This window comes from Sturnus vulgaris, chromosome 1 (assembly GCF_052056855.1).
Source record: "Sturnus vulgaris isolate bStuVul1 chromosome 1, bStuVul1.hap1, whole genome shotgun sequence".
NCBI lineage: Eukaryota > Metazoa > Chordata > Aves > Passeriformes > Sturnidae > Sturnus > Sturnus vulgaris.
This window is the reverse complement of record NC_142243.1, coordinates 33,945,369-34,457,756: the sequence shown is the minus strand read 5'-3', so window position 1 is coordinate 34,457,756 and position 512,388 is coordinate 33,945,369. Positions and strand designations below refer to the sequence as shown.

The 512,388-nt window shown below is 40.0% G+C and overlaps 3 protein-coding genes and 3 long non-coding RNA genes across 9 annotated transcripts in view; 4 read left to right on the top strand and 2 right to left on the bottom strand.

Annotated features, from left to right (window-relative positions):
* Nucleotides 1-87,543: 87,543 nt before the first annotated feature.
* Nucleotides 87,544-90,940, bottom strand: LOC148225141 (uncharacterized). Its single transcript, XR_015803120.1, has 2 exons — nucleotides 90,363-90,940; nucleotides 87,544-89,739 (listed from the first exon to the last, which is right to left on the bottom strand). It is a non-coding gene; the product is annotated as an uncharacterized LOC148225141 (long non-coding RNA).
* A 441-nt stretch (nucleotides 90,941-91,381) lies between these two features.
* TRIL (TLR4 interactor with leucine rich repeats) lies at nucleotides 91,382-93,683 on the top strand. The gene has a single exon (XM_014893981.2). The coding sequence runs from the start codon at nucleotides 91,470-91,472 to the stop codon at nucleotides 93,666-93,668; it is 2,199 nt and encodes a 732-aa protein (XP_014749467.1). The 5' UTR covers nucleotides 91,382-91,469; the 3' UTR covers nucleotides 93,669-93,683.
* A 41,245-nt stretch (nucleotides 93,684-134,928) lies between these two features.
* On the top strand, nucleotides 134,929-153,713 carry LOC148225140 (uncharacterized). The gene is made up of 2 exons (XR_015803119.1): nucleotides 134,929-135,123; nucleotides 152,004-153,713. It is a non-coding gene; the product is annotated as an uncharacterized LOC148225140 (long non-coding RNA).
* On the bottom strand, nucleotides 142,966-400,219 carry CREB5 (cAMP responsive element binding protein 5). 3 transcript variants are annotated; one of them, XM_014893990.2, is made up of 12 exons: nucleotides 400,069-400,219; nucleotides 399,037-399,123; nucleotides 357,073-357,144; nucleotides 353,813-353,906; nucleotides 345,188-345,309; nucleotides 316,619-316,791; nucleotides 216,999-217,125; nucleotides 214,779-214,889; nucleotides 157,347-157,670; nucleotides 151,956-152,183; nucleotides 150,919-151,027; nucleotides 142,966-149,748 (listed from the first exon to the last, which is right to left on the bottom strand). In XM_014893990.2, the coding sequence occupies exons 2-12, from the start codon at nucleotides 399,037-399,039 to the stop codon at nucleotides 149,585-149,587; spliced, it is 1,527 nt and encodes a 508-aa protein (XP_014749476.1). In that variant the 5' UTR covers nucleotides 399,040-399,123; nucleotides 400,069-400,219; the 3' UTR covers nucleotides 142,966-149,584. The 3 variants fall into 3 exon arrangements, with proteins under 3 accessions (XP_014749476.1, XP_088019656.1, XP_088019660.1); XM_088163530.1 differs by lacking the exon at nucleotides 400,069-400,219 and having other exon boundaries at nucleotides 399,037-399,235; XM_088163534.1 differs by lacking the exons at nucleotides 316,619-316,791; nucleotides 345,188-345,309; nucleotides 353,813-353,906; ... (1 more) ...; nucleotides 399,037-399,123; nucleotides 400,069-400,219 and adding an exon at nucleotides 245,534-245,620.
* Nucleotides 400,220-470,985: 70,766 nt separating this feature from the next.
* JAZF1 (JAZF zinc finger 1) overlaps nucleotides 470,986-512,388 on the top strand; it is a 186,772-nt gene continuing 145,369 nt past the window's right edge. The window contains exon 1 of one of the 2 annotated variants that reach the window (XM_014894084.2): nucleotides 470,986-471,306. In XM_014894084.2, coding sequence (XP_014749570.1) covers nucleotides 471,192-471,306 — 115 coding nt within the window. In that variant the 5' untranslated portion in view covers nucleotides 470,986-471,191. The remainder of the gene's footprint in view (nucleotides 471,307-512,388) is intronic. The other variant, XM_088163517.1, reaches the window with a different exon arrangement.
* LOC148225139 (uncharacterized) lies at nucleotides 481,917-485,742 on the top strand. Its single transcript, XR_015803102.1, has 3 exons — nucleotides 481,917-482,043; nucleotides 482,402-482,519; nucleotides 485,638-485,742. It is a non-coding gene; the product is annotated as an uncharacterized LOC148225139 (long non-coding RNA).

The following is a 512,388-nucleotide window of genomic DNA, read 5'->3' as shown; positions in this document are numbered from 1 at the left end:
GACGGCTGGCTCCGTGTGAGAAGGAACGAGCTTTAAACCAGGCTTTAGCCCTAACTCCTATTAATCTGTAAATTGCCACGTACGGACATAATACCAAGGCAGGCGTTGTCGCTGCTTTTTGGTCTTTGGCCAAATATTTCGTGTCACGCATTTTGAAGATCGGGTGTTAAGCACAAAACGAGAAAGGCAGATAGGTGAATAAAACCAGGCTGATACCTGGGGTGTCGGGAAATACTGCAATAATACAGTAAACACCAAGACTGTCCTAAATTGTAAATTGTTACTTGCAGTGTGTTTCAAATGTTTCAAATAGTCAAATGGGATTCGCTTGTATCCTACATGGCCTTTTATTCTGCTCCTTCTGCTGTATCTCTTTCCAGTGTTTGCCTCCTTGTACTCTGCTAGGTCTTCATTTTTCCCTCTAATCTAGCACTCTCTTGCCCCTCATATCTCTCCAGCAACTCTTGGAATTGTGTCTCATATGATTGGTGAAATATGGTGGTGTTAACAACACTGTGAGAATCTGCAGGGACAGGGGCAAATAACCCGAAAGACAGAAGCCCCCCTCATTCTGCTGAGACTTGGCAGACAGAAAAGAATGTCCTTTTTCACTAATTTTAAATTATCTTTCCACCCATATATCTGGATAAATCAAGAGAGCAATTTCTTCAAAGAATGATTACTTCAGATATTCCAGTAATTGATAACGGAGCATTTTCTATCCAAAACCAGTGAGCATGAACATGTCTGGTTATAAGTGTTATATAGGCAACTGTTGGTAATTTTTGCAGTAACAGCAGGTATGAAGTTGTGTAATCTCAGTTTCTACAACACTGAAAGGTAAATTAATAAAGTTAAGTGAAATGCACCATAGATTAAAAGAAACTCACATTTCAAGAAAGGATGGCCTTTTTCTTATTACAAGCAAAAAACATAAAAGCCATGAAACTAGAGGAGAAATTACTACATCAAAGGGGAAGCAAATTTAAATGACACAAAAGTAGCCTTGTTATGTGTAAAAAGTGCAAAGTAAAGACAATGCAATCAAATCTCAGTTCTATTTTACAGAAACTGTGAAAACTTTAAACGGATTCTGCCCTAGTCTAATTTGGCAGAGCCCAGATATATCCATTACTCATTATATAAATACTTAGTATCAAGAATAAATTTTAAATTGCAAACTCAGTTGTAAACTATTCCTAAGCTTTCCATAAGCGTTTGCTTCATATAACTCTGATAAAAATCTTCTTCTTTCCCCTCCCCATAGAACTAAATTTAGTGCCTGCTTCCATGATATCTGCACTTTGATGAGAAGTCACAGCTTCCAAAAGTTTTGAGGAACTCAGAAAAAAAATCACATTGTATTGTATCCCTATGTATTATGACATTAGAACTCTGCATTTGACATTAACAGTGAGTTGCAAAGGAAAAATACTGCATTGTATGCTTTGCATTAAGCTGGAGAAAGATCTGAAAGCTTTTCTGGTTTTCATTCCTGGGGAAGATTCCTTGAAGATTTCCTTGCTTCTAAATTGGTTCAATGTAGTTTTTACTGACAGAATTTGAGTGTTTGTTTCTTGGGGCTGTTTCTTTGCCTTTTTTTTTTTTTTTTCTTTTTTTTTTTTTTTTCAATTAAGAGATTAAAGAGTTTGTTGAAGAATAAAGTTTTAACAAACCAGTCTCAGTCTATAGCAAAATTCCAAAGAAGTGAGTGCCTGCCTAATGCTAAAGCTCAGCTAGCAATGTGATATTTGAAATAACATTTTACTCACTGTGGCAGAGGCCATTGTATTCCAAAAACTATTAGACATGGGAAGCTTAAAGTAATAGCTGGAATATTAAAGTAAGCCAAACCCATTGCTGCTTGAGTCTAAAAAAAAAAGCAGGCTCAGAAAATACCTAAAAGATTTATCCAAACTTTGAATGTATTAGATTATTTCTGTAGCCTAATCATCCATCCTCATACTTGGGCATGGTGAAACTCCTGTTCAAGATAGAGCTCATGCACATTTTGTTCTCCAATAAGCAAAAATGAGTGAACACCGTGGAATTACAGCAAATAATAGGTCTTGCAGCCCAAGAGTTGTTGAGCCAAACACAAAAATAACTAAAATGACATTTGAAAGTAACTTTCTTTCACAGTGTACTTTCAAACCTGTTGGTGTGTAGGTACATGCATAACTTGATTGTCATGCAAGCTCTGGTGGAAGAATGTATTTTGGTGAAATTGTAAGTGTAAGCAGGGTGAGGACCTGCATTTGGAGAGCCATCAATGCAAAACATAGCAGCTGAGGACGTGTCTGTGCTGCTTCTGTGCTGTGGAGTGACCTCTGGAGCAGCCTTGGTTCCCCAGGTATGTATTGGTTTGTGTCCTTATTTCAAAACGAAGGTTCTGCAGATGAGAAAGGCCACCTGCCTCCTGCATGGTCATCACTATCATAGCTAGCCTGCTGTAACTTTGTGAAGACAAAGCCTAGCTGGCAAATGGTTGTTAATGTTCCCATGGAAAAGGAAGCAAAAAGTCACCCTTCTGTACAGCGGATTGAAAACCTAGAAATAACAAATAAAGGAAAGCAGGCAGAGCTGTGCTGCTTTCCTTCAAGAAGCCAATTTTTTCCCTATTGACCAAATGGCTTATTACATAGCTAAATATCCACATATTTAACATCCTGGTTTCCTCTCATTCAACTTTAGACATAGTAGGCACTTTCACAGTGGAGGCAAAGACCTCTGCATAGAATTTCATTTTACTGATTTGGCAGAATGCTTCCTGCTGCAGAAAAAGAGATTTAAAACACAAGTATAGGTGAGGGAAAAAAGGGGTCACTAGATAGGGCCTGCAGTAACATGAATCTCTGTATCAGCCTGGATTACTTTGTCTGAAAGAAATTAATCTAAGGCAGGCAATAATTTATATTGCTATGTTTAAGCTGTTGAAGTCTCCATTATGCAGGAGCCATTTCATAAGAGCCTTCCTAAAAGAATCTGGCTTGAAATCAGCACATCTTGAGTCTCTTCAGCCTCAAGCCCTCTCCATCCCATATGACAGCCAAGGTTTGTGTTGCCTTCTGGCAGCCAAACCCCTGTAGGTGGCTGCAGCACAATCCTCCAGGCCCTTCTGGTTTGCAGTCACCCCATCTGGGATTATGTTCATGGAATCTGCTGTAATCCGTGATATCTGATGGCTGGGTTATTATAGCAGAGGAGCAGGGGCTGACTGTGTGCCATAAACTTTCACCTGGCAGGGAGAACAGCAGTTTGGATCCTAGGTAATGAATTTATTTCAGCTTGAAAAGTGGCAGTTGTTATTTCAGTGTGAGTGTAGATAGCTTGGCAAAAATGTTGGAATTTAATTAATTATGCAAATAAGAGGAAAGTAAAGATGTTTGGCCCACTGCTCTGATTATGTAATAGGTATAGAAATATAAATGTTCTGTGCAAGACAGCAAGACATATGACACAAAGATTTAGAGTGCAAAGACCTAAAATGCTAATCCTTCCTTTGATGTTAATATTGCTTAGCTGGAAAGGGAGAAAATACATTTTTCATTCTTTGATGCTATGGAAGGGAAAGGCCTTTATAAGCAATATATAATCCATATTTTTATACTCTGCAGTATTTGGAAACTTTATTCAATATAAGCAGAAGCTATAATAAAACAAATAAACCAAAATATCAATAAATAGCAGATGCACACTGTATTTGGGTATGAATAAATTATGTGAGTCATAATAATTGCAACAGCAGGTGGTGGTGTAGTTCAAGACTCTCTGTGATTTTTTGCTTTTTTCCTTATACTCCAAAGAGGAAGACTTGAGATCCCTAATGCCTGGTGCAATTTTTAGCTGTGCACCTTCAATTGGTGAGCAAACTAGAGGCATCAGTTGAATTTTATTAGCTCTGCAAAAAACATACAGCAAATGGGCTAGTCATCATTTGTGAGTGCTAAAGCTGCTGCTATGACTAATTTATGAACATCCATCCAATTTGTCCTTTCCTCTTTCTTCCTGTCTCATACATCCTATTTTAATTAAATCTCAGATATGGTGTTTGCTGGGGTAGAGAATTGCCTTGTTGTGTTGTTCTCAAAGTTTTTTATTGCGGAGCTCTAAACTGTAATTGGAAACTGATAAAGATTTTGAAATTACCAGTCAACTATGTAACTGCCATTAGACTTTATTATAAAAACATAAATTGCATAGACTCAGTTCAGGTGAAATTGAACTTCAGTGTGTTTTTCCTTTCTTAATAACAATCAGCAAGTTTCAAATATTTTGCCTTAGAACAGGATTTGAAAGTCCTGACTATTTGCAGTATAGTTCTCTTTTATGTCATGATTATGCTCTTACATTGGAACATGACAGTGTCGCCTTTAAATTTTTCCAGAGGTGGAACAAAAAGCTACTAAATATTTAAACATATGTCTGATTTTTTTACTGAACCATAAACACTAATAATTTTGGACAGTGAAACCTTTTGTTGGTCCAGGCAAGTAGTATCAAACAAGTCCTACACAAGTAGGAAAAAAAGACTTTTCTCCATGTTTCTGTACTGCCTTTCTCTGAACAGAATGAATCCCTATTTACTGTGAAGGTCATGTTTGTATAAGAGCTACTTTCAACTTCTCTTTAAAATTATTGTAAGCAATTGCACGACCACATAATTTGATGTAGGTGAAGAGGTGAAAAAACCAAGAATAAAAACAGTTTTGACAAACTTACAATCAGTCTCCTTTTCTGACTATTCTAATTCTTATGTCACTGTGTATTAACAAACTCAATATGGAACATGGGCCTAATGGGCATAAGCTGAAATTTTCATATAGAATCGTTTCAAGTATATCCCACTTAAAAAGAAATTCCATGATGTACAACACATAGCTTTTATTAACCTTTGGCTTTTTATATAGACTGACATTTAAATAAATTCTTTTCCTCATAGTTCAACATCTCTTCTTTCTTCAAGCTGCAGTAAAGTCATCGTGTTGAATTCACAGCTTCCCAATTACCATGACAAAGCAGCGATATCAAAGCCTCAGATTTACTCTTTCATTAAGAAGCAAGAAAGAGTGGGGTTCAGAACAGAGCTACTTTAACTCTCCTGTCATCTTTTCCTTGTATGCGAATTATATGCAAACCTACTAAGATTTAATTAATGAATTTATTTGCCATTTCAGCATTCTCACTATTTCTTGGTGCTGACAAATTTTAGCTGATGGATTTGAGAACTGTTCAATGCAAAAATGCATTCAGCTACTCTGAACATCTATTCACAAATAGTGGTAGAGCTGCATGTTTTGTTACCTTAGTTGTGTGTTTTGAGCCCTTAGAAATTAAACCATCAGTTGTCCAAAATAAGTTCTATTTCAGCTACAGAACTGAAAATTGTGTTTATCAGACTATTGCAAAAACAAACGTTTGCTCATTTATTTGTCAAAAATTAATTAATCAAAGTATCTATTTAGAAGTTATTTACTTCAGATGTTCATGAATTATTTATCTCAGTATTTTCCCTGTTTAACTGTGATACCATATTCCCTTAATTAGCTATAAATATCTTAAATTAGAGAGGGACAGCTACTAGAGGAGACTTCCCATATTAATATGGGTTTTATTTATAAATGTTTACTGCTTCTTTACAAAATACTGTCTAAATGCATTGGATATACTTTGCAATTTACTAATATAGGCTGAGGAAGCCTCAAACTTGGCTGTTTTATTCTTAAATATGTTCAGATTGGGATGCTCTATTTTACATATGTAAACAGAAACCTTACAAGCTGTAATGAGTTTTGCAGTTGGGTTCTCTATTCTTCATTTATAGATTATAGGTCAAATGCAAAGATTTTTGATGTTTGATTGGACCAACATACCATTCATCTATGTAACACAATTTCCTAGAGGCCCACTGACATTAACCATCCTGGATTCCAGATGAACGCATTTCTCTTCTCTTCTCTGCAGTTTTGCCTAAGAGGTAAAATCAATACACAGCTCCATGTTTCTCCCTGAACGCTTGGACTGAAACCTTGCCTCTACTGAAAGCAGTAATAGTTTTTCTCACTGACTTCAAAGAGGCCAGTGTTTCACCCTTCATTTCCCTGCTGGATACTGCTTTTCCCTTTAAGCTACCACATATCATAAAAATTACTGTGCTTTGAAAACTATAAAGCACCACAGTAAAAATTGTAATGCCACAAGGTAGTGTCAATACGTATTTTTTTGCAGTAGAGGGAGGAGGAAATAAACCAGGAGAGACAAATGTTCCTAGTCAAAAATGGAGACTTTTTGTTGCATTTATAAATGAAAATGCATCCTTTCAAGCAATAAAACCCCCATGCACCTGCTTAGTACCATTCCACCAAGGGCAGTCACAAGGTAACCACAGGTTTACCAACAAATCTCTGCTTATAATTTCTCAGTCACGAAGAAGGTTAGAAATGGGATTTTGAGCTCTAAGGGGCTCGTGAGAAAAGTGTAAATATCCAACATGTTCTGCAGATCTTAGGTAAGGAACCATTATCTAGATGTTAGTAAATTCTATTTCATTTTATGATATGGCATTACAGATTACCTTGTTTCTTTAGTTAGCTTTTCCCAATCCTATATCTTCTGCCTGAGATGCTTTGCTGTATCAAGACCAAATATATATAAGAAAAAGAGGATCAGGTTTGTCTTTCATTCAGAACCAGATAAAGTTATCTTGTATGCAGACTACAGAGGTCTATAGATGGGTAGAGACAGTGAGCAATAGGGACAGGAGCTACAACAATTTGAGCTGTTGGCCCCTTTTAATTTCCTAAGTCTGGTCCATTTAAGTGTGTGACAACCCTGACTTTGAAGGGAAGGCCAGGTCTTGGTCCCAGTGCAGAATTTCTGTATTTCTAATCATGTTATTTGTGATCTGAGGGGGGTGGTCCATATTTGGACTTCAAAGATAAAAGCTCAGCTGAGGAAACATTTTGATGAATAGGTAGTAAAGAATATTTCTATTGCATAAGTAGCTTGCTATATATATATTTATATGGTCTGTACCTACAAAGATAAAGGCATAGCTGAGGAAAATTTTTAATGAAAGGCTTGCAAAAAATATATACCTATACATATATATATATATATATAGCCTGTACCATAAGAGAAATTTGCTAAGTAACTATCTAAGACTAAAAATGGAAAAAGCTGACAAAGTAAATGAAGGCAAAATGAAATCTCCAGTTTAAAACCATCATCAGAGGTAAACAGCCCCACCAGGAAGGGAATGAATGTCTCCTGATAGTCAAGCCAGGAGTCTGTCTGCAATACCTGTCATAGCTCTTATCTGGTTTTGGGCTTTTTTCCTGCTTGGATTGGTTTGTTTAGGGTTTTTTTCCTAAGGAAAAAACAATGCTTGATTAAGCTAATTTTTTGGCTTACTCCATTTGGTGCATAATTTACTGAATATTGAATAGACATTTTGCATGTTATATAAAATCAGCTTAAGTGGACAGGAAAACATTCAGAGTACAAATGAGCTTTTATCAGTGACTGAAGACTCTATTGTCTATGATTCAAAAGGAAAGTAAACAGAGGTGCCTATACCCAACCTGTCTTTCTTTCCATAGACATAAAAAGGAAACAAAACCTTGAAAGTCCTGCTCTCGTTATTATTCTGACATTTTGAAGCATGCAAAACCATTAGGTGAAATGCAAATTCTAGGGAATTTTATCAGAGGCAAGCACTTCAAATTGTATGATTCTAAAATTGCACAATAAATTAACGATAAAATTGGATGAAAGCTATGCAAAAGAGTCATAAATAAGTGTCTGTGTGCAAATAACATTAACACTGCATAAGCTCAGCTGGGCAGAATGGGGGCTGTAAAATTATTGAGGATGATTTGGTTCAGGTTTGTGAGTTCTTGGCTACAGAGACCATGCAGTGCAGGATTTCAAGGCCCAGGCAGTTCCCCAGGGAATGCTGTGAAAAGAAAGTTGAATGATATTCGGTTAAAATTCTACTGTGAACATCAATAAAAGGACAACCCTTTCAGGGTCTGCAGAGGTTCCATTTAGCAGTGGTTGTTTTGGACAAAAGCATAAGGATCACTGTGTTCTCATAAAGTTCAGAAAATTAAGAGAAAGAGCTCTACCATAGAAACAGCAAAGTATTTTTATGTCTTCAGAAGGAAATGCCTCAGAAGAATGAATAATTAGACGGAATGACTTGCTAAAGACCAACCTCTTATATCACAGTTCATCCTGAAAAGAAAATGGAAGTGACTGGTGCAAATGTTAAGGATTTAATCAAAGCACATCCCACTTCAGGCGTGCCAATGGAAACTGAGGAAATTTGCCCATGGTTAATCAAGATGAACCCTCCACACTCACCAAAGTTTGTAGAATTACAGTCAAATAGTCAAATGTAGCATAGGGCAAAGTAGGTTTTTCACCAGACTTTATTGGCCCTGTTGGCTACCTCTGACAGCACTTTAAACACTTGCTTTAAAAAAATAATTAATTACTCAAAATTTTCCTTGTTTTTCCCCTAGCTGAGAAGAGCAGCAAGTAGGAAGAGCAGTGGAATTTCAAACAACCCTGTGCCATGGGTCACTCTAGTTGGAAAAAGACAACAACTGAGAAGGATGTGCTTGTGTGTCTGTGAGACACCATCCATATACACATTTGTGTCTGTGTGTGTACCACTGCTCATACACACACAGCCTCAGGAAAGCCAGAAACATTTCATGACTGGCTGCATATGAAGCAATTTTTCTCTCTACACTGATACAGAAGAAGAAATAATTTTTGTGGTCATTAGAAAGCTGCACATAATTTTCTTAAGACATTTTGCCACATATGGAGCCCTATTTTCCTCTCCATAGGCTGCTTAATTCTTATTAATATCAATGGGGGTTATGCACACGTGGAGAATAAATTAGATTCTTCATTGTTTCCTTCTGATAAAATTAAATGTTCTTTCCACATGTTAAAATTAACTCACATACTGTTGTTCTCAGGGTAGTGGAAATAGAGAGCATTAGTTGCTAGTTGAATCTTACAATATTTTGGCTCAGAAAAATACCTTATCCTACTTCTTTTAGAATCAGAAACTAGTTGTTAAAAGCTTCACTCAGAACTTGAGTTTTGTGATTATTGATTTCATCCTTGGGCTGTGTAGAAACCCATCTCTCCCAGTATGGTGCATTATTCAGACTATATTTGTGATAGTAGTTTCTTCGTACTAATAAATGGCTAACCTCTTTTCCAGTCAAATTTTTATCAATCAATTCTTATTTCCTTTTTTCTTATTTACAGATGTTGGAAGACAAATGTTTCTGTCACAGCCAGTAGTAGGACTGTCTCAACTCATTTTCCTTTGATGCCTGTAAGTGAAAAACACTAAATGAATTTTCACTGACATGAATTTGAGACACAATTTAATACTGCCATTATACAGGGAATAATTATTGTGCATGATTTGCTATATGTAAGATGCTGGAAAGGATTTTATATTCTTTGAAGTGGTCTTTTTGCAGGGCAAATTATTGTATTTATAGAAGACCTATTAATATTTATCCTTGGCATTGTATCCAAGAAATAGTTACAGAGACTATTCCATAGACCTTTCACCATTTTTAGAACATGGAATGCTGGTAATTAACATTCAACTCAGTTATAAACACCATTTCCCAAGGGATGATGACATCAAATAAATTGGACCAGTTTCTAAGAAGAAATTTTAGAAACTGAGAAGATTCTAAGAAGAAATCTTAGATTCTAAGAAGAAATCTTAGGGGACTGGATTCCCTGTGGATCTCTCACTAGCAGAGAATGATTGAGCTTTGTAGCTTCCTAGGACGGCAGTGGAGATGCAGCTGCAAATGGAAGAGGAATAGTGTGTCACTACTGCCTGTCTAACTCCCCAGTAGCGCTGTGAGGTGGGGGAAGGTCTACAGCTCAAGAGACTGAGGAATCCCACGGTATTATGGACCTCTTGTAGATACACACTTGGAAAATAATTTGGCAGAACTCTACTGAGTAAAACCTGTGTGAACTCAGCTTTAAGCTACAGTTAAGAAAAGTGGAGAAGTCAAAAGGACTCGTATTAATGCCATCGGTGGAGTCAAGAAACAGGACTCATTGAAGTTACTTGATCCAGCAATCAAGCCAGCATTATCAGATAAAACCTGATCATCACATTAGCACAGATTAAATTAGAAAATCGTTTATCAAAAGAAATATGTTTATCAAAATCCAGAATCAGCATTATTTTTTCAGGATTATTTTAATGTTTAGTTACATAGACAGTAGTTTTTCACTCCAATTCATGAGCCATTTAGACTTCCGTTTTTTCTCAGAACTATAGTAAGCTCTCCAAAACTTTGGGATTTTGCTTTTTGTACTATAAACTCACTATTCCACAGAATAGCTTTATGACCTTGAAACAAGTTGCAATCTTTTGATATCTAGTTGCACTTACTTTTCGGATTTTGTCTCAGTTTTTCTTTCTAATTGCAATAATAGATCTCAAAATATGGTGGAAAGTGAAAACTACAGTTTGTGATATTTCTTTTTACTCCTTGATTTTATTTCTGAATGTCTTTCAGGCTTCACTGGGGTTGGACATGCCTTCTAGGTCCTTGGATGCTCTAGTTTGAGAAATTGTGACTTAAGAAGGCTTGCTATGAGCCATTCAAACCACCCTGTAGTGAATGGGATCCACAATATGAGGACACCTGAATTTAGGCATCTGGATGTCTTAGTGACTTAGGTTGCATTATATGAAGTCAGGATTTTGTCAGTGCCACCCATGGATCTCAAAGAGCCATTCAGCTGCCATTCAGGTAGTAGGTATCTGTTTTAGAGAGAGAAGCTGATCCTGCTCTGCTGCAACTAAATCCCATCAGCCAATGAAGCTCCTACCCAGAGCTTCCAAAAAATTGGATGTTCTTCTAAATCTTCCATGTTATTAAGCACCAGCTACAAAGATCAGAGAATAAGATCTGATTTACAAGTTTTAGTCCATTTGATTAGAATGAAGGGTTTATTTTGCTTGGCCGACCTATTCTCTTTACTTCATTTTTGTATGAGGCAAAATGTGGCAATTTTGAGGCAACTGCCCTGTGATGGTCTCAGTAATCACACAGGGAAGATATGTTACATACAGTCTTATTTTCTCTGTTTGAGCCCTTTTCATGCTTGAAAATAATCTTAACCTATTTAAGTTGGTTCTTTTAGGAGTATGTGCCATATACAGTGAAACAAGATCCTGCAGTGGCTGAGACATTTGGAGCTGAGGAAACTGAGCAATCTTGGTCAGTTCAATGCTATTGAAATAGAAAATGTTATGGGCTTTCTCAGGTGGTCTCTAGGTCTTCTGAAGCTCCCTGGGTCAAAAAGTTCCCAGGCCTGGGAATGTGTGGTGAGAGATGGTACTTCCTTCTCTCCACTTGAATTATGGTCACACCGTCACTGGAGTCTCATCTTCCTGTTGCTTTTCTTCATACCATTGTAATGGAAGAATGAAATAGTGAATCTTAAGCTTCCCTTAAGAGAAATATTCTAGCACTTTTAGCATTCAAAATAAAATAGAAGCCAAACAAATCTTTCCAACCAAAGTTATGGTTGAACAAGTTTTTCAAATAAATCCCAGAATGCAAATCTATCTTAGTTGGTCCTGACAAAAACATTGTGCAAATGAGCTTACCATAAAGATATATTGGAGCCAGCCTGGAAGCCTACACACTGGCTAAGTTGTTGCTGGTAAGGAGTCTCTTCATTAAGGCCACTATCTCAAAATATTTTTCAGAAAGAAATCCTGCTACTTTGTAGAAAGTGAACAGTTCTAAAAGAACAGTGGGCTGATAAACTCTTTCCTGTTAAAGAGCCTCCACTGTCCAGAATGACTTCTCAAGTAAAGTGGTTGCAAGCTCAAAGCAGAGATACAGAGTTTTGCACGGGAGTCAAAGGCTGATCTGTGCTCTAGAAACGCACAACTGTATTGGCATCTTGAAAGCATATTGATTTAATTACTGCTTAGCTATTTTCTCTAGAGCTCTCACTATCATATTGGATATGTTTCACAAGCTGATAACAAATACCACACATGAAGCTCCTGCTCCTACAAGCAGCAGTCAATGCACTTTTAAATGCAGATTTTTTTTTTCAAACAGATTAACACATAAGAGCAAATATCATCAGTTGTCTTTAAGGGAGGAAATTTTTGGTTATTGCGACTTTAGTTTCAAACTAGTCAGGAGATTTTGCTGCAGAGATTCACAATAATTCAATTGCTTAAGGCTTTCAGGTTTCTGACGGGGATGCAAAGCTGTGCAGTTTTGTTTGTGAATGACTTTATTTTGCCACTGTGGTTTTTTCATTCAAGACCAATTGGCCACATGTGTTGATGGTTACCACTAAGGGTGAATAATTTCTGTCTTTCGTGAGGATATCAAGAGCCTCTGTCAGATAAAATGGAAGAGTAATTGACACTGAAATATTACACTGAAAGATTACTTGTTAACCTTGCTATGGCTAATAAAATTCTAATTTGCAAGTCTTGATTCACTACAGTTGATGTACATGTGAGTAACATGGAATTACTCTGGTTGAAGCTGTAAAATAAGAGTCCTACATGAAAAATATATTATGCAGGAAAAAATTACCACTTCTTTCCCCCCCCGAACTGAGATTAATCTGTACTTTCTGTCCACAAGGTATTCTTGGATTTACAATTCTATTCTCCTAAAACCCAGTTAATTGCTTTAAGTGCAGTTGGAATGCATTCAGAGATGATATTGGCCTTCTAATTATTGAGCATATATTGACACATGAGGGTTCAACAATATAAATTGGTTATCAGTGATACTATAAACTTCTCTAGTTTACACTATAGGAAAGAAACAAAATACCCTCTAGATCAAGTCCCAGTACAGTGCCTTGAACTTCTGGATGTTTTTAGTATTCATTAAAATGTGTAAAATGCATTTTCAAGAAAATAAAATATGGCTACTTGCTCTGAGTTTGCATTTGGTATAATGCACAGTTATGAATTATTTTTGCAGGTGGATTTTAATACACATTGTCCTGTCTACTTTATGTTACAACTAAATTATCCTCATTCTGCAGACTCAAACCAGAACCTCTGTAAGCTGTAGAGCAGCTGCACACAGCCTCTGTCACTGCTGTCTTTTAGTCACGTATTAACCACAAGATCCTTCTTTAATTATAGTAGTACTTTTGCAGGAACAAACATGTGTGATGAAATTTCATACTCTGCTTTTGCCCAGAAAAATAAATTAGTTTCGAGTACAGTATCAAATTCCAGAGTTGTGGATTTAATTATGTAGAAATTTCGTTTCTGTAAGCTGTATCCTTTGTATTATTTAGGATTGTGGATGGAAGTGAATAAAATAGCATTTATGTCAGAAATGTGAACTGATAGAAATGCACTATGCCTTCCCATTTTTCACTGTGTCACATCCACTCCCAACAGAACTTTCATTTTAAAAATTAATAGTCTGTCATTCATATGAAAAACCAAGGACTCCTCAGTGGGCTGCTTATTTGTAGGTAAAAGATACAAAAAATCTCAAGTTCCTTACACCAGCTTCTTCCAAGATCTTTGCTTTTATTTACTCCCTGAGAAACAACTTTGACATAAGTGTCATGGCTCATTCTTGAGATTTGCTGCAAAGTTAGAACAGTTTTGGAGGCCAAGTTCTTACTCTCTTCACCTTTGCAGAAATTCTTATGAAATATATCACTCAGGGTTGTCTTTCTATCTCCTCTGTATAATCAGAAAACCAACAGTGAAAATAACCAACTTTAAGTGTAAAACTTTGAAAATACAAAGGCTTGTGCATAGAGTCTATGCCCAATGTCTGTTCCCTGCTATCTTAACAGTATTTTGGTTTACATTCATCTGGAAGACCTCTGCTGGAGGAATTTTATAATTTTTTCAAAACTGTACTGTGGTACCCAGTGAAACTTCAGAGCATTTCCATGTTACTTGATGGCAATAGGAAAGGCCTCAGGTTTTTTTGTTTTTTCCAGAATTTTCCACGTAATTGATCCTTCTGTGATACTCGTCTGCACTCTGAGATGTGGAATCCTGCATATTATTACTTTAGTCATCTCAATGCACCTTATAAAAAACTTGGCTGTTTTAAATGAAATGGGGTCAAATTTCTGATGGCTTAATGATGACACTGCCAAAACCAAAAGTTGCCTTAAGTAGTGACAACCACAGTGAAGGATTTTAGGCACACCTTCCTTTATACCTGAACTGACTCAACCTGTTAAACATTGTACACTGCAACAGTGGAAGAGAATGGGGAAACATGGATAACAGTAGCTAGGAGACTGACCATTCTGCCTCATGGCAAGCTTTAGATGAAGTTATCTGAGGAGGACAAAAATATCCATTGCCAAAAGCAGACAGAGATTGCATCACTGTCAGCCACACTAACAGATACATTCCTCTGAGAACACCTCAGAGCTGACAAGGGGAAAGTTTACCTACAATCACCTCTTGTAGGAGTTGCAAAAATTTGTTTAGCAGTTGTGCTTAAAATTAAAGGAAGTGTTTTGTTCCAGTGACCTGGAGTCAGTTAGAGGATAAAATCTGTGTGCTTTCTTTTGGTGCCAAGGTAGGAGACCCAACAATTATAAAAGGAAGTTATGTTCCCTCACACCTTTCCTGCCTGTTTTCTGAAAGCAGATCTTCCACCCTGCTGGTTACAGCCTGCCAGCTTTTATTTGTGTTAGTTTTCCCTAACCGGTGTTAGAGTAGGTTTTAGTGTCCTCTCCACACTGTTACTCCTTTCACACAATTTCCTGCGTCTTGCTCCTGCTATGTTGTGAAAACAGTGATTGAACCAGACTGGGACATCGTGGTGCTCTGTGGCAGCGCTTCCCAGAGCCTGGATGGCACCTCCCACAGACAGTCTGCTCAGGGTTACTTTCCTCGTGTTTGTGCTCTCAGAAATCTGTGTCAGTTGCCAAGGGAGGAAGAAACGTGGTCCCTGCGAGTGCAAGGGTTGTGTCTGGTCTCCTGTGACGTGCTGCTGGCTGCTGCCAAGCTCTGCTCCCGGGGCGCGGGGCTGCGACCTCTCGGCTGGGTGTAAAGCCGCAATGTAAACTGCGCAAATCTCTGCCGCGCTTGCCGCTGCCTCTCCCTTTTCTGCAGGAATTAATGTGCTCGCCAGATGGCTGAAACACAGGCAATGCATGAACACCGCACTGGAAAATATCTAGCTGATATATTAGACACACATTTTAACCATGTCAGAAAGCCTGTCTTTAGGCAGACTGCTGAATCAAAGGCTCCCATTTTGATATGAATTCCACTTTTTTCCCTAACTTTGCATTAGGGATTTAACTTTATAAAAAATTAACGTCTTTAGCAGAAACACCTTGCTTCAACTCTTTTTTTTTAAAAGTCAAATATCGCAACAGGGGTCAAACAGATTAAAAGGAAGGAGCTGTACAACTTCTGTAGATCCAACAAGGTACTGCACCTGATTTCTGGTTTGGTGCATTAATTCATTCATTTCTCTTTGTGCTTCTGTGTTTTCAGCTAGTCCTTCCACAGGTGTGGATATGAAAGCTTCCTATCCACCCCAGCCTCCAAAACAGCAAAGGCCATGGAAAAAGGTATTCCAGACTTTTCAGATTGTTGCACCCAGGAAAATGCAGAATGATGACTGAAACACCACAGGATGAGAAATAAATCAAGAATATTCAAGAAGTGGCTTTCTGGTATTTTATATCAGAAGTGGCCCAATGTCACCCTGGTTGTCTAGTGTCTAATTTGTGTTTTCAAGACTGGAGCCTTCCTGCTAACTGTTCCCTTCTTGAAATCCATTGAAAATCTCACAGTGATGGGTGGTCTGTTTGTTAAAGATTGATTGATTTTGTGTGAGCGGAACAAATATGCTTCTCATACTGTTGCAAAAGTGTTGCATTATTTATTTTGCATTATTTTCTGATCCATCTCCTTTATTTGCAGAAGAATTATATAGCAGAACAGCCTAGCTGGGCAAGGGGCCTTTATATAGCCTTGTGACTACCTGCTTTTCATCAGGTATCACCATGCTGAGCTCAGGAGGAATTTTAAAAATGCTTAGAATAGCGAAAATAAGCACTGGACCAACATATGCACAGTCTAAAAGTCAGCCTTGGGGGAAATCATACAAGAGAATGCCTGAGGGTTGGCAGCAGTCCTGGCAGAGTGACTAACACCCTAATTCAGCAGGATAAATGAATTTTAGCCCTGCCAGTGCAAGAAAGTCAGGTTGCCAGTTTGGTATTGGTGGGAGCCAAGCCACAGTGAAGAGCCACAGCTGGATCCTGGTGCATAGCCAAGGAATACTGCATGCTGCTCCCAGTGTGCTCCAGCTCACGGGAAGCACAGCTCTGCCAGACCTGCTGCTCTTATCCTGCACACCCAGCTGCAGTGAGCCCAGGGATGGAGAGGAGCTCCATGTCTTCCTCATCCTCCACACCCATCTGCAGTGAGCTCAGGGATGGAGAGGAGCTCCATGCCTTCCTCATCCTGCACACCCATCTGCAGTGAGCCCAGGGATGGAGAGGAGCTCCATGCCTTCCTCTGCACTGTGATGAGAGTGACAGTGCTCAGAGCCCCTTTGCAGGCTTCCCAAACAATTAGGAAACCCAAGACTAAAATGCCGTTGTCCTTCATTTGTCAGATTAAAACTGCTTAATAGATTACCCAGGCAGCAGAGTGGCAAATAGCTGCTCTGATTGGAGGACTCTGGCCTAGAATACTAAACACTTGTCTCTGTCAGACACTGTATTTTTACATGGGTTTATCAGAAGGAAAAACATTAGTTTTATTGCACACTTGCACTTTCTTCAGCATCTGAAAAGAGATTAATTTCCTAAGAGTTTTGGCACCTATTTTTGCAATAAAATTGTGACTTTATCATTCTACAATAATGTGGAAGTAAGTGATTGGATTAAAAAATCCCAAAACCCACTCTTCCATGTATGATTTGTTATGAGACCATAATAACAGATATTAAATTATAGTATTCATCCATATCACCTCCATCTACTCCAGGAGAGAGGCAACAATGTAGTCTAATGGTTCTGCAGTGTAGCAGTGAGATAATGGTGAGATAATGGTATCTTACTGATCATGCTAACCAGAGGGTATATCTTTGGACTATGGTCAAGAGGATCACAGTGAGTTGCTGTTGCTGTCAAATTCCTTTAATATCAGTTAATTTTCAAATGGGCATTAATTTTCAGAAGCAGGCTTTTTTCAGAACAGTAGGTCAGCTTAATTAGTCTGAGAACCTTAGGGAGAAAGTGGGTATTTCTTTAAGGTATCATGTGTGTCTGGAATTCCAGGAAACTGATTCCCAGACTTGCTTTCTTGCCGATGTGCTGCAAGAAGTTCTAGCACAAGGATTTGCTCCTAAGTGTTTTCTTCCCATGGAAGAAATTAGTATTAAGCCAGTGGTAAAGGACAGGGCTGATTTGCATGAAGTAATTTTTCAGAGAAGTCTGTGGAGTGGTGATGTCAGGAAATCAGAATATGCTCCCAAGTTATGTTGTAAAGTTTTGTACCTGGTGAATGGAGCATTGATTCTTGCCTTGTAAAGAAATCAGGGAGTGAACAATGCTTACTGAACAGGTAGTATCATTTTCAAATGAATCACTTCCATTAATCCAGATACAGGACCAAACTGCAGCTTTTTCTCAGATTTTAGGGGTGTTGCAATTAAACTGCTTTTTCTTGCCGTGTTTTCTTTAAGGCAAAAAATGGAAAGGCAGTCAAAGGAATCATATAAGCTTTTACTCCTTTTATGATTGAGAAATTGAGTTGGTGTAACCACCAACTTACTTCTGATGCAGCCTTTACTGTCCAAATGAATACTGCAATAGCTTATGAAACACAGAGCATCTCTCTTCCAACATAATTACTGAATCCAAATTAACCTACTGATTAACCAAGGGCCTTGTCTAACCTGTTTAGGCCTGTAGCATAATCCATAAAGAGCAACATGAAGGAAACAGCTTTGCTTGTTATACAGTTCAGCCTTTGTATGAATGATTCTCCATCTACAATACTTTGTAAATCCGTGAAGATTTTCAGAAAACTGGAGTTATAGATGAGTGTAGAAGTGTTTCTATTTCTTTGTTTTCCTTGGGATGTCTCTTTGCTCCATGGACTTGAGAGAGAGCACTTTAACTTCTGTTTTCTCACTCAAATAATGTCTGGTAAACTATTTTAGAGCATGGAACTGCCTGGTGCAGCCCTTTCATAGTGACAGGAAAATCAGAACAGATCTCTGAGGGACAAGAGATACTAGTTTCAGCCTCTGAAATTGGGAGAATCAATAAAATCTGGCAATTTCTTCTGCTGGCTGAGAGTTCTAGCTAATGAGTCATTTAAACAGCCCAAGCAATTTTCTGACTCCAACTCTTTCTTTAGATTGTTTCTCTTGACTCAGTTCCAAAAGGTTTGAGGCTGAATGGACTATCCTGTGTCCAAAACCACCAAGTGACCTTGCTCACCAAATAGTTCTTTCAGATTTTCATTTCAGCAATGAAAAATACCTTTTCCTTGTCTTTCTCCCTAGGACTCAGACAATCTCCAGAAGACTATCAGTTATTCATAGAGCTATATTAATATTATTTCCAGGCTGTTGCTACCTTTCTTCCCATCTTTTCCAACCTCGCACAGTTTCATTGGCTGTTTGAATTAGAACATATATGTCTGTTTTCTCTTAGTCACAGAAGCTGTTTTTTGTTCCAGCCCTCCTGTAGCATATTTTCTGGTCTGTGTTATAAATGCAATTAAAGCCTTGAATGGACATGTTTAGGATATGGGTGCAAACTTGTGCTGTTGGTTAACAGGTTTATTTTTCAGTGCTGTAGCTCAAACAAACAGCTGTACCTCGCCACAGATCCTGTCTTCAAATGAACAGCAGGTTTTAGTTTTTATTGCCAGATATGAGCATGTGGTGTTGTGGAACTACATCCACCTGTGGACTGCCTTTCCCCAAACCCTGAGCTGTGAAAATGCTGAAACTTCTACAGGGCCTGACATCCTTTTGTTATATTGTTCTATTTTGATCCAAATGGAAATATAAATGAACTTATAAAATTCTGTCTTTTTTTCATTTGCGAAATCCCATGTCAGAAGACCTCCAGGAAGGTTTACTATCTATTCTTTGTAGGAATAACATCTGAAGCCAAACTCCATAAAATATATATTTTCTTTCATTTGCTGGAGGTTCTTGAACAGTCAGAAAAAGTATTCTGGGTTAAGATGAAACTGTGTTTAGAATTAGGGTTTTTTCTCTTTACTTTGACAGAGTCAAAATGATGGGGCTTATTTTGCTCTACTGGGCGAATAGAAAAATGTTTTTGTTACCAAGTCCATGAGGCATTCCTGGGAGATTTTATCTAGCTAAAATCTTCCTTCAGGATTCTTCCCACAGTCTCAAGCTCCTGACCAGTGGTTTGTAGGGCACTGTATACACAGAAGAAAAAGATCTCTGACCTAAATAGCTTGAGTCACTGAATCAAAGAATCATTTAGGTTGGAAAAGATCTTTAAGATCATCGAGTTTACCATTAACCCAGTGCTGCCAAATCCACCACTAAACCATGTCCCAAACTGCTATATCTACACATCTTTAAATATCTCCAGGTATGGTGGCACCACCCCTTCCCTGGGCAGCCTGGTCCAATGCTAGACAACCCATACCATGAAGAAATTTTTCCTAATATCCTGTCTAAACCTCATCCAATGTAACTTAAGGCCATTTTCTGTTTTCATGTCACTTGTTACCTGGGAGAAAAGACAGAACCCTGCTTTGCCAAAACCTTCTTTCCAGTAGCTGTAGAGAGTGAGAAGAAGCCCCCTTAGCCTTCTTTTCTCCAGCTTAACACCCCCAGTTCCCTCAGCTGCTCCCCATAAGACTTGTGCTCCAGACACTTCCTCAGCTCCATTTCCCTTCTCTGGACACCTTCCAGCTCCTCAATGTCTTCTTTCTAGCGAGGGGCCCAAAACTGAACACAGGATTTGCAATGCAGCCTCGCCAGTGCCGAGTACAGGGGGACAATCACCACCCAGGTCCTGCTGGCCACACTGTTTCTGACACAAGCCGGGATGTCATTGACTTTCTTGGCCACCCAGGCAAGCAGTGACTCATATTCAGGTGCTGCCAAGGAGCACCCCTGGGGTCCTTTTCCAGCAGGCAACTTTCCAGCTGCACTACCCTTCCTAGTCTTTGCTATTATTTTTTTCTTCTGATTTCCCATTTTTTGGGAAATGCGGCATCAACACATAAAACCTTTTAGAAGTGCTGGTTTTAAAATTCAGAATTAGCTTGTGTTATCATGGAAAAGCAGCCTTAGATCTCTGCCTGAGAGCTGAAAAATCCAAAATTGCAAGAGTTTGTGGACATAAATGCAAAGTCTGTAGCACGGGCTTTTCTGAAGTTGTAATGTGCTGTTTCTGATCTTCCTTTTAGAAATGTGTTTATGAAAATTTTCTGCTTCTCCTTCAGTGTTGCCAGGAGGGCACATTATCTACTTCTTGCTGTAAATCATCAGAAACTTTCTTTTCCTCTGCTGTATCACTGTGAAAGTGAGAACAACTTACAGAAGTGAAAGCAATTTGTTCTGCAGGAGGTATTAGATAAAGGGTGCCTAGAGGATTCCTCACACCATCTTGAGATGGAGATAAAATAGAATGACATGATAGCCCATTAGGCAGAGCAAAGTAAGCACAGCAGCAGATTCTTGTCTCAGATCTGTGATGCATTTTCCTACCTTGGATGATTAAATGACAGTGTCTAAAACAACAAAACTCCTGGCTTTGCTGAGCTTATGTGGAACCTTAAGAATCAGCAGCAGTCTTTGCTCAGAGACATAAAGGACTGCAAACCACCCAGAGGACACCCAGAGCAGCTGCTCTTGCTTACTCTTTCTTTTGAAAATGGCAGCACAGTTAAAACTATTTTATAGACTCCTTGCCTAACCTTTACTAGAGATCTGGAGCTCCCCATCACTGCCAATTTCTGAAGCTGCAAGAGTTTAAGAATCAAAGCAAGAGATTAAATGAGACTGCAATGACATAGCCTAATGTACTGTTCATACGGCAACAGCAGAGTTCATTAACTGTGCTGGGACTTAAAATATTACTAAATGTCCTGCTAAATAACTAATTTTTAAAGGAATTCTTGGAAACATGAGACTCTGCTCTGAAAATTTTTTAAAAATTTGGAAAACAACATCATTAGATTTACAATTTGTGTTAACCAAATATAGGTTTTTGGTTTTATTCTCTCTCACAACAAATTAAAAGGAGCTTACATTTTCCAAAATACTTCTAAATATCAAGCAGAAGCCAGGATCCTAATTCAAATGAAATGTCTGGTGCCAGAAGAAACAAGATTGTTTATAAGCTGAATAACTTTCCCTCTTCACTGCCCTTAAGTCCCACTTGCAATTTGCACTGCACACTGGGCTGCACATCCTATAGACAAGAGCAGGAACCAAAGTTTTTGTGGCACTTACCCTAAATTAAAGTGCTGACAGTGTGGATATCCCCTATTTTCCATTTCTTTAACAGTCTGTAAAGAAAGGATCAGCTTCTGGGATTGTGGATGCCCAGATGGTAATATTTGACCAGGGAATAGGATACACAATGTTGGCTTATCCCCTTCTTATTCTTCTCTTTCCATTCATCGTGTGTAAAAAAATCTCTGTCCATCGGTTTATGCCTTGTAATGACACACTCACTAAACTTAATGGCTTGTGTCTTCCCACTGAACAACTACCCACTACTGTCTGCCTAAGCCAGGGCTTTTCCTCACCCATCCATTTCTTTTGTGGTCTGAATCAGCACAGCCACCTCAGTTAGCAGAATAAATCAGAACAAATCTTAAGGTGAATAGTGTTGTGTACAAAGAAATGCTTTAAATTGTAAATATATTGAATTTTCAGTATGTGAGTCAAATAGGTGATGCTTTGAAAGCTTTACCACAGTAATTGTATGTTTGTGTGTGTGTGTGCGTGCTTAAATAAAACTGACTCTCCCACAAATGTTTTAAGCATATACTCCACTCCTTTTAAACACTTGTTTTAATTTCCTCTCATTCTTTGGGAAGGAAATTAAGTTTGGTTGGTCGCCTCCAAGGAATAAAAGTGAAAAGTTATTCCAGTTTCCCTGAACTGAGCAAGACTTGAAACAACAATCTCTTCTGAGTGCTCTCTGCCAAGGCAGAGTTATCCTGCAAGAGGCTGGCAGAGATAAACCCTAAAAAACAAACAATCCACCCCCAAAACCTCAGCATGGCTGTTATTCCATTGCTCACAATAGGAAGATGACATTTTGGAAGAAAAGCACTGTACCTTAGACACCAGCTATCAAACAAGCACACACAATAGCTTGGAGTTAAATATCTGTGTAATGAAAACCAGAAAATAGCAGTGATTCCTCTGGAGGGACTTGCTTGCACCTTGTGTCCTTTCTCTCCTACCCATTTTATTCTCACTGGCTGCATGTTGGCTCCAAACTGCTCTAGGCTGATTTAAGAAGCCCAGAATGATCCCAGATCAGCTTGTGTGCATCCATCAAACTTCAACTATCTGTCTCAGTGCTTTTTTTCCCCCTGAAAAACAAATGACATCAGGAACAAAAGGCTATGAGAACCTTACATTCTTTTGTACCAATTTCCTATTGCTAATTATCTATTCTCAGTATTATTCACTTCCCTGCAAGTTATCTCACAAGCATCCTTTAGAAATTTCTGTCTTCCATTTCTTCTTTAATCTATACCCTTAATATTTTTTTTCTGAGAATTATCCTACCATGTTTGCCTCATGCCTTCTACATCTTAAGTATCTTTTCTCAAAAAAAAAAAAAAAAAAAAGAAAGAGAGATAGGTGATTGATCCTGATTTTTAAAGAAAGTGTCATTTTAACTTTTTAAAGCAGGTTTTCATGGCACACTGTATCCTGTTACACGCTGCTAGGGTAGTGGGGTGATTCATTTAATGATGTGTGATTACAGTTTTTCTCTTCTCCTGAGTACCGAAGTCGCATATTTCATCCAAACTGCTAGCAAAACAGATCCCTTATGAGAAACGTATAAAATGTGTAGTCTCCAAGGTTAAAAAGGAAAGTAATGAAAAATAACCAGCTAGTGCAGTTTTGTCACGTTTGTCCCCGAGGATCCTGAACCTGCACCAAGTTGGAGAAGAGAGCCTAGCAAGACTCTCAGGCAAGTCTTGGAGGGTGTTTCGTATGGAGCAGCCACCCTAATGGGAAACCCTCAGCTTCTGGAAGGTGACTGACTCCACGTTAGCTGTGCTGTTGACTAATTCCAGCGGTTTATTCATCTCTAGGAGTCACTATCACTGGGAGATTGGTATCTTTAGGATAGAAAACTGCCGAGTCGCACGTCCCCACAGGGATGGGGCAGACTCCTCCAAGTCTCACGTCCCACGGGCGTCTCCCCCGGTTTTTTTTACCCCCATATTTGGCCTTGCACATCTCAGTGCTGAGCTGCTCCGCCAGCCTTCGTTGCTCTGCCTAATGAGGTCAGCGGGAAGGAATCTTGAACTGTTTCACATTTTGCTTGTGCGTGTTGGAACAGGAAGGACTGCGTGTCAGTAAGTTCATGAGGCAAGCTAAACTGGTAGCAGCTGTATTTCTTAATAAAATAGATATTTTGATACTACCTCCAGGATTTCTCCAAGGAGGATTCAGGCTTCCTATCCAGCATGGCCTGCAGGGGGCATCAAAAGAATTCAATGGACACTAAAAGTCGTTTTCTGACTGTGACTCTTTAACAATAGCGACCCTTAAATGGAGTATTTTGCCATTAAATCAGAAAAGGTGAAAAAAGCACTCGATTAAAAGAAAGGATGACATTTCTCCACATCTCCTCTGCTTTTATTTTCTGGCTTCTTGATAAGGCAAGACTGGGTTTTCAAGCACATTCGTTCTCCAAATTCTTGCTATCAGCAGACACTTTCAGAGAATGCCATTGGAAAGGGAGCTTCAGTCACCATTGACAATAGGATTTAGAAGGTTTTAAGAGTTTCTGAGAAATAGGGCAGACTATTTCAGAAATTCCTCTGTTTTCTTTATATTAGAATAGGGTCCCTTCCAGCATTATTATCTGGGTTGAATCCTAGTTGAAGGGTTTTGTTGCATTTATAAGAATAAATAGCACTGTTGGTAGCATCCACATTTCTTTGCTGCACTGTGAGTACAAGCATAGGGAATTTAACTGAGAACAAGAGTAGAAAACTTAAAATACACCTTCTTCACCTGAACATTCACTGTTCCAACTCCCCATAACTTCTTATTTCATATTAGGACCTCCTGATTGGATTTTTGATTCAGTCTGTACAGTGGGCCTGAATCCTGAGGATCCCAATAGATAGGCTATTGGTGCAAATCTGAAACATTCAAACTGATCTTAAATATTTTGTCTCTATTTTCTCTAACTTTCCTAGCTCTACAATATCTTTTTTTTCCTACATCCAGCATAAATCCCAGTTATATTTTGCACTTAAATAGATGCACCTTCAGTAAGTCTCTTCCTGCCTTCCAGTGTGCTGCTTGTTTATTTGCTGTTTTGCACAATTTGTTTCCTAGCTATTAATGTAATAAAATTATATATAATTTTCAAAAAGTATGAGGTTATTAATGACTTACACTTATCCAGAGTATACTGTAGCATTTACTTTGCAATGAGCTCTCTTATCCCTCTTTCTCTGTTACTTTTACACTTTGAAAAAGTGTTTTCACCAACCTTATATCTTCTTTGTGTTTTCTTTATTATGCAAGGCTAATAATTTTATTTAATTGTAATGATGAGGTGCCATGAAAAGCAAGCAGTTGCTAATCTGAGTGAGAGCTGTGATAAAAATATCCCAAAGAAGATTGAGCTAGGGTTACACAGGCAGCCTTAATCTGAAACGTCTATTTTTTGAACCCTTCATTTGAAAAAAACTTTCCTTAACAAGGCAGCTATTTATTGTTTTTCCAATGAGGCATAAGTTCTTCTGAGATTTATTTCCAGCTCCAGGTCCTTCTGCTGTATCTTTTTTGTGCCCACGTTTCTTTGCCAAACCTCTCGCTACCCCGGCTCTGTATTTTCCTCCCCATTTTTTCCAGCTTCCAGTATAATTTTTTTTTTTTACACAGCCAATCCCTCCAGGCCTGACATCTAAATTTTCTCCCTAGTGCTCCCAGTCTCATATCAGCCTGCTCTCTGGACTCCTCAGCTGCTCACACATGTTTTGATCTGCCACCTTCACCTTCCCCCAGAGCATCATTCCTTTTCTGTCCTTTACCTCTCCCCCCTTGCTACGTCCTTTCCAAACTTTTCCTTCTGCACTTTCTCTTCCAGTTTTAATGTTCTCCATTCTAAGGCACTTTGACATCCAGCCTTAGAGGGAAAACTACCACTTCCATTATCCTCATGCCAACCATCTGTGCATTCTTTTTCCCTTCCCCATCCACCATCCCATCTTCTCCTATCCTCACAGCTCTACAGATCAGCTTTATTTCCTCTGGTGCATCATGGACAGAGTAATCATCCCGCCAAAATACAGTTTCAAACAGAAACATAGGAGCTGTTTAAAAGGAAAATTGCCAGGATGTTTTAAGGTAACTCTTGAAAATCATTGAAAAACTGACATAGAAAACATTCTCCCCTAAATTGTCCTGGGCCAAAACTCTGCTCTGAAAAATATGAACTTAACATGACTGAAATTGGGTAACTGAAACCAGGATTTATAATTGCTTCAACACTGATAATGCAGAACATACTGGGAAAATACAGTAGCTAATGTGTCTCTTGTGCACATTTTTCATGGTCATATTCATTTTATAACACTGTCATTATTGTTATTTTTTACATGTGGCACCGAAATCAGCGGCACGTGTAACAGAAAATAGGGAAACATCTACTATATTGTTCTGTAGTCGTTTGTTTGTTTGGTTTGTTTAATAGAAAAATTCCATCATTCCAAAAGTGTCAGGGCTGGCAAAAAATCTGTTATCAGTGAATAAACAAGTTTCCTTATACCTCCAGGTTTTCCATTGACAACCTTGTAAGCACAAACACTTGTGCTTACTGTGTGTGTATTTCCTCCTTCATACCTGATGGTAAATGGTCTCTACTTGCCAACGTCTCTTTAACAACAGTCTCTCAAAGAAACCTTTGGAGACAGGTTTCTGAACCATATGCATGCACAGAGAGAAGGACAGCTGCAGAAAAGGTTTTTGCAGCTTGTTGGACTTTTCACAAGGGCACAGGACAAGGGTGAATGGCTTTAAAATACAAGAGGGCAGGTTTAGATTAGATATTAGGAAAGAATTCTTTACTGTGAGGGTGTTGAGGCACTGGCACAGGTTGCCCAGAGCAGCTTTGGGTGGCCCATCCCTGGAAGTGTTCAAGGCCAGGTTGGATGGGGCTCTGAGCAACCTGGTCTGGTGGGAGGTGTTCCTGCCCATGGCAGGAGAGTTGGAACAAGATGACCTTTAAGGTCCCTTCCAACCCAAACCATTCAATGATTCTTTGAGGATTCTATGACCTACAAAAGTACACATCTATTTATAGCCATCTAAACACTTTCTGAGCACCGCTTTGGCTAAATGAGCACCTTCACATTTACACACATTTTCATTCTTGCTTGAGAAATTATATTTTTTTAAAAAAGTTCATCCTGATGTATGCAGGTCTGCAGCCTATGGAAGACTCTTTGTTCCTGGAATATGGTGAGAGCATAATGGCTAAGGAGCAGACAAAAAATTCAAAGCGATTTGGGGTTTTCTTTCTGATTTTTAAAAAGGGGTTGGTAAATTTAAATACAGATTCCCATCTTCTTGGTCTTACGTAGAATGTCATGTGAGAAAAAATACAAGAGAATATTTTCTCCATAAAATTTAGAGGCCCTAAATATAATTTACTCATTTTAATATCAAGAAGCAACATGATATTCATCTCTAGATGGTAAAAGGAAAAATGAGCAAAACCCTACAAGCTGGTTTAGTGATGAAGAGCTAGGGCAGGCTTTTCCTTTTCATGTCCCCTAGATTTTTATTTATTGTTAATTTGGGATTAGCTTTGTTTATGCTAATGTTACAGGATGTGTAGTCAATGAAGATATTGTGGGAAAGTTTTTGTACAGGTAAATACTGCTTCCTAGGTTACATTATTGCTTTTTTAAAAAACATTTACCCTCTGTACTCTCAGAATTTGATACTGCTAACCACTCCTGGGCAACTTCTAAAATCTCTCAATTTCATACTTTTCTCCTTTATAGTTTAAAGAAATTTATGTTAAAAGGGGCCCTGTAGAAGTTACTGCTTTTAGTGATAATCACTGGTGTTAAGAAATCTCTCTGGGGCACCAAATTGTCTGTAATACCTGTAACATAAATTATTAACTGAAGTAAAATCAGAAATAAAAAACTTCAGGGAAAAATAATGGGGAAGTAATGATTCAAAATGGTAAAAGAAAAATCATTTGCCTTGTAATTCATCCTTATAAAAATTCAACCATAATACCCAGTTCCCATGAACAAGTGGGAATAAAATAAATTAATTTTTCCTGAGATTTGTCTGGTTTATGTCTTTAAACTCTTCTGCTACCATCGTGATGTAGATATTTCCTTTTTTTCTTAAAACAGAAGTCTTCACTGGCTCTCTTGCAAGCCTCTGACTGGATTTTTTTTTAAATAAACATACTCCGTGAAAAGTCCACTTGGATATTTACAGGCCAGTTTGAATATCTGTCAGAAGAAGACAATTATTTCAGTGTTAATGGATAGCATATTATCAGTTAATCAGATCTTTTTTGTCTTTTTTTCATTCCTAGTTGAAGCAGATATTCTCCTGGTATTTTGAGCAACAAAATCTCCTAGTGGATGGATTGAATTTCCTGTATTAGACATATTTACTTTCCTCTAGATCTGTTGTCTCCTCGCATCCTTGAGCAGCAAGGCTCGTCTTGGGGGAAGGAATATTGAAGGAAATGGGGCAGAAGTGCTGGGCTGCACAGGGACAGAGTTCAGAGCTGCCACCACCACCATATGTTCAGGTAGGCTTACACTGTTGGTTCTCCTGCCTTAACAAGTGTTTTACTTAATTAATTTGTGTTTCTTAATTAACAGACTCTTGACTTTCATGCAGCTTTCCTTAACTGTCCCGAAGATGCTTTCAGCTATTAGTTTCCAGCCTTGGATTTTGTTGCAGATTCTGGCTGACCTTCTCTGTGGCCATTCACTGCGGGCACGTCACTCCTCTCCTCTTGCATGACATATGAAGAGAAGCTAATTCAAAGCGTTCTTTGTTTATGGCTGGGTTTTTCAGTTCCTTTAGCTTCAGGGGTTTAAAGCTGGGGAACAGCTAATCAAAGGCTAGTGCAGAAAACTGATTTCAGCTGTCTCTTCATAGGTTTCACTTTTTTTTTTCCAGGCATCTTCCCCTCCTCTCTAATGCAGTACCCTTCCCTAGAACTAAGAAGAATGCAAAAGTGAGTTTAAAATTTCCAGAAAGGCATGCCTAGCTACAGGAAATTAAGGGCTGATGGGCCATTTTTATGGCCTCCATCCCTTCACTTAAATACTCAGTCATTGCTGATGGTTGCCTTGTGGGCTAACAAACTTTTCTAAACATGTTTACTGCCTGCTTGTAACTGGGGGGTACATACAGCACCTCAGAGAAAACAGCCCTCTTTATAGCAAGGGCTTAAGCCAAAGACAGCTACATTTCCCTCTCTTTGTCTTCTTGAAAGGAGAGCTCTGTTTCCTTCAACAATACTGTTTATAACTTCACCAGATGAAAACTGTCATATCCCATTTCCACTGAGACTCAGTGGTATCTATTAGCTTGCTACAGAATTAAGAAAACAGAACTTAGTTCAGCTTTAATGCTTGCATAAACACCATGCAAATTTCCTTCAAATGAGCCAGGAAATTCTAAATATCATCTCATTGTAAAAAAAAATTGCAGTCTCTAAAGGTCAGTTTAGAAGTGTTGTGACCTGTGATGTCCTTTAGTATTGGCTGCATTTCCCACAAACTATGTGAATTTTGGATGACATGACTGCTCAGGCTGGAGTTATATTTTCAACAGCAAGTAATGAGACAGTTATATCTTTAAGTGGCATAAACATAGCAAAATGAGTTTTCTAATCATAAGACCACCAATCCAAACAACCACAACTATATGAAACTCTGCTGTGTATTTCAAGTAAATGTACTTTAAATGTGTTGCTTGAATTGAGAGAACATTTCCTACATAAGCCTGATTTGTATTTTTATTTGTAGTCCAGTACATTTACCTATTTTTTTCCCAGTGATTTCTGTGTTACCAGAAAAATTATTTCTATGTTACTGAAGAAATTACTTCAGATAAAACAGCCCCCAGTCCCTGGAACCTATCTTTACTTTATGACTACTTGGGAGCTCAAGAAATAAATCTTCATTGCTTTAGACTCTGACAGACACCAGTGAGCAGAATGATGAAAGGGAAAATTTAGGATCCTCATATGGTAAAGAGGGATAGAAACATTCTTCTGTTGTAAATCCTGTATTCCTTGTCTTAGGTGAATATGGAGCATTTCAAGTACAGTGTAATTCTCTGCATCAGAGTCGATTCTTGAGGTCTCTGTTGCATAATTCAGCTTTGTAACCAGATTAGCAGATCACCTGACAAAAAGGTGGATCTAAATTCTCTCTATACCTCACAGAAAGAGTAGTCACACACATCTTCCAATTTATGCACATTGCTCCCCAGTTCTTTCAGAAAATTATTTCAGAGCAGCAGTCTATCAGGGAATGCTACCATTGCTTTTAATGTGTGTGTGACAAATTATTAACCAACTTTCCCAGATTTATTTGAGATAAATTTTAGATTAAACTTGCTTTACTGTTCTGTTACACACTGAATTTATATTTTAAGATTAGAAACTTGCCTGGAATAGATTATTTTTCATTTTAGCTCTTTTATGGGATGCATTATTACAATAAGTCCATGAAAGTGTTGTTGGAGCTTTTACAGTGTTATTGGATTTTCACTGGATTCTCATTTTGGTAGAGCATGCAACAGTTTCTGCCATTTACCAAGCCTGGATCTTGAAACATGGATTTGTAAAACTATGCCCCCACTGTATTTGGTAATTAGCAAATTCACTTGCAACTGAATCCTGGAGTTCTCTGAAAGCTCTCTAGAAGGTGCTGCTAGACATTATGTTCCAAAATAATTTCCTGCAATTTTTTTTCCTATTGTCTGAAAGGCTTTTATTTTCCATCATTCACTCCATAGGGAAGTAGCATTCTATGTGGCTTTTGCTGGTTTTCCTTTCCCTGATTAGAGAATGTAATGTGGCCATCTGCAAGGATGATCCAGAGGTGTACAGATATTTTATCTAACCATCTGACCTTAAAAATGCTTCAGAAATGTAGGTGAAAAGCTGCAGGCCAGCTCTTTTGGTGGTCTCCACCCCATGTACCACCACGATTTGGACCCTGAGCATCACCTTGGCTCACATTTCAGGGCTGGCTAGAAGCTGATATCTCGTGCTGAAGATGTTTAAGGACCATCAAGCAGCAGTTAAAAAACATCTGACCATGGTCTGGTATCCCCACTGCCTCACCATACCCAGGGAAAAACATGTTCTTCATTTGCCAGGGCTGCTGCTTTGTCTCCTTTGTCAATTTGCACTCAATTCACTTCGACGTTTTATTATTCTCCTGTGCCAAATTGGCCTTATCCTTGCAAGAAACTCTGAAAAGAATCTGAGTCCTTTCTGAAGACTGGGTAATTATTTCTTTGTTAATATAAAGACGACTTTGGAATTAAGTAGAATCAGGAATCAGCCTCCATAGGGGTCTCTGGCAGATAGCTACATTCCTCTGATTTCAACTGCACCTGCAAAATGTTCTTAGTGTGATTTCTAAGTAGATTCTGTATCAAATTGCTTACAAAAGGTTGTGTTATTTCTGTACATTACCTGAGTCCCAGATATAGAGAAAAAAAAGATGCTTACTTTTCCCAAGTTGATGCTATACACACAAACTGCTTTTGTAGAAGCCCTATTTAGTGAGAATTTTGCATGCCAAAATAATAGCTAGATTCCTATGACCTTACTTCAACTTACTTTTTCAGTAAAAGCAAATACCAGGACCATACTAAAAAACTTCCAAACAATCCAAAACAACTTTTCATGAAAGACACCTATCATATACATGGCTATTTATAAAGAAACACGAAAATGGAAAACATGCTCACTGGAGAAGCCCTCGAAGTTCCTCGAAGCCCTACTTTTTCTTTGTTTTCTTTGTGACATCTAAAAGAAATCTCCACTTACACTGAAAGCATATAAAGCTTTAATCTACTCAAAGGTGTAAATTAAACAGAATTATGAAATTTGCCGAAACTTAATTGCATATTTTCATTAATCATTCTGAAGCTGTGTTTTATTTTTACAGTATCTTAATAAGAGAAAGTAGGCCTACCAAATTTCAATTAGATTTGCCTAGAAGGGAAGGCAAAAAGAGAAAAATAAGTATAGGAAATAATTGAATAAAAGATAATGGCAAATAATTTTGCTTGGTAATAAAAAGGTACAGAGACAAAATGGAATTTCCTGGTATCCCAAGAAAAACCTCAAACAAACCACAGCTGAGTGGATGAGAAGTTTGCTACTTTTCTATTTCAGCCTATGCTGGGTTATTGCTGTAAATGGATTCCACAGGCTGTGTATTTGAGAGCTTGTGGTCAGTCCTGCGTGCTTTTCACTAAGAGGCCAGTGTTTATATAATAAAAATGCATTGAGAATAGCAGTTTGAAAAAGTTCTTTAGGGAATTCCATAGTAGAAAACCCTATTTTTCTGAATTAATTAAAATACCATGAAGTGAAGTGTTGCGTGAGAGCACAGAATTGTGGGTTATGGTTGTTCGTTTAAAGAATAGGGTTTTGTCAGGGTGAAGTCTAAGTGTGTGGAGATGGGAGGGAAGAGTCAATGTCTGCTTTCATTTGTTATCTTCCCAAACTCCTGTCAGACAACTCAAGATCACAGGCAGTGCCCTAACAGTGGGTCACTTTGCTTCTCCACACCGTAGTGTTATCACCACGGTTATATTTTAAATAGAGACAAATATCTTTGCACATGCAAAGACATCAGCAAGCTGTGGGAAATTCAGGCCTCAGTAACAGCATAGCTCTGGGAAACCTCCACGAATTAACCAGCTGAGGGAGCACAAGGCATCGGTTTTTCAGTAACAGCACAATGGACTTTAGGGACTCCTAGAAGAAACAGTGTCGTAATTATTAAGTCTGCTTCACTTAATTTCCAGTGAAACATCTGTGAGTCCTTCTCTCGTGGAGTAGTTTGGGTCAGAATTAATTTTTTCAAGGGGGTCAGAAGTGATTTTTAAAGAACATGACTGATCTGCTCCTTTATTTAACACACTGGTCTAGAATGTATATACATATATTTAATTGAAACCAAGAAGACAGTTTGATTTTAAAAGTCTGAGGTGAAATCCTAGACCACCTGAAGTTAATACCCAAGTATAACCTATGAGATTAGAGCCAAGTGTTGATCCTTGCTCTAAATAGAGTTGTATTGACATGCAAATATAGTTACAGTTGTATCATACCAGATCTACAGCCTGCTCAGCCCATGATCCTGCCTGTGGCAGCTAAGCAATAACAACACCTGCAAAAGCAGGGCAAGCAATCTGGGGCCCAGAGAATTCTTGAGTTAGCTGGAGTATTTAATACATGTTTGATAAAATAATTAGGTGACTAAGCAGACAGAAGAGAGTTGGTCTGTCTTTCAGTGTGCACTACCCGGGCTTTGCTGTTCTGTAGTACAGAAGCAAACCAAGGTGCTGTCTTCAGCTCTAAACTGCTGGGCATCCACGCAGGGATGTGCTGTGCTGTGCTGCAGCTGAGGCAGTGTGGCATTCCTCTGCAGAAAAGCCTTTTGAACTTGCTCTGCAGCCCGTAATTATGCAGATAGTCAGTGCTGGGAGAGGAGAGGCGGTGAGAGTAACTGCTACCACATGTGAAACTCTGGTCCCAGGATATTGTTTTCATTATAGTTTTGTTCTCTGCAGCTACTCGGACTCTGAAGTGTCAGATTCCAGTTTGATTTCTTCATTAGGAAAGCCACTGCTTCAGTAGTAATGAACAACAGAAAGCATGAAAACAATCTGACAATGGTTGGTCTTGTTTAAAAATGTTAGCATGGGTTAGGCAGTGTTTAACACTAATGCCTGAGACAGGTTCCTTTCATTATGCTTTGCATTTCTGGAAAATAGCTCAGCCTGTTTTCACAGAAATTGGTTAATCCATACAGCATAGGCCAGAAAAGACAAATAAACTAGTAATAGTGCTTCTTTTTTAAAAGCAGTAAAACAGACTCTACTCTTTGTAGAGGACTCAGAGTGTGCTGCCATTCTGATTACCTACCAACGTAACTTGTATACACATTAGAGCAAAATTGGTCTCTCATTTCCTGAAACAGAAACCTGGTCTCAGGTTCCTGTAAAGCACTGTCCACCTCCAGAGCAAAATACAACACCTTCAGTTTTTTCTCCTCATAGGAAATATTATAGGTTACCTGGATTTTTATGGTATTGAACCTATGCCTTTCTTCAGATTTATGAGACTAAATAAGCCCAGTTCACTGGTTTTTTCCTTTCCCTTGAGGAAATGATGCTAAACTTCTGCTGCTTCTGCTTCTTCTTCTTCTGCTTCTTCTTCTTCTCCCTATTTTTTTTTTCTTGTTTGTTTGTGCTTCAGGAAATCTCTTCCTGCCTTGGGCAAAAGTGGAGCTATGGTAATGATGCACATAGTAAAAAAAATGAGGAAATCTTTGTCCTAGAAGAAATTATAAGGAATGTTTTAAGGATAGATTAAATCCATTTTAACTACTAAAACTTTATTCCACGGTCTCTGCTTGTGAGAACGAAATTCCTTTTGATAAGAAAAATGCTTTCTTTCGGCCTTGTATAATTAATCTTGGAAATCGAATAGGTGGATTTGGAGGTGCTGGTGAAATGTGAGGATTAAATTTTGAAATTTGACCAGCAAGGCTAGGAAGACAAAGAGATGGCTGAACAAGCAGAGACATCTGCAGCTGCCAGCACAGGTAAGCTGCATTTTCCTGCCAGAATGAGACTCTTCACTGCTGCCCCCACTTTTCCACCATAAAAAACAATGAAGCAGTTTGGTATCAGATCTTTTCTTACAAGGAAAATCAAAAGTATATTTTGCTGGTCCTCTAGGAGTTTTCTAACTTGATGATGAGATTAGCATTATTTAGGACCTGTATGCTGACATGAGCAGAGATAGAGGCAAGCAAAAGTAATGTTTATATACCACATACTTTTTGAAGCATTTCTCTTTTTCCAACTTGACCAGAATTGCTGTATTCCTGCCAGATTCAGTTTGTACCAGCTGCTTCTCATTCAGCATTTGATTTCCTGACGATACCAAGGCAAAATCCCTGTATGAAATAGAGACTTTAGAACAGAGACAGGTAAGTTTTGCTCTGTTATTAGATCATTGATTTTGATTATAACTGACCTTAATAGCAAAACTTTTCTACCAGAGAGCCCAAAGGGTACATTAGGAGGGAAACAGTGGGCCTCTACCATTTGCAGATCATATAAGAGTCTGAAATTACATGGATGAAAGTTGTGCACACCCTCTTCTCATAGGACTCTGGTCCAGGGACAGTTGGCCCACTGGACCTGGCTGTTAAGCAAAGAGAGACAATCAATCAGTCTCCTAAATAATGGCAACATAGGCCACCACATTGAAAGATAAACAAGCCAGGACAGTCTAGAAAGTTTTGCTGGCATAGTTATACCGTGAATCACAACCAGAATACATAAGAAAGTTCTCATGGGCTTAAGTCTATATAATGATCCCAAAAAGAGCCATCTAACCCAGCCAGTCCTGTCTTATCCCTAGGATCTTGCACCTCCTGACTGGGTTAATATGAGAAATTAGCACAAGTGCTCTCCCGGGAGAGTGGTGGGCATCAGCTGGGGAGAAGGAGGTGATCACAGGTTTAAGCTCCTCAGGGAGCTGGAGTGTGCAGTGTGTCATTCCCAAAATGCCTTTGCAGCACAGTGACCTCCATGCCAGCCCAAAGTCCCCAGTGAGGTGCCACGTCAGTGTGGTCCTGCTGGTGCTGAACCCTCTTCCCTTCCACCCACGGCTGCTTGCACAGTATCACGATGTTCCTGTGGCTAATGATCTGTGCCAGTGCAGCACAGGCATGTCAGCACCATCACAGCTTGCTCAAGGGTCTTGAACCATGTAAATAGGAGGGTTTTAATCATATGCTGGACCTCACCTGAGGAGAGGAATCAGTTGCCAGATTCATACATTTGCAAGTCACAGATTTCAAAACGTTTTATCCTCATCCCCTCAGTTAATGGAAAAAAGACTTTTCTTTCTTCCTTCCCTCATTTAGGGTGTAGAGATGTGCTAGAAATAAACTTTTCTTCTGTGTAACTATTCTGATCTGCTTTACTCTGTTTTCAAGGCAATGCCAGAGCTGGCTCAAAGGAAATGGTGGAGGAGGAGAGCAAAGCCTGTTTGTGAGCAATTTGCACAGAGTGGCTGAGTTGTATCATAAAGCTACACCTTGGGCTCATTGGGATGAATAGGGCAGTTCATGGTCTGAATGCTGCTGTTCCAGGTGCTCTGCACCTGTTGTTCTGCTCAGACATTGGCCTTTTTCTTTGCAGCCATAACAATTTTAGACACTGGTTAAATAGACCTAATGTTGTGCATGGTGAATTAGGAGCTTGAAAACAAAGCTGGTATGTTATGCTTCTGTGTTCCTCAATAATCACTAAAATCATTCTGAAAAAATTACTTTTAAAGGATTAGATTTCTATGTGGGCTGCTCAATTTCCATTGTACATAATGAGATATTTTTATTCAAATCCTCCAGATGATCAGAGAGTTTTGCCCATTGAACCTGGAATCCCTTCAGTTATGACATTAAGTATAATTTTTGCTTATTAGGAAGAGATTAGGCAAATGCTGCAAGAAAACAGAAACAAAAAAGACCAGAAATCTATAGTTACCTCACGAAAGCTGAATTTAAAAGCATTGTGAGGCAGTCTAACAAAAGAAATCCTTCAACCATAACACAAAACAAACCATGTGATCTCATTTTTGAAAATTTCATTGACTCAATCACCCTAGTGCTCCCTCCAATCTTCCAATCTCAGGATGGGAAATCTGGACCTATTATCTGGTGCTAAATTCACACCTATAATCCTGCTTCCCAGATTATGAACAAAGAAATTGCTTATGGATGGGGGTGGCATGAACTTTACCTTTTCTTTGTATCTCTATTCTCTTTGCAATTAAGTAGACTCATTTATCCTACTTTCATAAGAGCTATTTTGCAATTATTTTCTGATAGATTTATACCTCTAGTAGCTGTCAAAAAAATTCAGACATCACCAAATTGATTCTCTGTTTTGTTGATTTATTTAAAATGTTTTCTAACACATTCAGGTCCTTGTTAGTTACCAAAAGCAAATGAAAATTATCTTATAGAAGTAAAATATCCCTTCTCCAGGAACCTGTACTGGATTTTGCATGTCTGTCTGAAAGATGTAGGTTGCAGAGTCCCCTCAGTGACAGACTCGTGGGAGAAGAGGTGGAGAGGCACATCCAGCAGCTGGCTAAGCAAGCGTCTGAAAATATCCAGGAGAAGAAACAGAGAGATGCCCATGAAGTACACGCTGAAGGACCTTGTGTTGGCCTTCTGCAATTGAAACCACCTGAGAGGCTGGGGGTCAGAAAGGGGCGTGAGGGAGGTCAGGAGCCGTCTGGAAAAGGTGTCCCTTGCAGCGGCGCCGAGGGCGGAGAGGCGACCAAAGGGAAAGGAAGAGCTGGCCTCAGTGTTTGCTTTGGCCTAATTTCAAACAGAGCCCCTTCAGAATCTGTTTATACAATCCTGTCTTTCAAGGGCTGTTTTAATTCCTTTAACTAAGGCTCTGTGAGCCCTGAAGGTTTGACTTATCCCATGGAAATCAGAAGATAGGCAGTCTAGGGAGAGCTGATGTGGGCTCGACCACATGCTTTATGAGTTTCACATTCAGAAGCAGTGGCTCTGTTTTAAGGCACCGCTGAGCAGAGATCTTGAAGAAGCATCGAGCTCTCTGATGGATACCAGCTCCTAGCTATTTGAGCTTATGGCACAGACATTTTCTAAGCACAAAAAAGTTACAACAAGCTCTACTATCCTAATCCCATCATTTGTATGCCTAATGTGTAACTTTGCTTTCCAATAAGTATTTTCACATCATATTTATAACTGATGCTCATCCCTTTTGTCTGGGCTACTACACATTTAATATGCAGAAATCTGTCCCTCATTAACATTAGCAAAAGACAGCAATAAATGAAAACAAATGCTACAATTAAAAAAAGAAGAAAAAAAAGGCAGCATTATTTTTAACCTTCCAAGATGTCTGGCAGTACACTACTCATTTTGGAAAGGAACAATTAGCCAGTTTGATAAGGCTGGAGCATAAAACATATCCACTACAGTGAAACATTTTGATTGGCATGAGTGCTGAAAGTTGTACACCTGCCTCCAAGTCCTTGGAAACTTCATGCTTGATCTGGGCCAAACCATGAAGGTTGTGCTCAGAGTAAGTCTTCAGAAAATGAGGCACTTGCTATCAAAATTCCTTTCTCCTTGCCCAGCACCACAGTCCCAGCCCTCCCAGCAGCCAAGGCCATCATCCCATTCACAGCCAGCCCTGGAGCAGCCTGTCTATAACACTGGGACAATGAGATCTTGATATACCTCTGCCACTCAGGAGGTGAAGAAAACAGCCTGGTAAAATTGTATATGACCTAGAGGCTTCTGACAGCATGGATTGATGGGCTTGTTTGGTTTTGGGGAAATCCCTTACACAAAGCACACATTTTGCTGATACGGCTGCATATGTGCAAATAATAAACTGCTGTAATATTCCCATTTCTCACAACTTTAAAAATCTCTCAGTTAGGCAAGGCACAGATTCACCTGGCACAAATTCCCTCTTAGGCCCAGTGCTGGCTGTTTCTAATTACCTCTAATTGCCTTTAAAGACCTGCATTGAGGCCATAAGGGCCCCAGGTGCTCGTGTCCCCCTGTAAAGTAGGCAAAGGTGTGTGCTTCATCTCTGAGGAATGCTACAAAGACAAATTCTTTAACGACAAAACAGTGTTCAGACACTGTAGGAGGGAGGTCAGATAAACCAACACCTGTATATCCATGTCCACATACAGGCAGCTTGGCATTTCTTCAAAAATCTACGATTGTTCACCTCCAGTGAGGAGATATTTGTATGGCTGAAAGCAGAAGCCAATTCCAAACTTACTGAATAAAGGATTTTACGTTTCCCAATAAACCTTTCCCCTCTGTGTTTCAGACTCGTGCCATTGGAACTGCTTCCCCCAGGGTGGGCACACTGCTGGATCCTGCTGAGCCCATTGCTGACCAGTACCTCCAGATCCCTTTCTGCAGGGCTGCTCTTTCTTCTCTCTTAATGACACAATACACATGGAAAATAAATGTTTTGAATAACAGGGTGTCAAATAGAAAGATAAGAAATGTTTAAAGGTGGCTTTCATAATTTCGCAATAAAAAAAAGACTACAAAGCTGATTTACACTATCTGATCCATTAATCTTTGTCTCAGTAAAAATGAAATAATGTGTAAATCCTTAAAGGGAAGCTTTTTTGTCTCTGATGTAGTATATTCAAGAGATTCTTTCACCTATTACACTGGTGTGAGTAATAAAAGCTATCACAGTATGCTGGAAAAGGGATATCTGTTCAGCAGCTCGGTGTGACTGTGAAGGTATCATTAATCTATTTTTCTGAGCCTACTGTTTCAGGCTGTCATCTTAAAGGACTAACTTGTGACAGAAATGTCATAGAGCAATACAAGATGTTCCAGACCAATTTGAAACCCAACCCGATGCTTTTTCATGTGACCACAGGCTTTGGTGTTTGGAAATGGAAGGCGTGGGGGAAATGAGGAGCCAAGGTGAAAAACTGAGCAATTTTGGGAGAGGTTTAATATATCTGATAAGGTCTCTGTTAAAACAGTGAAATAAATTGTGTTATCATTCACCTTAAATTTCTGCTTATCACCCAGACTAAATCTAAACAAGGTAAAAGACTTCACAGCAATTTATGTCAGGCCATTTTATAAGATAAGTTTAAACTTAAGGACTGCTTCTTTTTTTATGGTAGAAATGGGACACAAGTGATAATTCAACACTTATTGGTTGCTGCGGATGAAAATAAATTTCATTACCATTATTTTGACTGAGAAGTTTTGTGATAATTAGCTAACACTCAACAGAGTTGAAATTTTCTTATAGTACAATTATAAAACAATAGTTGAAACTATCTATAAACCTATTATTGAAGCTGTAAATTATCTGAAGAAGCCTATTTTTGTTCTATTTATTTGCACTGTGCCTGCAATAATGGAATTTGTCTTCTAGTGAGTATTTTTTACTGCAATGATAACACAGGTAAGTTCAGTCCACTTCAGCACTGCAGGGACTTTTTACTCATAAGCATGTATAAGCCTTCCTTTAGCCCTATTTTTAAGGCTGGAAACAAACCAGGGATCCCTTTGAGAAACATTAATTTCAAGTCTTTTGAACTAAAATCCAAACTGGAAAGCTTCTCTGACAACACCTTGAACTGAGCATGAATTCAAGTATTGTTAAATGCAGGCTTAAAAATGTCACGAATTCATAGACATCTAAATATTTCAAATTGAATTGTACCCAGAAACTGAACCATACAGAATCTAGTGTTAAGGAAGTGAGGGAGTGGAGGTGCAGGGGGAGAATGGGGAAGAAAGGGAAACTCCATTTTTCTTGGGCGAGCAGAATAATTCAGCTCAGACTGAATTTTAACTCTGAGGTTAAGTGCAGACCTTAGTCCACTACAGAAAATGAAAGACAGAGAGGAGCATTTGATGACTGTGAATAAATATAAGTAATTACAAATCTTAACAGACCTGTCCTACACTGTATAAATAGTCATAAATTAACTTCCACGGAGAACAGATAACCTTTGACTCCTCCCTATAATAGAGTTAGGCTGCAAATATGAAACTGCTTAAATTAAAAAGTAATTCAATTCTGTCCAGGTGTGAGGGAACACTTTGTGCCATATTACTGGACTAGTAATATGAAAGTGTTCTCTCACTGTGGATTTGATATAAAAAATGTAAACAGTCATTTAATACTAATACTTGGAAGGAGAATGAAAATTAAACTTACCAGAATGTGACCTAGAAAACAGATTCATGTAGAAGAAAATTTTTTATTATAGGGGTTATATTTTAAATGCACCCATCCGTCTAGGTTTACAGTGACTTTTTTTCTCCAGATATTATCAAGTTGGCTATATAATAATACAAACCATCTTCCTTCCCACTCTCAGAATATTAAAGAATATATTAACTTCTATAATGTCTTTTATTGCCAGACAAGCTCTCAGTATGATTCAAACAAATGACCTTGCTATGCTGCCTTGTTGATGTGCAAGCAAAAAAACATGTTTTAATGTAAATAAATGTCTTATTCTTATACCAGCACTAAGAAATAGCCTAAATGCAGCTAGTGTAAAGTTTGGTTTATCCTTGCCATGTGGTCATGCATTTCAGTGTATGTTGATCCAAGAGGAGGAGGAGCTGCACTGATTTCAAAGAGGTTACTCAAGCACATAATATTTGACTTACACACTCATTTATGTATAAGCTTAGACTATCAGACACTGTTAGTATGGACATTTTGATACATTAATGAGTTTATTGATAGGCTTTTTTATCCAGACCAAATCACTTTTTTTACTAGAGCTTAGTCTCTGTCTGGAGAGGAATTCCTTTCCATGCACATGGGAAACAGCTTTATTTCATGGTCACAGTCTTATGTCTCCTCCACTTCAGTTTCTGTGAAGACATTTCCCCTTACACTAGGGGTTATTTGAGGATTGCAGTAGACTCACTCAGAATTCCTATGACCAACATAAATGATAAGGATTATGATCTGATCTTGGTGCTTGAAGTCAAACCACTGAAAACTGCTGCTCATGGGATTTTTTTGCATTTGGATATGAAAATAGAGGCTGAAGTGAGGTATCTGATCACATGCCCCATAACTCCCTTCTAGAGACAGGATCATTCTGTATTTTCACAATATTGAATCAAAATCTTTTCTCTATTTGTTTATAGGAGTATGTCATAACTGCATATTTGGGTCTCCATGTAAATCTGCTTCTTTAGAGACTTCTTAGCTTGAACATGATTACAGGTATCATTTGTTGATTACTGGTTTATTTAGGCCTATCAGAAGATGTTTATACTCTCTATGGAATTATCCAAAACGGGGAAAACCAATTCTTAAAAGACTTCTAGTTGTAAGCGTTGCATCTGAAAGGAGCTTAGATATAAGACATGGGCTGATAGCAGGTTATTATATAAATGACTGATGAAAGATACAAACTCATCTCAAAGTTTGGATATTTTACTAGAAAGAGATATTTGGAAAACTAATGTTTTAATTTATAGTTCAATTGATTCAGACCTTTTGTATAAATTACATTTTTGCATCCTGTGTTATAGACCAGAAGCAAAGACCTTGTAAGCACGGAGTTCAAATGACCAGGAATACACTAAAATTCTGCTGGGAGTGGGTTTGATAGAATTACCTTCAATTCATTGCCTGGCATGCATAAAATGTAAATTTAAATAGGTACTCACTCCCTTCCTCACATAGCAGGAGGAAAGACAATGTGTATCACCTTTGCTTCCCTGTGGCATTTTCTCTTGGGGGAAAGTGGGATTGCAGACGTGTTAACTGAAGCATGACTGTTTGGCAAAGAAAATCTTTCACCTTCTCTTCTGTTAGAAAACAAGTAATTCTCTGGGTCACAAGAGGTATTTGGGTCACTTTGCTCTTGCTGTTTCCTCTCTTCTGACAAAACATATGATGAAGTGCATCAAATGATGTAGAACTTTGAAGTGCTAAGAGGGATTTCAAAAATCAGGAGAGGCTTTTCTTTATTTATGTGATAATTGTGATGTTGGAAATAGGTGCTGATTGCATTGTTTGAGGTACTTTTTATTCTGTCCACAGAAACTTTCCCTTAAAACAGGAGCCTGAAGACTAGAGTGATTGTGGAAACTTTTTCCTCCCAGACTGAATAATTTCACCCATGTGAGAAACCACACTTTGCACAAGAGGACTGTAGTTGCATAGTTTTTAGCTGAAAATATGATGAAGACAATAAAGCCTTGTTAGCTGCATTAATGCATACAAGAACTTCTAACCATATAGTCTCTGGTCTTTTTTTCTGTGTAGAAATAAGTTTCCCTGCTGGTTACATACTGCCTATATCCTATGTCCTAGCCATGCACAAATCACTGATCCAGATACTGAAGAGTTTTTACCAAAGGTTACTGTTGCATCACGAGGAATGGATGCAAGATGAAGTGCTGGTTTTACTTGATCTGGTAACCTGCTGTCTTTGTAATTAGAAAATACAATAAACTACTTGGTAGTATATATTTTTTCCCTGGATTTTTTTCCTGAAAGAAACACACACAAACACACACACATGCATAGACTCCCCTTGTTCCAATCAGTAGATGGAAATTGCAGGGCAGAGGTTTTTGAGTGAAATATCCTAGCTCTTAGGAGGAAAGTTGGGAATAAAATAAACTCCACCAAGCATCTGAACTCTGACCAGACTCAGCTGTAGTCAAGCGACCACTAATGTACCTAAAAATACAGCTGGATTTATAATACAGCTTGCTGTAACTCACTGTGTGGGATATGTGAAGGAATGTCCTGTAATAACTGCTGTGATGGGTCCTGGGGCCCTCTGCTCTGTTATCAGGGCATAAGCAGTTGCAGATGAAATACATGCCCAGAGCTTTTTTATTTGGTACTGGAAAGTACGTCAGAAAATGCCCCCAGCATTCTCAGAAATGCTGCTTGTATCACTCTCCTTGCAAGCAACTGTGGGGTTTTTAGAGTATCTAGTATAAATAAAGCAGCTTTCGTTTTATGTGAACACTTAAGGTTTCCTTCTCCCTCCAGCTCCACGAAAAAGCTGCAGTGATGTCCTTGACCCAGTGAAATGAGGACAGGGAAGGCAGTGATGCAGCCCAGCGTGTAAGAGGGGAGTTCTCCTGAATTCAGCCCTGAGCCATCAGTGCCAGTGTGGAGGGTGTGACAGGACCCACATCTCATTGGGGTGACATAAACACACAACTCAGCTGCACTCTTGGACTGCAGGGCCAAAACTATCCTCTCAGTTCATGCATCTGAGGGGTCTGACCTAGGAAATTGTTGTTCTCTGCTGATCCTTAGGTGATGAGGAGGATGCAGGAGGAGATTGTGTCTAGAATGAGTGTGTCCCTAACACACACCTTATGAGAAATCATCTGCATGTATTCATCTGGTCAGAGATGGGTTATTCAACACCCTGAAAGGCAGACTGTAGTTCTTGAATATATTGCTCCTTGTGTTTGTTTTTAAAGTTGCAGAATTACAACCATATAGAAAGCCAGTAGCACTCAAGTACTCAGCAGGCTGAGCTGACACTCTCCAAAATGAAGCTGTCTAACATTGTTTTACTGGTGCCTTTTGTTTTGCAGAGTGTTCTTTAGCAGCTGCTCCAGCTGACTGTCTCACTGCAAAGCTATTACACTTTGCCACTGGCAGTATGGGTACCCTGAAGAGTTTCTGGCTTCCCTTAATTGAACAGAAGAAACTAATTTAAATTTTAAAAAATATAATTAGTTTGACTTCCTCTACCAGGAATTCTGTAATTGATACTATGAATAAATTATGGGATGCAATTGTGAGGGTTCTTAATTACAAAGATTCTTAGCTGCACAACTTCTCTGCTGATGAGTGATACATGTTTTGCCCTCCAAAATGGAGCACAATTCTTGTCGTAGAATATATCTTGCAGGCTGCAAGCTGGAAGTGGGGACTGAACACACATCCTGACTGAACACATGCTGGGGCAGGTATCACTCACCTTATCTGTGCAGAATGCAAATCCGAAGCAAAACAACTGGTTCAGGCTCATTCAAAAGCCAGGAGTGGTTTAAACTTAGTGATTATAATTAGCTCAAGCCTTGTGCAATATGCTTTAGTTTTTTACGTGTCTGAATTAATTTCCAGCCATTGTCATGTTTTATGGCTGCTTGGTGTGAGTTTCTTTTTCTCCATGCAAATTTTTCGGGAAGAAATAATTCAGTCACTTTTCTCTCCTGTTCTGAGGTGAGTCACTTCCTCATGTATGAACCAAGATTTGCTTTCAAGTGTTTTGTTAAGTACAAATGACATCACACACTTACTCCCAATGTAAAGGGCAAAATTTAGAATATGACTAGATTTATTAATTACTTGACATAAAACTTATATAACAATAAATAAACCTCTTTGATGAAATGTAATGTTCTTTTACTAAAAATGTCTGCTATGAATAGCAACATAGACCTTTAAACATCTCCTTTTGTTAAAAATCAGTTAAATCAGGGAGGGAGGGAGGGAGGGAGGGAGGGAGGAAGGAAGGAAGGAAGGAAGGAAGGAAGGAAGGAAGGAAGGAAGGAAGGAAGGAAGGAAGGAAGGAAGGAAGGAAGGAAGGAAGGAAGGAAGGAAGGAAGGAAGGAAGGAAGGAAGGAAGGAAGGAAGGAAGGAAGGAAGGAAGGAAGGAAGGAAGGAAGGAAGGAAGGAAGGAAGGAAGGAAGGAAGGAATATCTGTCTTCCAGCCTCAGTCGCATCTCATTGCTGGATGGCTGAATTTTATTCATTCTTCTGAATGCCCCAGAGTTGGCGATTTTGGCCCTGAGTGCAATTTTTGGTTGCTACAACTCTCTGCAATTTCTTATCCATCTGTTTGACCAAAATACACCACTGAGGCTCCTCCAGCTTCTCAAACTTGTTGTCTTCACCATTTCCAAGGTCTGTGAGCCTCAATACTTTTCCCCACCTGGCCAGGTGATGCTGGAGATCACTCCAGTTCCACTGGCTGGGTACTCATTGCTTTTTGCTGCTTAAAACGTCAAGCAGCAGAAAGAGTTAGAGAGACCATATCACCACTTTGCAGGAGCAAATGTGTTCTCATGGTACATAACCTCAAACAACTATTGTACCAATATTTTTTTCTTTTACTTTTAAAGTTTAGATTATACACATAAATTCATCCATTAAAAAACAAACAAACAAACAAAACAACAAGCAAACAAACAATCAAATTTAAAAATTCCCAAAAAAACAAAAAAACCCACAAAGCCTGAAGGAAATCCTTTTATTCAGAGAGGGTATTAAACTGCAATTGAGTGTGTGTATCAATCAGTCATTAAAGATAATGATCACAAGAAAAAGCATTGCATCCTCAGGAAATCCAGACTAAGATTAAACTTCAAGGAAAAGGAAACAGAACCACACAGCTGAACAACTTTTGCATTGCCTTGTAGCACCTAGGTGAAAAATGCTGTCAATCCAAGACACTAGCTGGGATTCAAGCTCTATGTTGCCCTATCATAGCAGCATATTTACTGTGGCAGCCAAAGCAGGTGGATTTATATGAAAGCTGCTTTTGTGATTAGTTGCCAGACACTGGTTTTGAAAATTAGATGCCAGAGATCATGTTGGTGGAGCATTATCAATATATGTAGTTCTTTACTCTATGCAGTAACATTACTAAGCTGAACAGTTCCTGGGAAAACATTTTCTGATATAAATCTTATTTTAAGAGGACTACTGGAATTGCTGGATGAAACTGGAGGGAACAGAAGGAAGGTGATTATTTCCAAAGGCTGACTTACTCTTCATCATGCACTGCTCATGCTGGAACAGGGAATGGACAATTTCCACCAGTTTATCTTTTTGATAAATGACAGTTATGAGGCAGTTGCTGCATTAGAGGAACTTCTGGCTGGAAAGCCTTTTAAAACAGATGACTATATTAGACTTAGTCCTCTGGAGGGATCAAAAACTTTTGCTGCTTCCTCCTCTCAAATCATGTTATATTCCAGAATGTTTCAGAAGGGATTTTAACTAATTCATATTATTTTACTGAAGATAAAATGTACAAAATCTTATTAAAACATTTTTGCTGCTTGAGCATAGGACATGGGTTTTTTCCTTGGTGTATTTTTTCTGTGCTATGGTTTGGAGATTAGGTTGTGGGGTTTTCTCTGTTACTTGGACGTATCAAGCTGACTTTAAAGCAAAACATAGTTTGGTACCTTTCTCTCTTGCAGGTTTTGAAGTATTTAATTGCATTGCTTACAGACTTTTATCAAGCTTTTCTAGAATATGCTTTATTCTACTACTTTCAAGGAAATATTATTCCAGCAGGTTTAGACAGTGATTAAAGTATGGCACGTGAGCAAATTGGCCATTTTTCCAGGCTCTCCCATAACTTTGGCTGCTTTGCTCATACTGAAATGAGAAAAGGACCTCAGGAAATAATTCACATACATTTAATCTTCTTGCATTAAGTATTTGGCTGCTGCTATTTTAATTGGAAAAAGAAAGAAGGTGAATGCTATACTTTATTCTTCAAATCCCTGTGACTGGCTGAGAAACAGGTTTTATAAAATGACATTAACATAGCAAACTTGTTAACCACTCACCAATGATTCTGCTATGCCACCAGTATGTAAGAGTGGCACAAAATCCAAATACTGTGAGAACTATGTGATGATTTTCTGGTCTGTGGCATGGCAGTGTGAATTGTGTGACTCTTCTGCTTACCTCCCAAAGACTGGTGGTAAATCACTTTTCACTCTCGGGTTACTTGGCAAAGCATAATTGTGCATGTTGTGGCAGTTATTTGGGAAAGGTTGGATACCATCATTATTGGCACTTCATTCTATGGTCTTTGTGTTCCACGCTGAGTTACTCATTTGTAATATTAGATGACTGTTGAAAGCTTTTGTCATAGTTGGACATGATCCATCCATCTCTGGAAGCCTTTTTTGCAGAGCCTGAGAAGTGTGCAAGTAAGATGAACAAGGAAATAAAGAGAACCAAGGCCAGCAGCAGTCTGTTAACTCTGATTTTTATGAAGATGCAGCCTCTTTACAAAATTGCACGAGGAGCAGGCAGCTAGCCATGCCAGGGTCAAAAGCAGTAGTAACCAAATGTCTCAACCTTTTGTTGCTTCTTTTTCCTACTCCTGCCCTCCTTCAGAGTAAAATCCACAATGCTACTGAAAAGGGCATTCCCCTTTACAAAATCTGTCCTGGGCTGGAGCTCTCCAAAGACCAATGGACCCTGGCTCTGCCTTTCCCCCAGAGACACTTCCCAGTACCAGATATTGTTCTTTATCATGACCCCTAAGACTGCAACTTAATCCATGTCCTTCTTCACTGCTGCTACTTGCCTTTGCCTATTTCAGACAAAAAGATAGTGAGCTTTATGTCCCAGGAAAAAGGTCAGCACAAGGGAGCTGTGTCCTGAATCCTGCCTGCAACCTCCCCACCTCCTGTCCCATCTGGTAGAATAGGACAGGAAGAAGTTGATTACAGGAGAATTCCACAGCAAAGAACTCGCAATCTTTAAATACAAATTTTGTCTAGCTTAATCGTGTTCCTCCTTGCCTAATTATTTAAATAGTGGAGCTTGTGTGGCAATTTTGAATAGCTGTAGGTGTTGGTGATAGTGTAAATGAAGCATGGTAATATTTGCCCAGGGCTAGGCCAGCTTTCCAGCACACAAGGTAGTTGGCAATTATTTCCTAAGGATGCTAACTGAGTTACAATTGTATTTGACTCCTTTCACAGGAGAATAAGGTCATGGTTCTTACACAATCTCATTATACATTACTCTTCTCGTAGCAAAATTGGCTTAATATACTCCTACTCCCTTGTCACAGCAGCTGTGCCTTCTTTGCTTCATGAGTGTGACTACCTGTCAGCCAGGCTGGGCACCAGCTTAGGGAATAGGGTAAGACAAAAAGCAAAGTACAAAAAATTCTATTCTTCTGTCAGTCCCAGAAAAATATAATTATACTGCATGTCAAGCCACTGAGAAAGCAAAGAGTGACAGGCAGTGGAAACAGGCAGAGGGATATCACAGCTGGTAACATTGCTGAGGAATTCCATGCCATCACAGGTTTCACAGCCCCAGAAGCTCTGAAGTACCTATCAGAAGAGTTGTTATCTCCTTGGGACTTTTGATAAGCGCTCAGTATCACACTGCTGCCTTTAAACACCCACTGTAACAAATACACGACAGTAAAGATAGCAGGTGCTGCATTTGGGGAACACCATGTTTAATCTGTTTCCTTCACTACTCCTTCTCCTGCCACCCACTTTCAAAAGATGTTTACAAAGTGCCATGGATTGTGTGTATACATGGTTTGTGTATGTTTTCCAAGGATGCCACCATGCTGATGCCCTTTTTGCCAGATTCCAGCAGTTCAATGTCTCCATGAGCTATGCAGAATTTCTGGACCATGCTCAAACATGAGTGGGAACACTCACTGTTCAAGCCAGACTCTTGCAGGTACACGCTGTCAGTGTCAGTGTCTAGCAAGGTCTTGAGTGCCTCCAAAGACATGTGTTGCAGGAGAGAGGGATTTTTATCATTCTTATAGACCCAGATATTTAAATTCTGATGAAATCTGAGTACAAAAAGCGTATAGACATTTTGAACCTTTCCAGGTGTTCCTTCATGGCATTATCTCTCAGTCTTGTTCACTATAAATTTTGTTGAAATGGAAGGACATAATAGGGGATGATGGCTGAAAAAAAAGTGGTAAAATTCAGGCCAAATCCACCGAGTGCTTATCAGTCATGGCCAATGTGTGGCTCTGTGCTGAAAGAGGCAAAGGAATGAAGGAGAAGAGTGTAAGTGATTACACAGGTATGACACATGTAAACTGTTTGTCTCTCCTAGAAAGTATAAGATTTTAAAGAAAATTTTCCCTTTTTTGGTTTTGAAAGCATGAGCAATATGTTAGTGTATCCCATAGGGAATCTGAGGACTGTCATCTTCAAATAATTTTTATCTGTAATATTCCCCATGTTAAGATCAGTAGTGAGAATCTGACTTGTCAGAAGTTGTAGACAGAAGCAATTAATGGTTGTAAGTCACTTGATTCTCAGACCCATGGTTTATCTAGCAGACTTTCCCCTTGATGTTTATGAATGTTACAAACAGAGTTTTTCTAAAGTTGGCATTTGCTTTCTTTCTGGGATTGCATTTCTGGTCCTCTTTTATGAGGTGTTTTATTATAGGCTTTCTTTGTGCATCCTCTCCATCACCCCAACTGTGTTTGATGTGGCTGTGGATGCTGGATGCCCTTGATATCCTATCTGACCATGGCTACTTCAGAGGATCCTCTTGTCATCAGACAAACACTTCTAGCCACATAAACTAGATTAAAAGGAGCAGAAAAAAATATTTAGACTAGCATAGAAAATGATGCTTGCTCTGATCAGAGTGAGAAATTGCCCTGAAACTATAGGAATTTCCTGTTGCTAAAATATTGTGTGGGTCCTAAAAACTTTGCAGGCAAAACGGTGTTTCTCCTCTGGCCAGCTAGAAGGGTCAACATGCCTTGGGGTAGGACGTAGGATTGCAGTGTTTAAGAGTTCATCTAATCAGGAAATTATGACTGTAAAGTTGCTTAGCCCTGTCACTTATCATTACACAGCTCATTAAATCTCAGCTAATTGCAGCTTCACGCTAGTATCCAGGTCCTAATGTTTCTGAGCCTAATTAGCACACTGAAATCCTAAAGTCCTGCCGACTTCCCTTATTTTAGTCACTTCTTGTACAGAAAGCAATGGAATGTAGAGGTTTAACTTGTTCAAAACACTAAAAGACTGTACCCTAGTTATTCAGTCTTTTAGTTCAGTTGTTCAAGATGTAAATGCTTATTCCCAGAAGGGGCTGGAAATGCAGAGGAAATGATATTATTCTTAGTGCAAGATACGCCTGTTTCTGCATGAAAATTATTTCTTTTTCATTTATTATTCATTGTGCTTCTTTTGCTCCTTCTGTTCCTTCTCATGAATGCCTCTCTACATAATTATCTATAAATTATCTATCACATTGTTGTCATCATATGAGTTGCTGGAAAAACCATGTCTCTATCAACTAAAAAAGTGATTCATAAGCAAAATCACAAGAAAAAATATTCGAGTGGTTATTTGCTGTAAATAACACCCCCTCGCGTTTCATTAGATAATTTAAAGAATATTTTCATATCTAAAAAGTTCTACTGCCAATGGTCAACTGGAAAAAAAATGCTTGAATGCATCCTATCTTGTACTCAAAATATAAATAGCATCTAGTTTAACCATGGAATCATAGAATGGTTACCTCCTTTTTGGTATTTTCTATTAGGACAAATTAAAGCAAAAGTCATGGCTTAGAATCATTCATAATTTCAGGTGACTTTCAGAAGCAATCCGTGGCTCAGAGTTGTGATAGACTACATTTTTTTCTCCAGGATAGACTTTTGAAGATGGAGATAGCATGCACCAAGCTTAGCATCATCTTAGCTTGAAACACTGACATTTATTTTGCAGTTAAAGTAAACTAATCACTTTCAATTATACTTATATGATCATGAGACAAATACAGCTTTTTTACTGAAGCCTGTTTCAATTGATTGAAGTCTTCTTTTATTGTTTAGAAAAAGACCTGTAAGTAGTATACATGTTTTGCAAGTTTAAGAATTTCTGTAGCAGTGGGAATAATTCCACTATAGTTAGCATTTATATCACTAAAATAAGTTGAAAATTCTTGCTTTTTTGAATAAAGGATCTGCTTTTTTTAACACTTTCATCATCCTTATTCCACCTTCATAAGCAAGATTTAAGAGTCTTTTCAAATGAATTTGGTAAATAAATTCAATTTATAAAGTCTCTTGTTTGAGATATACTGTCATTGTGTGATTTTCTATGATGAGCTGATGTGAGGAGGGATGTTAACACACTAGCTTTTGCTGCTGGTTTTACTAGCTTTTGTTATACTTGTTAGCCTTGATTGATTCTGTTAATTATATTGCAGCTACCTATGGGCTGTCTTCTCAGACACTCTGTGTTTTTGAAAGTGATAACAATCAATCCTGAAGGCAAAGAAACCTCATAAAGTTAAAAAAAGTTATTGCAGTTAATCTAAAAATCTACCAAACACAAGAACATTTCTCTAGGCTGTCATATAGGGTGCATTTAATTTTCACAAAACTACACTTTTATGTGCAGAAAGTGGCAGTGCAGTTCTGCAAGATCACCCATCAATCTTTTGATGCTAAATACTGGTGCCTGGATAATAATTATTACTTATCCCAAGAGGATCTCAGCACAGTTTTTCCTGTTCAGAAGGTCTGTTGCCCTGATACTGTCTCATGAGATGTACATTTTCCACACCAGAGCAAAGTCATAAATACTAACAAACCAGGTCTTGCAGAACTTGAGTGATGTGTGGAATCTCTTCATTTCATAGATTAAAATACCAAGAGCTGGAGAAGTTAGCATTGGATAAATTACAGAGAAAAATGGTGAGGAGCTGTTGCTAAACTTACATGGTGACCAAGCAGAATTTTCTTGTTCTCATGCTTTATGGAGCCAGAACAAAGTAGAAGTTGGTGAAATTTGATCCCAGATCCCCTGCTCACTGATGTGAACAGCACTTGTGTGATGGCTGTTTTAAAGTGCTAGTCACTTATCATTTGAGACCTTTGTATGAAATATCCCTATCTGGCCATCATCAGAACGAATGAGTCTTGTAGGTTACATCTGGAATAAATGAGGCAGTGTTCCAAGCTCCCCAGGAAAGCTTGCAAGCCTTTGCATGTCTGTTTGGTCAAGAGCCATCTTGGAGCGTTTTCCTCTTCTTCTGTTGATTGATGCTGAGGCACTCTGCCCCTGCATATCTCTGCATAGAAGTACAAATGCTCAGCTCTGATTTTTCAGTTCAGCACATATCAGCTATTAATTTGCACTAGTTTATCAACTATTGGAGGCTAAATGTCTTCCCTCAGACTTCTTTTTTTTTCCCACGTTGTTGGCTAATCTGCATGTTACAGGACAGTTGAACACTCCAGGTGGGATATCCTTCATACAGCCTGTTTTATATACCCATATTCCCCTTCTGTCACTCTTCCCAAAAATGAGACTGCTTGATCTTGCTGAAACGCCTCAGCTTGTTATGATGTAACTGTTAGACAACATGGAGAATTTGTCTCCCAAATTTATTTAAACCCTGAAATCCCTCCAGCCAGAGTGGCAGACTGAGGTTCTGCTGGGGTTCCACTTTTCTTTCAGGCACCAAAATTTTTCTTTATTTAATAAAATTTACAACATTTACCTAATCAATAGACTTTCTTTACTTGAACTTTTCTGGACTTGAATCATGAAGGAATGTTTGTCAGCATTATTTCTGAATGAACTTGAAAATGTTAAGGCCATTTGACGGGTACCTTGCTCATTAATTTCCAAAGGACAAAACACAGGATTTGCAACTGCCTGGGACCATACACTTTCTTCTGAACTTGTCCCATTGCTCAGGAATGTTATTGCATTGCCTCTGACTCATGGGAAAAAATAAGCAGAAGCATCTCTTCCTAATTAGGACAGGCACTATGGTGTCTCATTTCAAATTTTGGATATAATGTTGCATTTACTTTAGCAATTAAAAACACACTGGTAGAAAGTTGTAGAACTTCACTTTGAAAAAGCAAAAATAAATACAGATGGTGTTGCGGGTGTGTGCATTTATTTTTTTCTTTTGGAAAACTGCACATGTGAGACTCAATATTATATAAATGCATTGATCAGATATTTCTGTGTAAGATCTCCATCCATAAAAGACGTGAACATATAATCTCCTCCTGCCTCTTTGAAAGCAAAAGATCACACAAAAGAAAAGAGTTTGAACAGAAAGATTTAAACACTTGATACTGTTTTAAAAACTCCACAAAGATACTTTTTCAACCATGAAAGAAACAATAGAAATAACAAAACTGGATTCCTACAATATTGTCTCCTGTGACATAGCCTAAGCTCAATTTACTCCTTGCTGCAGTATCATTAAATTGCCTCTCTGTCTCCTAAATCTCCCATGGTACCATGATCTCTCCTCTGCCTTCTGAGTAACCACAGACGTCAGCCTTGTTTTCCTTAGAGTAATTATCTGTGTTTCTTTCTCTTCTGTTTGGAAACGGCTTTTCATGAACATTGAGTTGAAGTTGGCCAGTGGGTTCAAAACTGGCTGGGTATGGTGGGGAGAGCCAGATAGACACCACAGCTGAAGGAGTCCAATACCCTTCCAAAATCAGGATAAAAATGGAGCTGCTACACTCCCCTGCGACTTGCATAAGCTGGGTATTATTTGGTATCACTATTCAAACTCAAACATGATGTCTGTATGTCAATGCCTTTCTCTAAATACAAGCAGAAAATCAGTTCCTTTGATTTGAGCACTTTGTTTTCCTGAAGGAGGGAGAAAGAAGCCCTCTGCTTATTTTACCCCTTCCTGTTTTCCCATGCTGACCTATCTGGGACTGTTTAGACAAGGCACAGAGCAGACTTGTTAAGGGGGCTGGCATTTGAGAGATCAGAATTTTGGTCTGCTCTTTTCTACTGGCTTACTGTGTTATGGTGAGGCAATCGTTCAGTTTCTGCTTTCCCTTCTTGCCCAGACCGTGGCTGCTTTGCAGAGGGGCTGCAGCTCTGAAGAGGGGGTGAGCCTGCAGGTGAAATGTGGGAAGAAGAGGAGGAGGAGGGACAGCAAGGTGAAGGTATTGCTTTCTGGCAACAGCAGACTCTGCTTACCAGACTATATTGTTAAGAGCATTTAAAAGTTTAATTGTTGATTTTCACTTTGGGGTAAATGTAGGCTGCTTCACAGTGCAGGCAGAGATGCAGAAAGGCTGCTCTGCATAGCTCCTGAAAAAAAATTCCCCTTAGTTGGCAAATACAAATTTTCACATACCAAGTCTTCCTAGGGGGGAGAAATGAAAATTCAGTTTAATTGAGAGAGCTGGCTTCACGTGACTTAAATTGCAATCACAGTTTTCTGGGTTTCTGTGTAAAATGATCTCCAAATTTCTCCCATGAACATCACCAGAGAAAACTTTACCAGATGTAACAACTAGGTATTAACACTGCTTTCTAAAGGATAATAAGTTGTGGCACAGAAGAGATAGGAATTTTTTAGTAATGACTGTTAGGAAAATAGGAGAAGGAAGATTTAAAAAGTACAGAGAAGCTTCTAGATTTGGGACACAGTCTTTTGTCAGCATCCCATTTCTATTCAAGCATTCTGAGATGGAACAGAGAGAGCAATGGGAACAGAGAGCCGTGGCAACTGTGGGTATTTTTAAGATGAATTTCCAAAAGTAGAAGGATATAATTTATCTCTGTTACTAAGACATGACTACAGGCCTTCAACAGAACTTTTGGTGACCTTAAGGATGCAGTTATGTTTTATCTTCTCTTGCTATTAATGCTTTAGCTCTTCAGAATGTCAGAAATAACTTTCCGTTTGGGATGGATAAATATTTTTGCTACAATGTTCACATTTATTCTTGACTGCTGAATGCATACCTACCTTTTTTGATTTATCTGACACGGTTCAGTGGCTTTGATGAGTTCCCAGTCTGTAGCCTGAGTGTTTAACTGCAGAGAACTGATGTTTTAAGCAGAAACTATTCTTGATAGAGCACATCTTTGAAATATCTTTAGTAGAAGACAAAACTTTCCAAACTTACCATTTTTCTGCCGTATGTATCTGAGTACTTTTATCTTAGGCACTTGTAACTTAAATAAACATAAATCTGGGGTGGAAATCATTCCTGAGATTGGCTCTTCATAGGGAAGACCTTTTGCATACACCAGAGGATGCACTATTATAGCCTTTGTTTGTCAAATGGGGTATTATAGGTATATGTATACAATAACACACACACAAACACACAATTTATACCCATGTTGTAGTTTAGTACAGCTTTTGGAGTGTGGTGTCTGATACAGTGTCTGATAGTGGGCTGACTCTGGATGGATGCCTGACACCCACCCAAGCCTCTTAACACTTCCCTCCACAGCTGGAGAGGAGCTAGGAAATATAAGAAAGGGTTCATGAGTTGAGATAAGGAGGAAGAGATCACTCACTGAATACCATCACAGGCAAAGCAGACTCAAATTAGAGATCTTAATTGAATTTATTCCTAACAAAATCAGTAAAAGTAAAATAAAACCTTCAAAACACCTTCCCCCACCACTCCCTCCTCCCAGCTCTACCTCATCCCCCTGAGCAGTACAGAGAGACAGGGAATGGGGGTTATGGTCAGTTAATCACTCACAATTCCTGCTGCTGCTCAGGGAAAGGAGTTTTTTCCCCTGCTCCAGCATGGGGTCCCTCTCCATGAACTTCTCCAACCTGAGTCTCACAGGCAACAGTTCTCCCCAGACTGCTCCAACGTGGATCACTCTTCCCCAGGGTGCAGTCCTTCAGACACAGGCTGTTCCAGCGTGGGTCCTCCGTGGGGTCACAAGTCCTACCAGGAAACCTGCTCCAGTGTGGGCTCCTCTCTCCATGGATCTGCAGCTCCCTGCCAGGACTCTGCTCCAGCATGGGCTTCTCATGGGTTCCTAGTCTCCTCTCAGGCACCCAGCTGCTCCAGCATGGGTCTCCTGCACAGGCTACAGAGGGATCACTGCACTCCCAATGCCCTCCATGCCTCTCCATCCTGGACCCAACTGGCATTGGCTCTGCTGAACATGTAGGAAGCTTCTACCAGCTTCTTACAGAAGCCATTCCCACTACTAAAACCTGGCCATGCAAACCCCATACAAATGTCTACTCAAAATCTTGAAATTTTACATCTAGGAAACCCCCTGAAATATTGTACTATATGACAGTTAATCATAAGCTGAAAAAAAAGACCACTGACCTAACTTCTGCCTTCTTAAAGCAATGCACACCAGCACACACAGTAGTGCAGCATGCAATCTGGCAATAAAGAAAAGACAGCCATACAGCTCTTGCAGAGGACCTGTAAAAGTCTTCTTGCATGTTTATTAACCTGAGAAGGAGACTGGATGAGCAGTATAGGTTAGATATCAGATTTCTGGATTGCTTACAGGCCTCTGGAATACAAGTTGACTTTATGAATCCAAATTAAAAGAATTATAAATTCACATAAACGTGTGTAGGAGCTTTCCTGCTGTACTCAAGCACTCATTTCTGGGATAGTGATAACATTTTCAGCTTAGTAAAGAAAAGAGCTAAAGTTCTTTTTTACATGGATCCAGGCCTCTGAAAGAGCTGAGTATGTCATTGGGTCATTTTTTTAATTGAGAATGCTTACTCTGACAGTTCTTGAAATTGTAGTGGCCATAGCCTTCTCCATGTGTGCACAGAATCTTGCATATGTAATTGTTTCCAAAACTGAATAAACCTGCTCTTGCAATGCTGGCAAATGCAATGTATGCAAATGCTAGTCCTTTTACTACAAGTTTTATGAGAAAGGAAAAACTAATTCAGAATATTTTTGTTTTTTAAAGTCTTTTCACTTAATATATCTCAAAGAAAAATTTAGTTATACTTCAAACAAATACAAACAACAGCAACAAAAGCTGAAAGCAAACAAAACAAAAACCAAAAGCACCCAATCAAATAACGCCCTCCCCCAAAAAATCTAAACACCACACATGCACAAAAGAATTGCAGATAAATTACTTTATTTGGTAATGTCTTCCTTTTTTGCAAGTTCAGTTTGACTCCAGGTTTAGTAAATACTCTTTTAATGTGTATTTATACTCAAAAATATGAGTGAGTGAAAAGCATAGACAAAGGGAACAATCTTTTGCTTTGTCTGTCCACAGTCCACTAAAACTCTAGCTAGAAATCCCTAACAGCAATTTGCTATTTCTGCTAATTTTAATTAGCCTTAATGAGATAAATCAAGCCATTGGTGTCTAATTGGGCTTTAATGAACTGAATTCCTCAAGAAGAGATTTATGGAGAGTTTACCTGACACAAACAATTGCAGCAGGGAAAATCCTTTTCCTCTCCTCCCACTTCCCTTGCAGCAAGGAAAAAACATAGGAGGCACAAAACAGCAGAAAGCCAAAACTATTGTGTAGCCGTAGCCTAAAGCATTCCAAAATTAGCCAGAATCTCCAGCAGTAGAAAGAAGAAATATACTCTCTTCTTTGCAGATGTTTCACTGCCATCCTGACTCTTGACTTGCTTGGGTTAGTGGACAGTAAAGTGGCCAAAATGCAGATGCATTGCAGGCAGCTGGGATCAATCTGCAAAAGGGGCTGAGGTGGCTGCTCTGGTGCTACCCCACTCAGGAAATCACAAAACCGTGGAGACTGGGATCACTGGGCCATTGGGAAAGGCCAACGAGTTTGCAAAATATTATCCCCTGGGAATACACCAAGATATAACGATGAAAATAGTTTAAAAACACAGAAGCATTGGGATGGAAGAGTAAAGGGGGTACAAAGGGTGCAAGGGGATAGCTAAGGGTGCTCAGGAAGAGGAACATATTTGCACATCTTGGCCAGTCACCTGCTTTCCCAGGCCATAGCTCAGTGCATAAGGATGCCCCCTAATTTCCTCTTGCTACCTGCACTTAGCTTCAAAAGGACACTTACCCTATAGCCACATTTCAAAACCTTTTATGACAATGGTTCTGAATTTTAAATTCTTTGTTTATGCTCCAGGTAGGGATTTATCTCCTCGGTATACAGATTACTTTATTGACAATTCTTATCCTGTAAGTTTCTATGGCTGCAATATAGGTAAAACCACCCAAGCAAATGCAAATCCAAATGAATAAAACACATTTGCATGTGTGCTGTTAGCTAGTGATATGAAATGTTGAGCTAATAAAATCTTTAATCAGAGTTCAAATACAGGCTCTGTATTGCCTATCACCTAAAAGTAAACGAAGAATTTGTGTTGGCAAGGCTGTCCTTCTATCTGTCTTCTAAATGGTGAATTATGTATTAACCTAATACAGGTTTTATGGAAGATCAGAGACTGCTCTGGGTCCCCAAGGATATCTGATGTGCCAGAGACTATTCAAAAGTCATGAGCCAGGCTTCAAATATAATTAGATTGCCACAGGAGCAGGAGGTTTTCTAAATAACAAAGGAAAAACAATATGTAACTTGTGGTTCTTTTCTTTTGCTTCTCTTGTTTTGAGTTTCTTGTTTGCAGCAAACTCAATTTTGCAAACACAAGGGGAAGGAAGTGTCTCAGTAAAAGAGGGAGGGAGGAAGGGACATGGTAGTTCATCATCACAGTTCTGAGCTCTGTGTTTGCAGAAAGAAATAATATCATCATATTTGACCCTGCAGCAGTTTCAAGGCAAAATGGGGATTTCCTGGTGCTACAGCACCAGACTCCTCTTATGGCAGAGCAGTTTTGAAAAGCATGCAAAAGAATCATGAGTTTTTCTGCCAAAAGGAAGATGATCAGATCTCCAGTAGCCTTTATTTTTTTCCCCTGGCTCAACGGCTCCAGGCCACTGAGCAAGTTTCTACTGTGCAAGTCTGAAATAAATCTAAATCCCTTTTGCTTCAGATAGCAAAACTCCCCAAACTGCTTAATATTAAATACCTGGCATGAGACAGAGTGCAATTTGAACATGACTTCAATCAAACTTTATTACTATTAAGCGTGGAAGGCAGAATATATTTCATACAAGCATTACTACTTAGAATCTGACTTGCTGCCAAGCTGCCTCAGAGCTGCCTTCCATATATTTGGCTTTCCTTGGATCTCAGCTTTCTTACAGAGCCTCAAGCTGACACCCCCATCAGTGACTGTGTGCCCTCGATGGTTGGTAGTACGGGAAGGAGTTTAAGGCTGGCTCAGAGCCCAGACATAACACCAAATCTGCCATAACTCAGCTGCCACGAATATGTCCTCTGAAATTCCTCCTCTGAAAATTAATGGTGTTTGTATGGCTCAGTACCTGCATATCTAACACACATTTATATGCCAGGGGCCAAAATACTGATAACATTTTAATAATTACCACTAAAAGATCCTAGAGCCTGAGGAGGAGAAAAGTGTGAGAGAGAGATATAAAGAGAAAATATATCAACTGATAATAAAGGAAATTCTAGCTAACTGATAATGCACTTAATAAGTTTCTGATGGCTTCTCAATAAAATAGCATTAATGAGAAAATGTTTTATATGCACTGGAATGGTGTACCTCATCTTTCCATATTGTATTCTTTTAATAATCTGCTTAACATATACAGACCTGCTGAGTTGTCTTGCATATTAGAGATCTTGTTCTTTTTAGTAAAAGTCATTAAAGTAGCATTTCATTCTTCTGTGTCAAACAAGCTGCTATTCTAATAATTACTCATGGAAAAACTTACGGAGAAATACTGTGATTTTTACCTGAGTTGTACTGTAGTCCCACATTAATATTACATTGGAATACATCTTGTTGCATTTTCTGTGTAGATGAAGACATACATGCTTTAATAAAAACATTTAGCAGTAGCAAATAAGAGAAGAAATTAATGCTAACAATGAATGTAATCTGAGTTACATTCTTGTTAACATTTCAGAAAGAATACTTTACAGGGAATATCACAGTTAAGATGTATAATCCTGGGCATATAGTAATTCTTGGTGTTTGCATCCACAACGTGATGTAAAAGATAGATTTAATGGTGTCTATGCTGATAAATATTTCAACTGCAGAAAATTCTCTCGATGTTATGAGGAATACAGATCTCTCAACATTCCTCACACACATAAACATTGAAAGTATTCATTCATCTGGTTGGGATGAGACTTTCAGAAAAACCTTTGTGACTATCTTGGTATTTTTAGTAGCTCGTAGAGGAAATACCTTTATATTTTGGACATACAAAGGTCTTTTAGTTGATTTAAATCCTACAGAATTGCTGCTGGCTCTTGATTGATACAAAATGTAAATAGTACTTCAGCCTAGAATTTAGAAATTAATATTACCCAATGTATTGCTTTGTTAACTATAGATAATATGTTTTCCTCTAAAGCAATACGTTTTCAACATAGGGGTGCCCTTTTTTCTTCACTCCTGCTCCCTGACCAAAAGCATGTGCCTGTTTCCCCATAACCTGATGGAGTCCACCCATGATGGAGTCCAGAAACATAGCTTCCCACATTTACTGTGGTGTCTTCCACAGATTTATGGTTCCTCATGCTGCCACCATGAACCTATACCAGGAAATGCTCAGACACACAGTCCAAAGGTTAAGTGCATTTTTTAGTACATCAACCACTTTTGTAAATGGTGTTTTTAAGGAAACATTAAATCTTCCAGTGTGCACAAACATTTTAACAAACTTTTCATTCTGCTTTATTTATATGCTGCAACAGTTATATACCATGTTTTGAATGACAGTTCTTCAAATAATTTCTTTTTGTACTGTAAGTGCACTTATGAAAAGACAGGGTACATTTTTTGCTCACTTAAATGTGCTAAGGGCATCAAGGGGTAATTTTTTAGAGAGTATTTCGTTGCTTCTACAGATGCAATTAATTACAAAAATCTTTTCAAACACTGAAATTCTAGTTCAATTGCATGATGAAAATGTATGGTGAGACTGCCTTAATGTTTTTGTTTAATTAATGGCTGCATTAAACTATCTGATTTCCTAACTGCCATCACATGCAATTTTTGCATTGAGATTTATTTAGAGGGGTGTTGATTGAGGCTAATTTCTCTGCACTTCCTTTACAGGCACTGGAAAGAAAAGGGTTCCTTCAGAGCTATGATTTAGTGTCTGAAGTTAAGCTCCTGCTCTGTCGCCCCCCAAATCTCCCCACCACTGATGCACATTCTCATTGAAGTGGACCTTTGTGAATTCTTCCTTTGTCATTGAAATATGAAAGGCATGTACATGGTACAGCAAAACAAATAACCAGATAAAATGCTGCCTCTGAGATGTCTCAAAAAGCAAGCTTCTGTTCTGTTCTGTTCTGTTCTGGAGATTGTCAGAAGTCTATAGAGAATGTTGGAGAATCCAACATTCTGAATCTTACAGAATCTGGATTCTTAGGTATTTGCGATGAAAATTTGGGTCTACCACAATCTCTATGGATGTGCTGGCGATCATCAGTTAGTAACTGGATTCTCAGAATAAAAGTGGGGCTGGGAACTGATGGCCTGCAGAAACTCTGGTGAAGAAGGAGGAAGGTAAAGTATATGGGCAGAGATAGTTTAGAGTAATTTTCACCACTGAAATTTTAAGCTGCTTCCAAAGGTGACAAAGTAATCAAGCAAGAACTGGTGATGTCCCCACTGTGTCCAATACTGTTCAACGTCTTCATTACTGACCTGGAGGATGGGTGTAAGATTGCTGTGATGGTTTAACAGCAGCTGGGAATTAAACTCCAAATAAGCCACCCCCCTTCTCCCCATTCCCTTCTGGTGAGGGAGGGACAAAGGAAAGGCTATGGGTTGAGATAACATTTTACTGAAGGAAACAGCAATGGAGTAAGAAACACACAGTGACAGCAGCAATATTAATAACACAAGTATACAAAAAGAGAAGATGCTTTACACACAAAAGGCATTCATCACCTTGACTTAGCTCTGCATGGCCACTGAGACAAAGACAAGATGGCAGGAGGATGTTCCTGTGACTCAGCAATGACAGTGGTTATTCCTGAGAAAAGACAACATGGCAGAGGGATGTTCCTGAAGCTCAGCAGTGACGTTTGTTTATTCCCAAGGCAAAGAGGTGGATGTTCTTATGGCTCAGCAGTGGCACAGGGCTGTTTCCAAGACAGGATGGCAGGAGGACGTTCCTGTGCCCAGTGCCACATGGCCTCCCAGCACTAAGACAAGATGCACACCCTCCTGCAGCTAGGGTATCCCATTGCTGGGGTCAAGACAAGAAAAATTATGAAGGGTGAACCCTCAAAAAAAGCTGGATCATCCTCATTGTGCAGTGCCACCACTTTGGGCTGCTCTGCTGTGCTACACCCAGCTCTGCACGGCTCCCTTTGGCTTGGCTCCTTTTGTCTCAGGTTTGAAGGCTCAAGACTGTTCCTTACAAGGACTATCCACTTGTTCAAACTTAAAACAAGAACTTGGTCCCCAGTCGAAAAAGTACTTAATAAGGAGAATCACACTAATTTCTTTAAAATCTTCACTGCATATTCAGAAAAATTATTGCAGAATTAACAATGGAAAGACAAGTATCATAATAATCTGTGTTCTGTACTAGTTTAAAGCATATTCATAAAGTTCCTGTGATGTTTTTCTTCTTAAATATGACCTTTTTGTTGCTGTTGTTAAATTTCCTGGTAACTAAATTACAGTTCCAACTGCAAGTAATTTCTTTGCCATAGTCCAGCTAACTCCTGTGGTAACTGGAGAACACCAGCAGACATGCTTAACATTGCATGTTGGGGACAAGTGCTAAAACGGTGCTGGATTTTGCTATACTTTGTTTTGGAAGTTGGAAATTCGCCAATTTGTGAGAACACTAATTTTGGAATATAGCTATGAAAGCTGAGAGTCTGAGGCCTCTTATGGCCATTCTAAAAAGTTGGCAAAATACTCCACTAAATGTCTTGTAATATGAAATACAAGCTCTCAAAGGGGGCTGGCAGCAGATGGAGATTCATATCACAACTGATAACTTCTTTGAGTTCTTCAGTGACCTAATCAAAAAACCACCAAAATATGTACACGGGTTTGATAGGGGTGAATTCAAGTTTGTCAGAGTGGAAGAAAACACATCTATTTTCTTAAATAGCACCCCAGAACAGTTATTTTTTCTTCTGAATATTCTTTCAGTACTCTGTCCTGTTACAATATGATTTACAGTGTCTGTGGTTCTTTCTTGGTTATAACAAGAAAATTAAAACCTGTTAAATAAGAAACTTGATTAAACTCCATTCCACTTACATAGAAATGGTTAAGAAGATAAGAGCCAGAGCACATACTGATCTTATAGCTAAAGCCAAGAATAATTTTGCCTGTGACCTTCAGGATCCAATTCAGAGAGGCATAAAAATGGTGCCCCTGGAGAGTACAGACATCCTATGGATTCGTAAGAGGTTTGGGTTGAATTTAGTCTATGCCTACATTTTTTACTGTGCAAATTGAAGTAATCTCTTTTGAGAATAGGTCCATAAGTCCCTGCAGTCTTATCATGTAGGTCTGCTCCCCCTTTTGCCCTTTCTGTCCTCAACTCACAGTCTTCTTCTCCTATTCAATTTGCTCCCCAGAGACAGTGCACCTCTTGGCTGCTCAGTTCCTTGCCTCTGGGAAGTCACAGAAATGCCTTCAGAATATTTTGTTGAGAAGAAGCCCTCTCCAACAGGAAAGGGTTGTTAAGCAGTTCATTGCCTGGAGCACATGGAGCAGCTGCCCTGTCATACACCCTCTCTCCATGGCAGTGGGTGTTCCTGCCCCTCCCTGCTCGTGTGTTACAAGAGCATCGTACTGCAGCACAGAAACTGGGATTTTCTTCTGTGCTCCAGGCACCTCTGTCCTCATGGGGCTGAACTGCCCCAGGCAGCCTGCAAGGCCACTCTGGATCTCGGTCACAGCTCTGTCCAAGGGTTTCCACTGTAACCACAGAGATTCTTGATGCACAGAAGGGCTGTGGGTTTGCTGTGGGTCAGCAGCTGGAGGATTAGTTGAACTATGTAGCCTGCCCGAGCATCTCCTATTGCTGTGTACAGTGAAACAAAACTGAGCCTTTCTGGAGTTTAATCTAACACAGAGGGTGCAAACTATATACAGCTCATTTTCATGGGCTGGGTTGTCATTTTTTGGATTTTTTTTCTGGTTTGTGATGGGAGATACACAGGAGGTAGAACAAAAATGCTAAGCACAAAAAGCTCCCCTTTTGAAAACATCATCTTTGGGAACCCTCGAATTTTTTTCTGTTTTCTTTCTGTGCATGCACTCTCCTACGTTTATGCCTGGTTTTGTGATAACTGGTACTCTTGAAGTACTTCACAGCCTTAAAGGTGGATTCAATTTAACCCAGACAGAGCAAATTGTGGGTGAAAAGACAAGTAAAATTATTAAATTGAAAGCCTTGTCAGAAACTACTGGAAAATCAAAGGATGCAATTCATTGTTTCCATAAAATAATGCACATAATCATAAATAAATACCTCTGTATTTGTATCTCTCTTGTCATTACACTTTTCTAGTGAAAAGTTTGTTCAAGAAGATGGGATAGATTTTCCCTGGTGCTTGTAACAAAGTCCATGGTAGAATCTGGGTCTTAGAAGTCTAAGCTTAGAGATTTGTCCACACATATACTGCCTCTACACATATGTTGAAAAGAGATTGTAACATTTCATAACGTGTAGAAAGAAAAAAAAAAGAGACTTACACATGTTTGCGATAATTAAGTGGTGTTTAATTCTGAATCCAGACCTTTTCATTTTTTATATAGCTGACTTAAAAACGTTGGCAGAGATCTGGTCTTCTCACTGCTCAAAGATCAAATACGATTGTTGAGCAGTAACAAAAAATGTTCTCCATGAAACTTGAATCTTTGGAGACTTTACAAATGGTAAGTGTGTGGAAATGGAAAAATGGGCTGTAATTGCTGTGGACTTTCATTTCATCATTAGTTACATAAAACAGAAATGTGTGGTTGTGTTGACAAAAACTTTTCTGCCAAACCCTTTGGCGCTTAAATTTAAAATAAACTAAAGTATGATAGATGCTTACTGTCTATGCTCAGTGTGTTAAAGAGAAGGAAAAAAATGTTGTCTTTAAGGAAAAAACATAAAATTAGGAGCAAAGAAACATGACTCCAAGAAATTTGGTATAGTTAAGTTTTGATCCTTAATGCAGCACAAACTTGGTTTTTGAATATTACAAACTTAAACTGGTTTAAGAGAAGTCAAGTTCAACACAGTTAAATGTAAGTATGTTTTTGGAGTTTGCACCATTGGCTGACTCATTTTACAATATATTTTACCTGGTACAATCTTCCAGTGTAGATGAGGTCAGAAGAAATGGAAAACATGAAGATTTAAGGATATGCTACAACCACATTTTAAGTCACAAGACCTGACAATAATATGAATCTTACTATACTTGATGAGTTCATACATCAGCTGGTGCTATAGGAACTGGATAAAACTAAAGGCTAGCCCAGAGCTCTGTCTCTGACACTGGCCAGAAGCAGATTAATAAGAAAGATATGGGAGCTGAGCAATGGCAATCCCAATCTGCAGCCACTGATCACTCGAGGTCCATGTGGATTAATTGTGATGTCTGACAATCCCTGCAGTGTCCCTTTGGCTCCCCATCCATTTCAAGCATTCACAGTACTGTGAGACAGAGATTTATAGCCTACCTGTCAGTTAGATGAAGAAGCTCCTCCCTTTTTTTTAAACTTCACCTCTTACTAATTTTATTAGATACCATGTAGTGCCTACACTGAAAACAGAGAAAAACTGATTTTTATCCACCCTCTTTGTGCCTCTCATGATTTACTAGATGCATATTTCAAATGTCCCCTTGCAGACTGAAGAGACTTGCTTTGCTCAGCCATTACGTGGACGCTGCCTCTTGATTCTCTTCCTGTCCCTTTCTGCACCTTAACACTTTGAGGTAGAAGAGGGAGCAGAGGGTAGAAAAATAAACTCATGCGATATTCAACCTTTGTGAGAATACATGACAGAGATAGAAAAAGTTGCAAAATTTTCACATGTGGATACCTGGGTAAAATAAGAAAAAAATTTGCATTGAAAAAAATTGCTAACGTAGACATACTGGAACATCAAATTATTTGAGATGAAGTTGTATTAAAGCATATTTTAGAAAGAGGCTGATACATTTGTATTTTGAAAATGGATTTCGATTATTCTTCCAAGTACTGTTTATTAAACCAAACTAGAACGGGTATAGATATATTGGTCTAGCAAGAAACCAAAACTCAAAAACCAAAATTCCCCAAACAAATTCAAATCCTTTTGCCTAAGAAAGTATATATTAATTTAAATGATGCAAATGCTCATCAGACCTTTATATTTGCAACAATATTTTTAAAGCCTAAATGCTAAGCTAAATGTACGTAATGAACGCAGAGGAGGTAGTGCAGAATTTTAACCAAAACAATTGAATAAATAAAAACAAATCCCTGGCAACTTTCTAAGCAAGATCTTTTAAAGACAAAATACAGGTAGCAAACTGACAAATCCTAATCAGATAGTTCTGGTTTGCCCCACTGCATTACATTTTATTAGACAATCTGCAAGCTGCTAAATAGATTTGGGCTAATTATTCCTAGACCAGCTCCTCTTCAGGAAGAAACCTTGATTTTATTGCAGTGTTTGTTAAATTAAAAATGCAGATGCCTGCTCTGTGAAGCATGCACTTGGATTCTCATTCACTGCTTAGGCACAGGTCTTTGAAAAGAAAACTTGGTGGACAGTTTGAGTATAGCACAGAAGCAGCACAGACCCTCTGATCATTGAATGCTAATTCTTGTTAAATACATGTATGTGCAAACCTGATAGATGAGTGGGTACACATTTTGTAATCCTTAGATCCCCCCTTTTTTCCACGAATATAATCCTCAGTGTACGTTCATTTTGCAGTTCTACTATCAAAAAACTTAATCATGTGTACCACAGGCTGAATCAAAAGCTTAACTACACTAGGATTTTGTTTGGGTAGTCAAATACAATAGAAATCAACCCATCTTCTGCATTCTCAAGTTACCAGTGATTTTAAATAGGAAACAATGCCATAAATTAGGAAGTAACAGAACAGTAGTTTGTCCTTTCTGACCATATAACTTCTTAGATTTAGATTTTATAATATCTTTAATGGTTGTCATAGTTGTCATTCTGTCAAAAAGAATGTTTAAATTTTTTATTGTGACTGCTTATTTTCACAGCCTTTGTAACCCTAATGTGTTAGATAAACACTTCTTGTCCAGCTACTGAACCAGTTAGCATGCCAAATGATTTGTGGCTTTCCACCTGAACTGTTGCTCATGAAATTGGGATTAAATGCCTGCAGGCCCACATGTGGTAAAAGAGTCTCATCTTAGATTGCCTACTGCACCTCCAGGACTTCAGCAAGAGTCGAGGCTTCCAAAAGTAGTCTGAGTAACAAGAATGCTTGCATGGTTTACACTTAGAAGCACAACCCAGAAACTTAACTTTTACCTTTATGGAATGAAAATATTAAAATTAACGATGTTTTCCTGTCCATTTCTTTCACCCAAGGAAGTAGATGTGAATAACTCATTGCTGCTACTGACACAGATACAACTTAATCAATTAGGTTACTCATATGTACCAAAAAAATTTAAAAAACCCAAAAAATTATTTCCTTCTTCTGTAGTTTCTGTTTGAGGTAAACATGACAGCAAAAATGTAGTAAATGTTGAAAATATCCTGAAACAAGATGGGACCAATTATCCTGCCACCATACTGTCATACTGAATGGAAGTGATCTGCTATAAATCACTTAGAGTGGACTGCAAATTAAGTCCCAGGACCTGCCTTGGACTCCAAATAAATGCCTACACCTATTGATCTTTAATAAAAGAAAACTGTAGTCCTCCTTAGGCGCTTCATGGCCATTACTGTAAAACAAAATTTTATTAATAAATTATCCAGTTCTGAATGATAAAAGTGTCCAAAAGTATGATCCCTGCAAATCTAGTTCATTGAGGGGGACTTCCTGATAGAGCAAACAACCTCTCTCACTTTCCCCTCCAAGATTTTAGCTGCATTTATTTAAAGTCGATGGTTTTAACTAACTTCAAACAAACTCTTGGTGACCTCAACTGTATTTTGAAGCTCCAAATTCCCCCAGCTAGCTGCTGAATTGCCAGGGACTTCTCTGCTTTGGAACAAGACTGGGAGTGATGGAGCTGATATCACCACTACATCCAACCCAAGTGCAGCCACAATGCTCAGCTTATGTAGCCTGCTCCAAACACGGAATGTGCTGCCAGTGGTATGTGCAGAATGAAGAACTACATTCATTCTGGCTGGGGAGGGTCAAACTGGGCAGGCACAAGCCCATGGTGTATGGAAAATAGCTGGGGAGACACTTTCATTTGTGCTGGCAGAGAAAAAAGGGGCTTTTAATAGCACAAATTTCTGTTTTATAGAAGTAAGTGGCAGTAAATAAAAGGGTCTTTATTGCCTGGTGTTCACAGCTGACACAAAATAGACATCGCTGTGCAAGCATTGATCTCGACTCTGTGGTGACTTCGCCAGGGTGTGCTGTGGAGAGAGGAGTCAATCTGTCTTGCATGGTCTTCCTTAGGGGAAGTAGGATCCTCTTCCATTGCATTAACTCTTGCAAAAAGTAGAGGAGCAAAGGACAATAAATGATCCTTTTCCAGTGCAAATGTAGAGTGCCAACAAAGGAAGCACACTCATTTGGCCTTCTAAAAAATTTGCCTTCTATTTTAAACTGTGCAAGTGGCTTTGATTTTAAAATTATGTTTGACTGGTCAGGATGCTGTTTCCTGCTGGATATGTGAGCGGGCTTACATGAAATTCGCATTGTTTTTATTACTCTGAAGCCATTGTAGTAGGTTCAGGCTGTATTCTTTAGAGAAATGCATATTTAAAATAAATTTTGAATAGAAGAAAACTTGAGTACATCTTTGGAATGTTTCATGCAGCTTTATCTAAGAATACTGAGTTTTCATCTTTTCAATATGTAAATAATGTTTACAGAATCACAGTATCACAGAATTCACAGAATCACTAGGTTGGAAGAGACCTTCAAGATCACTGAGTCCAACCCATGCCCTAACACCTCAACCAAACCATGGCAACAAGTGCCACATCCAGTCTTTTTTTAAACACATCCAGAGATGGTGACTCCACCACTTTCCTGGCAGACCATTCCAGTACTTTATCACTCTTTCTGTAAAAAAACTTTTTCTGAATATCCAGCCTTTATTTCCCTTGTCGCAGCTTAAAACTGTGACCTCTCATTATGTCAGTTGCTGCCTGGAGTAAGAGTTTAAGAACTGCACAAAATCTGGTTGCAAACTTCTTAACACATGAATTGTGTAATGTTGGTATTTATCAATTTCATATTCCAGGCTGACTTTCTACAGCTACTGGGAACTGAAGATGAGACTGTAAGCCAAGACACTTGTTCTACTCACTCAGAGCTATTCCAAAATCAATCTGAGGCTCCTGATCTCCATTCATCCCTCACCTCTTGGTTGCATTTCACTACACATTGAGTCTCTTTCCTGCAGTTGCCAACCATCTGCATGAGGAGTGAAGCTGTCTCTTATCAGTTTACTCTCCAGCTTTACCCATGCAAGGCAGGTTGCAAGAGTTTTGGAACAGACCTCACTGTTTCCACAGCACATCCCAAGGAGGAAACAATAATTCCACATCAGGAATCCAGCTGCTCTCCCAAATGACACTGCACTGCATTACCACAAAGCCACAGGGCTGTTCAAAACACCCACTATCAGCCAACTTCCAGTCCCACACCAGAGATCAGAAAACGAGAACACACTTGGCCTTTTCTGCTCTGTGTTTCCAGCAGTTCTCTCACCCAATTACGCTGGGGTCTGTCCACATCTGTTTCACAGTACTCCTCTCATTGGCTTAATTGAACATGCTTCCCGATATCCCAGACAAACCACAAGGAACCATAGCATAAAGCTAGCTAACGAAGAAAGGAGTACAGAAAGACAAAGAAATAGCAGCATTTGGGCAAAAATTAATCTTTGTTTCTGCATCATGGAAATAAATATAAACTTTCACTTTGCAGATGTTGCTTATTACATACATAAGTTTGGGTTGATTTTTTTTTACTTAAAATATCTTCAGTCTTTAAATCTTTGACTTGCCATTAGCAATGACTTTTTTTGGATAAAAGGAAGGATGTCAGTGAGAACTTGGTTTTGGTGGGACCCAGAACAAACATACTCTCTTTAATAATTCATTCATTCTCTAATAATATCCTTTAGGGAGACTGGCTACTTCCACTGATTGTTTTAGTGTTTATTTTAAACAATAGGCTTACCCACTTAACAAATTAGGTTAAACTTCAGAAGACATCACTTGTCAGACATTGTTTGGTGTTCATCTAAGATATGAGACAATGCCACTCTGTGTTGGAATACTCTAGAGCAGAGAAATCCTTTCCCTTCAGCTCTTTCATGTGAAGTGCTGCAGGACTCACGGACTTTCCAAAGCCTTCCTGACAGCAAGCCACCAGAGACACTTGTTTGGATTCAATCCATAGCTGAGCACAGTATATAACAGTATTTATGTCCATCATGACCTTGGCATCTCTGCAGAAGGTATGTTGTGGACACCTGACCACTTTTCACCAGAGCAGCGTTGATCACAGCTATTGTAAAGGTTCATCCAGGAGATAATAGTTGTCAGAAGTATTGGTGAGAAGGAAAGAATAGAGAAATGGATATGAAAAACAGAGCTGGAGTCACAGATTTCAGCTACTGGGAAAGGTACGTTACAGAAAAAAAAGAAGCCTTGGTTTCCTTTTGAAGTGTGTTATTCACTAAAGAGCAAAATGTGGCTTAAAGTGAGCAGAAGGTAAATATAATCCAGAAAGAAACATTTCCCTGCACAGCATGCCACTGACCTGCAGGATACACCAGGGCACCAGGTCAGTCAGCTGCTGTACATTCCATCACAGAGAGGCTGACCGTGGTAAACCTGCTGTCTGTCCCTACATCTGGCAAGCCTGACATGTGGTGAGAGCCACAGCTTCTATCTGAAGTCACCTCTGACACAGATGGCTTGCCATATGCAAGGGATCATGCAATCTCTCCTGCTAGCCTTAATGCAACCTTAAACAGAGACCAGACTATTTTAGTCAGGTTTATTTTAATTGGGACTGTACACAACAGGAATAAAACCACTAAGATACACCTCAGTGATGTCATTCAACCAACTTGATATTTGTTTGTCTTACTTAAATTCCTGGCTTATTTAAATCCACAATCATAGAATCATTTAGGTTGGAAATTACCTTTAAGATCATTGAGTCCAAATTGTAGCCTAGTACTGCCAGGTCTACCTCTAAACTGTGACAATACATGCCACATCTAAACATCTTAAAAATACCTCCAAGTATTTAAGTGGTCCACCACTTCTCTGGGCAGCCCTTCCAGTGCCTGACCACCCTCTTCATGATGAAATTTTTACTAATATCCAATCCAAACCTCCCCTGGCACAACTCAAAGCCATTTGTTCTTGTTCTGTCACTTGTAACCTGGGGGAAGACACCAATCCCCACCTCACTACAATCTCCTTTCAGGTACTTGTGATAAGGTCCCTCCCGAGCCTTCTCTCCAGCCTGAACAACCCCAGTTCCCTTGGCCACTCCTCACAGGACTTGTGCTCCAGACCTTTCCCTGTTGCCCTTCCACACTCCAGCACGTCCCTTCTAGTGAGGGGCCCAAAAGTGAGCACAGGATTTGAGGTGCAGCCTCACCAGTGCTAAGCACAGGGGCACAATCTCTTGCCTGGTCCTGCTCGCTGCACCATTTCTGCTACAATTACATGGGCTATCTGCATCCTAAAGCCAGTGCCCTTCCTACCCACAACACAGAGGTCAAAGAGGAAGCTTGGGTCAGAATTAATGCCAGCAAGGACTCCACATCCCAGCTGTACCTTTGTTTCCCAGGAGCATGGTCACTGCAGCTGAGGCACATGGGCTCTGCTGGAGCAGCCTCTCCCAGCGGTGCTTTGCAGCAGAGACTGGAGCAGGGCAGCTGCAGATGTTCTGCACCCACCTGATTGTGCCAGCTATTGTCTCGTGCTTCAAGTTCCTGCAGGCCGGCAATTAAGGCAGAAATCTGGAAATCCACAGTGTGGTTAGCAGCTTCTGGTCATGGTGCTGATTGGATTAGGGGAGAGAGTGCTGTCTGGAAGGATACAGCACTGCCTGCTCTGGGGATTTAAACTGATCCCCCTGCCAAAGGAAAATGAGTGTGGTGGCTGTGGTTTGCTTTCCGTTAACATTATCTTAGAGTTTATGTCCTATGGAAATTGGCATAGCTGGCAAATCCTGGGAGCGAGGCCCAAAAGTGATTTAGCATGAAGTCTGAACTTTCTCTCACCCTCTGGAGCCCAGGTTTTCATACTCAGTGTCAACATGAAAAGACGAGGTAATGCAACAATGCTTTTCCTCCTGCTTTTTCTTCTTGTCTCATATGTCAGAAATTATGGAACATAGAGTTTTTTAATAAATCTACTGATCTTCTCATGGGAATAATTATACATTTTAAATTTGTATCCAGAAAAGAGGATCTCATATGTTAGAAAGTCAGATACAGAAATTTATTTCTCAGAAAATAATTATCAGGAAAAATGAGTTGGATAGAAGTAATTTGGTTTTTAAAGGTAAACTTTATGAGTTGAAAGTAATACTCTGGTTTAGAGTCTTTTCTGCCAAAATACAAGAAAACATAAATAATAAAGAGTTTAACATATATGTTGTTAGAAAAAAACATGGCAGAGAGATTAAAAAAAGCTGTCATTCTGTAATGAAAATCAGATTTCCTCTTATTTTACTTGAGTGGGCTTTACTTTCCTTTAAACAATAAAGATTAGCTAATAGACCTTATATATAGTTGGAAAAATCATTCAGATATCATTGGGTACATGAAGTATCTAGTTATGCTGAAGCTGTATGCAACCTAATATACACTGAGTTAAGTACTCAATTTTTGACATGATTAATCCATTAAAAAAATTTTAATAGAATGAATGCTATAGGAGTAATTAATTTGCAAATGCCTAGTTGGTAAAGTATAGGTTTTTAAAAAAATTATCTTAACAATATAAGAAATTTTCAAAAGTCACTAATATCTTATTCTCAAAAGCAAACTGGATGCATAGCATAGATTACTCATAAAGAGAGAATGTCAATCTTTATATTGTTTAAAGGCATTTGAAACCATTTTCCTTGTTGCCATTTCAAAATCCTCTACTAGCCAATCAAAGAAATTCAGAAACTTCAAATCTTTTTTTTTGTACTATATGGTGTTTTGGAGATAAGAAAAATCTGCTCTGCACTTCAGCAGGCTGTAAAAAACATATTCAATACCACACCTTAAAAAGCAGCTCAGGAGGAAGAGTAACCTATTTAATCAGAGGGATTCTACTCCTGATTAACACTTGAAGGAGTGTCTCTGTATAAGGTGAAGAGGCACTGAATTACTTACTAACATACCTCCCAAATGCAGTGAAAGATTTGACTCTTCTCCTAAACAAAGAGGTTGTAGGAAAGGATTGGATGGATGGGAGAGTTTGAATTACTAAAGATGGGTCCATCAAGGTGTATTTAGAGTTGCTACAGCCAGCTGACTGTACTTAATTGTGGCATTTATATAAGATTTTAGGCTGAAAAATAAATTTCAGAGAGGCTGACAAAAAAACTGGTGAGCTGCAATCCCTGCAGCTGGAGAGAGGCAACATAATTCAGGGTGAGTGGGCAGTTGTTTGCAGATTCCCTTTCTGTAGTCCTAGATAGGCAGGGGGCATTGGCTTGCAAATCCAAGCTGCTGCAGATCCTGGAGAATTTGTTGAGCTCACCTTAGAGCAATTATTAAAAATTACGCTAATTCACTGTCCTCTGAATACAGCTGAGTTTTAGGAATAAAATACTTAGGGTTGGAAGGTACCTTAAAGATCCTGTAGTTTCAGCTCCTGCAGGGGCACTTTCTGCTAGACCAGGTTCCTCAGAGCCCCACCCAATGTGGCCTTGAACATTTCCAGGGATGGAGTATCCACAGCTTCTCTGGGCAACCTGTTCCAGTGCCTCATCACCCTCACAGTAAAGAATTTTTTTTCCTAATACCTAATCTAAACCTTGATTTTTCAAGTAAAGGTATCTCAAGAATGAAAGGTGGAGAGGAGAACTCCAAAACCAAACATTGAAGAAGAAAGGAGGAAGCCCTCCCTCCTTAAAATTTTGAAGTTAGATGAGTAATCAGAAAAGGTTTTTTACCTCACATGTTGTTACAAAATGAAATTTTCATAGATTAGACTGGTGATACATGTATGAAGAACTAAATCTCTTCAATTTTAAGCTTTCTTATCCCCAGTGTCCAAACTGCTGACAAGTTGGTCTGATACACTATAGTCACAGAGGAAAAAGACCTTTTATTATTTAAATATAATGTCAATATTGAAAAACAGAGGGGATAAGATACACTGCACATAAAGATGAAAATATGTTTGAAATCTCACTGTCTTATATATATAATCTAGAAACGTGGTACCCTAGTCTCACTAAGAGCAGTTAAGAGACAGGACAGACCATGCATGCTCTTTCCTTATCAGTTTAACAGAAACAGTTAAATAGAAGATCAAAGAACCTCCGATGAGACAAAAAAAAGCACCAAAAATCTGTCAGCCAAATCATAAAAATAAATTTCATAAAATATATAAGAAACAAAAAAGAGAGGAAAAAATGTTTCCATTAACCCAACAACAGTCCCTGCAGAAAGTCGACTAGGAAAGTTTAATTGGTTGGTTTTGTGGTGTATTGTGCAAGTAATAATTCATACTGAAACTCTTTGATTCATAAAATTAAATTTGCAACAATGGTGTTAATGTTAAATAACTTTAAGAGGAAAATAGATTATAGTAAAATATATAAGTGATATTATCTCAATTTAATATCATCTTAATTTACCAAATAATGCAAATTCACATAAAGGGACACATAGATACAAATGTTTGAAGTTATTAGACTGTGAAATACTGGCTGTTAATTTATTGCTTACCTTGTTGAAAACTATCAAAATGCAAAATACCATAGGTCATTCCGTGATGAATCTTTTTTTATCTCTTCACTTAGAAAAAGGCTGCAGAGAAGAAAATCTTTATCAAGAGTTGAATCATAAGACAGAAGATTCATAAAAGTTATTGCAACAACATCTCCTTGGACATGATATCAGCTATCAACCCCATGCGAACCACATGTACAGGACAGGACACTCAGCTTGTGCTTTCAAGCAGCTGGATTAAATGTGAGCTTGTCCCAAAAGCAAATTTTCTCCAACTCTGTGTTCTTAAAATCGTATATATTTTTCTCTCTGGAAGCAACTTGAAGATTTTGCTTATCCCACCTTACACCAGAGTACAGAATGAACACTCATGCAGAATGAAGAAATTATACAACTGTAATAACCAGCTATTTATGATTATTAATATATTAGGACCATGACAGTAAATAATTAAAAAGATGCTTCTGCTTGAGAAAAAGATTATCAAACTGAAAGGCAAATTATTTGGTCCTAGACTGTAACTTAATTCACAGAACTGGTAACAAATAGCTCCTTCTGCAGCAATATGACCCCATTACCTCTCTACAGTCACCTAGCATAGTCTTCAGAATTTCATATTTAACTTCTTAGCCTCTATGTCACATGGGGCAGCAGGCAATTTATTTCTCATACTCTCTTGATAGCTTGCCAAATTAATCCATCTTCTTAAACTTAAAAACCAAAAAAAACCACACAGAAATATAAGCAAGATTCAAACAATGAAAAACTTGATTAAACTTCTAAATCCACAACTAAAAAAATTAGTTCCATAATGGATTTATATGCTTCAAACAATAGTTTAATATTTTCTTTAGAAATAATTTACACAGTTACTGTGGGTTAGCATGAAATAGACTCTGGACCTCCTTTATTTACAGGAAACCAAAGCAGATTCTGTATGAACCTGCCTGTGTGGCTAAGACCAGAGTTGACACCAAGCATCAGGGTTTTTTAGATAGAATACACATTAAGAGAACATAATCTGCAGACGTTCTTTATCCAGTTAGATTCCCTGGCTTTTCACTATCTCTGCTCACATGAGGCATGGCCAAAACAAACAAGCTGTCCTTTGCTCAGCAAAGTGCATTTGATGGTGCAGTGTGGATGGGAGGCCTCCAAAGCAGTGGTTCTCAGCATTCCAGCTGATCAGCTCTTCTAATTGGCTCTATCTCCTCCCATCCCATGATCTTCTCACAATAAATCTAGCTAGGAAAAGATGCATAAAATTCAGTATAAAGGAAGTACCAAGGAGATGATGTGAAAATAACATTTCTTTTCAAGCTGCATTCCTAGCATAGAAGACGAAAGTTTATTTCCTCTTGGCAGATGTAGAATGTAAACAATCTTTCTTGGTCATCTTGCTGCTTGATCATCTGTTTTTATGTGGTTTTATACCCTGTCTTATCAAGAACATGTATAAAGACGGAAAGCATAAGATGAAATAAACAAGTCAGGCTGTGCTGGTGCTCCTCAAAGTATTAAAACCTTTCAAGGACAGCTCACATGCCCACTTAAGGCATCAGAACTGGGAGCAGAAAGATGAGTCCTGTCAGGGATTTCTTGCCTTAGCATGTACATATACACCACATAGATACTTCCAAAGATCATGCAGAAACTATTGGTCAAAGAATGTGTTACCACAGGATACCAACACATTTTCAATGCTTCATATTTCTTCCTATGGCAGTTTGTAACTCAGCTGTTTTACAGGCTTTTGTAGAAGGACAAATGGTCTCTATATCCCTTTAGATTTACCATTTATTGCAGTTATCCACAATCACAAAGGCCTGAAGTTCTCGACCAATGCAATTACCTTTACTCCTCTGTCTATATAAAGGGACAGAGCAACCCACAGACACTTTGAGAGAACTGGAGAAGAAAAAGTCAATGCTTCAGATAAACTGCAGAGTCTCCTGTATTTGGAGATAATTTAACTCCAAATTATTGCAAGGATGTCAAAGTATAGGTAATGTTTAATATAGCTCTGGAACCCAGCTGTCTACTAAGTTAAAACTTCTTTAGATAACTGAGGTTTCTTGTTTTTTTCAATTAGATATAAAAGCCTTCCACTTTAGAACAGGCTCAGTTAAAGCAAACATTTTTTTCTTTATTATTAAACAATTGGTAAAAGGCTGAGCCAGTTTATTTGATTCTCTAAAGTTCTTCATTCAAAATAAAAAGCATGTTCTCAATAAATGTTTCCAGCCCGAAAAGCTCAATTTCAAATAAAAGATGCAGAGCAAGTATTTATAAATTACATACCTTCAACTAAAAGGACACATTTTTTAACTGAAGAAAAGAAAGAGATATATTAGATGCAATGGTACACAACCATACAGGCGGTTCCTGTGAAACCTAGAGCAAACTTACCTCCATAGGAATCTCCACAGAGCAACAGTATCAGAAATGAAATTTTCATGTTTCTTCCTTTTTAAAGCAATTCCCTTTAAACACATTATATTTTCCAATGCAATTCACCCGTGAATGTATCTGTCAATTACAGTAAACCTATTAAAACTACTGTTTATTTTGGAGAACAGGTTTTTTTTTTCACAGAACTGTGTCTTTGTTATATACATTACTAACAGGCATAACGATTGAATATGACTTCAGTGTAAGGACTTAAGAGTTTGCATTTTTGATTTCCTGTACCTCTCTTGTATTTTTCACTTGTTCATTTGTTAAGTTAATACACTTAAATATTGAATGACTTGGCATGAAAAGCGAATCAAATTGAGTAATATCTGACTTTCAAAAAGATTGAACAGGCTCACGGATTTTTTTAAAGATTACTTCTATGTAAGGTACTTCATACATGTTTGCAATTCAGTTTAAATAAAAAGGCAAAAACTTGTCTATAAAATTCATTTCCCACTTCACTGATCCCTTTAATTTTCCTGATTTTCAGCATGGAGACAAACGGCAAGGACAAAGGAAAGGATGTTCAAAGTCTTTACAAAACAGAAACAGATATTTAAAAGTTTAAGTGTCAGACCAATCTCACAGAACAGTTTACCACACTTATGCATTCAGTTCATGCAGCTTGGTAACTGTGAAGTGAGTAGTTCACACACACAAAAAAAATTTAAAAAATCCTCACTCCAGTTTTCAAGCCTGGGAGTTGGCATGACAACTCTAAGAAGTAGTCAAGTCAGGCACTGACTGAGAGCAAGAAGCTGAAAGAAACAATCAGAAGCATAAAAAAACCAGGAATACAGAGAACTGCTAGGAAAAAAATTATGAAGTGTGGACATCACAGAGCTTTAGAGATGAGGGCACTATCACAAATATTGCAACTGTGTCCCTGCATAGCAGTAGGCAGAGTATCATATAGCTGAGGTGGTGACTAGCTGTTTCTCCAGCACATAAAAGGATTGTGCTACTCTAGGCAAAACTCCAGCTCTGCTGTGTGCCAACAGAAATAGCTGAGCAGGCTGCACAAGAGCAGCTCCACAGTGAACGGCTAGTAGCAACACATAAAGAGCTTATTAATCTTATTTTATTGTCAAAGCAAGTTTAATTTCCAGAAAATACGTATTTATATCTAAATCAAGGGAAAGAATTCAGAAGGGTGTAAAAAAATAAGAATATCTGACATTTGTAAGAAAAAGGGGAGAAAAAAGAAAAATCATTAAAAGAGAAAGTTTACTGAACAAGAGAAAATCTTCATAACTATGGTAGGATACACTATTCTGCATCTTCCTCTGCAAATCTTTTTATGTTTCTGTTGTTACCACACTATTTTGACAAAATGAATTCTCTTCTATCTCCAACTGACATATGAGTTGGTAGTAGAGCAACAACCCTACTTCACAACACAACTTTGTACAAAAAGCCTTGGATTGGCCTCAGAAACCATTCTCTTCTTATATAGTAGCATCATTGTCATGTGTGAGGACAACTAAAGTTAGATTAGCCAACAGGAGAAATATTCAGTCCCATATTTTGCATATTTTCTTATCCAAGTACATTTTTAAATAACCCATTTCAATTGAAATAATGACCTAAAGTTGTTTGCACACAATTACAATCTTGTTTCTTGCCTTTTTCCCCTCAGAAACTTGGTCATTATTGCATGTTTGTCCATTGATTAAAGTCTGCATATTTTTATTCAACTTCCTAAAATACATGCATTTTAAATACAGACATAGCTGTAGAATAATGTCTATTTTATTCCTTAGCCTAGCAACTATTTTTTTCTGATGCCAGAACCAGGCCTTTTAAACAGGAGCAAGACCAGAGACTCTCACTTTTACCAAGCCAGAGGACAAACTGACCTCACCACCACTGACTTTGCCTACATGAGATGCCTAAAGCTGAAGGAGTCCAAGCATCTCACTTTGCGTTTATTCTGCTGGTGGACTTGACAACTCTGAAATGGAAAAAAAAAGAATTTTCATTGAGATGGGGAAGTTTGAAAGATTCTCTCACAAGACATAAAAGTTTACAGCTCTAAAGGCCAAGTGACAAATGATGGGAATTCTTACATTCCTTCTGCTTCAGATATTTATCTCCTAAGTATAAATACAATTATTCTTTTGATTTGAGTTTAGTAATTTTAACTTTCAAATTTCTAAATCTATGATATTCACAATTGATTATGACCTAATAAAAAATTGTACTGTTCATTATCAGCAGGAAAAGAGAATAATCATCTCCCATAGGAGTAACACTTCTACACAAATTATATTTCACATGATATTTCAAGTATGAAAATAACAAGTAACAGCCCATGGAGGAAAGTTTTATTTACTTCGTAGAATCATAAAATTAGGGTTGGAGGGACCTCAAGGATCATCAAGTTCCAACCCCAATGCCATGGGCAGGACACTTTTCACTAGACCAGGTTTCTCAGAGCCCCATCCAACCTGGCTTCAAACATTTCCAGAGATGGGGAGTCCACAGCCTTTCTGGGCAACTTGTTCCAGTGCCTCATCAGCCTTATAGTAAAGAATTTTTTTTATAATAAATTATCTAAATCAAGACTTTTCTAGTAAAGGTGACTCAAGAAGGCAAGCTAGAAGAGGAGAACTCCAAAACACAAAGCTTTTCTTAACACAGGAACAGCGAAGAAGAAAGGAGGAAGTCCTCCCTCCTCAAAATTTCAAAACGATGCAAGAAATCAGATAAGGTTTTTTACCTCACAGTGGTTTAAAGCTGCTTAGTCTTTTATTAGCAACCTTAATAATGTGCTTAAACAATTCTCTCACTATATCCAGTGTATATATTTAATACATGCTTTCACATGCAATTCCTGCTGAATGTTAAACCCTCGTATCATGGCAATTATACAGAATGAAGTGCCCGGGAATTCTAAATTAATGACTTCCTTCAGATACATTTTTATTTTACAGAATGAACAAAATGGAGGTTATAACTGAAAAGTTGCAATCTTTTCTGCACCCTTCTTACTACATTTCAACTCTTGAACATGGTAATATTACCATTGGGGAAAAAATACTAATTTTGTTGAATACATTTCATTTTCATTGCAGTTTGGCCTCATACATAACTCAGTCTCTCCAGGTTATAGAAGATTTTCAAATACTTAAAGGAGTGATTGAGTAAAAATGTTGCATGCAGCACTGTAAGTCATGTAAGGAAAAGCCTGTAATGGTACTGCAAATAATGCCAACTGAAGATCTGGCCCAAAATGTAGTTTTTACTCATCTTAACAGAGAAGTCACTGAGGCAGACATATCATCAACAATCAAATTTTCTGTGCTTACTGCACTTTCCCCTAAGAAAAGTACATGTATATTATGCTACAGGCACAGATCTAGTGTTTAATTTGAGATTCTAGCTAAATAAGTATTTTTTTAAAGGCCAGTCTCCATACATTTAGACTGGACAGCACTGGGTTGTGTTACACAAGTTCCCTGGTGGCACTGTTCACTTTCTTCTCTCACATGGCCTATACAATCAACAGTAGGTCAGCTATTAAGAAGTCACTGCAATATAAAAGTATTTATGAAATACCAAGGACAATCAAATTTAGTAATAAAAACAAGTAATCTGAAAATACCATAAAATAAACATACCAAAAAATCTACAAGATTCTCCCCTTAAGCTGTAGCTCTCCTTTCTGCCCCTATTTGCTTCCTCTGCCTCTGAAGCCAAGTTTCTGAACCTGCATTGATTAAGAATGAGATATCTGTAACATGATACGTTTGCAGTGCTCCTATAGATTGCTGTTAACAAGCAGTCCATCACAAATGTGTTTTCTATTAAGTTTTATTACTTTCATGTTAATTTTGGTACAGGCTTATTTTCCTAATTTTGTGCAAAACCCCTACCCATGATGTAAAACAAACGGCGGTGGGGAGGTAGAAAACAAATCTAAGTGAGCTAAAATAATACTGCTAGAACAATGCTGATGTAGCTATCTAAATATTCAGCATTAATCTGAAACAGAGGGTTTTTTGTCAATTTTACAATGACTAACTGAACAAGACTAAGAAGATGCCCTATCAAGACTCTTTGACATTATTCATATCGTAGAAGGCTACAGAGAGAAAAACTATATTATATATGACTATCGAAATTAATATTCTAAATCAGAGTGCTACATGAGAAATATATAAGAGTTCTTAATCTTACTTTAGAATATAACCCAAAGGAACTTCAGACTTCTCAAGAGATTGTGAATTTAAAACCGGATCATCAGCTATCATGTGAAATCTGGGAAAAGGACAGCATTGTGCTTCACAGTCTGATATGGAAAACAAAAAGATTTACTTAGTTATTTAGATATTTTCTTTTATAATGTATGAAGAGAATTACAGTACTCCAGGAACTACAGAGCACTTCAAATGTTAAGAACTGCAATTAGCAATTCAAAAAAATCCCATTAAAATATTCTGTAATTCTAAAAGTTAGACATCTTGAGAAATTTGAGAATTTAGGTTGTCTTTAAACCCTGTCAGCATTTATGTACATATATATTTCATAAATCCTAATATTAAGTACTGCATTGCTCTTTATGAAGGAAGTATCTTGGCTTAGTGGCATGGAAATTCAAAGCCTTGAAGAGCTTGTTATGAGCAGGACATGAGAGCCAAATTTTATAGGAGACACGGTCTGGAAGGGTTAAGGAAAAAAAGCATTTTTTGAGTCCAAATACTTAAATGCTTCCATGGAGTAGTAGTTTCTATCCTTGTCTCTATCACTGATCAACGCACAACCCCCACAACTTTAAAGTCCTTTATTTGATGGCTGTATAATTTGAAACATCTGGAAAGTCTGATTTTCAAAAGGAGTGACCTCTAAATTAAAGGTGGAAGTTCAGTTAGCAGAAGCTACATACTAAATATTTAAATACTACATAAATGATGACTGTAATCCAGGTGATGAGCCTCTCAATTTAGACATTCAAAAATTATTGAGCTCTGTTCCCCAGTTAACCACCCAAAAAATAAAAGTAATTCTTGTCTTGTCAGCATGTTTTTAAGATAAGGTTTCTTACTTACAGTGGTGAAAACTACAGACATGCACATTAAATCAGCCTGTATATCCTCTCCTACTACCAAAACTGCTGTAACACTCATCATCCTCATTGCTCTCCCTGCCTACATTCTCTCTTCACCACATCCTTTTTGGGGTTTATGAATTACTTTTTTCCAGAGATTTTTTTAATTAATTGTGATCTCTGACCCTACCCTCCAATATCTGCAGCTCCTCCTCTGTGCAGAATTGCCAGTAAATTAAATAAGCATTTTCTATTTCATCATCCAGATTTTTAATGACAAATTATAATGCACAGTAGAGGATAAATCCTTGAAGAACCAAAACCTGACATAAACCTGACATGTTATAAAGTAGCTACCAACACAGATCAGTTTTAAGTCTTCTAGCCACATTTAGTCCCACTTTAGAATATTATCATCTACCCTAGTGTTCCTAGACTCTGAGAATATCAGAGTAGCTTCTTATTTATGTTAGGTGGTTTACAGCTCTTTCATTACCAGCTCTATACATTAACCCACATGTCACAGAAAGCCTTTCTTTTGTCCACAATTCCAGACAATATCATATACTTTTATTTGGAGCTAACTGGAATATATTCAACTAAAGTAACGTGTAACTCAACAGTATGGAGCATAATGGAATTCTACAAATAAATCAGACATTTAAACAAGCCTCAGCTACAGCGTGAGCAACAGCTTTGATCTAGTATCACATTTCATCATGTGGTATTAAGTACCGTGTAATCAAAATGCAAATATTTATAAAAATAAAAGAATGTAAGGTCCACAATGCTTTTGCTTCCACTTAAATTTTCTAGGTCCACTCATTTTAATTAGAAATGTTTTGAAAAACTCTACAAACACTATCAAGGTTCTTACACAAATTAAATGGCTGCAAAGAACAACTCTCAACATAGGACTAAAAATATATATGTGTCTGCTTCAAAGGCTCTTTGTTTACAGTGTTAAGGCGAAATGTTTATGTTTCTCCCACTAAACACACATATATCCACAGGTCAATTTATATATAAATGCTCAATGCTTAAGATGGAAGGCTTATGTAGCACTGCCTCACTGCCCATATTCATTATAAACTATGATTCTTGGTACCACATACCACCAGATACAGCAAAAATGTGGTATTAAGAAAAAGTGACAAAATCTTAGAGATTTTTCAATTAAATCTGTATTTTCACTGTTTATATATGACAAAAATGTATGAGTTTGGGAAGGGAGTTGAATGAAATGGCCTTAAGTGATTTCAAAGTGAGCATAATTTTAAGCATATGAAAGTCTCTTCAGGCACTAAACAGATTTCATCTGGAGTTGGTGTAGATTTCTATCACTCATATCCAATAAAGAGTAATTAAAACAGAGATGAGACAGATTGGCATCTGGGAATCGAGGGAATCAAGAGCCTATCTCTCTATGGCAGCTTAAACTAGCGTGGACTGTTTATCACAGCAAAACAGCCTGAAGAGACAGGACTGGGCTCTCCACAAATATCAGAACACTAAATGCCAAAGATAAGTAAAGGTTTTTTTAAATTAAAGGGTAATTTAGACCCTGAGGAAGAAATGCATACTAAATAGCAAGAAGTTATATCAGAAATTGGATTGTTGCCTACTAGAACCAGAATGTTCTCATTCTTCCAGTATAAGCAAAAGGAACAAAAAGCACTGAAATAATTTCTCAAAAGGATGTGAACAAACTCATATGACACACTTTGATAGGACATGACTATGACTGACGACCCAGTCAGTCTTTCTAATCAAAACCTTTTCATGCTTAAATGATTTCTTAAAAACCATCTAGGACTTGAGGCCAGATATTTATTTATGAAAACATACAAGCACATGGGTCTAATAATGTCAAAGGTAGGTTGAGTCACTCCAGTTCAGGGTCTAGTACATAGTTTTCAATTATTTAAAAGTATTTACATACCGATGACAATTTTTTGATACAGATAACTGACAAGCTAAGTAGGTACTCTGATGCACCTGCTTCCATGAACAAGCAAGAACAAGCTAGGGTTGTGAAAGTTGAGGAAAACCTGCAATGACTATGGCATTGTGGAGTTTAAAATCATTATCAAAGCACAAGAATGGTCCTTCCTTACACTCAGGAAAGCAAGCAAGTATGGCAGAAGACCACAGGAGATGGACAATGCAGCAGACTACTTGAAGAAAGAGAGACACTGTCTGAGCAGAGGGATATGTAGACAAGAGAGCCGAAGCTCAGCAGAAGACAAAAGTACCTAGAGATATGAAAATGAAAAATAAGGAAGGCTTCAGAACCATCAGCAAAAAAAAAGACTAAAGAGGTGAGACCACTGCTTAACAGGGCAGTGCATCTAGTGATAAATTAAATGGAAAAGTCTGAGGTATTAAATGCCTTTGTGCTTCTGTTTTTATTGGCAAAGTTTTTTTTCCTAAGGTGTCCCAGCTTCTTCATATTAGTAGCAGAGTCTGTAGGAGTAAAGCATTGCCCACAACAATGACCAAATCAGAAACCACTGAAGCTAATTGTGTTTATACAAGTCCATGGGCCTGGACAGGCCCATCAAATGTCTTGGTTGGTTGATTGCATTGCAAGGCTGCTCTCCACTGTCTTCAAAAGATTATGGGAATTGTGGGAGGTCCAAACGACTGGAAAAAGGCCATCTTCAAGTAGAGCAATGAGGAACCAGGGCACCACATGCCACTCAGCCTTGCCTCTGGTCTTAGGAGGGTTCTGGAGCAAGCCTTCTGAGATGTTCTGAGCACATAAAGGGCAAAAAGGTGATTGAAAATACCCAGTGTGGATTCATTGAGGATAAACTGGGTCTAACCAACCTAAATACCTTTGATGATAAAGTCACTAAGGGTGAGTGGACAAAGGATGAGAAATATATGATGTTTACTTTGATTTTAGCATAGTGTCCTGTAATATCACTACAGCAGCATTGGTGAGACATAGGCTAAATAAGTGGATAAAGTGTATGGAAAATCAGTTGGATTCCCATACAAATTGTGTTCTGATCAGTAATACTAAGTCCAGCTGGCAGTCAGTTGCTACTGTCATGTCCCAGATATCAAAAGTGGGTCTTTATCCACTCCCTAACATAATTTAATTCTCTTCACATCCTTATTAACAAGCAGCAGAATGGGACAGAGTGCACATTCTGCAGCATCATGGATGATAATGTATAAGGCAGTATCCAATATGCTGGAGGACAAGAGTGATCTTCAGAGGGGCCTCAAGTAACTGGATGAATGCGACAACTGAATGCTCTTGAAACTGAACAAAGGCAAATGCAAAGTCATTGGACAGTGGTTTTGACTTCTGAATATATTCAAGGATGGAGACTCCACAGCTCCCTGGGAAAACCTGGGCCAGTGCTCCACCACTTTTACAGTGCAGAAGTGGTTCTTGATGTTCATACATCAAGCCTCCAGTTTAAGCCCACTGCCTCTGGTCCTGTCACTGGGCACTACCAAAAAGCAGCTGGCTCTATCCTCCCTGCACCCTACTTTCAAGTATTACCATACTTGATGAGATCCCCCTGAACCCTCTCTTCTCTAGGCTCATCTTCCAGCATTCTCAGCGTGTCCTTGTAAAATGGATGCTCCAGTCGTTCCAGTCACTTAATCATCTTAGTGGCCTTGGGATTTTTGGTTGCCTCAATACAAGAACAACGTCATTGATCAATGGAAGTACAGTGGAGGCCCACAAATAGTCATGAGGCTGAATACTCCCCAGAGCATGAAGAGCAACTTAAAGAAAAATATTTGTTTAGCTGTAAGAGAACTCTGCTGTCTTCAGCTAGCTAATGGGAGACACCATGATCCTCCACCCTTGGAGACTTGTCAGAGCCCTGAGCAACCAGATCTAGTTGGAAGGCTGGACTAAGTGGCACTGAGCAATTCCTTCTAACCTGATACAGGAAAATTGCATCAAACAGTGAGTGTTTTCTGTTTTTCTGCCATCTATCAGAACATATTTTACCAATTAGTAATAGAAGTACTGGTCTAAGTGGCATTTTTTTTTAGGTCTTTTCAGCTATAGACTCTCCAAATTATGGGATGATAGGAACAGAATAGAGCATCTATCACACTAAAAACATGTCAAGGGTATTAACCACTATGAAAGAGATTGCCATAAGCACACATACCCTTTTATGGAGAAAGAGAAGAAGAAAATGTTTGCAAGAACACTTGCCTGATTTGTTACCCCATTATGGAAAAAGTGGTCTAACAATACTGCAAAGATTGGATATATAAACAGATAGATAACCATGTGAAAGAATTGCAGACACTGCAGCAGCTAATTGGCCCTGCATAAGCTACATATGCATTTGTTTTACATAAATTACACCACTCTTATCGTGACACGAGTAGGGCTCTCTCCTTTCTTACAGTCACAGATGCTGAACCATGCAAAAAGTATGTACTTTCACTAAGGAGTTTCTCCCTCAGGAAAGGAGTGTTGTATAAAGCCAAATATGTCAGCTAAATAATTGCTTAGACTTTTGCAAGTATGATTCAGTGAATCTCACCTATACAAACTGGCAGACATCACTGCACAGAACAACACAGACACCTAACTCTCCATTTATTGTTTTGAAATACTGATACTACAGCAACAGCATCCACTCTTTGATTTGCATTTAACTGTACAGATTGAGCTAGCTGATTTCCACTTGCAGAGAGAACACATGAATACAGTGTACCTGTGGATATAGCTACTACTGGTTTCACACAGTTTGGGCAGGGAAACACCACAAAACAGATTTGAAATTATTTGGTAAGTAAATTGATATGCACAAAGGAAGCAATTACTGCAATTAACACAAAGTCCGGGAACTGCCTGTCCAGAGGAAGTCAGAGAGGCACATCCTACACTGTACAAAATCCAGTGGGGTTTGATTGCTTGACAAAGCACACGCACAAAAGTAAATGCATGTCTAGACTGGTATCATATGTCAAAAACCCACAAATACTTTACTCAGATGTTTATTCTGAAAAGATTGAAGATATTTGCAGCAGAGTTTTGTAGGCCACAGACTTCTATGGATGATAGGAGTAGATATCTCTAAAACATCTGGTAGATTTCATCCTGTGGATCTGAACAGGCATGTAATATTAACTGCTGGCCAGGGAGTCATGCTTTATTCCTGAAGAACTGGATGCAGCTACTGACATTTCATTACACACAAACCATGGTATCAGGAAAAGGTTTATTTAAATTTTTAATTATTTACAGTAAGCACAATCAACCTAAATTACACAATATAGGTGAACTGTTTGTGCAATTCTGAAGAAAAAAAATAACACTTTTGGCATAAGAATTCTATTTTCCATACACTATAGTAATTGCATTACATATATATATATTCCACTGACATATGGAATATAAAAAAACTGGAGAACACTTCAAAAATTCTTTAACCCATGGGCTGTAGGAGCCACTAATGAAGATGGTGTATGAACCAGTTTTGTTAATACTTCACAATGCTCCTCAAGACTTTCATCTCTTTGAAAATCAAAAATAACTGTAAAAGTATAGATCCATATAGTAAAATTTCATCAGCTAGAAAACAGGAATGATGTAGGATCTTCATTTTTCTTTGTTCTTACTTCAGGGAAACTTGGCATGACTCATGGAGTAATGTATCCAACAACTTCTTATGACAGTGTAAGTCAAATAACTTCAAATTAAGCTCTTCTGTTGTAACCAACGAAACACGCTGATATATCAATTTAGAGAAAATTTTATTCATTTAAAGCGGAATTCTGACACTAAGGTTGAGTAAAGTTTCTCTGAAGTCAGTTAGTTTGGTGAGAAAGTTCAAAGCTGACTTCTAGAAACAGTTTTTCACAAGTTCAGATGAAAACATTTGCGATGTGCAGTGGGCAGAAAAATTGTATAATCAAAATGTTCCTCTTTTGAGATTTAGCTCCAGATTAGTTACCATTCCTAGCAACTGCATAAATCTATCAGATAACAGCCTTTAAACTTACCAATTCAGCACCAGTTCTCTTATTCTGGAGTCAAGAGACATTAATTTTATTTAATGGAAATTTCTCATGGTGGAATCGCCACAGTCAGTATATGCTGGGATAGGCTAATTGAGAATGTTGCTTATTTCACTCTATTTTGCATTCTGCCTACAAATACGTGTTCACTTTCAATCACCAGTACTCTCACCAGTGCCTAAAAACATCTCTTGAAAAAAAATAACAAACCAAATAAAGGAAATCAGAGGTATTAAGTACAACAAACATATGGTTACCATTTAGCCATGAAACAATACCTTATTTAAGGTCAGTTCCCTCATAATTATCATAGGAATAGATATGTCTCAGTGGAAAGATGGTATTTCTGATCTCACTATTTTTTCTGGGCCCTTCAAAGTCCTCAGACTTCAAATCTTAACCATGAAGGTATGCTTTAAGATAACCTTTAAAGCTTTTAAGAATAGGTTACTTCTAATTCTCCCTCTACCCAGTTTTTTTCATAGGTGGATTTATGCTTTTTCAGGTTGGGGTACAAAAAGATTACTACTTCTCAATCATGCATTAAAATTTTATTGTGTGCTTGGATAAGGAAACAAGAACTACAGCAATGGGAAAGCTCCTCTTCCAAAGTAGGAAAACAAACGTGGCATCTTTCATCTCAACAACTGTGTTTCTAATGCATTTTGAATATTAAACTTCCTACTTGAATTAATTAAAAAAAAAAATGCAATTCTTTATTTCATTTCTGGTATAAAATACTTTCGGTGTGATGAATTGTCTTCCTAAGAATCTGTAGTTCGTTGTTTTTTTTTTTAATTCCTGACACTTATAATTCCCCAAACACAGTGAAAATAATCATACTGGCTAAGTTTCAGAAGACATAAATCAAAAGCAACACATAAGACAAAATCTGACTTTAAGCATTGGCAATGACATATGACTAGAAAAAGATCTATGGTGTTCCTACAGGAAGGACAGTTTATAAATTGCCCTTATAAGCTTAACCATGTTTCAAAAGAATAACCCAAAGGAACAGAAAATAAGCATACCATTATACAGAATGGTTTAATGGTTTTCTAAAATTCCACTATTTAAAGTACACCCCAGTTAAGCAAATGTATCACTAGTCAGTTAGTCTTTGCTCAGAATTAAAGAAAACTTTCAGAGTTTCCCTGAACCATGGGGGCTTCAAAAATGAGGAAAGAAACAGGGAATCTTTGCAGGAGAAAATAATAGATCTACTTTTTCCTGAATATTAGACATGATGTGATGCATTGAAAAGAAGAAGTTGAAAAATGAAAAAATAGTCAATAAGGAGGAGACTGAGCTTAAAGGTCTGGATTCTTTACCCATGGTCATTCGCATCATGAATAAATGTTGGACAGGTTTCTGAGTAACCTGGAAAATGAATAAAAGAGGCTAGCAAATGTTCTTTTTGTGAAACTTATTCAGACTGATTTCAGGAAAAAACATCTTACTAATCAAGCATGTTCAAAATACAGTAGTTAAAATAATTTAAACAGAAACATTCTTATTCATTCAAGAAGTAAACAAGGCTCTTGAGTCCACATTCAGAAAACATCAACAATTTAGGACACAAATTTAAAACAAGGTAAGCAAAGAACAGGCCTGCTTGATGGCAAGGTTTCTTCAGGACCAAATCAGAGTTAGATCAAAGCAACATGAAAGCAGACAAGAGGGCCTCACCACAAAGTACCACTCATGCTACCTGCTCATGTTGACATGGCCACTAAAACAAAGCTCCCACAAAAGCTATCTAAATTCTGCCTTTTGGTGAAAGAAGCAGGGCTCGTACACAGCTTTAGTCCAGAAATGCATTCTAAGTGTGTGAAGTTGCATACGACTTCATGTGCTAACAGCTTCCAACGTATCTATTAAATTTGCAACACAGTAGTCTGGTCATTACCTTCTTTCCCTCATCATCCTTGGATATCTTATATACCTAAGTATTAAAGCATTTCCTCCTGCTCTTAAGCACTTAGTTACTCGATTGGTGATACCTTAGAAAAACAAAAACTTCCAACGGGAAAGGCAAGTCATTGAAAGGATGGGTACCCATTATATTTCGTTTTCAGTATGCTTTCCAGCACTTTGCTTTTGCTCTGAATTTGTGTGCTGTTGAGCAAGAAGAATCTTCAAAATGGGAATTTCTGAAGAACATCTGGATCATTCTGACAAGTCACTCATGGAGCTGGAGCCATGTTCAACTGCATCCTCACTGGCAGCGTTGTTGGGAACCTACTGGGCAGGACGGTGCGGAGAAAGAACGAAAATTCATTCCCTTATGTACTACAGGAGGCTTAGTCCTCTGATTGCCGTTTGCGCAACACAAAGAAAAGTCCTCAATCTGTTGCAAACCGTAACTATTGCTTTTTGGCAGGTTTCTAAATACAAGGAAAAAAAATATCGGGTGGGCAGACGACGTCTAGTTTACTTCTGTTCCCTTCCCCCTCCCCGATGAGCAGCTCTATCTGCAACCCATGTGGCCGGGAGGCAGCCACAGCCGGTTCCAATTCCTACTTTCCCACTCTGCGCCCCTGCTCGCTGCCGGGGCTGAGCCGAGCCAGGACCGGCTGCGGGCTTCCTCCCCCCGCCCCCCCGCCGCGCCGTCCTCCCTCTCCCCCGCTCCATCCGATCCTCCGGTCCCCCAGGGCACAGTGTGGGAAGTACGAATTTCCGCTGAGTTTTCTCGGCAACTTTCGGAGCTCGTCTTTCTCCCGCTCCCCGCTCCGCCCGCCGCCCCCCTGCCGTCCCCTCCCCGCCCGCCCCCTCGGCCCCTGGGAGAGCCGGCGGAGCAGCCCCGCCGCTCCGCTCCGCTGCGCGCCCGCCCCCCGCGGCAGCGCCGGCTCCGCCACCGCCGCCCCGCAGCCCGCGGGCCGCGACGGGCGGCAGAGCCCGGGCGGCGGCCCCGGCAGAGCTCCCGGCCGGCTCGGGCGAGCCCATGGTACCGGGCACCGCGACCTGCAGCCGCCGCGCCTGCCTGCCCGGTGCGGAGCTCAGCCCGGCGCGCAGCAGAGGAGGGGCCCATTAGCAGCCGCGGAGGAGGCGGAGGGGATGCCGGAGAGACACAAAGCCGGCGGGGGAAGCAGCCCACGGCTCGTCCCGGGATGGGGGCGCCGCGCCGGGTCCGCCTGATGGTGCTGCCGCGGGTGCTCTGGGGCTCCGTCCCCCTCATCCTGCTGCTGCTGCTGCCCGCGGCCGAACCCATCTGCCCCGAGCCATGCGACTGCCAGCAGCACCAGCACCTCCTCTGCACCAACCGGGGCCTGCGCTCCGTGCCCAAGACTGCCGAGCCGCAGGATATCCTCACCTACAGCCTCGGGGGCAACTTCATCGCCAACATCTCCGCCTTCGACTTCCACCGCCTGGCGGGGCTCCAGCGCCTGGACCTGCAGTACAACCGGATCCGCTCGCTGCACCCCAAGGCCTTTGAGCGCCTGGAGCGGCTGGAGGAGCTCTACTTGGGCAACAACCTGCTGCCAGCGCTGGCCCCTGGCACGCTCAGCACCCTGGCTAAGCTGCGCATCCTCTACGTGAACGCCAACGAGATCGGCCGCCTCAGCGCTGCCTCCTTCTCTGGCCTTGACAGCCTCGTCAAGCTGCGACTCGATGGCAATGAGCTGGGCTCGCTGGGCGATTCCACTTTCTCAGGGCTGCCAAACTTACTCTATCTGCACCTGGAGTCCAACCGCATCCGCTGGCTGAGTCGCGGTGCCTTCACTGGCCTGGCCAAGTTGCGCTTCCTCGACCTCTCAGGGAACCAGCAGAGCTCCCTTCGCCACTCAGACATCTTTGGGCCGCTGCGCTCCCTTCACACCCTGCTGCTGGCCAGCAACAGCCTGCGGCAGCTGACAGGGGGGCTCTTCCAGCACCTGCCCGGCTTGGCAAAGCTCTCACTCAGTGGCAACCGACTGTCTCACCTGGCCCCGGATGCTTTCAGGGGGCTGGGCTCGCTGAAGGAGCTGCGCCTGGAGGGGAACCTGCTGAGCCACCTACCTGCCACCCTACTGGAGCCGCTGGACAGCCTGGAGGCACTGGATCTGAGCCGCAATGCACTGACCGCCCTGCACCCGGCTGCCTTCCGCCGCCTCGGCCGCTTGCGGGAGCTCAGCCTGCGGGACAACGCACTGGCCACACTCCCTGGAGAGCTCTTCGCCTCTAGCCTGGCTCTCTACCGCCTGGAGCTGGAGGGCAATGCCTGGAGCTGCGACTGCCGTCTTCGCGGCCTCAAGCGCTGGCTGGCGGCCTGGCACTCCCAGGGCCGCCTGCTCACCGTCTTCGTGCAGTGCCGCCTGCCACCCGCCCTGGCCGGCAAGTACCTCGACTACCTGCAGGATGCCCAGCTGCCGCTGCCGCAGGACGGCGGCCCCTGCCCCGATGGCGCCTCTCCCTCCCCGCCATCCCCCGAGGGACTTGGTGGCAACAACAGTGCAGCGGGGCTGCCCCCAGGGCCACCGCCGGCCGCCTCCACCGCCCGCCTGACGATGGGGCTGCCCATGGCCGCCAGCCCCACGCCGGCACCGCTGCCCAGTGCGGCAGCGTGGCCCCGGCGGGCCGCTGCCGCCGGGATCCCGCCGCTGGTGTCCGACCCGTGCGACTTCAACAAGCTGTTCCTGCACAACCTGTCGGTGGAGGCGGTGGGCTCCAGCTGGGTGACGGTGCGCTGGGCCGTGCGGCCGCACCGCAGCCCCCGCCTGCTGGGGCCGGCGCGATTCCGCCTCCTCTTCGACCGCTTCGGCGCCGCCGTCAAGTTCCAGCGCTTCGTGTACCTGCCGGAGCGCGGGGAGCCGGCGGCCACGCTGCGGGAGCTCCGCCCGGACACCCCCTACCTCGTCTGCGTCGAGGGCGTCCTGGGCGGCCGCGTGTGCCCGGTGGCGCCGCGGGACCACTGCGCCGGCCTGGTCACCCTGCCCGAGGGCGGCACCGCGGCGGCGGCGGGCGGGCCCCGCGGCCCCGACCAGCAGCTGCTCACGCTGGTGCTGCTGGCGGTGAACGCGCTGCTGTTGCTGGCGGCTCTGGCCGCCTGGGCCGCCCGCCTGCTGCGCAAGAAAGTGCTGGGCCGTCGGCGTCGGAAGGCGGCCCCGGTCCACGTGCGGCAGCTCTACTCCACACGCCGCCCGCTCCGCTCCATGGGCACCGGAGTCTCCGCCGACTTCTCGGGCTTCCAGTCCCACCGGCCGCCCCGCGGCGCCGCCGCCTGCGCCCTCAGTGAGGCCGACCTCATCGAGTTCCCCTGCGAGCGCTTCATGGACAGTGGCGGCGGCCGGCACGGGGACGAGCACCTGCTGCAGCGCTTCGCCGACTGAGCCCGCCCAGGCCCCGGGGCCGCGGCAGCGCGGCGGGGGAAGGCGGAGGCCGGGCTGCGAGGGGACGGTGCGGGCCCAGGGTCGCGGCCTGCGAGGCGCAGAGCTGCGGCGCAGTGGCTGCGTTCAGCCGCCCTTGCTGCGGGCCGGGGCCGAGGCTGCCTGTGCGACGGGGTTGCGTCTGCTGGGACCTCGCCGTTCTGTCAGGAATCGTCACTAAAGCCGAGGAAAAGCCCTGACAGGCGGTAACGGTGCCTTGCCATGAGGAGCGAACGGCAGGAGCTACTGCCAGCAGCAGCCGTTGCCTCTCAAGGAAGCTCAGAGCTGTAAATTTAAGTGTGCTACTTTACAGGTGGTTTCCTCCGACTGCAAGTTGGGAACAAGTTACAGTGAACGGCCTGGCCCTGTGTGAGGAGCTTTGAACAGGTCTTTCCGAGTCACCAGCCCTTCCTAATCAAAAATTTGGATCGAGGGTCATCTTTTCATTGAGCTGTGTGCAACCAGGGAATTGTCTGGAGGGCTGGAAATGTAGGGGTTTTTGCTGAATAGTTTGAAGGCTGTGTCGTTTCAACTCAAACCGATTGTGAGGCAATTTAATGTGCACAAATGTGCTTTTATACTTTTCTGTAAAGGAGAAACAATAATGCAGCTGGTTAGATCTACAGGAATATATTGCTGACACCACTAAGTAAAAACTAACAGATTTTTGTAGAATGTTTACAAATGAGCTATTTTTAAATTGTTTTTGAATAAATACTGCTTGGTACTTGTACACATTAATGTGTGCTGTAGCTGTCTGGGTCCATGATGGTCAGCAGATCACTGACCCTCACATAATCCATCTTCATTTCTAAATGGGTGAGTGCAGAGGTGAACTATTGATGGATAAATAATCATTGGTGCCTTACTTCAGGAACAATAATAGGTGAGAATATTTCAGGAATGTGAAACAATTTTTGTCCTAACAGGCAATTGTCTCTCAGCCTTAGCCTACTAAAGTTAGAAGCTTTATGTACCTCACTGTGAAATAAAACATTTTGTGTATTAATCTAGATTATGTGTTTTGTGTAGCTACGTGAGTAATGCTAGAGTTAAACCCTTATGCAGTAGTATATAATGTTTGGGTTGTTTTGGTTTGTTGGTTGTTTTGGGGTTTTTTTCAATTAGGAGTTTGCTTTTGGTTTCAGAGCAATGCTAATAATTTTATGGTCAGTTGCTTTCTACTTCTCCAACTTTTTTCTAAATATTTACAGAATGTGGTTCTGTTATTACAAAATATGGTGGTTTAGTTTACATTAATAATTCACTCTGTGTGGTCTACAAATGAGCTAGTTAAAGAGGTCCAAATCAGGATTGCACTTTAAATGCAAATGTTTTAGATGGAGTTTGTTAAATTGTTGAGACCATTGATACAACTTCTGCTCCTTTGAATTTAATGTGCAACCTCAGATGAACTCTGGTGGAACTGAATGGCTTGAAGGAAGTGTTATTGTGCTATGGAGACATTTGTCTCAATATCATGCATTCATTGCTGACCCGAGGTGTTCGTGACTACAAGTTGTTTATTACCATAATTGCAAGTAAGCAGCTAGGGGGGTTTCTCTTTTTTTTTTTTTTTTCCCCCTTTTCATTTTTTCAACTGAACAAGTGTTTACAAAAGATACCATAGTAACTGGTACCTTCAGTTGGAGTTCATTGACTGAATAGAGAGAAAAGACTTTGTGTTCTGAGGGAGAGAGTGTCGAGATCGTGTGCCTTAATCTTTGTCTTTTCTATGGCGAAAAAAAATTGAAGTCTTGTTTCCTGGGTCAGTAGCAAGAAATCCTTTGGGATTTCATTTTGACAGGCTGTAGTTTTCATGAATATCAAACTTGGTTGTCAGTGTATAGAATAAAATTCACTGCAATAGACACAATGGTGAATGGAATTAAAATCGAGGGAATTCAGTATCAGGTTTCATTTTTTGTTAAGAATTTAAAATTTCTGTTCTTTTGGACACCTGGGTGCTTTTGGGCGTTTATGATTGTGGAATACACCACTGTTTGTTGTTAAAAATGCAGTGGGATTATTGAGTAAAGCTGTGTATCACACTAACGTTAGCTCTATCACTGGATATTCTTCCAATGGGAGATGCATAGATGCTGTACATGGTTATAGTCAATTGTCAATAAATCCATTTGCTGAAAGAAAATTTGTGTCTTACATTGTATCTCATAATGCATCCCTCTTCAATCATAGATCAGCTGTAGCTTCTTCATTTTATGAGCACAAGGACTGTGGACAGTGTCTCATAATTCTTTCGTGTCTTTTTATAATACACAACGTCTCCCATTTTATTTTTAATATGTTTGTACAGTGCAAACAGTAAAATAACTAAAACAGGCAGTTCTGAAACAGAGGGACCAATGTCTCAAGATAGACTAATAAGGTCAGCACATCAGTGAACTATTGATCCTTTATGAGGAAAATTAAGAATGAGTGTTTGGGATCATATCAGTAGTTTATGCTCACTGGAAGTTACAGTTCTGAGGGTTTTTCAGTATTATCAGGCTAATGATGTCAATATAACTTGTTCAGCAGATGCATGTTGTTCTAATTATGTATTCACTGCTTCTATTTGAATTTTTGCAAACATCTGGAGAAATGCTAGCATGGGATGGAACTGGCTTTTGGTTCCAGCCTAGGAGAAGCAGACACATAGATCTGTACAACAGCAGCAACAAAAAGAGTTGACAGAATGAAGCTGTTGACTTTTTAAAAGCTCAACCTCTGTAACTAGGAATACTTAGAGGCTTTGTCTGCAAATATTACTTGCAGCATCTTTGCAGAGAGGGAACTGTAGTAGCAGGTGGCTGAGGAAAGAAATGTCAGCGACCTTGAATGACTGAAAAATGTAAATATAGCATGGCTCCGGTTTTACCAGTAGTATTTATAGGTATTTGGGTCTTTTTTAAGCTAAACTCCTTTCTAAAGAATGACTGTAAAAACATCCCTTTCTAAATGGATGAATCTGCCCATAGTTTGTATTCCAAATGTTTATCCTTCTACCAGAAACAGATTTACTGCTGTGTCCTCTCATGGAATCCATGCAGCTCAGGTAAGAGCGAACTGAGTACTGTTCTGCTGAGTAATTACTGAACATGGTACATATCAAAGATTGAAAATCACCAAAATACTGCCCCATCAAATTAAGTGGACTGCTGCTGGGAGTTCTGCAAGAGGTACCAGGGCTTCCCTAGTGTCAGCACTACCTGCTCTGGTAGCCTCTCCCACCTCCTGCTCCCCCTTTTCAGTTCCTGACTTCACTTCATCCAGATGGCATGGTTGGCTGTGCAGCTGGAAGGTGAACTGTGAAACTGATCCTTCTGGAAAATAACCTTTCCTAGCACCTCCCCTCTTCCCTATTTTTCATCCAGCTCAGTGTCTTTGATTTTGCTTAACTCACACAAGTACTGGAAGTAGCAAAATGTGGGTGTGGAGTCCAGAGGCAGGAAAAAACAGTCAAAGATGGGAAGCTGCTTAAACAATCTCAGTCTTGACATTCAGTTTGTCCACAGTCTCAGAAAATCTAGCCTATTTACATTAGAGAAAAGTCCTCTGTAGGTGATATAACTTTACTGGAAATCCTTAATGATCTGTAGACTTGAAAATGCTTAGAACTGCTTTTTAAGATCCTAGGAATATTGACATTACAGAACGGGGCTAGAGAGAAAAAAATCTTAAGAGAACAGAGGTACAATGGTGTCAGTGAATATTTGCATGTGGATGAATGCCCCTTGTTAGAAAGCACTGCTTGACTATAGGAGCCTCAATTAGCACAGTTAAATTTATAAAAATGTTGATCTCTTTATGCCATGCTGTTTACTTTTCACAGTGCACTGCAAGTGCCACATTTTAAAATACCATTAGCATTTGAACCTTTAGAAGAAGAGACTGGGTAAAGTATACATGTCTCTTCTGCCTTCTCTTTTCTGCTTTTCCTGGATGAGATTTGAAAAATGAGGATTTGGGAGGGGAAAAAAGTCTGCTCCAGGATATTTATTTGTCTACTCATCGGGATATTTATTTAACTAATAAACTAACATTCTGTTTGTAGGGGATGAGTCTACAAAAATAAATTGTTTCCATGACAGTATACATATTTGTAGAAAAGTTCACAGTGAATGAGAGAAATACTACTGCTCCCACTAATTAATGTTTCTCTGGCCACCAAGGATGTACATATCTTGTGTAAAGTCCATGAGTGAAGCTTTGGTTCTAAAAGTTATTTTTTAAATTAAAATTAATTAATTAAATCAGACAAATTACGTAGACATAGGGATGTACTTGATTTTTTCATGTGGGCAACTCCTTTGTGACAAGTTGTTTTATAAATGTTGAATCTGTAATCTGATATCTTCTAAGTAGAAATGAGGAATAAGTATTAGGAAATTGTGTGTGCTTGGATGTTGGATTTGTTCTTTTTGCTCCATGCTAAATATAGCATAGTTTTGGCAGCCTGTCCAAATACTGCTGTTGTGTTTTTCTCCATAAAAAAAGTTGCTTTTTCTCAAGTGCATGCTTTAATTCCCATAGAAATTAAATTCCTGTAGAAAAATAGTCAATTGTCTTTAAACACAAATATTTATCTTAGTATCATTGTACATGACTTTATTTATAGAGATGCTCCTTGATAAGTCTTTTAAAATAAATTGATATCTCATTTGTTTTTACAAACAAGACCATAAGAATTAGAATTAATAATACAGTATGAATAAATAGTTGGAAGAAAACTCTTTCTAACATAATAGAGATATTTAATAACAAAGAGGAATCTGACACTTTAAAAAGACTTTATGAGTTTTTATGCTGTGTCACACATCTCCTTTGTTGTTGGATTTTTAAAGCTACATTTATTTATAGTTTGATAATCTATGTTTAATAATTATATGTTGTAGAAATAAACTGTTTGTTGTCCATAAATGGGAAGACCATATAAATCTCAAAGACATACATAAATCTCAAAAATTATCAAGCGTTAAAAGGAAAGTTGGGGTACCGTTAAAAGTATTTATTCTCACCAAAGTATTAACTGATTTTTCATTGCAAAGTGCATTTGAAGCTGTTGCCAAGTAGAGCAGTCCATAGCTAATAAATTGTGGTGTTCAGATATAGGCGTAATCCTGCTCTTTACTTTACTGAGGTGGTTTTTTTTAATGTCCAGACAAACATAATCTCTAATCACTTGGGGTTTTTTGCCCAAATGTTTCAATGTTGTGTATGTTCAGTATTTCAAAACACTTTATTGCACTTCTGAGATCCATCCATGTGGAACGTGTACCAAGAGAGAATCTGAACAAACATTAAAGCAATCTGTCAGTCAACATATGCATAGCACTTTGTAATGTAGCAAGTGCTCAGAGGTTGTGAAGTGAATAGTTTATTTTTTAGAATATTGTGAGAATGAATGCCCAACAAAACATTCATGCAGAGTCACAGCTGTGCCTTCTAGTGATGGCAAATGTCTTACTGTAACATAGCACCTTATACATCAATCTGGGCTGGTTTGGTTCATTTTGCTTCGCCATGTGAGACTAGGGAACAAAAACCTTGACTATAAGACAAGAATTCAAGGAAATAGAGCAGATAAGCTTTTTGTGAAGTCCTTGGCAAAAATCCTATTAGCCAACATTTTCCTGGTTCACTTAGCTTCTCACGTGTGCCATGTTTCATTGTCATTAGTTCAGTGTATGTTTACTTGCAGTAAATATTTAGAAGTGATTTGAATAGCTGAAGAAGACCTGGATACATATAATAGATAAAAATCATATACAGAAGGATAATGAGACAAGTTTTCTCATTGAGAGATTGATTTATCTCCTAAGGGACAAATAGTTCAGGGATGTCTTTGAAATAAACCTGAATGCCAGTTTTAAGTCAGGAAAGGAATATTCTTTTGCTGGAACATGAAAAAGGCAAGAAGGTTGCGAATAGTTACATAGTGCTCTTATTTAATTCCTTACTAACAAGAGCAAAGATCGGCATTATGTTAACAAATCGTATTGCCTAGAGATACACGTGTATCCTATCTGGATCCAGAGAAGTTCACTGAAATTGTATCTGTGATTCACTGTTACACTGCTGTACTTTATCCTGACAGTGAGAAAGACCTCTTTTGATACGTCCAATTCCATATTTTAGTACAATCTTTAGCCTCTCATCTGTCATTGTACCATTGACATATCTATGATTGTACCATTCATTTTCCTCATCTTGCTAAATATTTAAATACCGAAGTTAAATTTTGAAGTTGATCAGCACTGTAGCAGCCTCTATGTGACTCGTAAAACAATTTGAAGTAGAGGACGATAAGCAGTAGTGATACCAATCGGATGAAAGGTCAAAAAACATTTCACTGTAGAGGAACACGCTCAGGAAAAGAACGGTTTCAGAAAAAAAAAAAAGTTGTTTATAACATGGTTTATTTGCCATTACTGTGTCACGATCTAAATCTTGAACAAGCATGCTGTAAGACAGGGAGCATATGCTAGACTTATGAGACAGTTTGGAGTGTTGCTCAGTACATACAGCAGATGTTCTAGCTTGCCTTTTTTACAGCAACAGCTTAATCCTTCTGTTTGCACTCCATGAGAGTGAAAAGACTTCAAGACTCTTAGTGTAGGTACCCATCAGTAATAGCCTCTATGGTGATGGAACTAATTGTGTTGGAGCACTGTGCTCTAAAATGTTCATCTTAAAAATAAATACTTAACTTCTCAGATCTGATCAACTTAGAGAGATTAACTTTAGTGTAAACTGACATGGAAATGTCTGTCTCAGCTGATAATTACCAAAGAGAGAGAATCTGTTGCGAGCATTGCAGTAAGTTGTTAACTCAGAAATTTAAAGACATTACCATAAGGACTCAATTAATTAATTTTTCCCTGAACCAAATTTCTCCTCTTTCACTTGCTGCATAAAACCATATTATTTAAAATATTTTGTCAAAACCTTCGGTTTTTCTTTCTCCCAGCACTGTATTAGGTATTGGCAGTATAAAACTCTGTAGCAACTTTTTAGTGCAAGGGTGCAGAAATAACTCAGAGCTATCTGAACTCACCAAGTTCAATATGAAAATGAATGAAGTAGTAAATGAGCCAAAAATCTGGAGCTTCCCAGTAGTTCCTGTAAGATTGGTGAAGGTACTGGTATTCTTGCTGTACAGTTCTACTTGTGCCTTCCACCTGAATGCTCTTCCTGGTGTAGCACTAGCTTCTCCTGGCGTCTCACTTCTTGGCATAGGGTTTTTTTTTTTCAATAAATTTGCGGCATTGAGGCCAAGAGATGTTTATTTTCTTCCTATCTCATTTTTAAATTCCGTATAATGGGAGTTTGTTTTGGTTTGTTTTATCTGTTTTGAAATAAGAGATAACAGCCATTTACAGCCTACAGATTACAGCCAAAATACAGTCTGTTCTTAGTAAGAAATGGAAGGAGTATTGAATTTTCAATAAATCCTGCTTAAATTGAAGTTATTTTGTTCAGGAATGATTCATGATTGGAATGGTTCACTGGGATCTCACTGATACTAATCTGCTGCATAAAATACAGAGCTTTTTGGTTTTCCTGCTAGGATATATCCCTAAGAACCTGAGACTATAGAGGTCCAGCAGAAAATAAAGACATCCCTTCCTTCCATTTCTGTGGCTCAAATGGAAAAGAGATTCAGGCCCAGCATTTTTATCACCAGAACGTCTAAGAACTTTATTTATTCTATAACATATGTATTGACCTAAGCTGATTTGGTAACTGGAGAGTTATAAATAGTATTCACACTAAAGGGAGCATCAAAAACCTGACATTTTTGAAGATGAAGTCTCCTTAGTATTCCTCTGTAAAACTGAAGTCAGCACAGACTGAAGTAACTAGCAGTTTGCTGAAGGTGCTGACAGTTCTTTGAGACGTCTGTAGTATATAATTGGGTGCACTTTCAAATAGTCTCTCATATATTTTATTCAGAAGTATTTAGAATAAGTCCCAGGCAGAAAATACGAATGAATTCCAAACTGTTACCTTGTAGTGATACTGATCTACTCAGATGATGGACTCATTTGTTTTTATTGGCACTTGCAAGTGCACCTGGGGCACACCTGAATTTCAGTCTGATCATATGCTTTTATCCAACCTGCTAAAATCACCTACCATTTCAATTAGCACAGCCGTACCTGTAAATCCCTGCCATTCTCACTTACAAGTTTTTACTTTTAGCCTTTCCACTTCTCCTGTGGTAGAAAATCATCTTAATTTACAACCTCCTAGGCCTTGAGGTGTGCAGCTGCTTATGAAACGGGAGAATTGACAATTTTTCCAAACTTCCAAATACAGTCAAACTCTAACAATCAGAACAGGTTTGTTTTGGTTTTTGTTTCTCACCCCCACACACACGCCCCCCCCCCACCCCCATGGTAAAAACTATGATGGATTAGAGCTTTGCCATATACTACATTTGCCAAAGTCTACCAGAAGTGAGAGTAGTGGCAGGAATCAAACTTGTATGCACTAGAATAATCATTTGGCTGTTCAGATTTGGAACACTACAAATTTGAGCATGTGAAAAACATCACTAGAACTGATTTTATATTTTAGGACTTATCAGTTATTATACTGTGGGGGTTTCCCTTTGAAATGTTCTTTGTGCTCTTCCCTATTTTATTTTGCTTCTCCACCTGGCTAGAGGCTTTTGGATTAATACAGTAAGAATGATGGAATATGTGTTTAAGGATGCTGAGCATCCAATGTGACTGAGAAGTTGGAGGTGCTTAGAAGATATATTGCCTTAAAAAATATGCAAAATATAGATTTCGAGAGGTATCCAAGTTCAACATTATGGTCATTACACGAATAGCTGTCCAAATTCATGTTATACTCCCTGTATCTCCCACTCTGTCTCCCCTGTTATCCTCCCTGTATATCACTATTAGCTACTTTTTGTTTCTCTTTGTGGTCTGTAATGAGGTGTCAAGTTTTGTACCTCTAACATTGTGTTTTGACCTGGTTCTTCTGTAGCCACTCAGGTTGCATTTTTCTCCAGCATGGCCTGTACAGATATTGGATATTGCTTTTATGCAGTATCAATAAACCACAAGAAAAGAAGAATTATGGATTTAGGAAATGTGTTTCTTGTATAAAACTTTATCATTCAGCTGACAATAATGCAGGCAGACAGCCACAGCGATCTATGTGATCTATTTGGTCTGATTCTTCAGAACAACTGCTGCCCCTCCTGAGAGGAAAAAGCTGTCAGAATTCTCCTGTTCTATGTTTGTGATCTTTTCGTTTCGGTTGAAACTAGTTTCTTAAGTTTCTTGACAGAAGGAGGTAAAATCCTGACATACAGGCCAGTGGTAGAGCTTTTATCACCTGTGTGTTTTCACTTCAAAGAGCTGGCACGGCTCCTGTTTTACAGACAGTGCCCTTTGGACTGAAAGTGATCAAAATGAGACAGGAACAGCCAGAAATGAATTTTTGTTCAGGAATCTGAATATTCAAAACAGAGCAATTCATACATTATTAAGAGGAATTATGAATCTGGCATAATTCTCTAGGGCACTGATTTCATTTTAAGCAGCTTCTCTTGCTGGTCTCCCCAGCAGCACTCTCCCTCTCTCCCGTGCCACCCCTCTGTGCACTGCTGACATCAGCCTGCATTTCTCATCAGCCTTTGGAATTTGATTTGCTTCTTGGGTTTTGGTTTGGGGCTTTTTTCTGCTCTATAACAGGCCTTGTCCATGTCCCCTCCTTCTTTACCTTTTTAGGTTTGTCAGCATCAGGATTATGGCAACGGGGTCATTACAGCAGAGCTGCCAAAACTGAGCCATGACCTGTGTGTTTTAAAGTCAGGGGTTAGAGCTGATGCTTTATCTGCTTAACTGCAATGCTGAAACATTTTAAACAACCTTTGTTTCATAATTCCTCTGCCCTTTTACTGTCCTCAAATGGTCAATTTACTCTTCTGAAAAAGTGTTTTCCTGACTCATCTTTTCCAAGTAAAGTCATTATGTCTGACCCATATATACAAACTTCCAAAGAGCACATACTTTGCATCTGAAAAGGTCGGAATGGCATGTATTTTCCTGAGGGGACAGAAGCCCTCTCAGTACATCCAGGAAGACTTTATAAACCATTCATTTAAAATTACATGAAGTTAAATATCATTTTGCAAAAGGGATTGTTTTGGAGAACAGCACTGGATATGACTAAAACTATGTTTATTACATATTAAAAAATAATAAACTACAGGATTAGAGCATAAACCCACAGTTTATAAATCCTCCAGATTAAATAGTTATTCCTAGAATTATTTGTTTTATTGGTGCAAATACATTATGCCGAACTGGTATAGCATAACTGACTCCACGGCAGCCCAGTTTTTGCTAATTTTGATGGATCTACATCAGACCTGAACTTGAACTAATTTTTCTATTTTCCTGCTTCTGCTGCAAAATTTAGCTGTGGCTATTAAGAAGAATTGGTGGTCTATTTAAATAGGAGTCTGATTAAACAAATCAATTGCTTATTTCTTTCACGTAACTGTGAAGTTATACTCTGATAATTGGTGAAGCAGTGTGTGAAACTAATTGATTTCCGGAAAATATTCATCTGTGATTCAGCTACACCCATTATGCTTCTTGGAATATCACCCGGAAAATCAAGCTACCAAAAGGAAACATCTGTTTGTATCTAAAAACCCAAATATTTCTGAAGTTTAGCAACATGAATTCTTCTTGGGGCTGCCACCGCTTATATTCTGCCCTGGAGCAAATACCAAAAGGATACTTGAGGTGACCTTTTGTATCAGATTAAACAAAATGAGAAAACACTTGGCAATCACACTTCCTCTGCTAGGCCATGGGAAACAGCAGAGTAGAGGAACAGATACAGTAAAAACATATTAATTCAATCTCGTTTGCTTTAGAAGATTCCAGCAGTGAAAAGAACAACTAACTGTGAAAAACCTGAGGTCTCTGTAATTTGGCACCTCTTGAAGACTGTCTAGGGCTATCTCAAGCAGCAATAATATATGAGAGGATGGAGAAAACAAAGGACTAGAAAACATTATGAGAAGTGGGTTTCTTTCAAAAGCTATTTCTTTGGGAGTGACTGTTCCAGTGGACAGCAGTTTTGGTATAAGTATTCTTGTTGCATGTAAACATACTGTGTTTGAATATTTTTTTCACATATTTCTTTAAAACACTGTGTGGATTTCAAAGTTCCCTGTGCTTCAGTTATTCTGTGACTCCCTTGTTTGTTGGTGTGCTAAACAAAGCTGGGGGAGGGAAACAAACTGTAGTTTACCAGTAAGGTTAAGCTGGCACAAACCAGAATGCTGTTAAAATGACAGTCCTGTTTGCTGGTGGATGCTCATCCCCTCCATCTGTCCATCCAGAACATGCTGGGTAATAACACTACCAATAATACATGCTGCTGCTGCTGCTTGCTGCTTTTTGGCAAGGTGACTGGATTGTTTATTTGCATCTGACAGTGCACAAGCAATAGGAATAGTCAGCTCTACTAAGCAAGTTATAGATCTATGATCAAAGGACTTCCCACTCTAAAAGGTGAACGGACAAAGCAGTCCTCAGGGAAGGGAGGATGAATGCAAATGTTTACCTGTTATAATGATTTGCATTATTATGTGTTGGGACTATGCACCAAAGACTCACTTAACGAGGTTAAATCTTAGACCTTCTGTGCAGTAGGGATCGTTTGGTTTGGTTTGCTCAAGCTGGTTTAATACCACAGGTGATTCTCTACCTGTCACAGCCTGCCTCCATGGTGCCTCGCCCTGTGCTGCTGCCTTCTGTCCAAGCACCCTCAGATCTCGCAGTCCTTCCCTGTGTGCAAGGGCTTAAACTCTGCAGGCTTCTCCTAACTGGACGAGATGCCATGGACACCCTTCCTCCTCCTTCCAGAGCGAAGCAGCTGCAAGAAGAGTGAGAAGGCACAAGGACATTGGGATTTCCACCACAGCTGTGTGTGGGTGAGAAGCCCAGAGGACAAATTGCAGCTTCCAGACCAGTTGTGTAGCCAGTAGGAAGGGATGGGAAAACAAGAAAAGGGAGATTTTGCCTGGAGACGAAACTTCAGCTGTGACAAGGATGATGGCCAAACAAGGGCTTGGTCAGAAAAAAAGGGTTGCAGCATGCAGAACCTTTGACCGGGTTATGAAAATTCAAGGCCAGAAGTGTTCACAGGGTTGTTTTGGCCAGCTGAATTGTTTCATTCTTTCATCTCTGTCTAACAGACAGGAGATCGATCTTCCTGTTTGTTTGGGCTTTTTCAGAAGAAAGGAATATGAGTGTTTCAACTCTCTCATCACCCCATAACCCTTCTTGCCCATCTGTGCACTGAGTAGTCAGAGTCCAAAGAGGACAGAATTTTCTTGAAAATATAGGGTCCATCCACAGTAGCAGCAAAGCATTATTGTTTAGCAGTAAGCAGGTCGAAAGGCAGTATAAATAGGATCACAGACTCTTCCATGCTCTGAGGCAGCTGTAAGGAGAGGTTCCACAGCCAGGCTCCACCTTTGCCACACAGAATTTCTGCTTCTCTCTTTCTCCCTGAACAGGTTGCCCTATGTTACACTCGCTTTCCCGGGCCCTTGGCATGAGACTTGCAGCTGTGGGTTGATGCTGCCAAATTAGAAGTAATGGCAAATATCACATTTCCTGGAAATAAAAGCAATTTCTTTAAAAGCTGCTGAACATCATGGGAAATTTACATTGCTGCATGAGGTCTATGTGTAAGCTCCCATCAGAGTAATGTTGCTGTTAGCTGGATGCTGTAGGATAATTTTTAACAAATGAAGGTGTACTGCCATGGAGTTCTCTTCTACTAATAAGAGAGGTGGTAATATGTGGGCAGGTACACAGAATTAAACTCAATTTTTATGACAGCCACAAACCAAGAAGGTAATTGAGTCCTGTAGGTGGTCTAGTATGAATGCTATCTTCTTCCTCTGCTCTCACATGAGGTATCACTGCAATGTGCAGTGGAGAAATTCCCTGCTGCAGCTCACTTGCCCAGATTGGTAGAAAAGCTCTTGGGGGAAGAGTTGGCCTGAGGAGAAGGAGTTTCCTAGACTAAGAGTTTGACTGGTAGTGGTGCATACCCCTGGAGCACGTGGGGGGTTCAGCCTTTTAATGATCCCTTTAAACAGTCAGGCTGCTCACTGCAGGCACTGTGCAGATTTTCTGCATGCACCTGTCCTCCTTGAGTCTCCCTTCTTTTCTACTCAGAGTCAGAGCTTGGTAAGAGCCAAAACCCCACTATAAGGCCAGAGACACTGACTGAAAGAGAACACCGTACTATATGTCCAACATAGTAGCTGAATTTTTGGAACTCAGAATAGAGATAAGGGAGCACAAACACACATACATTTCCTAAAATGCAACCCTTATGCTCTTTTGGCTTTGTATAGTTTTTCTTTTTTCTGCTTCTTTCTCTTTCCCTCTTTTTTCCTTCTATTTTTTCTCTTAACTCCTTCTTACTGACATTGTTCCTGCACATCTGCTGGAGTCCTTACAGTGTTCTTTCTGGCTGAGTGTTCATTAACCTTTTATGTTATATTGCAGAAAAAAGTGGATTAATTATGTTGTGAAGATTCCCAGCAACTCTCTTGACAGATTTTCTCATGGTAACTTTGACCCCTCTCCTGAGCACAGCTTCTCTTCTCCTTCCTCCAAAAAAGATGGGAAGCTTAAAAATCAACTCATTTAAGCGCCTTTGAAAGTCTTAGTTCAAACATGTTTCCTCACAAGTTCATCCTTGGGGATGCACAATTTACCTCCTCAGAATTTCCATGTTGTCACACATAATTACAGAGTTGATGTATTAAGATTATAAAAAGCCAGTAATTAATTTGATAATGTATATACAAAACTGAATGACACAAAAAACCTTGGCACATGTATTCTCTGCTTGAGTTGCCCTAGTTGTCTGCAATGTCCATGCCTCCAGGCCTTTTATCACTGTACATGCTTTCTCCAGAAACCAGTGGAACATTTCTAAGGCAGCTAGTTTTCTTTGACCCTTTTCTTCCTGTTTCACTTTGATTCCCTTTCCCAATACAAAACACACTTATTTCTTTCTCTTCTTTGTTTAAATATCCTTATTTGAATTGGTGAATGAGTTTATATATCCTTCATAAGATTTGGAAGTATATTTATTCTGAAATCAGCAATTTTCAGTCTCTAACCACTTTCACAGACACAGAAAATAAAGCTTCCTTAGGTTTCACCCTCTCTGTTGCTGGAGGCATATGAAGTTCAGTAGATGATGTTTGGTTTAAAGACTGACTGGAGACTCTTGGGTGGTAAAGTAATGAAATAATTCTGCTCTGATATTGATTGCTATTCCATTATTATGTCATAAGTTCAACTGAAATAGATTTCCACAAATTATTTCAACAGGAGAACTTTTAAACAGTGTAACATACCTCAAATCCTTAGGGCCTGTCCAGCCTCATGCATTAGGTTGAAAAGAAGCTGCTTGAGGAAGCTGGGGCTTTTTTCAGCAGTTTTCAAAAATCGTAACACATCTCAGCTGAAAATAGCTGAAGGTTGTTGGTTCATCTGTTTTTTTACTGTTAGCATTAACCAGGTAGGTAAATTTTTGGGAAAAAGTGGGAGGAAATTAATGAACATATTTTCTAAAAAACTGTCTTAAGTAATTGAGTAGGTATTTGGGAATATATCTATTTTATAGGATAATAAGTGCAAACAGTTTTGCTTGCATTCCTGTTTGAGTACTCCATGCTAGTCACTACATCCCAGAATGCTTCCTCAGCTCTCTCAGCTTCTTCTTCATTGAAAAGCCCTGTGGCACTTCCAGTGAGAAAGGGCATTGCCTCCAGGACTTATCTCCTCATTTCATATTTTTCTTGCAAGTTTTGTTGTTTCTGTGGAAACAAATTTCATGTACTTCCTGATCCAGTTTTCCTCTAGAACCTGAATAACAGTGTCACCTCCTTCAGTGCACTGAAGGAAACCAAAAAGTTTTTATTATGTTTTCTATCAGCAAGTTCCTATTAGCAAGTTTTGCTAATAAGGAACATAAGCTGTAATAACTTCATCAGGCTAGAGAATTTAGAGAACAGAATTAGTGAGAAATTGACTTCAAAGCCATCCAGACAGTCCTGGGAAACTGGCTCTATGTATCCCTGCTTGAGAAGGACCACATAACCTCAGAGGTCTCTTTCAATTTCACCTCTTCACCTTTTGTGATTTTGTGACTTAGTTTTCATCCTTATCCATTTGCATTATTTAAGAGGTAACTGAAGCCATTTTCATCAAGCTACAAGAACTGCTAGTTGAAGACATGTAGTGTTTTTTTCACATACCCCAGAATATATCTGCTGAAGTCCAGTAAGAAAAAATCAAGTACATCCATTTTCCAGACACTCTGAATATCCAGCAATAGTAGTATTGGTTAGTCAGGTTTGGTTTAGATGTTTTTCAGAATGAAAATGTGCTCTTTGTTGTCTAGGATGGATTTCAAAGATCACTTGGGCCTGTGTCCCTTGACCCCGTTCAGATCACTTTCAGCAAAAAACAGTTGGTAAATGAAGTAATTCTTCCTATCTATCTACAATCCACAAACAGTGACTGTTTTTCCCATGTAGTACCTGAAGCAATCAGCAGATTTTAATTATGATCAGGGTTTCAGTGTGCTCCTCAGTGAATCTGAAAATTGAGCTGTGTTATAGAATTCAACTATTCTAGATAAAGCCAGTCAGTATTATGAATAACCATCTAAATAATATGGAAACTTTAATCAGGTAGCCCCACCTTCGTAATTACTAATTTCTCCTTGGAGTAACTATCATCACAACAATTACAATCACCTTTGGTGAAAACACAAGCATAGACAACCACTGACACTGGGTCACATCCAATTTAGAAGTCATCAGAGTAATTGCCAGTAATTTGCCCAGCTGCAGTCATCTGTGCTTTAATTTTTTTTTCCTGTTAATTCTCCTTGTGGTTTCACTTTGATCAGGGAAGAAGTAAACAATGCTATTATTGGTCGGCACTTGTAGTCACTCTGTTTTGGTTTGGAGAAGGGTTCTGCAGAAATACTGAAGGGAATATGAAAATGGTTTTCATTTACACTTCCCTGGTGCCCTTTTAGAACCCTCTTACAATGAATAAAACATTTTTTTTTTCCTTCTCCCTGAAACATCAAAAAAAGCCTCAGCAACACTGTCAATTCCAGTCATACAGAAATTGCATGCATTAGCAAAACAGCAAATTTGCTGTTCCTTTTAATTTTCTTTCAATAGTTCAAATTGTACTGTTCTCTATCTTAAAAAATCCCTCTGAGAGAACTGGAAACTAACTTAGAGAAAAAAAAAGAAAAAAAAGAATAAAAAGAAAAATCTCTTTTGCAAAAATGTGGTGAATCAAGAACTGAGTAGTTTCAGGAAAATTGTAACATTTATGTAAAGCTGTAAATTTGAAATGCTGTCATGCAAATCAGACTGTAAAACTCATGTCCAGAAAATAATGCTAGATAAGGAAAGAAGGTTGTCTTTTTTCAGATGAGGGAAGTCTTATATATGATTTTTAATGCTTAGCTTCCTGATGAAAATGCAGGTTGTAATCTTGGTCAATATGATTTTTTTTGGCTGGACAGTACCTCCCTATATTCTAGAGTTTAGAATTAAGTTCCTGAGTTCTAGACAAAGCTTTTCTTCCTGTTACCATCTGATGAGGCATATTTGGTAGTATAAAAAAAAATCTTAATAATAATTTTTATAGACGGAAAGCAAGAAGAGTGACCAAACTACACATGATTTTAAAAACTCCCTATTTTCAAGGGATTTAACATTCTAAAGCAATTTTAAATGCACATTTTTGCTACAGTTAAAAAATTTAGCTGTCTTGAAAAATCATGTTCAAATGTAAAACATTTGAGGTAATTTAATAGTTGGCACTTAAAGCAACTGCAATTTGATGTCCAACTCAAACCAGATGTTTATTTTTTTGTAAAAAGTCTATTCTGTTGTCAAGGGAGAGAAAAAGCATTCAAGGTTATGGAGCAGACATTTCTTACTGCAGTTGATTAGAACAAATTACCAAGAGCTGCACTTCATGTTTGAAAGACTGAGGCGTTTATGATCTCAGGCCCCAACAATTAAAGAAAACAAAAATAAAGAGATTTAAAGTATACATACTGTGAACAGTTAAACTGCAAGAATGCTGTGGATCCCCAACAGCTGGATCCCATTTGAACTAAAAAAGTTTAATAGCATAAGCCTGCACATCTTCTTTTCCACTTCTAAGGATCATCTGCCAGATGGAGAAGACCCCCCTCTCATTTCCTTGCACTGTACAGTTTGGTTGCAAAATAAAACTACTCTTATTTGCTGGAGTGGAACCAGTACTTCTAAACCAGGGAAAGATATATAGCTCTTAGAGAAGGTCAGTTTGATATAAAGGAAACAACAGTAATAAAAAATTCAGCTTCAGTAGTGAAATGCAAGAAAGTTATTTTATTTGGGTATCAAGCAAGCTGGTAACATTGATAAGTATTGGAATCTGCACCTTTATGAAAGTGGGATGCATTAGTCAGAGATCATGTTTTAACATCATGGAATCTTAAAATGTGCCCAAAAGTTACTTCCTACTCCTTTTTTTGAATTGTAGGTCTCCTGTTGTTGTGCTAATTAGACACTCAACTGATTCCTCTGTACCTTGTCCAAACTTAGTATTTGGAAATAAATGTAGAAATAGGGCAAAAAGTAATCCTTGTTCAAGACAGCAGTGATCCAGCAACAGGGCTGAAAGAAATCAACAGTGTATGAGCCCTGACTCTAAAACCTGCACTTTGCCCTCCTCAAGCCTTGCTTCTGTCACACACAGAGACTGTCGAGCCTGTCTGCAGTATGTTAAGGAATATGCAATTCCTGCCTGATGTCATAAAACTTTACTTCCCAGGAAGATACTGGTTCTGCTGTCTGTGGGAGCCTTCATGGACATGAAAGGAGAGGAGGAGTTGCTTTTTTGCTGTGTAATTTAACAATGTTAATTAAATAAAGATATCCACAGTGCACTGAGTAGCACTAATTACAGCCCTCTTTGCAGAGAGTGGGGGGGAATTGCACAGAAACTAAATCACATTAATGCATTTTAAGTATATTTTCTGCAACCTCACCAACTCCAGCTCTAATAGGATCTCAAGAGGAAAAGTCCTGCTGCTGTCTTTGGAGTGGAAAACTGAAAATAAGTCTTAGGACCATTCTTGAATTGCAGACAGGGGCTGTGTGAGACAATTTGGCTTTCAAATACTCAGCTTCACTGGAGTACAGCTCACAGTCTCAATGTCCAGAGATGGAGAGGAAGCCAAAATCAGTGAGATGGTCACAGGTCTTCTGTGCTTCTTCTGGCTTGGTTTGCAGTCAAATAAATGCATTCTGCAGTAGAGGAAAAAAAAAAAAAAAAAGAAAAAGAAAAAGGCTTCCAAAGCCTGAATGGATTATCTTCAACTGTAATCCCAAAAATCAGCCCTGAAGCACAAGCCCGCACAACATGATTATATGGTGTTTTAAGCATCAGCTGACTGACCTGTGCTAGAGAGGATGCTGAAACTTTGGTGATTAATGACTCAAGATAGCAAGGCCACAGAGCTGCTGCCATGGATCATTACAACAGTTCACTGGCTGCTAATCCAGCATCTCCCTTATATAGTTCACTTTTTTCCCCCCAGTGTGCTGCTTCTGGCAGAAAAACCAACAGCCCTCACTTGAGCCACAGTGTGGTCAAGCTTATAGAAATTGCTTACTGCTCCAGAAGTGTGAAAGAATATTATGTGATTTTGAGAAAAACGTCCTTGGTGAGTTAAGATTTTAAAGTAATTTCGGTAAAAGTGAACAAGCTGTGATAAGACTCATTGGCCTGTTATAGAAGGCTCGAAAGGAGGTACATTACTTTTTTGTTTAGGTTTCTCCAATCATTTTATAAGGTATTTCTTCAGCTTAGAAATACAAAGATGATTTTGGTAACTTCTAGTCCCAAGATTCAGCTGTGTTTGAGATAGAAGCTGTGTTTTTCCAGCTCATCTATCACTAGTTATAGGATTTGTGCAAGCTGAAAATACCTGTGGAGCCCTATTGACCCCACTGGGGCTCAGCACAGCTTAGTCAGTGCTTCTACTTGTGATTGTAACACTGACACTCTGCTTACAAGTAAGTTGTCTTTCCAAGCTCAGCAGTGTTTAAAATAGGTGCTTGGCTCATTAAGATTCGTAGTTACTAAAATAAAATAGTTTCTTTGGGATTAAGGAGCAATGCCGGTTAGGTAAGTGAAGAAATTGAAGTTGCAAATAAAAGATAAATAGAAGCACATGTGTCTACATTATTATAATTTCAGTGATTGCCATATAAGATCTTTGCTAGTGATATTCCAGGTGGTACTTGTGTCTAGATAAACTTTGTTCTTTAACCTGGAAGAGGATTGTCTCAGCTGGAACCAGCAGGCACGCATGAAAGCAGTGCGTTGCCACACTCGCAGATCTTTCTGCCCTCTCGGATGTTTCTCGGACGGGGGGAGGGGGTTCCAGGCTGCCCAGGGGCTGGCGCGGGTGCCCCGCGGCTCCCGGGAATGCCGCACGGATGGAGCGCAGCGCTCCCGCGGGCACCCAGCGCCATCCAGCGGCCCCGGCGGACACTGCAGCCCCAAAAATGCCCTGCGGAGACACGAAGGCAGATTATGTGAAATCACAGAATAATGGGATAGGGCGTGTTTGAAGGTCAGCTAACCCAGCCCCCCTGCAAGGAGAAGGGACATCTTTAACTAGATCAAGTAGCTCTGTTTAACCTGACCTTAAATATTTCCAGCGATGGCACATCTACCACCTCTCTGGGCAACCTGTTCCAGTATTTTACTGCTCTGATTGTCAAAATCTTCTTCCTTACGCCTAAACTAATTCAACCCTTTTTTAGTTTAAAGCCCCTACTCTTTTTCCTATTGCAACAGGCCCTACTACAAAGATTGTCCCCATTTTACTTACAAGCCCCCTTTAACTAATGAAAGGCTACAGTAATTTCCCCTTTTCTTCCCCAGTCAGAACAACCCCGATTCTCTCAGATTGTCTTCACAGGAGATAGGAAACATCCCTCTACTCATCTCTAACCACCCTCCTCTGGACCCATTCCAACAGGTCCGTGTCTTTCTCGTGCTGAGGACCCCAGAGCTGGATGCAGCGCTCCAGGTGAGGTCTCTGACAGCGGAGTAGAGAGACAGAATCGCTCCCCTTGTCCTGCTGGCCACACCGCTTTGGATGTAGCCCAGGGTACTGCAGTGATGAGTGCTGACTCACAAGCAGTTTTCCATCCACCAAGTCCTTCTCAGTGGGGCTGATCTCAATTCCTTCATCCCCCAGGTTGTACTGATACTGGGAATTACCTGCTCCTAGTTCAGGACTTTGCACTTGGCCTTCTTTAACCTCATGAGATTCCCATGTCCTTCCTGGGGTTGGAAACAAAAAAGCACTAGAGGGTCATAAAGGCAGGTGGCATTACCTCCTTCGGATGCAAATAAATTTCTTGTGCTTGGGGTGTTTCAAGCTGCCCTACTGTGGTTTTGTCAAATTCTTTTGCAAAACTTGAGATCTTTCGTTACCCACAAGTTCTATGTACCTTTAAAAAAATTTTTCATGATGTCAGTGATCGTAGCTTCTTTGTAAATGGGAAATGAAAGTATCTTTTAATGTGTGGAAGGCTTTAACAAGGTTTCAAAGACTATTCAAGCTCTGTAAACCCCTCTTAATATTTTTTCCATGGATTTACAAGGAATGGAGAAAATGACTGTTAAATGGTCCAAGAATGAAAACGGGTATAACTGATCATATGCTGTAGTTGCCATATTATCATTAACTGCATTATTCTGTTTATTTTACATTTGTAAAGCTCAATTCTATATTCTGTTTACAGAAAGCCTTCAAGTCTGGACCTGTTTCATCTCTGCGAGAGCAAAAGTGTTTTAAAATATAATTATTTGATTTCTATATAGACTGTGAGTATAAGATCTTGAATACAGCGGGTGGTTCTCATGAAACTAAAAAACCTAGCAGCAAAAGTATAAAAAACCCACCTTCAAGCTACTGTATTCATTCTATGATTAGTTAGTATGTGTGAACTGTGAAAATGAAATCAGAAACAAAGCTAAAGTAAAAAGGAAATGCACCATTGACAGCAAAAAATACTTAACAGGGTGATTCCCCCTGCCCCTTTGTATCTTCATTGGGAAGAGTCTAAAGTCTTCCTCGTCACATACAAAAAGAAAATAATTTCAGCAAGGCCTTGATTTCAATCTAAACTATTTCAGACTTGGACTAAAATTGTAGAGCCTGGATAGTGCTTGCATATGTAGGGTGGGTGGTTATTTAAATGATATAACAAGGTTTTTCAATCTATAACTTTCAATAACTTTATGATTCTTTTTTCTTTACTTTTAATGTAAGAATTTACTCATGCCCCCAGCCTGTCACTAGACGTGTGCAGACATGTAGGGTTCTGAAGACCTCATGGTTTTCATTAGATTTTAGTCCAAATTTCAACAGCAGGTCTGGTCCTATAATATTTTAACATGATTCCTGGTGCTATAGTTCAACTTTCTAGTTTGGCAAATTAAAATCAGACAAATCAAAGCAATTACAAAAAAATAAATTAAGGAGAAGGAGAGATTAATCTACTGTATAATAATAAAAGATATTTGTAAACAACTTTTTTTAATATAGGACATCTTAAATGAAGTTATATGTTGGAGATATTTTTATAGGTTTATTTTAGGTATGCAATTAACTTTAACTCGTTCTTTTAATGTACTGAAATCTATAGAGTCCACTAAGATTGGCAATAATCTCCTTTGGTTTTGCTGATGTATTTCTGCTTTTGTGCTATGGTTAAGAGATGCTAATTTCAGAGCTTACACTGATATTTCAGCAGGTGACCACGGGGGAGCTTGAAGCTTTACAGAGGACTCCCACCAGTGCTGAACGAAATGTTCACAGAGGCTTCATGCAGCGTATTCCGACCAGAACTAGGTTAAACACACACTTAGTAAGACACTTGCTTAAAGCCTACTGTCTTGCTACTCTTGTAGGGTTTTTGGTTCTACAACTGTAGTTTAAATCCAGGTGGAGTTATCTTGTTCAGCCTCTAAAAAGGTGGGAGCTAGAAATGTGGGAACATGGGAGTCTCTACATATTTTGTATGCTGTTCTTTTGGGAGCAATATATTTCGTTGCAAGCTGTGTTGTAAATTGCTATTGAGGCCAGCAAGTTAGCAAAGTTGTGAAGTTTCATAATTTTACTCTTGGTTTGTTGCATTTTTTTGAGTGGGAAGGGATCTCTTCTTGAAGTTCCTAGTAAACCAATTGACCTGGTACTGTAAATCAGTCTTCCCCCTTTCTGTCTCTTCCTTTTTTGTAGTTTAGCTCCTTCCTTGCCTGCACCACCTTGTTCCATCAATATCTATGGAGGAAGATGGGTTTGAAAACTGACCGAGCTGATGAAAACCAGAAAAGATGGTGAGCCACCTTGGCATGAGAGAGGTGGTGAGGGCAAGCAGCATGAAGAGGGTTGAGGCAGGGAAGCATCTCTGACTGCAGCAGGATGGGTTAAGGCAAATACTGAATCACAGGTCTTCCTTAAACATACACAGGACAGGTTTTCATCCAAGAAAAGGAATATTTTGGGTCTCCCTTTCAAGTTAATTCCCATGCCACATAACTTCTTAATACTCTGTCCTTACAAATCTTTAACTCTTTCATATCTCCTCCCACTCCTTTGTCCATCCTCTTTAGCTGTGTACTGAGGTCATAAAGTCCAGCATCCTCTCAAGTCCTCTTTGTGTTGCTTTTAAATAAGTCCTTTGTATATTCATTTATAAATGCTTATTTTGATAACTATGTGCACAGAAGGTTACCCAGTTCCTCACTTCAGTGACGGAAATAAGATTGATTGCACAAAATGTCAATGACAGCCAAGCTGGGGAGCCTGCCCCTGGAGGACCCTGTGAAATTTCTTTTAACTTTGACAAGAACAGAGCTTGAGACTAAAATGGCTGATGCAAGTGGCAAAGACCATTATTGCTGGAAAGGGTATAACCCCTTGAGGGTAAGCAAGTGAGGGCAGCTTTGTGCAATAGTTGTCATAAAATGAATAAAATACGCATTTTCCCTTCTTCTCACAATAAATGCTTGGGAGTTTGCTCCATGTTATTCCTTAAGAGAATATTTTCCCTGCTCACCCATATATTATTGTTCCCATTGGCTTTATCTGAACCATTTGGGCAAGCCAGAGTTGCAGGATTTACTTTTGGCATGTACAATGCACATTTAATAACATTACGTAATTTTAAAGTACTTCACAGATGTTAGTGAAGCCTCCTGCCACCTTTATGAAGCTAACAAGTGTGATAACTTGGGACAGGGTGGGGAACAAGAACCAGACCTGAAGTTTAGTACTCCTTAAGTGTCTTTCCATAGTCCTTCCTAGGAAATCTCCACCTCCCTGCTTTTGCTGTGTCCTGCCTGAGTTACCCATGCCCTCCTTTCTTTACCCACATCTGCTTATTCGTGCTCCCAGCCCAACCCTTGGCTGGATGGTGTTGGAGGGGCTGATGCAGGTGTCTTCTCCGGCCACAGAGTCAAACTGTCTCCAATCTGAGGATAATGAAATATGATAGCTTTGGGTCAACAGGTCACACCATCGACTAAATGAGTAGCTTTAAATGTTTCACATGTGTGGGGGGGAAAAAAGGTGTGAATTATGTCTGTTCCTACCAGTAACTGTGGTTGCTGAAACACTAAAACATGTGAAAACATTTTTTATTACTTAGGTTTACTGTATTCAGTTTTTTCATTGTTTATACATGCAAATATATCAATAGGATTTATTTTTCCTCCTTTTTCAGTTCATGTCACAGAATGATACAGTGTTGATGAAACAAAAAAGTCTTTTCATGCACAACTTTCTGGAGAGATCACTTTTGTTTTAATTTCTAACCTGAAAACATTTCTGGATCTAGACTGACTTCAACCTTATGAAAACAAATAGTTTGTGGTTAAATTAACCAGTTAGCTGGTTAAATAATTTGCATGTTCCCAGCATGATGAAACTTTGTTGGGGGGTTTATTGACTGCCCAGGAATCAACCCAGGCTAGTGCTTATATGTGAGAGGTTCAATAGGCTATTTAGTCTTTCCTAGGTATTATTTTAAGTGTGATCTTTGTTTATTGGATTAATTAATTTGGTGCTGTTATCTGTTATCATTAAATTTCCTTCTATGAGTACCATAACTGTACTTGCTCTGTAGGCACATGTAGGCAATAGCTCCATGCTTTATCAGCTTGACCTTGTTTTTTTCTGTGGTTTCCTTTTTGATATGGCTGAACATTTTCATCCTTAATACTTTCCTAATAACTACCCTTTCTCACAGGTTGGTTATTATGATTATTATCAAGGATGTAGCCAATAAATCAAGTTCCTGGCCCAGACAAATGGCCACAGACAATACACTTGGAGTCTCCACACTTCTCCTACTCTTAGATTCCCCGAAGAACAGAAAAGGCATAAAGACATCATAAATATTTTTTACTAATTCTTATTAAAAACAGGAAGAAGCACTTAATAAATCAGTTTGGAAACTATAACTGGTGCAAAACCTTTTTTTAAAAAAGCTACAGAATTGTTCCCATTGTAGAGCTTGTGATTTGGTCCAAGGAACTACAGGTGTTTGTGTCCTGCCTAATGAGAAGGGAAGGTGTGAGAATCCTGCATCAGCAGGCTTTGGATGACTTGCCTCCCTCATTAGAGCTAGCCTCTAAGGATAGGCTAAACCTCAGAAATGTAAATTTCCACATCCCACCCAAAGTTATCATCATTAACAGTGATTTATCCACATGAATATTTGGTTCATTTTTGACTCTTGCTAAATTCATGGCCTTGACAGCTGAATGCTGAAGCCTGTTTGCACATCATGCAGAAAGGTGTTTTCCTCAGTTGGAGTTTTGTCAACACTTAATTTTGATTGAATGCCTCCTCAAGCTCATGTTACAAAAGAGGTTAGGAACGTCTCTTTGGCCTCTGTTCCATGACTAATGCATTGCTTTATTTACTGTTCAAATGTCTGCTTTTTCAATTTGTGTTCCAAAATGCTGGCTTATAGCATTAAGTGCCAGCTCTCTAGCTCTAGTTCACGGGGCACTTTTTTGTTTTAATTCACATATAGAAGCCAAATCTCTTAGTGTCTGACACTGGTCAATAATAAATGCCCAGGGGAGAGTTTTAGGAGAGGAAAACATATAGTGATGCCTCCCTGACAGACTCTTCCAGCTGCAGCTGCCCATGCTCAGGGTTTGCCTGGACCTACGTTGGTGCTGTAGACTTATCTCCATAAATTTGAACTCCAAAATGATGTAGGTATTTTTGGGCATAGCACAGATGCATGGCTTAGAATATAATAAATGAAAAAGTATTTCCCCTTGATTATCTGAACCTGCTGCTCGCTTTTATCCTTAGAGGGCTTATTAGTTCTTGGATTAGAACACAATAAACAATCTTTTTTTCCCTATTTACCTTATTTTTGTCACTAATGATTTCATTAGCCTGTAGCATACCACCCTGAAATCAGGTCTGGAGAATCTGATCCCTAATCATCCCTGAGGTGACAGCTGTACCTTAGCACAGATCACCTTTGTTGCCTTTCCCACACCTTTTCTAGGTCCTCTGTATCATCTCAGGAGGGGCAGGATTAGAATTGCACGGTGATATCCACTTCATATCTGCAGCAGTGGAGCATTCTCCTTTTCACTCTTACCCTTTTCCCTCCTATTTTATGTAGAATGATCTGCCTTTCTTAACTGATACATATTTGTAGACATTTTTAACTTCAAATCTCTTTTCTGAGTAGCTGTGAATTGTTAGGAGTCTCCATCCTGTACATAATACACAACTGATGGCTGGTTTTCCTGTCTCTATTCCTTGTGGATTTCATCTTGCCATTTCTTTACCCAGTTACTGTCTTCTGATGTTTGTGCAGTACTTCTCAGCTTTACTCTTACAGTCCTCAACAATTTTGTTGCTTCACTTCTCACCCGTCTTTCTACAGTTTTAGGAACCTGTTGAATAGTTTGGCTCCCAGAACCAGACACAACCAAAGCATTTGATGTTCTCCAACAGAGAAACCTGAGCATTTCTTTCTACTCTCTGGAAAGACCTTTCCTCTTGCTCTGTGGCAGTTTAGCTTCTTCTCCGTACTTTGATGACAGACCCTGTCTAATATCTTTCAGAAATTCAACAATCAGGTGTAGTTTCCATTGGGCTAACTGGTTTATTTAATGAACTCAAATATATTCACGAAGTATCAGAGTCTCTCCTTCCCTCTTCTCTGTGAAATTATTCAGATGATCATAATATTCCTTACACATAACTTCATTGCATCTATCACTAAAGCCTTTTGCATACTTCTTCAAGCCACGAAACTGATATTTTATGGAAGATATTTTGAATGCACTCTATATGGCTTCTTTAGAAGCAATGATTTCCCTTTGTCACTTGGCTAGGGTGTTATTCTGTACTTCAGGGTCTTAGATCTTTTTCAGAATATCTCCAGGAAGACTGCTTTTGGATTTAACTTGTTAGAGTACTGCTACTAGAAATCCTTATCACTGCGGCATTTTGGGACGTTGCTGTATTAAACAGATACATATGCCCAAAGAGATGTATTATTTTGAAAGTATAAGTCTGCATCAAGCAGATTCAAGTCCAGTTGAATTTAAATCAAAGAAGGATTCTTCTGCTAATTAGATTTTTCAAATGAGAAGTTAAAGGTCCATTGGTGAAATACTGGATGGCTGTTCCAGAATGATGAGGCAAAATGAACTAGGAGTGAAATTTAGCCATGGTGAACAAGGTCAGAAGAGCAGATATCTTCTTTTTGCATGAAGCTTTTACAGCAGAGACAGAGACAATTTGTAAGCTATTTATATGGAGGAAATTGTCTTAGTTTGTTTTCATAGCATACCTGCTCCTTTTCCCTATGAAATTCTTTTTTGCTCTCTGTGCAGCCCCAACACTTGAGTCCAGTAAAATAGACAAATTTCATGTTCCTGGGGAGTGGTATGAGAGCTAAGGGACACCTAAAAGAATTACAGCAGGTGAGTATAAAACTGAGGAATTCCTCAGACAATGTTTTGGCACTGGGGAGGATTATGTCATTTACCCAGGGGTCGATTTAGCTTTAGAACTTCTCACTGTTTCCATTTGCTGCAATCTTCAGAGACAGGACTAATTCTCAAAGTTTTCCAAGAAAATAGATCTAAACACATAGAACAAATTTACACTTAAAATCTTTCCCTCCTCAAGTCTGCAGCTAACCCCTGTGAGCTCATGTTTGTGTGCATCATGTTCAACAAAAATATGTGAGCTTTCTCCAGGCTTTCTGGGCCATTTAGGATGAATAACCACAGCTATTCTTGGAAAAAACCTCATGGCCAGTGTAGACCTTCAACACCCATCAGTGGGCGAGATTGTTTGAATGCTGTCAATGGGATTCTGTGTGGGCAAGGGGGGCTGCCACACTGAGCCCATTGTGGGACCCAGGCCTTCCCCCTCTTGCAGGATCACATCTATTTGAGGACCAGGCACTTAACTCAATCCAGCTCACAGGAGGTAATGAATAACCTCTCATCCTGCTCCTTAAGGCCCCTTTAGAATACGCTTTTTTGAAGTTTCAATGTAATGTCTGGGGGCGGGGGGGTTGGATTATCCATAATCAGTTGCCTGAGTTTTATTTTTATCAAGTGCTAAGAGGAGTAGGGCGAGGAATGCTATGAACCTAAATCTGGATCTTTCATCAGGCTGGTCCACACAAGTGTGAGGGGGAAGGTACAAATATGGGTTGTCTCCATGATGTTCAGTGAACATCATGCTCTAATATGCCTTGGAGGGAAAAGAAAAGGCTTTCTATTTTAACTCCATCCCATCACTGGTTGCTGTATTTCAAACTCTCATGCAAGAACAGCTAATGTTGTCTGAAGATATGTAGATAAACTGCAGTCACAAATAACAACAATATTTTAAAAATCAAATCTTACTCTTTGTGAGTGATGGAGAGACACTTTAATTTCCTCCCTGAAAGGCTATAAATCCCTCGGATGAGGGTTTCTTTACACAAAGAAACACAGCACAAAGAAATTACAAGGGAGAAAAGGGGAGTAAAATGCAGGCCAATTATGCTCTAGCTCTGAAGTGTTGCTGCCAAGGCTATTTATTTTCACAGACAGTGTTAATTTTGTATGCACACACACAGCTTTGCTTAGGGATACCACAGTGAATTCCAATTTTGGAGGAGGTTCTGGTTCATGTCACTATTAAATTCACCTCCTAATTTACTGGATATGAGGATATTTTTGACCAGAGATCTCCAGGTTATTTTCTTACATCTGATTCTTAGGTTTACACATCACCATCTAAAAACTTTGCAGGTGATCTTAACAAAATTCTTCATGAACAGCCAAATAGGCCAAACGGAGTTGCAGTCTTTCCTCTGGATAAGACACAGGCAAAATAATCTTTCTGATTTAAGGTATCAGGTGAAGAGGAAGACTCAAAGGCAGGTCACTGAGGCGATGGTGACACAAGAGTGAGAGTCTGGATTCTTCTCACCAGCTGACTTCATATCCCTGCTTTTCAGATAACTACAGAAAAAAAAATAAAAAACTATCTAAATAATGCCATGCACGACTTCTAAGTGAATATGCTGTAGAGCATGTTCTGAAACTTTCCCCCTCTCAGTGGAAAATCATTTTCTGCACTTGTGGTGCCACAATTGAAACGGACCTTAGCAGTTTGCATCTAGATTTGGGTTCTTTGGCTACAGCAGATGTTAATTATGAATTGGCAAGGCAGAATGCTGACAGTCCATGAGTGGAGGTACAATACATGAAGCTTTACTGCAAGGGTTTGTTCAGTATTCAGTCTTCCTTGAAAAGCATTCTTACACATGCAGAATTGTTCATAATTCTTTCCCCCTTTTTTGTAAGGCATTCTTTCTTGTTATGATGATGGCCAGTCTTCTGTGATTTAATGAACTTTGTGATGTGAGAATGGCAAAAGCAGATCCACGTATTTTTTCAACTGAGTTTCTGTTTGAGTTTGATTGCCTGAGTGAAAAATTAAAACACTGTTAAATTTGGAGGGAGGACAGCAAAACACCTGTTAGAGCTCAACTTTGTAAATAAGGTTAATCTGCATAAATCACTGCACTGGATCTTATGTTAATTAAAGCTTTTGTGCTTTTAGTACACTAATTGAAGTGTTGAATGTCTCATTCTCCAACCTCCTTTGCAAAGGGAACTGCAGGTGCTGAGCATTTTTGAAAAGTAGGCCAGCATGGTGCACTCAGAATCAGAAGCCTCTTTGAAATGCCTGCTTCTATTTAGTAAACAAAGCTTTTATTTTAATAATGGTCTCTCAATAAATTTATCCTTTGGCTTTCCCAAAAACTCAGCCGAGGCAAATAAAAGATTCTTATGAATTGAACCCCTACTGAGGGACAGTGAGGTAAGGAATAGTATAGGTATCTCCTGAAGCATCATAAAAATGTAATTGTGTCCTTTGTGATAAATGAATTTACATTCTTCAGCAGTCTCCAAAATGTCAGTTGCACATGACGTGTGTGCTTGGGAAGGTATGGCTTCTTTTCACAGGTACCACACTAAAGCTTGGGACACCAAAGAAAGTTTTTGGTTTTCACTTTCTACAAGTGTGACACTATTTCAGTTTTGGAAATTTGATTTCATAACATGTGACTTTCATGAATGCAGTTCCCCAGGATTAAGGTAATTCTAAAAAGGAGGCATTTGTTTGGGAGTGCTCTTTGAAATGCAGAAAATTTCATGAATCCTATGACAGCAGTCATAAGCAGGAATTGTGAGAAGGTTTGGATGGACCCTGGGGGGATATGTTATCATTTGAAGTTATTTTTAGTTGAATCACATTGTTACTCTTCAGATAAATAGTAAGTAATTGATACAATTAGAATTTTGCTGAACATTAGGATTGATGTGGTCTATACCTTTCAGAAAGCTCAGTGAAACACTTCATATCCACACATGCTGTACACATTTGATATATTCAAAAGCTTCTCTTCAGATACACAACACTATTACAGTACCAAATTTTTACAATGTTTCTATGTTGTTTTATAACTGTACCATTGGGATAAAAAGTGTCTTGTCTTGAGATTCCTTGGGCATTTCCTAGAGTGAAACTGCAGCCAATCTCTTAATCCTGAAACGCAGGCGAGATCTGTTCAGCAACTAGTCTATCTTTATTTGAATTATCTCAATTATTAGAACTTAGACAGTGGTTTCTTTAAACGTGAAGGATGTTTCTGAATTTCTGTTCCCTGTATTGCCTTTGAAATTTTGTGATCAAATACTTCCTCAGACATCAAGCCTCTGTGCTGAAGAACATTTGTTTATAAGAGTGCATTGCTGTGAAAGTAGTGTAAATAAAAGCTCAAAAGGTCATGTGTTTCAGTAATATTTATCTAACTTTCACTTGATGAAAAGCAAATAAATAATTTGTGTTATTTATATAAATGAGGTTAAATAAAGTGTGGTTCAGTGAAAACTGAGGACATCTCTAGTACAATCTCTGTGATGCCATATGGAGCATTATCTATCTAGATACCTTATCTAACTTCTCTAAACACTAAGTTAACTACAAATAAAATTGTGGAAATCCATTACATCTTGCTTTTCATATTCTCCTAATACAAGCCTGTTGTAGTTTTTTACTTCTCTTTTTTTTTTTTTTACTTTTATTTTTTAAGTGCGATGGAGACTTTATTTTGAAAATCTCATCTCCTTTGCTTGCCAAATGAAAGACAACCAAGTTCTTTTTCAATAGCTTGAAAGATACATAACAAATTGACCATAAGGAGCAGAGGTATCATGCAATGTACTTAGCTCATGTAAAAGGTATGAGGTGACTTCATAGCCACCCTGAAGTCAGTGACAGTGCTGCAGTAGACACTATGAGAGCCAAGCTGTTTATCTTTTGTGATTTTATCTACTGATTTCCATGTGAGTAGATGAACTATAACCCATCTGGCAGCAGCAGTGAACTGCTACTTTCTTAATTGTACAAAGAAGATAAAAATAAAACCTTTTGAATCTACCTTGTGCATCTTCAAGTGTTGCCTGCTATATGCCACTGGTATCGAGATATCAACCCCAGAAATTCTGGATGCCCACCTGAGCTGTATCCCCATGCAGTTCTGGGTAGTAAAGTGGGGATAAAGTGCTGGGAAGAGAGGGAGCTATGGTGGCATGTGTGTAAAAGGAAGGAAGGCACGAGTTACATCATGCTAAATATACATCAAAATAAACAAGCAGTGGTTTTTTTGGTCAGTAAATTATGGCTCTGCACATAAGTGAGAAATAAGCTCTTCATCACCAGGTAGTGAGAATCCTGTCCTTACAAATGGTATGTAGATGGGGACAGAGTGTTTGAGGTTGCTAAACCATGGGTTCCCAACACTCTATGCATTTATTTTTCTTGGCTTTTGAGTCAATCAAAGATGACAGAAACAGTGAAAAGCTCCTCATCAATGCTATACCTGCCAGCCTAGAAATCAAGAAGATATGAGTCAGTCACAGAATGGCTGAGAAATATATGTGCTTTTCCCACAAATAGGATTCAAGACTAAATCTCAGTTAAATACTTACTGAAAACCATACTGGCATTCAGAAGTGTTTGAGTCTTGTGAGGGAAAACGTGGGGTTTGAAAAAAAGAGTTTCCACCTTTCCACTCACAGGGGTGTGAGTAGTGTATATTTCTGCTGTGGCAGAAGTTTTCATCAAGTGTATCTATGATTTCAAATTTGTTTTGCAAGTCTATTTTGCTACATTTTAATGGATCTAATAGTACTTTTCGACCTTTAAAGAAGGTAATACTTGATTTTCAAAAGTTTATGATAGAATCCAGCTTTTAAAGAATTGTAAAATAACAGAGCAAAAATTCCAGTGGCTATTGCAAAAAGAAAACAGACAGCTCTGGTGTTTCTGACAATTATGGAAAGAGGGTTGGGTGGCAGTTAAGAAAATAGGTTCATCCTTTTTACCTGGATGAAAGGTGAAAGCTATTTTCTATTTCTTAGAGGGTTTTTTTAAAATTTCTTCTCGATCTTTATCTGTATTAGATTTTTTTACAGGGAAGAGATAGAGGCTGGCCATTCAATAAAAAAAATAATAGCAGAAGGTCTCAACATAAGGTGGGGGAAATGAATTTTTTGAGCTCTGCTCAGCATCCAATTCCAGTATTGCCCCAAAAGGTTTTTGAAGTATTCATTGTTCTTAAGATTAGAATTGTTTCTAGGATGTGGGTGTGGAGGAGTACTGGAGTCCAAAAGCCGAAGTGGATGCAGTTTGGATCCTCAGCTTGCTTAAGATGCTCCTCTTTCCTCCCAGCCCTAAAGTCTGTGGCTGTTATGGTACTGTCTCTGGGTCCTTCTTCCCTTCGTATTCATGGCAGCACTTCCAAGCTCAAGGAGTTCCTGTCTCTCTTTGGCTTTGGTGTAGCTGGCACAAGAGATGGCTCAGGAATATATGTGCTTTGAGGCCTCTCACATTCCAGCTCCCCCTTTCGAAATACAAACCCTCATCTAATATCCATAATCCTTCATGTCAACTGTTTCACATTAAAAAGAGATATAATTTTGGTTTGCTAAACAAAATTTCCTAAGGGGAGACCTGCTAATGATTAGCTGATGTAATAATGCCTAACAAAAGCAACTTGCAGTGGTGAAGTAGATATCACCACACCCAATAACCAATTTCATTGTTTGCTGATTTGTAGAATTCGATTGTGAAAAGTTTTAAGAAGACTAATCATATAAGTCTCGCATTCACCTTATGAATACTTCAATAAGTTATCCAGATTTTATTAGCAATAACCCAACACCCACTGTATTTCATTCGAGAATTTGAAAATGCTTTATAAACAAGTCTCAGAACACCATGATTTTTCTACACGGTCTCCTTAATATAATGGTTATTTCTTCTCAGATCATTCAGATAAAGGTTAATGGTGTAAGCCTTAACGGAAGTTGAGCAGAGCCATTGTTTCCTTCCTTCCTTGCACCAGCCCTAACATTTCTAGGAGTGTACATGAACTACTCTGCACCAGGATGCTGAAATGCCATACAGCTCAGGAAGCAGGACAGAAACCAGATGGGGAAACTCCCTGGGACATGAGGTGTGGCATCACCACCAGGAATGGCAGCACGTGGCTGAAAAGAGTGACACTGGAAGGCAGGCATTACCAGTGAGGTCTGCAATGGCCAGAGAACCCTTACTTTGCTCCCAGTTTTGAATGCGTGGCTTTCTCTTAGTTTTTTGGGTTTGTTTTTTTTTGTTAGTGGCGTTGTTTGGTTTGGGGTTTTGTTTTTGCTGTCAGAGGTTTCTTATGTTTGCAGAGGAGAAGACACTTAACAAAGGTCTACCTGAAAAACATATTTCATCCAATGTTGCTCTGATGGGATTTCTGTAAATATTTGGGGAACAATCAGTAGTTTTAAAATAGTGGGTTTTGCCAGAGCTCTGCTGGCCTTCAGATTTTAGGATAAGTTTGTTGGGAGTTTTACCTGAAATAAGGGAATTACTCAACTTTTCACCAAATTTTATCCTAAAAAAAAAAAAGCATTTTGGTGCAGCAGCTTTTTTCTAACCATTGCAGGCAGCCCTGCCATAATAAATATAACTGTCACAAACTCATTTAGCCTCCTAAGTTTGGACAGGATCTAACTTACCTCATCTTTAAAGAATAACATTGGCACTCTTGCTCCCACTATCACTGTCTCTTTGGAGACCAATATTCGAATGCAAAGAGTCAGTTCTTTCTGCCATACAACTTTATAATGAAAGATCTAAGTTCCAAGGGTGAAACGCATACCAAATTTTATTGAACCTTGAAAGAAAGGTTTTCTCATTGCAAATGCCCAGAATCAGTTTCACTTGGGCAAAATAATTACCTGCAGTTGTCACAGGTGAAAAGTGTTAGCCAAGGAAGCACATATGCCAGTCTATTAATTTGCTGAGAGACTAGGTAGAGTACTTTGAACTATATTTCTCTGCCTAGTGGAGAAAGAAACTGAGTATATCCTTTGAATGATTCTCAAAACCGTATAATTAATGACTCCAGAGAGAGTGAGAAAGTTACAAAATTTTTGAAAGGGTATTCTGAGTTCTGAAATGACATATTTTAACATCAAGTAATCAGCAGATGAGATTCCCTAGCCCATTTAAATATTCAACACTTTAAGCACAATGATATCAATCATTCTTAAAAAGCACAAGCTCCTTAAAAATCGCCTATGTTTCTCCTTATCACCAATTTTTACAGTAAGTATGCAGCACAATTTACTGCCTTGGTCTGTGCATGGAATTTCTATTGGCAAGAGTGAGAACTGTGTGTGCTCCCAGTCACGGGTACAGTTTGGCCTTTGGGCAGCTCTCCTTCAAATGAGCCCATGGGGAACAGTACCACACTGGGAAGCAAAAGGACTCCTAATTTCCACAATTTTGTACAATTGAGTACTCTATTTGCTACCTTCCAAAAGCAGTAAAGCTCTAGCTGAAATGTAATTCCTAGACTAAAACCACAAAGGTGAGGGGAACTTTTAAAACACTATGCCAATAGATTTTATTTAAAGTTATTTTTATTTTCTTTGCAAGGCCATTGGTTTAATTAATTTTGAGTTTCTCCAGGATAACATTTTCAGAATTTTTATTCTGTTATAAGCTCATACACAGTGTTATTCTATACAATTCTGATTTCAACTCTGTTTACTTTGGGTAAGCGCTGCTAAGGACGCTTATTCTGGAGTCACTATTTCACTAAATGCTCAACTATAGAAAAGTCCACTGAGTTTTTTTCCTCAGAGGTGAAGACAATACTCCCGAATTTAATTTTATGCCTTGGAGGACACTTAATGTCCCTGAATTTTCTCTGGGTTTCCCACCTGCAGTTAATTCCTGCAGTGAATATTTATCTCGCCAGTAACATAGAAGGACATTATGGCATCATTTTTGTGCATCTTTTGCTCATATATGACTACTTAGAGCCACTACAATGTGCTTCCTATCAAATATATAACCAGATAAAAGTCAAACCAATGCAGGAATACATTACAATAGGGTGTAGAAATTCTAGTGCCTAAGCAATGATAACCAGAGCCATTTTAGACACCCTGCGTATCCTTCACCTCCCTTTCTGGAGGCTGCAGATGTGCTTTGCCACATTTGCCCACCTCAGGCAGGTGTCTTGGAGCTACAGGGCATCAAAGGCTACTTTGCACCTATTGCATTAAGTGCCTGTGCTTTGGCACTCGGATTGTTCTTTATATGCCCTGAGTCCTAGTTAAATGCCTTGGCCTGAACGTGCTTTTTTTTTTTTCTTTTGAAGGAAGATGAAAATTCTCCTATTATTACAACTAGAACAGAATTTAATTTTTCATTTCGGAAGGTATTGCAAGGGAGGCAAATTCTGCTGAGTGCTTCTCAATGACATAATTAAAGACATAACACGAACGTGAAAATTACATGTCTGCAAGACAAATTGAAAACTTTTTCTCCTCCCACTCCTTTGAAAGAAAATATGGAGTGAAACATGAAAATTCTCAACAATTCCTGTTTTGTGAGATTGCAAACATTTTAAGTGATTTATTACCACACCAGCTATTTTCTTTAACACACTTGGCTTTGACACTTTTAAACACAAACATGCCCTCTATTACTTGCATAGTGTAATGCCTTAAGCACCAGGATACAGTGATGGTAGGAGGGGGTCTCTTCTTTTTCTTCCTAAACATAGGAATTCTCTAATGTTTTAACTACACAGGAATAATCCTTGTAGGATGGTCCCATTCTCCCACTCCTCTGCTGCCTCTCCTTCCTTTCAGTTAATTCAGTAAAGCCTCATGAGTGTTGGAAGGTAGAAGACGAAATCATGCAAACCAACACACCTTAAATCACTGGGCAACAAAGGAACCCTGTTGATATCCCCAGACTTTTCCATCCAGGAATGAAAACCCACATGTGGCATACCAAATGCTTTTGCTTGTAACAGAAGTGACAATTCCTCTTTTTGGTCCAAATGCTACTCTTAGATGCATACATGAGACCCAGCTGAGGAAAATGGAAGCCAAATGGAGCATCATTTACCAGAATTTGGCCTGGAGATACCAGGGGAATTCCTAGTCCTGTTAATTGACTGCAGTGGTGACACTGAGGTTAATAGTAATACTAAAAATTTATGTCCCCCACCATAGTAAATTTGCTGTGAAGGTTTCCCCCATGGCACAGGCAGAAGCCTCTCCTATATTTCCCCCTATTCCCATCTCAAGCAACTTTAGGTGATGCTCAATGTGCAACAATTTTTTTAAAAAAATCAGTTTGGATGTCTCTGACAGCAATTATGTACTCTCAGTGAAATGAGACAAGCAACTTTTCTTGCTGAAACCTATTAGAAGCTGGGAGAGATGTGAAAAGCCAGATTCTCAGCTGCATTGAGACATTTTGTGTTGTTAGAACAATAGGACCAAAAGGAGATGGATCTTCCCACAATGTATTTTATTCCATTGTTGAGAAATCTGTAGTCCCAGTGGCTTCTGCAGCTGGTGGCAGGCAGAACACTGAAGACAGGAGATGACAGGACTAGTATTGCTGTTCCCTGTCCTTGCAGGCTATTGATAAACAGCTGGTTTAACTTAGAGCAGCCCCAAGCCTTTTTTTTAACTATTCATGATCTGATTTAGATCAAATTAGAACTGGGAAGCAGCAGCCAGCTCCATTGTCATCCTTCTACCTTATATCTGCAACTGGCAGCTGTAGGGAACTGCTAAAAATGCTGAGAGACTTGCTGCTTATCCCCATCAGAGATGGGGCCGTGCCTGCTGCTGTCTTGGCAGGGAGCTTCCTATAAGGAGGCACTCCCTTTCTCTCTGATGTAAAAATTAACTCCACTCCTAAAAAACCCTGATTGTGCATGCCCCTTCAAAGTCCTGGGGGCAAAGAAACCCCCTGTGTGTTCCTCTGAAATGGCTGCTGTGTGGGGAAGTGGGTGTCTCCAAACCCCCCAGACCATTGGTGCAACTGTGGCTTTGTGCCTCACATGTGGACAAGGAGGTCCCTGCTTACTTCTCCCTCAATGATGGGACAAGTGTTCTCTCTTCTTTACCCAGCCCACTCCTTTCATGAAACTGGTTGGAGATTTGTAACTGCTGCCCATCTGCTTATTTGAAATTATCTGATGGTTTCAACTTTACTAGGAGGGAGATAAAAATGTACACTCACTGCCCTGCATCCAGCACATTGCACTGTTTCATTAAGAAACTAGATTTAGCATAAACCCAAGAAAGATAGCTAATTTGGTCATGTTTTTCATGCTGGATTTACATTAGCGTCACACCACTAATGCCACTCATTCATAGAGATATGACAAACCCTAAGGTTTACTGCTTTTTTGAACCCCTGTAACCAATTACACCAGGGCAAGGCATGTCTAAATTGCTATCAATAGAAAAGCAGCATTTTAAAATCACTTTGTGGGGTATGTATCACATCAGATGGGTCTGAGTAACCATGAATCAAGCTTTGAACCTCTTACCACATGTTAGGAGTCCATCTAAATCTTCTCATCCTCTCGGTGAAGAACAATAGCTTTCACTTGAAGAGACAGTATTAAGTGGCAAAATGGATTAAAAGAAAAACGGGGGGGAAGGAGTAATAATAAAAAACCTTCAATCACTTAACTTACAGATGCAACTAATTGATTTGAGGGTTGGCAGGGGAGTGCCATGGCAGCTAGTTTGATGTAGTAATTAATGCAATCATCCCTCTTTGTTATTACTTTAATAAGGTAAACACCCTATTAAAATAAACTGAAACAGTTGTCTCTGGCCCAGAGCTTGCAGTTGTGGTGAGCAGCGTAATAACCCCACAATGTAAAACTTGGACAGGAAAGAATGAATTACATTAATCCCCAAAGGTTCTTACTCCAGACTTTTGAAGTTTTAACTTTAGAGTGGAAAAGGAGATCTGAAACTTGGAGGGTATTCACCCCGTGGCTCCTGACAGAAAGCAGTGTGTGTCTGCTCAAGCACACTGAATCCAGCTAATATAGGCTGGAGATAAGCTCAGTTTCTGCAAACACTCACATGTGGGCTTATCTGCACTACCACAAATAGTCCCATGATACTACAAGTTCAACACAGGCATAAAAATCAGCACTTGCAAAGGTATCTTTTGTACTGTTTTGGAGTATCAGTATGAAGAAGGAGAGTTTCAGCTTTAGTTTTAACCTAATTACTGTTTTTTAGAAGTAGTTTCCAGCAAAACCCAGTAGCACGATTCAAAGGGCTGCTTTATTTGTTTGGGTTTTCCACTTCAGGTTTTCATTCCAAACAACAGAATTAAGAAGCTGTGTTGTATTGTTAAGGATCCTTTCAATAAAAAGGAGTTGCTTAAACGCAGCAAATGGGAAAAAAAAATTCTGGTGAATAGTAAAAACATTTTTCTTTCCTATTAACTTTACAATGATTTAACTGTAAGATGTGTGCAACTCAGAATTTTATCCAGATACTTACATTTCTCTTAGTTCCTAAACCCCCTTGTTTTAGTGGTTTTACCTAAAAGGCATGAGCATTTCTTTGGTCTGAAATCTTTCCACATGGCCTGAAAACTTTAAAATACTTTAATGCAAAATCTATCTGGCTTCTTTGAGAAGTCCCATGTGACCAAAAGATTTGGGTTTCTTCTTAATTCCTACTCTTCCCAAAGATGCCTCAAGCCTTAATCACCTAAATGGTGATTTACCAGATTCCCATAAGATACAGGTCCAAAGACAAATTAAATCACTGGAAATGCATGAGAAACTTTTGTGATGAATAATGTAGTTTCCAAGATGGTGAGTGCAGGGCATGTTGTACTAGGATAGATTTACAATGCAAATGGGTTACAAGGGGTTATGGCCTCCTTATTCATGTCAGCCAGCATAATGTGCTCAGGGTGTTATGGGCAAAATGGACTCAATTTGTGGAACTTTTGCTTTATTACTTATTGCCAATTAACATAAATCTCTGATTACCAGTTAGAGAGCACTGAGAAAAGTTGAGCGGGGGTGTTTATCTGCAGGAGGGTAGGAAGGCTCTGCAGGGGGATTTGGACAGGCTGGATTGATGGGCCAAAGCCCATGGTCTGAGGTTCAACAAGGCAAAACGCTGGGTCCTGCATTTGGGTCACAACAATCCCATGCAGTGCTACAGGCTGGGGCAGAGTGGCTGGAAAGCTGCCCAGAGGAAAATGTGCTGTTTGACAGGAGCTAAACATCAGCCAGCCAGAAGGTCAATGGCCTCCTGGCCTGTATCAGAAAAGTGTGGCCAGCAGGACCAGGGCAGTGACTGTCCCTCTGTTCTGGACACTGCTGAGGCCACACCTCAAATGCTGTGTTTGGTTTTGGGCCAATCACTACAAGAAAGACACGGAATTGCTGGAGAGGGTCCAGAGAAGGGCAATGGAACTGGTGAATGCTTTGGAGCACAGATTTTATGAGAAGTGTCTGAGTGAGCTGGAGATGTTCAGGCTGGAGAAAAGGAGGGCCAGGAAGAACTTTACTGCTCTCTACAACTACTTGAAAGGAGATTGTAATGAGGTGGGGGTTGGTCTCTTCCCCCAAGTAACAAGTGAAGGTTGCACCAAGGGAGGTTTAGATTGGATATTAGGAACATTTCTTCATGGGAAAGAGTGGACAAATGGAAAAGGCTGCCTAGGGAATCACCACTTAAATACCTGGAGGATTTAAATGATTTGTTGATGTGGCACTTTGGGATGTGATTTAGGGGTGAACAGCAGTGCTGGGTAAATGACTGGACTTGATCTTGGAGGTATTTTCCAACCTCAATGATTCATGACCTCCTTCCACACTGGTCATTGCCTGCTACCAAACCCCTGCCATTTATCCCAGTGCACAGGGTCCCTCTGCCGGCTGTGCTGTCCCCTCCATAGAGACCTCACACAGTGTTGTTCATTTAAGTTCTTCCAGGGTTAGCATTTTAACAGGAAAAGCTTCAGAAAGCTGAAGACTGTCCTTGCTGTGCTGAATAGAGAGGTGCATTATTCACAGCATGTGGCTGTGTGCGTTCTTTAATAAGCTTCAGAGCTTTACTCCAACGGAGCATTTTCTTGTCAAATTTTAAATTTGTCATTTCTAAAATGGTTGAAGCCAAGAACATAAATAGTCTGCATAATCCACAGGGAAAGCAGTTGAGATATATATTTCATAGAATCGTAGAATGGTTAAGGTTGGAAGGGACCTTGAGGATCACACAGTTATATATAAAGAGTAGGGAATGCTACTTATTATAACTCTTAATTCCCTTGCTTTCACTCTTTGGCTGAAAGTCTTCATTCCTACAGTTGCTTTATCATACTTGGTTTCTTGCTGAAAATTGTCAGCTCTGAAATAGGAAAATGAAGAAACCACCAGAGCAATCCCCGTTCCTTTCTCTTTGTGGAGGTTTGCAGGCAGAGTGAGAAGCCAGCCCCTTGAACCCATGGATCTCCTCAGTGCCCTGCCGCGAACGGAAGAGCAGCTGTGAGAAAGAAGAGCCATTCCGTGGGCCAGGGCAGCATTTCCCCGCTGCTGCTACCCTGCTGTCTTGTGGGTGTCCCACCAAAGTGACAATGCGTTCCCTGCTCCGGCAAAAAGCTCGTGGCACTGTCTCTTCCTCCCAAGAAATCCAGTGACCACGGCGCTGGCCGACGCGGGGAGCAAACAATTCCAGACCTTTTGGTAGTAACTTTTGCCTTTGCTGGGGTTTGATCAATTAGTTGTCGGTCGGATCAGCTCACGAAGCAGTTCGCCCCGTGGCCACCGCGGAAAGAAAAAAACGGAGGAAAGAAAAACAGCAGCACCAGCGGTGCTGACAGCGGCCCGCGCCCCGGCGCCGACCCGGCCGGGTCCCCACCGCGGAGCCGGGGCTGCGGCCGGGCCGAGCGGGGAGCGAAGCGGGGAGCGGGCACCGGAGCGGCGGCCGCCTGAGCTTCCCGGCCGCGCCACAGGGGGGCACGGCCGCACCGGGAACGCGCCGGCACAGCGCCGGCACGACCCGAGAGACATCAGCCGAGCCGAGCCGTACCCGCTCTGTGTCCCGGTGCGCCCAGCCTCCCTCGGCCCGCCGTGCCGCAGCTGCCCGCGGCCGGTCCCGGGTAGCGCGGGTTCGGTTCCGAGGAGATGCCCCGTCTGTGCGGTGCAGAACTTGGCGTCTCCCCGGGGTCGCCCTCAACCACCGGCCACTCCGGCGCGTGTGGGAGCGGGGCTGGTGGCCCCGGGCTGGGATGGCCGCAGGTGAGGGAAGGGCTGTGCGTGCAATGGGGCTGTGTGTGCAATGGGGCTGTGTGTGCAATGGGGCTGTGTGTGCAATGCTTACGCTCGGGGCAGCTGCAGCCGGGAGATCTGTGGGAGGCACAGACGCCTCCCGGCCCAGCTCGGCTGCCCCAAAGGCGTGCGGAAACAGGGCGACACTGGCTCTCAGCAGAGCTGACCTTACTCAGCTGGGCAAGGCAAGCAGAGAGGCATTTTCCTCTCCAGGCCTCCTGCCCTTGGCCTGCTGTAGGCCGCAGCTCCGTGCTCGTGGGGCGAAGGCTGCGGGCCCTCGGCGCGGGTTTGCAGGACGAGCGCCTTGCAAGTTCCCCTCCCATTATTACAGGGGAGGCTGAGGCAGAAGGGGGCCCTCTTAAAACCGGAGGGCTGAATTTTATAGTGGACTGAATGGGCATCGGAGAGCAGATGTACCTCTAAGGAAGGAACACAGAGAGGACCCTCTGCCAACCATAATAATCTGTGTGACTAATAGGGAACACCGAGAACTGTTCCATTATATCATGAGACATTACATCGTGCTTGAAAAAATAGTCTTTGATGACATGCAAAGGATTGGCAAGTGCATTTCAGAGAATCCTCCATTTCTTCAAGGATTTCAACCCATGTTCATTATGTTATGCATAATTTAACTTTCTCAGCAGTTATATTGAGGTTGCTGCTATGGGTTTTACATGTTCGTCATTTAAATTTGGGGGAACAGAAGGTGTATGAACGTATTTTTAAAATTACTCATTTATAGTTCCTTGGAGGAATTAGAAACTGGAACTTCACAACAATTTTGCCATGTATTTCTAGACCTCGCCCAACATGCTGCAGTTTTGCAAAATGCCAGATACTAGCAAAACTCTGCTTGCATTTAGTCTCACAGAGCCTATAGAGGAATATTTCCATATAAAGTATTACGATATCAGCTCTCTTTTTTTTTTTTTTTTTTTTAATTTTAATATCGCGGGTGTCAATCAGGAAGAAGATTGTTGCCTTTATTACAATGAATATAGAGCAAAACAAAGAACTTTTTAGAAAATGAATATGCTCTGGGGAAATTCAATAAATCTTTGTGAGAAGAAAACGGGTCTTATATATAAATATATAAAAGCTGGCTGTGTATTGTGCAAAACTTGCTTAATGCTAAAGGAGTAAATGTATTGTAAATCAATGGTGGGTCCCATAGCACATTATAGCATATTTTATTGGGTTTTTACCTTATGGTAAGGTCTTTTATTAAGAGTATATAGGAGCACACGCTGCTGAATACCTTGTTTTTCACAGTGCACTATACATAATGGAGGGCTTTTTTTTTTTTACTTGTTTCATTAAACATTCCTGTAATTAATGCATTTAATGGGAATCCAGCAGTAACAAATATAAAATTTATTGTGGTTTTAAAAAAGCTGCTTCGGTTACTACATTTTCCATTAGCAAATGGCAATGACCAAATTCCTCAAAATATTTCTGCACTCACCCCAGAAATCTCCTGCTAAAACAGGTGATGTTTTCAACTGTGTAATGGGAAAGAAATGCCACATAAATAATCCCTGTGAAGGACTCAGTACAAATCCAAAAAGTGTCTTTAAAATAATCCTCAAACCTCTCAGTCTCAAGCTTGATAAGAAGACGTCTGTATTAGCACTGGAGCTTGCTGGGTGAGTTATTAGGTGTTGAAAGACACCGTCTAGGAAGTCTGACCCATCAGAATTTGAATGTAAAAGGCAAGTGACAACTTCATGAATACATGAAAAGCCTTAGAGCCTGGTCCCAAAGCCCTCTTTCCCTGCCTGAAAAGCCCGTTTATCTTCGGATGAATAAGAGTTACAGAATTGGAACCTAAGGAAAAAATGGTTGGTATCCGTGGCCAAGGGAATGTCTCCCTCCCACCCATTTGATTAGAACCATGTGCAAGTTTGGCTAACGAGACTGTAGGGCTTTCCCCTCGCCTCTGTGGATGATTGTGGCATTTTATTTGAATGCTGCTATGGTTTCCCATTCCTGTTCCTTGCAAGCTTTTGGTCTGGGCAAATAAAAAAGGAGATGTCAGAACCGGAGAATCTTTTTACAGCGTATAAAAATCTTCCCATCTAATCCAAGAGGAAATCGTAATGTGAAGAACATCGGTGTTTTAATGGCCTCCTAATGAGGACGAGCTTGGCCAGAGCTTTGAAGAAGACAGATGGAAAGCAAAACAGCTCATTTCTCCTTGAGGGCAAGGATTACAGTTCTTAGGGAGGACTGCATGGATATGCCTTCAGCAGGTAAAGCTTTGCCTGGCCGCAGTCTCCTGGCAGAGCCCTGATGTACGGGCTGTTGGCAAGAGCAGGAAAGGGGGGGTAGGAAAGTGGGGGGCGTGCTCACACTTTCTGATTTCTCTGTCAGTCTATTCCTCTCTGTGTACTGCTGGGAAAAATGAAGACAATTATATTTACCTAAATCCCTGGGTAATTAAGGCACTAAATTAAAGTGCGAGAAACACTTGAAACTTTCAGATGAAAGAGCCCATAGACAGACAGCCCAGTTGTAACCTCACATGTCTGGGGTTCTCCCTTAGGTATGAGGGATACACAGCAAACACTCTGTACAGCCGCAGATAGGTGATCACATCTAATTTAAAAGCCCTCATTACTCCCTCCTGACAGGTTTGGATGTTTGCCTGCTTAGTTCCAAGGCCAGTGTCGATCCATTTAAAATTAATATTTTTCATTTTTCTCTCTGCTGTGTGCATTTAAAAGCTGTCCTTGGCTTTCCCTCCCAGCTGCTGGCTCTGATTAGCCCCGCAGCAGTGATGGAGCTGTGCTTTGCAGCTCTGATGGGTTCCTACTGCTCTCATACCACATTAGAAGTAGAGTTTTCCTGGAAAAGGGACTGCCTTGTTCCTGACTTCTATGGCTTCAGCAAGCCAGAGGGTCTTAATTTCTCATTGGGAAAAACAGACCTTTCTCATCCCATCCCAGAAACAAACTGTGAGTGCCAGGGGTGTGGATTGTCATGCTTCCTTCTGTGGCACTGTTCCTTGACAGGGCTCAGCCCTGCATGCTCCCCTTGCTCAGCACAGGCTTGCAAGGAAAGCAGAAATGTTTTTGTGAGCAGATCAAGATGGTACCTCTTTTTGCTGCTGCTTAAAAGGATCTTTGTAGAATTCTCCTGGAGTGACATGAGGCATAACATAGCAGAGGAAATTGCCCACATGGAGATATTCGTGAAGATCTTTCAAATTAACTAAAATGTGAGTTCTGATCTGGAAGTCCACTGTATAAAGAATTTAAAAGCACATTGTAATCAATAACTTGGGTTTTCCTCTCTCTGCAGAGTGAGGATTGCTGGCTCTTTGAAGGCAGAGAGCAGGTCATGTTTTAAAGTTACTTTTGACTTCACAGGCTTTGGAATGGGAGGACAACTCTGGGTAAAGCCTTGGTGATGCCTCAGTATAGACACCTCACTAGGAACAACTGGGCAGAACCACTGCCACTAATGGCACGAGATGCAGACACCATCTCACTTGAGTTTCTGTCTGATGCCCCAGGCACAGCCTAGGAGTACAGCTTTACCATGCAGCAACTCACAAACATCTTGGCCATCTTTCCTTTCTCTGCTCACTCCCTGCCCACCCACCTACCTGCCCACTGTCCTTCCTGCCCTTGCCAGGCTCTGCACACAGTGAGCTGCATGGTTTGCCACACCAGTTAGCTACACTGGCAACATGATAAATATTTTACCACTGCGTTTTCCCCTAGTTTTAGTCACTCAGATCGGCTTGAGGCACAGTCAGACTAATGGCAGGGCATTGGCTTAGCCTAGCTTTTGCAATGTAGGGACAGGAGTCACCTGCAGTGCCAGTGCCAAGTGTGTCAGTACAGTGGGAGCCCTGCAGACCTCACTGCCAGCATGGATAGGGTGTTACCACATTGTATTGCTGTGGAGCTGTGAGGCTGTGGGTGTCACCTCAGGCCCTTCACCTCATCCCACACAGTACTACCAGAGAGAGGTAGCAGAAACGCCTTCACAAAGGCTGATAGTCCCTCAGCTGTTCTAAGGGATGAGTTTAGGGTTGCAGGAATTAGGCACCCAAGGGGGTGTCAGTTAGTGCAGGTTGCACTGACTCTATCTGAATGGTAAAACCTTGCCTCTAAAGGCAGCAGAAGGACACTGGTAGCAAAACTACCACTTCATCATCCTCCCCATCCAGCCCGTGAAAACTGCCTGACTTTAATTCTGACGATTTAACTTATACATCAAAGTACAGGGAGCAGCCACAGCAGAATACCAACAACAAAAAACCCAAGTCAAAACAACGGCTGGTGTTGTGACACCCTACACAACCCAGCGTAACCGGAGTCCACAGCCGTGTCCCACTGCGGACAGTTCCTTTTTCTTATCCATGGCTACGTGTTGTCTTTGTAGCACGGCTTCTTGAAGCTAAGAAAAACTTCTCCTAAGCTGGAATTGGATCAACCACCATATAACACAGAATGAAAATGATTAGTGGAACAAAAGGGAAAGTGCAAGGAGGATATAGAGTCTTTCCATACAAAGCCTCCTGTCTTCCTATGGGATCCATTATAATCCAGAGGGCCCCAAATTTAAACTAATCAGTTTCTGCCTTTATTTATTTTTTCTCGACTCAATTTCCTACATGAACTGCCCAGTTATGTCAAATATTTTTCTTTCTTTTAAGTTGACTTGCTGTCAGCTGAATGCAATGCTCCATGAAAACACCTGCTGACCTGCTGTATACACACATACCCAGGCACACATCTCTGCTGTCTGCATCTAGATATCTATATAATCTATATGTATCTATAGAATCTATGTCTGCATATCTATATATCTGTATGTCTCTTTTTCTTGCTTTTAGAGCAGGACCCACAGGTTGCAAATTCCTCATCTCTGCAAAATACACCTTCAAGCTTCCCTTTTTTGGGAAAGGCAGCTGCCTCACTGCTTCTAGTTCAGACTGCTCTGGCTTGCTCTGCTGGCAAGTCCTGGGGGAATGGACTGATCAGGGTCACTAATGGTCGGGCTCTTGTGGTATTTGCTTACCTAACACAATCAGAACACGCATCTTAAATATTTTATCAGCTTCGCTGGGTCATTCTCATACTGTGGCATTGTATTGCTGGAGAATAGAGCAGGCTGGTGGAAAAACAGTGCTCAAGAATGCTGCAGAAAGAGAGTTTTAAGTGCATGGCAGCACTAATGCCCTTCTTTGAGCCACTTAAATAAATGTCCCTGTTGCAGCACAGCAGCTTGGAGGGGAAAAAATGTTAGGGCAATTGTAATAACATAGCAGACCAAAGAATAGAGCAAATAGTTCCAGACCATCAGTTGTTGGCTCTGACCTAAACGGTAGTGGTGGTTTTGGTTTAACTTTCTCATGCTTGATTACTTTTTGGCTCCCTAGAAAAAAGTTCTCAATAAATTTTTGTGATTTGTCTTGTGCCTATTCCCTGTGGGTAAGCTCACAAATGCCTGTGAGTAAAGTGTAAAGACAGTGAGTGTAATAGGTTAATTCTGGGGGTAGTCCCAGAGCTGGAGTTTCCTGTAGTGGGCCCTCAGCAGCCAGTAGCTATTGTGGAGAAGAAAACATCCATTGCTGCCTCCATCTAGACTGTGACTTCAGATGGGCAGAGAAAGCTGAGAGGTAGGTCTGTCCTGCAAGCCTTTGCAAGAGCTGTGGGTAGAGAAAGTGTTGGTAATGAGGGGACCTAACCAAGCCAATCATTTCTGAGCCTGTCTCCAAGGGCTGCATGTGGGAAGATTCCCAACTAGCTGCATGGGGAGATTCTCCAAAAGGAGGTCAGACATGCTTGTTTCTTAGAGTGTGATAGTGAGGAGCTTTGCATCCTTGCATGTCTAGTGTTCCCTCTATTCCAGTATTTTAAAACTTTTTAAACAAAAAAGTACTTGTGTCTGCCATGTTTTTCCATCCTGCTGCTGAAGGGTTTCTCTAGCACCAGTTCAATTCCAATTTCTCAGCTCTTTTATCTATTTATATCTGGGCTCATGGGGGTTCACCATTCTCCCCTAGTTCCACTTGCTTTTTTTGAGGAGGCGTTTGCTTTCTCCAAATTGCTGTTGTTGCTCTGTTATGCTGTCTTGATTTTTGCCAATGTCCTTGGGTACCTATGGTGTCCTCTGTGCTTGCTTATCATCCCTACTTGAACTCTGTGCTACATTGCCATTAGTTTTGAATGCCCTTATAGCATGTAGGCTGCAGCCTGGGTTCAGGAAAAAGCTGGGACACATTGAAGAGCTAAGTGGGTCCAGCCAAAACACAAGAGGCTGGTTTGGCAGAGGGAAGGAGTCTCTCTGTACCACTGCTCTGACCAGTATAAGCTGGGGCAACCTTCTTGCTGATGTAGTGTCCTCAGCTTAGTCTAGTTCTGGCTGCATCCCTGCAAGGGAGAAGAGTGTGTGCTCACACTGATTCATTTTCTTGCTAATAATAACTTTGTTATGATGTCCAGAGCAGCCTGGAGAGAGCAATAGTAACAGTGGACTGCTTGGAAGAGGAACAAATACTATGATCAGGTTTGGGAAACCATGAATCAGCTGTAAAGGGCAGTGTTACCTCAGCCTGAATACATCTTGCTTAGCTCATACTGTCAGGTGTAAATATAACTCTGTGGACAATAAAGTTATCCTGTGATATGTCTTCATGAGAGGCACCTATTTTTACAGATATGATGATCCTCTTTCAGTATTTGGCCCTAGAGCAAGAGCCCTGCTGTATAATTATATGTTAAGCAGTGGCATGACATCTCTGCTTTAAAGGCAGTGCAGGAGTATATGACCTCAGAAAAGGATCCAGCTAATGCCATGCCTTGATGTTTGGAGAAAATGTCTGCTGTAGCCCCTTAAAGAGGGAGCCGTGTGCACCCACTGCCCCATCTTCCAGCTTTTACAAGCAGAGGATGGGAACAGGGGCATGGCCCTGCCTTTTTCCTACCCATTTTAGGAGGGTGAATGCTCTTGTCCAGATTTAGTCTTTTAAAAACCGGGGGGGAGGGCAGCAGAAGCTGTGCCTGTGCCAGGGCCCCTAAGGGAGCAGCGTGGTCACACCGCATGGGGCCGATATCCTGCAGTGTGACACCAACACGGAGCACTTGCAGGCAGGCTGGTCCTTGTCACCAAGGCTGCACCACTTGGGTCAGGCCCTCGCTCTAGGACTGCCAGCAAGACATCAAGTTGCATTAATCTACAGCTAATCTAATTCCCACTGGAGAGATGGGTTCATCCCAACTAACTTTAGATTACAGTTTATGCATTATTGTGCCAAGGTCTGTATTGGACCAATTTATAGTGAGAAATGAGGTTGGCAAGATAACAGGGGCATCACAATTAGAGCTAATTAGCCCAGCAGGAAATCCATTTCCAGGCAGCTTTTGGCAAGAGGAGAGGTTGGCGGGATAACAAGCATGGAGTGTATTTTGATACAAGCACACTCCAGCTGCAAGGAAAAGTAAAGTAACAGCTTGTCTCATCCTTATGCGGAGGCCTCATGTCAGGCTCCACCACGTAAGTCTTTTTGTTTGAGGCTTTGCAGCCTCCCTGCTTGGAAGAAGTTCAGAGAACTTGTTCGTACCAAGTCACCTCAGCTGCCTCGGAGGACAATGGTGAGCCACAAGGTCTGCACAGCTCCTTGCTCCTGCCACCACACAGGAGCATGCCCTGCACCCTGCTCCTCCTCCAGTTTGGAGGGAGATGAGGAGTTGTAGGTCCTAATAGCAATCAGCGAAGAGTAGCTTGGTTTAATTGCAGGAGTTCTGCATATGGTAAAATGCCTGGAATACAGAGACAGACAAACTACTGGAATTATTTGTATTTGAGTGCTTTATTATATTGGAATTGCAGTGATATTATTAACATTTGTACAAATGCACAAAAATCCTTTCTCTTCTAGCTAGAAAGAGATGTAAAAATCTGACCTAGTTGAACAGTCTCAATGAACTCATTGTCCATTTGTAACAATAATGGGTTCACAATGCAACAAAAAGCTTAACATAAAATTAAACATATTAAATGCTGCAGCAAGTATTTACATTTATGTACCAAAAAAAAGTATCTCCCTCCAGTAAGGAAGGTGGTTGCTTTACAGAATAAAACAAACAGACATACAAACACAAAACCTTTGCATACAATACAAACAACCTCAAGCCCAAAACTTACTGTGACAGCACCTTTTTTTAATATAATATATATATATATATATTTATATATAAACTTCGATAGTTTAGGCTTACTCCAAGCAGTGCTAAAAGTTCCTTAAAACCAGGACAATGGCAATAGTCCAAAGAAGCAATGTTCACTGATGAGTGCTACCCAGTGTTTGAAGAGAGCTGCTACAGAGAGAGGGATACAGAGCTCACGGCCATGGGCTGAGAAACACTGGGGTCCCAATGATAAAGTCCTTGGCAAAACTCTCAGTGGCAATTGTTCTTACTCAGAAGAGCGAATACACCTTTCGTGCAAAGTTGTTTGTCTTGTGGAAGCATGCTAAGGTGATCTCTGTCAGGAAACTCCTTGCAATCTCAGCTCTGTGAGGTGGGGAAAATATTCCTCTGAAATTTCTTAGATTCCAGCAAGGAAAACATTTCCCTTGAAATGCCCAATCAATCCTCCCTCCTCCCTCACCCTCGGACACTGCTGCTGTTTCTGCAAAGCCAGAAGGAGCTTTCAGTCTTCATTCAGAAGGCTGTCATGCCGATTTTTTTAGTCAAGAAAGATATTTGGGTCTAAGACCCTCACAGCATCAGATGGCAGGCTCTGACCATGGGCTTTGTGAACAGTTCCACCAAGTGAAACTCAGCAACACTAACATTTAACTTGCATAAATGCAGAACTGGAGATCCTGAATCCCAGGTATTACACATTGGTCTAAATATAATGAGTTGCAGTTATTGATTCCAGTGCAAGGAGAGCCTGGGAAAGGATCAGATTTCCAATTAGAGAATCAATCTTGTCTCTGAGTGTGTGTGAACACTGATGTTTTTGGCCTCGTGCAGTTTTAGGATTTGCTATAAAGTCGTTTTGAAAGCTATGGAAAACCAATGATGGTAAGCAATTTAGCTCTTAAGTGTAAAGCCACTGACAAAACTAAGATAACTGTAAGCTCTGGGAAAAAAAATAAAAAAAAAACAACAAAAAGAGGTTATGGATGTAAACAGTCTCTTTTGTCTATGCAGTAAGATGATCATTTCAGATGTCAAAAAATTGAACTTTTTTTGGTGTTCAAATCGCTTGAGATTTTATTGCTTTTATTTGTCCTTAGAAGCTTTTTGTCTCTTCTTTTTTTTTTCTTTTTAAAGGTGCTGTCCCTAGTCAAGTTATAAGGCAACATATTTTATTGATTCAGAACTCTAATATATAGTATGGCCACTGTTACCACTGCAGCTTTTCAGCTACTGTGAGTTGGACAACAGTCAAAGTGCATCACAATGCACAACAGAGCCAGTCTCCTGACCTTACGATATACAGGACACTTTGGTTCTTGGGATGAGAGATTATAAATGTAGCTTCGATGCCGCCTCACATCACACACATTGCATAATAAAACATTTATATGCTGTCATGAAGAGGATGTAAAGTCTAAGTCACACTGCAGACTGGCTGGCCTCAGCTTCTCCACTCGGGCAGGTGTGAGAGACAAGTTGTAGATATGCCACCAGTGAAAGCATATAAATGTATCTGGTGCAAAACTTTTACAAGAGTATTTATAAATGATTCAACAAGGGAGAGCAAGAAAGACAGCAAGAGCTAAAGTGCAATTTTAAAAGAATATAAATAATTGAAATGTAGAAGTAAGATACTAATTAGTTGTAACTGGTTTTGTTTTATAGGCACAGTTTAGTTTTTATGTCTACAGATCAATTTTTTTCTCTTCTTCCCCCTCCGTTAATTTTCTCTGATGTATAATGGAGCTTCAATGGTCTAAATCTAAGGAACACTGCTTAGTAAGAGGACTGAAGAGGCAATGATAAGGCAGTATAGTGCAACTCACTATGTGATATTCAACAAGAAATGAGGATGGGGTTAGATCTTCTATGGTGATGTATAAAATCAGCCTTAAAAAGCAAAAAAAAGACAGGCTTTCCAGTTATACGTTGACTCATGCTTTCTAAAACGAGAAAGCACATTTTGCAATACAAAGGAAAAAACTGAAGGTTTATAATTTGTTTCATTGTTACAAAAAAAAAAAACAAAAGGAAAAAAAGCAGATGCTGCTTTAAGGAAAACATTTAATTCTAGGAATTTCTGTACAACTGACCTCAGCAAACTTTTCCATCTTAGATGGATGACTTCTGCTTGAGACCCTGAAAGATTAAGATGCACACACATGTAGAGTAGTTTATTGCAAAACTAATATTGTAACTTAAAAAAAAAATCCAACAGATTCTGTACAAGAATACTGTTCAAATGGAATGTGTTAAAATAACATTTATTAATAAATACTTTATAAAATTCTATGTGAATACTAAATTAATAGATTCCTGTTTTAAAATTGCTTTGGTCCTCATGAATTTTCATAAATTCACTCTATACGCTTTTTTTTTAAAAAAGGTATTAGCTGCTAAAAAGCACATTTTGCCTAAACTAAAAGGCTAGTTTTCAACACTAAATATTGTTGCTTAAAAAAATATGAATCCTCAAAAGTTGGGCATTTAACAACAGTTATAGCTGGCTTGTTAGTTAACAGGACTGAGTCATTAACACTAAATCCACACGCACTGAGGCACTGAACCATTGACTTTCCACTATTCAGAATATGGGCAGCTGACATTTAGCTTCGTAGCAGGAATTAACTCCCAACAGCATGAAATTCTCCATAATTCATCATCATCATCATCATTGTCCTTATGAAACACACCATGATAGCACACAAACTACTTGTCTCCCACAGGCAGCGCTATGAATATGGCTTGCATTAATTGACTTGGGGAAGGGGGGCTGGGGGTTCCAGAGCTGGATGGCAGCATCATTTCTTTCTGATCAAAGTATTGCAGTTCTCCGTGGCTGAGATTTCAAAACCTCTTCCAGCGTCACACCCATGAGATGCTGTCTATTGCATGGTAACACCTCCTCCTGAACAAGGCACTGGCCAAGGCTTACCACCCTGTGAGTGCCCTGGAGAGTGGATGATGGAAGTGGTCTGAGTTGTCCTTCGCTGGCAGTGGGATAGGGCACAGAGCCTGGTGAGCCTAGCAACAGGCAGGATTGGCAGGGCAAGAGGAAAGTGGAGCAGTCTCCAGAAGTAGCTCGTGGAAAAGCAGGATTCCTCCTTGATGGAAAGAGCCCGGGAAGTGCATTTAGAGTGACGTGCTCAGGAAGAGGCTGCTGTCACTGACCACATGGCAGAGGGACATCCTGGAGCCAGAGGGCTGGGGCTTTTCCCACAGCCCTTGCTCAGGCAGCCTTTAGTGCCTGGCTGGACCAGCAGCTTGAGGAAAGGCTGCAGGATCACTCCCCTGGAAAACAAGAGCATTTTAATGTGGAAGCAAATCTGATGAATAATATAAGGTGCCAGGTACGGTTGGTCCTTTTCCCGATGATACAGCCGATATACATATGCTGCATGTTTCTTGGCCTGTGAACCTGCGACAGAGTTACAAGAAGCAATAGCAAAGAGCTTTTCATCCTTTACTTATTTCCACATCACTAGCAAGGATTATACCTAAAGGCCAATAGTATAGAGAGGAGACATTTCATTGTAATTACACATTTAGGCCAACATGTGTGGTTGGCGTGCCTAGTTAGCATTAAAAAAAGAAATAATTGAGCTATATATAATACACATCAGTCAAACTGTCAAGTTGCTGAACTTAACAAAACTTAGGCAAGGTTTTTGTATTTTTCCTTTTTTTTTTCTTTTTAATGTAGAGGCTTTCATTTTAACAGCTAAATATTTTAATTGAGGAGACTGAATAAAATGAAGCTAAACCGTAATTCTAGTGCAGTGTAGCTCAACTGGGTATTCTAAAATTACCAACAACTTTGATTTTTATTTTTTAATGTATTGAAGTGCTACCCATATAGAGGGAAAGTTTTTTAAAATTAACCCTGCAATGGCATTTCCTTTTTGATGGTGAATGATGAAATTCAGATGTAGGGGAAATGCTTATTTGGGTTTTTTACATAGTGGATACTCAGCTGAAACATTTTTCTCAACTGCATATTTGAAAAAGGTTCTCTTGGGAGCCATAATGAAGCAAAACCATTTAGCTATTACAACTGGAGATTAAAAAAAATTATAGATTCAGTATTTAAAACACTTTAAAAGTATATGTTTGTCTAAAATATAATAGAAAATCCTTTACATTTGTATTTTTTCATAATTTTTTTTTTTGGTTCTTAGACTATATAATCAAGTCAAGATTTACACTGTACATTAAAAATCTTCTTCTTTTGAATATGTTTGCATAAATGGAAAGCGAGCTGTTAAAGAAAAGAATACTGATAAAAAGTTAGTCACCAAGATAAGAACTAATTCGGCAATGAATGATGCTCAGAAATTTGCTTTCCCTTCCAGACAGGCCCTGTTCCTTACAGTGCCTCCTCACACTTCAGTTATTTCACTTTCCCTCCCGCATGGAGAAGACCCACCCTTCTAAAACCCATGACTCCTCCAAAGACCAAAGACACGGTCTTTGAGGAAGAGGGCTTTGCTTCAGAAGAAAGTGTGTTCGGGGCTAGAGGATTTGCTGGGAATAATGTGAATTTTTCTATTAAAGATGCAGCTCAAAATGTTTGAACATTTTTTACCAGCTCGGAGCCTGCTCCCTGGGCGAGCAGGGGGAGGTTTTGCCGCTGACAGATTTGAGAGCAAAATCAGGTCCCAATATACAGCAAGGCAGAATAATTAACTGGCATCATCTCTGTCTGATTTTCCCATCAATCACTGGGACCACTCGGGGATGCAAATCAGTTGTGCTGAGGGGCAGGCTCAGAGTCCAAACAAAAACCTTAATTGTGGCATAAGGCTCTTTTCCAGACCCTTTCTGCAGGGCTGTATTTTATCCCAAGTGTGGGACTTGGCATTCTTGCAGCATTTTTTAGCTGCTGCGTGCCTTCTAGAAATTATTTAGCGTCCTAAAGAACAATCCTTACCCGTGGTAAGCGGGTGTTAAGTGCCATTAAAGTCAGTGAAGCTACACTGCTGTCTGCCAGCTTGGGATCAGTCTGTGAACGTTTAAAGGAATGCCTGCAGAGAGCAGGTCTTTCCCTGGGAATTAAAAATGGCATTTTTCCAACTGGTCAAAACCATTACACTGATTTATTTCTCATTTATAGCCCATGAAGCCTGAGGCTGTTAGCTTTCGTTGCTAGAACAACGCAGCCAGGTTAGGGAACAGAACTTTTCCGAATTATTATATACTACATGGATTTTCCTACATTAATGACTGGCAGTGCAAAAAATTGCTGTGACTTTCAGGTGTTGCTCACTCTGCCTCTGCTGCACCACAGAAGCTTACAGGGTTGCTAGCATCAACACAGCTGTCTCACCATCCTGCTTCACCTGCGGCTGCGCTGTTTTCACCTTTCCCTATTTATTAAAAACACTAAATCAGGAGCATTTTTATTTTTTAAAAGCCAAATACTTGGCACAGCCCAACTGCAGGTGAAGAGCTAGTGAAAGCAGCAGCCATGCCGACAGTTTTTAGGTGGGCTTGAAGTTTTTCTTGTTCATTACCATTCTTTGAGTAAAAGAGGGAAGCAGGAAAGCCTTGGAATGAAGAAAAAAAAAAAAAGAAAAAGCAAGGAAGAAAAAAAAGCTGGGAAATGAAAAGGGAAGGGAAATAGAAGGTGTGAGAATAACTGGAGGAGAAAAAGGCCAGGATAGGAGAGAGAGGAGAAGGGGGAGGGCTAGACAAAAGAGCACACTATTTGGGCTTGATTTTGTCCTGAAGCCACATCCTATATAACTGCTCTGAAAGAGGCTCTGAATGTGAGACGTGGTCTGCTGATAGCACAACTCTAGCTCTTTTTTATTATGCTGTCAGCAGATGCCCTTGCTCTATATTTATAGCCTAATTACTCCTAGTTACCTATGTTTGACTCTGTTTAATACTTTTCATGCCTCACATTGGCTAACAAGCTGCAGTTTAACACAACTTTGTATTTCTGAGGCTGCAGGCTAGACTGGCGAGAAGGAAACATGACTATGTACAGAAACAGTTAGGTTTATAAACAAGTAACTGGTACCAAAAAAATGGAGAAAGCACCAAAGCATTTCTCAAGCTGATAGCATATTAATTGCGTAACTCCCTTTTATGTAACTAAGTATAAAAGACATTTTAATAACTATAAAAATGAACAGGCAGAGTCTTTCAAGAACTGAGGAATCTTCCAGGCTTGAGTTACGGTTGCAAATGTCCTTAGCAGAGAGGACGCTTTGATACGGTACCACACTCCCCCAGCAGTTTCTGATCAACCACTTTTAAAGGATGGGGTTGATGTCTGTTCTGTGGCTGGCGAGCTGGGTGAGAGTGGAGCTTCCCACGACGTCACTGACGGAGGAGGAGGTCGTTATGGTGTTGTGCTGGATGACTTGCTGCTGGGAGCAAGCTGGGACTGGGCTTGCAGGAGGACTGCTCTCGGGACCTGGGAAGGGAACGAAGGCACACAGACAACACACATTCATTTCTCCATCCGAGTGAAAAACCTAGGCTGGGTGATACTAATGGAAATACTGATGACCTGAAGCATGCAGAAGTCCCAGGATTTCAAAATATCATTACAGTTATCCAACATTCTCTGTCTTAAGATTGTTTTCATTTTCGTTTTTTTTTTTTTTTTTTCAAGCCAGCTTCTCTGGTATCAACCTGACTTCGGGAGCTGATTGAACCTTGAAAAAAGTCCAAGACCTTAATAACTGAAACTAATGTTGGGATAAAAAGTCTGATATCTTAAGGTCTTTAAAATCAGTTGGGATGCTTAAATGCTTTTTTGTTCCAGCAGGAATCAAAATTGGAGTGCAGTGCACTGCAGCACAGAAAATCTAATTCGAGCAACAGCTGATAGGCATGTAATGCAATTATATATTTTTTTCTTTGAGTACTGTTAAAGAGACAGATGCATAGTGATGCAGAGGAGACAGAAATGGGCTCTATTTTAAGACAATGTCACAATCTAGCAAGCTCTGAGGCTCTTCTGAACCGTTCTATAATGAAAAAGAGAATTTGTCTGTAAATTACTACACTCACAAAGTGCATCAACTAGAAAGAATTGATTAAATGTCTTTGTTAGCTGAGAACTTTTGGGGAAAAAAAAAGAAAATAAAGACAGAAAGAAAGATGAGAGTTAAAAAAGAGTTAACAAACCTTGAAAACCTGCGCCAGGCCTGGTCTGTGCCACTGTCAGAGCACAGTACCATTTTCGCTGGAGGGGACTGTAATGTTTTCCTTTTTAACTTTCCTTTTGAGAGTTATTTTAAGGTTCTGGCAGCGCCGTGCCCAGGAGGACTCTTGCAGGTTTGGAGCTGTGAGTTCAAGCAGGATCCTCCACAGGGGAGTGAGCGTCCATCCGTGTGCATCTCCTTGCCGAAAGGAGGGGTGGGGAAGACTAGCTCTGCTGGGTGGGATGCAAACCGGGGCTTTTTTGTTTTTGAGCGGGGCTGGATAAATAAGGGCAGGAGATTGGATGGCTCGGATGATGTTTGAGAAGACAGGTTCAAGTGATAATATGACCAAGAAGGGGTTCTGGAGGGAAGAATTGGAAGGTTTGCTTTCCTGTGAGGAGTGTGGAGACAGTGCAAACATACCAGCTACTTACTTAGATATCCTTGTGATTCTTTCTGCATAGCTGTTATCGGACAGTCTTTATGTGTTAACAATAACTGTTTCAGCTGTGCTACCTCATTTTTCAGCATGGAAACCTCGTTCTAGAGAAGAAAGAGAGGCTTTGGTTAGCAGCAAAGCTTAAACCAGGCTATTCTGCAAAGCTTAAACCCAAGAACACAAAACCTGCTCCGTAACTTTGGAAGAATGGAGCAAAAAAGTCATTCAGGTGCTTGTGTGCTAGCTTTACGTTAACATTTGTCAGTGACATTATTTTATAACCTCTGAAGATAGTCTGACAAATGAACTAACTTCAGGCATCAGAAACACTTAAGGCAATGTTTCAGTCTACTTGGGAAATACAGGGCTCTCTCCGTGAGGTCAGGGGGCACCATGGGGGCAAAGGCTCAGGGGCACGGTGGCAGGACTGCTGTCACCTACAGCTCAGCTGCAGCCAGTGCCTGCTCACCTCTGAGTTTTGTGGGAGAATATTTTGGAGGAATGCCATTTACAAAGGGTTTTCTGCCCTTGGCAGTGCACAGACACACTTCTGCATGAAGCAGAAGTACTGTGCCTACCATAAGAAGGACAGCACTGTGAGAAAGGCTTTTATTATCATATTTGTGGTATTTTCATCTATCCAGTTCATTTTCCTCACTGATAGAGTGATCTATTTGTGCTTCTATCTTGCTGGCTTTGAATGAAGGTTTAACTACAAGCCCTGCTCTGAAGAAATTTTACACAGACATGTTAATGGCACTTCAAAAATTCCCCACAAAAAGCAGTGACAAGGAAAGAAAATAAATACAACTCCATCTAGCGAAGGTTTCTAAATCCCAAGACAGCTTTTTCCTGGCTTATCCTGCTAAAATGTAATTATTTCTTTAATTGAAGCACACACATCTTGATTAACAGGCTGATTATGCCTGAGCTCTGCTAGGAGCTGACGATGCGGGGGCAGCCCCAAAGGCCCCGTCAGTCAGGCACAAAGAGCCCCTCTGTGTCCTCAGGGGCGCAGACAGTGGCTCGCACCTGAAGCTGCATGTTTGTCTGGGTGAGCTCTTCTGCTTTCTTTTCCAGTGACATCACCCAGACCTTCCTCTTCTGTCTGCAGCGCGTGGCAGCCGCTCGGTTCCTTTCCAGAAATTTCCGCCTCCTCTCATCTGGGTCTTCGTCCACCACCCTCCTCCGGCGACCTCCAGTCGGCTGTGGTGGCTGTACCGTCTGCGTGGGCTGCATCTGCTGCGCCGCCGGCGAAACCTGCGGGGCAAAGAAGAGCTTTGGCAGGGGCTGGCGAGGAGGGAAGTTACAGAGGGGGATGCTGAAATGGGAAGGGAAATCTCACGCGCTCTGCCTGCTCCCCAGCAAGGTCTGCAACGGGCTCAAGGCAAAAGCTGCGCCAGGTGCCACTGAAAGCTGCTGCTGGCAAACTCTTGCCATGGTCAAAGGAGAGATTTCTTTGAAATTATCCTCTGAAGATTTTTTCTCCCTTGAGTTAGTTCTTAAAAACATTCACTTAGATGCATTCTCTGCCACCACCTCTTTCAAACCTGAAATGTCCAGTTTCCTCTCAGGATCTGTTTTAATTGAAGCAGAGGACTGTAGTGATCTAATTTCTGTGTCTTTCTTTCTCCCTTTGGCCCCCAATTGCCTCCAAAATTTTAGGCTATTTCTATTTCCCAAGCTTCACCATCTCCACCTCAATCTTTGCCATCTCTGGAGACAGGAGCTGCAGAGCTCTTTGCACCTGCATGGAGCAGGGAAGCTGTAGGCTGGGATTGCACAAGGGCAGCAGACCTCCCTGCCCCTCAGGGGCAAAGAAAGAGTTTAGGTTGAACCTGTGTTTTGATGTCTCTTCACTGCGTAGATAAGGGGTATTCCTCTTACCACTTTCCATTTGACCTCTGTGCTGTTTTTTTAAATTCAATTTATCCATGTCTTTGAGAGTAGAAGAACACCACATCCAGCCCACTGCTACAAAACTATGGAAAAAATATGTATTTATGTTTTTTCAAGTACAGGAAACTATTGATCTTGCTCCTGAGAGTAACTGGCCCACGATATTACAGAAAAAGTGCATGGTGGGGGCAGTGCCATGTGAGCTATTCTCCAATTGACTCCTGGGCAGATGGAACGTTCCCACATCTCTGTGAGGAACCAGTGCCAGATTTAATGTTTGACTGCCTGGAAATAGGGTTTTGGACTACTTTCCTGCCTCTCTGTGGCACTCAGGCTACAGGGCTCTAGAGACACCCTCTCTCTCCCTCTGCTTGGGGCCTGGGAACCCAGTCCATGGATCCTATTGCTCACACTCAGCTCACATTGCTGCTGCCACTCCTGCACAGTCTGGAACAGTCTGGAAGCTTGAATTGTTGACTCAAAATTAACCCTCTTATTCTGGCAAAGGCCCAAACCTCCAAGGTGCTTCCTTTTGACTCCAGGGAGTGGATGTACTCAGTGCTTTGTCAGACTGAGCCCTGAATTTCAATTGCCGCAATTAACGTGTTTGCCTAACACCTCTGTCTGTCTCAATTAAAGTGATACTATCGTCTTGAGTCTTGCGAAGTTGAGGTGGCCTTTCTGTCTAGAATCTAGTTTGCTCCCTCCCCCAGCTGACTTGTGGCAATTACAGTGGCAATTTTATGTGTAATTATTCTGTACATCTGATAACGCTTTTTGTATAAAGCCAAATTTATTCACAGCTTTATGTTGCACTGTCAGGGAATCTCACAGAAGCAGAAAAAAATTTCTTTAAGAATAACCTTGTAAAAATAAATAAGCCACCCCACATTTTCTGACTGATTTTTAAAATTTCAGCTTGTGTGAACTCCATATGTTTGCTGATAAAATCTTCAACACACTGTCCACACTGAGGGTTGGAGTGCCAGGTCCGTGGCAGCTGCAGTGGGCACAGCCCCCATTCTCACCAGCATCCCCTGACTTCTGCCAGGAGACCGCTGCCAAGGGATTCCAGCTGCTCCCTGTCCACCAGGGAAGGGCATGCTGCCTCTTTAGCAATATGTCTGAGTGCAGAGGTCTCAGAAGTACCTTTTAATGTCAACATCTCATCAAAGACCTTTCATTTTCTCACACATAATACCTTTCCAGACTTCAGAGATCTGTTATTTATATTTCCTTATCCCTTTTTACTCCTTTTCTATTCAGCTTTAAAAATTCTTGTTTCTTAACTCTCTCGGTGAAATCTGATACAAAGGCAGAAAAAGGTAACTATACTTTTTTTTTTTTTTTTTAATTCCTCTCATATGGTCATTTTCTCCTGAATAACTAGTGAGTAGTTTTGTCTTCAGAATATACCAGGCAGTCTCTAGGTAGTCAGAGTGCATTTTCCGAACAATAAAATCTTCTCTCCATCTCAGGAAGATATTAATTATAAGGGCTGCCATTATTCCACTAATAATGTCACGTGGGATAATTAACTGACTCTTACTTGATAGCTCTTAACCCTGAAATATGTTAGACTATATCTTAGTACCATCTAAGCATCATTCTCTAGCAGGATTTCATTGCCCTGCCTAGGACATAGGAAAGAAAATGAACTAAATTTTAAAATGTAGGTTAATTTTGCTGTTCTTAGAGGATGCTAATCAAATATCCATAATGAAGACAAACATAGGACAGCTAAGAGAATGAAATGGCATCCAAACTCCAATTCCGCTTGAGCTATCACTGTGGCAAGTTTGATAAAAATAAATCTTTAGAGGACCAATGCAGAATAACAGTATTATTTTTGTAGTAGTTGAGGAAGCATAGTTAGAGCTTGGTAAAATATCTCTCTTTCTCAGAAAGATACCTACCAGAAGCTGATTTCTACTACTATCAAATATTTATTTCTGTTCTTTGCAATTTACCACAAAACAATACCCATTCACTCATTCTATGAAAGCATAATGCCTTGGGCTCCTGTGTATCAAAAATGGTAGCTGTAAAACATGAAGTGAATTCTAACATTACAGAAGGGCACAGTGCAGAATAACACCAGTCTCAGCATGGGAGTGTACCTCTTACAGTAGCGTGGACCGTGCTGCCATTTGGCAGGTGGTTTGGAATGGAAGAATTTGGCTCAGAAGAATAAGGAGGTTAATAATTAGAAAATCGCACCATAAAATTAACGTCTGCTGGAGCAATCTGATCCCCAAAGAGGCCATTACCATGGGGACTATGGATGAGCTTTGAAAGTAATAACTGTGTGGTTATTACTCAGCAAGCCCTTCTCTTCTCCCCTCTAATGCATCTGTTCAGAAATCACTATTGCCTTTGCACCAGAGGAACAGATGCACAGCAAGAGCTCTGCTGCCCAGGGGAGCCACTGACCCTGGGATTCCTACTCCATCACCCTCTGTCTGATCCCCTTGGTGACACTTATGCCCATGAACAAGGTGAAGATCTCCTTGATCTCCCACAGGGTCTGTTGCCTCCAGACAACAGACTGTGCACGGCAAAACTTATCTGTCTGCACAGACCCAGCTCCAGAGACTGTGTTGTGCTGGACAGAGGGTGACCCTCACACAGCTTTTGGGCTGCCAGTCAATCCACCTTCCCATGTGCTTGTATCTCTTCTTGCCTGCCTGAGAGTCTCTCATGGTGCCCAGCTAGCAGGAAATACACAGCACAAGAAGTTGAAGCTGTCCTAACTGGGTAAGTAAGTAAAGGTCCCTCTTCAAGTGGGTCTAGAGGAAGGCCATTGCCTCACTGATCTTATCCTTGAAACGGTGAGGTTTGTTTCCCCATAGTAGCTGTCCTCCCCGATAGTTTTCTCTTCACTCATTTAAAGAGGTGCTGTGGATGTTTTGCAGCAGTGCTCCATGCCATGGGATCTGATGCCCTCAACTGCATTAACATGTTTATCCTCTTAACCTCTCAGTGAAGGTTAAGTGACTTCCTCCATGTCATCCATGGAGTCCTCAGCTGACTAAGCACAGCTTTATCCTTACTCTCTCTGGGATCTCCAATACAGCAATCAGGTTACTTTTGGTCTCTCTGATATGAGATGATGTCTTTTTATTGGAGTTTTTAAACAACTCCAAGGAAAATAACACATTAACAGATGGGAAAATAATTGAATTCACAAAGTAAAACTGAAATAAACTTAGGAAAGCTCTGGACATCTCACAGGGGAGTCTCCTTCTCTCTTACTTAGACTGTTTCTCTAAAGCTGACAATTCATTTTACATTAGCAAATACTTTAGGGAAATCCCATGTGCTTGCAGACTCTGCAGTAATAAAGCTAGATGTTAGTAAATAGTTAATGTTGTGGGACACTGGGATATCAGCCAAATACTCTTATTTTCTTTAATGTTTTCTAAGAGCTTGTCTGAAAGGTATTTGAAAGCAACACAATACTCCACAGATTGAACTTCTTATGGCTGGCATTCCTCTTTGTCCTCATATTCCACGTACTGCCTGTTTGTCTTCCTTAACTTTGCTCTCCAGACCTGACCTGTTACAGTAACTGCCCCCAGAGCTTTATTTTTCTGTGGGATCCTGATGCAGAAGCCTATCATCCTAAGACATTAACAGAATTCCTCTTAAAAATTACTCTTCCAAAGTTTGTGCTCACTAGCTCATTAGTGAAAGAAACATTCAGTTCAGATACCGAATGATCCAAATTGCTGAAACCAATATACGTGGTCCAAAAAACTGAGTCCTCCACCTCATTCAGTGGAAACCTTCACTGACTTGTCACATGAATACATGTCTAAATTGCCTTCTTTGTTTAAAGCTCTCTTTTTGGACTGGCTTCACCCTCTTTTTTCTCCTGCCACAACATGCACCAACAGTTGTCTGCACTTACAGCTAACATTTCTCTCATTCTATGCAGATGTCTGTCCTCTTCACAGGGTGTGGATCATTTAATCTTTTCTAAGACCATGTATCGTAACTTAGAACTACCTCTAATATCTCCAGTCTTGGATACCCCCCGACCACACACACACACACACCCACACACCCACACACACACACACCAGTGCCATTTCATTTCACTAAAGACTTTGTTACATATTTCTGCAGGTAGAACTCATACAGCTTATTAAATCTTGGCCTGAGAAGTTCGGGTTCAAGCATATTAAGCAACATATATAATATGCCAATCTCTGTAATAAACCTCATCCATAAAAGGATATGTGGCAATCTGCAGAGCTCAGAGCACTGAAAAGCCTTGGAGCTCCTTATAAAGTAAGAAATTACAAATGTCTAGTAAATTAAGCAGCAAAACAAGTTGTTGCTTCACTCCATTTGCTAAATAAAGTTTAAGCATCCCCATCACCATTAGCAGACATTTACAAGCAGCCCGAGGGGCTTGTATCTAACAAGACATTGATGCACAAAGAAACAATACTGAGATCAGGCTCTAACTCCACCCAACAGCAGAACTCAGCCATGCAGCAGGACGCGAAGGTCTACCTGTGCTTGTCCGCCCGAGTGCAGCGGGGGGTGCGGTGAGGTCTGGTGGTGTGCCGGGTGTGCGTGAAGGTGCGAGTGGGAGTGGTGGTGGGGATGGTTCTGCTGGTGGTGAGGCTGAGGATGAGGGTGGTGTGCCGGATGCTGGTGCTGATGTGGGTACGAATGATGAGGTGGCAGTGTCTGGTGCTGATGAGGATGTGAGTGCATATGATGGTGCGGTGTCTGGTCCTGTCGCGAGCTCATCATTTCCATCATGTGGCCCATGGTGTTCATATTCCCATTCGACATGGCGGCAGGATGATGAGTCAGCGCTGCCTTCAATCTCTGGAACAGAACAAGGCAGAAAATTCAACATGTGTACATGTGGTGATTTGACCAATCAGAAATGCTGTTGCAGAAATGGTGCCTTGTGTTTTGAGATTTATTTGGTTTTTCTCTTGCTGTTCCCTTGATAAAAGGCATCTTACTTCAGTTTGAGAAAGAACATATTCTTGGGCTCTAATTTAGTTTTCCACTGCATATATTTAAAGGTACAAAGGTCTGAACTGAAATTTAACAGTTACACATTTCCTACTGTGCTTCTGAGGAAAAATGACTGTTTCTCTCTTTGGCCAGCTCAGTAGGGTTACCTTCATCAAGCTTGTATTCTTGCAACTTTTAAAAATGAAAGTCTGATTAAAATAAAGATGCAACATAGTGCCTGTCTTGTTTTTACTTCAGATATTATTTAAAAGACTCACATTGCATTGACGTGTTTTTCAAATGCAGGTGTACTGGTACCCAACCTGTTTTTTCAACATAGAGATGGGAAAATAACGAGGATGGCCTCAACCTGATCTTCCTTCTTTGCTGAGAAGTTCAAGTGTGTGTTGTCCTTTTATCACATGCTAACCTCTCTCTGTTTTGTATGCCACATGTCACTGGATTGGGCCCTGGAATCTGACCAGGGCAAAACTTTCCTTAGTATCAATGGGATTTGTCCACTTTTACCTGAACACAACTAAAGGCCAGTGGGAAAGGTTGAAACATTTTGGGCTGCAGCATAGGGCCTTTGTGCACAAAGGATATTGCAGAAATACAGATTATAAAATTCCCTTTCAGCACAATCACAAGGTCATCCCAAAGCCGTGAGCTGTACCAGCATACAGAAACCTTGCTGGTGTCATCTGACCCCCTGAAAATCATCTGACTACTGAAATCACTGGCCTCCTACAAGAGTGTGCCAAAGGTAGAGCCTCACAGATGCCAGCAAGGAGAAGAGTTTCTTCCAAACCCATAGAAACCTCCTTCACATCCATGGTTCTGCTTCTTGCTCAACATAGAACATTATCTATAGGCAGCCACCCAAGACCTCTTTAACTCTTTATATTTTCAAAGAAGTCAATTGATTTAATTCAAGTAATTACCAGAAAATGTTAAGATAAAAAAGGAATGAAGGAGGTGCTTGATATCACTTGATGCAAAACCAGCACAATTTGAATAACCCATCAACTACCTCACAATTCATTATCCAGCCAGAGGATAGAATGAATAGCAGAGAGCTCATCTGTAGGAGGTGTCACCATAGGACAGTCAGTAAAAAAATGCAGTGGTAGGAGGCAGAGAGGTGGATAGTAGGAGGCACAGAGGTGAGCCTTTCCTCAGAGCAATATCTATCTGTGGGTCACAGATGATTGTCAGAAGATCCTATACGCCAATGTGACAAAAAATGCCAGCAGAGGAACAATGGCCAGTCTGAACTGCATTTTGGTTTAAAGCAAAAAGAGTGACTTGCAGAACACTCAGAACCTATTTCAGTCTATTTTGTATTGAAATAACATCTGTCTCTTGCAGCACTGCAAGGCCACAGGTAGAGGCTTCTATGTTCAAAGCTGTTACTGTACTGTGTTTTTACAACTCTGAGTGAGAAAGAAAGAAATTCTTAAGGGGAAAAAAAGAAGATTGTGGAAGGAAAAAAAGAAGCAACATTCAATTCAAAGTGTTATCCTCAAGTTTTTATATCCATGTGCTTTTTCAGACTTCATGAAGGTCATTCTACTGAGACACTCTAAAAGATCTATTCATCTAAATTTGGTGACTTCTTTCACTAATGATCAATTGGCTGAACAAGACTTAAAAAAAAATAAAAATATATATTTGCAAAACACATCAGTATCTCAGTTTGCAAGAATGAAGTCTAGACTGATGTCTTTTAAGAAGTTTCCTTTAAAAAGTCTATCATACCATAACTACGTGGCATGTGTCCCATCATGATGATCCTCTCATAAATTGATAGGTGACTGTGCCATTGAGGTTAAGTACCTCCTTATCTACTTCTAAAGTCAGAACAGAGGGCAATCTAATATCAATAGCAGTAACCCCTCCTGAGCATCAAATGGAGGACTGGAGCAGCTGTTGTCCTTAAGGTCCTAAATTCAAGTGCTACCATGGTTACTGCAAGCAGCTCCTAACAATGCTCAGAATAACTGGTGTTACCCAGGAGTGTATTAGGAAAAATACGGGGATAAATGCACAAATAAGTCAAGTATTTCTCTGTGTCATGTTTCTTCAAAACTCACTAAGATGTTTTTCATGGAGCTGAGCCACCATGCACGTCTAAGACAAAATACCAACAAAGATGTTGTAACTTTTCTGAATCTAAATGCAAAATAACCAAGCTCCCATTAGCCAGAAGTTTTATGTGATGAATACCTTACAAAATCTACCATGTATGTTTGTCAAAGACCTCTGAAACCAAACTACAGTATGTCTTCTAAACTGCAGCGTTTCAAGGCAAAAAAAAAAAAGGGAGGATTTATTCACATTAATATGTGAATAAACTTTTTTTTTCAGCTGTAAAAACTGAGGCTTACTAGTGTGGTGCAACTTCAAGGAGAATAAATTATTTTGTTTTCTTTCTGTAGCCCTTCTACCACATCCATTTATTTGAGATAACAAATCAAGAGAGACAGTGAGAGGTCTGACATGCAGCTGGTTTCAGTCAATAGGGGTCATTTCCATTCGGTCTGTGTATTTTACAAGCTCCCTGTTCACTGTTCCCAATGGGAGGGTGGGCCAGCTGCCCTGGATCCCAGTCCTGGTAAGAAACCAGCTCTCTACATCATCCTGTCCCAGGGCAGCAACAGCCATTGCCTCCCTTTAACTTCATGCTTAGATCAGCTCTGCAGCAGCAAGATCCTGTCCATGCCCACATCTGGAACAGCCTAAATCTTCCAATAACCAGTCACTGCTGCCCATCAGAAACATTCAGGGAGCGATAAACGTTTTTGGTTTTTTTTTTTTCATTTGATCTTCTGTGAGATCAATTGTTTTCGATGTTTTAGTTAGAGCAGAGGGAGGGAAAATCACCAGAACTTGGAAAACTCTTTGCACTGAGTATGTGTAGCACTCAAAGGGCAGGCTGCAGTTTTGTTATTGTTTCTTTTATGTGTGCTAATTGCAAGCAGCTGTTTTAGTTTAGTGTCAAATAAAAAGTGATGGCATAAAAATTGAGCTTTACTGGACTGACGACACCACCAAATCCCCTCTAGAATGAAATGGTAACCCAAGATCCAATTCTGCAGCCGTTCAGTTTTTTCAGGAACTGTGTGACTGACTTCACCAAAGCCCACGGGGATCTGGGAGTTTGCAAATTAGGACTGAAATAGAAGACTTGCTACTCAGATGTGCTTTCACCTAAACCTGGAATATCTGCTAACCTCATACCAGTGATTTTTTAGGGCACAATCCCTTTTTTCTCCCTTTTATAAGGCAATTTTAAAAAAATCCCCACTAAGCCAAGAGGAAATGGAGGTCCTCACCTTTCTTGACTCCTGACCCTTACTGATTATTTTTATTATTTTATCAAAGTAACATAGTGGCCAACATCAGTTATAGCTGCTTTCCGCTCAGTCATGACATTTCAATAAACGACTATGACACAGACAACAAGAAAAATCTTTCAGAGAGAACAGCCTGCTTTGCCTCTGATCAAGTGAATAAATAAAATCCCCTTTTGATCCTACAGGAAGTAGGAAGCACATATACTGTTGTCTTTGATGCTGAGGAGGAAATCGAAACAGTGGATATTGGCAATTCACAGGTATGAGCATTGTGTTCCCTGTACAGAACAGGAAACTGTTCCTTGTGGCAATGCCCCTAACTGACACATTTACTCTGAAGGTAACACCTCAAAGAAGTTATCCTTGTACCTGGAGTATTGGGAGTTTTTGGAAACAAGAGAGTTTTCACAGTGCTTGCTCCATCTAAAGACTGGCATCATGGTGCAGTTAATTGCTTGATGCTTCCTTTTATCAACATAGATTCTAACTTATACACTGAACATCTTTGGACAAACCCCAGATCTGCCAAAAATAGCCTTCAAGCATTTGAAATCCTGAATGAAAAACAGTACGAGCTTCCCTAACACTTCTGCTATTCTGGATCTCGCTGCTTTCTAATTTTCCTCAATTGTGACATGTATTTCAAAGTTGGCTTGGTTTTTGCTTACCTTTCTGTCTCAAAAATTGTTAGTCAAGAACAGATAGCAGTTTTTTCAGTTTGTTTAAAGAAGAAAAAAAAAACTGTAAACTTGGAGGTTGCTTTTCCCACATTTAAAAATGCAAATAATTTTGTGAGTTTCACTTGCATATTAATACTTAAAATATTTAATCAATACTTATAATATTTATATAATGTTACATTTAAAACAGGCTATACATATTATAAGCCATAATCTGTATATGACTATAAAATACAATTTTCTTCCATTCATATCTCAGTGGAGAAATGACAATAATCTTAAATTTTACAGGTGCTCTGTGCTTGCATCAAACAATAAGCTATTATAACACCCAGCTGAATTTTAGGTTGGGACAGACATGGAATGCTGGTTTTGAACAGGATTGAATTGTTTGAAATAAGTATGCATTGCTGCACTCAGGAAAAAAGCTCTCTTCCCCTCTGGTCTGCATGCCCAAATCCCACTAAATTAGAAAGAGACATGACCAGCTGCAGTATCTAGTTAATGTCTGGTATATTCTTATCAGGAGATTATATCAGACCCCGGAAGGCACATGAAATATGATCTCAAAGATATTTTCTTGCACTAGTGACTGTGATTCTAGTCCCTATTGTACAAGGGTTTAATAAGTTCCCCACAGGGGACAGAAGAGTCTAGAGAGGGGTGAGAAATCAGAAAGGATTACAGACATCAAGCATTGCCACACATCTGTAGTTCAGTAGCAACCTCAGGGTAATGATCTTGATTAGCCAAACTTCATGGCAAGCATACCATTGACTTCAATGTCATTAATATTGTTTTCTCCTCTGCAATAGTCAAGCTTTCCTTTTACCTCTAAGCATCATACCCAAAATGAGTATACACAGTTAAGCCAGTGACAGCTAAAGCTGTGAACAGAACTTCACCCAGCACATTTCAGAGCTTAACACCAAATTTTGTCCTTTCCTTTAACTATGATTATGACAACAGAACTTAGCATAATTGTCACCCAGGTCTTTTACAGCTGGCTGCTGACGTGCATTTCACAGTGTAAATAACAGAAACCACTCTTCACAAATGTTCCACTCGCATTCATAAAAGTAAATTGGAAGCGATTCATCTCCACTTAATAAGTGAACTGCAGATACTTATGAGCACATTTCAGAGACTGGCAATTAGAAAGTCTCTGATGCCACATTAAATGCTTTCTCCTACATTTCTTGTGCAGTAAAATACAGTCCTGCCTATTGACGGAAGGAGGAGTAAGATGTGTGAGAAGGACATGAAATTCAGAACTGAAGTGACACATTACACTAATGTAAAGAGAAAAGTGGGATACATTTAATTCACAGCTTGCCAGTAAACAGTGCCAAATTGCTAATTTTCGAATTATTCTCAGGCTGTTTGGCAAATCTGAATTACACTTTCCCCTCCTTTTGTGCTTTCTTCCCTACTTAGTCAGATTTTGTAACAACACGAACAATGGATCATCATCCAGCCTTCAGTGAAACTCAGCCTCTAATAAAAACAGCAATTTTTCTCCCTTGTATTTCCAAATCCAAACTGAATTAAACTTCAGCAGAAACCATCAAGGATCAACTGCAAACAAGCAAAGCAGCAATAAAACTAACAGACACCACACTGCTCAAGGACAGGTCAGCTGCAAGAGCTGCTGCAGTGTCGCTGAGCTCGGGGCACGGGGAGCCCTGAGCAGCCACGCTGACATCAGCCCCAGTGACGGACGATTCTCCGCATGACTGCCAGTTTTAACTAATCCAATGCAGGTCAAAGCCGGGGTGGCCCAAGGGTATTCTGTCGGAACTGCCATCTTCTGGTGATGGCATTTCATTGAGAACAGCCACAGCTCCGCAGACAGCAGAAAACGTGAGTTCACATCCCAGCTCCACCCAGCAATTTCCTTTTCCTCATCTCAGAACACCTTGCAAAAGAGGTAAGTACCAGTATCCTTGTGCACTGCACCACCTTTTTAAAAAGAGTGAATTCTCTGCTCCTATTCTACATGCAGTTTTAATGAACAAGTAAATTATAATCGAGGCAGAAAATACACTGAAAATATGGTTTATATTTCTCACTATATATTATTTCTTTCATGAATCATTTCTCAAATCAGTATTAAACAACTGGATTTGATTTGCACAGGAGTCAGGAAATGTAAAGTTCAAAAAATCAAACCCCTAATTCCCACCAAATCTAAGTCAATCCCTCCATGTATATCCATGACAAGGAATATTTAATTATGTAATCACACAAACGAGAGCAAAGTGATTTATTACTGGCAAATGGTGTCATATAATTTCAACATACAATACCAATGGAAGGTTCCAAAAAATACAACCAACTTCTGACTGATTTCCCCACTGCGTGCCAGAGTCCAAAAGTAAAGCAGCTACTTAGCTGCTACCTACCCCTGGAGAGGCCAGTTTCTGACAGCAAAATGCCTGACACTTGGGGATTAATTACCTGCTGGCTGGTTTTGTCAGGGACAGGCAAAATTCTCTTCATAGTAGCCAATATGGGGCTGTGTTTTGGATTTGTATTGAACACAGTGTTGATAACACACTGCAACATTTTTGTTGTTTCTGAGCAGGGCTTGCACAAGGTCAAGACCTTTTCTGCTTCTTGTCCTGCCCCACCAGCCAGCAGGATGGGCTGCACAGGAAACTGGGAGAGGACACAGCCAGGAACAGCTGATCCCACTGACCAAAGGGATGTTCTACACCATCTGATGTCCTGCTCAGGATATAAAGTGAGGGGAAGCAGAAGGAAAAGGGGGAGGTTAGGAGTGATGACATTTGTCTTCCCAAGTCATCATTATGGTTGATGGGGCCCTGCTCTCCTGGAGATGGCTGAACACCTGCCTGCTCATGGAAGTGAAGTAATTCCTTGATTTTCTTTGCTTCTGTGTGACTTGTGCTTTACCAACCAAACTGTCCTTATCTCAATTAATGCATTTTCTCACCTCTGTCCTCCTGAATCAATCCCCATTCCACCAAGAGAAAGTGAGCTAGCAGCTTTGAGAGGTTGAGTTGCAAGCTATCAGTACACAGGCACATATCAAATCACCATTCTAGCTCTCCAAATAGTCAGTCTTTTGCTTACTTAGTCCTCCAGATAAATCTATGGGCTATTCCTATGCATGCTATACTGTCACCTGTGGAAAACACAGAAAAAAGAGGTGGCAATAAAATCACTGTTAATCACATCCTTAAGACACTGTGAACATTTGGACTTAAGGGAACCTGAGTCTGTACTGCTCATCTTCATGATTTATCTTCTAAGATCCATTTTAAAGCTTATTCCCAAGGTGAGGGACCATAGATCCTTCCTTCACATTGGACATAAAGCACTTTTAGCAACGTGGCAAAGGGGTTGAAGCTCAGGTCTTCCTCACTCCTGCAAGCAAAAGCTCTAAGTTTCTAAAATCATGTTTCCATGTTTCAGGACAATGAAAGTAGAAAGTGTTTGTACAATGCTTGCATTGCAATATCTAAATATATATTTTGCCTGAGAACACAATGAACATTTATGATTGTATTTAATGAGAGAAGTGGGAATTGATTTCAGAGGAAGTTGGGGAATTTCCTATATAAGCCAGATATAGAGCAAATCCTCAAATCAGGGCACTCTTACCCTGCAAGGAACATTAGGTTTGTGTATTTTAATCTGTAATCAGAGATCAGATGGGATTAGCACTGCAAAAATTTCTCCCCACAGAATACTGCTCTGAAGCAGTACTTAATGTGTACTTCAGCTTTTTGACAACAATGCAAATTGCTTATTTTCCTTTTCTCTCTCACGAGCATAAAAACACACACCAAGAGCACAAGAAGGGCAGGTTCAAAGTCTTTCCTGTCAGATTTCTGAACTTTCCTCTCACCTCTCACTAAGGCTGATTATGATTAAGTCATTCATATTCAAAGAAAAATGCCATCCAAGTACATAAAACTTGGGGTTTTATTTTTTTCCTTCACTGGTGTGACTTTTGAATACTCGTTTTTCCTGGATTAAACCCAGCACATTTAAAGGACTACTAGCAAGTCAGAAATCGGATACATGTGCACTTAAAAGTCCTTTGATTTCACCCCAGATGTGCAGTGCTCAAGGGCGTACACACACACACACAGAGCACAGAGGACACGATCTGGTCTGTAGATTTTGTTTCAAGATTATACCAACCAGACTCTGAAATGTAAAACTGAAGCCCTGACCACTTACAGCCATTAGAGATCCCAGGGCTCTCTGTGAAAGAGTATTGATGTTCATTAGCCCCTTGGCCTGACTGGAGAATTCACTGCAGGTAATTAGACATTGTCTCGTTACCACGCAGTTTCAGGTGAAGTTATTTTTCTTCTTAATTTCTAAAGGTAAGTGATTCCTGAAACATTTTTAAAGCATTCATGGATTTTATTTTTCCTGAAGAAAAAACTAGAATATAAAGTACAGTAGAGGGACATATAAAATGAGAGGGTTCTTATGGGCTATTTCACATTTTTTTAAGTTTTATTTCTCCATCTAACTCAAAAGAATGAAAATAGCATTCTAATTCAGCATACAGCTTTCAATTATCTAGCTGTGAAAACATAATGTCTAGTGGCTTTTTGAATATATGCACTCTGGTATAGCATGAAGTAGGTAGATACAAACCATAAAAAGTGTGAACAGGTTAATTTAGTGTCATTTTTCACTGTTATAAAGTAAATATAATTTATGCTGAGAGTTATATGAATGGATATCATGAATATTCAGCACAGAACACGTCGGGGTTGGTAAGTACTGTCCTATTACACCCCCATGTAAGGTCTCTTATGCTCTTCCAGGTTTCCCTATGTTGTCCCCCTGACTCCATCCCTCAAGCTGCTGCCCTCCACCGTGGTCCTTTTGTTCTCCACCTGCAATGCCATCCCCTTTGTTCACAGACAGCTCAAGTTGCTGCCTTGTTTTTCACCACCTCACATGTATCAGCTCCTTTCAAACAGTGGTGTCTTGGGTCAGAAGCATTGAATTTCAAAGCCACTTGAGGCTCCAGGAGCAGCAACATCTCAACCCTCTACCAGATACCAGCTGCCTTCTCTATCAGTGCCACAAGGTTTTATAATACACTTTAAGATAGTTACAGTGTGAAAGGAGAGAAAAAGAATGAAGCCTTCAACCATTCTTTTTTTATTGGAGTTGGTGATTTACACTAATGGGTTTTACTTTGTGTTTGAAAGGGCTAGGAATGCATCCCCACATGCTCCCCATGGTTCAGTTGACAAGCAATGACTTAGTAAAATACAATATATTAGCAGCTCACTCTCTTGGCATGTTTACCCTTTGGCAATGCTGCTTTTCAGAGCAATGTGTCAGAGCAAACCAAAACAACCACCTTCCCCAGCAAAGGGAAGGATGCTGTCTGCTTGGTAATCCATCGACTCAACCTGTCATTTCTGGACAGCTGGACTTGGCTTTCCCTTGGCATGTACCACAGGATACAGAAATTTGCACAGGTCAGGGGCCTGGCTAGACCCACACAAGCACAAGCAGGATTTCCTTTCCAGCAACAAATGACAGGTACAGTGTATCCTGCCTCACTTCATTGTGGACTCTTCCCCCTTCCTCCTGCCAGTGGAAAGAGGGCATAAATTAACATCTAAGGCCAAATTCCTGGAAGAGGTGGCCTGTCTGGGGACAGATAGGAGGAGGGTCCCTGCAGCAACCTGCACCATGTGCTGGCTGAGCACGAACCTGGGCACGGAGTGATGCTAGAACCAGACACCTCCTCACCTACCCAAAGTAGCTGCCAGCATCCTGGGAAGAGACAATTCCTGCACACCAGTTATCTGTCTGTGCTTGCTGTCCTTCACAGCACAAATGAGTCTCCCAAAAGGCACAACAGGGATCCAGTTGCTCCTGCATTTACCCTACCTTCCTTTTATAAATATTTCTTGTGTGCTTCTGAGTGAGAGGGAAAGGCATAAATACCGTCTTGTTTAACACATCTTCCTGTCTCCTCTCCCTGCCTTGCAGACAGCATTATCCATCTTCCTGACACCACCATTGTCTGATTCATTTGACATATGCACCAGAAAAAAAAAGTCATGTTCTGAACAAGAACATAACACTGTGATCTCATTCCCATCTCAGACTCCGCAGCACCTCCCATTTCTTGCTGTTTTAGAAAAAGAAGGACTGGGAAGCTTTTCCAGCTTGCTTACTGGAAAAATTACAGAGGAGCTATGGTAATGGGAAAGCAGACCAGCAAAAGCATGCAAGCATGTTGGAAATCAAGGTAATGCCACAGGAAGTGCAGCTATTTACATCCTACTTAAGAGTCTGAAGCAGACAAATCTTTCTCATCTCCTGTTCCTTAGGAATATTGAGGAACACAGATATTTCCAAAAGTGAACACCACTTTGAGAAGTGATGGCAGGGACATTCTGACTGTATGATGAAAATCACTGACCCTGTCTGTTTCATCATTTTCCTCACTTTTGAAACAAAAAAGTCTCAGGTATTACCCACATCTGTGACATCAAAGGTTATGATGAAGTTCCCCCTTTGGTCTGGCATGCCAGCAAGTCAATGTAAGGCTTCCTGATGCCTTGTCTCATAGAATCATAGAACTGTAGAACCACGTGTGTTGGAAGGGACCTTCTAAGATTGTCTAGTCCAGACCCCTGCAATAAGCAGGAACATCTACCACTTCTCTGGGTTTTTCACCATTCTCATCATAAATAATCTTCTCCAAATCTTCTTCCTGCTATCTGGTCTAAATCTACCCTTTTTTAGTTTAAAATCATTACTAGCTATCCTGTCAAAACAGGTTCTGCTATAAAGTTTGTCCTGATCTTTCTTGTAGGCGCCCTTTAAGTACAGGAAGGTCACAACAAAGTCTGCCCAGAACCTTCACTTCTCCATACTGAACAGCCACATCTCTCTGCCTGTCTTCATAGGAGAGGTGCTCCAGCCCCTCATCATCTTTGTGGCCTTTGTTTGGACTGACTCCAACAGGCCCATGTCTCCCCTTGTGCTGGATGCAGTGCTCCAGGTGGGGTCTCATGAGAGTGCAGCAGAGGGACACAATCCCATCCCTCGACCTGCTGGCCAGGCTACTTTGGATGCAGCCTAGGACACAGTTGTGGCAAGTTTACATTGATGGGTCATGTCCAGTTTTTCAGTCACCAATACCCCCAAGTCCTTCTTGGCAGAGCTGCTCTCAATCCCTTCACCCCCCAGCCTTGTTGATTCTGAGAGTTGCCCCAACCCAGTTACATGACCTTGCACTTGGCCTCGTTGAACTTCATGAGGCTCCCATGGGCCCCCTTCTCGAGCAAGTCCAGGGTCCCTCTGGATAGCATCCCATCCCTCAAGTGCTTCAACTGCACCACTCATCCTGGTGCCATCTGCAAACCTGAAAGAGCACTCGACCCCTCTGTCTGTGTCAGTGATGAAGATATTAAACAGCAGCCCTTCCTTCCTGCTTGATTGCCACCCTCATTGCCCCCCACTGCAGCTTCTGTCTCAGCCACAGGAGGTCACAGCTGAGAGATGGCTGTGTGCTGGCAGCTGACACACAGGCAGTCTTGCCCCAAAAATGTGCCTCTGTTCCTCTTTCCCAGTGAGCCACAGGGACGTCTGCTCTGCTTACAGTCTTAATAACCCATTAGCAGCCTGGCCAGATGAGCGAACCTCTCACTACTACTTCTCTTTGGAGTTCTGCCAAAGGACAAAAGACCAGGGGCAAGGAGGGTTGAGGCAAACCAAATCAGGTGCTTGGGTGGACAGGGGAAGAGAAAAAGTGGGAGAAGAATTGGAGAGGAAATGTTGAGGCAGCTATTTTTTTCATTTTTTTTCCTTGCAGTTAAAGCATTGACAAATAATTTATCATGCATTTTGACGGTGCTCCAGCTGGCAGGGAAAAGAGCTATCTGTTTATTAATTCAATTAGCCTGCGTATTTATCAGTGGAGGGTGAGAAGGTGCAGTCACAGGCCAAACTGTGCCAGCCTCAGACCGCCTGCTGTGGGGCTGAGAGGATGACTCGGAGTGGGAACATCCTGCCCCCACTGCTCCAGCCGGTGTGCTCATCACCCCATTATCTCAGGCCTTCTGAGGTAAGAAGAGAAAAACATAAAATAAAAAAAATCTACCAGCACACATTATGCGCACCAGTGAATGTCCAAAGCAGGCTTACAATCAAAGTCTCACAGCTTTGATGCCATGAGTTCCATGCCCTAAAAGTATTGGTTATGTCTGACATTCTGTTCAGAACTGAATTCTTTACTTAATTAAAACAGTCGAATACATTTTGAATTTCAAATTCAATGGGGATGGTTGAAACCAACACATTAATATAGCACAGGGCTGCTGGAAGGGGTAGGACAGGGCAAGGAGTGTGCTACCCAAGTAGGCACCAACATTTGTCATCTTTGAGACAGGGACATTTGTGGAGGAGGAAGAAAATGTGTGGGGGAAAAGGCTGGCTTTGGAATGGCAGGGAAATGCCCTGAGCTAGGAGGGCTGGAAGAGTGGTGAGGCCACTTTGTTCTGCCTATCTAGGACTATGAGTTTTCTTTTCCACTTGTTAAAAAGTTTTAAATTTCTGACTGTTGAAGCTCCAAATTCAGAAAATGTTGTGCAACATGCTGCTTAGAGCTATCTGAGCTGAAATGTTTCTAAAAACACAAGATATGTGGGAAGTCCACAGTGGTGGAGTGTGATTTCCCTATAGCCAAAAAAATCCCCCAACCCTAGAACCTGCAAACCATCATTTCTATGCAATTCCAATTGTGTCATAAACAATGTCTATTTTTCTCTCACTTCTCTAAGCCATCCTGCTTCTTTTTCTGTCATACATAAACACAGTTGCAATGTAGATGTACAGGCTTTCAGTCTGTATGTGTTTTCATAAAAGGCACATACGGCTTCCAGTTCATACAAGTCCTGCAATGCTTTCACTTAAAAATGAGACCCCTGATGAGGACAGAGGGGTCTCCTTGAGATAAGGCTAGGACATACATGCTCTCAAATGCTCTTTTCATTGCTCTTCTTGTTTTGTTCCTGCACCACCAGATGTTTAAGGAAAAATCGGTATTTTAATTTTTTTTCTTTAAGTTTCTTTAGACTTGTTCTTCTGCCTTCTGAACTCTTGCAGGATATTTAATGGCAGGACACTATATATAATTAGGGTGGCAGTGAATGTTTCCACTGCGCATAAGCTCAAAGGAGCCTCTAAAAAAAAGGTTCTCTATAAATACATCTCCTCCGCCCCTCAGTTTCACAGCCAAGTTTGCCTTTTACTTCTCCTGGCTGATGATTAGTTTAATATTCTGAACCAAGATCCTGCTTGACAGATGATTGCACTACCACTGATAGTTTAGACCACCTATCAACATTTTATAAATTCTTAATTTTCTCACTGCAGCCATATTGAACAGTTTCGTGCAAATGAGGCTTATAATTACCCAGATAAATCAGTCCAAAGCAGTATTTCTTAGGATCTTTCTCAATTTTCTCCCTGGAGGATGGGATCCCATCTGCTTTCCTACATTCAGGCTAATTGAAGGGCACTGACTTTTCCAAATGGATTCATTAATTACTCTCGCCAGATTCTCTGAGGGGTTCCTCATTCAATGGGTGACACTTGTGCTGTGCTATACCATCCACCCATGTTTAGCAATGTAGCTCTGACTCTCAGCTACGAGCTAAAGCATTTGCAGATGCGTTGGCAGGAGTGGTTCTGGCCTTTAACTGTACAGTGTTACAAAACAAATGTAATTCTGCTTCTCTTTTGCTTCTAATTTACTATGCATTCAGAATCTATAAATATTGTAACCATGACTGTTTCAATATGTTTTACTCCTTGCCATCATAAATATAAGCAACTACCCCAAAGACAAAACCAGAAGTTTACAGGTATTGCATTGCCAACAGCAGAAAAAGAAGAGAAACAAGCATTTGCTGCCGTATTGCAGAAAATCTGGTATATGTAGCAGCATAATGTGAAATTAAACTATTAAATTTAAATACAAAGCTGTCCTATATAATTCTGAGCCTTCGTTGGTTTTATTTAGTACAGCAGCAGCCTGGGTTTTCAATAAACCCACATGTAATCATATTGCTCACTCAAACATCAGGCAGACACCAAAGGAAAATAAAGACCCATCTAACAAAGACCTAATTTAGGAGAGGATTACCACCACTTAGACGATGGCCATCTTCAGACAGGAGGGCAGAAGGGAACCTGGCAACGCTCATGGAGTCTGGCTCTGCTGGAAGCTGTATCAGTGTTCCCCGATAGCAGGCACAATTTCACACTACTTAAAATATTTTATATATCCAAGTGCTGGGTTGGTTAATTCAGGTCTATGAGGCAACTGGCCTGGGAATTGGTGACACAATCTGCTGTGAGTGAACAACAAGCCTTCGTGCTTTCCAGGAATCCTAAAGCATTTTGTAAACATCAGACCCAACTGTGGAAGTTGCCAGGTGTCTCTGCATAGGTCCACGCTGCTGCACTTCACACTGCTTTGAAGATGAAGATGTGTCACTAGATGTGGTGGGACACCCACTTTACAGATTACTGAACTAAAACTCTGAGATTGCCTCAATATCAGAGAAGCCCTTAGTGGCAGAGCCAGAACCATAATCCAGGAGTGGACTTTCTTACAAACAGGCAACAGTACTGCTCCTTTCAACTCTTTCCTGATGGTATTGGAAGTCTCCAGGATGCAAAAAGGATCAATCTTCTTGTGCCTTACTAGAGGCAGTAACTTAAATCTAGGAACAGACATTAGAAAAACTGTATATATATATATATATATTAGCTTTAACTAGGTGGCTGCTTTGAGCAGTAAATATCATGCAAACAAAAATCCAGCGATACAACTCATCTAACAAATCAGTGAACGTGTAATTCTTCTCACGTAATGTGTCAAAGACATAATTATTCAGATAAACAGATCATGTACATAGGGTTGTAGGTATGAAGACAGGGGTGTACTTTGTAGGTATGTAGGGGTATACTTTGCTCTACAATTTAATAAGTTATTTCTCTTTCCTGACATCCTTTCCTTCTTAGCGCAGCAGTTGTGCTTCCCCAAAGCTGTGACCACGATGGACTCGATAAGGAGCCTTTATTTTTGACAGAAAAGTTCTTTCTCACAACTTTCCCTCTGATTCACAGTTTATCTTTTCTACATGAGGTAAGCCTGCTCACTCAGCAGCTAATAAATTCACCCCTTCACTGGCCAGTACAGCAAAGCAATGCACCTTCAAAGAAAAAGTTTGAAGCAACTCTGTCATCACCTGGCAGGACAGTGATTCTGGATTTGAGTGGCTGGCTATTTGATTTTTTTTTTGGTCTCATTTTGTTTGTCTCTCATTTCTCCCTGGTTTATAAACAACCATTCAGAGGTCAAAAAGCAATTCAGAAATTGTTCACCAAAAAATAGTAAAGCTAAGCAAGGCAGCCATGTCTCTTGCTGCTTATTTCATTTTTTTTCTGCATGGCAGACCAAAGACAGCAGGCAGGCAGGTGGGCAGCCCCCTTCCCCTGCCCTCCTCTGCCAGCTGGATGGTGGCTGCTACACTGCTCCCTATCATCTGAGAACCTGGACACGCCAGTCCATCCCAGCCCATGCCAGCACTGCCGGCTAACTCCACATCTGGTTGTGTTTGAGTTCTCAGAAGGCAGCCAGAGATATTTTTGTTTAGGTTTATACATTTTATCACCTTTATGACAATGAAAATCCATAGCTTGAGTACTCTAGGTCCAAAGGGACCTGGGTGTCCAGGACCTATGAATCATAAGGAACATTTTTCAGTGAAAAAGACACCCAGTGTGTTTTGCAATGTAAGAAATCAGTCTAGACATTACCAAGTTTTGAAAAACAATCTCAAAAGCAGCCCACTAAAATTTTTCTGAATTATTAAAAAAAAAATTAGAAACCAGCTCCACATGCTCAAATGAACTTGATCACCAGCCCAAGACAGTGAGCTAGTCTCAGCCCTAGCTGCAGCACTGCTACACCTTTTTAATCTGGAGCTGAGGAATATGACATATTATATACACCAGTGAATTGTAAAGTAGTTAATTTTCTGTGCAGCTGACAGAAGTGATCGATTGGCCTCACTCCTTACAAATGCCTCACCTTCTCTCTTCTCCCTCTGCTCCCCTCCCTCCCTGCTCCAGAAATGCCTCAGACCACAACATCCATCAAGTCACATACACTGTTTTGCACAGAGCTTCACAGGACAGCAAGTGGGGCTTCATATTTGCTCTGTATTTCAGTATTACAGACAGTTTGGCCCTGCACAGTTCTGAATCAGACCATACTATTATTTATTATCACAAATTCTTTTCTGTTGCTGCTGCTTGAAGAACTATTGCTATTTTATTTCTCATTACATTTGAGGTGGAAGAGAAAACGTAATGGGAAATAGCAGCAGTTAAAACTGCCTGCAAGTTGTTTTTAATTTTTCCCAATTCTTTCCCATCACTTTTATCAGCAATTTTTCCCATTAAAACAGCATTCTGAAATATTTTAGTAATATTAAGGGACAACCTCACTCATTTAGTATTTTCATTTTTTTAAAGGAGTATAATATACAATAATTTATATGTAACTATATAATTTCACCAATCTTCAAAGTCGAGACTTTGAAAAGGACATTTTTTTCATTATCTTCTTCTGACTGAAAATCATGGAGGCATAGATTAATGTGTTTTTCTGATCTTAAAATCACTATTTTAAGTAAGAAGTTATATGCTTGAGAGCAACATGTATCTAGCTGGATTTTCCCGTAAAAGGAAATAATGATTTATTTTACAACGGTTTCATACACTGGTAAATGCTTGGGTGGACCAAACAATGTCCACTTAAGCTAGACAGATACTAATTTAAACTAAAATTAGACAAATCTCAGGAGCTGCTTCCAGAAGGTATTATTATTATTAATATTAGCCATGCTGATTTAAAAATAAAAGTCATCTATACTAGTCATACTGTGATTTATTTTTCTTTCATCTCTTCCTCATTTTGATTCTAGGGGTTTAAATGACTGGAAAATAAGTAAGAGTATACTTTGAAGTAACAAAATCTTCACCCACGATGTCAAACTGTGCAGCTAGTTTCACAGCCTGTCTGCAGTGCAGCATCTGACATGAATCCTACTTTCTTCAAGATTTGTTTCCCTCACACTGTGGCAAAATAGGATAAATTAAATATACCACAGCAGAGATACTGGAAGAATTCACTTCACGTATGCAGTTGTTGCTGTGGGACAGCTGAGTAAACAGCTTGCAAAAGTCTGTTTGAAGACTGCCAGCTAGTTACACCCATAATTTGATCTCTATTAACAAAAACAACTCAAACTGTCGCAATGCCCCAAGTTGATTACTGAGCATCTAAATTATACAGTGTTGCTTGAGTAACCCTCTGCAGCAGCAGGGGCCGTGTTTTGATACACATTCAATACTTCCCACCTCGCCGAGTAGTAGAAATCCACCAAAACCAGCAAATGCATAGGAAAAGCCACAGAGAGGTTTTGGCAATATTATCCCATGACTGACAGAAAAATAGTTGTGTAATACTGTTCAACTCAGTGAGTCAGAATAACAAGTCTTATAAATATGTCCTTCTGAGCTGGATATAGAACAATCCAGGGAGTGAGAGTGATCTGGGGGAAGGGGAAAACCCAGAGTAACTGTTTTTGCAAATAATGCCATAGTCATGTTCAAATAGCTGGTGTTTCTGATTGATGCTCCACATCACAATGTCAACAAATATACCTGCACTGACTTACTAAACTTCAAAGTGATGTGCTGACAAAAAGTGTAAGACTGACAGCAGAATTAGAATGGAAAATAACAGCTTGCTGGTGGCCCTCTTTCTGGAAATCTGGGTGTCCAAGTGAGTTATTCCACACTAATGTGAGGATCAAACCAGCCAAAAAAAGCTTGTATGAGGACTCCATGGATTCACAGCACACTTCAAATTTAGGCCTGTTGATTCTGTTTGATTAAAAAAGGCTTCACTAATGCCACTTCACACTAAATTATAGAAATAGAAATTTAGACTGGGGGAGCCCAAATTTTTGTTTGTGAAAACAGTATGATGGCTAATGTGCAACACAGCAAAATATACATGTACCACAATATTTTTAGGCATGTTATTTAAGCCCATAGTGCGTTAGAATACATTGACATTCACTACTGTCCTTCTTAACACATAAAAAATATCTGGAACTGAAAATACCACATGAGCTGTATGTTGGGAATCCCCGTTTTCAGAGATGGTTAGCACAGCAACAGCACAAGCAATCTGTGCCTCCGCAAAATCTGAATGACCGTCGCTCTCAATATTTGTAGCAATTTTCAGTTCTTTTGACAAATTGCCGTTATAAAAATACGTATTTTTAATCGTAATGAGTTTGATGAAGTGTTTAACTGCAAAAGGCCTGGCAAGACAGATGAAGACTTCAGAAAAAGATTTTAAAATTATGCATTCAAAAAAACATGCTCCCTCCTGTTCAAATTTTTCTTTCCACATTGTCTTAACATATTAAGAAATCTTAGCACATTAAACAGAAATTGTGCAATAATTTTAGAGATTAATGGCAAGAGTGGGAGAAGACAATGACTTTTCTCTGAGAAATTATCTGGAGGCACTTTGCCTCCAGTCTCCAATTAAAAAGAAACCACAGAACACCTTTTATCTTCCTCTGTTTCAATTTCTTCCTCAAAATACTGTGCTAAAGCAGTATTCTGAAAAAAAACCCCATCCAAACCTAATAACCCTCTATCCCCCAGGAATGAACTAGATAACATAAGCTATCTGGGTAAGAGGCTTTACAAAGTACACAGAGTTTGAGCATGATTCTGCTTACTTCACAAAAGCTATGCCCATGTGCATTACTCTGAATTCTACAGACTATATGCAAGAGGTGTGGCAGCCTGAACAGAATTATGCATGCCCCTTGGTGTAACACTGCCATCAAAGCCAACTTTTCCAGCTAGGTTATGGCTCTTCAGTACAGATGATCAATACAAGCCCGGTACAAAGTACCAGCAAACATTCCAGAAAGTCCCCTGTTCATGTGAGTGAGTTTATACACATATTATACAGAGTTTATACACATTTTACTGGTCACCTCACACATTGCCCTGATGTGGTTTTTGCATTAGCGCTGGGACAGTGTTATCTAAACAACAGTAGGATATGAGATTGCAAATGATCATAGTGGCATTCAGGATGGTGAAGGAGAACGTTTTGTTGAATTTGTGCTGCCAGTGATTGCACACATAGATTGCAGAAGTGAATTGCTGCATATGTGTCTGACAGTAGTTGAAGTGAGTCTTTCCCTTCATGCTGGACTCAAGACTGTGCATTTGTACAAACGCCCGTGTGTGTGCACCTTCTTCATTGTCCTCTCTTTCATTTTCCCCCTGGTAAAACCCTGCTGTGCACCCCTCACAGGTCCTTAGGCACAGCTGCCTCCACCTCAGCATCTCACTCTGCAGCTGCTGCAGAGCAGTTCAAGGTCACTAGGTGGACAGCAAACTGCAAGCACAGTGTGTTATTGCTACCATGGCATTTCAAGTGGAAATATCTGCGAGGTTCTTCACAAACCCAGAATTTCCATAAGGTTCACTTCCAAGTGAGTATAGAGTATACGGATGGAGAATGAAAACAACGGGGGCGCTTGGTAACGTTTAGAGTTGTGAAGGCAGCAGCTGAGTGAGAGCTCAAAGAGTTGGCACAGGATCTCCTCCTCCAGCATAGCAAGGAAAAGACATTACTGGAAACGGGGGGAGAAGGCAGGGATCTAACACTGTGGAGGAGCTCAGTGCTTGAAGAGTTACAAACATGCTGCCCATCAAGGGTAGGACTGCTGTTGGACACAGGGACTGCAGTGAATGAAATCATTAACCAAAGTTACAAAATATGGAAAATAAGGCACCAAAAAGCTGTGAGCCACCCACTCAAACCCATATGTGAAAGTATAAATCAAACAGTAACTGCCCAGCAAGCTGGCAGTTGGCACTATAACGTTACGTGCTGTGCCAGCTAAAGGTTTCCTCTTATGTTTTGAGGTAACTTTGATTTTTAAAGCCTTTGCCACAAAAGAAAGTAATTAAAAATACATGTATGCATATGAACATACATGTAAAATACATATTACTTACTTCCATGAAAAAATACATGTACATATTTTTACTGAATTTAGAACCGGAGACCAAGAATAAAGAAACTCTGAGAGAGTATCAACTCTACCCTACATCTGTTGGCTCCCATCACTGATTTCTTGTAAAGCCCTGGTGAAGAAACTAAAGGGAATTGACTTCAGCATCTCTGCCAAATCTGTCATTTCAACAGGAAGCATTTTCTGCCATGCAGTAATAAATGTTTCTTGCTGGCAAATTCAATTTCTTACCACTTCTAGCATCTCACTAAGACTGGCAGCAGACACCTTCACCAAACTTTCAAGACACTATTTTATAACATCTACAAAGTGTCTTCTATTGTAGCAGCGTTAAACCAGCAAAACCTTTTAAGTCCACTCTTTCCCAGTCATTGGTGAACTTTAATGAGATTCGTGGTCCAAAAGGCATGTTTTGTTCTGAATTTCCTACTAAAACGTATTGGCAAAACAACAGCTGTCGTACAGTGCTAAGGCTGTCTCCCACCCACCCCCTGCTTTGGCACAGCTTGCTTGGATGTGTTGATTCATCCGTAGGAGAAGGGGAAAGCACTGGACCCACTGGCTGTAGCGCGTAGGAAGGAGGCGCGTCTGCCAGCAAATCTCTAGACTTTGATCACTCCTACTTATTTGCCTCTGTCTCCTCGCTGCACTCATTTTGCCTACAGTCATCCCACCTTGGCAAGGATGTTTGCAAAAGCTAATAAGCCAAGCATAGTCAAGCCTAGTTAGTATAGAGATGGGAAACCTCCAAGGAAAACCTAGCTACCGCAGGAAGACATCCAGCTGGCACGCGGCTTTCTTTTTTAGCAAAAAACAGTCGCCCAGCATTGCGCAGTAGGTGAGGGGTGGCAGAAATTCACTGGTGGAAAGCACTTTTTCCACTCTTCTTTCACACAGGAGCCTGGGTTGCTTATAATAACTGAAGAGATGTAAAAATTCACCTAGAATGGTCACATGAAAAGAGATATCCAGAATATTTGTATTCTACCTCCTTAAAATTATGACCACAAATCTAAAACACGCATCCCTCTTTTCTATTTGAAGTTATTGAGAGGATTTGATTCTCTAAGAAGCTACACCTTTGTACCTCAAAGCGTTTCAGCATAAAAAGTCATTCAAGCTTACTAATGGCTTTGACATGAAATACAACACATCAAACCCCCTTTGGTTCTCACACAGTCATTTGGACCCACGTAAAGTGCAACATCCCACCACCTGAGCAATGAAGATGGAATCTTACCTAAGTGTAAAAAGTAAATGCCGAATGTCCAGTATGCCTTGGAGCAGTGTTACTCAACTGGTGGTCTACATCAGAAAGTGGTCCATGAAATGTGTGGAAATTCATGCACACCTTACTGTGCAGCTGGGAAGTCACTGTCTAAAGGCAGGGTTCGAGCTGGGAGTAAGTGCTCTATTTGTGTTAGTGCCTAATTAATATGTTTGTAATTAGAGCAAAACAAAATTATGACTTCACAAAGTAATACTCAGTTTACAGTAAGTGCTGCATAGCTCATCTGTCACACCAGTGCCACCCCTGCCTTCCCTGCCCATGTCTAAACAACAGTGGGATGCAACGTTATCCGTGGAGTTTGTTCATAACAGTGACATGCCCCGTCAGTTTTAAAGATGTGAAGGAGCACTGCTTTATAGAAACATTCAGGGGATGTTTTAGGAATGGTTTGTGTTCCTGGTTCATACTTTCAGTATTAATATCTCCCATTTTATGGTATTTTTACCTCTGGGTTTCTGTTCTACCACCCACAGTCACTGTAATTTCCTATTACTTCAGCATCCGCCCACAGATTCTCCGAACAATATATTGGGCTCTTCAGGCACTGTGACAATACTGATACATAATAATTACATTACTATACATTTGCATACCCATCCTACCTTCTCCAGCAACTTCTGAGGTGAGGCACTAACAAATTAGAGCTTTATCAAGAGAGCCACATGGTGACCAACTAAGGATGCTACTTTGGTCCTGGTGATGCAGAGGGGATGTTTGGAAAAGCCTGGCACTGTTATCACTGCATCCATTTTTATTTCCATCTAAGTGGGAAACATTTAATTTTCAGCAAAGCGTGACTCAGGAGCCCCACTTTTTGATGGAAATGAGCCTTTAATTTTGGGGTATTTTCCTAATCAAAACCGTGGAACAGCTACGTTTCACCCAATTTGCTCAATATCATGTGAAAGTATTTGCAACTGTAAGCAAAGCATTGAAAATATCAGGAAAATTAGGAAAGGGAAAACATGAACAGCCTGCAGGATGGTGGCCTGGCAGATGATGTTTAATCAGGACTGGATGGAGTAGTAAGTTAACAGAACCTGCCACTTCAAAACAACCAAAACCAAACATGTTCCAAGGCTCAGAATTCAAACTGGGAAGGAAAGAGGGTGACAGAGCAGGCAACCCTTCCCTGCAACTTCTCTGAGAGCTTTTGTGTTGGAATATTGCAAATCTTAACACACAGGTACCAAAGCCTCATTACTGGAAACATCCCAGCTTGCTGAGTGTACTAGCAGTGCATGTGATGCTTATAGTAACTACACATTCCTGAGGAATTAAAAAAAAAATATTACAGGGATTGCTATCAATAAACTTCCTAATCAATATGTCTTAGACAGTCCATTTCCCTTCAGTCTAATACAGAGAAATGCTAAATCTGAGATTTTTAATGATATTATCACTGTTATTGTGTAGTAACAGGGGGAAATACTGGCTTTTACAGATCTCAGATTGTTAAAAATCTTTGAGTAATTAAAATTAATGTGGAAATTTCTGCTAGACTGCTTAAGAAATACAGAAGCTCACTGCTAACACTACTCATTCTGATGATAAGTTAAAAATTTGCTGAGGACACCAGAGCATGAGAAAAGGCAAAAAAAATTAAAGGAACAGTTTGGGTTTTTTTCCCAGCAGCAGATACACAGCCTGTCATGAGCTGGCAAACTCACATGTAATATTTTTTAGAGGCTACAATTTTAATTTATCTTTTAAAAAGAATTACAGATAGAATCTCAGAAGAAAAGCTTTAGTCATAATGAGCAAAAAATGAATAGAAACAGAACTTTTATTGAGTGATACTCAAGGTTATTTTAAAAATCTTTGTACTGGCAAATGTTGTTGGTTCTATCAAAATCTTCCCATTTTAGTAGAAACTAATTTAATCACATGAACCAGAACCACAAAAAAACCCTAAAAAAACCCTGAAACAAAAGAGAAAAACAAAACACAAAAAACCCACACACACAACCCAAAAAACCACCTTTAAAAAAATCAGTGTTTCTTGGTAAGGTTTACCCTTGAAAAAATTATTTGATCCAATTTTTAAATTTGGGATAATTCACTTGGAAACAGTGACCTGTTTCTGCTTCTATCCAATCAAGGAAAAAAAGTCCCAGTAGGGCAGGGGTTGAGCCATTTTACTTTTAAGTTTATTTTTCCTTGTTGTATTTAATGTTCTAACCAGACGTCCTACAAAATAAACTACAACAAGCTTGTCTGGACATTTAATAAGGGCCAGATTCAGCAAACACCAGCTAGTAAATTTAGCATTTAATGGGCACAATTCATTGGCCCAATTTTGTAAAAAGAAGGAGACATATTCAGGGAAAGATATTACATGCAGAGATGTCTCAGAGAGATTTTGCTAAAGTGTACATCAATTTTCATTTATACACTTTCATTCTTAAGTGTGATAACTTTATTGTGTAGAGACTTGCACCATTTCAACCTAACAACTATTTTTGAGTATTTTTAAATAGATAAGTGCAGTAGACTTATTCCAATATGCCAGTTTCAAAGTCAGAGAGAGTTCATTCAGAGCCTTTTTTGACTTTTGACTACAGAGGTCAAAGCAAACAGGACATGGTAAAGACCTAAAATACCCTTTTCCTTTCTGAGTGCTGTTGGAGTAATTTCTGTGCTTCATAATAAGCTCATAGAAGCCTCAAGGTTGGAAAAGACCTTTAATATAATTAAAGCTAATCATCAGTGTAGCAGCACCACCATGTTCACCATTAAACCATGTGCTCTAGGGCCATATTCACGTCTTTTGAACACTTCCAGGGATGGTGACTCCACAAGTCTGTTTACAACCCTTTCAAATTTTATCAACCTGTGATAAAATTTCCCTAATACCTAATCTAAACCTCCCCTGCCACAACTTGTAGCTAAACAATTGGATCATTATGTGGATGGATATATGCCTTTGTTATCAGTAAATCAATCTACTCCATTGCTAGAAAAAATGTGAAGCTAAAAAAGGCAAAAAGGACTCAGTTAATATTAAGGATGTGTTTTCTGTATTTTTGTTCCAGGCTGTGTGAAACAAGTTTTACAACTGGACATGGAAGCACTCAGCTCATGTGGCACTGAGAACCTGATCCCACTCCCAGTAAAGTCAGTGGAAAGACTTCAGCAGTGCTTGGACCAAGCCTGTTATATGAGGTGAATGAGTAATAAGAATAATACACAGAATGATTCACATTTAATAGGACTATTGTCAAAATGCAGTGCAATCAGGGGTTTTGGATCCCTGTCTGTCAGTGCATGTCTTTTCTCCCAATTCTCTCTCTCTATTTCTTTGCAATCTAGAGCCAAAGTAAGAGCTGGCTCAAACCACCACTGATCACGAAGGAAATGATAAAGTTTGCTCAAACAGGGAAGACTGCAGAACAGGACTGGAGAGGCAGTGCTTTCTCATCTCCTCTGCTACCAAATGTGTTTGCCTGTGTGAGTCTACACTACCCCAGTAAAAATTAGCAGTCCTATGTGCCACAGTGTCTGGGCAAATGGTAGTAAAGTACAACTCAGCTAGAAGTTAGAGCCCAGGCCAAGAAGAACAAAAACATGAAATGAAATCAGTGTGTTTACTCACTTGCTTCACTAGAGTAGAGTTATAGAAGATATGGTAAAGACCTTAAAAGGGACTTTCTGAATTCATTTAGGTAGGAAAAGAGAGATTTTCTTTATATTTAAAGGAAGAATGAGAAATTTTAATGATGACAATAATGAAGTATGTTGCAATGGATATTTATCAAAGTTATCCTGGGAATGATCACACATACTGCAATTTACTGTATTGTTTTGATTTTTTAAATGTAATTTGGCAACACAATTTCTTTAACTGTCTCTAGTGAGAGCAACTGATTACAACCATTGATTGTAGTACAGCAAGAGCCTTTTTAACATCTGAAAACAATAAACAGAGCACTGAAAGGCAACCTATGCTTTCAGTTCTTTTTTTATTTAAGAACTCCAAACAGCACTTCAACGACTAATACTAGACCTCACATTATCTCCTATTGTTGTCATTGTGTAAATTAATAGTATATGCTGAATTTTATAAAGAGAATATGAATAGTAACAGACTGTATAAAAAAATATTTATCTATGATAGAAAAGGTAAAAGCCACATGATACACAAGTGGGTAATGGTGATTTATAGAATGCTCACAGAGTGTAAATGACCCTACTAAATCTCATTATCCTAAGTATAGATATAAATTCCTAGGTGACAACTGAAATGTGGAAATAGCAGGACCATTATAGATCTCCAGTCTCCAATTACTCTAAGGTAAAGCATGAAAGATTTTTTTATGAACAACAGAAGTATCAGAGAAAATAGCAGGTAATATGGTAGATAAAGACTTTATAATCTACTACTTCAAACTGCTTTTAATATTAACAGGAAGTGAAATCTGGGTCTGAACTCCACACTATAAACTTAACTTTGTTCCCACTGACATCAGCCTCCATTTTGCTTCTAACCTTCATGGGAATGGATGACGTGAAATAATAACACATGAAACATTAAATTTTAAATGTACTTACCTTTTTTTTTTTTTTACATGGCCTTTCTGAGGTGCTGAGAAGTAATAACAAAAGTACTGCTAAGATTTTCAACTGCGACAGTGACTCTTAAGGATGTATACTTGCCTGCATTCTTATGCATTTATAGACAAAAACTGGTTTGAGTTTTTGTATGAACATACAGCATACACTCTCTCTCTGAACTCAGAGACAACTGAAATGCCTGGAACTTCAATGGAAATAAATGTGCAATGTAAAACAGACTCCAACAGGAAGCATCACCTGCACAGATATCTTCAGTACTACCAATCAGGTTGCACAGATGTAAAACATACCAGTTTGGACCTTTTTATTCAGCAGTAAACCCATTTTAAAAAGTATTTATCTTACTTTACTTCCATAGCAAGAAAAATGCTGTCACCCAAACATCCTTTATAGCCTATGCAAGGGACAAGCACTTCCAGACAATGACTAATCCGACTGAATTTCTGACATTTCTTTCATCCCATCAGGCCTGGGATATCTGCACTTGAAAAGCAGCAATTCAGAAGGGAAATGTCACTTTTTAATAAAAACGTGGTAACAGGCTTTTTAAAAAAAATATTTCTTCCATATAAATTAGAGAGAAAAAACATCCCTGGGTTTCAGTCTGTATTAAGTCCGATATGCATCAGCCTCTCTCCTCCTCCTCAAAATAAAGCTCGCAATGATATTTTCACCTCAATCCATATCATAAATATGATCTGAATTTTATGTAGGGTAGAAAAAACCCAGAAGAATTGCAGCAAGGCTGCAAGCATGCAAAACCAGGGTGAGACCAAATTTTGTATCTTCCTGTGCTAGCAAGGGCATAATTGATGACCATGTACCTGAGAAGTTCAAATACAAGACACAAATACACTCAGCAACCTCTGAGGGTATATCCCATGTGCTACTGGGTCAATCTGTCAAGATCAGGATAAATACCCATGAGAAGATTGCTTTCAAATAAAGCACCCAACAAGATCTCCCAGGTAGTTCTGAAACAGACACAAGACTAATTCTTAAATGGAACTCTCTTCCTGGGTTAACTGCATTCTCCTCAATTAGCCTCTATCTGTATCTCTACCACAAGCTGTTTGTGAAACAAGCATGCAAATGCCTCATTTACCATTCCAGTGCTTATACAAGTCAAGCCCTTTTCATTTACTCATGCATATTGTTTATGTTGAATTAGTTAAAGCAATAATCTGCAGAGGTCTATTCATCTATGGGAATTACTTATAAACTTGCAAAAATGTTTGGGAGAAAAAAAGATGGGTGAGTATGCAAACAGATAAGGAATTTTGGATTGAGAAGAGCAGAGATCCAACCCCCCAGCAGAGACTCAGGTCATACAGGACTGTCTTGATGAGGGATGGCTCAAGCCAAGCAGCTTTACCATTTCATAAACGCGCATCTCCATCGAGCTGCGTAGGGGCAGCAAGGTGGGGGCTGGCTGGCTGTGAGCTCTGTGAGCAGGTTGTGAGTCAGGGCACTACTGTCTGTCTGTCTGTCAGGCATGAGGAGCAATCAATGGTCCAGCCAGGGCTTGCAGTCAGTTCTCAGAATACAATTTCAGAGACCTGCCAACCGGAGCCAGAGGCCAAGTCCCGCTCGGTTGACGCCCCGTTATTTGCAGACTTTTTCCTCCCTTGTTTGATTCTCCCTTGAATCTCCTCCCCTAGGGGAGGCCTGAGGTATGAGTGCTCCTGCCTGAGCAGATTTGAAGGGAAGGGCCATGACGGATTTGTCCCCCGTCAGCTCTTTTAGCAGCTCCCTCCCCGAAAGCACGCGGCTCTTGGCACGGTCCCCATCATGACCGCATGACAGCAGATACAGGAGACGCCCACTGCTTCAAGACCTCCCTAAGTATCCCCAAGAACACCAGCGGGGTCCCAAGGGCAGGAACGCCCCTCTCTACCTCTGTACCACCCCACCACTGCCCTCAAACCAGTGCTCAACACTAACCTCACAGAGATCCCAGAGCTCCAGCAAAAGGAAGGGGCAGATGCCGGACTGCTGAACCTCCCACCATCTGTGCATCCCCAGAAGGGAGAAGGGAAAGGCATGGGATGGCCACAGTTTCTGTTTTTAATAAGGTGGAACTCTTGCTTAAGAGGAAATAGTTTTATGGACCATCTAGGCCTGGTCTTGAAACCTTGGCAATGCAGAATCATAGACCAACTTTCCTAACTTAAAACTTTTGCCAAAACCAGAGATGTTTCCATGAAACAAAAGGAAAAAACACACCTCATGCATAGTTTAAAATCACTTGTAAAGGGAACGTTTTTGGCATCTCTCCCAGTTACTTAATATGTGAGCTCTAAGACTTGATTGAAAAGACAAAGCAGGGAAAAAAGAGCAATGTATTGTAGTTACATTCCTGCTCTTGCCTTTTGGGGCTGTAAGAAAGAGCAATTCATAATTGCTCCAAATAACTGTTGTCAAAATACTTTCCTTTTTTTGGCAATGTAGAAATTAATTAATTACATCTGTGATTGGGGGGGGGGGGGGGGGGGGTTCTCTCACTTGCCTGTACTACCTCCATTACTTGAACTAAGCCTCATTACAAAGACATCAACCCCTGTAATTTGATTTCTATTCTAGTATTGTGTATTTATTCCATAGCTTTGCAAATAGACTTAAGCTCCCTTGTGTTGGAAATACTATTTACAGAATGCCTTATAAGGGAACAGTTTGAACTGATGTGTGCAGAACCGTGTGAAGTTAAGTGATCCAAAGACCTTTGGTGGAAAAGCAAATTAAACTGCTTGTGACATCTGCGTACATTTCCCTGCTTCCCACCTTTTCTAAGCTCTCTTCTGAAAATAATGGATGCAGGCTAAATCCAAAAGTCATTAAGTAACCCCAAGTCCTTCAAGTTTCTTCACTGAAAGTGCAACTAATTCAGTGTCCTCTTAGGGCAGAGGTCTAGGGAGTGGCAGGCAGAGGGATGTAGCCCATGCTCAGAAGGTGCCAATGCCCTGCTTGTCTCTCTGGGAAAGATACCAGAAAAAAAGGAACTGGTTTTTAAATGGCAGTGAACTGCCTCTCAGGGAGAGCTCAACAAGGTTTCAGTAGTCTAGAACACATATCTAGATTATTTCTGCAGAGGACAAACCATCCTTTGTCTCAGGGCTGAATTACCCCCAGGAAGTGATTACTGCTTTCAGGAGGAGTTCTGTCCAAGCGGAATAAGACAGCTTAAACCTGGTGACAAGAGACTCACTTTTCATAGCTCAGCTGGCTTCAGTCTTTAGACCCAGCAGTGACAAGTTCCATGTCCCAGACCCCAAATGACACAGTCTGAAGGCCCATGCCATTTCAAGCAGTCCTGCATGCTGTAAAATCTAACCTGACGTTAACCTGCATGACATGACCTGCTTTGCTGCTGTGTCTCGGCATACCTGCAGGCAGGCTGACATGCTTCACGTGGCCAACATAATGCAGTAGCTTTTATTAACAAAGTTAATGCCAATTCATGACAAAGAACGTTGGAATGATTACTAACACTTAGTTGAGTCCCTTGGGAAAATATCTGAACTGTTCTAGTATTTAATAGCACCCCATAATGCAAAATGATAACAAAGACAAGGAAGGCTTGAGTAGGAAATGGTCCTTGAAATAAACTTCTCCAAACACATTTTTCACAAATAAAGTGAAAACAAAGGCTGAAGCTCTGCATGGGAAGAGAGGCAAAGGAGAGGGAACATATCGGGCATTTACACATTGAAGCCCATCAAATAATGGATGAGAAATCAGAGCTGACATCATGGCATAACCAGGAATTTGGGACCTATTTGCATGTGGTTAGAAACTAAATTCTCCTCTGCTGCTGATGTCATTTGACAAACTTGCATCAGTGATGTGGATTGGCAGGATTTCCCCTTTTTTTCCACATAATAAACACCCAGGGCACATTACAGGCCTCGGGGAACCTGGGATGTCAGGAACACTGAGAGGATGCACAGTACTGGAGAGGAGAGCAGTCCTCACCCCGGTGCTGCACACGGGAGCGATGACACCCGCTGCCATCCTCTGTGTGCCACAGCCAGCACTCCACCAGCCCACATTCAGAAATAGCAAACAGTGTGACATTTATAGACTCAATACACGTGGTAAGCAAATATTACAGATAGTATGCAGAAAAAACAAACAGGGAGATTCCTCTTTCATCCCTCCAGGCAAAATAGCTGCAGCCTGCATGAATGCATCCAGCGTGTAAACCAATTAGGCACGTAGTGCAAAAGCTGAGGGATCCAAATATCCCTCTTCATGACAAAGGAGCAACCAATGCCAACTTACAGTCACATTTACTTTCCTCTGCAATTAAATCAAATACTGTTTCAAGTTAAAACAATCAGCCAAAAGTAGAACTGAAGTTTAGTCTTTCTCGTTGATTTATAGCTTTATTTTATGCATGTCAACACAATGTGTATACACCTTTTTTTCTAACATGTACTAGAATTATACACTGAAAGCTTTAGAACATCCTTACTGTTTCAATTTCAGTGTGCTGTGACAAGGGAAATCTATGCAATTAATCATGATAATTCAAATGAGAATTATTTTTTGGTTGAAGTAGTGCATTTACAATTGCCTCCAGACTTTTTGCTTTTTATTAATACTATTAGTGCTATGGAATTACATACTCCTTATTTTATATGTGCTTTTCTGTAAGTCAACTAACAAAACTAATTAGTAGCCATGAAAGAGTATATTGATAAAAAAAAATACATAAAACAGTTCAGAGAATTCTCAGGCTGAACCCTATATATCATGGGGGTTTGCTTAGTACTCCAGGCCTATTTCCCTAATATAAATAAACTTAGGTAAAATTGAAGATTTTAAACTTGCCTTTAAAAGACCATACACTTCCTGAATGAACCATTTTTAAATTACACATAAACACATGTAATCAATCTTTACTACACAGCTAGGAATTTAGCATATGGTTGGGTGTTTTTTTCTTTTTTAAAGCAGGAGTTTGGCACTTGGAGATGAAAATGTACAATTAGCAACAATAACCTGGACCAAGACGAAAAGCAAATTTTACAGCATCCTGCAATGACAGCACTACTGCAAAAGTTAAGCAATCTACAAGCAGCAGCCATACTTGGTGAGGTCCAGGCAGAATTTGGCTTAAGAGCATCACAAAAGCAGAGCAAAGGTGGGGAACATTTTTAAAATTTATTTTTACTGTTTGGAAGATTATGGGGCAGAACGGCACCTGGAGTGAGTGGATGAAAGAATGCTGAAGTCAATTAACAGTGACAATTTATGGAATTTTTTGGGAATATGATTTGCCACTCCAGACAAAACTAAGTGTACCACATGTGATGTTTCCTAGTGCTCCCCATTTCTCTAACACTCCTACACGACTCTTCCCACGGGCTGCTCAGCCCTGTCCCTAGCAGAGATCTGGAAGCTGTGGCAGACTGAAACTGTAGGGCAGAACAAGGTGAGAGTTCTCCAAGCACCCCTGAGAGGCCACTGGGATTATTTAGTTTATCCTGACTGCCTGAACATGGGCTAAGAGACCTGTACATCAGGGCCAGGGGAACTGACCCTGCTTTGCTCGCTGAGCACAGAGACTTGCCAGTTCCCAAATGATTCAAAACTTTTGGCCTCATCTCCTGCTCAATTTTTTGGGGCCACCAGAGTCTCAGGGAATTTCATCTGAACATTACTGCATCTCTCATGGTCTGAAATCTTACCTGCAGTAGCTACCTGACCATGCAAGGTGTTGGAGCAGGAGAGGGACGGGAAGGTTATGAAGCAACTGGGCAGCATTAAAAGACATCAAAATCCTCAGCAACAGCCTGATAGCCTCTACCACCCCTCATCACTGTGTTTGGAGGACACCAGCACAAAAAATCTGTACCCAAATGCCTGCTCTCATCACAGACCAGCATCATACAGCCTCATGCAGCTGATTTCCAGGACTTAAGAGGCCTGCATAAATGTGAAAAAAATAAAAAGGGGGAAGCTGAAAGATGCAAGTACTCGTATTTAAAGTCAGATTCCCCCAGGTTTTCAGAAATGAATGTAAAAACCCTACAGAGCCTTATCTTTTTGGAAGCTACTATTTATAAACAGAAATAGATAGAAGGTGTAGAAACATCATGGACCATAAAGACATACTCCGAATTACATTCACTATTCCTGGACTTGCACAAGGGTGATTATACCAAGAACAGGAGGGTATCACGGCTGGGATGCTTTGGTAGACAGAAGTAATTTAAAATGTCCTGGACTGAGGCTGTTCCAGTAACTCCAGTTTACCCATCTCCACCAGATGCTCCAAAATGGGGTCCCTGCCTGAGCTGCCTCTCTATAAATTTAGTTTCTACATTTCTAATCCATTAGTTTCCTCAAAGTGTAATTACTTCAAAGGTAAAATACAGAAAAGAAATTAGTGCAAAGACAAGAAATAGTTAGTATCTTCTTGAAAGTTGGAATGAGCTGCAGGAGCAGCACTCAGAGCTGAATATCCCTGTTTATTTACAGACAACAGACAACAACAGTCTGAGCCCCCCTGGCTACCTTGCCAGCTTGCTTGGACACCGGCTTAGGAGGACCACCCAGGCGAGGGCATCGCAGGCTCAGTGCCCACACAGGCTTTGGCCCTGCCTCTGAAGCTGCCAGCAAAGATGCCAATTAGGGCCAGAAGGGATTTGGACACCTGTCTGCTCTGAACCCAAATGAGACCACCAACTAATGCTTTACATGCAGGCTCCAAAGCAGCTATCGCTTTCCAACTTGACTTCTGTAGGCTGGATTTGAACTACTGACCTGGAAGCAAAAGGCTCATTTATGCTTGGGCTGCACAAGCCTGAATTCCTCCCCCTCCACTTTCTGATTCTCAGCTTTTCCTGTCCTGACAAAAACAGGCCACAGACATTTGGGAAAGAAGCAACAAGCCACCAGAAAATATAATTACAGCATAACAAGACCAGGCTTCAAAATGCACATTAAGATAAAGGGAGGTTTTGGCAGGAGTGAGGATGATGGGGGAGGGGGCGAGGGGATGCTAACAGGTGGCCAAAGGCAGGAGGAGGAGGAAAGAAAGGGAAGGGAAGCAGACAGGCTGCTCCTTCCGGCAGCCCTGCAAGCTTCCCTTGCTTCCGCCCCATAATGTTTCCTTTGCCATAATAGATCAGATGCAAGTTACACCAAAGGACAGAACTGGAAAGAAGCACAAGCATTTACTCTTTTGTGTTGCATTTACTGTGCTTTCCAAATTAAAAGCAGCTTCTGGTGCATGTCTAGCTTCCATATACGGAATGTGGCTATTTGAAATGCTACCTAGATACTTGGTTTTTGCCCACAGTTCTCTGGACATCCTTTTCCTTTTGCAGGGTCTTTATACAATTATGTTTTTTTCCTAAGTTTCTGCTTCACTTATTCCCCTACTTTCATGACATTTTACTTCCCACTATCACTCTCCCCATCACCCAGGCTTGTACCTCTCTCTCTCTCCCCCCTCGACTCTGTCTCTTGTACTGCCACAATCCCAAACTCCCAGATGTGTCAGAGAGGCTGAAGGAAAGAGAAGATTTTAGACCAGGACTGACCAGGGAAAAAATGCCATTTTCAGCTCCAGTGCTCATGAGTAAGCTGCATGTTGCGGGGGCAGGAAAAACAGAAATTATTTTGGTGTTTGGGGAATTCATGGAGCAAAGATAAAAGAGCCTCTGAGCTACTTTTTCTACAGGGAGAACACACACACACTGTCCTGCTTGGCAACCTAGGGTCAACAAGGTTTTGGCGCACGTAAACAAAAAATGGCTAGTTTTCACAGAAAAAAGAATTTCCAAGCTTCGCAGACTTCCTCACCAGCTCCTACCTGTTTTTCATGTGCTGCACAAAGAGGATACTAAAATGAGCTGAAAAACCTTTCTAAAACTTTTACAATTTTATCTCATGGCTCAACCCACTGCTCATCAGGTGAAGGGGAAAAACAGTAAAAAAAGATCCAGAACTGGTTACTAAACCCTGGTGTTGGCTTGCTCAGAACTGAGCCTGGTACAGCAGGAACACAGTACTGAGTATCCTGCTTCTGAAACATCTGACAGCATGCTGGTCTGATCCTAAGGCTGTCGGTGGCTAACTGAGGGAAGAGTTTGATAGGTGAGATAGAAACAGGCTACTCCAGTAAATCTGGGTTGGGAAGACTAGTGGGTTCCTTGCTGCATCACATGGCAAAGGCAATCAAGAGGGTATTCCTATTTCAGACAAATTTGCTGGAAATTCAAGGAGCTACACTGGGAAGCCGAAGCAGCAAGAGGCAGCGTGGGATGAAAAGAGAGCCCCGTTGGCTCCTGTGCTAGGTGGTGAGACTAGGATGGATGGTCTCATTTGAAGCAGCAGCTGCTCCAAGTCTGCCCAGGTTTGTGAGCTTGGAGAATCTTGTGGAAAAAGGGCGAGAAGGGCTTGCTCACTAGGCAGGATTTTCCAAGTTCTCAGAATTCTAATTATGATGGTGGGCGAGGGACGGCGATTTGCCAGTGTACCCTTGGCAACCTGTTTATATGGCCTTTTAAGTTAATGCAAGGAATAGGTAAAATATGAACTGGCACACAGATCTCACACTCCTTCAAACACTCCTTCATTATGTCACCCTTCCACTGCCCAGTTCTCAGATGCACACACTGGTTTATGCCATACTCTCTATATATGAGAATTCCCTAGGGGAATTCTAGGGGACAGAGGAGATGCCAATAGGAAGCCATCAGTCTCGTAAACTTAAGTCATTTCTTTTGAAAAGAATGAGAGGGGAAAAGCCCTTTGATGGGCCAAACACTGCTCCCCCTGATGCTGGCATAAATCCTGAACATCAGTGAATATTACAAAGGGACTGCTCAGGATTTATGCCACATAAGTCAAAGCAGAATGAGGCCTGAGAATTGTTTATTTTTATTTTTTTTTAATGAAGGCTTTAAAATAAACCATATGGATTTTCACTTATATTAGATGTGTAAAGAGGTCTCTAAAGAGCAGTTTGTAAAAGCAGGGGAAAGTTACACAGTGCATCAGACCATACAGCAGAGCCAGGAATGCATCTAAAGCCCTGCAAGAGGCATTCAGCTCTGCAGGCAGTGCCCACAGCGACTCTGGCTGAGGCAAAAGCACTGTATTCCTTTAAGCACAAGCTGGTGCACCATGTAGCACAGAGGCTGTAGATTCAGCTGTGTTCTTACCTCACTTTCCCTTCTGCAGTGACCTCACCCTGTTACAATGCCACTATTCATGCAGATGGGGTGGAAGACTGCATACAAAAGTTTCATTTAGGCACATAAACATGAATATTTAGCCTGTTTGATTAGAAATGAAAGTCAAATGCTTCTACTTTTTGCATCTGCAAGAGACTTTATTATTTTTTAATAAACCTGATTTTATAGGCAAACATTGAAAAACAAGACAATAAACCAATTAATGTAATAATTTCTCTAATAACCATGTCAATATCCTTGTCCTAAGTGATAGCACTTGCTTAAAAATATTAGGAAGAGAGGGAAACAGAGCACATGCAAACAGCAAGAGTGGATAAAAGACTAATTCTTAAAAAACGACCCTGCGTCTGATTCTCAGCAGGTGTAAACTGGTGTTGCTGAAGTAAACACAGCTCTATAGATATTACTCACTCCTTGCTGAAACCCTAACCCCAAGCAGCTAGCAACATATATGCCATTTCACTAAATGGCTAATGTCTTTCTCTCTGTCACTTGCACAGTTTTTAAGCATGCAGATAGTCATGAAAACTATAGAATTAATTTAGAATTACTCCACCGTTGAACTTTCTTAAGCTCAGGGTCTGAGTGCTTACTTACACCACCTGAATCAGCTGCCTGGCTGGGCGGTCCACTGGTGCCACTAGAGAGCCATTCAGAGAACCTCACATTAGGCTGTAATTAGCTCTTAACCTAAGTGATCTATTAACCCTGTTAGGAGATTTGGCTCCTGATTTAGACAGGTGCCTCAAATTTGGCTATGTAAATAAACCCCAGATAGTTTCCATACCTAGACCTGACATTCCACCAATCTCAAATGAAGATGAGCAATTAAATAATTTTGCACCCTATTTTCTCTGCTCAGTGGTTCTGAACCTCAGCTATCCCCCCACCATGTCAACATCACGGTGTTGATTCTGAACAGCTCCATGGGGTACAATTATTTTGTGTTGACTGTGTTTTGTGTACTTGGATGGCTACTACTACAGGGCTTAGGTGGTCTGAGTGAATTCTGCTGTCAGTGAGTTTTCATGAGCTTTTCATGGGTGGTATCTCTTCATAACAAGAGTTTCTATCACATGCTGCTATGTATAAGCAATCACACAACACAGATGGTGGAAGTAAATTGCAGCAAAATTGAGCTATTGACAGAAATGGTGACACTTTTCACAGCTTCAGAGTAAGAGCACTCCAGTTTTTCATGGGTGTCCAGTAACATTTAGAGTCTAAGTTCAAATAAACAGATCACGATTTACACATGTAGTGCATTCACCATCATAGCTATTCATGTGTGGCCTAAGCATAAACCCATTTCAAGTAAAAGGAACCATTTAATTTGACTTGAGTAATTCTAGTTGTTCCCACCACTGGATGCATAATTTTCTTTGGCCATCTTCAAAAGAGCCCTGATGCCTTTCTGTTCAGCTCACTTGTTGTACTGTACATGTCTTTGAAAATTCCTGTCCTCCTTCAAAGGCCAAGTTCCTGTCCATATATGAGATTGTTTGCAAATTTCTTCCTTCTCCTTTGAAAGTTTCCTTCGTTTACATCCTTCTGTGATTTTTTTTTTTGGTCTTCATCCTCCCCAGCTTGTTAATAAAAAACAGAGATGAATTTCTGTCCTGTGAGCAGTTTGAGAAGGGACAGAACTGTCCACCACAACTCAGGAACTGAGGTCTGTCAACACTCTAGGCGTTGCTGGCCAACACTGCCTACAGAATCAGCAAAATATTTTGCTGTTTCTCCGTGCTCTCCATCCTCGGTAATCTTTTATTCCCTTCCTAACCACAGTCTTGGATCCTTAGACAGCCCCCATCAACATCTGGAACTCCCCATCCGTTACTGCCAAATCCCAATCTGGTGAACTGTCTCAGGTTCAAGAGGACATTGCCCAGATCAAGGCAATAATAATGATACAAGCAAGATAATGGTTATCTCCAAAATGGGACCTTGATGTCCATGGAGTCTTCCCTTAGCATCCAGTGAAGACTGAGGCTGACAAAGGGCAAGCACCAATCCAAAGTACCTTGGGGAAATTATCTCCTGTGATTCACCCGATAAATCACTACTCTTCTGTCTTGCCTTTCCTGCGTTTTCAGTTTTCCCACTTAGTGTCAAGGAGGGACAGGGTTACCATGAGAAAAGGAAACAACAAACTTGGACCCTGCAAAGCAGATCTGAGAGGCGACTTTTGCTATAAATTTGTTAGCCAGTTAATTAAACACATCTTTACAGGCCGTCTAATAGCTATTAATCTCAAACTGATGATGTTTAGAATTTTACAAGCAGTTTGGGTTGATAATTTACACAGACTCTTCCAGCTGTCCTGCTGAAGCAAGTCCACCAGTAGCATTTATGAATTCACATTTCTGGACGGATTATGGATCCCCATTATCCCAGAGCAGTGTTGCAATAGTCTAATTTTGCTGTAATTTTCTCTCACCAGCTGTGTTGTGTGACCCCCTCATATACAGCAATACATGATAAAACCTTTTCTATTATAAAGAGGTAGAGTCACAAAACCCTCTTTTCCTTTCATATTTGCAGGGTATGCTGAGGGACACCTGCACACCATGGTGTGTGTTGCAAACCATCCCTCCTTCTTCACTGGCTAGAGGGAAACATTCACACACATTTTGGCATCTGGTAAAGGTTTAAGAATTCCTCATCTTCCACCCAAAGAATCATCTTTCAAATCGAGATGAACTCTCAAAAGATGACAACTCTGACCCAAAACACATTTTAAATGCTGCACTTGCAGAAAACTGATTGTTGCAAGATTCCACTGTGATGACTAAGCAAATGTTTGGAAGACCCTAAAAACTGCAGAATAGAAAATTTTAGCATTGTTATTCAATGTAAATTCATCCCTGACAGATTAGATTCTGCCCAGTGGCACTTTCAATTATATGCTTCAAATAAGGTTTTAATTTAGATTTAATAAGACAGTTATTGCATGCTAATTAAATACTAATGGATTATTAAAAACATATTTCTGCAGGTCTAACAATCCCGTAGTAAGCACATCTATCTAAACCTGAATACACATGGTTTTAATCAGTCATTGGAATTAAGTTAAAACATAATTGTTGGAAGTTGAAATATGTGATTAGACTCAAGAAGACAATTGCAGTATGTCTATTACACAAACATGGAATTGATGGAAGAATTAATAGGGAATAATTGCATTTATCTGCTAAATAATCATATTGATTTTAAAGCGTTCAGGTCATACACACTAATTGCATTTAAAGAGAAAAAGGCTATCGAAGAACAAATACATTGCATTAACAGACTCATACACAGGGCTAGTCAATAAATTGCATTTCTTTGAAAAATTATTCCCAACAAGAAGTTATTTCATTTTTCTTACACACAGATTTTTGCTTAGAAGAAGTATAGCACACTTTTTATATAGTGTCTGCTAACAAAAATATCTCTATGACTTGCCAAGAATGATGTCACATTTTTAGTCTTTGGCCAACTCCTTAGCCAAATGGAGTCTACTTCTGAAGCACGTAAAACTCTTTCAAAAAACCTGGCAGCCTCATTGAACACTTCTACACATATTGATGTATTAGGTACCCCTAGCAACCCAGTAAACAGAAAATAATCTGGAGATTTATCTTAACTAATGAAGTAATTTAGTAATTACAGGTATTTTAATTAGCACTGGTAAGGATGTCCTTAAAAACAATTGATTATTTAATGACCAACCATGCTCTGTTGCTCTGGATCACAGAAGTCACTGTTACAGTGAAGTCCTTACCATGCCTGAGTCCATGCCAAGAGAATATGTGCAGCAGAGGAAGCCCTCATTGTGACACCTGTAATTCATCCTCGGAACTCTAGAATGGTAAAACTGAAGCAAACTATATGTACTGAAATTATTACGAGCTCATTAGGACAATCTTATATTTCTCTGGACTACTGATGCAAAATACACAGAGATCAAGTCCATCTTTCTGCAATGCAGGGATTACCATCATTTGTTAATCTATTCATACTTTCTGCTCTTGGCAGATCTCTCTGAAAATCTTTTGCAGAACGATCATCTTGGGAAGGGAATAATTTCCCTTTAGTTGCATCAGAGCAAAAGTGGAAATGAGGACTCTCACAGCAGGAGCCCCCGTTAAATACCTTGGCACAAGATACGGCAACATAGCAGTCAAAAACTAATCACATGAAAAACGAAAATTAATTTGGTATCCTCCCTGCATACGATAGTTGCGAGTACTTTGAAGCTGCTCTCTGGGTCTGTGCTACAGCAGCAGGACAACCATTGGGGAAAAAAAAAAAGGTGCTGCAAGCCAGACTAGAGGTACCTTGGCAGGCTGTGTGGGTAAACTTGCATCCCTCCTGCCAGCACTACAATTATTAGATGCTATCATCCCCTTGCATTCACCAGTACATGCAAACTTTTAAAACAAACAAGCAAAGCAACCACACAATGAAGTAATGGGCTCTTTTGCATCCCTCCTGGCACAGATTCAACCTCATTCATCTGATAGCCATGCTACTGAAACCAAAGCACAGAAAACTCAAGTCAAACAAATGAAAACGCACAGACTTATTCTTGTACTCACTCTCCCAGACAGCGCAGGAAAGGAGAGACAATACAGAACATTTGCAGCGGTATCTGTGGGATGACAAGCACTTAAAGCCATTCCACAGCACAAGCTCCGACCTAGCGCTTGTGCCAAGTTTCAATGACATGCTTCAGTAACACGAATTGCTTACTGTTGGGCTTCATTTAACCATCCTGCTTCTAGCAGTTCTCTGAACTATGGCTTCTTCTCCCCGAGAATACAAAAGCCCAAGGTATGAGTTCATTGCTAAAGAACGAAAGCATCTCAGCAGCCCAGGCTGCCTGGTGATTTGCTCAGTTCCTCTGAGCCAGTTGTGAGTTTTCTTCTAATTTAACTGTTAAGGTTTAAGCTAAAAAGAATCCACTCAGTGAAGCACTGTATCTGTGCAAGCATAACCCTAATCCAAGCCAGGAACAAATCCCCAGTAAGATTTTTTTGTTGTTAAACTGAGGAAAAGTAGTGCTCTTCAAACACTGCAGTGTTTGCAGTAAAGACTGAGGTTATTAGGGTTTTGCAGAAATGCTGTGGTTTGGTCTCACCTTTAGAAGAGATGCAACTGAAGTGCCTTTTTATGCTTTTTATGAATCACTAGACAGGCAAAATGCTTTTTCCCACAGGAAGTCACATTTGCCTCAGTGCTCCAAAGCAATCGGTAGAACTTGCCTCTGTTGCTGACTAACTATTACTGTTGAACAAATGTTTTTCTAATGCTTATATCTGAAGCTATCAGACAAACTATAATGTGTGACCAGCCTTTGTATTTGGTAATAGCCTAACGTAGCAGAGTCAGAATCCATTCATTAGCTCTGGCAGGCAGCTCCAGCCTTCTGTGCAAGGAGCAAAGATTAATGCAGACATTGTATTCAGGGTGGCCCTCATACTGTGAACCCCATGGTTTCAGCTTCATCTACAAACCCAGAAATCTTTTTTTCTTTGCTGAGGAATAACATCATTAATGAAATAAAGCAGTGATATTCATAAAGAGACATTACAATGCAAGACATCTCCGATTTTTACTTTACTTACAAATAAACTAGGATATTCCTCCTACTTAGTTTAAATTATATGCCACTAGCTGTTTCCTGTCCTCCCAAATGCACTAGGACAATTTTTTGATTCAGATGTGACTGACAGGTGGGAAAGGAAATGAACCTACTTAGTAATGTAAATAACACCTGCATGCAAAATGGTACCATATTCACAGAAAACAATTCAGGCATTTAGGCATATCTTTTGCTCTATCTTCTTCACAATAAGGATTCCTGTTGTATAATGTACTGTACTTTCCCACATTTCCGGTTTGCATTTCATGTTGTTAGTTAACAGTTTATTTCTGGCTTTTTGAGGTGGTTTAATTGATGTAATTCTTTTAATCTTAAATATTTGTTCCTTATTGTAAATTTATCCTTGACACTTAAGCTCATGCTGATAGGAAAAAGTAATTTAATAGAGCAATTTAAGGCTTGGATCCCCAAGCTACTTGAGCATCTACTTAATTAGATTCTGAAATCACACTATGAAGAAGCACAAAGACTCACAGTCTAACTGTAAACTGGGATGTTTATTGTATGGATTCTCTGTATTTTAGTTTCATTCTGTATCTGCCATCTATTAGCCAGGCACAACATGTAAACACTAGAAAGCATTATCTAAATTGAACTGTAAACACAACACACAATAATTCCGAATTAAAGTTTAGTAGATTGTAAGGAAATAAGATTTCCTGAGAATGCCATGCTTACACTACCCATGCCTTCTGAATACAATAATTTAGCTTAAAACAAAACAAAGATAGCGTATCTCTTACAGAGCTTCTCAATAACACCAGACAGATTACCCAACATGTCTTGAATAGCATTTTCTTTTACTGAAACAAGTGGCTGAAAGAAAGAATGTGTTCAACTCCACTCCTCCTTCTTTATAGAAAATATATATTCTCAAAATGGAAGGAAGGAAATTATTACTTTGTCCATAATTTCCTAAATTATGTTTTTCATAATTCCTTTATCTGTGGGATTGACAGGAGTTACACTACTGTAACAAATTTACTTTTTCTTTTCTTTCTTCAAAGCAAAAGAAGTTAAATTTCAGTAACAATTATGGCCTCAAGGAATCTAGGGTTTCACTTACACAATGGCAGTGATTTTGTAAAGTCCAAGACATCCCAGGAAAGCCATGAATGAGTGTCAAGATATCCTATTTCCCTACTGTGTATACTTCTCCATCTCATAGTAGCTTTGTTTCAAGTACACTTCATTTAGAAGTTCCCATTCTTTTGAACTCCATTGGCATCACTAGAAGTGTATCAGCAAAGTCTAGAGTCCTCTGATTGTCCTGCACACACACCCTCAACAGCCCCCTGTCCTCCACTTAAGACTCACTCCATCCTCAACAGCCTCCCCAGAGGGTGGGGAATCTTTCCATTGCTCAGGGCAGAATTAATGCACTTTCAAGGCCAAAAAACCCACACACCTTAGTACTATCCAAGAGTAATGCCTAAAGAAGCAATAGCTGCATCCCCTGTGGCCACATGAGATGATATCATGGGTCCTTCCAGCCGCAGAGCTGCCAGTTCCCCTGGCCCTGCCGATTCAGAGGTCTGCCTGAATTGAACATACAAGTGATTTCTGCCCTCCAAACATCACCAAAGCCATTAATCATGACCTCATGGTATACACGAGGAGGAGAAAGAAAGAAAGAGAGTGGCAAACTTCTCTTCTAAGTTCCTTTTGCTCTTTCCAAGTATTTCTAATAGAGACGTTTCTTCAGTGCCTAGATGTATATACATACGTGTTATTACAGAAAGGTAAGAGGCTGATCCAAATGCATCAAGAGCTGAGAAAGCTGTGCTTTCAAGCAGATGAGGTGTCAAAGCCTGCTGAGCATTTACACACTGTCAGAGCAGAGCCTGGAGCAGGGACTTGCTCAGGAGCAGAGACAGGAAGCAAAATGAATCTGGAAGGAACACATGTCTAGTGGAGTTCATAGAAAGGCTTTGTGCATGCCACAGGGCATCAATAATATACCTTTTGTTAGATATAATAAAGTCTTGGCAAAGACAGGTGATGACTCAGGAAGCACAAACAAATAGAGAGAGTCTCTGAAAAAAGTAAGGAAAACAACTGCAGCCCGTTTCAAGTTTAAAAGAAATATTACCAAATCAAAAGCAACATCTGGCAACTGGTCTTCCCACCACCCCAGTTTAATTCTTACTGTGCTCCTTTAGTGTTCAGCAAAATCCAAAGGCCATGAAAGACAGGCAGTTAGGAGCTCCTACCCTCAGACAGATGAGGGATCATTTGTCCCCTAAGGAAGCTTCTGAATATAGAGCAGAAACACCCTCTGTGAAGTTTCCAGAATGGAAACCAAAATATTTCTCTGAGGATATTTTTCCTCTACTCTTGGGCTGGTAACCTGATGTGCACCTTCTCTCTTGAACTTGCTTCTCTGGGCACTGGTGTGGTCACAGCCTGTTGGGTTGCAGACCATGCAGAGGGTCCCAGAGCAGCCAGGGGCTGGCTCACCTGGGAAGGCAAAGGCAGGCAAATCTGATTCACTCTGCATTTTGAACAAACCCTTAACATGGACACAAGCAGCTACCTCATCTTATCCAAGGGAACAGATTAGGCTGCTCAGCTTCCCTCCCAAAAGTATGCTGGGCTGTGCCTTGACAAGAGGGCTCCAGCAGCCCATGGGTGAGCACTGAGAGCCTGACAATCTGCGGGCACTATTAGGAGCAGACACAGGAGGCATCAACCTCGCCTCCACTGTTGGGTTTGGGTTGCAAAAGGGTGTGGAGATGGCAGGCAATGTGGAAAGCAGTGGTCAGTGCTGGGCGTTCTTCATCTCATAAACGTTGCTAATGCATGCTGCTACAAGCAGTGTCACACACATGGAGCCAAAGACACCATTTCTCTATTCTGGATGGGGCTTTTAGGGCTGCCCTAACTGAAAATGGGGCTTTTTATATTCATTTGAAGAAAAAACATCCATACTACTACTAACTTCCAGTCATCAAAAAGTACTAGGCTACTAATATATCATAGTGACATGTCTCAGCAAAGCTTTGGAGACAGAGAGAGAAATGCCAGTGGAAGACAGGTTTTATGGTGGTGATGTCCCTAGGCCAAATCCATCCTTTGCAAAAACTGTGCTGACACCATTAAAGACACCCTGAGGATGGATTAGACTCATTACATCTTACATTACATAATGAGAGCTGTATAGGGGAATTTCTTACCGTTTTATTCCTACAGCTTCTAATATTAAATAGGATTTGTACACCCCTAACTGTAAATGAAGTTCCTAAAGCATTTCAAGGCATACATTACCCAGATTATGTAAAACTAATTTATAAAACACGTTTCCAAAACACAGATGCTTCACTGATATAAAACTAATTTATGAAACACGTTTCCAAAATGCAGATGCCTCACTGTTTGGCTCAGGCTGTTTTCCCACATTTTTTTCTGTTGTTAAACTGCAGTTAAGTCCCACTCAGGACAAGACTGCACTTTCCATCTAGAAATGAACCCTAAGAGAGATGAGAACATAAAAGCTACTGAGACCTTGTGATCTCCAGAGAACAAAAATCTCTGTGGCCAATGATAAAATGAGCCATTCATACTCTGAAAAATCTCTTTCCAGAAAAGCCTTATTCAGTTGTCTTCTTTTAGGTACCAGAAAAATAAAATTCAAGGCAAAAGACTTGTCCTTTCCACTATGGATTAAGCATAGGTAAAATGGAGTGTATACAACAAAGCTGAAGACTGCCTGTATGGTTTTGTGCTGCTTTCAAGCCTCCAGAACAGAGCTCAGTTTGACATTGGAAAGCTTTGTAGAGGTTGGTCAATCTCTGAAACTTGACAGAGTCATAAATCCAAGGCACTGTGCAGCCAGGCACAGAGTTGGTTTTTTTTCCAGGATGAGAGCACATCTGAAACAACACGCTCAGACAGTATGGTATTATTTACTTACAGCTGAGCTTAGGAGATCGGGTAGCAGCCTCAGAAATTATCCCAATTATTTGAAATTACAGTATAGTGTAAGAATTCTGTCAAAAGACAGGAGTGAAAGAGGTAGAGCAGGAGGAAAAACTAAGATGGATTTTTTTTTTTAATAAAGCAAAATGAGCCAAGGCAAGCATTCAAAAATAAGTTACTGAAAAGCATTTTATAAACTAGCTTTAAAATCTCTTAATAGCATTAGCTTACCTTTTGTTTTGTCTGAAGAAATATATATGAACCAATAATGTTCTCATGAGATTTCATTTCTGAAAAGGCTCATTAGAAAAGGCATTAAAATACTAATTACCTCATAAAGTATTTAGTTGTGTACCCACTGGGATAGTACTTACGAGTGCTCAAGCTCTTCATAGATCCAGCTAATCAATTAATGCTCATTACAATCAGAAAGAGTATGCAGACTGCAGCATGCAGGAGAAATAAATAAGTCAGAGGTTAGCAAAGAAAGTGATTTGGCTGTAATTGAGCCTTCCTTTGTAACACAACTGTTGTCTGCTACGATTTAATTTTAATCAGCCTTTTTGGTGCTTCTGGTAACGTGACTCTTCTTGTCTCAAGAATCTCAGCTATTGTTATTGCTCCTCAAAGTACATAATTTATTATGGGAGATACATCAAATATTACACAGAGATTCAAGTGGACAGGTAGGGTTTTCACTGATACCATGCTAATATTACCTGCTGGGTGTGTAAAACCAGAGGAAAGAGGCTTGGAGGTGTGTCCTGAGTGGCTTTCTCCATCAAAGAAGAGGAGCAGCCACAGAGACACAGACACAGATACAGATTCTGGCTGTCCTGCAAAGCAAAGCCCAACACCAGCCCCTGCCTACCCTACAGCAAGGCTGGGGAAGGGTCAGGAGATGTCTGCTGGTGAGAACTGGGCTCTCATAGTCTCTTACAAACCCTGTGGGGGCAGGGGTCCTGCTTTACTGCCTGCAGAGATGGCACATATGCTCCTTCACCTCAGGAGCACCAGGACTATGGTCTGTCAATCTTCACTGGATATGGTGGCCCAGTATCAGCACTGGAAGCACCTGGAGCCTGAACAGAGCCTGCTGGGCTCCTCTCCTTCCCTCTGCCTCAGCCTCTGCAGGAAGGCTCCTGGCATAGTGCTGTCACCATCAGTGTGGATATGGTCCATCACTTGTCATGGCAATATCCCACTGAGAAATAAAGGATGGAGAGTGACAGGATACCTCCTGTCACTCCTGTCACCTCATGACTTCAGGCATTTCCCAACTACATGCACATCATGATTCCTCCTGTCCTGTAACTGGCAGGAGACTCAACAGAATCTACAGCAGATTTTTAAAAACGGAATTTAGAATCTGTTTAATTTAATCTGTCAGGACTTAATTCTGGTTCCGTATCATCTCCTTCACATCTGCAACTCAAGAGAGCTTCACTTCTGCTTCAGACCTGAGAATTCCCTGCAGGGAGACCTTACATGCTCCACAGAAATGCATATTCATGATTTTTTCACTATGGAGGGAACAAACCAAAGATGGGAGGAAGTTTAGGAATACTTCATCCAGCCGGTCATCACCCAGGCTGTGGTGACCAGGAGCCCTAGGGATAGCTTTCCTCCTTCACTCCTATAGGAGGAAAGAACATCCTGGATGGGTACTACAAGTCATAGTATCCACATATTATTTGGATTTTTGTGGGCAGTATTAAACTAGCATCATGAGTCACATATACCAGTTTTACTAAGGCTAGCATAAACACATCTTGAATTTTAAGTGCAGTAGAAAAGGAAGTTTTGCTTTCTAAAATCTTTAAAATGAGATTAAGCTACCTTATTTTCTTATTTCTTATTTACACGAAGGATTTCAGTATCCTTGAACAATCCCAGTAACCACAAATTTCACCAAGGGCAATTCATTCCTATTTTAATTCTCAATACTGATGTGGTTATATACCTTTTTTCACATAAACTCTAGATTACCTCTGGGAACTGTGTATGCAACTAATTCAAACATTGCTTGGATCAAGTTTCCAATCAAACTAATCCACCACTAACACGATTTAGAAGACTGACAAGCCCCAGCAAATTCACGTAGCCGAACAAATTGCTTTTTCTTTGTGCAAATGGTAGTCGCCCCAAGTGTTAGCAAGTGTTCTTTGGATAGCATGCATGGATTTTCAGACATTTATTTTTCTTCAGCATTCTAAAGTATTTCAGGAAAAGTGGTTTCTAAGCAGAAGATAAGGTAATACGCAAATAAATAGGTGGACAGAGTTAGCCAAACGGGCCTAGATAAGGTTATGCTTACATAGGAAAACTGCATGGAATGGAGGAGGAAAAAAGACCCACCGTAACCACAGGAAAGAAAAATGGACATGTGCACAAACATGCACACATTCAAACATCTGACCAATAAACCTAGGGCTTTTAGTTCTTACTATCACCCACCACTGCCTCTAGTTTAAATGAATACTCAAAGCCCCAGACTTTGTACACATCCATATATTAATGTTTTGGCAGGATTTTTTAATTTAATAAAATTCCTGGAAGATGAAGTTGGAGCAGTATCTGTTTCAAACCTCCAAAAAAATAGTTTTCTCTCTGACATAGTCACACACTGCACACCAACACCAGCCTGCAGAGCAGCTGCACACGTCCATGAGATGGAAAGCAGATCAGGACTTCCCCACCCTTACCCTGGGTATCTCCCGGCTGCTTTGTTGGCAGCCAAAACAAAGCTCACGCTTAACCTCATGCTAAAAAGCCTCTGTTAACAGTCGGGGAACACAGTCCATCCTCTTCACATATATTTCTCCTGAACCACGAGCAGCACATAAAGCCGACTCTAGTCAAATCCAGTAATGATGATAGGTATTTTGGGAAGAAAAAAAAAAAAGCAAAAAGTTGGCACAGTAAGGCGAATGTCATACTTCAGTGTATAGTGGTGTTCTGTCAGAAGCCAGACATATTAAAAATATTTACATAATTTAAAATAATTTGTACAGGTCTAGTAAAGTCTATTTTAGGCTTTGGGCTTTAATAAAAGTTTAAACATTTGCTAGATCCCATTGGACTTCATGTGTAACCTTGGCATTTAAGGGCAGTATTGAGGATATGCCATTACTAAACTTTTCATATTAGTATGAGTGTGAACTGAAATACCAAAATAAAAACATAACAATAATTCTCGTGACTTGCAAACAGTCCTGGACTTTATACGTATTTCCATATGGGAAACTAAAAATGTAACTCAATGTTTGCACATGTATATTCAGAGGTGGCTTGTAGTCTAATTTAAACATTCCAGAATAATATGACCTAAATATAAAAACATGAATCATCCATCACGTTCAAAGAAATATCTGGCAATTTTTCATTATGAATCACTAGGGACATATACCAATACCTGCCACAAAATCACTGGTGGCTGTTTGATATGATGAATCAATTATAAAAATCTTCTGATATTATTTTGGGGATTAGAGAAAATAATGTACCCTTAAATATTATGTAATGAACACCTACAGGAAGCTGAGTTGAAAAATGAAGTCAGATAAAGTTCATGTGAGATTCTGGAGCAGTTGTCAAAATACCAATGTGCAAGAACAAAAGGCAAATATGTACTAAATATTTAGTGCATAAAACGCTATGAATAACCTTCCCACATATGCTCTGTAGTCAGAATGCATGTATTTTGTAGAACATTCTGTAAAATACAGAATATGAATTCTAAATAAAAAAAATGTTAAAGCCAAAACAAACAAAATGCTTACCTGGTGGTATCAAATTCTGGAAGGGCCAAATCTTGCCTAAAGGAAATTTAAAGATTCAGAAGTACAAACTAGGTCCTCAGCTGATGCAAAAACCACACAATTCATTTGAAGTCAACTTATCCAGGTTTACAGCTGAGGATCAGGGCTAAATTTGAAGAGTAATCTTTGACTATACCAAAAAATCTTGATTCTGATATTTTAAAGGTAGAGGATTATGAAATTCTGTTTTAACTTGCTTATGGGGCTTGTCTCCTTTCTCAACACTCATTTTGGAAAACTAAAATGGAGAGTAGAGGAGCTGCAGTGAAAAGGTAGATGTTTGGTTTAAAATTATTTATAGTAGACTGAACAACAAAACTGCAGGAACCCTCTCTGCTGTTTTCTATTTTACAAAAGCTTTCTTTTTTTTTTTTTAATAACGTAATTTTAAGACCAAGCTTTCATGAATGAAACTGTATAACATGAAGGTAACAACCCTAAATTATAGTACTTCCCCACTGATAGTGTTACTAAATGAATAATCTGATATTAACTTAAAGTAAGATTTGTGGAACGTTTTTTCAATATGAAAAAGAGTTGGTTTCATTGTGACCTTAAGACCAAAAATGGGAGAAAAAACAAGCACATCCATAACTAGAAGAGGAAGGTTTTGCATAAATTGAATTCCATGCCTAAAAAACTGATAGTTTTTTAGTCAAATCTTCATGCTAGTTCACTTTCAGCTGGTCAAAGTCTATGTTCCTCCTGCTGCTGCAATATTCCAGCCATGTCCAGTATTCCACTGTCTTCTTTGTAATGTAAGTTCTTTGAAACGAAGGAATCTATCTAAAGCAGAGTAACTTGTATGTGCCCACATTGCCAGAGTCAGTATTTTTTTACACATGAGCAAGAAATGGAGTAAAGACAGCTCTGGTCCCCTAGGGGAGTCATCCCATAAAATGGGCTGTGCAGCAGTCAGAATAAAGGGGATACAGAGTGCAGAGGACACAACTAACTATGCTACATCCCATGCAGTCTGACTGCAGAGCACATTCAGGAAGATTATTCATAGCCTTTTATACACTAAAATCTCAGATAAACTTAACTGGCCAGTAATTTTTGCTAGTAAAAAACAGAGCTGAGCATAGTTTGCTGCATAAGTGTTTCCAGGGTGGGATACCCAGCCTGTCACAGTTTTTAAATTACCTCCTCTGAACATAAATGAAAAGTTGCACTAATGAACATCTGGAAGACAGTATATATCCTTCCCAGCACTGAGAAGTGTCACTGGCCATATCTGACAGAAGAAACAACAAATGCTGTGAACATTCCCTCGGACTGCACACAGCTTGTAGCAGGGTTTCAAATATGTCTGTGATCTTAGAAGGAGCCCTGCAGGGGTATTCGTTAGTCCTGGTTTGGATATGGTTGACATTATGTGAAAGTAAGTGCTCTCCTGAGATTTCAGTGAAAGCCACGATGCCAGGGAAGCTGATCTCACAAGGCTTCCATCATCTCAGATGACAGAAGTCTCAGAAGATCAGTTAATTTTTGTCATTCTGAGCCAAAATCTCATCAGTAAAGTTCAGGAAATTTCAGGGGCATTAAATCCAAACACAAAGCGCCACCTTCATTCAGATCTGAATCCTAAACTTGAGCCTGCACCCCCCCTGTAAGCTTGAGGAATTCAGTCTTCCCATTCTTTCACTAGTCATGAAAAACCAGTGTATTTCAACAATTATATTGATATTACCAGTGTTAATATTAACTTGAAAAAAAAGTACATAAATTTTTCTCAGACAGAAATTGTGTTTTCTGGAACTGGCAGACAGAAATTCTTCTGTGCTTGTTTCAGCTCTTCCACTGACAAACTGTGTGGCCTCTAGTGAGTCACTTCAATTTTCTCTCTCAGTTCAACAGTCTGAAATTATTTATCTCACAGGAAGACTACCATAATTAATAAACTGCTTCATTAGCTACTGCATAGTTTTTAGAAAATACTTTCTCAGCCTGTCCATAAAGAAGAGATTTATTGCCATGAGAATTTTTCTTCCAAGTCTTGTGTCCTCAGTGGTTAAAATATGGGACTGGTAAAGTGTGTAAAACCATCTCCTCCACCCAAAGCCATGTCATGGGATGCACTAGCACATCCTAATCAAATTCTGGGCTTAATGAGCAACAGCCTGAAGCTCAAAACAATTTCTATTTTTCTTGAATCTTGCAAAAATCTTGGAAAACAAAAACTGTACATATTCCAAGCAAGAGACTAAAATATATCTGTGTGAAGCAGAACTTCCCTGTAACGCAACCATGTTTTTGTTTTTATAGTTTCCTTCCCTGGCTTCACTACCATAAGGGCTTGCTTTTACTTCCACCAGCACCCACTGACACACAGCTTCACACAAACAAATACTTTTCTGTAAGGGACAGTTGGGCACCAAACAAATTACCCCTACAAATACGGATGTATCAGACTTAAGTTTCAAAACCTTATGACACACAAAAGCCAACAGTTCATCTGTTGGGCTAGATGATAGCTGCAGCAAGCAAATATTGGGATTGTATTTCATTTATTGCTATGGTTACAAAATCAGGGTGGACACTGGGGAGAAAAGGAGAAAGAGAAAGAGAAACAAATCTACAAAGACAGTAAATCCTCTAAGGAAAGAGGGTGGTGGAGAAACAGGGAGAAAGAGACAGGGTGAGGACTGGTGGGTGGGGGAGAAAGCGAGGTCACTTTAACACCCAGCTGAATCAAGGCAAACAAAATAATAAAAATACAAGTTCTTCTAGGGAAATAGTGCTGATAAGATCACCACGGGATAAAGTGACACAAAGAAAGAAAAATGCAAGGAATTGTTACAACTTGTGCCTGCGAGAAGCAATGCAATTCATATGCACTCGGGAGAAGCAAGATCAGATATTCGGCACTTATTCGCAGCAGCTATGAGTAACTGAGAGAAGCTTTGCTTCTCTAGTGAACTTGCTGAGACACTGAAGAATTAGTTCCTACCCAGTCTAGTACATAATCCAGAATTTAGGCATGACGGGTACAAGGTCCTGTTTCAGTAAACAAAACAGAATATCATTATCTTCACCCATCAACATAATACCTTAATCCACAGCAAGGCACGCTGTCTGCAGGCAAAGCTACTGCCAAGGAAAGGGGATCACGGATCAGGAGCATACTGAAAAGTTTGGCTTTGAGGACTTCAAAACATAAGCACAAATGTAACAGGAGATACAATTTCAGAATAGTGAGTTTTGTCAACAGTTGCAGAAGCACCGTGGGTTTTAGCTATACAGCAGTCCCTTCTGTGAAAACACTTCTGAGTTACTGATACAGGAAGTTTCGTCACAACTCTTATTTTTTACTTGGAAGACATTGCTTTGCACTTCTTTTTTTTTCTCTTATGCTGCTTTCATTGCTTTATTGTGAAGTACAAGATGAGCAATTGCTGTTGAAAGCTCTGCAGAGATGCAACATTTTTTCTTTCTGCTCAGCAGTCCAGAATCCATGCAAAGAAAAACCTTCTGGCCCTGAAGCAGTATGTGCTGTTCTACTAAACTGATTCCATTCCTAGCCAGCTTGATAGCAAAACACAGACTTCAACAAAGTATCTTCAGTCACAAAGTGTGAAGTATTTAAACCTAGAGTTTCAGTGGCTCTGATCCTACCTGAACTGCCTGTGTCAGCCCCTTGCCTGAAATCAGCATGGAAGGCTTGGAAACCTGGGCCCAGAGCAGGAATCCAGAGGGATGTTCTTCCCAAGGCTGCCAGCTGTCCCAGCCACTGCTGTTTGGGCAGCACTCTTTGCTGCCACATCCAAGGGCTGCTGCAATGGCAGAGCGGGTACCAAAGCAGGGCTGGGAGCTTCCTCCAGCTGCTCCTCGCTTTGCAGGGGCTGCACGATCCCAGCTCACGGGCACAGAAGTGCATTCTATTTGTAAAACAAGGAGCAGCAGAAGACTCCATCCAAACTCAGACCATAATCTGCGTCTGATGGAAGCCCTTGACCTTTGTGGCCGAGTCTTTCCCGTTTGGCTGGCATGCTGTGCTCCTGCAGATAAGTGAGACGTGCTTGTCTTAGAGCCACACAAAATGCAGCCAGGTCTCTGCAGACAGCCTGGCCTTTCCTCTGGGATGGAGAGCTGAGTGATGCTTGCACTGGGATTTACACAGCCACCAGTAGGATCTGGACCCTTACCTCTAATTAAGTTGAATAAAAATTAGTGCTGATGACAACTGGCTTGCTGTAAGTTCTTTCACTTCTCTACTCCTCTGCCAAAGCTGTCCGGCATTCTTAGGTATATTAGGAGGTTCGCTTATTTTACTATTATAATTAGGAACATGCACTCTAACATTTTACTTTTCTTTTCTGGTTACGTTTTCACTCTTTCATCTGACAAACCCTTTTTTTTTTTTTTTCTTGCTGTTCAACATAGTAATGCTTACAAGGCAAAAACAACAGCCCACAGTCCTATGCACTTCTGATAGAGAAATAATGTCTCTGCTTTACTTTTCTAAAGAACCGTACACATTCTGTCAGGGTTACAGGCACAGCCAAGCAACACATATAACATTTAATTTAAATTTTATAAAACTACATATCCAGCAAGTGGCAGACAGAAATTGTAAAAGAAAAAATTAATAGATTAAATTGAGAACTGTATTTTAATTCAATTTCAATTTTAATTTAATTTCAATTCTTTCATTGCCAGTCTGCTTTTTACACCTCCTTTCAGAGGCCATAAATTTCTGCAGGTAAAGATCAATGCCTTGCAAAATTCAGACAGAAAGGCATCAGCTCCATCGAAGAGATCTGCTTTTACATAGGCTTCCAGAGGTTCAGTGCACACACTATTTATCTTTCACTCCAGTAATCCATGCAGTATTGCATTTCCGAGTTCTAAAACCTCCAGTCCTCTGAAACTGCAAAACCAAGCTATGTGTAGGCAGTATATTAAGGCAAAGGCACCGCCAACAGATCCAACTTCATAATGCTTTCAGCCTACTGAACCACATGTTAATATGCTACACGTGCGACTCTGCATATTTTTTACTGTGTACACTTAAAAGCTATATGTTTCCTCCTCTTTCCAGTGCAATATATTTTAATATAAAATCAATGTATGTTTTTGGTGGGCAGCATAAGAGTTTTATCCACTCAGCTGTGAATCTAAGAAGAAAGCAGTATTGATTTAGATCTTCACTCATTCATTTACTAGGACAGTTTTAAAGCATTAGGTGATAACCTAATTGAGAGGCATACTGTGAGGGAAACTGAGATTGCTGTGATAAATTAAATCAGTTCTGGGATGTCATCTACAATACCTTAACACCTGATGGAATATTCTCCTGAAAAAAATTAAACCAGGAAACAAGCATCTTGGGTGGCAGAGTGTGGCTTTCCATAAATTCCAGGTGAAACAAGGTGATTAAAACACATATTGCTTATTATAGAAACGTTACATTAATGCCACAAATATTCCATATTTGTGTATAGATGTACATGTATATCAGACAATGTATATATTTATCAGACTGGCTTCCATTTCCCTTTATAAACAAATTATGAACCAATCAAGGGTGTGAACCTTTTGCCATCTTTCAACTTTCTTTTAAAAATCTGGCTTCCCACAGCATCCCTACTGATATTATTTATTCACATGCATTTTACAGAGGCAAAATAAGTCACATGTGTCACCAAACAGTGTTCCTGCTGCGCGTCAAATCTGCTTGCACTGCTCAGGTACATACTGCCACGAGGCCAGGAGGATCTGGTCTCACATCTGGGTCTCACATTTAGAGGAGCCTGTCCCACATTCTCTCATGCAGACCTCCTCAAAGTGCTGATACTCCCATGGATTTGGGCACCTGATGCATCAGGTACAAAGTCCCCTTTTAATATCTCCAGTCATTAGCTACCAGCATCTTAGATGACTCTGTCTGATGTTCGACACATACATTCTTCTCGGGGTGGGGCCAGCCAAAGAGAACAAAAGCAATGCTGAATGCACCAGCAGTAATAGCATTAGCAGAACCCAGGGAAATCTGAAAATCTTTCCTAATGCAGGACACAGTCTGATAAGGTACTAAGCACTCTCACTTTTAACTTTTAACTAAGTCACCAGAGTATGTGAAGTATCATGCTTTAAGCATGAGGAAAAGTGAAATAGTTAACAATAAGAACAAACACCCCTGTAACACAGATGATTCTGATTTAAAATACATGAAGAATACATGTATGAAATAATTTTGCTCTGAATATTTCCTGGATTTTTTTTTAGTTTGTATTCATGCAGTGTATTGTCAATAGATTCATATTCCTCAAAGTAGTGGCTAAATGAAGAGGCTTTTTACATTGCATGTGTGCTCATACAGAAACAAAGTACAAAATTAGAATATAGAAATATAAAATATTCTTAAAACCTCAAACCTGCATTTGAGAAGAGGAAAAGTCCTGGAACTCTGAAGTATACCTCTTAAGAGTTAATGTGTGCAGATTTTTTTCTACCCTTGGAAGAGTGGCAGAAAGGCCCTGAGAAGTAAAGGCTCTGCTTGTTCACTACACCACATTTTAGAACTGATAGCAATTTCTTCATGCATTAAAATGCCTTCATACATTAGATTTAGGGACAAAACCTGCTTACCCAGATTAAAAGGCAATTTGTATTAATGTACAGTTTCAGTTATTAAAGCACAGAATTCTCACCATATGCACTAATAATTTAATCTTGTTATTAAGTAGCCTCACACTACCAGTAAAAAAGAGGCAGGGGGTGTGGGGAGAGAGTAAACTACAGAACCTTTAGTCCCCAAAACAGATGCCAGTTTTGGATTTATTCAGCCAAGGAGTATTTAGCTTGGCTCAGCTACACTTGCACTGAAAAAACACTTGCCTATTCCAAAAAGTTTTTAACAAGCTCTGCTGCAGATGCTGTTGCCATTTGGCATGTCATCGTCACTGTGTGGTACAGCAGAGAGAACTCTAGACCACAGGTTTTCCTTGGCTGGGGGAGCCAGCATTTTTGGCTATCCTCCTTCTTCTGGCCAAATGGCTGCATGTTTACGGAATGTGGTTTTAGAGAGAGTGTTAACAGAGGTTGGGTTAACAGCCTAACCCAGACCAACAGTGAGGCAAAGGCATGACCTACCCAACCTAAGAAAACAGAGTAGAATAAACTTGTATATGTTGTTGCTCTTAATCCAGAGTCTCCTGTATGCACCATACCTATAGACAAGTAGATATTTTTCTTTGCCTCAGGTTAGATGACAACAACTTTAAAGCTGTACCAGTTATGCAAAATAGAAATATATAAAATATGTGGTTGCTTAATCTTTGTCGGCTTGATTTCATTCTCTCGCTTATGACAATTTTACCTTGGCAAAATGCCACTGAAAGAAGTTCAGTTAAGTTACTCCTGGTTTTCACTATGATATCTTGAGAGGATAAAAACCCTACAGAGTTAAAACTAAAAATTTCTGTCTTCATATTTCCATTAGACAGCAGCAAATCGCAGTTCTGAAACTTAAAAGCCAAAGTGTTTCTACACTGATAACTTGATTCCAAGGATATTAATCCCAAATACCTCCACAAGAGTGCATATAAAGCTGGGGAAAACTTACAAATGTCCACCTGTAGTTTAGTTTACCTAGATGAATCATATATCAGTACATATAGCTGAGAAGTCTTGACCTCTTAAGATGCAGAAAAACTTTAAAAAATAATTTCGTTTTTTCGTTATGACATTTGACTTGTATAAATAAACTACATTTGTCCAAATTCTGACACTTTTTTTAAATGGGAACACCTTTGTTGCATTCCAGAAAAAGAAAATATCCCAGATATATATATATTTTATATATATATATATGTGTGTGTGTGTATGTGTATGTATATATGTTGTTTGGTATGCAAAGGTATACAAGGACAGTATACACTCCCTCTGCAGCAGCACACACTTTATACTGCACCCTTTATTAACTGACAGTTTTCTTTAGACCAAGTTGTGGAGCACATACACCATTAGAGAAACAGTCAGACCATTTGCTTAAATTCTACTGACCTGCACCAAAAATCTTATTTAGCACAGTATAGATCAGATAGTTCACCCTTCATTTCCCTCTCACAGAGAGATCAGTTAGGACCAAGAACATCTTGAAAGTTCATAGACACAAAGGCAATTTACTGCAGCATATTAAAAAAGAGTATAACGTATGACTAAGAATGAAGTAAGCAGTGTCTGGCTACATCCCCCCCCCCCCCACTGTCTGGGTAACTGGTATGCAACAGCAATATGAGAAAATACAATAATTTTAAAAAATTCTCTTTTTACCATTTTGGCTTCTGAATGCATTGGGGGAACTTGAGGTGAAGCACATGGATTATTGAGGTTCGGCCCTTGCATCCCCATGATGTTGGAGTTCATCGACATTTGTCGCTCCATCTTTTGAAAGAAATAAAAAAAAAAGGTTCGAAAACATCTGGAGACATTTGCAAGAATTTACTCTCAGTTTCTATTTAAATGGGCTCAGCTTTATTTCTTCAAGTCATGACTGGGAAAATAACAATCTGTGTCATGAATTGCATATGTGTATGCACGTAGGCGTGTGTTTCATCAGAATCGGCCCTGAAAACTCACAGCCAATTATAAAGAAAGGGGTTCTTTAATAAACAAATGTAGCAGCCACCCAGGTTTGTGCTTTTTTGTAATGATTTTCTCCCTTTCAGTATAACAACACTCAGAGTTAAGTGGTTTTAAAAGCATCACTGTATAAAATTGTAGCTTCCCCTCCCAGTGCAGCCCAACTTAGCTTGTTAAAAGCATAAATAAAAATCTACAATCTCAAGCATATGGAAAACAAGTTGGCTGTTTTTCCTTCACTTGGACTGCTCAGCTGGGAAGAGTTTTCCACGTGTCTTGTAAGGGAAGCTTTCATGCACTGCTGAGATATCAAAAAACAAAGCAAAACTTCTCCAGGCTGTTCAGAGCCCTTTCTGCAAGCTAGTCTCACTAGGTTGGGAGGGAGTGATACAAACAAAACCTAATAGCAGTAAATCCTCTAATTTCCTGGAGGATATTCCCCAAAAAGAGACAAGCCCCCCACTGCTAGGCCTTGTCAGGGCTGGTAAAGCAGGGTTATGCTTCCAGACGGAGCTGAGCATCCCAAATTGCTTTGAGCCAGTCTGCCAAACCTTTGGCTCTGACAAAAAAGACACTTTTGGGTCCTTCTGAGCAATCCAAGCAGGGCAGCTGTTTTTTTATGCTCTGTGGTGAAGCATTGTCTCCCACCCTCCATGATGCCTGCAAGAATGGGTGCTGGGCTTTGGGGAAATGTGAATATCCTGCTGCCTGCTGGCAGGGAAAAGCTTCCAGGGCCCCCTTACCCTACCTCCATGGGGTAGGAGCAGCTGCCACTGCCATCTCCCCTGCAACCCTTTCAGGAGTGCTGGGGGCAGGAGGAGCAGCCCGTGCTGACAGGGTCTGTCTCGCCTCCGTGCTCGTATCCGCAGGGCTCGCAGCCAGAGCACACCTGCTCGTCTGCAAGTAAAGCTGCCCAAAGGGCTCCACGGCAGCACACTGGGGAGCTCACTGAACTTACACCGTTGCTGGATGTTTGTTGCATTTCAGGTTCCTTGGGAATCATGCCAGAAAAAAAAGTTCCCACAATGATATGTCTTATGTTTTTTCTGTTAAACTTCCTGATCGATATTCCAGGAGAGCCTTATTGACAAGTTAATAATTAATAACTTGTTCACGACTGCTCAAATAGCAGCCAAACCTGAATCTTTGTATCTCTGTGGAGTGTTCCCCTTGATCCAGCAAAGCCAGAACAAGCACTGCTTTTCTCCCTCCCATGGTAAATTGCTCTCAGGTTTGTCTTGCAAACTGAACACAGTGAAATAAAGCAAAAACTTCTCTTCTCTCCATCTCCTCTTCCCCATGTCATCTTTACTTTTCTCGAGCCCTAACCTGCCCAAATGTCTTCTCCTGAAAAGGTTAAAAGGTTAAAATTATTTAAAATTTGAAGTTACAATTGTAAAGCAGCTCTTTGGGTTCCATAAGATGGGAAACATTCCCATCCTTCCAGAAATGATGAAAGATTAGTGGCAATTGTTACCTAGTTCTCAGTAAGTGCAAATTAACAGGCCAGAAAAGTAAATCACATTTCTTTCTTATTAGCTGGTTATCTCCCACACAAGAGGATCACTTAGTGTTCACTGACATAACCTATCTACATTGCTTTTCCATTTTTTTCTGAATTCAGAAAAATACTTTTGTTCCAGCACAGACGTACTGATCTCACCTGCATGAACAAGTATGAGAATCACAAATTGTAGTCTCATGTAAACTGGTTCTAATCACTCTCACACTAGTGAGCATTCCATTAACATAATCAGAAATACTCTAAGGTGAAGCACCAAAGATGTCCAGCCTTCTTAACTTATTAGACTGGGTTTTTACAAAATCCAGCAGACTTTCACCCCTGCTTGGCTTGAATCGAACACAACACAACTTCTCACCCTGCAAAAAAAGCCAGATCAGGAAACTTACAGGCATGAGTACAGCAGAAGATCCTGGCATGGTAGGGTTGGGCAGGGTGCCGGGCATGGAGGCAGGCATGGGCTGTCTTTGTCGGTTGTGTAGGTGCAGTAGCGAAGACAGAGAACCTGGGACAGGCCTGGAAGAAAGGAGAAGACAAGAAAGCTGTCATGGGCTGTGGAGACCAAAACAAGCCTTACCCTGCCAGCCATTGGTAGGCACAGGCAGCTCCAGACAAGCAGGAGCAGATAAACCAATCCAGGATTTGTTCTTTCCTGCATAAATCAGTGGAACATAAAGTTTTCAAGAAGAAGATGAATCACCTTCCTTCTTCCCTTTATCTGTTAAAGCACCAGTATAGTTCATCTGATATAACATGAATGTAAACCTATCAGCTAGTCTCAGCCTGAGCACCTCTGCATAGTATAGTGGCTAGCAAAAGATGGTACAAAAAAGATTTTCTGCAGACAAACCAAAAAAATCTGCTGGCATTAGTGCACTGCTGTAAATTTAGCCCTTAGGAACAAAAATATCTGGATGATAGCTTTGCAGACTTTGACAGAAAATTAACCACTCTTACATCAATTTTGAAATTGTATCACCTGTAAATAAGCTACTCTAAAATGAGTATTTCAAATCACTCTTGATATTCTCTCCTGTGAAAATCTACCAAGCCTTTGTTCCAAAAGCAAGATTACTAATTTTACCACTTAGCACACCACCAGGACACAAAAAATGGGAAAAAAAGATAAATAAAATTAGGAAAATTACATTCAGATTAACCAGTTTATGAAAGCAAAAAGTATGGACTACAGAAAAGCAGAGTGAATTATTCTGGCAAAAGGAATTAAAAAGATTTAGAAGGATTTTTTAAAGTACAGCACAGGGAAAACTGCACGTGTGAAAGCAGGCCCGCTCACAAAGAAGAATCATAAAATTAATGGATTAAAAAATGCTGGGATAACACTTTGAAAAAACCCTTTAAGGATGTGGCCTTGGGAATTATGTTATCAGTTTTTTGTTGTTTTGGGTTTTTTTTTAGTTTTGAAGAAAGTGTGTGTTGCTTGAAGTTTTGGGTGAGTGTAATTTTCTACCTTTTCAAGCTTTAAAAAAAGTTTTAAAATAAAGTTTTTACATTCAGTGCCTCAACAAACATTGACAGTACAAGTAGGTGTGTTAATTCTCAGAGAACAGGACGCTCTTCTGTATAGCACATGGTTTAGAGTGTTTATTGGGAAGGAGAGTTGCTCCTAAAGGTACGAGACAGACTGGAAAGAGGGTGCATAATCTGGGAGTTAGAAGAGCCTCTGCAGGGGCGATCATGGAAAAAGCCTAAGATATTTAGAGCCTTGATTTAAAGCCTTGGCAGAAGCATCCTTTGCTTCAGTGAGGAATCCACAGCTAGCCATAAAAGCCTCAAAACTGGGCTGACCTGGTCGGGGGAGGCAGAGTCATAACCCTTAGAGGAGCAAGGGGTAAGACCATCCTTCTTGGCTGAACTGTGTCACACCAAATGATGGGGCTTTATGTTTTGCCCCTCCAAGTGCAAGTGGGACTGGCAACCTCCTCAAACTTTAGCTGTCACTTCAAGTTATCTAAAAACATGCAAAAAGTCCAAAGACTGTGAGCAATGGGATTCACAGACATCCAGTATGCAGGGTCCCAAAGTGCAGGTGCCTGTCTGACAGCAAAATCACCTTCTTCTGACATACAAGTCTCCTTCTCTTTTGCCAAGACTTCACATCACCTAATCCCCTTTTCTTTAAAACTCCCCGGTATTTCCTATCCTTGGATTTGCAGTCGTTCAACACTCATCTCTTCAACTCTGTTTCCCCAGAAACATTTCCATCTCCACAAATGCCACCTCAAAATCCTTGCCCTGACAATTCCCTCATACTCAGACACTCAGCTCCTCCCACCCTTCTGCCCTCAGCTGCCCTCTTTTAGCAGCTGCACACAACTGAGAACCCATCCTTTTGTCTTGGTTCTCCGTGGAGAGAAAAAGCCTGTGTTTTGAAGGATGTTTTAAAAATCCTCCCAGACACATACAGTACTTATTCAGAAGGGGAAGAAAGAAACCCAAAAATAACAGCAAATGTATCTCAGATACAGACAAGGAGTTCTTCCTATTCCTCCCTGGTCATCTGCTGATGGAGGAATATGATGTACTTACATCTTCATATCACCTTAAAAAAACTCAAGACAACATTTTCCAAATGTGTGGTGTAATCCTGTGAGAGAGAGCAGTGAGTTCTGTGAGGGAGCATGAATGAATTTCTGGGATATGCAGCTCTACAGTCACTCAGCACATGGCTAAGCCTGGGGAGGTGCAGAGGTGGCAGAAGTGGAATAGATGCAGTGCAGGAAAAATGAGCTCAAGAAATATACTCAAAGTACACAGACCCTGACCCATTCTATTGTCCACTTAAACTCAGCTGCTCCGTGCACCACCACTCTTTCACACAAGAGGACTTGAAAAATCAATAGGACAGGGTCAAAATAGTGTGAAAAGCAGATTCAGTGCTCTTTTGAAAAGAAAAAAAGTGAAGAGATATCAGGTTGAATGTGAGGAGAAGATCTCATTTTGGTTTTTAGAGGCTATGGTGACTCCCTCAAGAAGCAGGGTCCACTTCCCATTGGCCCATTCTCACCAGAACTACTGCCCTGCAGAGCAGCCAACAACAAACTCAAACAGGTCTTCTCTACCTCTTGCTTTAAAGTCCATGTGCCAGATGGAAGGGCTGGAGCCCCATGGGGCATTTGAGGGGCAGAGCAAAGTGTGCTGCAGCCCTGGCTGGGGATGCACGTGGGGTTTCCTCCGGGACAGCAGGCGGGAGGAGCAGGCAGGAAAGGAGAAAGCACTGGTGCCCTCTCCTGCCTGGCCTGGAATGGGACTGAGGTGTGCACCCACCTGCCCGTTCTGCAGCCCTCTGAGTCCACCAGCTCAGATGTGTGGGAACTATGGAATAGAATCTATGGGAACTGCACTGGACAGAGCCACACATTCAATAAAAATACCATTTGCATTTTCAGTGGGGTCACAGTAAAACAAGCACCGTGGAAAGAGCCTCCCCCCACCTTTATTCATTCTGAGAGTGCCCTACATACAGACCCTTTGTACAATTCACCAGTTTCATAATAAGCTTAGGTGTTAGGCTGTTTGACAGAAACTTATTTTGGCCTGACCTATACAATTTGTGTAAGTGATTCTCAAGGGACTGCATGGTTTGAGTTTTGCTTATATGTTCGTGAGCCAAAAAAGATTTCCAAAATTGCTTTAATGAGTTTGGGAATATGGGGCATGGGCAAAAGGGAATTATTGGTATTTATTAAAATGGCAAAGAAGCTTCCTTGCTGTCCCCAGTTTTACCTTTAACAGTGCTTCATTTTAGGGGAAAGCACATACTTTACACTTAGCTAGAGGGGGAAAAAAATCTTCAGTTCTTCAGGTATTTTTTCTTACTACACCCCTGCTAGTCTGTTCCCAAGTCTGTTTTTCAAAAGAGGTGCAAATCTGTCAGAGAAGCCTTGCACTTCAAGGTTGAGCCTCTTTGTTGAAAAGCCTGCAGTGCTCCTGCCATTGATAAAAGTGCTACATAACCCACTCTGGATTCCCCCTTCCCATGTCAGGGAAACTGACACTGGCCAGTACTCATGGATACTTCCATGGCTTTAGCACGTGCTCCTGCAAACTCAGTCTCACAGAGCTCAGGGAATGTGTATGGCACAGAACCATACAGGCTGAGATACTCAATTTGTCTAAGACATCTCTTCCAAAGACAACACAATCTCTTTTGTTGTTGCTTTCTATCTGGCAGCAAAGAAAGTCAGGGAGAGTTTATAATTGTTATTTTTAATGGTGGGCATATTGAATCTGCTCCTCTCTTTGTAAATGCTGAGGATGTACTGCCTGCCGCCTGTCAATCAATATTGCTGACTGGTACATTTTCATTCCTTGGCACCTGTGTTGCTAAATAAATAGGGCTGTCGGGCAAACAGCCCACAGATAAAGGACATATAAGATAGAGAACTAGCAGATGCTCAACCTCACTGAAATGTGGCTATCGATGGAATTTTTTCAAAATTTAAGAATTTGTATTGTGTTCCAGTGGAAGCCTGCTGTTGAACATGATGGGGTTTAGGTCAGCATTTGTATGCTGTGTCTTTGGGCATACGTGGCCTGGATAGTCAGCATTACAGTGGCTTAGTAAAATACCACATGTTAGCCAAGCTGCTGTAACTGACCAGGTTGGCTCTTCTTCCTCTGCATGGTCGTGCTAACACCATGAGTCACCCTTATTAACATTTAAACAGATGGGTGGTACCCTGCTAAGCCATGGTGACTCGATCCTGTTCCATCATATGACTCTACCCAATGATTAAAGATAACTCCTCTAATGCAATCAAATATCTAGGATATATACTTCAGTGTGTGCCTCCTAGATTAATACCAAATACTCTGTCTGATATGGTGCAGTCGATTGCCTGATGACTAAACTCTACACTCATCTGTTAAAAGACTAGGCTTCTCTTAAATACAGTCTTCAAGGACTATTTGGGCAGATGACAATTTGTTGCTGAGGTCTCATGAGAGTAGGTTCCTGCTGACCTAGACCCTTTGGGGCTATGTGCAAAAGGACTGATGCTTTTTAAAGCATCACTGCAGAACGTTTTCTATTATGGTGAAGCACTCTGGGTCAGTGGGTCTCACCATGACCTCTCTCCTGCTCCTTACTCCCCTGCACGTAACATTTGTGCAAGGCCATCAAGAATACCTACATCACAAGTTTGTTCCACTTCACCTAGCTCTGGTGTGGAAAACATTTAGCCAGAAGTATACTGAGTTGCCCTGGAGTAAAGAAACTCGTCTCTTGACTTTCTATAGCCTTCAGACCCAGCCAGCTCACACCAGAGCAGCCCACAGGTGGCTGGTTGTGCTGTGGAAATTTGCCATATCAGGAACACTGGCTGAGGGATTTCTATACCACATTGACATTACACAACACACTTGACCAGACTTTCATCACTTATACATATATATGTATAAACATGTATATATCTACATATTTATTACAACAGTTCCTAGAAGCCTTGGTTAAAATATGTGGGTGAGGTGAGGTTCTGCCCCAAAAAGCCTAGAGATCAAGAAAAAAATGAAGTAGAGTGAGTAGAAGCAATAGGGAGACAGAGGTGAATAAGGCAAGCAATGATAACGTTATGATCAATGTAATGAGGAGCAATCACTGATTCCAGCAGCCTGGATCTTTTCAAGGGGTGTCAGTATGTGCCTGTGGTTTGGGTGGCTTTCAGGTTGAAGCCCCCAAGCAGCCTACCATACTGAGAATAAACGCAGCTGGCTGCAGTCTACCCTCTGAAAGTCTCATTCACAGCCAGGTACTGTCACAATTAAACTTTTCATTGCAGAAAGTAAGTTTCCTGGAGCATGTGTTTCCACAGACCAGCTGCAAGCTGCTTTTACTGCAGCTACTGCAGCCAGAGTGCCTGGCCCGAGTGCTGTCCTGGGCCTTCAATATTTGAATAATTCAGTCAGAGGCAAAGACAGGGAGAGGACGTTTTAATCTGAGAAATGTGTTCTGACTGGAGGGGTTGCCTCATTTACTGCTTGTCTGCTGTTTTTTGATCCACACTGCCATTATTTAAACCTATCAGTCTAACTAGAGCTTTCCTCATTTGTAATCCATTATTTCCCACCCTCAAAGTAGGGCAGTTCTGTCTAGTTTCGATTTATCCATTTGTCATTCAGAGGAGGAAAGAAAAAATAAACACAAGGAAAGCAACAACAAAGCATCAGAACAGTACTTGGAATACCTCACATAGTTGCAAGGGACCTCACCTGACCTGCTGTATCCCATGTTTAACGATGTTTTAATCACATCACCACCAGAGAGCCAAGCTTTCCAAGAAGTGGGAGGCTTGTGTCACCAGGATTTTTCAGGGAGCCAAACCATATTCAGGGTAAAAGAAAACTGGCACCTAGAATTCATGGCTCCCTGCCAACCTAGTAAAGATCCTTGTTTGTATTTCTCAGATAATTCAGACATCTGCATGATGTGGGCAGATTATTATTATCAGTAGCAGACATTTATACTGCGGTGGTGCCCAAAGGTCCCAGTCGGGACTGGGACCCCATTGAGCCTGGCACTGTACAAACACAGATAAGAGACAATTCATACAGAGCGTGTTTACATTCTAGGAACACAAACCAGATGAAAAGTAGAAGACGGAGATAGAACACACAAGCAAATAAATATGCTAAAGAACTGGAGACAATTTAGAGGCACGACTCTGGTTGCCTTTTTGTTTCTTTGTATATTTTTTATTTAACTGGTATGCTCAGAAATGACAGGACCGAGGAAATTTGCAAGAGGAAGGGAGTAACTAAGACTGAGACACAGGAAGGGCAACACTCTAGAGAGGGAAAATTGTGGCTCGTAACTTAGAGGATTTGGGAAGCATCCAGACAAAGTTATGCTTTCTGTAGAGATTTTTAAATGGGGTGTGCATGTGTCTTCATATATTTTGCACCTTTAGGTATTTTCCTAGTGTTGGACAGGAAGAGATTTCTGCCTGGGAAAGAGAAACCAGCTGATGGTAAAGACACAGGCAAAGTGAAAGTGATGCTTGACACTGTAATGAGAAACTGGAGGACTGAGATAAGATAAGGCTAGCTTCAAAAAGTCTTAAAGACAAGAAACTTGATTCAGAAGTGAAGGGAAAGCCCATGTAAGTGTCTCAGAAGAGCTGGCACAATTAAGATAACAAGCTATACACTGGCACAGAGGGAGAAGGAATCCAGCAAAAAGCATTACAAAAGGAGCAAGATGCAACATACAGATAGGAAATGATACAGAGAAGAAGTCAAAAGCAACTAAAGAGATGTTAGTTCTCAATTCAAATATCCCTCAATGTCACTTGAGGAGAAGCTGCTCATTGGAAACAAACTATCAGAAATGCATTCTTGGTCCCTTGTTCTGATACACAAGTACAGAACACTCAAATGAAGAGAAAGAAAAGTAAAAAAACCAAACAGAGAATGGATATATATATACAGCAAAATACTATCATCCTGTGGAAAAATGCCTTCAAAATTTGTTAACAATTCTGTATTTTCACCTGAGCTTGTAGAAGAAAAGTCCCACAAATCAGCAGCCCCATCATGTATTTAGTGGGCCAAAGTCTATTTAAAGGTTTAGTCAATGATAAATCTTGCCTTTAGAAACTCCAGTCGTGTTAATGCCACCTATATTTCCTGAACACATGTTCAAGGAACCTCTGCAAATTCAGCACAAGTACGAGGACCAGCAGGTCCTTGGAAGCCTCACAAAAACTCATTAACATTTGCCTTTTGGCTCTTACAGGTCTTAGAAACTGCTGGTTTCAATCTTTCTTTCCCTCTAAATATTTCACTGGGTCTTATTGCCTGACCCATTACAAGAAAAATAAGAAAAGCTAGAATGGTTTCTTAGACTATAACCTCCTTGGAGAAGTTTATGTTCTGCATAGTGTTATGCACACAGCTGGAACTCACAAATGATATGTGAAGGATAATGGCATAGTTAAAGCAAAACAGGGAAACACTGCAAAAGGCAGGTTCGAGGATTATAAAGAACTAGCCCATATAAAAACACATTCTTGCATTGAAATAAGAGAAAAAGAAGTGGGATAAACCCAAAAAACTGCAACATAAATATGATTTGATCATAAAAGCAAGCAACGATGTCAAACTGATTCCACTGCCACCACAGTCTCTCAGCTCAGACAGAACCAAGCTTAGTTCTTCAGGAAAACAAATGATTTTGCAGCCCCACAAATAAAGGTGCATCATTTTTCATTGAAAAAATAGGTGGCTATAACATACAAATACATGAAATGGCAGCTGACTTAAAACCAGGGATAGTAATGGCAATAAAGCTTACACAGACACTTTTAAACATAACCATTCTTTTAAAAATCTAGCTTAAGATTCCAGCCTGACAAGCAAAATCAGGAAAACTTGAAAATCTGAGGCTCATTGAGGAAAAATATCAAAAGGTTAAACAGCTGGAAAGAAACCCACCTGCAGCATCCAGATAAAGTGACAACTGAACCCCAAATAACTCTTCTGCCAGGTTTGGGCTATCTAAAGGTGCCAGAGCCCTCATCCACTCAAGTGACTCCTTTCACACACACGTTATGGCACTGCAAATGGATTTTATTTGACCTTCATAACTTTGCATCTGAAAGGGATAGTAGGTTGCAAAAAGGATGGAGAAAAAGTACCTTTTACTCTCAAAGGGCTGAGAGGGTCTTCAGAGAGCTCTCACTGATTACTCACTACCAACGGATTCCTGTAGTGGAAATGAGCTAAAACAAATTTCTCAACATTGTCTTTCTATTTACCCTTATTATTTGGACCAGTGCAGTTTAATAGAAATACAAAGATAAAAGAGCTTTGTAAACCCTCTTTATAATAAAAATGAAAAAAAAAAAATCTTTTTGAAGTGATTTATTTTTCTTTTTCCTTTTTTATTTTTTTTTAAATTGAACTTCCCAAACAATGCAGAAGTTTGTCTCTGAAAATATGATGGTGAATTACAGCAAAGTTATGAAAACAAAGAACCAACAGTTTCTCCAGTGCAGGCTTGTTACCATGAGCTAATAATTCCAGACTTTAAGAAAGCTGAGCCTCTTTTTTAATAACTGCATGCCTCTAGGCAAAGTATTTCTACTAAAAATTATTGAGGCATGGAACAAGGCAAGGTGTGTGAGCTAATGTTGGATTGTTCAGCTACTAAACCAACTCCTATAGCAATGAGCCTGCACTGAACTGACAGATTATTTCTCTGTATACACTTGTATAAACATACTGCTTAAGGTCGAAATCTGTGTAAGCTTTCTTTTCAATTAAAATGTCAAAGATGACAGCACATGTTTTCACTGTCCTTCACAGATGATGGATGCTGCGGCAGCAGTTTCATGCCCCCGTGTTTCAGAGATGTTTGCCTGCCTGGGTGTCTAAGAAAGATGTACTTGCTGATGTCTTCATGTGCCTGCAGGCAGGACTGCTGTACTAATACTTTGGGTGGCTTCACCTCCCTTGACTTTTTCTTCCTCAGCATTGCCCCCGTGGGCCCCCACATCCAATGTTGTAAAAGTTAGAGTGGAAAGGTTGCTGTGCACAAAGAGGTTGGGAAAAGGGTCCTGCATGAATTAATCAAATTAAGATTGCTACTTAAATGAAGGCTTTAAATTGCAGGCCAGTTTCTGGTCCCGGCTAATTCAATTCAGGTACCTAACTTAGGTCCCCACAAAAAAACAGCTGCTGTGGGTAATCAACGAAAAGACAAAGTAGACCCAGAAAAAGAAGCTTCCAGCAATTTAAATATAAAATAATATTAATTAAAAGGTGATTAATCTGAATCTTCGCATTTCTTCACCTCCATATTAATAAAACAATAAAACTGTAACCATCAGTTTCTCATTCATGCTCATCAGTCTAGAGCTCATACAAAGACAGTGGCTCCAAGTGTTTCTGAGTCTCAAGACCATGTGGCAATACAACTCACAGCACAGGCAGCTGCAATGCTATGGTTGGGCATGGAGCAGAGATTTGATCACAACTCTGCTAGAAAATAGATTGACTAAAGAAAGCAGATAAATGGGAGAAAACCAGTCCAGCATCTGCCACTGGCAGATCCAGTCTGTCTCCTGCTGACAAACACAAGTCTTCTGTATCCACTATGGAAAGCAGAATTTGCTCTGGTTAGCAGAGCACAGTCACTAATGAGGACAATATGTAGATGTATATACATGTGAGATTGTTTATTTACTGAGATTTAAATCTACATTCAACACTAAAAATACTATAGAAGTAACACATACTGTAGAAATCTTTAAAAAAGGCATTATGTAAGATGATTCTACATTATTTCCTAAACAAAATAGGAAATAAGCAAATTAGAAAGCCTGAAGAACTCAGACGATACATGACATCAGCGGCAGACCAAAATCCAACTCTTAATCCTATCGTTTAGCAAGAATACCACAGAGAAGCTCTGTGCTTTTAAATGCTCATTGCATCCCAAGCACTTCTGCCATCAGCACATTGTTCCTGCAGTGCCAACCTCTCTCTACAGCCTAGAGGAAAGTTAGCACAGCCCACCATGATCACAGCCCCAAATATGCTCAGTGTCCCAAAGCTGCTGGTTGTTTAAGTGGGTGGCAGTGGGGGAAGAGGCAGAGGAGCACATACATGAGGGTATACTCTCAATTATCTGTTCAGCAAGCCATCTCCAGGTATAAAAATATTTTAATGCTACCACATAGCTATGTATCTTCAGTGACCCTCCTCCCACCCCCAACTCACTTCACAGATTCCCTTCAAACTTTCATGAATATCAAAATGAATATATGCCATTTCTTGGGAGGAACCTTTGCACATGCTTCATCTCTTAAACATGCTAAAAATCCCAGCTGACAGCTATATTAGTACAAATGATGAGAAGAATAGGGAAGAGGTGAATCCGAAGGCATACAGAACAAAGACATGGAGAACAGCTGCAGCTGGACTTCAACAGAGATCACCTCCAAGCCAGTGTTGTTTGCTCTCTTAATTTAAAGGATCCACACTGCCTTCTCTGCTTACCTCTCGCTGGGAGATATCCACTGATTGTGAGCATCAGTCAAAGAAACAGGAATCACAGATGACATTTTTACACAGCTAAGGCAAATTACACTGAAGAGTGGAAATCATGTTAGCTGCTGTTTACTGATAAATTCACCTAGCACATTGCCCAAGAAATGTGTGTTCCAGAAATGCCCCATGACAGCAACAGAAGTGCCACAGGTGGTGGCTGTGGGATATTTTGCTGACGCTTGGCTGCTGACACAGGGCAGCAAAGGTTTCCTGCAGCATGCACAGGGAAGCAGTGGTAGCAAATAAAAGCCATTGTCCACTCATGTCCAGCCACAGATGCAAGGGAAAATTTTTCTCTCTACGCATGCATGCATGCTAAGAGAGACAGCAAAAAAGAGCAGGCATTGAAGAAAGATTATTTTATTCTATCAACAAAATATACATTGTCATCGTAATTCCCAGTCACTATCTATGCCCACTCCCTCCCTTTTAAGTACTGGTTCGAGCAGGAACCTGCAGCTAATTTTGAGGTTGGGGTTCATTTGTTTTCACATCAATGCAATTAATTTCCACTGGAAAATGCATCTCAGGCATTCAATCAAAATAGGCCTAAAATAATTCTGAAAAGCTCATCTGTCTCCAATCTATATAATGTTTTAAAAATTGGATGCATGCCCTGCAATAACATTGCACTTCACAAAGCTTAAAGCTCTAAACTTGAGAGTATCAGTTACATTGAAACTGCAGTAAATTAAAACATCCAGTTTCTGGTTTGCATTGATTTATAAATATCGACAAAACTACTATTGCAGTCATTACCACTTTGGGTGCTCCGAGCTGAATTTTCAACAGTTCAGGGTTATTTTCATTTTTGTTGTGGCTACAGTAGCCTTTCAAGTTATAGATCAAATTCCAGATAACATGTAAATCTTAAATCTTGGTTTAAGAAATATGCATACAAACCAGTCAATACACATGATAAAAAGCAGCAAGTCTAAGTGACCAGTAATGCAAATAGTAAAGCATACTTTTTTTTTTTACCTCTCTAGCTTAAAGCAGAAAGGATACTTACTGCCTTGAAATGCTCTAAATAGAAGCAAGTGGAAATGGAATAAAATATGAAAAGGTAAGTATCCCTAAGCTGTTTTTTTTTTTAAACCAGGAATTTTATGTTCTCTTTTGAACTGTTCTTTAAAATGAGACAATCAATGTTCAAAAATCATAATCAAAACTTTCCTCCTAAAAATCTTTCCACATTAGTCTATCTGGTGATCTTCAAAATGAGCTTATTTATGACCAAATTACTGCTGAGGAAATATAAACCTGAAAAAAAAGAGACTTCATGAGCTGTAGCCCAGTTAACACAATCACTTGAGAAAACAAGAATAGAATGGATACATCAACAGCGAGAGAGCCAATTCTCAATGGTGTACAGCACACAGCTTTGCCAAAGACAATGGATTTAAACCAACTGGGAATCTCACTCATACACACACATGCACGCACACTCCATAAACAGACAGTATGTAACATGCACTACATCCAGTTGTAAAACAAGCTTTGACACTGATCTTTGTCTTATGCTTCAAAAGAAAACAAAAATCTCCATCTTCCACTTTGACATTTGTGGACTGCTACCAAGTAAATTCTCCTGATCCCTGGTGGTGATTAGCTTATGAAGTAAAGCAGAGGGATCACTATAATATTCACAAAATTTCTCCTGAAAGCACTGGCCAAACTCTACCTTTGCTCTTCTTGATACCATCACCTATGAAGCCTATGCTGATGTGCAAACCACCTTTCCACTAGTCTGTTCAGCCTGTTTGCCTTGTGCAGCACATACTGTTCCATTGAGAAAGACAAGGAGAAGTTGCATGATGCTCTTGCTACTGAAGTTCATAGGAGTGCTGCTAATACAGTCATTTAGAACAGAATGAGACCCATAAAAATGTATGACCCCTATGAAGACATTTTTCTAAATTACACCCTGAATACTGACTTAATGCCTGCTATTGACATGCTACATCATACTAAAAAAAAGGTTATTTTACCTTCCAATTTGCACTGATGTGTTTGGTTTCTGTTTCACAGATGGGGTTTTTTGTTTCTTTGCTTGTTATTTGGAGGTTTTTTTTATTTTATCTCATCTTTGTCTTGAAAGAAATGCTGTCTTAAAGAGGAAAAATTCACCCAAACCAGAACTTTGCATTGAAGACTAAAATAACATCCTCTGCACCAGTTTAAAGTAAAGGGCTTAATGGTCAGTAGAGAGTCATGTAAAAAAAGCTCAGGTCATCCTGCCAGCTTCCAAGAGTCCACAGCATGAACTAACAGAGTGCCACTTATTTATTTCATGTCTTTACATGAATCATAAGTGTTCATGTAAAGACATTACATACGTGCATACTCCATGAATAGTTTGAACATACTCCATGAATGGTTTGAACTGTTTCTTTTTTCCTCCACTTTTTTCCTTTTCAGAACTGCCACTGAAACAGTGCTTTAACTAGAAAACTGCCATACCAGGGGAAGTAAAAGGGCAGCATTATGATCAGCAGAGACAAAAACTGAGTCAGGTGAATTTTGAAACACTGTTGGTACTGGATAACTTTAAGATATTGTACCCCATGGCTAGCAACACAACAATTCAGCAAAGAGGAACTAACTTTTGTATAAAATACTTCAAAAAGGTCAGGCTGACCAGGCTAGAAGAAGCTCTCTTGCTACATTTGCACATTTGAAGTAATGTCACAGGTCTAGACATGGCCTGAGTCTCCTGTAGGAGGACTGAAAATGCCCTTCCAGAAACACAGGCATCGTTTCAACTCACATCAACTCTGAATGCTGCAAAACCCAACTCCACTTTTCAGTGAAGTGCCACTATAGCCATCAGAATCAACTGCAGCATTTGCATCAAGAGTTTCCAGATATAAACTGTGGGAACGGGTAGGCTGGAGCTGTCAGTGGAAGGCCCTGACAATGTAATTTGTTTGTCCTGTTGGCCTTACAGTCAGTGCATGCTGACATTCAAGAAACATTAGTTGGTTTTATGAGGGTTTTGGGTTTTTTTAACTGCTTGGAGCAGTTGGGAGGGCAGAGGAAAAGGACTCTCAGCTTAAGGAGGGGACACAGCAGAAGATGAATAATGGAAAGGAGATGTGTCCTTTTCCAGATGTCTCCTATATAATAAGCATTTGCCCCATGTACCCTGAGATATGTCAATACACTGCAGGTGGACATGTTAAAAAATGTTAACTTTACCTAAACAGCAAAGTGGCAGCTCCACTCAGTTTACACTAACATCATATCTATTTGACTTGGTCACATGGAGCCAGTCATTTTACTGATCTGGTTAAAATATCTCAACAGTCACATAAATAGACCCAGTCCAAGCCTGTTGCATCACCTGCATTTATTTTTTACTGTTAATATTTAGCAATGGAAGAAAGATACAGATCTGTGCTCTATACACTTGCCATCTCCAACAGTATGATCTCAGCTCAGAGAGCAGCAGGAATTTGCACAGCAGTGAGTATGGCCGAATTCCAGGGGTCGGAAGCCACGGCTTACTCACTCCGCTCCACTTTTTCTGCTGTTGTTCTATTTAATTTTTTTTTTTTTTTTAATGGGAAAGGCAAATATGATGAGCATAAGGAATGGTGGCAAAGTCAGATTGTAGGTCAGCATGTTTGTATTTTATTTCCCCCCAGCCTCTGTATTTTGTGAAGCATGGATTTCGACCTTATATTAGCCTACCAGATAACAAGTCCTTAAAATGGCCTGTACATAAAATTTGATGAGAAACTAAGCATTTAGGAATATGTGTACCTTTAGACCAGAAATCTGCATTTATCTCTCTCTATAGCAACAAACTATCTGAATCAACAATATTGCACCTCGTATAAATCTGACCCAGTCCATGTAGGATATGTAACAAAGGTAATCTGTAACTTGAGAAAAGAAAATGCAGCAGTACATATGCAAGACACTTTGTATTTGGCAGACACATACAACCAGCTGTTTACTCTTTAGTTTGTGGCTATACATCTACTGGGACATCCCCTACTCCTGTAAATCTTGCTTAGCTCCTGGTCTTATTTCCAATGTAGATTTAACCCTAAATTATGGATAAGCATAGTGCTTGGGATTTAAATTTAAGTGTAATTTAGTATCTTTTTGACATCTCCACATATTATAATGAGCTTCCTTTTCACAGGGGACTTGGGATCTGATTTTAATTTGTAGTAGGGTTATGGTCACATTAAGTGTCTATTTCATATATTCATAAGAAGCCTCTAATGCAAATGTGAATACAAAGTGGCTGTTTTCTTGTAGTTTCAAAGCCATGTATGTAAAAGACACAGTCGAGATCTGTCCCACATGCAAACCCATTATCAATCCACCATTGCACCCTGGCTCCTGCCCTGGCAGCAGGCTGAACTGTCTCAGCAGGTATTATAGCTTGTGTAATAAAGGAACAGGTTATGAAATCATTAGCACCTCAGCTGAGGCTGCCACAGGGATGCCCCTCTGCGTTCATTGTGAAACGTTTCTTTGGCAGCTGCATCCTAGAAGTGTATTCGGATGTTGTTGCTTCAGCCTTGCCACACAGAGTGGAAAGTAAGCCAGTATTTTCATGTTCTGAACTTAAGAGCAGAGGATGGAAGTCTCTCTGGTCCACCTCTAGGCTAATTGTCTACATTTACACAGGGCTAATTCTAGGCTTGAAGACCTCTAGGAAGCCCAGCTGTCTGTAATCACACACCCAGATCTGCCAAGGACCTGAGCCATGCCTAAGGAGGCTGGAAGATAGTTCAGCTTTGTCAAACACCACGTTCCAGCTCCCTTTGTCCTGCAGGCAGCCACTGCTAGTGGTGCTTCAGAGCAGCCCAAATGCAGCTGAGGGCTGCCCTCCCCTTGGCTGGAGTCCTGCCTTGGGGTACAGTGCACATCCCATTGGCATTTCCTTCTCCATGAATGCAAGCTCAGGTGAAACTGTGCCAGTTCAAGCAGTTGAAGCTAAACTCACTTGTCCCCCCATAGGTGAATCCGTGTCCCCAACAAGAAGAAACAAAATCCATGGCCAGTCACTCACTGATTAAGGCATCTAGGGCCTTTTGCTGCTCCTTATGCCAACCTTGAGACCTTTCCTGCTAGTTTCATAAATATTTGTGAACCCTGCCCTTGCCAATGTGTGAGGGAGCACAACTATGATCTGGCTCAGGACAATTGGTGGCCCTAAATACCAGAGTATTTGGATCTATGAAAAAAGAAAATTGTGCAACTTAAAGGAAACCACTAGCACCAGGTAGGGAGGATAACTTGTTGAAAGCAGTGAAATTTTACTGGCTTAAGTCACTCTGGTCCACTGGTATGCACAAAACTTAAGTCAGTTTTACCAACTGTAGTGAGAGAGCTCACAAGGAAGGACCCGTGTCAGGATCCTGAGCATTAAGTCAAGTTAGCTTGGGTTGCTGTCTTTCTGAATCGATGCACTGGGTCATGATTTCAGTAAATGAGGGGCTGGGGCTTTTTAAAGTAGCCTAAGTAAATAGCTAAGCTTGATGTGATATAAAATGCACCACAACAGAAAGGAGAACTTAATGTAGTAATGAAAATCACTTACCCTTAATCATCCCTGAGACAGTGTTTTTACAATGCTACTTGATTTATTCAACTAGCAAACATGCCTCCTCTGACTCTTCTAATAACAGGCCATCTCACCCGTGCTTGTTGGGATTTGAGTTCAGAGATTTTTTAATTAGCATGCCAAGTACATTATTTAAATGTCTTTGATGCCTTTTCTTCAAAATTATTTGCTAAGCAATAAGTCATATTTATTTACAAAGGAGACAGCTCCCATCAAAAAAAAAAAAAAAAAAAATAGAGAGAGAGAGAGAAACCCAAAACCCAACCCAAACCCAAAACACTACCAGGAAAGTTTGGAAAAATAAGAGATTTAGTCACAGGTGTGTAACGAGTGTTGCACATTGCAGAGCACATTATTGCTTCAAGACCTGCTGAGGTCCAGATTCATTGCTGCTGACAAGCCTGCCACTTAGTGTACAAGTCTGTAGGAAAGGCTGTTTTCTGCCTGATTTATGATGGTACCCTTACTGTAAACTACCTGTGCTCTGCTGAGCAGCTCCATGCTCCCTCTCCAGTGGAAGGGCCTCAGCTTTTGGAAAAGCTGGACAATTTCTCAAGTGAGTACACTCTTGTGATACTGAGGCTAGCCAGACCACAAACTATTTTATTATGTTGTGCAAAAGCCTCTGTGCAAAAAAAACCCTCTTTAATTAAGATAGAGCAACCAGCACTGTGGCTGTAATTACCTTGGACTGCTTTACCCACGGGCATAATGAAATAAAATTGGGCCCTCTATATTTTTGTTTTTAAACTAAGTAAACCCAAATTAATTTATTCAACTCAAACCAGACAGGTTTCTCTTTAAAAGGAAGGCCTATATGGTTGGAGGGGCTGGTGCAGCAGTCAGAGTGACATGCAATGATGACTGAGAACTGCAAACTGCTGGCAAAACATTTGGCTTGCCATTGGTCCGTGGCCAGTATTTTCCTTTGTTAATGAATCCCACATCTTTTCTAAGTTAAGCATTTTTTTCTTGTCCTCCTTCATTTTATTTGAAACATATTTTAAATATTTTTGTTTTTATGACGTAGTGGAATATGATACAGCCCCCTCCTAACCCAGAATACGGGAAAATCAATTAAAAATTTGACATTAGAAGATATGATATAAACATATGGTTTAACTGCTCAGACTTTTTTTTTTAAGCAACATATCAAGGATCAGCGCATAGAGAAATAACAAAATGAGAACTCCACATTACAGGATAAAATGTTTACCAACTGAAAGTGTATCATAGCCAAACCTTGCTATTCACCAAAAACAAAAAACCTGAAAACTCGTCAGGTTTTGATAGATTTCCTCTTAGATGGAGGATTACATATTTTTCATTTGTGCTCTTTCCTGAGAAAAAAGGCCATTAAATAAAAAGAGTTATTCTGAATGATGTGTTTAATATTTAGTATATTTTGTCTCACCCAAAGGACCTTCATTTTATGACTTAAAGAATGCAATATTAAAATGGAGTTTTATGTGCTTCCTCATTAACTTCCGACTCTTACCTGAAGAAGAAAAAATAATTGAAGATACGCCATTGGAACAAAAACATGATTTCCAAATGCAATGAACATCGTGGGCATCCAGTCACACCTGCCACACTGACCATCAGTCCTTAGGACTATGTGAAAGGGAAAACCCTTACAGGTCCCTTTGGTATTTCAAATCATCAAAAGCCCAGACAGACAAAATAACAATTCACTGAAACTCCAGGGAATAAAGGCACCAAAGAGAAGATTTAACTCTCTGTTTAACTCTCTAGGTCACTAGGGTTCCACAAAAAAAGCTCTTTCTTGAAAGATTAGAAATGCTGTTAAAAGTGAAGAGTTATTGTTAATCTGTCACTGGTGAAAAAACAAGTTTTTTTCAATCGTCTTCCACGGACATCTAGTCTCCAATCCTGCAATCATCTAGCTACATGAATTTACATGCCCTCCTTTAATATTCCTCAGTTTTACAAACCTTGCAAGATTTCTTCAGCCACAGTAACTTGTAGTTCGTTTTACCAGGAAAAGAGATGACGAAAGTACAGCACAACGCATTGCTGGCCCTGAAACCTGCACCGGGCGAGGACAAAGATATACTGGAAAAAATAAAGTTGCAAAAGCCTTTTCTGCACCAACCCCCTTTCTTTTAATTGTGAGAAAGGCGTCATGTCTGTGTTAGAAATGACAGAAAGCTTTTTATAGAGGCTCCTGATATCAACTCAAACCCCTGAAGTTACATGAGGATACAGACTTCAATTATCTACAGGGTATGTTCAAATTAAATATACTCTGTCACAATGAATTCACTTGCACTGTTACTGCTGTGATTTCTGCAGAAAATTGCAGCTAAGCTCAAAAGCTAGAATAGCACTTTCAGGTTGAATAAAATTATTAAATTCACTAACAAATTGTACTTCATAAATCTTAGAAGTGGAGAAGAACAGAATATCTGGAAAAGCAGAAAGTTTTAGCATCTCTTAACATTCTAGTTTGAAATGCCATATTAATCTGCAATTCATCTAGTTATTTTTAAAATGTAATTGTCTTGAAAACCTGATAATGTCCTTATTGTTTATTTGGACAGTATAATTAAGAAATTAAATCATATTGACTTAAACTGAATTACTATTTTTAATTTCAGCCACTAAGTCAACAAGCTTGTTATTCACATAAATCTGGTTACCATTATAGTTCACCTGCATGAAGTACACCAATGACACAAAAGAAACCTTAAATCTGTCAGTTTTTATTCATTTCCTGCTCTATTAAAAACAATTCAATACTCCAACTCACTCTTCTTTTATGTCTTCTTTCCTAGATTTTTCCTAACTGATTTTAACATCTAGTTAGAAACCTGACCATCAATATCAATATATTAATGAAAAACAGAACTAACACTGGTATTTCAAAGCTATCTTAAAGACTGATTAGATTCAGTAATAAATTAACTGGGTAGGAATGCTGTTTTCAAGGGAAAATACGGTATTCTACAGGAAAGTATGGGACTTTTTGTTTTGTTTTCCAAGGGGATTAGCTCTTCCAGCCAGGAAGTTTTTACCACACGTCCAGATTCTGTGATTTGCTCTGCATCCAACAGCAGTGCAAAAATCATCTTTGACATTTACAGAAGCGTCAGGCAGAGCTCTTTAAAAGGACAAAGCTTGTCTTGATTACAGGAAAGGAGTTTGCAAACAAGGTGAATGCATAACAATAAAGAAGGTGCCAGTGGCGTAGTGAGAACAGGGCTGTGCACTCTAAGGCTGCACTTTTAGAAACTTCATAAATTTGAACATCCTTCTCTGAGCCTTTTAGCTCAAGACAAATATAAGTCTGAGTCAGTGTCACTCCAGAAAATTTTGTCGGTGAAGAGTCATATACAGATCCTCAGTCTTCATCTTCTAGTCAGTAATAAATTATTAATTTTGCAATAATAAAATAACTGAGCATGCATGATTTTACATGCAATAGTAGTGACAGCATATTGGATAGTCATTAGTTAATGAACAAACATGAATGCAGGATAAGGTATACAGAGAGTTCACTGAAAAAAAGGCATTAATGTGCCATTACTTTTACAGAGGGAACAGCCTTTGCTAGCTAAGTTCCTGTAAAACATACATGTGAGCTCACAGGGATATTAGCAGATGGGTCCCTCACATGGTTATGGACAAAGCTTGTCTCCTAGCTTTGCAAAATGTGCTGAAAATTACCATGGGGGGCTCAAAAGTTTTATTTGCTTTGGTTTAATTCCATTACTTTTTTAAAAATTAAAAAAAGCAGGGGAGGAAAGGTACTTTTAAAAAGCTGAATAATTTGGAAATACATCAGAGATGGATTTTCTCATAGGATTTTAAAATTCTCTTGCAATTCTTCACTATAAGCAAAAACTTCAGATGCTTAGTCGAGGAGAGGAAAAGATCCCTTTAGCTGTTTATAAACTGAAAACATACTTGGCTGTATTTTGGCTAACATTTCAGCCAAAAAAATGGCTGTTTTTCATTCTTACTGTTTTATCTTTGCATGTTTATCAGGCACCTACTAAAACTTGAGTGCCTGTCACTTACAGCACGATGAGAAAGTTAGGAAACTGTGCACCTTGAAGCACAGAGTAATTCAGAGTCCCCATTTAGAGAGTTACGTCAAGTGCATGAATTCTTTATTTCTCCACTCAAGGTGGACACAAGCAGGCACAAGATATGCTTTAGATGACATTATGTTCTTATCTCACTTTTTAATTTTCTTATTGCTTTTTGCTCATCAAAATTCTTCCTGCTTCCACCCCCTGCACAGACAGCCCATGCTGCTGCCATCATTTCCCAGGGCAGGCCCAGTTTCAGTCAGAGGGCACCTCAGAGGGTCACCTTGTCCAACCTCCTGCTCCAGCCAGGACTGAATGCACTATCAGACCAGGCTGCTGGGGGCCTTTTTTTAGACAAAGTGTGAAAATCTACAGTAGCAGAGGCTGGCTCCAGCCAGTTGCTGTGCAGTTCTCCTGATGGAACCTTTCTTTCTCTAGGTCTCCTGGAATTTTCTCTCACTGAAACTTGTGTCTTTTGTCTTCTGTCTTCACACCGCAACTGTCTGCTCTGTAACTACCCTGTAAGTAGCTGAAGGCTGCAATTAGATCCCCTGGTAGCCATCTCTTCAGAGTAAATAAACCAAGTTCCCCCAGTCTCTGCTTCTGTGGCTCCTCTCTCCCTGGGGAAGATGTCCATAATGCCATCTGTCCTCTGTGCAACTGACCCACCTTCCACTCACTTCACTGCAGACCCACACAAGAACATATGTGCAATTTTGTGGTGCCCATTGGTTTGGATTTATTCAACAGTCCAAGCACATTTCACCCAAAACTTCCCCAAACTTTGGTTGGGTGCAGAAATTTTGTATTGCCCTCACAACAGAGATCTTTCCAAGTCCTCTAGGGATTGTTTGGGCAAACTCAAATATCTGACCTCAAGCCAATCAGTTAATTATTATATGTAATGTTTGTCCTATTTGATAATTACTCTGCATAAGAAACATGGTGGTGCAGATGTGCTGCTGCAATTCAGCACTCCTGTGCTCAGTGCTACATGGAGAAGCCACAGACCCTTCCTACATCCAGCTCAATCTGATCTGCACTCCAAAACATCCTGTTACTGGAGCACTGCATCTTCAAAACAAGTCTCCCTGACAAAAAGAACTGTCTGTTAAGGGGGGAAAAAAGAAAGAGGTATTAGAGTTGCAGCTGGCTGTGCTTTCAGTCAAGAACTTGTCCTGGGCAAAACCAGGTGAGACCAAAGTTTAAAACTCTGGAATGTAACATGTGCAGATGCCAGAGTATTATTGCCTGTTTTATCATTTGTTACTCGTCACACTTTCTGGGCATTTAGCCACAGAAACAAATCAGAAATAACAGAACTGCTTAGAAGCAGCACTAAATATCATAAAAAACCAGAATAATAAACATAATAAACAGAAAATGAAATGTACAAAGCTTAATCATCTTTCAGTTCAGTGCATAGCAAATAAAAAACATTATTTTTCAAGACCTTTCTTAAATAACAAAAAAGGTATTTGTCAGGAAAAAAAAAATCCCAATTTCTCTTGAAAAAATTGTTGTCAAAAGCTCAAATTTTAATAATTACTGAGCCTTGTTGGAAATTTTTCAATCAGCTGCATTTGCTTTTCTTAGAAGACCTTTATAAATTCATGCTTTTCCAACTATCTCAATACTCTTTTTTCCCCCCCATAACATTCACTTATTTTTGCATGTTTTTATAAATGTTGCTGGTAAGGTTTTCTACTTTTCCTAAAGTATGTACTGCAGGTTCCTTATAGGGCACTACAAAGTCGTGTCAAAATAGTTTAAATTAAATGAAAAAAATGGCTTAATTAATTACTAAACATTAGAATATCTACTGAATTGCAGTAGCTGGGAAAAGTTCCATACTGCACAAGATTAGCAAGTAAAATCCAAACCGAACTTAGTGATGCACAGCAATGTTCCCCATTAACTGTTGCTTAAATTTTTGCCCTAAATTTGATTTCTCATCCTTAAAGAAAAACTTGAAATGTGAAGGAGAGCTGAGGGGTGCTAATAGAGTGTCAATTTCCAAAAGAAAGAAACCATCAATCAAATTTATATACCAATATCACCACCTTAAGTTGTGCGACTTGGAATCTTATTCAGGTGATAAATTCTTTCTGGTATGATTGCTTAGGAATAGCAGAAGTTAATTTTGCCTTGCAGTCTCAAAGATGGGGACAAACACACACACACACCCCCTACATACACAAATAGATCCACACATATAGAGATCTTGTGTGCCAATCTGCACTTAGTGCAACACAGCCCCCTTTCATAACATGAATGGCCACAGAAGATACTTGCCAACAATGGATTCCAATGGCAAGGAATCTGGTCATTCAGGCAAACTGTAAAATGAGCCTTAATTTAGTGTTTATATTGATTTTTCAGTCAATCTTATTTCTACATGAGTTTTTTAAAGAAACTTACTACTTATTGAAAGTATATCAGAAAACTGAAAAGTATTCAGAGCAATGAGAATTCCTGCAGTTCTGTGATACAAGAGAAATAGAGCTCACGTCCTTAGCTGCAATGAAAGAAAAGTTCATTTTGACCTGGAAACCAAATGATAACAAAGAACACAGTACTGGAACTTTTCTGACATGATCCTGAGTTGCCTTAAACTGAGGTCAAGGAAGAATCTGGTCTAGTACATTTTTTCTGTTCTGGTTTGTAAGACTTCATTTGGAAAAAACTAGCTCATGTTAAATCTGACATATAAAATTACTGGTGCTGATGGGCTTTTCCAGTGTGGTAAAACATTCAACTGACCTTATTTTTGACAGAGCTAGTGATAATGAATTTTTATTATTGTAATTATTATTTTTCTTCTGCTAATGGGCACAGATTTATTGATCTGTAGAAAATAGTGCCCATCTGAAGCACACTGCCCATATTCTTTATGGTCATGGAGCAGCACAAGTGTTACAGTTACCTGCAGTAAAACTCTCCATGTTGTTATTTACACTAATACACCTTGTACTTATACTAATACAGAGCTTTAATATATTTGACTAATGGCTGCAATTTTCAACACTTCAGTGCTCTTGAATTAAAGATATGATGTAAAAATAAAGACCACCACAGAATAAGAGCTTGTGCTGATCTGAGAGACTTTAATTCTCACTCTCAATTAGTAATTTTTATCAAGAGAATGGCTAGTTTAATTATAATGTACAGAAATCTTTCAGTCAATTAGAAGTTGTATGTTTTCAATGGAGATACTCACTTTAACACTGGAAACATCAGGCCATAAAATAAAGAATGGAAGTGAGGATGGAAGAAACAGTGTTGTGTTAAGCAAATGATACTTTCCTGGCTCTGTCAGGATTCAAAAGACCTAAAAAGCAAAATGTGTGTCACTGGGACTGAAAAATAATTCATGCTATTTGACAATATAGGCTTTAAAAATGTGTTTGGAGGAAGTCGAGAGGGAGCAAGCACCACAACACAAAAATTCCATGCCACATTTAAAAACAAACACAAGCACCCACGTAGAGAGGAAATCACACATTAATAGAGATCCAAGGTTCATCAGTCTCTGGGATCACTGTGGCTGAACAAGTAGTTTTTCAAGAGGGCACATTCCAAAGCTAGAGATGTTGAAAAATACGTGGGTGCTCAAAGGATTGAAAAGAGGATAGTTCCACAGATTTTATCCCAAGCCCATCAACTCAGCTCTCCCATTCACTGCAATAAGCTTTGGATCAAGCTCAACATCCAAATGTAGTCCTCACTCACTAAAATTGGCTGGCCACACTGGAAACTGTTTTTGGAAACCCCACCCATAAACAGAGCATTTGGGGAGAGTACGGTAGTAAGCAACAAATAATTTGTCTCTTTGCCAAGACTAGGGGTTGTGTCTCTTATTTGTTCACCCTCTGAGACAATAAAACGAGGGCTATAGTAAGGTAATATCTCTGAAGCGATCTAAGACAGAATGCCACATGAATGAGAAATAAGAGGATAAGGGTTCCTCCAATTTTGAAGTCAAAAGTGGAAGAAATGACTAAGCAACAGGGTACAGAGAGCCACTAGTAGATGGATGCAGTGTTTCCAACAGCTCTTTGCTCTGGGATCTTGTAAGTAGGAAGAAGAACAGAAAGGAAATACAAACCTGAGTGTGGAAAGAGAGTTCCACTGTGGGAATTGCCACATCATCTAGGTGGAAGACAAAGATATGCAAGTCCATTTGCAGGAGAAAGAGAGCATAAACAGAGTTAAGTGGATATTAATGATCGCTAAACAAGGATGGCAAGCCTGCTCTGAACTTACAAATCACATCCGCATTAATACCAAATGAGTTCATTAAGATTAACATTATTATGATGAGTATCAAAGGGATTAAAAGAGATTATGGTAAATAAGAGAGTCAGATAGGAATGAGATGTAATTACCTTCCTATCTGATTTATCTGTAGCTGCAGAGAAAGACCCAGCATTCACTTCACACTGGAGGAACCTAACTCACATTTTGATCTGAGGTGCAATTTTCAGCAAAGCTGATCTCAACAGTTTGGGCTGAACACGGCCCAGGCATGTGCAGGACGAACAAAAGAAGGGTGGGAAAGTGAGAGAACAGAGAGATGGGGAAGGGCACAGGAGGCAGCTTTGCCCCAGCATCCCCACCCAAGTGCAGGAAACAACTTGGTCTTCCTGCCTGCTGCGTCCAGAACTTGACGAGTGGCCAGCCCTGCCACCACCTCTGTCCACCACCTGACCTGCTCTGATCCCAGCACACATGACACCAGCTCTGAAAGCTTCACGGAGCTTCACAAACATCAACCAAGTCTTCCAAAAAGGTTTAAAGGAGAAGTCTCAAGTTGGAGCTAGGAAAACGGAGGAATTCAGGAGCAGGGGGATCACATTCAGTGAAATAAAAACAAGCCGTCTGATATTTACCTCTTGCTTTTGTACCTCAACCACAGAGCCGATTCTTTTTTGCATGCAGAGACCAGCTAAGGAGCACCAAATTATGGCTTAGAATCACACAGCTTATGGAGCGGATATTCTGCCAATGCACACATCCAGCAATGCAGGCGGAAATGTTACTTGGGATCTTGGTGGGGAAAATTTACTGGGACTGGTCCAGCTGGGCTCTGCTAGGAGCAGATTGCCTTTCTTCACAAGCCGACCACGCACAGTTGGCTCTCCAGCGCAAACATCACTCCCAAGCTCTGGTGTGTTTGGCCTCTGGTTTGTTTGACAGGTTACATGTGCTTCTGAATATATCTTCTGATGCTCATTTTCAGAGCACTGTTAACATTTCTCTTGGCTGCTGTTTAAAAATTAGGTCCCTAAAGATATCATCCTTCAATAAGTAAATCCTCTTGCCTAAAGACCTGTCTTCAAATGTGTGGAACTTGATTGTCAGGGCTATTGACCTCTGACCATGAAGCTGCAAGTCCACTGGCAAGCCTGCACATTGGGTCCCAGCAACTAGCAGCAGAGGAATCCAAATGGCCATCTACTTTCCTTTTTTTGTTGTTGTCCAAAAAGGACATGCATTTCAAAAGCACCTGTCAAGCACAACCAGAGCTGCCTGACTCTCATCTGGAAAGTTATACTTCATTAATTACATGTTTTGTTGCTTCAACAACCAATATGCATACACACACACACACACACACCTGTGTGTGTATGCGTACGGAATTCACAACTGCAGCTTTTTGAAAGAAGCTTTTACAGCTGCTTTTCCTGTGGTGCTGTGTTGAAATCAGTGAAGCAGCAGCAGTAAATTCTAACTTGGAGTTGCAGTGTGCTTCTGAAAGGCAAGAAGGATTTACATCTTTACACCCTCTACCTAACTTCACCGAGCATGAATCAGCAGGGTGGGGAATTTGTGGAAGTTTGAGTACACAGCAGAGTCATCAGTCAGTCCGCACTGTCCAGAGCACCAAGACGTTCTCTTCTGCTGCCCTTCCAGACAGGTGACATGTCAATAGCTGGTACTAGACAAGTGAGACTCTGATCCCCTGTGGAATGCAATCCGATACCCAAAGACTTTCAGGCCACGCTGCACAGTGTATTTTACATGTGTTTTTATAAAAGAAATAGCAGGAATGCATTTCTGCAGAGGAAAGATGGAGTGTGACAGTCTGTTATCCTCTGCCCAGCATCTTGCCAGCATGGCTAGACACTATCCTAGGACAACACTGACGGACTTTTCCTGAACAAAATCTCCAGCCAGAAAAGGCAGGAAGGGAAAGAGTGAAGACAAGTCCATCCCAGCATCTAAAGCGGGCAGGCAAAGGGAAGAATCTACTATGCTTTATTCTGATGGTCTGTGGAGCTGCACTTCCCAACATTTCTAGGAGAAAGTATGAGTCAGAAATCCTACGGGAACTCCTGCAGCAGCACAGCTCCCTGCTCAACCCACACCTCCTCAAGAGAGCACTGCGCAATCCAGTCCATATGGTATCTCTGCACTGCAACACGGGCCGGGTGCGGCCCAGCAATGGGCTCTCCGAGGATACACGCTTGGCCCTGAGCAACTGCTTGTGCTTGAGCAGCTGGCCAAGGAGCTTGAAAACCAGGGCACTTAGGGAAAACCTGTGAATATCGTGCAGGAACATAACAGGTCGATATAAGATGGCTTTGCAGAGGGCTACCAGAGGAGCTGGCCACGGGCTCTTGTCGTGTTCAAAAGGAGAGGGGGACGTTTTGCCATCAACCACAGAACAGTATTCTTATTTTGCTCAGGCCCCAATACAGGTTGTTAAAAAAAAGTAAAAAGTCACTAAACCCTCAAAAGCATGCTTTAGGGTATCTTTAGTTAACCAAGCAAATCTATAGTTCACTGCAATTCCAGTGGGTACCAACACAGTGCTTCCCTGAGAGACAAAAATCCCCTTTGAAAGAGGCACTTCTGAGAGTCATACCTTAAGAGCAGACAACTCTTGACACAGAAACCTGATGCAGAGCTCCTCCGAGCAGAACGGGTATCCTCAGGACACCAACACACACCTGATAGCTCGCATTCATCCCACATCTAAACAAAACCAATGCCCGAGCACAGGCTGAGTGTTAAACTCTGTGGCCCACCCTAAGAGCAAAGTAGTCCCAGAGAACTCGGGGAAGAGGTACCTTTCCTTCCTCCACACCAGACCTAGAGACTGTTAGCTATGTGGAAAAAAGACTAAAAGTCTGTAGGGAGACTGACAGACTTAAATGAGACAAGCACAGTGCTCTGTCCTGCAAAGGAAATCCGTGTAGGCAGGTGCCCCAAGACCCCGCTATAGTTCTAGAGAGCAGAACCGTGACAGGAGGGGATCTGCTGTGCGGGGTCGGGACCCCGGTGATTCCAGCAAAGGTGAGACATCCACGAGCCAGGGGTAAGCTGAGGATCAGAATATGCTGGCAAGTGTTAGGGATGAAAAGCTGAGGCTCGTTGAGATGAGCTCTGCAAACTGCCTCCCTTAAACGCTTTATTTTCTACAGCGGATTTCCAACAGTAGAAGCTTTTACTCGCTCTGCTAGGCAGAGGCTGAACTGCTTTCTTCAAACAGTTTCAAATTCGCCAGCCACGCTCGAAGAACCACCCCTTTTCGCCTTTCCCTTTTCTTTTTGCACTCTCCGGGCTTTTCGTGAAAGCGACATCCAGTTTCAAGCCGTTTAAAAAATATCAAAAAACCCCGGTGGAAAATAATTCGCAGCTGTGATAATATCACATTTTTTAAAATACCGTAATATAGTTTTACTTTTAATAATAAAAGATAAAAAAGGGGAGTCTGCGAATAATTAGAGAGTGCAGTCTGAAGCCAGTTACAGTCACTGCAATTGATAATAAACTTAAAGCCCCTTGACAGCAGGTAAATGCTTTGCAACCCTGACCCCCTTCCTCTCACATTACTTAACAACCCTGCAGTTCCAGCATTACATCACCGTCCAAGCGATTGGCTCCCGCATTTTAACTCTCTCCCTGTCTCCTCCGATTAGAAACAACATAATGATGGAGGGGGGGGGACAGCAAACCACAACAAACTACCAAACTTCTCTCAAGTTTGCTGTGCTCCTTGTTTGGGTTTGGTTTGGTCGAAAAAACAGCTTCTGCTCATAAGAGCTGGGGTTACACGCACCAGAAAACAAACTCTGTAGAAGTGGAAAAGAGTGGGAAAGGGGGACTCGGGAGGGGAGGAGGAGAGAAGGAGGAAGGCGAGGAGGGGGGGAAACTATATAGAAATCAGAAAAGGAAAAGAAAATTAAAAACAAACCTCATGGACATCACTGAGCCTGAATTCCCTGCTGAGGTGCAGAACATGAGAGCCCTGGAATGAGTGTATGTAGAACTTGAGCCAAAGCTTAACTAGCCCGAGTGAGTCATATCCTTCCCATTTGATTCCCGTCCAAGCGATGATGTAATGCCCTGGCCCTCTCCCTCGCTCCCGCTCGCTGCACTACCTCCCTCCTCCCCTTTTCTCCTTTTTAGCTCAGTGCTGGTGAAGTCACCATTTAAATCTGGCAGCGCTGAAGCAAAAACTTCAATGTAACCAAAACAGCCCCAGGCCAAGTTCCAGACGTACTGAGACTCGGTGGTGCAATTGCCATTGGAAACGAGTAAACAGAGAGAAACAGTGCTGCCTGTGAAGGGCCTGCGCAGCTGCCTGCCGGAGCGCAGGAAAGCCCTGGGACCAGGAGCGGGGCTGACAGGATTGCCTGGGGACCACCACAAGATCCCGCATCGCTGCCGAACCGATCCCGCATCCCGCCCCGCGGTCCGCGCTTCGGGAAGAGCTGGAGCCTGGGCTGAGGAGGGCAGCGGAGGAGCCGGGGAGCAGCGGGTGTGTGTGTGTGGGTCTGCGGGATGGAGAGCGCTCCTTTCCACGCTCTGCCTCAGACCGGGATTTCTCCGCCTCAGCAGAGCGCAGCTGGAATGGAGCCCCGGGTTTTTGAAGGAAAACGACCCGGCTGTTCCTTGCACTGTACGCAAACACACAGGTGCAAGGCACCTTCTTTCCCCACAACAGAAAAAAAGTACCAGAAAAGCCATACGGCACAGCAAGCTTACAACCAACTCACTGCTGTGCTGCTCTCACTGCCTTTCCGGTGTTTCCCTCACAAGTCTGTTTTTTTTAGAGAATGCTTCTAAATGGAACTTATAATAAACTTTCACTCACGCAAGGATAAGCTATTGTGGTGCAAAGTGCTCTGCCTCATCGAAGTGCTCCCGATGTTAAATGCTACAGCGGCTGTGGCTGAAATACCTCTCATGTCCTCCCCCACAGAGGCTTTCTCACTGTTCATCACTCCCGATTGACTGTAGCCAATGCAGTACCAAGCAGCTGGTCCACAAAAGAATGCAAAGCCTAAGTAATAATAATCATAATCATAATAAATGAAAATGTCTCAGCACGCGGAGCATCCCTGAGAAATTCAAAGACTAATAGTTTCAACATTAAACTGCAGATGTAAGTATTAATGGCACGTGAAACACCGTAGAGGTATTTAAAAGTGTCTCCTTTCTTTATAGATCAAGAGCTCTTTCACAAAGCCACTTCGCCTCATATCTCTGAGTGAAACTCAATTTTCCAACATTCAGTGGATGCACTTATGCCCCTCAAATTTAGAAAACAGTAGGAAAATAGCAAAGTCAGTGTGCTTCCTTTTCTTTCTTACAATGATGTGAGTTTATGGAAAATCAATTTCTATTGCCTACCAGCATTTTGCCACACTGGGGTTTTTTTGGGGTGAGTTCTTTAATTGATCACATCAGCAGTGCAACAGAGATTATTATAAATTATTGTAAAGTACCAAAGTCTCCTCCTGAGACTACTCTTACAGTTTTAAATTATTTTTAGAATATATTTCTATGGATCAACACTATTAGCTTCTGTCACAGTTTGATCTTGAATTCAAGTAGATTCAGTCATGAATTCAAATTATTTTTTTGTTTAAGATATATATGATTTTTACAGTCAGAATGAGAGTAGGAGAAAACTAAGAGTTTGTCCTGTTCAATTAAAAAAAACAACACAGTTCTCCACAGCAACCTGACCTGCTGGATGACATCCTCAATTGATACTGATGCTGCAGCCACTCAGAGTGACACCTTTATCAAGCAAGGCAGCTCTGAATTAGAGGTGATCAGCCATAATTATTACTGGCGCCACTGAAGCCTGTGGCTTGACAGCATCAGATGTGGTTGTTATAAAGTTTGGTCCATTGTGTCAATGGCCTGTATAACTCATTTATGTCTGAATTACCAGCTATTGATTTTTTGTCTTCTGTCATGTAATAAAATAAAAGTTAGATCATTCCTAAAGCCCTCTTTTTAATTCTAGCCTTGCTGGTAGTTTCATTTTAAGCTTCTCCCACTTCTCCCTCTCCATTTAAAAAAATGAAACTTCCACCCCTTTTTCTGTGCATGTCCAAGAGGTCATCTTCCCTCCTTCCTTCTTTTTATTTTTTCTTACATTGGCACTGCTGGATTACCTAGGTTCTGCTCATTCAGTTATCCACTGACATTGTTGTAAACTTTGTCATGGGCCCCGGACAGATCCCTGTCTCAGAACACAGGAATGTGGCTACAACTGAGGCACAGCTTTAAATCCCCAGGTCCAGCTTTGCAAAGAAGGAAGCTGCCACCTAAAGAGAAAAAGGATTACCCTGAGCAACTCAGGTTACCATGGGGCTGCTTGTGCATATGCATCCATTCCTGCAGTCTTTGGGCCTCTTCTTACTCTTCTGAAAAACCCACACTTCTACCACTGTAGATATTCAGAGCAAAATGCAACCAAAAAGATGATGCAGGAGCTGCAGTTCATTGTCCTCCTGAAGCTTTGAGCACTTGTTTGGCAAGTCTTCTCTTTCCAAAAGAAAATTTTGTTCAGCAGAAAAAATAGCAGATCCATTGCCCATCTTGAGCATCTTAACCATAATATCAAAGAAGTGACTGTGTGTGCATGGCAAATGGCCCTTCTATTTATTATTACTTTCGTAGACACAAACTCCGAAGAATTAAACTGCTTTCAAAACAGTGTCTTATACGAGATATTTCCAGGAGTGAGAGCATTTTCTGAAATGAACAAGAAAGATTAAAGCAGTCTGAACTGCATTTCTAAATTGCATCTTTACACTGAAGTCTTATTTCAAGAAATAAACTGTTTTAAAACAGACATCATGTTCCAAAGGAGTTAAAAATTTATTTGTTCTTGCTGATGGGAAAACAAAAAGTTCTTTCCAGGCAGGTATTTCCAAAGCCTATTGATTTTTTCTTCCCCCTAACAGGAAGCACTGTTTTTCCCTTTTCCTTCCTGTGACAGACCAGTTAATGATAAAGAATGTCCTGTGCTCAGAGGAAATTCCACTTGCATGCAAGAGCTCCCTCTTTATCTGTTTACTCGTCTGTCTTTTCATTCTCCCCCCCATTCCAACCCCAGCCTTAAATTTCCATGTTCATCAAGAATAGGGCTGTTATGATGAGACTTATGGGATGTTTTAATTCTAATGGGAGCCTTCTTCAAACTAGGGCCCTGGCCAGGACAGTTATGACTCCAGCTTAGCTGTCTAGTTCAGGAATTCTTGCAACACCCTCCCTGCAGAATGTTTCATCCTTGGGGAAAGGGTGGTGGGGCACACCACAGATGTTTGGTGTAACTGAAACTTGACAAAAATCACTGCTGCTGCTGAAAGTTTCCAGTCTCGACAACCAGAAAGCTCTGACTTTTGAGAGCCCAAACGTCAGAGTGCACTGGGATTATCCCAAATGCGTATTGTAAAAAGGAACTGGGTGTACTGCACTTGAGATTGTGGATGGACAAATCACAGGTCCTACACGCATTTTAGGTGAGTGTGTCTCATCCAGCCCTTGGCACTGACTTTTGCCTATGTCAATAAGTGGCCCAAAGCATCAGCAAAGACCCTGTGGATAAAAGCAGCATAACCTGATTACTTTTTTCCTCCACTGCTTGGCACTTAAAGAGGCTTGATTAAGAAAATATTCTGTAATAATGGTCCTGCACTCAGGAAAGTCTCATTTTCATTCTGACATTATTTTTCATTTCTAACCCAAGAGCCTTACAGTCCCTGTGGAATTAAAGAGGCCAGATAATTTCAGGGTTAAATAAGCTTTAATGACTATCACATGTATGGAACCTTAAACCCAGTATTAAAAATTATTTTTTTAAAGTGGCATCTCTTCCTTTTTTAATTTAAAATAACCATCCAGGTGGTTTCCTAAGGATTTCTTTGCAAATTGCTTCCAGTGAACCTTTTCAGTTACAGACCACTGCAAACCCATGTGGTGGTATTCAGCATTTGGTTCAACTTGGGTGTCCCATGTTTTTGTAGTGGACAGAGGGACTGTCTGCACAAATGTCTGCACAAGGGAGGCTGTCTGGGCAGGCTAGCTGCCACCAGCAAGGACATAAAAATGTAAATATCCACAGTTTCAGAAGAAACTAAAGGAAAGCAGTGCTAAGAGTGGATTCTTCAAGTTGCTTATAAGAAAATGGGAAAATAAGATGTTCCCAAGTCACTTTGATTCTTCAGAAAAAGACATTCTTTGCTTCAGAAGACTCAGATCAAAGAGCTCAGTATTGAGCTGTATCAAAGGTTTTCCTATGAACTCTTCAAATTGCAATTAAATAAAATATCTGGAAATATCCTTTGTGAGAACTGCCCCAGATTTTTTGAACATAAACACTCTAAGACACTTGACTGGACGAAGCCTAAATGAAACCGGGAACAAAGATCTTGCACTCTCACACGCTTGCTCAAACGTGCTGCTGCATTAGAAACACCTTACTGAAAATATTTAAGGAAGAAGAACTGCCAAAGTTTGGGTCCAACTTCTCTGGACACAGAAATATGCAATGGGCATGATGGCCAGTAGACTTCCCTAAATAATTTTGGCAATGAAACTTCAAGAATTATCTCAAGGAAAAACTTTCCCACTAACAGTTCTAAGCACGTTAAAGCCACTGGGGATCCTATGGGGGTTTGTGTTGGGAACATTCAACTATTAGGAAATAGAATAGCCTACTTTTCACTCACCAGATAGCCATGGGGCCAGTGGCAAGTGGCTGACCTGGAAGTGAAGAGCTTTGTATCCAGTTACATATCACTGAGTCATGCAGTGGGAGCAGCCTCCTCTTTTATTGGAGCTGTAAACCACAAATACCCAAGACAAATAATGTAGCAATTTATATAAAACAATTAATAACGTCTTACATTTCAGCAGAACCTTTTACCCTGAAAGATCCCAAAGCATCTTGCAGGCCAGCCATTGAAATTCACGTGGTGCAATTACCCCAAACACAGGAGATTGCAGCCAGCCAGCCAACAGCACGGGAGTGCAGAGGGGAGTTGTTGACTAAAGACAGAGGCAAACAGCTGCAATTACGTAAAAAAAAAAAAAATCATGTAATCTTTAATATGCATGCATAATGAATAGGAGGTTCCTTTCTCCCACTGCAATTCTAATTAACAGATAATTAGTATGTACTGGTCAAAATGTGGAGCCACTGCTCTTTTTACACTTGTTCAAAGGAGTTTTGCCATACATCTACACTAAATATTGCGACCCTAGGTCTCAAATATCATGTCAAAGATATTAAGATATCTTTAAAGATATAAAGACTTAATCTTTAGTCAAAACTCTACAGGCTTTGTCTTGGACGTAGTGAAAACTTTATCTCATACAGCTGCATCTGAAAGATTGTAATAGGAGAAAGGATCTGGTTTTGATGGTCTTTCTTCATTTTACTTCCAGCAGACAAAAAACTGGGCTGAAATAGTAAAATTTGCATTAAAAGAGCAAACTTATATGCTGTAATTAAAAATATGTGCTCTGAAGTACAGTATGGTAAGCACTGAAAAATAAATAGTACCACTCTAAAACAAATATTAGCACTGAACCAAATTTTATTCTTCCCCTAAACTGTCATCCCCATGCATTTTTGTTAGCTCTCATCTTTATTTTTCAGCATGACAGCAATAATTAATGTTCTAATGAAACTTTTTTTTAAAATAGGCAAGTATCTGGAACTCAGTTCCAACTGGAAAAGGAGAGTGCTCAGACTCAGATCAACCTCATTACAGCAGGACAAATTCATAGTGCTATTTGATAAGAACATACACAAGATAACTTGTTTTTAAAGATACGCCCTCTTTTGTTAGCAATCCAGCTGATAGTACAATATTTATTCCTTGAAAATGAACAGCTATAACAGTCCACTAGGAAATTTTTCTGGACTCTTGCTGAATAAACTGACTTAAGTTTTGGAGTTCCATGAATTACAAGTAGCCAAGTAATTCTGTTGATCCTCACACACAGGCTTTACAGCATTCAATCACTATCAGGATGATGAAAAGTCATGATCCAGGGGGTACCATTTTCAACTTGGCTTTATCCAAGAATCTGAAATTAATTTATATCCAGAAGCCTGACACCTAAATGCCAGCCTCTTCTTGTGCAAATTAGAATTTTTTAATGTTTCTTAAAAATCACACAGGTCTGCAGCACAGAAACTGAGATGCAGCCACAACCAAGGGCCAGCTTGCAATTCCCTATTTGCAGTGACTCTCTTTGAAACATAATGTCATGTAAATTTTCCAGCGTCAAAAGTCAGCCATAAAAATTAAAATTCTGTAGTTGGTAATACAAAGCTATTGCATGGCAAGATATTTTAAAAGGGAATAATTAATGGATTTTCCTTTTTATTTTTTTTAATAGGACCTAATGAGAAAATCTCATTTCAGTTTCCATCATGGGAACTTCTACAGCCACAGACTCATTATCTGATAGATCCTTTCTGAAATCAAGTGAGGTCCATCTGTACCCACTTAGAGTTTTAGGATTTACATACTTGTTTGGTCTTCCAATGCTTTTCTTCTGAAAAAGTATGGCTATCTATTAAATCCAAACATATTACAACCAAACAGATCTCTTGCAGACACTCAGATAAATCCTTTCAGGACTGACTGGAAAGCATCACAGTTACACCACTAGTTTTACTGCGATGATAAATGAAAGAGAAATAATTTCTAACTTCACTTTCACATTCTGTGGTGCAGGATGCTGCTTTAGTTTCAACATCAGTTTCTACGAATCAAAGCATACAGCTTTTCCATTCTTGCGTAAAAAACCCAAACAAACTCCGGAATAAAAAAGTATCTGTACAAAACATGCATGTACTCTGAAGTACACAGTGAGTACATACACATTCCACACACACTGTTTCTACTAGATTTACACAGTCTTCTGCTTGGATATCCTCTAACTCTAGCTTGTTCCTGCTGCTGTACAAACCCAAATGGTTCTGCTTGTCCTTAGTGACAGCAGCCCAAATGAGGCACTTCTGTAAATTCTGTATTGGAAAAAGTGCACCAGATGGAAAAATGATCCACAGGTCAATTTAAAGAAAAAGAAACAACAAACTAAATTTTAAACTTGTTTAAAGTGAAAAAATATATTTATTATGAAAACAGGATAAACAGATTAAAACAATGATGACTAACTCATCTGAGAAGCTGCAGAATTCACTAACAACCCAATAATGTAAGAGAACATTTCTGTGATTATAAGTGAATAGCCTTGATGCAAGAGAACCAGCCTTTCAGTTGGTTTTCCTTCTTAGCTGGGATCTGTCCATCAGTTTTTAACCTTCCAAAACCTTAGCTTTTACTCTTTCTTTCTTTCTTTCTTGTCTACCCAAAACTTTCCCTTTCTTTCCTCTTTTCGGGTAGCATGAATTTAATTTCTTAGGATTTAGAATTTTTCTACTGTCTTCATTCTTTATGTTCAAGCTTTTGTGTGTTAATTATTCTGCATGGAATGCCAACCTGAGCTTAGCTTGAAAACACTTCAGGGCTTATATATTCTTGTAATTGCTTCATAACCGGAACATATGTCTCACCACCCTGCACGTCAATAGTTGCAACATCATTTTCTCTGGCTTTTACCAATGTAATTGTACCTTTCATATCTGCCCAGATTCCTGCTGCAAGGACCTTTTTCCCAGCCCTTTCTGCTGAACATGTCAATCCTCTCTGTGTATCCCTTAATCACCTAAGTTTTCCTTTCCTGCAACCTTCGCCCACCTTCCCTAACATGTTTTCATCAGTGTTAAAAGTTAGCTCCAGATCAATTCACCATGCCATCTAATACTTCCCATCCCCTCTGGAAAGTAATTTTTGTGGTGCAGTGTTATTTACAAGTACTAGTTCCTAGGAAATGAGCAAATCATCACAGAAGCTTGCTGCCACTCCATGACCATCCATGAGCCCTCCTCCTACACAGACATTTCCAGATGATGAGCTTCCAGCTTCTTCTTCTGCTTCTAGAAATTTTTATTAGTCCCCCCAGGCACAGCCTTGCATTTTTTAATACTGAATTTCATTCCATTGCCATTACTTCAGTACTCAAAGCTCATCCATGTTTTTTGGGTTGGTTTTTCTTTTTTGTATTCTTTAGTATGATATCCAGGTCCGTCTCGGTATTGCCAATGTCTCCAAAGCCTGCGTCACCAGCAGGACTTGATATAGTTTCCCTACCATCATTAATGACAGCATAGCACTAAACCAAATCAGGAGCATAGTGGACACCGTGTAGCCCCACAAGCAGCCTCCCCTGACCTGTCCCTTTCCCTTTCAACACCACACAGTTCTCTCCCCTCCAGCAAACCTCATTTAAAGCACAATGAGTGAAACCTACCTGTCCTATTTCTTAGGACAGACTCCTCCACATTAGCTGCAGTTGTCGAGCAGTCTGCAGCTGTCAGCAGCTTTTACTGAGTGGGAATTCGTCAGAGTGAATAACAGTGCAGGACAAAGTTTACCCTTGCTTACAGGTTCACTCTCAGCCCTGCCTGAAATTCCTCTTGGCTGACAAAGTGCAATAAGCAATTTTTTGTGAAAATTTAAAGAGGAAAAATGTTTTAATTACAACAGAGATAAGTAGTTGCATTAATACTACTAGAATATTTAAGCAGTATTTCAGATGTCTGCTGGCACTCAGCACATTTTAGAGAGGAATTTTACATCTGTGCTCCACAGACCTGAGAAGCTGCCTGCACTGCATACCATTTTGCTCCAGTTATGCTTGTTATTAGGCAGTGTCATTATGTACAATTTTCAGTGTTCCTAAAAGGGATTTCAGTAATGTCACAGGAAAAAATGGATGGTTTGTTTACTTGATTAATGTCGTGATCTGTGATTACAAATCTGTCTACTGTTGCTTTCACAGGAAATTATTTCAAGAACTTCACTTCTGGGTGTTGCTTAACATCCAGCACTGACTCCACTATAAACTCATACACATGATTTATCTGGTGGCCAGCATGTGTGGGAGGAAAGATCTAGGAGTCTGACAAAACTCTTCACTCCCTCTAACTTTCAGGCCATCAGATGTAGAAATCTAAATTATTACACTCCTAAGCCTGTTTGTAAATCCTCAGCCAACACAAACAATTAATATTGAGCTAAGTGGGTGCAAAATGAAAGTGATTAGGCATGTCTTTTTTAAAAAAAATTATATGCACATATTTTACTAGCTTTAAATATTAAACCAGCTTATTACATCATACCAACACAGTAAAAATTACTCCGAGGTAACCTAGGAAACTGTTTTTACTAAATAACAACTGAGTCCCTTCATTTAATCTCAGCTCACAGAGCACACAAGTCGGGCTGAGTCTCCCTTCCCTGCGATCCCATGCCGTTTGCTCAGACCAGCTGGGATGCTCTTGCTGTCGGTTCATAGGGCAAAGCTCTGCAGAGACTGCAGCGAGGCTCTCCCAGATGAGGGGCCCTTGTCTGTTGGATGTGCTATTCTTGGTGGCTTGCCAGCAGCCCCAAATTTGGCAAGGTTCAGAGCACAAGCTACAGTTTGGTTGCTTGATTATCGTGAATGTTATTATTTTTATTGGTCAGTTAATATGTCTTCACTTTCTCATGTTTTTATTTTGCTTTGATTATCTGTTAGCTATTCTGTGTCTCCAGCCTACAGGGACATAAAGATGGGCAGCCCTCACAGGCATCACCTAACTTTTACCCAGAACAGCTTATAAGGTTCTTGGTCTTTTATATTTTGGAGTCAAGTCAGAAAATCTCTATTCAGTTGCATCTCATTCCTTAGCTGGTCAGCATTTCCATAGTGCTCAAACAAAAACATATTAAATACTTGCAAGTGCTGTAAAAGAAATGCAAGCTGCAGCTACCCAAAAGCAGCTCCATGGATTTAGTCAACCGAGAGCCAACCGGGTAAATACAAAGCAGAACCAGGATTAATTCTAGGTTGTGATTACTTTGATTTAACCTCCCTCAGTGCTGTGCTCGTAACACCCATATATAGGGGCATAGCTCTCACAAACACACACCTAAATAACAGGTATTATCATGCAGAAAGCATTATGCATATAAAAAAATGTGATTATGTAAAAAGACAAAGCTGAATTTTTTAAAATATGCAGGATGAATTATATGAAAACTTATATTGACAGCTTTGTCTTCGTTTTCATTCTATCATCTCCCTTTTTTTTGTTAATTTTTTAAACCTCCAAAACTTTCCCCTTTTAGGCTGAAACACAGCAGGCCTGGTCTTTGCCAGATAATGAATATTTTAAAAAATATTTCCTTAAACCGTTTTGTCTGTCTTTTATAAGGATAGCAGAAAGTGTAAAAAGTTGTTCAGTCATAAACCCTGGGAACAAAGTTGAACTTTGCCATGAAAGTAGTCCACTAAAAAAATGTTTAAAAGGGCGTTGATAAAAATTAGATTTTTATTTGGTGAAGCCCTTCAGAAGTTTTGTTGTGTTCAGGCCAATTATATTTTCCCCAAGTTTTCTCACTAAGCTTGAAATCATGCACCGAAGAAAAACAACTCCATTTTTCATTTCAGCTAACCTGGCTTCTATAAAAAATTTATAGAAAGAAAAAGGTCTGTAAAGTGCAGAGTGCTAGTGAATTTAGAAACAAGAACAGATGAGAGACAGGCTGATATACTGTCTGAAACACAGCTCATGAAAAAGAAATGTTTTCATATAAGAGCTTTCTGTTTTGTCTTCTTCACACATATATTTGATCTAACCTGTTGGCTCTCCTGGTCTATGATACCAATTTTATTCTTCCTGTTCTCACTTACTCGGCCTGCTCTAGGCTACATTTGTGACTTTTGTAGTTCTGCTCCTTCCACCGTCTCTTCCCTTGAAATAAGGGTTCCTTGAAGTCTCATTTTTCTTTTTCCTGAGCAAAACCTCCCAACATAGTTCACCAAAACACTGCTCTGGGTTTTCAAATCCCACCCAAGTCACGTCTTTTATATTGCCTCTCTGCATTGAGCTAATAAGAAGCAAAACCAGCACAAGGAAACATCTGAGTTATCTTCTCTGCCTAAACATATTTCCATTGAGCTAAGCTTTCTTTCCTGCATACAAATCTGCCTCTGGCTCAGTAGTCTTGCCTCTCACTCAGTAGCCTTGCAAACAAAATTATAGCATTTGAAAGCAGTCAGGCCCATTGTAACTTTGCAAACTGCTTTTTAAAAATGTTTTTTTTTTTTTTTTTAGCATGTGCCAGGTAGTGTTGTAGGCAGCAGGCAGAAAATGGACTGCAGGGTCATAGAAGGGAGGTAAATAGAATAAAATAATATTAATCCCTTTTTCATCAGAATGGTTTCAATGACTGATAGAATTCATTTGTTTTACAGTCTAAACTGTTGCTAAAAATGTTTTTCAAACATTTACCACAAGGTGCCAGCAGTTCTTTAATGCTTTTTTATTTTCAATTCCTGCTGAACACACTCAAAGCAGGGGTACAAAGAGGCAAAGACTGCAGACAGGGAAGTCATAAGGGGTATTAATGCCAGGATCAGAGACTGTTCACAGAAGACGAGACATATTTTAGGGAGTACCTACACTAGTACCTCTAAAAGAGACAAAAAAAAATAATGTTAAGTTTAGTAATTTGGACAGAGGTGTAAAGCATGCTGGCTTGTAGTTGCTGGGGTTCATCTGTACTTTTGAACCCTGACCAACTGCAATAGTCCACCCTACAGTGAGGATACTCAGCTACCAGTGTCTGTTTTGCCTAACTCTTATCCCCTGCAAAAGTTAGAGGGAGGGAGCAAATATCTCATACAATATAGCAGCATCCACTCTCTCAAGATTATAACTCTTCCTGATACTGGGAAGAGTTGCACAGTACTGCTGTAAGTTACCTACTGGGGGGGGGGGGCATGTTGCCTAGAGTGAGAAAATGAGGTGTGTTAATGCAAAGACATCTACCGTTTGTGAATGTATTAATAATAAAATATCAATAAGGACTTACTGCAGTCAAGTGGAATTGCACTCCAACTAATGTAAACTATACAGTGTTTGTCCCAGTACTCACTTTTATTAGCCTTAAACAACCATGTTGCTGAAATTTAGCAGCATTTAAGTATCAAAGCCAGACTTTCAACAGTTAAATCTGAATAATTCAGAACTGAAACAGCAGAACTTAAGAGAGGCTGCCTTCCTGCTCTGTTTTATTACATTTTCAATGACACAGCTATACGTGAATGGTTATTATAAAAATTACCTCAAAGTATACATGCATGTTATATACACTCCATTAAGTCTTAATATTTTATACATATGCAGCTCTTTCCACTCAGAAAGGCTCACAAAGCAATTTACAAACAATATATGCAGAACTAACTTGAGACATTTAATGCAATATGGTCTCCCTTCATAGAGATACATGACTAAACATCCCCAATGAGTAATATGGCCAGCAGCCATAACAGCCTCAGGCTGTGATCTGGTCTGCTCTCATAAGCTAAACAGGGTTGGTCTTGGCCAAATGCATTTGGGAGGCCTCCAAGGAAATCCCAGGGTGCTTCAGGAAGCAGAGCTGGTGATTCAGTAGGTGGCACACTTCCCCTGGAGTCAGCTCTGAACCAGCCACTCCAGCAGAAACCTCGGTAGGTGCAACACCATTAACCAAATGGGGTTTCAGGCAGGATCCTCAGCTGAGGTGGGTCATTTGTCACACTGTCATGATTTATTAGTGATGCTATGGATTCTGCAATTAAAAACAAAGGAATCATTGCTGCTGAGCAATCCTCTCTGCAGAGTTCCCTTAGTTTGAATAAGCTGAAAGAATTTATTTCTAGCTTTTTCAGTGGCAAACATTGTGTTTCAAATGGGAACCATCTGTAAGTGTTGCTGGACTTCTTGGTGTCCGCCAATAGGAAGAGAATTTTTTATTTCCTACCCAAATTTTTAAAGACAGGTGTATGAATCCTTTCCTTTGCTTCAGTAGGTCCCATTGGAAGTACCACACCCATTTTTAGGTACAGTTCCTAGCTAGAGAGGGCATCAGGCAGAGGAGAAACCTTTGGACAGCTGGAGAAATACATAGAAGTCTAGAAGATGACTAAGGATGCACTGAGCAATGTGGTTGTTGTATTGAAGACAAGGCAGAGGTGGACATAATGTGTTTTCAAATGCACAAGAGGCTGCTGAAGACAGAAAGAAGAAATAATATCCCTCTCCATTTCTATATTAAGTAGAATAAAAAATATAAGGAACTTTAGCTTTTGCATCAGGGAGGGTTTGGGGTTAGCCTGAAAGAAAAAAATGTCTCAAAGTGAATAGAGTTAAGCACAGCAATAGGATGTGTGCTCTGCATTTCTGGAGGTTGTCAAAAACACATTAAAGATATTTCTGTCAGAAATGATGTAGATGTTATTTAATCCTACTTTGGGCAGAGCGCTGGATGAACATTGAAGTCCCCTCCAGCCATATAGCTCAATGATTCCATAATTTTTATGAAAGCAAAATATTTATAGCTTTGGGATTACAGATTTCTTCCTATTTATATTAACTTTAAATCAATAATTCCACCCCACCAAAAAAAGCTGAAAACACATGACATTAAATAGGCTTTAAAACTGTGCTGTGATTTTAGGGGGATGACTGCAAAAATTACCCATTCTTAAGATTTCTAAGCAAATAACTTTTGTGATCTGACTCAACTGGCTTTTTTTTAACAAAGATGTAACCAGAGTTTTCCACCATTTTTGCCACAAAAAGTCACAGAGAAGATCTGAGTTTCACATCTAAGTCAATAAATAATGCCACAAATGACAAAACATTATTAATGCTTGTGGAAGTGTCAGATCCTTTTTTATTTGAAGAAGAAAAAGGGGAAAAGGAAGACATTTCCCAGTGTTTATGTAACACACCAACTTTTCCTGGAGTTTTTCTCATCAGTTGGGTACCTGTTTAGCTGCTGAGTTCAGGGCAGTTTGGATCATCCCCCTGGAGCATAAATTATGGTGCTGGTATTAGCTGATACCCCTTTCAGCTGCATTAAAAAACCTAAGGATGAACACACTCCCAGAAAATATATCGTTAAAGTCCTGGTTAAACTACCGTGAAACTATTCTTCTTTTCTCTGTTCCTGCTTTTTTGTTCTCTTTTGAACAAAGACAAAAAAAAGTATAAAGTTACTCAGTAATAAGGATGATCGGGGAAAAAGGCTTTTGCCAAGTTATTTTGTAGGGAAAGCCGTGTGGGTTGATTGCTGTCACATTGGAGGGAGATGAAGAGGCAGCATGTAAATGTAATAAGAAGAAAGGTTTAACACAGCCTGAATAGTACTGGCATGTGGCCCTGAGAAAAAACATGCTCTTGGGTCGGGATGCTGAGTACAGGGATCCAGGGCTGCAGAAGGGAAGACATCCTTGGTCCTTTGATTGCTCCCCACGCTCATGCAAAAAGGACCTAATTTCCTGCAATAAATACATACACTTCAGTATATTCCTGATCCCTTCAACAAGTCCTTTTCTAATTCCGAACTACAGCACAGCCTCTCTGGTTTTGCTTGGCAGCCCATGGCAGAGCAGAAATAAATCCTGAATGTCAGTACAATTTTTTTTTTAAAATAAACACAACCTTTAAATGAGATTTTCCTACGATTTAGGAAAACAGTTTCAAAATGCATATAGGACAACATGTATCTGTTAATCTCCTTTGTTTGTTTGCAGGCACGTAATCTTATTTGTTAGAAAAATAGCCCTGCAGGAGAAAGCATAGTTTATTCTTCAGTGAATGGCTCTTAACTAAGATTTACAGTACAGACAGATTACAAGTTTACTTTCTCCACAGAATGAAACAAAGAATGGTGCCCTACTAAACAAAATATTCAAACAGTTCAACAGCGTAAAGAAAGAAAAGTCTCTCTTCTTGGCTAGACAGTTTTGATACCTTAATGATTGTAACATTTTAACAGCTGTGGGAAAACCGACATTAAAAAAAGACTCAGCCCAGAAACATGGTCTGTGTACAACATCTTTGAGCTCTTATATTTTATTAGCAATTTGGATTCATTACTGTTTTAAGGAGGAAGGAAGGGAGGTAGATGTTTCTGAGAGCTGTTTCTCTAAATGTATTAACCAGAGATTTCCAAGCACGATTTAATATAACACAGCTCAATCCTCAAAAACTGGCAAAGGGGTGAGATGTCACCATTTATCCCTTCATTGAAATTCATGCTCTAACACAAGAGGTCAAAGCAGGTATTCGAGCAATCTTCCTTATGAAAATGAGATAACCTCCTTTAAACCCAAAGCCTGCTCTGATGCAGCTCCCCCCTCCCTTCCAGCCTGATGCCAGGCAGCAGCTCACGGGTACCACACTGTCACCTGCCTTTTGAATTATGATGCTCTGAAGGAGTGCTGTAGTATTTAATAGCCTGAGATCACAGGCTCTCCTGACACAATACTTAACCAGGTTCTGCCTTTCTTTCAGTGTGCTCATTATTTGCACATGGTCTATGACATCCAGGAAGAATATGTTGCCACACAAGTCCTCTCTTCTCCCACTCTTTGCTCTTCCATTGTATTTATCTCCTTTATCCAACAGGTTCTTGATTATGCTGTCATTTTTGTAAAAAAAAAAATTAAAAAAACCCCAAACAAACAAAACAAACAAACAAACAAAAAAAAACAAACAAGAAGAGAGCATCTGTGAGGCCCTGTTCACTAATTTTTAAGGAATCTCAAGGTGCCTTTTAAGCTTTAAAACAAACACTGAAGCCTGAAAATGACATGTTCTAAAGCTCAACAGCCACCTCCTTATTATACCATTAGAAATCCCTCAAAGTCTGTGTTCAGACTTCATCAGTCTCAACTAGTCAGACCTCAGGGTGGAGAAATGGACATGATGAGTGTTCAGAAGTATTGCACAGGGAGACACTGAGAGAATGTCTTGTGGTAAGAGAGTTTTAAGGGAGTAATTCTGCTTAATTACAGACATATTGAAGCTGTGCTTTCGGGAGTGATATAAATAAGGTAGTTAACAAGCCAAGACACAAAATGCACTTCTTTTGCCCTTGTAGAGTTTGAGATCCCAATTTTCTTACTCTTTAAAGAGCTTGTTTTAACACCTAGATTTTTCTCTTCATTAGAGCAGAACTAACCAGCAAAATGTTATTTTATTATTTGAATGCATTATAAATTCACTTTTGCCCTAGAAAGAAGGCCATCATAAGCCAGACAGCTAACACAGAAAAACACTCTCCTTTTAATAACAAAACGCAGGTATCATATCCTCTTGAGCTGATCACAGAGCCCTTCAGAGAAGACCACAGCTCTGGATCAAGCAGCATTGGTGAAACTCTTAGTGTAACAGCCCTTGAAACACCAAACAGCCTTAGAAGATATTCCACATCCAGAGGAGCATCCTCTCAGGTTGGCAACCCATGTATCAGTTAACAAACTCACTTATTTTTCAGAATATGAATGTCAGCTCCTGTCAATGATAGTTCAGGCTGCTGCATTCAGCTTCTTTCAGAATTGTTGTCAATGAGACTGTATACAGTGTTAGACTTCTAATGGATGCTAGGTGCTTAAATACCTGAAATGGTGAGCTCTTTATACCAGGGGGAATTTCTGCAACTAAAGCAGCCAATAAAACAGGTATTCCTACATTTATCCACATTATCTTCTTTTTCTGTGAATGTCCACGGTCCCTCAAATGAACACATTTTTGTAAATGAGAAATGCTTACTCCTTTGACTTCAACATCTATCCCCAGATTAGGCAGACAGACATATGGACAGTTACTTTAAATCTTCAGCTTCAAATCAGCAGGAAAGAGTGTTTCACAGCAGCCTTCCCCATGAATCTCCATCACACACCTGACTAGCATCTGCTTCAGTACCCTACAGAGCAAAGAAACAGATGACTTCGACAGGGCATCAGACTTACAGCCCCTCGCAGAAGCCTCTCTCTCAGCTGAGTAGCACTACAAAGTCCACTTCCCCTCCTTCAATGCTAAAACATTTTCTCCTTCACTAATAGCCAGAGAGACCTTAAGTATCATGCTCAAATTGCCTTAATCTCCTCTACTCTCACCCTTTAAAATTAGTGCTAGTGGCTGGCCCCTGGCAACACAACAGCGTTTAAACTCAAACTTCCATGCAATAAATAGCTCAGATTTCCTTTAAAAGGAACACATACACACAACAGACTAGGGGTGCACAGAAGTTTTATGCATCTAGCAGTTTTTACATATTCCACTGTTATTCATTTAAGGCTGACCAAGTGGTCCTCAGGGGATGGCATGCACAAGCATAACATTATAAGTGTTAATAGGAAACGGATCTGAACAAAGAACCGCATTTCCCCATTATATTGTGTTTCTGCTTTAGTACATCATGTTAGTTTCCTTCACAGCTGGCTGGTTTGCCTGTTGTTTCAGGGACAACTATCATTTGCTCACAACCTTCCTTTTTTTCACTGTATTTTATATGTATGTATAGGCATGTGAGATTCTTGCTGTGGTTTTAATCTGAATGACCTATCTTACAATGTGTTTTTGAAAGCTCATAACATAAAATGGGTAGCAATTCAAAAATAACAACAGAAATATATGACCTATGCTGCCACACTTCAGAAAAGAATATAATTCAGTCAGTTTTCTGTGACCAGAAAAATAAATAAATTCGTTGATTGTTAATATAACAAAATAATCAGAAGGGTGCAAGGCAAATTCTTGCTATTTTTTTTAAACCCAAACTCACTTCATTAATATTCTGTTGTTTATGTGCCCTTGAATTAATTGCCTCCCTCCTAACATGTATGCAATTTGTCCTGCAGAATATCTTTACTCTTCTAGTGATGGGGGAAAAAATCCTCAAAATAAGCTAAAAGAACACCAGAACATGCACTTTGGGAACTGCTTTGTAGGAAGCCAGACTAAATCTTCTGTGGACATATTTTTAAAGAAGCAGCCAGGCAGGCATACATGCCCTGGTGCTCCTGTGGTTGTGTGAACAGTCCCTTGTGCAAGCACTGATGGAGTCCACTTGCAGGAACAGCACAGCCTGCTCCTTCTCCAAATGCCAATGGGCCACATGCCGAAATTGCTTGCACATGGATGAAATGTATAAGACAGATGTACAAGGCCAACTGCATACTGACAAAACAACGACTATGTTTCCAAATTTCAATATACAATGTCTCTGTAAAAAAAAAAAAAATAAATTCCAACTCAAATATTCTTGTAATTGCTGGTTTTTCAAGAAGTAGGTACCACCCTTTCCCACTGCACTCTGCAGTGAAGTTACACCCAGAGCATGACGTGACTGCAATTACTTACTCCCAAGCATGTGCCATGTCAATATGCAACTTGGAAAAGAGAAAGGTCTTCCTTATACTCAAAGCCTGGCTAACTAAATAACTAACATTTGTAAAACCACATTTGTAGTAACATATTTGTAGCACCACATTTTCACAGAAGAAAGATTTATTTCAGCCTCTACAAAAGCTCTACCAGTGACAGCAACTCCCAGGCTCTTCAAAGCAGCGTTCAGACTCTCTGCTCTGTTTCAGCTTCTTTAGTACTCTGTAAAGTCCAAGGTGTATACTTTGCACGTTCCTGGCTCCTAAAGTTCAATTTCCTAAATAAGGCATGACTCCTTTCAGGATGACAGCTTGTAAAAATCACTTTAGGGTAAATTTCCCTTTTAAGGAAGCAGCTTAGCCACTCCTTTATCCTCATAATATGTACATCCCATCCCTTCAGGCACCATTTCTCATCAGCAGCATTTCCCATTCCTCACATCTGCTTCTGAAAGAAATCCCAACCACATCAATCAGCCTCATACATGCATAGACTAGGCAAAAACATTTGTTGTGCTTTCTGAGCATTGTATCAGGAAAGATACTAAGTTATCAGAAAAAGATATTAAGCTAGAGAAACAAGCATTTCATCCTCACTGTCCACTAGACACCATGGAGTCTGTCTCTGATCTCGAAAGAACCCATGCCAGTATTAATAACAGTGTGAGTAAGGGATGGTTAAAAACAGTTTACTAAATTTGGGGAAATAACCTTAGGAGAACTAGAACTTTTGTACTTTCTCATTTTCAAATAAGAGGTTTCCTTTCCGCAAGAACATCCTAATTTATTTCCCCAGCCCAAAAAATAATTGACACTGCAAAACTGTTGGGTGTTGAATGAGAAGTCAGATATTCCCCACTGACATTTTTGGCATGATTCCTGAGCAAAATATTTTTTTTTTATTAGAAATAAACCCCATGGTTACACCACCCTCTTGAGACAGCCTGGCTGATACCACAGCTCAGATCCAGCTCAGGAAACTACACTCTCTGGAATAAGTTCTCCTAAAATTTCTATTAGCTCTAATATTTCTATTATACTTGAGTACACTATTACCTGTCATGTATGCTACTTTGGAGCATTTGTGATGCTAATGGTGATATTATTACAGGGCTTGCAGTAAAAAGTTGCTCATATTTCAATGTCAAAGAGATCTTACATTAACCATGCAAAGCTTAGCTGCATTTTGAAAAGTATTTAGATACCTAAAGTATATAATACAAATACATGGAAAGTAAAAATTTGCACTCAAATAAGCCAAAATAACTATCTTCTTTTAACACCAGGAATCCATTCATTACACTAGCAAGTAATCTTTATATTTGATGGGTTGATTATGGTGGGGTTTTTTTAAAAATACATTTATTTTTAAAAGGGCTGACATAAAGCTTGCTTAATTACTGGTGGAACGACTCTAGAGTTCACTGCGATTTTAGAGAACTGCAGAATGGAGAAAGAAGTGTTTTATAACCTTTCTAAGTCCCTGCAGCCTGACAGAGCCTGCTACAAAAGACATTCAAGCTGTGGTGGTCATTTTCAGCAGCTTGAGACACTTCATATTATAAAGAATAAGTAGCCAAGGAGCAAGAGGTTAGTGGAAAGAGGTGGCAGTTCAATATTCTTCCTCTTTTCCATTATCTAGGCAGCTAAAGGACCAGGTAAAAACCTGGTCCTATTTTACCTATAAAAACAATCTTCATAGCAGAAAATTTAAAGGACAGTGGCAAGTCAGTTAGGAAAGAATACTTTGAGAAAAGGGGTAAGTCTTTGGCTATTTATCACTACACTTAATTGTACTTTTTGGAAGGAGTCACAAGGTTAGGCACCAGCTTTTTCAGAAACAAGAAAATCTAAGAGATCAAATTCAGAAATGCTTAACTTTCTGTGTAAGTGCTATTGACTGAAGTCACTGATGAGACTTCTAGACAGAATCACAGGTTTGACAATAAGATTTGATAGCTTCACACCCCAGGCATTATAGAATCAAAATCCTTTCTACAAGTCCTCTGAACTTCATGCATTTCTCAGACTCAGCATTACAAATTCTCAAAAAGTTTCTCACCTTACAGGGTGTAATATGAGCTAAACTAAGCATAAAATCTCAATCATACATTTTCAATGGGCCTTAGTACCTGCTTTAAAAATCTGACTAGAGCTTTGGTAAGTGTTCTCGGACACTTTGAAATGTAGCAATGATATTTTAGGAGAAAAAGCTGTAGTGAAGAAATGTAATTACAAACACCCTATACCATAGTCAGTAAATTTTCAGATTTTAGTTTCCTACATCTTGAATGTTTATAAGGCAAAAAGACCTAAACATATTTATTTTAACAACATGTCTGTTTTTCTATAGTGATAATTATCTCTAGTCTCATGATATGCCAACAGCACTGATATCCAGCTTTCCCTACAAGTATCTCTCTAGTTCCCTAAACCAGTGCCTGCTTTTGCCTTCCTAACACATTGCTTCTTTTTACCTCTATGCTTCAGAAAGAAGTGACAATTTCACATGATGCCCGAGGACAAATCATACAGATTACTTTTTTCAAAAGCATCTCCTGTGAAAATGCTCATCACAATTATACATAAACACCACCACATGTTAAGAATGTATGCTAATTATTCCCAGTAATTTCTGTTTGGTTTGTCAAATACAGCATATGTTAGAGGGTTTTTATTATAGGGGCTGTCTACATCATGTGTTTTCTACAACACTATTCTCTCATGGTATTTAGTAAATTAGCAATATTTATACTTAAAATTTGTTAACCATAACTGCTCTGCTTTAAGAGACAGTAAACACAGAACTTGGTGCATAATTTTGACCTTCAAAGTCTACACAAAAAAGTAATGACTCTTTTGTGAATATATGTATATCCTGAAGAAAAACGCATGCATACCAGAATTTAATTTGCTCTTGACTATCAGTCCCTACAGTTGATTTTCCCATACTTGTGGCTGCTATCTGTGCCCCTTTTACCTCCAGTTGCAAGACAGCTGTCAGCTTCTTCCCCAGTCCCAGAATCGAGACTCGATATGGCCTTTACATTACCTCTTGTTTTAATCAGCTTGGAGCCTGAGAAACCCAGCCTAAGTCCTCCTGGGAGCACTATGAGCTGCCTGTGGGCCAGTGGGCTAGACCTCATCTAGCTGTCTATCTGATACTGTCTTCTCCATTTCTGTGTGAATCAGTGCAGCCGTGCTCTTTTTGGTGCATGCCAGAGCCCTCCAGCACAGCTGTGAGATCTGAGTGATCTTTCAGAAAGAAGATAACAGAGGAGTGAAAACTAAAAGATACATTAAAGACACACAAGGGCTAGGTGCAGAACAAAAAAATGATCAGGGCCAGGCATTTCAAGGGAGCACATTTGAAAGTATTTCCAAAAGTATAGAAATTAGTAGCCACTGTTATCAATGGCTGTAAAATGCTCTAATGAAGTCTGAAATGGGGCTTACTTTTGGACTTCTAGAACATGAGGTAATCAATATGGCTCAGTACAAGGAAGCATGCAGTTGGACAACTGGATGGATGGATGGATGGATGGATGGATGGATGGATGGATGGATGGATGGATGGAGGCAAGTCAGAAGATTGGCATCACATTCTATTATTTCGCTAGCAGTGTAACTACCAGCAGTGCTCAAGCAGCATATGACATGGTCATGTCCACAGATGTTAATTTGTGCCTATTCATTAAAGAGGTGATGGGTGCAGAGTGAGCAGTCTCAGCAGCAGCTGATTGAAAGGCATGAGAGAGTCATAAGCTGGGCTATTATACCTGCTTAGTAAACAGCCTGGGAATTATAACTAGCGGTCAATTATTCTGCTCAATCAGTGCTCAGTGTGCACAAAGCGATTTACAAACATAACAAAGCACTGAAAACATCTCAGAATTTTTCAGTGAATGAGGATGTGACTGCACTAACAGCTATGCCATATATCTAACCAGCCAGTTTAAGATGGCTGATAGGTTCTACTATATTACACAAGAGACTGATCAACTCGAATTTTGCAAAATGAATTATTCAAGGAAAACCTCAGAGCCACAAATAACAACAAACTATCCCACCATCAGCGTAACTTGAGACAGACACACAGTCCAAACTACACCTCCAGATGCAGAGGGTCAAATAGTAGGAGTATGAACTGAGGCTCTATTCAAGACCATTTACATATTAATCTGGTGAACTGTATTTAAGGATTAGTGTTCCACTGATCATACTAGTCATTTATTCTACAGGGTATGGAAAAAAGCCTAGGCTGCCAAACAGGTTTCATGGCAATGACAAGGAATCATTATAAAGAAAGAGATATTGAATATGTGTCAGTACAGAAAACACAAGCATGAACTTCACGTGCACTGCTGGCTGAAAAGCCATGTCACAAAATGACAGTAAGGGAATACCTAAGATGTGACAAATAACTTGGGTTTAAAACTAAATATTTCAAGGTAAAAAGCTACACTGATGCCAAACTTGTATTCCTTTGGGTTTGGGATTTATCCAAGTAGATCTCACCACAGTCTTGGATTAAGTCTCTCCTGCACGGGCTGTAACTCACAGAGTATTCAGAGCTGGTTTGATGCTATGTAGGTCAGGCTCTGTTAACAGCACAGTCCTGAGGTCCACAGTAAAGAGGTCAATATGAGCAACTCGCTCACCATCCATGTGGCACAGACTGCAGGGATGACAGGAGCTCAGCCGGCCTGTTTAAGGTTACACAAACCACAGAATGGATGTTCTCAGCTCACAGGTAACAGTCATAGCTGGGCAACATCAGCAAATAGTGGGAAAGCAAACCTTGCAGTCATGGCAGTTTGTATCCTAGGAAGTCTAGTTCATCAGCCCAGATCTGATGGCCACTTAAGTCCTAACAGTTATCAGCCTCAAGGAGATCACAGCACATGAAATTATGATTTCATCATGTTTCATTAAGTACTGCATTGCTGTGCAAGATTATATTTTTGGATTAGTGGCCTCCTAGGAACTGCTCAGTGTTAAAAATTCAGTCAGTAGCACTCTACCCTCTGAGTCAAAACTGGCTGAATGTCAATTGACTACAAGTCAAATCCTTGTATTGGCATTAGGAGCTTTTTGGCAGGGCTATGCAAGATTACATTTGAAGTCCTCACCACTTAGAGAAGCAATCACGCTCATCCCCCATAATTTTTCATAAGACTTATTCTTAGCACTTTATTCTCAATCTTAAGTACCAATTCAAACAATTTTTTCTCTTCATAGAGCCTCTGTGTAGATAAGTTAGGTAGAGTACTCCCCTTAATCACAGATTTTGAACTGTTAATGCTGGCTGGCCTCCCATCTGCTGCACCACAGAATAGTCACACAGGGCTGGCTTGATAAAACACTGAAGAATTGAAAGGACTGAAAAAGAAGGGTGGGGAACAAGATAAGTTCTGCACATCAGATGGAGTGGACAGCAAAAATTTACACATTAAACCACCCATTGCTCTATGGTGTTTGAATACCAGAGTGTCTTTATTTGCCTTCCACAGCAGCCTTCAGACTGCTTCGCTGCAAGGCTCCTTTGCTACTAAGCTAAGCTTACCTTGGCCCAAACCAAGGGTAGAGAGTTGGGGAAAAGGAGATAATACCATTCTTTTCAGCCTCATGACCCAGGCCAGATGCTCAACCAACAACAAAACATCAGCTTTTACCCGTGTGTTTGGAAAAAGCAGCAGCACCAGCTACACACTCCAGGCTGTTCTGGAGTGCAAAAGGCAGCAGTCTGACACGCAGTAAAAGCCAAGAGCAAAACCTCAGCAGGAACCATGCCATAATCCACCCTAAAATGCATCTTTGTCAGAAATATAAACCTCCTGTTCCTGTAAGGAGGTCGATGCACAGCCCAGCGTGTATTAACATCACATGTAACTGACTGGGTCAAACTCCCACCTATTGCACACGCAGTGCTACACGCAGGCTCACTGATTCCTCCTTTAATTTCAAGTACAGATGGAGCCCAGTTGGCAGCGTTGTGATGAGTGCACGTGTAGATTACTTGTGCATTTTCACATACATTTTTTCCATATGCAGTTGCAAAATTTTTGAAAATTTTTAATTCAATGCAAAAATCGGAATTTTCCAGGAATTTATGACAATATCCCATCAAATAAGTTCTTTCTTAAATAAAAGTTCTTTTGTTTCCACAGCTTGATTTTTGGATACTGAACAGCATTTGTTGGCTAAGTCACATAACTTTCTAAACAAGCATGTTTTCTGCGGGTCATAAATAATGGGAAGGAACATGATGGCTCAAAGTCTTTTGAATGCGTGTGTCTGTAAGAGGAGCAGAACAAGGGATTTTTTTTTCTTCTTATGATAAATTAAATGAGTTGGAATCATGTACTAAAGCAGAGTAATAGAAAAGGGATGTGTAAAGATATCTACTAAATGTAAAACTCTAATCCTTATTCTCTGCTGTATTCAAAGTTTATTCTATAACTCCATAGCTGTGATTATCTGATTACCAGAATCTACAGTGACTGTATAAAGAAAATAGCTAAAAGAAAACTGCTCTGAAAAAATAACCCGAACATTTCAGTAAAACAATTGTGAAGTAAAATAAAAGATTGCAGACACATTCCAGTTAGATTTTTTAAATTAGAAGAAATGCTTTCAGATAAGCATCAAACAGGATTGTAACAGATTATCAAAAATATTTCACATGGGAGTTTAAAAGACAACAGGTAACAGGGCAAATAAGCCATATAAAGTTGTCTTACTTAGACCAGCTGGCATGTCAATAAAGGCTCACTATATAAACTATATTGAGACTAGCCATACAAAAATAGGGTTAAATGTTTGCATGTTTTCCTTTTAGAATGCTTTTCTTCATAGAATCCAACCTCTAGTCTGGTTTATGTCTTATTTTATTTGACCAGGAAAAAAGCGGACTTTTTTCCTTCTTTTTTTGTTTAATAGATTCTGCATCTATAGATATAGTTAATCTTTTTTGCACATTTGTTGATTAAATTTCTAAGCACATATCTAATTTGGCTCCTTTTTCCTAGTTTAGATTAATATCAGAAATACATTATTAAATGAATGAAGGAAAAAACACATCCAAACAAACAATAACAAACTAAACCAAACAAACAAAAACCAAGAAAAACAACCAACCAAACAAACAAAAAAAAAAATCAAAATTCAGCAGGATATGAATGAACAATTTTGGAAACAGAAATTAGATATATAAAATAGTCAGCAGGCTACTTCTTTTTTTCACTTGAAGAAAGACAAATTTTAAAAGTTAAATTAGCCAGTGGGTGGGTTTCCTACTGTTCCCTGAATTCAGGAGAAGTACTCTCTGAAGTGAAATAAAAAAAAATCATAAAATGAAATAGAAGTGCTGTGGTATTAGTTCAAAATGTGCTCCTTCGTTCACAAACTTTTACTGCTTATATAATTTCAGGCAAAACAAAATGTATAGTATATTCCATTTCCCTAATAAAAAAGTAAAATAACAAACAGAAAATTATTGTTAACAGCTTCACCATACACAGAGTGCCAATTATTTCCTTTTCTTATTTCTACTGTTAAAAATTAAAAGATGACGTTTCAATGGTTGGTGCATTCAGAACACTGTGTGCTACTCACCGCCGAATGAGATTTGAGGCAGATACCAATGAGTATATTTCATTCAGGTCCACACTTGGACAATTTCTTACTAGTTTGCCATCACTCCAGGAAATATTACAAATTAAGTTAGTAAATAAAGCAGAACAATATCAATAAAAGTGCACAACAAATTCCATAACCTTTACCACCCTGCTAAACTTCAGCGCAAGTGAGTAATGGAAAAATTGGTAAGTCGCAAGATACTTGCTTGGCATGAATAGAAAGACGCCTACTGGAAATTAAACTTACTTAATTTGCACAGGATGTATGGCCCCTCCTTGTTAAGCTTTGAATGCAACACATGGCAGATGAGTTTGTACTGTGATAGACTTGCCCAGCTGGACCTTAATATCAGGGATCCAGGTGCAAGATGGAAAGGTCCATCTGTGCCTGGATGAACAAACGTTTAATTGCAAACTCTGACTTGAAGCAAAAAGTTAGTTGAATGTATTTTACTTTGTCACAAAAGGTTAATGTTAATGGATAGATGCTTTTAAACCTAGAGGCACTGGGACTCTCTGTGCACCTCCTGCAAACACTGGTTTGGCTGACATCCTTTGATATCAGTACTGATGAGATCTTCCTTATGCACGTCCTCCAAATCACCATCCTTCTTCCAACTGATCAACCAAAGGCCTTGCCCAGCTAAAAAAATCCACTGCTCCAGACTTAAATAGGCTTCTTAAGACATTGCAGGAGACCGATTTCAACATCTGACTAAAAAGGATATCAAGTAAACAGAATGTGAATAAAAGTTCCAAGAGACCATATCATTCTCAGCTACTTTTATTGCAAAAGCACACTGAAACTATATCTGCTTCAAGCTTTAGCAGTTTGATTCCTGCTGGCCACTTAATGAGCCAGAGCTTTTGCCAGGAAGCGATAGCATGTACTAACCCTTTTCTTTGAAAAGCGTAACATAATTCCCTATCTGTAGGGTCTTCAACATTCCCAGAAGAAAAAAGAGAGCAGGCTTGATCCTTCCTTGCTTCAGTAAGCCAGCTATTTCAAAAGACTATAAAATCAGCTCTCCAGTCTCCACGGTTTGTTTGGATGCAACAGCAGCTGGGTAGTTGGAAAAGTGTGTGGCAGGAAAGTCACCTTCCACATCATCCTCACTGAGCTGCTGGAGGAGATGGACAGCAATATCACAAAAAAATAAACAAGAGTAGGGTTCTCTCAAGGAAACAATCATTTGGGGTTTTTTTAAGTGCTGCCCTTTTGGTGCCCTACTTCTTTCCAACAGAGTTTTCCAGCAGAAACAATATCTCCATGACTGACAGAAGAGTTTCCTTACCCATTTTAGCAGCACACAGGCTGCTTGCTCAGTTTGCAACACAACTTCCACTCTGTTATCTCTATTTTCCTGTTGTTTAGGAAGACATGCAACAAATGCAAGGATAGGTCTGCACAGACTACAGACCTAATTTCCTTGAGTGAACTGACAACTGTAAACCTTGATAAGACAAGGGCTGATGGCTTAAAATGAGAATATGTTTAGATTAGCTACTAGGAACAAATTCTTTCCTGTAAGGTGATGAGGCACTGGAACATGTTGCCCAGAGAAGTTGTGTGTGTCCCATCCCTGGAAGAGTTCAAGGCCAGATTGCATAAGGCTTTGAACAATCTGCTCTATCAGAAGGTGTCCCTGGCCCATGGCAGGGGGATTGGAACACGATGATCTTTAAGATCTCTTCCAACTCAAACCATTCTACAAATTCTGTAAATCTGAGAGAAAGCACACAAGATGAGGACCTTCACAGTTGAAATAAAATACATATCCAACCACCTCAAAGCTCAGCTGCCCTTTGCAGACAAGGTTCACAATAGAAGAGAGCAGTAGGTTCACACTGCCATTTGCAGAGTGTCCTCCAGAGAGGGGACATTCTTTCTCTGGGGCATATGGGATGTGGTGGAGCACAGCTCCTCCAGGTGCTGGCATTTCTGCATTCAATGGGGAGACAAGGCAAGAGCATCTTGTGTGTCCATGCTTTTAAGGTAGCAGTTGTGCCTGGCTCTCAAGGACAACCACACAAGGTCTGGGTCCCTGCCCACCACCTCCCTTGCCACCAGGCACCCTTGTAAGGCCAGATGAAGGCTGGCCCTTAGCTAGGGATTAGCAGTGCTTAAAAATAGAAGTTGAGACACGCAAACAGACTGAGTTATAACTACAGAATTCCAGTGTGAAAAGAAAGTGTCAGCTGGCAATGTTGAAGCTTCGCTGTGTGGGCAAGAAAGGTGTTGGAATGTCAATCCAAGTGCCATCTCCTGTCATGGCATGTAGAATAGCAGTCTTGGGAGCTTGGGACACACTACTGTGAAGGGCACTACAGACTGCCACTTATAATGCTGCTCCATTATGGAATGAGAAAGTGCTCAGCAATATCAGGGATGCACTAATAATCCTCCATGACAGCACATACTTAAATATTGTTGACACAGAAGAAGATGAAAACCTTCAGAAAAAACTTCATACAGCTTTACCACAGCTGTAAATGCTACCCAGAGAGCAATTGTTGATAGTTTTTACAGATACACAAAGTGTAGGATGCCTCTAAGGCAAATAATCATCCTAATTTTTACCTTATACTAGCATAACCCCTTTGGCTTCAGGGGAGTTTCACCAGGCACACATTAGTGTGTTTATTATTACTTATATTATGGTGGTGTCTACAGGTCACAAACCATGAAGACATGAAAGAAGTCTTCTCAACTCCTGACCTAAAATAAGAGAGAGAACATCTGATTCTCTGACCCTAGCCTCAGGATTCAATAATCAAGAAGCCAGAGATCAGACTAGGAGTAGTACCAGAAGGTAAAAATATTTTAAAAACAAATAATCTGTTTATTCAGTATGGATACTTATTTGACTTCTTATTAGGTTTTTAGAAACAAGAGCACTGTGTCAATACATAATTTGAGATTTTTTGTTTTAATTTAAAATATTCTATGATAGTAAAGTTCACTTTGTTTCAGAATGAAAATAAACACTCTCCAGGATAGCAAAAATGCATCTGGAAATTGGTATCTCTGTCTGAGATTCACTCTTATTAAAAATGGATGAATGAACATTTGTAGAAAATGAGCACTACAAAATGGTACCACAAGCAGCAGCAGCACAGGTAAGCTTATCAAGCAATTTTACTCTCTTTTCCTATCTTAGTAGGTAAAAACTGCTTTTATTTAGCGTTCAATCTCATAACTGCAGAATTTCAATTCTGCCTCATTAAATATGACAACAGATACACTTTGATATGCTATCTAGACAACTAGAGGGAAAGTACTCTTTGATTTTGATTTTACAATTTGCAACATCTTGATCTCTGCAAGCGGCTTGATCTAATAGACTTTGGTTTGTGGCAACCTATGGAGAAGACTTAATCCTCATTCTTTGAATGAGAACAAGGCAAACTTTCCCCACAATTCACATTTCTCGTGTCATATTATTGAGATGGCAGCACCAAGAAATAATGTGAGCATGAGGATGGCAGTTGGAATACTCTTCAAGGATTATAACTGCATTTCAAGAGACACTGTTGATGCTACATCTGCATGCCTGGGGTCTCGCAGTAAACTCATGAAAACTCGTGCCCTGCAGTTTGCCATATCCTGCACAGCAACAGCAAATCATGACACAGGGAATGGCTGATCTAAACTTGGTGGTCTCAGTACATGAGGAAAACTGGGATCTATTGTGAACAGAATACCACCAGGTGAACTGCAGCCCAAGGCTTTCCAGGCTTCCTGAGACCAAAGGTATCTTATCCCGTAGACAAGAAAGGGAAGAAAGAAAACACAAATGGTGGTTAAGCACTGAAATGTATCTGCAGCAGGAGGGAGAATTTTTTTTTTACTCTACTAGTTCATATTACCTTGGGGTGAATTCACACCAGACTGCAAGGTCAGGGTGGCCAGTAGTTTAACAGATGACCTTAAAAGGGGCTATGTATTTTAAGAAATGGCAATGGTGATCCAACAGGTGCCAATAATTCTTTCTCCTTCACTGCGAGATTTTCCAAGAATCTCACTGACCAGTTTAAATTGCCTCTGTGATATTTGTACATGGGAAGTATAAGCTCACATTCGAGTCTCAGGGTTGAGCAACAGCCTTCCATCTCAATTTGTCTTAGAAAAATAACCTTCTACTGAGGAATGGCTTTCTAAGACCTGTAGTTAACTTCAGACATGAATAGTCATAAAGACTTGTAAATAAACCTCTCCAGCAGGTACTCAAAGGAATTCTGTGTTGACAGAGAGCCTTTCTTATAAATGAGCCACAATACATTTCAGAGCATTAAGAAAATGGCTGAAAGCAGCATTACAAATTCCTAAATTCTTTCTCAGACTTAACCCACCAAATTCACAAAGTCTTGTCTGAGCAGAGGCCTTTAAAGTAACCCTGTATACTGTTTCAGTCCTGGGAAAGATAGTATATAAATATCATTATTATGAAACCACTCCTTCAAATCTGAACAACTCTCAAAAAGATACAAAGGGTAACTAATTCATCTTTGTGTCCAGCTAATTTCTTGGGAGAAATTCTAAACAGTACAAAGCACAAGAGACCATCTCCAGCATTTTTCAACTTGAGAGCACTAAAGTCACATCTGATTAAAGTTCCTAATTGTTCCATTAGGAGATAATTATTGTCAGGCTGCTGAACAAGGTGTTTGTTTCCATAATTGTTATACCTGAGAAACTCTTAAATGAAATTAGAAGTTCCAGATTCAGAAAAAAAAAAGCCCTTTGTAAACCAAATAGTAAAGTAAAATTTCAGCCTGACCTATAAAAAATGAAATTAAATAAAAACCACAAGTCAGTAAATGCATGATTCTGTTGTGCCAAATTGTATGTTAGCATTAGTAACAGCTTCTCACTTTCTGGAGTTTTAATTATGACTCAAGGGACTGGGAAAAAAGAGAGGGTGGGAGAGAATGTAACCTTTAACAGCCTCACTGGTTGCTGTCCCTACCTTTACTGCTGTTGAACTAAAAATCTCCACAGGCTAAAATTCCTTACATTGCAAATAAAATAGTTTTTCCCTGTTTTTTATCAGCCTGGGTCCCACGAGGAATTGACAGCCGGTTTATGTCAATGAACAGAGTGAGAGTTACTGTTTTCTGATATTCCATGCTCCCCCCACACACCACACCACACCACACCACACCACACCACACCACACCACACCACACCACACCACACCACACCACACCACACCACACCACACCACTAGCACCACCAAAAGTAGCAAGGAACTCACAGCAAATGTTTCTAATAACAAGCAGAAGACCCCAAGGTTGTTGGTTCTACTAAAGCATCATTTGGGAGCATGACATATGGTACAAATAGGTTTTTGGGAGATGCTATTCCACTGTACTTCTTTATTGAAGTCATTCATCCATGTCACTGCTGCTAGATCTACCACCACAAATCTGAAGTGACATGGTCAGACTGTCTAAACTTCCAATCTTGCTTGGAGTCAACCATCTAGGAGGGGAAGGAGCTGTGGATTTGGAGATTGAATCTCAAGATACTACCACAATTTCTCTCTGCCATGACTCAGTAATTCACAAAAGAACTGGAAGGTTGGGAAATTCATGTTGGCCTCCTGTCAGATACTTCAGCTAAGATTATCAGAACTTTCAAAAAGCAGCTTCAATCAAATCCAAATAGCCTAAAATATTAGGAACTCTCATACCAGGTTCTCACATCTTGGAGCAACTTCCCCTGCTTGGCTTACTGATTTGGCACTTCTCATCTTGGGAGATACCACTTGGGAGATACCACTGGTCCAAGCTATTTAATTTGCAGAAAAAAGTAAGAGAGTTCTCTGAACTTCCTTTGTCTCTCAGGGTCCATCATAGTAAGACAAAGTGATGATCTTCAAGTAGACATTCAGTCCATCACTGTTACCTGATGCATGCAATATAGTACATTAGCAACTGAGAACCCTTGAAGATTCATTCAGAATCTTCAGAATTCACTTGTGGAGACAATTTAAAAGAAATTTTTCAACTAAAAGCAACTCAAATACTGAGTCTGGGAAGTACTGTGACTCTCACAAGCATGGCAGGGTTGCTGCATCATTGGCCATCCCTGTTTCCAGCAGCCACTGACACAACACAGTGAAGTAGTTAAGTCAGGAGAATGACTTATTAGAAAAAAGACTGGAACTGACCATAGCAATACATGAAGGATGAATTAAATATTATTAAAATTATTACTTGGTCAATACTACTACTTCAAAAGATGACCCAATTTATTCCTAAATTCCTGTCTCAGAGGACTAGGAATTAGACAGCTTGTGAAAGCTTGAGGAGCCAGAACAGAATGAGACATGACATGATCATTGGGTGGGGAGAATTTTTGGTAAAATTACTACTTATTTTCAAAATATATAAGTTTTTAGGTCACTCCAGAACTTTTACTTAAAAGGTCCAGAATAAATTAACGTTTTCACAATTTTTTCAATGGAATCCAGGCTATAGATTAAAATAACAAACATGCACTTTTCAAAAAGGAAAATAAGATATATCTTATCAAAGTTTTTAAGTGCCGCAAAAAATTTCTTTATTCTCACAGGTCAGCATTCAAAAGATTATATGTTTAAAAAGAAAGAGCTCTAGAAAACTCTGTTCATCAGTATTAGTGGAAAAGTTTTCAGTTGACTTCATAACTGCTTATATTATGGCGCTGCAATGAAATAATTTCTTTGTTTCTGCAGTGTTGTATTTTTAGGTGTATTGAAGAATTGTGAAAACAATTTTGCAATATCCTTCCCCCTCTGAAAAATGTGTATCTTCGTTTCCCTATTTTTTTAAAGAGACAGCATTAAATGCTATAATTTCAAAGGCAACTAATTTAATTAAGAACAGAGTGACAAAACAGTTGGAATAAGAAAAGTTTAATATGAACAAAGAAGTTTGCATTGCCCTAATGGAGAAAAAATTGTATTTACACACTATAGCAGGATAAGTTTGAACTGATAAAATTTGGTATAGGGAAAAATCCTGAAGTTCTGCCAACAAACTGCAGAAAACTCACTAGAATAAGAGTGCTAGCATACCAATAAATGCACAAAAATTCATGCTGTAAGTGAATAAAACAAACAAAAAAAATATTATCGGATTGTATAAGCAATGTTTCCAAGGTTTAGATATAAAGAAACTTTTCTGCTAACAAAGGTGAAATTTTTCCCCTGCTGTCTCAACATCATCTCTGTTAGCCAGCTGAAGAGTCCTGTTTATTACCATGTATCTGAGAGCAGCATGTTTCAATGTAAGTGGAAATGTCAGTCAGTGTGTGGCATCGTGGATCAAAGCCCTGCCTCTGTACATGTACCTTCTCATCTCTTCTCATCAGGGCTTCCAGTTTGAGATGGAACAGAGGGAACGTGAAGTTAGCTTCAAACAGATGTTGTAAAACGTCTGGTGGGAACAAGCTCCCCTCAGGAGCAGTCAGATTGTATGGAAGAGCATCTGTTAACTTTCATTTGAAAGCCTCTACACTGGAGAATCAGAACATAGCAAAGGAAAAAATTAATAACAGTTATGGAGAAGATGGAGGAAAGGAAGAAAAGTGTTAAGGATTTGATGGTGTGTGGGCTTTTTACTGAAGTGCACGTTTTTCCTACATTTGTTATAGCTAGCATACAAACATTTATATAAAAGCAAAGATATTATTCAATTTGAAAAAGGACAAATGGCTATAGCAAGTAAAAACATGCCCCAAAACTAGTCACAAGTACTCTATGTGTATCCTAAATTTAGATACTTTAATCTATCCCAAGTTTTGTAAAAACTCAAATATGTCTTCTACTTTCATTTACTAAACAAGGCTAAAATCCTATTTAAGTCAAGAATAAGCCAATGGCACCAAAGTAAGCATATGTGTCAAATAAATAGTTTTTTGTAGCCTGTCAGGAGATGAGCCCACTCATTTTAAGATTTCTTTCACAGGTATATTTGCCAGCAGGTATCTGGGTGTGAATTCCATCCATTAGATTCACAAACAATGCAACAGTCTGATTTTTTCCTTGTTACCTTAAACCTCGTGTCACTTCACAACCCATTTCTATCCCATCTTTTCACCTTCCTTGTTTAGGAGCTTACATTTTTGTGTTGCTCACTGTTTTGGTTGCTGATCTCTGTCTGTCTTTGAAGAGGTGCTTCCAGCTCCAAAGCAAGCATATCTGGTAGCACTTTAGGACACTGGAATCAACAGCCATTGCATACCAGCTAAGGAAATAATCTGTTTTTCTTTGCCACTGGACTTTCTCTGCTCACATGAATGCCATTACTAATCAGGCCAAGGGACACATGGATATTTGACTTTTTTTCTCAGAGAAGGCCATATAATTTGATACATACAGAAACACAGATCTATGCATTTCTGTCAGCACAAAAGAAATGGAGCAACTGAAGTTTTAATGACATAATGAGAAAGAAATCCCCCAGACAAAAGGAGAGACAGTCTAGCCATTTCAGAGGAAAAGCCTAAGCTGTAAAATAAAATTCCTTTCCCTCTCAGCAGTTATATTCTCAGTATAAAGGGTAGCTAGAAGACCTAAGAAACACAGTTCTAAACATTCTCAATTTCGGGAGTGCATAACCAAACTTTGTGTAAACCAAACGCAATGTGATTTCCACCTGTGGAAGAAGATCTTATCTTCTCTTCCTCCTAATTTTAAAGGCCATTGTGCTGCATTGACTGTGGCTGAATGCCAAGTGCCCACCAAAGTCACTCTGTCCCTCCCCTCCTCAGCTGCATAGGGGAGAGAAAATATAACAAAGGCTCATGGGTCAAAATAAGGACAGGGAGATACTGCTCATCTGTTGCCATCACAGGAAAAACAGACTCAAGGAAAAAATAATTTGACTTGTTGACAGTCAAATCAGAGTAGGATAATGAGAAATAAAATCAAATCTTAGAACACCTCCTCCCCACCCCTCTCTTCTTCCTGGGCTCCCGTTTTCTTTATCTCCCCTCCTTTAGAGGCACAGTGGTTTGGGAATGGGGTCTGCAGTCAGTTCAGCATGGGTCTCCTCCATGGGCTGCAGGTGAACCTCTACTCCCACCATGAACCTCGATGGGCTGCCTAGGGACAGCCTGTCTCACCAGGGTCTTCCCCATGGACTGCAGAGGAATCTCAGCTCTGGTGCCTGAAACACCTCATCTCCCTCCTACTGCACTGACCTTGCTGTCTGCAGTTGTTCCTCTCACATATTCTCACTCCTATCGTCTCTGGACGTAATAATTTCTGAGCAATAACTTTTTTCCATCTTATGTCTGTTATTCCAGAGGCACTATTCCCATCACTGATGGTCTCAGACATGGCCTGCAGTGGGCCCATCTTGGAGCCAGCTGGCTCTGATACAAGGGAGGCTTCTAGTACCTTCTCACAGAAGCCACCACTGTAGCCAGCCCTGCTTCCAAAACCTGCACAAACCAAATACAACCATTCATTTCAGATAATGAATTTCCCCAATCATTAATGGCCTTTGTTGAGCAAAATGTGAAAAAAAACCCATACGAACACTGTATCTCAGCTTGGCCTATAATAATCTTTTTGAGGGAATAATAATAGTGCAATAAAATTAAAAGTAATTTGAAGTCTCTTTCCCACAGGGTGCTTAGACTAGGCTGACACCATACCCTAATGGTATTAAAAGGACAGAAGCATATGGGGGCAGAGGGGTGACACGATGACTCCATAAACACAGCTGTAGCACCTCCTTTCAGTCAAGAATTCAACCCAGCACTAACCAGACTGCTCAGCTGCAGACACCAATGTCCTGTCATTAGTCAACTTCAGGAAATATTCAGCATTTGTTATCCAATCTGCAAAGCCAGGAAGTAGAGGAAATGGAAACGCTGGGGGAGGGAGAAGGTTTTGCTCTTTAGTAGGTGATGGAAAACAGTGAGAACACTACTGCTCTGTTTGTTCAATCTAGTCATCTAGGGACTTCTAGAGGAACAAAGACCTTTATCTCCTTTTGTGAGAATAAACATTGTAGAGACAGAATTTGAAGACAAGTTTTGACCTAAGGACAACACAAAGGAAACTCCAGAGCCAGGAAGTGTAATCTGTGTTGCTCTCTTCTTCCAAATATTAAATGGTTTAGATTTAGCTCTGCTTATAGGGAGGGATACAAATCTAAAGCCTAGTGAAATGGAAAGACTCCCATTCACCTCAACAGGCTTTACATCACAACCAGAGTAACAGGACTTTACAACCATCACCACCACCTCAAAAGCTGTCCACGATGTGAAGATGCTAAAGGTTGTTTTTCTAAGCAAGCTTATTAGCAGTACACTAGAGCTACATCACCGACAGAAAAGGATCACAGATTTTATCGAATGGATCACTGTAAAAGACAAGGACAAATGTTATATGCTTGTAGGGGTAGCACATGGGTAGTAACTGAACTTTGGCCTTTGAAAAATACCACATTCTAGGGAAAGAACAAAATCTTTAAAGAATTTATGAACTGCCTCCCTTCCCTCTCCTCCATCCCCATCTCCTGCTGCCTAGAGCCCAAAATACAAGCAACCATGGAAATGCATTCACTTCTTTCAAACTTTAAAGGGCTTTCCTTTGCTTGGTTACTTCTCGCATCCTAGGCATCTTCTTTCCACTGTCCTTGTGTAGAGTTAAATTTACTAAAGTTGCTGGCTTATTGCCTTGACCTCCACTAAATCACTGTGATTTTCCCTGCAACTCAAAAATTAGCACAACAGGAGGCTTTGATGAAGTGTGGGCAGGAAGGATGGTGGTCACTCTTCTCTGACTGGCAACCATTGCATCAAGGAAGCTTTAGTCATCTGAAGGGGAAGCTGAATTGCTTGTTGAGGGATCTCAGTTCCCATTTTTACTCATGTAGGGAAGGAGGTGGTTGTGATAGCCCTGCTGGTACATGTGAGCAGCAATGGTGATCACAAAGGATCCCTGGAGGTAGTGGCTCACAGACCATACATTTGAAAATCTTTTTCAATAATTCCAGGGAGCCTGATCTGCAAAGGCATCATCTGCAATTTCAGCACAACTCAATGAAAGATCCAGGTGTTCACCTCCTTCGGAAGTCAGGTCCCAAAATATAGATTTGGTAACCCTATCTATTGCCATGCACGCTTTTAAAGTGATGCATGAGAAAACGGTAAAGAGATAAAACAGCTCCTCTCAGGCTCTGCTGTCAATTCAAATTCCACTTGGATCTGTAACAGCTGGACAGCAGATTGATAGCCCCATTTAAATGACTTCTCACAGAGTCAATGCTCTAATAAGCCTTAATTAGATTCTCTTGTGGGGATACACAAAAAGACTAAAAGCCTGGAGAAAGCACTATCTCTTACAATTAGCTGAAAAGAGCATAGGGAATAAGCTATGGGGATGGCCTAAGGACAACACTAACTCAGCCAAAATTCCTTCTGGGTTTTCACTGGAGCACGTGTTGCATGATGCCCAAGTGCTTCATTCTCACCTCTCTGACCACGTGTGAGCATATGGTAGACCCCAGCATGGTCCTCAATGCAGACATTCAGGTGCTTAATACCAAGTCAAATTAAAAGGGAATAGTCTCTGCAAGAGCCAGAGGGATTGCAAAAGGCTGGTATACAAGAATGCAAATCCATATGTTCTCTCCTTCACACCCTTAAAAGGAAAATCTCTAAGCAAACTTGTAAATGTTTTATTCCCTTTCTCTTATAAGGAAAAAAAAATGCTTTAGAAAGTCATCTTTATCAGACTGTGTTCAGCACTTCTGTTCATGAGGAAAAGGCATGGCTGGTTTTGTTTCCTTATTTTCCTTCCCTTTATTTCTTAAGAAAAAAGGCACACTGTTGCCTTCTGCCATTCCTGTAAAAAAATTATTTATCAATTACAGCAAGTTCAGGCTGTTTATCCTTGAGTGTGTCCCTGGTATTAAAAAAGTGTTCACAGGTTAAGGCTGAAGCACTGGTTTCCACAAGAAGAGGTGAAATTAGATTGTCTTGCTGTTTCCCTCTTAATGTACTGAGAATAACATTTTGACTCTAACATTAACTTGTGAGAATAATAATTAAAATACTGCAGGGATACAGGAAGTTATCCTTACATTATACTTGTAAGTAACACAGCCTAGGATAACAACAGCTTCATGTGAAGTAAGGAGGTACCTTACAGAAGAACAGTACTACTAAATACTGTTACAGCCTTCCTCACATCCTTCAATAGTATGACACCCTCAGCTAAAATAGAGAGGACATCACAGGGCTGTACTCAGGGTTGGGGTGGATTTCTTTTTTTAATTAGATGTGTACATGTGTTTTCTCCCTAGTGGATCTACTGCACAGCATGATATTTTCATTTCTTGCCTGGGATTCAGCAGACAGAAACATTCAATCACGTATCAGCATCTGGATGGGGCTTGGCTGAATGTTAGAGGTCTGGAGTATGTAGGTCCAGGGACTCCCTCCTTTCTTACAGACAGTATATTGTTACTTTGCCATGCAGAAAAAATGTCTTTTCATTAAAAATTTATTTAAAAATACGAAAGAAAAAAAAGTTTAAAAATAAAAATTAAATAATAAGGAGAGTATGTCAGGTAGTAGTTATGATACACCAATATCAACTCTCTGCAGTATTTAACATTCTTTTAAAAAACCAAAAAATGTCACATAATAAATTACGAACCATTAATTAACCACTTGTGTCAGTTAGGACTGAGTGAGCAGAGTGTATCACAGTGCTCCCAATCCTTCCACTTTTGAGCTAAAAAACATGAAGAAAACCACCTTCAAAACTGCTAAACAGTTACTTCAAACTTGAGTGACAATTGTATGACAATGTGGGGTTGGATTCTTTCCCCCTACACCCATCCCCGAACTTAGAAAAAGAAAATTCATAGAGCAGATAGGAGAAGAATCTTCCATCCACAAAGAAACTATATATCTATCTAGGAAAAAAAACCAAAAAAAACAGTAAACAATAACTCACATGCTTCAGAGAATATGGGAGTGTCTGTATTTCTGCATTTTTTCAAATTTCTGCATTTTCTCCTAAAACTGATCCCAAAAAGTTTGCAGACGAGTAAAACAGACATTCAAATGTTATGAAACAACTTTCAGAGGGTCCTTATATTAAGGGCCAAGTTGAAAAGATATTCCCTCTAGCAGTGTATTTCAGTTTGGTACCAGCTCTTGATCAGAAAAAATAGATTCCCATAGAATCTGTTTCTTTGAGAATCTGAAACCAAACTGATCTGTGACTGTACTGTAAAACAGTGAGTCAGATGAAGGAGTAAGAGCCATTTTTAGGCTATGAAGTAAACAATACCCTGATCTAAAGGCTATCACTGGTAGACAGAAGAGACAAATTTTCTCAGTGTAATAACCTGGAGACAAAAAGGAGAGGGAAAAAGGACAGAGAAATCCTTAAGTGAGGGGGGAACAACCAGCACTCTGAGCAATATCCTGCTCTTCTGTCATGAAAATGCAGCAATAATAGAAAAATATAAGAATAACATCTATTAAATCAAAAGTTCTTTAAATTTATTTAGAACTGAAGAGAAAGTGATGTGATGCAGTGTCAGGAGCTGTGATATAACAACCATAGAGGTGCATGTATGAGGCAGGATCCATGGGAGACAGTGGGGGCATTCTCTCCAATTTTGACACTGACCTACAGCTCCTCATCATCTTTTATTTTATTTCTTGGTGTTAGACTATTTCTAGGTGAAAGATTTCCCTCTCCCTAAATGATCCCTGTTAAAAGTGGGTAGTAATGTGTATAAGCAGAATTTCAAGCACAATAAGAGATTAACAGCATGTGTGTAACCTGGTTCACGCTTGCAGAATCTCATGCATTTTTACACCTTTCCTGGGGGATCATTCCAGTGCAAGGAGCAGAAATCAGGCACTTCCATTTTTCCACTCATACCAGCATTAAGAGGCCATAGTTCTTCAGATTTTTTAGTTTAATGGATGGACACTAAATCTTGTAACACTTGGTAAGTAATTTCTGTTATCAAGGCACATCTTATTTCGACAACAAATGAAAAACCTATCTCTGTTTAACATGATATGATATATATTTCTGTAACAAGAGACACTAAAGTACACCACAAAAGGCTGATTATTGAAATGACTCTTGATTAAAGTGTGCTAGATCACTGGGTTCAGTTTGCAAAATCGTGTACTTTCCAAATCCAACTCCACACAGACATTTTTCAGATCACATAACGTGAACATCTGAAGTTAGTTCACAGCAGACTGTGTCACAGTGGTTAATATAATATTATCCTAAAAAATAATACAACAGTGTATTCACTTATAAGAAAAAATCCAATTTCTCAATAAATAAGGTTATTGGAAGCTTCATGCAACATCACCAACTGCTCACATATATGGACCTGTAGGTTTAAATCTAGGGTGTTTTTCAAATACTGGAATATTATTATAATACTATTGTGTGTAGTTGAAGAGCTGTATACAAGTATTCAGAAAACCACAGTGGGGGACCAAAATAGAGAGAGAAAATAAAAACCAGCTTAAAACACCAACTTGGTGCAAGGTCAGACACCTTCCTCCCAAGTACAGTTCTCAATCAGGCAGTGATTTTACCACATGCTAAGTATTTACAAGCCAAAAAGAGTTTGCCAGCAGAATCACCTCGGTCCAACAAGCCAGAGCAGGATTTTGGTTTTACATAGTCTGAATGCTGCCAAATGTTTTCAGGATTATTCAGCATCTTTCTGTGCTGTTGTAAGCACAAATTTAGCCTGAGCTTAAATGCAGTTCTAAAACAGGAAGTGTTGAATGCTTTGCTGCAAATTAAAGCCACACGTGCCTACCATATTTACACTAACAATGATTAAAATTTCTAAGTTCCACAGAAAAGGACCTGAAAACTGTGGCAACCTGTAAAATTCAATAAAGAATTCTTCTCAGAGCACAAAATGTTCTATAGACCAGAGTTTCCTATATATTTGAGTAACTTTTATGAAGCCAAAATGGTGTAAATGGGACATTAATATAACAGAAATTCCATCCCATAAGTGAATTCTAAAATTCTGTAGAGAAGTCACTCGTCACAACTACATGCTCCACTTCTTTGAACAGAAGTTTCAAAAGAAATATTCTTATTATATCAGGTGCAGACTGCCCTTCCTTGGTACATTTATTGATGCATACTGTATTTATTACAGTTATTTTTGCAAGAGAATTTTTAATTTCACTTTTGAAGCATGATGTTAAAAAGAAAATCTTACATTTTGTTGCTACAGCTGTGATATCCAACAGCTGTCCAGAACACAAATGACATTAGCTCACTTGCACAGAGCAGAATGTTTTAAAAAACCCAACAGCTTTCTTGATCTAACTTGTTGAGAGCAGCTCTGAGATATGACTCTGGTAGCTGGAACCAAGATTTTGCTCATAACTGACACCCAATACATGCCAGATAAGTCCAGCATTTTGGCTGATCTCCTTGTCTGACACCAAAGCAGAAAAAGGATTTGGATAATAGTTTATTGGCTTTGCTCACAGGAACAATAGTGCTATCCAGAAATCTCTCCACATCCTCAAGTTAAAGCATGTGTGAAGTTTTAATCCTTCTTTTAACTTACAAAAAGGGTCTCTGAGCACTGGGTAGTGCAAATAAAAGAATACTTGTGCTATTTGAGACAGGCTGCAAGTATCCTCTCTTTTTCTCTACAAATGTGTTGTCTTTTGTACATAGTGTCCCATAAACAGTAATTTCCATTTTCCTCAAAGGATTCCCTAGAGATTGCAACTCAATGGTACAGGTGTATATATAGAAAAAAGGGGGAAATATAAATTCTAATTCTCATTTTTTCTGAGACAGTGTTACCATCTCAAGTTCTCTTTGACTGTTTGTAAGAGGTGGAGAAACCACTAAAATGTGTGAATGTATTGTAACTCTTAGGACATCATAAGCCAGCCAGAATCACATTAAGTCGAATACTAGATTTTACTGCCCAGTACATTAAAAGCCATAATCTCCCACAAACACAGAGTTTGGCACAGAAACAGAATTAATAAGAAAGCAGATTCCACTTTCATCTGGTATGCGGAGTCAATCTACCTAAAAAATACATCTCTAAAAAATGCACCTCTGGACAACTAGACAGGTGTTAGGAATGAATTTCAGCAAGGGGTTTCCGATCTCTACATCCATAGGATGTCTTTGTTGTACGAGTATACACATTTTATGCTTCTCTTCCAATTGTTTCTTTTCTCCAGAGAATCAAGTAAAGCCTTGGAAGCTCATCTCAATACCATGGCCAGCTGCTTTAAGAATTCACATCTATGAATCCTCTGTAGAAGTCTGTCTGGTTTTCAGAGAGAGATACATTCAAGGATATGGAAAAAATGGATACACAAACACAACTGGAAAGATATTATAGGTAGACTGTAACCCAAGAATTGAATGTAGCATTCACTGCTCCCACATCCTCTGCTTTTTACATACTCTCCCTCAGGAAAACATGCATAACTTCAAATGCAAAATTTATAACTGGGCTTGATCTCTAGGATCCGGAACACTCTAGATTTGAACTCAGTCAGAAGCCAGTTGTGGCCATCATAAAATTACTGCCCACCCAAGGAGAAATGTTACTGCAAAGCCTGTGCATCAAACAATAAAATTTAAAACTACAATTGCTCCCCTTCAAAAATCCATTTTCCTGCTGTATCTACCCAGCTGTCATACATCAAAATTTCAAAAAAGGATTAGTTTTTTCTGTGACTGTCTCCATTACACAAGCTCTGAAACGGATTTCCCTCTCACTGAATCAGATTCTAATCTGATATGCAGATATCTCTTTCCTAGTAATGGTTACGTGCACTTCTTCAAACCTATATAGGAAGGTTAGCAGCACAAGAGGTTAACACTTCACATGCACCATGACAAGAGCATGGATCCCTCCCAGGGCAAAAAGACAGAGTTCAAAAACAGCTCATAATGGTTACCATTTTAATAATCCTGTGAGTGAGGGCAATGGTAGAGATAAAAAAAAGCTTTAACTGCACCTAACAAAGACCAGCAGAAGAGAAGGGTACTAAAGCTGGACCAGAGTGCCACAGGGTGATAACCCACAAGTCAGCACTGTCCAGAAAGGGTGCAGGGGCAGGATAAAGTCTTTTAAGCTCCTCAGGAACAGCTGAAAAATCTTGACTAGGCAAAAGTACATGGTAAGCAGCATCATGACCATCACAAGAGACCACTGGCAAGCAGAACTGCTGGAATCCTGCAGAGCCCTCCCAGGCTTAGGTGGAAAGAAAATAGTTTAAAAAAAGGTATCTTTTACATGTCCATCCTGAACTGCACTTTAGGCATCAACTGTCTGGATTTTGGCAAAACCTATCTTACTTTCCCTTTGTGATTTTGTGAAATAAGGGTTACAACTCAACACAGGCAATGAGCAGAACCCCATGGAGAATAAAGCCTGAAAACAGAAACAATCACTTAACGCTAAATACTTCTCAAAAAGTCTGCACAGAAGCCACGCATGCAGAGAGCTTTATGACCGCAGCATTTCTTTGCTCAGTATTCACAAATATGGGGAAGTAATCATTATTTATAAAAATCCCATAAAAGGTATCCATTTTTTTTATTCCATAAATGAGTAATGACTCGATCATTTAGAACCCATGAGTCATAAGTTTTCTCTTGTAAATAGGATAAGATCAAATCCCATGGCAACATGTTCAGTCATAGTTGACTTAATTGTATATTTTTCCCCTTTCTTCCTCTGTCTTTCACCTTTGGAGCATTCTCTGCCTTATACTTTTATTTGTAAGGACTTGGTCTCATCTACAATACATCAAAACAAAGACCATGATTTTTTAAAGCAAGGACATTAGAGGAAAAAAAGCCAACACCAAGCCCTTTTACTGGAGTCCACTCATTGAAAATGCTCATAGTCCTGCTGATCTTTTATGTAATAATGTTCCCCATTGACACAGATAATGGGAATGCTGACATGTCAAATCTGTTTGGTGGGGGTTTTTTGCTGTTGCTGTCATATCCCACCCCACCCCCGACCCAAGGAAAAGGAGAATTGCCTTTAGGCTTTAATAATAATGCAGTACACACGGGCTGCTAGTCAGATACTCTGCGTCTGGAAGGTAATAAAAAAAAAAAATCTTGAGAGAAAATATTCTGGATTTCATTGCTCCCTTGCTGTGTCTGTGCTTTGGGGAAGAACAACCAACAGCAGCATTTTTCAATGCCATTTGAGCAGGGTTGAACACATAAATCCCATTATTGTTAATGGGATTTGTGCACATAATTCTGAATACTTTGAACAATCTCCCGTGAAGTTTCTCCCAATCCCTGAAGAAGCAGGAACAATTCTACGTTATTTAAACATAATCTCACTGACAGGTAATTTTGTGACACAAAATTTATTGCTGGCTTGTCCTTTGAGGGCATGTTTCACCATTAATGTTTCCTTTTAAAAACTTCAGCATACATTAAATGCTCATACCAAGCTTCCTGGTGTTTTCCTTGGAAAATCTTGCTTTCTGTGGTATTTCGCATTATCCAAATCCCTCTTTACTTCCCCCTCCTCCTCTACAAATATGCAGGACACCCTTGAAAATGAAATATTTCATCTCTAAAGACCTTACTGGTCAAATATTCTTTTAAATAAACCCTTTACAGTATTCACCTATTACCTCAGACATTCATGTGGTATAAATTTTAAATAAATGTCTACCAGCTTGCAATTGATCAAGTGAGCTAGAGGCCATGAATTTAACATGACTCCTTCTGCGGGCTGCCTCTTACAACCTACCATTTGCCACTAGACTTCATTGCAGTCATTAACAAAGTGGGCCACGGGCTCACGGTCCGACAGGCTAAAAGGCTATCTCGGATATCAAGATCCTCTGCTTTGGCTTTCGGCCCTTCTGTAACACAAGTGGCCTTAGCTCATCTGCGTTCGTGTCAGTGAGTCATTTGGAGATCTCAGACATACCTTTGAGATGGTGAATTGCTGAAACAGGTCGTGCTACCAATTAACACGAAAAACAAAGTAATTTCCTACATGCGAGCAGACAATCGTACTGGAAGGAGGAAATTAAAAACGCCATTATGTCACATGGCCCAGCAGGGCTGGAGCACAGCTATTGCACGGATCACAGTCATAACACATTAGAAACACACAAGCTAGGGCTTGATCACGGATGTTTCATGTACATCATCATTACCTTAGAGGGAAGGCTCTCAAGTCCTAATAAGAAAAGTATCTGATGAGATGAAAAGTTAAGAATAGGACCTACGTAGCTAACTTAAAATACTTGGGGTGTTCTTGTGGCCGCAGCGCCGGGAAGGGTTTCAGCCAATGAGGCCTGGCTGTCGCTCTGCCAAGGACGTCCAGAGCTGGGCTGACACGGAGTAACTGGAATCAGCTCCCGCTGCCGACGTGACACTGCATGCACAGCCTCTCCAAGAGACCTTCTTCTCTTGCCTCCGAGGTTTTTCACCACCATGGGTCCTAAGGGGGAGGTTAGCCTACTGCTATCAGCACTTCCCATTTAAGGAAATATAAATTTTGCTTAAAGGATTGTTATTAATTTCATTAAGACGTTGCCCCATGGCACGAGTCGTTTGTCAGTTCAACACTCTAACCAATTGACAAAAAGGTGATGAGGTTAAGTGTACAGTGGTACAGGGAAAGACTTGACTTCACCTGCAGAGAGGAAAGCTCAACAAACAATACTGAAAAATGGGATTTCTCCTAGCTCTTTTTCCAGGAAAGAGCAGAAAACAGTACTCCCTTCAAAAGACCCTAGTTAGAAGAAAATAGACCCACTTTCTAGAGTACAAGCAAGACTCTAGTCAGTTTGAACAACTCATTTCCCCATTACCAGCTACTCTTAAAAAGCAGATCTGGCAGCTGAACTGAAAGTTCTGCCCGTGTAGTTCCCTGGCTCTTACTCCATCAGCACACGTTGCTTTTCTGCCACACTTGGAGGAAAATACCAGTGACTTCTTCCTGCTCCTTCTGCCCAGAGACCACTGGAGGGTGGAGGATAGAGTCCTCAGCCAAACTATGACAGAGGCTGAAAACACATGAACTGTGTGTAGGAGAAAAAGGCTTTACAGGTTTTCTGCTGGGGCTCACATTGCTGTTGATGGCTTCAGGAACAGCTGCGGCTTCTGACCCTCAGAAATACCAGTGTAAGCTTTGGAAAGCAAATCTCACACTGAGCATCAGAGCTAGATACAGTCAATATTACCAGATTGAATGCAGGTGAAAATCTTCCACTAACATGAATGAAAACAAGGCTAAGCCCACAATTTATTAGAAAAACATAACACTGAATAAACAAGTAAAAATACACTATATTTTATGACAAGGTGTTTTCTCCCTTGTGAGAAAAATTATTTCCAGATTCAAACACATCACAGTAATGTACATTTCTGCGGTAAATACCATCTAAGGATCTTAAGTGCAGCCTGCTGGCAAACCTGCTTTCCAGAAATCACTGCCTTTCCCATCTAAAGGGAGTCCTAAAAGGCTGACTCCAGAAAATCACAGAGTATTTCCATTCTGTATCATCTTGAAGATCTCCATCATCACCACAAAGCTATTAGTGCACAGACACACACATGCAAAAGCACACCAACACACACACACACGCATAGGAATAACTAGGGCAATGGAAAATACGTTCCATCTTTGCTCACTTATTCCACATACAGGCTAATTTCTAAACCACAGGGGAGCAAATGTTCTATAAAGCACTCTTATTCTACAACTAAAAACCCTTGCTAACGAAGAGTTAGCAGCACAGTCATCACTATCAAAAGCACTAACTTTTAGATTAGTAGCAGTTGGCGACTCAGTGATTCATTTTTCATTTTAAGGAAACCTTTTTAAGACTGCACTCTTGTTTTCTGGAGGACTATAAATGCACTTCTCATGTTTTTATTTTATTTATTCTGCCCTGGGGATTTGGGTCCCTCTTTGCAAGCAATAATTTTTTCTTTAAATCTTTTTGGTAATAATATATTTTAAGACAAATTGAACAAGGGGAGCATAAGCGCAGATCTCCTCTCCAAGTGTTTTGGCAAAGCATCGGTGCTACACGGTGTTTGTAATCAACTTCTGGTCACTAAGCAGAGTGCTAATGACATCTGCAAAAATGGAAAGCCACATGTGTCAAAACATGGCTTTCACCCCTCTGCTCTGCACCACCCCCACCTTGCTCACAGGGCCACCTTCCCCTTGCCACAAAATAAATTAATAAGGGGGAAGGCAAGAAAGAAAGACAGACAGACAGAAAGAGACACTACGGCAGCTTTAAAAATTGTTGCTGTAAAGGATTTATCTGAAGGTCTGAAGGGACAGCACTCAGTTCTTGACAGAATGAGTTACAGTGGTTGGAGGGGGAAGGAGGAGGGGGAGGAGGAGGAGAGGGGAGAGCACCCTGGGAGGAGAAAATCTCCAGTCTCATGTCTAAAATGCTCTTGGAAAATTGCCAATTACCAGTTCAGAACAATGTTGACATTTAGCCCTTTTTTTAATCAGCGTTGTCCGTCACCCAGGGCAGAGATTCCTGCTGTATGACAGAGCTCTTCTGCTACTGGCAGCAGCATCCTCCCAGCAGTCTGCCCCCTCTGCCCATGGCCAGCACTCTCTGGCACCCACCCTGGCACCCCTGCTCCACCCCAAGAGCTTGAACTCCACACGGAGAATGTGGCTTGGGGCTGTCAGGTAGCTGGTGTGGAGGACCAAACCACCACTGATCCTTCACAGCTGGGCTCCTGACAGAGGCAAGGCAATTGGAGAAAAAATATGCCCAAGACAGATAATGGTTAAAAAGAAATTCAGTAGACACCATAAACTATGGCATCCAAGCCTTTACAGATAGTTTATTTCAAGTATTGGATTTTAAATTGACTAAGGTGATAATGCAGAAACCTGCAGCTTCACTCATTTACCAGTTTCTGGCTTTGAGCAGAGTAAAAAAAGGGAATAAACAAAGATGACAGAACTGCAGAAAAGAAAGTATTTAATGGCTATTAATAACGGTTCCCATTATTTACAAGTCAATTCAACACTCTTAAAACTCTGACAAGTTCAGTGTCATTCACTGTGCAGATCAGAAGAGCACAGCACAAGGCTGAGCTACATCATGATTTGTCCATCATCTCAGAACAGCAACAACAAAAAAATCTTGGCACAAGTTTGTCCTAAGCTGCAATCAGGTCACACACATCAGGACTGGAAAAGGTCAGAGAGCACTCTGGAGCTGGCACTGATAGAGGGAGATAAGGCATGCTGCACAGTGATAGCCTGCCTGAGCTATCACCAAAGCAAGGGCAGTACAGAGGGAGCAAAGCACTGCCAGCACAAGGCAGTGCACTCTGCAGCAGCTGGCTGTCATCGTGGACACTTTGGTACCCGTCCCATGGACATCTCAGGGGGGAGCCCTTGCAGAAGGAGGAAGAAGAGATTTCTTTCTTCATTCTTACAGCAGATACCCTGCTTAAGGACAGCAGGTGAGCAGCTGACTGATTTAAATTCACGTCTATAGTCACAGTGATTTCAGCTGCATTAAGTTTGTTCATGTGGAAGTAGATGTGAGTACACGAACATCAAATTAGGTAAATGCAGGATTTGTGTTAATGGCTTAGTAAACACAAGTAAATTCATTTTCAGAAGTTATTTAGGAATATAGTCAATTAATTTACATTTACAATTTAAGTTAAAAAACTTCTTTAAAACACTATCAAATACCCCAATAATATCCTTCAATTCAGTGTTTTGAACGACCTCAGGTGGTGAGACTACTGACACTGTAAATTTGTACAGTGTAAGTTCTTGCAAAACAGAACGACACAGCTTTGAGCTTGGGCTTCACTGTAAGCAGGTAAGCTGCAAAATCAGCAGAATGTGTGAAGTTTGCACATCCCTAAGTATTTACAGCGTCCTGGCTGGATGTCCTGAAGCTGAAAACAGCCATTTTCACCCGCATCAGATTTGGACATGGACCTAGCTCTGGGAATGTCTGAAGAGAAAAAAGCCCTGTGAAGCAAATTGGCAACAGCCTCAAAATAGTTTTGACTTAACTCTTACACCATTTTACTCTTGTTCCCTTTTTCCTAACAAGTTTTAGCCCATGACAAAATTCCTTCACCAAGATTTTGACAAGCCAGACACAAAACAAAACCAAGGTGTCCATTTAGCCACTTCAAGGCACACACAATAGTGGTCATGGCCATGGTTAGAAAAAAGTGTTAAATGAGCAATGCTGGTGACCATGGAAAAGAAACTGCTATACTGGCTTTGTGTCAATCTTCAGACAGAGATTCTGATACTACAACAAGCACTACGTGTCACTTCTTGGCTTGGGCTTTGTGGAAGGGAAAGAGTAAGTACATCTGAAAGATGATTTGAGAGGAAGAAGTCAGCTGTGGCAAACTCAAACACAGTTAAAAAGCCATTTTTTCAGAGGAAATACGGTTCTTTAAAATGCAGTTTTATTTTTTTTCCCAAATCTGTCAGCATTTTTCAAAGTCCCTATTTAATAAATTTTCTAGAATTCATCTTCCATTTTCCAAAATTTAAAGCAATAAATTGAGCTTCATTCTACTTGGGATAACATGGCTTAATTCCCATATTTTCATTTCTACTAGTTTTCAGACTTATCAACCATTTAAGAAGCAACAAAAACAAAACAAAACAAAACAAAAGAATACTAAAGTCACTTTAAAGAAATCTGCATCCTGATTTCAGATAGAGAGGAAGGGCAAACATGAACGGAGAAGAAAAGCAGAGAGGGTTTGGGGAATTCTGTCTAGGATTAGATGAAGAAATATAAGAAAATATCTATGCCCCTGTGTCGGAACTGATAAACAATTCTCTCAACTAGTGACATAGCCCAGAAATCCTGTGTCCTGTGCTATATTCTGTTTCCCAGAGCACAATCTGTAGAATAGGCCAGAAACAGACAAGTTTGAAAAAAAAAAAAAATTGTGGTAATTCTACTAAAGCAACACGACAAAGAAAAAGTAAATTTTTTCAGTACAATATTATCTTCCTAGGTGCCCTTCCTTTTAAATGCCGATGCCAGTGCTCAGTTCTCATAAAAATGGACAGTCTTGGTACTGGAGCTGGATTGCTCCCCAAAAAGGACGTAGAACAGAAAAGTAACAGAAAAGTTTTAACAATGCTGAAACCAATAAAAGTTTTGCCAGTAGCTTCACTGGGACTAAGCACCAGCGTAAGAAATCGAATTTCAAATCATTTCAAAACAGTGAGGTATTTATTAGATCTACACTAGTTATTCTCCAAACTCTCCATATGTGTTTTGACACATACACTAATTTTAAAAGAAATATTAATTTCTGTCCCAGCTAATCTACTTTTCTAAAAAATTTTATTAGTTCATTACTGTGTGAATGCCACACACATGGGACTTTGCTTTTTAAGACTTCCAAAGCTGAGAGGTGGAAGCCTTTTACCACGCCTTAGCTAGCAGGTTGTTCCTGCTTCTCTCCCTCCTTCCCCAAAGGCATAATGATTCTCCCAGTCAACTCCCCTCCAGCCAAGGAGCTTGGACATGGGTCCTTCAGCAGTCTGCCAGTGCCAGTGTGTCAGCCAGACCTGTCCCTCCCTGCCCAGAGGGCCAGGCTGTGCTCAGCTGCAGCTGTGCTCCAGCCATCCCTGCACCACCTTTTTTCCCACCTCTTGTTATTTAAAAGAGCAGATGTTAAAGCAGGGTCTCCGTCCTTCCTAGTCAGTCATCTCCTTTGGGTGGAAAGCTCCTTAACTGGGGTAGGCAACAGCAATAACAAAAAGCAAGCACACCATTCCAACGTGATCTATCTTCCACAACTACACAGACATTAGCCAGGATTCCAGGAATGTGCCAAAGGCTTTGACAGTAGCTATCATCATTTACACTTCCCTCTCTCCACAACTGCAGCTTACCACTATAAAATGCAAAGTAAATACCCACACACACATTTGCAACACAAGCAAAAATCCCCATTATTTTCTACATGTGTAAGTAATTTCTGGAGCCCTTTGCCAGCCATAGCTCACGTAGGGGAGGTGGCTGCCACCATCAGGAAAGTGAATCCAAAAACTTCACTGGAAGCTCCACACCAAATCTGTAGAGTGGCATCACGAAATCTCAGAGTTAGGTCAAACAATTCTATATTTTTCTCTATCATTCATATATAATAGTTTACTTGATTCTGCCACTTGAGAAAAAGATATGAAAATATACACAAGTAGACCTGGAAAGTAACCACAGTACCAAAACAGATGTTGAAAAAAGAGGTAGCTGAGTTCTGCCAGGATGATAAGAGACCCTTTCTGGCCTTCCATTATTATCATCATCACTTCAGTTCAAATGTCAGTGTTATTACTGAGAGCATCACTGTGTCTTTCCTTTATTCAAATACTGGCTCTGGAAGACTTTGATGCTCCATTTAAAAAGAAAACTTACATTACTAGCCCTCATGGACACAGAGAAAAGCTTAAAAGCATGACTTGAAAGCATGTCTCAACATACCCCCACAGGATGAAAAACCAGATGTCAAGCAAAAGGAACATCTACTTTATTATCAATTTTATTAATATATGTGCCTTACCCTTGATTAGAGCCAAAAAGATTAAAAAGAAGTAAACATATTTTTTTGCTCTACTTATAGACTTGTTGGCTCACGTTTTCAAGATTTATCTCCAGCTGTAAGAATTTGAAATGTCTCGAAAATGGGAGATAAACATCTCCTAGAGTTGCAGAAATGTGGAAGCTGGTGCTTCATTAAATGAACCGAACCCCAAATTGCAAGAAGTGTGAGGAAATCACTCAGGGCAATACTGTGACAAGGAGTACCCTACTTTGGACACATAGCTCTGGTGTCTTTCTAGAGCCCCTACATTCTCTTCTTTTTATAAAATTTGTTTTATTTGAAATCTTGCATGTGAAAATGTACTAGCTATTCCAATATTGTTTTCTTTATTGGTAATACAAGGAATAACAACAGGCTTAATTGGAAAGAAGAAAATGCATGTTTTGTAATGCAATTTGCAGCAGTTATTTTTCTTTCTGAAATTAATGGCATGAGTGAAATCTTCTAAAGTCTGTTCAGGTCTTGGATATATCAACAAAGTCTCTTTGCAGTGTCCGTATAAAGCAGACAGAATAGCTGCAGTGAAGCTGGATTTGGACCCAGAGTGTTTAAATGACCAGGCAACACAACCAACCACTCAAGCTGCCAGCAGTGAAGTGGTGCTGCAGTATGGCAGCTTGTATTTATAAGCTCCACATCTGCTGTGCCACAGCTCCGTCTAAGCACAGGCTCTTTCTCATGCTGCTTTACTATTTCTGTTCTGTACAGAAATAGACAATGGACTACATTCAAGCCTATTGTTTTGCAGTGTTGTTTTTTTTTTCCTGTGGGCTGACTTTGGTTGATTTTGTTGCACTATTGGCAATTTTACTTATTCAAATATTAAGAGAGAGTGAGAACCTAAATGATTGATAGCAGTGCTCATTGAAACACTAGCAATGTTAGGAATTAGTGTGTTCTCTCCCTCCGTATAATAATCCAAAATTCTACACTGACAAAGAACAAGCACATGGGAGGATCTGGCTCATGCCTTCCTTTTCAACAAATACATCCTTGGGAATAATTTAAATATCATATTTCAGCCTTGTTTTACACACAGAGTGAAGTGGAAAGTAACTGCTGGGTTTGTATTAAAGGCAGGGGGTACAGTGGGAGAATAATTTTGCTAATCCTTCAATTCAGTCAAGCTGAAGTTCCCTCTATCCATGAGGCCAGAAAGAACTATTGCCTGCTTTCCACACCAAATGACCTGACTCTCTGGGATATCTTTGAAAGACTTTTCTTTCAGCAGCTTTCTGACGCTGCCTTTTGGCAAGCTGTCCTAGCTGAGTGCGAGTGCATTGTAAGCATTGCATTGGAACATGTAGGTTTCTAAAAAGGAGAAGAAGGCTTCCTTCTTGCCTGGATGCTGGAGCTCAGACTCTGGTTTTATATGGAGGGAGTGGTGATAGGGTGGAGGGTGAGAACCAATAAATGCCTATGGCTGTGAAACATTTGGAAATACTTTAGCACAAGCGCTTTTCCATTCTTACCCCCTTTGCTGCTTTCCCCCAGTGCAGAGGTGGATGAAAGGCAGAGATGAACTTCTGAAGCTTCCATTTGGTGAAGACAAGGAAAGCCCAAAAAGAACATCTTCCTCAGTTTTTTTCCCTTCCTTTCCTTTCACCTTTTTTAACTCAGTCATCACTCCATATTATGAAAGAGTTTAGACTCATGGCTTTTTCTTCCTTCCAACATGTCTGCTACTTCCTGCTGGTCTGAAGTGAGTGTCAGACCCCTACACCTCAAGTGCATAGGCTCTGCTCCCAGACACTTAAAACTCCGCTTCCCCACTATCTTTCCTAAGGGATATAAGGGAACACTTCCCTACTGGGTGGCAGTAGATTAGCCAGATCTGGTTCTTGGTGTGGTATACACAAACTCACATCTTTCCATCATGTAAAAGGGGTGAAGTACAAACAAATTCCCTGCTGCAGAAGTGGTTCAGTAATTTTTACCTGGAATATATTTGAAAAAGACAAACAAGACCTTGCTTTAAGGTCTTACTGGAAATTCAAAATTTGTACCAATGCAGCATATTCCCTCTCTTCCAGTCTTAGGTGCACAGTCAGCACTGAGATTTGCTCCAAGCCTCAGTGGGGAACTTGAATCCCCTGACCTACTGGCCCAGAGAGGAGAGTGTAACCAAGTCCCTCCGACAATAAACACAGAAACTAATAATAAGATTAACTCTCTGGCACCAACAATCTCAGCATCTGTTTTAGACATAAAGAGGAAGGCTGGTGAAAAGAATATAGTGGCAACAAAGGGTTAAATAAATGTGAACTGGGCAGGATCCTGCTACTTGAATCTTTTTCATTGTTTGCTGATGAGGTGCAGGCACTTGGCTGTGCAAAAAGAGAAGGCTTTAAGGAGACCCAGAATCTGGGAATACATTGCTTCTTAATGGCTAAAGCTGATGTTTAGAGATAATGTTCCTGCCCACTTTATTTTTTAATACTTCAAGGCATCCATATTTCACGTAGTCTCAATTTTAATGTCAGAAAACTTGATTACAGAACCTCTAAAAGTGAATCTGCAGAAGAGGACAGTGCAGTCTCCTTGTTTTAGCAGCATTGACGAAAGCAGGGGAAGGAGCACTTGGCAGCCAGCAGTCTAGAGGCTGGTATGGCAAATAGATACTTTTATCTAAAAAAAGGTTATCAAACTGGTATAAATGCTGCACGGAATGCTACCTATCCAACACAGGACATTTTGAAAGGGGGCCTGCTAGAAGAGGATTAGGACAGTGGAGTGCTTACTCCTGTTCCCAGAAGCAGCAGCCGAGTCTACCACATTTAACAGTAGAAGTAGTGAAGGGCACAGAATTAAAGCTGGTAACTAAAACGGAGTATGTTCTCCTTCTGAGATTGCTGCACTTTCCTAGAGGGACACTGTTAAGATAGAAGAGGTGGCTGCAAATGCACTCTGACAGCCAGCACGCCTGAAAGGTCAGATTAGATTGAGCACTTAGTCTTTATCCATTAGTAGAAGCTAGTAAATCAGAGACTAGCAGTGGCCAAGAAATAGCTGTGTCTTTGTAACATTACCATGTCTTAAACCAGATTGAAAGGGCTCCAGGAAATCTGAGGGCTCTAGATAGTACTCTAGATAATGGGAGAGCTGCTTCTCCATGACCTTTTTGATAACCTTCACCACATAAGGATGTTTACAGGCTGGGTGGCAACTAAGGCGTTTAGCTGGGCTGAGATGACAACTTTACGAGGTAAGAAAAATAGCAGTGTTTTATTGTTGTTGTCATCGGATGTGGGAGCAGTTTTGAAAGGTTGCTGCAGCATTCTGTCAATAGGACTTTTTGTAAATAATGATTTTTCTGGTTAGGCCGTAGGCTGCATTAATTGTTTGGAGCGTATAATTCTTGATCTGCTGTTAATATCTTTCTAGAAAAAAAAAACAAAATACTTGATTGTTCTTGGAACAATCTAAGAGCCTAGGAGCATACCAGGTGGAAATTATTTTAGAAAGGTTTTTACTTTGAAGGGCTGCTGGCTAGTCCAGTGTTTGTGTTTGGTGTGTCCCTGGTCATAGAAGCTGGATATTTTCAGGGTACAGCACACTGGATTTCCTCTCCTACTCTTTTAGCTTGCTGTTCTCATACCCAAATGAGAAGCTCACATTTGCTGGCATGGGAGCACATGCAGTGCTGTTCTACAGTCTCTAATCACCTTTCCAGTTGCCCTGTCCATTGAAGGCAATGCAGGAGCTCCTGGAATTCAGCAGGCTCTTCGCATTGGGAGGAGGCAAAAGGAGCTCCTTTGGATGTATGGGGAACCTTACATCTCTTTTCTAAAATGCTTTGTCTCATGTAAATAGTCTGCATGGGTTTGCCTCTGACGTTTGTTGGCATAGCGTCACTTTTATCTGTCAGTGTCCAACTCGCCCCACAGAGGAGAGGGGCTGGGGAAGTGCATTGAATTCACTCACTTCTTGTTTACAGGCACCATTCACACTGCCAGTGCTTCCTCACTTTCATTAATGAAAAGAAATTAGGATGGAAAGCTTCCTCAGAGTCTGTCTGCCACTAAGACTGTTTGCATAGCCCAGTCTAGGGAAAACAAGGAAAACACACACACAAAAGTTGATGAATGAACGGATACCTTCTAAAGAGATAGGAGAAAGCCTGTAATAGAGAGATGGAAGACAAGAGAGAGGATTTCAGGCTTGTACTTCTCTTGACATAACACTCTTTTTTGAGTATTTTGCAAATAATGGAGTCTGGTTTAGAGTCTTTGAGGGCTACTATAATAGAATTAATTAATTGGAACAAGCAAAGGAAAAATGACCAAAGCAAAATACTATTCAAAAGGAAAATCAGTGTTTACAGATGTCAGATTTAAGAGGATTCTTTTTCATGGAATTAATGAAAAAGTTCAAATTTTAATTGCAAAAGAAGGAAGAGAAAGAAAACAAAAGCCTTCCTACACGTCAATATGTTGAACACCTTTGAAGCAGATCTTAATGTTTATTAGTTTTGCCTTATCTTGATTTTGAAAAGTTAAAGGAAATTACTTTTAGTTATATCTTTTGTGTGAATTAGCCTTTGTTTCTTTTAATAAATACATCTGATAATTAACTTCCATTTCAGTTTCTTTTCTGCAAAACATAGAATCATAGAATAATTTGCATTGGAAGGGTTCTTTGAAGATTATCTTGTCCAACCCCTCTGCCATAGGTAGGCACTAGACTAACATGATGCCTGGAGAAAGTCTAGTATAAGCATTCTCATTTTTCTCACTCTGTTGTCTCACTCTTCAGCAGTTTATTTTCACTTCCAGGAAATTAATAGCACATTATTTTAGACATGATGACATAATACCATAGTTCTCTATTTCTGTGGCAAAAAAACTCTACACTGAGTAAAATTCCTGATGCTTAATTACATCAAATGTTCAAGACATTGTATCAGAGGAACCTATTTACCACCTTCTCCTATAATACCTAAATTCATTTTAACATTCCTGTAAAGTGAGGGAGTATTTCTTTTCATATTTTATAGCTGATGAACTGAATCTGAGAGAGATCATGAAATTTGCCAAAAGAAATCCGTGGTGAACAAGAAACCAAAATGAATTTTCCTAGGTCCAGACTAGCACTTCAGAAACTTCTGCCGCTGCTTTTTGTCCAACATCCATTTGATCTGTTCTTTGGTGAATCTTCTGTTGTTCTAATAATAAGAACTCAAATGTTTTTACCTATTAGTTTCTGTTCTGTAAAGAATCTGAGAGTCTTTTTTGTTAATTTTTGAGTGATGGGGCAGCATTAGAAGCAGCAGCCATTTAACCTTCCCAGGACATATCCCTCTTTTACTAACTCCATGCAAGCATCTTGAACTAGGCTGCCAAACCCAGCACAGAACAAAAGTGAGAGAGAGTAAGGAGTGTGCAGATTGGTGGAGGTGCAGATTTTCTTCCAGTCCCAGCACTTCTGCGAATTAGCAGTGGCAGCCCCAGTTTCCCACACGTACACTTTGAAACAGCTTGCATTCCATGAGCAGTACATCACTCTGCTTGGAAATGGTGATACAAGATTCCTTCACAGAAAACAAGTGTTTTGCTACATACTTAACTAAGATTTAGAAGAAAATTTTTAAAAAAGAAAAAAAAACCACCCAGGTGTTTCCTCTCTACTTGACCACTTCTGAAAAGTAAGCAAGACAACAGATCTTCAAGGTGCTCAGCCCAGGGAGAGAAGGACAGCTTCTATGGCCCACAGGAAGAACAGCAGCCACAGGAGTCTGGATGATATAAAACTTTAGCTTTCAATCCAGCCAAATAGAGAACACCATGCCTGAATGCCCTCTCTGCCACATCAGTGCCAAAAGCTTATGGGAAAAGGGGGGAAAAAGACAGGAGAGCAACCTGCTCCACACGAGGAGCAGTGAGGAAAGCTGTTGTACACAGGCACATCAGGACAGCTGCTGAATGAAAGGAGCTGCGTCCACCCAGGATAGCAATCCTGCTCCAGAGCTGGGAAGCTGGGCTCGGTTGTTGATAGCCAGGTGGCTCTGTGCCAGGAAGCAGAATGGCACCAGCTTTGCATTTCAGTGTCTTGGAGACCCTAGGAAAGAGCTGGGGCTGCAGGAATTTCTTTCTTCAGGAGAGAATGTAACACATAGGCAAGAGCTGTGGGCCTGATCACTTTTCCCAACACCAAGAAGATTTCTCAAAGTCCTGAAGAATCATAACAGAGGAAAAATAAGGAAACTGATGCAACTGAATGATTCTGCTGCTAAGCAAGCCAGTCATTTTTCTTCCATTTTTATGTAAACCACAACACTTTCCTGAAGTTAGGTGCAGGACACAGGCACATTTAGCACTGTCCTCCTCCAGCCTAGTCTCCTGGAGGCTTCAAGACTTTCATTCAGACTCTTTGTTTAGAAAATAAGAAAACTGAACACACAGCAGTCCGCACCAGCTGAACCTCTATTTGCTCCACATGTAAGGCCTATCTAATGTCAGCAAGCAAGAAGTGTTTGTGAATGAAAAGCTGCACACACATCTAGAGGTTTTAAGAAAGTGGACACTAATAAAACACCTATTTTCTTATCCTCTCATGCTTATGCTCTTATTGTGCCAAGTATTTTAAATGTCAGCTCCTCAGGATTATCTCAGAGCTGTATGACCAATTCCCAAACTATGTGCATCAATGGGACTATCAGTGGTTCCACAGCACATCCAAACTCATCTTGAAACACTGCAAATTAAAAAAAAATGACCGTGGGTTTAGGATTGCTTTTTAAACCAAACATTTATTTTAAAAGATAAGAGAATGGCTATTGTCATGCTAAAACCTGAAGACAAAATTACTATATATATGGTAGTTTTTAAATATATCAGCCTTTTATATTTCTTTATGAGGAAAAAAAATTGGCTGTAGTTGCAATCAGTCTTAATTCATTCTTTATTGCTGCTCTGGTTCTGTGTTATTTGAGCTGGTTAACTGTTAAAAGCGTTTCAAATGTTCACATGGTCTGCATTAGGTTACAGAATAAAAGTAAGTACAGCCCACCAAATGTAACTTTCTGAAATGTAAACCACATGAATTTGATTTCTTTGTGGTACAACTTTAATTGGGTTCAGAGGTCTTTTGGTCTTACCTGTCTATCTGCTCTCTGATGGCCTGACCCGATAAAGCTAATACAAAGAATCTGCGAATGCGATCCAAACTGATTATTCTCAGTTACAGTACGTGGCTTTATTCCTGACAGTAACAGCCCTTTAGCCTGGTTCATTATTAGGCTGCAAGTTTGAAGCCTGGAGCCACCACTGAACTGGAAGTAGATGTGTCACAGCTTCTAGTAAAAGATTGTGTCCAGCTCTGCAAAGCAGGAGAAGCAGAGGGAACGAGAGTGCATAGGTGCAACTCTAAGTGATCACATCTCCTGGAAAATCTGTGTGAGCATGCAGACATATGTATGCCTCACATTGTCACAGCAAATGTCACAACAGAGAATGCATCCAACACACACTACATAACAGAGGAGCAGCTTCAAACAGAAATTCCAACAAAGCCTGAAATCTTCAGATACCAACTTGAGCTGATTTGGAATTGTTGATTGTTTTGCTTTTGACAATACTCTGCTTTGCCTTAATGACTCATTGTTCACTCATCAACACTCCTCTCTGTTGCACCGTGTTCTGCCTTGCTCAGGTGAAATAACAGTACTGCCACTTCCCACCCAGAAAAGCACATCACATACCAACAACAACAAGAAAGGCACTGTACAACAGGTACACTCACCTCATATCCTGTGACCCGACTTGTAAACAAAGACCTGTATCAGCCTGTGGGAGCAGATCTGGAATTAAGCAGACAGCTCAGGAGAAATGTAGGTAGAAAAGGAGAAGTGTGCTGAAATACTGAAAGTCCCTTTGCCTGGATAGCTGATTTTGCAATGCATAGTCTTGATTTTGAAAAAGTAACATGAAAAAGATTCACAATGCTCATAGCTCTTGGAAGAAGACACCATAGAAAGGAACACTCAGCAGACCCAGTAATAAAATAACACAATATTGAATGTTACTCAACTGAAACTCCCACTGTAATTCATAGGTTTCATTCAAGTAAATAAATCAGGAACAAGTAAAAACATTACAAGTCATCCTCTAGTTCAGGCAAATTACATTCTATTTTCTCTACTGGAAAACACACAAAAAAACCTTTCAAAACCAATGTAGAAATTATTTCAGAATAATATTTTACATCCTATTGCCGAAAGCTGTTTTTGTCTTTGTCATTTTTCTACATTTCTATTACCACTGTTCTGTACCAGTAGAACTCTTCTCTCAAGTAATTTCCACCAGTGAACATATGAGCAATAACAAATGAGGTCTCTTAATTACTTCCAGGTTTTTCCTATAAGCAGTGTTGGCAACACAGCTCTTAGCTCTCTGTCCATCATACAAATAACAAGGCAGGGCCTGTAAACATGGCAGGGGTGTCTCTACTTTCCTGTTTGTCTAATGGGCAAGCAGGAGGAGTAAGAAGGAAATGTATACCTCAGTGGTGGGGCTTTCTTTTCAACATGGCATAGTTTTTTTTGGCTTGGAGTCATTTATACTGTCTTTAAGGACACAACTTACAGCTTCCCAACTTGGTCATAAGGAAAATTGAACATTTCCAAGGATGCTTCTTCCAAAACAAAAACTGATTTTTTTCCCCCCTTGAGGCTTGAAATGTGGTTTTGTGCTTTTGTTCTCCACCCTGTTTTCTTTTATATATGGGGTTTTGCTTCCCTCTGCATTTATGGGTTCTGCTTGGGTCCAATATTGTTTCTAGCATTTGCTTTATAGGACTTAGGGCCCCACAACTCTTGATGTTGCATTAATGTGCAACAAAAAGCTCCATGCTACCAGGCTGTGCACAGAAAAAGACCAGACTGGAAGGGACCCCAGCTTTCCCTACAGAGAAGTATAGTTTCACTTGATGGCTTCTGGAATGAACTTTGCCTATTATGTTTTATATAGATTTTGAATAAATCCTCTGAGTCACAGATTTCTTATTGGAACAATAGAACAATATAGAGGCCAGGGGAAAATTTGGAAGAAAGTATGGATTTTCTTCCCTGTCATGGAGCCCAGATTCCATATCTTTCTCCATATCCATTTAGTATGGCACAAAGAGAACTCACTGACTGTTTTCTTTCAACTTCCTTTGCTACTTCACAGTAGAAATATTATTTTGCTTCCTATTTTATTTTCCTACAGATCAGAAAAAATTCAACAACACTCTAGGTCTCTTTCCTCTGTGAGCCTGGAACAGACTTCAGAGAAAGAAGAAATTAAAACAGAATAAGAAGGAAAGTAATTGTAAAGAGGTAACGATTTGACACAATTCTTCCATTTGGTCTATGTATTGACAGGCTCAAATTGTCATCTACAGACTACATATTGTCAGTCTGAATTTAGTTTACTACTTGTGCCATATAATCTCAGACAAAACCACTTGAAACAAGCATAAATTGAGAAAAATAAAATAAGATCTGTCCAAATTTGGTCTCCTTTGGTTATGAGCTACAGTTAACATCTTCAAATATTGTAGTTGTATTTCAACCAGAATCAGTCATCCATAGCAGCCTGTTGAGCTTAACAGACCATCTTGCTTGAAGGTACTACTAGTAGTTAAAAACTACTACTGCCTTTTGCCCACTTTCATTATGTTAATTTATATCTGGTGCCCAAAAATGCTACATCAACAACTCATAGCAATAATGAATTAATGAAGTCCAGCATGTCCAAAGAGAAATTCCTTTAGGCACATTAAGTCAGCAGTTCATCTCTCCAGGGACATTTTCTAATAACAGCTCAAAAACACTTGTTGAGAACACAAGCTTTAGCCCCAAGTATGTTGGGAAAGCTTTCTGCATGCAGCTCTGCCCAGAAGCTCCAGGAGACCATCACCATTCAGACCTGTGCATCTCTTGCACACCTTCCTGTGCAATACCTGGGACAACCCTACTGCATGTTACAAGCCAGGGACATACAGCATGAGCAACCACCTATCAGAAAAGGACAACAGATATTCCACTGTTGCCAGCACTCCCTTCCAAAGTGTTTAAAGGATCAGAGGCCCTTCAAGCAGCACCTTATGGCTCAAATGCTGGCTGGTCACTCTCCAGACACCTGAGCCAATATCCCGTCTGAGGCAGCAGGAGCAACATCTGTCATACAAGGACTGATATAAAGGGGGAAGCTTCGATGTTACATTGTGCAAGTGACCAGCTTCAGATGTGAAAGGGGATGCTCACAGCAGGGTGAGCAGCAAGCCCAACCAGCTGACACTTAACCAGCCTGGAAACCCAATCCATTACTCTAAGAAACTTCTCATTATGTTCTCTATTTGTATCCTTTTTAGAGCATTTTGCTATCAAAGGTGCAATCATCCTGTCTTTGCCTGGGAAATCACAGACATTTCTATACAGTGGAGAATAAAAAAAGAAAAGCAAAAGAAGTTTAAAGATATCCAAACCCTTCATAAAAATGCTTAATTCTGGCAATGCTGAGAAGAACAACAGAATTCTAGATTAACACTGAATGGTTTTCAAGGAAAATTGTGAATTCCTCAATATATACAATGATACCAAAAATGTATGTTTGGACTTGAACTCACATCAAAGATCTTTAGGTCAAAACCACTATGAACTGAACAAATGGCTCAGAACAACTGCTCTGCTAAGAAGTAGAATTAACATATCTGACTTCTAACCAAGTCTAGAAAATGTTAAGTGGTTTGACAAAAATCTTAAGGATCAACAGCTGAAGTATTTCTGTATAGCATCATTTGATGTTAACCATGCTTTTTTTTTTTAATCTCAACAAAACAGAGCAAAAGACAGGGAAACAGAAAAGTATAAAGAAGTAAAAAGTACAAGCCAGAAACATTAGAAAATGAGCAACAAACACAGCTTTTTCCTGTATCACATATGTATATATGTACATAATGCATTTCAATCTGCAGGGTTAAAAAAGAAGAATGTTACTTTGAGCCCTTATATTTACAGCACTGGTGAGCCTGGATCTTACAGAACTAGATAAAAGTAACATAATATTCAGAATTCCCCAGGAAGTACATTCAATTCTCTTAATACTGTCAAATAAGCTAGGGATTTGGATTTCACTCATTTTGAGAATTGTTCACTGCAAACATTTTATTACCTCACCAAGTTTTATGGACCCTATCAGAACAGCTGCGATTCACTTCACTTGCAGCAGAGGAAGCTGGTAATAGCTCAAAGATTGCCCCCTTCATTTCATAAACCAATTAGGACCTGGATCCTACGACTGGAGTAACACAACCCCTTCTTTTACTGGCAAAATTCCACTTCATTTATGTGAGCTCAGAATAAACGTCTCTGTTGGCAGAACACAGATGCTCATAGCAGCAAATGTTTCTAAAACACACTCTCTAATTTGTTCCTTCTTCCAAGGAACACTTTTCCTGCACTCTCAGTCTACCTGCAGGTTCTGTCTAGCCATCAGTTCCTTGTTTAACTCAACAAATTTTTAATAAACATAGCTAAGAGAATTTAAATTTATGGTTTACCAAGTGGAACTTTGTTAGAAGGTCTCCAAAATGATGGATTTATTTAAATTGCTTTTTTTTTTCCTTCCAAATCAAGCATAACTTCATTTCTGTGAAGAACCAATTTTGGTGGTATTGTCAGATTTATCTATGCCTTTTATTCAAATTGTTGGTGTTTTGGAATTTTTGGGGTTTTTTTTGTTGTTGTTGGTTTGTTTTTTTCAAATGCATATTTGGCCTGACAATAAACATAAATAGAACCATATATATGCCTCAAATGGAACTATACTGATTTATTTTGATTTTGAAAACTCAACTCATCAATTAATAAGGAGGCCTACTTTTACAGGTGGTAAAATAGGATCCATACCCTTTACACAAAGTCTGTAATTCCTGTGTTTTCCCTCAGGCACTTTCCTCTGAACTATTGTAATTGGTTTGCAGCCAAGTACCACCTTAAAAAAAAAAAAGAAAAAGAAAAAAAAACAACCCGAAGTGTTAACACTTTATTAACTTATAGCATGTTTTTATATTCCTTTGGAAGTGTTCAAAAAAGATACTGGCAAGACAAGCCATGTAAAATCAAGGCGTTCTCTGTTAAGGACATCAGTGCCAATTCCTTTGTTGAAACAGATAAAAACATAACTTCTTAGTAGGCAACTAATCTTTTATCAGAATTCTTTACACATGAAGGTCTTCATTTTTTACTCATTATAGCCAGCAAACCTTCTCTGAACTGACATGGTGTAAGGCAGCATCCCAAAGCTTGCTACTTCTCTGGAACCTGCGAATCGGTCTTTTAAATGAAAAGAAATTTTTAAAAAAGCCTTACACTAAACAAAGTCTGTATTGTTTGAGTTAGTGTTTTACTGCAGCTTAGTTACCTGTCAAACAGGCTGACACTTGGATAAAACACACACTGGAATCATGCATCAGGGCATGTTAGGCACGAATCTGTGATGAAGAGCAGAGCTATGTGATTCGGCTGTGCAGAGCCCTAATGATCTTTTTCTGGTCTAGGGGAAGCTTGATCTGTCATATCAAACCCACTACAATTCTGAGATCCTCTTCCACCCAAAAAATGATTTTACATCTGTTTTAGTTCAAAGAGTCATATAAATCAGAAGCTCTGCCCATAAATTTTGATGACACCTTTAAAGAAGATTTATACAGTGTGTATGTATTATATATACAGGAGGTATGTAAGAGATACCAAGAACTAAAATTAAGGAATCAATGCTAGATTCTCCAAGTTCTGTATATCATATTTAAGTCCTATTTATTACTTTCTCTGATGTGAGAGCCAACCAATGCATATGAAAGCTCAGTATTTCTGTTCAGACAAAATTATGGATGCAGTACACTATTTTGACCTTGTTTTCCTATAGTTCTTGGGTGGGACAAGCTTTTCAGGACAAAAACATCATGATCCATTTCTTAGAAATCATTTGCATGAGAACTGGCTTGAGCATGGTTTCACTGCCTATCTCAAACAACCATCAGGAGAGGGAGAGGGCTGGTTTCTTCTCATAACACAAGACAACAATCCTAGTAAGAGTCAATGGGCAGCAAGCTACACAATACTCCTTACACTTTTTGATTTGGTGTTCTTGTCTTGCTGTGAGAAAGCAACATTTCTAACAAACTTAGGACTTCTGTCAAGTAGAAAGTGTGACGTATAAAACACTTCATTAATAAATTTAACCAACATATATAACAAGTGTGTAACTTTCAGGATAACAGTTGACTTCAAGTCAGGTAAGAAACACATTAAACTCTCTTCATTTCAGGTTGAAAGGCTATATATTACATGGCTAATGATCCTCCTTTCAGCCCCCAAAGTCACCTTGATATATGCCAGTACTTTCCAGCCCCTTCCTAGACCTTACAGCAAGGAGGAGTTTTTGGGAAAGCAGAGGAGTTCTTGCTATTCTTGAGGATAGAAGAGAGGTGTTGTAAACAACCACCTGTATGTGCTGTGCCTGACACACAGACTGGCACTGTTTGCTTTTGTTCTTCCTGACTCAGCAGTATGGGGAAAAATTGAGTCAGCAACTCCTGAACATGCAATGCAAACAACAACAGAGGAGGTTGGAGAGCAGACAGAGCAGCATGGTTCAGCCTGCAGGTCAGTGTGTGGACCTGGGCAGCAGCTGCTAAAAGGGATGAACAGCTTGAGAGGCTCCAGCTCATTTTCTCCCTATCACCCTCTCTATTAAGCTAGGCTATGAGATGTGGTTACTGCACTAAGAAGAGAGAGAAAGGATAGAAAGGATAGTAACATACATGCACTTTTTTAGGTAAAAAAGGTTAAATTCACTGAACGGACAGCTTGTCTTTAAAGCATGTTACGTGGAGCTAGGACAGGACAGTAGCTTATTGGACAATTGGGAAAAACATCTATGGGACCGTACCTCAGGATGTTTCCCATGGGAAAGACATCAGGTGTTAATCTTTATTATGAATTCTACTCTGTTTTTCACCATATTATTACCTTGGGAGACTTCTTCCCTAACTGAACTATAGTTAGGTTATCAGCTTGGGAATTGACCTGAGAGTCAGGAGAAATTCAGGTCTGAAAAACTGCAAGCTTTGCAAGCTGAAAAATTCCAAGCTGCAATTCCCCAGCTCTTTAAATGTGTGTGTCTACAATGAGACAACTTCTTTCTGGGAATGGCTCCCTTGTGATAATTTCCTGAGTAATTCACCTGAGCTTCGCAGAGACTTGTGGCTGCTGCTCACATGTGGCTTGATGGGCTTCCATGTCAAGGTTGGCCAAGGCCACTGTGGTAGAAGGGACTACAGAAAACATGTCCTAGCATAAACAGAGGAAAAAAGAAGCTGGACCATTAAACAGGAATTAAAGCCCAACTTTTAGTACAAAGACGGAAAAAAAAAAATTGGACAGAATGACACTGTCAGATGCTCTCTCTTCCCACCTCTCCCTTTTCCTCCCCTTCCAGTGATCTCACTGATGTTATTACATGCTGCACAACCAAGGCTATGGAATAGACTTAATCAAGCGACCGAGTGGTCATTTGAAACTTCATCTCTCACTGCATATTTCTTCTCATCTCACAACATACTGTGGTGCTTCAATTCAAATACATGACTTAAAACAGAGGCTTTTATCACAGATTTCTCGTCTTTGAATTTAATAAAAGCACATCATTCCATGGCCTCTTTGATGCCACACACTCCAACTTACTAAGAGCTTAAAGAGAGACTTTCTCTTGGATGTACAAAGACCCTTCTCAGTCATCTGCCTATTCCAAGTCCATTATGGAAGGGTTTCTGCTTGTGACTGTCTCTTACAGGAGTCTTTTCTGTTTCTTTAAGCTATAAAGGATGATAGCAGGATACTCTGAGAACTCAACCAGCAGCTGCAGTCTCAGATAGCTTTTGCTATGGTGAAACTCCTGTGCTTGCCACAGAGACAGTCTGTCCTTCTGCCATCTGAGACCCTCCAATTAAGACTGAGGGATTTTTTCATTTTCCAAATGGCCAAGGCCACCAAACCTCTGTTAGTCCCATTACATGCATGGAGTAGTCAGTTTTTCTGACTACTTTTCCCATGCCCTTTTGTTTGAAAAGCCTTCAAACCCATGGAAAACAACGATAAACTGGAACCAGAGACACACAGGTGGCATCATGAGAGGAAAGAGAGAGAAATAGTAAGGCAATGCATAGGTGTTAAAATGAATGCTGCATGTGGGGACTGAAAGGCTGTTCTCCCACTGGTACCATGATTCTTCAGAATATCAAGGCACCAGAGGCATCTTCCAAACCCCTTTTGTTGCTTTCTCCTACCTGCTTGCATTTCACCAAATGTGGTTGCAATTTTTCCCTTTTGATGCTGTGCCAGAAGACCATCTTATCTCAATTAAAATGCTCTACAACACTTTAGAAACAGATGATCTACATCACATGGTTAGAGTTCTATGTCCATTTACTTTGGAGCCCTAGTTCACTGGAACTGGACTCACTCTCACTCTCCATTTACAACAATGTTAACAACTTGCTGCATCTGTGACAATCCTCCATCCTCCCATGCTCTTTATCAGCTGCAGAGCTGTACCAGTGAGTTTCAAGCTGGAATAATTACCAGTTATGTCCACTACTAGCTTGAAAAAATAGCTTTAAAACAAGTTACTTTCTCTGTGAATGCTGTTAGGCTGCAGCTACCAACAGTGTTTGATAGTCTGAAAAATACATCTTTCCTAGCAAAAGATGTGTCCAGATAGAGCAACCACCATGCTGTGTTGTCACCAATTTGTCTGCCCAGAATTCTCTCACACACTGCTGTATATTCAGTCACAGAAAAAATGGAGTTATTTTAAAAAGAAGACAAGCACTGCTATTGTACAGCCTAGTTCAGAGTCCCTTGAGCTGATTCAGCTTATCTGCTTTTCTATACCTTTGACAAATGCACGTCTTATATCATTTTTTTCTTGCCTTCCTCTGTATGCCATTCTGCTTTTCCTCCATGTATCTTATCTAGAAATGATGTGCTATTAATCAGCCAAAGACACCCTTCACTGCTAAGTGTTCCTCAACTGATTTTTCATCAGCACAAGTAGTTACTAGTTCCAGCATTCCTCCCACATGCTGAAGGCTTGGCTGGGAGGGAGGAGGGATGGCAAGGAGGTTAGAGACTGCCTCACCACAAAAATACTATCTGGGACCTTTAAACCAACCTGCCAGCTCGCTGCAATGCTAATGTTGCTGTTTGTTCTCAACAAAAGGAACATGGTGGGAGGAAAGTGGGGCTGCACCCTGTCTTATTTTTTAAGTTAATAACCTTCATGCTCTTCCTTTTATCTGATTAATCTGGCTGGGTGCCTGTTCAGTAGTAGCTGAAGCTTAATACCTGAAACAATGTATGAACATACACTGTGCCAGTAAGGCTTGCTCAATAATGCACATTTCTGTCATGTTTTCCCATGCCTTGCGTTAATATCTCATTTCATGTGCAAGCCCCCAGAGCAGGGGATAGGAAAAATGAGAGGCAAGGAGGGAGACAGGGAGGGAGGGAAAAGGTTAGAGAGAGAAGAAAGAAAAGGAGAGACGAAAGTAGGGAAAAATTACATCCCTTGGGAATGTCAGCTGCTACAAACTCACCCACTCCTCACCATGAAACGAGCTGTGTGCGGGCACAGGTGGGTCCCATTCTCTGTTACTAGAGCACAGCCTACAAACAGGGGCTAAATGAAGACTTTCATTGCTGTTCCCTGTTTTCATTGGAGCAAGGCCATCATAAACATTTGCAGGTGGCTTGGCCATAGTCTGACACTAAAATATTTGTGGTTGTGATAAAAATCAGAATATTGCTACAAGATGGTTCTATATAACCTTCAGGGCTTGATCCTGCTCTTACAGAGCTCAGTGAGAGTTTTGCCCAGTTTCTCTCTGCTGGCTTTATTGCTCATTAAAAGGCATTTTCCCTGGCACAATTCTTCATGGTAAAGACTCATCTACGTTTTGAGGCAGATTCAGATGATTTTTAAAAAAGGGAAACTCAACCAAAACCCACTGATTTGAGTACCTCAGAATTTGGGTAGTTAAATGGCTAAACAATCTCAACTTTGCAAGACCAAATCAAAATGACCAAACTTTGAAGAACTCAAATATTTTCTGAATTCATCTGGAATTTTTTTTTTCAGTTGTTTGATACCAGAACTGTTGTCCAGTCTGTATTCCTCATGCATGAGTCGTGGATATAATTCTTAGCACATTTAGAAGGATAAGATGATGATAAATGGAAATGACAAGATATGTTCTTTGAATAAGTAAAACAGACACCACAGGGAAAAGACTGAAGGAAAAGAAGACAACAAAGGATGCTCAACACTTTGGCAAGTAGAGGAAGTTGAAAATACAGCAATTATCTCCTAGGACACACCATGAACAAAAAACAAAACCTCCTAGGAAGAGGGAAGAATAGGGAACAGAGTATGCTGGAGGTCACACCATAAGTCTCATTCACACACCAACTCACACAGAGACTAAAATGCTGACAATTGCCTCCCAATAAAGCAGCTTTAGACCCAGACTTAGGAAACATTTGTGTGATTCAGTCACAGGGAAGAATTAAGATATGTCATGACAAAGTTGCCCAAATGAGACACACCACTGACTAGGAAAAGGCCTTTTTATCCTCAGCCCCTCCAACTTTGGAGATTCTAATCACCGTGGCCCCGAACCAACACAAACCTAAAACCTGACTGACAGGGTCTTGCAAAACCACATGCAGTTTTTTTCTCATTATATAGAAACAATTGTTTGCAAGCCAAGTACAGTCTTACATAAAACACCTCACCACTGAGTATTAAAAGTTGTTTGGGGTTTTTTTATGTTTTTAATTAGGATCATAATTACCACTAGACCTATTAAGTCACAATTTGAACAGGAGCTTAATCATCCTTAACGCAAATAATGGCATTAGTTAATGTTTTTCTTTCTAAAATTGAAAAAGAAACTGTTTCTTCCTCCCTCTCTCCCAGTCCCCTGTCTTTGAACAGAATGGGACATATAAAGGACAATAAGTTTACTGGATTCACAGGCAAATGGTATTCCAAGGGAAATCTCAGTGAACATTGTGTTTTGTCTAGATGTAAAATATACAAAGGACACATCTATCAAACAGGTTTGTCTGACCCATCCTATCAGATTTATATTTTAGGAACCAAATCTTGAAATAGTAGTAAAAAGGAAAATTGAGGAGCTTGTCCAGGAGCACAAAACAAGGGCAGCAGATGGAATCTGTGTTCTGGGCATGGCTGGGTAACCCAGAGCTCGATGCCATGGGCCATCCCAGCTACCATGGGAGATACAGAGCCTGTGGCCTACACCAAGAATATTGAAAGAAATCTCAAGAATAACTGCATTTTCAGTTTTCAGTGCCAGAATTTCACTTTTTGGTTGTACCTTGAAAAGACTGAATGTTGATCATCAGTTATTTAGGTAATGACTGGGGACAGAGACTGCTTTTGCATTTGTAATTTGGTCACATCACTTAATTGATGTGACCAAATTACAAATGACAGATAATGAATCCATACTGCTGTTTCTTTCTTAGTCCACTAACATATCTTTTTATCCATACATTTTCACGTATAACCCTGCCCAAATTCTCAGAGCTGTGTGATGAAAATCTGTACCCTCAAGCCATCAGGGCAGTTTCTGTACAATTAAAAACAAGTTATTGTGACTTATGAGAATCTCATACTTGCTGGAAGTAACCAGGTGTGCTAAACATGGATGGTTTTGTTCACACAGTTCTCCAGACATTAGCATTAGCATTGGCATTCAAGCCAATACAATAAGCATCCATACTGTCAATTTATGGTAATAAATATGGATCCATCATCACAAATTGAACAGCTGTTCACACTCTGCCAAACTCTATTTATCTTGATGGTTTTTTGTCTTCCATCATTCCTCATTTATACAGAGGACATAGGAAATAGCTCAACCCCATAGAAAACCCACAATTCCCATTGAAAAAAGTTAAAGGATCAGCTTCACAAACACTTTGTCTTTCTTCCCAGAGCAGTTGCAAAAAAACCATGCACTATGATCATAAGAAGATTTTAAAAAACTGGATGCAGAAAGCAGGACTTTCCAGTAACTACAGCATTCTGTCCTTTTTGAACCAAGGTGCCATATCTGGAATAACCTGGCCATTCCCCACAGTCTGCAGCAGCTGCTGCTCATCTTGACAGGGTCAATGCAAACCTCAAAAACCACTAGAACAACATCTGGTCCTGCATGCAGCTGGACCTTAAGATCCATGAGGACATGAGAACAACATCTGGTCCTATGGGCAGGAGCCAGAGAAGCAGAGAAATGAGAAAATGGGAATGGACTCACCCGATCTGCCGATTTGTGGAAGGTGCTTGTGTAATGACAGAACTGGACTGTGGAGATGGCATGGCTTGTTGAATCACAACGCTGGTGTCGTGGTTTGGCATCCTTGTGTTTGTCAGCTGGTGGGATCCAGGTCCTGCCATTGCTCCTCCAACTGTGTTATGCATGGAGATATTCTGTAAAAATAAAGGAAATGGGAGATGATGGAAGGAAATGAAAATAAATAAATAAATGTCTTATCTTGGTTTTTTGTTCTACAGGAATTCTATTAGAAATCTGAAAGTATCAACAACATGAAAAGTTACAGGCTCCTGGTAAATCCCAAGTCGATAGATCTTGTTATAACCAACAACAATAAAAAAATGAAAAATAAATATTTACTTTCACAGGGCAATATAAATGGAAAAAGACCAATGTTGACTAATCACTCTTCTGTGATTCTGTCTTGTGATTTATAATGGGGATATTTAGCACATATTTCTCCTAACTGAACAAGATATGAGCACAGGACACCTTGATTTACTGCATGGGCTGTTTACTGTGTACTGCATCTGCTTAGACTGACAAGCAAATCAAGTTTTACAGTCCCAAAGTAACAAACAGCACATGGCACATCATGAAACAGCCATTTCTATTAGCCTCCATAGATTTTGTAGAGCAAAAATATCCCAGAGGCTTAGAATAACACTGTATTTCACCACATATAACCTTTGCTTCAGGTAACTCAGAGCTCTTAAAAAGTTCTTAAAAACAAAAAAAGAAGTTGACAGATAACTCATACCCACTGAGCAAACAACCAGCGAGAGACCAGGATACTGCTAAGGAAGGAGCCATGGAATAAGACTTCTCTCCTGTTCTGCCTGTACACACAGCACACACTGCTGCTAAACCGCAGGGTTTGACTTGGCCTGCGTTTAAAAACAAACAAAACTCTCAAGCCAGAGATAAGCCACAATGTATACATATGAAAAATATGGCAACCTTGAGAGCATTATTTTTCCTACCAGGCATCAACGTGTGAATTGTTAGCAACAAGATGAAAAGAAACTTTACAATGTCACCTCGTGCTAGGCTGAGGAAAACGGGGCCAAAAAACCCCTCATACACACACTGCCACTGAGACTCACACAAAGCACTTAACCACTGCAATATTCAGGATTAAAAAACAAAGTTCTATTTCATTCAAATTTCTGATTTATGAGTCAATTTGTCTAGGAAATATACACAACCACCACAAAACATTGATAGATAAAGCTGGTGAGAAAGGAAGCTCAGAGCTCTGATCAAATGTGGAAAACAGAAGGGGCATACAACACGTTGAATCCCAGACCTAAAGAAAGATTTTACTATGAGCCAAATAAAGAACAACCCCTCATGGAAAAACAGAGCAAATAATTAGAGGACCCCAACTGAAGGCATTATCTGTTATCTCTTTATCTCACAATTTTATGTATTTCACATGATTTCCCAGAACAGAGAGGACACAGGGATCTGTTGTTTCTTTTTCAGGAACTGTTCCAGTCTTCATTAGCACATAAAGAGGCAGAGGTGCTATATACAGTTGAATGGTTACACCACCTCACCTGGAATGAAGAGGAGCCAGCTTTGAGTTCCTCTTCCAGTAAATAATGTATGAATCAGGTCTAGAAGCTCCTTATTCACTTAAGTACTTGCTTAAGGAGCATGAATTGCAAGAGAAGGCCAGACCAAGGACCTTAACTGTAATATTTAATAGCACAGTAGTATGTCATGACCATCAGGCAATAACCTTAGATATAAGAAAACTTCTCCAAAAGAACTTCTCCTCACCTACCACATTCCTATTAAAATGTCACTTTTTCAACAGAATACTGGTTTCTGATGAAAAGCTTGTTCAGTTTGAAAAAAAAAATACAGCCAAATCTAGTTCAGGATTCAAACCTGTTTTTTTTAATCATGGCCAGATTTTGCAAAAACAGATCCAATATCTATCCATGTGCAGTTAATATTTTAGCACTATCACTTCCTCAAGTGATCTCTAAAGGAAACCTGTATAGTGCCATGAGTCTACAAGACCTGGGAATGGACCAGATGGAAACCCATCACAAGCCTTAGACAAGTGGTACAAGACGTTGTAGTTGTTATCTTACATGCATAAACTTCCAACACCGTTTCAAAGTTTTAACTATTTCCAATAAGCCACATCTTTTCAAAAAGTAGGCTGAGTATATGATGCATGGAAAGTAAAAGCAGAGTGAAAACCTGTCAGTGCTTTCAGATGTCCATTCTTCTCAATAATGTAAGCACTGCTGTTGGGCAAGCGTATATCATGCTGCCAAGTGACAGCCTAAGGTTTCCCAATAAAATGTCAAACTCAGCGTGACTCTGACATTCATAAGAAAAGGATTTGGCAATCTCAGAATAATTTACATCAGTGAGATGCTTGTGAATCTACAGAGAAGTCCAAGCAAGTTCATACTGTAAGGACAGTAAGTATGCTTTGAGAGGCAGCAGGAAGGCAATGCACAGTGGATCTGACACCAAGCCTATCTGATCTTGCTGTATGCATCATGACATGCAGAATGAGTCTATATCACCAGCACAGCAAGACTAGGCTCATTGCACGTGTGATGCACCCAGCCTTCAGAGCTCCCAAAATGGTTTTGCTGTGTTGAGCTCTGCATCTGATTCTGAATGGATCTGGATAGGATATTAACAAGCTCCTTGCAGAATTGACTTTGGGCCCTTTTAGGAAGAGGAAAAATTCAGCAACATTGGCTGAAACGGAGACATCTACTTTGATGTTTGGTTAGGTTTCTTCCAGCTCTATTTTCAAGGAGTTCTTCATGCTCTTCCACCAGGCATCCAAGAATATAATCTCCTTTGACTCCACTTATCATTATCCTCCAGCTCAGCTCTTAAGCCAATGGTAAAAACTGTTTGACACTAGGTGTGAAGCAACCAGCATTCCAACTCAGAGAAGTCTACAGGAGCAATGACACAGACTGAGCTCTCCCTCTGCTTTTAACATTCCCAAGGCCCATCCACACTCTGAGAGAGTATGACACCCACACACACCCAGAGTTTTCTCAGGTATCTTTTCTACTGTGCTTAAGCATTAGAAGAGAGCTTATCGTTATTATCTATTTTATTAAACTGAACCTAAGTGTTCACACAGGGAACATGTCCCGACATGTCAGGAGCTGCAGAGACACAAAAGACATGCTCTTAAGATTAATTTTGTCAATCCTAATTAAGATCCAATATATGAAGAGGAATTTATGTCCTTTAGGACTACGTTTTATCCTCACTGAAATTTCCAGTCACTCCCACGGAAGCAGAAACTAGGATTATAACACTGGAGAGCTTTTACAGAAATGCTCCCCTCACCCATGTGCTCATGCAGTACTCTCCATCAGTATTTAACATTTAAACAAATAAACCAAAAAGCAACAAACCATATCCAGAAACCACTTTTAAATCAACATGCTCATCCTCAACCTTTCCAGCTGCAAGAGGAAAGCACACAGACCATCATCATATTAATTTCTCCCCAGTTACATTTCATGGCCCATTTTAGATTCAGACTTTGAAGAAAACATTTGAGCATTTTTCTCCCACGTGCAACCGTTTAAGTTTGGATAGACAACACACTTCTTTTTTCTAAAGGCTTATAAACTTCTTGAAGTCATGCTTCCATGTTCTGGTGGAGAGGATTACACATCACTCCAGCAGAACACACACCCTGTTGGCAAGCGCAGCAGAGAAATGACAGCTACGCAGATACAGGCAAAATACACCCAGGCAGTCACCAATTCCCCTAAACTCTGGTTCTTCCAGAGAAACACCCACCCATTTCACACAGCACCACCTCAAGCCAACCACCATCTACTGAACTCAAAGGATGATGACAACTGGTCCATCCTTTACCATCTACTGTAATACTCTGAGTTTCAGAGTTTGTTTGTGGTTTTAAACTATAAGATCTGGTTTCTGAACTAAAGCCTGGTTTTGTTTTCCTACTATTATTTTTTAACTGTGAGGCTTACCAAAAATTGCAAATACCAGTTTTACACAAACTGCAGACTATTCAGGATTGTTCTATGTAAGCTTTCAGATCAATAGAGCTGTAACCTACAACCAATTGTACATAAAGGTAGTTTGCAGACTATTATATCAATTCTCAAGTCATAAGGTATTTTCCATTTAAAACTAAAATAAAAATGCACTTAGTTTAAATACAAACAAAACCACTTTTTGCACATTTTTGTTTTATGCAAAATATAATGTATCTGTATTTTGCTGCACAGCAACTTAAAATATTTTCACATCGTTCATGAAAAAAGTATCAAATTAAAAAAAATATAGAGAGAAATCAAATATTCAACAGCGCTTTTTAATTTATACAGCCTGTCCTCTCAATGAATATATTTTAACGAGGACAACTATTCTAAGACAATACATATTTAAATGGCAGTTTCATGTGCACTTTTAAGAAGAGTACAGTCGTGTCTTGCCTGATTACTGAGCTACTAACTTCACAATATATAAAAGACAAATGAGTGGAAGCCTCCAGTGACACACTCACTCACTGCACATACTGCTTCCACAACCAAAGAACCTGCCAGCTTAAATACCTGGAAGGCATTGTTGTAAAGAAAATTATACATTAAATGTGACAAATAATGGCAGACTTCAAAATTATTTTAGTCATATATAATCTCCATCAAAATTACTGAGCCTCTATGAATTCTCTCCTGACAGAAGAAAAATATAATCTCAAAACAAAAGTTAGCAAGTCTCCCCAAAAGCAGCACCAATTCATTTATTTTCTCATTATTCAGATCAATGTGGAAGTAAAACACCCTCACACCAGCCCACCAACACTATTTCATCTGTAACTGGCATGCAAAATCTAAACTCCTATAAGCACAGAACTAAGCTTACTGCTCACTCAAGGCCAGTAAACACAGATGAGGAACTAGGGAAGAAACCAGAGATAAAAAATGAACTATGTTACTAATGCAATTGAAGGTTTATAGGAAAAAGAAAGTCTACTATCAAGATTTAAATTTTTTAAAAAAAAGGAAAAAGTTCCATTATTCAAGAGATGGGTGAGTGTAAACTTGGTGGAGACTGAAATGCAATACCTTTTCCTCTTTTTTTAAACTGTAACATCTGTAGAGCTTTGAATGAGTAAAAGCACTAAAGCAGAAAAAAAAGGACACACAAAGAAACTGCTGGAAAATGCTGTGTAGTAACATTAAGCATAAGGACAAAGCACTATGAAGATCTTATTGCAGACCACTAAAATCCATTTAACTCCCCTACTTAGGAAGAGGTATGAAGTCACTGAGTGAGGCTGACACATAAAAATACAGAACTCATGCCAAAGGATCTATTCCTCAAAACATTTCAAAGAACGGCAAATGCTCACTTAACAGCTACCTGATAAAAATGGCACATTACAAGAAACAGCAGGCATGATATATCCCAGAATGGGGAAAGACTCTTCCCTGCCCCCAAGGTCCCCATCCAAAGTCTCCCCCTAGACTGGACCCAGCTACCCACACATGCTGGAGACTGAATGGCCAGGAACAGCATGGGTGTATCTGACTTCTTGAACCCCAGGCAAGGCTGCTCAGTCAAATGTTATCAACCTGATCTCCAAAGAGGTAAAAATGTAAAGAAAAATTAAACTCCTTACTCAAGAATGACAAGTAATGATAGGCAGATGGGGAAAGAAGGGAAACATTGCTCTCACTGAAATCATAAAGCTTTGAATCTGTACTTATCAGTCTCAGCCACTGGTTTCCAATTTTTTGGATCACAGACCTCTGTCAACCCTCTGAATTTCACACAGAGCACTCTGTGCTCTTATCATAAATTGTGTAATTAAGGCAAGATGGTTCCACAGACGAGATGCAGATGACTTACCACAGCTTTGTGACCACCAGCAGCTCACAGACCAGAGTTAACTGCCACCCAAATACAGCTTTGGAGCACCGTGACTCGAATTTATTGACAAAAAAAGATAACATTTCTAAAGGTACCTATGAACTTCAGTAACCCTTGTCCTTTTTTCAAAGTGCCTTCAGTTTTTGGAGCCTTAGACAATTACTGTTAATTAATAGATCAGACTTGCCTACTGGGGCTGGCAGGAGCTTTGCAAAATTTTATCCTAAATATCTGTGTTGGGACACGCAGGGAAACTTCATTGTTGTTTTAAGTTAGGATGGATTATGCTTAAACATAGACATGCTGGCTGCTCTTCAAGAGGTACAAAACAAAACAAAAAAAATCATAAATACTCTTTTTATCCTATTTTCTTTCAATAGCTGTTCCTATGTTATCGGAAGGAATTTCTGAGACAGACTGAGTGATGCAAACCTCATCTGCTAATCTACACGGTGCTGCTAAGCAGCGTGGCACAGGACACAGGACAGACATATGAAGTGCTAAGCCAGGTATAAGCCATCTCAAGGCTCTAGCAGTCACCACTGCAACTCAGAGTCCAAAGGGCCCATTTAAGCACTACTAATCCTCTTAAGGCCGCTGACTGAAGGGTGGCAGCCCCGCTAAAAATCTCTGTAATGCTGCTCGTGCTGCAGGCCAGCCTCTGCCCCTCGGGCACCCAGGGAGCAGTGTCACCTCCTCTGGTCCATTCCTTGCACCTTCCCAGGCAAATGCCCAGGAACTTCTTCCACAAGCAAGAGAAGCCTCCCTGCCCGTCCTCCACTTTGGCTACTGTTTTAAGCAAATGCTCTGACTCTTCTGATACTATGAACAAAATGCAGGATACTTCGAATTTTTGGTCTTTTATCTTAATTTTTTTTTGACATGATCTAATTACAGTCATTCAGTGGTGCCCTCTAATTATCAGTAGAAATGAATACTGAAAGATGACCCTTGTCTTCCACAATTCCCTCCCCTCTTCCCCCACTACCCTTCTCGTGCCCTTTACAGCATGTCTGTCCAGACTATGCTTGTAACACATGAAGCCTTCTTCACGTACACAGTAAGTAATATATGGTGTATACCAGAGGTGCTCGTAATAAAACATTTACTAAAGCAAAGGAAAAAAAGTGATGTAAAGGAACATCTTTTAAAGGAGAAGGAAACTTTGGAAGATTGGTCTCACCAGAGTTTGAAAGGAAATAGCTTCTCTATGGGAAAAGATGACATCAGATTGCATGCTTATGTCTTGAAGTTTCCTACAGATATTTCCCATTTTTCCTCAGGGTTGCTTGTTTCACGCACAATTACTTGTCCAAGATAGCCACTAAAGCAACATAGCACAATGAGCTTCTTCTGTTCAACTAAACATCAGTAACACTAAGGGTGCAAAGCCCAGTTTGAGTCACTCAGGGTGTTTTCCACTGCTACCACCACATTAACTCCTGCTAATTGGGAGGCTAAAAAATAGAGGGAGCACAACTGGCTGCCTGGCTCAACCAAGTTCTCTCATTCTTTATTCAAAAGCCATAAACTGACTATTTCGTTTCTTCTAAGTTGCCTATTGTGACATTTATAAACAGGAACCTGGCAGCATGTCAATGGTGCAAACTGATTTCCTTTTCTAAATACAATTTTAAAAAGCAAATAAACAAGGTTATGCCTGCTAATGAAACATTATATGCCATGCTGGAGCTAGTTTTTCTCAAATGTATTCTCTAGAGCAGATGGAACACCAGTAAATGCAAAACAACAAACCCTTTTATAAAAAGCATGTTTATAAGAAAATACATTCTCCATAGAACTTTGTCTAAGGCAAAACTGGCTTAAATCTGTAATGTTATCTCAGGGACAGAATTATGGTCCCATTAGATTGCTGTAAACAAGGGAGCTTGCCATGCATTTCAACTGGAGAAAGGCTGGTAGGAAACATGAAAAGAAGAAAATAAATTTGCAGAATACTTACTAGGTGTAATTCCTAAAGGCCTTAGTTGAAATCAAGGCCTTATTGTGCTAAAACCTGTATAGACACATTGATGGACAACACTTGCCCACAAGCCTCAGAGTCCTGAGACAAAACAAGGAAAGAGGAAAGAAGAAAAAGGGAGTGATTTGTTCAGCCAAATATCAGGATTCAATGCAAGGGCTCTTTTCACCCAGCCCAGTGCCTTGTCCTTTACTTTGCACTGTTTCCTTGTATCTAGTACTTATCTATGAATTAAGAGAACCAGAAAAGTTTAAATAAACATATAAAAATGCAAAGAAACAGAATTATAAGCTCTGCCTGAGTTTTTTCCAGCCCTATAATTTAATTTCTGCAAACCAGACAGAGTGCACATACTAAGTGGGTAGTCAAAGAACCTTCTCAAAGTAGGTACATGTCAACTTTTGCAGGACAAGCAATTAGACATCCAAAAGCAGCTGCCAGATCTGGAGGCCAGTCAGAGGGTAGTTTCAAACCTGGCTTTCCTTTCTTTATTGCAGGGAGTTTTGTTTTTATCCATCGTGAAACAGAAAGCTGGGAGGGGGAGGGCAGCACTCCTCCAGGAATTGCTTTAAACAAGCCTTTGATACTGCTAACTGAAGGCACTAGGCTTTTCAACATTATGCAAACCATTTATAATCTGTTAAGAGCAAATTCACAGAGACAGCACTTTGGCATCTAAATTTGTTGTATTTTATTTAAAGCTTCTTTGAAATTCTCATCATTGATTTCACTGGCATAAGTTATTGGCATCATGCATGAGTTACAGCCCTGGCTGTTGACTGCACTCAATGACCAGAACATTTTTTAGACAGAGCAGTTGGTAAAGAGAGCAAGGATGATACCAACAAAACAGCCAGTGATTTTCTATTCAGGCAGTTTCAAGCAGAAAACCAGCAGGCTTTACTTTTCTGCTAAGAAGTCAAGTGGAAATGCTGCTACCCTGGTAATAAAATGCATCTCCTAAATATTCTGTTACCCCCAACCCACTGTGCCAGCTGTGTTGGGCCAGGCAGACTAGTACTACATGGGGACCCAAACAAAAGGCTGGGAAAGGTCCAGGAGTGAAGGCTAATGGTGGCCTCAAAAAGACCCAGACAAACCATTTGCAACATAACAAGAGATCATAGGTTTAACCAATGAAGTGTGTTTTCAAGTGAGCTGGTAGGAAAATCATTTTGATTGTGCAAATCATAAAAGGAACACTGAGACATCAAGTCAGGATCAAGTAAATTCACCAGATCTCCTCGGAAGTAACCACAAAGGCAATCATGCAGCTTTGCAGGATCCACAATCACTTCAATCGATTTTAGGTTGATGCTTTGGGAGAGGAGAGCTAGTTTAGTTTAGATCTTGAACTGAAAGAACTTAAATAAAATTAGGTACATAATTTGGAAGCATTCAGACAAAAATTAACAATCTTTGTAGCCATGAGACTTCAAAGAGTTAAGGTTTAGAAAGGCAAACAGACTGTCTACACTGAAGACAAAGAAGTTAAATACACTTCTAGCTAAAGGAAGTTCACTTCTGTTGAGTACAGCAAGGGCTACAGACGAACAAGATTAAAAGATAGTGTACTCTGAATCCTCAGAGCTGGTAAGCAGTCTGGTTAAGGAGAAGCAGCCCTTGTCCACCTCTGCTTTGGTTTCAGCAATTGATAGGCAGGAAAAAAAAAACTAAGACTAGGAGAATTGTGGAGACCTTGAAAGGCACTCCCAGTTAGAAAGACAGGAGAAGCCTCTCAGTTACCTCTTTTTGATAACAAATCCTGTTCTATCAGGTCAAGACAACCCTTGTTCTGTTCCTTAGGACAGCCCCCTGCCCTCTCTCTGTCTGTCACTCCCACCCTGGTTCCCTGTTGGCCCCTACGCCCTAACCACACCCTTAAAGAACCCCCAGGTACCTAACCCAGAGCCCCAGACCAACGCCTTTGCCTCTGAGCTCCGGGACTGTGCTCACGCGTGGCTGAAATAAACATCTCTGTGAAACCCTTGCAAAGGCCCTTCCTGCTTCTTCACCTGCTTCACCTCAACAAGAACCTCGAGCACAACAGAGAATAAATATGCTTGAAGAAAGATAAACCAAAAGTGGTCCTTCTGCAAGAAGCAGAGTCGACCGTCCTCTGATGAAGGCATGTGACTTGGTCTTAAACACAGATGGAGATCTCTGGAAGAAGAGCCATTGTTAATGGGAAAAAGAACAAGTAAACAAGCTGGTTTGGAGCTTGGACATACAACTTCTCGAGACAGGGACAGAAGAAAATGTCAGAAATATAACTCCTCGGACAGAACAAACATGTTCTGCAGGTCAGGTAGACTGGGAACTGCACAGCCGTCCTTTTCCTCACTCTGCTGCAGATTTACTGCATGATTTTGGTCAAATTATTTCACATTACTCTGCCTTACATGTAAAACAGAACAAAGACCTTCAACAGCTACACAGTGCTTGGAAGTGACAAGAAGGGAATAGCTTTTAGAGACAACACAGTATACCTAGGAAGGCAACGTAACACAGCAGTGACAGAGCAGAAGAGGGTTTTTTGTAAGAGAACTCCACAGAGAGTAGCATGCATTTCAAACTCACAAAAATGACAAGAAACCATAATCAAGTTAGTTTAACCAATACAGAAAATAGTTACATGATAAATACCCTTACAAGAATTGCGAGACAAAAGAACAGTTATTTGGTAGCTGTAAACATGAGAGCAAGGCATGTAAATCAGTAAAAGAGAATAATGACTGCATACTCAAGTCCAGAATGTCCAGACAGCATTGCAGGATCTATTCTTCAGAAAAGGGGAGCTCATTGTCTGCAGAAAATTGTATCAAATTAAAGGATTCCTGGCTGTACATCCAAATATGGGCACTAAAAATTGTAAGCCATTTCAGAAGAGCCAGGCTAAAAATCTTACTGAGGTTGTATGGTGGTGGTGGTGGTGATGAAGGGGGTGAATTCTCAGTTGTAAAAGCAGGATATGTTTGGCTTGGCTTCTTTACTGACTGGAGGAAATGGAGAGAAAAACAAAGAAGCTGCACTATATTTGATAATGCTACCAGACAATCATCCAGATGTACACACTTCCAGTCACACTAATTAAATGTGGTGTGGAGCCATCCTGGGGAAATTGCATACCATTCCTTTAGAGTACCACATGCTTCTGAAATGTCTTGGTGAAATTCTCACTGCATCTGAGGAGCCACAGTGCTCCATTCCTAAGTAAAAAACGATTGGTCCTCCTGTATAATTGGTCCTCCTGGTGTGACCCAGCCAGATAGGTAACTTCATTCAAGGAGACAAAACATAATTCAGGCAGGAGTTTCAGCTAAGCCATAAATGAAAGAGGGCAGGCAGGCATCCCTGAGCAATAACCCAGCTGCACTTGGAGAACTGTTAATTCTGGGTGCTCTCCTCCACACAGCAGCTTTTGCCTAGAAAGTGGCTGTCAGTGGGATGTTTACAACCTAAGCAATGTGATACCTGGAAGCTGAAGAACAGAGGAGAGGGTCAGGAGTACCAGCCTGGCACAAGTAGCACAAGGATCCTGTTCTCAAGAGCAGCTAGCTCCTTGGTGTCAGCATTAAGGAAGAGCAATATTGCCCTTCAACCTTGAACACTGTTCATTTTAAACCAACCTAACTTACAGTTTTAATACACAAGACTCAAAAAATAGCTACTGTGGGGTCCAGGAAATGCTACCTGTTTTTTTTTCATCACCAGAAGACAACAGAATGGACTGTGCTCTGGAAATTAATTGGATCCCACTGTCTAAGCAAAAGGAAAGATAGTGCTCAAAAGGTGATTCTTTGTATGCTTTAGCCTTTTTGCCAACTGTCTAGGAAATTACAGTGCCAATTCCCTGACACAGTATTAAATATCACAATCTTCACCATTCCTGTTGATTATATAAGAAAAGGCAAGGTGACCCCTGTACGATATTCTAAAAGCCATTTCCCAAACATTTCATAACTGAATGCTTGAACTCATTTCAAATTCTTGCTACAAATTTTCATTTTTGAGAACAAAGGCTGAAAAGCCAGAGCTATTTGTGACTCAGTGGAAGGTCTCCTTCAAAACACATCATCTCACATTTCTCACCTACAACTGTGAAAAGGTTTGCAAAGCTGAATCCAGTGAGTCTGGATTGCTAGAGCTAGGCCAGAATTTTGCTCAGAGTTTTCATTTTCAAAGAACGAAACCAGAAAGCTGATAAATTTTTCTGGATTTACTAACTGTGTCCCGTGTAATAAGACCAGAAATTTTAATTCTCTCAACAAGATTTATTAGGTATTGGCAGGGATGCATATGGAAGTTTAGCATCCAGAGAAAAGCTATTCAACAGAGAGAGAAAAGTAAACTCAATGTGGTTCAAAGCAAAAACAAAAAGAATGAAGATTTGTGTGATAGCAGAGAATATACTTTGTTGTTCTATTAGGTTTTTTGCTCTAAGGCAGAAATATGATAGTCTGAATTTTAATAAGATATGGTAAAGTCTGTGATGTAGGGAGTCCAAAATGATTATTCTTCCTTCAAAAAGGACAGACAATGTACTACCCTACAATACTTGGTCTGTCTCTTCTTACAGTAAACATTGCTAATGCTCCTGGAGAGGGGCTGACCTTGCCAGCCAATTACATTATGCTAATTTGTCTGTTACTATAACTCCTACAGAGGCATTCACAGCTCAAAGCAGGACAGAGATTTATATTGTCTCTTCCAAGCTGCAGACTGTAGACGTTAATCTCTCTCCCTCCTTCCAGTTACAATTCCACATGGCAATATCTGCATGCAGTGCCACTGCACATTGAAAGAGACAGTTATTGCCAGCTTTATTCAACTTAGAAGACAAGCCATGGTCCAACTTTGCCCTTTCAGTAAGTGTTACTCTATCTCAGAAAGCCTGTGCTTGGTAACAGCTGTTTTTCTATGAAAACATATGGTTTCTCATATGCTTTTGAAAACACCACAGGAATGTATTTGCTTGCTAGATGCTAGTGCAGTGTCTCTACATCCAGCAACAAAATCATTGAAAGGAAGCTGAATGCTTTCTATGTTATACTCACGTATTGTAAAGATACCTGTTGTTTTAAAGCAGAGGAAAAAAAAATACATCCAGCTGAAAAGATTTAATGTAAAAATAAGGCTCATAATTTAGAGGTTATGTGCACTACAGTATTACTTGAAGATGGGATCCAAACACTGATCTTCTGCAGACATATAGCAAATAGCATGCTTCATGCAAGCAGTTTATAGTCCATGCTCCTTCATGAAAACAAAAGCTGGTGAGACCTGCTTCTTCTTACTGCTGGAAAGCTCAGAAACTTCCCTGGCATCTTTCAGCTGAGATATGATAAACAGAGTATCAACAACAATTGAGTCACAGCAGCTTGTAACAAACTACTGTTCTTCGAGTAAACCACAGTATTGACCTTTACATGCTTCTTTCCCTCCCTTCAAAATATTTAGGGCAAGTTAAGAGTATCCACACAGCCAGTCGCATGTCAGAGGAGGCAGAAAGTAGCTGATTTGTTGGGCTACTTTAACTCAGATGTGCACAGTCTAGGGTCAGGTTAAACTGAAAGCTAAATATTTGGGTAAATAAAGGTTCTGGCAATGGTTTTGAAACCTATTTCAACATCAGCTGACACAGAAACTGACATAAATATGCAGAAAGTTTTCCAAGTGTTAGAAAGACAGGGAAGTTACAGATTGGCAGGAAAACAAGAAAAATGCAAAAACATGGCTTATGACAAGGTCTTACAGAAATTTCCCTTTGGCACTGAAAATAATTCCACTAGAATATTTGTAGAAAAGAAAGAAAAAAATTCTATTCCATCTAGTTTATGCTGTAACACCAACAAAATGAAGAAAGCCATCCAGTATTACTGCCAGTCCTTCTGAACACACCAGTATCTAGGTGGTATTCCAGTACTTCTCATGTGACTTAGAAAATTTAACACCTGTCTCTTGACGGTGGTTAAACACAGGGTCACACCAAAAAATCTCCCGTCACACTGAAATGTTAATGTTTTATTACCTATTAACAGTGAGGGGGCACAGAGAAGCCCCCACAAATCTGTATCACTGAAATTTACCATTTCCAGCAGATCAGGTTGCAGTGCCGCCTGCAGTTAAAGCCCTGAGCCACAGGCTGGCTTTTAAGAAGGTGCTCAAGCACACGATGCAAAGAGGTCAGGAAAGCAAACGAATGGCAAGAACTGGTGAAACTCCTGTGACAGCTTGAGGCATGGCCCTCAGGCATCTGGTGGGGCCCTTTCCATGGGTTATGATTCCCTCCTCACAGTCTGGGAAAGGTAACACTTGCCTGGTGGGCACACAGGTCACTGTGAGGATCCAGCGTTTTGCAAACTACTGGCAGATGTGCAATAAACCCACGCTGACCTTCTTTCTGAAAGCAAGCAGCAACCAAAGACTTACTAATGTGCCCTGGGCATAGGACATGTAAGAAAACAGGTTGATTTCTTGTGCAACTGTTTCAACCAGCTAGGAATTAATGCACTAGGGACAAAAATAAAAAGCCCCCAGAGGAAACTAATACAGGATGTTTCACTGGAAACACAATGGTCTTAAAATGATACAAGCCAAGGGAATAGAAGTACACCCTAACCTGACTAAAAGATGTTTTGTAGTTGTCAAATAGAGGTATAACCTTGTTCATCTGGTTAGACACGACAAGGAAATTATGAAACCAACTTACAATAAAATCTTCTTAATAGTGCCCAGAGCTCTCAGACCCAGAAGGTAACTGAGAACATCTTTTACCCAAAGTGACTCTTAAAAGCTCAAATGAACAGGAAGGTCAAAAAGCTAAGAGTTTGAGTCATTGAGACAAAGTTTGTGTGTTGCACTGGTTGTCTGCAACAGAACAAAAATATCCACCATGAAATCATATTTGCTTCTTTTTCTGTTCACATATTCAGAAGGAAGGGGGAAGAATAAAATCAGATATAGACTGTCATTCAGAGGTTTCTAATCCTGATGAAACAATACAGTAACATGCTTTTGTTTGACCTCAATTTGCTATCCATAACTCCAGTTCTTCACCAGAAAAAGAAGAGGTTGATTTACAAATGCATGTCCAGTCTTTCTAAATGTATCCAATAGCTTTGTGTAAAAACAGGTATTTTCATAGAGCACAATGGTGTGAAAAGACATGTACATACAATAAGAATGAAATCAACTGCTTGAGGTATCATTCATCACATACCAAATAGAAATTAATAAAAATATTTATAGAACTACATTGTTAACCCGCATTTCTCTTCAGAATAAAAACTGGCTTTTCCATGAAGCCAGTTAACTTGCTCATAATGATCAACACATGATAAATCTCTGAAGTCTCCAAAATTAAATTTTCTACTCATTTTCCAGCTGATGAACAAAAGGAAACTGCTCTTCCTGCATAATTAATTTAGCTTATACTCCTATCATGAACAGTCCATACGAGGCTGTATCTATACCAGCTATATGACAAATTGTCATCTACGACCTTGTTGTGCATGTAGAACAAAAAATATTTTTAAAAAAAAACATTGAAAATCGCATTGCATATTCCAGAAACTTCAGCAAAAATTACCTCAACACTAGAGGTGATCTTAAATTATTTTACATACGGATATCTGTTGTATTAAGCAATAATTTCAAAATATGTAGTAAAAAAGAAGAGCCCAGTATGAAAATACATTGAAGTTTAAGCTTTCCAATCAGTTTAGTGGGTTTACATGAGCAAAATTGGTCTCTTCATGAAATTTCAATAATTTCTCCATTGCAGGTGTAGCTTCTGATTATTACTGTATTAACAATTACTGTCAGAAGCTTATCTGCTTGACAGGAGAAGGAGGATTTCAAATTACCAGAGTACCACATTGCTTTACATCCCAGAAAGGGTGAGGGTGACTAGCTGGCAGAGTTCATGGAAGTGACAGGGATCCAATCCAGACAATGTCTGTACAGACAGCACTGCAGGTTCCTTGGTTGCTCAGCTCTTTCACACTGCATTAATAGCCTTTGAATGCATCAACTCTGGAACAAGCAGAATTATTTTTTTTATTTTCCTGGAAAACATGTTGTGGTATTAGGTTAGTAATTTAATCTTGTTGGCAATATAATAGTTATGGCATAATCCTTCATGTTATAAAAGTAATTGCCATAATCATAAGCTACATTCAATTATTTCTTTTTTTACATTGCAGCTGCAGTGGTTTCCCACTCCCAACCTGCCATTCTGTTGCTGACAAGACAAGAAGGGGCAGAAAGCAGAGCTCACAAAACACTGCTACATCCCATCCCCTTCCCTTGCCTAATAGCAAGTGACTCCCCATCCCAGTTAATAAAGAGCTCCTTGTCCCTCCATTATGCAGTGTAATCTTTAAAAGATTACATTCTCATTTGGGAATGAGCCAAGAGCCAGTGGGAAATTCTCTAGTAAATTGGAAAGGGAGACAACAATATGAAGGGCAGCTGGATGGAAGCACATTTTTTTCAGGGCATTCCTATTCCTGGGCCCCTCTGGCATTGTTGAAGTCCTGCAGCCTCGGCTTTTTTCACTGCTCTGTTGTCAGGATAATGCTATTCAAGAAGAAGGGGATACAGATTAGCTGGTTTGAAGATGGAATGTGAGGAAATGAATATTGAAAAGTAGGAAGAAAAGAAGAAGAAAGCCCAATTTCTTTAAAGTCTTACCACCTTACACAAAAACAAGAGAAGAACATTTTGTTTCAAAACAATGTATTAAGTGTATCAACTCCAATAGCAAAATATGCTTTTTTTCCCTTCCCAACTGTCAACAAGAAGGCAATTTGAGCACTCCATCACTAACAGCATATCAAGTATGATTTTGAAAGGAACATTACCCTCACTGACTCTTTCCCCTTGCCTGCACCTTCCAACAGATGCATTTGCTTTGTGGAATCTACTTTCCACCCCACCCTACCTGTGATCCAAGATGGAGAAAACCACAACAACACAGGGCAGGCAGCCCTATCCCGTTTATCCCTGCACATGGAGGAATGTAAGTGAATGAGAAAGACAACTGCGCTGTTTTGTTGTGTTTTTTCCTTTCTCTTCGGGGCTTTTTTTATGAGGTGGGGTTTGGCTGGGTTGGTTTGGTTTCAGGTGGGTTTTGGGTTGTTTGTTTTAATTTGATTTGGGCCTTTTTAGTTTGTTTGGATTTTTTTTACATATATACACACTTTCATTGTTCTCCAAAATATTTTCTCCATAAATCACATAGATTTACATACCCAGAAAACTGGATAGCTGACTTTATTTGGTCAATGATGGCATACATATATTATCCCAGTACTTCATTTGGTTAGAAAATACAGAAATCTCAAAAAAAAAAAAAAAGAAAAAAGAGAGAGAAGAGAAGAGAAGAGAAGAGAAGAGAAGAGAAGAGAAGAGAAGAGAAGAGAAGAGAAGAGAAGAGAAGAGAAGAGAAGAGAAGAGAAGAGAAGAGAAGAGAAGAAGCTGTAACAAATGTCTTTTTTTTTTTTTAAGTGGTGGACCTTTTCTATCTCCCCCAGAAAAATAAGTTTTTAATCATAACATGAAATTATGATCGTTATTCCCTTTTGTGTTACAAAATTATTTATTAGGAAGAAGTAAAAAAATAGTTCTCACAGAAGGGTGTCAGAAAAAATTGGTTTACCCTTAAATTTCTGTTTATCCAAGTACAACTTTCTTCATCTGCAGGAGTCAACTTGCAATAGTTACCTTTTCTTAGTCATGGGAGGCAGTATTTAAAACACATTAAAATAAAGGATTGTTTGCAATTTAAAATCTTGGTGTTGGGAAGTCCTGATTCAGCAAACTATCTCTCTTCAGCAAACCCCTGCACACATGCTTGAAGTTAACCATATGTTTAAGAGCTATTGAAGTACATGGACTTTGGCCCCATTTCAGAAAATCAGTTATATACACATTTAACTGGCTGAGATGGATGAAGCAAAGAAAAGAAATTTGGATATAAGAGGTGCACCTGAAAAAGATTCCAGCCACGCAATAATCCACAAAATAAGAACTTATGTGCAGAGGTGTAATACACGTAATAGTTTTCCTCGTTTTCCTGAAACATATATGTTGGCATTTACATTTGCATGAGTTTACTGTACTGGAAAAAACCAGCATGAATGGGAAAGAGCCGTGGTTACTTTGTCATTACAGGAACAGGCCTTACACAGATGTGTACTTCCCAAGGGATGTACACAGAGATCTCAGAGATAAGACAGGAGTATGATGAGAGAAAGAATATCTAAGAAAAGATTATTAAGAAAGCAGAAGCATGAGCATCCAGACTGACCTTCCTTTCCACTTTTTCAGGGAAAAGCTATTCTAATACCCAAGATCAACTTCATGTCTCCTCTTCTCTTGTATAGCCACATCCCTTGACATCTCATTTCAACATTAGGCTGAGAAAAGAATTCTATTTCCTTGGATTGGGGGTGGAAGGGACAGGATGGGCATGGTGGGAGGAAAAACAAGTTTTACTTTTCACATTCTGCTCCCCCAGTTCTGCTAAGAAGTACATCACAGGAAAACGTTGATATCCCACTTCTTAAAAAACAAAGAGCTGTCTTTTTAATGTCTGCTTCATATGAGTGCTGATTTTTCACTCTATCTCTCTCGCTTGAACAGCCTCATGATAGCCTCCCTCAGATTTCTTCATGTCTTAGTAATATTATTTTCCTTCTTTTTCTGTGTGAATTTTCATTTCCATTTTCCCCACCAAGTCTGATCTGGGGTAGGAATACATCTTCTATATAAGGAAAAAAGAAGGGTACTTTCTTCCTTTTATTTCTTGCCCCCTTTACAACCCCCACCTTCTCACCTCTTCTTTCTTTCTCTCCTCTTTAGAACATCAGGGAGGACTCATCCAACAAAAAGAAGGAGAGACTGGCAAGACACCTTGTTTTTATTTCTTCCTTGATAGGAGAAGAAAAGGTAGGGCTAGGACAAAAATAAGCTGCCAGATAGGAAGGGGAGGAAGAGTAAGTATCTCTTAACGTAGGAAGGGGAAGCCATGTTGGCCTCACAGACACACACATACTTTAATTTCTGCTGAGAATAAGCTCAGAGACCTTCCCAACAAACTACTAATAGAGGACTTCTAAGATTTACTGAAAGCTGCTGTGGCACCTCTTACAGGCTCCACAGATTAGACTTCAACCTTGTACCTTAATGGTTTTTGTCACTGTTTCTTCCGTAGCTGTCTTTTATTTAGAAGGGGAAATTCTAACCTTCAGTAAGAAATACTGGTGCAAACTGACAACTAATGAAAAGGGAGAACACCAAGCTTGCATGACAAGACAACAAATTTCTCTATACACTACATTGTAAATATTTACTGAGACTCAAAGAAAAAAAATTCAGCAAAACCTTCAGAGAACAAATTTCCAAATAAATAAATAGCATAAAATCAAAAGGGTCACTAGTCATTTTCTGGAATTCCAAAGAAAGAAAAAAAAAAAAAAACCTTTTCCAGGCTCACAATGATTTTCCTATCCACATTAAGCATATTTTTCTATCAAGATTTCTCTTAATAATAGTATGTCACAAAGGATCATTAGGCAGGAAAAAAGGGTCAGAGCAAGGATAACAAAGATGAAAAGAAAACTGCTGAGAGTTCACCTCTGCTGTTTATTTTGAGGCACACTTAAGATTCGAGTCGGAGAGTCCTAATTGTATTCAAAGATTTAGTTCTCTAAAGAACATAAACAAAACTAGCAAGGGGTATCAGCCAGAATAAAGCTTTCTTCATAATCATAGAGTAAGGTCAGCTTTTGTTTGTTCTTTTATATGATAATCTCCACTCTTTTGTGTTGACATTTAAATGTTTTAAAATCAAGAAAATAAGTATCTGAAAACTAATGGCCTATTTCTGCAGGGGCAGCTGTTTTAGCATGTTCTCATATTTTCTAGCTTCTTTTGGTTGTGCTTTTCTTATGAAGCATTTTAAAGCTTTGACACCTAATCTAGGTTAGCATGCTCTGGTTAGCAGCTTGTATCCATTGAAAAGCAAGGCAATAATCCATCTAGGTTTAGGGCTTTTTCATAGGACTGATGCAGAGCTGTGTCAATTTTAATGTCATGCTATGGAGAGTGCATGTAGCTCTCTCCACTTTAGAGGATTAAAAGTGACCTCTCTTACCAAAATCAATAAGGGCAGCTTGCTGTGACTAATAGGTTGTAGAAATTCAAAAGAGACGGTTTGTAACACTGAGTTCATTCTCCCCGTGCCTCTCTCCCCACCCAGCCCCAGACTGGCGGGCAGAGCTGCACTTTGACATGTATATTCACATGGCAACCCGATGTCTTTTCCCTTCCCAGGCACCAGACCGAGCCACACACAGTTTACTCACATTTCAGGGAAGGAATAAAATTCTGATATTTATTAGATAATAGTGGACTTGGCAACTTTTGTAGAGAAGCATGTGAGAGAGAAACCAGAATGAGGAAACAGTTAATATGTATAATTTTTACCTCCCTAGTATGCTTTTTAAAAGGCCCTACTTTTACATATTAGCAGGACATCAACAACTACCCAGACACTTCACATCACATCATGAGCACAGTTGGTTTGTTTCTGGGCTCTGGGCAAGGCTTTTCTCCCTTCAGATCTTTGCCTAGTTGTAATAGGTTAAAAATTTAAATTCCATTAAAGTCAACGAAACTGCCCCAGAGATGTATGAGACTATACATCCCACTCTGGCGTTCATTAACTGCCATCACATGTGACCAGTTGTTCTGGCTTATTTCTTCTCTCTACTGTTCCTTTCTTTACTCTGAAGTATATCAGATTTAAAAGTTACATTTGTGCACTTCTGGAAATGGGACATGCTACAGCACGCACACAAGCACACACAAGCTCACTTTACAAGTGAGTTTTCAATTTTTCAGTTTCGTATTTTGTAAGCCTAAAGAACACTATAGCAACTCAGATGTGGATCTCCCACTTTTTCGTGAAGATATCCTTACTCTATTGGATGTTTCTGACTTCCAATTTATCCTGCTTGATGTACAAATTAGAAATACTTACCCACAGTTCATAGCTTGTGGACATTTTCTGCACCTAACAATCACCATCATTGTCTTTATGCCAAAAAAACAAGACTTGCCTTGGGGGAGCAAGGGAGAAAAGAGGCTGAAGTTGTGGGAGGAACCCAACTGTAAAGGTTTAGGAGTCCCTAAGGAGGTTTATAAATAGTTGACTGCCATGTGCAAAATGTGAAAGAAACCCAGTCAGCAAAAGAGCTGTTGCTGTTTTGAAATCTTCTAACTACATCTATTTAGGCAGTAGACAGTGTTATAAATAAACAATAAATCAAGAAATTATTAGCATTTGAATTTTGGCAAGATAATAAAATGTGTAGGGGTATAATCAGCAAATAATAGGAAAGATCTGCAAGCAAACCCACCAATTAATGATAAATAGGACTTGGCTCTGGATAACTTCACCAATGTGGATCTCATTAGATGGCTGTGGAATCTGTTCCTGCAGCAGCCCTCTCCTAGTGAGGGAAAGGTGAGGTAACCGAAATGTCAGCACACCCAACCCTCACGGTTCTTGGGTTCCAGGATTGTAACCACCTGGGCCAAAATGACAACCTTATGCTGCTGTGAAGGCCATGCCATGGTGTCCCAGTCTTTAATCAACAGGTTTCCTTGCCTCAGCTTTTGGACAATTGCTCTGCAATCCCCTCTCAGCAAAGGAGACCAAAAACACTCAGCTTCACTCTCTGGAGAGAAAGAATTCTTCTTTCTTATGTTCACCTTCCTTTATTAGCAATACCTCTTAAAGAGAGAAATGCCCCCAATTAAGCAATATCACTTAAACAGACAAATAATTTGCACACCAGGCAGGGGGAAGGGAGAGGGGAAAGAGACCCTGCCTTATTAGACTAGAAACAGACACACCACGTTAATACGAAGGATCAGCATATGGTTCTAATAGGCTTTCTAAAATGATTTATCAGCTGTGATTAAGCCCTTGACCAGCATGTCTATCTTCATAAATAAAGGAAAAGTGCACCTTGCTCTGAAGTGTATCAGCAGTATCTTATTACCCACCCAACCATGGAGACTGCAGCCCACTCTGGGGAGCAAAGAGCTCGTGTTTAATAGCAGAGCGTATGCTCTAAAGAGACTGCCAAGATTTAGGGGCTTTACCTAACAGATAGACTTATAAAAATGCCACTACAGGAAAGGTTTATCCCTTTTTCATGTGCCATCCAGTCCATGCTGCTGAAACCTGAATTGGTAACAAGGAAGCTGTGCCATTAAAAACATTCCAAGGAAGACCAAGGCAAAAGGCACAACTTTGCCGTGTTGCTGTGGAAAAAAATGCTAGAATGAAATCAGATAGGCCTCCTTTTGTTGCGGGTAGCCAAAATACAGAAAACATAACAAACCTCCAAACATTGCAAGAGGGTGACTCAGCTTCTTTGGGACAGAGACATTAATAAGAAGAAGGAAAGTGGACTGTCCTGACTGAGCTCTGCAGGATGATTCATCAGCTGGAATTCAGAAGAACATGGAAGGATGATGGTTAGGGAGGTTTAGCTGAATCAAAAACGTATGCCCTCAAGAACTGCCTTTCTGCATAATATAGGCACTTACTGCTGGAAAAACATGCAGGTTTTCTCCTTGAGTATGAGGATCTAAACCTATAAATCCGCTCAAAAGTCCATTCAAGATAAGATAGACCTGCTTGCCAGCAGAAGATAAGATGTTGTACCATCAGCAACAAGCCTAAATTAAAGCCTATTCTTGTGAATATTTCTGCAAGGTCATGAACAGTTTTATCTTGACAGCTTTCCTGTGCCATTATGCAGAAAGTGTCCCTTTTATACCAGAGTTCAGTGTGGCACCTAAGTGCCTGGAGATAGATATGTGCTCAAAACAGGACTCACAAAGCTGGGGACTGAAGCGCCAACTGTGGAGCTGCCATCCTTTAAAATACAACAAACCACCACATGTCTACCATGAAATCTGTGAAGGTTAAGAAGTTAAAATCCAGCAAGCCTACCCATATGGAGAGAGGAGGAGAGCATTCTTCCTGTCTTTAGCAACACTGAACAACAGCTGATAAATCTTTAACACACATGGTCTGTGGGATGCCCTATGCTGAGACCAAGGAGATATGGAATCAATCCGAGGCTCTGCCACAGACTTCCTGTGCAATTTTCAGCATGTCACTTGAGCCCAGATCCTTTATGGTAGCTCTCTGATTTACTCCTGCTTTGTTTTAGTGAGAGCAAGGCACCAAAAAGTCTTCGAGAGTGTCTATGAATCTTTTGGGGCCACGCTGCTAAAGAGATTTAGGAACCAAATGAGACAGAAAGCTGCTCTCCTTGGCAGAATTGTAGAGAGGGCCCAGATACCCCACAATCCTCACTCCATATGTATGATTCCTTCATAAGCTCAGTGTCATACTATAAAGGAGCTCTGGAAAGCAATGTCCTCTGAATTATTTTTGTTTCCCTCAGAAAATAAGAGACAGAGCGTTTACCTTCTTAATAGGAATACTGCAATAGTTAATTTTAAAAAAAAAGGGGTATTGCAAGCCAAAAAATGAACCCAAAAAGCACATCGATAACCTGATGCAATTAATGTATATGAAAACCCAGAATAACCCTCAGAAAAATTCAGATACAGTGTATCTTTCCAGTACTTCAACATCACCCAGAAAAAATGCTTTGTTGTGAGGATGCTTAAATCTTCACAGATACAGATGTTATATTTAGAGTATAGGAACTTTTTGAATGCAGGGTGATACTTCGAAATTTAGAGTTTTGAGCTATCACCTTGACAACAGCTTAACTGATTGATAAAGTAACAGCTTGAAGTTATTACAATACATACAACAGTGGTACCCTGGCCCTTAAGCACTGTATTAACATAAACAATTTCTAGTCTTACTTTGTGTCTACTATGACATACTGAGTATCTAAGATACTTAATCTCAGTGGGAAAATAAGAAATCAGAGGGCCTTTTGACTTAAAAAAATATGGATGGTCTTACATCATATTTAGACAAATGCAGGGAAAATGTACATTTATGATAGCATAGTGGTTTTTTTATCAGAATACTATGTATTTAAACATAGGTCTTTCCTTCCATTGCACAGACTGTCAGACAATGAGTCAAAAGTGCTCCAGAAGCAAGCTTATGAGTTTGTTGGTTTGCATTATTTCAGAAGTGAAATTCAGCCCTTTCAGAGCACTTGCCTCTGAAATGTCTACCAGCACACTGCTCTTCACCAGGACCCTACTGAGGTTTCAGAGTACTTACAAGGGAAAACTGGGGCTAATTTGTCACCCATCAGCCAAACAACCACCAAAATGAACCCTTAATCCCTGTTCTTCACCAAGGGAGTGCACTGCCAGCATTACCACATAGCCTATTAGTATTACAGTGCAGGCCTCCAGAACCCACACTTACACAATGTGATTTATCAACATATACATATTTTTTCTTCTCATATAAGGGTACAGTATAACGCTTTCCTGGCTAAGGGCTCCATTTACTGCTAGTTTCAGCTGCTGTAATGTCAACTATTAAATAGAGGCAAAATCTCTTATGATTTTTCTGTATTACTTTTCAGAAGAGGGGAAAACCTATGGGCTAGTTACGCATTGCATACAATCTAAACAATATGTGGAACCGAACTATACTACTCTAGAGACAGATTCTGTCATTTCTAGCTTGCTTTGAATTAAATCATCTTCCCTGTACTCATAGGCTACAGTACCAAACTATGGCATCCAGTAAACATTTGCAAGAAATTTCTTCTGGAGGTCAGAGAGTCACTGAGTTCAACGTGAAATAGTGACATAAGCTAGACAAGTGCATTTTATCTACTTTCTTATGCTGAGACACAGAAATGTATATATGCAAAGTAGAAGGAGATCCTAGAAGGTACAAACCAAATATATCTTTCAAATACACACCAGGCTTTAGAATAATTCCTTGTTTAGCACAACTAAACTGGATACTCAGGCTTTTTATTCCTACTGCAGATTGAAATTATTTAACCACTGAAGGCTTTATGTTCTTCTTTATTGGACTGCTTCAATTTGATGATGCTTTTCTAGCTGTGAGATGCCTGTCTTAAGACAGTATACTTAGAACATGCATATTAGGCCATGTAGAGGACTAATGAGTTTCCTGAACTGACACTAAAGAGCCCACATAAAAACTAAGCTGTAATTGAGAATAGCCATTTCTCTGCCTCTTTTGCATAATTTACACATTATCTTGCGGCACTGAACACTGGTTAGAAGATCTCAAACTTTCAGGATAAGTCTTAGGAAGTGATACATCCAAACTCCAGCATACAAGGAATGTGATTTTTAACATGCCCTCATGTTGAAAATATTCAGCTTGCTATTTGTAAAGGCTATATGATGCAATGCTCTACTTACTACAATCAGCATATTTTCACTTTTTCTCATTTCACAAAGGGAGATCAGGCTAGATGCATTTTAATGAAGTGGGTCCACTAAGCTATTCAGAAACAAACCCTGACTCTTCCCATCTCTGACATTCTCCTCTCAGCACCAACTCAATGCTCAAAACAAGATGTGACAAGAGGGCCTATCCAGTAGCAGCAAAGGTCATGTGTTTGCAATTACAACCCACTACAAATGCTTTGGATACCTCATGTTCCAAGCAGTGTAAGCCTAAAGCCTGCAGCCAGTGGGCTAAGGTGGTCGTGTGATCTGCCAGCACTACCTGCCTTGTTGAGTTGGGTTGCAGGCTTTGTCTGGGTCTCAGCTGTCAACTGCTCTCTGCCTCAAGCTCCCAAGAACTTTAACATTTACAATTTTTGCAAGTAGAAATATAGTGTAGGTATGCTGTTACCTGTGCTAATTTTGGTAGTGGATTTGGGAGGTAGGACGCTTGTGTCAGGAGGAGTGCTGTCAAGAGGATGGAAAAAGTCTCTTTGTCACATGCTTATCCAGATGCTGATTGCTCATCTGTAGCATCCCTTGCATTTAGGGAGCAGGCCTTTCTCTGGGAGAGACTTCCAGCTAATATAAGATGCTATAAACAGCAGAGAAGCCAAAAACAACTGACAAATTCACTTCCATTTATTTTTCTCAGATTTATTTTTCTCAGTTCAGGTCCTGGAGGTCATCATCATTATTATTGTTCCTTGAGTCCCCTCAGTCCCCAAGCAAAGGCTAATCCACACACATTGTCAGAGGTGGTCCCTGACAGATGATCTTACAACCATAAGGCATACCAAGTATGGGAGGCATAAAGAGACACTCCTTCTACTTTACACATGAGCAACTGCAGCAGAAGGATGTCAAGTGATTTATTCCTGGATAAGAAGCTGGGATATTAATGCAAGTGCTTTCCACTCAATAGTACCGTTACAGCAAAAGGTACACATGGTGTTCCTGAACCCATGCACTCACAGCTTCACAGCTAATTTGGAAAGTCACCAATCTGCATATCCAGCTTCATCATAACAAATTCTCACAGATTTTCTATGGGGTCCCACTCAGAAGATTTAAAAAAATTTAAAAAAAGAAAGAAAGACAAAAAAATGCCACTACTTGAACTTCATCCTCTGACTTTTCAAATTATGACTCTCAAGGAGCAAAAAAAGCCAATGAGAAATGAAAGTGTTTTTCTGTTACAAGATTTCAGTGTCAAGCTGTGTGCTAAGCCACAGTGATATACTAAAATAAACAAAACTATTTCTTTCAGAGTCCAGAGAAATTAATATGACCAAAAATATTTTTGGAAGACTTTTCTGTGCAGTGAGTAAGATTTCCATGCAGTTAACCTTAGTCTCCATGTGTTGGTAGGTCCATTAGGCCAACACTACATCACACTCATATTCCAGGGACAGGCTGTTAGAAGCATTTCCTTAGGGATAGCTGCAGCCCGAGGAGTCTCCTTCTGTCTTGGCCTTTGTCTCTTGCATTTGTGCAAAGCCCTACTGGGGCCTGCTTCAGATTCCTATCTGACAGTCAGTCAGTAATGTAAGAATGAGCACACAGCAGAATAATTGGAAACACAGAGCAAATGTTACAGGTTAGCCAGCTAGTGGGACTTATGCCCCTTTTTTTTTCCTTTCCTTTTTTACGCCCTTTTTTTTTTCTTTTTTAATTTCCCACCCCCATGAGCACTTATTTGCTCTCTGGAGATCACCAATGGCAGCTGCAGGGGTTGGTGGGAGGGCAGAATAAGATTCCCAGAGACTGCTAAACAGCTGGAATTATCAGGTAATTTGATGCCCTTGTCTAGGTTTTTATCAGATTTTGCAAATATCCCTCACAAGCTGAAATCTCTCTGCAACATCAAGCGCTGCAATTTGTGGCTTACTGCACTCAGGTCCACCTCAGTGGATTTCTCCTCATCTCCTACTCCTGCAAAATAAGCACCAGGCACAGAGAACAACTTAGAAATCCTCTAATGCACAAAGAAGTAGGAGTGTACAGAAATGTTCTCCCTGATTCTAACTAAGACTCCTCTCTGCAGCACCTAAACCACAACATTTTTACCAAGTCTATAATTAGACACATTTATCTCAATACATGGCTATTTCCTAACATTTGTCCAACACACAAACCTGTGAGGGTCAGTCTGTGCTATTTTCCCAATACTTGACCAAAACTTGAACTCTCTCACATTTGGACACTCTTATTCCTTGCTCAGCATACCATTACAGCCTCTCTCCTCCTCAGTCTGTCCCAGTTTCTTTCCTTATGAACCAAAAATAAACCATATCTAGACTTCCTTCCATGTAAGCCAAAACCAAGCTGCTCCTGGACTCCCTTCTCTTCCTACAAGCCTCCTCTCCCGTTCTGCATCTCAGCAAGCAGCTTTACCTCTTTTCTTGCTGGCCTCTCTAGTGCATTAGGCCCTTATAAAATTCTTTGAAAAATTTAACAACACTCTAGGATCCCTGAAAACACTCTTAACTATGTTTGAGTACAGGAGTACACTTACATACAAGGTGGCCTATATAATTCAGCCAAAACTTCAGAGTACTGACAGAATAATTTCAGAATAAACTAAAATAATACTAATTGAAAACGGGATGTGTTATCTACTAGGTATTTCAAGTCAAAGTTTCCCAGCTCAACTTGAATGCTTTGTGAGAAATACAGAAACACAATAAAGCTGATATTGATCATAAATAAATCCAAGGGCCTGCCATGTTGTGGAGGAATTAAAAAAAAAATGAAAAGAAAAAAGTTTTACTCTTAAGTAAATTCCCCCTCATAAACCATATTTCCCTGTAATGTATTTGAGCCAGTTTGCAATCCTCACTTCAAAGATGATATAATTTTCCCAAGCCTCTCCCTCCAGAGGTGTGTGGTTTGTGTTATAGTTTACTTAAAAGCAGAGACTTGGAATCAAACTCTGGCAAACACAGTTACACTCTTTTTTTTTATTATTTAATACTGGGGTTTTGTTTGTTTGGGGTTTTTATTTCTGTCAACTGCTTCAATAGTTTTAAAAAGCATGTCACAACTTATAGTGCCACCTAGTTTCTAACCAAAAGGTTATCAGGTAGTAGAGCTCAATCTGCTTTCTCACAGATTAAAGGACACTTCCTTTAACGTTTCAAGGAATCAAAAGGGGATGAAGGGCTTGGTGTGCTCACACTCACCCTTTTGTTGTTCTCTTCTTCTTGTGCCTTCCTAAACTCGTGCTCTAGGGAGCAGTCAATGTCGTTGAAGAGGCCGACTTCCTCACAGTTCTTCAGAAAGCGTGTTGGTGTAGGAGTCTGATCTGAGAATGTGACAAGAAATGATCATTGGTGCTTAATATCAAAAGGAGAGGGAGACAATTAAATAGCCTTCCAGGAAAAGAGAGGTTTTAACTAAATTTCTCTTTGCCTTCCCACCGCTACCTACCACATCATCATTAAAAAATCCACCCAGCGCTGAATTTCAACTAAACCCTGCGGGCAGCCAGGGCTTGCCATCAATGTCCAAAACCAGGCAGCAGCCATCATTTGGGCAGAAAGACAGCAGCATGGGCTTTCCCAGGGCACATAACACAAGTGCACCTCCTTAATGTGTGCAAATGGTCATTAGAACTCTCTATAAACCTCCAAAAACAGGGGCATGCAGAACAACACACAGTACATCTTGCAATGCACTTAGATCACAGCATGCATGTTAACTGCTGTGGATACACACGAGTTAATGCCTTCAAGTGCTCAAAACATACACATACTCAGCAAAAAAAAGCAGCCATTGCAAGAAGTTCTGCTTCCAACACAATTTTTAAGGAAGAGTTAAACATTTAGAAAAGCTATGAAAAGTGAAATTCTGGCCATGATGAAGAATTCTTTTGTATTTTATACCTAAAAGTGTTGACAATACATGCAAAACCATGAAATTTGGAGGAGAAGAAAATTTACTGCCTTCATCTCTAGGTCTTTCTGCCCTCTCAAATTTAATACAAGAAGGTCAGGATTCTCTTTAATGCCACAGGCAGGAGGGACTGAGTAAATTACAAGGTTTTCTGACACCTTTTCAAAAACCAGCAAGACAGACAAGCTAAATTGCCATGCAGACCGTAGTTTCAGGGATGACCTTGGCTGGTCTTTCTTCAGGAAATGAAAAATCAAGCCCAAATTTGGGAACCAAAGAATCCTCAAAGCACAGTTCTGAGGCACCTCTATTCATTCTGAAGCTAGCTCCTAATTACTCCACCTTGCCTCTTTCTTCCCAAGGCTCTGTTCCAGCTCGAGATGCTTTGTACCTGATTTTACAGAAAGACTGGGCTCACTTTGTTAAAAAATAATCTTCAGCCTAGTCCTTGAAAACTACCTATTGTTTGTATTTCATTCTTTAAAGAATGAAAATTCTGTCATACTAAACCCCGACGCCCATATTGGGTCAATTCTGACCTCAGAAAAAAGCTTCCCACTTCAGCGAATAAAAAATTGGTTTCTTGCACCTAGCTAAGCTGGGTCAAGTTCTAATATTACCCCCTTAGAGCAAATAGCTACACAGTGAACTGACACAATGAACTGTACATGATCAGGATAGAAATGCACATCAGCCCTTAATTAAGCAGTACAAAAGCAAGACATGCAAAAGAAAATTAATTTTTCACTTGGAAACTAAGGAAGAGGATCAGCCTCCTCCATTATAAAGCCAGGAGAAGCAAATTTCCACCTGTATCAAGCATGGTCCTCCAGGTTTGACTTTCTCAGGTAATCCAAGGGCAAAGACACTCATTTGCATTTATATTTCTGATGGAATATCAGAATCAAGGCCTTAATGTTAAAATTATTTTTTCATTTCTTTTGGCTTGAGCATCCTACTTATGAGCTTAAAGGAAACAAACTTCAAGTATTTGGGAATGCACACATTTATCTATAAGCTTTCACAGCTAACTACTCTATTACCAGAGTTAGAAACATAACTTTCTAAGAATCCTGCAAGAACTCAGCATAAGAAGATGAGTCAACAAGGTGCTGGCATTGATGGGAGATGAGGGCACTCAGCACTTTACAGATCCATATCCTAAATAAGCAGTGCCAAACAAATCTCTAGAGTAGCCTCAGTAAACTCAGCAGATTTACACCAGGGTTGGTTTTGGCCCTGGGACTGGAGCTCGTACTGGAAATGAAGTGCACTAAAATGCAAGAGGAATAGATTTAATTTCCAAAAAGGATTAAATGCTCCTTTCGTGAACAACATCATTGTTTTTTCAGAAAATCAAAGACAATTGTTGCTAAGCCTTCCTGGACACGAAGGGCACATTAGTATCTGAATGTGAGGTAAATACAGGAAATATTTTATTCTTAGAAGTGGTATATCCGTATCAAATAAGCAAGGTGTCAATTTCATGGCCAAGATGAGAAATTATGGTTTCATAAAGAAGTTGATGCCACCACTTTCACTAGAATCAAAAATCCTCGGTTTCTTCAGAGCTTCTTGGGCCCAGAACTGACCAAAAAAAAAAAAAAGTATCTCATTGAAGTAAATCCATTTTAACAGTGAAAAAAAGCAAGCCAGAGCAAGAATGATTTCAAATGCACAAGGGCCTCAATGGCTTCTTTTCTCTGCTCATACTGAAAGTCTATCTTCTGAAACACAAGATAACCCACGGTGTTGCCTACAGTTGAACTTTCCAATTAAATATCTTAATATCTCAAAAGATCAAAACTGATAATGACACTGTTTACTCCACCTACATATTGAGATGGTGACCTTATTTTATTACCTCAGTCTCCCCATACTACTACTGTAGTTCCTATGTTCCAGAAATCAGACTGGCAGAAATTCACATCAAGATTTTTGTTAAAGCAGGTAGCCCCTTGTTTCTCCCAGCTGAGGAAGGAGCACCACCAACCAGCCAGCCTAAACTTCATCCACAGACCTCCTGGAACTCAGCTCAGTCAGATGTAAAACAAGACCTGCCTTTCTATTCTAATACTTCAGCCTTCAACATTCACAGAAACCAGAAGGCCACAAAACCTCTGTGTGAGAGCAGAACTGATAAAGATCCAGACTTTAAAATATTGAGACTGTCTAGTAAAGTAGTAACACTGCACATCCACTGGACTCATTGGTTTCAGGATTTCAAGGCTACCAAGTCTAATGAGCTTGATTTGCTCTTGAGCAACCAACTATTGTGCCTCTGTAAAACACCACTTCTCCTTTAGGATCTGGGCAAATTAGTAGAAGAAATTACTGTCAACACTACAGTAATTCTTTCACCTAGATAAGGCAAGCCTTTGTGTTTTAATTGGGAAGACTATCACAAAGGAGACCCTAGCATAAGCTACAAAATCAGGTCTCCCAGAATTAATAAAATGTTCCTAATTCTCAGCACTTAAAAATGCATTAATAGTTCCAACAGCTTGTGCCTGACCTCATTGTTCCCTGTTGGTACAAACAAAGCTTTTGTTGCTATCACCAGCGCCCACAACTATTGCAGACTCACTGAGAGCAGGGCTCTGATTTGTTGCACTTCAGCAACTGGATGAGGCAGACCCATTTGGACCAAAACTCAGACAGAGCCAGCACCACTCTCAGCATTCCTGCTGAGGACACACTTTAGGTAGGAAGCAGGCACATTGCTACTCACACAACCCAGGATTCTAATGCCACAAACTGTATTTTGTATTGGCAGCTTGGGATACAGGATTATCTAGGTTAACCCAGGATACCTGCCTGTTACACTGATCAGCTATCCCAACCCAGTCCCATTGTTTAACATGTAAAAATCTTTCCCTCCTCAACTAGTTCCATCCCCTATAACTAGTTTACTGTCCTTTGAGGTGTCTAACTCTAGGCTTCTGTCACTTCCTAGGTAAACCTGACACCTGATAATTACTTAGGAAGTTTTTTCTATCTCAGCTTTATCACCATTTTAAACAGAGATTTTGTCAAGCTTCAGACTAGGCAATGAAAATATTGTTCAGCCTATTACTCAGGGGAATAATCAGCCTCTCTGATGCCATGGTCATGACCAGAAAGGCAGCAAGAAACAAAGTTTAAATAAGTCTCAAAAATGTAAATGGACAATATATAAGCCCCAGAGCAAGCCCAAATGATCTCACCTGTGCAGATCCCAAGTTAACCTACTGTATCTTACAGGAAGGGATTTCACATGCACCCAGCAATCATATTCTGACCAGAATTTCACATACTGTGTATATTTTAGTTGCTGACTTTTGAAAACCTGTCCTGGTGATACCTGATGAGGTTTTCAGACTCATTAAAAAAAATGTATATGGTAAGGCAAAGGGGAACTTGAAATCTTCAGTAAAGTCAGAAGATTCCATTATGTACTCACGCTGTTTGGCAGTTCATGGGGGTTTCTTTGTTGGTGGTGGCTTGGGGGTGTGGGGATTGAAATAATAGTCTCAGAAAAGACACTTGGTCTCAATACACTGTTTTCAAAACAACAGCTCAGGAAACACAACATGAGCTTGCAATACAGAAACCTACTTGATTCATCCAGAATGAGTTTTGCAAAATCACCTTGAATTCCTGAGTTTCAGCCCTCAAAACACAAAGGGAAACTTTAAAGCATGTTACCAGTTTAAAAAAAGCCCTGGAGAACCAAAGGACCGTTATGTGAAACAAGCTTTCATTTTGAGAAAAAAAAAAAAAAATTAAAAATTCCGATTTGGTAAAAGATACCTAAACAGCACAGCTCCAAAGAGTGTAACTTGATTCTTCATTTTTCTTTCAAAGAAAAAAATTGTTTAGTCTGATGTGCAATAATAATAGACATTTGGCTTGTTCAGCTGCGGGCTCTGTTGAAGTTATACACTTACCCGTGTTTGTACTTTCCTACAATGATAACAATGTCACAGTAATGGGGCTAGCACAGAAATTTGAAAGGCTGCCCATCAAGCAGCCACAAAGACAGAGGAATGTCCTGAGAAGTTCAGAAAGGTTTCTTCATTGATTTCACAGCTTTCTACCCAAGTGCACTGAGGAGCTCAAGATCAGAACATATCAACCAGGTGGAGAAAGAGGAGAGCAAGAAGTGCACCCAAACATAGATGGTGAAACTGCTCCCACCCAGATGAGGGCTACCAAGAACTTCACTGCCTAAATATGTACTCTTTAAAGGACGGGTTGGACTTTCCTGGATAGGTACACATACTGGGTACAACTAATTTTTAGTCTTCTAGTCACTCTGAAACTGACCAGTAAATGTAAGAAGGTGTTTCATTTCATTTTTGATAAAAGCAAACAAGAAAACACACTACAGTATGAGTTCTTACGCCCAATCATTTTGCACTCCTCAAAATTCATGCCCAGATAAACTTCTCTGTGTAAATTACAAGGAGTAAAAAATTAAGGCAACCAAGGGTGATGTAAATTATTTCACTGACACAGGCATTACCTGGGAAAAGGAACACATTTGCACTACCATTATTACAGGCACTTCTTCCATCTAGAGAAAACTGTTTCTACCTCCACAGTGGGCTTTATCAGCAAAACTCTAGACGATTTGGTTTCAGTAAATAGAATGAGGAAGGAAAAAAGGTTTCTATGTAGATAATCCCCAGCTCCTAAAGTTCAGTTCCACAGCGCTTTTAGTATTTCCCTGGAGGAAACAATCTTTTCCGCAGACATTAATATTTTGGTGTTTAAACACAAAAGCTTTGTCACACAACAAACTGTAAAGTTTCAAAGCAATGCAAACACTGTTCGCTCAGCACAACAGCAAAGAGTTGATACCTAATTCAGTCAATTTAAAGTTGCCTGCAATGCTGACTAGCATGCAAAACTTACATAAGATATTCTGTGTTATCTCAAACAGCTCTTTTTTAGCTGGAAAGATGGAAATGGAAAACATCAATTACTCTCTATCCATACTCTTAACAAGACTTTCTAACAAACAAAAATAAAATACATTCAACATAGGGGAACAAATAGCATTAATTTGAAAAGACAGAATTGAGTTGTCAAGTTGTGCAACAGAAGTATCACTTCCATTTTAGTGCAATGCCTCTGGTGAATTTTCCTGCCTTTTATACAGTCAGAGAACAGAAAGCTGTTTGGTGTACATGGGTACCTGGAGTTTCTGAATTGGTTTGAGAGATTGGTTCACCAGATTTAATATAACTTGTTTTTCTTAAGCCAGCATGAAAAAAAATGATAGAAAACATAGTGAAGCTAGTTGATAACTCAGAAGCTCCTGGAAAGACATACCTGATAAATCAGCACAGCACCAATTGTTGCAATCAGGCCATGCACCATCATTTTTAGACACTGACCCACCTACATAACAACATATAATTTCACATATAACTTTATTTCTTCCTTAGAAGCTGATATTTCAGACCCAAATACAGATTCCACACAATAAACAAGTTCCTTCTTCCCAAGTCATATTTTTCCCAAGTCGTAGTTTCTAAGATGTCTTGTACAAGACCAACAGTTTCAGTGCCTACTTCCAGGAAAAATTTACGGAAAACATGTTTAATGTGTGTTAAATATTACTGATACTATAGTGAGCCCAGACTGGGGATTAAGCTATCTCTGTGAACAGAGTAGATAATTCTAATGTCTACCTGAAAGCATACAGTGTGTTATTTTTCATGGCTAATTGCTAATAATAAATGGATCATGCACAACAAATTAAAAGATAATATACAACACACTGGAAAAAAAAAATAGAAAGTCTGACTTCTAGGTAGCTCAGGAGAAAGAGGAGGAAAAAAACAACTAAAGCTGCACCTGGCTCATTACAGGGCAATTGCTGCTGCAATTCTTTGAACCTACTGATGACAGGAACAATTTTTTTAAAAAGTCAAATAAGCAAAAATGCAAAAAACAAGGAAGACATGAAGATAAATGTCTAAGAGAAAAGTTTGTCTCTTTTTCTCATATATCATTAATTTTTCATTCTGAAATCCAAGAATAAAGCATCTTAAACTTTAAGGTATTTAGATTTCCCCAGGGTTTCAGTGAGAAATGAAACAACTATTTTTCAATGTCTTCCTGCAGAGAGCAGATGATCTATGAAGCTTCCTGAGTAAGGACTGCAAAATGCCAAACAAATCCAGCAAACAAACACAAGAAGAGGAATCAATACACAGCAGAACCAAGTTGTGAGGCCATTATAGTCAGGAACATTGGTCACAGTCTTTGGGAGCACATGTGGCTTTTTACTATTTCACTACTACAGAGGATCATCATAGACAAACCTCAAAGAATACATCCCTTAGAAGCAATCTCAGAGTCTATCTGGCCAGAAAATTCTGCATTAGTATGTACAGTAGGCTAACTGCAAGTTTAGGGGGCCCAGTACCAGTAGCAGTGCTGGAAGACAATAATTCTTTTTCCATGGGAAAGCAACCCATTGCAAGGAGCAGGATGGCTAAATCACAGAAGTTACCAAACACAAATGGAGCTACTCTGCTCAGAGGACTCCTGATGACAGAATGGATTCCTTAGAAACTGCACTCGAACAAAAGTCTTGCCAAATAGAAAGTTTTAACAAAAGCCAGCAGTTGCACTGGGTGAATGTGCCCACAGCACAGATGTCTTCGAGCAGTTTCACTGCCAAAGGACACAGCCAAATGCAAAAGCAGCTTTTCCTCATTTGTGCTTGCAAACACAGGATTCTGTGGGCATAACTGGCATTCAGGCACTTTACAAGACTTACTCTTTAAAACGCTGTGTACTGTTTCTAAACTTGGCCCACTATGGTATTTTAAAACGTAAAAGCAAAATAAATTCCATTTGGGAAAAAGGCTGTCAAACTTGTCACTGGGCCCCAAAGTCCCAACAAAAAACAAACAAAGAAACAAAAACCTAAATATTTGCAAGCCATTGTTACTTCATTATGATTTTGATTAAAATGGAAACAGTTTAACCATAAAAGAGTTAGTCTGCTGGAGTCCCTTTAATGAATATACATTTGCAACTGAAATGGCACAATTTACCTTGAAGAAGCCCATTGCAAAAGAGAAACATCGAATACTGCTGAATATCCACATTTACATCATAGGGGACTTTTCAACCATTACCTTGAAACCTGAAAAATTCTAGAGGTACTATTCTAAATACTCCATTGCTACAGCCCAAAGAATAAACAATAGGAAAGGGAATAGTAGAGGAAAGAAGTGAAAGGAAGGGTTAGCTTGACCTTACCCAGCACTGGCTGAAGGCCAGCAATCCATTGATACGTGGTTACATGGACAAGAGCACAGAAGGACTACATAAGAAATACACTACTCAAGAAACTATAGGGTGCAATTGCACTTAATACCAAATAACCCCTGTTTATGAAGGGGCAAGTGCAGAGAGAGATGGGGAAAGAATACTGGATATCAGCCACTGGTTTGCCTTTCTGGTTATGGCTATTTACAGTGGGCAGCTCCTGAGTCCCCACACAGGTGGCTCAGCCAGTGTGGCCCCTTCCAGGTGCTTAAATAGCAAGTCTTACAGCAAGAGCACAAATGCCCTTCATTAACACTCTCACTGCTGGGCTCCTGAGTGGCATGCACTTAAGTGCTGTATTTCACTGGGAGACAATGATACAGCTGCCAGCATGCCTGAGGTTCAGTGATTTCTTTCCCTCTCATGGCAAACATGTATGTGAAGGTAGAAGAATGGCAACTGTCTTTTTGTTCAAAGATATGCATTCTAGCTTAATCCACCTCTCCTTGTTATTTAATTGGAGCTGGGGCTTTTAAAAACCAATCTTGGAGTCATTTTGCCAGTAGCTTTCCAATAGGAGTCATGCTTTCAACATCATCTGAATCGTTATCTTGACTCTTGAATTCATGTCTTCTTACCTGATAACATATTATCTGTTTTTATTGAAGGAAACTTCAAAGTCATTTCATGTTTGTGCCTGTGAATCATCAGGTGATCCTCTGTTGGAAAACGCTGTCAGGCAAACACAGAAAGAGAGAAAGGAAGAGAGAAAAAAAAAAGAAGAAGAGTTTAATTCTCTAATAAACTTTTGGCATTGGACAGAATTTCAAAAATGAGAGAGAGAAAGAAATTTATCCAGCTAGAAATGTGTCCAAATGGCACAGGAAACAGAATATTTGAAAATACAAGTGAGTATGAGTAACAAATAGCTGTACTCAATTTAGAAACACATTTGCTGCTGTGCTCTCTGGGATGACAAACCATAAGGTGTCATGCAACTGCTTGAAAAAAAATTACAGTCCAAGTTTTAGATTCTGAGGGTCTCAGACACCCACTCCAGCTACCACAGCCTCACAAGTCCCCACGTGCCTGAGGATCTGCGATAACTGCTGTTCTCTGTGCTCTTAGCCCACGGCAAATGCTAAGTAATGAGGCAAATCTTAAATCACTTTACTGGATTTTTCTGCTTTTGTGTCTTTCTGCAACATATATCTGATGAACAGCTATAAAAATAACTAAATAAGCCAGCTTTTCTCTACCCAAAAGTATTCAGGCAAAACACGTCTTTAATTTTGGAAGTATCTGATACTTTGACTTGATTTGAAGTGGCAGTGAAATGGTGCACAGTTTTATAGCAACTAGTTATGGCCCTTTATGATACTAAATCAAATTCTTCTCCTTTGGCAAGCAGAGAAGGTGGAGATATTTTTTTGTAAGAAACTAATCAGCATGCTAAGTTTGTTTTACAATCTGATTACAGACTTCTACAAGAAATAGCTTATTTTGATCAAAACAAAGAAGAGAGAAGCTTGAATAAATGCTCAAGCATTTGGGCTCAAACAGCAGAACGATTCTGTCAAGTTTCCTTCACCAGAACGTGCAGACACAGACCTCTGCTACTGAGATAGTTTCAACCAGGTTATTTCAGGACTATCAAAAGCCAAAAGCTGTATCACCAAGGCTTGAGAAAAAATAGTTATTAAAAGCAGCTTTTTAAAGCAAGAGGTACATAGGAGACAAAAAAAGGCAACAACAGAGCTAAAGGGATGTAATGCTTTCAACACAGAATACTCTTGGCTAAGTGTCTTTGCTTGTGGTTATAGTATAAATAATTGCTGTATGCTACACCTTCTGAGAATCTCTCTAAATCCATAGACAAAGCAGCATAAATAGTGGAATTGAATTCTCTGGGGAAAAAAAAGAACTGAAAAAGAAAGAAATCCCAAAGACCTTTTCCTCACTATGAAATCCTGGTTTCACTGCTTACTCATCTGGAAGAAATGCAGCACTAAGAATTTATGTTAAGAACAAAGGGAATATCTGAGAAAGACTTTGCTCAATGAAATCGTGAAGGGGGGAAAAAAACCCACATTTATTTCTCTTGGAAATGGATTTTCCTTCATGGATGCCATGCTCTCTCTTCATGATGAAATCAGCCAGCTTAAACAGGGTGTGGGGCAACAGAAGAGAAACTGTTCCTCCAGCCCAGACTTCTCTGTCTTTTTCTAAGTCTGCTTTCTTCCTTGTGCAGAAGGTTGACTCCAGCAGCCCTCAGCACATCTGCATGGGCCAAGAGAGAAGCCAGGCCCCAGCCAGCTTAGCTGGACAGCAGCTCTGCATTATGCACTTAGGTCAAGTCCTCATTTATAACAAACACAGGTCATGTTGGGGAATGGGAAATTAAATGTTTTTCAAGATGGAAGTCACGCCTCCATTGTTCACCTTTCCAAATTGTAACAGCATGCAACCAAACTTGCTCTCTGAACAACTAAAAGAGCTGGTCTGGATCAGCTTCTCCTCCACTGAAGAAATTAATCAAGAGTTGACATGAGAACACTCAAGTCCACCGATTTTGGTGGAAATTAGTTTAATCAAAAAGGTAAATAAATTGTGACAAACTCAGATACTTTTATTCTCCCTCTGTGACAGAATGGTGAAAGCTTAACTCTGCATGTGGAAGTCTAAAGGGACATACTCTCAGCCTGAGGGACAATCCAAAAGATGCACTCTGCCTCCCATAGAAAAACTCCAACTTAATGAAACAGCAAAGCCACTCAGCCAGTTGTTAACTGGATTGAAGGCTTCTGCCTCTATTTCATTCAGCTCTTGGCAAAATCAACACCTACACTTCATTAACAGTCACCCATCCCCTCTGCCAGAGGAACCTGAAGAGTTGTAAACATATTAGCCAGCTGAAAACTCTCAACATACAGCTGAAACAGAGAAAGATTCACCAATTAGGAGAGGAGGATTCTAGGAAATGAGTAAACTATATCACTTGACATAGATGCACAGAGGAAGCCTGTGGCAAAAGCCCAAAAGATGCCCTTGTCTTAAGATTTTAGTCACAAACTCTTGTTACTAAAACAAATTAGGGTCAGAAGTGCCAGGCATAGAAATTCCCTCATCACTGCATATGGGGCAATTTCCCTCACCACTGCAAAATCACTGGAAAAAACACACAAATCCCAGTTCAAATCTCAGCAGGTAAAATCCTTGTCACTTCAGGGTTTTTTTTAAGTTCATTAAACATCTAGTATTACAGGTCAGGTTTTTCCCTCAGAGACATATGGCAGAGCACCAGTCAAAAGGACAGGAATCCCAAATGCACATCCTGGGGCAAAATTTATCTACAGGCTGCATTTTCCACAGAAAATATTTAGTAGGAAGATGTCTTAAAGATTAAAAACAAATTCATAAATAAATAAAGATCAGCTAATAAGATATCATTGTATTTAAGTATTTAAAACAGAAAAAAAACAAACCCAGGAGGGTTACCACCTCCAACAGCAACATAATATATTCCATCATACATCTTAGGAGAAGACAGATAAATGTGTCCTGCCTAGTGTGTCCTCTCTTGTTAGTCCCTAAAAGAATCTGCAGTATGTGGCTTGAAACATTTGGCTTTGGGATGAGAAAAGGCACAGAGGCAGCTTGAGGAGCACTTGTACCGACTCACTTTTGGCTGGCTGTTGTATTTGCTTGAAATATTTTGTAATAATGTCTTGTGGGAAAGGAGAGAATTGAGGGGAAGCAGGTCTTAAAAAAAAACACACACACAAAAAACCCCTGACACACATATTATTATTAGACATGTGTTAATATATCAGGAGGCATTATACAAGCCAGAGCTAGTGCTGAGGACTCAATTAATATCACCGCTGACTCCACTCACCTGTGAGCAGCCTGGGGCACTGCAGACAAAAGGCCTCTCCTGCTCCAAGTTCATCTTTGATTCCTCATAAATCTACATGTTAAAAGGGGGAGGGGGAAAGAAAGGGAACCTATGAATATATACGTTCTAAACTTCACACATGCATGCAACATAAAGAAATCGCAGTTTGTGCTTTTATTTCAAACTCTGCAAACAGATCAGTACAAAGTTTTCATACTCAGACTACTAATTTTGCTAATATGCAGCAGGCTCCCTACAGTCTAAGTTCTTACTGCTCCTTCCTGAGCACCAATTTACTTTCAAGGAGGAAAAAAAAAGTTCAGCTTTCACAGCATAAATCTGCCTCAGAAAATAGCATATGTTCAGTGTTGTTATTAGATAAGACCGTGTCTTCTCAGAAATATCTTGAATTAAAGGTTTTTACCTTTCCTCCTTCAGTTCCTGCTGAACAACATTAAAACCAGACGTCTAGGTTACTTCTGAGAAAGAGCCCACTTTTTGAAGTTCTGCATCCATACTGTCTGATATTAATAACTTAAATACATTACATACATGCTCTCTATACACACAAGGTAACTGTGCATCCCCATCCTTTAAAAGGTCAACTAGAGCCTCAGGAGCTTCAGCAGCAAAGTTTTGTCTAAAACTGCACTTCCCCATAGCAGTACCCGTCCTGTAACCTTGAACTAAACCCTGGGGGAAAGCTCCCAAGTCTTAAATAAAGGCAAAGGATGAAACATTCACCCTCAGAATGCAGTTATGCAGCTAAGTTTCAGTCAATATTAGGGCAGTGTCCCTGAGCAGAAAAAAATTTTTAGTAAAATTCTAGGGAGTAAAATAAATAAGTCATTTATTTCAGAAAAGTCTTCAGCCTGCTGGAACAACTGTTTTTACCAGCTAGAATGTAGTGGCTGACCCATCTTAAAGCAGATGCCTTATGTTTGGAGATTCCCTGAAACCCCTGAAAACTCAGCCTCACCACAGCCTCCCTTAGAAAATTGTCTGGGTCGTGTTTGGGTAATTTTTTTGTGAACCAAAAAGAAATATCCTGGTGGAGAAGCAGAATTTGATTTTAAAACTACAAAAATCTGCAGAGGGACAAGTGGTAAAGTTGCTCAAACCCTCTGAATTTTTTTCAAACTACAGTTCATTGCTTCCTATCATCAGGAGTATCTTGAGCACACTTAGAGTTGATAGTGTAATTCACATTAACCTGTACATCAGCCAGACCTGTACTTGCAGCATTTATTTTCACTGGATGATAACATTTTCTTTTTAATTAAACTTGATTCTGGTGGACAACATTAGCTTTACAGTATATTTTCCTAATTGTGACATAAAAAACTCCACTCTGTCTGACTCCACTGACTCCTAGAAGCAGAATCCAGAAGTAAAGGATTTCTACTTTCATTTGCCCTTCAACCTCCACAAGGACACTACTCCCAAAAGCTGACAATAAGCATCAACTGATCTTCCTGATATGGGCATCTCTACCAACATCTGGCCTGAGAAAAATGATTTATAATACAATCAGGTGTCAAGAAAGACCCTAGCTCAGGCATAACTTATGTATCCACACAAGGCTAGAACTGAAATAACTAAAATTGTACCTAATTTACTCCTTTAAGATTATTCATATCCTGTTTTGATTTAACTTACAGCTATGTTAAACTGAAATAGGATACTCATAATCAGAAATGAAAGAGTATATTCGCATACTAAAATAACTAAAGGTGTTAAATTACTTCTAATTTCAGTTATTTCAGTTCCAGACTGTGCATAGACAAGCTCTTCAGAGATGAAGCCATAAAAATACTCTGAATTACACTATCGTGTCTGAAAGAAACAGGCAGCAGAGAGATAACTGACTAGAAAAACAAACCCTCGCAAAAAAACAAAACCAAAACCTCCAGCTAAGTTAGATTTTTAAATCCACCTCTATTTATGGGATATGACCCCAGGCATGCTGTCTTTCCTAAAGACAACTTTTTCCTTTACACAGAAAGAAGAAAAAAAAAGCTGCACATGGATAATGAAAGGCTTTATTTAATATCTCAATTGCTCCTGCAACTGAAGCACTGCCAAAGATTTCTGTTACCCCTTTTTCCCCTCCTCAGGGGACAGTGACAACAGCATTTTCAATAGCAAAACAACAGATGAGACTCAGTTAAAGAAAACAAGATAGTTACAATTCTGGTCCCAAGTGTCCAAGTGAATTTCAAAACATTACCCGGAATTATTTGGAGTTTGATTTCTTATTGAGTATTGCAAGTCTAAGACTTCCCTCCCCACCCCGAGCTTGACCTTTAGTCCCTGAATCCATCAGTGCACACTCTGATAACAAACGATTCTTAAGGTTATCTAGGTAAATAATCATGGACTAAGCACCAAAATAACATACTAGATGAGTAGAATCCCGAGTGCAGAGATCAGCTCCAGGAAATCAACTATGATAAGTCATAGTCCATGATAAGAAGACATGGATTTGGTGTTTCCTCTCAGTACCTGGAAAAGGTGTCTGATTCAACATCAAATTGCTTTTCCCAAGTGTACAAGCAATTGCTTGTTTCCGTGAGAATCATTCTTTGCAGACACTAAACATAAAACAAGTAATAATCCAGAATGGCTGTATCACCTGCACTCCAAGGTGCTGTCTAGCAGAACTTGACCTACAACGTGTTACCAGGTAGTGCAATGCCCTCAAGACAAATTTCACTGTGCAGAATTGGTGTTTACATGTGATGCAATCACTGCAGTTGAGACTGTGCTATCACTGACTCTCTTACAACAGTAAATGAGTGAAAGAAGCTGCCTGCTGCCTACACTTTTTGCAAATGTGTGGTGCTAGGTTATCATATGGCAGTAATTCCAGTGTTATGCTTGAATGTTGACCAGAAACAAGCAGCTGAAAGTCTGGGCTGTGAGTGTGAACCTCCTGCCATCCTCAATCCCGTTGAACTGTGCAAAAGCTGTGGATGCACCAGCACCACCGGGCTCACCCCAGGTGTGCAGCAGGACGGGGAGCTCTCAGTAACAGAGGTGTTGTGCACAGCACGGCTTGCATGGCATCCTTCTCAGCATGCAGGCACACATCTCCCACCCCTGAGCTCAGACAGCCTCTGGCACACACTTCTCTTCACATGTCTCACGTGTGTTGCTGGGCCACACAATCCACGTCTTCATTTTCCACACTGTGCGCAGGTGAAGGAAGGAAATAACACAACCAACGGCAACATTTCGACTTCACCTAATAAAAATATATCACAGCAGCCTTTCCATCTAAATTAGGGTGCTTATTAGCCTTTGGGATCTTAAAAATTCAAGTTACACTCGTGCAACTCTTGTAGTACTACCAATAACTGCTGCAATTAATGCACTTGAAGAATATCAGAAAAATCTATGATGACTGTAAAGTTAAACAATTTCTCCAGCCAGAACTTTTTGCTTCTGTTATCAATGGCTTAATTTATTGCAACTTGGTGACTTTTTTGAAGAAACAATCAAGGATTATAAATAAAAGCAAACACCATTATTAATATGTCAGCATTAGTTCTGATATTATTAACAATAGCCATGAGTGTATAATCCAGCAGAAAAGGGGGCTGAATTTTAATAGACATGTTAACAACATCTGTCAGCATTTATTGCCCTATTGTGACCACGTAAAGAGCCTTACTGGCAGAATGTGTAAGTGAGGAAATCTGCTATGCTGTTGTAGCCTGCCATTCTCCTGAAATATCGCTCTGCTCAGAAGTTAAGGTATTCCAATTATAAAAAGAAATAAATAAAAATACAAGAGAAGGACCAAGCCATGTCACGTGGTAGAGAAACAAGTAAGTTCTGCAGTAAGCCAAGATTTTCTTCTACTCCTTGATTTTTGTACAAGAGTCTTCTAAAAAGTTTTTATTATAATTAATAAAACTGCAGCCCACAGTGAGGAATGCAAGAACATAACAAAGAAACAAAAGCAAACAGAAGAAATAAAATCACCCTCAGAACACAGCAGCAAACTACATCTCCTCTCAGCCGCATACAGAGGGACGTACCCCATGTTCTCAGGCTCCTCAAGGAGATTTTGCAGAGCCCCAGGATCATCTATCTTTTCTGAACCAGAAAAACTGTTCTTACATCTAAGACGAAAAAAGCATGCTCCTTTCTGTCTCCCTCTCCCCCTTTTTAAACTCAGCAGTAATCTTACTGCCATACTGGTAAAAACATCAAGCAGGCTTGTTTCCTGTTTCAATGTTATTCTTGAAGTGGGCTGCAGTAAGAATCTGATTTTCATTGGGCTATTATTATTTGCAGCTGTGTGACCTTTTTAACCCTCTTTTAAAAGTGACATTTCAGCCTTCAACCTCAAGCTGTCTAAATGTTGCAGGGTTTTCAGGCCTCTGATTAACAGAGGAAAAAGAACCGATGGGGAGGTGTATACTACAATGTGTCTAATGCAGGTCAGTGCACCCATCCTGCCATTTGCACAAGTGAGTAATTACACTCTTATAAGCAACCTGTTTGTTGATATTAATCACCTGGGTTCATGCTTGCAAGACAGGTTTCTTCAGCCTGGTGTGACCAAGGTCACTGAATTTTCCAAATACAGGTACAAAATACACGGTCTTTAGAGTTAGCAGCGGTATGCAGAGACATGAACAAAAAATGAAGCATCACCTATTTTTTAGGGTCATGGGCACAATGTTTAAAAAGTGAGACGAGACATGGTTACACTGCACTTGTGAATAGCAAAGAACCCCATCGGTGTATGCAGTATTTTTAACTGCTAATCATGGCTATTCAGTACGGTGCTATTTATAGATAATTAGAGCATTATTAGAAATGCTATTAAGACTTGTAGGTTTTGGAAGTGTAATACATGCAGGGTTAATGCCTGCAGTTGTTCCCAATACATACTTGCTTGAGCAAAGCCAATTTTAAGCAGCATTGTGCTGGAATGGTGCACGGTGGTTTTTCTCAGCATGGGCTTTTCAGTGGAAGTGCTTGTTTTCTGAACTAGCATCACGCTTTCCACATGCAGGCAGACTACAGGCTCATTATCACAGCCCTGCCTGCTTCAGCTGCTACAACGAAGGGTCTGTTAGCATTTCCATTAGAAGCCCCCTGGTTTCAGGATTAAAGCATTTCCAAATGGTTCTGGATGTTGGAAAGCAGCTTGTGTCTGGAGTCCCCAAGAAGGACTTTAATACGATGCACATTTGAGCTGGGGCTTGAGCCCTTGCTGGTACTCCAGTGAAGTTTTTGGGATTGCATTTATGACATTTATGTGTGGAAAAACACTCAGCTTGGTCCCTTACTCATTTATTTTAAAAGAAGAGAGGCCCATAAATCTTCAGGCAGAGCTGAGTGCTCTCAAAAAGCAGTTGATGTGTGAATTGCCTCAACAGCAAGCAGCCTTCCTTCAATATTTTCCCCGTGGCTGGCATCTGTGAAGTCACTAGCCACTGGCATGCTTCAGGATCATTTACAAAAGGAGTATCAAAAAGATTCTTTTTTCATGCTTCCAAACACCCTAGTTCTTTTTAAATGGCCACATGATTTACTTTTTGCCTGCCTTTAAAAAAAAGATCCAGTGCTGGGAAGGCTCCCCAGCAGTCCTAAGGTTTTGTCCCTTCTCTCTTTTACACTTTTTCTCTCTTTTTTCACCTTCAAGTCAACCAAGGGAGAAAAGTTTTTGATCCCCCAACTCAGCATTTGTCCACTAAAGCCCACTGTTTCTGTTATCAAAGAAAGCCAAATAGCTGTTTCCTGACTTTCTTCTTTTTATGCAGAGCTGCTTTCATCTCAGGAAAGAGCATAACTGGGGTAACTAGAAGAATATGGGGCAAATATAGGATATTTCAAAATGGAACAAGAATGAACATTGGAAAACTCTGGAATTAAGGAGTGGGGGAAGTACAGGGAGAAAGAACCACAAGGGGACTGGGGACAAGAAGACACCAGTGGAAATGGAAAAGAGAAAGTAGAGGGACTGCAAACCACTGAGGACTGGGCTGAGGAAGAGGAGGGGAGTAAAAGGATACCACTGAAAAAGAAACTCAAAATAGAAAGCAGATGACCTAGTGCCTTCCCACATAGCAGCAGCATGAGAGCCCAACACTGTGTATCACCCATGCAAGTATTTGGTAGAGGGCACAATTTATCCTCTGCACTGGGTGATCAGTCTCTCAAGTCTATGGAAATGCACGAGTCTAAATAATTACATTTCTTGGACTCCCCATTTCAGTATAGGAAACCCATCACAGATTCACTTGCTACAGTGCAAATGGATTTGCTGTTTTACAGAAATGGCCATGGGATTACTAAGCACGGGCCACAGACGACAAAAATGGAAATAGGAGAATGGAGATGAAAAGTGACTTTAAAATGAAAACACAGCAAAAAAACAAACTAAAACAAAACAAAAAAGAATAAATAAAAAAAACCCTTGTCCTTTTGAAAACAGTTCATGAAAGTTATCTCAGCACAGAAATATTCTATAGGAGAAATAAGATCTTTATAGGGCAAGATGGCTATTACTTCAACTCTGGAAAAACACTTTGAGGAATAATGTGGTTATTTTGCACTCTGTGATTGGCTAAACAGGGCCAGCCTAACCTGGAAATGGCCCAGGCTTGTAGTTCTGCAACTGTCCTCCACTGATGGCATTTGCAGAATAACCCTACCACCTGCTGTCCCTAGTTACCAAGGTAAGGAAAAGGCACTATTCAACAACAGCATTTCACACACCAACAGACAGAAACAATACCTGAAGCACTTCTCCATTTTCCCTACATGCAACTTTTCTGCATTCCAGTGCTGGAAATTCAACAGCTAATCCAGACCTATTAGTATCTGGGTTTGTGGACCTGACAAATGTTAGGAGTCAAACATCTGAATATCAAGTTTATCTCAACATGAACAAATATTGTCATTTTCCTGTATCATCAGACATTTAACTGAAGTGCTCATGTCAGAAGACTAAGTTAGACATGAAGGTCTTGAGAGGGAGGGAAGGAAGGAAGGAGGGATGGACGAAAAAAGGGGAGGGGAAGAGGAGGAAAAGTGGGGGAGAAAAGGGGAAAAGCAGAAGAAGGAAAGGAGGGAAGGGGAAGAAGAGGCAGAAGGGAGAAAAAGGGGAGGGAGGAAATGGGAAGAAAGGGAGGAAAGAGAAATAAGAGGAAAGGGAAGAAAAGGAGGAAAGGGAAATAAGAGGAAAGGGAAGAAAAGGAGGAAAGGGAATAAAGGGCAGAAACGGAGGGAAGGATGGGCTATGTTAAAGCAAGATTGAAAGCATCAAATGTGTGCTACAAAAGGACTCTCCACTATTTTATAAGCTTTAACACTGAGACTTCTTTTACCACATGCATTGTGATAATATAGTATATAATATACTGTACTGGATGTACATGGTGATAATATAGTCCTTAATTAGGTCACTGTCCATCTCACAATTGTTCTGCTCAAAGGAAGGTGGCAAAACTGCAAAACAACTGCAGTAACACAAGTGGCAGGAATCTTGCTTCAAGAGACCACCACTAACATTTAGCATTTTAAAGGAAAAACATATTTGCTCTGTTCTTTATGAGCAAGTCTTAGTTTCTCCCTGTATGTAAAAGAGTCCCTTGAGGCAAAGCATGTGCACAAAGAAGTTAAAACCACCATTAGCTGAAATCAATATTTACTACCAAACTCCTGAAAGATTTAAAGGAGAAGATACACACAGAGAATGTCATTCCAGGTTCATACAGTCATTACTAACATGGATCTGATAGCACACACTCTCCCTCACTACCAATTTTTAGTGGGTTACACACCTAAATACACTTCAGTGTGATATTTGATTCATTATAAAGTTGCCAATAAAATAAAAATTGCCTGCTTAGAATTGCATTTACAGTTATTTTTCAGGCAAAGGGATAAAAAAATAACAGAAAATTCTTAGTCTATGAGAAAGTCTGCCCCAATTTTCATTCATCTTCAAAAGGTTACCAATATTAAGTGAGGTGAGTAATCCATCTTCTACAAATCCCTTCACAAACACAGCCCCATGCCCGGAGCTGTGGCAGTCACTGTGCTTCATGTCCATGGTTCCTATGCCAAGAGGATTATCGTGGGTGTATGAAAGAAAAACAATGAGTCTTCAGATCAGCTTCACAAGTTAAGATGGTTCACCATGCCTATTGCTATGAAACAAAAAACAATACAAAACAAAACAAACAAACAAACAAACAAACAAACAAACAAAAAAAAACAAAAAAAAAAAAAACAAAACAAAAAAAAAACAAAAAAAACCCAAACCTACTTCAAGGAAAAAAAACAAGCATTATGCACTGGAGAAGATCTCCAGGAAGCCTGCAAAGGGCAAAAAAGGCAACTGCAACTGTGGTGAGAGATGAAGCCCATGAAGCAGAGGGTGTCAATGATGAACTCCCAGTAACATCTGGCAAATAACCTAATCTTTTGGGACTTTCCAATGCTGGCAGATAAGTGTGTTGTCCGTCCCTTCAAAGGCTGACCTCATTTCTATCCTTGGGTTAATGGCATGCAAAACTCTCCACTACACTCACTTTTTCACTCTTTCCCCTGCCCCAAACAGTTATTATTAAACACCAAACAACTTCGCCTATTGTTGTAGTTTGCATACAATTTAATTAAGAGTTTTCCCTCCAGGAATAATATTGACTGAAGGTTTTTAAGTGTACTGTAACTGCAGTATGCTAATTGCTTTGGTTTACGATACACAAATAGATAAAAGAATTCACCTAACTTGCATGCAAATAAACACTTGGATTTCCAAAGGGAAGGAAGAAAAAAAAAAAGAAAGCATAAAAGATATCCTGGGGGAAACAACAACACAAGGCTGCTTAGCTAACTTTCATACCAGAAGCAGTTAGGGGCTTTAACACAAGCTTTGAAAATTCTGCCAGCCCAAATTTTCCTTCCATATTTTATTATATAAAATAATCCATAAACCAGAACTCTGCAAACAAACTTTAACATTTTATGGATAAAACTCTGCAATTCTGTATGTTTAAAATAATTTTAAACTAAGACCAATCTCTTTTTTTTTTTTTGCTTTCTAGTTAACATAAAAGACAGTTTAAGATTTTCATTACATAGAAAAATGAGGCTATTAATAAATCAGCCACAAGCCATTAATTATTAACTTTCACCAATTTTTAATTGCCATTTTTAAAGATTTTTTTTTAGTTGGGAAACTTCTCTCTGCAAAATTAGCAAAAAAAAAAAAATCCTGAATCAAACCTTCAATGTTCACTGCTCCTAGCTATATAAGATAAAATCCTCTGGGGTAACAAATCTCTGCTGAAAACACTAGCTGCCCACAGGTCCCCTCAGGCAGTACTCAGCACTAGAGAGTTTTAGACACTAAAAACTGAAAACTTCTTCTCAGCCCTGACAAAACAAGGGCTGATTTGCAACACTTAAAACTTTGTATATGTGAAGCTGCTCACATCCTCAAATACACACACTTTATCTTCAGAAACGTTTCTCACCAGAGACATTTCTCATATAACTAGTTTTACTAACAGCAATGTAACAGCCTATTTGGGTAAGTTTCATTTGGATTTAGGCTTATCCATATGTTTTTAGGTAATCAAAGACGGAATCATCTTGCTGTTAAAATACCTTCATAAAAATAAGAAGGTCTGAGTTCTGAGACTGAGTTAAAAAGCTGCTTCCAAACCATCCATTGGATTGAATAGAGCACAATGTATTTAGACTTTGAAAGGGCAGTGCACAAATAAAGCAGTAAGCAAGGATTTGCTTGAACAAGTAACCCAGAAAAAAATATACACTCAAAGAAGCTGCAGACATTAAAACAAGAGTTTATATTTTCATAGAATCACAGAACATTTTGAGTCAAAAAGTACATCTAAAGGTCATCTGGTCCAATCCCCTCCAATAAAGTAGGGACATCTACTTGATCAGAGCCCCTCCAACCTGACCTTGAATATTTCCAGGCATGGGGCATTCACTACTGCTCTGGGCAACCTATTCCAGTATTTCATCTTCCTCGTTGCAAAAAATTTCTTCCTTATACCTACTCTAGATTGATCTTTCTTCAGTTTAAAACCATTAACCCCTGTGCTATTGCAACAGCACCTGCTAAAAAGGTTGTCCCCATAAGTTATGGCCCACTTACACCTCACAACCACCTCTTTATGGAAGTTGGTTGTGAGACTGGAGTCTTCCAGCTTATCAAAAGAGTTAAAACTATGAACTAGAAGAATAATTCACAATAGTTATTGAAAGCCTTTTTGGGGAGGCAGGGCAGGTATTTTAGATTCAGTCTTCTGGAGTACCTGAAGTGCCATCAGCAGTCACAGGACATTGTCCCATGCAGGTATCACCAACAAACATCACTGTGCTGCAGGCACAGCTGCTCCCAGCGCTCTGAAATCAGCCACTACCAAGGCCCAGCAGCAAAAGCACCTGGAGCAGCAAGCAATGCCCTGCACTGGCAGGCTCAGCAGAGAAGCCCCTCTTCCCCTGTCTTGGCACAGGCTGGTGGCAGTCACAACACCTCCTTCCAGCCAGCACCAGAGAGAAGGCTGAGGATCATCTGCCCCAGCAGTTCAGGTACCTGACCTGGAAAGGGAACAGAATGGCCCGCAAACTGCTTGGCAGGCCTCCAAAACAAAACAAAAAGCCCAAAACCATTTTGTGCTGCTCCCCCCGCCCTCCTGCAGACCCCCCAGCCAGGCTCTGGCTGCCTGCTCTGCCCCGGATGCGTCTGCAACCCTTGGGTCAAACTTCTCAACCACTAAAGGTCTGGACCCAGGAGAGGGGCTAACTTTGATGGGAAGCCAACACAGGTCTTCAAAGGCTTTTCTGCAAGAATATACTTTCTTTGAGCACAAAAGTGGTGATCCCTGTCCTCTTCTTGGGTAAGAATGCTCCAGAAGTACTCCAGAGGGTTGGACGTGCTCTTCCAGTCCCCAGCACTAACAATGCCCTGCAAATACTGCCCAAACACAATGCCCTTGATGCATGTGAGACAAGCAAGTCTGCCTCCCTCTCCATACTCAGAAGAGCAGCTCAAACATCAGCACCTCAGAGGAGCTCCAGGATAGGCAGAGACAGGCCAATGCCTATGGCTGGGGCTGCTCTGGCTGCCCTGTTCCCTGGCTGGGGAGGTGGGATGGATCCTATCCTGACACCCTCATGGGCCCCCTGAGGTTTTCATTCCCAGGGAGAGCCCTGTGGTGCCTGATGTAGAGTTTTTCTGGTGGTCTCCACTGGAGAGCAGAGCCCAAGGCACTTGTGGGGATGCTGCTCAGCCACTGGTCCCTTGGGAGCACTCCACAGCTCTGTAACAAACCCAGGCAGGTTCTACACAGCCTGTGTACTTCTGCCTAGTCAGACCTCAAGCACTACATCAAGGGAAGAGAGATTTGGGATGCAGAAGGTACATAAATGCAGCAATAGCTCCATTGCCACTTGGCAAGAAGGGGACACCTGACATGGCTGCCACTCTGTCCTCAACTAATACAGAAACTACAAAGCAAACTGCTACCAGTGGTAGGGCAGGGGGATGAGTCTGCCTTCCAGAATCAGCTGAAACAGCACCCATCAATAGACAAATGTCCATTCAAACTATGGGAGACCCTCCCAGGAGCAGGGAGAGGGTTCTGCACTCCAGGAGTGACCGTGCTTGTCTGTGTGCACAGATGTGCAAGTCTGTGGGGTAGGTGAGAGTGTGCAAAGGGACCTTTCCTTTCCTCCTATAGGGATGCAAGTACCCCTCAGCAATACAAGTCTCCAGAACTCTTTTCAGAAGATTGCTGTATCACACTTTTAAAAATCAGCCTTTCTTGTCCATGGCTTACTGGCTCAGTGAAGGAGGCAGTACATCAAAATGAAGCAACTTCTAATCAGTGACTAGCCACAAATTTCTGGCAGTGACCAATCCATAACTACAAACAAGAACCTTAAAAACTGGCACATATGAAAAAATTACTACTTTTCCTAACATGAAGGAGGCAAGGTGAGGGGTAATCCTCTGTAGGCTGTACATTCACAACCTATGAACTACTCACAGCAACTTATAACATACTGCAAGTGTAAAGCAGTGAAATTCAAACATCTCTAAAAACCACAGATTTGTAACTTGTGCTTATGTAAATACACAGCTTTCAAGCCTCAGCTGTCCTGGCCATAGGTCTTCTGGGAAAAACGAAAAAATCTTGGCTAAGGTTTTCCAGAGCAAGCGGTGATACTGAGTGCCTCCAATTTTCATGTGTCCAATCAGAAATACTTTTAAAGGCTTCATTTTCAACTCCTGCTGCACACACCCTCTTCCAATTATATCCCTTTAGGGAATATTTATCTTTGAAAGTAAGCAAATAAGGAAAAGTCAGACACACACACATTATTTTTTTCATTCTTCTTTCAGTAGTCTCTCTAACACAAAGATGCAACACTATGCCAAAATTATAGACAAGAGGTTAAAGAACACACTTTTAAAGACTGATTTTAAATTTTTTAAACAGAGCTGAAAGATGCTTACAATCATAATTAACTGCAAGGAGCTTTAAATATATTTTATCTGTAGTTTTATCTGTTTTATCTGTTTCATCTAGAAGACTAGCTTACATGATCTATCCCAACATGCAAAGTTGGTGGCAAAGTCAGGAAATAAATACATATATATTTATAGTTACAATGTACTGATTAACTACAAGATCATTATTTTGGGAATGGACTGCATAGACTGATCTGGCTTTTTGCATTTTTAATTAATATAATTTATCTCATTTTGAATTAGGGTGCATAGAGCTATGACTAACGAATACTTTGTATGAGAACTTAAAATAGAATTTAAAAAAAACTTTAAAAGCTATTTCAACATATAATTGCCTCAGTTTCCAAAAAAAGAATTTAATATATAAGCTGTTTTGAAGGTCTAGCAAGTATATGAATACATAATTCCTTTTCTCTTCCTTGCAAGAACAGAAAGTCACTGAGATTTGTACCAGGACAGTGAAAAATACAGCCTTATTTTGAAAGTAATCCGAATGTAAGCATTCACATTCCCTAACAGTATAGATACTATAATCCATTACACAAAGAAAAGCAAAGAGCACAGAGAATCACTGAGCCTACGTGCCTGTAAATCTATGTGCCTGTAAAGAAAACATGCTGTGGATGTCTTCTACCAACAGCCCAGATCTATGTACACTTCACAGTGCCTGTGCTGTAGAGGCAATATAATGAGAAAATAAAGGCATAATTGAGGTGACAGGGTCCCAGCAAAGGCAGCTTTCACAGAGCAGTAATGTCAGTGACTGCCTCCAATAAAGGGATTACAAATGCAGGCTTCAGTATCTGGAAAGGCAGTGCACGTTTTGAAAGACACTTTGATCCTAAGCACTTGACAGATCTCTGTGTATCATCTGCCTCTAATCAGTCACCTGAGGAGTCAGGAGTTTTCTCAGAAAGCCATATTACTGCAGGACACTCCTTTCCAAGTATATGCTAATGATATGAAGGCTATTAAGTCTATATACTCGAGCTGTCATAATCCTATGTGACATAGTATCCAATATTTTTATAGGTAAGGCTAAGTTTTCTTCACTGAGAGAGCTATTTTTATGGACAGCTACAGATACTGACTAATGCTTTTGCATTTATCAATGCTACAAACAGCTTTGTGAATATTAATGCTGCCAGATTTTCTTTCAAGACAGTAAGTGCCAATTATAAATAGGTGCTATTATCTTCTCATGTGTCAAAACAGGCAAAAAAATGTGTAACACACATTTTGGTTGGATCACCCAAATAATATGAATCTTTGCATAATTCTACAGAATAAAAAAATTTTGGGGAGCATCAAGAACAAACGGCATTGTCATTAATTTCCTTCCAAGCACTACCATCCATCTCTTCTACAAGACTCGTATGCTACACTTGCCTCCTTCTCCCTCATGTTCTCCTTTCTCCAGCACTGCCTTGGTCTGAAATGAAGAAGCCTCTGATCTTGGATCATTCATTTTGCATTTAGGTATATAACAGTTTATTTTATGCTGTTTTGTATTACATAATAGCATGCATTTGCCTGTAGTACACAGTGCGTTATGAAGGTTTTGTTGTTACAGTGTTTAAAAAAAATAAGGCCCATCTCCAAGACACTTTGATACTACACTAATACCTCTCGTTTTCTTGGCTGGGCTGAAGACCTAAAAAGTTATCTCCTTTATGTAGGCAATGGCAAGGGAAGAAGCAGCAAAATATCTCTACTCATGTAAGAACATCTGGGCTAACTAACAAATCTAAAATACAAGGGTCTCTTCTGGTATCACATCACAAATAACAAAAAACATATGTGGAGATACAAGCTGCATCTTCTACTTGAGGTTAACCTGAAAAATTTCCACTGAGTGTTACCTAAGGTCTAACAAACATAAAAGAACAAAGATCAATACATTGAAAGCTTATTTCATTTCAGTCAATTTTTTGTAAGAAGTATTCACAGGTTGTCTTGCTTCCAGCACTAATGCTTAGCTCTTTAAGTAAACTCTACATTTTTCTTTATAGATTTCTATCTTAGGTACAAGGACTGAAATGAATCCCTTTGGCAAGTGTCAGAGCAAAGGGAAAAAAAAATCTGTCATTTTGGTCCCTAACACTAACAAGAAACTAAAGAAAAGTAGTTCATTTTTTTAAGAGAGTACTTGCTGTCTTCTTAATATCTTTCTCTGGCAATCTCATTCCCATTTCCATATTTTCCTACTGAAAAAGAAAAATGAAAAGAAGCTGAAACCACAGTGAAAAAATATTTGGGGGAAGGTGTTTGTGTCATAGAGTTCAGAGGAGAATTCTGGAATTTTTTGGGTTTCATGCTCAGTGCTGTTTTTAGGGAATTTTACAGTTCCAGGTCAGCTCTTGAGTTCACACACATGATGTGACTGGCAATGAAATCCATTTTGCAGGAGCTGAGAGAACAACATTAGTGAGGCCATCAAAACTTCCAAACAGAGAACATGGGACTCACACAGTCCAACCTCCTTTCAAGAGAGGTCAAGTTCATTTCAGTACTGAATATGACTCCATATTTAAGAAGCAAGGAGGAGAAAGCAAAGAAAATAAGACTACATGTATGCTGGGAAAGATCTCTTCTTGCCTTCATCCCTCCTCACCAAGCCTGTATAGCCTGTGCTTTATGATGGAAGGCTGTAATTGTGTGATAAATCACATTTGGTAAAACAATTATTTCTAATTTAAATCAAATCCCTTTTGAAGGCTTTACCAGAACAGTTCTGCCTGCAGATCTAACATAACAGAGTCTGGGTAGCAAGACTAGTTCAGGCACTCAGTAACAGAGCATGAACATGCAAATGCACATCCACCATGGACTGATTTTACAGTAACTTTTAAAGCAGCATGGCTACAATATTGCAATACTACTCATTTTGGTGTGTGAAAATCCCTTTGGTGTTTTCCAGTTAATAAGGATGAAAGAGGGAAAAAAAAAAAAAAAAAAAAAAGGAACATGGGAAAAAATTATAGGGCTGCATAGGCAGCCTCGAAGGAACATGGATTGAACAACCTTTGAAGTACCCAAGTCTAAAATGAGATCATATGAGAATTTTTTCAAGCAATAAAAGTGAAGCCTCAGAAACAAGTGTAAGTTACAGCCTGAAGTGCTTTATCACAGCTCCATGAACCCTCTTCCATAAACCCTAGTTCTTTTAAAAGTTCATTTACTTCAAGGAAAAATTGAACTGACTGTGGGGGAATGAAAGGGCAGGAGGGATCTGTAGTTTCCCAGAGGTGTGTTGATAAATAAGGCCTGCATCTCATGACATCCAAGTCATTAGTGGAGAAGAGCTGTCTCCTGCCAGTCTGCAAGGAGGCATTTTCCACTTGGGGATAAGTACAAATGCCAGTGCCTTATGTTCTTCTTGAACAAAATTCCTGCCCTCTGGAGAGCAAAACCTTCAACTTAATAACACGCCTATAGGTATGTAAAATTTACTGTGGCCTCAAAAAGTTATGCCTGGGCTAATGCTGTGCCACACAAAATACCCAAAGCAGACTCTGAGGGAATGTGGCTGTTTACACAGCACAGTGCAGTGCTGGGCACAGATAACCAGCTCACATCATGGAAGCAATATCAGCACAACAGTGCTCTTGAGCTAATCAGCAACAACTTTTAGTAGAGCTAAACACAAAATTAGCTAATTCAGCTGATGAGGATATGTCCCTTCCAGACAGAAATCTGCTTGCCACACCCACTTGAGGGGTTTCTGGTTTGTATGCCATGCACATAATCATCTTGGCTTTGAGTATCCTCAGCGTCTCCATCTCAGTCAGTCATTCCAGACCTCCTCCACAGTCAATGGAGAGAAATGGGCACATGAATGCTATCCACTTGATATAGACATCTCCACTGGGAAGAGAGGAATCATGAGCTAGAATTGCCAATTTCTCACTACTAGCTTTGAAAGGAGACTGTAGGATTAACTCAGGCACCACGTAGATGCCAGTCAGAAAAACCAACTCTTCCACACCCAGTGCTGCCACAGACATCTTAGCTAGAATAATGCTGTCTGCCTGTCTGAGGAGTGCAATTCATATTCATTAAGCACTGACAAAGGAGAAAGTCATAGGTTCAGAAACTGTTACAGATAGGTCACTTTTTTCACAACTGGATCGAGTTTTGCTGTCACCAGGGCAGAAGGCTGGCTCCAATCTCCTCACTTCAGTCAAGTGACACTACCTGGCCGTGGGCCTAGCTGGAATCAGCAAGAGGAAATACCCCACACCATCCCATGTGAAAGGAATGCTTCACCCTGTCATGGTGACCTCCCCAGCAACACCAGAACCCTCCAGCTGAGTACGTGCAGACCTTCCTCAGGTGAAAAACCACCAACATGATGCAGGACTCTGAGCAAGGTGTGGCATCTCATGCTATGGGGCCAATCCAGCACAAAGATATCGATGACATTGAAAACAGCTCGGGTTTTCTCAACCTTCTTTCCCCAAAGTATATCTGTGTTCAGATAAGAGATGTGCAGGGTATCACCTTGAGACATCAATTGAACTTGTGTGCTATTGCATACAGAGGTTACTTTTAAATAGATTTAAATTATAATCATATCAATATAGCTTGTGCTGGGAACCGTAACAAATTCAAAACTTAATTTCTGTTTCCAGAAAACAGAAAAAAGAATGCTTGGGGGAAGGTGTTTGTGTCACAGAATTCAGAGGAGAATTCTGGAATTTTCTGGCTGCTTGTTTGGCTGCCACCGAGTTCTCCTTTAAGACCCAAATTTTGCATCCTATACAGGCAACTATTTGTTAAGTAGTTTTAAAGTAATCCACAGAAGCCCTGGGAAGAAATATAGCTAGGCAGCAGGAGGAGAGAAATTGTTCAGCTTGGAGACTTGCTCGGAGCCATTTAGAGATCTTTTCTGATTTTACAAATGAGAGAAGAAGTACAGATTTAAAAATTATACAAATGCTGAACCATTTGTTTCAGGAGTCTTAGCAAAATGAAGCCTTTAAACTCAATTCTTCAAGTTATAAAAGATTCCATCCGGGGCAGTTGTTACAGTAGGTTGACCTCATCCTCTAAGGCAACTTTCTCTCTCTATTCCTAAGCCCTGTAACACCCTGCAAGCCCCAAGGGCACCCCTGCAGCAATCTTTGGAGAAAGAAAGACAGAGAGAGAAAGTTGTCCTTGGATTTATTTAGCGAGAAAGAGGCCAAATCTGGGACAGGGAAAAGGGTTTGCATAGAGACAGAGCTCTTGTGGATTTGTACAATCATCCATGCACATGGAATATATTGAACCTTGAACCTAAACTAAGGTCAAGCAAGTTTAAGGCTTGATACAGATGTTTCACAGAACTCTGGTAAATGAAGGTGAATGTTACTGTTAAAGCAAGAGAAAAAACAAGCCATAAAAACGGTTGGTCGATTGTTTATTTTTCTTTTCAGTCCATTGTCGAGTTTACTTTGTCCCCCTTAAGCCCAGCACTGGTATTTCCTGCATCTGGGTGATGACAGCAATCTCTTATACACCACATAAAACAGATTTAGAAGTTTGAAAGCCACTCCTGGCCTGGTTTCTCCCCGGAAATATATCACTCCAGCACAAGGGAATATTTGCATTTTTCTCATTTGTCTTTAATTTCAAAAAACACTGATTGTCTTCTGGTGCATTAAAAAAAATAAAAATAAAATAATTAAAAATAAAAAAAAAAATTAAGAAAAACCTAAATTCACCATAAGTGCAATACCAACCCTTTCATAACCAGTCAGGGAGCTTTTGAGCCAACATTACTTTTTTTCTTTTTAATTAAAAAAATAAGTTACAGAACAATCCAAAGGGAAGTCCCACAAGGAAAATTAACATAATGACTTCTGAAAAAGACACTATGATCACTTGTTTTTAGCCTATTACTTTTCTCCATTGACATGAATGTATTTGAAACTATGAAAAGGAGCAAAGACCTTTCAAGTTCAATGCCATGGTGAAGTGTAGGCCAATATGGAAGAGATCCCCATTCCAATCAAGTTCTGAGTCACAGTGATAATGTTATTGGCTCTGAATCTAGAATGAGTCTTGAGATTTGGCAAAGGCAAGGTAAATGGAAGTTTTTAAATAATTTGGAATAGTTAAAACATTTTAGGAGATTCACAGTAAAATGTTGTAATAAGAATAACAACAACAATAACTTTTCAGTTTTAAAGAGCTTACCATAAATAAGCCTTGTGCTGGTTTTAGCTGAGATAGAATTAATTTTATTCATAGTAGCTGGTATCAGGCTATGCTTTGGATTTACTCTGGAAAAAGTGTTGATAATACAGGGATATTTTAGTTACTGCTGAGCAGTGCTGACACAGTCAAGACTTTTTCTGCTCCTCACATCACCCCACCAAGAAGAGGGCTGGGGGTGCACAAGAAATTGGGAGAGGACACAACCAGGACAACTGATCCAAATGACCCAAGGGGTATTCCATCTCAAATGATGCCATTCTCTGTGTATAAAGCTGGAGGAAGAAGAAGGAAAGGAGGAAACATTCTGAGTGATGACGTTTGTCTTCCCAAGGCACCATTATGGTTGATGGGGCCCTGCTCTCCTGAAGATGGCTGAACATCTGCCTACTCATAGGAAGTGGTGACTGAATATCCTGGTTTGCCTTCTTTGTGTGTGCAGCTTTTTCTTTTCCTATTAAACTGTCTTTATCCCAATTCATGAGGTTTTATTTTACTTCTACCCTTCCAGTTCTCCTCCCTATTGATGGGCTGTGAGGGGCTGCATGGGGCCAGCTGACACCTTTTAACATTACCACAAACTTTTAACATTAGAAGATGCAGAGGTGGTATTTTCTCTGCTGTAGTGATAGGGTACACGAGCAAAGGGGCATCAGGTGGGAGAAAACATCAGTATCAGAACAAATTGTAATAAGAGATGATGGGCCATGAAGTACTGTGTTTAGAATAGAATAAGAAGGAGACAGGCTTAAAAGTTAAAAATTTAATGAAGCACAAGTTTTCAGGAAAGAAGAGTTTGGTGTTCCCAAGCTAACTGCTAGAGTGAGACAGTTGCAGGATTACCACACCTGCTTCTTTAATTCAGATTTAAAATCTGAGTAATTTCTGTGTTTTCTCCATGTTCCCTGAAGTCCCAAGAATCCTGGTTCTAGTTCCCCACTGGTTTGTGCCTTGGGTAATCATCAGTGCCCTGATTCATCAAAGCTCTCAACTGCATTCTTATGTTTCAGCACACACCAGCACTCTGAACTCTCGATTATCTATGGGTGGTTTTCCAGATTCAGTGGATTAACTGTGCTCCTGACAGGGAAAAGCAGTACCTGGTGTTACATGGAGCCTGTGAGGCTCTGGGGTCGGGCTGGTGGTTCAAGCACCGCTCTCCTGCTTGATCTGTTATCGTGAGACCAATGCACACTAGTTTGTGTTGTATCAAATTTACCCACATAGGACTCAGAGTGCCTGGAAACATATTCCAGTGACACCTGAGTAGCTCTGTCACATGCAGGTCTGCATCAGTGTGGTTCACCGTGGGTCAGGCAGACCTGGACTGCCCAGCCCTAAATCCCTGCAGCATCCCTGCACGGGGACATCCAGGTATACCCCGTGTGTCGGGTACCCCCTGCAGCTCTGGGCCAGGAGATGAAGAACAGTTGGTGCCCACTGACTTCACTAACACTGCCCAGCAAGTTCAGAAAGTTAAAGAGGCATTCTTTAGAATTTTGCATTGACAAAATAGCAGGCTAGCTTTTAGTTTTTAAAAGTTTCACTTTCAGAACAGAATCCCCCAGCGTCAATAATCAGTACCCAACATGCCAAAAACATGACAGCAACCAGCCTAGTGGGTTAGCCAGAAAGGTGAAAACAAAGACTCACATAGCTTTTAGAAACAGAAAGTACTGGCAACATGAAAGGATTCAGACTAATAAATAAATGAAAAGTTAAGATTTTCATATAAAACACATTCTACAGTCTTAGGAGAAAGACCTGAATTCGTACCAATTTTTAAAAGCTCTACTACATCGTCCCATCATTCCCTCAGTCTAACAGTGAATAGTATAGAGAACAAACAGACAAGAAAGAGAATAAGAAGATTATGTTTAAAATGCTGGAAATATTGGGGGAAAAAATATAAGTTACAGTGAGTTCTGTGACCTCAAATAAGAAGATACTTCAGAAAAAAGAATTCAGCCTAATGCCATGAGACATGAAGAAAGAATAGATGCTTGCATTAGAGAATGAAGAATGCAGCCATCCACTTCAAGTTTAGACAGATAAAAAGCATTACTTAGGGCAAGTGCATTTGTAGAACTATCAATAGAAGAAAACAAATTTAACCCCAGGTAAGTACCTGCAAACAACACAGGCAGCTGAATTATGCAGGAAGAGGATCAAAACCATGAGAAGTTCTAGTGAAGATTAAGTACACAGAGACATGTCTGAAGAATTTAGAAGGCAGAACGGAGACTAACTGAGATTGCTGGCACTCTGCTCCTGTGCACAGGATCTGGAAAGCATCAGGAAAGGCTGAAAGGAAAAAAAATATACAAACTATGGACAACTGTGGGAAACAGAACTGCTTTATATACTAATGCCACAGTAATCCTGGGGACAGGGGTGAGTAGCTTATGTAGTTCTATGGGCAGTGGCTGAGGAAAGAAAAATTCACTCTAGGAGAATATCAGACACATAAGAAAAGATTCCTGTGTACAAATACCATACAAAACTATCAGCTGTATCTGCATTAAACAACTAGCTAGATTGCAGCTGGGCTGTGGAGCCAGATGCAACATGATCACAATTGTGATGAGCAGCAATATTAGACAGGAAAAATGTGACCGAGTGCTGGTGATGCACAACGCTGCCAACAAGAACATCATGAAGCAAAAGATGCTATCATTTGGCATTTATAGCAGATGACTCATTGGAGTACCACCCACCGCTGGGCAACGGGGCAGAGCAAGACACTGATTTGAATGCAATACAACACCACGACTCCTTCATCTAATACTCTGGGAACGAATAGTCACTGTGGGTCATGCACTGCTCTGCCTGAACACATAGGTTAAGTTTCAAAGACAAGAACACCTAGAAAACAAGGTACAGACAAGCAAAAAAAAAAAAAAAACAACACTGCTAAAATGATGGGGGGGTTATGCTGTGGGAGAGCTACTGAATTCAGCAACTCTGCAAAAAAGTACTGTACCTGTAGAAACTAGCAAAGACAAGATCACCCATCCTAGCAAAATAAAAGGAAAAAAATAAATCAGAGGCTGTGCTTGCTGTACCCCGATTCAAAACTGCTGAGAAAAAAACCCAGAGCAAATAGGTAAAAATCCATTAGCACTAGCTGAAGCAATACTATCAAGATACATTCAGGGCATCTTAGTTTAAAATGATAAAAGTAGGTCTGGCACACTGCCATATCTATTGGCTAGCAAATACAAGCACCAGAGGCTTGCCTACTGTTAACTGGACCAGACAGGAGAAGAGACTCGTGTTGCTGTCACTGCACATGTTAAGGAAGAGGCATTTCAGGACTGTAAGAACCAGTTATTCCTAAACACGGCAGAGTAGGAGGCTGAAAACTGGTAAGCTGAAATAAAAAAGAAATGCGACTTCCTGCTTTGGTCATAGGGACTCAATCCTAAATCCTAAGAAATCTAAGACCCCCAAGAAACACCCAGACACAAGTGGGCAGAGTATTTGACCATCATTCCAGATTTGATATGCATCAGCGATGTGACACTTGCAGTCAGTTAAGATCCAGCCTTGCACAGGGAGTGGAGGTGGTGGGAAGTTTGAAAGTAAAAGTCCAGATAGTGAAAACACGCAAAGGTAGACAAATTAAAATAAAAATAATTAAACATTTTTTAAAAAATGAAGTATGTCAAATTGAGAAAGATCTAGTGGCTAAGGCAGACTAAACAAATCTTAACAGTGTACTTCCAAGCCCACTCACCAGTTATGAGGGAGCAACAGCCCAGCCTCCCCCAGATAAACAAAATAAGCCAAACTCACTTGTGAGATTACCCAAGTGACTACAGCTCATGCATATGCTTTACGTGCACCTGGATTTAGAGACAGACAAAGTTGCAGTAACCCTGTAAATAGCTGTCTCACTAAAGGCAGCTTCTCTTTGCAACATGGTGTCCACTCATGGTAATACCCACAATATTGTACACGAAATGCCCACTTGCTATTTTGTGGCCACTGCCCTTTTACAGCAGGGATCTCTCTCCAGTTTCCCAGTAGTATCCTTTGTAAAGAAGGGAAGAGCTATAAAACAAAAGGTTTTCTCTCACAGTTTTCCTTGTTGTAGCCAAATGCATGACGATCATAGACCCACAAGCAAGTGCAAAATTGATCACCAATACTGCAATTTTTACTCCTCTGTACACACTGCACATACGGTACTTGTTGGTATACATTTGTTTGCACAGTCTTTTATGTAAACAAATATATTTCTTGTAATAAAGTTACTGATGTATTTTCCTGTGCATTACTGGAATACAATTTAAGTCCTGCACTAAACCATATCACTATGCAGTGCCTGTGTTACTGGTGTGTATAGCACACACTGTGAAAAAATACTGCATTAAATATTCACCAATAAAAGACCTCACTACAATCATTTAAAGACTTTCATAGACCAAAATTCAGCCTGCATCAGCAGTATATACATCTGAAGCAAATTTCTTCTCATTGACTGAGCACTTACAGCTCCAGCTAACAACAGTAAGAGCAGCATACACCCAACAGAATATCTTCATTGTTCATTCATGTGCCCAGCTTCACTTTGAAGTTCCACATTCACAGTTAACAATTTTATGTTTATCCTAAATAAATAACATTAATTAAAGTACATTAATGCATATATATAAATAGTCTGCTACAATGTCAGATATATATTTCATGTGCAAACCGGGCATAGAAAGAAGATATGCACAATTACTTCACGAAAAGTATAAACTCCCTTTGGTTCACTAGGAAAAATTTTCTATAATTTTCAGCATGGGCCAGCTGTTAGGACTGCAAGTGGACTAAAACGAAGATGTTACATGCTTCAGAAGAGCAGTTATGTAAACACCAGCACCGCAGCCTGGCAGCCCTCTTTGCAGGAAGCAGGACTATACCTCACCAGAACTCCTTCAGAGAAAGGCTCCCAAAACCAAGTAAGTGGGTGGCAGGTTTACAAACTGCAATCTCTTGACATGAATGAATAATGTGACTTTACACCAGTGAAGAATATGACTTCCTCTCTATCCCACGTATTTCTCTCTCCCCAGAGCTGAGCCCTGCAAGGAGACTGGGGTAACCGCAGCAGGTAATTACATGTTATTAGTGTTGCGTTAGACTGAGTAGCTATTCAGTAAATTAGTATGTGATATTAACTAAACCTATTCAGCTGATGAACACAAGAATCAGCTTCGAAGTAGCAATTAACAAATTATTCCTAAACAGGTGTGACTTACAGAGTAAGTCAGGCTATCATTTTTCTGTAATTCACCGGGAAAATTCTGACTTCTTCCATACAGTAAACACAATTTAGGCAGATGGTATGTTCTCAAAAGGCAAGAAACCTATATTTAAATCAATGCTGTTGGATGTGAAGGCTTACATTGAAAGTCAGTAGAATTTGTGGCACATCTCCTTAAGATTTAGGAATGATTTACTATTATGCTGAGAGAACAAGTCCAAGATCTAAATCTTGCTGATTAAATTCCATACACTCCTGGGGGGAAAAAAACAGAGCTCTCGTTTGTCTATAGAAAATAGTCACTGACACCTACCATGTTTGGGTTTTTTTAAAGAGTAGTATATCACTACAAAAATATTGAGATCCCTGCTAATGCAAACAGCGTTTTTAATGCCCCATAGCAGAAACACACTAATTCGTTGCCTTTTAGTCTTGATCTTGCAAAAAGTCGGTTCTCTGTATAGTATATTTCCCTGCTCTTTAGAGAGATTTATGTACATCTGATGTTGAGTCCCTTGGGTTACCGAATGCTTGAACACATGAAACAAACTGACAGATGAGAGTCTGCTTTAAACCAAACATCGCTGCAGAAAGCAGAGGCTGAATGGATTGAAAATGTACATAGGAGAAAAATGCCTTGAGTTCTTAACGCGAAGTCAACAACTCCCTTTTATAAGCCCCATTTCACCGGGCTTTGTTAAGAGAGTGTTTTCACAGCGGGAAACATTCACCTCTGAAACTGCGTGGTTCAGTTTTTGTGTGCGTGTACCCGTGGGTGAGCCCGCCCATCCGTCCGTCCGTCCATCCATCCATCCATCCATCCATCCATCCCGGAGCTCCTGGTGCCCAGCCGGGCACGGCGCGGCCGGAGCCGCTGCCCGGGCGGGGCCGGCGAGTCCCGCCCCTCCCCGGCGCCAGGCGCGGGCTGGCAGCAGCCTCTGCTGGCGACCGGGAGCAGGGAGAGGGCCCGGGAATCCGGCACCGGCAACCCGGCCGATATTCAGTACCGATCCGGCTACCCCAGCAGCGGCTGAGCATCTCTGCGTGTGCGAGGGCTGCTTGCACAGCGGTAAACACCGGCAAAAGCCCGCTCCCGTGTTTTCCTTGGAGGTGCAGTGATTTTCTTTCTTCCTACTTTTCAGAAAAGTACACGAGAAGTTCCTCCAGATTTTCAAACTTTTACCTGAAGGTACCTGTGAAAGGTAACCAAGAGCTGTGTGAAGAGGCACCACTGAGGTGCAAGCAGATGTTCATAGCCTGCAGTCACTCTTCAAAAGCCCAGAAAGCACAGACCACGAACTCGGACTTCTGCAACAAATTGCCGTATATGTACTGCATATGTATATGTACATCTGATGTATATGTACAATGATTTTGTTACACAAACCATATAACTGAGAGGAAAAGCCCTCACAGAGGAAGAGAAGAGGCACTCATTGTTTTCAGGCAGCAAACGGGGTAAGGGCCAACTAGAAGCCAATCCTCAACACCAACGAACTCATTTGCTGTCTTAATTTGCTGGTAGAAGAGTTGCTGAGTGAAGATCATTTTCCAATTGATGTGATTAGTATAAACAATTTTAGCCTTCATTACCCACTACGTTTAGTTTTTCATGAGAGTATTTTTCCAAGCCTTTGGAAATGCAGAAATTACAAGCATCTTAGAGCAGAATCCCAGCTCAATGGCAGAAACAGCAGCAATCTGATTTAACACCATACCGATTTACTGCAAGGTCTTTCATCCAGCTGGCACAGCAGAATCACCTAACCTCAAAAATTTATTCCCAAAGAAATCACAATCACTGCACAACCAGGTAGAGAGAATGTTTTAAAAGTGAAATCTTTTAATCATCTTGAAAGTAAATTTGTTCTAATGGGCAAAAAGTTAGAAGTATAAACAACAGTATTATATTGTAAATAGTGTAACAATGTTTACAGCCAAAAAACCCCATGTCTTTTCACACAAAACACCTTCACTGACTTTCTGATTGATCTGAATTCGCATTTTCCCTTTGCTTTGAATTGAAAGCCAAAGTTTTTCTGAAGTATTCTTTCATGATAAGAAAACCTACCTTATCTTATGGCAAATGAACTTTATCCTGGAGACATGGGAGGGGCTGAGAACATCACGATTGGGAAATATCACATTTCCTCACTTTCACCCTTCTTCCAATTCACCTGGGGCTGTTTCCTCCAAGATTTTTTCAGCAGCCTTAAGAGACAGAGCACAGGAGGCCACCAGAAGACACTGCTCGAGGAGCACAGGGATGGTCTTCTCTTGAGCATGGTCTGCCAGAAAGCAACATCCCATCTTCCAAACTGGGTTCAGCTTATAGAGAAAGAATATTCACCCACCTACCACAACTCCTGCCACCTCTGAATACCTCCAGAAATTTGCAAACACACTTTCTGCTCAGATAAGCTGGTGTTTTCTGTTATGAAAACTGCAAGACACCATGTTTAGACATGATTTTGATGACCCTAGAGTTGGAGGAATTCCCTGATATATGTGGCACAGCTTGTGCAGGTGCAGGGAGCCCAGGCAGAGCACCTACTGAGAAAGTTACAGGGACAAGCAGGGCAAGGGATGTGCCTTCCTCCTATCCAACAGGTACCAGTGAAGGGAGGACAGATCCGTCCTCCTAATCTGGAAACAGCTGAAAGGCAAGAGCTAACACAGCCCAAAGTCTTGATGGAGAGCCTCAGGTCCCTGTAAGTCCCAGGTTTCTGCTCCAGCTACGAGCACGTAGTCAACCATCACTTGGAAAAGCCATAACCATGGGGACAAGCAGGCACCCAGCTAGACCAAACAGACCTCTCATTTCCAGCTTTCACTTAAAGTGAAAGTAAATATTCTGTAAAGAAATCTCTTTTTTGAACTCATCATAGGTACATGTGTTGAAGAGGTTCAGAGCCATGAATTTCTCCACAGTTAATAGATCTGGAGCTGTATGTCATTTGCCTAAAGTAGACCATCACACAGGTACCTTACACAAAATCTAAAATGCACTTAGATCGGTCAAAATTTTCCCAACCAAAACAAAAGCTAACAATTGAGGGAATCAATCTTCTCAGTCATCACACACACAAGGATTCACTGAGTCATTTCCTTCTTTTCTTTGAACTCCAAATTTCTTTGGCCTTTACCTTCTACTGCAGCTACTTACTCTCTCTGTATCTACAGCTTCATAGCCTTTTACAGTTAATAAGGGGTTTGGAAATTCAGCAGAGGGACTGCCCAGCCATCAAATTCTGGGGCTGTAGCAAAGCTGGGTGCCACCTACCACTTGGTTGAGGGAGCTGACCAGCAGGAGTATGATTTTAAACGATAGTTTGCCCATCATGCAGAGGCTTTTTTCTTGTCTGAAGCAAACTGTAGAATCCATGCAAATCCACATTATAGCATTAATACAACAAAAATTGGACATACAGACTTTCTAACATTGATAATATTTGAAAATCTTGAGTAAAAGGAAGCATGGGAGCAGATGAGAAGAAACAGAAACCCTTTTTTCACCCTCACTACAGGCTCTGGGTTTTTTTGTTTTTGCTTTTTTTTTTGGCAATTGTACATGGAATTCCCCCTTCAGTCCGTGAAAGGTTTTCCATTGATGAGCAGTAGGGTTTTTGTGGCTGGTCTGGGGGAAGAAATAAAATAAACAAACAAAGAAGCACATATACAAGCTTTTCAGACAGAATATAAGTCACATGTTATTCATCAACTGTGAGTTACCATATCTTAGTGAAAATAGAGCAGTCAAGTACTTTCGGTTCTGACAGCACCTTACTTTGTTGGCTGGAATTTAAAATGCACAAAGTGCTAAATTTGTGTTGAGACTTAATTTACTGTAAAAGGTCAAGAGTTTCTAGCAGGGAAGGGTTCCACCTGTGGAGGATGACTTCATGGCTTTTTTCAGAGCCTCCACAAAACCCAGAGGCCTTGAAGAAGAAGAAGCAGATTTCACCCACTGTTGGCTAGTCCTACCCTGATTCTGCACCACCTCCTGCCTGCAACATCCCCACTAGGGAGTCTTTACATTTCTCACTCCAAAACCAGACCAGAAAATTGCAAGCTCTGCAAGCTCTTCCACCTCACTGTTAGTAAGAATTTGTATATACTTCTCCTGCTCTGCCACGTTGATGCATCCAGTTGTCTTACAACCTCTTGGTCTCATTCTCTCGGGTTCAGTCCCAAAGAAACATTCTGCCAACACTTGCTCATCTCTGCAAGGACAGAGCCCTTGGCTATAACCACAGGATACAGCTTTTGGTTGCAACTCTTGACTGCAAGGCTAATTCGCTTGGTTAATTACTAAATCTCCAGCTACAGAGTTTGAACCAAAGGGGGAGATGCAATTAAAAAATAAAACTAAAATTACACACATACACACACACAAGTGCTTCTCTGCATGCTTAAAAATAAAGAGTGGGCTTGGCAAAAAGAATATGCCAAGCTCTCCTACAGGAAAATTCTTAGTGAATGAATTTTTGCGAGGTTGCTGACACAGAAAACAAGCAGAACATCAGGAACCACCACACTTCAAGAAAAACCCTTTTTCATCTTGCAGAATGTTGTTTTGCCTTGGTAGTTTATATTTTAACCTCTATATGATCACACTGAAAAAAAGCATTACTTCCCTTCATTATTCACTTTCTTATTTGAAGCAAAGGAAGTAATACACATTTCACATTTATACCCTACTCTTCCTAAATACTTTTAAATATTCTCAGACAGTTACCGTGCCTAATTTTTGCAAAGAGCTCAGGCCCAGCTGCCCAGGCCATACACATACAGCAGTCATGTGGCAATGAGCTCCCATTAGGTAAATCAAATTTAAATTCTACTCCAAGACAGAGCATTTCAGTCACTGTCAGCATGTGTTTAATTGGCAGGCTATGGACAGAAAGTGAAAGCCATGTTAGCAACAAGTTAGCCTGGGTTTCAGTGTTTGGGGATGAGAGGAAAAATCCTTATGATTTATCGTTAAACCTCAGATAGAGGGCATTTTTCTCTGTATTATAACTATTCGCATATGAAAGGTATAACAGCAGCTTTTGTAGAATTTACACATACAGAAACCATGAAAAAACAAGTTGTGATAAGTAATTGATACAACCAGGCTAAAAACATCCTTCATTGACAAAACCCCCGACTGAGATATTTCAAAGCTCCCTGGGAAGATTTTTCATTCATTTTTAGAGGATGCATGCAGATAAACTGACTAGACATTAATTTTAAATTGTATTTTCAACAACTCTGGGATTTGTCTAAAGCCTCCTGAACAATTTGTCATCGTTTTAATTAATCTGGAAGAAAATCTATTTTGTCTTGTTTCTGGGATTTTGTATTGCCAGCCAAAATGATCTTGTAGTTACTCTTTGGCAAAATGAGATTTTGCAATCTGTGTTTTTCAAATCAGAAAGAGGTGGCTTTTGCATCTTAATTTGGTTAAAGAAACAGACAACACCAACCTTCATTTAGAAGACCCTGAACTCTGACAGGAGGGGGTAACCAAATTATCAATTCAACTCTTGCAGCAGCAAGCGTCATTAGCATGGGCCATGAAGTTCAATTAAACGGATCGTACAAAAACTAACAGGTTGAAATCCTGTTACCCTTGAAGTTGACAGCAAAAATCTCACAGATTCAGTGAGTGCATCAATGTGCTACAACCTTGACAAAGAAACCACCTGGGGCTTTGTAATGCACAAAGGAGCCACTTTGCCAAGGACATGCATTACCCACATATGATCGTATCCAGTCATAAATGTAATTTTCTTTGTGCTACGGAGGAGGTGCCTGAACTGATTTGCAGGGTTGCTAGAAGAGATGGACAAACCACCAAGAGACTCTACAGCAGTCTTCTAATAATGCCTGCCTTTTACAGAGACTGACCTCTTTTCACCTTGCTAAAAGCAGTAAGTAGTAAGTAATAGATCTTGTCAAAGGTTACCCTGTAGAATAACCTCTGGAGATATTAGATAGAGGTGTCCAGAGAAATACCACAAAGGTGCTGACAAGGAAACCAAGGGGATTATGATTAGGAAGTGTGAATAAGCTAAAGTTTCAAACATACTCAGATTTTGGTTAGAAACGCTGAAGTACAGGAAGGAAATGTTCTACATACCATCAAACCACCAAAACACACACTTGAAAAGACAAGTTAAAGAGCCATCACATGGAGATTAAATCCTACACATGATCTAAGAAAAGCAGTTCCACACAACTAGAATAAGCCAGAATTTCTTCCTCATCAAATCCTAGCCTAGTATATCTCCTAATAAAAAATGAGAAGCTAATTTGCTCAAAGAAAAAAAAAATTTAAAAAGTCATACCTAGGAAACATTAATTGTTCCTCCAGCACCCTTTTAATCCATCCTTAGATATTCAAATTAATCAGAACTTTCACCAGATTATTCCCAGTAAGATAAATTATTTAAGTCATCTACATTTCCCTTAAAGAAATATTTTTAAAAGATCCTAAAAACCTAAGCCAGTAGCATAACTAAAAAACTCTTTCTCCTTTTATTCCAATTTCTGAATTTTAACAGTTATGCAATGATTTAATTCAAAAAAAGTCCAAGGTATTTCTGAAAGTATTCTTAGTAAAGGACAGGCTCTCCTAAATTTACTCACAGCAAAGGTGCTGTACAAAGACTTGGTTTCTTTCAGCCAATCTTTTTCTGGTCCCATGATTACATTGATTTTGCAATGCTCTCCAGGGAAGGCAATCATCTTCCATGTTCCAGTCAGATCAGACCAGACCAAGTTTTAGGGAATATCTGGGAGATGTGGCCAGCAAAAGGCCTCTACCCATCTGTTTGAAGTTCTCAAACAACACAACTTTCCAGGAGCTTGTCCTTGTCTTGTATGGACAAAACTGTAGTGTTCGGATAAGAAAGATAAAGAGACCCCAGCCTTCCAAGCCAAGAGCAGACAAATGAAGGCAGATAAACATGAAAGTGTTTGCATCAACCTGAAAGACCTTATTCATCAGAAAAAAAAAAACAAAAAAACCTGAAAGATGCAGTGCCTTATGTCTTCCTTAATATAAAGAAATTTTCAAAGAAGACATACCTCAGTTTGAAAAAAATGTTGAAAGAGAGTATTTTGACTTTTTCACATAATTTTCTCCCCTTTTATTTTGACTGAAGCTATTCAGAAAATTTGATTTTTAACTGTGAATACTTTCAGGCCTCCATTCTTTTCAGTAAATTTCTTTGTGCGGAAGTCTTTGGTGAGTATTTTTGCCCTCAAAAAATGTCACTTGCCTGGCTGCAAAGTCCAGATGTACACCCCTCCAAAGAGGCTGCTCAGAGGGCACTGACTTTAACCCCTGGCAACTGCTACTTGATTTAACTCAGGATTGGATGGGGTGCAGAAAAAACCCTGTGGCCCAACTGTCTTCTCTACACAACGGCAAGGAAATCCCCTCTGTGCTAAATATGGGGCTTAGCAAGAGACAAGAGGCTCTGTCAGGACCTTGCCACTTCTCAGACCATCTCACATGCACCATACTTGAGAGCACAGATAAGAGTAGGTCATTAGGTGGAGAAATAGCTGGCATTTTAATGTGGGCCGTTTTTAATCACCAAAAGGGTGATGCTTTTTTAGCAATGTTTTGAAGATGGTTAGTAGGAAAGCACTAGGTATGTGAGGAGAGCGATATCCAAAGAATTATAAAAGGCTGAAAAAGTACTCCTGTTTGGATTTTCATTTAACTCTTTCACAACCAACCTCTATCAAAAATGTTATTTCCATGGCATGGACCACTTGCTTTTTCCTCTTTCTCCCCTAACAATAAGCTACACGATTTACTGCTGTGTATCATTTACTATGTACACAAGAGTCTATCTGCACAAACCAGCCGCCAAACTGCAGACTTGATTTTGCTCTTAAAATTCTGTGATGTCAGGCTACAAAAAAATTGACAAAAAAAACCCTACAAAATCTGTTCTCCGTTCAATACCTGCCCATTCCAGGTCCTACTGAGCACATACCTCTCTATAAATTTAGATGTGGGCATTCTCCTGTCCAGTATTTTCTAAGCACTGGAGCCAAGTAAGAAATTTGTTTGAAATCTTGCTTGGGCTTTCTGAAAGCACCTGAACTCTGGTGACTATAATTTTATTAGTTGGGAGAGGCATAAGGTAGGTCTCATTGCCACAGTCACACGGCCACATGGCTCAGCAGCCTTCCCAATGCCACATTTTTCCCTGTTCAAGGGAGGCTGTCTCTCGAAAGAAGAGATTCAACAAGGAGCTCTGCACATCCAGTATGTCAAACTGACACTTCACTTGCAAGGCATCCTCAGTACATTTAAGCCATTTGACACCAACACAGAAAATTCAAATTTGAAAAGAAAATCAAATCTATTTTCATGACTAGCGTGATAAAACAGTCATCATAATGCCTCTTACTGTCCTCATCATAAATTAATTTAGAATTAATTACAATGCTGAAAATATTTCTTCTAAGCTCCTTCTGCGCCTAAAAGCTTTCAGCCTGCTGAAAAGCTCTTGGCTGACAGCACACTGACTCAAAACTCTGAAATGAAAACTGGAAGACTGACAGCCTAGAAATAGGCTGTCTCAATATTTTGGAATAGCATCTTTTTGGCAAGAAAATTCGTATAGAATCAGACAGCACGAGAGAAAATACAACATGTAGCATCCTGACTGCTACAGAGGGAGCAATGTTTTGTGTATCCTGCAAGCTCCACTCAATTTAGATAATCCACTAAGAGGTTCAAGTGCAAGGCCACCACATAGCAGTAAAACAAACTATCTGGAACTCCTAAATTTTAGGGTATTATTAAGTTGGTTGGCTCATCTGGGATCCATCGACTTTAACTGTTTCTGTTAAAAACAGACGACTATAATTTTTGCTAAGGAACAAAGAAAAAATGTTGGGGGGCATGCACATAGCTGATAGTTTATTTTTCACATCACCTATTTGACTACACATTAATTAGTCCCAAAGCTTTTTAACTTAACACTAGGAAATACAAAATCATTCTTGATAACATTAAAGGTCACTTTCAAAAGAATAAAACTCCCCATTTTGTGTAATGTAACAGAGGCCAGAAATGTTTTTCTCCGAAGCAGGATTTTTGTACATTAAGGTATATGCAGAATTCTTCATGTTGAAGGACTCCTTGAAGGCTATGGAATTAGAGCACATATCTTTTTTAGCTCACTATGGAAGAGCTGAAGCATATCTTGATCTTTAACAAAAAGAGTTTTACTCCCAGTAACTTGTTAACAGCTGGAATTAATGAAGAATTAAGTTTCATCTCAGCAGTTCTACTAAACTTTGGAGAAAAGGGGCCCAATGCCACTAGTCCTTGGGTGCCCTCAGCAACCACTGACCCCAGTGGGAACTGAGATTGGTCCTACTTTTGATTGACACAGCACCTTGCAGAATTAGATCCAATCCCCTTCCCTTCCGCTTAAGAATATATTTTTTCCCATTAGCCACCTAATTTTTATTTTGATTTGACCAGAGATGAAATGAATGTAGATGTTTTGATGCTGACAACCTCCCTGTCAAATTATATAGTGGCTTCTCATGCTAAAACTTGTTTGTTTTCACACCATCATCACTGATGATCTCAGCACAGCAGTGCTCTGAGAATAATGGTTTAGTCAAACGCAAAGCCAGCAGAAGGAACATAAAACAATGTGTGCTTATATAGGGCCTACATAAATAGTGCTTTTTAAAAATGTTTCACAATGAAATAATAGTTGTGGGTTTGTTTCATTTTTTTTTTCTTATAAATTAACCTCTGGATTGTTAAAGATCCAGAGACTTTGCACACCAGAGTGGTTATAGGGCCTAAAAACATTTGTTACAGCCTCTCACAAAAGAATATACACAGAAGTTGCCCTTTGTGTGCCATTAATAATCAACCATGGGCCATACCCTCACTCCACACAGTTTCAGAGAAGTCAATCAATTTAGACCAATTGCAAAAGAAACAGAGCTGACCCCACATATGCTGGGCCAAACAAAGAAAATCGGAAGCATGTAAGTGTACATGATTAGGGCTGGGCATAGACCGGACACTGTCTATGATCACTCTTTGCAATGTTTTTCTTTACTCAAAATTCCCTGTTTATTGCTGTTTAACAAAGAAAATCAGCAGCTCAGGCAGTGATGGTATTTTTCCCCCGTTTCTCAACGACTTTGTTGCGACTCTCAGGCCAGCTTGGGAGCTATGCAAGATGCCTGAGTGGCTTGGGTGCTGTTTTCCAGTGCTGCAGACAAATACTCCAATTTATTAAAACTGCCGAGCCACCCTGCCTCCTCACTTCTTTCACCCTCTATCGCCTTTTTCTTTTCAAATACTAAAAAGAAAACCTAAAACCTCCACGTATAAAATGTAACCGAAGTCTAAGGTGTTACTTCCAATTCACAGCTGCGCCGTTAAGGGCGAAAATGCACATCATATTTAGGAGCAGAATTATATCCTGTCATGTTTAACTGAAAACCTTGGTGGGCTTTTCATCTATGTTGTGCAAGCCTGAGGCCAGAGTGGTGACTGTCACAGCCAAAGAGACACAGACAGATAGATGATGGAGAGTGCAGACTGCGCACCCACACATAAAGCGCGTGAGAGGAAGGAGAGTGCACGGAAGGAATATTAATTGAGCAGAAAATAAGTATTCTCAATATCCCCCCTGCCCCCTTAAAAAGTAGCCACAAGATGAGGAGAGCTGCAAACATGTTCATCTTGGGGAAACAGCCGTCCTTAACGTGACATGTAAGGCTATTACTTTAATAATGGGATTTGCACAGCGCACAACTGATAGGCTATGTTCAGAATAGACCCCGTGAATCTAATTTTCTTCTCAATGAGTATTATTGCAGTTGGTAACTCCACAGATTTCAATAGAGTTGCTCCAGATTTGTATCAGGGTGAGTGGAGAATTAGGCTCTACTATGATATTTTTTAAATCCACAAGAATGTAATTCTACTTACCCAGTCATAAAACCCATGGCTCTTTTGATCCTTTCTACTTTCATAGCAAATTATTTACAGAAGCTTGTCTTTTAAAGATTCTCATCAAAATAGTTAAATTACTGCTTTCTCTCACTTTCTGTGATAAACCATCAATTACTTGAATTTAACCCATTTTCATGCCTGAGTCCATGCTTTACTAGCATTGAAGAATGAAAGGGCAGTACAGGAATTGTAGAAAGTGGTTTAAGTTTTAATCACTCATTTTGTTCTCCTACTGCCTTTTTAAAATACTTTTCTGTCACACATCCAGTAAAAGAAATTTACACTGGCCTTATTTAATAACAGATATAAAACAACTTTTAAGTGCTACTCTGATACACTTAAGGATACAGAAGTAAGAAGAGATGGAAAATTCCGTAACTTGTTTTTAAATACAGAATCTCTTCCCTCATTTTGTGCACTCTGGAAAAATCAGGGAAGTCTGTACAGCTGTTGATCCTGATCTCTTCAATCTTTAACAAAAATATGCAACTGCCATTCCCCCCTTGCCCAAATCATTGCCAACAAAATGAGCTTTTTTCCTAAGTCACAAAAAAATTAAGTTGATGTCATGATTGAAATTATCACAAACCCTTAAGCAGAATTTCTTCTTCCTAAAACATTCATTCAGTAATGAAGTTAAACAATAGTTAAACAATAGGAAAAAGGTAGTATTGAAAAAAGCAAATGATGATTTGTTTCTAGTCCATTGCTCCACTTTGAGTTTTTTCAGGTTGTATTTTACAACCATCCCAAGAAAAGAAGTTTCCTGTAAGTAAGATACTGGCAAGCCCAAATTTCTAACACAGCCAGTGCCATTTCTGGACAAGCACAATTCCAGGCTCTTTGCCATCACACACTCAGGCCACCTTTGGAATTCCTGCAGAGCACCTAAAAAAAATCGTGATAAACTCATTCACTGACTTGACCAGAACCAAAAGCAGATAAAACCAAACCAATTTTTTAAAGTTAATTCTGAGTAGTACCTATGGAGGTATGATTTACTATTAAAGAATCATGGAACCATTTAAGTTAGAAAAGTCCCTTAAGTTGTGACATTAACCCAACACTGCCAAAATCCACTACAAAACCATGTCCCCAACTGCCACATCTACACATCTTGTAGTTATCTCCAGGGATGGTGACTCAACCATTTCCCCAGGCAGTCTATTCCAATGCTTGACAACCCTTTCAGTGAAGAAATTATTTTTCCTAATATGCAAGCTAAACTTCTTCTGGTGCAACTTGAGGTCACTCATAACTTAAAGCTCTGCACCTAGTAACAGAGCATTGCTGTTGCATAAAAGTTTTTTGAAACGTTAAGTGAGAGGCATATTTGGACTGGGAATGACTGCAAACTAGTTCAGCCATGACTGAATTACTAGCAGCTGATTTGCAGCATCAGTGCATGACCAAGTGACCTACTAATATCATCATCCATACCTTGAAGCATTTACTTAAACAGAGTATTACTCTACAGGTAGTATTTTCAGCAGTCCGGAAATGAAAGATTTAAAGAACAGAAAAGGAGAAAAAAAAGAGAGGGAGTAATACAGTACAGCAACATCTCAGTTTATTGCTTACTGTTATAGCTGCTTATACAACGCATCCCAAATCCAATTTCAGATGCTGTTTATTGTGCTACAGAGCCCCCTGTGTTGAGCAGATTAACTAGCATTCTTTACATTAGACCAGCAGGAAAAAAAAAAAAAAAAAATCAGATGTTAGATCTAGGAGCCACTGGTCCAAGTTCATTTCCCAGAAAAGACAAATTAGTTTCTGGGTACTTGCAAACAGCTCAGGAAAAGGTGGCGGTGAACAATGCTACCTTACATGCAATGACAGAATAAATAAGGCTCAAGCCCACAAAGTAAACAGCAATAAAGGCAGCTTCCTCTAAATGAGAAAAGATGGGCCAAATTAATTACATATCTCTGTACAAACTTTATGCAGTGTATTTAAGGATGACTAGTTCGAACTCAGTACATCCCTGGACAGAAAACTTAAAAATACACAAACATACTGAGACTGGGACCAGACATTTCAACTGCATTGAAATGTTCACTGAGTGGTGGCACCCAAAGACAAGGCCTTTAGGAAGGGAAGAAGCTGAGATGAGAGAAAAGCAAGCTGCTTGAGAAAACACTGAAAAGGTTAAAAAGGCAGTAGAAACTATTTGTAGAGTTTATGCAGGGTAGAAAGCTGCAGGTGAGATCAAACCATGCCCAATTCCTGAGCTAGCAGAGGTCTCAGTATCCCAGTAAGAGCAATGAAAACATTCAGAGCTAAAGAAAAGCAGAATCTGCTGGCAAAGGTGAGAGAGGATTTGTAGTATTATTTCCCAATTAAATTCAAATCTCATTCCTTCTGGCTTCTTCTAAAGACGTTGCCATTTTTATCACTCACAAACTGGAGTCCTCTGGCCAAGCAGGGCTGCACCCCACACCTTAAAATCACCTTATGTGTCAGGGCAGCACGACAGTGACATGTACTGTCTCAAAGGAAGAGATTCTTAAAACTACACACCTACACAAACACTCCTGGTGACAGTGTTTCAAGGCATTTATTCTGGAGTGGTGTGTGGGACCGACTTCTTGAACAAATTCTCAAAAAAGTATAAGACGGAAACAAGAACCAAAAGCAAAACATCTTCTAAGCTAAGGAAATTGTTGTAAGCTTTCAGTGTTTTACTTTGAAAATCCTACAGCCTTCAGCAAAATCCTTGGAAAATCTCTTTGTGTTTATGAAATAGCATTTGATATCACAACCCAAAAACCTACAAACCAATACAACCAACCCTTTCTTAACTCTCTAAGGGGCAAATAACACCTGCATTTCCCATGCAACGGCTAGTAAAGGAATGCTGACTCTTGGTAAGTTTAATTACAGACTAAAATAACACCTTAGAGAAAAACAGTAGATTAAGTATTATTGTAGAGTTTCAGGGTTGCCCCATCAACCTGAGCCATAATAGGAGCAAAACAATCAGTGCAAAAACCAACACAAGAGCTCCGCGGGTGTACAAAGACACAAGAGCTTATCTGCTTCAACAAGTCCTTTCATCACATATCCAAAACAATTATTTTATGTATGTTATGCTGTGCTTGTTATGTATACCTGAGACTATTTAAATAATTTATTTGATTGCATGTGTAACCAAAACATAAAAGTATTTCCATAACAGAATTTTGTTTTTACATGTCAAGTCTACGGAAGCTAATTTCTGTACTTACTGCTATAACGTAGCTGAAGTTAAAATACAGCATGATAACATATTGTCTGAGATCACTGTTTTGTCTGTGTCAGAGAATACCACACCTTCAGAATTGTAAATTAGCATAGTAATATGACTTTTGGTAAGAGGAAAAAATACATTTTTGTAGTTCTTATTCCAAACTGTTGTTTTAAATTTGTGATTAACTTTGATAATTTCTCAAGGCAGAGAAATGCAAAAGCCCTAAAAGTTCTTTTTTAAGCCTAGAGCCGTAAAAGCTCTGGAGCATTATAATTTGCTGAGATAATTTACCAAGAAATGAGGGGGGATGGGGGTGGAGGGGGAGGACACGGGTTGAATAGCTTGCAGCATAGAGAGAGGGCAAATCAACAGGAATTGTTTTGAGATACTGCAGAGTGACCTACCAAGCTCTGTGATCGGCCCTGAAGTTAGCAATTACGACTGACAGAATCTCAAAACATTTTAAATATTTCTACTAGGACTCCTATGTGTTTGTATCAATAAGAGTTTACATGAAAGATTAAGCCAAAAAGGCTGGCTTAGTTATATATGTCTGCCTACTAATTTGATTAGCATGTGACCACCAAAATAGAATCAAAGCAAAAGAATCACCTAGACCTGTGAAGCAGAACTGAAAGACTTGTTGCTTTATACATCTGCTTTTCCAGCAACTGCATTTACTAAGTATTCCTGTAATGAGTTACAACAAAAATCAGTGTTCACAGGCCTTGAGAGAAAAACTCAGTTTGTTCCAATAATAAATCACATGGTCCTCAATAATAATTTTTAAATGTTTGAAGTAAAAACAGTTTTGCTCTTCTTTTATTGTAAAATCTTGTTCCGAAATAGTTTTCCCACAATAAAGAGCTTATAAGAAAGATGGTCACTGTAATTAAAATTAAGCTTGAAAGACAACTAATAATACATAAACATGGGTATAAACCCTCACAGCAACAGGTTTATAGGAAATCCGGAAAGTAACTAATGGCAGAAATTAGAGACACAGGATGACAGAGTAGAGGAAAAGTCCTTGACTAAAGGAACTGTTTTAAAAGCAACAGCAACCTTGCAAGAATTCTTCTAATAGTTAAGATCCTCATACCCTGATTAGGGGCACAGAGACAGGTTTTTAGAAGAGGGCCACAAGGAGACAAGTTAATAACCCAGTTTCAAATCATCCTGCAAGACTTACTGAGCTCAGAGAGATTCTGCCCACACAGAGCTGAAAGGTTTAGTATGTAAAAGCTGCCTTCTGACACTGGGAGATTACCTCTCTCTTATCAACTCCAGAGTGAACTCTAGCTCTCACAGCAACGATCTCTTACAGAAAGATTCCTCAGCAGTGAACAGGATAAATGTGATTGCAGCACATTTCAGATTCTCAGTGTGAGGAAGTGAATATCAAATTTAAAAAGCGCCTATTACTTTTTATCTGTGTAAGTCATTCTGCTAAGTGGTGATAGAAATAAAATTACATGTACAATCTCGCTTATATCTTTTCTTTAAACGTATATACATGGTTTCTTTCCCCTTACATTCCCTGGGTTAAATTAGCAGGAGTGTGATAAATTGAAGCTGAACTATAAATGGGTGTTTTGGAAGGGGGAAAAGGTTTCCGCTTGTTCTAAATGTGTAAACTTTAAAAAATATTGCAATTTTAAATCCTGGAAAAGTGCCATCCAATATTCAAGACTGGCAGACAGCGCTTATTGCCTTTTTTATATGCTATTACAAAACTTTTTGATTTTAAGCATTAGCCTGACTATACCTAAGAGTCTCCAATTAAAGATGTAACAATAGGAGATTACAGCGATTTCTTTTACATGCCATAAGTTCATTATTTTTATTTCCTGTTTCACTCAAGTGGTTTTTTTAAGTTTTGAAATTTTTATGATCTCCACAGTTGAAACCAAACATAAATCCCATGCAGGCTAATGGGACAAAGGAACCCCCAAATCTATTGAGAGCAGTAGATATCAGCTTTTTCCAAGCAATGTATAATTAAGAGTAATGAAAAATCCCTGATTAGTTATCATAAAAACAGGCTCCTTACCATAATCTGTAAAGCACAGTCAGGTCCAAGTTGTTTTGTTTAACCACCTCACCAACTGTTCCTTCTTTTTAGTGACTTATTAAAAAAAAAAAAAAAAAAAAAAAAAACCAAAAAACTTTGCCAGTGATAGCTGGGGGAAAAACTCCCAGGAGTTTTCAGGCTTCATTAATTAGGGCCATCAGAACTGTACTTCATTTACGCAGTACAAAACAGTGCAATCAAGAGTTATGTCCCGGGCTGTAGCTATTTGCCCCTCTCTCATTCTCTTCTTCTTTCTCTCACCATCTCTTTCAGAAAATGAGACTAATTTTTCCAGCAGCCTTTAACTCCCTAGATTAACTGAAGTGGAAAATGTGACTACAAACTCATAGCACTGTCTAGCCTCCAACCCAGCACAGAATCAACTTTGTTTTAAGTGTTGAAGGACACCTAGCAAGCTGCTACTTGCTAAGTTCATAACCCAGAAGTGTATAATCACATACAACAGGACTGCGCCATCTAGTTAGCTGCCAGCAGCAGGCTTTGGGAGCAGATGCCTCGGGATGCAGGGCTTTAGCCCTTGGGAATGTTCAGTTTCTTACAGATTCAATTGCGGTGTGGGGTTTTTTTTAATAAAATATCACTACTGAGATAATCCACATCTAGTGGATATGGGAAAATTTAGGCTATAATAGCGCAGCAAACTTCTGCATCCATCTTTGATTTACAAGATAAAAGCAACTTTTAAATTAAAGAGCCTTTCGACTAATAGAGCTTATTATGCCAGAGACAGGAATGATTTTCCTAGAAAGTTGTCCCTGTGTGCACGCCTATTATCTTTGCTTTCCCCCTTCCACTAATGAGCATTTATCTAAAGAGCCTGTTAATCCTCTGATGTGTGCTTCTGGTCAGAGGTAACAGTTTGAATAAAACCACTAATCACTTATCACTAATCACCGATCATTAATCACACTTTTCCCTAGTGCTTTGCGACCTGTACAGCTCCCTTTAGGATTAAGGAGTCACAAATAAGGAGTTTAGCCATTTTTTATTAAGAATTTCCAGCTTTTCAGACCGACAACCTCATTCGCCACATGAAAGTTACAAAACACTGAGCGGGGACTTTCACCACTGTACACTTTTATACTGAAAATAAACTGTACCCTTATGGAAGCATACTTCCTTCAGCAAAATTCCCACAAATTACGCTACGTTTTTGCATTCAGCTCTCACTTTCCACCTCTCAGTTTTCTTTCAGTCCAGTTTCTGGATTATCCCTGCATATATCTTACAAGAAAGTTTTCCTACACCACTGTTCCTTGACGCACTGCTGCTTGTCCAAATGGCCAGACAAGGAAAAGTCTGGTCCACACCAGTGGGTGAATCTTTCTCTAAATACTGCAGTCTCAAGGAAAGCCCAAGTAAGATGCTTCACAGTAATTACTATTCTTCTGTTCAAGCTTCAATTTCATCTAGCTAAGCACTGTTTCTTACTGATAATATATGGAAATCTTCTAATCTTGCTGCTTAAGTCACTTCTCATATCGGTCTGGATTTAAAAAAAAAAAAAAAGAAAAACCAAACAACATATGGACATTTCATTTTCCTTTATTCCTGCCCCCATCTCTGAAACAACCTCTCTCTTTCCAACTATAAAGCTTATATTGAGCCCTAGAGATGAAGGATCACTCACCATGCTCGGACATAAATAATAGAGGAGGCAGAGTTTAGCAAGTATTCCCCTTACACTCCTGCAGCGCTTATCGTCCTGAAAACTTCGCTGGGGAGAGAGAGACCCCTGTAAGAGAGGACAGTAGCGGGGGGAAGCGGAGCTGGGGAGGGGGACGATGAGCGGAGTAGAGGGGCTGTAAAGGGAGAGGAGGGCTGCAGAGAGGGGACCTTGTCAACACTCGCCCCCGCCCCGCAGCCGAGGGCACCAGAAGCGGAGCATCAGCCCCGCACCGGCCCGCAGCATGACGTAAGGGCCGGCAGCAGCCCGGCACCCGGGGTGTCTCACGGGGAAGGCGGCCGCGCACCGCTCCGCGGCTGCTCCCGGCTCGCTGGGAAGCGCGGCCGCCGCCGCGAAACTTATCCAGAAGTTTTGGGGGCGGCGGGGAGAGAGGATGGCGAGGCAGCGCGCCGCCGAGCTGTCACCACCGGGTGCCGCCGGGGCACGCTGAGGCTGGAGCCGTCCAGCCCGCCGTGGGCGCGGGGACTCCGCCGTGCCTCCGCCGGGAGCTGCCCGCCCGCCCGCCCGCTCCGCTCGGGGCTGCACCAGCGAGGTGCTGCCTGCGCTCCGCGGCGGCCGCCCCATCTCATCCCATCCCGTCCCGTCCCGGGAAGCAGCGCGCAGACTTCCCAAACTCCCTGAAGTGCGGACGGGGAGTCCGGCTTCCCCGCGTCTCGGCGGCCGTGCGCTCCCGCCCCCCGCCGCTCTGCCCTGCCCGACCCTCCGCGGGACGCGGGGTCGCTCACGCCCCCTCTTCCCGAGCACGGCGGGGACGCGGCAGCGGCGGGACCCCACGCCCTGCAGCGGCGCGACGGAGACCGGCGCTGCCGCCTCCGGAGCAGATGGGAGGGAAGAGCCCCTGCAGCCGCAGGCTGCCCCTTCCCCAGCCGCGCACCCGGCGCTGCTGCGCTCGCTCCGTGCGGGGCGCGCTGCGGGGCGCGCTGCGCGCCGCGCCGGGCGCCTTCCCGGGGCTGCCCCGTATTTTTAGGAACTTACCGCCCGGTGCGGCGGGGACGGGACCGGCAGCGCGGCCGGAGGAACCACGTTGGACTGAGGGACGGTTACAATACGTTCTATTTAGAGAAGCATTACATCACCCTCCGTGACGTCACGTGGGATTCCTGAACTTCTAAATCATTGCGGTCCGTGCCGGGCGGGGGGGGCCGGGAGCGCGGGGCCGGGGCGCGGCCTCGGGCGGTCCCGCCCCCGCGGGTGCGGGGCGGAGCGGGGCTGAGTCAGCCGGGAAGCGGCGGCCCGCCCCCCGCGCCCCGGGCACCGCGGGTCCGGCACCGATGCCCGGGCGGGAACGCCAGGGGAAAGCGCTGGCCCGGCCGTGCCGAGCTGCGGCAGGCGCCGAGCCTCTGCTGAGTGACAGCCGCAGGGGAGGCCCGCGCTCAGCTGGGACTCGGGTCCTGCAGCCCCGAACTCTTTCGGCTTTTTTGGTTTGAGTTCCTTTATCTAGAAAATGTCTAAGAAGTAACGCGGTGCCCGAGAAGGGAGGGAAAGCTTCGTCCCGAGCTGCAGCGCTGCGAGGGCGCGTCGCTGTCCACCTGCCCAGGTGTGCCCGGTGTCCGCCTGGCAGGGTTTGATGCCGCGGCGGAACCCCAGTGGCGCTGGAGCAGCGCAGTCACAAAGAATCTGAACTGATATAATCGAGTGCCTCATTGCCTTTTGAACATTTAAACATTCTGCGTCTAGTTGGCAGTGTCGCTGTGTCGTCGTCTCGGACGCTTGCCGGTGACAAAGTTGTTGTTACACCCTGTAACTACTTCAGTGCCTCCTTTTCCGTTTTGGTTTTTTTTTTACTCTCAGGCTAATGCTCCTCTAGCACCTGGGTCTGGAGGTTCCTTTGGCACCTTACTCCACACTGCAGTTATCCAGGAGGTATTTGTATCAAAGATACACATGATTGAACTGGATTTAGCAGCTGATTCATGCCAGGAGGTATGACTTAATTCTGATGCAGTGTTTTAGCACCTAAGCCTGGAATGTCTCATGAGGAAATCTCAGTGTTTTGAGGGTCTCAGAATCTGCAATGGCTTGCTCAGTTTGGTTTTTCTCTGATATTCCATTAAGAGAGGAGAGAGTAATGTAACACGTACTGCCAAAATCGGGAACTACTTTACAAATGGCAATAATACAGCACTTTACTCCGAATAATACCATTCTTTCACAGGTTTATATTAGGCTGTCTAATTATCATCTTCAGCTTTTAACAATTCACTGGCACTTTATGCAGGATTTAAGCAGATAGAAGCGGATCCTATCAGTGACTGATGATAGGTTTTGAACTCATTTAACTCCTTAGGATAAAGCTCAGTGATGCTGTCACTGTAAGCCTTCGTTTTGTCAGGTATTATCTTTGGAAATTGCATATCTAGTGCAAAGTGCCTTACCTCTAAATGTCCTGGAATTATAAACTACACAGATGACTAAATTAATAATTGCAGTTATTTCTGTCTCACAGGAAGGGTTTTAGCATACACAAACACAGCAGTTTTTAAGGTCATGACAAAAGATTTAAGTGCAGGGAACAGCACTGTATCTCTCATTGAGATTTCATCACACAATTTATGTACTCACACTTCTCACATGCAGCTGGGACTGTGGCTGATCGATGGGTTTTCCTGGGATTGCAGTGGGGTTTTTCTCCAGTTTTCTCAATGCGACCAAACTGTAAATGGTAATGGAGAATTCAGGTGCCAGTCAAGGACAACAGGGCCCAAATCCACCAGCTACCCCTGTAGTAGACTCAGTTATGGCAAAAAAAATCCTAAAACAAGATGAACAGAACCACCGCTTTATTTGGATCAACAGCTTTATCTACTACGTACATACTTGGACAGATCTCTACCCTTAAAGCAGCAGCAGTTTGTGTGTGTCTACCCCACAGAGGGTGGTGACGAATGCTGTGGTAGGTGGTTAGCTTGGTTTTCGCTGACAGCAGAGCAGAGAGGTTTTGGGTTCTTGATATGAGTCTCAGGGTCTGAGGAAAGACTCTTGAAATGAGCTGTAGTCCTGGGGGGGTAGAATTAGTACAGAATAATGTCAACGGTTCCTCTGAGGTTGAAATCTGCTGCAATATGCTCACATATTATTGTTTTCTCCCATGCCCAACTTCTGTTTCACTTGCCACCCTTAGATTCTGTTGCTCTCCTCCCTCTTCCAGCTCTTTACTTTTCTATTTCCATTTTTCTTCAGCCTGTTACCAACCGTCTCTCTGTCCTACGAGACCACTCTGATCTCTGAATGGGGATGTGAAAAGGAGCACTGAGATGCAGCTTTGTTTTGTTCTATGCTCACTTTAATCCCTGGCAGTTGAGCGGTTCACAGAGGAGAAAATGTGTCGATACCTTCAGCCTGAGGACACTGAGCAGAGAAGGGACGTATAGAAAACGTAATTGCCAAGTTCTTTCTTGATTTAAACTGTGGGATGTTGATAGTAAAAGAGACGCTCCTCTGCCTGCAAAGTTGCTGCTTTCAAGTTGAGCTGATGTCTGCTTGTGTGCTGTCACTGTGAAGAACAACTCTTTAATATGAACTCCTCTAAAGGTGGTTTGAATTAGCATATTCCACTCGGCAAATGAGGAATGTACGCAGAGTCAGTTACCACAGCTCAGCTGACAAGCCGTAACTTGAGAACATGCTCTATACGGAGGACAAATTTGAACAAATCTTAGAGGCTAATCAAAGGCACCTCCTGGAACAGCAAAATGATCATTCTGCAGAACTTCAGGTTCCTGCTGCAAAAGTATGTTAAAAAAAAAAACAACAACAACCAACAAACAAACCAAAACAAAATACCACCAAACAAAAAACACTGGCTTGTGAAATATGGGTTAATGTTAGGCAAGGAAACTTCCTTTTTATGGAATATTGCTTCAGGAGTGATTGAATTTTGGAAGCAGCTTTCCAAAATTCTCCTGCCTAGGGCAGGAAAGCTCCATCCTGAATGGTTCAAAACTTGGCAATGTTTTCAAGAGATTGAAGAAACTTGTAATGAAAAGTACCGAGCAATCAACCCCATGAGGCACTACCTGTTTTTTCATAAACCAACTTAAAGGTACAAAGTCATACGCTGCTTTTCTATTTTTACACTCAGGCTTTTACTAAAAAATCTGCTTTTATATAAAACTGCTTTCTTATGATGGCAAAATCCGGACTTAAATACTTTTCTGTATTGCCTGTTCTAACAAATGTTTACCATATAGCTCTTTGTCAGTTTTAGTCTGTAAGTGTAAAAGAGCACACTCTTTACAACAGTAGCTAATGGGTATGAAAACTACTCAGACATTTGAAGTGATATGAATTAGAATGACATTTTGTTTGACTGATAGTAAATGACAGTAGTGCTGTTTCAGCAAACACCTAAAATCTTTGTCGTATCATTAAAATCATTGGGAAGTAAAGATATTAAAATAATTATAGGAGTTTTGTATGTCAAATATCAGTCTCAGCAAGTCACTATTGCTGTCACATAAAATGAATATTTACTGCTGGTAGAGTTGAATATTTTACATACCCATTCTTCCTATAACATCATTAACCACATGTTTAACTAAGCTGCTGCCAGTGTTGAGCGTTACTCTCAGCTCTGGCACTTGCAATTATCTTGTTACAAGTACTTTTCAGCAATATCTTTTAGCCTAATCGAACAGTAATTTATTCATCTCCTTACGTGCTACTAAAACTTCAGATCTCCCCATATATCATGTGAAACTATCCACAAAAAAAGTAATTCAGCACTAGTCACACAGAAGTGAAGCCTAAGAAATAAAATGGTAAGGGGAAAAATTGATTTCAAGATCTTAACATATACTTTAATCCATGGTGATAGTAAAATGCATTTTAAAAGGAGATACAAATTATGCTATTTAATGTATAATAATAATAGTGATATCCTGAATAAATGTAGTTCTGGTCTTTTTATGAAATGCTCGACTTCTTAATTATTACATCTTTGTTCAGACCTCACCTCTCCTTATTTTAGTAACAGACTGAACAGGATATCAGTGAAGGGAACCAAGTATTCTCTATGGTTTCAGGAGCTCACTAGGAAGTACCAGATTAGTCTTAAGCTAAGAGACAGAAACTGGTGAATAAGTAGAGTTAACCAGAAGTTAAGTAGTATCAAACTTTTTTAAAAATAAGTTCTATTAGCTGAAATGTAAATGGTGAGTAATGTTCCTGTTCAACTGTATCATTTCTCGAGTGGACTGGAGAGGAAAGGAAGTGTGATACATCGCAGGGATGTGAAACAATCCTGTGGGATGCCAAACCAGTCACATCTTCATTTCTGTGTTCTATGTACATCTCACCTCTTCATCTCATGGTCTTGCTTTTTATTAATGACATTTGTGTCTTAAGCAGGTGACAAAAATAGAGAGCCAGGTCTCAGTAGGAGTACAGGCAAGCCAGGAAAACGTTTTGCAAGGGGAAGTTTCTACATACATCTATAATACGGATTTACACGAGAGCACATTTTGTCGCATAACAGTACTAACTGCCACAGTCCAGTGCCTTCTGGAAATAAAGATGCCTAGCAGTACCTCCTGGTTTTTACAAGATTATGTGAGCACTGAAAATGGATCTAAGAGGGGATTCATGTTCTCTTTGATAGAGTTTATCTGCAAAGTGACTTGAAGTTGGATGAGCCAAGCAGGAGCTCTCCGTGTTTCGCCTCATCTATGCTGCAGAAGCTACAGCCCAGAAATTGGCCATTTCTTTTCCACTTCCTAAAAGGCTCCTTGTGAAACATCAAATCACTTAACTCCAAACTCCCTTGTCTGAACTAAACTGCCGAGTGTCTGTAGGACAAAATCAATGTGTGTTAACTTCTGAGAAGCCACAGAACTAGCTGGTGGAAGGAGGCTTACTCTAGACCTGCAAGCTTTTAACCATTGTTTAAGATGCGTTGGTTGGGTGCATCTAAATGAGCTTTAAGCAACACTTAAAATGATGGCTTTTTGTTCTCCTTAAGTTACCCAAAATTAGTTTTATTCCATGTTTCTCCTTTCTCTTGGTAAAGTTAAGGGTAGCTGTAGGTTATGCTTGTGCCACATAAAAAGAATGAGCAGAATAATGGAGAAGCACAGCCTTTCCCATGAAAAAGACCCAAATGGAAGCTCATTCATGCAGAAAGGTGTGTGCTGGCCTCCTCAACCTGGTGACAATAGTGAGGATGTACATGAGGCCCAGAACTGCAAGAGAGAGAATTGTCTCTTCTTTTTTCATCATTTATCCTGCTCCATTCATGAGTGATGCCAGCTTGTCAGGAAGCATAGTTTGACCAACCTCCTCTCCTTCATTTGTTCTTGATGCCTGTTCAAGGCATACATGTTCTCTCAGCTCTGATACACAATGCCACTTAACTCCTCACCTCTTGTGGACAAGCAGGTACACAATGGTTCTCCAAGCAGGTCAGATGCCAGATAGTTGAATGATCTCTTCATTGTAGCTGTGTGCCATGTGTTCTGTTCCAGGAGATTAAAAAGAGAGATTTTGTATTTCCCTCTAGACTCGTAACAATTCAGTTTGTTTCCTTCATGCTCAGACACCATTATTTTTGATTTTTTGTGAATAATTTTGTGAAAATTATTCACATTATTTTTCTTTCACAGAGATCCCGTGTAACTTCTTTTGTATTAATTTTACCATTTTTAATGCTGTGCTTGTTGGAATACTCCTAGTAATAATTTAATTGTTTAGTACATGATATGGAAGACTGATTTGATAAACAATTTTTAGGTACTATAGCTCCAGTTAGAGACATATGGAGGTTTAGGTAGATTTTTGGCCTCTGACTGGATTTCAGTTGGTTTTAGTTTATTGGATTGTTGTTTCTTAGTTGGTGGGTTGTTTCAGTTGGTGGGTTGCTGTTATTTTAGTCTCAGAACAGAATGAGGTAAAAAAATCAAACCAGGAGTTGGAAGATATAACATCTTTGTATATTTCTGAGAGCCTAATTTAGAAACCATATTTAAGCAAGAAGGAAAAAATACAAATTCTTATCTGTCTCATTTGGTCAAATCTCTGATTATTAATGGAATCAACATTACAGCTGTATCTACAGATAAAAATTATGGGCTCATGTGGCAAAAAGATCTTACAGACATTTTTAAAGTGCAATTTTTTTTCTAAAAGACTGTCTTCTACTGGTTCTTGGGGATGCCATGAATGTCAGAGATACAAAGGTGTTCCTCCTCCTTTAAATGTGCTATAAAGATGTCTCATTCATACCTTCACATTACTCACTTGGTGGGTTTTGCTGCTGGAAACATAATGAGAAAAAATATTTTGCATGAGAATGTGCAGGTACTCTCTGGACTGTCAGGGGCTCATTTTCTAGCCCACAGATGAGGGCTGAAGAAGGATTGTACTGGAGATTCCCACAGTTTGTGGATTTATAACCACTCGTATTGTTCTCTATATAGTCTGCTTGGATAGGCTTTGCAGGGCAAGTCAAAATTTTGCATTATTTTCTAGCTGAAAAACTGAGAAAGAGATGATGAGGGATAATCCCAGTAGTTCTCATGTAATTGCAAAATTTGTAATTGTGATACTGCAGCAAGATAAGTAAAGTGTTTGCTGCCATGCAGCTCTACCAGCATTTCACACAAACATCAGTCAGGATTTTTTTTCAGCATGATTTTGTTTAGACACATGTAAATAACAGCCTTATCAGGAAGAAATAATAAAAACCATGGTGACCCAAGGATTAAAAAACCTTTTTTTCAAGAGGAAAATTACCAGAAGTTACATTAAGGAAAACAAAAATCAGTCTGCACTACTAAACCTCATCTGCCATTAAGAACTTACATAATATACTGCTGACATCATGACTATATAAATTACATGGTACCTTCACATGTGACTTAGAGATTATATTACTTGTGTATGAAAAAAAAATTAAACTTGCAATTTTTTTCATTGAGGATGAACTACTGTGGTATGTATTATAAAATTAGATACACATTCCAAAACAGCAACAGCAGGTTTACTTTTTATTGCTTTTAACCCAACAGGTGTAAAAACATTCATTTAGTCAAAATCGTATAGATGCACAAAACCTTTTTTAGAAAGGGTACAGTTGTACTTTCATTCTTGTAACACAAAATATGCCCTAGATTTTATTCTAGCTGAAGTACAGAAAAAAGCTTGTGTTTTACTGATGCAAATCCATGGGTAAAATCCTGACTTCACTGAAGTCAGTAGGAAAACTCCCATGGATTCAGTGAGACCAACATTTCATCCCTTGTCTGTAATCAATGATTAAAATGTAACAGGGTCCAACATATGACTACATCGGGAAAAAATTACAGCAAAATACTTTGAGTAGTTTGCAAATATTTTGGAGACTTGAGACTCAGGGATTAATGCCTCTCGTAGTTACTCCTAGAGAAAACATTTACGTAACTTGTATTTCTGTGTAGGTGAGTTCCAGATTGGATTTTTGAAGCATGTTTGATACTTGGTATTAAAAAATACATTGATATTAATTTATTCTCTTTCTGAATTAATCACTTTTTAATTATGCCATTTTCTTTTGCATGTTTTCTTTCTTGTTTAAAAGGGAGAAGCATTCAAATATCTTGACTTTTGAAATGGAGACAGTCATTAATCTTAGATGATAATGCCAAAAATAAGACAGATAAATATTTGCAGGTCATTTATTTTATTTTACAATGCATTGAGTTTTTCTCCATCCTCAGCATATTCGTGTGAAAAAGAAGAAATGACATATGAAAGCAACAGTAAATTGAGAAGTAGGACAAAAGACACAGTACACATTTTGAACCTGATTTCCCCTTCTCCTAACCCCTCCCCTCACAGATCAAGCAACACACTGGATGTGACAGATACATTTGCAATGTAATATTCAATGCAAATAAATTTTAAAAGTCTTCTAAAATACAAGGTATGTGAAACGCAGTGAAATTTTCAAGGAGAGGTTTTTCTTGCATATTACACTAAGGCATAAATAAGACATAGCTTATTCAGACAAAGCTGAACTTTAGCTAATAGAGAACTAGCTACCAAATTATTATGTTATGTAAATAAACAAGAAATTGAAATTCAGACTTACCTGATGCTGAATGAGATTGTAAATTAACTCCTTCTGCTGAAAGTTATATATTTCAGTCGTAAGAATAAGAATAAAAGTGAATCCCTGGAATCCTTGTCAGCATGAAAGTCTCATGAGGCCCTGTCAATAAATTACAAGGAAGGATGGATGGGTGGAGGGTCTATATAAGCAAATAATAGAGAAGCATAGAAATTAAATATCATCCTCCTAGCTAAAAAAAAATAAATCCCACTTAACTTCAATTTTCCCTTAATAACCACCATACAAAGCAGGCAGAGAGTATCCATTGTCACCACTTGTATAGCTGGAGTAGGCATATGCAAGCTTGAAGAGAAATCAGAATACTCAGCTTTTCAAAGTCTCTGCTGCTAGAAAAGATGAATGCACTTACATATCCAGGATGGATTACCTAGGTCCTTTAAGCAAACAGCACCACTAAAAATCATTCAGCTATAGCAAGGTTTACTAGAAAAGCCTTTAGGAAATAAAGCTGCATCGTGGAAGAAGAGAGAACTTGTTTTTCTGAAGCTGTACTCCTAAAGGGTTTCAAGTATTGTTTCAGTAGCGAAGATAAATAGCTAATGTCAGGAAAGAAAAACGACACAGCCCTTGCCAGAAGATCCGATGACACTCAGCACAAGGTAGCATGAAATAAACAGTGCTGTAAAGATCACAGGGCTAGAATGGAAATCAAATGGCCAGACAGCGATAGAGCTGGTTCTCCTTTAACAAGAATACCTGGGGAAAAAAAAAAGAAATGTAGCAGCTTATTTATGTACAAGAGAGTAGAATAAAAGAAGGCAATTACAAGTGATTGAGACATCAATTTGTTTATGGAAAGCCCTAAGAGATGGCAAAAAGCCTATTGGAAGTGCAAGGGGAAAAAAAGACTCTTGCTGAAATCCTAGATGTGGCGATTCTCATACAAGTTTTGCTATGAACTGCTGACTTGGTCTTTACATCCCAGCTTTTCCCCACTGGGGAGGACATACAGGGAACAGCAGGTACAACGATCAGAGACGATGAAGCATTGTGAGCTACTAAAATATGTAAAATTACTGAATTATGTAAAATATGCACAGAAAAATGCCAAGGCTGTCCATGCCTCAGGAATGAAATCACAAAGAGAAAGTTTTTGTCTAGAACTCTGCCGCTGTTGAGTGTTTCTAGAAAAGAAAGAGTAACTTTGGAACAGGGAGCTAAGCACTTCCTAAGGAGTTTAATTTCTTTTGGAAGCATTCGTCTTGCAAGTGGAGCAGAAAATAGCCAGGCAAAGTATGAGATGTAGTATGTGCGGAGGTCTTCAGGGAATCAGAGAAGAAATAAACTGATGGGATCCAACAGGGATATTATTAGATACTTGGCTGTACCAAAGTCAACCTTCTTCTAAAGGCAGCAAATTCTAGCATCTAATTATATTCTTGTTTACCATATAGAGAAACACATGATGATTTTCACGCTGTAACTGGGAACTTTTTTCAGTGTATATAAGCATTGGCTTGTACTCTGTCAGAGTGTGTTTAGCAAGTTTTATAGAAATGAGACAAAGTACACTAAGTTGTTCAATTTTTCAGGTGATAAGTTTTAAAGATTTGTAATCTGAAGGAAAAACATATCGATTTTTTTGTTCTAAAATACCTCTCTTAAAAAAGTATTGGATTTTTTTTTAAAACATGTCGTAGTTTTTAAAGGTATCTACAGACTGTACCTGCACAGACACAGCCTGTATGGGGTAATGCAAACTCTGAGCCAAGCCTACAATCAGAGATATTAACACAACTGATTACACTGATGGAGTGAAGCCACTATTTTTATCTTACCTGAGATAAGGCAAACAGGATGTAAATTGCTGTTCAAAAGGCAAGGCATAAATATTAAAAAAAAAAAATTACAAGGAAAAGAAATGAAAGAAACACTTTTTTAAAGGTACAGTGGGAGTAAAGATTAAAGATGATGGCAAATGTTATTAGTCACATTTCCTGTCCCAAAAGGACAAAATGGGAGGGAAACACAACAGCTCTGTTAGAGCTGGGGGCTGCAGAGCCAGCTGAGGCTGCCCAGCTATACATGGAGCTGCCTGTGGCCTAGGGAGCCACAGCCAAACCAGCTTCCACCAAACCAATTAATAAAACCTTTTAATCCCCTTATCCTACAGAGCACTAAAAACATATTTTTCCAAAGACACCTAAAAAAAGCCCCTCAGTACTATTCCTGCCATCGTGGCTGGTGCTCCAGCACCTCCAGGTCCCTCCTCCTGCAGGGAGACACCACCAAAGACTGGCAGCCATACAGAATTAAAATGTGGGAGATGAAAGACTTTTGACCAAAAATTGCTTTCATTTACCTTTGGAGCCTTCCCATGTGGTGAGCATTAGCCAATGTGTATGTCTAGAGACCAAGAGCCAGATATGGTTTCTGCACTAAGTTTTTGTCACAAGGACTGTGTTTACCCATGACAGATCCTGCAGTTTCAAGGCAGGAAAGTCTCTTCCTGTTGTTTCACTTGTAAGGCTCTGGATCAGAAGCAGAGCTCAAGTTTTTCTACCTCTGTCACATCTGGGATTGAAAACACTCAAAATTTTGTGTGGGCATCCCAGCACAAAGCCAAGAGTAAGCCCTGTGATACACAGATTGCTGGGATCCCTTGCTGCCAATTTTCATGTTTTAAAGCAAAGTTCTGGCTCCCCTGAAAAGAGCAGTAAAAAGTCTGGGGTAAGACTTAACCCCTGAGTCTGACTATTGGAATATTCACTGACTCACCTCAACTGCTGACTTCAAGCACACAAACCTGCAGCAACACTCACTGATGGAGTGACAAAAGACAGATTTCTCAGCTGTGAAACATCAGCTTTATTGCAGACTTCTGAGCAAAACCTTACTCCCTGCTTTTGTATTCTTTCCTAACTTAAACTCTTCAAAGACAAGAAACAAAACTTTAAAACTAGAAATTTTGTATCTTAGTCTAGATATAAATGTTAAACAAATCCACACTAAAAATTGTATTGTTATGTGATGTTGGCTTTTAATGTAAATTAGCTGCCCTTTTCATTGTTAGTCTACTGGCAAAACCTCATTGCTGGTATTTTCAAAAGTTTCACTAACCAGACAAGCCAAAAAAACCTCCTGTTTTTAAGCTAAAATGTTACCAGCATCTCAACTACTGAAGACATAGTAGATCCATTGATTTCAGCACAGTTACAACTACTACCTCGATTAATGTACTGAAATCATGAAATAGTTTACATTAGATAATTTCCTTAAGATTCTTCATTTAAGACAGAGAACAGCAGTAAAAAGCTTAAGAATATAAAATGTTTATTTTTCCTTTTATAAATGAACACTCGTGTGCTTTCAGAACACGCTCCATTCCAGTGTTATTCCACAAACATAAAGTATTCTAGAAGGTGATCCCTCCCCAGCTTCTCCAACAAAGCTCTGCAAGGTACATGATTTATCACCAGGTTATTTGGGAATATCTTTAATAGGTGCATCTTACCATTTTCAAGATACAGGTTAAGACTCAGGCTCTGTTTCATCTCCAGTGGTAACAAGTTCTGTAGCTCCAGGCCTTCTGTCAAGAATGCTTGTGCTGTTCCCCACCAGTTACATCACCCCGTTCATCCCAATTACACATACTGCAGCTGATGTAGTGCTTTAATAATTTGTTTTATTTGTGCACTGATTAAAAATTTCTAGATCAAACATTTAATGAAAAGCTCTCCAACCTGACAGGTTTGCTGCTGAATGCAGTCATTTACAACTCAAACCTTATAATAACCAGAGCAAGTGTTGGAAAAGCTGTTCATGCCAAATGTTCAGCAACTGACATATATAATCTTATATCTTTTCATTCAGACCTTTTTTTAAAAAAAAAATCTGAGACCTAATTATATTGGTTGTAACTGTTCTGAAATGAATGGTGGCAGGAACTAATACTTGTTTATTTTCTTTCCTGACAAGTGCTCTGAGTAAAAACAGTTTCTAGACATGATGGAATGACTTTTCCTATGACTCAGACACATTCAATGAAATAAGGTTTGAAGAAACTGAAGCTGGTTTTCTGTCTAACAATGGTAATTGAAAATACCCAGAACTTGTAAGTATTTATGCCATGTAGAAATGTGGGACAAAAACTATATAGGGAGGACAAAAAGTCTCCAGCAAACAAGCTCTCGCCCTATGCTTTTTCATTTGAGTGAGATATTGCACTTATTCACTTGGGCTTATTTCAATTTAATGAATTTCTCTTTTCAGTTTGATTTTCTATTTAATTTTTAATTTACAGGTGACACTTAAAAGTGAACAGCCATATTTCCAATTGGCAACATATTTAATGTTTTTCACAACTCCAGGGCAAAGTAGAGTTTTAAAATATACTACTTGGTAATATAAGAAAGGCACATAAAACTTCATGTTTATGTCCACGTTACAAAGCTCTAACTAGCACACTTTTTGCAAGCAGCTTAGCTCCCTGTATTTCATCTTTTCTAAGAGTAAGCTACCTAGTTTGGTTCTGTTTTGAAAAGAAGTTATCCTGAATTTTTGTTATTGCTCTGCAGCAAGTAGTTTAAAATAAACTAAACATCAATTAAGTTTTATTTGAAAACTTAGTAAAGTGTCTGCTGAAATGGGAGGTATACCTGGTAATTTAAGTACAGCAATCACAAAGGCATGAAAACTCACTCGGAATACACTTGGGGTTTTTAACTAATTTATTTAATACCTCATCCCCAACAATACAAGCATATTTTCTGATGCCAGGGAAGCGCTCAGGCTCCCAGCTGAATTCCTGCAATTGGGATTAGTGCCCCTCTCGGCCTTTCACCCCGCGTCTCATGCTCAGAGCGTGCGAGCTGGGTCGGCTGCCACGCACATCCCGCTGGTTTTCCATGCCCACGCTGCCCATCTGCTCTCGCTCTGATGTCCCACAGCCAATATTTCCACACAAATGCCCTCTCTGGGCAGCCTTTCTGCGGCGTGTGCCGCAGAGCCGAACTCCGAGAAGGAACTGAAGTCACGCCGATACCGCAGTTTGGGGACGGCCGGCATGGCTGGCAGTATTGCTCCTCGGTAAAGAAAGGATCCCAACGCTGCCCAGGACTGCTCGGCAGAGCTGGGCTCTCCGCAGGGCTGGGCTCGCTCTGTTTCCCCAAGGCCGGGAGAAGAGCGGAGCGCTGGGCTCTGCCCGGCCATTCCCCATCGCAGAGCTCCCTCTGCTGCCGCTGCCGCTCCGCGCTCCCGGCGCGGCCCCGCACACAGCGGCCTGGGACAGCGGCCTGGGACAGCGGCTCCGCACACAGCGGCCCCGCACACAGCGGCCCCACACACAGCGGCCTGGGACAGCGGCCTGGGACAGCGGCCTGGGACAGCGGCCCCGCACACAGCGGCCTGGGACAGCGGCCCCGGGACAGCGGCCTGGGACACAGCGGCCTGGGACAGCGGCCCCGCACACAGCGGCCCCGGGACAGCGGCCTGGGACACAGCGGCCTGGGACAGCGGCCCCGCACACAGCGGCCTGGGACAGCGCCTTCCATGGGGAGGCAGCCGGGAGAAGCTGAAGTTTCCTTCAGCAGGTGCTTACCGTTGTGTCATCCACACAATTGTGCTGTTAGTGGATCTGTGAGTGATGGCCAATACAGCTTGTGATCACCAGAGCTCGCGTTGTTCGCGAAAGAGCAGTTACAATAAGTTTTCCCAAGTTGTTAAAATATACACTGGCGTATAGGATGGGATTTGGAATAAAAGGAATATGGAAACCAATATGGCATATGGAAAACAGACTCGATAAACTGGGCCCTAACATAGATTGCAAAAAATCCCATAAACAGCCCACAGCCGCCTTTCTTCACACCTCTAAAATTCATTGCACCCAAAGAGCTCACTGCTTGCTTCTTCACCTCCACCACCATAGAGATCTGCAGATGGGTTTCCAAAATGCAGTGAAATGAGAGGTGGATCTGAGAAAGGAAGATGTTTCAAAGTGACTTGGAGTTAGCCCTACTGCAGAAATGGTAAGAAATGGTTGGAACTTGGGCTTCCAAGGATGAATGGCGACACCGTACCTGTTCCCTCACTCTGCACGCAGGTGATGAAACATTGGTCTCCCAGGCACAGTCCAGCCTGCTCTATAGGGGCTTGTGCTGTGCTCAGCACTGTAGTGCCTCAGCATCTATCAAAGGAGCCACATACACCACCCTGACTTCTGCTGCATGCATTTCTCTCACCCATCCCTGACATACTTCACCTGTACAGAATACATATTTCTAGTTGCAAGCCAGAACATCTCTATACTTTAGTTTGTTCTGCATTAATACTCAGTATGGCAATACATAAAAAAACTGTTTGCACTAAAGTGTCTGAAATACATTAAGGACAGATGATATAAATAGCATATAAAGCATTGACAAAGCATGTCATACCTGCCATACTTCAGGCATACTCTGTGGTAATTCATCCTCTGGAATAGCAGTACTCCATCCACCAACTACAGAGAACTTTGGACAAATAGCATAGATGAACTTCATGTAGGTTTCAGACATACAGGATAGTGGAGATTAATTTCACCTGCAGTTTATATAAAACTTGCCATTAATTAATCTGCTGCCAACAGTCTGATTTCTATCAGTAGACACCTATACTTGGCCACTTTCCCTTCAACCTTAGCAAGTGACATCGCTTAGCATATATCTCCTCTGTGCAATGGAAAACACGAGGCAGGCAAATCCAGGTAGCATTAATGAAGCTCTTATGTCTTTATGGAGGAGTACAGGACTTGTGCAAGGATCCTAGCTCTGTCTTGAAACCAAATGTAAGCTGAATTCAGCCTCTTACTAGCATTCACTGGCTGAGGCAGAAAGGAACGCTGATAGGACTCAGCTGTCTCTGATACTGGTCATCATTAGGCAAAGCACCTGCACTGTGCCTGTAGCCAGTCTTCAGCAGACACAGAGATGTGGACCAAAATAATAAATTTATGAAGCTGACAAGCTTGGATCAGTGCACAGCTCAGCCTGCTTATAAGTGACACCACTGAAAGACCAGATGGAGGGATTCCAAAAACCTTTTCAATAGCATTGTTGAAAGAAAAGAAATAAAGCTTTAAAAATTAAGCTTAAGTTCCCCTAACTTATTTTCTTATTGGTTTTCAATTAAAATGCAGTTATTTTCTGTTTATTTATAGGTGACATTTTTGTTATGCCAGAGTTTTACTGTATGTTGTCCAGCTTCCAGAGAACAAAGGGGTGTGTTTATAGAGCTCTTACCTGTAATTAGTGTCACCCAGTTAAACAAAGCACCTCTGTTTTATAACTGCCAAAGCTGTCATGATTTTTTTCAGAACAAATTTTACTGATGGACTACTTGAGTCACAGTTTCTTTAAAAAGTAGCATAAAAATGTATTACTACTCCAGACCTGCTATTCTAACCAACCATATCAGGTGGCAGGCTCTGTCCACAGTGCCAGAGCTCAGAAAAATGCTTCCTCCATTATATTTCTACTTAATTATTCTTGTTCTTTTCAATAACTTTGTGTCATTAAATCATGGCATATAGTCGATTTGGATTAGCTTTATCCTACCAGGTTATGACAGACTTTCAGTCAAGTCATTAATCTGTCATCATAAGTTTTGGAATCATACAGACATGAGAGCTAGCCATATTTAAATTGGGAAGGTATTCTTTTTTATGAGTCTATGTTTAATTAGAATTCCAATAAAAGTGACACATCCATTTGAAGCAGGCTTAATATTCTGAGCTTAACTTTTCTTCGAAACACCTTTTCCTTAAAGAGAAATGTCAGCAAAGAAAAGCAGTATTTTGTCCAGACATAACAATCTTCTTGGCTCTTCCCAAGGAAATACGGCCCGAAGGGGAAAGGCCCAACTGATAATGCTGCTCAGAAGAGACATGGGAGGTTGTTGAACTGCTCGGTTTGAATTGCTTCCTTTTGGTTATTTACTTTCCTGCTGTTGCATGAGCAGTGTAAAAAGTGATTAAAGCTTCACAAGGACAAGTGACTGAGCTGTGTTAGGTGTTCCCAGTGCTGGTTTGGCTATGGGATAGATGAGCTGCTGATAGATTTTTCCATGACCCACACATTCTCTTCACTTTTCATGCCTCTTTTCCCTGCTTCACAAGGACCTGGGAAAGCCCCTGGCTGCTGTTGCTGCATCACCCACTGCCCAGGATGCTCCTGACAGCTGAAGGAGAAGGTCATGAGGATGAGTTTGGGTGGCAGAGGGAACAGGCAGAAGAGATGAGCCACAGTCACAGAAATGGCACACAGGTAGGCTCTGCACCTACCTGCTTCCACAAGTCACCAGGACTCTCACAGGGCATATCTTTGTTCTTCAAAAGAAGATGTGGCTTGGTTTCCAACCTGGTCATCCACTCCCTACTGAGAAGGTGGGCTTCAGATCTCTCTGGAGTCAAGGAATTCTTTTCATGGCTAGTTTGTCAGCTTCTACAATGCCTTCTTATTTTCCTGGCCAAGGCTATAAATAGTCTCTATGTGTAAGGCCTTCAGCTTGATCAGAATCCAAGCTTGAAATACCCACTCCAAATTCACTGTCTAACTACCAGACCTTTAGTCCCTTGGACAGAAAGACATAGGCCATTGGCATCACCTGCCTCAGCCAGCCTGATAAATTTTAATTTACATGAGCCAAAATAACCTATAAAACTGGTGCATTTTTAAACAATTCTAGCAGGATGGATAACATTTGCTACTTTATAGCAGCTAATATTTTTTCCCATTTAAACATATTTTTATTATAAAAAAATAGGCCTGCTTAAAGTTACAGTTGATTTTATAACACCCTACATTCAGGCCAAGATTTAATACCTGAAAACTGTTTATGTACACTTTAAAAATATTCTGAATCAATGAGCTCTCCTTAAACTCCAATGAGATAAAAGGTGCTACTCTTATACGTAGTTAAGGAAACTTTTGAGGTCAGCTCACCTTATAAATACATTGCAATGTCATGCACTACATTAAATATTTACATTATTTTCAGTCTTTTCAATTAAGCAACTTCTGATATTTACATTTCTCCTGACTGAAAGCACATTCAGACTCCATTGGGCATTAAAAAAAGTTTGCCTGAATTTCCCCTGAGCATTTAAGTTAGCTCACAGGAGTGGGAAGAATCTTTCCTCCATTTATACTGTTAAGAAATATGTTAGACAGTTGGGGAAAAAAAAGCAAGAAAATTTATATCCTCATTTAAATCATTAAGCAGAGTATACCCTTCATACAGATCAGAGAATCAGGATCTTGGAGGAAAGGTACCCATTTTCCAAAGGCATGAGAGCATACAGAGATTTCAGAGCATGCAATTCACACTGACTTTGTCCCTCAATGATTACTATACAAGCAGTTGAGCACTGAGCTGGCTGGGCATTTTCAGAAACCCTTCTGAGGACAAAGTTTAGTTTACATGACTCTTAGATACCATGCCTGTGGTGCACAGACCCAGTCTGTGATACCATCATGGTTTCTTTCATAGACTCATTAGCTTTATTAATTTTCCATTCAAAACAATTTTTTCATAAGTTTTCTTCTTTACTGCATACTTTCTGACAAGTAAATTACTAAAATTAATAATGTTAGCTTTTGACCATTAACAGTTTCCATCTAAATGCAGCTTGATAAAATCCAAAGTTGAAATTAGAATTCAGTAAATAATAAATGCTTCATTTGCCGTTTCTTAATATGATGAAATATAAATAAATACTGAGAGTCTGGATAAAGATTAAACTATTTAATTGCTATATAAACATATCTAGATGTATTATGTCCTTTTTGAGGGGGAAAGAAACCCAAAACCACAACCAAGTATCAAATTGAGCTTGAAGTATTCATTTGTTTTAATTACTTCTCTAACCAATGAAAAAGAGCCTTTTATAGGAAAAGGGGGGAAAAAAGGAAAAAAAAGGCAGAACAAGTTTAAGCATCACTATTTTAAAAATAGAAGCTTATTCTTTATATCATTGTTAAAACTGGTGATTCAAATTGTCAAGTATGGGATTCCTCTGATCAACTCCAATACGTATCTACATCTGCATTTAAAGGGTGCTAACTTTCACTGGGAATACAGAGGTACTTGCAGGGCACGATTCCTCTCCTCTGGAAGTCAGACATCTTAAATTAGATGAAGTGTGAAGATTAGCTACAGAATAGAGTAGTCCAGTTAGAAAGGACCTACTGTGATCATCCAGTCCAGCTGCCTGACCACTCGAGACCTGGCCAAAAGATAAAGCAGGTTATTAAGGGCATTGTCCAGACGCCTGTTAAACACTGACGGGTGTGGGACATAGACCAGCTCTCTAGGAAGCCTGTTCCAGTGTTTGACCACTTTCTTAGTAAAGAAATGTTTTCTTATATCCAGTCTGAGCCTCCTCTGGTGCAGCTTTGAGGCATTCCCAAAGGTGTCCTCTCTCTGGATCCCAGGGAGAAGGGATCAGTATATCCCTCCCCTTGAAGCTGTAAAGAGCAATGAGGTCGCTCCTCACAGGACACACCTTCCAGCCCTGTCCCCAGCTTTGTTGCTCTCTTCAAGGTGCTGCTCTCAGATGTCTTAGGGCTGCCCTTAGGTTGATTATTTTCAGACCTGGAACATTTGGATCCAAAACCCAAGCACAGCCAGGAAATGACAACACTTTAAAAGTGTCAAAATAGCACATTGCTGCTACTGCTGCCATATCACCTGGTCTGACTGAAATCAAGCTGCACCACTACTGTAGGACCCCACACTGATGGGCTGGGTTTATAAAGATAAGAAACATGCCTTAGGAGTAAAACCCCACAGCTCTTTGATGATGTTAACCTTTTTGAGAAATTTGCCCAACTCCTTTTATTGGAAGCTGCCCTGATCTTATCTAAAACCTGGACAAATCCCTTTTTCCTTTAGGATTTTGCATTTTTAGTATTGAAAGAGTAAGGAAGGTACTATCCTTATTATTTTGTATAATTTAACCATACTTTCATGGGGAAAAAAACATGCCATATCATTTGACTTAGGTGGAATAAAGGAATAAATTTTTAAAATCTTTTGGTTTCAAACACATGCACACATACACAAATTCCATAGCTTGTTTTTTATTAACCTTGCACTGAATTGATACCTATATCACCTCTGCCATTGATTTCTCAAATATATCCTAAATTTTAGGCTGGTCTCTCTCGCTTTTCCACCTGAACCCAGAAAATATCCACTGGTTAATCAGCAGAATGTAGGAAGGAAGATTTCTCAAAGTCTTTTCCACTAAAGAGCTGCGTAGAAATGCAGATGATTGCAGGCTCCGTGTCCCAATTGACATACATGTAATTAAAGAAACAGAACAAGGTCAGGAAACTACATCTGTGGAGGAACTGTGGAGGTAATGACATGCTTTTGGCACTTAGAAGAGTAGCTTTTATCTGCACTATCACACAAAAAGTTATAGCCTGAAGTGCAACCTGGATTCTAACTATTACTCTCAAACTAGAGAGTATGACCTTAAACAGTTTCAAACCTATGGGTTGTGAGACTCACACTGCAAAGAAAGTATCTAAGAGCACTTTAATGCTTTATGAACAAATCCAGAAAATCTTCCTATTCTGCCCCAAACATAGACATTTTTCCCCTCTAGTATTACACTATCTTTTATGTAGCTGTCTCTTTCAGCAGTCCTAACCAATGGCCTTAAATGTCCATTTGCCTTTGGAAATGAGTGTCCTAATCAGTTTTTTGTGGTTTATTTGCTTGCCAAATGGAAGCCTTCTCTATATTGACTCATCAGGACATTTTCCCTCAAAATGTGCAAAACTACAGGTGAGTGGTGCAGCTCTGCCCAAACCTCATGGTCCATGATGACAAGATTCTCTGTGTCTCCAGAAGCTTTATTGAGCACCACACTTTAGATACTCTTAGCCCAGGGCTGTTTACTGAAGGAAATGACTGGTCCAACACATGTGAACCTCAGCTGAGGAGGAGCTGCACAGAAGAGCTTTGAGAAGAGGAGGAAAGGGACGGGGTCTGTCTGTAGCTCACCCACAATATCTCTCTGGATATCCCACTGAGCCTTAGCTCGTCATGCAGGAGGCTTCATCCCAAGTAACTAGGCAGCAGTGACACCTAATGCACAAGATGGTAATTCCCTTTGATACAAAAATACTGCAGGCCAATCTGCCTCTCCATTTCTAGATTCAGGATGTACCCTTGTGGACAGGTGTATCCTGAATCAGGGTGTGTCCTCGTTTGGAAGTTTTAGTGAGAATGGTGCCCATAGATGCAATTTCTGAACACTTGTCTATTATCAAAGGGCAACAAAAATGTTTGGACAAATAGCAAACATGCTTCTGCCATATAAGAATTTTTTTTATTTAGTGCTCCCCTTTTGAAACTGTAGCTGTTTAATTTGAAATCATGATCACCTACTTATCTATTTTAAATTCAGAAATTTAAAATTATTTTTTAAATATTCATAATTAAGAAATATATATTCACTGAAGGTTATTTTTAGCCATTACCAAGAACTGAGTCGGAGGAATCTTTTCCATACCCCATGGAAACATAGTATGTTGAGGGATAAATTCATGACCAATATAGGCTCTTTTGCAGCTCCAGAGATAACATCCTCTTCATTTCTATTTATTCAGCTTTGCCAAGTCAATAATCAGTTCATTCAAGCTGAGGAATTTGTTTGGATTTGAATAGTAGGGAAATTTGTTTTTTGTTTCCAAGCTACGAATAAAAAGTCTGAGGGGCTTGGACATGCTAGTTCTAAAGTTCTGAAGGAGCAGAAATATTTATTCAATCATTCATGGGTAGAATTCCCTTAAAAGAAATCAATTTTAAGTGAATCTCATTTTTTCTATGCATCCAGCATATTCCATATACCTTGTCTTTCTTTTGCAGATCAGATTTTTTTTCCAGAAAGCTGATCTTCTGCACTGTTATTTGATTTTCTCTTTCTATCCAAAGGCGTTTCTACCCAACAGTGAATAAGAACAAGAATTCCAATAAATAAGAGATATCATTTACTGTTTCTTAACATAATAATCTTTAGAGTTTTTCCACATGGTCTAAAAGGCAAGTTCTCTTTTCACTGATAGATAGAAACAAAGCACTCTGCTGGTTAGCAAAAAGAAATAATAGATTAAATATAAAAGTAGTCTTTAATTGTAATCAATATATATTATTACTTACCTATCTAAACTGTAACTTTACTAGAAAACTAAATTATACAAAGGCAATACAGGATAAATGTTGTTTATTAAAATTCTGGTCTTATGAAGGTTTAAAACTAACTATTATTTAAAACAACAACGTCTTTTTATTACAGCTGACCTGTTTTGGAATAAATGTATTTCTCTGAGCATTGCTATATCCGTTTCTGTGGTCCCTTATATTTTAGTCTGGAATTCTGAAGGTTGGTTGTGATTTTGAAGGTTGAGCACGATGCAAGGTTTTCCTCTATTATGAACTATTAGGTAAACCTAGCTTGAATAAACTACATAATTTTGCCAAATGATTCTTGAACCTTAGCCAATAATCTGATTAAAGAGAGCAAAAACTCACTTCTTCTATTTAAAAAGTGTGCTTGGAGAAACTCCACTGGTCATTCAGATTTCATTAAGCTCTAAGGTAATAATTCACATTCTGTCCATTATTTTATATTTCTGTCCATTATTTTATATTCTGTCTTCAGGCCAAATTCACCCCTGGTATGTCCAAACTTGGGAAAAAGTCTCTCAAAATGACTCTATTTGCTTAGAAACAAGTAAAACTGTAACAAAAAGAAATAAAACATTACATTGCAGGTCCTTTCCTTAAACTGCTACAAATGTGCTCTGAGTTTCTTGTGGAAGGTTAACACAGCAGCAGCTCTCAAAAGAGAAGAATAATGTAAAAGTGAGTTTGAAAAATAAGATTCATAAGACAGCAGCACACAAGCAGGAACTGTAGAAAATAGCTTTCTTACCTAAAGTGTACTCAAAGCATTATCAGCTATGCTGAACTGATTTCTGCACACTGTTAGGGGAGCAATGATGATTCATAGAAAGATAATACACTGAGCTATCTCCAGCGGAGTCCGTAGCAGATCTTAACAGATGGGACAGATCACCCAGGGTGCTCCCCTGCCAGCATCCATTACCTCTATTGTAAACACTGAGCCAAAACATTACTCAGTGCGTGACCTGTCCATTCACAGAAGTCATATGCTCCTTTGAGGAGACCCAGGGAGTAGAAGCAGGAGGGAAGGCAGATTTTACGTAAGTCAGATTTTTTAAACACCGTCTACAGTTTCCTCTGTCCTGAACCCCAGGATATGTTGCTTCCGTGTCCCACTTCTTCACAGGGCAAAAAGAATTTGGCCTTAAAGACCTGTCAAGCTTTTTGCAGAAGAACAGCTTCACTTTTGCTCATCTATGTGTATGAATAAGATACAAACCTAAAGGGCCCAAAGATTATCCTGGAAAAAAAAAATCAAAACATTTATATGTATCTCCAAAGTCTGTGACTGGAATATTGTGCCTTATGCCCAAGGCTTCCTTGTTCTCACCCGTCTCCTCAACAGTGATGCCTTGTGCTGAATGTCTACAAATGAGGGAACACATTCACTTTATCTGCTCTAACTCATTTGTGTCTAGACCAGGCCAATCCTCTCTTTCCTTGCCTCTCTCCCACCCTTCCTCCCTGTTTTTGAGCTTCAGTGATACACTAGAGCAAAAATACACCGTCTTGAATCTTCCACTGTAGTATATCTTACATGATAGATAGATCGTACACACTTACTTGAAAGACTCTTAGAAATATTGTTGTCTTTACACCCACCTTGGGAAAAAAAACAATTCTTTGCTTATTTTTGTTGATTAGATCACAAAAACCCAAGGCAGTATTTCCACAGAGAAAAGAAACCAAATAATCTGCAGCCACCATTTCTGAGAGCAGGCTAGATTTGAAATATATATAGTTTGAAGCGTGCAATTTTTTTCACTTGTCCACTCCCTTCACAAACATTCCTAATCAAATGCACCCATAGAATCTATAAATGCTTCCAGACTTCCAGACAATGCAAAATGATACTTATACCCAGCTCTGACAGCTTTTTTTACAGACTTTGCAGGACATTGTCAAAAGCATGCTGATTTGCAGACACTTTTCTTATTCAAATCAAAGCAATTTCACATCAAATATTTCTTACAGGATTAATTTTAGAAAAATTCCTGAACACTATTATAATGTAACAAAGTCTAAAGTGAATTAATATGGTCCAGCAAAGTGAAGTATGAAAGGCCTGTATTCATGATATTCAAAAGGCTTGATATTCAGTTCCTAGAGATCTTACTTCCCCATAGGCTTTTGTGATGCTTTAAAAATTACTATGAAAAATAGCCGAAAATTAGAAGTTGGTAGCTTGTGTTTTTCAATAATATAATGTGTGAAAAAAGTAAATAGATGCCTAATATATGTGGATGAAGTACTCATACACATGGCTGCCTTATGTTTCTGTGAAAGTGATGCTCTCATGAGAGTCTGGCTTACTTTTGGTCTCTAGCTATTGGCAAGTCTTAGTACCAGGGCAAGCCTGATTTATATTTTTAGTGCCAAAGGTCTTAAGAAACCAGAGATTAAAACAATGTTTGATATCATAAACATTTGTAGTATTTGTTTTATGTTTGATATCATACAAAGTAGAATATTTGATACCTACCAACCATAAGAAATTTGTGTTGTGCTGCTTTTTTTTTCCCCCATGAAGAATGCAATATAGTGTAGCAGTCACAAAAGTAAACTACCAAGAATATTGTTTGGTAATTTGTACTAGAAGCTACCTGATGCAGACATAACGACATCATTATAAATACCAAAGGATGATGAGTTGACAGTATCAGAAGACCATTGATAGAGAAAAACAAGTCAATCACAAGCAGTTTTTAAGTATTACTCATCCTTTATTTTAAAAATTTCTAATCACGGTACAAATATTACCAAAAAATAACACAATTAAGTTCAATACCACCTCTATACTGCTCTCAAGGTAAGCAGACAGTGATTCATGGAAAATTGTTTTATTATGGAAAGGCATCTATATTTTGCAATAACTGCAAGAGCTGAATAGAGGTCCTTTCTTCATAAAACTGAAGAAAAAACTGACAGACCTTTTACTCTGAGAAGCCAGGGAAATATTCTTGAAGGGGGAAGAGGACTTCACCACAAATGGGCATCTTTCCAAAAAAGTGTATTTTCAAGCAGAGGTAAGCAGGTAAAGATGTTTCACGTCTCTTTAGACTCAAATAGTTGAATCAGAAAATCTTTTCTCTGAAGATGCAAAAGGAACTGAAAATAATTTTTAAAATATTAATAAAAGGGAAAAGCAAGCAAAAACATCAGAGCTGCAGAGCAGCTCTGCTGAATCAATTCTCATGGGCTGGAAACAAGACCCCATGTGCCAAACAAGAATTGACAGATTAGTGCTAATTAGACGAGAATTAGAGCGCTGGTGGATTTGCAGATCAATTCACAATAAAAGAGTCAGTGCACATCACCAAAACTGTGGGTGCCCATGTGGCTGGGATTATCAACCTCTGAGTAGATTAGCATGAACTGAGTGATGTGCAACACATGCTGCTGTTGGGCAGGGACCAGAAATGGCAGTCCAAAAGGTTGTTGGGCACTCCAGCCAGGCTGCTCAGCATTCAGAACATATGTAGGTCTTCCCAGTTTCCTGGTTTAATCCTTCGAGCATTTCTTCAGCTGCTTTTCAACATCTCTACTATTGGCCTTTTGAAAGGAACAGGGGATTTGTCTTGGCATATGCCAATACAATTGATCATTTCAACTGATCATAGGAAAATGAAAAGCCTAATACTGAAGAAGTGTTCAAATGCTCTATTGATTAAATGAATAGAGAACAATAACACAACAGAAGTATGTTATCTCAATAATGGAATGATAAACTAGACAGTAAAAAAAAAATCAACATGTTCAGGTATTATCAAAAATGTCTACTAACTGCATGTACCCTGCAAAAAAACATTCAAGAATAATAAACTGAGATGTAATAAGAGGACTCTACTAAGTTGTAAGGCCTTCATAAGACCTGACAGAAGCTCTGAAAAAGCTCCTATTAAATCTGGGGAAACATCTTCCTATGAAAAAGTCATTTGAAGACAGCACCAGATACCCCAGATACCCTAAGCAAAGATAAAGGACCAGGAATTCCTCAAAGAACCAACCCTGCCCAATTCTTTTCTCTACAGGAAGATAAAGGGAAGAAGAAAAAGCGAGAACTGAGGAAGAAAGGAAATCTATCAGCTTCTTTATTATGGATATTCTAAAGATTTCTTGTTACTCACCTGTTTGCCTACAGAGGGCTGTATCAGAAAGTGTCACTATGAGAAGAAAACAGGAAAGCCATGGATGGCTGAGAGATCATTTTTTCAGTAAGAAATGCAATGATGCTTAAGAACAGCAGGAAAAACCACTTTTTTGAAAAGACTTTCTTCTTATACTACCCATATGTTTTAGTCCTAAGACGATACCCTAATAAAATTAAAAATTAAGTAAATAAAAAAGTCTAGGGGGAAAAGGAATGTGAAAGAAAATCTAGCAACTACTGAGATAAAGTTTGCTAAGCCAAAGGGGCCATATATGAGGTAAGACTTCCCCAAACTTCACAATGAAAGAGAAGATTTAATGAGATCTGATTCTGGATACTTTTTCTGAAAATATCTACAGATGGAAAAATAACATTTTGTTGTGAACAGACTAGATCATAGACTTCTTAGCAAAGAGCATCATGTGGGATGGATGTAATAACAGGGAAGCAAGAAGATTGCTGCTCAGTGATCTCTTCATTATCTACATGTAACTTGGGAGAGAGGAGGAAGGAACCTAGGTTCCTCTGGCACACTGGGATCCTGGGAACTGAACACCCGGTGGAATAAAGGCTTCACTGTAATGGTAGCATGCATTTTAGAGCAGGCAAATGTTCCTGATATGACCTGTGCAATTGAAAGCTTTGGTGCAGATAACACATCCCTTACCTGGCCATTCAATAGCCCTCTTCTATAGACCAGAGTTCCAGAACAATCCAGTGTTTTCTTAGCTTTAGGAAGCTTTTGCATTTTGGGGTTATACCCCATTCTGGGGAGTAGTATTGTTAAAATAGTAATTTAAAAATGCATAATGGCTGTGAAAAGTTTGATTGTAGGACTGTATAGAAACTAATTTTAAATTTGGTATTCTGAGTGATGTGGGCACTAGTGCATTGTTGGTTTGAAGAAAGATTAGAATTTATTTTTTTATATAATCTGATTATTTAATTATTCCATACCAAGCATACTCAATAAAATGAATAAAATAAAAGAGCCCATAGACACACCTGGCAAGAGAGAGACATTGAATAGATGTACACAGCCAGGTAAGTATGTACTGGTCTGTATTGGTGTTAGGGGACCAGAGAATGGAATGATTCCAACTGAATCAAGGGTTTCGACAATTGAAATGAACATGTGTGTAGGCGTCAAGGAGGATCAGGTTTAACACACATGCTGCTACTTCTTCTGTTTCACATTTCAGGATGGATTTGGAAGTTACCTGGTGTAGCAGAAAACAGATTAACAGATAGACTAAATGTGCATATGTACATATGGAATTATTTTTTGTATATCCATATGTAGCAATCTACCTTTCTCATGCATATGATGCTTCATAGATGTGTTCCTTGCTTATGATCCACAGAACCCTGAAGTTTCAAAATCTTCTGAACAGGACCAGTACTGGAGTTGTACAGGGGTTTCCATGTTCATTAATAGCATTTGCAGGTCTAAAGAGTTAAAATCCCTCCACTTGGAGACTAAAGAACCAGAAGTAAGTTGTCTTGCTTTGTAACCAGTAACAGGTTGAATTCACCATGGCATAACTGTTTCATTTTTATGTTTTCTCCTTTGTTGTTTTTTCCAGAGAATAAATCAAAATATTTAAATAAAGGTAATTGAAAGAAAATAGGCACTCAATAAAAAAAGAAGGAAAGAAAAGCAGTCCAGTTACTCACTACTCCAGCTCTAATCCATTATTGAAAATACCTTAGCCTCCAAAAACCCTCATGTCATTGACAGGATTTGGGTTAATGGAGTAAAAGGGACCTGCAGTTAGAATACAGGACACACCAGAAACTGGGGTCTGCACAGAATTAGAGAGGATGTTTGTGTAATACTTTTACTAAAAAAAAAAGTAACATCCTTCTTCCAGTATAGAAATTGGTTAATCATGACAAGATAAATTGATCAAAGGTCTGCAGATCTGAGTCACTGGGAACAGCTGATGTTTAGCAGGCTATGTGTTAGATACCAAGGAAACCTTAAAAACAGGAAATATCAAACACAACTCAAGAGAGTAGAGCTGTTGTGAATTTGTACTTTTCTGATTCATGCAATGATTTTCAGATGTCCTCCAAAACCTATGGCCAAGTTATAAGAACCCAGGCAACCCTAGTCTTTAAATGAAGCTGACCCATCAGTCACTAACAGCAGATTCAAGATAAAATGCCACTGATTTTTTTTTTCTGCCAGAAAAAATAAATTAGCTTCTAAGAAGTTTAATATTACTTTGTTCTTAAAGCAACCTGTGTCTCAAAATCTGTTGGTTAAAGTGGTAAAGCATCTGTTACTATTTTTAGAATTTCTGTAATTAATTATATTACAGGACATCAGCTAAATTCAGACCTTCAGACAAAACCACAGAAGCACTATTCTTCATCATCCCTGTTTGATCCTACACTGTTGGAAAGATTGAGCAATTTACTTCTCCTTTGCCTTCAAGAAATGTCCAACAACATTGAACAACTTGGAGGGCATTGCCAAATGCCAGTGTTATCAGGAAACGTTTTGCCATTAGCATTGAGGAGAGTTGTTAATCCTTAAAAGACCTGAGTAAGCAAATACATACATGAGAAAGAAGTTTGTTCTTTAAACAAAGAAGTGTTAACAACAAAAGTCCTGCCTTATGAGAAGGAATTGGTGTATACTCCTATATTAAGCATTGGGAATAGAAATTCCCTCCAGGAATGCAATTTCATCTAGACGGAATTTGTTTCCAAAATACTCTTGGAAAAGAAAAATTAAATTTTTGGTTTGTTTTGTTTGTTTAGAGATTTGTACACATATGAAGACTGTCACAACCATGGGTCTTTACTTCTTCCTTTCCCCCACTGCAAGCAAACTTTAAAAAATTGAGTTATTGCTGACCTAAAATAGTGTTTATTTTAACATCTCAGAGAAGAGTACACTGAATTAGAACTGAGTACAGCACTACCACCCTCATACACAGCATCATTAGAAAACTTCTTAACCTACAGAGAACAAAACATTCTTCCTCTCTCTGGAGTAAGTTCTTCCCACCAGCTCAGGAGGTTTACTGACCAGTTATTGTGAGAAACTTTAAACCTATTTTACAGCCTCTTAAGCAGTAAACAAAAGAATAATCAAGGAATTTTGGAAGATAGCCCACTATCTGTGGGCAGACAGATTTAAAAATTATTCCCTAAAGACTATGGGTTCTAAATTGACAGCTTTATTTAAATAGAGGGACACAGGCATTCCCCTGGACAGGCAAGTGACTTCAATGCCCAGATAAGGTCGAAAAAGGAAGAAAAGGTAGGGTGTAAAAAAAAAAAAAGGTGAGATAAATACTGCCATATGAATTATGCCATTATTTGTATCAGGAGTTCACACCCTTCTGCAAATAAATCAGTGTTATGAATGCCATCTCAATAAAGGTATTGCAAAATTAGATGGAATTTAACTGGAAGCAAAAAAGGACATGGAAATGTCTCAGAAATAGAAAGAGACCTTGAGAATGTTGGAGATGTCAGCTTCAAAGAGAAAGCTAACTACAAGCCATGATTAGAAAATGCCAGACATCTAGAGAAAAAATATTGTAGACAATAGTTTACATTATACATATCTAGGTAGGCAACCAGTGAAAAAAACAATAGGTAATAAATGTAAAATTGTTGAAGTGAACTTACTTTATATACAATTCACCTGTAGAACCTTCTGAAGCCAAAAATTCAGAAAGAAAACAGAAGAACAAATGCAAGAAAAGAAAACTTACAGAAATATTTGAAAGCACAAGTGCTTCATTGATACTCCAAAGAACATGGCACAAATTCTGATTCAAAACTTTCTGAAGCCAATGGAATGTTTTTCCATTCATCTTGAACTCAGATGAGCCTATTGCTATGAATTTCCATGGTTTGTGAGAGAGGATATAAACCTCAGCTTTAAAAGAATACACATGTAGTTTCTGTGTTATTCTTATTTCAAAAGTACTTGTCTTGGTTTCTCCCTTGGGATAAATAATGGAAATGGTATAAAAAGAAACATAATGAAAATGAAGTTTGGAAATAAAATTTACCAGAAAAAGAAGCAGGATCAAATAACAGCACTCCCAAAATTGAATACAGTTATGGAAAGTTGCCATCTGAAGAGCTGACTTGTTCACATCCATTACTCAGAAATCACTTCGAAGACGGCAGATGCCTAAATGTGTGATACTTAGTACTTCATAGAAATCTACAGTAGATGCAGACACATGTAAGAAGTATTTCAGCTGTTTAAACAATCTGTTTTTCACAGAAAAGCTTTTGATCTTTTGCCTGGTAGTTTTCATGAAATATGGGGAAAGAACTTAAATGTAATAACACCCTTCATGAAAACAGTACTCAGAGGCACCTGAAACAAAACCAGATTGGCAAAATTAACACACACACACACACACACACTCACACACACGCACACACACACACACACACTCACACACACAAATTAAAACTGGAATAGAAAATAAAATAACCTAAATTATGCAGCTCAATTCACACAGCAACTGGACCAAAACCTTCATTATTGCAATTACTTGCAGCATTGTCCCTCAGTGAGTCAGATGTGTGAAAACTGTCTTCATGAAAACTGGAATATATTCATACCTTAGTGACTAATAACAAAATCAATGCTCCTTTGTGCTTGTATCAAGCTTCGTGTGGGCCTTTATCTCTGGGAATGATCAGCCAGGAGAGCAAGGTGGAGAAAGGCAGCCGATGGAACAAAGGAGCAAATGGCACATGAGAAATAGGAAATAGAAGAAAGTGAGAAGAAGCAAAGGAGACAGCAACAAAAGTAAAAAACATTTTAAAATACAAACTAATGTAATATCTACAGGTGAAGTGACATTTCATCTAAAACTCCATTCCTTATGGAGTCAGATTGGAATTTCCATGGCCTGCTGACCTTGTGCTTACCTTTCCCAAAGGGCTCAGTTTCATTTACCATGCTCTCTGCAGCTACAAGCACTCTGAGACTTGCTCAACAATTTTTGCAGCAATACTAATTACTTTGCAATATTTTTGAGCAAGCAGTGAAACCAATTTTGCTACAAGGATTTTTCCCCACCTTTATTTATTTGCCTAACTTACTACTGAGATGAAAAAATATATATATATAACCAGATTAAACTTTAAAAATACACATAAAAAATATTTGCAGGAGAATTAATGCACATAGATACAGCCAATGAAATCTAGGTGAAAAGAAATAAATTAAGAATATGGGTGGTTAAGTCTTGTGTAGGAAGTAAAATATGGGGGAAAAGACACCAAGTTTTATGGAATCTAAAAGAAAAATAGAAATTTGATTCAATAAAATATATAAGGCAACCATGGCTGATTTCATAAGTGTCTAGAAATATCTTAAATACTGTTGCTACCAAAATCTGAGATAATCCTGTATTTGACTCCCTAATTTTTCCACCTTGATTTAGAAAAATGCTTTAAAATGTATTAGTTTCCATTTTAAAAATATTTTCAAACATTACAAGGCATACAGTCTCGAGTTACCTCACAGTTACAGAGAGATAAGACCAAGTGACAAGTTACTGCAGCTTATTTAGACCCATCCTACCACCCAAGCCAAAAGCAAAGCAGCTGGGGGGACAGTGGGGACAGCCCTAGCCCTGGGCATGACACTGCTGCCTGGGCACAGTGATGGGCTGAGGCTGGACCAGGATGTTCACCCAGGGCCACCAGGGTCTGTGTCCCAGCAAATCTCTCAGGGCTTTTCCAGGATCTCAACATGGCTTCAAAATCAAGACTTGCTTCCCCTTAGTATCTTTCCTGGACTTCCTCCCACATCAGAGGAGAAGTGGTTGCCTTTGTAGGGTGGGCTCAGAGCAGATGACTGCATGAGAAGGGAGAAGAGAGGTTCCATGAGCCTTCCAGAAGGCAGACCTAGGGCAAGGAGGCTTCACACTCAGGAAACAAAACTACAAGGGTGTTCCAGAAGTAGAGGCTGAAAGAGAAAGCTTTTTATAATCCCCAAAATATGTCAGGTCTTCAATGGACTCATCAGCTCAAAGCACGGCTAACTCCACTCAGTCCATTTCCTCAGCAAAATCATAATACAAAATTTTGTGGCTCCTCCATGAAGAGCACTACAAAACTCTTAATAACTGTTCCAATACCATTTCCCTCCCCCATTCTCCTTTACCTGCTCCAAAATTTCTCACCCACCACTTCAAGTCTGAGTCATTATGCTGTTGAGAAACTTTGAGCCAGCTCTGGGACCAGGTCCAGCAGTAGTGCAGCTGCTCTCACACGATGCTGAACCTGGCTCATTAAGCTCTGCCAGACATGAGCCACAAGGGTATCTCAGCACACAGATCCCCAGTGCTCATGCTTGTCAGAGAGTTTATTAGTCCAGGCAAAGTGCCAGACCTTGGCAGACCCATGGGTCTGTGGGTTGCAAAGCTTCAAGGTGTGGGAGCACATCGGGCTTTTCCACATTTTCCATTAATTGAGGTTAAACTGAATTTGCCAAAGGAGTGACTGATCTTGAGTTATTTTTCCCTTTTGGTTATTTTCTCTACAAACAAGTTGACTTAACTCAGCACCTATTACAATTCTTTCCGTAATAGGTTAGAATACAGAACTAATGGATTATCACTGAAAAGTTTTGTGTCAGTCCTTCCACCTGCTGCTCTGGTTCATGCTTTTGATCAAACTCATAGTCTAGCTGGCATCTCCAGTTCAAACTGCAATTCTGCAGTTCTGCAATTCTGTTCTTCTAAGACAATCCTGAAACCTCCAAAGCAATCCATGTAATGGATCCAAGGCACAGATCTCCTTCTGTCAACATAGTGATCACAGGCCCAGTGTTTGCTCTCCATCTGCACTCTGAAAAGAGGACCCTGGGGCAGGTTAAGAACCTGTGCAGGTATGATAGAGTAAGCACTTGGGTTACTGAGCCGTGATGGTCCTCAACCCTTTTATGCAATTTCTGTATCACCCCAGTCATATATTATTAGGAGTAATTTGGTTATTACATACCCAGATTCAAGAGAAAACACCATAGTCATCAGGGAATGAACTTGTCAGCATGCTTTCAGATCTTAATAGGAACAGAATTTAAATTCAGAGGATAAGCACAAAAGATGTTTTGCTACCTCCAACAGATAGAAAAAATGGAAAACAAACTTCAAATATAATCTGAAGTTACGTAAATAATAAATACGTAAGACAGTGCATTCTTCTTGTTATGTCAAGAGGAAGAGTACATGAAAAGCAGCAGCCCATTAAGCCCTGAAAAGACTAAGGAAACTGTGGATTTTGTGAACCAGGCTTAATTAGACAGAACATGGCTTGCCCAATATTTTACTGCAGATTCACATATTTTGCTTTACCTCAAGCACTGGAGACTAAAGGTACACATCTTTGGAAAAGCAGGCAATAAAGCAGCATGTCCACCTGGTGAAAGAATGAAAATGTACTCAGTAACGGGGTTCAGCAAAAAAAGATACATATTTTTGTCATTTCTAGAACTCCCTCTTTATATTCTCATGAAAAGAATATATAAAACTATCTAGAATTGTCATCATAGAAATAGAATTCTCCCATTCTCATTGTGGAAAGTGTTTTATTAAGATTACTTAATTATAACATAAATGGTTGTAATGGGATTCATAGTATATCAACTTAGTTTAGAAAATTGACTTTACTACCCTTGAACATAGAAATCTATTACAATTTCTTTAGTTGGAACCTTGTAAAATACCCCCGAATCCTAACCTTTAGAAACATAGAACTCTTTCTTTCACTGAAGTTTTGTATTACATTTATCACCATGGTATCCAAACCTAAACACTTTTAAAATCTCTCTGTAGGAGCTTTCAGTGTTCTGCAGAGAACAAAATTATTGGCTTGCAAATAGAGGAAGGACAAGAACCACAATGCTGACAAGGGCACCAGGGATAGGTGGGACTTCAGGGCAGCATGACGGAAGACAGACCTCTCCATGTGCCTGTTTTTCTACCTGCATAGTTTATAAAGTACAACCATGTTTCTAGAGTGCCTTGAGCTTTAGAGAAGTATCATGGAAACTGAGAAATTATTTCCCTACCAATAATACAAGAGTGATGAGAGAAAGGCATACAAACTCTGCTTTGCTGAACTCGAGCTGAGTTTCAAGTTTTCACATTGCTTTTTATGGTGAATCTAAAGATATCTGCTCTAGCTTTCTCTTTCATCTTTAGGGTTTACATTGAAGTAACCGCTGCTGACCATCAGACAAAACTACAAATTAAAGTAACTTTTGCATCTCAGGCTTCTTCCTAAGCATTATACTTTGCTTGACTACTGACTATCAGGTACAAAACAGAGTTCTATCTTCACCAAAAGCAAAATTACTTACAATGGAAGAGAGTCCAGAAGTTAAACTTTCCCAAACACTTCAAGACAAGCATATTAAAAGGCTTATGCATGCCAGGAGAAAAAAAAATGTAAGTAAAAAAGGAGGAAATGTGACTACTGGAAAATATGCTGGAACTTGTCTCTTTCAAAGTAACCCTTGTGGCAACCTTGCATTTGGTGTTATAATGCAGATATCCACTTTTCAGAGGCACTGTGCCACATTCTGTGAAGTCATAAAAAAAGAGCAGGTTTTAAGCTCTCGGAGCATAGGAGACCATCATTACACAGAATTATCATTGAATAAAATAATCCTAACCCTTTTAAGCTAAGACATAATGTAAGCTAACACCCAAAATTATCAGAAAGCTGAGGAACATAGGAGATTGGACTGAGATTTCTTTAGGGAAAGGAAGAACGAAGATAAAAGTAATCAGGTAAGCAGATGGGTGCACTTTCTTTATGCTCTCTAGGAGTACTTCCATCTACCTTTATCTGGGTAGCTGGAGAATTCTGGCAGTTCCTCATTCGCTTATTTTGCAGTCATGAAGAGAGATCTCTGTTATTTTCAACTCACATTATCTAAGAGACATTCCTGCTGATGGACTACAGTCACCATGTACAGTCACAAAGCAGCAGCATGCACGCTTCCTTAGCAATACTAACCCCAAAATGTTCCACAGCAATGACTTTAGAGAGAAAAAGAGAGGGCAATTCTAGTCTTGTGTCTTTGCTAAGACTTGCAAAAGAGCAATTACTGCATCAAACAGCTGCTGGCTGAGAAACAGAACTACAGAATCGTATGATACACTGTCCATACAGAGAGCAATCATTTTATTCCAGAGATTTATCCAAATGAAGATGTGGTTGCTGGGACAGACATGAGCTGGTGATCTAAAGGTGAAAAGTTTTGGAGCAGATAGAAATGATGCACCTTAATTCTGCCCCAATAAAACATATCAGTGACTAAATAAAAAAGGCAGCTTACAGGAATATACAAATCATCCCTCTGTTGTAGTTCAAGCTTACAAGCATTTCAGGGTAATTCTATCTGTATTCAATGGAGTAAAAGGAAGTATAATTCTTTCCAAGAAACCAGAGATCTCATTATATTAGTTTGCTTTTTTTGCTAAGCACACAGTCTTGTCATGTGACATTTTGTTATTAGTAGACCCCAGAGTTATTCTGAAAAGGTAATTCTGAATCCTTCAAAGTATTTTCAAATTATTCAAATTATTTTTTAATATGTAAGGGTTTGTTGCAATTTGCTAATGAAAAATGTAATTAAAAGAATTTAAATATAGGTCTTTTTCCTTACTGATTCTGTTTTATATTTGAAATGATGCAACAAATACTATTATCCCTTTACAGCACCATTGTTGCTTTCCACACAATTTGCAATCCAGTGCCTGAAATGTTGCAGTTGTCTTCCTCCAGGCAATGTCTGCAAAAACTATATGCTACTATAACTCTGTATAAAATCAAAGTCAATGATAAAATGGAAAGTGGAGATGGAGTGGGATGGAATGAGAGCAGATCAAGCCTGCTAAACCGTTGATTTATTAGCATATAATACTGAAAAGCTTCGTTTAAAAGAATGGCCCACGAGGTCTGTTTTTGATAATTTTGCCTAGAAAAGAAAGCTTGCATACAGGGATACATTTTCAAAGCGCTGCACAAAGTTTTAACAACATGATTCCCATTGACATTAATGAGTCACATGGCTGAAATCCTGCTTTGAAAACATACCCTACAGCCTTTTAAGCCTGCTTTTGGGAAACCAGAGCACTTGCCTCCTGAGTAACCTTTCTGTTGCAAGTCCCGGTAACCACTGCAGGTTCCGTCCTTGCCCCGCCAGGGAAAGTTCCCTCTCATGCTGCAGCTGGAGGGTTTGTGGCTGTGCCTGGAGCTGCTCCAGTCCAGCTCTTCTCCTCTGTGACCAGGAGGGGCTGTGGGGACGAGGAGGAACACGGTGCAACAGCAGCTATTGTAATTGGAAGCAGCTTCATAAATGTTTTTAATTAGGATGAGATTTGGTGATTTGGTGCCTGGCATTTACCGTAGCCAAACTCAGGATTGCCCAGCTCTCTGCCCTGAGCTACGCTGTCACTGTTGTAGTACAAGCTCTTCACATCTTCTAGGATTTTTTTCCCCTTTTCTCTACTAAATAGTGCTACAAAAAGAAGCAAAGATGGATTTGCAGGGAAATATGGTGTTTGGATTATACCAGCTGCTATATATGGCCTAACCTGCCCTATATCCTTAGTCCATCATAGCAATAACTTCACTTCCTCACTGCTTTCTCACCAATAAAATGAACATTTGATTTGAAACAATTCCTCTCTGTTGAGAAACAGGAAGACATTTATCCTCCTTAGAAAAAAAACCTTTTTGAAAGTTTAACATCTTGAAATTAAGAAATGGAGAAAGTCAATAACAGAGCAAATCTATTTTCAACATGCCTTTGCTGATGTTAATTCAACTGAATGCTATTTATATCCTCAGAAACATAAGGAGAGGATCTTGCAAACCTTTGAAATGTTAGACCTGGACAATCCATAGATACTAGAGAAGAGTGTGGGTTTTGTTAAGCCTGAAAACATTTGTCATGCAAAAACTGTAAATACCTCAGACATATATCAAAAGATAACAGTTAATGACTAAAAAGGATGCAGACTTTGGCTAAGCTCCATATTAAAAGTAAAAGAGCATTTTTTGGTAATCTGCTTCATTAGATGCCTTAGCAGACCAATTACACTGAGAAGCAATATTGTCTTTGCATGAGCACCTTACCAAGGCTGTCCCAGGATTGCTTTCTGTGAATGGCTCAGGATGGGTTAAGACAAGAAGGAAATTTGGATTTTTGCTATATCCTCTTTCCAGCAGATGGCTAACCTACACTATTTAGGTATTAGAAACTTATTTTCTCTATTTAAGAAATTAAGTTTGCATAATCAGTCTTAAAAAATTATTACAGAATCAGTAGCAACACTGATGCCACCTTTCTATGTGTGCACTGTAAATTTATCCTTCAAAGATAGATTAATATTGATAGTGTTGTGTTATGTAATTATGTATACACAATTTGGAAGTGCACCATTTATTTTCCTAAATAGATGAGGAAAAAAACTAATTGATGCTTACTCCTAGTACACAGCTGATGTGGCACAGTGCTGTTGAGCTTAGTTCTCCATAAGCATGTTACCTTGCCTCTGCTGTGGCCTTGTGGCACACATGAGGACAGTCAAACAAACTCAGCTGGGGCTTGGCAACAGGTTACCTTGGTCACACATTTGATAAATTGTAGAATTTCTCAAGAAGAGAATAAATAGCAAGGTACATATAGAACAGGGTGGGGGTTAGTAAAAAACTTTCAATCCTACTTCTTTGTCCTTCAGGACCATATCTGCACAGGTAAAGTAATGATAAATTTTCTACAGGGAAGTGGCAGTTGCTTGCATTGCAAGTGTTAACTCTTCCTGTGTGAACTTGTTTCAATAAGCTGCAATAAACACCCAATAATAATGTATAAATCAAAGCTCTACTTCTTTCTACAAGGCTGTTTTTGCTTTTGTTCCAGTTTTTGGGTGAGTCCAATTTTGTTTGTTCAATACACTCACTGGCATGGTCATGATATACAAGAAGATAATATGAAGGACTGCACATCACCAAGAGCTTTATTTAAAAACAAACAAACAAACACAAAGCCTACTTTTTTTTTTTTTTTTTAAGATAATTTTCTACAATATAACAGTCATAGCTTCATAGTATTCGAGTATTTCACAGTGTACATGTGGGCAACACCACTTTCCCCAGCAAGTAACTGTCAGCAAAATACAAGGCAGAGTAGGGGACCTGTGACATGGCTCGGAGCAAGGTACCAAGTTACTCCATGTACCTGCTAATTACTGTCTTTCAGGAGGTTACTGTGCCCCACAACACAGGACCAGACATCACGGATACTCAGTCTTCTCAGAGGAGAGTAAAACAGGTTAGTTTGGGTCATATCAGTGTGGGGCACCATGAAATTCCTAGTTCTGTTTCTTCTTGGCAAAAAAGATTCATCTATACTAACAGTGCCTGTCACTTTTAATAGCAACTTTATAGCAGTACTGTGTTTTAGATCAATATGGCACAGATACATTTAATGAATAAATGTGCTAAGTAATAATTTTTCTGGGTAACATTTTCTTTTAAATTTCTCTGAAATTCATCATGTTTTAGCAAAACCTGGATGTGAACTGTTTCCTTCCACTCTAAGATTTTTTAAATTTGGTATTCCAGGTAGAGCTTAAGCAATAAAAAAAGGAGAAAAAGAAACACAGGGGAAAAAAAGTACTGCTGGCTTCAGACTTGCATATGCAAGCATAACAAGGAGCAAACAAAAAGAATTTGCTACTTTGCTTTGCATGGAGGACAACACTATGAAACAAGTTTTGCAAATCATTTGTTTCAATATTTTGAGGAGAGTCAAGGACTTAGGCCAGAGTCAACCATTTGTAACAATTCTATAGCCTTGTGTAGCAAGACATTTAATTTAGATGTTTGGAGAATATTCCAAAATATGGATGATCCTAAAATACATTCATTCTGCCTATTTTGAAATAGCATAACAAACTTAATAGGCTTTTTTGAATAATAAAGACATCATAAGAACCACTGGAAAAGTAAAGAGAACTCAGCAAGGTCAGACTTTATCACCTGAAGAAATTTACAGCATATATTCCTGGTAAGCAGTTTTCATGCCCCTTTCCAGCAATGTTAACATATTACAGTGCAATGTTCTCATTTTAGAATCTCCAAAACAACAACCAAATAGTAGTGGATGGAATCAAGAACTGGTCATGCAGAAAGTTTACCTATTCTAGAATTAAAAGTATTATGAATAAGGATAAATGCAAGGATGGTGTTACTGAATTTTTCAGTGTACATCACATTACAGAACTAACAATATTTGAAAGTAGGAGTACAACTCTAGAGATGGCCAATTCCAAACTTTATCTTGCTGTTCTAAAATCATCGGGGAAAAAAAAAAGAAAAAAGAATAAAAGAAAAAAGAAAAAGAAAGAAAAAGAAAAAAAAAAAAGAAAAAAAAAGGAAGGGAAAAGTCTTTTTGTCTTTCCTGCAACTGAAATACATTATTCTGGACTACTCTGCAGTCCAAGCACTGGTTCATAGATCCCTTACAAATCCCTGGGAAAAGGAAATCCCTCTAAGTACCAAATACTATCTCTGTGCAAAATGAATGTCCAGCATATTATATGCACAGAGCAACCACTGTGAGCCAGCATAGCTGACTCTGTTACCAACAGCTGTGCTGACTTTAGATATCCATGTCCTTGCACACATCCTAAATCTATGCCTTGGCTTGAGTTTTTTCCTGAAGCTGAAACATAGAGTACCTGGCAAATTTGTCACTGCTGTGGACATTAGTTTCATCTGAAATATTTTCTTAAATGTTTGTGCTCACTCGTCCTTCCAACAAAAGGTGCAGCCATGGGTGGACACCAGCTCATTCAGTTTGACCCAAGCCTGTCCAGCTCTGAGTTAGCTCTAAATCATTTGCAACACAAATGATCAGCCATAAAGTCAGACCTTTTGTCATTGCCCATCTACCATAACCTGTGGCCCACATGGATTTCTGTGCCTAGCTAAGCAACTGTTTCCAATGGCAAAGTTACAACACTATAATGTACTGAATAACACATTTCACTTGTCTCTCGTGATTTAGGCACAAATACTTTTGAATTCCTCTTCTCGTATATAGGGAAAATGGAAACTTTCCACATTGTTTTTCTTTTCTACCACAGTCAACAACAATAACATACACAAAGAATATCTTAACTGGTAAATAACTAGGAACTATTCAGAAAAGCATGCATTTTGGGCCAGACCATAAACCTTTTTCTTCTATTTAAAATAGAAATCTGACAGTTAGGTCCCGTTTGATTATATAGAAATATCACTTAGTGATTAAACAAGGGCTTTGTTACAGCAGGTAGAGAAGACAGCAGACATTACACACACAGTGGGGTTAATTTTTCCTGGAACACCAAGTATAAATCAAGCAATATTATTTGCCATTACTAGTTGATATTTTAATGGTTTTCCCTACAGTACAAAGCACTGCTTCAGAACTATGCAAAAGAAAAGAGAATTAAAAGGATCACACTACCTGAGAAACCTGAGGATGGTTTCTGTCTGGCTGGGTTTCCTCCATGCAGAAGAGGGCTCAGCAAAATGTCCCATCACAAGCTTCAAGCAAGACACTCATGAAACAACATACTACCAGATGGAGACAAGAGGTGGCTCCATAGCTTCAATAACTGTTCCAAATCACAACGAAGATCCAAGGCTTATTTGCTGTATAAACATTAAATATAAGACATTTCCTGCCCCAAAGAGGTCACTGTTTAAGTAGACAAGACACACAAAAGCCTGGGCAAGAATAATATTTATACTTCCCTAACACAGTTGGGAACTCCAGAACAAACTCTACAAATCCATTGTAGTCCTAAAATACTATTCACATTGCAACCTACAACCTTTAAAGTTGCTTCCTTAGGTTTTATGCACAATAGCACAAATATTGCAGTGCAAAACACTTAAATCACAAGTGTTACCTGCTGAATGTCTATTCACAAGCTCAAAGGGATTATGGCAGTGTGCTAAAGTTCAACCTGCCATTCTCAAACACTTATGACTGACTGAGCTAATTTAAAGTTAGCCCACATAAGTAAGCTCAAGCTGCAATTACACCTCCAGATAGAAAAGTTCCTGTTCTTAGTGACCTATCCAGCACAGGAAATAGAGATTGCAACAAAGCTAAGATGTGAGAAAGGACGCTGGAGTCTCAATTTGAGTCAGTGTCTCACAAGTTTACTCTTACTGTCTAGGGTCTTTTTAGGTGCAAATTAATTTGCATATCTGTAATATTCAGACTGCTCTGCTGTTTCTGACTGTGCACTATGGGAAGTAGAAGCGCATGAGCTCAACAACAGAACTTTTACTTCCCTCAACCCCCAAGATAGAAACCACTTCATTGCCAAGAAGGTCATATAACACAGGTCTGAATGCCTATGTAATTTGTGTCCTACAGTAGACCCAGCTCTGGATTTATATAGCATCGAAATAGGAGGAGAAGAAGGACTACAAAGATTAAGTCAAGTGGTCAGTAATTGTTCTGGGCCTGGGGACTTGTACTTTTTATAGTTTAGTGTTACTTCTATATTTTATTTTTTTAAGATAATGCATTCCATAAGAAGGCATGGCTTCTAAAAATTATGTTCCTTTAAAAGAAATGTCTGCTTGCTGATTACTCCTTCAGCTTTGTGGAGCACCCGAGCAAACAATAGCCACAAATTTCTGATACCAACATAAGTGACTTCCTCCAAAAAAGCTGCTCAACTACATCAGGTGATAAATCCTGTTTCTCTAGGGATGACATTTTTCTGCACACTGCAAGATGTGCCACCTGGTGACAACCATCCCTTTGTGGACCCTGGCCTCTTCCCTGCCAGCAATGGAGAAGGAAATTTCAATGCAATTTCTGAAGCGTTTTTCTAAGGTAGCTCACCAACAGTCAGCAAGAGCTGTCCTGAAGGAATATCACCAGCTTTAACTATTTATAGCACAGCCATTTAGATGCAACACTTTTTTATTCCCAGCAGGGGATGAAGTGTCACTATCTCCCGTCAGTACTCTGACAGCTTGTGGTATGTGAATATGGTTGGACAAAACATTACAATTCTACAGAACTATGTGAAGGGAAGAAATTCTACATTTTGCATTCAGAAGACTTCACACTGGTGGCCAAAGGATTAAAAGATAGATTAAATTTTAATAAAGAATGAAAATACTTTTTCCATATTTGTATTTTAGTAAATTCAAATTTATTCTTTGTTTTTCTTTCTTTACCTCACATGGGCTCTCCTGCTCAGCAGAAACACCAAAGTTCACCAAGGCTGAATGTTTATTTGTCCTTTCAGGAGAACCGGGGCATATTTAATTTAATTCCTGTTACAGGAAGGAAAAATGCTGTCCATTTTTCTGGATGGAACTGCACATGGACAGCAGGGAGAGCAGCAAGTGTACCTGAAGGTACAGAGGCTGCATTGCACTCTCTCTTCATCCACAGGAACATGAATCATAGCAATGGCTTGTATTATAGAGGATCCAGGCAATTGTTGCAGAGATCTTCTTTCAGACATTTTTATGGAGAAGAAAGAAGAGTCAAGTTTAGTTAGACTGAGAGTAATCCAGGTTGCAGACTTAGATCATTTAAAATCACAACTATATTTGATATTCAAGACCAGTCCATGGACTGACTTTATTAAAGCAGCACTAGTTCCAGCTGGAGGTAAGAGAAACAGTGACCAGGCCATTGAAGATTTACATGTTTAGTTTTGAAGGTTATTATCCTTTGGGCATATTGCATAGTTTGACTCAGATGAGTGGCAGAAAATACATACGATCAAAACCCCTGTACTGATTTTTCAAAGTTGTTGAAAAAGCACCACAGTCTGCTTTTTCTAGAAATACATTGTTCAAGTGATCTAGTAAGCAGTAACTTCAAATAATTGTGCTGCTCCGTTCTTAGATCACACTTGAACACATCCAGGAGCCACGTACACTTTTTAAACTTCTTGTAAAGTCCTATGTCAAAGGGGAGAGCAGATGCTCAACTGCCACTGATGTAGGACAATAAACCCAAAGATATTTCAGGTAGAATTTCTTCCAGTCATTTCCAAACGGTGGTTCCTGGGTGAAATGAAGGAAGAGAGCAGCTGGGAACTATTCATGTTCAGATATGCAATTGTAGTGATTTGAAGCTTATGCTACTTCACCTGAGAGGCAGTACAGTGTCCCCTCTCGTCCTATCTGAACGGCTTATATTGAAGAAAAATCTTCATTCAGACATGATCCTCAGTGGCCTCTACACAGTTTTGTGGATTTGTCAAAATCTGACCCTTTCAGTAATCAAACAATGCTATGTGTTGGTGCAGCATCCCTGGGTGATGTTGGAAGTTCAGTCATTACTTTTGCAGTGGAAGAAAAACTGATCAATGACGTGTGCAATACCATTCTGGCACATTTGCCGTTTGGTCACACTGAAGCATATGTGAACATGTTTCAGAAATCAGTATGATGTTGTAGCTAAACAGTACTGAGTTTCTTGACGTGTTCCTTGGGGAAACTTAGGTATGTCTACACAATCACATCTACTCCCAGCCCAACCTGTCTGAAGTGATCAGGCTGGTCAGAGATCACAGGACTCCTTGAAAAAGACAAGGGCATAAAGCTAATGGCTGTAAGACAGACACAGGTAGTGTGAACTGTTGGTAGATTTGGGCTCCTTCATCAGGTTGCCTTTTCTTCTTACTTAGAACTGAATATGGTCCTGAGGTTGCCTTTGGCTGATTGACTTTACAAGCAGGCAGAGACTGATCAAGGCCCACAGGAGTAGGAACTCAGTCAGATTTTCTTAGGAAGTGTGCAGAATAATTTGGAGTTAGCTGAGGTAAAAGAGGTGCATCAATCTTCCCCATTGGGGGTGGTGGCACAATGTGAAATACTGAAGTGGTGCATGTTTGTAATAATCAGGACATTTTTGATGTAGCTAATCCAGTTGTTATGCTACTCGTCTTTATCTATTCAAAATTGTGGCATTTACAGTGGTAAACATTAAAAATACAATACTCAATAGTGACTAATGTTTATGCCCCACGGTACTCAGAGAGGACAGAAGATCCTTCAGAGGGTCTGATGATTGGCAGCAATAACACTTTCATTTATACTGCTTCTTTGTGTGAATGTAACAGCTGGAGAAAGTCAAAGACTGGTGTTCTTGAGACTGCAGTTACCAGAAGAGAAAAGCCTAAGTCACATAAGGAGGTTGTTTTGCTGCACTGCAAATATGACCACGTTCTACCACAAGAATTAATATTGTTTATAGGAGAAAAAACACCACTCTTGCCTCCTTTGCATGAGACAAATGTATGCTCCTTCTCCTCCTCCCTGTGTAGGCACGGCATTTGTTCCAGTGGTTTCTCTTGGGATGACACAAGGAAAACTCTCCCTTCCTTTTCAATATACTTGAGCCACAACCTGACCTCAAACTGATGAAAGAACAGTGTTTTTATGAGGCCCATTCCATCTGTGATTTCTCTGCTGAAACTGCTAGCAACCACATTCCTCTTGAGGATAACTTTTTCAAGGACACCTCTGTGCTCTAGGATTAACAGGATTTGTGTTCTCTGGTATCCTTTAGTTTGCTCTTAAAATACCTTTGATGGTTTTTAGTATTTCCTGTGTCTTATCAACATAGTCAGGTTAACCCAATGTAGCAAATGCAATATAATGTAGCAAATACAGCAAAACTTATAAGTGATCTCAAAAGCAAAATAAATATGATAGAGTTTATGTTGCCTATGTGGATGACACACAAATGTTTCAACAGCACTGGCCAGGCATTTGAATAAGGTTATATAGAGAGGATCTGCTTTGCTGGTGTAAGACACTAGGACAAGTGTTGGTGGCCAGAGAGGCTGCACTCAGCCTAACCTATGAGTTAGGGTGTAATGGCTTCTTCTGGACAAGAAGATTTGATAATACCATTTTAATGGTTACCTACACTTTTATGTACTCATGAGAAGCCCTACTGCCAACCTTTTAAATCTCTGAACAGAAGAGGGAAAGCAGAACACTACAGCAGCAGTGAAAAAAGCTACTGCAGAAATGCAGTTCCACTAAGTTTGCTGTTACATACCTGTGCATCTTCAGACAGTGAGATTTAAAAATTTCATTGATGGAAATATTTTGTTTCAATACAACACTTGTTTCGAAACTTATTGGATACAGACTAAGTACAGTTTAACCATTCCAGTGCCAATCTTTTGGAACTGTTCCAGAATCATCTGAATAGGTATATAGAGCTGAGCTGAAAATATGAACTATCCTACAACTTGATTGGCCCATCTAGCATGGGTTTAGAAGGTCCTCCTTCATCTCTAGCCCTTGGACTGTGGAAAGAATGAGTCATTCAGAAGAACTGAAAGGTTACAAGGAGGTGGGATGAAAGAACAAACCTCCATGAAGTGCTGGGAGTTAGGAAGTGCCTTAAAGAAATGAAAGAGAAAAGAACTTTGGGAACTTTGTTTTTACTACAGGTCAGTATATGTAGCAACATCTGTATCAGCCTCAGGGCAAGATTCAAATCACAAGTGGAAGACTCAACTGATTGATAAACTAGGATACAACTTGGCTCCTCTAAGCTATCAGCCTTATTTTTTATACTACTAGAAATTACACAAAACTCTCAAAAAGTCTTTCAATCATTTTCTTCAAGGTGCTTTTGAATCTCAATAAAAATAAAAAACCCCACAAAACACAGCTCACATTCTCTTCTGTTACTATCTGCTATTTTTAAATTTCCATATCTTACTACAACTGAACATGACCACTAGGTCATGAGGTAGTCCAGTTCCTCCTAAAAACAGGAGTTTTCAACATTCAGTTAGGTTGCAACTTCACACGAGCAAGTTTAAAGAATAGTGCTTGACATAGATTAGATGCTAGCAAAATTTAAAGGTCTTGTGATGCATATTATTGCCATCTTGCAAAAGTCACAGATACCAGTTTGAAGTGTTACATGATAGAGCCTTTAATATTCTTAATAGAGCAAGCTGATGGAAACTGGATTATAGTTACCTGGTTTTAATTTTGCTATTCTAAAATCACTCTGATTTCACTTTGATATCCGTAATATGAATGAGATTGGGTTCTGACAGTATTACACCCTGCTGCTTGCTGGGGTACCAATGAATTGTCACTGCTGATGTTAGGCTGTTTGTGATTTTGCTAGCTCAAGGTCAGCTGAATTCCAGGTATAATGGCCTAGCCTGATCTCACTATACACCTTTGCTACTAGTAGGTCATATTAATTCCATAGTAATTGTATGAATCTGCTCCATCAGGATTTTAAAAACTGATGGAATTAGTGTTCATTACCAGAGTTCATTACTAGACACTAGAGTTATGACAGTGATGTTCATTAATTGAACATTCCTGTACACCACAAATGTCAACTCTTTGTATCTGCAGTCAGAAAAGCACCAGAAGTATGACTCAATCTGTGTTAAACTATGATATTACAATCTCATCATATTTGTGACATCATGTAGTATAACAAGCAACACAAGAGAACCATTTGCTGCTTGTACTTTCTTAGGAAATATTACTTCTACTTAAACTCAGAAATACTGCAGTTGAAAAACAAAGCCAGAATATAAGCAGTTCCAAAGCCTTTGATTTTTCATACAGTCTTAAGAATGATGCAGAACAATAAGTTGTCCTGCTTTATAATATGTCTTTCTTTTACCTCAGATATTTATTAAAAAAACACAGCCTACACCTGGAATCCCAGTTTACTCCCCTGCAATGACTTAGGAAAACTAACCTTTTAGTAACTAAATTTAAGTGTTATATCATAGGACAAATTAAATTTGATTACAATTTACTTCTGCTAGAAAAAAAAAAACCAGGTGTTACATTTCACAGAAGCCACATGAAGATTGTTACTTTAAAAAAAAATAAAGCCAGGGTAGATTTGCATTGGTAGTAACCCCTGGTGAGTTTTCACAAAATTGAGTAAAACTGTGCCAGTTACTTAATCACAGAATTTAGCCCAGAATTTCTATTATTACAGTAACTTTTATGTAGCATTAAGTAACTATTGCTGACCAAATTTATTCTCATGAATGCTGAAACCTCTGCAGGCTTATATTCTTCTGGTTAAGTGTAAATGAGAAAATGCTCAAAATATTAACTGAAGTAATTTTGGAGGCAAGATATGGGACATAAAACTGGAGTTTGTCCTAAAATGAACAGAAAATCTTCTACTTCAGTCAAAAGTTAAGTTACACAGGCTTTCAGAACAAATTGAAAAAATAAAATTACTTTCTTTTGGTCATCTGTACTGCTTAATTTCTGGTGAAAACAAGCTTTAAAGTACCAACTAACTTCTGAAAGTCTGCAGGAGAGGATTTGTTTTGGTTTGGTTCACTGGTTCCACAGACAATGCTCTTCTTTTCCCTGCACCTCTGCAATCAGAGCATCTGTCTGTAGCTACAACTGGCTGCACTTCATAGCTCACACCAGAGAAGCTCCATTTAGAAGGGTGTATAACCCTGATGACATAAGTTTATTTTTGCTTTGTGGAAGAGGGCAGGAGTAATAACTATGTTCTCTCCTTCTGAGTCTTAATATACAATTATTCATCTTGAGCAATAAACAATCAGAGATAGCAGATACCTGTGATTTACTAAAGTTAAACTAAGTTTGAGGCATGTTAGGGTAGATCTGTTAGTGCTCATTTAAGGGCTTGTAAGGCCAGGCATCATCTTCTGAAGAACTGGTTTCTGCTTGGTTGAAAATAATATGAGTTCATTAATAAAGCAAAGGATAAATATAAATACAATAATTTTTTTATTATTTCCCTGTTTTCAGACGTCCTTATGTGTTAAATCACAAATCAACACACAAAGACCCTGGTGACAGAGGAACACTGCAGTAAGTAAACTTTTTATGTGAATGAAGAAGATCTACTCTTCTGTTCTTTAGAGGACTTTTCCAATCTTAGTAACTCTATTATAGCCTTTGAAATACATTTAGTGAAACAAGAGTGTTTTGAAGAAAGAAAGAAAGAAAGAAAGAAAGAAAGAAAGAAAGAAAGAAAGAAAGAAAAAGAAAGAATGAAAGAAAGAGAGGCATTGCATTAGTGATATAATTACAAACAGTGAGAATTTAGTTTTCAGTGGCTGTGAGAGTAGCAACTCAAAGGGAGGGATTTCTAAAAGGACATTATTTCTCTCTTCACACAAGAGCCTGCTGTCCTAGCGGCAGACAGCATGTTAGCTGAAGCTCAAGGCTGTGCTAAAATAGCTGTACCTGGCCCTTGCTCACAGCTGGCTTGCAGCCAGTAAACTTAGTGTGGGATGAGTACCCTCCATCTGTCTGCAACTCTCTCTATAGATATACCCTGAGGCTTCCTGGAAGCAGCTTCCAGCTTCCTCGATTTTCAGAGCTCATATAGGCTTAGAAATGCCTATGGGGTACTTTTAGCAATACTATTAAGTTGTTAAGTTGTTCCGTCCAAGCTAAGGAATATAAAAATGTAGCAGTGGTCCATTTTTGTTTTTCTCACTTTCTATACTCTGTCCTGGGAATCTTTGACAAACACTTGGTGTTTTCAGCACTGGGCTTTCCCCACACATACACTTCTCAGGTCTCATTAAGCAAGGTTAGGGGTCATTTTGCAAGTCTCAAAGGAGCCATAAAGAATGAGAGGGGTCCATGGCGTTGTACGTGGTTTTTCTGTCAAACAGGACGTTCAGAGGTAGATAACAATAAAAAATTCCTGGAAACCAAAATAAGAAGAAAAATAAATGTCAAATAATGTAAATCTTAGTACATCATTCAGCAAATTCTAATACACACCTTAGTCAGTCCAGAAGTTTATTTAAAAAGCTTGCACCATGCAGTTTCTAGAAGAGAACCAGTTAGAGACCTTGTCCCTTCTGAAGAGCTGTAGAGCTTTAGAGTACCCCCTGACTCTCTCCTGCCAGCCACCTGCCACACCTCAGCTGCCCCATCTGGGAGGACAGACGTGAAAAGCATTTTTAAAAGGTCAAAACTTCAAGTAGCCAGGAATCAAACCCTAGATTTCCTTTCAATCATCTATGTTGAGTACCAGATAATGATACACTGGGAAGAACCTTTCTTCTCAAATACATCCTTTTATGATGGTAGTAGGATTTGAGATTTAGCAATTACTCCATTTGAAGAATAAAGGATAATGAGGACGGAGTTTTTCTGCCTTATCATCAGTGACCATCCTGCATCACATGATACAACCACGCACCACAAAGACCTCCTCCTATTGCCCAACAGAGTTTGACTTACCAAGGTGAATATAAAGCCACTCTTAAAAAGCAACATTTAACAAATAGCCCTACAGACATCAATAATGTTAATGCATAGCACATAGTGCTCACCAGACTAAGGGTACTGCCGGATACTTCTTAGTTAAAAGTTCTATTTCCGAGAAAAAGTGTTACAAGTCAGCTGAGAAAAGCCTTAAAAATCCATCTAGAACAGAGAGGAGAAAGAACTTTCCCTTCAGACTGAGAGAAACTGGGAAAAGTCCTGAAAGAACTGTCTGTACTGTTCATGACACTGGAGTCTTTCCAGGGCTGCAACTAATTCCCAGATTCACCTAACACTAAAAATGGATTTCAGAATTAGTCAGACTAGAAAAATACATTGTGAGGTGAAACTTGACTTGTGAGCTCATCTCATACTTAGAGAACAGGAAATATAAAATAGTCAAGAAGTCTCTGAAAAATGCAAAGTAAAAGTGGAAAGATCAAAAAGAAAACCACAAGAGGGCAGATGGACTACATAATGGATGATGAAATTATTAAATACAGAAGGAAAAAAAGGAAAAATGTCTTATCTCTTAAGAGAAATCTCATCTGAGCAAACAAGTATTTTATTCAGAAGATATTCAGAAGTTAGGAACATGAAGGGAATTCTACTTTTTCCTCTTAAATATAGCACAATTTTTAGTAGCTGAACAGTGTTACATCAATAGTTATGGAGATTTGGAGGTCCTTCAGTTATCCATGGGGAGGACTGACATATACACCTTTACTCCCACATGCTTCAGTCTCTTTGAAGGGACTGGTAAGCAAAGTGACAATTAAATTCTTGATCTTGTGACAGAGACTTTTAAATACTCAGCAGCAGTGAATTCAGAGCTCAAATGATAGGCTGAGTCTTTATACACAGAGAAAATCATAGGTACATAACCATTTGAAAAGATACTAGTTAGGAAAGGGATTACTTGAAGGAATAAAACATGCATGGCTGGGATCATGTGCTCACAGAGACTTTCTTCACTTATGGAGATCATTATATTCTTGAAGTCCATGCTAAAGCACTCCCTTACTTCAGTGGGGTGGTATTCACTTATATTCACTTTCCTCCTTTAATGTGTTGGAGCTCTGGATCAGTCCTTTTCACATTTTGGATTTTCTAGAGGACGCTCAGTTTTGGGGCACATCAGCTGGGATCCTGCCAGCTACCACCAGTGCATTCCTTGGGGAAATAGTCTGGACCTGCAGCTTTCCTACTAAGGCAATCTGGCAATTCTGATGCTTCCTTAAGAAGGATGCCAGAAGAGTTGACAAACTGGATGGTACTATGATGTGGAAAATAAAGTTTATAGCCTGAGAGATGAAGGTTAGATGTCTGCTTAGCTAGTTCCAGGTTCCTTGGCTAGAAAAGCCTCAAACCATCAGCTGCCCCTTCTAGCAAATGCAGACTGTTCATCTTTCATGAAACATGGCTATGTTCTCTGCACTAAAACATTACAAGTCCCCCTGCCTATCTGCTATGTATGTTATTGTAAGTGCCTTTGAGTAAACAGTAAAATATCTGATCTCAAAGGTTCTTCTTATTTAATGTTCACTCTACTGTGTGTTTTATTCTTATACTTTTATCTAAAAGGCATAAAATAAAAAAGAAACACTGGCTTACGCTAAAGCTTCAGTCCAAGTTCTTCTTAAATTCATAAGAGTTTTCTGCTGACTCAAGAGGGAAGCGATCTGATTCCAAAAAGCAAAACAGTGTTTAAGTAAACAACTTTAGTCAGATTAAACCCTGCATTTCTTGACATCAGTTCACACTGCTACAGAGATAATGTTAAGGTCATGTGCACTGAACTATTCAATTATTCTCATCATGGCACAGTTTATAGAAGAAAATATGTTAATATCAAAATCTGCAGACAAATTATTTGGCTTGTAAGAGGTATAAATATGGGAAGTATCCTCACTAGAAATGTGTGCTGTCTGTTACAGATATAGATCTAGAAATGAGACTGCAAACACTGTAGGAGAAGTAGGGTGGATTCTTTCCTGCCTTGTACTGTTTTAAATCAACAATTTTCAGTTCATTGGTATATACTGGCTTAATCAAGAGTCGACTTTGACACATAAAATTTCAGAATGTAATGCAGCTTAGTCCTTTAGAAAAATATGTTTATAATATGTATTCTTTGTGTCACATGCAAAAACACAGCCACAGATGGAATTATATGGGTGATGGGATCTGAGACACTTTTGCTCTCAGCTGCTTGTTCCAATCTAGTCCAGGTTAATATGATCACAACACTTACTCATCCACAATTATTTCACGATCTCTGTAAAGTGAGCTGCTCTCTAGCTTAGCTGCTAGTGGATATCTAACAAAAATATCACTTTACCGTAAGTTTTTATTTTAAAGTTTCTGGTTAGCACTGCTAAATGGCTAACTGTATAGATAATCTCCTCAGATAAGATTTGAGACATACACATGGGAAAACATGGAGAGGACCCCATGCAGGAGCAGGTTTTCTGGGCAAGACTTGTAACCGTGGGAAACCACACTGGAGCAGGCTGCTCCTGAAGGACAGCTCACTAGGGAAGGGACATGCACTGGGGCAGCTCCTGAAGAAATACAGCCTGAGGGGAAGACTCACAGTGGAGAAGTTCGTGAAGAACTGTCTCCTGTGGAGGGGACCCCTGCCCACACTGGAGCAGGGAAAGGATTCATCTGCCTTAGGATGAGGAAGCAGCACAGAAGCAACATGTGATGAACTGACTGGAATCACCATTCTTCATCTCCCTTCATTTCTGGGGAGGAGAAGGTAGAAAGTTAGGAGTAAAGTTACCTACAGATATCATCTATTGAATATTCTGATTTGGAAGACACCCAGAAGGTCCTGACTCTAAAATGTGCAGTCCATACAGGGATCAAACCCACAACCTTGGCATTATTATTACCATTAATAATAATAATATTATCATGCTCTAACCAACTAAGCTAATCCTGTGGGACATTTGAAGGAAGGAGGGGGGGGGGAAAGATGTTTTTACTCTTTGTTTTTCTTGTATTAGTACCCTGATTTTGATTGGTAACAAATTCAATTAATTTCCCCAAATTGTTTTGGCCACTTGGTTAATCAGTGAGTGATCTCTCCCTGTCTGTATCTCAACTCATGCTTGAGCCTTTCATTTTATTTTCTTTCCCCTGTCCAGTTGAAGAATGCAGTGATAGAGTGGTTTTAGTGGGCACCTGGTACCTAGCCAATGTTAAACCACCACAGTCGTACATGGTCCAGTTTGAGAAATGAATTAAGATTTAGATCCATTACAAGTTATGGAATATTAGTTGGGTGGTAAATGTAGTTTACCACCTGAACAGCTACATCAGGTACCTGTTTTTTCTTTGTTTCTTTCCTACAGGGTTGTGACAAACAAGTTTATACACAACTCTAATACTCTGTTTCAAATTTCTGTTCTCAGTTGTTCATAATTTTGCTGCAGTCAAAACAATGTTAATTAAGTTAAGTTGCCTATGTAATAAATACTAAAAATGTCAGAATTAACTCTGACCCTCTATGTATAGCAGAAAGCAGGCTATCACATAATATTTTTTCTGTAATTCTTTTATTGCATTGGGCAAACAGTAAGCTACTCTTTCTAATGCACTGGATTGGTTCCAGGAGTTCTATTTCTCCCCCTAAATTGTGTCACAAAGATATTACATGAAATATCATAAAGGTACTTTTTTATGTTTTACTCAGAGGTCCACTTAAGCTCCTTGAAAAAATCCCATGACTATCTTTTGCAGCACTCCCGTGATTGCTTTATCTAAGTAAATAACTAAACACAAAGTTTGGGTTTGGCCATTTTGGTTCTTCACAGTACATACAGGAATAAGCTTTGTAGTCCATCAGTAGTTTACAGACCACTGGTTTAAAAGTGTGGTACTTCAGGATTAATTTATGCTTTTTGTAGCCTTAATTTTGACATTCACTGAATGTCATTTTGAAAGCTTAACATTTTAATGTTTCTTTGTATGTTGTCAGGCTTGAACCTCTGACACTGTCACTTTAGCTGCTTCACCTCTGAGGCAATCAAGGCAGCTATTTCCTCCAAATTCTTATGTATAGAATCATTAAGTTTGGAAAGTGCCCAAGATCACCAAGTCCAACTATTGATCAAACACCACCATATCAACTAAACCATAGCACTAAGTGCCATGCTGAATTGTTTCTTGAACACTTTTAGGGATGGAAATAGAATTATATTGAATTATATCATTTCATATTTATAAAATATACCTCCAGGTATAGATAGAATTCGTTTAGTTCTGCATGGTCTGGTAGCTATTCTTAGAGTATCGCCAAAGGAGGGGGAAAAAAGAAACAACACTTATAATTTCCTGTATTCCTTTAATTTGTTTTCTTTTTTCATATCTGATACAACTAGAGGGTTTTTTTACCCCAGGCAGAGGTGAGATAAGAATGAATCACTGTAATTCTGCATTGTCTCTGACTTCAAGACTCCTTGTCCCTCATTCATTAGCTTAAGAAATCTTGCTTGGGTATTGATTGTGTCCCTTGACCCAAAGATCACAGGAAATCCTTCCACCTCTGGGGAGTTTTCTTAGTACAGAGGAAGCATCCATGCAAGATCCCTGCTGAGAAAAATATTGTTATGCATTTGTGATGCAATCACTTATCCACCTACATCTCGTCAGCTCAACTTACACCAAATGCCCTCAGGTAATGGTCATGGAGCTCACCACCTTCTGCCTCATCACCTGTGAATTTTAATTCTCAATGCCCTCTGAGTTAAGTATTTTGCCTGTAGGAATCCAGTTTTATGTTTAATATACAAACCAAAGGCAAATTATTATGTGAATACCAGACCACTTATTTATCTCAGGTTGAAAGTATAACATACAACAATTTATAACAACCTTAGCCAGAGTATTAAAAATTATATTTTTCTATCACATAACTTATGAAAGAACATCTTCAGGAATTTAGAAATCCTGAAAAACTCATGTTTCTTTAAAAGTTTATGAATTACAACCTACAGTGAATTTTTAATCAAAATAAAAATTGGAATTGAAGTGCATCATCTCTCTTGTAAAACAGCTTATACTCTTGATCTATGAATGGAAGGAAATATAAGATGATGCCATGCTATCCTATGATTCTAAAGGAGGTTCCAGCAGAACTAGAGTCAGAATGAAAATAAATTTAATTCTGTAATTATACGCTTTGAGTGTACTTATGTTAGCAACTTTTCCAAGGAAACCTTCTGTTTAGATTTCCATTTTTTATGTAGCCTTCCTTTTTGAAGTTACAGTGAGGCACATACTAAATAAAAAAATGTACTATAGAGTAAATACTGAATAGTATCCAGTTGAGCTTATAATTTTATTATTTCATAAGTAATTTCATGCCACAAATTTGCAATCCACTCCTTTCAGAATAAGATGGAACACCTGATTGTACAAATAATTTACAATAAACAGATGTACTTTACAAGTTCTTGGTTATGTATCCGTGAGGTGTATTTTATAAACATATATAGAAAGGCAAAGCTTGATTTAATAAACTCATATTTCAAGAAAGCAATGCAGAGAGAATAAAGTTAGCATTTATGTGTGGGTGTTATTTGTTAAGAACTGCAAGTGAGGTATAATTTACTAATCTGAGTCAAGCCAGAACAACAAGGCTACTTTGTTCTTTTGGTGCTTTCTGTTCCGTCTAGGCGATATGAGAGTCGAAGGAGCCAAAAAAAGAGACTTAACACATAAAGTTTTGAACTCTCTGACATATGCAGCAAGAGAGGCCAAAGTTCTGTACAGATTTAACTATTCCCATAGGATTTTCAGGCATGCTGTCAAGGCAGTCAGTATAGCCAGGAGTGTAGTGCAACAGCTATCCTGTAGATAAATAGAGGACAATATTTTTCAGGGATTGGTGTCTTTGCCAACACTTGTCAAGATGGACTTAAACCCATCTGCAGAAAAGCAGTTCTCGGTAACAGTGGAGGTTTTTTTTGCTCTGAGCCACTCAGACAAACCTGAGTTTGCAGTACCCCCTGCTGTCCTTGGGAAACCAGCTGAATAATGGCTGTTCCTGTGTTACCTGCTCTTGCCCCTCCGACACTGAATATGCTCAAGTTATCTCACATGCAGGGATTACATCAATACATTTTTCTGTTTATTCTTTTCACCCATCTCGATGCAAAAACGGACCATATTCTTCAACAGTAAAGCTTCATTCTTTTTAAAGTGAAGGTAAAGTTTGCTATATGCAAATCCAAAAAACCAAAAAAGGTTCACAGAACAATTTATGCATCATCAGTTATCTTCAAAACCTCGGACACAAAAATGAAGCCACATTTAAGCCCCAACAAAAAACAAACCAAAGAAAAATATTTAAGACCCTACATATTTAAAATATGTTTCAGCATAGAGGCTGAAAGAACCCATGGGTCTTGAATTCACTGGAAATTTATATAACTTACTCATAGTAAATTACAATTTTTGCTTCAATCGTATTGTCATTCTTAGGTGAAGAAATTAGGACGTTAAAGGTACTAGTCTATGAAATTCAGGATAGCCATTTGGCAAATCCTGAAGGTCAATAAGGCTTTACTCAATACATTTATAGCCCAGTTTCCATATTACAGAAGACCATTCAAATATACATATGCCACAAGAAATAGTCTTATTTTCTTCAGAAAACCTGTCAGGATTATAGTTTAAACAGGAACTTGCAATGAAAATATAAAAGGCAAGAATCTATGCTTACAAAATGTTCAAACTGATATTCTTAGGCCACAGTGCAACCCAAACTCCCATGGTTTCCAAGGACTACAAGCATGAACAACACTTAAGGAATGTGAAGTACACTAAACATACTATTTCAACAGACATCTCAAAATTCCATGGGCCAGCTTTTTAATTGGAAAGAAAAGAAAAATGTTTTCTGAAGGAAAATAGTATTTCATGAAAGGAGCCTTGGCCAGATAACTTGAATGGTGCCATCACCTGTGTCAGTAACAGACTGATAAAAGTAACTTTAATAAATATGACTCATAGCAGGAGTTTTAAAAATAATAACCATACTTCTAAATCTAATGCTGTATGTTGTCAACCATTGCTCATAATTTTTCCCGCGTCAGCTTTACTCTGTAGTGAAGTTTTTTTCAGTTTTGGAGATTTTAAAAAACTTTTCAAGAAGAGAAAATGTGGCTAGAACTGCCTAATTACTATGGCTTAGAATATGCATAGAGGAGTGTGTTATGCATCATTAAAACCACAAAATCACAGAATAATTTAGATGAGAAGGGGTCTCTGCTTAGCCCAGTACCCAACCAAGAGCAGGTTTCTTGGAGCTTTTTCCAGCCAAGTTCAGGCTCTCTCAGACGGATGGAGATTGCCCACCCTCTCTGGGCACCAGTTCCAAAGCCTGACCACCCTCATGGTGAAGAAGATTTTCCTAATATTGAATCAGTATTTCCCATTATCTGATTTGTGTCTGTTTCCACTTTTCCTGTCCCTGTATACCACTGAGAAGGGTCTGGCTTTGCTGCCATGCTGTGGGTTGGGAGAGTAGGAAGATCCCCTTGTAGCTTTCTCTTCTGCTGATTGAAGAAAGTCTCTCCCTGCACATTGTGTACAGCAGTCCCTGATCATCTTGGTTGCCCTCTGCTGAATCCACCACGCTGTGTCAGCATCCTTTTACTAGAGAGTCAAAAACTCACAAGTAACAAGTAAAGGCTGTTACACATTCTTCTATACCATACATGTACTACATATGCTTACATATATATGTATATGAGAGAGAGAGAGAGAGGAAAGGCAAAAATGCTTTGCATTCCGAGTAGTATTGTCTTGATTAGACTTTCAATTTTAGAGCCTTGTTACTTTTATGCCATTATTTTAATTGCAATTTTAAATTCAATATTCCTTTAAATAATTGATTGCATCTGAGGGGTGAAAAAAAGGAGATATTTGTGGCTCTTAAACTGCACGCACATGTAATTCTGGGTGAAAAGTCATGCATACTGTAGGTGCTTTTGTGTGTTGAAGGCAGAAACTAAGTGCCAAACTCTGAAAACACTCCAATTATTTAAGAAGCCATTAAGTGTTTGGGAAATTAGCATTAACCACACCATTATTCCAGAATACACAGAGTGAATGTTCATACAGTTACCACACATAACAAACGAAACCAAAAAACCACCAATGTTCAGTAATGTGGGCTGGCAGTGACAAGGCAGAGTATTCCCTTATGGAGAGAAGGCCCATTCTGAAGTTTATTTCCTTCTAAGATAAGATGGCTTCTTGCCTCTGCAGAGGTCTGTCTGAAGAGCTTGCTTTCAGTTTTGTGGTTACTATTCTTCCAAGGATAATTATCTCAGCTGTGAGAGGGAGCCCTTTTCTTAAATGATATAAATTACCTTGTGCAAGAAGTGGTGAAATCAAGCTTAATCTGGTCCAGGCTGAGCATATTTCAGTTTGTGTTACATCAGCTACTTTAACCAAATGAAAACCAAACCATTTTTATACCAAATAAAGGTGTAAGTAGAGGTTTGCAACTGCAGGACAGTTTGGGGTGGATATAATACAGCAGATTAAACTTTTGTAAAACTTCATATAGTGGAATAAAGCCAGAAATGGTTGTTGATGGGGCTGGGTGTTGTGTTTTGGGGGAAATCACTATTTTTCTCCCATATTTATTTTTATTTTTATTTTTATTTATTATCATTCAGCTTAGCAATGAATCAGGATCCTTTAACACTGCCTTTTTGAAAAAGTCAAGAAGGTTCAGGAGATTTTCATGGACTCACAGATTATCCTGATTTGGAACTGATCCACAAGGATCATCAAGTCCAACTCCTGGCCCAGCACAGGATCATCCCCAAGAGTCAAACCATGTGCCTGGGAATATTTTCCAAATGCTTCTGGAATTCTGTCAGGCTTGGTGCTGTGACCACTTCTTGTTCCAGTGTCCAAACGCCCTCTGGATGAAGATCTTTTTGCTAATATCAACCTAAACCTTTCCTTACACAACTTCAAAATTTTATTTGAAGAGATTTCTTTGCTGCTTTGATTATTATTCATGCATCCCTCTCAGTGATTTAAATGGGGCCAGAATAATATTACAGATATTTGCAGCTGGGATTGAGATAGTACTATAGATATTTTCTATAGGCAGAATCCTGGCTTCTGTATGTGTTCTTTATTTTACTTCTCTAATGCCTTTTTCTCTTTCTGATCACACTAGTAATCTAGCCTCCATTCATTTTAGAATGAAAAGATTTCTAAAGGATATTGCACCTTGCCTGGGTACTTATTAATGCCTGTTCTTGTTAAGTGATTATACAAAGATTTTTTTGTACAAAGGAGTTGCATTGGCTTGAGTTAAATGAGTTTAGGAAAAAAATCCACAATGTATTTAGGTCAGTACAAATTCCTGGTTGGAAACTTTTAGATAATCTCAAATCTTTAACTATATACACTTTAAGTAGTTTACTGAAAACAGCAATGTCAACAAAAAAAATTGTCCTAAAGCCACAAAAGTTAATTTTTAGAAACTGAGTTGCATTTCTGAATAAATCAGGCCTAGTAAATGCCTCCTCATCCCCCAGTTTCATTTTCAGAGAAGGAAGCATCATATTTGGAAGGAAACACCCATTCCCACTACTAAAGTTGTGCAGCTGTAACGAATTGCTTCATGACCATGCAACCTGATTGCTTTTCTTTTGTTTGAGATGGCATTGAAAAGGAACAGCTTCAGCTGTAGGTGAACTAAATTGCTGTTTGCAGAGATTCAGCTACTTCGTTTTTTTTAAGGGTTTTAGACAATGCATAAATAATTTTTTATTAGAAAAGAAAAAAAACATTTTCAGAAAGACAATCACTAAGATGTGTTTCCTCTGTATTAGGCACATATATAAACCTAAATCAACAAACTAGATTTGTTATGTTTTGTATAGATTTGTAAATAATTAAGTATAAATTCCACCCCTCAACTTTTTGCTATATAGAAACAATGCATCTCTTTTCTTTTTTAAATTCTCCAAGCCTCTGACATTATTGAAGCCTTCTAATAGGATTATTTTGTGGCTCTCTAGTTAGCACAATGAGGTGGAACAAGGCACTGTTTTGCAGTCCAGAATTGCAAACTATGATCCCCTCTCCTTGTTAGGTTAAATGGCAGGTTCATTCTTGTCGATGCTGTCCAAAAGCCCAAGCACTCCACTAAAGAAATAAGCTTAACTATCAAAATCCTATCACAAATAATGTAAACATGTATATGTATGTGTGTATATGTGCATATTTTAATACATATATATGTAATGTGTGTGTATATAATGTATGTGTATATAATCTGTGTGTATAGAAGAAACATAAAAAACCTGACTTTATTAATAATTTCCAGAATCCCAAACCTCACATCCCTGCTCAAGCAATATTCAGTTTCTACAAGCAAGGGAAAAAAGGGTAGTCCTGAAATATAGTACCTACTACAAGCCAGGGAAAGAAGATCCAATAGCCATGGGCCCTCGAGAAGACTGACTCATTCCTTAGACCATTCACTCCCAGCTCACTTTAAATTTAGATATGCCAGTGAATCCTTATGCTACTTCTGGTGAGTCTAAGGAAGAAACAAGATGTTTGTCCCTCAAAAAGCTCTAAGGGATCTGCAAACACTAAAAAAAGATGGGTTTCAAGCCAAGCACCTCACCTTGCCTCAGGTGATTTAGTATATCATGGAGCTGGAGTAAATATCTCAGCTAAGTAGAACTCTGGTCATTGATGGTTTTCCAGATCACAACTAAGAGCTAAAAATTACTCCAGCAAACAGAAGTCAGACAGTGCCGACCAATACCAATTTTACCAAATACAAATACCAAATACCAAAACCACCTATTTTTTCTGCAGTGCCTCCAAATTGTTACACATTAGTTTTCCAACAGAGTAGTCTACATAAAATGACCAGAGTGTAGAACAGATTACAGCACTCACTGCTCTTCTGATTTATGACACTTCACAAACTACTTTGTACTAGTTAGCTGCACCCCTTTGCACTGTGATCTCTGTGCCATGGGCTCATGTGTCTTAATAGAATGAGATTGATACTGTCCCAAAAAATATAGCCTTGCCATCCTTGAACAGGCAACTTCTGTCCCTGATGACAAGAGAGTCAAGACAAGAGAATGAGCAGCTAGGTGTCCAAAATCTTCTGAAATCACTTAGAAAGAAAACATCATTATCTCTTCCAGTTGTTGTACCACCTTGCTCCTGCCTTATCCAATTGCTGGTCCTTATCCAACACAACCACTTTCTCCTGCTACTAATAAAGCCAGCTTGGTCACTGAGTGTGGAAAAGGGGTAAAAATGACACTGAATGTGTACTCTCTAATCATTTATACACATTAAACATAGGGATACCAGCAGGTAGTCTGAGTAAGGTGACAATCTGGCCACTGGAAATGCTCAGCCAGGCAAGAATACTACCCTCCAAAGGGTGCCTCATACTATTTTAGTAGCAAAATAAACAAAATCATGTTGTGATCCAAGGCGGCATTTTGTAATCCACTTCTAGGAGGAGATGCTAGAATGTTTCTTTTCTATCCACAAACAAAATAATGTGGGTCAGAGAGCACTCTGGCCAAAAGACTGTGTGTTAACTGTCCCCATACAGCCTCAAAACTGAAATGAAAAAACACTAGGTAACATATGGTAATAAAAAGAGTATTGAGTAATAATTAACAATCAATTATCACTCGGCAGTAAGGAAATCGTGTACTTCAAGTCGACAGTTTATGGTCCTTAATAAAGCACTAACAACTACTGCCAGTGTGGGACCTAACTCCTCCCACACACTGCCGGAAGTAAAAAAGGACATAAGTGTCAAACTTTAAAGGGAATTAGAAGTGTCCCCAAAGCTTCTATTATTCCAGCAAAAAATGTTGGTAATGAAGATATGACACTCTTTGCACTTCTGCTCCTGTTCTGCAAATGAACAGTTCTGACAGAATTGAGCAGCATCACTCATTAAGTAGAGGCAGCTTCCCTGCAGTGAAGGATATTCAAACAATTTGCTTGAGCAATGATGGTTTTGACTTACTTATCTTGTCCAGCCAAATTAAATCTGCTGATTATGATTATGTAGGTGCTGTGGTGAGAGCAGAAAGTTAAGCATGAGAAGCATCAGTCTGGCCTGATGGCTCCAGAAATAGATTTAGCCTGGAGCTTTCTATGAAATAGACCTCTCACCTGAAAGTAACCTGAACAAGTCTACTTTGTAAAATGAAGAAGGGATACGGTAACATGCTTAAATCAATACTAACACTTGTTTTCAGGGATAACTAGTCTTAAGATTCACTAAAGTCCTTAAAACTCAGTACCATGCCAAATGCTTCCCTCTGGAACTTCAACAGTGGTGAATAAAATAAAAGACAATTTCTTCTCCTTTACGAAACTGTCTGCACCTCTTGTAGACTAATAAACTGAGCTTTTTTCTGGACTAGATTTGTCCTGGCCAATTAAGGCAACTCATTTGAAGCAGCAAGAGAAATATTCCTACACTACATTACACCTACACTAGCCTCCTGTGGTTCTCCAGGGATCTTCTTTTCCTCTCACTTTTTTTTTGTCCCAGATGCATCATAGGGAGGTGGGAAAACATGGCATGCAGACCCTTCTCAAGGCTCATCCCTACTATATCACCAAGGAAATAATGCTTTCAAGAGTCAAATTGAGCCATCATCATCATCATCGCCATCATCATCATCATCATCGCCATCATCATCATCATCATAATCGTTGTGCAAGATCAAAGGTGCACAAGACACTGCTGAATCAAGGATATCGCCTGAGTACTAACAGTCCTTTGAATATGTTTATCAAACAAATCAACATCCTGGAGAAAGGAAGAAAAAGAATTTGGCTGTTGCTTTCCCAGACAGCAGAAACAAAAGAAAATCAGAACAAAATCAAAACAAAGTGAATCATAAATTCCCTGCTGCCAATCCTGTGAAGTCTGACACTGCAGATCTGACAGAAGAACTGTACACAGAAAACATTGGCACTGCAAACCAGCTGGGAACTTCATGTAAACCACATAGGTGTGGAACCCCCCTGACTTCAGCTGGGGTTAATTAAGCAATGGAGGAAATGAATCCATCTGCTTTCTCTGATCAAGGTTTATATCACCAGTGGAAAACCGAGGTGTGGAGGTTCGGCTATAGCCAGTTACATATTGCACAGTCTGATCTAGTCTTTTCTCTGAAAATGAAAGCTCCAATAACTTTAATGGCTCTGTAATAGTTTACTTCAATTGAAAGAGTCTTTCTAATCTTCATAATACACTAAGTTTAAAGACTTAATTATTCTTGTGTGCATATAAAACTTATTGTGACAATGCTCAAAGGACAAAGCAATTATCAAAACAACAGGCCAATCTTGATTATTAATCCAACGAGGAGATAGAAAGAAAATATTGTTACATACTAAGAGTTTTAAATTAAATTATATTTTTTCTATTTTTGTACATCAAAGAACAATTTCAGATTTACAATTTAAGAGGTGATATTTATATATACTTCCAAGACAATACAACGTGAAAATGCGGCACCTCAGGCTACAAACTGGAAACGTGCTACAAAAATGAGTTGAAGACAAAGTGTGAACTTTGCTTGCCAGTGCTTGAATACATCACAAGGAGTCACATCTGTTAAATACAAAAGAAGCCTCTAATTATACTCTTCTATAGAAGAGTATACCCCCCACACACTCATATACCCCCAAACTATATAAAACAAAGTAGTAAAAACTGTTGTAGAATAAAAAAAAATCACATGTATGCATTGGTGATTCTCTTTCAGAAAAGAGCTAATCCAGTTTTCTGTTTATTAAGCTCCCCAAACTTTTTCTTTCTGGTAGGTGGTTTAGATGTCCAGTTATATACTGGAAGATGGATTGGTATAAAGGATTGGTATAAGCAATGAATTAAGCACAAGTAATCTGAACTCCAAACAAGAGCACAAAGAAGTGAGTGAGCTCTTGAAAATAGTATCTGTTCTGTTTGGTCCATATAGAGGAAAAAATCAGGAATAAGGATTCTCGTTTCACTGTGTCCTTTGATACTTTTGGTTTGGTTTTTTTTTTGTTTTTTTTTTTTTAATGTGAAATCTCTAGAGCAGAAGATGTTCTCAAGAGTAATGTCCAAGTTTCTTTCCAAATACTGCATTATGCACAGGCATTTTTGTTTGTTTGTTTAGGAGGAAACCCATGGCTTTCTGCAACTATGATGAGTAGGTTTTTGTTTATGTAAAGCAGGAGCTTCTGCAGCTGTTTACAGACAAAATTCTGCAAATGCTGAATACCTAAGATCACACTGAAGTCAGTGCACAAGTCAGAACGTACACAAAACCGGCGTGGGTTTCAAGTAATTATGTATCTCACAGCTTCCAACTCTTATACATTGTTATCAAGATGAGGAAAAGGATAAATATTGTAGGAACATGTCAACTTTTTTTTTTTTTTTTTTTAACATAAGATTTATGATATAATGCACATTGAAAGGTACCAAAAAGGTCCTTGAAGCCTTCCCAATTGTGCATTCCTCTGAAGGAAACAATGGAGCCTTTGGGTCTACTCGGCACTTTTCTTCAGTGGGTATTCATATATTATTTGATATGGAATTGTATCCCTTGCCTAGGTCGACATACAGAAAATGCCATCTGTGAAAGTGTTAGATCCCCATTCTTGATCATCTTTCCCATGTTTCTATAACTTTTCACATATATTCTCCCTATTGCCTTTTTTCCCCCCTAGCACTGTACTATTCACCTGATTTCCTCATTCTGGATTTTTGGCATGGCAAAATTTTAATATTCCCCTACAATTTTCCGACGATTATGTTTCCTTTATTCCTCTTCCATATTATTTCCAATGATACAATGTATTTGTGGATTAGGTGATTCCACATAAACTATGGGTAGCAATCTGCTCAGTGGAGGGCAGGGAACCTTTATTGAAAGTCTTCAGCTGTAACTGGAGAGCTATCTAAACTTCCACTAGTGATGGCTTTTTGTTCTTTTGTTCTGAATTGAAGTGTCCATATTCACATCTCACAATCCATGTGATGATAGCAGGCACGCTGTCTGTATCTCTGATTTAAGCTGTCACAAGAAATACATGTCTATTTGACAAACCACTCTTGGTGGTCATAGCAAGTGATTTGCAATATTCTTGCAGCTCAGCTTCTGACAGCTCAGTCGGCCCAGAAGATCATTTGAGAAGTTTACTAAGATGGACGTTTCTTTCATTTGCAAATGAATCTTATTCCGAATTCTGGATCTCCTTTCCAATTGTGTCAAGCTCCACAGCCAATTGCCAAACCTCCTATTAACAAAATTACCTGATTCTCTTTTTTTCAGAAACTGCCATCCACCCCCAGTGCTGTCAGTTAAATTTATGCCAAAGCCTTTTCCCTTACCTAACTTGAGAATGAGAAGAGGCATGTCTTTTAAGAAGAGGGAGAATTCCCTGAGTAATTGACTGTTTGAACACCAGAGATTCTCCAACCCTACGTGGGATTTAGCAAGCGGATTTTTGCTGGCATCCATGCCTCAGTGCAGAATTCTCCCTGTCACCAGTATTCCTGGCTCAGTGAAGAATTTTTAAATGGGGAATTTTCAGGCTAAACAGAAGAAAGTCTGTTCTGAATTTGCAGGCTCTAAAATACACAGCTCCCTGTTACTGAGAAATCCAGAAATTAAGGACTTGGATTTTCTTAAGTAAACTTTGATTTGGGGTAGAGGAATCGGTGAACAGGAAGGACAACATGACATAGCACAAGATCATGTGGGATTTGTGTCTCATGTCTCTGGACTCCAGATCTCTGATGTAAGTTATAGCCTTATAACTGCTTTAAATCACCCTGTAACTACAGCACCATAATTGATCATCGTGGCCAGAGGATAAGAGTTTGATGCTCTGACATTTGTGATGACACTTCTACTCCAAAGAAAGAACACTAAAAATGCTCATTCTAATTCAGGATTTTTTTTTTCTGTGAAAATTATAGTATAATCTCAGAATACTTTGGAAAGAACTTGTCTTTTTTAATTGACTTCGAAAATTTTGATGTCAGCAGATGCCATGAAATCTGGTTACCACTTTAGGAAGTAAAAGTGGAAAAGGCAAAAATTTAAAAATTATAGACTTCTTCAGTTTAAAGATGCTGTAAAAGCTATTAAAATGAAAGCTTCATTCTATACCACCAATCTTCATTAAAGAACAAGTTTACCTTTCATTAAGATAAACTTAGAAGGTTGCATTACTTTTCTAGGCAGTTATATTAAAACGGATGTGCTAATTATCCCCAATTGTCTGAGCGAAACAACATATAAGATTTTGGCAAAATATTCCACTACAGTCCACAGTAAGAAGAGAGTAGGTTATTCAATACCTATGTAATTGTAGGCTCTTACAAGGGACCATTGAAATAGCTGGCATTTTATAATTCCAGGGCAAACTAACACTGTAATAATAATTTATGCTATAACATCATGTTAGCTGCAAATTTTCTAAAGTAGTCAAAACAAGACAATTTTCTTTTTTATAGGCTACAGGTAATTGGAAATACAGAGGCAGTTTGATCTCTTGTTTATCTGAAGTTTTGTCCCCTGAAAATGTGAAGTCTCTCAGAAAGTTAAACTAAGCAGGATTTCTATCTATTGTTTTGGGGCATCTGGAACTAGTGGGGAATACAGTGTTTTCCCAGCTTAACATTTTGTTTTTCCATTGCACCCTGAAGCTATACAGTACACTGCCAAGAGAAAACTAATTCAGCAGTATAAATTAAAAATAGGATTCTCGTGACACAAACTGCATAAATATGGTTTACTTGTGTAATTATTTTGCAGCAGTGAAAATACGGTTTACTTGTGTAATTATTTTGCAGCAGTGACATGTCTCCGTTATGAAATCTTCACAAAATGTGTGACATTTCTGATAATGGCCAGTATGCAGAGGCGAGCAGAAAGAAAATTATTAAAAAATTAAGAAGAAGAATGAAGAAGAATGAATCAGTAATTTTTTAAGGGAAGGTGAGGCCAATCATTTCTTTGCAATATCATATTACCATTGCTTTATTTTTTCTTTAAATAGATATTTTCAAGTATATTTTCAAGTATGACTTCGGTAGTGTAAGAGTCAGAACATGTAGTTTTACAAGAGTAATTTTAAAAAGCCTCAGAGATTTGTGTTTTCAACTATCACAGATACAGCAGAAAAGAAGTACTTGAACTATGCTTTAAAGGAGACTCTAAAGAAAGTACTGGATTTTTCCTGACTATTTGAAAGGGGCCTGGTGTATTCAATAAAAATCTAATCACTCTCAAAGCAACAAGTGTAGCAACTACCAAGTTTTTCAGATTCAGACCTGAAGCCTTCGGAAAGCATTAGGATAGAACAATTAGCTTTTGGAAATCCAGAACAATATGAGTGGCTGGTAGTAACCTACCCAAAGGCCCAGCAGTTACAGCAGTTGATTACCACCAGTAATCTATGTTAAATTATTAGTTAAAATGGTTTATGAGAAGGAGCAGCAGTCAAAAGGCATTGAAAAGGTTCTAAGAGCCAGACTATTCAAGGAGATAAGGGGTCCAAGACAATAAAACATCAGTTTAAAGTAGAACTGAATTAAAATTACTCTAAACATGTTCTTTATTCTATAAAATGGACTTTAAGTCAGGCACAAAGATATTAAGGTAGTGAAGAAAAGAGGCAGTCCTAACATATGCGTTTTAAAGTAGGTAATCAGATGATCTAGAAATCTACTCAGTTAATCTGCCCTCAGCCTTGTACAGGAGGTCTGAGTAGCAGCACACCCTTCTCACATGCAGTCCTACTCTCAGTTGTGCCTAAGAGTCTGCCCAAGATGAAATGATTGTTAAACTATGGATCTTAGGGCGCCTTCAAAATAACTTCTTCAAAATCAAACAAAACAGTGTCCTACTAGCTGTTTGAGCTTTTTCTCAGCTCCATTTACATGAAGTGTCCTTTACAGTAGCTATTAACACCTCTGGAATGGATCTACCCAGCAATTAGCTCCAGCTTGACAAATCACTTGGGCCTAATTTCCATTTATTTCTCCCACAGAACAAAATGACAGGGCAGCTTCTGAGCACTTTGGCAGTTTGTCATATGGATACGCGAGTGCTCTATCCTAATAAAGCCTGAGAAAGAAAATGCTTCATAGAATCATAGATTGGTTTGGGTTGGAAGGGACTGTAAAGATGTCCCTCTGAAACGGGCAGGACACCTTCCACTAGACTTGGTTGCCCATCCAACATGGTCTTGAACACTTCCAGGGATGGGGCACCCCAACAACCTCCCTGGGCAAATTGTGCCAGTGTCTCACCACACTCACAGTAAAGAATTCCTTCCTAATATCTAATCTAAACCTACCCTCTTCAGTTTAAAGCCATCACCCCTTGTCCTATTACTACATGCCCTTGTCAAAAGCCCCTCTCCAACCTTCTTATGGGCCCCTTTTAGGCACTGAAAGGTGTTCCCAAAGCCTTCATTTCTCCAGGCTGCATTGCCCCAGCTTCCAGCTTATCTTCACAGGAGAGCTGCTCCAGAGCTGCTTCTTTGTGGCCTTCTGCACTTGTTCCAACAGGTCCACATCCTTCTTATGTTGGGGATTCCAGAGCTGGATGCAGTCCTCCAGGTGAGGACTCAGGAAAGCAGAGTAGAGGTGGAGAATCACCTCCCCTGACCTGCTGGCCACGCAGGATGCAGCCCAGGACACGTTTGGCTTTCTGGGATGAAGTGCACATTGCCAGGTCATGTCAGACATCTCATCCACCAGCATTCTCAAGTCCTTCTCTGCAGGGCTGTTTGCAATCCAGTCTCTCCCCAGACTGTATTTGTGCCTGGCGTTTTCCGGATCCATGCAGAACCTTGCACTTGGCCTTGTTGAACTCTCTCAGGAATGCAAAGGCCCATCTCTCAAGCCTGTCAAGGTCCCTCTAGCTGGTGAACTTTCCCTCCTGCATGTCGTTGGCAAACTTGCTGAAGGTGCTCTCAAGCCCACTGTCCATGTTGCCAACAAAGACGTTAGTGCCAGTCCCAACACTGACAAGCAACACTCTTCATATTGTGATCATCCATAATAAAGGACTTCAAAACACACTGGATCAGATAAACTACTGATAAGAAGTTTGGTAAAACTACTCCACCTCCCAGGTACTAGAGAAAAGTACAACAAATACATGAGGAAGAGTGGGTGTTCTTTCTACCAGCTCCACTTATTATCAGGACATCATGTATTTTGTCTGTAATACACAGGTGGTAACATGGCAACAACAGTGAATCAGGGATGGGAAGAGTTTATTTTGGGGTATTCTTCACTGGGTCTGTTCATGCCTGTATGTCATGAGCCTGGACATCAAAATCAGGGGCAGAAACTCCTATATTGTGTTGGGAAGAAATCCCTTCTGCCTTCATGGAAGAACAGGGAGAGCGTTTCAAGTTTTTAAATCATAGGAAACAACATATCAAGTGGTTTAACTGTCCTAACTTCTACTGAAGCCATCAAAGTCAAATATGTACAAAAACAGGCCCTATGGAATAGGAGTAATTTCATCAAAAGATACTGAATGGAATCCCTATGGGACACCAGTAACTCCCGGCTTTCCAGTTCATTTTGGCTGCTGCAAGAGTTAAGCTCTCTTCCTACCTCAAAGGGTCACAAAAATCCTGAGAGTTTAGCAAACAATTAATGAAAAGAGACCTGCAGCTAACTGGACAAGTTCACACAGCAGAAAGCAATCATTACATTGTATGTTACTAGCAGGTGGTTAGCCATAATGTTTATTACTTGTCAGCTACAAACATACTTTGATTTCTTTGTAGGTGACCAGTGCTCTTTGTTAATAGCTATTAAAAGTTTTTGATAACAACACAATGTCCATCACAGTTTTGTTTCATAACAGACTAAATCACCTATCTGTTGATTTTGATAGATTAGCCACATGAAATTCTTATATTTAATACTCACTCAGATTAATCTTGATTTACTGCCTTAGAAAATTTTTGCTTGAATTATGCTGGTGAATGACAACAAGACAATTTTTACTCATACACTTAAAAAGGCCTGTGTGTTTAATTATACAAATTAGTCTCTAAAACTGCAATTTATTGGGGAAGATGCTTATCTTCCCTTTTCACTCCTCTTCCACATTATTTGTTTATGTCTTGGTTACAAGGGCACTAACACAAAACTCACTTTGTGGTATTATTCATGACAGCAGCTTGTGAGGTATGAGTTTTCAGAATTATCATCTTAGGTAGGAACAACTCCTCCTTCACTGAGTCAACTCACAGTGAGCAAATTCCTTTGATAACAGCAGAAAGACAGTGGAGAAATTAGAAGAATAGTAAAATGTGAAGCAGCTACGCTTGAAACAGGTGGACCAAATGACAGATGTGCCTCGGTATTATTCATTCCATGAAATGCCTAAAAGCAGCAGTTTTCCAACTTTCTAAACTATATGTTGACCACAGTGAACCTTGAAAACATACTGTGGACCAACGTATGTCCATGTTACTATTCTTCTTTTAAGTGTAATAGTTCTATGTTTCAGCATCTCATGGCTATGCAAACTCTATTTATAAACTCCAGCTTGCGTGGAGTGTTGAAGTAAGAGAAGGCTTCTCTCCACATGGTATATTTCTGGAAAGGCTTTGTCTTTGCTTTGTTTGCTTTGATGTAAACTAAAAGGAGTGGGTTTACACATCCAGAAAAATAAAAGTGGATGAGAGCAAAACATCAGAAAAATATTAAAGTGAACACGTAAGAAAATGACTAAAACAAACTGCAAGATAAAGCTTGTTTTCTCAACATAAATTATGGATTCTCTGATATAAAGGACACCAGGAACTAGCTCCAAGAGTTTTCCTCCTTTAAGGAAACGGGCAAACACTCATTTTTTTCATTCACCAACCATTCTACTGCATTTTTAGGATTTGCTATTCTTTGGGTCCCACAGTAACGTTAGGAGCATCCTTACCTGCAATACAGGAAACAAGGGCTAGGCTTATTCTTGTGCACATGCTTGATCTTACAGAGATAACAGCTTGGGACTGTAATCTGTCAGCAGGATCAGTGGAACCACTTATGCCCATACAATTCAGAGTGTCATGCAGATTCTGAGGACTTTTTTAGCTCCACTTTTGCTCAAAATTATTAGCAATATCGTAGAATCTTGTAATTATAGAAAAAAAAATAATATATAAGAGAGGTGGCAGGGGTGGGGGGGGAGGAGAGCCTTCCCGACAAGCGATCTGGTGTGTGGTTTTTTTTTTTTCTTTTAATTTTAAATAAAGCTGTCTGCGAATTTGAGCCTAGGGAGACCTTCATTAAAATCAATTAATCAGTGAGCCTCTCTGCTGAATAGCTTTCTGGAGACAAAGTCAAAATAGGATTTGGGAGCGATATGTGTGCGACTCCTGTTTAACTTTTCTCCCCAGGGCCGCAGTCTGACACCCCTGACCCGGCCCAGCGGGAGGCGAAGACGGGCAGGACCTGGCAGGGGATCTGTGACCGGCAGCTCAGCGGGCAGGGGGACCGCAGCCCACCTGGCGGCGGGGGGACCCCGCTACCCCGAGCAGGTGCCCGGGGCCTGCGGCTCGTCGCCGAGCAGGTGAAGGTTGTGCTCGGTGGCCTCGGCCCCACTTGCGGAAGGAGTGACCGCCCCTCACTTTAGAGACCTCGGCGAGGTCTCTCCCGCCCCGGCAGGGTGGAGGTGAACGCGTTAGGAGCGAACTCCCGGCGGCTGGGCGAGCCCCCTGGGGCGGGCGCCACCTTCCCGGCCCCAGCAGCCACCCCGGAGCATCTCCCCTGCCCCGCCGGCCGCAGCAGCAGACCCCAGCCCTCCGCTGCCTCCGAGAGGCTGAGGGGGAAAGTTGTCCCCGCTCTCCCGCAGCCCCGCGCGGGGCCCGACGAGGCGGCGCGGTGTCCCCCGGCGGCGGAGGGCGGCGCGGGTGCCCTGCTCCTCCCGCCGCCGGCGGCCGCCGCCGGGGCAGCACAGCTGTTACAGAGCCGCGCTGGTCCCTCCTCCCAGCTGCGGCTGCCTCATCTCCCCCCACCCAGCCCGTCCCTCCCCTCCGCCGCTCCCGACGCTGCTGCCGCCGCCACCGCCGCCACCACCACCTTCTCCTCCTCCTCCCCACCCCCACCCTCTCTCTCGCTCCCCATCTCTCTCTCTCTCCGTCCCGTTCCCCCCTGCCCACGCCTCTCTCCGCCCTGCCGCCGCCGGCCCTGGCAGAGCAGGCACCGCAGGGGGATCTCGATGTAACACCATGACAGGCATCGCCGCCGCCTCCTTCTTCTCCAACGCCTGCAGGTTCGGGGGCTGCGGGCTCCACTTCCCAACCCTGGCAGAGCTCATCGAGCACATCGAGGACAACCACATCGGTGAGTGCCCGCGGGGCCGCGGCCGGGGCAGGGCAGGGCAAGGCGGGCGGGGGCCGCGTGTGCGGCGGCGGCGGCGCGGGGCGGGGTGGGGGGCACAAGGTGCAGCGGGAGCCGGGGCGCGGCGGCCGCCGGGGGAGGAGGGTCGGCGGGCGTGGAGCGGCAGGAGCGGGTCCTGCGGGCGACGTGGAGCGCTCTTCGGGGAGGCGGCGGCGTGCGGCGCGGCGGCATGGGTGGGTGCGGGGGAGGCGTGCAGCCCGCCGGCCCTGGCGAGGGGGAGTTAGTTTGCATTGGCAGGAGGGAGCGCAGGAGCCCGGAGGAGGAGGCGGCGGCGGAGGAGGAGGGAGGAGGACGGGCACAGCACGCCGCCTGCTGCTTCCGCCCCGGCGCTGGCTGTCAGGGCTCCGGGGAGGGAGGGAGCCGCCGCCGCGGCAGCCATTCCGCTTCCTCCTCCTCCTCCTCCTCCTCCCGCCGCCGCCACTGCGTCCTGTCAGCGCTGTTGCTAGGTGTGGCGAGGAGCACGGGTCGCGCTCCGGCCGCCGCAGCGCGGGAGGCGCCTCTCGGCGGAGGCACCGGCGTGCGGGAGCCCGGGGCCGGCGGCGCGGTGGGCGTGGAAGGAGCGCCCGGCGGCGGGGCCGGCGCAGCCCCCGGGGCCGGGCGGGCGGGTGAAGAAGGCGGCCGCGCCGGAGCGGGACCCGCTGCCCTGAGCCGCGGAGCCCAGGCCTGGCCGCGCCGGAGCATCACCTGCGGGCTCCCCCTCCGCCGCCGTCCCCCGCTCCCGTCCGCCGCCCGTCCCGCCAGGGCCGCGGGGGCGGGGACGCGGCGGGGCGATGACTCGTCAGTGCCTTCCCGGCGCGGGCGCCTCATGGGCGGCGGGCGGGAGCGTGCGCAGGGGCGCCGGGGCCGCCCCTCGGCGGCGCGGGCGGCGCCCAGGGGAGGAGGGGGCGGCGCGGCTCCCGGCCGGCCGCGGGCGCCAACTTTGCCTCTCCCCCCTGCGGCGGCACCGGCCTGCCCGCGCCCGGCCGGGCCTCAGGCGTGCTGCCGGAGCGCGGGGTCTGCCGGCAGAAGCGTCTCGTCCGCAGCCGGGCACGGCGCTGCCGCCTCCCCGCACCTTCCCGCCTCGGCAGGTGTGCTGCCTTGGCTGCTGCGCTGCTTGCTTCCCGTCTGCATCTTCCCGGCTTTCTCTTTTTGCTCATAAAATACAGCGCTTAAGCTATCAAGAAACGAGCTAGTTCTTTGAAGCAGACCAAGTTTTAAAACTAGGGGAAAAAATTCAGAAGTTTTAAGTATCTAGGGATTAAGTGTTTCGCTAGAAGCATGAAGAAACTGCTGTTACAAAGTGATGAAGCTAGCATGCATTTCAGTTTATTAAAGTTTTAACAAGCCTCTCTGAATACCTGAAAAAAAATCACTGAAGCTTAAGTTGTGAGTGTAACGTTACATTAGTGTAGCGTTATAGGTCAGCAAGATGAAAGGTGTGGTTCTCATAATTATCACGATGCCTAGTATGAAGTAACAAAACCACATACCGCAAAACTGTGTAATTTATGACTCTATATAGTGCAGGCATACCATTGTGATATTGTTGGGGTTTTTTTTTTTTTAATCTCAGATTCTTAGCTTTTCCTACGTCGTGCATCACATTACCCCAGAAAAGCTTACGGGAAATAGTGCCCCAAAATGGAAGTTCATAAGTCATCTTCTGCGTTGCTTGAGTGGTTTATCAGCCCTTAGGTGCCACAGCCCACAGGGTGTCAGAGAAGATACAGTCCTGCCCACGTGGTCTGTGCATTGCTGTTTGAGTCCCAATAAGCAGTTCTGACACTTCTTCACAGACAAAACAACTTTATGCTGAAATACTGTAATTTTTTAAAGAATTATATATTTAATTCTATACATTCATTACTTTTTCCTTTTCTCCAAGTTAGAGCATTATGGATTGAGCACGCACACGTTTAATAGAGTGTGTCATTTGCCAAGACTTCCAGGACACACGTCTGAGGCTCTGCACGCCGTGTCACATAAGCAGCTGATTTGAGTACAAACTGCTGGGGTATGACATAAGGTTGCTCGTGCTTAATTTTTAATGTTTCACCTCTGCGTGACAGGAGGTTGAACTTGAACTTAACTTGCTTGTGAATACAAGATGTGGCAATGTTACGTTGCCTGTGTGAGACACTGGGAAAATCAGTAGGGAGTTGAACCCGTGACACCATGTATGGATCCCAGTTCTTGCTTGAAGGCTCAGCTCTATGGTTTGGTGTGTGCAAGGAACTCCTGCCTAAAGGATGATAACTCGCCAGCTAAGCACTTAGCCAAAAGGTGATTAACCTTTTTGAAAGCAACTGGGAAATAAAGGACTAAACATCTGAATAGGAGCTTATGTTGGAATTACTTTCTCAGTAAGATGATGCAAACAGTGTCCAGCTTTTGCCATCATACAGGCCTAGAAATGCACGCTGAAATGTGTTGCTATAAAAATTGACTGTATTTTTTGGCATACGGAGTGAAGAGTAACATGCCACGTAAAAATAGATTGCTTTGGACATTCAGCGTGTGCTGCCGGAATGAAGAAAACTTGATTGAATTATATTCCGTTATTAGTTTAAACTGAAGTGGGTGATTGCTGGGCAGACAGTGTTACAGCACAGATAACAAACTTGATGCTGCACACAGCTGTGTGTAGGGAGGCGTCTATGGCACAGGCTCTAGGTGGTCTGGCTGCTGCGGTGCTGCTGCTCTGCCACATTTCACGGGATGGGTTAATTGTTCACATCATCAGTGGAGTGAGTGCTAGTAGGAATGTGGTTGTTTCGCAGTGCTGTACTGTGTATCTGAAAAGTGGAAGCAAACCTTAATCAAGGGTTTTTGGTTTTTGTCAGCCTTTGGAAAAAAACTCAACTTAGCATAAGGAAATAGGAAAAGAGGTGATGGGAAGAAGGTGATGCACAGGAATTTTCACCTGAACATGAGGAAGTACTTCTCTGTCACATGGGTGGCTACTCACTGGAATAAGTTACCCAGAGTGATTGTGGAGTGTCCCTCACTGGACATGCTCAAGAACCATCTGGATGCAATCCTGTGCCATGTGCTCTGGGATAACCATGCTTAAGCAGGGAGATTGGATCAGATGATCCACTGTGGTCCCTTCCAGCCTTACTTGTTCTGTGATTCTGTGAAACACTGTTGTGGCATTCTGGAGGCATTTCTGAGCAATTCAACAGTTGCTTTCTTTGCTTATAATACCAATGAATAATCATATTGTAATGAAATAATATGGGGTACAGTGGTATGGTTTTGGGTTTTTTTTCCACCTATATCTTAGAGGTTACTGGTTACTTGAAAAAGTATCGGTGCATGTCATCTGGGACAGTTGTGGCCATTGGATGAAGTATTCAACTCCAAGGCGGTGCTGGGTGCACATCAGCTGCTTTTTGGGTTTTGTATTAATAGATCAAAGACTTGTGAAGAATTGAGCTCACTCAAAGCACTGCTCTGAGGTCTTTCATAAGACAGGCCGAGCCCTACTGGTGTTCTCTGCAACGAGACTGTGTTCTGCAGTCTGTAGCAATACTACTAAACAGAGTATTCACATTTGCTGTGGCTCACAGCTGGAAATGGATGTTGATTTAAAACTGCTGATTTGTAAATACTCCTCTGTCAGCTTTTTCTACGAGCACGTTGTCCAAGCAACCTGAAGTGGTGTTACCTTCTCTGCAGTGTACTGAGAAGGGGGGGCATTTGGCCTGCCTTGCTAGGCTGTCTCCCTGTCTCTTGGTTTTGTCTGCTCTGACCCCTTCCTTGCAGGTGGCTTGATTGACTTTTCTGACATCTCTAGTCCATGAGCAAAAGGCCAAATTTACTACAATTAGCCAGATTCAGGCTGTCAAATGGAATGGACTCAATTCCCCTTAGTAATGTCAAGAGAGGAGGAAAAAGACCCCCAAACCCACCAATTTTGAACTGCCCAATATTCAGCTTGGCAGCACAGCAAACTTTATTGCCTTTCTGCAGTCCCATAGTGTCTTCAGCTATCGTGTTGGGACCAGCACAACTGCTTCCACAGGGTGTTTCTGAAAATACACTTTAGTCTTCTGGGGCATTTTGAGCTGTTCATACAAGTCCAGGCAGGAAGTCCAGAGGGTCACACTTCTGGTGAGGTTTCTTTTCTTTTTTTCTCTTCTTCCCTTTCCCTCAACTTGTTTCTCCCTCAATGTACTTGCAGTTGAACTGCACCTTTAGAGTGGTGATTCAGGTAGCTCCTTAGTTGCTAAGACGATGTTTACTCTGATACTGAAGAACCAATATTCAAACTGCATCTCTTCACCAGGTTTTAACAACATTTATTTATTTTAATTTTTGCATGGTATTTGTAGTAAAATACTTTAAAATCGGGTGAGGTTGCTGTTTGTAAGAGGCACTGTGTGGTCACTTGATTCATGGTAAGTGCTGACATGGTATATACACCTGTGTAGCTCTTTGGCTGATATGAGCAATCCTGCTTCTCCTGAGGCTCATCAAGTGTTGAGGAAATAGGTGTGAATGAAACGAGTGTCCAAACATATGATGGTAGGCTAGAAGGGGTGAAAGAGTGGATAGGAAGAGATACAAAACATAAATCTGAAAATACTCTTACTTGGAAGTAAAGTTTGATAATTGTATTTAACTGAAACTACTATAATTTGAAGGGGGAAAAAAAGACCATCTGCTTATACAGTAATTGCACAAAAAAGGTGATCAGCTGTAGCTGAACATTTCATTATAGTTTTGGAAGAAATCACAGTGCTGGATAGTTTTCAGTGGAGTCTTTTTGTAGTATTGATGTTGGAACTGGGAGCTTTTCATCAAGCTTGACTGATTCCCAAATTCTAGGATGGGTCCTGCAACAGAGCAGTACTTTCTGTGGGAGCAGAGGCAGCTGCTTTTGTAAGTGATAGGATTAACAGGAAAAATAAAACTTTCTCCATTTAAGAATAATTGTAGAAGACGGACCAAAACCTTGCATGTAAAATGCTATCCATCTGGAAAGTTCAGGTCATACGGAGGGAGAAAGAGGCTTATGAATTTCCATGTCTGGTGGTAACTTTGACATCTGTTGCCTTCAGTGACTTCAGTTCTTAATATTATGCAGTCAAGGGTCCAGATTCTCCAGCAAAGAACTCAAGTAGTTGAATAAGCTGTTGGCTGAATGCACGTACCTTTCTTAAAGTTGTCCTTTTCAATATTTTCTCAGACATGCTAATAACGGTGTGGTGTCCTCCCTTTGATAGTTGGAAGCGTTGAATGATGAGCTGGCTGTGAGCACGTGCTAAGATGTCATTTGGTATTGCTAAAATGTGGGCTTTGCTCCCCACTGCCATGTCGCCCAGACTTCCAGCAGCATCTTAGATTAAGTGCAGTCTGACAGAGGTGACAGCTTCTGTGCTGGAGCCGACTGCATGATGTATAAAACAAGCCTAAGATCCAACTGTTGAATGTTGCTAAAGATGAGGATGAGGGGCTACACACCAGCATCTATGGAAGGCCTGGAAAACCTAAGTCTGCATGACAGATTGTGTTCACTTAAAGCTGAGCTCTTCGCAAGAGTGTGAACATCATTTAAGTGGCTGCCATCATGTAACTTTCTCTTAGCATTTGCTCAATGTGTAATTTAACATTTGGAGTTGACACTGCCTGTTTTGAAAAGGTGGTAGATGTTAACCTAAGGCTTTTTACACCAGGAATGATGTGGCAGCTAAATACTCTCATCAGCATCTGGAAATAGAGGACAGACTGGTACTTGCATGTGCATGAATGTGTGTCCTTGCAAAATAAACAAATAATTAGGTGTGTTTACCTTAGCAGGAGTACTAATTATTGTTCATGAAAAGCAACTTCCTACATTTACGGCTGTGTTTAGCTAAAAGTTCGTCCTCTGCCCAGTACTTCTGCAAGTGTAGTTTTTGCTTTTTATTTAAAAAGCATTTCACAGCAAAGGATCTATTTTCCAAGGATGTTGATTATTTGCTTTGGTTTGCAAGTTGGTATGGTGAGAAAGGCCCTTCTATCTCAGGAAGGTGTTTCTGTCAAATAAAGTTTTTTTTTTGACTAAAAGATCTAATCAGCACTTTTTTCCCTCACATGTAATCTTGAGCAGAGCAGATTTTTGGATACCTTTGCATTTACAAGTATGCCTTCTTTTGCTCTTTGGGTTTGGATATAAATTGTGATAAAATGTAAATGTGAGTCTTGTAACAAATTGTAGAATATGTTAATATGTATGGAGGAAAATGGAATTGTCATTAAACTTAGACTAAAACATAATTTTTTCATACTTCTGTGACATGACATTTTTTCTTGCTCTGAGGTTACCAAGTTCATGGAGGATAAGATATAGTGTTTAATATATTTTATTTTCTGGGATGGAAGGACTGAAAGCAAACATCTGTGAAAATATTGCAAACTGATTTTTCATTTTTAAGATTGAAAGTCTCACATAAAGCCAATAGGGATCTTTCCTTTTTCCTCTACTTGCTGGAGTGGCTTTGGGTGAGGCCCATTGCAGTGCTGCATCCACATGACTGGCAGAGATTGTTCCTCTTGTATGCCAGCAGATCTACAAAAGAGCTTGAAAATGAAAACCTGAAGAAACATCAGGTAACTTGTAGCAGTAGCATTACACTTCACTTGCGTGGGCCATATTTACCTTCATGGTGAAATGGATGTTTTCACAGCTAATCTCCAGTTCTTATGAGAGCTGTAAAATAATCAGGTGACTGCCAGTCAAATTATCTTTTTTTCACTTCATCATTTCTCTAGGAATGTGAACTTGTGTAATAAAAAATAATTGTATAGTAAAAAAATAATTTGAGGAAGGGGTGATGCCAGAAGATGAAGAAACATCTGTACAATCTGAGACAATTTTATCTACCATTCCCTTCTCTCCTAGAAAATAATGCAGATGCAAACAAGTAATCAGAAATATTTTGTATCAAGCTGCAAAATACTTTAATGTAGAAGAAGGAAGCACTAAAGGCCTTATGCTTACAGTGTACATTTTATGTTGCTCCTGAATGTGCTATTTTTTTCTTTATTTATAATTATTTTTTCTTGAACAAGCTATTTTTCATTGAGAATGAATTTTATTTATTTCTAGTAAGCACCAGTTATTCAAAATTTAGATGATAACCATCTAAGAAAATAGCTGTTCTATACACTTTGAGGAAGGCAGAGGCAAAGAATTTAGTATTAATTTGAAATGGTGACAATTAGAGAATTGATTTGATAAATCAGCTGTGTTTAACAATAAAGAGTCCTTGGTTTTAAAGGACTGTCTCAGTGAATAACTTCACATTAAAAATTAAACAACCAATTCCTGTTACTCTGTCTAATTCAGTCTTGAGACTTTTAGAAATGCTTTGGGAGAGTACCTACAGTTTATTGTACTTTAGTTATGAGATGATGGACCAATATTCAGAGCTGTGGAAAAGAAGAAATATTCCAGTTTATGGTTTAATTATATTTTCTTGGCTGTTAATGTTCCCTGAATTCTTACAAGGCTCCTTCCTAACTTTGTGCTGTGATAAACAAAGGTAATGGATTTTTTCACCAGTGATGCTGATGGCACTGCACTTGTTGTGTCTCTCATAAGTGCACAGGATGGAGTATATTACTACTGTGCAGTTTCATTTCAGACACTGTAATTCATTAAAGACTGAACTGACTTAAATACAAGTGTTAGTCATATCTTTTTAATGTTCCGTTTTGTGTTACAAAGGATAGAGTAGACATAGAAGAAGAAATTTACCAGCTTAAGGGAAAAATTGAATGGGATTTTGAAGTGAAGCTGATCAGTTCTTTATGGACAAAGAGATTAAAACTTGATTGTGGATGAATTTGGAAGCATTTTGAGAAAGATTTCACTATGTGCTAATAAAGGCCATCTTCTTTATTAAGGTTTTTTTTTGCAAAAAGCCAAGCACTTTCATTTTGAAATACTGGCACTGCTGAAACTGGTCCAACAAAATCTTTTTATAGTTTTAGAGAGTACTTGTTCACTTCTGAGATACCTGCCCAAGTACTTTGTAAAGCTTGAGTAAGCTATAAATGTCTCTGTTCTTTATGGAAATTAATTTTTTTCCCATCATATTTTGACAGATAGTAAATACTCCATGAATAAAATTTGAACCTCTAAATACCCCAGTATAACGTGGAAAGGAGGATCATGTGTTTCTCCAGCAGTGTGTAGTGTAGTCACTATCTTACTTTCTGAGAATTATCCTGATAGAAGCCATAACCCAGAAACACGGAGGTGGTACATTTAAGGTGCAAGAGATCCAGTTTCACTGCATGAGATACACGAATGTTAATTCAGCCCCTTAGAGGCACTCAGTGTTGAAAACAGCACTATTTAATTATTTCAGTCATTTATTGTGATGTAATCTTGCTGTGTATATTCATCAAAGTGTGTGTATCAGTGCTGTGGAAGTGACCTCAAAATTAATTTAAAGGTGAAAGCTACACACCAGATTACTGAAGTCTACCTTTGCTTCCTTTGTCTTCAGACCAAAGAATTGACATTGATACAAGTAAATCTGATGACAAACTTCTAGGGAAGCCCTTGAAGCTGACCTGGTTTTGTAGCAATATGTTGGAGAAGTGTTAAGGCTTCTGTAACTTACTGTTGGGTTAAAGGAGAGTCTGCTACCTGGTGGTTATACTGGGTTAACTTGGTGATGTGAGAGTTGTTAAGATCTCAGTTTTGATGCAGAAAATAACAGTGAACCATGCACATAGTCATCTCTATTTTGATTTGGGACCAGGGAGCTTTTCTGTGTGTCCAGTTAAGCTCTGGGGGGGGTATCTGTAGAGCCTTTCTCCTGAGGAATCAGGTTTTCATTGTCTGAACGTTTTTATTTTTCCTTTTGCATAGAGTAGATTATGGAGAAAGATGTGTTAAAAAACCACTAAGGAAAACCCCAAATAATGGCTTTTTCCAATAAATTTGTTTGCGCCATATTGCAAGAGCTTCCTGCTCACTTAATAAGTATGTTAATGTGAAGAAGATGAATTTGTGGAAGGGGAGTGAAAAATTTCCATAGCAGTGGCAGCACAGAAAGGGGAAGAGGCTCAGAAGTATGCTGCTGTGTGTACCCAGGCTGAGGTTATTCATCAAATGCAGAGTGCCATGGATGGGGCAGCATGGACCAGGCAGCTGACAGTAAGAAATTCACTAAAAATTGCTTGTAACTACTGTGATATTTGGAAGAAAAAGGAAAGCTTAAATGTGTTCAAAATAAAATTTGTGGTTGCAGATCCTTCCAGGGAGGAACTAGGAAGACTGTGGTCCTTACTGTAGTTATAAGTGTTCTATGCTCCATGAGGCAAAGTAGTGGTGGGGTGAGTGAGAGGAGTGGGAAGATAATGCTGCGTAGAGTTTTTTGTAAGCACTTTCATTTCACAGCATTTTTCTAGGGAGTCTTCATTTTCCTGGGCTCATTGTGAGCACTTGCTGTACTTGAGAGAGGCTTTCTAGTTGTGCTATAGGACTATTTGCACACAGTCATAGAATTGGTAATAATTGCATTTTCTTTTTACCTTCAAAAATCTCATAAATTGACTAAACACTGTCTTATAGATGAGAAATGCTGACACTGTAGCTGTATCAGTCCTCATGCTTTATCTTCAGCAGCCATGCTTGACGGGGCTTCCAGACTTTGGTCTCTGTCTTAGGAGAGCTGTCTAGAGATTGAGTTACCTGTGCCTAGTGTTCTCATTTCATGTATCCAGGATGAGCCATTTCTTCCTGGCAGATTTTTTTTTTGGGGGGGGGGGGGGATGATTATGAAGAGCCTGCCATCAGAACAAAGCAAATACTTCATCTTTGCTGACAGTTACCACGGGGCAGTTACCCAGGGCTCTCTTTAGACCTGATTGAGGGAGGAGATAAAGTCTATGTTGGATACTCTGAGCTGGGATGTGGTTATATGCCAGGGAGTTTTAGTGGCTTGCTCAACCTGCTTCCAGAGCCAGGGTAAATACCAAGTGGTTGTTCAGGTATGTAACAATAATTGAATGCACAGGATGGGGAAAAGGTGTTTGTTGCTGTTACCTTCTGTGGATATTTTTGGTTACACTCTTGTGTTTTAATATTAAGTGGTTGTATTTTAATGAAATCTAAAAAAAAAGATTGTCTTGTTGCCTTTACCTGAAGAATTTTACTTCTGCAGCAATTTTCATAACTCTGAGTTAGAAATCATTATGAAAGAGATGGGCAGAGATTCTGTATCTGCTCTTGCTATATCTGAACTGTATATATGGCCCCAAATGCGTTTCAGATATTGAAACAAATATAATAAAAATGATACACATTTATAAACTTAATTAATGTTCTGAAGATACACTGAGTTAATTGATAGCTGCATTTTTTTTCTCAGTGGTGACCTGACTTCTTTGTTTCTTTCTTAAGCAGGAAGTGTAGTTCCTGTAACATTGTCACCCTACTTCTACTTGATCCCACTGACCTCAGAAATAGAGTAGGTATACAGTAGTGAACCCTTCTGCTCCTGCTAATGGCACAGTGTTCCAGCCACAGGATTGCTTACTACCATCAGACATTCTGGAAATGAGGGAATGCCTTTTCTCTGACCCTGCCTATATGGGAGCCATAACATCTGCATTTGGAAACCAAATCCCTTTGCTCTGCCCCACAAAGCACAACCCCTTAATAATGGAAAGGATTGGAGTTCTGCCTGCAATAGTGTAAGTGGCTACTAAAAACACTTGATACCTCATGAATTCAAGATTGAGAGCAAACACACAGTTTTGCAATTGCTTGTTCTGTAGTAGCAGGTGTGCATACATATGGAAAGCCTGCTAGTATTTGCTCATAATCTCTGTGGTGTTGTGTGACTAGAACCACGGCACAGAATTGAGTATACAGCTCTCTAGAAAGTATTGTCAGCTTGCGTGGTATAATAATTTAAAATTTATTATGCACTCATTGTATGCCATTAGACTTGCTATATCGATAATTAGTAACAATAATTAATGCTGATCTTTCTGCATGTAATTTAAAAATATTAGTTGTAATTGAAGACCAGGTTCATGTTTCTTTCAGAAGCCTGCAGAGCTGCAAGTAGTTAGGAGAAGAAGAAAGACTTGAAGAGAGAAGGTTGGGAAGAGCCCACATACTAGTTCCGTTTTGGGAAATTGATACAAGATAGTAAATTGCAGAGGTAGGAATTAAAAACCGAAACCTTCCAGTATCTGTACTTTGGGGGAAGACACTTGTGAGGGATTGTTCATCCTTTCATGACTGAAAAAACATCATACAAACTTGGGATTTGAAATAATTTTCTTTTTTTCTTGTCTGTGTTGACCTGTGTAGCAAAGTTGGACTTCTACATCTTACTTCTGTTCTACATTATTGTTCGACCCCTCTCATCACCTGACACTTCTGCTTACCTGCCAAGCCCTAACTAGTGGTTTAAGGAAAGGGATTATAAATCCCATAGCTACATGGAGGAAACTCTGCTCCAGCAGTGTTTAGCTTTTGATAAGGAGTTATGCTCAGCAGAGCATTCTGCTGCATGTACACGCAGACCCCAGACTGTGGTGCTTGATGCCCCAAAGTGGTTTACCCATTTGCATAGAATGTACCACCATATTTACCATAGAATGCACCCACCTGGAAAGGTGTTACATGTACATTCTGTGGTAGTGTTGGTGGGTACCTGATTTAGGTTTTGTAGGGAAATCATAAATTGCCTACTGTTCTGTTACTGCTTTAAAAAAAACAAAGTTTGAAAATCTCCATCCGGTGTCTGTGCTCACCTGCTGCTCACCTCCTTACTGTTCTGTTCTCATCTCTTTTCCTGTTGCTCCACGGATGAGTGGTTGATGGGAGCCTTTCTCATGGCTGCTGCCTTTCTGTCCTGGAGCACTGAACCACTTCATCCTGTAAAGTCTCAAAGCCTTCTTTTCTTGTGAATACTGATTGTTCTAATTTATTTATTTTTGGTGCTCTGTAGAACAGGCATAGCTTAGGAATAGGGCACTGAACATAGGCATGATAGGATATACTGTACTTGTATTGTTCAGGCCTCTATATTAACCATATAAATACAGAAGGTGACTTTCTGAGAAAATGAAGAAGCAGAGTATAGCAAGGAGTAAAGATGAAAAAATCTGAAATTGAAGCAAGACAGAAAAGGAGTTTGTGAAAAACAAAGGAGTCTGCTTTTTAAAATGACGTATTGGTTGAGGTTTTTGAATCTCATAAGCTGGACAGTTACCTGCCTGAAAAGAAACCCTGTTTTTTCTTGCTAGGCAGACACACGTCTAATTCTGGAGCAAGCATACAGGCGTCTCTTTCTCCTAGCTCACTTTGAAGTTGAATGCTTGAGGTTGTTCAGGCAGTCTGCTTGAGGCATGCACTTGATGAGATTCAGAGCTCTCAGTGGATGTTTTAAGTATCCTTAGTTCATTGCCTACAAAGTCCTTATCTAATTTATCCTGAAAACCTCTTTTGTTTGTATTACTAAATACATCCTGATATCAGATCAATTCTGTGGGTTATTGTAGCTGCCTTTTCAGACTACCTCAGTACCTCTTTTGAATTTCCCTCCTTGCAGGTGACCTGTCACACTGCTGGTTTTTAACTCATTTTGTGTAGATCATGTTCCTGAAGAGCTGCAGTAATGATCTAGATGTGGATAATTCTCCACTATATTTTCATTTTGAGGCAGAATTTTACATATCTGAGAGCTGAATTCTTTTGCTTAGCTTTCCCACTCAGGATACTGAGTGCTGAATGCTCAATCCAAAAGACTGGTTCTGTTACTGAATGCGTGTGCTGAAGCACACCTGGTAAGTAAGCAGTCTCCTCAGATGAGACATTATCCTCTTCCTGTTCTTCCAGGAATACTGTAGCCTTTCTCTTAAGGTCAGTTCTAAAGCCATCCTTTTTAGAATCTTAAGATTTGTTAAATGTTGGGCTGGTAGCCCATCCTTCCTAAACAAACATTATTTTGTTGCTATTGTAGCAGAACTGACTTTTTGCCTTTTGTATTTTTTTTTTCTTTTAATTTATTCTTCTCCCCCCCTCGTTTCTCTTACCAGTGGTTGCACAGTAGAACACCTTTCTTCTCAAGATCATAAAGGTCTTCCTTTCTGGGTACCTTTTGGTTGCTTTCTACCTTGTTGTGGGTAGGTAGCTTAGTAGAACAGACTTGTTAATGACAGCTTGCTTGGGAGGCAGTCTGTTTATGTGGACTTACTCTGATTTCCTCACTGTGGCTCCATTGAAGCTTCCCTCCTTTGAACCTCTGGTGTTAAGCAATCAAACATCTTGCATGATGGCAGTTTTTAGAGCCAGTAGGCAGGGCTGATGATAAGCACTCAAGAAAGCCAATTTATTGTTTTGAATCTGGTCTGTGTTTTGATTTTCCCCTGACATTTTATGAAGAGCAGAATAAGCATTAAGACCATTACCACAAAGTTTCACGCTTGAATTTGGGTAGATGCAACCCTGATTGGTATTCCTTTCCATGACAGACTTTAATTTCACAAGTATCTGAGACAGCTCCCATTTGAAAACACAGTGAGCTGTTCTGTGTTATGTATTTTTAGCCCCAAAGTGACTTAGACCGTGGCAGAGGAACTGTTTTCTCTGTGTCCTTGCAGTGCAGTGGAGGAACATATGTTGTTGATTGCTAGGAAGATAAAGTTGAAGTCTCACAGTCCTCCTGTCTCGTTGCTCTCTACTAGTTGGTGTGGTGTCACGATTGTGAGGTAGGATGAGGAAAAGGATTCCTACAAACGAAAGAGCTGCTGAGTAATTGCGTGCTAAGGAATATGAGTTTACATGGGCAGAACATACCTCTAGTTGAGCACATATCCCTGCAAGTTCCATGAAACACAGCTTGCCTGTGCGACACCTCATGGTGAGGCATCATATGGGCTAGAGGGACCAGCTGATGCTGAGGCACCAGCACGGTTTGGTGCCTCATGTGTAGATGATTGCAGGGCTGTCCATCCCTAAGCAAAGCACAGCTGTTACATTGCTGTTTGTAACACTCCCATGTGTCTGTAGATACACAGTTTTCTTTACTTTGAGAGGGGAAACCCAGTTATTTGGGGGATGACAACATGTATCCTAGTTTTGCATAATCATAATAAATATTTTTGTGAGGGGGGTTGATATTTAGGAAGTGCTGACCTCTTCACTTTCTGAAAACTGGTGGTCTGTTGTTGTGTCTCATTTTGGTCCTGCATACTTTTTATAACTGAGATATATATATGGCTTAGTAAAACAAAACTGATCCATGGTACTAACGTGTAATACTTTTGCAGACTGAACTGAGCCCGACAGCTCTTCCCACCTGATGGCCTGAGGAAAGAGAAGATGTGGTAGCAAGAGGTAGATCTGAGTGGAGGCAGCTGCATCCTCCCTTCTTGGATGCTGTTTCTGGAGAGGCACAGAGGAGATCACAGAGCTGTTTCTACGCTGGAGGAAGTTTAAGTGCATTCCTAGTGATTTGTTGGACTTGTTAATGTAGTAGGAACTTATCTAGATGTAATTTTTCTGATGCTTGTAAGGATGTGACCTTATGAGGATGACTTGAATAACACTTTTGCTGTCTTGAGCAGGTGCAGAGTTCAGCAGGTGTGTTTTTTGGAGGAGAGCAGAGAAGCAACTGTATGTTTGCCTGCCATAAAAATGTAGGAATGATGAGATATGCTGTGAAGTGCATGTTCATCAATTACATTTATGTGCTCAGATAACTACACTGATGGTCCCAGTTTATGGAGTTAGATAAGCAGTACAGTGTTATTTTGTGGTATTTAACATTTGGTCTTGAATTTGACAATCAGTTGTGGACATTTCCTCAGAAGCAAGTTTCTACATGTTTTGTGATCTGCAAGTGTCCTGATGAGTGTGCATCTGTGGTTGGGGCTGATTCTTATCAGTGCAAGTTTTGAGGGAGCAGCAGATACAGAGGTCCTCTGATGTGGAGTAAGGATTTTCAAATAAATGCAGTCTTTTCCTGGTGATGTTCACTTGTGGTGTCAGCTTAATGATGCTGTTTTGAACTGGTTATAGGATAATGGAAACACTGTTCCGTGTTTCCTTCGTGTGGGTTACCAGCACTGCACTCCATATTTAGCTGTGAATACAAGGTATTGGGATTAAGTTTTTCTTTTCATCATATATGCAGCATTCCTGAAGAAGTAAAGGTGCCAAAAATGAGGTCTAAAAATCACTAGTGCCTTACTACTTGATAGAGATTTCTGCATTGTTTCCAACTTCTATAACTTCTGTGCATCCAGTTTTAAAAATAGTTGAGCTGGATCGAGGATTAAGAGTCCTGTATTTTTATTTGTTATTTCTGGCTGCTTTAGCAGACTATAAGTGAACAGATAAAGCATTGTCTGTGAGAGGTAGCCAACACTTTTCTGTGTATATATAGACCACAGAGGAAATTAATCTGTTTATTAAATGCAGTGTAGAAGTGGAATTTGCATGTTTTTGTCTCTATGTAACTGTGAACCAGCATTACTGGTGCAGATTCTGTTTAGTGGGGTAAGGGAGAGGCTCTTTGCAGAGCAGATTGGAATAAAATCTAAAATAGTTTTATCTATACAGTGCTAATGGGTCTGAGATTTTATAAGATCTGTGTTACTTGTTCTGCCATGTGATTTCTTCCTTTATGGCTATTTCATTTGGTTTAACAGATCTGGAACTTCTAGTTTCAGCAGTGATACTGTAAAAGAGAATATAATAAAATGTCAGTTCTATGTGGTGGTTTTGTGTTTGAGGTGTAAAAGAAGGGGGTTTTTTTGGTTGTTGTTTTGAAATCTCTGCCATCTTTCCCTTTTTTGCAGAATCTTTCTACAGACCCTAAAACTGGTGAAAATACTAATTCTCAGTTTTTCTGCATTTGTCCATGTCAGTGTAGAAGTGAAAACATTGTTCTAGTTATTGGTCTGATTCATGAGCATTCACCTTGGCTTAAGTGGGAGGAGGAAGAGAATACAGTATTGTGAAAGAAAATGTTTGAGCTTCTCAGTAATAAAGTAAACATAGCTTGCACTTAAGCAGGAAGAGTGTTGGTGGATAACAATGGTAGAATTACAGTTTAATTGGTTGACTGTAATAATAAGCATTAGTGTTTGGCAATGTGTTATTTCCATTTAGAAATGCAAGGATTAGATGGCTCAGCAAACCATGGAGGAGGAGAACCAAACTGGAGAGGTGAAACCATTCCTGGGCTAGTGGCAGGGCTGGATCTTCCCCTCTTTACAGGAATTGTTGTGAGGTGCCAGGGAGGTGTGTGGGCAGGAAGGATTTGTGTGCATAATTTGCAGCTCTCAGAAGCGAAATCTTTGGATGATCCATGACACTTTTGGATGGAACATGAATGATTTCTCTGCTGCAAAGATTCTAGTGAGAATATCAGGATATCTAGGCTCATGAATAAGTCTATACATAAATGTATAAACCCAAACATATACATGCATGAAGGATGTTTATAATTCTTTTGTCTTCATGTAAATATGTGACATGTAAATAAATATTTTGGTTTGGGTTTGGGTAAGAGACTGAAGTGCAATTTCCTGTTAAGAAGCATGATCACAGAATTCAAAAATGGCATTTACTCTTGAGAGGGTAGCTAAATACCTCCTATTTCTGATGGCCTTTTTCTTTTTTGTTTGTTTGTTTGTTTGTTTTTTATTAACAGATATAATAACTATACTCTTGACATTTTTTCTGTAATTCAAATCATGCTGCGTAGACTTTGCTAACTATCTCAGGTTTATAACTATCACCTTGGTTCTGAAGGAGAAAATCTTAAACAGTCCAAATATGTGGGCAGATGAGGAGAGCCATAGATATTTATCCCAGGAGCCATGTATTTTAACTTCAAAGCTTTGTGTTGTGTGTGTAAGCTTTAATTTCAGAGAGTGTCTGTGAGACCATTTCTGACTTTATTATATTTATTAGTTGCTCTGTTTATTTCTTGGTGTCTTTTCAATTTCATGTTCTTGTATTTCTTTAGTTTCAATATTTTCCTTTCTTTTTAAGTTTTCCTATTCCAAAGTTTAACTAGTTAGAACTTTTGATGTGGCAAACATTGAACAACTTTACTATGCATCATCTGGCTGTAGTAGAACTTGATTACTCTCTTACACATTCTTATTTGTAGCTCTATGGATTTGGCAGTAAATAATTGACCTTTTGACATTGATAACCAGAAGCTGCTGTAATATAGCATGAGTACTACTTGGACCTGGCTTGAAAAAAGTAATTTAAAAAGTTGTGTCTTGAAGGAGATGGAGAGTGGGAGAGAGAAGTGACAGCACACTAGTTCTGTGAAGACAGAATATTGTATGTGGCGAGTAAAACTCCTGGGACTGTCAGAGTAGCAGGAGTGTGCTGAAGGCAGGTATGCACAGCTTCAAGAGGGATGATGGCTTCTCAGAGAAGTGCAAAAAATGGCTGTGAGTTAGAGGTCAGCAAAAGTAAACTGCCTCTCCCTTTCTTGAGAAGTGATAGGATTTGGCTTCCATTGTGTGTGCTTGGAACAGTACACTGTGCCAGAAATAACCCCAGGAATGTGAGTGAGAGATGGGCACCCTAGACAGGTAACAAGGCAATGTTCCTGAGTCTCTAATAAGAGTCTTTGGAGTACTTTATCTCGTTTTTTAATGACCTGGGATTGTATTTGTCTTGGAGTAACAAAAACGTGGTGCTGCCAGGTTGTCTTTGCCTGAAGAGAAAAACGGCAAGTAGAATTGATGAATAAAACATAAGTAGTGGTGGGGCTGAGACTGTAGAAAAAGTCCTATTTCCTGCAGTTAGCAAGCCTGCTTCCTCTCTCCTATTTTGTTTTTAATTTCCATGCCTCATGTATCCTTTCAGTTCTTTATAAACTTAAAGAACTGAGCTAAATGGAGTCTTTGATGCTGGGGTAAAGGATTACATTTGCTAGTAAGAACAGATTAGCTAGTTCTTTTAAAACAGAGCTGTCTTAAAAGATGTGAAGAGGGCTTTAAACTAAAGTTGATGAGGGAGGGGAATTCCATCCATCCTACTGGTTTGATGCCAGTGCCAGCAAAAGATGCCCAGAGCCTGGAGATGGATTGAAGGTCAGCAGCAGAGCTCCTGAAGACCAGCACGAAGGGATTTTAGCCACTCCAGGCAGCCAGTTGCCTTCCTTGCATCGACACACTGGAAAGAGGGGATGGCAGCCAGAGTGACCTTGACAGGCAGGCCTGTGCAAAAATACAGTCTGGACAGAGAATGGACTGCCATTAACCCTACAGAGAAGTATGTGGGGGTGTGGGTGGAGAAGCACAACATGACCTGGCGATGTGCACTTCAGCCCAGAGAGAGCCAAATGTGTCCGACAAAAGCAGCATGACCAGCAGACCTCTGCTCTGCTCTGGTGAGACCCCACCTGGAGAAATGCATTCAGCTCTCAGCTCCCCAACTCAAGAAGGATGTGGACCTGCTGGACTGGTTCCAGAGGAAACCATGAAGAGAGCTGGAGCAGCCCTGGTATGAAGACAGGTTCACAGAAGATGGGGTTGTTCAGACTGGAGAAGAGAGGGCTCCTAAGAAGTCTAGAGAGGAACTTCTGGCAAGGATGTGTAGTGATGGGGTAAGGGGTAATGGCTTTAAACTGAAAGAGGGTAGATTTAGATTAGATATTAGGGAGAAATTCTTTATGGGGAGGGTGATGAGGCACTGGGACAGGTTTCACAGAGAAGCTGAGGATGCTCCATCCCTGGAAGTGTTGAGGGCCAGGCTGGATGGAGCTTTGAGCAACCTGATCTAGCAGAAGGCATCCCTGCTCATGGTGTGACACCTAGATGGTCTTTAAGGTCCCTTCCAATCCAAACGATTCTATGGTTCTTGAATAAATTACTTTTTCACCCAGAAAGTAGTGTCAAGGTCAGCTGTCAAGTTGCTAAAAATCAAAGTGGGCACTGGTGAGCAGCTTGCCCCTTAATTACTGTCATTTTCCCCATCCTTGTACTTTTGTAGTGTGCTTATGCACACTAAGAAAAATGCAGGATAAGCATTTGCCTTTCTTAGATGGCATAGCTGGAAAAGAGTGTATTTGTATGTAGTATTTAGTTGATTGAAAAAGGCTTGCTGAAGCTACTTAGTCTTGAATCACATAGTTTATGCTCATAAGAGAAGCTATGGCAGAAATCACAGGCATGGATGTACTGTAGTTTCTCTTTCTATAAATCAAACCTTATTGTGGTCTGGCTGACGGTCACCAGGTAGAGTTAAAAAAATGTCATGAGGATTGCTCATGAGTATTTACTGTAAGTTCGGCCCCTCTCAATCCCACATATTCCCAACCTTTTGCTGAGAGCATGAATAGTGACTCTCTGAGGTTGTCTCAATCACAAAGCAGGACAAGGCTTCTGTGTCACCGTTCTGTTTCTGAGCAACACATACAGTCAGAGGTGTGTGGCTTTTTTTTTTTGCTTCTCTTGAATCTGTAGAGGTTTGCCTCTATACAAGATGAAAAAGTTGATCTGACCTGTTAAGAATGCAAAGTATTTAAAAATTAATTTTCTGTGACGTTTCCAAATCTTATTCAAATACCCTATCTAAATCTGAGCTAGTTCTTCTCATCTTTTTATAGTTTTCCTCTTTCCTGTTTCAGCATCGAGTTTACCATGTTTTTTGCACTTCTCTGCTACATATGAAACTCAAGGAGGAACATTTAACTTCACCTGCTCTGGTCTTTAAGGGTGTGATGAGTGGCAATGAAACCTTTCTTCATTTAACTTTGACATCTGTCATTGTTGGAAGTATACTGAATTGAATTCTCCCACTAAACATATGTGAAAGACAGTTACATATATAGCTACGAACTTCAGGCATTTAATTCAGAATAAATTTGGAGGTTTTTTTCCTGTAATAGTGCCATTGGTTAATTTAGGGTGTTTTAATTTTTCCTCAGTATGGGGATCTTAGTGTATCATGAAGTGTGAATGAGTGTACTCTTAATTTTTAGGAGTATCCATAGGACCTCATCTAAGGCTGAACAATACCTTTGAGAATTCCTATGAGGCTGTTTCTTTCTATTATAGTCTCTGCACAGAAGTAAAGGTTGCTAGTTCGTTCCTTGTCTGCCTTCAACTAATTCTGGCTGATTTTTAAGTTTCAGTCGTTTAGAATCTTTGTCTCTGGAACTTTATGGGCAGTGATAGCCCATATGGTGTAGAATAACAGATAACTTTTTGTGCACATCTTGCCTTTGTTTTGTTTACATAGTTTTGTTCTGTAGCAAATGTTTCTCATGTTAATGAGCCTTTTCTCCATGAATTTGTACACTGCATTTTAGTTCCCAACTACAAATGTCTTGCTGTTTCGACAACTACTGCTTCATCTCTTTCAGTCACTGTCACAGGTATGAGCTCCCAACCTCTTATGTCAGGGTTCTGAGGTGAGAGCCCAGTTAGGACACACGACTGCCATATCACATACCCTGGTGGTATTTTTAATGCTAAATCATTAAGTCAATGATGTAGGTATTTCAGATTTGTTTTTCTTTAGGGTTCCAACCAGAATAATAATTTGTAAAAACGGGATTGTTATCCATCTAATCCAAGACAGTCACAAGATCAAAGAATATTTTCCTCTATGTTCAATTATAGTAACATATGGTTAAATAAAGTTACTTTTTTAGTGCAGTGGATTCTTGGAACTCATTGTAACTGACCTTTGCTTGCAGACTGTAAAAGGCACTTGAAAGAATGTATTAATAAGGAGAGAACAGTATTAATTTTCCTGTGTATATACTTAAAGCACTAAAAGTGCTTCTGGAAAGTTTCCAAACAAAAATAAAATAGTTTCTCAAGATTTTCCAAAAGTCTGCATGTCCTTGTTTCTCTTATCATAAGCTGGATTTGAATGAAGCAGTAAATGTGCAGCATAAGGGTGAAGGATCAGTGAGCTAAGCTGTAGAGCTCCTGCTGCTTTAGGCTTTGCTGAAGAAAACCAGCTCACATGTCATCAGAATGCATCTCCAGACAGGAGCTCTGCCTTTAAAACTGGACTCTGTTTGAAGTACAAGTTTGAACCTTGTCTGGCATGTAGAAATTTGTAAGCAGTGGGGTAGCAGGCAGGAGTTGGTATGGGAGGATGAAGTATTCTGGGTTTCTCTCCCTTCCTACCCCTTAGGTCAAGTTCAAAACTCACTTTCAGCTCTGTCCCAGAACCATCATTTTGAGATGGGACAGGCATTTTAAGAGAGGTACAATTTGTGCTTAATATGGATGTAAACATTTTACTGATTATGCCTTCCTAATCCTTAGCTGTCATGCTTGTTGATTTCTTAGAAATTTCTTAGAAACTTTTAGGATCTGACATGGGTAAAATTTGCAACTTGGAGGTGTTGGGGGGAATGGCTTATGTTCTGTCTAAAATACTTTAAGTAGCAACTCTAATCCAGGGTAGAAAAGATAATCCTCAACAGGCCTGTAATAACTCTATTAAGAAGCAGTGCAGTGGAGGAAGAAAGTGTTTCTGCTTTTCTTTAAAAACACAGCACCATGAAAGATTAGGACGTGGCTGATGAATGCTAAATTGTTCATTTTGCACTGCTGTAGCTGATGCTGTGCAAATTCTCATCGTGTCAATGTGCTGGACTGGGATGTGTGTATCACAGCAAGCTATCAAGGTACCTGTCTGCATCAGTATGGAAGGTAAAATCTCTATTGCCAAAGTAAGTCCGTGTGGTGTCTGTAGATGTAAACTCTCGTGTTTCAGCCTGGTATCCTTCTTGAGACGATTAAGAAGGAAGGGTGGTGGTTTCTACTAGAAAATACTCTCAGTTTAAGAGGGTAAGTCTGGCTACTTGCTTTGTGCTGAAGGAGCACTGCATCTGTTCTCAGCTTCCCGTTGACTTTTGGTTAACTAGTGGTAAATCAGCCTGATGTAGTGCACGTTATTGTAAAATAATACACTTCAGTACCCATATTGTGAAATGCTGCAACAAGAAGAAACGTGTTAACATCCTCTCTGAAGCGTCTTCCACATGTTTTAGGCAAAAATTATCTGGCCCTGTGTGAATGCACGCATAACTAAGGTGTTTAATCCCAGAGTTGATGAAGTTGCAAAGAACAAACTTTCCCCCCTTCCTCCTGTTTTTTCTTACGCAAGAATTGCAGGTAAAAGACGAGAAAACTTGCAAGCTGCCAGTGGCTACATGGTATTGCAGTCTTTACAGTCTGCCTGTGTTATATGCATAATTCTCAAGTTCTTCGACTAAGAAATCAACCTGAGCTTTTCACCCATTGTACTTGCTAGCAACACAAGGAATAGCATTCAGGTACAGCTTATTGTGTTGCACTTTTAAACTGTTGGAATTTTGCATGCAATCCAAAAGGCTTTACGTTTTTGTCTGTTTTACTCTTAAAGCAAGAAAGAATGAGATAATGCATAAGGTGATTCTCTCTCCAATTCTCATTTCCTTCTGTCTTTAGAAGGTTTGTAATAATGTTGCTGTGTACATGCAAATGATGTTAATCAGGAGATTTTGGTGTCAGCTTTGTCAACGTTTACATTCACTTTACACATTGAATTTGCATTTGAAAAGGCCTGTTATAATCAACATTTAAGGGATAACATAGTCAAATTTACATTTGATTGAGTAGAAATGTTAAGTAATTTTAGCTGAGCTGTTGCTAGGAAACAAGCCAATGTTTTTGTATTTTTTCCCCCTTAATCCATACCGTCTTTCTATTGGCAATTCATCTGGTAATACAAGAACACCAACACCCAAACAGTATAACTTACATTTTTGCTGTATTTCCAAATTTAAAGTTTTCCTACTAGTTATTACTTAAGGTGATGTTTTGGAGAAATCCTCTTGTGAATTATCTAACAGTCGCCCATGACTACTTTTTGTGTGCATGATCAGAGGTAGGATCAGCTATTTGACTTTTTAAAAAACCCATCAATTCTGTATCTTCTTATGATAAGCTGTCTCTCTGGAAGTACACTGATGCATTTTTTTTTCTGTGGTCAATGTTTATAATGTTAGTCACCATTCAAAGAACATCATGCAACTGCCCAAGAATTCAGCATAGTTTTATGTGTGACCTCTCAGGGTTTGTGTAGTACACTGGTTTTGTCCTTATCTTGGGTGATCATTTTGATAACCGTGTTATTTTCATTCAAGTGGGCAAAATGAATTGTAGCTGCAAAAGGAAATCTTCCAATTTTGGATATGCTCTGGCTGTCAGTTGTGTATCTCTTGGAACTTGTAGGAGGACTCCACAGCTTGGCACTTCACAGCAGTGTTCATCTGGCAAAAATGCTAATTAAAGGGAAGAATAGTTCCTATTCATATCAGTCCCAAAGCATTTCAAGTGCATTATCTGTGTGGTGCATATAAATGTGGCAATCTCCTGAAACTTACTACAAGGCAGTTGAAGGAGTGTAGCTCCTTACAGGGCCAAATAGAGGCTCTCTTGCCTCCTCACCTTGCTGAACCAGACAGAATACAATTTTACTGTAGATATCTGGTCCTGCTCACTTCTTGTAGCCCAAAACTTTACACAGGGCAATTAGTCAGAGGCTAGTGAGCTCTCTAGATAAAGCTAGCAGCTGTTACTCATGTCAGTAGCTCACGAGTATCCCAGGGCACTCAAACTTCTGCAGACCCAGAAGAGGGCTGGCCTGATACTATTCCCTGTTAATCCCTCCCAAAAGCAGTGGTTATTCCTATCTCTCCACCTTCATGGCCAAGTGAAGTCGGCAGGTGGGCTTCTACCCTGTATGTAGAGCTAAAAATCTCAGCGTGGCATGTAAAACTCACAGCTTTCTGGCCAGGGTAAGAAAGCTACTGAAATTAATCATACTGACAGTAGTTTTGGGGCCACTATTATTGTAGCATTGCTTAAAGAACACAGACATTCCAGATCCATGCTGCAGGAAAGACTGCAGATTCCTTATATTTTTATGGTCTCTCAGTGGTACGGGCTGCATTCCTCAGATTCTAAGTAATCCATGCATGTGCAAAATACATATTATAAAATCTGATCAGGCAGGGCCTACGGTCACAGTGGAGCAGATGTGGGTTTCCTTCAGTTCTTGGCACCTGTTGCATTCCTTACTGGAAAATACTGATTAAAATAGCTTTTTCTCACAACTCGTTTTATATGTCTTTAAAAAAATGTAAAAAAATATTTGCCTCTGGGGTGCAATGTGGTTGGAAAGAGAGCTCAGGCAGCTAATTCTCATTTGCATACTCCTAATTTTCATGTGCTGGTAGCTTTGGACATGCATTTCTTCAGCAGCTTTTGGGGCCTCAGACTCTAGGAAGGAAACTGAATAAATCTGAACAGAGTAAGGAGGGCTTTGCTGTAGAGTTTGGAACTTGGGGTATAGCATGGTGTGCATGCACAGGTGAGACCTCGTGTGTTTTAGTCCTGCCTCCTCTCTCTTCAAGGCTTAACTTAATGTGTCTTTCTTAGTATGAAGTCCTGGTGGAGACAGAATGCACTTGGAGCTGTCAGCATGAAACTTCCTGTAAATGGCTATCTCCATGTAGGAAACCTTAGAGCTGTAAGGTGTGGCCAGGGTCTCAGGTGGGATGCAGAACAAAAAGCAGAACCTTTCACTTGGCAAAAATGTCTACTAGTTCTGTTCAAGTACTACTCTAACTGACTGTTTTTTTCCAGGAAACTTTTAATACGTTCCACTGCTCCCATGTTTTATGTAGAGTACTCAAAAAGCATATGTAGTTGCTTTTTGGGATGCTGTCCATTGAATCTATGATCTGTAGGATGTAGTTATGTAGTGAAAGGTCATGGTATACTAATAGCTTGTGCTAAGTGGATGCTTATGACTTATTTATACTTCTGTTACCAGGTGTGGGATTTTGTGGTGTTGTACTCCTGAACAGTATTATATTGAAGATTGAAGCATTGTATGATTTTGCAGTCATGGAAATGCACAAAAAATGTTCTTGTCTGTTAATTCTACATGCCAAGCTTTTATTCTGGGCCCTGGACTGTATTTTTTGTCATAATTCAGTTTGGCTGTTGCACACTGCTTTTCTGAGAAGGGAGAGAATAACCTAATAATGCATGTACAAATGCAAATTGTGTTGTAATCTTCTTTAGATAGGTTACTTGACAAAGCAGAGTCTCATTAAGAAGGTGAGTTTACTAGTTCACCTCTTAATTTTTGTATTAGTAGTGAAGTCTCCCTGTTCAGTTTTTTTAAGGTTGATCTAAGTACAATCTCTGAACCTCTTTATAGCTCTTTTCCTGAGTATAGAGCAGTGCTTTCACTGGTGTGTTCGCTGTGAGTTATCTTCAGGAGGGAAGCCCAGGACTTGGTATATGTGTTTTACTGACTGTATATTGCTATGTACTTGTAGAGCCATTTATTTTATTACTTGCTGCTTTGTTTTAGTTTCAAAGAACTCTCCTTGTATTATTGATGTTGCTTACTGTAGAGTAATGCTAAGGAATTTACTTTCTCCCAGGGACTAATGTGTAGTTGTGTTCATTGTGTTAAATTTCCCAGTGTTTGTAGGCATCTCCTTCATGAGAGTTTCCAGTGATGGCTCAGTTGCTACCTGCTGGCAGCCAGAAATTTACATGATTTTAGTAAGGCTAATTTCTTTTGTGGGCATCCTATCACAGAATGAATAAAAGCACAGCAGCAGTTGACAACCAAAGGGGACTCCTAATGCAGTGAAAGAAATTAGTCTTGAATGTTTACGGCAGTCATCATGTTTTAAGAGTAATGACCTATTGGATTTACTATAACTTTAAATGTGGGGGAAGCAATTTTTAAAATTATTTTTTATGAGTATGCAATCTTTGTATTTCATCAGAGTATCCTATTATGTTAAGCCTTTTCACTGGAGGTAACCATCATTGTGTAGCCCTAAAAGCAGGTATTCGTATTACTTGGTGATTCATTGTTAACAGCAATTCAGATATATCATGGAACTGTGTACAGCTCGGGATATCCAGCATATTTTGTTTGAATGGTTGCAACACAGTCTGACATGAAAGCAAAGGGATTTCCAACTTTCCCATAAAATGTTGCAGCTTAATGAGTATGAAAGACACAGTTTACCCTCCCAAACTCTGATGGGACAACATCAGTATTTCTGCTAGAAATAGAAGTATGTAGAATTGATCTTCATGGTTACTACTTACAGGGTGTGCAGAAAGAAAAGAGGAAGCTTTAAATCTCAGTAAAGCCTACAGCTGACCTCTCCAAAGCTCTCATATGTACTATTAATACTACAGGTAGGCTGTGCTTCACCCAAGTCTTCAGTTTGTGGGAGGAGAAGAAGGCTGGTTATTGAAGGGCAGGAATGTTGGCTTCATTATAATGATGGAATTCCATGTGTGGATGAGATGACACGGAAAATTATATCACTTCTAGTAATGTTAATTTGACAGATTTTAATAATCTTGGGCTTCTTGTGACACTGCAGCTTTTTCCTCAGAAGGCAGCACAAGGTTTTGAAAATGGCTGATAATTTGTATGTGAGTACTGAGACTAGAGGAGTGGACAGAAAGAAGACTTCTTGTTCTGTCTTTTCATGAAGTTGCAAAACAGTGTTCACCAGGTGTTTGCTGTATTCAAACACTGATGTGTATTTGATTTTGGCTCCCTAAGATATTTCTCAAAACTTCATTTTTTCCGTTTCATTTGGAAGTATATTCTGCCAACTTTTGTTTTAATGCTAGATGTGTGTGTGTATGTATGTGTGTTATGACATAATAATGTTGATTTAACATAGCATTATATTTGTTCCTTTGTAGGAGTTCAAATTATAATCTGAGCTTCTTTTCTAAGTGAACAAAGAGGTTGAGCTAGTTGCTGAACTGGATATTGCTAAATCGTTATTTGTCATTCTCTTGCTGTATTTCCAAGAGAGTGATTTTGGGCACCCTGCTATGACAGTGATTATTTAACAGTATTTTTATATCCACTTCCTATATGAGGCTGTCTGAAAGCATACTGCAAAGGTGAAATGCTCCCTAGCATGTGTGTAAGGGAGAACTGTATTTTCATACCCACAAAAGGTGGCCTTTTCAATTGCCTGCTGTTTTGGGAGCTCTCTTGCATGGGGAGGGCTGCTGCCTGCCCTGCCTCTGTATTGGTGGAGAGGGACAGTTCTCTCTGTCTCTCCCACCTCACTGATGCACTTGAGTTGCACAGCTGGTCCTGGTGTGTGAAAAGATGGCAGAAATATGAAGTGTGAGAATGAATGACAACACAACTTCTTCACAGAATGTGTGTCCCTACAAATGCAGCAGCTACTGCAAATGTCCAGGCTGTGAGGGGAGGGACATGTGCTATATGGCTCTGTGGCAGGAGGCCCCAGTACAGTGTCTAGTCAATGATGATGATCACTTTGAGGAGCAGAAGCAGGAGTAGGCACAGTCCAGCAGCTTGTCTCCTATATATCCTTCTGGATTCTGGACTGGCTGCTCCCTGTGTTTTGATGCATACCATATGGGACAAAGAGTGTTTAATGTTTTTCTTCTGATCTTGGCTATGGAAATGAGCTGAACCCCAGCACTGTGCCTGACTTCATCTCATGACTGTACTGCCTCGCTTTTCTAATGCTTGGTTAGGGTGATGAGTCAAGGTTTTTTGTTCCTTCTACAACCAACTATTTGTGTGCCTCCTGAATGAACTGGAAAAAAAGAGGATTATTGAAATAGTTGATGGTGGAGCTGGCACAACTCTTGTGTCAACGAAATTTCAACTGCTCAGTGTACTTCCATCTCCAGCCCAGCAGAAAAATGCAAACAATCCTCACTTTGGAATCTGGTTCTTATTTATGAGAATACATAGGAGACCCTAGTCTCAGACATGTGGGAGTCTTCTGAGTTGGCACCATCACTTTCTGTCCTTTAACTAGCCACATACACTTCTCCCTCTTTGGGCTGGTTTTCAGATGTTCAAGGAGAGTATCTGCTAAACTGCCAGCTGTGCCACGTGTACGAACTGCCTGTGAAGCAGAGCTAGCTGGGGCCTCAAGCCTTAAACTGAGTAACAGTCCTGTCAGAGTATCTCCTCTTGATCGTGTTTACTTTTGGATTGACTTTCCTAAAATTCTGCTTCAGCCCAGAAGCATCAGGTAAAGCTTATTGTCTGCTGAAAGAGTACTCCAGGAAGCTGGTGGTGGAGCTTGTTAATCTGTGTCCTCTCTCCTGACTCCTGGTTTGTACACCTTCTCTGGGCCAGACTTCTGTAACCTCCAAGTCTTTGGTACTTTGACACAGATACCACTTCTAGACCTTTTAAGGCTGATTGTATCCAAGTTGCAGGGGTGACCTCTCCCTCCCTAGGCTGCTTGCTGCCTCTGGGAACCAAGAAGGCAAGAAGAGTATCTGTTAGGCTGGTAGGGCTTCCTGATCTGTCTCATGCCTGGAAAGAGCCAGTGAACTGAAAGGCACCTAGGAGATTGGGAACCTGTGAGGATTGGCTCACAGGTTGCCTGATGTTGGGGAAATATGTCAGCTGCCTCTCCTCAAGCTGTCCCCGCTGGATCATCACACACTATTAAGATCACTCTTTATATTAGAAGGGAGCTTGGGAACTCATGTAGGTCCAGTTTTCTCAAAGGGATCACTGAGTTCAGGTGAGGTTATTACGGTAGTATCCAAACCAAAGTAGTGTCTAAATTGGTGAAGATAATCTTTTAGTGTAATTTGGCTCTTGCCTTAAAACATATCCCTCAGACGTCTCAGTGTCTGCACCTGGGGTTGCCTTTTGCTGATAATTCTGAATCCAAAAGCAAAAAGCCAGTCTCAAGGAATTGCCAAGCTTTGACACTACCTCTTGTTGTTCTAAACTGAAGTGTTCAAACTGCTGGCAGCCTGGCACAAAATGTACTGCCTGCTTGCTCTAGCAAATAATGTAATACAGCAACACCTGCAGTTTCATAAAGATTACTTACTTCAACAGGTTTTACATTTAGACTGAGATTTTAAATTTTTTTTTTTTACTTCATTCTAGTAGTACTTTCCCATGCCTGGGATCTGTTTCAATTTTTGCGAGTGGATCTCCGTTTTGTTGGTGTTGGTTGTACCTGTGGTGATGCCAAAAGCAGCCAGAAGCACAGTGCCCTCTCCAGTCCCCATGGCACCAGCAGACAGTGAGTTATCGAGGTGATATGTCAGCTGTGGCATCTGCTTCCTCAGGCAGGCTGCTCACTTTTTAAACTGAGTAGCTCTGCAGCAAATGTTACCTGTAGCACAGGCTTGTCGGTGAAACACTGCCCTGTGGTAGAGACTCCTCAGTGGTTAAATGCACAGATAACAAATGGAATGTAGACTTCAATTTTGGGGGATTTTTCAGATGAGTAGAGCTAAAATTAGTGCTCTGGTTCATTCAGCTGGTGGGTCATTGTTGCTGCCACTTGTGTAGAACACAATGATGAGAGGAGTTGTAAAACTGTGCAAGTGGGCTGGAGAAAACTGAACTCTAGGGGATTCTTCAGGGCTCTGACTTCATTGCTGCTTTTATTCTGATCTGTCTGCACTTTTTTGGGTTGTCATTGAGAAAGGCCATTGCAAATTGCACCTAGAACATAAAATCCCTGCTTATTAAAGTCTCTGTCAGTGTGGCTTCTAACAGCATTTAAGCCTTTTTTTCTTGAGGGATGATGATGTTCTGTTTGTGACTGGATTTCTTAATTATTTTTTTTAAGCTGGAACGTTGCCAGTAGAAATCTGTGTAAGGGACTGTTAAAGTAAAACAAAAAAATCCCTAAATTTAAAAGCTAGGAGCTCCCCCTACTTGCTGTGGCTCCCTGGCTGTCTGGACTGTAGGTCCTGTTGCAAATGCCCAGTAAAGATAGCATGTGACCCAAAAGCACAGCTGGCTTGGCCTTCTTCAGTGTTGTGACACAACTGAAAAATGAGGAACTTCTTCAAATTACTAGTGGGTTCTGAAGCTGTGTCAGGCAATTTTCTCCATCCTGATTACTCTCCGTTGTTTTTTTTTTTTCTGACCCTGTGTGCCCAGCGGGCAGCATGGGAAGCTGCCCACTTTCTTACTCAGAGTCCACCTTGTCGGAAGCAATATTTCAGTGCAGTTGTGGCACTCTTTGTTCCTCGATGTGAAGTAGTTCAGGTCCCCTTCGATCTGGGCAGGTGAAGGCTCTGCTTTCCTGCTCGGGTGGCTGCTATCTTTACCAGCAAGATGTTTCAGGCAGAAACTAGTGTTTTACATCTTTTACAGACTCACAGGGTATTCTGAGTTGGAAGGGACCCTCAAGGAGCATCAAGTCCAGCTCTTAAATACGTGGCACATACAGGGATTGAAGTCACCTCTTTGGTGTTACCAGCACCAAGTAACATGTAACAAGCTCTTCTGCAGCTCACATTATTTAACGTGATGATCCATAGCTGTGTCCTCGCCCTGCGGAACGTGGTGCCACAGCTGCGCACTCGGCAGCCACTGGCAGCACCTGAACTTTTGTGGAGAGGTGGGGATGGAGGTGAAGCCTCTTGACAGCCAAACTTATCAAACTTAACACGACGGGTCACTGCCCAGCCAGCCCTCATTGCCAGGCTCTCTTTGCATGGGCGCTCTGCCTTCTCGGGGGCAGCTGCTCCCAGCTCGGTGTCCTAAGCAGAGTGGCCCTTCAGTAGTCGGCAGTGCGGCCTGAGGAGCGGCGAGTCGCGATTATCTCCGTGCTCCGCTGTGTCCCTTTCCCCGTCCTTTTCCCTTTCCCCGTCCTTTTCCCTTTTCCCGTCCTTTTCCCTTTACCCGTCCCTGTCCCTTTCCCGTCCCTTTCCCGGGGCGCCCCCGCGCGGCGGCCGCGGGCAGCGCACGGTCCGGTCCGGCGCAGCTCCCACTCCTGCTCCGTGCCCAAAGCCGGGATCTCGCTTCCCAGCCTTTAGATGTGGCCCATAATAAGTTGACTTTCGCTTTTTGGCTTCGAACTACCTCAGTGAAGAAAACCTCCGTTAGAGAGTTATTCCCTTAGCTTTCCAAACAAACGGGTCTCACAGAGCGGGAGCGTGTAATTTCTGTGCTTTGGAATGCTCGTTATATTTTTGCCCTTGTCTGATTTATTGCAGTGCCTATGCTAACTATAAATATTAAAGCAATTTATCATAAATTGAGCATTGCAAGGGCGACATCTGTTTTAGATAACAGGTTTTTTGAGGCTAAACTTTCACTGTACAGTTCATAAACTACACATGGGTCTTAAATCCCTTTCTTTAAACTCAGGTCTTTCCCTCTGTTGTTGAGTGGGCTGACACTTGCAATATTTTGTTGAGTATTCATACACTCTGTCGTGGCTTTAGTGTATGTTTTTGGATCTGAAATGTTAAAAACCTCCAGCTAATGCATGGCACGAGGATGTACTTTAGAGTGGGATTGCTGGGTCCCTTACAACTTTGTCTGCTGTGCTGTGATGCCATTTCATGAGGTGTTTCTCTCTTTGGCCAGAAGGCCAAGTACCATCGTCGTGGTAGGTTTTATGTAGCTGTGGTACCACCATAAAAACTGACACAGCACTCCCCAGTTCTTTAGTTACACTGATAACATACTAAAAAGAAAAGCCTCATGGAATTTATTAAACAGAATCACAACATGTAGCTTAAAAAAAGAAGTAAAGGCTCTGCTTTCCTTTGTCCCCTTTACAGGAAAAAATGGGCAGATGGATTGACAGTTCAATATATTGTGTGTTCTTCTTCAGATTTGAACTTCTGTAATAGGACAAGTGTTTCTGTCATACTCTGTAATCCTGCTCTCCCATGAGATGTCTTGAGAAACCTCAGAAATGGCATATCAAAATTGTAAACCACAAAGCATAACCCTTAATATAGCCCTGGGGCAAACCTCTGTCTTCTGAATTGCATGGCACAATGGAGATCATAGAATAAAAGTATGTTTTGCCTTGGAGAGTTTTTTTCCTCCCTTTTTTTCAAGCTAGCTCTAATATTTACAGTATCTCTGTTCTCTGCAGATTTGAGTCAATTAAGATTCTTAGGCTGGATTCCCCCAGGTGTAGGTTAACAATTTCTCTTTATTTTTTTTTCTTCTCCCCTCCCTTTTGCCAGCTACTGTTTCTTGTTCTCGACTGGTTACAGAGGAAGCAGCTACCTGGAATTTTGGTACCATTTGCAAAGCTCCCTCTTTTGCAGTGAGATTATCTACTGTGCAGGCAAGCATGAATAACACCTGGCTTCAGTTGCCTTTATTTCTGCTTCCTTTTATGCCCTTTACAATGTTTCATCTCTTAGAACTGTGTCTTCTGAGACTTTTTTCCCTATGTAGAAAACAATCTCTTTGTTTTTCAGTAGTCTTAACCTTCTTAAGGAAGGATTAAGGGGAAGATTTCTTCATAGTTCAAGAGCTGGAGTGTGTGTTGCCTGTATTTCAGCTTTTGTCATGCTTAGCTCTGTTCCTTATCAACACCATTGCCCAAGAGCTAAGTTGGTGTATTCGAGCAACTGTTGATGACCATTGGTGTTGAAGCAGCAGACCTTTCTCAGCTGGCCCAAATGCAAAGCAAGAAGCCATAGAAGAACTGAGAGACACCACTAACAAAAGTACCTGAAGGACTAGGTGGCTTACAGAGTGCCAGCTTGAGAAAGGTCTGCTGCTTCAACACCAATGGTCATCAACAGTTGCTCGAATACACCAACTTAGCTCTTGGGCAATGGTGTTGATAAGGAACAGAGCTAAGCATGACAAAAGCTGAAATACAGGCAACACACACTCCAGCTCTTGAACTATGAAGAAATCTTCCCCTTAATCCTTCCTTAAAAAAACCCAAAAACACAGACTGTGTTTTCATGCTCATTCAGACCTGCACCAGGCTCCTATTGAAGTGTGGCTGTCAAAGGTTTCAGTTTGATTACTCTGAGGATGTTTGGCTGGCAGCCAAGTCTCGTACATCGGATGGAATGCTGCCAACAAGCATCTCCTTGGAAGCTCAGGGTGAGAAGTGTCATGACTCTGGGTACCAGGAGTGTTTTCAGTACAGGTACACAGAAAAGCACTTTTTCTTCTCCATTTGGCACGAAGACTGATCACTGTTCTTGGTATTGCACTTTGCATATTACTCTTGTCTTTAGATTACTATTTTACTCCAGTCATGGTGTTTTAAATACGTGCTCTTGGAACTTCATGGCCACTTGATTGTGGAAAAAAAAATTCAGATGCGGTTTTCAAGAAAGTGCTGATCTAGGTATTGATGCTCATTTGGATTGCCTGAACTGATGGTTGATACAACAAATTTAGCTGGCGATAATGTAACTTTTAAGGGAGTATTGGTGGGAGTCCATGTCCTGACTTTAATCACAAAATGAGTGTCTTAAAACAGACCTTGGTGGTATTCTTAGTTTATCCAGTAGGTCCAGGGAATAGTAGTAATAATAATAATGATGATGATGCTCTTAACTAAGAGCCTTGTTTCAGAGGCCAACTTAATGCCTTGTTTTCTGTCACTCTGTCTTTGACTATAGATTTGTGAGCAGCTTACTCCTCCTAAAGTTCTTGTATAGACAAGACTACAGAGGATATTTGGTAAGTTTGTTACTGGGTTGGCAGAAGTGTGTGGTAGCTCTGCTCCACACAGAACTACATCCAGACTCGGTGCCCAGAAGACCCCTAGCTGTGGCTGTGTGTGTAAAGACTCCAGGGTTGCTGTGTTCTGGCTTGAAGTGATCGTCTGTACAAACATTAGATACCCCTCAAATATTGCAATGGATTAGGTGCTGCTTTGGGACTTGCTTCCTGTGTGTAACCTGGCATGGAAATCAGAAGGGTTCCCAGCCTCAGCACCTACACTGTTGAATACTGTTAACAGTATGCTGTCAAAGTGAACAAAGGTGCATCTCTGGAGGATTTCTTCTTTTTATGGTTACGTTTTTTTTACTGTGGCAGAGCTGAGCTGCTGGCAATCTAGACAGTCTTTCTCACCCACACAGAATAATTTACATTGGAAAAAACCTGCAAGATCTTCAAGTCTAACTGTTAAATTGGCACTTCCAAGTCCACCATTAAACCATATCCATAATGAAGATCACCAGAGCTTTACAGCATATTACAAAAAACAAAAACGAACCCTGCCTGATTTTGAGCAAATGATAGACTGAAATGTCTTTATGTGAATGTCAAGAAGCAAAATCTTTACCATCTGTTATGAGCTTTAACTTCACTCACTCTCAACTTCGTAGGAGTGAGATGACTTCTGGGGAAAGAGAGATAAACATTGTGCAGAGAGTATGTGTGGGAATGCACAAGGGGGAAGATAAACATTTGCATTTAGGTGCTGCTGTCTTGTGTGCAGTCATTCATATGTCATCAGTGACATGGGAATGGCTCAGAAGTGTGGTGAAGTTGGGTGGGTTTTGCCTGGTTAGAGTGAGGCAGGAAAGGTTCATGCCTGTGTGATGTGGGTTCTTCTGACTCTTCTTGTTGTGGTGATATCTCACATCAAGAGAAACCACTGCCTGTTGCAACTGGATGGCAAATAGTATTGCTCTGTTCAGTGGGATTCCCTAATCTGTCAGGCTTGCTTTAAAATTTGCAAAGCCTTTTTTATTGATTCATTTATTTACTGGTTCTGGATTCTTGTTGCATATGGGAAGTCTCACCACTTCCAGGGCTGACCCCATGCTCCAGAGAAATGAGCTGTGGGGTAAGAATTTCCTGGGCTTGATAGTGTGTGTGAGCAGCAGGAGTTTCAGCTCTGTTTGACATGCTTCTGTAGATAATCCCAACTCGGAGGCACAGATAAAAGTGACTGTGTCCAGCTGTGATTGATGTTTAGTCTTCAGACTAGTATTAGCCAGCTGTCTGTTCATCCCATGAATGTAACAGCTGTTTCAAGTTTGAAATTTTTATTAAAAAAAACCAAACCACAAAAACTTAAAAGAATACTGATACCAAAACTTGATTGCCGACCAGAGACCTTCACAATGTTGATCTGCTCTGAGCCTCTTGCACAGCACTGGTTACAGGACTTCTTTGCCCTAATACTTTCCTGAAAGTGAGGATCTTGTGATTTTGAGCTTAATATTTCTAATATCTAGTCATCTTAATACTTGCTAAGCTCTTCCAGCGGCTTTTTCTTGCTATAAAAATTATGTGCTTTATTAAGAATTTTGACTCTTATGAATTAAAATTTGATTTTTTTTCTGTTACATCCTTCTCACCCCACCACCCAGTAGCTTATCCACCTTGATTCCTTAGTCTTTAAAAAAAAAAAAAAAAAAAAAAAGTCCCTCTCCACCATGTTGTCACTGTTGCAGGCATTCCAAAGGTGACTTCTGGCCAATTTTAGTTTCTTTCATGCTGATTCCCATCAGCAACCTTCTGCCATTTCTCTTCATATCCTCAGCAAATATGTCAATAGTAAGTTGCTTAATAACATAAACCTTTAAAAGTCACATAATACATGTCTAGGGTCTGATGTGGCAGTAATACTGCTTGAAGCCCATCTGCTTGGGATGACTCCTCACTTACAAGAGCCATTTCACACTTGCAACTCTCCTTCTGTTTGTTCAGTTATTGAAGTGAATATTTGAGTTTAAAACTCTATTTAAAAATTTATATATGCTGTGGTAAGATATTAGCTGAGTAACTAGCATTGCCAAATGTTAGGGTAAAAGATTTAAGATTTCATGATGGGCAGCTAGTTTTTTGCAGATGAAAGAGGGTGTGTGTGAGAGAGAATGAAGAATTGTAGGCTGACACCAGCACAGGTGAAGCAAGTGGGTTTAGGCACCTTACTTGTCTTTGACAGAGAAATAATGTGGGTTTATTTTCTTACCCAGGAAGAGCTTTGTTCCCCTTCCCTCCGTGCTGGTGCATGGAGCAGAGTGCTCCGTGGCTGTGTTCTGCACTGCTGATGGCCAGGAGCTCCTGGCTGCGTGGAATGTCTGTGCCTGGATGTGACAGGGAAGCAGTCAGAGTAGTCACCCCTTGGCTCAGGCTGTCCCTGCCTGCCTTGGCTGCTGCTAAGGAGAGCAGCAAGTGTGCTTCGTGTGCTAGAAGAGAGTTGGTGACTCTGGTCTCATGGGCTCCTTGTTCAAAAAGAACTGCAGTCCGTCCCCACCCCTCGAGGAAAATAAGGGGACATGCAAATTGTGGGTGTGGAAAAGATTGTATTTGGTGTTTAGGCACTTATCCAACAGGCAACTGCATTTTGGTGGTTCCAGACTTGTGCAGGCTGTTTTGGCACTGCTTGTGGAAGGTTTTACTTTGACTGCTGCAGTGTTCAGTATGTCTGCAGTGGGACAATACCTGTGCCATCACATCTTCACTTCTGTTTGCTCAGGCAAGAGAAATGAGCACCTCTCAATATACAGCCCTCAGGACAAGGCTGCTTGCTGTGGGAAGATACTTTTTGGGGGTTGCTGGTTTTCTTTTTTTACTCCCTATTTTACATCCCTGGATACCAGCAGAAGAACCTACTGTGGAGTTTCATTTGTGATTTAAATGTTGCTGCCTTTATCTAAGGAAATTTATTCTCAAAGCAATTAGAAAGCTATTCATTAGTCCTTAAGTCCATAATGATTTGCATTAGTTATATTGTCTTTATTCATATTTTTACATATAGAATGCTGCTTTCGTCAATGCCAATGTCAGGTTAATACATTAATTATTACCTATGTTACCTTTCTCTAAATGCTTTCTATGAGATTTTTTAAAACTTCTATGTTCTTTGACTTGTTGAAAAGAAGTTTCACGAGCCAATATTAAAAAAAGGCCTGAGATGGTGCTGCAGGCCAATTCCTTCCATAGCTCCAATGAATCGAGCTGCTGTATCTATAGCAATCAGGAGAGTTTCCAAAAGAAATTTCCTGAGTACTGCTTTGGAGAATAGTATTTCTAAAATGAAATAGCTTTCACCAGAGTTTCCACCACACATCTCTTGGCAATACCTTGATACAGGAGAAGCTCTCAGTTGTGCTGGGCCACCTGGGGTGGTTTGTCCCACTGCTCCTGAATTTGTGAATTTGTGATGCACTGAGGCATGCTGGACTGAGCAGGAATTTTCAGTCACTCTGTGGCCTGTGTGCTCTTGTTGTGTGCTCCCTGCTTTCTCTCTACTGCAAATCCAATCCCACTTCCTCGCTTCACATCAGTGTTGAAGAACACGAATGCTTTGGTCTGTTTTATATGCAGCGTTAAGAGACCACAGAGCACTCTTACTGTACTTGTCAGCTTTAAGATGGTGTGGTTTTAAATTTTGTTCATGTTAATAATTCTGGAGTTAAGAGCAGCTACGTGTCCCATTGCCAAAATCTTATTGTAGCTGTGAAAATTAAGGAGGTGATAAAAAACTTTCTCCTTGACCTGCCAGGGGAATAAATGTTTTTTACATAGCTACAGCTCTCTTCTGAACCTCCAGACAGACAAGTACATGTTACTTTTTGAAAATACTTGAAGATTATTTTTCAAATAAATTAGGATGAATGTCTTTTAAATTTATTTATGTTAATGAATGTCATGTGAAATGGTTTGGCTAGTCCTGACATTGTTTAAAGAAGAAACATCAAAATACCGTCCCCAATGGAATTAATAAGACTAATTTCCATGTCACTGTTAAATATTATTAATCCTTAGAAACTCACATGCATTTGTTAAAAAAGATAACCAAAACAAATATCAAATTACTTTGCCCCAGAAGACCAACAGATGGGATTTGTATGAAGAGTTTTTTGTTTCAGGTTTTGCCTTATTGCCATTTGAAGATTTGTTTTTAAAATTTAATGATTGCTTTTAAACCTTTTGATTGAGTGATTTATAATTCTCATTAAAAAAATATCCTGTGAACAGATATTAAGCCTGTTCTTTTAGCTCTCTAATTTAATTGGGTGGCAAAATTAAAGAAAGCTCCTGAGAGTTAAAAGATGGTGGAGTTTCTCTTTTTTCCTCCTTTTTTAGTTCTGTTTTTGCTTATTTAAAAACATTTTAGTTGATGCTGTTTTGATAATGATGGAGTGTTGTGAAATGCTCATGATATTTTAAATGATTTAAACTTATTTGAATTGCTGCACTACCTCGTTACCCCCATCACTCCTTCCCCCATTTCCCTTTCCCCGTTTTCTATGACTTCCTTGGGATATTTTTATATCTTGTGCTCCAAAGTGCTGTCAGAGTAGATGTTCAGCTGCAGCGGGTCTGGCAGATAAACACAAACTGATAATTGGCCTCTTAAAATAACAAGTAGATTCAGCTCATGAATTTACACTTGGAACTAAGAAAAAAAATCCTGATTTTCAGTTGAAGTGTTGAATGTAATGAAAAGCATTTCCTTTTTCGTCAGCTTAAACTGCAGCCTGATCATGGTGGATTGCAAGTTCATCTCAATGAAGTATGTAATTTTTAAGCTGTAGAGCGCAGGAAGCCCTGATCTTACAGCTTCAGATGTGAAGATCTGGTAGGTCATTTTAAAAGAAGTGCCCTGTCCAGGGAAGTTTTGCAGATAGCTAAAGGAAAATAATCAATGCTCTGTCTCCTCAACTTGTGTGTTTGTTTTTTACAGAAGTGTGTGGAAATAAAGATTTCAAATATCCTCCTAAAGAGTGTAGGGAAAAAAATCATAGATAAAATTGTGCTGTGTTCATACTTTAATGTGATTTCTGTATATTTCCAGTTAGTTTTTGAACAGCTTCCTTTCAAAAAGCAGAACTTTGCACTTCTGCAAAGATGGGGAGAACTACCTGCAGCTTTAGGGATTTTAGGGTTGAAATACGATGCATCTGAGTTTTGGACCATTTAGTTTGAATTAGTGCGCTTTCAAAATCTGATAGAATCAGGAAGTAAATAGTATTGTGTGAATAATGTAGCCAAACACAGTTTTAATACATCTTCCTTTAGTATAAAAACCACCGGTGCTGTGGAGAAAAGGATTTCAGTGCAGCAGTTCCTCTGGGTGCTCTTAGGGCCTTCTCAGGCACGCAGAGCCTGGTGCCTCTGGCTTCTCATGGCTTGCTACCTCAGCTAGCAAGGTCATATTTTGCTTGGCCGTGTCCACATATGTTGTAATCCCATCTCTGATGGCCCACATAACTGTGATGGCACTGGCTGCCTCTGACATTCACATGGTGGACACAAGTTACACATGCCAGGGGCCAGTGACGCATGCAATGCTTTTTCTTTCCATTCTTTTTTTTTTTTTAATAAATTATTTTAAATTAAGCATAACACTGGTCTTATATTTGCTCTCATTCCATTGCACTTAATTCTCTTCATAGCAAAGTTATTGCAACTTTGAGGACAGAGAGGCAAAGACCCATGGTGGTACAGCATTTACAGCACAACCATCTGGCTGTCTTTGACTTCTTCCATGAACTGTAAAGTGATGTACTTTAAGTAAGAGTGAGAAACATCTTGCCTTCTATGGGTTTGGTTTGGGGTTTTTGTGGATAAAGTGAAAGTCTTCCCCAAATACCTTAACAGTACTGTCTTTCACTAGAGTAAAAGGTGGGATGTGAAAACACTCCTGCCAAAGAATAGAGCATGCTGCAAGACCAAGTGTTTGCTGGTCTGATAGTCATCCTGAGAATAATCAGTTCTCAGCTTTTGCATTTCAAGTTGCATTAGTCATTGAAATGTGTTCTAATTCAATTCCTTCTCTAATGGTTGTGGCTATCACAGCATTCATTCTATTAAGTTAAAACTTAAGAACACTGCTTGCAATTCATACTTTTTAAATACTATTTTTCATGTGCGGTGGTTGGATTGTCTTCATACGTAGCTGATAGCCTCAGGTTTGCAGGAGAGGAGAAAGGAATTACACAGGGCTTCTTTCCCACACTTACCTCTGAGGAAAACAAAGAAAAATCTCTTCCTGCACTTTTTAGGATAAGGTGTTTCAGTGAAGTATGACCATGTGTCTCCAGTCATTGCCTTCCTCTCCAGGCTACTGCTCTACTTAGTCTGGATTGGTGGCCCCTACCAATGCACTGGATGTTGCACCTTGTTGCTCAGAAGGGGAACTTTTTGTTCAATTCTGCAAGTTGTTATTGTTAAAATGTTTTTTCATGCTTGATAGATCAAAATGTGTGTGCCTTGCCATAATGACAGATTCTTGTATTTCACTTATTTTTGCTTTTCAGCAACCCACTTAAGTTAACAGCATTATTTATAATTCTTTAATGATCATTTTAGAAAGGGATTCTTTTTTCTTCCTTTCTTTCTTCTTCCCTTCTATTAAAATTTTTGTTCTGTTACTGAACTGCCTGGATGTTTAGTTATAAAATACAAATACAGTGACTGAAATTCATATGGCACCACCAGCAGTTTGTCTGCTTTACAAAGATTCTGTCATGTTTTTGCTGTCTGGAATTTTGAAAAAACACTAAAATAATACAATTGAAAATAATAACTCTAAAAGCAAAAAACATAACTTGAAAATACTGGAACATGTTTTACTGAAGTGGAAGAGGCACTTAATGAAAGCCCTTTAGGCAGCAATTGAAAGACATGTTTCATTTTCCACTAGATGCACATGGCTTAGGAAAGGAAATACATTTTTGTTTAGTGTAGCAAAGAACTAATGTTAAAAATACTGAAATGATCTTGATTCAGATTGAAAAGTTTCATTATTCCTGATACCTTAAATACCTGCGCCTGCTTGCAGCTTCAAGTGCATATGATTTGTCATTTGAGAATTGTCTGTTGTAACTATTATTTAAGTGCCTGTTCATTGTAATAAGCTTTGCCTTCTAAAGTCATTTGTAACCATCTGGAGATTAATGTCTAACATCTCTGCTCCACCATTGGTAGCAAAACTCGTCTTAATATTGAAAAATCTGTGACCTTCTTGCATAGCTACAGCTTGAGAGACACAGGAAGAAAGTCCTTAGATTTTTTAGTTTTTTAAAATGTTCAAATGATGATAGAATAATTTAGATTGGGAAAGACTCTTTAGATCGAGTCCAGCCCTTAACCCGGCACTGCCAAGTCCAGCTCTAAACCATATCCCTAAGTGCCACATCTGCATGTCTTTTTAGATCCCTTCCTGGGATGGTGACTCCACCACTTCCCTGGGCAGTCTGTTCCTGTGCTAGACAAAGGTTTCAGTGAAGAAACCTTTCCTA

Bases quoted from the DNA above. Each gene is read 5' to 3' on its own strand.
- CREB5 (XM_014893990.2), bottom strand. The intron at 353,907-357,072 runs GTGAGTGGAGTC...TTTGCCTGACAG, and splicing joins GTGCCCCAGGCTGCTCACAG to CGTTTTCCAACAGAGGATCA. The intron at 316,792-345,187 runs GTGAGTGTGAGC...TTATTTTTACAG, and splicing joins AAGAAGAGAACAACAAAAGG to AATATCTCCATGCATAACAC.
- TRIL (XM_014893981.2), top strand. From the start codon at position 91,470: ATGGGGGCGCCGCGCCGGGTCCGCCTGATGGTGCTGCCGCGGGTGCTC.